We start from the raw sequence: 576,716 nt of genomic DNA, 5'->3' as shown, positions 1-576,716 counted from the left end.
CTCAAGAAAGGACTAGAAGCGAGATAGATTGTGCTGAGTGAGAAACGAGATCAAGCAGAAGGAGAATACCAGCAGGGGTTTTGTTGAAAGAGGCAGCACCCTGCTGAGGCGCAATACCGGTGGCCGGAACGCCGAGGGAGTGGATTAGAATACAGCTTCAAGCCATACTCCAAACAGCGGCAGGACAGTCGGTCTCAGGCGGGCTGTCTACCACATATCACCTATGAAGTCTTGGGGGGCAATTGCGGGAGAGGGGCGACTCTAGGGTCCCGGAAGAACTCCAGGCCTACCTGACAAACGGGTGCCATTCCAACCTGAATACAGGGAAGGGGTGGATTACAGAGGAACATCAAATCGAGTTGTGAGGGAACTTAAGAAACAGACACAACCGTTGTGGGGTTACTTTCCGTGAGCACAGCAGGGAAGGACTACAACACATAGCGCTAGAAGGAAGGCACAGATTTCCACCTGAGAGGAGAACTCTGGAGGTGCCATTGGACCGGCCGGACTTGCGTAGCCTGGTGAACCGTGTTCTGGACTGAGGACTCAGAGATCTCCAGTAAAGAGGTAAAGAGACTGCAACCTGGTGTCCTCGTTATTTACCGCGACTTACACCCCACAACCGCACCGCTCCATCGCTACCATTACTACCACCTATTACACCGGACGTCCCCCACTGACGGACAGGGCCACGGACTGGGTCTAGCCACCGTGACAACCCCGAGACTGAGAACTAGAGGCCCGGCTCCGGGTACCCCTCGGCCCTGCGGCGGTGTGGGGGCGCCGCACTATGTTCGCACAATGTATTGACAATGTGGTTTTTTTACGCTATTTTTCAAAAACACCGTAAAGATGTAGTGATTTAACCGCAGAGAAATCTCAGGCAAGGGAGGTGGGGATGCAGAACTGGTTGGTGGAACAGTGCGTGAAGCCTCTTGGTCTCTCTCTTTTTTTTTTACGGGCTATATCCTCTACAGGGCTATGTGTGTAGTTTATACTATCAGTAATATATGTTAATCACCTTTTGCTGTTTTAATCAAATCAATAAAAAAAGGAAGTGAGCTGCTGATTATAGATCTTATTACAGATTTTATAAACATTATACAATTATTTTTTTTATTAAAAAATTCAATTAAGCCATTAAACATAATTAGCAGATTCATTCAAACATTAGATTGTATGTATAGCGTATGTTTATTAACGCAAGTATTCAGTTAGTCTAGTTAACATTAGCATAATCTCCATTTACACGGATCAACCGGTGGCACTAAATGGCCTCCCATCAGTAAATATTAACCAATCGACGGTCGTTTAATAGCTTATACACCACCATAAATGATGCACCCTGATCAGTGGCATAACATGAAGCTTTTGATTCCCAATGCAAAAGCTCCAATGGGGCCAACAACTATTGCAAGTCTTCAATAATAATGGTCTTTTTATATTGGCCAAAGGGACCTTTTGGGTCTCCTAAACTCCAGGGTCCGGGTGCGGTTGCAACCTCTGCATCTATTATAGCAAACACTGAGCGATTTGTAACAGAGCATCATAAGTCCTGTTTACACAGGATGATGTGCTGTCGAGACTGATGATCTTTTGTACACTAGAAGATCATATAACCCAATGAACGAGTGTTTTTCTTGTTCATTAAGGTGATCGTCCGCGTGTTTAGACTGATTATTGTGAAACGAACATTCTTAGAAAAGCTCATTCAAATGGCCTTTACCTTAGGTGTTTGTCTCATAAATACATCTTTTTGTATCTAGATAAAATTTTGCTACAAAAAGCCAAATTACATTTGTCCTTCAGTGGCTATCCATGGATGTCCCAGGTCTACCACATAAGGTGTTAGGGCTGGCGTAACGCACCGAGTAAATAGAGAGATGTTATTTTGTGTGTTCGCAGCCCGGGGTCCACCGTGCAAGAGAGAACCTGCTGCTGGCAAATGGCGGCCCTATATGGCGGTAGAAGCGAACTCTGCTACTTCACAGAGTCGCCTAAAGAAAGCACTGTGTCCTGTTCTCCTCACAGGAGAACACAGCAACTGCCGAGCAGATAGCAGTTTGTGGTTACGCAATCAAAGAGGCAATCATGCAATCTCCTCACCGGAGTAGCCGGTATTCTAGGGGCTTACTTCAGCCGGGTCCCTGAACACATAAACACGTAACCACACTGGCGCAAAGCACATAACTTAGATTTGATACTAGCGCATGGCCGCGCGGCCATGCGAACCTTTTATAGCTGCAGCAAGTACAAGACCTTCCTAGAAGGACCAATAAGAGGCTGCCACAGAGCCTGAGCAACTTCAGGACCTTCCTGGAGAACCAATGGGTTTTGCTGCAGTATCTAAACATGTGACCCTCGATCTCCACTGAGAGATCTTACCCTGGGCATGTTCCAAAGGGGAAAAACAGGACTTTATCTCAAAAGCATCTGCTCACCACTGCCCAGTACTGGCTTCAATGGCAGAAGCAGGAAAAGCAGCAGTAACTGATGTCTCCGCTGAGCAGGCTCCACTGCAGCAGGAGAAGAATGGGTGACCGCAGCGGAGATGGCCCGAGATTCCCCCTGTGCAGAGGTGGGAACTTGACCCCCAACATAAGGTCTCCTATTCTGGCTCATAGAGGGGGAAAGCCCAAGTTTTGACCTCCGTATGTGGACGTTTTCATTACATTTGTCAGACTTCTCCTTTAATGTGCAACTCAGTATGCTAAATTAAGACATAAAACAAGTATAACAGAGTCGTTAATGGCAGCTTGTTAATTGTTTCCATGTAACAACAGTACTTTGTTTTGTACATTGTTCAAAGTACTAAATCAACAAATTAAAAAAAGATGCAAGATATTTTATTTTTGTGGACTAATTTAGCAAAACATTGAACATAAATAGGTTCTCTGCTTTGGTCAGATTCTATTTTCTAGGTTGGACTCACACATCTTCTTTTTGTAATCCTAGTATGGGCTACGATGTACAGGTGGGCCGAAGGTCTCCTGACCTGGACTTGAGAACCTCTTAGACATTTTAAGACTGTCCAGTCCGGGTCTGGAGACCAGCGCATAGTCCATATAACAGACTCCTGAGTACGGACTCTGAAGCATGGATGTCATATACCTATAGCAACACAACAGAAGGAGCAGCATGATGAAATATAGTAAAATATACAAATTTTATTAAATAGTCAAAAATGGTAATAAGTATTGGTAGGCCATAATAAGTACATAAAGAAACTGATAAAGATGTTCACAAATAAAATATTGTCCTCACAGTGATAGTAGTATGTGAAAGGTATAGAATGACTAGAGATGAGCGAATTTGATTGGGTCAGGGCTTATTCGGCGAGCTATAGCACTTACCAAATAAGATGCAGAGGGAAACCGGCTTCCTGGATCGCTGCGGCTGATCAGCTTTTCGGCTCCTGGATAATATTTCATTACCTGGTGTTGCCTAGCTGCTTGTTAGCATTGCTTCATTAGTGTATGATCAGTGACTACAGTGTACAGGACAAATACATAATACACATGCACCATTGATGGATATGTGCTACTCAGAAAGGTCTCCCACCAGGTCCAAAAACAGTAGCAGTAGCAAATCCAAAGATATCCGAGACATCATAGAGATCCTTATAAAAATCCAATTTTTATTCCAAAATATTTAAAACAAAAAAACAACATTTCTGCCAAGTGGCCTTTCTCAAGCCTAAAATATTATCACAAAGTATTGGAAAGCTTACAGGACCGACAGGTACTCCAGAGCAGTCTATAATTAAGTTCTTGCCTCTTCGGAGTCTCTGGATGTTGCTTTATCGTTCTCTTACGCTTTACACTGTAGCTTGTCTTGCTTTGATCGGCTGCTCAGGTGAGCACAAGAACAACCTTGGCCTTACAGGAAGTTACGTACAGTTATGTACTGATGTAAGCGAGAGAGTAGCTTGAAGAATACATTTTAGACAATATACTAACATGCTCCTGACCCTATGTGTTATCATTTAGAAGGTTTCCAGCTATTTTAGACTTAAAAACTGCGGAGAGAAGTAGAAGTCGTCCATACTTTATGCTCCGTTTATCTCCACCTTATTTGTATTTGTCCTTTCCTTTTTTCGGCATCATACATTCTTTGTGTTTGTCTTGCAGGTCGTATCTCGGAGCCGCTCTTCGTCATTATGAGATGTCGTCCTTAACTGCTTCATTTGTACAAATTAAATTTAATGACTTACAGTTTTATGAGAGCTGTGGAGGTGGAAGCTTCGGGAGTGTTTACAGAGCAAAATGGCTGTCACAGGACAAAGAGGTGGCGGTGAAGAAGCTTCTGAAGATAGAGAAAGAGGTAAGAAGAGTCTGTTCTTTAATATAATTATTCCATTTACCTTATCCAGTAGTTACTATGTTTTTGTACAGGTGAAAATAATTTGAGGTAACATGAAATGGCCTTCAAAAAATGTTGAATTTATCCAAAAATTTTGGGTAGCAGGCTTTGTAGACCAATATTTATGAAGCTAATCTTCTTGGTTTCCCGGTACAATGACTGTGTGTACATGTATGTGTGTTATCTAAAAGATCCATATAACGAGAGTCCTAGTTGGAGTCCTGTGTTTACAAACTTCAAGAACGAGTGGCAATTTCTATTGGTGGCAGAGTTGGTCTATCATTTAGGATAACTTCTATATGCGATAGACACATCAGAAGTTGCTATTAATGGGGGTCTGAGTACAGAAACCACCACCAGTTGTTAGAACAAAGAGACCATGCTTTGCTTGGAGGTTCACCCCTTTTTGTGCAGACATTTGGTCCACCAGCCGCACTGTCAGGGTGTACTGCTTGGAAACGCTGCAGTCTAACTTTGATTAAGGGTAAGGAATAGGTTTTAATCTGGGACGCAGAAGAAATCTTATGTATTTGGTAGCACCGGAATGTTTAGTTTTATTTGAACTGGAATAAAGTTTTGGAATTTTTTTCTGAAAAATTTCTGGAACACCTCTTCGCTACCCAAACTTTGGTTTATCAACTTTATTTCCATCTGAAAACAGTGCAGTCTTACCCATACATAATGGGAAACAGTTGCCATGCTGTAGTATAGCTGAAGGGACCAGGGAATACGGTAGCCACCAGGATGCCACAGAATTCCATCAGCATTGCATGGTGAATATGTCGCAGCACCAAAGGCGCCAGGAAGCGTGTGCGTCACAGATGCTATTGTCAATAGCTCTTTGATTTCCAACCAGGGTTTCACCACCTTTCTACTTATACTTGGAGTCTAGTTTTACATTAGGAGTATCACTATGACCAAGCTTGTGTTAGGGGCATGCAGCGCCCCAGAGTCCTGGTCGTTGCAGTACTATGGCTCCGCCACTAACGGGGGCTATGGTACGTCTGATGGCACTGAAGGAGTTCATCTGACCAGGTATCACAGACACCAATACATTTCACAGCCGGGCCTCCAGGAGGAGCTAAGGGTTCTATTCATTAGGCCACTCCTCACATACTGGTAAAACTGGGGGTCAGGCAGGAAGATAGATCAGAAAGCTGACTGGGTTGGAACCAGGCAACACCTTGTGGCAGAGGGTGTTGTGGGGGAAGATTCGGTAGGGTCCCTGTCAGGGGTGGGATCCTGACAGAGGCCTGGCAATTGGAGAGAACGTAACGGGACCGTGCCTGCTCAGTATAGCGGCGGTGCCCAAGGAAGGATTGGAAGCGAGATAGATTGTGCTGAGTGAGAAACGAGATCAAAGCAAGAGGAGAAATACCAGTAGGAGTCGTGCTGTAAGACCGAGGCAACATCCTACTGAGGCGCACAACTGGCGGCCGGAACGCCGAGGAAGTATTTATATATCTAGCTCCAAGCAATACTTCAAACCAACGGCAGGACAGTCAGTCTCAGGCGGGCTGTCTCACATACATCACCTATGTAGACATGGGGGGCGCACTAGGAGAGGGGCGACTCTAGGGTCCCGGAAGAGCTCCGAGCCTACTCGTCATACGGGTGCCGTCCCAACCATAACACCGGGAGGGACGGAGGAGAAGAACATCATCCGAACGAGTTGTGAGGGAACATAAGAAACAGACACAACAGTTGTGGGGACTTTCCGTAAGCACAGCAGGGGAGGACCACAACACATAGCGCTAGCAGGAAGGCACAGATTTCCACCTGCAAAGAGAACTCTGGAGGTGCCATTGGACCGGCCGGACTTGCGCAGCCTGGTTATCCGGAGTCCGGACTGAGGACCCAGAGATCTTCAGTAAAGAGGTAAAGAGGCTGCAACCTGGTGTCCTCGTTATTTACTGCACCGCACTACCCCCACCGTCCTCACCTATCATTCACTGTACGTCGCCTCCCCACCAGCAGGGTCACGGACCGGGCCTAGCCACCGTGACAACCCCAGAGCAGAGACTCAGAGGCCCGGTACCGGGTACCCCTCGGCCCTGCGGCGGTGGGCGCGCTACAGGCAGACTTGGCCAAAATATAAAACTGGTTGAGAGCTGTGGATGGTTTTGCGTCTTCGATTCTCCATAAGAAAAAGTTAGGAATCACTGGCCTTGGAGAATGCCACTGGTACTACATCATCAAGATCCGGTGTCTGCCACTCAGCTTGGTCTGTACCGAGACTTTCATGGCAATATGCAACTTAAGGAGTAACTGTGATTTTTATTTCACAAATCAATAGTACACATGAATATAATACACTTTGTAATATTTCTTAGCAGAGAAATCTGCTTCTTTCTGCTCCTGAATTAATCATGCACTCTCTATTCACTGGTAAAATCAGTGAAGACAGATTTTGCCATCACTAAGATAGGAGATGACAAGTGCTTTTAAAAATCTATGAAGATGGCAGGAGCGAGGAACTAGTCATTTAATGGGAAAATCTGCATTAATTAAAGTCAGGTATTACCCATGAAGTGAAGATTTTGAGAATGAAAGATCAGTGCAAGAGGAGAAAGAAGCATGTTTCTCTGATGAGATATATTACAACGTTTCTTATTTTCATATGTTCTATTGATTTATGAAATACAAATTAAAATGAGGTTTACTGTCTAGAGGAGTTATCCAGGCTTGGGACTCAAGTTTGCAGTCACTCTGCGCACTGTCAGGATTCTCCGGTATCGGAGGGTGTATAACACTGCAAGTGTGCAATTTGTATACATGCAGTCACATGCCGACTAGATATGCACGGCCTCCCTCAATACAAGTGAATTGAGTGAGGCCTGGCACTTCTAGTTAGCATGTGGCCGGGAGTATGCAAATCACATACTTGTGGTCACATGACTGCCCACTTCTGGCACTGGAGAATCCTGACAGTGCAGCGTGCACACTGTGAGGACTCAGAAGTCTAGAGTCACATAGAGTGACTACAGATTTGTACCCCAAGCCTGAATAACCCCTTTGTGGCCTCCATGCACATTAGATTAAAGTCATCTGAATCTGGGGATTTTGGCAGGATTAGTTGTTAATTGTGCATGGGGGCATCCAGCTTCTTCCTCCAGTGGGCTTCAGGATACCCCCATGCTCATTAGATGGTTAGCATTTTTTGCTAATATTCATCTATTGTAATGTTTTTTGGCAACCTTAAACCCTTAGGTGCCACATGTGGCTTCTGTGATGTTCTTATTTTGGAAGAGTAATAGAAAATACAATGTATTACAGTGCATTATATCATATGTAGACTTTTCCTATCCATATTCTGTATCCTCTGTTCTAATGTAGCCCCAGAGAACGAACAGATGTTTCATCAGATTCTATATATAAGAAATATTTTACTGATGTTCTGAAGCCGAAACTACATTTTTTACTTCTTGCTGGAGTACGGACATATTGTGCGTACCTTTGAGCAAGGCAGAGTTTAGCCTTTTTCAGCCAGTTGCAGTCATGCAGCAATGTAAGGTGAATTATCTTACACGTAAGGCGATGGGCTTATACAGTTAAACACATGCCGGCATGAAAGTGCTCCATGAAAATCCAATGATAGGCAGAGTTAGGCTGAGCAGTCAGATACACCTGTGCTAATGATAGCTGAACCTGAGACTAAGCCAGCAAGTCAGCTGTCGGGCGGCTCGTGAGGAGAGTCTTCCTCCACTGCAGCTCTCTGGCCTCCGTATGAGCTCAAACTGCTATATCCCGACTTGGAGCTTAAGAACACAGGTTTTAACTCTGTGCCACGTCCCTGAGACATTTATTATACATTGAAAATCCAGAACAACCTAAGGGATTCCCAAAGGTTAAGTATTAGTTACTAGAAGACAAGTCCTGACAAATGGAGAGAAGTCTATCTGTCTAAAAGGTTCTTCCTTACATTGAAAGAGCTTGGAATAGAAATCTCTAGAATAAGCTTTCAGTATCTCAAGGGAGCAGCTGCCCAGCCTACAACAATCATCTACGCTTAGACCGAGACTTCTGAAAAAAATGGAAAACAAACTGATCTTTTACTCACCATCCCCAGGTCTAGCGCCGAGTCTCCGCCGTTCTGTTCTGTGTTTGCTATTGTCTACAGCGCCGATATCACGTTGACAGTGCTAAAACCAATAACTGAGCTCAGCGGCTCTTATCATCAACACGGTCAGAACCGCTGAGCTCAGTTATTACTTGCAGCAACTCTGAAGACCATAACAGACACAGGGAGCAGCGCACGGAGACTCAGCGCTGGACTAGGGGAGGGTGAGTAAAGGACAGTTTGCTTGTTTTTGTAAATAAACTGCAGCTGAGGGACAGTGGAACCAGGAAACCCCTTACTTTCCTTTTTTTTTTTTTTTTCATAGGTTGAAATTTTGCTTTAATTTTTGTTGCTCAGGAGATGTGACTGCAGTTATTTGCAGCTCTGTGGCCAAGATGACTCCCTGTAACAGCTCGTGTACATGGCTGTGTTTTTTGTCCGAGTACGATCTGACCAAACATCGAATTGCACTAGGACCAATGTTATTCTATGGGACCGTACAAATGTCCGATTTTTTTCCTCCGCCCGAGCCAGTCCAAGGAAAAAATTGCAGCATGCCCGAGTTGGATCCAATTCAGATCACATTCCGCCATGCAAGTCAATTAGTATGTGGAAAACATTAGAATGCACTAGGATGACATCTGAGTGGAGTCCGATTTCCATTAACTGGCAGAATGGAGACATTTTTATTCCATTGTTTCCTCATCTGAGAGAATCGGATCACACTCTCGAATGTGATTTGCATGATCAGCCCAATTCTCTTGGATGAGAGGAAATATGCTGGTGTAACTGCAGCGCCCCAGAGTCCTGGTCGTTGCAGTACTGATGCTCCGCCGCTAAGGGGGGCTATGGTACGTCTGATGGCACTGAAGGAGTTCTTCTGACCAGGTATCACAGTCACCAATACACTTCACAGTCTGGCCTCCAGGGGGAGCTAAGGGTTCTATGTATTAGGCCACTCCTCACAATCTGGTAAAACTGGGGGTCAGGCAGGAAGTTAGACAGAAGCTGACTGGGAATCGAACAGGCAACATCCTGTGGCAGAGGGTGTTGCGGGGAGAGACTCAGGGGGGTCCCTGTCAGGGGTGGGATCCTGACAGAGGCCTAGCGAACAGAGAGAATGTTACGGGACCGCGCCTGCACGAGATAGCGGCGGTACCCCAAGAAAGGACAAGAAGCGAGGTTCATTGTGCTGAGTGAGAAACGAGATCAACGCAACAAGGAGAAATACCAGTAGGAGTCGTGCTGTAAGACGAGGCAACATCCTACTGAGGCGCGTAGCCGGTGGCCGGAACGCCGAGGAAGTATTAGGCTCCAAGCAATACTTCAAACCTACGGCAGGACAGTCAGCTATAGGCGGGCTGTCTCACACAAATCACCTACGAAGACACAGGGGGCAACAATAGGAGAGGAGCGACGCTAGGGTCCCGGAAGAACTCCGAGCCTACCCGTCATACGGGTGCGTCCTAGCCATATCATCTGGGGGACGAAGAAGAACATCATAATCGAGTTGTGAGGGAACTTCAGAAACAGACACAACAGTTGTGGGGACTATCCCATAAGCACAGCAGGGGAGGACCACAACACACAAGCGCTAGAAGGTAGGCACAGATTTCCACCTGCAAAGGGAACTCTGGAGGTGCCATCGGACCGGCCGGACTTGCGCAGCCCGGTTAACCGTATTCCGGACTGAGGATCCTGAAGCCTTCAGTAAAGAGGTAAAGAGACTGCAACCTGGTGTCCTCGTTATTTACTGCGACTTGCACTGCACTGCACCACCACAACATCATCATCATTCCATCCACACCCTTCATTGTGCGCCCCTCAGCAGGGTCACGGACCGGGCCTAGCCTCCGTGACAACCCCAGAGCAGAGACTCAGAGGCCCGGTACCGGGTACCCCTCGGCCCTGCGGCAGTGGGGGCGCTACATAACCGTAGCCTACCAAGAAAATTCACCTATATTGTAGTTGCCTACTTGTTTCATCCTAGAATCTTGACTTTGGCATTAATCATAGCTGGAATATCCATCTATACACAGTGCAAAAATGACAAGACATTTATTAGGGCATGTTGACGCTGCCTATTTTTGTTCCACCCGGGGCCCAATCGGAAACTTGAGCAGATCCCATCAGAGGAAACCAAGGAAAGGTGTAATCAGGGCAGGTTCTCTGTACACTGCTTACTGCTGAGAGATCTCGCACTTCATTGTTCTCCTGGTCCATTATTCTCACATGTACTCTATGACAGGTCGTCACCATGATTTGCAGGCATTGCGTAGATAAGTGCAGTTCTGTAACCACTGGGAAAAGTGCATTGTGCCTCGTGCCTTCTATTTCTAGACATGAACATCAGAGGTTACAAAGTCATGTGTCACATTTAGGATCATGTTGGTGTTTTCTCTTTCTGGAGAAGCTCACATGTTTGTACATGATGTCACATTAGCAAACCTCGAAGAGTATTACATCCCGCTAGGACAAAACTCAGCTCTGTCTTTCATCCTGTCAAACCTCATTAGATCTTCCACAACCCATCTATGTTTTTGGAGCACCATTCCACTTTTTGGAAGTTTCTGAAAATGATCAAATTACATCTGGATGGTCATTGTACTTTTAGTAGAATGTTGTGCTATATCGAGCTGGAGATAGACATGCAGGTAAATTCGCTAACAACCGTTCCTGCCGATTAAAAAATGCCTCGTACAAAAAAGTACAAAAACCTGAAGGGGTTGACCATTGTCACGAATCCCTTTTCCTTGGTGTAACTAATTCATCACGTACCCGCTCTCAGCACGTGACTTGGGTTGTGCCTGCAAGAGTTAATCTATCTCCCCACTCTCAGTCCAGCATCCAACCTCTGTCCTATGCTGTAATGGGAGCCTAAATCACACACCGACCCAGTCCACACACCCCACTCATACACGCTGCCACCACTCACCGAATACATGGGTAATGAGTCCCGGAAATATTAATACTAATAATGTCTACCACTCATAAGGCTCACACACCTTAGGCTATGGATTCTTTTAGAACATTCAAGGTTCAACTTGTTAAAGTTTTATACTTTAATACAAAAAGGTTCAGTGCTTACGGTAAGAAAAAGTTATAAAAATATGATAATAAAAAGACATACATCTTATGCAAAACAGTATAAAATAACAGGAGAAAACTTACAGAAATCATCTAACTGGTAGTTTGCTTTCTGCTCCCTGAGGGGGGGTGAATGGAGTTGGTGGAACACATCAGTGTCGGCTGCCCTCACATGTGAACACGTGTCTCTGTATACAGGTCTGATTTATAACTTTGTTCTGGAGGTCAGGTTTCTAGAAGAGCCCCTCAGGTTAATATCATAATTGCTTGGTTTTTAATTGGACCACGGCCGCACACCCCAATGAATATATTATTTTCTCTTGAGATCTTTTGTGTAACAGCTGTCACAGAGATACTATCAGGCTGTAATTAACATCACCCTTCCAGGAGCTTTGAAGTGTCAAATGTTCCCTTCTTCTTGGATCTCAGCACGACCCCCTGGTGAGATTTGGGGACAGAAGTCTGCTTGTCTCAGGAAGATACACATTAACATCTGGGTGAGACCTGCCTTCAGGACAGATGTTACATTATCACTAGTCACACATATAACCCTAGACATATGTCACTATACACATATGGATATATATACATATTTCACCACAGTCCAGGCTTGGGATGAAAGTCTGCAATCACGCTATGTGACTGCAGACTTCTGAATCCTGGCAGCCTGTGGAGCGCATGCCTGCAGGATTCTCTGATATTGCTGGTGAAAGTGGGGGGTCACCTGACCGCAGACATGAGCCAACTAGTCCCCGCTTAATTGTAAAGTGCTGCGGAATATGTTGGCACTATATAAATAAAAATTATTATTATTATTATTATTAACTAGATATGCTGCTCCCCTCTGCACTGAGAAAGGATGAGAACGTCTAGTCAGAATGTGAGCGGAAGTATGCAAATCACATAAATGCGGTCACGTGACCTCCCACTCTCAAGGAGTAACTGCAGACTTTCATTCCTATTAAGAAACAAAAAAGCGGACTTCCATACACGTGAATTAGCTTGATAAAGCCTACGCGAAACGCGCGTCAGGGGGTGGATCCGGTCCCTTGGCATTGTGCTACATTCACCATGGGTAAGCTATTTGGCTACTAGATGCACTGCGTCTTTCTCCTCTGTGGGGGTACTGGTCACTGTGACAGCCTAAGGGGTACGCACTATGTTAAGGACATCCAATACTTAGGTTAATACTGATTCTATATGAACAGTACTTGTATTGGGTGTCAGAAAGATTTATAGTCATTATGATTTGCAGTGGTTTATACTAGTACCATTGTGATGGTTTATACAATTTACTTTTATGCCTGGGACTTACTTGTCTCTTACTAGGGTCTCTTGTTTGTTCTATTGTTGTGTTATATTGTGATAAATTGTGCAATAGTATTTGTTATAAAATGTACACTTTTTTTAAACTTATTCATGTGTATGGAACTCCAATTTTTTGTTTCTTAATGTGTATTGGGAGTATACACTTATTATCTGGTTACTCTATGGGTAAATACACGAAACCACTTGGATATTATTTGTCACTATATGGGACCCATGTTTTTTCTGTGAGTTTGAGTATAAGACTTTCATTCCTAGCCTGGACAACCCCTTCAAGTAAAATGACTTCAATTGTGTCCATATCCTTTAAGGCCCACTTATACTGTATGAGAAGGAAAATTGCAAGCATGGATTCTTGGTTTAGTGGGGGCAATGGAGGCAAATCTTCAGGAGCGGATTGAGCGCCTTCTTTACAGGTAAAAGATGGATTTCCATCTTTTTTCGTACTGTCACTTGCGCACAACACAGTATCCATGGCTTTAGAGTCCAATCCACATTTCTTGTTCTACATATGATTAGTTGTGCAAATATTGATTCTTCAATAGCTTTAGCGTCACAGGAAATTAACAGCGGAGGTGCAGATGGTGGAATGACAAGTGTGTATTAAAGTGGATCTGTCACCGGATGTCACAATGCCATGCACTGATACCAGCTGCATTTGCACCTAATGACACTGTCTAATTACTTAAAAACAGATGCACCTATGACACCGTCTAATAAAACACCCTCAGACACTCTCACATTATCCTCACTGCCCCGACGGCCGTGGTGTAGCACAGCTCAGGTATCCTATGCTCGGCTCCACATAGAAATCACTTATTATTTTTGTCTATCCATCCGTCTCCTCCTGCAAAGTTATATCTGTGACCAATATCTTTCTCCCTTACTCCTTTTTTATTTATTTACACTTCTAAACTTCCTCCCTCTTTATCACCAATCCTGTGATTCTTTTCCCGCTCTCCTATAGTCGCACACATTTTCTGGTAACACAGGAGCATTTTAAGGATAGACTGAACCTACCATTTCTCCTGATACATCAGTTAGGCTACTTTCACACTAGTCCGTCGGTCCGGGCCGTCGCAAACCGTCGGCCCGACGTACCGAAGGACAGTGTGTTAATTAAGCACAACGGGGGCAGCGGATGCAGTTTTTCCACGCATCCGCTGCCCCATTGTAATGTCCGGGGAGGAGGGGGCGGACACGACGCTCAAAAAAAGTTACATGTAACTTTTTTTGTGCCGACGGTCCGCCAAAACACGACACATCCGTCGCTAATGCAAGCCTATGGAGAAAAAACGCATCCTGTGGGCAACTTTGCAGGATACGTTTTTTCTCCAAAACGACGCATTCCGACATACAGCAAACAACGCTAGTGTGAAAGTAGCCTTAGCCAAATTATTTTATCCAAGAGACCACATTCCCAACAGAATATCTTTAGAAAACCAGATAATTTTTTTAAGCTGATTGTATATCATGATCAGTCAGTTGGCAAGTAGACCAAAATAAAAAGGATTTTTTTCTTCTTTATTCAATACCGCATGGGTGTAAATAATTGTGATATTTTCCCTATGGGCAACATACGGTAACTATCTGTTTCAGGACACAAAAAGGTAAATTTGTGTCGGTGTAAGTTTTTAGCATAGTAAGGGTATATTCACACATAGCAGATTTGTTGCAGAAATTTTTGCAACCGAAAATCCATTTCAAATAATAAAAATATTACATTAACAGTTCAGTCTTCCACAAATGTTGTGCTGGTTTACTCTGTACAATGGTCTTTTGGGCTCAAATAAGTCATTCAGTGCAACAATTAAATGTATTTAAGGTCTCACTCACACATCAGTATTCCATCAATTTCCGTCAGTGTGCTAGATCAGATTTTCATCAGTGTTTGGTCCGAGTGTCTGTGTTTTACCATCATTTTTTCTCGAATCAGAATAAAAAAGTGATGGAAGGTTTCTCAAGCTTTGCTTTTCCTTGCAGACTGTCAGTCTTAGATACTTCACATTTTTTTTGTAGTCAATTCTCAAAAAACAAAACAAAACATTTGACAACCCCATGGACTATAAGGCTATGTGCACATGTTGCGGATTTACTTTGGATCCGCAGCGTTTTTTCCGCGCAGAACCGCAAGTGATTTAAAGTACAATGTAAATCAATGGGAAAATAAAAATGCTGTGCTAATGGTGCGGAAAATTCTGCACAGAATCCGCAGCCGATTAAAAAAAAAAAAAATAAATACCATGTCAATTCTTTGTGCGTTTCTGCACCCATTCCATTATAGGAAAAAGCAGGGGTAAAAACATATGAAATCCGCATAAAAAACGCAGTAAATCTGCAGTAAAAATGCACAAAAATGGCATAGAAAACGCACAGATTTTGACCTGCGTTTTCTGCCAAGAGATGCAGAATCCACACAGAAAATTCCACAGGCAAATCCGCAACGTGTGCACATACTTTTAGAATGTCTTCCCACAATGACTTATTGATGTTGAGTATTTTTGCTACTTCAACAATGCAGCGTCTTACACTTCCAACAATGTGGATGGGATTTATAGAAATTTCATGACCATTGTCCTTTTTGGGGGGGCAGTGTATACTCACCTGTGTGTTTCAAATCCGCATGTCAATTTCTTTTACACGTTTTCCGAGGATTTTTCCCATAGAATTGCAATAGATGCGGAAAATTCGTAGGTAAAAAAACGCACGTGTTTTTAATATGTTTCCGCTATGGAAACGCATTAAAAACGCATGTAAAATCTGAACATGACTGTGTCAATAAAGTTTATCATAGGTAAATACCAGGATGTATCAAAAAAACAAAGCAGCTTTATTTAAAACATGACATACTAACAGGAGACAAAAAATGAAGTGTCAAAAATATGATAAAAATGTAATGAAAAAAGCAAGTACCGTAATCTAATTTACTTAATAGATGCAGAAATGGTGAAGAAAATCTGCAACATCAAAACCTTATCAAAAGTTTATCATGGGAACGTAGCCTAATGGGTTCATGTTCTATGTGTGAAAAATATATACATGAAAAACTATTTCAGAATAAAGCCTAAAGATACTACATACAAATATAGTTACTATCTCTTCCCTAAGGCTAGGTTTACATTAGAGTACAAAAAAAATCTGATTTTCATCTGGACGGCAGACTTTAATCTTAATGAAGTCCTCTTCCTCCCATCAAAGTTTTCATCTTCTTAATTTATTGCAGTCATCGTATTATACAGCACTGTGTACTTACAATTGATCATTTTGCCTTTCTACCCAGTTAATTCTGTTCTTTTCTCTGCTCTACGTAGAAACAGGAAGTCTCTTGTCCCTGCATTTATCATCCTCCCCCTCTTCAACTCCTGACCCAGCTGCTCCCTCCCCTGGGAAAATAGACCATTAGGTCTATGATGTCACGTGATTAAAAACGGATTAGCTTAATCACGTGACATCATAGACCTAATGGAAAAGAGAAGAATTAGCTGGGTGGAAAGGCGAAAAGAGCATTTGTAAGTGCACAGTGCTGTATAGTATGATGATTGCAATATATTAAGAGGATACAAATGTTCATGGTAGTGCTTCTTTAATTGTAATTTAATTCCTATGGAATTCATTTTTGCACATCAGCAATGAATAAAATTTACAAACCCAAAAGCAATTTCCTATATTAAGAATTGCAAAGCGTCCATACAGTAAAAGTAGGATGCTACATGGTTGATCCCTATGGTGTCTGATTTTTTTTAGCATCCTTAAACTTGAATGAATGAGTCTAATCCAAAATACGAAATAGACATACGGAATTGCATCCTGCAATTTGTTTTCCCTATTACATTTGGTCCATAACAATAAAAAATCGCTCATCTGAACAGCCCAACATTGGGCCTGATGCTGTCCGTGTAATGTCAGCACTCGGACCGAAAATATGGATGAGTGAAAATATCCTGAAGAGCAACGTACTTACAACTTCTTTGTATCGAGGATTCACCAGCTCACTAATCTGCTAGTGAAACCTTCCACGTGAGTGGGATTGGGACAGCCACCCCCCCTGCAAACTACGCCTCTGCTATAGAAGGGATGTTTTCGTCCTTATTATGCATCAATATGCCCAAGTATTTAGCTAAATCGTAAAAAAAGCAAGCTTCCAAGCCCTGTATTCTAAAACCGTCATAGGCCTCTGCAACCCAGCGTGCAGTACAAACGTAAGGGTCAAACGATCATTTACTAAATGAATAGCATGACTATCAGGAAAAAAGCTCCAGAATAAAACATAAACTGATATACGGTATATCCTGTGGTTTGCTGCCGCTAAATATAGCAATGCAGTACTAGGTTTAATAGCAACTGCTTGACGTGGGCAGTGTTAAGAGACCTCTCGATTCGCAAGGTGTTGTCTGATATCACATATGTGCTGTCACAATGTCGCTGTGTCTTTCTGTTGGACACATGTGATAAGAGTTTTATTTTGGAGGGCTTTAATTATGGTGCCACCAGCAAGGGGTGAAAGATATTCTACGATTAAAAAGCATTGAGATTTCATGCACGTGTCTAGCTGGATGCATCGTATTGCATGGAGGCAGTTTAGGCTCCCCTAGATGTGCTTGGCCTTTTACTAAACCTATGATATTTTTCTCTTAGATTTCATACACACTGTATGTCTGACAAGAAATGAACAATCGAGCGTGAACTTTTTACACCTACGTTTTGTAATTCTATTTGTTTTTTTAGGAATGTACAAACATAAACTGAAGCAAATAGAACCAGCGGCAGATTAATAAGAGGCAAACGAGGGAGCAAGGAAGAGTTAGATTAGTGAAGTGAGGTGATAAGCCAGTCTAAAGAGCGTGTTTTTAAAGCAGGCTTAAAAATGTGGGGCTAGGAATTCATCGGATTGTTTGAAGTAGTGCATTCCAGAAAACTGTTGTAGCACGAGAGAAGTCTTGGTGACGAAAGTGGGAGGTTCGGATTACAGAGGATGTTAGTCATAGAACAGAGAGCATGGGTAGGGTGACAGACAGCAATGAGAGAGGAGCTGTAGGGTAGTGCAGAACTGCGGAGAGCTTTGAGGGTGAAAGAGATAAGTTTGTATTGTATTCTGTAGTGGATGGGTAACCAGTGCAATGACTGTTACATTGTGGAGGCTGTTATGACCCCAGTGGACAGGGTCTCAGAGGAACGTGTAAGTCTGCGAGATTCAAAAATCCAGCTCATAGGGCTGTGGTAACTGGGTTGACCAAATAGCTACTCCTAACGCCAACACTAGAAGTAGCCGGGGATCATGCCTACGGTGATCGCTAGATGACTCGCGCCAGCCGGAGAATCTAACTACCCCTAGGAGAAGAAAACAAAGACCTCTCTTGCCTCCAGAGAAAGGGACCCCAAAGCAAGATACAAGCCCCCCACAAATAATAACGGTGAGGTAAGAGGAAATGACAAACACAGAAATGAACCAGGTTCAGCAAAGAGAGGCCAGCTTACTAATAGCAGAATATAGCAAGATAACTTATCTGGTCAACAAAAACCCTATAAAAATCCATGCTGGAGATTCAAGAACCCCCGAACCGTCTAACGGTCCGGGGGGAGAACACCAGCCCCCTAGAGCTTCCAGCAAAGGTCAGGATACAGATTGGAACAAGCTGGACAAAAATACCAAACAAAACAAAAGCAAAAAGCAAGGGAGCAGACTTAGCTTGAAATACAGGAACCAGGATCATAGGACAAGAGCCCAACAGATTAGCTCTGATTTCAAAGATGCCAGGCATTGAACTGAAGGTCCAGGGAGCTTATATAGCAACGCCCCTGAACTAACGGCCCAGGTGAGGATATAGGAAAAGACAGAAGCTCCAGAGTAAAATCACTAATGACCACTAGAGGGAGCAAAAAGCAAAATCACAACAGTACCCCCCCCTTAGTGAGGGGTCACCGAACCCTCACCACGACCACCAGGGCGATCAGGACGAGCGGCGTGAAAGGCACGAACTAAATCGGCCGCATGAACATCAGAGGCGACCACCCAGGAATTATCTTCCTGACCATAGCCCTTCCACTTGACCAGGTACTGAAGCCTCCGCCTGGAGAGACGAGAATCCAAGATCTTCTCCACCACGTACTCCAACTCGCCCTCAACCAACACCGGAGCAGGAGGCTCAGCAGAAGGAACCACAGGCACAACGTACCGCCGCAACAAGGACCTATGAAACACGTTGTGGATAGCAAACGACACAGGAAGATCCAGGCGAAAGGATACAGGATTAAGGATTTCCAATATCTTGTAAGGACCAATAAAATGAGGTTTAAATTTGGGAGAGGAAACCTTCATAGGAACAAAGCGGGAAGAAAGCCACACCAAATCCCCAACACGTAGTCGGGGACCCACACCGCGGCGACGGTTGGCAAAGCGCTGAGCCCTCTCCTGTGACAACTTCAAGTTGTCCACCACAAGATTCCAGATCCGCTGCAACCTATCCACCACAGAATCCACCCCAGGGCAGTCAGAAGGTTCCACATGACCCGAAGAAAAACGAGGGTGGAAACCAGAGTTGCAGAAAAACGGCGAAACCAAGGTGGCAGAACTAGCCCGATTATTAAGGGCAAACTCAGCCAACGGCAAGAAGGTCACCCAATCGTCCTGATCAGCAGAGACAAAACATCTCAAATAAGCCTCCAAAGTCTGATTAGTTCGCTCCGTCTGTCCATTAGTCTGAGGATGGAAAGCAGACGAAAACGACAAGTCAATGCCCATCCTACTACAAAAGGATCGCCAGAATCTGGAAACGAACTGGGATCCTCTGTCTGACACAATATTCTCAGGGATGCCGTGCAAACGAACCACGTTCTGGAAAAACACAGGAACCAGATCGGAAGAGGAAGGCAGCTTAGGCAAAGGAACCAAATGGACCATCTTGGAGAAGCGATCACATATCACCCAGATAACAGACATGCCTTGAGACACCGGAAGATCAGAAATGAAATCCATGGAGATATGTGTCCAAGGTCTCTTAGGGACAGGCAAGGGCAAGAGCAACCCGCTGGCACGAGAACAGCAAGGCTTAGCTCGAGCACAAGTCCCACAGGACTGTACAAATGACCGCACATCCCTAAACAAGGAAGGCCACCAAAAGGATCTGGCCACCAGATCTCTGGTGCCAAAAATTCCTGGGTGACCTGCCAACACCGAGGAATGAACCTCGGAAATGACTCTGCTGGTCCACTTATCAGGCACAAACAGTCTGTCAGGTGGACAAGAATCCGGCCTATCAGCCTGAAATCTCTGCAACACACGTCGCAGATCAGGAGAAATAGCTGACAAGATAATACCATCCTTAAGAATACCAACAGGTTCAGCGACTCCAGGAGCATCAGGCACAAAGCTCCTGGAAAGAGCATCGGCCTTCACATTTTTTGAACCTGGTAAATACGAGACAACAAAGTCAAAACGGGAGAAAAACAATGACCAGCGGGCCTGTCTAGGATTCAGGCGTTTAGCAGACTCGAGATACATCAGATTTTTATGATCAGTCAAGACCACCACACGATGCTTAGCACCCTCGAGCCAATGACGCCACTCCTCAAATGCCCATTTCATGGCCAACAACTCCCGATTGCCCACATCATAATTTCGCTCCGCAGGCGAAAACTTCCTAGAGAAAAAGGCGCAAGGTCTCATAACAGAGCAACCAGGGCCTCTCTGCGACAAAACGGCCCCTGCTCCAATCTCTGAAGCATCCACCTCAACCTGAAAGGGAAGCGAGACATCAGGCTGGCACAAAACAGGCGCCGAAGTAAACCGACGTTTCAACTCCTGGAAAGCCTCCACGGCAGCAGGAGCCCAATTAACCACATCGGAGCCCTTCTTGGTCATATCCGTCAAAGGTTTCACAATGCTAGAAAAGTTAGCGATAAAACGACGGTAGAAGTTAGCGAAACCCAAGAACTTCTGAAGACTCTTAACTGACGAGGGCTGAGTCCAATCAAGAATAGCTCGGACCTTGACTGGGTCCATCTCCACAGCAGAAGGGGAAAAAATGAACCCCAAAAAGGGAACCTTCTGTACACCAAAAAGACACTTTGAGCCCTTGACAAACAAAGAATTTTCACGCAAAATTTTAAAGACCATCCTGACCTGCTCCACATGCGAGTCCCAATTATCAGAAAAAACCAGAATATCATCCAGATAAACGATCAAAAATTTATCCAGATAGTTCCGGAAAATGTCATGCATAAAGGACTGAAAAACTGAAGGGGCATTAGAGAGCCCAAAAGGCATCACCAAGTACTCAAAATGACCTTCGGGCGTATTGAATGCGGTTTTCCATTCATCCCCTTGCTTAATGCGCACAAGGTTGTACGCACCACGAAGGTCTATCTTGGTAAACCACTTGGCACCTTTAATCCGGGCAAACAAGTCAGACAACAGCGGCAAAGGATACTGAAATTTGACAGTGATCTTATTTAAAAGCCGATAGTCAATACAAGGCCTCAAAGATCCGTCCTTTTTAGCCACAAAAAAGAATCCCGCACCAAGAGGGGAAGAAGACGGACGGATGTGTCCTTTCTCCAGAGACTCCTTGATATATGAACGCATAGCGGTATGTTCAGGTATCGACAGATTAAACAGTCTTCCCTTAGGAAATTTACTGCCTGGAATCAAATCTATTGCACAGTCACATTCCCTATGAGGAGGCAATGCACTGGACCTGGACTCGCTAAAGACATCCTGATAATCAGACAAATACTCCGGAACTTCCGAAGGCGTAGAAGAAGCAATAGACACAGGCAGGGAATCCTCATGAATACCACGACAGCCCCAACTAGACACTGACATAGCCTTCCAGTCAAGGACTGGATTATGGGTCTGTAACCATGGCAGCCCCAAAACAACCAAATCATGCATTTTATGTAGAACGAGAAAACGTATCACCTCGCGGTGTTCAGGAGTCATGCACATGGTAACCTGTGTCCAATACTGCGGTTTATTTTCTGCTAATGGCGTAGCATCAATACCCCTAAGAGGGATAGGATTTTCTAATGGTTCAAGAATAAAACCACAGCGCTTAGCAAATGAGAGATCCATAAGACTCAGGGCAGCACCTGAATCTACAAACGCCATGACAGGATAAGATGACAGTGAGCAAATCAAAGTTACAGACAGAATAAACTTAGGATGCAAATTACCAACGGTGACAGGACTAACAACCTTAGATATACGTTTAGAGCATGCTGAGATAACATGTGTAGAATCACCACAGTAGTAGCACAAGCCATTCCGGCGTCTATGAATTTTCCTCTCATTTCTAGTCAAGATTCTATCACATTGCATCAAATCAGGTGTCCGTTCAGACAACACCATGAGGGAATTTGCGGTTTTTCTATCACATTGCATCACATCAGGTGTCTGTTCAGACAACAACATGAGGGAATTTGCGGTTTTGCGCTCCCGCAACCGCCGGTCAATTTGAATAGCCAGGGACATGGTATCATTCAGACCTGTGGGAATGGGAAAACCCACCATAACATTCTTAATGGCCTCAGAAAGGCCATTTCTAAAATTAGCGGCCAGTGCAAACTCGTTCCAATGTGTCAGCACGGACCATTTCCAAAATTTTTGGCAATACACCTCAGCCTCGTCCTGGCCCTGAGACATAGCCAGCAAGGCTTTCTCTGCCTGAATCTCAAGATTGGGTTCCTCATAAAGTAAACCGAGCGCCAGAAAAAACGCATCAATATCAGCCAATGCCGGATCTCCTGGCGCCAACGAAAAAGCCCAATCTTGAGGGTCACCCCGTAAGAATGAAATAACAATTTTTACTTGTTGAGCAGAGTCTCCAGACGAACAAGGTTTCAGGGACAAAAACAATTTACAATTATTCCTGAAATTCCTAAACTTAAATCGGTCTCCTGAAAACAATTCAGGAATCGGAATCTTGGGTTCAGACCTAGGATTTCTGATAACATAATCTTGTATACTCTGCACACGAGCAGCAAGCTGGTCCACACTTGTAATCAAGGTCTGGACATTCATGTCTGCAGCAAGCTTAAGCCACTCTGAGGTAAAGGGGAAAAAAAAAAAAAAAAAAAAATGAGAGAGGGAAAAAAAACCTCAAAATTTTCTTTCTTATAATCCCACTTCTGCAATGCATTAAACATTTAATACTGGCCTGGCATACTGTTATGACCCCAGTGGACAGGGTCTCAGAGGAACGTGTAAGTCTGCGAGATTCAAAAATCCAGCTCATAGGGCTGTGGTAACTGGGTTGACCAAATAGCTACTCCTAACGCCAACACTAGAAGTAGCCGGGGATCATGCCTACGGTGATCGCTAGATGACTCGCGCCAGCCGGAGAATCTAACTACCCCTAGGAGAAGAAAACTAAGACCTCTCTTGCCTCCAGAGAAAGGGACCCCAAAGCAAGATACAAGCCCCCCACAAATAATAACGGTGAGGTAAGAGGAAATGACAAACACAGAAATGAACCAGGTTCAGCAAAGAGAGGCCAGCTTACTAATAGCAGAATATAGCAAGATAACTTATCTGGTCAACAAAAACCCTATAAAAATCCACGCTGGAGATTCAAGAACCCCCGAACCGTCTAACGGTCCGGGGGGAGAACACCAGCCCCCTAGAGCTTCCAGCAAAGGTCAGGATACAGATTGGAACAAGCTGGACAAAAATACCAAACAAAACAAAAGCAAAAAGCAAGGGAGCAGACTTAGCTTGAAATACAGGAACCAGGATCATAGGACAAGAGCACAACAGATTAGCTCTGATTTCAACGATGCCAGGCATTGAACTGAAGGTCCAGGGAGCTTATATAGCAACGCCCCTGAACTAACGGCCCAGGTGAGGATATAGGAAAAGACAGAAGCTCCAGAGTAAAATCACTAATGACCACTAGAGGGAGCAAAAAGCAAAATCACAACAGGAGGCATCGGTGTAGTGGCTGGATAGAAATACGACCCTGGCTGCTGCATTCAGGACAGATTGGAGAGGAGAAAGTTTGATAAGAGGATAACCGATCAGTATAGAGTTGCAATAGTCCAAATGAGAATGAATGAGAGCGACAGTAAAAGTTTTTGCAGTTTCAAAGATTATTAACCCCTTCACGACATATGACATATATATATATATATGTCATATGTTGTGACTCCCCCTTTGATGGCTCTGGCGCACATCTTTTATAGGACATGACAGCTGATTTGATCAGCTGTCATGTGCCCCTATAACAGCTGCGGGTGGAATCGTGATAACAGGCGACCAAAACATCGTATATACAGTGGGGCAAAAAAGTATTTAGTCAGTCAGCAATATTGCAAGTTCCACCACTTAAAAAGATGAGAGGCGTCTATAATTTACATCATAGGTAGACCTCAACTATGGGAGACAAACTGAGAAAAAAAAATCCAGAAAATCACATTGTCTGTTTTTTTATCATTTTATTTGCATATTATGGTGGAAAATAAGTATTTGGTCAGAAACAAACAATCAAGATTTCTGGCTCTCACAGACCTGTAACTTCTTCTTTAAGAGTCTCCTCTTTCCTCCACTCATTTCCTGTAGTAATGGCACCTGTTTAAACTTGTTATCAGTATAAAAAGACACCTGTGCACACCCTCAAACAGTCTGACTCCAAACTCCACTATGGTGAAGACCAAAGAGCTGTCAAAGGACACCAGAAACAAAATTGTAGCCCTGCACCAGGCTGGGAAGACTGAATCTGCAATAGCCAACCAGCTTGGAGTGAAGAAATCAACAGTGGGAGCAATAATTAGAAAATGGAAGACATTCAAGACCACTGATAATCTCCCTCGATCTGGGGCTCCACGCAAAATCTCACCCCGTGGGGTCAGAATGATCACAAGAACGGTGAGCAAAAATCCCAGAACCACGCGGGGGGACCTAGTGAATGAACTGCAGAGAGCTGGGACCAATGTAACAAGGCCTACCATAAGTAACACACTACGCCACCATGGACTCAGATCCTGCAGTGCCAGACGTGTCCCACTGCTTAAGCCAGTACATGTCCGGGCCCGTCTGAAGTTTGCTAGAGAGCATTTGGATGATCCAGAGGAGTTTTGGGAGAATGTCCTATGGTCTGATGAAACCAAACTGGAACTGTTTGGTAGAAACACAACTTGTCGTGTTTGGAGGAAAAAGAATACTGAGTTGCATCCATCAAACACCATACCTACTGTAAAGCATGGTGGTGGAAACATCATGCTTTGGGGCTGTTTCTCTGCAAAGGGGCCAGGACGACTGATCCGGGTACATGAAAGAATGAATGGGGCCATGTATCGTGAGATTTTGAGTGCAAACCTCCTTCCATCAGCAAGGGCATTGAAGATGAAACGTGGCTGGGTCTTTCAACATGACAATGATCCAAAGCACACCGCCAGGGCAACGAAGGAGTGGCTTCGTAAGAAGCATTTCAAGGTCCTGGAGTGGCCTAGCCAGTCTCCAGATCTCAACCCTATAGAAAACCTTTGGAGGGAGTTGAAAGTCCGTGTTGCCAAGCGAAAAGCCAAAAACATCACTGCTCTAGAGGAGATCTGCATGGAGGAATGGGCCAACATACCAACAACAGTGTGTGGCAACCTTGTGAAGACTTACAGAAAACGTTTGACCTCTGTCATTGCCAACAAAGGATATATTACAAAGTATTGAGATGAAATTTTGTTTCTGACCAAATACTTATTTTCCACCATAATATGCAAATAAAATGTTAAAAAAACAGACAATGTGATTTTCTGAATTTTTTTTTCTCAGTTTGTCTCCCATAGTTGAGGTCTACCTATGATGTAAATTACAGACGCCTCTCATCTTTTTAAGTGGTGGAACTTGCACTATTGCTGACTGACTAAATACTTTTTTGCCCCACTGTACATGTCTGGTATCTGCGAACTTGTAATGACCTGGAAAATCATAATCGCATGTCAATTTTAACAATTAATGAACATGATAAAAAATAACTCAAAAAAAACATTTGTGGAATTTCACTTTTTAGGCAGTTTCACTGCACTTTTGATTTTTTTTCCTGTTTTCCAGTACATTATATGGTAAAATCAATGGTGTTGTTCAAACGTACAACTTGTCCCGCAAAAAATAAGCCCTCACATGGCCATATTGACCAAGAAAATAAAAAAGTTATCTCTCTGGGAAGAAAATGGAAAATGGCCCCGAGGTGACGGGGTTAAGATAATTATGATTAAGATTATTATAGGGTACGTCTGGATTCTATTATGTGTCCATTTTCCCTTATCAAAATTTCACAGACTTGGCATACAGTAGCACCAAGAGGGAAAAAATTTAAGATTTGGTGTATAGGGGACGCTGCTGTTTTACAGTATCAGATTTCAGATGAGGAAGGATCGGACATGTTGGATTTTATGTCCAGTCTTTGTTTCTGCGGAATTGGGCCAAGGAATCCTGAGTTAATACTCGTTTAGATGAGACAATAAGCCTGCAACAGCTTATTCTCCTTCCCTCTCTGAAATAAACAACCATGCTTGGACGAGCGTGCATGTTTCTGGTAGCGTTAGAAAAAATAGCATTTAGTTGGACGCTTTCGCAAGTGTATGACCTGGGGGCAGAGTGAGGGCAAGGACAAAACTTTTAGAAAAGTTGATGTTAGTGTAAAGTAGGTGGGAGCGTGAGTAACACAGTGGGGAAAAGACACATTTTTGTCAGGAAGAATAATAGAGGAATGGCAGGATGCAGAATAATACGAAAATGCGCTGCAGAATTTCATGACAAGAATCAGTGTGTTTTTTTTTAAAAAAAACAAGAACACATGTCAGGGAAGCTGGCGGGTCCTGTATGACAAGTATTCGGGGCTGGTTTTAGATAAAACAATTTTGGCACTTTCCCCAAAGTGTTTAGAGGGCCCCAGAAAAAGTCTGTATTTTACGTAATATGTAGGTTACTTTTTAAATAAATGCTTTGAATTGTGACAAATAGATGGTGTCGAGCGTTTTAGTCCCTTAGTTTGGAGAAACTTCAGTGTTTTTCCTTATATAATATATCATTTTCAAGGCCTTTGCTTTTATTTCATAAGTACACCACTGAAAGTGGTATTTTCCTTTGCTGGCTTTGGCAAAGCTCCAGAGACTATGTTAACATTGTTTCACAGAAGTACTTACTATGGAAAAGAAGGCGATGGTTACAAATTAGGTGACATTTATAGTTCCAATAAAAATATTGAGTTTTCCATCTTATTACTATTTTAACCTGTTCTACGCATATAATGGTAAGTGCTACAAAATCAAGTCCCAACACATCGGATAAAATATAGATAATGTAGCCGACCCCGATAACTCATTCTATAGACTATTCAATAGATAGTGTACTGTAGGAGGCAAAAGGTGCTACATTTTTAATAAAACCCAACAGCGATAACTATTTTTAGATCCAAATGCATGCAAAAAAAAAGTCCACAAAAGCTGATTTAAACAGTAGGCCATTTTTTGATGGCGAAATATAAAATAAACGTAACAGTTTGTTATTTATCCTGCATATTGAAAACCGGTTAAAAAAAATTACCAAAATTGCCAAAAACTATATAAAGTTGGTATTCCTCAACTGATTTGATCTACAGAACAAAGTTAAATTGTAGAATTGCTGTCTTTTTTTCCCTAGTTTCCATAAATTTATCCTAAAATTATTCCATTAAAAAAATAAGGGATTAACGAAAGTAAAATGAAATCCATAAGACATTTATTCTAAAGTCTATAATTTAGCTGGCCTTCTATATATTTTTGTGTACCTAAGAATTAAATATTTTCCAAACTTTCATGCTGGTGCTCACACTTCTGTCCCCCCAAGTTACGCACTTCTGCACATTTCTTGAGCGGTTTGTGGGGGTCTCAGGAACCAGATACTTACCGATCTACAGCACATTTAACACATTTAAGAGGCCATAGAACATGTAAAATAAAAAATAAAAAAAATAATAAAATTTTGTTCGGGCATGCAATTTTTTCCTATCAGAAGTGCATAGCCCTATAGAATAACATTGAACCGATGGCGATCCAAAGTTTTGTTGGCTTTAACGTACGGTCATCTTCACAAGCTCTGAGGTGCACATATATTTAGTCCTTATATAAAGAAAATTGATATCAGCTTCTAGAGTATTTTTGTATTGAGTTCATCACTACTTGCAGTATCATTGTTTTCTGCCAATTAGTTTTTCACATGCAGAAGCTAAAAAACAGGTACAAATGACATCGAAGGGAAGGAGCGCTCTACCGGATGCTTTACGGTAGCTTTATCATTGATTTTTTTTTTATAGTGCAGCATAATCAATGTAAAAAAAGAAAAAAATCAATGAACGACTCTTAAAAGCAGTTGCTACAACCCTCCTGCTCCCCGGTGTCATCTCTACCTATTTATTTTACAGTCAAGCTCGTATTGCACCAAGCAGGGAGCACATAATTATGCTCAGAGCCTTCATAGGATATTTACCGGTATTTTCATCTTATTTGCAGTATTTTGTGGCACTTTATCCTGATCGTGGTAAGTATTATTTAATGATCAAATGCCTCCGGTGCTTCAGCTTCTGCCCTGATAGACATCCATGCTCATTTCAGAAAAGTACGCAGAACTGAAGTTTAATAAACCTACGTTTCCACAAATATCGTTTCATGTTTGCTCCTTTAAACCCCCATGACTGTTTTGCGCCTTTTGTATTCCATTTTTTGGGGGGGCAATAAGGAAAATAATTATCAGCCGCTTTCTTTTGTAAGTTTCAAGTAAAGTAAAAAAAAAATCATATAATCATAAAAAAGAGACAATATCTAGCTTTGAAGAACATAAGTGACATCCTGAAAACAAATGTTAAAGTAGTTGTGTGAAGCGAAGGCTTTCCAGAGCTCATTTTTTTCCCTCTTCACTGACATCAAAGACAAAGTAAAAAGATCTGACATAAATCAGAAAAAGTTACTTTGCTGTTTTGAACGATTGCAATCAAAGGAAATGGTTTTTCTAACTACATAAACTATAGTAAGAGAGGTCACCGAGCAGCACTACCACCCCAGGATCCGCTGCACTTTAGAAGTAGGTCTAAAAGCTCGCGTGAAGCATCTGAAACCTGGGGTTTGATTCATATCCGTATGGAAAATGCACACACAAAGTTGCTAATGTACATGTAACATAGCACTCGCTTGTTAGATTATTCCCTGGGCTCCAATTTTTTTGGTCGCTTCTCTGTAAAAGCTTCAGAACCCGTAAAACAACAGGAGGATTCTCTGGGTAATTCACAAGTTTATTTGGGAAAGTTTTCCAGACTTGCACCATGGTCTGTATAGCACCTCCAAAGAATAAGCCAGTTTTTTTTTTCTTTTACGTTTTACTGTTTTTTGGAGTTTCTTGTACTTCTTGACGATTTTGTTTTTGGCTGTCCATTAAGTCAAAGCTATGGAAGTAGACTGTGTGGGACAAAGTGTGTAGGAACTACCATGTGAAGGTTTCCCTGGCAAGCACTGCTTCATCAAGTGCTCAAGATCTTTTGCAGCATGGTGAGGTTGTTACACCACTTAAATTCTCTTGATTGATGTCCAGAGTCAAGCTTCATTGACTGCTTTTTCATTTGGATTAATATTGGTATACTCGCCCTGAATTTTAGGAATCCTCTTGTTATACTATTATGAGGGTCATATGACAGGTGTTATATTGGTCCTTTTTGCAGTCCTTATTTTGGAGATCCTGTTACTTAAATGATATTCCTCTTAACTTACCGTACATATATTTACTGTGACCCTATAGGCCATTATCTAGGACAGCGTTCGATCCCCACCTTGTCTCTAAGTATGTGTGAGCGAATTTTTCAATATTCGATTTTCACAATCTAGTCTTGAACAAAAATCCAAAATAGAGTTAGACACAGCAAATTTATTGAAAGCCTCTCACTCCTTAATGAAGTTTGGGCTGTCCGTGCCCAAGAAAATGAAGATAAAGTCAGCTATGAGTTGCCTTAGATTTAAGAAATCACTTGGATGGTAAATTTGCCGCACGGTAGTTATTCATGCCCCTTTTTTCTAAGCCTTACCCATCTTTTAAAAAGATCTGAGGGATTTAGAAGGCTAAAAATTGCATCAATTTTTGCTTAGATACGTTTTGAACCAAGGTTTGAAAGAGGGAATGATAAATGATCACAATCGGGTCCAAGGCTGGGGATTTAATGCAGGTTTTGGATGAGTTTTAACTTATTTTCACGCAAATGCTACATTTTTTTGCCTGGATATTGTGCAGAAATTGGCATTTGTTGTGTTTTTAAATCCATAGAACATCAGTTTCTTTTGCGGAAACGCACAATTTTTTTGTAAATACTACCCATTCAGGAGGACCCTAAATCCTAAGTTTAAACTGTTGTATGGGTATTGTTTTGTTGTGTTTTTGGTGCATTTCTGCAAAAAACAAATGCAAAATTACCGTAAGTGCGGAAAATATGTGTGCATTTTGGATTCAGTGAAATTCGCTCCAAATTCACAAGTTGTGAACCCAGCGTTTTGGTAGCTACTGATTTTAGCATGGCCAGATAACGTTCTAATGTATATGCTGGTGTCCCGACTATTTCCTGATTTTTGGTTTTCAACATGAACGATTTTTGTTCTTAAAGGAGATAAGCCACTATCGAATCCATCTGGCAACAGCGTACTACCCTCTCCCCATTCAAAACGCATGTATGATTGGTTAAATGTGCATTAGTATGTTGGGGTCAGGGGGATTAGCTTTCAATTGAACATCAATCAACATTTTTCACTCAGTACGATGTGAACACACCATGATATTTCTATAGGAAAATAACACGGATCTATAAATTGGCAAAATGCTCAACGTATAAACATGGCTCTAGTTTGATATACAGTATATGGTGTGATTATTTTTTGTGTGTTTTTTTTAATATCTTGGACTTCTTTTTGTACCAGCGAAATGTGATCTTTTTCATATGTATAAGAAAAAGGAAGTGCATTGATGATAGAAATATTATCTTTGTTCAAAATATTTTATAATACACAGTTTGATTTGTGGTTTAATAATCCCAACCCCACCGAGATCGGCTGTACAGTTTATGTACATACAGAGGTGTTTTTTTTATGAGACTTTCGAAAACCTTGAGATTTCAAAGTGGAAAGGACTTGTAAATAAATCACTTAAATTTTTTTGGGCAGACTTTTGATTGGACAATGCCTAGTTTGGAGTGGATTTCACCAGGATTGGCTTCAAAGCTTCTCAAAACCTGATGTGGAAAAGATGTTCAAAATACTGAACAGCAACAGAAATGAATAGGAAGAATATTCTAAGTGTTTCTTAAGCAATTGTTCATAGGTTATTTGGTTTGGACATTTTTGAACCCACTCCTAACACTGTGTGCACACAACTTTACTGCATAGTTGAATGATGAAGAGCAGCGACATTATTTCCACACTGCGTTTTCTTCTTGTTCTAACCAAGCGCTGCTTTGTCCATGGTGGACTTGAAACCATAAAGCATATATGTGACTGTTTATGAGACAATTACTAAACATGTGAGTGAGCGGTTTATGTAAGAAAATACTTAACAGAGACATTGTTTAGTCTATGGCGTAAACTTTAAAATTCTGTCCACTTAAATGTGTGAGCTGTCACATCTACAATGGAAGAAAAATCACTTGAAGTGTAAATAATTATATTTTTCAAGTCTAGTACAAATTTCTTCATAAATGAGGTTGTGTACCTATTGCTGACATGTGCGATTTATATTCTGCATAAAAGTTTTGAAACTTTGTATCTGCATTGTTCAATTTAAAGAACTGCAGTGTTTTTTTTTTATTATTCCACTATTGGAGTGGTGCTACTAATCTAAGTTCCCTGCTCCTAATCTTATACTTACCAGCCATTGTCTTCATCTTTTATTGACACCGGTCTGATCGGTCTCCAGCAGCATGTGACCTGCCGGATCACTTCTGGCGATCCGGGGGTCAGTACTCCATTTAAGTCTATGAGAACCAGAACGTGGCAGAAACGCGACTCTCATAGACTTAGGGCTGTCCCACACGTCCAGATAATTCCGGTACCGGAATAAATCGGTACCGGAGTTATCCGTGTCCGTGTGCCTGGGAACTCACGGAGGCCATACCTGCGGCACACGTGTGCCGCCCGTATGGCGAGTGGGTACCACACGGAGCGTGTGGTACCCACTCTGCATGGTGCTGAAGCTGCTGAAGCTGCAATTCATATCCTCTCTGCAGTAGCGTTTGCTGCAGAGAAAATATGAAGAATAGTGTTAAAAATAAAGATTTAGGTGTCCGCCGCCCCCCCACCCCCTGTGCGCCCCCCCGCTGGTCAGAAAATACTTACCCGGGTCCCCCGTCGGCTGTCGCTCCTTCCTGGTCTGGCCGCGGCTTCTCCTGCATGCGGTCACGTGGGGCCGATCATTTACAGTCATGAATATGTGGCTCCACCTCCCATAGGGGCGGAGCCGACTATTCATGATTGTAAATGATCGGCCCCACGTGACCGCATACAGTAAGCCGCGGCCAGACCAGGAAGGAGCGAGTAAGTATTTTCTGACCAGCGGGGGGGCGCACAGGGGGTGGGGGGGCGGCGGACACATGGATCTTTATTTTTAACACTATTCTTCATATTTTCTCTATAGCAAACGCTGCTACAGGGAAGATATGAATACCGGCTTCAGCACCATGTGGGGGGGACAGCGCTTACTGTAGCGCTGTCTCCTGCACGCACACGGACCCCAGACGGAGAATGTCCGTGTGAGGTCCGTGTTTTACGCGGACCCATTGACTCTATTGGGTCCGTGTAATACGTGCGCTCCCACGAACACTGACATGTCTCCGTGTTTGGCACACGGAGACACGGTCCGCAAAAAATCAATGACATCTGAACAGATGCATTGATTTTTATGGGTCTACGTGTGTCAGTGTCTCCGGTACGTGAGGAAACTGTCACCTCACGTACCGGAGCCACTGACGTGTGAAACCGGCCTTACACTGTGAGCTTGTGACGTTACCTCTGACTTAAGGTCAGTCAGAAGTTGCAGTCACAAGACGGCGGCATGGTACTGGATCGGCATCGGGAAGAGCTGTAGATGAAGGCTGGTGAGTATAATACTAGGGTCAGGGAACTTAGATTAGTAGCACCGCTCCAGTGCTGAATTAAAAAAACAATGCTGGAGTGATGCTTTATCATATATTTAGTCTTCGTTGCAATCTTGAGCCTAAAACTATATTTACTCATCCATGTGAAATTGTACCGCTGTGAAAAACAGACTGTGTGGTATCCATTTTGTCTCTGATTAGCATATTTGTTGCATCTTTTTTTTTTTTTTCAGGGCTGTGGAGTCGGTAAGCCAACTTTCCGACTCTTCAATTTCCCTGACTTCCGACTTCACAGCACTGGTCACTACTGAGCATGTACATAAAGTGCAGCACAGATTCATCTCAGCTAAAAGCCGAGATCCTCAGATCAGGAACAGAACAGACATTTATAGGACATTTCACAACTTTCCTAAATTATTTATGAAAAAATTTACAGCACATCCTGCATTGTACTACTGGCACAAAACAGAAGAAAATCCAGCTCAACGAACTTGTGAACAAACTTCTTTCTAAGTTCACCAAAAGTGCTCAGCAGAGGGTAAAAGACCATCAGCATTGTAAATTTCATGATATGCGACATTGACGCACCCTTAATCATGCCTTTTTGGTGAATAAAGAAAGATGTTTGTTCACAAGTACGTTGAGCTGGATTTTCTTCTGTTTTGTGATTGCTCCATGCCTTGATACGGCGTTTCCAGTGTTCCGAACACCTAAGGATGTCTATCGCAGTGAGCTGGACCAATTTCTATTTCACTGAACTACTGTGCCAAATTTATTATATATTTTCGGAGTGAGTGTCGATCCATTTTAATCTGACTCCAACAAAATGGACACCGACTCCACGACTGACTCCAAAGCCCAGGTATTTTTATCCATTGACTTTTAGCAATGGTTCAGTGAAAAACGGATGAAACGATGAAGAAACATTGAAGTACAAAGAATGTCTTCCTTTTCATTCGTTTTTCACGGATCCCTAGACTTTTAATGTCTGTGGCTGATCCACAAAGCCTATGAGAATAGTAGTCTCACGGATTGGAGACACGGATCTGTTTGTGTCACATGGACGTGTGAATGTAGCTTAAGGCTGGGGTCACACGAGGGTATAAAAAAATCGGGTCCATTCTTACCCAGGAGAGTGGGACGATTTTTCCTCACTTGTCATCCATGTGCTCTCCGTATACAATCCGTTTTTTAGCCAGCAGCTATCAGTCTTTCACTGGACCATTTACAGTTTCCCATCTTACAGAATTGCAATGTCTACGTAAAAATCGGATGCCATACTGATGGTCTGTATGGCATCCGAATTTGTTTTCTCGCACCCATCAAATTTCGTAGTCAAATCGCAACACTTGCTGACACCAAATAAAGCTGAGAAAAAATACGCAGATGTACACTGCCTCATTGAATTACATCAGTCAGCGTGCAATACCTTCCATTATCAGATTGCACTCTTCCTAGCTATACAGTGGTGCGAGCGAGCCCTAAGACCGAGTATAGACCCCAATGCATGGACCGGACTGGCTTTAAAGAAAACCCTTACTTTTCTCCTTATATTCATATAACATCTTCAATATGTTGAAAACTAATTTACAAGTTCTCAGTTAAATAATAGCTATTGAGCAAATGGTAGGAAACGTGGGAGTGATCCATTTATGTGGCTTTTATGGTTTTATATGCTTTATCTATTCAGAGGTACAACTGAAAACCTCTTTGCAAAGCTGCGTGTGGTTTTGATGCGATGTGTAGCTGCTGCCTTATATGTGATAAGTCAGGACTGTTTCGTCACAAACTGTAACTCTGTCGTGTTACGTATATTGTCGTCATTTCTGGTTTTCTTTCTGTTTACAGGCAGAGATACTTAGCATGCTCAGCCACAGAAATATCATCCAATTTTACGGAGCTGTACTTGAACCTCCAAATTATTGTATTGTTACAGGTAAGAATAAAATGTGTGTTTCTGAAAATATATCAATTAATTGTGTCACTCACAGCCAAATATTTCTGAAACATTTGTGATCCTGAAATAAAAAGTAAAATGTCTTTCTTTAAAAAACGGCTGGGAATTTCCAGTTCTAGAAGCATTGCAGCAATTGTTTTTCCATTGCAGATCAGCATCTGATTGTCTATCATACTCTGCACATGTTTTATCTATTCCCTGGTGCTTGAGCACAACATTACATGGGCTGCTAGAGCCAGCACCACCTCTGCCTACTGTGGTAACACTATGATTACCCTTCCTTTTATATTCTCCTATGTAAGCGAATATATTGTAATATAATATAAGAACTGTGCAATCATCATCAGTAACTGTGATAGGAGTGAACATAAAGTCATGTAATTCCCAGGGGTTACCATGAGATGGGTTAAAATGGATAGGGGGTAACTTTTTATACTGGGAATAAATAAAGGTCTGTTAATACATTCTCATTAGTATATAATATTTATACAGCATCTTGTTGATGGTTTCCAATTTTGGAAATAGAGTTTTTTATTTTAACCCCTTTTAAATTCCGTTTTCTCCTCCCCTTTTTCAAAGAATCAGAGTTTTTATTCTTCTGGCCACATAGATGTATAAGGGCTTATTTTTTGCAGGAAGAGCTATACTTTTTAGTGACTCCATTTATTTTACCACATAGTGTACTGAAAAATGGGGAAAAAATGCCAATTCCAGTGAAATTACCCCCAAAATAACACAGCGATTCTGACATTTTTTTTTTAGTAGTAGTTATTTCTACGGTTTACATTGCGTGGTAAAAAATGATCTCACAATATGATTTTTCTCTTCAGTGAGATTACGGCGATACCAAACTTGACCAGTTATTATTATAGTGGTGAAATATTTTTTTTTACATTTTTGGGATTGTGTTGCCATTTTCTGAGACTGAGAGCTTATTTATTACAGGGTGAGAAATATTTCTTATTGATACCATTTGGGGATCGAGATGCAATTTTTATTGTTTCTTACAGCAATTTTGTGATGTTGCAGCGACCAAAACACTGCAGCAAATTTGGTGTTTTGAATTTGAATTTTTTTTTGTTTGTTTATGGTGTCTATTTTAATAGATTGCAATTTTATGAACATGGCGATACCAAATATATGCATTTTTCTTATTTGTTCATTATCTTTGTTTTTAATGGGGGAAAAGAAAGATGATTCAAACGTTGATGTTTTTTATATTTTTAAATTTTTTTAATATTTATTAAAACTTTATTTGTTACTGTATTTATTAGTCACTTTAGGGGACTTGAACCTGTAATCATCTCATCTCTTCCCAGAGGAAACAGTACCTATTGAGCATTTATTGAATATTCTGAGAATATTTCATAAATGTATAGATGACAGTTGGTGGTTATGTAGTTCTGTGGAGAACTGTAACTTTTGTTTCAGGAGAACTTGTAGTAGAATGTCTGTGTGTTCCGCTAGCTCCTCCCCCTCTATAGAATTTTAAAAACACCACTGTCATCTCCTATCTTAGTCATGTGAACATCTGTCTTCACTGAATACTGATTTTAACCCCTTACTGACGTCGGACGGAATAGTACTTCCGACGTCTGTACCTCCGCTTTGAGTTGGGCTCCGGCGGTGAGCCCACCTTAAAGCCGCGACATGTCAGCTGTTTTCAACAGCTGACATGTGCCCGCAATAGGCGCGGGTGGAATCGCCTAATAACTAGTTAAATGCCGCTGTCAAACTCTGACAACGGCCTTTAACAAGTGCTTCCAGCCATCAGGCCGGAAATACGAGCACTGCTGACCCCCGTGATGTGATCGGGGGTCAGCAGTGCATCAGCATGACAATCAGAGGTCTCCTGAAGATCTCTATAGTTGTCGATGCCAGATTGCTGTGAGGGCCACCCTGTGGTCGCTGCTCATAGCAATGCAGTAATTCTCCTACATAGGAGCGATCTGAGCTTCGCTCCTTTGTATCAGAGCCGATCAGGCTATGCCAACTTCTATTGAAGCATGCCAAAAGTAAAAAAAAAAAAATGTTTAAAAATATGAAAAAATAAAAAAACATAAAAGTTCAAATCACCCCCCTTACGCCCCATTCAAAGTAAAACTAAAATCAAACCTACACATATTTGGTATCGCCGCATTCAGAATCGCCCGATCTATCAATGAAAAAAAGGATTAACCTGATCCCTAAACGGCTTAGCGAGAAAAAAATCGAAGCACCATAATTCCTTTTTTTTGGTCACCGAGACATTGCATTAAAATGCAATAATGGGTGATCAAAAGAACGTATATGCACAAAAGTGGTATAATTAAAAACATTAGCTTGGCGCGCAAAAGTAAGCCCTCACCTGACCTGAGATCCCGAAAAATGGAGACGCTACGGGTCTCAGAAAATTGCGCAATTTATTAAAAAAATTTTGAAAGTTTGGATTTTTTTTTTACCACTTAGATAAAAAATAACCTAGAAATGTTTGGTGTCTATGAACTCGTAATGACCTGGAGAATCATAATTGGAGGTCAATTATTTTAGCATTTAGTGAACCTAGGAAAAAAGCCAAACAAAAAATAAGTGTGGGATTGCACTTTTTAAAAAAAATGTCACCACACTTAGAGTTTTTTTCCCGTTTTCGAATACACGACATGGTAAAACCAATGGTGTCGTTCCAAATTACAACTCGTCCAGCAAAAAATAAGCCCTCAAGTGGCCATATTGATGGAAAAATAAAAAAGTTATCGCTCTGGGAAGGAGGGGAGCGAAAAAACGAGAACGCAAAACCGAAAAAAGCTCTGGTCATTAAGAGGTTAAGCATGAATTGAGAGAAGATGATCAGTCCAGGAGTAGAAAAAGGCAAAGATAAAATATATTACAATTTACAAAGTTGCTTATTTTCATATATTCTATTGATTTATTAAGTAAAAAACTAAACCGATCAATACTCTTTAAGTGTCAAATATATAACAATATCTTTTCATTTAACAGTAAGATTCATAATTTCTCCATTAATAATCCTTGCATGCATGATGAAGCATAAAAGAGTAACACATCAGATAACTGCAACTTGCTTGATTTGTCTCGTAGACATTGCAAAAAAAGTGGAGGTCGTTTACACAATGTAACTCCCCTAATCCCTTTGCTTATTAATGTACCATGAATTCCCCTAACCCTGCAGATAAATATCATTTTCTGGCATTTTCTGAATAATAACAGAGGTATTACTACTTCTCAGTTTGCTTTTTCTTCCCAGCGAGTGGATAGAAACGTTTCAGCTGGTTATTACATGGTATTACAGTGAATTACCCATAAGACAATTAAGTACTTAAAGGAAGACGGTATTCTGTGTACCTGCTCATGTTGTTTTATAAGGCTGGATAGGATAATTTATGTATTGGTGTTACCTGTAGAAATCAGTATGGTCAGTCTGATTATTTTCTAATAGTAGAAAAAAATTGCTGCAAAATATTGTTGTAGAACCTAAGATAAAAACAAAATGAGCAAATACCAAGTAGTAAGTAAACAAATAGTAATAGTACATGTAAAAACAAAGGGAACTTGGTGAAGATTGTTTTGATCAAAAAAACGTAAAAGCCATCCTACCACGGTAAGGTGTTCCCGTATTAGGACAGTACCTAACGCTTGTGGCTTCGAAAAAAGGGAAAGAGTGGTCCACTCACCGTTTTCCATGCACTTCAGGAGAGGTAGAGTCCACGTACGGAGCCACCCTGGTCCCGGGCATTTCTTGAGACAGAAATACAAAGGGAAACATTTCTGAAGTACAGAAGGGGTAATACAATTTCACGTTTATTCTATATGCTTGTAAAAAAAGACATGTTGGATACGCCAATGAAAATCTTGGGCATTCCAGACCGCCGCGTTTCGACTAGATAGTGTTAGTCATTGGTGTATCCAACATGTTTTTTTTACAAGCATATAGAATAAATGTGAAGTTTTATTACCCCTTCTGCGTGGAGAAATGTTTCCCTTAACTCTTGTGGCTCACCTCACTATGTATTAGCAGACGTAAAAATGGATAGGAGAAGAGCAGAATCGGTCTCTCTCTATATATATATATATACATATATATATATATATATATATATAGAGAGAGAGAGAAATGTATGTATTGGTGCTACCTGTGGAAATCAGAATATATATATATATATATATATATATATATATATATATATATATATATATATATATATATATAAAAAGAAGTATTCAAATTACCTCTTCGGAGAGGAAGAAGACTAGAACTCTGGCGTTACCTATTGGAAGTAGTAATCCTAAAGTTCAATATCGACCCTTTCATGAGCCATGCATTAGGATAAAATCCAATCCCAGAATCTCAATTTGCGGACTAAGTGTTTTACGGGTATTGCAACTCATCAGGGGAAAGTATGAGACCTGATTTGGCTAGCAGACAGGCTTAAAACTGGGATCTAAGGGGTAAGATTGAAGAGTGACAAGCCAGGCCTGGCATGTCAGAGTGAGGAGACTTATACACCATGCATGCTCCTCTGGGAAATTAAATAAAGGTGGCACTAGAGTTCTAGTCCTCTTCCTCTCTGAAGAGGAAATGTGCACATTTAATTTTCCCATTACAGGTCATATAAGTCTCCTCACTCTGACATGCCAGGCCTGGCTTGTCACTCTCCACAAGGTAAACCGTTATCCCTTAGATCCCAATAAAAAGGAAAAAAACATTGCTGTAAAATCTTATTTTAGGGATATCCTACATTTGGGTCAGGACAACTTTGAAGGGGCCGAAATGACAAGTCTGCAGAACCGTTGTGTGACTATAGACGGCTAAAATCGTGGCTGCATGTAATGCGCAGAGCTGATATTTTACATTATTATATGTCTATTTATTTAACTTCTCCTCTTCTGTCTCTTGTTGTCCAGATTGGGTGGCATAAACTTATAGGCAGTTTTTGTTTCTCCTTTTCCTCTCTAAATATCCACTGACGTCGCTGTAGGCTTACAGGATTTACGTCCCTTCATACTTGAACACATTTTACTATACATATTATTTTTAGACTGGCTGACATGGTGTTGGCAGAATCGTCGGTAACACTCAACAGTCAGGGCTGTGTTTCCTTGTTCTTGTCTTTGTACAGCTTAGCAATCTCTGTTCTAGTTAATGGGGGTTGAGGCCAGGCCTCTGTGCGGCCAGACAGTTTTTTCCACCCCAAGCTTCATCCATGTCTTTATGGACCTCGCTTTGTGCATTGGGCAGTCATGCTGGAACAGAAAAGAGCCTTCCCCAAGCAGTTCCCTCAAAGTTGGAAACATGCAATTGTCCAAAATGTCTTGTAGGCAGAAGCATTAAGATTTATTTTCACAAAAATGAAGGGGCCCCAACCCCTAAAAAACAAGCCCATAATATTATCTCTCATCTATCAAACTTTACAGTTTGCAGTGAGGCAAGAAACGTTCCCCTGGCATTCACCAAATCAAGGTGCATCCATTAGCCTGATGAATTATGAGTAATTTGTCACTGGACAGAGAACATTTCTACTTTGTCAGGGTCCAGCGGTGGCGGCTTTACACTACTTCATCCAATACTCGGCATTGTGCTTGGTGATGTATGGCTGCATGCAGCTGTTCGGCCATGAAGCTCCCGATGTGGGCACAGTTTTCTGCTGATGTTAACACCGGAGGAAGTTTGGAATCTGCAGTTAGCAGAGCGATGGTGACTTTTCTTCCCTTTGCTCTTCAGCACTCGTTGACTCACCTCCGTAACGTTACGTGGTCTCCACTTCGGTGGCTGAGTTGCTGCGGTTCCTTCCACTTCTCAATATTTTTTTTTACTTTAATAAATAAATCTTTAACTAAAAATCCATTATGCAGTAAGGTTTTATTTCAAAATGTTCTGCTATTTAGTTTCTACAGCCTCTATGTTTCACTGTACATAGTAGATTGCAGAATGAGTGAATCCAGGGTGCGGCAGTGTTTGTAACACTTTTCTTTCTTCTATCGTGTCAGCTGTTTTGACCCCCCCAGTGATCTGATAATGATTACCTATCCTGAGGATTGTAATGACCAATATTAAACTTCTGGAAAAGATCTTCAACTATATTTTAGTCCCTGTGTGAATGTCCTACATCTCAGATGGGTGTATATATTCTGTACCATCCAAAATGTAAATTTAATTCTAAGAAAAATGGTGATTTATCTATTTTTTCTTTATATAATTCATCATTACTACTCGGAGATCTTTTTTTTTTTTTAATCTCTTATCGCTTCCTCAGGCGAACTTCCAGGTTAATATTAGTTTACAGATAGAGCAGATAACCAGCAATATGTTCTAGCAGAGCTGATTAGCAGTAAGTAAACAATGGTGATATAAGCATAGGCAGCCGTTCTGTCAGTGTCCCTGGATTATTCCTTCTCTTGTCTCAGAAGGGATCTTATATTATCGTTATGATTTTTTTTTAGCCACTAAATCAAAGCTATGTAATGGCGCAAAGTTAAAGAGGTTGTCTGGTCTTAAGCCGCAAGTAAGTAGTCATTCTATGTGACTGCAGACTTGTGATCCTCACATTGCACGTACTGTTGCAGCGCCCCAGAGTCCTGGTCGTTGCAGTACTAACGCTCCGCCGCTAAGGGGAGTGATGGTACGTCTGATTGTACTAAAAGAGTTCACCTGACCAGGTATCACAGTCACACATTACACTTCACACTCCGGCCACCAGGGGGAGCAAAGGGTTCTATGTTTAGGCCACTCCTCACACTCTGGTAAAACTGGGGGTTGGATAGGAAGTTAGGGAGAAGCTGACTGGGTTTTGCCCAGGCAACATCCTGTGGCAGAGGGTGTTGCGGGGAAGATTCAGGGGGGTCCCTGTCAGGGGTGGGATCCTGACAGTGGCCTAGCACAGGACAGATTGTTACGGAGACGTGCCTGCACCCGTTGCGGTGGCATCCTAAGAAAGGACACGAAGCGAGGTTTATTGTGGAGAAGTGAGAAACGAGATCACCGCACAAAGGAGAATAGAACCAGTAGGAGTCGTGCCTTAAGATCGTGGCAACATCCTACTGAGGCGCGTAGCCGGTGGCCGGAACGCCGAGGAAGTATTGGGCTCCAAGCATTACTTCAAACAGCGGCAGGACAGTTAATTATAGGTTGGCTGTCTCACCTAAATCACCTAAGCAGACAACGGAGGCAATTGTGGGAGAGGGGTGTCTCTAGGGTCCCAGAATAACTCCAGGCCTACCCCGTCATACGGGTGCGTCCTAGCCATATCATCTGGGGGACGGAGAAAGAACATCAGAACAGATACGAGTTGTGAGAAAGAACATCAGAAACAGACACAACAGTTGTGAGGACTATCCCGTGGTGCTCAGCAGGGAAGGACTACAACACACAGGCGCTAGAAGGTAGGCACTGATTTCCACCTGCAAAGGGAACTCTGGATGTGCCTTCGGACCGGCCGGTCTCAGCCAGCCCTGTTAGCAGTGCTCTGGATTGTGGATCCTGAAGCCTTCAGTAAAGAGGTAAAGAGACTGCAACCGTGTCCTCGTTATTCATCGCACCTTGCACCACGCATCACCATCAGATCTTTCATTGGTCGCCCCTTAGCAGGGTCACGGACTGGGTCTAGCCAACGTGACAACCCCAGGACTGGGACAGAGAGGCCCGGTACCGAGTACCCCACGGCCCTGCGTCTGGGGGCGCTCCACTGTGTTATGAGGATTTTGCGGTGCCATCACCAGGAGCGGCAGGCGTGTGAGTTCAAGTATGTGATTTGCATACATGCAGTCATGTGCCGACTAGATGTGCGTGGACTCACTCAGTGCATGTGTATTGAGCGAGGCCAGAAACAGTCTAGTCGGAATGTGACTGGAAGGAAGCAAATTGTATACTTGCAGCGACATGCCTGTCCGCTCCTGGCGCCGGAGAATCCTCACAGCGCATAGTGCGCATGATGTGAGAATTCACAAGTCTGCAGTTACATAGAGCGACTGCAGACTTGTAGCCTAAGCCCGGACATCCTATTTAATCATGGTGATATTAGTAGTAGCGCTTAGGATCTGGCATAAGGAAAAAGCATTTTGAAAATATAGAGGTTAATATTTGCTGATCCTCTAGGTCTTGTGATCGCTCAGAACATTGCTCGCGGAGCCTATACACCTCTCCATGCTCATGTAAGAGCAGATCCCTTATGACTATTGAACTGCGCACTCTAGAGCAATGTTTTTGAGCATCGAACCTTTATAACATAAGAATCCATGCCAAGTTATAGGTATCAGGTAATGGAGAAACAAATGGGTTAAATCTGTTCTACCATGTGGAAAGGATAAAGGATGACAATCGGGGTAGGAGTGGTTTATTAGTCAACGCGTTTCGAAGAATATATGCTTCTTCAGGAGAACTACAATAAATGATAGGTATCGTTTCACCCTAGTAAAAATCATACCTGTAATATCTTAAATCTTTTAGTTTGTTTTCCATAAATGTGTTATTTATTCATCTGTGCTAGTGAGGTCCCCGGTGCACCCTGGCTGTGGCCGAGTAGTTTGCTACACCTTTCCACCTACAGGTATTCTTGCTATCTCTGACCTCCTCTTAATTAGCAGTGCTGGCTTTACTGAAGCAAGTGCCGCCTCCATCAAAATCTCGTGCATGCATGTGGGAAGCAGATAGACTTCAGAGCAAAGGTTTTTCCTTGTGAAATTTGAGTGCATATATTTATTATTTATTTTACTCTCTTATGTAGCACCATTAATTCCACAGCACTTTACAGACATCATCACTGTGCCCAATGGGGCTCACAATCTAACCCCTATCAGTATGTCTTTGGGTAGCGTTGACTTGTGTAATGAGAGCACTGTTAAAATAGAGGGGGGCTGAGATATCGGAAATACATGTGGATGGAAAAGTGCCCCTAAATGTTCTACGTCCAGAGTGCACAGAGAACCTCATTAACATATTTGAATAAGAACTATTTCTGGGAAATTAACCAACAGATTAGGACTATACAGGAATGATTTTTGCTAGGTCAAAGTCCCCTATGAGACACTGTGCTGGATTTCACCACTCATCATGTGCTGACAAACTCCTATTAATCATTACTTACGGTACTTAAATAGCTGTTGATTCCTCCAAACTTCCACATTTACACATGTACACTCAGCCCAGCCAAGAGTGCATGCTTTCTCAATGGGAAAAAGGTAATAACCAAAAGCAAAAGATTGGACATGTTGAAATCTTGCATGCCCAATCCATAATCTAAAAGCTATCATCGGGAGAGAGATAGGACATCCATATGCATATCAAATGACCAACTGGTTCCATTGAAACCTGCTTGTTCAGCCGGCGTTCATCTAATGTGCATGGGCACCAATATTGTAACATTCAACCCAATGGGTGATGCATCAAGAATGCTCAGTAGGGAAGATGTGGATAGGACAAATGTGCATATATAGGGCAGTACCATAAGGAACAACATTGGGGTGAGGATGATGGTAGCACTCGCCTATAAGGGTTGGGTAAGGAAGCCTGATGTGCCGCGCCTGCAGCCTGGTGGCTGGAGGAACGTATGGTCCAGATAGCAGTTTGGCAAAGCAAAAATTATTACGATTTGCGGGTGACGTTCACGGAAAGGATGAGGCCCGGACAGTATAAGCAAGGTTTTCTGTTCACACTAACACGTCTCGGCACACGAATGCTCAATAGTTAAATAAGTTTTGGGCATTCCCCGCAAGTGCCCATGAAATTCTAGGATAGTCAGCACCCATGTAATGATTTTTTTTGCAACTATATACAAAAATATACTATTTTTAGAAAACCTTTGGTCACCTTCTTCAGCTTAGGCCGGCTTGACACATCTCCAAAACTTGACCGTTCTCACATTGGAGGACCCAGCATTAGTGCCGAGTCTCGCAAGCAGAGCAAACTGCTTCATAGGCATTTATGAGGATGTTAGCTGAGGTCATGTAACCTGGCGGTCAGGCTGAGTACTCGAATACGAGTACTGTCCATGTTTCACGGATGTGTGAAATCGCCCTTAGCTGCATTTAAAAAATAATAGTTTATATATGTACCGCTGCTTCTGCTCTTTCAAATCCTCAAGCTTTACACTGCAGCACTGCTTGAGCGGATTCTCTCTGCAGCAATGATACATAAGCTGACAAGTTATAAATAAGTCAAGCAGTGTCATGTGTCTCAACTAATGATGAGCGAACGTGTGCTAACTAGAGATGAGAGAATTTGATCGGGTCCCTGCTTATTTAGCAAGCTATAGCACTTACCGAATAAGCTGCAGAGGGAACCTGGATAAATGGAGTGCGCCGGCTGATCTGCTATTTCGAGCCGCAGCTGCATGTGTTGCGGTTCTGTCACAGTCACAGCACATGCATGGAGATCCCAACAGACAGGCTCTCCACGCATGTGCTGCGCCTATCACACAGCTGCGACACATGGAGCTGCGGTGCCGAACAGCCGGCGCGCTCCATATATCCAGGTTCCCTCTGCAACTTATTCGGTAAGTGCTATAGCTTGCTAAATAAGCAGGGAGCCAATCCAATTTGCTCATCTCTAGTGCTAACCAAGTATCTTCGGCGTGCTTTAATAATGCGTTTGAGTCCCCACGGCTGCATGTCTCACGGCTGTTATACAGCTGCAACACATGTGGAGGTTGCCTCACAAACAGGCAATCCCTGCAAGTGTTGTTTCCGTGGAACAGCTGCGAGACGTGCAGCCGTGGGGACTAGAACGCATTATTCAAGCACACCGAAGACGCTAGGTTAGCACCCGAGCATACTCAGATAACACCTTATTATGAGCATGTTCGCTCATCATTAGTTTCAACCACATAAAGTGATGCATGAGAAAACACCTTGCTCAATAAAGCAGAGGTGTAAAATGCAAAAAATGTATAATACGTGGATTGATCTGGTCAAGGAAAAATCTTCCAAAGAGGTTTGGGGATTGCTGCCACTGTTTTCATATTCATATGTATTGAAATTGAAATTTAGTGAAAGTTAAAAACTGTATAAAGTCCCCTTATTATTTCACATAACTCCGATGACAGTAACATGACTGCAGCGATGTGACTAAAAGTGGAAGGTCAGCCTCAGTGCAGATGACATGATCATATAAAAATGACAATCCCTTTAAGTACTCTCTCCTGCTGTGACCAAGTGATCCCTGTCAGGCAGAGCATTGATGAACGCTGTGACAGCTGGAGAGTCAATACAAGATAAAGACGCCAAGAATATACAAAGGAATTTCTAGGAGTTCATTTTTAGGTTCTAACAAGTTCCACCTTGAGGAAATTGGGTAATTTTTACAGGTCTTTTTGGTGACATTTTTTTAAAAAAATTACTGACAATTATACTTGGGTTTTTTCCCCCAGTTGAGAAAAACTACAAGAAAATGCCATACCTACAACATGTTGCTTTTTGAAAATGAAAAAATGCCAGTGACCCCAAAATGCTATAAAAAGTGCCACAGACGAAACCTCTGTCTACATAGCCTGCTTAGCACTTTACTGTACACTTCATAGCTGCAGCATTAGGCAGTAGTTCACACGATGCATTCAAAATGCATTTTTTACTCAGTTTTCTAAAAAATAATATAAATGTAGAAATGTTACTGACTTTTTGGAAAATTGCAGCAAAAAACCCCAAACAAAACGAATCGGGAACGCATAATATGGACATGGTCTTATCTAAGAAGAAAATAAACGCTGTAAAAAACACCACCAACTGGTCTTAGGGCTTGTTAACATGTTAGTTGTAGAGATTAATTTCCCATACATGTATATAAAATAGATTTTTAGAAACATCTGCAGCAAATCTGCTGATTGAATAAACCCTAATAAGGCCATGTTAAGGTACACTTCGTGGACTCTCTATGCCATCAGTCTGGATGTGTAGCACAGACCGGAGGTATTGGTGTGGTGAGGTACAACTGAGCTAGATATGATGGACGGCTCATGGAGCAGCGTGGAACAGTAGAGCTGGAAATGCTGTGCAGCTCCTGTAGCAGCATGGAACAGTAGGGCTGGAAATGCTGGGCAGCACCTGGAGCAGCATGGAACAGTAGGACTGAAAATGCTGGGCAGCACCTGTAGCAGCATGGAACAGTAGGGCTGGAAATGCTGGGCAGCACCTGTAGCAGCATGGAACAGTAGGGCTGGAAATGCTGGGCAGCACCTGGAGCAGCATGGAACAGTAGGACTGGAAATGCTGGGCAGCACCTGTAGCAGCATGGAACAGTAGGGCTGGAAATGCTGGGCATCACCTGTAGCAGCATGGAACAGTAGGGCTGGAAATGCTGGCCAGCACCTGCAGCAGCATGGAACAGTAGGGCTGAAAATGCTGTGCAGCTCCTGTAGCAGCATAGAACAGTAGGACTGGAAATGCTGTGCAGCACCTGTAGCAGCATGGAACAGTAGGGCTGGAAATGCTGTGCAGCACCTGTAGCGGGAAGGAACAGTAGGGCTGGAAATGCTGGGCAGCACCTGCAGCAGCATGGAACAGTAGAGCTGGAAATGCTGTGCAGCACCTGTAGCAGCATGGAACTGTAGGGCTGGAAATGCTGGACAGCACCTGTAGCAGCATGGAACAGTAGGGCTGGAAATACAGGGCAGCACCTGTAGCAGCATGGAACAGTAGGGCTGGAAATGCTGGGCAGCACCTGTAGCAGCATGGAACTGTAGGGCTGGAAATGCTGGACAGCACCTGTAGCAGCATGGAACAGTAGGGCTGGAAATGCTGGGCAGCACCTGTAGCACCATGGAACAGTAGGGCTGGAAATGCTGGGCAGCACCTGTAGCAGCATGGAACAGTAGGGCTGGAAATGCTGGGCAGCATCTGTAGCAGCATGGAACAGTAGGGCTGGAAATGCTGGACAGCACCTGCAGCAGCATGGAACAGTAGAGCTGGAAATGCTGTGCAGCACCTGTAGCAGCATGGAACTGTAGGGCTGGAAATGCTGGACAGCACCTGTAGCAGCATGGAACAGTAGGGCTGGAAATGCTGGGCAGCATCTATAGCAGCATGGAACAGTAGGGCTGGAAATGCTGGGCAGCTCCTGGAGCAGCATGGAACAGTAGAGCTGGAAATGCTGTGCAGCACCTGTAGCAGCATGGAAGTAGGGCTGGAAATGCTGGACAGCACCTGTAGCAGCATGGAACAGTAGGGCTGGAAATGCTGGGCAGCACCTGTAGCAGCATGGAACAGTAGGGCTGGGAATGCTGGGCAGCACCTGTAGCAGCATGGAAGTAGGGCTGGAAATGCTGGACAGCACCTGTAGCAGCATGGAACAGTAGGGCTGGAAATGCTGGGCAGCACCTGTAGCAGCATGGAACAGTAGGGCTGGGAATGCTGGGCAGCACCTGTAGCAGCATGGAACAGTAGGGCTGGAAATGCTGGGCAGCACCTGTAGCAGCATGGAACAGTAGGGCTGGAAATGCTGGACAGCACCTGTAGCAGCATGGAACAGTAGGGCTGGAAATGCTGGGCAGCACCTGTAGCAGCATGGAACAGTAGGGCTGGAAATGCTGGGCAGCTCCTGGAGCAGCATGGAACAGTAGAGCTAGAAATGCTGTGCAGCACCTGTAGCAGCATGGAACTGTAGGGCTGGAAATGCTGGACAGCACCTGTAGCAGCATGGAACAGTAGGGCTTGAAATGCTGGGCAGCACCTGGAGCAGCATGGAACAGTAGGGCTGGAAATGCTGTGCAGCACCTGTAGCAGCATGGAACAGTAGGGCTGGAAATGCTGTGCAGCACCCGTAGCAACATGGAACAGTAGGGCTGGAAATGCTGTTCAGCACCTGTAGCAGCATGGAACAGTAGGGCTGGAAATGCTGTGCAGCACCAAAAACAGAATGAAACAGTAGAGCTGGAAATTCTGGTCAGCACCTGCAGCAGCATGGAGAAGTAGAGCTGGAAATACTGGGCAGCACCTGCAGCATAATGGAACAGTAGAGCTGGAAATGCTGGGCAGCGCATGGAGCAGCGTGGAATATTAGAGCTGGAAATTCTGGGCAGCACCTGCAGCAGCACGGAGAAGTAGAGCTGGAAATACTGGGCAGCTCCTGGAGCAGCATGGAACAGTAGAGCTGCATGTGGTGGATAGCACACTTGACGTTTAATACAGCAGAGCCCAGTTTGATAGCTTAGCAACAGGCCACCTAACTTTGCTTATTTATTTATTTCTCTGAGATCATAGTTGAAGTAGCCATCTTGGTCCTTTGTCTTTATTATTGTTTTTCCCATTTTTTGGCTAAACAGCTTAACATCTTCTGCGTAGACAAAGGGAGCAACTAACTTAGAATGGTGATCAGGGTTGTAAACTTGACCTTTTTTTTCTTTTTTCTAGACAGCCTATGAAAAAATCATGAACAGAGCATTTACAGACACATTGGAAAACCATGATAAATCATTAAGATTATATGTGAAACATGTCTACAGCCCATAATTCTGGTATGAAGAGATCAGCTACATTAAGGCTATGTGCACACGTTGTGGATTTCCTGCGGATCCACAGCGTTTCTTTCCGCGCGGAAACGCTGCAGATCCGCAAGTGATTTACAGTACAATGTAAATCAATGGGGAAAAAAATGCTGTGCTAATGGTGAACTGAAAACGCAGCAGATTCAAAAAAAGGACCATGTCAATTCTTTTTGCGGATCTGCAGCGTTTCTGCACCCATTGACTTGCATTGATTCTGTCAAATCTGCAGCAAAACCGCAGGATCTGCGGTTTTTCTGCAGAGTTGGGTGCGAGAAATGCTGCAGATCGGGAGGGGGAAGAGTGTGTGGGCGGAGACTGTGTGTGTGTGTGGGGAAGATGTGCGTGTCTGTGTGCGGGTGTTTGTGTGTGTCTGCGGGGCTGTGTGTGTGTGCAGGGTTCGCGGGGCTGTGCGGGGATCGCGGGGATGTGCGGTGATCGCGGGGGTCTGCGGGGATCGCGGGGCTCTGCGGGGATCACGGGGCTGTGCGGCGATCGCAGTGGTCTGCAGGGATCGCGGGGCTGTGCGGAGATTGCGGGGCTGTGCGGCGATCGAGGGGGTCTGTGGGGATCGCGGGGCTGTGTGTGTCTGTGCGTGGGTTTGTGCGGGGCTGTGTGTGTGTGGGTCTGTATGTAGGCAGGCATCGTCCGATGGGACTACTAGTCCCATCTGGCTATGCCTGCTACAGTCACAGGTAGCCGGATGATGGGACAGTATAGTCCCTTCAAAAACAAATACACACATATACAGAACATACAACATACAAAATACAGTGCATACAACATACAGAACATACAACATACAGTACATACATACAGAACATAACATACAGTACATACATACAGTACATACAACATACAGTACATACATGCAGAACATACAACATACAGTACATGCATACAGTACATACAACATACAGTACATACATACAGAACATACAACATACAGTACATACATACAGTACATACAACATACAGAACATGCAACATACAGTACATACATACAGAACATACAACATACAGTACATACAACATATAGAACATACAACATACAGTACATACATACAGAACATACAACATGCATACAGTACATACAACATACAGAACATACAACATGCATACAGTACATACAACATACAGTACATACATACAGTACATACAACATACATATAGACATACAGTACATACATACAGTTCATGCAGTACATGCAACATAGAGTACATACTCACCATCACCTTGATCCCCAAAGCCATTGCTCACCTGTAAAAAATATTAAAATAAACAATATATTCTCTGATCCGCAGAAATCCAATTAATACGAGTGTCCCGTGGAGAGCTGCCACATCAGCTGATGCGACCGCTCTCCAGGGGCTCTAAGATACAATGACGGAAGGTATCATTCCGCACTGTATCCCTCCGCCGCTGTGAGAAATAGTTCTTACTCTCACTTGCGGCACTGCTGTGTGGGAAAATTCCCACGCAGCTTTGCCATAAAGTGAGATCCTGAGCTACAGTAACCTCTTCAGTGATGCACTGCAGGAGCCATTGTCTCCTGTCAGTGTGTCACTGGAGGCCCTATAGAGCAGTGACATCACCCGATGTCACTGTTCTATAGGGGAGATCGTCGTGGGACACTCGTTATTAATTGGGCTGCGTCGGACAGGGAGTATACGGTTGGTTTATTATTTTTAATTTTTTTGCAGGCGATCGAGTATGGTAAGTGTGGTGAAATTAAGAATATTAAAATACTTTTTTCTGGCTGTGTCTTTTTTTTAATTGTTTAACTACTATAGGATTAATAATGGATAGGTGTCTTATTGACGCCTCTCCATTATTAACTGGGCTTAATGTCACCTTACAATACAAAGGTGACATTAACCCCTTATTACCCCATATCCCACTGCTACAAGGGAGTGGGAAGAGAGGGGCTAAGTGCTGGCATCTTACAGATGCGCCATTTCTGGGGTGGCTGGGAGCTGGTATTTGTCGCCGGGGGTGGGGGGACAATAACCATGGCCCCTCTCTAGGCTATGAATATCAGCCCGCATCTGTCTGCGTAGCCTTTCTGGCTACAAAATATAGGGGGACCTCATGTCATTTTTTGGGGAGGTCCCCCTATTTTAATAGCCAGTAAAGGCTATGCAGATATTCATAGCCTGGGAAGATCCATGAGTATTACCCCATTCCCAGGCTACAAATATAATGCCCCCAGCCGTCGGCTTTCCCCCTCTGGCGCAGAAAATTGCGCGGGAACCCACGCCTTTTTTCCCCCCATTTTTTTAAAATAAAACATACAATATTATTCATTAATAAACATCGGCCTTGCTATCATGTATCTATGAATATATCTATAGAGATAGATATGGATATATTTATAGATAGACAGATATCTATGGTATATCTATATCGATATAAAATATCTAAATTTTTTTTTTTTACAGACAGGGCAAAAAAGTAACCAGTTTTTACAGACTGTCCCGGGATTTCCGGGTGGTTGGCAATCCTGCTGGAGTTTCATATGCCAATCTGAAACAACAAATCCATTATGCTAAGGTCCATCAATGTTATTGAGATACATTTGGTGCATCTTGGGCTATCAGTGCACCACAAAGCTACGTCAGCTACGAGCAACCGTAGGTTTCTGCTAAAATGTATGCCAATTTGTACTGTACTTTATAGAAAAGGCAGTGGTTGGCTATTCCCCTTCCCAATAAGTCCTGCCTAGATTTTTGGGAAAAGTTGGAAAGAGTCTCATAACATTTAAAAAAAATGACAAAGCAGCAATGTAAGCCAAATTTAGCATTTTTTTTCTGCCAGAAATTTTGTACTTAATAAATCTTCCACACACCCCCATGGAAAGGCAATAAATAGCTTTTCTTCAGTCACCACTTGGAAGAGTTCAGCAACTATATTAGTACAAACTTGTTAATACTTGCAAAAAGGAGTAAAAAAACAATCCTTTCTATATATTTTTCAGTGCTGGTTAAGAACAAAAATCTGATTGCTTTTCGATGGAAACTATTAAAATATTACTGTTCTTTGCAGTCCGATCTGTGTACAGAATACACTGTTTAACTACTCATTAAATTGATTTTTCAATATTCATTCTGCTTTCCAAAAGTAAAGTGAAATTACCTTTGATGGCTCGTCTGCAACCATGTGTAGTACACATATACTGGACAATTCTGGGACTGGTCCAGAATATACAACGTATCAAATTTACTGCTTGCTGGGATTATTAAATTGTTTTTATTGAAGACTTGGCAACTGGTCATGAAAGACGACTTCTCAAACATGAGTTGTCAGAAATAGTAACAAAATGAAGATTCCTTCATATCCAAAAGTCATCTCTAATTTTTTTGTGAAGATTGTGTTTCTCCTTATTCTATGCTTCTTTGTCAGCTTTCCAGGCAACTTACCATAAGTCTTTGTTCATATCTGCACTGGAAACTCCATTTGGAGCCTTTTTATAGCAAATTCTACCAAAATACTGGACAAAATAGTGTAACAAGACCCAGAAACCCAACTGGCTTCATTACAGTCGGTAAGACCATTTAGGTAGCTCTCGTTTCTGTCTCATGATGGAGCCGCAACTACGGAAATCGCAGAGTACCACCTAATAGAACCTGTCCTAGCGTGCAGGCTTGTCCACCCCGTATCCTGGTTCTCCTGTCTTGTTCCAGACTTGTCAGCCACTACTGGTAGGTGAAGTAGTCCAGCAAAGGTAGCAGGACGGGTGCTCACGAAACAATGAGGTTGTTTTAGACCAGTCTTTCCCAAACTTCAGTGCTCACATCCCCCAACAAGTCATGTTTTCAGGATTTCCTTAGTATTCCACAGGTGAGAAAATTCATGATGCCTTGATGATACTTCTATCACATGTGTAATACTAAGGAAATCCTGAAAGCCTGACATGTTAGGAGCTGTAAGGACTGGAGGTTTGGAAACACTGTTTTAGACTAAACATCAAATTGGACAGAAAAACAATAATTTAACTCGACAGGCAAGAATTTGCAAGCTCTCTTACATAGTGGATCTTCTCAGGATCCATACAAAATAAGTGTCCATTCTAATGTTTAGGGGCGGCTAAAGATTTTATTATGTGCTCTTCATACTTTGTGAGTGAAATCATTATTATGGGTATTTTGTGCCCTTGCTAAGTTCTAACAATTTTTTCTCTAAATGATCTTCTGTCAAATCATAAAAAAAAAAAAAGATATGGAAAGGTGATGAATATGATTACTAGGAGTTTGGCTAGTGAGACCCCCAGGAGCATTTGGGACCCTAAGTCCTTTACATAAATAGAGCAGTAGTGAGCATGTGCGACCACAGCTTAATTCACTGCCTATGGTAGTGGTGGTCCCACATGCATATTATAGTTCTAGTCACACTTACAGCTTGGGGTCCCTGATTTTTTACATTAGTGGGGGGTCTGAGCATTCGGAACTCCAATGATCGTACATTTATCCTGCATCTTATGAATACCGTGTTTATGGTACAACCCCTTTCAAGAAACTTTGACATGTTCTTTGTAAAGATGTAAGGCTGACAAGGAGGCATTAGACGATAAGGTAATTTGTCAAAAGTAGATACATAAGATTATCTGTAATCTTTTTGTTTTCTCTGAAATTGCTCTCCTCTCATTTCAGAATATGCTGGTGGTGGATCTTTATACGACTACATCAATAGCAACAGAAGTGAAGACATGGACATGGAACACATTATGGCTTGGGCAACTGACGTTGCTAAAGGTAACAGATGAAACAATTCATTTTCGTTCATGTGCTAAGTTTTAACTGCTTTTACAATAATCACCACAGATCACTGGCCTGTGAGCAAAAAGATTTGCAGGACAATGGTCCATAGTCCAGATTTATGTTCCATGGCATCTCAGGTAGGGTCGTGCAAACCTCCTCATCCAGCACTTGAATATTGGTGTCCTTAACGCCTCTTCTCGTTACTAAGCCCCCAAGATGTCATGATGTGGACACTGGACTAGGGTTCTACAAATCTTTTTGCTCAACTCTAGGGGTAACTGTCAGATTTGTGTAGCTCCAACGGTTGGGAACCATGCTGATGAACAGGAGTTGGATGGCGTGCAGGTCGCACTTGCTTCCTTCCTCTCGATTTAAGTCTACAGATCTGAAGACATTAACTGGGCAGAGTCCAGTATTTTGGCCTTTAAGGAAATGGAAAGGTATAATTACACAGCTTCCAGTCAGATAAATGGCTGACTATGCACGTCATGGTTGTATCATCCTTCTGAGTGGGAACAACCATATTTTGAGGCTCCTTCTCCTGACTAGCAGTGATGGCTTCCCCCTTTATTTCTTTAGATCCCTGTTTGATGTGGTGTTCAACGCATTACAATTTCCATGATTTCTAGTCCTTCCATGTTATGATAGCAAGGTGTTACTGTGACTATCCAATTTCTAGAATGAATAATCTGAGAAACTTCTACCATGGTACTAGTTGGTTTCCAAAGTAGCAAATTGAGAATATTTTCTCTGTGTATATTTTAGTTTTATTACTCAAGGTTGAGTTTATATATTGTATTACACCGTGTATTGTTTTAGCTTAGTACTATTTTTGGGAGACTTTTGACTGTAGAGAAACGGCTTCTCTGTGTTGTCTGTTCGTGCCAATAGTTGAGCTTATTTCATAGTGTTGCCCTTTGTCTGACTTTTCTAAAACAAACAAATGAAAGGCTTGTTCTTCCTCAATTTCCTGAAAAGAAAATGTCTGTATATAGAAAGTGTGTGTGTTTGAAGTTTTAATGTTCCCTTTCCATGGAAATACTACACACTGTACCTGAATACCAGACTATTCATTTATCTGGACTGGAACCATTATGTTCTAGAACACGGATGTCAAACTCAAATACACAGAGAGCCAAAAACTTGGACAAAGTCGCGGGCCAACCTTGATATTTATTTAAAAAAAAATGTCTACAATTGATGAAGTTTTTCCTTATCATGAAATATAATTATGAAACATGGAAACAAATTTAAGGTTGCATTTTTTTCGTGGGACAATGGGCCCTGCATAGTCCTCCATACAGATTAATGGGCCCCACATAGTCCTCCATACAGTATAATGGCCCAATATAGTCCTCCATACAATATAATGGCCCCACATAATCCTCCATATATAGTATAATGGCCCCACATAGCCCTTCATACAGTATAATGTCCCCACATAATGATGGGCCCCATATAGTCCTCCATACAGTATAATGGCCTCACATAGTACTTCATACAATTATATCATATAATTATAATGTCACCACATAGTTATGGGCTGATGGGAGTTGCTTCTTCCTGGTTGAAATGGGCGACAAGAAAGGGGTTTTCATATCTTGAACTTTTATGGCATACCCACAAGTGTGATAGATGTAAGTCCTATCCCTGGGACCTGCATCTATTGTGATAATATGGACCTGTCTCTTGATGATAGGAATGGATAGGTGGCCGCATATGCGCAAATCTCCAATCCACTTGACTGTAAAATGTTAGCAGATGAAGGGAACAAACCAAACAAATAATTCCATTTTCTGAATCAATAGGAGTGAATGGGGTAGTTTAATGCTTTAGTTTGCATTTGTGTTGGGGGAACCAAAATTAGATTTTAACCTCTTGGACAATTAATCTCTGCATGTCACTATGATATATCACAAGTTACTAATATATGCAAGATATTATTAGTGCACTGATGTAATAATATCTCCTATAATGAAAGGCAATACATGTACACAGAATTCTATAGGTAAAAATAACTGAAGGTAAATTTTCCATGCTAACAGTAGATTGCTTTGGCTTTCTATTACACCCACTGTGCGCTCCTATTTCATAAGCTGAGCACTTTTCAGCTATCTTCTGAGTGATCTGTGGGGTCTCAAAACTAGTGATGAGCGAGTATACTCTTTGCTCGGGTTTTCCAGAGCATGCTCGGGTGACCTCCGAGTATTTGTTAGTGTTCGGAGATGAAGTTTTCATCACCTCAGCTGAATGATTTACAGCTATTAGCCAGGCTGAGTACATGTGGGGGTTGCTAGAGAGTCATCACATGTAATCAAGCTGGCTAATAGCTGTAAATCATTCAGCTGCGATGCTGAAAACTTAATCTCCGAACACTAACAAATACTCGGAGATCACCCGAGCGTGCTCTGGAAAACCCGAGCAACGAGTATACTCGCTCATCACTACTCAGAACCAATCCATAGGCAGGTAAATTTTCAGAAAAATATAAAAAATATGTGAAATGTTTACTTTCTCTTTGAAGAGGACCTATCACCAGTTTTATTATGTGAAATTGGCTACATTATGGAATAAAGATGATAGAGATGAAAAAAAGTTGGTTTTATTTTTTAATTTATTATCGCCGTTGCCAAAAGATTTGCTTCTAAAGTTTAGGCTATAAATTATGATAAGCCAACATGTGCAGAGTACAGCAGAGCTGAGTGTCATTACGAACACCTCCAGTTTTCATCTCAAAGCAGTGAGTGTGGGGGAAGGAGGACACAGATAAGCTGAATATCATTACAAACACCTCCATCTTTTACCTCAGGACAATCAGTGTTGAGGATGGGAGTACAGCAGAACTGACAGCACTAAGAAGAGAGCTGCAGCTGCAATAGGTGTTTGTAATGACAGTCAACTCAGCTGTACACCCTTCCCACAATGACTGCAGTAAAATTAAATCTGGATGTGTTTGTAATGACTCTCAGCTCTGCTGTACGCTACACAGTAGCTGCATAGATCAGGGCTAAAAACAGAATTGTCCATCATCACATTTCACAGGAGAAGGGATGTTCTTCTAACCATGTGGGGAAGTTTAATTTTATTCTTTTTACGATACCTTCAGCTTATGATTGGTCAATGTTACTTACGCAGGGGCAAAAGTAACTGACCAATTCAGCTTCTCATAAATTATAACCTAAACTCGAAAAGACAATATCTCTGCAACATAGAGAAGTAAAAATAAATAAAATGTAACACAATACATCAGGTCCTTGAGTCATGTACCACCTCCACAGTTCCTGCAGTAGGTGTAACACGATACATCGGGTCCTTGAGTCATAAACCATGTCCACAGTTAATGCAGTAGGCGTAACACAATACATCAGGTCCTTGAGTCATGTACCACTTCCACATTACCTGCATTAGGCGTAACACAATACATCTTGTCCTTGAGTCATGTGCCACGTTCACAGTTCCTGCAGCAGGCGTTACACAGTATATCAGGTCCTTGAGTCATGTACCACCTCCACAGTTCCTGCAGTAGGTGTAACACAATGCATCAGGTCCTTGAGTCATGTACCACCTCCACAGTTCCTGCAGTAGGCATAACACAATACATCAAGTCCTTGAGTCATGTTCCACCTCCACAGTTCCTGCATTAGGCAGAGCACAATACATCAGGTCCTTGAGTCATGTACCACCTCCACAGTTCCTATAGTAGGCATAACACAATTCATCAGGTCCTTGAGTCACGTACCACCTCCACGGGTCCTGCAGTAGGCATAACACAATACGTCAAGTCCTTGAGTCATGTACCACCTCCACAGTTCCTGCAGTAGGCATAACACAATACATCAGGTTCTTGAGTCATGTCCTACTTCCACATTACCTGCAGTAGGCGTAACACAATACATCAGGTCCTTGGGTCATGTACCACCTCCACAGCTCCTGCAGTAGGCTTAACACAGTGCATCAGGTCCTTAAGTCATGTACCACTTCCACAGGTCCTGCAGTAGGCATAACACAATACATCAGGTCATTGAGTCATGTACCACCTCCACATTACCTGCAGTAGGCGTAACACAATATATCAGGTCCTTGAGTCATGTACAACCTCCACATTTCCTGCAGTAGGCGTAACACAATACATAAAGTCCTTGAGTCATGTACCACCTCCACAGGTCCTGCAGTAGACGTAACACAATACATCAGGTCCTTGAGTCATGTACCACCTCCACAGTTCCTGCAGTAGGCATAACACAATACATCAGGTTCTTGAGTCATGTACCAAGTCCACAGTTCCTGCAGTAGGTGTAACACAATACATCAGGTCCTTGAGTCATGTACCACCTCCACAGGTCCTGCAGTAGACGTAACACAATACATCAGGTCCTTGAGTCATGTACCACCTCCACAGTTCCTGCAGTAGGCATAACACAATACATCAGGTTCTTGAGTCATGTACCAAGTCCACAGTTCCTGCAGTAGGCGTAACACAATACATCAGGTCCTTGAGTCATGTACCACTTCCACATTACCTGCAGTAGGCGTAACATAATACATCAGGTCCTTGAGTCCTTTACCACCTCCACAGTTCCCGCAGCAGGCGTAACACAATATATCTGGTCCCTGAGTCATGTACCACCTCCACAGTTCCTGCAGTAGGTGCAACACAATACATCAGGTCCTTGAGTCATGTACCACCTCCACAGTTCCTGCAGTAGGTGCAACACAACACATCAGGTCCTTGAGTCATGTACCACCTCCACAGGTCCTGCAGTAGGCGTAACACAATACATCAGGTCCTTGAGTCATGTACCACCTCCTCAGCTCCTGCAGTAGGCGTAGCACAATACATCAGGTCCTTGAGTCATGTACCACCTCCACAGGTCCTGCAGTAGGCATAACAATACATCAGGTCCTTGAGTTAGGTATCATCTCAACATTACCTGCAGTAGGCGTAACACAATATATCAAATCCTTAAGTCATGTACCACCTCCACAGTTCCTGCAGTAGGTGTAACACAATACATAAAGTCCTTGAGTCATGTACCACCTCCACAGATCCTGCAGTAGACGTAACACAATACACAGGTCCTTGAGCCATGTACCACCTCCACAGTTCCTGCAGTAGGCGTAACACAATACATCAGGTTCTTGAGTCATGTACCACGTCCACAGTTCCTGCAGTAGGCGTAACAATACATCAGGTCCTTGAGTCATGTACCACCTCCACAGTTCCTGCAGTAGGTGTAACACGATACATCGGGTCCTTGAGTCATATACCATGTCCACAGTTAATGCAGTAGGCGTAACACAATACATCAGGTCCTTGAGTCATGTACCACTTCCACATTACCTGCATTAGGCGTAACACAATACATCAGGTCCTTGAGTCATGTGCCACGTTCACAGTTCCTGCAGCAGGCGTTACACAGTATATCAGGTCCTTGAGTCATGTACCACCTCCACAGTTCCTGCAGTAGGTGTAACACAATGCATCAGGTCCTTGAGTCATGTACCACCTCCACAGTTCCTGCAGTAGGCATAACACAATACATCAAGTCCTTGAGTCATGTTCCACCTCCACAGTTCCTGCATTAGGCAGAGCACAATACATCAGGTCCTTGAGTCATGTACCACCTCCACAGTTCCTATAGTAGGCATAACACAATTCATCAGGTCCTTGAGTCACGTACCACCTCCACGGGTCCTGCAGTAGGCATAACACAATACGTCAAGTCCTTGAGTCATGTACCACCTCCACAGTTCCTGCAGTAGGCATAACACACTACATCAGGTTCTTGAGTCATGTCCTACTTCCACATTACCTGCAGTAGGCGTAACACAATACATCAGGTCCTTGAGTCATGTACCACCTCCACAGCTCCTGCAGTAGGCTTAACACAGTGCATCAGGTCCTTAAGTCATGTACCACTTCCACAGGTCCTGCAGTAGGCATAACACAATACATCAGGTCATTGAGTCATGTACCACCTCCACATTACCTGCAGTAGGCGTAACACAATATATCAGGTCCTTGAGTCATGTACAACCTCCACATTTCCTGCAGTAGGCGTAACACAATACATAAAGTCCTTGAGTCATGTACCACCTCCACAGGTCCTGCAGTAGACGTAACACAATACATCAGGTCCTTGAGTCATGTACCACCTCCACAGTTCCTGCAGTAGGCATAACACAATACATCAGGTTCTTGAGTCATGTACCAAGTCCACAGTTCCTGCAGTAGGCGTAACACAATACATCAGGTCCTTGAGTCATGTACCACTTCCACATTACCTGCAGTAGGCGTAACATAATACATCAGGTCCTTGAGTCCTTTACCACCTCCACAGTTCCCGCAGCAGGCGTAACACAATATATCTGGTCCTTGAGTCATGTACCACCTCCACAGTTCCTGCAGTAGGTGCAACACAATACATCAGGTCCTTGAGTCATGTACCACCTCCACAGTTCCTGCAGTAGGTGCAACACAACACATCAGGTCCTTGAGTCATGTACCACCTCCACAGGTCCTGCAGTAGGCGTAACACAATACATCAGGTCCTTGAGTCATGTACCACCTCCTCAGCTCCTGCAGTAGGCGTAGCACAATACATCAGGTCCTTGAGTCATGTACCACCTCCACAGGTCCTGCAGTAGGCATAACAATACATCAGGTCCTTGAGTTAGGTATCATCTCAACATTACCTGCAGTAGGCGTAACACAATATATCAAATCCTTAAGTCATGTACCACCTCCACAGTTCCTGCAGTAGGTGTAACACAATACATAAAGTCCTTGAGTCATGTACCACCTCCACAGATCCTGCAGTAGACGTAACACAATACACAGGTCCTTGAGCCATGTACCACCTCCACAGTTCCTGCAGTAGGCGTAACACAATACATCAGGTTCTTGAGTCATGTACCATGTCCACAGTTCCTGCAGTAGGCGTAACAATACATCAGGTCCTTGAGTCATGTACCACTTTCACATTACCTGCAGTAGGCGTAACGCAATACATCAGGTCCTTGAGTCCTGTACCACCTCCACAGTTCCTGCAGCAGGCGTAACACAATATATCAGGTCCTTGAGTCATGTACCACCTCCACAGTTCCTGCTGTAGGTGTAACACAATACATCAGGTCCTTGAGTCATGTACCACCTCCACAGGTCCTGCAGTAGGCGTAACACAATACATCAAGTCCTTGAGTCATGTACCACCTCCACAGTTCCTGCATTAGGCATAGCACAATACATCAGGTCCTTGAGTCATGTACTACCACATTACCTGCAGTAGGCGTAACACAATACATCAGGTCCTTGAGTCATGTACCACCTCCACAGCTCCTGCAGTAGGCGGAGCACAATATATCAGGTCCTTGAGTCATGAACCACCTCCACAGGTCCTGCAGTAAGCATAACACAATACATCAGGTCCTTGAGTCATGTACCATCTTCACATTACCTGCAGTAGGAATAACACAATATATCAGGTCCTTGACTCATGTACCACCTCCACAGGTCCTGCAGTAGTTGTAACACAATACATCAAGTCCTTGAGTCATGTACCACCTCCACAGTTCCTGCATTAGGCATAGCATGATATATCAGGTCCTTGAGTCATGTACTACCTCCACATTACCTGCAGTAGACGTAACACAATACACACGTCCTTGAGTCATGTACCACCTCCACAGTTCCTGCAGTAGGCGTAACACAATACATCAGGTTCTTGAGTCATGTACCACCTCCACAGTTCCTGCAGCAGGCGTAACACAATATATCAGGTCCTTGAGTCATGTACCACCTCCACAGTTCCTGCTGTAGGTGTAACACAATACATCAGGTCCTTGAGTCATGTACCACCTCCACAGTTCCTGCAGTAGTTGTAACACAATATATCAGGTCCTTGAGTCATGTACCACCTCCACAGGTCCTGCAGTAGGCGTAACACAATACATCAAGTCTGTTATGGTTCTCAATGGCAAGAGAACATAGCCCCAGCAAACATAAGAACTAGCTCTTGGAAGGATGGAAACTAAACTGACCATGAACTAAACCTGCCGCACAACTAACAGTAGCCGGGTAGCGTAGCCTGCGTTTTATCCCTAGACGCCCAGCGCCGGCCGGAGGACTAACTAATCCTGGCAGAGGAAAATATAGTCCTGGCTCACCTCTAGAGAAAATTCCCCGAAAGGCAGACAGAGGCCCCCACAAATATTGGCGGTGATTTTAGATGAAATGACAAACGTAGTATGAAAATAGGTTTAGCAAAATTGAGGTCCGCTTACTAAATAGCAGGAAGACAGAAAGGACACTTTCATGGTCAGCTAAAAACACTATCAAAACACCATCCTGAAATTACTTTAAGACTCTAGTATTAACTCATAACATCAGAGTGGCAATTTCAGATCACAAGAGCTTTCCAGACACAGAAACGAAACTACAGCTGTGAACTGGAACAAAATGCAAAAACAAACAAGGACTAAAGTCCAACTTAGCTGGAAGTTGTCTAGCAGCAGGAACATGCACAGAAAGGCTTCTGATTACAATGTTGACCGGCATGGAAGTGACAGAGGAGCAAGGTTAAATAGCGACTCCCACATCCTGATGGGAACAGGTGAACAGAGGGGATGATGCACACCAGATCAATTCCACCAGTGGCCACCGGGGGAGCCCAAAATCCAATTTCACAACAGTACCCCCCCCTCAAGGAGGGGGCACCGAACCCTCACCAGAACCACCAGGGCGATCAGGATGAGCCCTATGAAAGGCACGGACCAAATCGGAGGCATGAACATCAGAGGCAGTCACCCAAGAATTATCCTCCTGACCGTATCCCTTCCATTTGACCAGATACTGGAGTTTCCATCTGGAAACACGGGAGTCCAAGATTTTTTCCACAACGTACTCCAACTCGCCCTCAACCAACACCGGAGCAGGAGGCTCAACGGAAGGCACAACCGGTACCTCATACCTGCGCAATAATGACCGATGAAAAACATTATGAATAGAAAAAGATGCAGGGAGGTCCAAACGGAAGGACACAGGGTTAAGAATCTCCAATATCTTGTACGGGCCGATGAACCGAGGCTTAAACTTGGGAGAAGAAACCCTCATAGGGACAAAACGAGAAGACAACCACACCAAGTCCCCAACACAAAGCCGAGGACCAACCCGACGCCGGCGGTTGGCAAAAAGCTGAGTCTTCTCCTGGGACAACTTCAAATTGTCCACTACCTGCCCCCAAATCTGATGCAACCTCTCCACCACAGCATCCACTCCAGGACAATCCGAAGATTCCACCTGACCAGAAGAAAATCGAGGATGAAACCCCGAATTACAGAAAAAGGGAGACACCAAGGTGGCAGAGCTGGCCCGATTATTGAGGGCAAACTCCGCTAAAGGCAAAAAAGCAACCCAATCATCCTGATCTGCAGACACAAAACACCTCAAATATGTCTCCAAGGTCTGATTCGTCCGCTCGGTCTGGCCATTAGTCTGAGGATGGAAAGCAGACGAGAAAGACAAATCTATGCCCATCCTAGCACAGAATGCTCGCCAAAATCTAGACACGAATTGGGTACCTCTGTCAGAAACGATATTCTCCGGAATACCATGCAAACGGACCACATTTTGAAAAAACAGAGGAACCAACTCGGAAGAAGAAGGCAACTTAGGCAGGGGAACCAAATGGACCATCTTAGAGAAACGATCACACACCACCCAGATGACAGACATCTTCTGAGAAACAGGAAGATCCGAAATAAAATCCATCGAGATGTGCGTCCAGGGCCTCTTCGGGATAGGCAAGGGCAACAACAATCCACTAGCCCGAGAACAACAAGGCTTGGCCCGAGCACAAACGTCACAAGACTGCACGAAGCCTCGCACATCTCGAGACAGGGAAGGCCACCAGAAGGACCTTGCCACCAAATCCCTGGTACCAAAGATTCCAGGATGACCTGCCAACGCAGAAGAATGAACCTCAGAAATGACTTTACTGGTCCAATCATCAGGAACAAACAGTCTACCAGGTGGGCAACGATCAGGTCTATCCGCCTGAAACTCCTGCAAGGCCCGCCGCAGGTCTGGAGAAACGGCAGACAATATCATTCCATCCTTAAGGATACCTGTAGGTTCAGAATTACCAGGGGAGTCAGGCTCAAAACTCCTAGAAAGGGCATCCGCCTTAACATTCTTAGAACCCGGCAGGTAGGACACCACAAAATTAAACCGAGAGAAAAACAACGACCAGCGCGCCTGTCTAGGATTCAGGCGTCTGGCGGACTCAAGATAAATTAGATTTTTGTGGTCAGTCAATACCACCACCTGATGTCTAGCCCCCTCAAGCCAATGACGCCACTCCTCAAAAGCCCACTTCATGGCCAAAAGCTCCCGATTCCCAACATCATAATTCCGCTCGGCGGGCGAAAATTTACGTGAGAAAAAAGCACAAGGTCTCATCACGGAGCAATCGGAACTTCTCTGCGACAAAACCGCCCCAGCTCCGATTTCAGAAGCGTCGACCTCAACCTGAAAAGGAAGAGCAACATCAGGCTGACGCAGCACAGGGGCGGAAGAAAAGCGGCGCTTAAGCTCCCGAAAGGCCTCCACAGCAGCAGGGGACCAATCAGCAACATCAGCACCCTTCTTAGTAAAATCAGTCAATGGTCTAACAACATCAGAAAAACCAGCAATAAATCGACGATAAAAGTTAGCAAAGCCCAAAAATTTCTGAAGACTCTTAAGAGAAGAGGGTTGCGTCCAATCACAAATAGCCTGAACCTTGACAGGATCCATCTCGATGGAAGAGGGGGAAAAAATATATCCCAAAAAGGAAATCTTTTGAACCCCAAAAACGCACTTAGAACCCTTCACACACAAGGAATTAGACCGCAAAACCTGAAAAACCCTCCTGACCTGCTGGACATGAGAGTCCCAGTCATCCGAAAAAATCAAAATATCATCCAGATACACAATCATAAATTTATCCAAATAATCACGGAAAATGTCATGCATAAAGGACTGAAAGACTGAAGGGGCATTTGAAAGACCAAAAGGCATCACCAAATACTCAAAGTGGCCCTCGGGCGTATTAAATGCGGTTTTCCACTCATCCCCCTGCTTAATTCGCACCAAATTATACGCCCCACGGAGATCTATCTTAGAGAACCACTTGGCCCCCTTTATGCGAGCAAACAAATCAGTCAGCAGTGGCAACGGATATTGATATTTAACCGTGATCTTATTCAAAAGCCGATAATCAATGCACGGCCTCAAAGAGCCATCTTTCTTAGCCACAAAGAAAAAACCGGCTCCTAAGGGAGATGACGAAGGACGAATATGTCCCTTTTCCAAGGACTCCTTTATATATTCTCGCATAGCAGCATGTTCAGGCACAGACAGATTAAATAAACGACCCTTAGGGTATTTACTACCCGGAATCAAATCTATGGCACAATCGCACTCCCGGTGCGGAGGTAATGAACCAAGCTTAGGTTCTTCAAAAACGTCACGATATTCAGTCAAGAATTCAGGAATCTCAGAGGGAATAGATGATGAAATGGAAACCACAGGTACGTCCCCATGCGTCCCCTTACATCCCCAGCTTAACACAGACATAGCTTTCCAGTCAAGGACTGGGTTATGAGATTGCAGCCATGGCAATCCAAGCACCAACACATCATGTAGGTTATACAGCACAAGAAAGCGAATAATCTCCTGGTGATCCGGATTAATCCGCATAGTTACTTGTGTCCAGTATTGTGGTTTATTGCTAGCCAATGGGGTGGAGTCAATCCCCTTCAGGGGTATAGGAGTTTCAAGAGGCTCCAAATCATACCCACAGCGTTTGGCAAAGGACCAATCCATAAGACTCAAAGCGGCGCCAGAGTCGACATAGGCATCCGCGGTAATAGATGATAAAGAACAAATCAGGGTCACAGACAGAATAAACCTAGACTGTAAAGTGCCAAATGAAACAGACTTATCAAGCTTCTTAGTACGCTTAGAGCATGCTGATATAACATGAGTTGAATCACCGCAATAGAAGCACAACCCATTTTTTCGTCTAAAATTCTGCCGTTCACTTCTGGACAGAATTCTATCACATTGCATACTCTCCGGCGTCTTCTCAGTAGACACCGCCAAATGGTGCACAGGTTTGCGCTCCCGCAGACGCCTATCGATCTGGATAGCCATTGTCATGGACTCATTCAGACCCGCAGGCACAGGGAACCCCACCATAACATCTTTAATGGCATCAGAGAGACCCTCTCTGAAATTCGCCGCCAGGGCGCACTCATTCCACTGAGTAAGCACAGCCCATTTACGGAATTTCTGGCAGTATATTTCAGCTTCGTCTTGCCCCTGAGATAGGGACATCAAGGCCTTTTCCGCTTGAAGTTCTAACTGAGGTTCCTCATAAAGCAACCCCAAGGCCAGAAAAAACGCATCCACATTGAGCAACGCAGGATCCCCTGGAGCCAATGCAAAAGCCCAATCCTGAGGGTCGCCCCGGAGCAAGGAAATCACAATCCTGACCTGCTGAGCAGGATCTCCAGCAGAGCGAGATTTCAGGGACAAAAACAACCTGCAATTATTTTTGAAATTTTGAAAGCAAGATCTATTCCCCGAGAAAAATTCAGGCAAAGGAATTCTAGGTTCAGATATAGGAACATGAACAACAAAATCTTGTAAATTTTGAACTTTCGTGGTAAGATTATTCAAACCTGCAGCTAAACTCTGAATATCCATTTAAACAGGTGAACACAGAGCCATTCCAGGATTAGAAGGAGAGAGAGAAAGGCTGCAACATAGGCAGACTTGCAAGAGATTCAATTACAAGCACACTCAGAACTGAGGAAAAAAAGAAAAAAAAAAAAAATCTTCAGCAGACTTCTCTTTTCTCTCCTTTCTCTGTTAATTAATTTAACCCTTTTAGGGCCGGTCAAACTGTTATGGTTCTCAATGGCAAGAGAACATAGCCCCAGCAAACATAAGAACTAGCTCTTGGAAGGATGGAAACTAAACTGACCATGAACTAAACCTGCCGCACAACTAACAGTAGCTGGGTAGCGTAGCCTGCGTTTTATCCCTAGACGCCCAGCGCCGGCCGGAGGACTAACTAATCCTGGCAGAGGAAAATATAGTCCTGGCTCACCTCTAGAGAAAATTCCCCGAAAGGCAGACAGAGGCCCCCACAAATATTGGCGGTGATTTTAGATGAAATGACAAACGTAGTATGAAAATAGGTTTAGCAAAATTGAGGTCCGCTTACTAAATAGCAGGAAGACAGAAAGGACACTTTCATGGTCAGCTAAAAACACTATCAAAACACCATCCTGAAATTACTTTAAGACTCTAGTATTAACTCATAACATCAGAGTGGCAATTTCAGATCACAAGAGCTTTCCAGACACAGAAACGAAACTACAGCTGTGAACTGGAACAAAATGCAAAAACAAACAAGGACTAAAGTCCAACTTAGCTGGAAGTTGTCTAGCAGCAGGAACATGCACAGAAAGGCTTCTGATTACAATGTTGACCGGCATGGAAGTGACAGAGGAGCAAGGTTAAATAGCGACTCCCACATCCTGATGGGAACAGGTGAACAGAGGGGATGATGCACACCAGATCAATTCCACCAGTGGCCACCGGGGGAGCCCAAAATCCAATTTCACAACACAAGTCCTTGAGTCATGTACCACCTCCACAGCTCCTGCAGTAGGCGGAGCACAATATATCAGGTCCTTGAGTCATGAACCACCTCCACAGGTCCTGCAGTAAGCATAACACAATACATCAGGTCCTTGAGTCATGTACCATCTTCACATTACCTGCAGTAGGAATAACACAATATATCAGGTCCTTGACTCATGTACCACCTCCACAGGTCCTGCAGTAGTTGTAACACAATACATCAAGTCCTTGAGTCATGTACCACCTCCACAGTTCCTGCATTAGGCATAGCATGATATATCAGGTCCTTGAGTCATGTACTACCTCCACATTACCTGCAGTAGACGTAACACAATACACACGTCCTTGAGTCATGTACCACCTCCACAGTTCCTGCAGTAGGCGTAACACAATACATCAGGTTCTTGAGTCATGTACCACCTCCACAGTTCCTGCAGCAGGCGTAACACAATATATCAGGTCCTTGAGTCATGTACCACCTCCACAGTTCCTGCTGTAGGTGTAACACAATACATCAGGTCCTTGAGTCATGTACCACCTCCACAGTTCCTGCAGTAGTTGTAACACAATATATCAGGTCCTTGAGTCATGTACCACCTCCACAGGTCCTGCAGTAGGCGTAACACAATACATCAAGTCCTTGAGTCATGTACCACCTCCACAGTTCCTGCATTAGGCATAGCACAATACATCAGGTCCTTGAGTCATGTACTACCACATTACCTGCAGTAGGCGTAACACAATACATCAGGTCCTTGAGTCATGTACCACCTCCACAGTTCCTGCAGTAGGCGTAGCACAATACATCAGGTCCTTGAGTCATGAACCACCTCCACAGGTCCTGCAGTAAGCATAACACAATACATCAGGTCCTTGAGTCATGTACCATCTTCACATTACCTGCAGTAGGCATAACACAATACATCAGGTCCTTGAGTCATGTACCATCTTCACATTACCTGCAGTAGGAATAACACAATATATCAGGTCCTTGACTCATGTACCACCTCCACAGGTCCTGCAGTAGTCATAACACAATACATCAAGTCCTTGAGTCATGTACCACCTCCACAGTTCCTGCATTAGGCATAGCATGATATATCAGGTCCTTGAGTCATGTACTACCTCCACATTACCTGCAGTAGGCGTAACACAATACATCAGGTCCTTGAGTCATGTACCACCTCCACAGGTCCTGCAGTAGGCGTAACACATTACATCAAGTCCTTGAGCCATGTACCACCTCCACAGGTCCTGCAGTAGACGTAACACAATACATCAAGTCCTTGAGTCATGTACCACCTCCACAGGTCCTGCAGTAGGCGTAACACATTACATCAAGTCCTTGAGCCATGTACCACCTCCACAGGTCCTGCAGTAGACGTAACACAATACATCAGGTCCTTGAGTCATGTACCACCTCCACAGGTCCTGCAGTAGGCGTAACACAATACATCAGGTCCTTGAGTCATGTACCACCTCCACAGTTCCTGCAGTAGATGTAACACAATACATCAGTTCCTCGAGTCATGCACTGCCCTTGTAATACAGTTTATCGCTATATCAGGTTTGCTCTAATGGTGGATCTTTGTGGCTCTTGGAGGCATGTGGCATCTTAAAACACATGTGAAAAATACAAAACCCTGTTTCCTTCTACAACCGATGAGCAATGTTTCACTAAAACTAGAGTAAAGCTATGTTCACACATTGTGTTTTTGCAGCGTTTTTCTCTGCTCTCTTGGCAGTAAAGAAGCTGCTTACAAAAAGCAGGTTTTGCTGCATTTTAACTGCTTTTTTGGTGCAAATTACAGGTGTCATTTGTCTACAGTACGTTTAATAAAATTAGTTTTATTCACCAATAATGCTGCAAAAACGCTTAGTTGCATTTTTGCGCTTTAATTTCTTTGCATGGGTGAACAAAATGCTGCAAGAACGTTGAAAGAAGTGAGATGCTTCAGATTTAAAAAAACGCAGCAATTTTCCAATTGTCAAGAAAAAAAAACAAGCATGTGCATGGGATAGCTGAACTTTCATAGCTTTTGCTGGTGCTGTAAAAAGCGGCTTTTAGTTTGTACAATAAAACTTTGAAGAACAAAAAGCGCTATAAAAAATGCAACGTGTGAAGAAAGCCTAATTCTGTCAAATGGCAGATAGCAGGTAAATACATTATTATTCTCGCAGAACATCTTTACCATACATGACTTTTGTATTTTAGATGGACTAAACCTAATCCTATCACAATAGTCCTTACAGGGAAAGTCAGCAAATGACCACTAGTTATTGTTGCATGGAAAACATATTCTGATTTAATTATGATTTTATTTTGGTTTACAAGGTGTTTTTTTCTGTACATGAACAGGAATGCATTACTTACACATGGAAGCTCCCATCCGGGTAATACACAGAGACCTCAAATCTAGAAACGGTAAGATATCATTTATGTAAGAGGTTTATGTTGTGACTGCGTAGGAGTTTCATCACTATATATACAGTAAATCCTTCACTATTTTTTATTTGTAGTATTTTAACTTGTAAAGCAAAAATTTTAAGCTTTTTTTCCATAAATTAAAAATTTCTCACATTCTTTACAGATTCTTATAATATTTTTTTAAATATATAAGATATTCTCTAAATATAAGATACATTTTAAAAGCATTTCTGTGACTTTTACTCGATAGTGAAACGTATCTAGTTGGCACGCGAAATAAACCTTGTGGTGCATGCGTCTAGGGATAGCATTAGGGATGAGCGAGCGTACACAGATAAGGAGTTATCGGAGCATGCTCGTGTTCTAATTGAGTATTTTCATTCATAGTCGAAAAATATGCTCGAGTCGCAGCAGCTGCATGTTTCGCGGCTGTTCAACAGCTTCAACACATTCAGGGATTGCCTAACAAACAAGCTTTTCCTCCATGTGTTGCGGCTGACGAACAGCCGCGAGACATGCAGTGGCGGGGACTCAAACATATTATTCGAGCATGGCGGAATGCTCTATTAGCACTCGAGCATGCTCAGATAACACCTTATCAGAGCATGCTCGCTTATCGCTAGATAGCATCCCTCTTCATAATAGACAATAACGACCGCCACTCCCTTCTTCAAAGATTATTCGTGATTTATTCAAAGAAAGGCATCATACATGTGACGCGTTTCGACTCACACTGAGCCTTTGAAAATTGCTTCTGTTTAAATAAATCACAAATAATTTTGAAGAAGTGAGTGCCGGTCTTTATTGTCTATATTATTTTTAGTCGAAAGTGTGCTGACCTGCTTCTAATTATGACATGAAGACTAGGGCTACGTTTGTTGCTCGGCACTGAAATTGCAGTGTGGCTTTGTATTGTGCCCTGCGACCTCCTGCAAATAATTCCAAAGGTGTTGGATTTTCTGTCTTTGTTCACAAGTTGCTGCCATAGATTTCATAAGTCACATGCCATTGTGACTTATGTGCCGCTTTTCTGCGATTTGACTATTTTTTTACAGCAAAATCAAAGCTCTAAAATAGTCGCAGACAATTTGCACAGATGTTTTTGGCGGCGCGACTCGTCTGAGAACAGCTGTTGTGTGACACATGTCTTACCGTAAGGAAACATCTGAGCCCTGTGTCCATCAGCTCTATTGACTTTGATTGGTGCCGAACCGAGTATCATTGACCACCACTGCTACATTCAGACACTTCCTCACTGTGGTCATGCGGAGAAGAGAATAGTGGTAACTTATGACTTCATAGCTTTCCCTCCAGTAAAGCCCCCACCACTTATCCATCCTGTGCATAACTGGCCCAATCGTCTAAGCCATGAATCCATGGCTTTGATGTTGATAGCTCCTTATGTTAGCATTCCATGTACAGAGTGTGTCTAAATAAACATTCCTCCCTTCTTGATGATGGCTCCTGAGATTGAAACTTGCGGATTAAACTTTAATACAGGGGATAACAGAAAGTTAAAGTACTCGAAGTGGTCTGTTAATCTTGCCTTCCCAAATTTAGAACCTCAGAACACAGTGGCTTCCAAAGTTTTTGTCTTGTCTACAGTACTAAAACAACTAATAATAGTTTGTTAGTCTATTCCTACGATGAGATATGCGATCCTTATAGAATACAAAGCCGCTATTGATCACAGCATTTTATATCAACTCATTTCAGGTTTTAACTTTTTCAATCCATAGGGTAAATTCCATGGCAAAATTTACTACCAATTGACTTGTAACTCTGATGCAGTTTGACGTAGATTATTTTTCGGATAAATTTGTCCCATGTGGAGGTACCCTTCAAGTAGTTGCTCTTTAGTATAATGAACAAACCTATTAGAAAACTAGCAGCATTATATATAGATCATATATTAATGTGATATTGTTATTTTATATTTCCAATGGAGTAATAGTATAGTTAACTACTATAATAAGAATAGTATTGTACCACATGGTATTTCTGTAACATTTATTTATTTTTGCTTTTTTTCTAGTTGTGATAACCATGGATGGAGTACTAAAGGTAAGATATCAAGCACAATTCATTAATTGAGTTTTTTTGGCAATGTTAGAATAAAGATTGTCCCCTAAATAGCTTTTTTTTTGTTACTTAGATTTGTGACTTTGGTGCCTCAAGGTTCCATTCCCACACAACTCATATGTCCCTTGTAGGGACGTTTCCTTGGATGGCACCAGAAGTAATCCAGAGTCTTCCAGTATCTGAGACATGTGATACTTACTCTTATGGTGTGGTGAGTGGCACTAATGGTTTTGTTCAACCCGAAAAGGAAACCTATTTGATTTCACCAATTGTCTGATTTTGGCAGCAGAATATTATGGGGTATTAACTATTAAGAGAATAGAAGTATCTATAGCATAACTTGTATTTTATTAATTGAAATTCTTCCACATCTTGGGCTTAGAAGTCAAAGATGTGGTCCTAATCACTGACTGACATCTTTGTAAATCAGTAGGTTGTTAATCATGGATTAGGACCCCCCAGTATATTCCTAATCTCAGAGTGAGCAAGGATTTCAATCAAAGTAAAGACTATTCTGAAAGTTTTCTCAAAAACCTACATATTACAGTTGAGCAAAAAGATTCCCCAAGATGGTCTAACCACTATTTTGGTAGTTCGTGACGACCACACCAGAGTCCAGCGAACCTCCGCCAACCTGCTGGCAAATTGGGCGTATCTTCTAAGTAGTTGGCTTGGCGCAATGTTATGCATGCATTGCCCACAAAGAAGACAATGTGCTGGGCCTCCTAATCAGAAGAAGAGCTGGGGATGTTGTTAGGTAGGAGGAATGTTTTGGTCTGGTGACCTTGGACTATAGACACAACCAATGGACATTCTGAAAATCTTTTGGCTCAACTCTACTATATATCACTCTGCTGAGATTCTCCTGCTCTATAACACAATGACCATAGACTGAACAGCATTTCCAAGCTGACAGGTCCCTCTTAAATTGTATAGAACTGGTCTGGGAAAGGAACAGATGGCCACACAGTTTGGGACCATCACACTTTTCAATCACTGTCACAGCAGAATAATCATCGAAATCACTGATAGCAGCTCCAACATAACGCTAACACACTGGAGAAAATCAAATCCTTACTAGATAGACACCCCGAGGATGTATCATACAAAATGCATGTTGTCATACAAAACATGGATCGGCAGATAAACTCTGAGAAATGGGTAAGGAATCGTATACTCAATCCTGAAGATGTTTTCTTAGTACTTGCACTTTAGGGGTCAGGCTTGGAGACTTTACATTTATAGGCTGTCCAGAAGTGATTACGAATGTACATGGCCCTGTCATGCAGATATGTAATTGTGTGGCACTAAATCTGCCTCCTCTGTGTTTTCTCGATTAGAATGTTAGTGAAAAACTCACAATTATCATGTTTTTGAAAGCTCTAAATAATATTTTTTATAATATCATGGCAGTACATATTTTTGAGTGCATTGCTTAGTTTTAAAGGGATTTAATTTATAGTAAAGCTCCTACAACACCTATCTTTTCATCTTCAGAAAAACCCAACATTTCCTCATACCCAAAACCTCACACTTGGCATACTAGTTATGTATTGAAATATCTTAAGATTGATGTTTTCTGATTCAAGCTTTTCCAAGTTCAGGTGGTTCCCTTAAAACTGTTTTTTCAAAACTGCATTGCAGTAATGTCATAAACTGAAGCTTATTGGCTCAAATACAAAATTTGTGACAAGGCCCCTGTCTACCATGTGCCGTTCATTACACTGGTGTCTTCTTATGTGGCCATGAGGACTTTGGGCCTCTTTGGCACTAGGAACGAAACCTAAGTGCAGCAACTATTCCCTTTTTCAACTGCTGTGTTACAACTACAGTTTTAATCCTAGCTGCAAAAAAAATAATGTATTATTAAGATATAAGATTGTAGAGTTTCTTAAATATTTATGGGACTATAAAATCTAAAAACCTTGATGATATAAACTTCATATTTTTTTGTAAATTTTAGCTTACAGTACGTAAGTGATGAAATAAATATATTTTTATATCTGATCTTATAAACCCTTTTAGAAACTGTTTAAGAATTGTACTGTAACGCATCACCTTTTCTTGAGTGCGCTCATTAAAGACCAAATTGAAAGTTTTGTTTTAAATACGGTAGTTGGTTTGTTAATGTATTTTAGATTGTTAATTTAACATTGATACAATTTTTTAAGTTGTTGTTTTTTTTCGGCTAAGCAGATACAGTTATTATTATTATTATTTATTTTTTTGTTTTCCTGTAATTAAACAATATTTTGTCAGTAGAAATTTTAGTGTTTATTCTATTATTAATTGACACTAAACCTGACGTTCAGTAATTTATAATCTTGAGTTTTATTGAATATATCTTGATTCTGCTAGCCTGTGGATGTTATACCGTTATTTATGTAAACTACACAGCTTAAGTTGTAAATGTGGTGAATTGTGTTTATGTTCTTTTTTTTTAAGGTTTTATGGGAAATGTTAACAAGAGAGGTTCCTTTTAAAGGCTTGGAAGGACTGCAAGTGGCTTGGCTCGTGGTAGAAAAAAATGAGGTAAGGCTACTTTTTTTTGCTCAGATCCAGTTGATAGATATGAAAACAGTATTGGGGGTTTGCAAAAGACTTTTTCATCTTCTTCAAATTGAAAGTAAGTTCAACGCTTATGGAAAGATTACCAGTAGGAGCTAACACAAAGGGTCAAAGTGATGTTATTCCTCATGAATGGACCCTTTACATCTAATTGTTGCGGCTTCACATCGTGATGTTGTAGATCAAATATTGTAGAACTACTGTACTAGTTTCTCAGTCTCAATAGGGTAACCTGGGGGTTTGCTCTTCGTGATGAAAGGAGCCATTGCGTCCAAGGTAGGGGACCAGTTTAACTCCGTCTCCCGCGATTTTGGGCATCTTTTTACTGGCCAGGAGTTGATATTTCAGTGAGAGACCTTCAGCTACTTCAACTTAACTCTCCCAGCAGGAGACGTTTTACTACAAGAAGCTGTCACTTTAGATGAGAGTTTCAAAAATAAAAGAAGAAAAAAAAAATAAAGAAAATTACAGTTTAGCCTCCCGCAGGATGTTCAACTCCACATTAAAGGTATGTTCATAACATGTATTGGCAAGGCTGCGGCTGAACGGCAAGGTTCCTCCTCAAAGCTTTTTTCCATTGAATGAAGTCTTTAGTGCTGTAAACACTTCCTATGCTAGAGAAATCAGACGGGAAATATCTCTGCTGTTTAAAACTTTCTTAAATGTCTTCACTCTGAGATTTATGCGCAGCACAATGATTGTTGCAACAACATTTTTATTACTATAAAATATAAACTCATTTAATATGGAGTTTGAGTTGCCATCTTGAGCCTAGTCCATTTCTGGATACAAAACTGGAGGCGAGAAAAAAGAAACTGCAAATGAAAACCAATCAGAATTTGAAAAGAATTCTGAGCCAAGATTACTGGTTGCCATCAGCTACTTTTTATTTTTCTCCTACCTTTGCACTAGTCGTCATCAATGACCTTCCCTGTGTGAAGGTCGCTCAGTCACAAAGCAAACACTTTGCTAATTCTAACGCTCCACATGCAATGGAATTTACTTTGTATGTCTATATAATACTTCAGTACAAGGTATAAAATATTAGACATTTGTAATTTTTTTCCTTTAAGATTTTAATATTTACAATTATTAGTGATGATTTTTTTTTATTATTTCATGACTTTGAAGCATGCTATTGCCGCTCGTTGCATTGTAACAACCAAGGCCTTTGAGTCATCTCTTTGATAATATATATATATATATATATATATATATATATATATATATATTCAGAAGAAGTCCATAAGAAATGATGAGGGCACTCACCGCATAGAATATACGAAAGTTCCTTTATTGAAGGTCTAGCGACCCGTTGAAGCGCAAGACAGCGCGAAACGGCCGTTGTCCACCCCTGCTCGCACGAGTTGCCTCTCCCCCGGCCATGACCGTTGTCTGGATGTTTTATCTTCAATAAAGGAACTTTCGTATATTCTATGCGGTGAGTGCCCTCATCATTTCTTATGGACTTCTTCTGAATTCAAAGACTGTTTTCCCTGAAGGAGCACCCCGCAGTTAATACGGTGTTTTGCAGCACAGAGACCATCGTTGTTCCCGCAGTGGTGAGTTTGCGATATTGACCCGACTAGGGTAGTGCCGCTATTTTTTCGTATCTTTTGCTTGGACTTTATATATATATATATATATATAAATCTTTTCTGTCTGTAACAGGAAGCAAGTAGTATTCTTCTTAGAAACTTTAAGTGGCTGATCAGAAAAGTAAAAATGTATGGTATTGGGTATAATATTTTTCTGCAATAGCATTATAGTCCTTATTGCACATACACATACATACACGGGTGTCCTAAAATTTGGTACTGGTACTAGCTCATAGAGACACAATCCACGGCCACTTCTAATGTCTATTTGACATAATTTTATACATTTTATATTTGACCTTTTTTATACATTTCCTTCATTTTATATTATAAAAACTATGCCAAATAAAGTAATACATTTGGTAAAGCATATAATAAAAGTGCTGTCGTCATAAAAAGTTTATGATTTGGGGTTAGAGGGAGGAGTAATTATAAAAGGAAAAAATTGTTTCAATTCCGGATAAAATCTAAAACTTTATTGGGACAGACGTAAAAAAGTAGATTCTATGTTGCGCTCTGAAAAAAAACATCTACGCGTTTCGAACACACTCCGACGTTCTTTGTCTCAGAACTTTGTCTGTGAGCAACATGGAATCTTTTTTTAAGCTTCTTTTCTCAATACGGTTTTATATTTTATCCAGATTTAAACCATTTTTTTCTTTTTGAATTGTCTACATTTGGTCACAACTGAGTCCTGTGCCCCTGCACTTCTCACCTTTGTTGGTGAGCTAGCTGCAAGATTTTTTTTATTATCCCCTCAATAGAGTAATTATATCTAGTATCAGAATAATAATGTTTTCATATCATAAATGTAAATTTTATGAAATGTATAAATAATATGAAAGTGAATACAAGCTACATAATATAACTGAGAGTATACCTATGCCCATCAAGTTCAACCAGAATAAAAGGAAACAAGCGAGAAGTGTAAAATTTACTCTTTGTTTCCCTATATTGGTACAAAGAATGGCAGAGATCCTATAAGAGAAGAGATAATCTACCATAAAAGGCCTAAAAGGAAACATTTTCAATGTGACTCCAAGTAGCAATTAGACTAGATCAACATTTTTTTTTATAATATTCTCCTGCAAAATAGGGTAAATAATTAGATGTCTCTACAACATAAAACCCTAATAGATGAAAGTATAATGTACTTGGTAAAACAAAACCTACATGAAGGATAATAAAACATACAACAGGCAAAAGCTTCTTTTTCACAATGTTCATGTCTTCGTTAACTTACCTTATAATTGCATCATATTAAACTTCCAATATTTAGGGAAAAAACTATAGCGATTAATAAAAGAAACGGTATCAGAGATATTTGCCAATTCACCCTTAAAACTCTGTGGGCAAAATAAAAAAAAAAATTTGAATCTACATTAGTTTTGTTAAAAAAAATACTTGTTAGTTTAGATTAGTTTATTTGTAAATGCAATTGGCAAAAAAGTCCAAAATATAATGAGGCCATAATGAACGCTGTTGTTCTTCTGAGCTCACCACACTTCCATGTTCATTACCAGAATAAACCTTTTGCATCACTTCAAGAGGAGGCCTTTGCGGAGTTTTCATCATGTTACTCCATGGATTACTAATTGGAAATGTCTCCGGGAAAACATGAAACTTTTAGAGGGTGCTAAACCTGGTCATTGCCTTAGCGCAGTCCTTTAAAATCTCGGATTGTTTTCCCAGTGAATTCCAGAATGTTTCATTTTCAGTAGATCATGATACAAAAATATTTCTGTTTCTCTTGTTTTCAGAGGTTGACCATTCCCAGCTCCTGTCCGAGAAGTTTTGCAGAATTGATGCGCCTGTGCTGGGACGCCGAGGCAAAGGTATTTGTTCTTTTTTTTACATCAATTTGTCTAATATAATTCTGTATTAAACTGAAATTTTAACTTATTTTTTATGTTTGTCTATAAAGATGTTGATCCTGCATTTATGTATTTTTCCAATACCATAACATTTCTGCCTTAGTTTATGATTGGTTGTATAGCAGCTGTGGTCTCTTCTCCATGGATGATGTAACAGCAACGTGTAGTTTTGACTTATGTGGAAAAACACTAGTAAAGTGGAGAATGTCACTAGAAACAAAATGCTTTACCAAATTATGAGATATGAGCTGTATTGTACTGTCACCCAGCACACTGCGGTGCCAAGGGCCCACCAGTAACACTGACTCTGGGGGTCCACTGTTTACCCACATGCAAGCTGGTTATATATATATTTATTTATATCGAGTGGTGACCCGACCCCGCACAAGGGCCCATCGGGGAATTCACCTGTTCCCAAACGGGCCAGTCTGAGCCTGCTGTTACCTGTATTTTTTAAAGTGGGAAGACCAATAATCTACTGTTTACGGTGCTGGCAGATGCCTACCTTATACATGATGACATTGAGGAAAAAAATAACTTCAAATCAGATTCTGAAGTTATTCAATTTGCTTTAATTAGTTAGCATGAAAATAAGCAAGTTTGCAATTGACTTGCTTTTTCTATCTGCTGTCATTCTCTTGCAGTGACAGCTTTTATCTTTCATGGTGTACAGCTGGTTTCCATGAAGCTCAACCAACAGAGCCTGGCCAAGGGTGTGCTGTCATTACATTAGTTATCCCCTACAGATCTGTCAGCTCTGTCTAGCCCACTGATTTCTATACCACAGTTTTCTGCTCACCATCCTCGTTCCTCCCCCTCTCGGCTCCTGAAGAGTTGGTGTTTTCAGTCCTGTAGAACCACAGTCCCTGGCACCCAGTATCATGGTTTTCACTGTCCTGAGCTGTGCGCTTGTTCAAATGCACTGTTACCTCTATATGCAAATACAGTGATAACAGTGTAGACTCAGAACAAACCACTGATTGCTTAATATGCTGTAGCAAAACTTGTTCTGGGCTTTATAGTTCGACAAAGGCCGGGGTCACACTTGCTAGTTCAATGCGAGAAACTCGCACGAGTCTCTTGCATCAAGTCCCAGCACTGCCGCCGACACTCGGGAACGGAATGTGTGGCTGCATGTATTTCTATGCAGCTGCATGCTGCGGTCCCAAGGGCCGGCGGCAGTGCCGGGACTTGATGCACGAGTTTCTCGCATTGAACTCGCAAGTGTGATCCCGGCCTAATATTACAGCTCTGCTACTCACCAGACCTGTCATTCAAAGAGGAGAACCCGCCCCTCCAAAAATCAGGAAGTAAGGAGACTACAGAGTTCTGAGCTGCTCAAGAGACATCTTGAGAAAAACCCTTTACTTTTTTATTATCCACAAAGATAAGCTGTGTCAAAATGTCGGGCAGGTACTGCTCCCCCCACTTCTACACAGATTTAACATGTGCTGTCATATGTGCATATTAAAGGATAAATCCAACAAGGTTTTCTTTGACGCTCTTTAGAAGTCATTATTGCATTTTCCACCCTTTATGTTAAAAATTGTTCTATATATTTTAACTATAGAATTGAGAAAATGTGTCTAAGAGCAGACACTGTAGCATTTTGTTACATCATAATCACAGGTAATTATAAAACAGGTTTTTAAAAAGATTTAACACATACTATATATTGCTTTAGCAGTACTACTACAGTTCAATGTGCGAAGTATAGTACTTTTGTGCTTTTTTTTGTTTTGTTTTGCATAGCTCATTGTGTTGTTACTATAAAAACCTTGAAATTACACGTTATGATCTGTCTTAATTGTAATATGGTTATTTTCACAGTATGTAGAATATCTTTGTATGAAATGTAGTATAGGCTCATAAACATGCTTTATAGTGATACTTTATTTTTATAAATTAATAGTAAATGTAAACTCATGAAACTTTGTAATATATCTTATTAGGGCAAAGTGGAATTTTCCTGTTTTTCAGGCTGTGTTTAAATGTTCACAAACCTCTTAAAGAGAATCTGTCATCAGAATCTTATACAATTTTATGTTTTTGACAAGACTAAGAGCTGTAGAAGCTTGAAACATGTAAACGTGGTGCCACCATGCTATTTTATTTATTTTTTTTATCTTAAAAAAAAGTGATGTTTTACTCATTTTGTAATTGCCGTCTTTGTTCACCTTTCATCAGAATTTTATACTCAAAAATGAATGGCTTTTATATAAAGGTGCTTTCATGCTGAATACATCCTTACCTTTCTTGTATAAATCTGTTTTGCTGCTTTAGCGAAATCCATAGTTAAATTTGTATGCTAATGAATTGGAAGTGCAGTGGGTGGGCACTGCACTTACAGCTCTTCTGCCTTTCTCCATGCTCCACGCCTGCTGCCTGCCTTCTGTTTCTTGACAGGTTACTTATGTTTCAGTAACCTGTCAATCAGAGATAAAAGATAGGCAGCGGGTGAAAAATATGGGGACAGGCACATGTTGGGGCCACCCTCTGCACTTGCAAGTCAGTAGCATCTCATTTCTACTATAGATTTATCTAAAACAGCAAAATGGATTTCTACAAGAAAGGTTAAGATTTATTCAACATTAAAGTACTTTTATATGCATGCCATTAGTTTGGAGTATAAAATCCTGATGACCGCTTCTCTTTAAATCTGAACTAGAATCTGTTTATTGTAAAACAGGAATTAGAAGATGGAGGTGGGGAGAGGAGGGGGATGCTGCTGCAGTTTCTTGCTCAGTATTATCAGTAAAGTTGAGAAGAACAGGAGAGACATCTGAATTGCTCAGATGTCTAACATTACACCAGGACAAGCTTTCCTGTTATGACCCCAATGGCGAGGGTCTCAGAGGAACGTGGAAGTCTGCAGAATACAAAAATCCAGCTCATAGGGCAGTGGTAACTGGGTTGACCATATATCTACTCCTAACGCCAACACTAGCAGTAGCCGGGGATCATTCCTACGTTGATTCTAGATGACACGCGCCAGCCGGAGAATCTAGCTACCCCTAGTAGAGGAAAACAAAGACCTTTCTTGCCTCCAGAGAAGGGGACCCCAAAGCTGGATAGAAGCCCCCCACAAATAATAACGGTGAGGTAAGAGGAAATGACAAACACAGAAATGAACCAGGTTTAGCACAGAGAGGCCCGCTTACTGATAGCAGAATAAAGAAAGGTAACTTATATGGTCAACAAAAACCCTATCAAAATCCACACTGGAAATTCAAGAACCCCCGAACCGTCTAACGGTCCGGGGGGAGAACACCAGCCCCCTAGAGCTTCCAGCAAAGGTCAGGATATAGATTAGGAACAAGCTGGACAAAAATACAAAACCAAAAACAAATAGCAAAAAGCAAAAGGCAGACTTAGCTGATATAACTGGAACCAGGATCAGTAGACAAGAGCACAGCAGACTAGCTCTGATAACTACGTTGCCAGGCATAGAACTGAAGGTCCAGGGAGCTTATATAGCAACACCCCTAACTAACGACCCAGGTGCGGATAAAAGGAATAACAGAAAAACCAGAGTCAAAAAACTAGTAACCACTAGAGGGAGCAAAAAGCAAATTCACAACAGTACCCCCCCCTTAGTGAGGGGTCACCGAACCCTCACCACGACCACCAGGGCGATCAGGATGAGCGGCATGAAAGGCACGAACTAAATCGGCCGCATGAACATCAGAGGCGACCACCCAGGAATTATCCTCCTGACCATAGCCCTTCCACTTGACCAGGTACTGAAGCCTCCGCCTGGAGAGGCGAGAATCCAAGATCTTCTCCACCACGTACTCCAACTCGCCCTCAACCAACACCGGAGCAGGAGGCTCAGCAGAAGGAACTACAGGCACAATGTACCGCCGCAACAAGGACCTATGAAATACATTGTGAATAGCAAACGACACAGGAAGATCCAGACGAAAAGATACAGGATTAAGGATTTCCAATATCTTGTAAGGCCCAATAAAACGAGGTTTAAACTTGGGAGAGGAGACCTTCATAGGAACAAAGCGGGAAGAAAGCCATACCAAATCCCCAACGCGTAGTCGGGGACCCACACCGCGGCGGCGGTTGGCAAAGCGCTGAGCCCTCTCCTGTGACAACTTCAAGTTGTCCACCACATGATTCCAGATCCGCTGCAACCTATCCACCACAGAATCCACCCCAGGACAGTCAGAAGGCTCCACATGACCCGAAGAAAAGCGAGGATGGAAACCAGAGTTGCAGAAAAAAGGCGAAACCAAGGTGGCGGAACTAGCCCGATTATTAAGGGCAAACTCAGCCAATGCCGGATCTCCTGGCGCCAGCGAAAAAGCCCAATCCTGAGGGTCGCCCCGTAAGAACGAAATAATAATTTTTACTTGCTGAGCAGAGTCTCCAGATGAACAGGGTCTCAGGGACAAAAACAATTTACAATTATTCATGAAATTCCTAAACTTAAACCTGTCTCCGGAAAACAGTTCAGGAATCGGTATTTTAGGTTCTGACCTAGGATTTCTGATAACATAGTCTTGTATGCCCTGCACACGAGTAGCCAGCTGGTCCACACTTGTAATCAAGGTCTGGACATTCATGTCTGCAGCAAGCATAGCCACTCTGAGGTAAAGGGGAAGAAGAAAAAAAAAAAAACTCAGAATCTTCTTTCTTATAATCCCTCTTCTGCAATGCATTAAACATTTAATACTGGCCTGGCAAACTGTTATGACCCCAATGGCGAGGGTCTCAGAGGAACGTGGAAGTCTGCAGAATACAAAAATCCAGCTCATAGGGCAGTGGTAACTGGGTTGACCATATATCTACTCCTAACGCCAACACTAGCAGTAGCCGGGGATCATTCCTACGTTGATTCTAGATGACACGCGCCAGCCGGAGAATCTAGCTACCCCTAGTAGAGGAAAACAAAGACCTTTCTTGCCTCCAGAGAAGGGGACCCCAAAGCTGGATAGAAGCCCCCCACAAATAATAACGGTGAGGTAAGAGGAAATGACAAACACAGAAATGAACCAGGTTTAGCACAGAGAGGCCCGCTTACTGATAGCAGAATAAAGAAAGGTAACTTATATGGTCAACAAAAACCCTATCAAAATCCACACTGGAAATTCAAGAACCCCCGAACCGTCTAACGGTCCGGGGGGAGAACACCAGCCCCCTAGAGCTTCCAGCAAAGGTCAGGATATAGATTAGGAACAAGCTGGACAAAAATACAAAACCAAAAACAAATAGCAAAAAGCAAAAGGCAGACTTAGCTGATATAACTGGAACCAGGATCAGTAGACAAGAGCACAGCAGACTAGCTCTGATAACTACGTTGCCAGGCATAGAACTGAAGGTCCAGGGAGCTTATATAGCAACACCCCTAACTAACGACCCAGGTGCGGATAAAAGGAATAACAGAAAAACCAGAGTCAAAAAACTAGTAACCACTAGAGGGAGCAAAAAGCAAATTCACAACACTTTCCCATTTATCAATCACATAAAAAATGCACATGCCAGCAAAGAAAGAAAAGACTGAAAAATGCAAGAGAGAAACAACATTATCACTCTACTATATCTAATAAACATCTGTGAACCTTTTTTTGTGGTTGTTGCTTTGACCAACATGTACTTTTGAACAACGATGTAATATTTCTGTGGTTGAACAAATTGTTACAGTGCTCAATTTACATTTTATATCTACATTTTTATTTATACCTGCTTCTTCCCAATGCTTATATTTCCTAGAAAAGGCCATCATTTAAACAGATTATCTCAAACTTGGAGTCTATGTCAAATGACAGCAAGCTGCCAGACCAATGCAATTCATTTTTGCATAATAAAGCTGAGTGGAGGTAAGAATAATTAATTTTTAACGTCAAGCACAATATCTTAAAAAGACAGCAGGATTTCACCCTTAAACCATTTATATCTGCATCTAGCTCTTTCGAAGATAAGTCCATAAATACCTTTACTTAGCCATTCTATTCTTCTGTTTCGTTTGAATTAATATGCAAATGAGGTTGAAGAGCTATTTGTAGATTTGAAGCCTCTGTCACTCCAGCTCTATTCTCCACCCAGCGCTGCCTCCTCCTGCTTGACTTGACAGCTTCTATGTTGTGTGACATCAGGCAAAGGAGTCATCAGTCAAGAAGAAGGGAGTGGTGCTGGGTCGGGAATTGAGCTGGAGAGACAGAGGTTTCAGATCTGCGAATAGTTGTTAAGACTCATATAAATCGTTTCGGGTGTGAAATGAATTGCTCTCCATGGTTCAAATTACCTCTTTAAAGCATATTTCTAAATGCTGTAAACAGAAACTTGGAAACTCCGACCCCTCCTGTCATTAGGGCATACATTAACATCTGGGGAGAGGGTCCGCAAGTGTGGAGGGGATTCGGGAGCTCAACTTCCCCCACACGTGCCTGGTAGGGGCTATATTATATAATATAGCCGGCATGAGTCTCTTAACACTCACGGCTGTCAATCTCTGACAGTGAAATTTATATTGACATTTGCAGGTGCTTGCTAATCTCCATAGAAGACTGAGATTTCCACTATATACTGCAATACGGTGAATTGCAGATTGAAGTCCCCTAAGGGGAGTAAATGTATATTACACAGATATGGAAAAAAAAAGATATAAAAAATCAAATTACCATCTTTTACCCTGTTAAAAATAAAGGAAAAAAAAAAATCATATTTGGTATTGTCACATTCATAAAAGTCTGATTTAGTAAAATATCAAATTACGTTAATTAATTCTATAGGTAAACACAGTAAAGGAAAAAAAATCAGAATATCGTATATACTCGAGTATAAGACGACCCGAGTATAAGCTGACCCCCCTAATTTTGCCATAAAAAACTGGGAAAACTTAATGACTCGAGGGTGGAAAATGCAGCAGCTACCGGTAAATTTCAAAAATAAAAATAGATACCAATAAAAGTAAAATTAATTGAGACATCAGTAGGTTAAGTGTTTTTGAATATCCATATTGAATCAGGAGCCCCATATAATGCTCCATACAGTTCATGATGGGCCCCATAAGATGCTCCATAGTAAAATATGCTCCATATAATGCTGCACAAAGGTTGGTTAATAATGGCCCTATAAGATGCTCCATAGACACATTTGCCCCATACAGTACTGCATAAAGGTTAATAAGGGCCCCATAAGATGCTCCAGAGATATTAGCCCCATATAATGCTGCACAAACGTTGATTATGGCCCCATAAGATGCTCCATAGAGATATTTGCCCCATATAGTGCTGCACAAATGCTGATTATGGCCCCATAAGATACTCCATAGAGATATTTGCCCCGTATAATGCTGCACAAACGTTGATTATGGCCCCATAAGATGCTCCATAGAGATATTTGCCCCATATAGTGCTGCACAAATGCTGATTATGGCCCCATAAGATACTCCATAGAGACATTTGCCCCATATAATGCTGCACAAACGTTGATTTTGGCCCCATAAGATGCTCCATAGAGAGATTTGCCCCATATAGTGCTGCACAAACGTTGATTGTGGCCCAATAGGATGCTCCATAGAGATATTTGCCCCATATAATGCTCCGCAAATGCTGATTATGGCCCCATAAGATGCCCCATAGAGATATTTGCCCCATATGCTGTTGGTGCGATTAAAAAAAAAAATACATACTCACCTCTCGTCGCTCAGGCCCCCGGCACTTGCAATATTCACCTGTCCTCTATCCGGTGCCGCTGTGTCTTCCGCGTCCTCTGCACTAACGTTCAGGCAGAGGGCGGCACGCAATAACCACGTCATCATGCCCTCTGACCTGAGTGTCACTGCAGAGGACGCGGAAGATGGAGCGGCGCCGGAACCAGGAGAGGTGAATATCCCGCGCTGCTGCTCCCCCTCCCCATGATACTCACCTGCTCCCGGCGCAGTCCCTGCACGTCCCTCCCTGGTTCTCCAGGCGCTGACAGTTTCTTCCAGCATTGAGCGGTCGCCGTTACCGCTCATTACAGTAATGAATATGCGGCTCCACCACTATGGGAGTGGAGACGGGTCCATATTCATTACTGTAATGAGCGGTACCATGTGACCGCTCAACTCTGGAAGAAGCTGTCAGCGCGCGGAGACCGGAGATGCAGGGTCCGTTCCAGGAGCAGGTGAGTATGTCACAGCCGCCGCTCCCCCTCCCCTGCCGACCCCCCCAAGGACCGTGACTTGAGTATAAGCCGAGAGGGGCACTTTCAGCCTAAAAAAATGGGCTGAAAATCTCGGCTTATACTTGAGTATATACAGTAGATCTATAGATCGCGGTCCCATGAATTGTGGCTCATGGCTGTCTGTCAGCTTGGTGCATTAGCTCCAGTTCTAGCAAACAGGCACGATGAGCACATCTGAAAATCGTGAATTTTGGAGCAGCCCTGCATTGAAGAGCAGATCTGGATGCACATATACTGGTCTTAGAGGTTTTGAGATGATTTAAGTATGGTACGCTGGAGACTGTCAGAGGAGGTATTGTAAACCAGATGTGACAGTGTCTTGGGAGTGCTTTATAGGAGAATACTGAATGCGGGTATTGTAGGAACCCCTGGATCTTAGTATACTTACTGCTTTGGGGTGATTGATTTTTGGTTACCATTATGCCTGTAATGGGGGCTTTGGTTGCCACTATTCTGAGAGAGGCTGGAGCTGAATGTGGCTCTCAAGGTCAGAAATGTTGGGGACCTCTGCTATAGATCATACATACAGGAAATTGATATCAATAAAAACATAAGTGCACTGCACAAAAATAAGCCCTCACTGGGACCCATCGACAGAAAAATAAAATGTTATACGGTCTCAAAAAAATGGTGACATAAAGAAAACATTTTTTTTCTTTTTTTTACAAAAGTGTGATTTTTTTTATCATCATTTAAATAGAAAAATATCAATGTATGTTTGTTATTGCCATAATCTAATTGACCTTGACAATCACGTTTCTAGGTCTTTTTTACCGCACAATGAACGCCATAAAAACAAAACCCAAAAAATTGGTGGAATTGCATTTTTTTCACCATTTCATTCCACTTGGAATTTTTTTTCCCTTTTTCAGGATGAGTTGCAATTCAGAACTATAACTGACCCTGCAAAAAAACAGCCTCCACACATCTATTTCATCAGAAAAATAAAAAAAAGTTATTGCTCTTGGAAGAAGGTGAGGAAATATCCAAAGTGCAAAAACTAAAAATTCCCTTGTCCCGAAAGGGTTAACTATTTGGTTGTAACATTAGAAATGCATTAATAAAAACATATGTGTATTCCCTTTAAGGACATGCACAGATTCATCAGACTGAGCAGCTTTATTTGAAATGAGCATAGCATGGACAGGACTTCTGCATTTTTGGGTGAGGGGAAGTGGTGTGGCAATCAATGCCGGCTTGATTTTATTTTGGTTTTATAGTTTAGGTTTTTAACTTTTTAGCCTTTGGATTTATGACCAAGAGTTGATGTATGGTGTCCTTACTCTCTATTTGTCCACATGGGCAAGAATTAACTTACGGTATATAGCTGCCATGTCGTAACGCATTTTGCGGCTGCTAAAGGGGACAATGATCGAGTCGCTGTAATTTCCTCCAAACAATATCGTCTATATCCTGGGGATTCTATGGCCAGACCTTTAGTGATCAGCTAATATCTGTAACAGCTCTTATATTAAAGGGGTGAGCCAACGCATCTGAGAAATATGGCTGCCATATTGTTAAAGGAGAATTGTAGTTAGAACAAGAAAATGTTATAACTTCTAGATCAGTGGCAGTACCACAGCGGAGATCCCACACCAGTTGTGAGGACTTGTACTACTAGACGGCTTCATTCAAACTCTAGGGAGCTGGACCATGCACCGTGGGACAAAATATATGTGATGCTTTCCTGAAAAAGCTAAATCTTAAGTACTGGTTGACCTTAAAAGGAATCTGTCACCAAGTTTGACTGAGATGAGATACGGCCTTACCTTTCAGGCCTGATATACAGCATTCTATAATGCTGTATATCTGCCCCCAACCCAACCTGCAAGACAAGAAAAATACCTTTTATTATACACCTGCTGGGCGGTCCAGTCTAAGGGGTGTCGCTGATCTTGGTCCAGCACCTCCCTTCTTCTTGCGATGCCATCTCCCAGCATCGCGCTCCTGCCTAGTCGTACTTCTCTGCCCTGACTAGGGCAGAGTAAAGTACTGCAGTGTGCAGACATTGGGAAAAGTCAAACAGACCCTGCGCAGGATCGCGATACCGGGGAGACTGTGTGGATGACGTAGGGACACGTCATTCACATGAAGCAAGAAGGACGGCATCGCAAGAATGGAGGAGCTGAACCAAGACCAGCAAAGCCCCTCTGACTGGACCACCCTGCAAGTGAGTATAATCAAAAGTCTTTTTTTTTTATTTGCAGGTCGGGTTTGGAGCAGATATACAGCATTCTGGAATGCTGTATATCAGGCCTGAAAGGTGATGGTCTTATATCGGTCAAACATGGTGACAGGGTCGCTTTAAATTGAGTTGACCTCAATTTTGATACGAGATCAGCGCTAGTAATTTATATTTCCAAAACACCTATTGTTAGAGCTTGCAAAAAAGGTATACGGTAGAAATTTCCATAAATAGAAGAGATAAAAAAAAAGATATATATACAGTACAAGCATATACTTTACAGTTTTTCTGTCCCGTAATAACTGCTTGAACAGTGTCGTCCCTCCGCCTCTTCTACCCATAATCTGGTGCATTTAAGTATTTGGGAAGAAACATTACAAACCGCACGGTATCATCAGGGGGATTGGTACCGCAAGTTTCCCACTGCAGGCTATATTAAGAAACCATGGAACACGTCCAGGGAAAACTGTTACAGAGATAGCAAAATATTCAAAGCTTGTGATGAAATGCGAGCAGAACAATCAGAAACTCGGAAAACACAGACAATGTGGATGATACTTGGGAGCAGGAGTATACAAACAAAATAACAACAGTCCATTACAATGAAGTTCGGAGGCTGGAGCTGCAGGAGTACAAATGGAAAAAGTGACTCCAGGTCTGTAGCCGGGTCACGTGGTGAGAGTATAAATAGCAAGATTCCCGTTTTGAAACTGCTGTACAGATTTAGCAGCCTCATGAACTCTGGACAGTAGTAGTCATTTCTTGCTCCATCTACTGTTGAGGAATACAAACTTCAATTTTTGTTCTTTCTCCTAGCATTTAGCACATTTTTCTTTCCTGTGCTGCATTAATTTTTTTTTTTTACATTTTTCCAGCCCCCAAGACATATTTTACAAACAGCTTCCAATGATCTAAACAAACATAAAGAATAGATTCACCTTACAAATTCTCCGATGGTCCCATGCCAAATCTTCTCTGGTCCTCTGATGACTCCAGTAATGTTTCGATACAACTTGTGATTGTTGGAGCCAATCAATTTTTTATTTCTATCTACTAATGGCTAACATTTTTTTTTCCAGAAACAGATTACATCTAAAACATAATTTTATGCTTAAAAAAAAAAAAAAAACAACTTATGCCTAAACTAAAACCTATACATTTAAGGAACTAAAATCATTTTATAAACCAATGTCACTGAATCAAAACAAATATGCAATTTATAAATCATAATTCTCAATTAAATCTAACAAATATATCTTAATTTTTTTCTCCCTAAATAATATATCATATATCGAAAAAATGAAAGCAGCACACCATAGTAGAGTCAATTCACATGCAATTTAATTGCCCATCTTTTGTGGACCTTTCTTTTTGGGACCGAAATGTCACCAGATGGGCAATTAAATTGCACGTGAATTGACTCTACTATGGTGTGCTACTGTCATTTTTTTGATATATCTACTAAGGGTTGGTACATACCTGGAAGGCTTTTGCACCCAATTATTGTTTTTTTGTGCTTCTTTTTCACTTTCTTTTTTTTTTAAATATATTTTTTTTAAATATATCAGTCACAGATAGAATAGTCTATATTTTATTTTAAAAGAAATTAATTTTTAGGCTTTGTTCACACTACCATCAAAGCATCTTCTCCTAACAAAGCCATAAAAAGTATAGGGCATCCCACTAATTTATAATTTTTTTTTTAAATCAAGGATAGCAGTCAAGACTACGCTTTGTTTTGCAACGTGAATTGAACAGCGCAAATGTGAACAGAGCCTTACGTTTAGAGATTGAAGGTGATGCAGAAGCAGTAAATATTTTTGTGGCCTATCAACCCATGTAAATTAAAGTCCTATACATATTCGAGACAAACCTATCTTTTTGTAAGAGTGGCAAGGGTCTCCTGAATTTTAAATCAATTGTCAGAGGCAATAAGGATTTGGAAAGTTGAATTTTAATGTTTTGTTTTTTGTTCTCCTTGGAGATTAGCTGTTGTCAGAGGAGTATGCCAGCAGGTTATTCACATTTTCCTATTACATAAGCATCCCGGACCAGCTATGGGGTCAGAACAAAAAGTTGCTGGCTGAAAAAGGATTGGGCTAAAAGCTCCTTATAGTAAATGCCTAACTTAAAGGGATGCTATCATGCAAAAATGACTTATTGTTTAAACCAGGTTTATTTTATTAAATGTATTTTATTTTTAAAAAATGAGGGTGTTTTTTTCATATCAAACTTTATTAAAAACCCAAAATAGAAATCTTGCCGTTTTCACTCTGGTCACAGGGGCCTTTTTAAACCTTAACTTCCTGTAGTGTCAGGAAACAACACATGTACATAGCCACAATAGTCAAACCTCTTACCCATCCTTTCTTTTGTAATGAATAATTGAATGAGGATGTGCCAAGGTCATTGTGAAGGGAGGGACTCCTGACTCTTCCTACCTTTTGTATTGAATGAGGAAGTGCCAAGGTCATTGTGAAGGGAGGGGTAGCTGTGGTCGCCTATTGTGATCAGTGAATCCTGTGTTATCAGCTGTGTATAATGGCGTTACCTGTCATTGTAATGCTGCCTCTGATGATAAGGAGCCTTGCTGAAAACTCTTCCTAAAAGAGCAGGAAGTTTGAGCCTAAAAAAAGCTCCAGTGGCCACTGTGAAAATTGCAAGATTACTAACTTTGTTTTTATAATAATGAATATGATATGATATGAAAATAAAGAAAAAAATTGGAAAAAAGTTTGAAAACATACCTGCAACACAAAAAAAACCAGATTTAAACAACAGGTCAGCTTTAGATTATAGCTTCCCTTTAAAAAGATCTCTAAAGAAAAAAAATAACACAATTTCTATTTTTGGATTCAATTTATGGTTAAACGCACCCAGTGCAAATGGTTGAACAATAATTATTATTATTATTATTATTATTAATAATAATAATAATAATAATAATACAATTTTTAGATTTATTTTATAATCTCACTGGATCCTTTGTTTTCATCACAGTTTATTTTTATTATATTATTCCAGTTTACACTTATCTTTGCTTTGGTCTTCAATTACGTTTCAGTCGGTTCTTCATAAGTAAACAACGTAACGGCCGTAATTAAATAACAAATATTTTCCGTGTACTATCGGAAGTGAATTGGTTATTTTTTTCACCGTAAAAAAAAAAGGTGGAGGGGGGGTATCTTTCTTTATATTTTTACCTTTCATTGTGTAAGTATTATTTAATGAGGATTCACCACCGTCTCAGTCTTTACTTTGGTAAGATCAAACCTTTCTGCTGTTCTCTGCTTCTGTAGCGAGTCTGTCTTAAGTGATAGGTGGCCATCTATCTGGTTTTGTCATGTTGACAGCGGAGAGGCATTTGCCAAAAAAAAAGTAGGCTTGCTCTGAGCGTATAAAAAGGTCAAAAGAACAGTATGTAGAATTGAAACCTGAGATATCAAAATCTTTGTATGAAAAAAAATTCATCTTCGCATTTGATCAGGTTGCTTAGATCCTTATTTCTGGAACAATTCCCATTGCTGGCCGCCTACCGATTGCCAGTGGGGTATATTTTAATTCTTAGCGGTAACCCAATCTATATTTCTACATTGCCTGATAAAAAATATTGGCCTTTGTGAAGGACATTTTTTTCTTTGTTGTAGCTATGAATAAGTTACCATGTGGTCTGTGAGCGCTCTTGTCCCACTTTTAATACAAAAATAAAAAGTATAATAAAAAGTCATTTTTTGTTAGGGTTTTGACCATATACAGTATTCAAGCTCCACGAGCCTCTGAGAAAAGTGGTGTTTATTTGAGTCCTATAGTTTCGTGTTTGATGCCCTACAATGTAAAATATCATCCCACTTGCGTTAGCTTGAATACGAGCACAGAGATTGAGAATAGACGTCTACTCTGAAATCCATTGTAACAATATGAAGATAAAATAACGAATCCACATTTCGGAATGTTAGTCATGCCCTCGTGCAAAGACTTGAGATGTCTCTACCTGAGATATCTACTAATACTACCAATTCGTTAGATCAGGAACATTTTCCAAAGATCTCAGATTTGTGAAATGCCAAGTAGAGATCACTGTCCTACGGCCAAATTGGTTCAGAGACGAAAACAGTTGAACCCAAGTAATTTTTTGGGTGCAGAAAAAGAATATGATGCTTAAATTTGCAGATTGGCTCTAATTTTCAAGATCCAAAGGAGGTTGTAATTCCTTACGACACCTTTTATGCAGGCTTTATAAAAAAATTACATCTTTATTATTTCATCCTAATTATCGCATTGTTAGTAGCTCTGTGTATGGTATACAGTTTTAGGATTTCTTAGCTTAGTTTCTTGGCATATTGACATGATTCTGTATGTTTTTTTCAGATATGCCTTGTTCTTGCATTAACAAAGCGGATAATTTTTGCTACATATGCAGAGAAGTCAATTTTGAGTCACTAAAATTAAGGAAAGCCTGCAACCTGCATTTTGACTGCAGAATAGGAGATCGGGACAAGAGTCGGGCTCCACTCATATATTAATAATAATAATAATAATAATAATATATATATAATATATTGCAAAAGATGTGCATCACATCTTACCCAGTGGTTGCATGGGAAGAGGCAATCTATGCCTTTCGTGATTCCCGTCATAATGACGCTCGGTGCACAAGTCCTCAGTAGCTAAAGTGAAAATAAGCCACTGTCAGAAAACTCTCGAGAACAAGGGATTGGGCATGTTGAAATTCAGCATGCCCAATCCTTTTTTACCCAAATATCATTTGACTATCTAAAGCTTGATTCCCATGTCCACTTTTGTACCATACGGACACATTTTAGTCAATTGCTGCCTTTTTTTTTAATAAAAATAACAAAGAAATGTCCTACTTTGGTCTGATTTGGCTTAAGAATGTTTTTGCCTTGTTTTTTTTGGATCTTGTTGGCAAGTGTTAGCAGCGTCTTCATACACAGATCCTAAAAACTTGTGGATCCGAACACAACGCTGTCCGGTGTGAAGGGAAGTAGGAAGTTCTTATATGTTATGCAGGTTGTATAAATGTAGGAAATAACATCCATGTCACCTTGGTTTATTGCGCAGATGTGAAATCGAAGAAACACTGGAGAGGCTTAAGAAACTGGAGCGAGACTTGAGCTTTAAGGAACAAGAGCTAAAAGAACGAGAACAGCGTCTAAAACTGTGGGAGAAAAAGCTGACGGAACAATCGCACACTCCGGTAGGTGATATATTATATATATGTATATTCACTGTACCACCTACAATGGTTTACATAAACCTCAGGAACCTGTGATACTAATTTCACCCCAGCATGCCGCACCACCCCAAAACCCTGGATTAAATGCATGAGCCAATGGTTAGCACTGATGTTTTTATTCTTTCGCGCTCTTTTCTGTCAGTACCGCTTAACTTTGCCATATATGTTTTATTGTGGCTTGATATTATCCAGTAACAGAACGTAGGACAAGGGTGGTGACCATTTTCTGTACGGAATCCCTTATCTAGCATCCCGTAACTAGCAAAGACTGCCAGTGTGTTCCTATAACTGTATCAGTCAGCGGATCCCTAACAATATCGTCAACTGTACCCCCCTCCAATAATAGGGAGAGGTGCAGAATAACCCTTATAACAGTCACAGACCCCCTAACGACAGCTATAGGACCCCCCTAATGACCGTGATATCCATGACACAACAGACCCTTAGTGACCTAAATAACAAGCGTCCCCAGGTGCACGCCCCATCAATGACCCTGGTTCCTCTTTGTCTTTGCTTCATCGCATAAATATTTTGCAATAAGTTAGAAAAATGATGGATGACGGTATTATTATATTCTGCCATTGTTATTGAATCGAGAGGTCTAGATCAGCTGGAAACAGGTAGCACATGGAAGCATAACAAAAAGCATAAAGGACATCTTCATGGTTTTGTGCACAGCGATATTTTTCCTAATATTAAAAAATATATATCTGATTATAGGTTTCTGTAAAATATTTTTTTCATAGTGCATAATGTCCTGGCTGATTTTTGGAAAGTGCTACTGACTGCTGCTTTGCGGTGCAGTGGGATATCCATAGTGAACCATCCCCTCTGCAGCTCGTATATACTAATGAGATGCTTCCGGATGGCTTCTTATGTACTTATATGATTTAACACCAGCTACTGAATGCATGGTTTTATCACAGTGTGAATGGATTGAACTCACCACAGATCCTGCATGGCTTTATTATTAAATATAAACACATTTTTAATGACCTGAGATATCCTGATGATGTCTGAATATCATAAAAGATCCATCAGAAGTCACACAATGCAGATATTGTTATGCTATACCTCCCCCCCTAAAAAACCCTGCATCTATTCTTATAAATGGACAATATCCACTGTGGAGGCATTTTCAAAAGTTATTTTGGGATTGGGCATTTACCTGTTACTTGCAGGTAAATAATTGCTTCCTAAGCAACAGGTGTAAGGATAAAATACTAGTAAGGCTAAAAATGTTTCAGTTATAATGGCTGCTACTTTTTAAAGGGTTTTGAGCTTGGTTTTTCTAATACAGAGCACTTGCTTTGGCATTGATTTAAAAGATAACATCCGGTAGCCACCACAAGAGGGAGCATGAGAGCTTACTGCATACTGTGTCTACAATATAACCAATAACACAGCATGCCGTAAGCGCCATCTAGTGGTGGCTGTCTTAAGTCAGAATGCTAGCTAAGTAAGAGGAGTTTGGGCTGCGTGGTGTAAATATATATATATACAGACGCTTCTCACAAAATTAGAATATCATCAAAAAGTTAATTTATTTCAGTTCTTCAATACAAAAAGTGAAAGTCATATATTATATAGTCATTACAAATAGAGTGATCTATTTCCAGTAATTATTTCTGTTAATGTTGATGATTATGGCTTACAGCCAATGAAAACCCAAAAGTCATTATCTCAGTAAACTAGAATACTTTATAACACCAGCTTGAAAAATTATTTTAAAATCCTAAATCTTGGCCTACTGAAATGTACGTTCAGTAAATGCACTGAATATTTGGTCAGGGCTCCTTTTGCATCAATTACTGTATCAATGTGGCATGGAGGCAATCAGCTTGTGGCACTGCTTAGGGGTTATGGAAGCCCAGGTTGCTTTGATAGCAGCCTTCAGCTCGTCTGCATTGTTGGGTCTGGTGTCTCTCATCTTCCTCTTGACAATACTCCATAGATTCTCTATGGGGTTAAGGTCAGGTGATCAAATTAAGGTCGGGTGATCAAGCACAGTGATATTGTTGTTTTTAAACCATGTATTGATACTTTTCGCAGTGTGGACAGGTGCCAAGTATGCTTGGATACAGCACTCTGTGAACAGCTAGCTTTCTTTAGCAATTACCTTTAGTGGCTTACCCTCCTTGTGGAGTGTGTCAGTGACTGCCTTCTGGACAGCTGTCAAGTCAGCAGTCTTTCCCATGATTGTGGAGCCTACTGAAACAGACTAAGGGACCTTTTTAAACGCTTAGGAAGCCTTTGCAGGTGTTTTTTGTTAATTATTCTTATTTACTGAGATAATGACTTTTGGGTTTTCATTGGCTGTAAGCCATAATCATCAACATTAACAGAAATAAACACTTGAAGTAGATCACTCTGTTTGTAATGACTGTATATATTATGAGTTTTAGTTTTTGTATTGAAGAACTGAAATAAATTAATTTTTTTATGATATTCTAATTTTGTCAGAAGCACCTGCATGTACATATCTATAACTATCTATATCTACATATATATTAACAGTCATAGCTGAAAGCGTTGGCACCCTTGAAATTGTTCCAGACACTGAATTTTGTCCCTGAAAATTATTGCAATTACACATGTTTATTTCCTTTGTATGTATTGGAACAACACAAAAAAAAACAGAGAAAAAAAGGCAAATTTGACATAATTTTACACAAAACCTTAAAAATGGGCTGGACAAAATTGATGGCACCCTCAACTTAATATTTGGTTGCATACCCTTTGGAATAAATAACTGCAATCAATCGCTTCCTATAACCATCACCAAGCTTCTTCCACCTCTCAACTGGAATTTTGCACCACTCTTCTTTTGCAAAGTGCTCCAGGTCTCATATTGTTGGCGCCTTCTCCCAACAGCAATTTTAAGATCTCTCCACAGGTGTTCGATGGGATTTAGTTCCAGACTATTTGCTGGCCACTTCAGAACTCTTCAGCGCTTTATTTCCATCCATTTCTGGTTTTTTTTTTAAGTATGTTTGCTGGAAGACCCATGACCTAACAATAATAATAATTTTATTTCTATAGCGCCAACATATTCTGTGGCACTCTAGAACCCAAACTCTGTTTTCTGACACTGGGCACTACATTGCTATCCAAAATCCTTTAGTAAGCTTCAGATTTCATGATGCCTTGGACACAGTCAAGACACCCAGTTCTAGAGGCAGGAAAACAACCCCAAAACATCTTTGAACCTCCACCATATTTGACTGTAGGTAATGTGTTCTTTTCTTTGTAGGCCTCATTCCATTTTTCGGGAAACAGAATGATGTGTTTTACCAAAAAAGCTCTATCTTGGTCTCATCTGTCCACAAGACTCTTTCCTATAAGGATTTTGGCTTATGTACATTTTGGCAAACTGCAGTCTAGCTTTTTTATGTTTCTGGATCAGCAGTAGGATCCCCTTGGGTCTCCTGCCATAATGTTTCATTGCATTCAAGTGCTTATCCACCATTTGTACTATCCTGCGTTGCAACATTTCATCAATTTTTCTTTACTGTCCACATCCAGGGAGATTAGGTACAGTGTCATAGGTTGTAAACTTCTTGGCTATGTTGCGCACGGTGGACAAAGGAGCATCAAGATCTTTGGAGATGGACGTGTAACCTTGAGATTGTTGATATTTTCAATAATTTTGGTTCTGTCCTCTGTCTGTTCTCCATGCTTAGTGTGGCACAGACAGATACACAATGCAAAGACTGAATAAACTTCTCCCCTTTTCATCTGGTTTCAGGTGCATATTGCCCACACCCATTACTTGCCACAAGCGAGTTTGAATGAGCATCACATGCTTGAAGCAAAGGTGTTTACCCATTAATTTTGAAAGGTGTCAAATATATATATATATATATATATATATATATATATATATATATATATATATGCACACATATATACAGTTTCATGTAAAAGTTTGTGCACCCCTGGTCAAAATTACTATTACTATATTACCTTTTTTCTCCACACATACCATTGATCATTGTGGCCAAAGAGTTCCATTTTAACCTCATCGGTCCATAGGATTTATTTCCAAAATGCATCAGGCTTGTTTAGACATTCTTTTGCATACTTCTGACGCTAAATTTTATGGTGAGGAGGACGCAGGAGAGGTTTTCTTCTGATGACTCTTCCATGAAGGCCATATTTGTGCAAGTGTCTCTGAACAGTAGAACAATGTACCACAACTCCAGAGTCTGCTAAATCTTTCTGAAGGTCTTTTGCAGTCAAGTGGGGGGTTCTAATTTGCCTCTCTAGCAATCTTATGCACAGCTCTCACTGAAATTTAGCTTGATCTTCCAGACCTTATCTTGACCTCCACTGTTCCTTGTAACTCCACTGTAACTGCCATTTCTTAATTACATTTCGATCTGAGGAAAGGGGAACTTGAAAACGCTTTGCTATGTTCTTATAGCCTACTCCTGCTTTGTGGGCCTTCACTGTTTTTATTTTCAGAGTGCTAGGTAGCTCCTTAGAAGAACCCATGGCTGCTGTTTTTTGGCACATGGCTAGAGGAGGCTGATTTTTTTTTAAAGCTGGAAAATCTGTATCACTTGGCCTTTCCTAATGATGATAGTGAACAAGACATAACTCTAACATGCTAATTAAGGCCTGAAACCTTGGTCAAAATTATCTGAGCACACAAATTTCCAAGGGTGTGCAAACTTTTACATTGACCCATTTTCCTTTTTTATAATTTTTAAAAAAATAAAAAAAAATTGTTTTCTCTTAAAATACAAACAAAAAGTTTCATCTTCAACATCTTTAACTTTTAGAGATCATTTCATCTGCAACTTGCTTAACTGTTCACAATAACAGTATTTTTCTTGCCACTGTGTGTATGTATATATTTGTATATATGTATACACTGAACACAACATGCTATGAAGTCGTGTAATAAATGTGACTCAGGTAAATAGACGTTAGCCCATAACTGCTACACAGTGGTGAACTATACTGCAGAGTGCAGACCATCTCCATATTAATATCAATGAATTTAGAGTTGGAGGTCATAAAAGCTTAGTAGGTGTTCTATGCCCCTACTTTCATCCATTTAGGGAATATAGAGTACTCATTTTTCAGAATTAATAACAAAAATGAAAATATCTCATAAATGCATCACAATATTATCTAGCATAATTTCCCATCTAGTGAAAAAGTATTAAAAAAAATCAGCTCCATCCTAATATTGGTTGAGGCAGACATTGACATCAATATTAACTATTCCTGATATCACTGCATTGCACCTGTTGTGTTTTGTGCAATTTTTTTTATTTTTTAATAAATGTTTTTCCATAAAAAGGAGAATTTCCCCCATCAGTTTCTGAATTGTCTTATTCATCACATGAATGAAAAGCCAATATACAGACAAGACTGGACCTTTCGCTGGTTTTGTTGAGGTGCAAGCTGAGCTGATCAAGGGTGACATTTATTGGGATATTATCACTCTGTAATGTTCTGCCAAGAGAAGGATCTCAGGAACTTTTTACAAGAGAACTATGAATTAATTGGCTGACCTGCCAGGCTGCCGGTACTGATGTGTGACCCCTGTTTCAGCTTCTAGATCATTGAAAGACGACGAGTCACATTGTGTTCCTTGCTTGAGGGAATAAATAGGGTTGTACTTACAAGAAGCATGAACGCATCACAGGATGAAACTGTTGAGTGTTCAAAAAAAAAAAAAATGGACTAGATTCCAATTAAGCCTTGCAAGCCCTTTTTGGGCATATAATGACCCTGTCGGGGATATGGACTACAACATACCGTAACTCCTTTATAACTTAAAATCCCCGAGCAGCTTATGATGTTACACAGCGGACGTAAGACTATGGCTCGATAAATGTAATGTCGGACCGCTCGAAACAAGATAGTACAACTGTCGGTATCCACTCACGACCAGCGTCAGGTGTTCAGGACTCTCTCGTAAGATAGATGTCAGATGTTTAGAATGGCTGCAACAACCTTTACTTTATTTCTTTCTTACAATTATAAGGAGTGAATTGGATTTGAATGACATTTATTTTTTTTGTTACAACGAGGCATGTTTTTTTTAAACACACTTGATTATGGTAGTATCCAGCAATAATAAGGTGATATCCAAGCATGCTCGGGTGCTGAGTGTCATCAGCGTGCTGAAATAATATATTCGAGTCGCCGTGGCTGCATGTCTCATGGCTGTTCAATAACCGCAACACATGCTGGGATTACGTAAAGACAGGCAATCCCTGCATGTGTTGTGGCTGTCGAACAGCCAACCGTGGGGACTAGAACATAGTATTCGAGCACGCCAAAGATATTCTATTAGCTCCCGAGCATGTTCCGAGAACACCTTACCCGAGCACGCTCCCTCATCACTATTAGTATCTAGTTAGTCACTGGATACTAAGTTACGCATATTTATTAGGGCAGACTCAGACTCCTGTATAAATTAGACTGGCCGGCGACTCTCCCTACTGGAGCAGGACAGTTGCACATGTTATTTATATGCACTATTGCTTTTTTAATTACTTATGGCAGGATATATGTTCATTTTGTTTCTATCTTAGGTTTTGTCTCTTTAATGGCCGGTGTGAACATGCGCCTACACGCTGCATGTATACCGACTTATACTCAAGTTCGTTTATTTTGTTTTTGCTCTATTTTTTACTTAAACTTGAGCTGTCACAAGATTTCACAATAAAAATGACATACCTTATCAATTAGATCTTGTAGATCTGATCAGGCTGGCATACTTACTTTAAAAATTCACACCTTATTGTATTGTATTTTGTATTTTGAAAGTTTTTTTTGCAAAATACAACTGGACTGATAAAATGGTAATTATATTATTGGGCAGTAAATGTTTGCAAGGTATACTCAGCCATTCTGACATGGATTTTCAAAGTAGGCACACCAGCATTATCAGGTCGAAGAAATCTGTTTCATAATGCTTGACCTTTGTAATGTGAAATCTGGTGACAAAAATCAGAATATTAGGCATTTTCACACAATGTTGGTACAGTAGTATACGTTTATGGGATGCCCAAGAAAAGCACTTGGCCCATGTGCTAAATGGATATATGGAACACGATTTCTGTGCAGTGTTATACATAGAACCCAATAATAACAGTATATATCGTGCACTAAATGCTTATTTTATCTACTGTGCTTCCAATAAGAGTGTTACATTAATTGTATTTGATATAGCATTTTGGCAGCTTTCACAATTTTGCTGCTTCAGTGCGGAAATCTCTCACCATACCTTGTTAGCCTTGTATACCCACGTAATGCTTGCTTTGGTGTGATGCCATGTGTCTTGTATTTATACCATCTGTGCCTATTAAGTGGATGTGTGCTTGCAATTGTTGTCAGACGCAAACTGTAGAATTGTGAATACAGCTCTGGAGAGTAATACAGTCTTTAACTCAATCAGTGATACAATGTGCATGAAAGTTGTTCAACTTTGTATGTAGGGTATCTAAATGGGTTTTGTTCAAAGTGCTTAGATGTGAACCTTTGCTTATGTACCTGCCTGTGAGATTCCGGTATAGCGGTAAACACATAAAAAAACACTTATTTGCATTGAAGATTAATTTTCAGAATCATTAGTTGTTTTTTCCCTTGAATTAAACAATCTACTAGATGTGTCCAGATACAAGTGGGTAATTATGGCAGTATGAAGCGGAAGAAAAGTGCACGTAAAGTTTCCAGCACTGCGATCGCTGTGTAACTTGGGTAGAGGCTCATTGATTAGAATGAATGGCTTGATTACTCGTCTCTCATGTAATTAATTAATTGGAGAAATTGATGCCTGGGAAAATTGTGCTTGAAGTGTGATAAAAGTGTAGGAAGCTTGTATTGCACACTGTAAAACGGTGTTACTTCTGAGAAACATGTTTAGAATTGTTTTGGTTTAACTTCTTTTTAGTTTTATTATGTTTTTAATTAATTTTTTTTGCAAAGATCAAAGAGAAAAGTACCGGCACCAGACAACATATAAAAAATTCCCTGGAAGGCTAAATACACATCCCATGTAGAGCTACAGCGGCTGATCGAACAGTGTTTGGTGCTCTGCATAAAGTGCTTAAATGTGCAATATTGAAGAAATAAAGATGCGGCACTCACCAGTTCCAATGAACGTGAAAAAGTCCTTTATTCCATACCTTGGGATTAGGACCAAAACATGATGTGCAGGTTACAGAGACATGCAGGGAGAGGCAGAGTGGACGACGGCCGTTTCGCCTAACAACACTTCAATGGGTGGAGGTGGACCTTCAACGATTCCCTTGGACCCGTTTAAGCGTTGTTAGGCAAAACGGCCATCGCCGCTCTGCCTCTCCCTGCATGTCTCTGTAACCTGCACATCATGTTTTGGTCCTAATCCCAAGGTATGGAATAAAGGACTTTTTCCCATACATTCGAACTGGTGAGTGCCGCATCTTTTTTCTTCAATAGTGCAAATTTAATTATTTTTTTGTTGTTGTCATAAAACTCCTAAAATTAATATTTTGATTTTTATAGAGTTCTGATTACAAAATATTCAAAAGGTCAATGACCAGGAAAAATCTATTCCCCCCCCCCCCCCGAAACAGCACCACTTATATCTAGAGTCTGGTATGAGTCTAGTAAATGTTCTTTAGCTGCAGTATCAGTCTCAGCAAATGGAACTCTACCTTCTGTTTCTAGAGCAAAGTTGGCTCTTTTTGGTATTTCTTATCCTGTACAACACCTTTTTCTAGATATGGGTGAATTAATGCTGGGTGTAGAAAAAAGAAAAATATTTTAAAAATACTTAAAGTGGTTGTCCGGCACTTTAACATTGATGGCTTTTCCTTAGTATAGGTCATTAATGTCTGATCAGTGGGGGTGCGACATCCGGTATCCCTGCCAATCAGCTGTTCCCAGAGTCGGCGGGAGCCAGAAGGAGCTGCACAGCTGTGGACTGTATAGTGGCCACGGCCGGGTACTGCCCATCCGCCCACTTTTCAAATGAATAGGGCGTGAATGCACTGTATCCGGCCACAACCACTATACCAACGACAGAGCAGTAACCGTAACCGATTCAGCCACCGCTGACCCCAGGAACAACTGATCGGTGGAGATTCCAGGTGTCACACTCCCACCGATCAGACATATGCTAAGGATAGGTCATCAGTATTGAAATCTTAGACAACCTCTTTAAAATCCGAGTCATCATTTTTGCACCTTTTTTTTTTTAAGTAAAAGTTTGTAATTTAATTTTTATTTTTGCGTCAACTTTATTAGATATTTTGTGTCATTTTCACACTAGACTTTTCAATCTTTGTTGTCTACGAGGGATTACTCAACAATATGGGGGAGATTTTTATTATCCCGATGCTTTCAGCTAATTCATTATATGCAACTTTCTGAAATGTCACAGAATTTTCGCTCTGTGGTACCTCAGTACAAAATCTGTCTTTTTTTTGCACAGTTAAATAGGAACGTCCATCATTGTACAACCTAATTAATGGATAACGTGACATTTTACTGTAAAAATATACAAAAAGCCAAAAAAGTTTGCGTCAATTGATCAAGGAGAGTGGTCCTTTTTGATGACTTTGGTGCACAGTCCACCAGCAAAAACAGAAAGACAAGGCAGAAAAATTACTTGGAAAAAAAACCAAGTTGATGCATCGGGGCCATAGAATCTTAGGTACAGCTGTTTACACCACCATGAGGGACACCACATTACATTGGTAGTACCCCTGGTATTAAGGTCTTAATCCTATAAGATGCTAGATGACCATAGCTTCCAATCATACCACTGGCGTCTCTTTTCATTAAACCACTCTGCATATTTTAGTTTTTTGTAGATATATCTATCATGCCATGATTTTTCTGAACATAGACATTGCGCTTGTATTTTGGCATCACAGAATCTATCAACCACAGCTTAACTGAACAGATTATGCAATATTTAACAGATATCTTTCATATGATTCTGGGACGAAACCTAATTAACTAACAGAACTAAAGGCCCCGTCACACTTAGCGACACTAAAGCGATCCCGACAACGATACGACCTGTCAGGGATCGTTGCTGTGTCGCTATGTGGTCGCTGGTGAGATGTCAAACAGTGAGATCTTCCCAATGGCGATGCGGCGACCTGTAGCGACCTGTAGAACGATTGACGTGATGACGATTCAGACCTCGATGAGGGACTGAGTCGTCAACGAGGTCGTTGGTAAGGTGTCAAACACAGCGATGTGTGCTACCCAGCGGGACCTCAACGATCAAAAAAAGGTCCAGGCCATTCCGACACGACCAGCGATCTCACAGCAGGGGCCTGGTCGCTGCTACGTGTCAAACGTAGCGAGATCGCTACTGAGGTCGCTGTTGCGTCACAAAACTTGTGACTCAGCAGCGATCTCGCTAGCGACCTCGCTTTGTGTGACGGGGGCTTAATACCTAAATTGAAGGGGAAAGTCAATCAAAATTTTTGACTCACTTTTTTAGAACAAAGGATTTTTTAGTTAGTCTCATCGTGGACCTTGGTGGCAGATCACTAGGATATGAAACACCACTAATATTTATATGGCAGGGATATCAGCCATTGGACCCCTGCTGATCTAATCATATAGTCAATGGCAGTACAGGCAGCCTCATGAATTAAGCCTATCAGAGCCGATTAGAGACTAGCCGGACCGAAACAAAGTGAACTTTGTTAGTGGTTTTCTTACTAGTGTTTATTACGAGACACTTACGAGACACATTTTTCAAACCTCTTTCGACACCACCACTAAACTCTAGATGCAGTGTCATTGATTTGAATGACTCTTTGCCTACAATCACCAATGTGATGTCACCAGATGTATCCATAAACAAAATTTTAGATTCACCGCACACTCTGAGGAAGTGTAAGATTTGTAATGAAAATTTATTGTATAAACAATCTGGAAGCGAAACAGAATATACAGTATTTTGCGATCTTTTAACAACGTTTCGGCTCAACCTGAGCCTTTATCACGTGATCGCTTCTAATGGTATCCCCAATAATCTGGAGCGGTAAGGTTTTAGTGAAAAAACCTACACTAAGTGATAAAGGCTCAGGTTGAGCCGAAACGTTGTTAAAAGATCGCAAAATACTGTATATTCTGTTTCGCTTCCAGATTGTTTATGCAATAAATTTTCATTACAAATCTTACACTTCCTCAGAGTGTGCGGTGAATCTAAAATTTTGTTGTAGCTGAGACCTCTAGTCTATTACACCAGCACCTCGTCAAAGGCTGAGTGCACACCATCATATTTCTTTGATACCAGATGTATCCATGACATATTCAAAGATAATTTATACTTTTACATGGACAAAATTGTTGTTACCTATCTGATAAAGTGAGAAAAACCCAAAATGGTCTCTGAAATAGCTTGAAACTGGCAAAAGTAAGTTTCCATTTAAATATATTGAATATCAACTAATGAGAAAACTACACATTGTTTTTTAAATTGTGGTTCAACAGAAAGAAAAAACTGATGAAAATGGCCTGGACAAAAATGATGGTACCCCATCATAATGTGACCTTAGGAAGATGTTAAACTATGGCGTGTCCTGTAATTAGCATCACAAGTGTCTTCAAACTTATAATCAGTCTGTCTGCCTATTTTAAGGGTGAAAAGTAGTCACTGTGCTGTTTGTTATCATAGTGTGTAATACACTGAATATTCACTAAAGAAAGCTAAGGAGAGAGTTGTCTCAGGAGATTAGAAAGGAAATTATAGAAAGACATGTTAAAGGTGAAGGGTAACAGCATCTCCAAACAGCTTGATGTTCCTGTTACTACATTTGCACATATTATTCGGGAGCTTAAGGTCTACGGGACTGTAGCCGACTTTCCTGGCCAGAAGGGGGAAATTGATGACAAATTGAAGAGACAGATAATATAAATGGTAACCAAAGAGCCTAGAACAACTTCCAAAGAGATTAGAGGTGAACTACAAGATCCAGGTACATCAGTGTCAGATCCCCCAATCTATCGCTGTCTTGTCCAAAGTGGAATTCTTGAAATATGACTGAGGAGGAAACTACTGTTGAAAGCAAATCTTAAAAACCGAGGCTAGAATTTGCCAAAATGCATATTGACAAGCTGCAAAACTTCTAGGAGAATATTCTTTGGAGAGATGAGACAAAACTGGAGCTTTTGCATATCACATCAGCTCTATGTTCACAGATACAAGAATAAAGCATACAAAGAAAAAAACATTGTACCTACTATGAAACATGGAGGAGGCTCGTTTATGTTTTGTGGCTGCTATGCTGCATCTGGCACAGGGTGTCTTGAATCTGTCGAGGTAAATATCAAGCCCATCAATGCATTCTGGAGTGAAATGTGAAATGTCAGAAAGCTTGGTTTGGTGTGAGTCGCAGGACATGGGTCATTCAACAGTATAATGGCCCAAAGCACAACTAAAAACAGCCAAGAAATGGTTAAGAGCAAAGCATTGACTATTCTCAGGTGGCTTCTACGAGTTCTGATGTAAATCCATTTGAATATCTGTGGAAGGAGCTGAAACCTGCAGAGTGGAGAAGGCGCCTTCACACCTGAAGCAGTCTGTTCACAAGGAGCGGTCAAAAATAGTTGTTGACAGGGGCAGATGTCTCATAGAGAGTTTCAGAAATCGTTTGCTTGCAGTGATTGTCTCAAAAGGCTGTGCAACAAAACTTTAAGTTAAGGGATCCGTGATTATTGTCCAGACCATTTTTGCTAGTTTGTTTTTCAAGAATGTTCTGTTGAACCACAATTGAAAAGCAAAAAAAGGAAAGTCTGATTTTTCTTGGATGATATTAAGTAAATTTACCTTGAAAATTACTTTTGTCAGTTTCAAGTTATTTCAGTGACCGTTGTGGGTTTTTCTTACTTTAACAGAAGGGCACCAACAGTGTTGTCCATGTGTATAATTTGGATTTACCTTTTAAGTGTCACGTCTTATTTTTGTAATAATTGCAAATTATTGGTTCTTCTGTAATAATAACTAGTATAGTATAGTGGGCTATTTATTCACTTGATCAAGAAAATAATTGAGCACTTAATCTATCAAATTAATAATTGCTTTGTCCCAGATTCTCAAAAAGATCTTCATAATAATCCCCTATTGTGCCTGTGCTGCATGAACTGCATGTTGTGCGTTTATTATATTCACACCAAAATGTAACGTATTAATATATTTGCTAACATTTCTCACCTTTGTATTTGATAAATTAATATTGTGTGTAATTTCTTTGTATTTTTCTTGTTATTCAACAAAAATTGTCCAAATAAATTTTGTTTCTGATTGTGATTTCTAAAGTTATTTTGAATGAAAACATTTACTATGTGTGAAATATAATGTTACTGAGATTGTAGAACTTCAGAAAGGTAGAAGCAAACAACAAAATACACATATCATTAAAAGGGTTGTGTGGATAGGTGGTAATTTGTTAATTTTGGAAAATGTATTCCATCTTAATTAATTAATAAAAAAAAATCAATTAAACCAGTAATCTCTAACAAAAGCAACATAATTTATCATCAATACATTCATTATTGACATTTAGAATATATCATATTTCAGGTTACACATTAAATGTAGTGCATAGATAAAAGAGAAACTCTTGGATATCATTTTTTTTTTACTGCTGTAAATTATTTCATTATTTGTAGATTAATTTTTTAATACCCTTTTTTTTCACGTATGGAGCGATGTAATGGCTTGTCTTTCTTTTATGGGGTGTGCTATGTTGTCACATATCGGTACCATTTTGTTCTACCGGTGCCTTTTTTTCTATCATTTTTTATTTATTTTTAAGGCAAGATGACTGAAATAAAATTCTTCATGGTATTTACCATATAGATTAAAAAGACGGCACTGTTATGGATGCAGCAATACCTAATATGCCTGTTTTTGTATATTTTTTTAATTTTTAGATTGAGAAAATTATTTGAACTTTTAGATTTTTAATTTTTTTTTCACAATCTTTTAGACCCTTGAACCTGCATTTGATCTTTTTACAATATACTGCAAAACTTGTTGATAATTTACCGATCTGCTCTGAAGTCTAGCTGCAGGCATGGCTTCATAGGAGTACAAAGAAGGGGGAGATTGGTGAATAAATGTACCACTCACTCCAGATCGAACCACTTAGAAGCTACTGTCATAAAATACCCCTTTAATGGCTGTTTGTTAGCTAAGCCAGCCTCCTTCTCCATCTGGTAAGTCATAGAAGGGAGCTCCATTTATTATGCCAATAGTCACGTTCCGACACGGGAATAGGGTAGGAAGTAAATGTAGAGTCGGGGACAAAATACCTATTCTCCTTTGTTCCTACACAACCCTTTTAAATGTCCCAAATCTAGAGCAGATCATAGACATACAGTAATTGCCAGCACAAACAATGCATATGCCTACATTCACATGGAGGTCAGACCACATAATTCAAAACCAATGAAGGAGGTGTGTAAAATCTGCCATTTTTTATTACTTCCAACATTATTTTTTATTTCACCGCTGGAGTGGTGCTTACAATCCAAGTCCCCTGCCCTCTCTCTGATACTCACCTTCCGGCGTTTTCGTCTGTTTTCGCCACCGTCCCCCTTTTGTCTCCTGCAGTTTGTGACTTCTCTGCAGCTCCAGTGTTTCAAGGAGCGTGGTCAAAGGTCACTGATTAATGTAAGTTTACAAGAGCCTCGTACTGGCTCTCATAGACTTGCATTGAAAGCTTGTGACGTAGCTTCTGACTTCCAGCTAATCAGTGGGACTAGAGTGTTGCTGAAAAACGGTGACACGAGAGGGTGAGTATAGTACCGGGGGCAGGGGATGTATATTTAAAGCACCACTCCAGAGGTGAAACCGCCCCCCCGCCGATGGAATGGTGCTTAAAACATGGAGCTGGAAATCTCTTTTGATGGCTGATCAGAACTCTTGATGACCGTAGCTTTTACTTTGAGATTATTACACTTTCTTTGCATTCTCATTATCAAAACTTTTCTCGTTTTCTCTTCTTGGATATCTTCCCTAATAGTAAAAATAATAATAATAATAATAATATAGAAACACAATCAAAAGACCAAATGAGATATCTGCTGGTATCTGACATGTTTTGATTCACTAATCGTTTAATTTTTCATCTACCGCCAACTAATCCAGTTTATTTATGGCTCCTTTTGATTTATATTGATTTTAACTTTTACTTTTTTCCTTCTGTCCTTTCCTTCTTCTTCTTTTTTTTTTAATAGCTTTTTTTTCCTCTTGCTCCGAGAATTTCTCAGAAGTGTTTCTTTGAATCTAAAACAGAGGAGTCAAACAGCGCAGAGATGTCATGTCAGATCACAGCCACCAGTAACGGGGAGGTAGATAACGTGAACAAAAGCCTACAGGCCATGATGAAGGGCTTCGGGAATATGTTCGACATGGGAGTTGTAGGACCTGTCCTGCATTCCGGAATGCAAATTAACATGCAAGCCAAGCAGAATTCCAGCAAAACCACCTCTGTCAGGAAAGGAAAGAAGATTAACACGGCCATCGGCTTCAGCGATTTCGATTGGTCAGACGACAGTAGCGATTGAAAACACCGTTTAGAAAAATGAAGTCATATGTTGTTTTTTGGAACTTTTCATAATGCGTGAATCACAAAGTCAACCAGTTTTGGCTTTCGTAATAAAAAAAAAATTGCCTCTGTATACACACTTTTTTTTTTTAGGTCAGTTTTATGTGAGATGAATTTGTTCATATGTTGTTGTATTTGCTTTTATGTGGTGTAACTTGAAACATTGTCTTTTCTTATGAAACAAGATATCATAAAAGTCGCGTAATTGTTTGTGATACCAAAATGTAACTTTTTTTTTTTTGCATATCTTTTCATAGCTGGCAAACACCTCAATGCTGGCTGCAGTTTAAATGAAGTTTATTTTACTTTAGTTTGTTTTTTTTTGCCAATACATTAACTTTTTGAGCCCGAAGATTCTGCTGAAAACATATTATTTATGATGTGAGATCATGGCTCTACTAAACACTTCCTTTGAAGAATTTCATATTTATTGCTCTGTATGATCACAAATGGGTTTAACTGTGACACGGTATGAATAGGGTTGTGTGGTGCCAAAATACAAAGACATTCACACGGCAGGCGATATTAGTAGCCTGAGAACTGTAAATATATTTCATTGTTTTTATAGTAAGCCATAATGGTAAAGCCTTTTTTTTTTTTTCAAAAGAGATAGGACACAGTATTTGCTTGGATTTCTATTATTTCTCATTTACCTAAATTAAATTGACGTAGGAATAGGTCTACAGTTATGTCACTTATCTAATTACCATTAACAATTAAAAAGAAGTTCTACCAGATTTGCGGTTGTGTTCTTTTTGAAATCAGAGGTCTCAGGTCAAACTTTGCTACCTAAAGGGGTTGCGAACTACTAATTTTATAACTAAAATTGAGCCCAGAAACTCACCTTTCCGGACCCTGCCTCTCCTACACACCATTGTCAATGTCAGAGGCGAGGAATGTTACGTGACCGCTAAAGCCGATCAGCAGTGACTGATCGGCTGCAGCCTTGACGTGACGTAAGAGAGTCTATTTCTTCTGGCTTGCACAGAATATCAAAGCTGCAGCCAATCAGTGTCCATTGATTGGTTACAGCAGCCATGTATGGAGAGCGGCGGGGCACACTGTCAGCAGTGCGTAGGAGTGATGGGCTGCGATCTTTAGATCACACTGGGCTAGGTTTTAGTATAAAATAGTACTGGGCGACCCTTTAATAATACAAATAATATGGTCAAGTTATTTAAACATTATAAAATTAAAAATTCCATGACTTTCCAAATTGATTTGTAATTTAATTCTATAAAATGTCTAAGATCTCACTTTGAAGTATTCAAGTTTACATTCGAAACCTAAAAACTGTATCAGAACTAATACCGTACTTCCCAGGTGCTAGAAGATTTCAGACTGAAAAATGGTAGCAAACTCCCAAAAAGTAGCAAAAAAAGTTCATTGGCTCTGGGAATGTGACTATGAAAAAAACGTGTGAACATTGAGGTCAACTTAGGTTTGATCTTTAAAGGGCATCTGTCACCAGGTTCTACTTGAGAGCAGCATGATGTAGGGGCAGAGACCCTGATTCCAGTGATGTGTCACTTATTGAGTTGCTTGCTATCACTTTGGTAAAATCCCTGCTATCTGCTGCAGATCATCCAGTTCTCTGAGTACTGAGCTCTGTATAACCCCGCCCACACCACTGATTGGCCACATTCTGCCTATGTACAGTGTACATAGAAAACTGCCAATCAGTGGTGAGGGAGGGTTATACTGAGTTCATTAATATAGAAGACTACAGGACAGCAGGTTACTAGTCCGCTAGTGATAAAAATCATTATTTTAACAGCAGGAGATTATCAAAACCGCACCAAACAGCCCAGTAAGTGATACATAGCTGGAATCAGGGTCTCTGTTTCTACATTATGCTGCTGTCAGATTAGGAGGCAAAAATCTTGTGACAGATTGCCTTTAAGGGGTTAATCACTAACTGCAAATAGATATTAAAACAGTGCGAAAAATTGAAAAACAAAATGTTTAGAAGTTGCAGAATGTTTCATTAATCAGTGATTTGTAATTAAGCTTCAGTGTGAATAAATGAGAAAATCCCTTTAACTAATAAGTGACAGCCATACATGAGTGTGAAGCCAATGACTACTGGATGAGTGTAGTTACACGGTTTAAGATGACAGGTTGATTCATTCTTTCTTTTAAGTTTTGTCATCAGTAAACACTTTCTACGCGATGTCCCATTATCCAAATGAGGACCACTAGCGATCCGCTCATCATCACCTAAGGGGTACAAGCACTTAGACAGCCATAACACTACTTTCTTAAAGGGGCTGTCCAGTGGAAAAAAGTTAACACCTGTCCACAAGATAGGTGATGATAACTTGTTGATCAGTTGAGGTCCGACTGCTCTCATCGGCAGATTGGGGAACCTATACCCCCATAAGAATGTGGTGGCAGTGTGACCAGTGCTTCATTCATGCCCTATGGGGCCGCCAATAACTGCACTCTGCTTATTCCAACAGCTCCATAGGGAATGAATGGAGCAACGATCAGGCATCCGACCTGCTGAAACATTTTGTAACAGGAATAAATGTTTCCTGTCGGGTATAAAAATTATCCAATCTGCCGATCGATACAGGTCCAGCAGTCGGACCCCCACTGATTAGCAGGTTATCACTGGACAACCCCTGTAAGTAAAAACATGTTGACAGGTTCACTTCAGGTCTATCTTCTAAATGGCCATCTACTATGCCATTTGAAAACGCTGAATCTGTACGTTCTCATCAAGCCTATTGGTTGTTTAACTACTTCCCAATAATTTAGATAGATTGGCTCTGGCAGCACGACGATGGTCCACCAGACAATTTTTCAGTCATCAGCGTACTTCATCCTTATGTGTGTGGTCACCTTTAGGGCAGGTACAGACAACAGTATTTTCTGTCTGAATGCGATAAAAAAAAAAAAAAAACAACAACAATGGATTGACCAATGTTATTCTATGGAGTCGTGCATGTCCGAAAAAAATCTTATCATGCATCAGATATTCGGATCGCACTTGGCCATACAAGTCAATCAGTCCGTGGACTGACAGGATGGAGAAGATGGAGACATTTGTTTTGCATCAACTCCTCATCTGGCAAAAAAAATTGGATTACACTCTGATCAGAATGTGATTAGCATAATCACCCCGATCCTCTTGGGCGAGAGGAAATACTGTCGTGTGACCCGGCCTAAGGCTCAGGCTACTTGCCAGCACACACGCACACACACGCACCTTGCCTAAGCAGGGAATGCTACTGATGAAGATTGCACTGGCTGTAATAATGGTGGCCAGTTTTGATCAACTGTTGTATCTTACCTAATCTCACATTTCACTACTTGATATAGTTTATTTCCAAATGCATTAACGTTTTCTTCCGATTTGATTCCCTGTTGCCCATAAAAAATAATCTCCGACTATGGCATTTCATAGTCACATGGCCTGTATGATTTTACTGCTTGAGTTGAGTTTCACAACATTTGTACATTGGTAGACCCCACCCTTGCAGAAGACCACCCTTTATCCAGTATTGATTTTCAGTATTACCACATATTCTACATAATAGCCATCTTCTCTGGGCCACCCTTCGGAAAACCACTTCTCTCTGCAGCTTTTGGTTGTGGTTTCAACACTACTGTGAAAAAGGAGCAATCAGCCCACCTGTCCAGGTGCATGGAAAAATAATCCAGTAACAGCAACAGTCCAAACGATAGCCGGCACTTACATCTTCTTAAAAGAATTGTTCAGTGGTAAAAAAGACACAAAAAATGGTTGGACACAACAGCACAAAAATTAGGTCTGAAGCATGTTTCCTGCGAGCGCAGTCGATATTTCTTTTCTGCCTTTTTAATTTTTGAGTTGTTGCGTTCAACCATTTTTTGTTCCTTTTATACAACTGGATCAATAAAGCTATTTTTTTTTAAATATGTTAGTGCTGGCTCTCATTTGGACTCTTGTCTCAACACTAATGTGTCACATCCACTGGGATTAGTGGCCATTGGTGACTTAATAATTACTTATATGTTATAAACAACATTAACAATTTAACATTTTGTCTTGTACTTTGTTCGTTCTTCAGGAAAAAAAAGAACATAACTTTCTGGTTAAGAAAGAAAAAAATCTCAGAAAACAAAGAATCTTTTATATCAAAGTTCTAAGCCCAGCAGCACCGGATCCTGTTTATTTTAAGCCCTTTCACATTTCTTCACTAATAACATTCAACACTTTAGTCTTGTCTGCTTCGCGGTAATTAAACGCCGCAGGTCCTGGCAATACAGATTACCCTTCTTTAATACATTCTTCAGGCAATTGTCTTGTATTGAGCCATCCGTGTTAGAATAGGATTCATCACCACTTTTCAATCCCCCGATCTGTCATGCCGTATTAAGAAGAATTACAGCATATTTAAGTATTGTATTTCTCTAATCAGGCAGTTTCAATGCTCTTAATGAATTTCTACTTTGCTTAAAATTGAAGAGAACATATTTATTCTGGTTGTATTAGGAATGGCAGATTATCCAGTGGTTTCAGTATTAAAGAACAAAGCAATTTACTGTTATTAGACGGATTACTTTCTGCAGCGAGCAGCTAATCGCTCCTCATTACAATATATGTCAAACATACCGAACTTTGTAGCGAGTGGCAGTATAGAAGTAATTGCCTATTGCTCAGTGATCTTTGCTTTTTTCTTGACAGTCTTCGTGCAGTAAAAAAATTCAACTAAAACTGCAGTGAAACTGTATAGACACATTGGACATGAAACAAAAATCTCCTTGACTTATAAAAGTTGCACTTTGTTTCCAGCTGTACTCATTCTCAGGCAGTTTGCTCTTAGTTTTAGACTTTCCTCATGTGGTTGTGTCCTTCTCAGTAATACATGCAGGATGTGTGTTCTGTGTTCCAAAATGCTGCTGCCTTCATTAGCTCTCATGTATCAACACAGCTTCATTCCTGAATCAACACAGCTTCATTCCTGCACTGATTTCCCCTTCTATAACCCATGAGGATCTCCTCTCCCTTGTACTGTTACACACCGATGCTGAGTGTGTGATTCTTAGAGAATCGCTTAATTTTATGAACTTTGTGCTAAGTACACTTGGTTGGTTATTCAAAAAGTCAAAGACAAATTGAAGGGAAATGCATGCAGAATCAGACTACACAGATTCTGTTGTATGTTACCAAAAAGATGCATAACCTGCATGGGAGCTGTAGAAGCAGAATGGTAGGACATTTTTAATGGATCCCAACTTCAAAATGGCTTGATTTTTCATGTTCTATGCAGTGAGAAAATTTGATATACTGTTTGCAAAATTAGCCATAAAACCACTCCTGGGGTCCTTTAAAGGGACTCAGGCAGCACAGAATGACTGTTCAAAGTAAGGCCTGCTGCTCGGTGCATCACGGTGTGGCCAGTCATTTAAATACACCTTCCCACCTGCTTGTTTTCCCTCCATCTCCATTCCCACCCACCTTCTTTGATTGACAGCTCTGGCTTCATAGTACCAGAGAAGAGTGGAGATAGATGGAAACCAAGCAGGTGGGAGGTGTATATAAAAGTTTGACCCCGCCATGATAAACTGTATTGCCTGTACTTGGTTTGAATAGTCATTCTGTGCTGACAGGGTCCCTTTAAGAACATAGATATAAATATCTGTAAAGAGCTACCAAAAAGGTTGCTAGAATACTTCTGCTCACATTGCCTGCCTGTCAATCTCTACATTACTACCAATCCAAGAGGGCTGAAATAAAGGTCATAGATTATGTGGACTCTTCTCCTTCCTTGGTAACTCTTCTTAGTCAAGGATGGCCATGATGGATTACATGACATAATCTAGGGCCCCAGAGGAGAAAATTGATTGTACTAGAGCATCGAAACATCTGTAAGGCTTTGTAAAAAAAAAGGGATGCCTACCAGACTTCAAAAGAACTAGGTAAATCTACCATGCACTTCCCAAAACTTCCAAAAGACTCCTGCAAAGCAGTGCTTTCTTGTGCATTACACTGGGATGCCTCATTATCAGATGGAGTCATAGCATCGAAATGCACAAATCAGGAGATGGAAAATGGTGGTGTGCAATAATCTCCCAGACATCACCAAAGTTGCCAATTATGTTATTAACCCAGGAATGGAGGTTATATATATGAGTTATACATATCCCCAACCAGTGGGAGCAGCCTCTAGTCGACCACGACCACTAGGCAGCCGCGTCACTAGACGGGACACGGCCTCGGCTCTATACGAGTCTACGGAAAGCGTAACCGCACCCACTGTGCGGGAGTTTGTATAATCCATACATACCCTCCGTTCCCGGGTCTGAGTCCGCCGAATCTCTGCAGCGCACCTTGCTTGCCCTCAGGGGATTCATAAGTCTGTGGTCACACAGTGACTTCAAACTTGTCAGTTTGGAACGGACAACCCCTTTAAGGCTGTTTCCGGATGCCTTGATGAAAAATGTTTGCGGTGTCAGTTCCCCTTAAAAACTAAGGGTATCACACTTATTAGGGGAAGATTAAATCCACTCTGTACTCTACTCAAAGCTCTGACCTCCACATATTGAACGTCTAACATGCCGGTGGTGCCAAGCAGAGACAACGGCAAAGAAGCCCTGGCTCCTTGGTTGGTTGGTTGGTAAGTCAAAGCAATGTGGTGCATTTCAACTAAAGTAGCTGCATGACATTACGCTGTTGTTTTCTTGCAGATTTACACACTATAAATTAATTTCACTGCATCTTTATTTTTTCTTTAATTTGACAGTTTTTCAACAACCCTGAATTCCCCGGAACTAAATAGAACATTTCCATAAAGCTTCGGTTTTCATTAAATCAAGCCTCACTGGCCATAGTCAAATAATATTAGCTTAATGATAACCATTAGAAGCCATAAAGGTGACCTCTGTGTTACATTTATGCTATTAGATGTCTACATGCAATTATAAGAGTGGGAATTCGGACGTGATACTGACTTTGAGCACGGGGCTTTTAGCATATCCTTCTACTTATGCCATGCATATATGTATTTTTAACCACCGTTTAATGGAAATATAGAACTGCTGATAGGACTGACAGCGATCACAATTCTGCTTGCATTTTATTTTTTTTGAATGAATAATTGGATAATCATAGTAAAAAGCAATTCAGGAAGAATAACCGAGGACCTCAGTGCACCACGCACATGGGTAAATGTTGACCCCCGGCTGAGGACGTCAGGACAGCAGAGGATAATATATTTCACAAGTGAACTCTGGCCTTGTCTGTCTCTTACCAATGAATTCACTTTTTTTTTTTCCAGTTCTTCACTGACGTTTGCTTTGGGATCACATATTAAAGAAAATAAGCTAGAAAAAAAAGTCCAAGGACATTTTGATTTATACATATGTCAGCAAATGTATTACTTCGGAGCAGATCATTTAAATACAGATCGCGTTAATGGAAAATGTTGCCGAAATAAATTGTTCTTTATCTGCATGCACCAACTAGAGGGAATGGTGGTCAGCGGGCATAGTGGGGGCTCTAAAAGGGTTCACATGCTGTTTCCCTGACCAAAGTGATTGAACCTCAATTTATTAGTGTCTGATGCCATTGTGAGGACATAATGTATTCGAGCCGTTTATGCAAATGGTCAATCTGGTTCCGCGCATGTGATATTACTAATCAGGCGTTATGGAAAATGGAATGTATGGAAGAGTATCAGCCTCTATAAATTAAGTCATCATCCACTCGATATGGAAATAATCTGGCTACTATGTGATCGCTTCCAAAGTGGTTGACCACATCTACCTTCTAGATTTAAAGAAAAACATCACTTTTGGTTAAGCAGCATGATTTAATACCAGTTTTGGGTCTCTCTATGAAATAAACAGAGCTCAGATCCCTATAAAGATGTATTATTACAGGGAACATTCAATTTAAAGGGTTTTTTCCCCAGGAAATACATCTATCACCTGTCCACAGGATAAGTATTAATAAACGATGGGGGACACCATGTTCACCAGTCTGCTCCATAGACTGAACTGCAACATACAAGCTGGACCGCCGTTCTATAAAAGTGTACCTATATTTTTTTCGTTTTCTAGTATGTAGATGGGCAGATCAGTGGAGGTTCAGGTCCATAGAAAGTCTATTAGCTCATACCTCATTCTGAAGCAGATGAGATGCTAGTCAGCAATTGACTGCCTGTATACCAATTGCATACACGCGGACACATGACAACTGCTGAAACCGGTTAGTAGAGAAATTCATAACAGTTATTAGTATCTTGCCGAAAGTTTGGCCAGTGGTGGAAAACTCCTGTTGACACTTCTACTGGTATGAAAAATGCATTTTAGACAGTTTTGTGGTAGATGAACCTCATCCCATTGTAATAGGCGATGACCACGCGCCTTGGAGAAACTACCGTAAAGAAAGGGTATGTAAAATAAAATTTTGTGCATAATTCTCATCTCCACTTCAGTAAAAAGCCCCCGCCCGATACACATTAGATTAATGTTCGCATAACCCGCCGATATTGACAGGTCTGGATAACACTAATATTTATGTGATTCTCAATAACTTGTTATTGAAAGAGATTTCTATTGGGCATGTCTGATTTCGGACTGCAAATTAATTTGTTCTCTTGGTGATAAGCCGCCATGAGAGATGTCTGGCAGCGGCTGTCTCATAGAGAACACAGGAGCACCCGCCTTTCTGTGTATGTGAGAGTTGCAAAGATGATTGGCGGCTGAACATTCAACCGAACCATCATTCAGCAGACATTCTTCTGTTGTGTATGGCTGACTTTAGAGAATGGGCACAACATCTGTGTAGGCTTCATGTAACCCTACGGGCACATATCTGTAGACCTCCATCAGCAATGTTCCTCCAACATGTATGAACAGAGAACAAGGGTGGTTGTTGTGAATTTGGATTCTGGGCTCCCCCGGTGGCTACTGGTGGAATTGAACTGGTGTCTTCATCTTCTCTGTTCACCTGTTCCCATCAAGATGTGGGAGTCGCTATATAACCTTGCTGCTCTGTTAGTTGCTTGCCGGTCAACAATGTTATCAGAAGCCTCTCTGTGCTTGTTCCTGCTCCTAGACAACTACTAGATAAGTTGGACTCTTGTCCATGTTTGTTTTTGCATTTTTGTTCCAGTTCACAGCTGTAGTTTCGTTACTGTGTCTGGAAAGCTCTTGTGAACAGGAATTGCCACTCTGGTGTTATGAGTTAATGCCAGAGTTTTAAAGTAATTTCTGGATGGTGTTTTTGATAGGGTTTTCAGCTGACCATGAAAGTGTCCTTTCTGTCTTCTGCTATGTAGTAAGTGGACCTCAAATTTGCTAAACCTATTTTCATACTACGTTTGTTATTTCATCTCAACTCACCGCCAATACATGTGGGGGGCCTCTGTCTCCTTTCGGGGTATTTCTCTAGAGGTGAGCTAGGACTAATATTTTCCTCTGCTAGCTTTATTTAGTCCTCCGGCTGGGCTGGGCATCTAGAACCAACGTAGGCATGCTACCCGGCCACTGCTAGTTGTGCGTTAGGTTTAGTTCATGGTCAGCTCAGTCCCCATCTTCCAAGAGCTAGTTCCTATATATGCTTATGCTATGTTCTCTTGCCATTGAGATCATGACAGTTTGACCGGCCAACAAAGTGTTAATTGTTTGGGCTGAAGCAGGAGAAAAAGAAGTGTTGAAGGGAAATTTTTTTTTTTTTTTTTTTCCCCTCAGAGTTTTGCTGCCTAGCCCTTAATTGCTGTCTAGCTGCTTCTTACCTCCTCTTAACCCTTGAATGGCTCTGTCTCCACCTGTTTGTAATGGATCTTCAGAGTGTAACTGCAGGTTTGAATAATCTCGCCACGAAGGTACAAAATTTGCAAGATTTTGTTTGTCATGCACCTGTATCTGAGCCGAGAATTCCTTTGCCGGAATTTTTCTCGGGGAATAGATCCGGGTTTCAGAATTTTCGAAATAATTGCAAATTATTTTTGTCCCTGAAATCTCGCTCTGCCGGAGACCCTGCACAGCAGGTCAGGATTGTGATTTCCTTGCTCCGGGGCGACCCTCAAGACTGGGCTTTTTCATTGACACCAGGGGATCCTGCGTTGCTCAATGTGGATGCGTTTTTTCTGGCCTTGGGGTTGCTTTATGACGAACCTCATTTGGAGCTTCAGGCAGAAAAAACTTTGATGTCCCTATCTCAGGGGCAAGATGAAGCGGAAATTTACTGCCAAAGATTCCGTAAATGGTCTGTGCTTACTCAGTGGAATGAGTGCGCCCTGGCGGCGACTTTCAGAGAGGGTCTCTCTGATGCCATTAAGGATGTTATGGTGGGGTTCCCTGTGCCTGCGGGTCTGAATGAGTCCATGACAATGGCTATTCAGATCGATAGGCGTTTGCGGGAGCGCAAACCAGTGCACCATCTGGCGGTGTCCACTGAGAAGTCGCCAGAGAGTATGCAGTGTGATAGAATTCTGTCCCGAAGCGAGCGGCAGAATTTTAGACGGAAAAATGGGTTGTGTTTCTATTGTGGTGATTCTACTCATGTTATATCAGCATGCTCTAAGCGCACTAAAAAGCTTAGTAAATCTGTTTCCATTTGCACCTTACCGTCTAAATTTATTCTATCTGTGACCCTGATTTGCTCTTTGTCATCTATTACCACGGACGCCTATGTCGACTCTGGCGCCGCTTTGAGTCTTATGGATTGGTCCTTTGCCAAACGCTGTGGGTATGATTTAGAGCCTTTGGAGACTCCTATTCCTCTGAAGGGGATTGACTCCACCCCATTGGCTAATAATAAACCACAATACTGGACACAAGTAACTATGCGTATTAATCCGGATCACCAGGAGATTATTCGCTTTCTGGTGCTGTATAATCTACATGATGATTTGGTGCTAGGATTGCCTTGGCTGCAATCTCACAACCCAGTCCTCGACTGGAGAGCTATGTCTGTGTTGAGCTGGGGATGTAAGGGGGCTCATGGGGATGTACCTGTGGTTTCCATTTCATCATCCATTCCCTCTGAAATTCCTGAGTTCCTGTCTGACTATCGTGACGTCTTTGAAGAATCCAAGCTTGGTTCGTTACCTCCGCACCGAGAGTGCGATTGTGCCATAGATTTAATCCCGGGTAGTAAATACCCAAAGGGTCGTTTATTTAATCTGTCTGTGCCTGAACATGCTGCTATGCGAGAATATATAAAGGAGTCCTTGGAAAAGGGACATATTCGTCCATCGTCATCTCCCTTAGGAGCCGGTTTTTTCTTTGTGTCAAAAAAAGACGGCTCTTTGAGACCATGTATTGATTATCGGCTTTTGAATAAAATCACTGTTAAATATCAATACCCATTACCGTTGCTGACTGATTTGTTTGCTCGCATAAAGGGGGCCAAGTGGTTCTCTAAGATTGACCTTCGTGGGGCGTATAATTTGGTGCGAATCAGGCAGGGGGATGAGTGGAAAACCGCATTTAATACGCCCGAGGGCCACTTTGAGTATTTAGTGATGCCTTTTGGTCTTTCTAATGCTCCGTCAGTTTTCCAGTCCTTTATGCATGACATTTTCCGCGATTATTTGGATAAATTTATGATTGTGTATCTGGATGATATTCTGATTTTTTCGGATGACTGGGACTCTCATGTCCAGCAAGTCAGGAGGGTTTTTCAGGTTTTGCGGTCTAATTCTTTGTGTGTGAAGGGTTCTAAGTGTGTTTTTGGGGTACAGAGGATTTCCTTTTTGGGATATATTTTTTCCCCCTCTTCCATTGAAATGGATCCTGTCAAGGTTCAAGCTATTTGTGATTGGACGCAGCCCTCTTCTCTTAAGAGTCTTCAGAAATTTTTGGGCTTTGCTAACTTTTATCGTCGATTTATTGCTGGTTTTTCGGATATTGCTAAACCATTGACCGATTTGACTAAGAAGGGTGCTGATGTTGCTGATTGGTCCCCTGATGCTGTGGAGGCCTTTCGGGAGCTTAAGCGCCGTTTTTCCTCTGCCCCTGTGTTGCGTCAGCCTGATGTTGCTCTACCTTTTCAGGTTGAGGTCGACGCTTCTGAGATCGGAGCTGGGGCAGTGTTGTCGCAGAAAAGTTCTGACTGCTCCGTGATGAGGCCTTGTGCCTTCTTTTCCCGTAAATTTTCGCCCGCTGAGCGGAATTATGATGTTGGGAATCGGGAGCTTTTGGCCATGAAGTGGGCTTTTGAGGAGTGGCGCCATTGGCTTGAGGGGGCCAGACATCAGGTGGTGGTATTGACTGACCACAAAAATTTGATTTATCTTGAGACCGCCAGGCACCTGAATCCTAGACAGGCGCGCTGGTCATTATTTTTCTCTCGGTTTAATTTTGTGGTGTCATACCTACCGGGTTCTAAGAATGTTAAGGCGGATGCCCTTTCTAGGAGTTTTGAGCCTGACTCGCCTGGTAACTCTGAGCCCACAGGTATCCTTAGGGATGGAGTGGTATTGTCAGCCGTTTCTCCAGACCTGCGGCGGGCCTTGCAGGAGTTTCAGGCGGATAGACCTGATCGTTGCCCACCTGATAAACTGTTTGTTCCTGATGATTGGACCAGTAGAGTCATCTCTGAGGTTCATTCTTCTGCGTTGGCAGGTCATCCTGGCATTTTTGGTACCAGGGATTTGGTGGCAAGGTCCTTCTGGTGGCCTTCCCTGTCACGAGATGTGCGAGGCTTTGTGCAGTCTTGTGACGTTTGTGCTCGGGCCAAGCCTTGTTGTTCTCGGGCTAGTGGATTATTGTTGCCCTTGCCTATTCCTAAGAGGCCTTGGACGCACATCTCGATGGATTTTATTTCAGATCTGCCTGTTTCTCAGAAGATGTCTGTCATCTGGGTGGTGTGTGACCGTTTTTCTAAGATGGTCCATTTGGTTCCTCTGCCCAAGTTGCCTTCTTCTTCCGAGTTGGTTCCTCTGTTTTTTCAAAATGTTGTTCGTTTGCATGGTATTCCTGAGAATATCGTTTCTGACAGAGGGACCCAATTCGTGTCTAGATTTTGGCGGGCATTCTGTGCTAGGATGGGCATAGATTTGTCTTTTTCGTCCGCTTTCCATCCTCAGACGAATGGCCAGACCGAGCGGATTAATCAGACCCTGGAGACATATCTGAGGTGTTTTGTGTCTGCTGACCAGGATGATTGGGTTGCTTTTTTGCCATTGGCGGAGTTCGCTCTCAATAATCGGGCCAGCTCTGCCACTTTGGTGTCCCCGTTTTTCTGTAATTCGGGGTTTCATCCTCGATTTTCCTCTGGTCAGGTGGAATCTTCGGATTGTCCTGGAGTGGATGCTGTGGTGGAGAGATTGTATCGGATCTGGGGGCAGGTGGTGGACAATTTGAGGTTGTCCCAGGAGAAGACTCAGCTTTTTGCCAACCGCCACCGTCGTGTTGGTCCTCGGCTTTCTGTTGGGGATTTGGTGTGGTTGTCTTCTCGTTTTGTCCCTATGAGGGTCTCTTCTCCTAAGTTTAAGCCTCGGTTTATCGGCCCGTATAAGATATTGGAGATTCTTAACCCTGTTTCCTTCCGTTTGGACCTCCCTGCGTCCTTTTCTATTCATAACGTTTTTCATCGGTCATTATTGCGCAGGTATGAGGTACCGGTTGTGCCTTCCGTTGAGCCTCCTGCTCCGGTGTTGGTTGAGGGTGAGTTGGAGTACGTTGTGGAGAAAATCTTAGACTCTCGTGTTTCCAGACGGAGACTCCAGTATCTGGTCAAGTGGAAGGGATACGGCCAGGAGGATAATTCTTGGGTGAATGCATCTGATGTTCATGCCTCCGATCTGGTTCGTGCCTTTCATAGGGCCCATCCTGATCGCCCTGGTGGTTCTGGTGAGGGTTCGGTGCCCCCTCCTTGAGGGGGGGGTACTGTTGTGAATTTGGATTCTGGGCTCCCCCGGTGGCTACTGGTGGAATTGAACTGGTGTCTTCATCTTCTCTGTTCACCTGTTCCCATCAAGATGTGGGAGTCGCTATATAACCTTGCTGCTCTGTTAGTTGCTTGCCGGTCAACAATGTTATCAGAAGCCTCTCTGTGCTTGTTCCTGCTCCTAGACAACTACTAGATAAGTTGGACTCTTGTCCATGTTTGTTTTTGCATTTTTGTTCCAGTTCACAGCTGTAGTTTCGTTACTGTGTCTGGAAAGCTCTTGTGAACAGGAATTGCCACTCTGGTGTTATGAGTTAATGCCAGAGTTTTAAAGTAATTTCTGGATGGTGTTTTTGATAGGGTTTTCAGCTGACCATGAAAGTGTCCTTTCTGTCTTCTGCTATGTAGTAAGTGGACCTCAAATTTGCTAAACCTATTTTCATACTACGTTTGTTATTTCATCTCAACTCACCGCCAATACATGTGGGGGGCCTCTGTCTCCTTTCGGGGTATTTCTCTAGAGGTGAGCTAGGACTAATATTTTCCTCTGCTAGTTTTATTTAGTCCTCCGGCTGGTGCTGGGCATCTAGAATCAACGTAGGCATGCTACCCGGCCACTGCTAGTTGTGCGTTAGGTTTAGTTCATGGTCAGCTCAGTCCCCATCTTCCAAGAGCTAGTTCCTATATATGCTTATGCTATGTTCTCTTGCCATTGAGATCATGACAGGTGGTGTTACTGATGTGTTTGATTTTTATTATTTTATTGGGGCTTACAACCTAAATATCCTATGAGTATGTTTTTGGAGTGTGTGAGGAAACCGGAGAACCCAGATGAAAGTCAACCAAATGCAGAGAGAACATACAAACTCCTTGTAGATGTTGTCCTTGGTGGGATTTGCACCCAGGACCCCAGTGCTGCAAAGCAACAGTGCTAACCATTGAGCCACCATGCTGCCTGTATGATTTGTGATATACTACATATAATGAGCATCCATACAATGTAGATCAGCTCCATACAAGCCATCCTCACCTACTATGTAAAATACAGCGATATTTTGTTAAAAAAAACACATGAAAAATGCAGCCATCGGATGTATGAAATAAATCAAGAGGTGGAAAAAGGAAAGTGGGAAAATGAATGGTGAAGCGGGTGTATCCAAAGATCGAGGGGCAAGGGGATAGGAAAAAAGTAGAAAAGAAAAGAAGGAATAGGTCAATATCTTATGTGATTGTTTCCGCTTCCTGCGTGGAAAAAGAAAACTGTATGTAGAGTGGTTTTGCTTAATAAAAATGATCTGATTCAAGAAAGAAATGAAGGTTATAAGAAATTCCAAGCCAAGAAAACGTCCTAAGGCTGGGTTCTCATTGCGTTATGGTAGTCCGTTAGACGGACTGCGATAGACCGCGGCATAATGCGGTGTAACGGAGTCCGTTAACGCTGCCATTAACCCCTATTATTGAGCGCATCGCCAACGCATGCCATAATCAGCATGCGCTAGCGATGTGCTGTCATTCAGTGACGGAGCCTCGGACACAGGCAGCAGCGTCTGAGGCTCCATCACCGCTAGCACAGATGAATCATCTGCGCTAGCGATATAACATAACGCGATGGCGTGTATGCTATAGCGCTATGCGTTGACGGGCTGCTTTAACGCAATGTGAACCTGGCCTAAGACTTTTTTGGTTCATCTAGTGGAGAAGAATGGAGCTCAACCATGGAATTTACTATTGTGAACCAAAGTTTAAGGACGTGTAATCCAATAATACCATTTTGTAATGAAGGCTGTGATATCAGTAGGTGATATTAATCCACGAATATTAAACTTCTTGTTCTTTTTTTCTCATTCTTTTTTTTCAGCTGCTGCCCTCCTTTGATATTTATTCATGGACTGAGGAAGATGTGGTAAGCTAAGTTAAAATATATGGAGAAGTTTAGTTAAAACTGATGCTTCGTATGACAATCTTATGACATATTTAGCAAAAATAATTACTCCATATTAGTAAAATGCACAATAAAGTCACACTTTCTAATACATTCGGTGGATCTGGGACTGTCTTTGAGTCCAAAACTGAAATCTAAGGCCTCATTCAGACGTCACGTATGCAAAACAAATAGTCAGAATTTCATCAGTTTTGGATCAAGAGTTTCATCAATGTTTGGCCAGTGTCCCAGTTTTCACCTTCAGTGTTTCATCAGTGATTTTCACTCGTGAAATAAATAAATGATAAAGCTTGTCCTCCCAATTCCAATCACCGCCAGAAACAGACTGTATACGGATGCCATCCATGTGCTGTCCACGGACCCATAGGCTTGTATGGGTAATTTTGAGCCATGACTCCGATCTGAAACGGATATGTTTTTGTGATTTTTGGGGAGATACACAGCCTGGAACCCCCCTTCCCTCCACGGATGTATGTATATAGCACCATAGACTATAATGGGTTTTCGTTCTATCTGCAAAAATTATGTATTGAACACCGGACGTCTAAAAGTGGCCTAAAATAACTGCCTCAATAATTGAAAAATAGTATGTGTTAAATATGAAATAATAGGCTAAAATATTTATATAAAGCCTTGTATGGTGATAAAACGGTTAACATATTTGACAAATCTGTTAAAATATTGCTCAACATTTCATTAGGTCATAGCAAAAAATATATAAATAAATCTTCCTATATTCAAATAATTTAGATCAATTCTGAGCAAAAAAAAAAAGAAGAAATAACGGATCTGAAATCAGTGGAAAGTCACTTGTTAGCAATTTTTAATCAGGGGGTTGTTGCAGTGGAATTTCTAGTAGCAAGCTATTTTCACTGGCTCAGAGGCACGCCATCTGAGGAAATTGGTTTTACAGTGTGACAGTAATTATAGGTTAGCTGCCTGTGCGACTCGCCTTTACTATGGCATTTTCCACAAGCTCAAGGCAGGATACTGTTAGAAAGCTGTACGGGTTCATGGAGGTATCCCTGGGCTTCAGGTGTGGAGGGTACAAGGGGCCTGTGCTTTAGCTGGAAAAAAAAAAGAAAGGACTATAAAATCGCGCTATCATATCTAATCACTGCCAATATTAGTGTCAGCAATGCATCCTAGGTAGCAGGATAATATAGGTCCTGGTTGTAGTATTTTCTAATTACAATCACAGTCTCCGGTCTCAGCTCTTCTGCCGTGCCCCTTCCAATATCATTCTGTATATCTGTACAAGAAACACGGGTATTACATACCTGGTAATGTTTTTTCATGAGACATGACGGCACCATGAGAGAGGGGATCCGCCCTTCAAGGACAGGAAACCTTCAAGATAAAAGGGGCGGCTCCTCTCTCCGCATCAGTTGTTTTACAGAGCACGAGAGGAACTCCGCCGGTTAGTGTACACATAAATAATACATACTTTATAATTCTAATCACCAACACCCAAGGTAGTGTATAACGCTAATAATGCACCCAACTAATGACGTGATCAAAAGGGTGGAAATATAAAGATGCCGTCATGTTTCATGAAAAAACACATTATCAGGTATGTAATACCCGTGTTTTTCCATCATGCATGATGGCACCACGAGAGAGTTACAGAGATTTGTATTCTCTTTAGGGAGGGATCACTGCTTGTAACACTCTTCTCCCAAATGTGAGATCAGAGGTAGCAGATAGGTCTAACCTATAATGTTTAAAAAATGTAGATGGAGAGGACCAAGTGGCCGCCTTACAGATTTGGTTGATGGTAGCATCTGCTCTCTCCGCCCAGGACGTCGCCATAGCCCTTGTGGAGTGGGCTTTTAGACCCTGTGGAACAGCCCTGCCTGCACTACTATACGCTAGAATAATGGCCTCTCTCACCCATCTAGCGATAGTTTGCTTTGAGGCTTTAAGGCACTTTCCTGACCCCTGGAATGAAACAAATAAAGCCCTCTGTCTCCTCTAGGATTTTGTTGCCTCTAAATACTGCAAGATACATCTCCTGACATCTAGGCAATGGAGCCTCTCCTCTTTTTTTGTTGCTAGGGTTAGGACAAATAGAGGGTAGAGTTATATCCTGAGCCCTATAGAATCTTGACACCACCTTGGGGAGATATGCTAGATCTAACTTTAATACAACCCTGTCGTCCTTAATTTGTGTGTAAGGAGGATCTGCCAATAACACATGTAAATCCCCAACCTACGGACCGATGTAAGTGCTACAAACAAAGCTGTTTTTAATGTTAGTACCTTATCTGATGTTGTATTTAATGGCTCAAAGGGGCTTTCTGTCAAAGCGGTCAACACTAAATTAAGATCCCATGGTGGAGGAGTAGGGGATGGTACAGAGTCAGCTCTACTACACGCTCGGATAAACCGGGTCACCCACCTATTGCTTGCCAGGTCACAGTTGAATAAGGCTGCTAGAGCTGAAATGTGCACTTTGAGGGTACTAACAGCCAATCCCAGATCTAAACCCTTTTGCAGGAACTCCAGTATTGCCACTATCAGGACCTCCCCTTCCCGTATTGGCCCTGAGCCGGACAAGAATTTCTTCCATATCCTCCCATAAATCCTGGTCGTTACTGGTTTTCTGCTACTAAGTAAGGTGGATATTAAATCAGTTGAGAACCCTTCTTTTTCTAACAATGACCTTTCAAATGCCAGACTTGCAAATGCAGCCCGGAATTCTGCGGGTGGCTGAAGGGACCCTGTGTTAGAAGGTCCCGGTCCTCTGGGAGTACCCATGGGTCTGTCAATGACATCACTCTCAGCCAGTAAAATCATGGTCTTTTCGGCCAAAAGGGAGCTATTACAATTACCCTGGCCTTGTCCTCTCTGATCTTCAGAACTGCTGGTAACAGACATATCGGTGGGAAGGCATACAAAAGTCCTGACGTCCATTCTATGCTGAAGGCGTCTACTACTAACGGCCTGTCTGTTGGGTTTAGGGAGCAGAATTTCTGAACCTTTTTGTTGGCTTTTGAAGCAAAGAGGTCTACACTGGGTCTTCCCCACATGTGCACTATCTGTTGAAAACTGGACTTTTTTAGGGACCATTCTCCTTGCCTCAAGCAGTTCCTGCTTAGAAAGTCCGATCTCAGGTTGTTTACACCTCGGATATGAAGGGCCGATAATGAGAGGAAATTCTGTTCTGCCAGAGCCATGAGTTTTTTGGTTAACTGCATCAGTGACCGAGAACTGGTGCCCCCTTGGTGGTTTACATATGCGACCGCTGTTCGGTTGTCCGATAGGACTCTCACATGATGCCCTGTTAAGTGTGGAAGTAACCTCCTTAGCGCTTTTTTGATTGCTAGGAGTTCCCACTCGTGTGAGGATAGATTTTTTTCCTCCTGAGCCCAGGGGTCTTGGACCCATAGTGTGTCTGAGTGAGCTCCCCACCCCCAAGGACTGGCATCCGTTGTGATTACTTTGGAGGCTGTGTATATCCAGGGAACTCCTCTCGGAGATGACTCTATCTGTAACCACCATCTGAGTGATTGGAGTACAGAGACCGGGAGAATGAGCTTCTGCTCTAGCTGCCCCTGAAGTTCCAGGTCGTTCTGCAGCACACACCATTGCAGTTCTCTTGCATGGAACTGGGCCCATTTTACTGCTGGTATGCAGGAGGTTAGGGACCCTAACACCGACATGGCTCTTCTTAAAGTCATTTCTGGCTTTTTTATTGTTGTTACAATTATTTTTTTGATTTTTTCCTCTTTTTCTTCTGGGAGGCAACTCTCCTGCGCCACCGAGTCTACCGTTATCCCCAGGAAATTCTGGACCATTGCTGGTTCCAGTTTGGATTTTTTAAGGTTCAGTTGCCATCCCAGCGTCTGTAGTGTGTCCATCACTATCCTGACTTGCTCTTGACAGTGAGAAAAAATTTTCCCCACTATCAGGAAGTCATCTAAATAAGGTATTATCAGAGTATCTTTCTCTCTGAGATGTGCTGCGGCATCTGCAATCAGTTTTGTAAATACCCGTGGGGCTGTTGCTATCCCAAAGGGCAGAGCCCTGTACTGAAAGTGACGTAACTGGGACCCGATCTGAACTGCCACCCTGAGAAACTTGCCATCTTGTTGTCTGATTGGGACGTGGTAATCAGCGTCCTTTAGGTCTAGGACTGATGTGTAACACTGAGGATATAGGAGTTTGACTGCTGAATTTATCGTCTCCATTTTGAATGACGGGATTATTAGAAACCTGTTGAGGCCTTTCAAATTTATGATTGTTCTCCAAGAATTGTCCGTTTTTTTTTTTTTATAAGAAAAAGGGGGGAATAAAAACCATCAATTCTTTCCTCTATCGGAACCTTTTCCAGGACATGTTTGTCTAGGAGCGATATTACTTCCCCTTCCAGACTCTTTTGTTTTTCTTGTGGGGACTGTACTGGAGTCTGCATGTTTTTTCTTGGAGCGCCAATGGTGGAATTTTAATTTGAGGCCTGAACCCACAATTTGTCTGATCCACGCGCTGGATAAGATCCAGGGCCGGCTCCAGGTTTTTGAGGGCCCCGGGCAAAAGAGTCTCAGTAGGCCTCCCCCTTTAATACATACCACAATTCATGATGCCCAGATACAGCAGAGAAATATAGCTATATAGTACAATGCCAGATTTCACTTCTTACATGATTGATAGCTATTGTAAATTCTGCAGTGTATATATACAGGACAGGAGGAGTGGTGTTGTGCAGAGTATATATACACAGGACAGGAGGAGTGGTACTGTGCAGTGTATATATACAGGACAGGAGGAGTGGTACTGTGCAGTGTATATATACAGGACAGGAGGAGTGGTACTGTGCAGTGTATATATACAGGACAGGAGGAGTGGTACTGTGCAGTGTATATATACAGGACAGGAGAAGTGGTACTGTGCAGTGTATATATACAGGACAGGGGGAGTGGTACTGTGCTGTGTATATATACAGGAGGAGTGGTACTGTGCAGTGTATATATACAGGGGGAGTGGTACTGTGCAGTGTACATATACAGGGGGAGTGTACTGTACAGTGTATATATACAGGGGGAGCGGTACTGTACAGTGTATATACTTCAACAGCCGCCCAGCCCAGGCCCCAGTACCTGTCCTGTATATATATTATATATACTGCATCTATACAGCCTGTATAGATACAGTATATACATATACAGGACAGGCGCTGGGGGCCTGGGCTGGGCGGCTGCTGAAGTATATAATATACTTCAGCAGCTCAACTGCAGCCACCGAGCCCATGGCCGCCCCAGCTCACCCAGACTGTCTGCCTGATAAGCTCAGCACTGCAGCCAGGGGCAGGAGAGCATAGCAGGAGAATGTGCTCTCTCCACCCACAAACAGTGTCACGCTGGCTGCGTTCTTAACCCCTATGTGCCTGCCTGGCCCTGCATGGACGGAGAAGATGCTTGTGCCAGCTCCCACTGCCCGCACCTGTAAGACCTCCGTGCCCGCAAATTGAAAGGGCAAGTGGCCAGATGGATCTATGACAGCGTAAGTGGGCCCCCCGTCTCGCCAGGGCCCCGGCACTTGCCCGGGTGTGCCAGGTGCTGATGCCGGCCCTGATGAGATCCTATCCCAGGCTGGAAGGAAGTGATAGAGCCTCCCTCCCACCTGAGAGAGACCGTCACTGGGAGGGTTTCTTGGTATCTTTGGAGGGCTTGCCAAAATAGAAGCCTTTTCCTCCCCTGGATCGCTTGTCAAAGTTGTTTCTGTCTCGGTCTTTATACTGCTGTCTTCTGAACTTTCAGCCTCTCTGAAAGGAGCGCCGAAAGGACTGGAATGGCTGTTTTGGGAAATTCTTTTTCTTGTCGCCGGCTTTTTCCAATACCTCATCCAATGCCGGTCCAAACAGGAAATTCCCTTCACATGGTAGAGAGCAAAGTTTCATCTTTGACTGTGTGTCTCCCGGCCAGCATTTAAGCCATATCACACGGCGTCCTGTATTGGATAATGCTACTGACTTTGCTGCCAGTCTAGCTGAGTCTGCTGAAGCCTCAGCTAGAAATGCTGGCGCTGCTCTTATCGCCAGTATTGCCTCTATGACAGTCTCTCTGGGAACCTTTTGTTCTACCTGCTCCTCCAGGTTGTCTATCCATATTTTTAGGGATCTGGCTACACAAGTGGCCGTGGTAGCTCGCCTTAGTGCTCCTGCCGAGGCCTCCCATGCTGTTTTCAGGCAACTGTCTGTTTTCCTGTCCAGTGGTTCTTCAGAGAACCTAAATCCTCAAAGGGCAGGGAGGATTTTCTGGCAACTTTTGAAATCGCCACATCAATCTTTGGAGCCCTATCCCAAGATGAGGATGCATCCTCCTCAAAAGGATATCTCCTCTTTAGGGAGTTGATTATCTGGGACTTCTCCGGTTTTTGCCATTCCCTCCTAACCAGTTCCTGTAGCTGTTCATTAATAGGGAATGATCTTCGTTTTTTCTTTTGCAGACCACTAAACATGAGTTCTTGGGCTGACTTTTTTGCTTTCTTGTCTACCAGCCCCATGGTAGAGCGAACAGCTTTTATAAGCTTATCCGTAGCCTCCGCTGGAAATGTATCTTCCTCCTCTGAGCTACTATCTGAGCAACGAGCTATATCTGAGTCCTCCTCTGACTCTGAAGACCTACAGACCTCTGACTGGATTAGAGATCTTAGGCTCTCCATAAAGGAGGGTGTTTCCTCTGCCACTGTCTTGTTAATACACACCTGACAGATTTTTACTCCAGGATATTTTTAAAGGCTTTTTGTACAAGGGACATTCCTTATTCTTAGTTTTTGCCTTATATTTTTTGAGGACCTCATATACTCCACCCCCCCCCCCCCCAATGTATGTAAGAAAAGAGGGGAAAGATGGAGACAAGAGAGGAGAAAAGAACAGACATTAGCGTGCTGGACTTTCTCGAAGTTCACTCACCACTCGGATGTTTAAAAGTATGGGTATCGGATCCGGAGGTTGACTGGTTTTCCCATCGTCTCCCAGTGAGACCAAGGACCCCTCCTTGGTTTGTGATCCGCCCGCACGCTGTCCGAGCAGCTTCTACTGCTGTCATGGTGTATCTGGCTCTTCTCACTTGAGCGAGACCACCTCTCCCGCACCTCTTGCTGTGGCAGTAAATGTTCCGGCGAAAAACTCTCCATCTTACAAACTACCACGTAACAAGAGCAGTCAATCAACAATCAACCTGGACAGGTTAGTGACACAGGGCACTACTTCTGATTCCTTTAAATAGCCTCACTTCCCTTTTTTTTTTCTTTTAATTAATAGGTCACCTGGTTGATCCTGTCTTTAATGGCTGCTTAGCGCTCCAGCACCTGCACGCTATAATCAGGTGTGTGCGTGCCCCCATCAAGCTGATTTGATTGATTACCTGGTTGATCCTGCCTGCATCCCACGATGCGCCGCTGGCAATCACTTCTGGTGCGCGCAGATGCCATTAACCGATCACTTGGTTGATCCTGCCTCTGTTGGTAGCCTGCATCTAAGCGCTCACCCGGCAATCACCTCCATTGCATGCAGATCTAATCGATCGTTCACCTGGTTGATCCTGCCTCCGCTGGTCGCCGCATCTAAGTGCGCACCCAGCCGCTACTTCCGATGCGCGCTAATGCTTTTGGTCCCTCCTTGTGCACACAAAAGTTCCGGGTGCCGCCAGGTGCTGTGCGCACGCCCACGCTTCCTTCTTCCGGCCGCGCGGTACACGGTGCCGGCGAAGGAAGCTTTCGGTCCCCCTCCATAGAGAACGGGGAATGTGACTGCGGCGCCGGACCGCAGGCGTGCCTCAGCACGAGTACTCACCAGCGCCTCCTCCATACGCCATTCCCCTGGAAGGAACCACCACGCTGCTTGCAGGTACTCCACACATCGTTCAGCCGTGGGGGGAAGGGGAGGGGGAAGGGGAGGGGGGTGACTGCGCTGTGTGCACAACAGGGAGGCCATCAGTACCTCTAAGGAGCTTTACCTTGCCCGGGCACCGATGTGCCTCACAGGCTGCATGGCCACTAAGGGTCAACAGGGAGGGCACAATGACTGTGACCTCCGAGGACTTTAACAAATAGCAGCTTCTGTGGTATCAGAGGGAACACGAAATGTGGCCTCTGACTCTATCTTCACCCAGGCGTCGCCTCACGGGCTGTGGCCATGCTTTGCTCAGGGGGGCATGGATATACATGGCCCCCCAGGCGACTACTGGCACCTGGTGATGGAAGCAGCAGACTAGTGCCTGCCCAAATCCATCTGACCCAGGCATCCTCTTCTGTCTTCAGAAGTCTTCCGTCTTGAGGGTTCCCCATCAAGGACAGGAAACCAACTGATGCGGAGAGAGGAGCCACCCCTTTTATCTTGAAGGTTTCCTGTCCTTGAAGGGCGGATCCCCTCTCTCTCGTGGTGCCATCATGTATGATGGAAAAAGCTTGTTTCTAAAGAGAATATGTTACAAGTGAGTCAACTGATTTGTGAAATTTTGCCAAACATTTAACCATTTCTAGCATTACGTCAATCGACTCACAATTAGGAGTAGGAATTAATGAATAATTATCTGTGACTCATATCTTGCATATCTTGAAATATGGGGAATTTTGTAATTATCTTTGCTTCCTACCTGTAGACCGAATTTTTCTTAAGGCTCCCATACAAAATAGATGAATGTTGTCCAAGTCCACCAATATCAGCAGGATTGTCCAACCATCTAATGTGCATGGAGGCCTCCCGCCTGACAACTTCTGTTTCATTTCAAGTGCCCTTTTGTCTCTACAGGAGATAAGCCACCACTGGTATCTGGTAGTGACTTTCTCCTCTCTCACATATGAAAACATATGTGGGTCATATGTATTCTGGGAGTCTGGCAAGAGAGCTGTCAACTAAGAAAGCATTCTGCTGAGAGCTTTCTAAGGTGTATGGTCAACTTTAGACTGTAGGGACGAACCCAACTATGGAAGATGTCCGGACTTTCCTCTCAACCTCATTCCCATTCATGTAAAGGTCAAGGTTCTTAGCCAAAGCATTATTTTAATATATAGCACATTAAATCTTTGAGTTCCTAAATATTCTGTAAATGTTGAACCAGAAAATGTTGAGTAACTAAAAAGCAGTATGTATGCAGTTTGACTATCGTAGAAAATCCAACAATATGGGACTCATACTGACAACACAGGCACCAAATACAGTACAAATGGTTCACATGAATACATCAGAAAGCCTGAGCTTGAGAAAGATGGAGAATGGACACATACTCTTCTGCAGGAAGCAGGTGGACCCTACATTCTTGACCTCCATATTTTAGCACTTCCAAGACACCAAATCCCTAATACCGTTTCCTGCAACTTTGTGTTCTGTCCTCTCTCACCCCAAGTGCAATTTCCAGCTGTGACTTGCATCTCCCTGCAGTCGCTGGGACCTTTTACAGTAATAAGCAAAAACGAACCTGTTTATGGAGCAGAAGTCCACCACGTCCTTCAAAATACAATTTCTGATTGGTTTTGAGAAAATTACCAGATGTTAGAGGACAAAAATAGCCAATCAAATGACCAGAGATGTTCACACAAATGATAATTCTATTATCAGATAATGTCTGACCTTTTTTTCCTGTTTTTTCAGTCTTTCTGGGTGCAGCAGTTGGTGAAAACCGGTGGGTCTCTGAAGTCATTTACCGATTTTATTGTTTCTCCTCTGTGTGTTGCACGGCTTGCTCTCATATTCTTCTTTCATTTGTAGATGACAACTCCGGTTCGCAAAACATTTATCCATTTCTATTTAAAGAGCATCACATTACTGGAAAGAGACTGCTCTTACTTGAGGAACACGATCTGAAAGATATGGGCATAGTGTCCAAAGGTCATATCATCCATATAAAGGTGTGTGAAAAATTCCGTTATAGAAACACATTAGTAGTGGTCATAATTAGTGATGAGCGAGTATACTCATTGCTTGGGTTTTCCCGAGCACGCTCGGGTGGTCTCCTAGTATTTGGATGTGCTCAGAGATTTAGTTTTTGTTGATGCAGCTGCATGATTTACGGCTGCTAGCCAGCCTGAGTACATGTGGGGGTTTCCTGGTTGCTAGGGAATCCCCACATGTATTCAAGCAGTCTAACAGCCATAAATCATGCAGCTGCCTTGACAAAAACTAAATCTCCGAGCACTCACAAATACTCGGTGACCACTCGAGCGTGCTCGGAAAAACCCGAGCAACGAGTATGCTCGCTCATCACTAGTCATAATGTAGATTTATCATAGTCTGTATCCTTGAGAAGTAATATTTTGTAAGAGCCATAGCAATACTGGAATAGAGAATAACTCCAGAAGAGCAAAAGATTGTCATTAAAGAAGCCCTCCTCCTCCCATCAAAGTTTTTATCCTCTTAATACATTGCAGTCATCATATTATATAGCACCGTATACTTACAATTGCTTATTTTGTCTTTCAACCCAGCTAATTCTTCTCTTTTTCATTAGGTCTATGACATCACATGATTAAAAGCTAGCTGAATCCTGCTAAGCTCTATGTAGAAACAGGAAGTCAATTTTCCCTGCATGAGTCATCACTGCAAAAGTCCCTGGCAGGAGGGAAGAGCAGGGTCAGGAGTTGAAAGGGAAATGATTCATGAAGGAAAAAGAGACTTCTTGTTTCTACATCGAAAAGAGAAGAATTTACTGGGTAGAAAGGCAAAATTAGTAAGTGCAAGTGCTATATAATATGATGACTGCAATATATTAAGATGATAAAAACTTTGATGGCAACTAGTGATGGACCCCTGGATGTTCGGGTTCAGCGGGTTTGGTCAAATAGTTTAAAAAAGTTAAAAAAATATTTTAAAAAAGGTTGATGGGAGTAGTACTCTGTCATAAGCCGGCGCCTCTGTGACAGGAGGTAAACTTTCTACCGCCGGTCAGAGCTGCTGGCGTTCGGACCGGCAGTAATAATCTTACGGCCGATTAGAGCCACCGGTGTTTCTTGCGCTGTAATGCAGATGGGGGGAAAACAGCCGATGTTCGGGGTGCAGAATCCAAACAGTAACACAGACGTCCATGCTCTGGGTCCGTGCCCAAAAGGTAGGTGTTCGGTACGGACCCCGAACTTTACTGTTCAGGTTGCCCATCACTAATGGCAATCATACTCAACTGCACATAAATGATATCCACCCCAATATTCCTTGCTAGCAAGTCTTTCTTGAAAACATAGAAATGGTATTTACCTAGACTGAAGTATTTTATTATTTTGTTTTGCAGGCTGCAATTGAAAAATTGACATATGATTACCTGACTCTCTTTCATTTCCCTCCATTAATGAAGGTAATACTTTAATACAAGTTTATTCCCATAAATGTGTGGGAAAACAAGAAGAGGATGTGTTTATAGACTTCTATGGGTGCTGTAGGATAGTTTATGTTGACATCCAGGACACTTTTTGCAACATTTCCGATTGGGGGATCTGCATGCACATTAGTTTTGTACTAGCTGTTCCTAAGTTTAAACTGGATCTGTTGATATTTAAGTGATCCCATTCTGGATCAACTATAGTTTATTAGCGGATAACTTTATATCCAAATGTTATTTTTTTTAGGAGTCTTCAACTAAAGCCATGTCAGGAAATGACAACAAATTTGTGTGCTATCACCCCCTGTCGTTACCAAAACAGAGGGGTTCGGGGACCAATATAAGCCATTGAATACTGTTAAAGATTATTGGACAGATTGTGGTCATCCAAAATTTAATTACAGACAAAAGTGGTATCTGCTGACCTCCATACACATGGGCCCTCTGCTCGTGATAGAGGAGAAAGACGCCGCCTAACTCCACTGGCAGTGTACTAACTCCCTTGAAAACAAAAAGATCGGCCTTTTAAATTCCACTTTCTCTCCCCCAGGAAAGAGTCAAAAGGCCCCTTACACAACAGATGGGCCCCTTAACACAAAGATGAGCCCCTTAGGCCCCTTTCACGCATCAGTTTTTTGCCGTCAGTCACAATCCGTTGGCTCGACGGATCCGTTGCAGATTGTGAAAAACTGATGCGACGAATTAGTTTTTTCAACGGATCCGACTAGCGGATCTGGCTAATTGGATCCTAAATAAATTGGAGCATGCTCAGTTAAAAAAAACGGAATCCGTTGCCGGATTCCGTCATTTGACGGATCCGGCACCCATAGGCTTCCATTCTAGCAAATGAAGGACAGCGACGGATCTGTCGCTGTCCGATTTTTCGAAGTACACAAAAAACGTTATTTTGTCCATTGTATGTAGCTGGTCGCCGGACAATTTTCGATGGATCCGGCAAACGACGGATGAAACGTGAGGCCATCCGTCACAATCCGTCGCTAATACAAGTCTATGAGAAAAAAACGGATCCGGCGGCATCAGTCGCCGGATCCGTTTTTTTTCAAAATTCAATGGATTGTGACTGATAGCAAAAAACTGATGTGTGAAAGGGGCCTTACACATCAGATGGTCGTTCCGTCTGACCTTGGGTTCACCCAACCTTTATCAAGTGTGTATGGGAAATATTAAGATTCCCATACATCGTAGGTAGCTGTTGGCTGAATACTTGTAAAGCTGACAGCTATGTCACCCAGTCCTCTTATGTATATACTTGCATGTATGGCGAGATTGCAAGTCATTTTAATAGAGAATGGGGAGTAAGTAGCTTGTAAATATCTCTCGTGGCGGCTTGGACGAATGTCCAATACTGCCGTTCACCAACATCATCTGTCGCGAGAGTTGGGAGTCTCCCAAATGCATTCATGGTTAGCAGACTCATCCGAAATGAGTGGGTTTGGACAACATTTCTCTAATGTGTATACTGATTCTCCTAATTTCTCATCTCCAGTGGTGGGATCATCTAAATTAGGTGGGATTTTCCTTTAACGAAACATGCACAATTTTACAAATGAATGAGTAAATATATTAGGATACAGTTTTACATGACAGGCACAACATGAAACACATAAACGTAGAATTCAGGTATCCATTACCTTCTATTAGAGGTCTGTTAAACTCAGAAATGAATACAAAAAAGATCAACAAAGCGAACAATCACTAAAACCCTTCTTCAAATATGTCTCAGTTTATATACATAACAGGACTTGCTGTGCATCCTGAAATGAAACTCTTAACCGGCGACTTAGAGGACCAGAAATCCTTTGTTGAAACTAAATGAACTCTATGATACAGGCAGAAAAAGCTGCATGCCATCCATTCTCTATTCACATCCGCTAGCAGTGACATTAAGATCAGCTGCTGCAGACTCTGCCAACTACAGACTATCTATGGATGCAAATCTTGGAAAACTGTGCCAAGAAACTATTTGACTGTTGTGCGCCTGTGTGGGGCCAATTGTCAATGAAATCTTATTCATAGTTTGCTGTCTTCGGAGCATTTATTCTCAGACAAATCTATAACAAATGATCTAGGAAACAGTGGCACGTAATATAGCGGAGCTGAATCTGTCATTTATTAAGTATTAATACATTGGGAAAAGATTTACAAGTTATAAGAGATAATATATCAATTGAATACAAACAGAGAAATGATCCAGCTGGAAGTGGAGGCAGTTCAGACTTTGTGGGACTTTATTAGACAACTAAAGCGATAAATAGTTCTTCAAAAAGAAAAATGTTTACATAGCAAACACCTGGCACACCAGTGAGGAGGATCAACGCGTTTCAACTAAGAAGTCTTACTCATGATCTACCTGGGGGCCCGATCCACGAGTATAAAGTATCAAATTGAACCTGCATGATTTCAGCCATTTATGTTTAACTCCGAAACGCTCACTGACCCGCAAGGGGGACTAGTCGGACATGCAGTTCCTCCGCAGCTTCTCCCTGCCCGCTGCCGTTTAGTGATAGGTGTCTCCCTATTCACGCACATAGAGACCTGTCACTCTAGGGCAGTGGGAGGGGAGAAGCTGCCGGGGACTGAGCCACATGGGAGACTAGTCATGCAAGTGCTTCCCTGGCGGCTTGTCTCCACCCGCTGCCCTTGAGTGATAGGTCTCTCCCTATTCATGCATACAGGGAGAGACCTGTCACTCTAATGCAGCGGGCGGGCAGAAGTTGCCAGGGACCAAGCCGCACTGGAAACTAGTCCGACATGCGGTTCCCTGCCCGCTGTCGTTGAGTGATAAGTCTCTCCCTATTCACACACGCAAGGAGAGACCTGTCACTCCAGAGCAGTGGGCATGGAGAAGCTGCTAGGGACCAAGACACATGGGAGACTAGTCAGACAGTCTGAGGTTAGAGTTACAGTTATGTGCAGTATGATTCTGCATCACTTCTCAGGTCCTGCATCACTTCTCAGGTCCTGCATCACCTCTCAGGTCCTGCATCAGGCCTATGACCATGTTCCCACATGGCGTAAACACTATTTTTTACTTGCAGAAAATCTGCTGCATTTAACAGATCAAGCAAAGTAAATGAGATTTCATAAAAACTAACATCCCCTGTGTATTTAAAGACACTGTTGAACTGTGTGCTTTTGATGCATTTTTCCTCTATAGTCTTCTTTGGGAAACAAAAGAATGTCCAGCTTCACCGAGTCCGTAAAAAAGAGTTTTCTTTATTCACAAACTTTAAACATGGAGGATACAGACTTCAGCACAACCATTTGGGTAAGAATCTCAACGCGTTTCTGGAGACTAAGCTCCCTTAATCATGACATGATTAAGGGAGCTTAGTCTCCAGAAACGCGTTGAGATTCTTACCCATATGGTTGTGCTGAAGTCTGTATCCTCCATGTTTTAAGTTTGTGAATAAAGAAAACTCTTTTTACGGACTCGGTGAAGCTGGACATTCTTTTCTTTTTTGGACTTTATACGCTTGGACACAGCGGGTCCGTGCTCCCGAGGTTTGGTTCTTGCATCACGGGTGAGCTGGTTTATATTCCTTCTTCTTTGGGGAGCCTGAAAAAAGGCATGTAAAAAAATGTAGCTGTGTTTTTAAATACAGAATCTCAACATTTAAAAACATGCAGCTTTAAATCTGGACCAAAAGCCATCAATCAAGGGGGGAAAGCAACAAAAAGACACAGCAAAAATGTAATTATCAGAGCAGATTGCCATTTTTATGAGGACACCTGCAGATACAATACAGCAGAAAAAAAGCTGCGTTATTGCTCTTGGGAACATGGACTAACTCAATCCATCAGTTTTGACCTGAGTGTACCATTAAAGGGGTTCCCATAGACTAAAGTTATCAGCTATATACAGGACTGATTGGCGTTTGTCCGATGTCTGGGATCACCAAAGATTTGGAGAACCAGGTTCCTTTTTCTACCCTGTTTAAATGGAATAGTATGCAGCATTCCTGCTTGATGGCCCGCTATATCCGGAAGTCACATAGACTTCTTATGGAACTGCCCAATTTTTGGAACACACATACAAATAAATGTAAAGAGCTAAGTATATGGGAGTGGTGGACAACATGGCTTTGTTTTCTAGATATATATAGGTCCCATCAGTCAGAGCCATATTTGTCATACCCGTAAATGTATGATATGGAGCAACCACTTGTATTAGATTTAAAAAAATGGTCCATTAATTGTACATTGCATTGTAATTTAGCCCTACTCAAGTAAATCACATAAAGCCTTTTTATTTCACATCTATCGTAGTTTTGTTTATGCTTTTATCCATTATTTTTCTTCAGTACACAGAAGCGTAAAGTTTTCCATTTCCATAAAAGACCTGAATCAATATGAGTTCACAGCTCAGGCTGGGGTCAGGTCTATGTGTCGGTAGACTTTCCATATGCCTACTGTGACATGTTCTCATTAATACAGGTAAATGACATTGATTCAGGGACCAGAGACATAAAAACTGCCTGTTGATCAAACAATTCACTTTTTAGAATGCTGCAAGTAAATCATTTATTTCACTAGTAAATTAGTCATGTCAGTCCATTTACATGGAGCAGGAACCAGCTGGGCTTTTGTGATGGATACTTTTGAGCAATTCCTTAAGTTCCTGAATGCAAAATGCAGCTTGAATGACTGGAACTTGCAGAGCATCATACAAACACCAGGAGTTTGAAGCCATTGTGCCAAGTATTCATGTGTGTGGGAGGCATCTATCCCCGGCGGTGATGTCAGCTAAGGAACAGAAATACTTCTGAGTCGGTCCCCCTGCAGCCGCTCTGAAACTCACGGAGGCTGGATGCAGGAGATCTTTAGAAAGAAGTTCTACTTGGACTGATGTACTTTATCTCATTTATGTTTCAGGATCTTGCATTTGAGAATGAAGATGAAGAGAGGATGGTGAACCTAGAACTTGTGTTTGGATATCATTTGAAGTCTGGAAATAGACCGGAGGTAAAATAAATGTAAAATAAAACCATAAATCTGCCTACCCTACAAGGAGAAGACAGTTATTACAAAGCGTATCAATGAAAAAGTGCCCATAATAAATATCACTTCCTAAATATGAAACCTATGAAAACTATATTTTTTTTCTTGGAGTATTTTATACATCTTGAATAAATTGCCCTTTATTTATCCTGAAAGGCAGTGTTGCCCAAAGGGTAACTACCTGATGTGCAACCCCGCATAATGATGAAACGTGGGTGCTCTGGTATTAGTTCATGGGCATCTTGTATTTGCCTGAATCTGTGGTCAAGTTCTACTCTATTTGTATTTTGCTAACAATAGATTAAGATTTGTACCCCCCAATATGGCAGGTTGGCCATTAGTGCTCTAATCCCTAGTCTGACGCCCTGCCATGCGCATTTTCCAGTTTATACTTCGCGTTTCCCCGCGTCTCTTGGGTATTGGTTCTAATTTTTGACCTTTCAGCTGTTGCAAAACGGAACTTCAGCCACAGGCAACAGAGGTACCGGTTGGAGACAGCGCTCTGGAGGGCTCTCACTTTCATCGTGCTGTGCTATTTTTCATACCAAATGTCCTGAAAGTTTTAGCCTATAACACTTTCCATATTTGTTTTGCTTTCACTCATAAAGGTGTCCTATATTTGATTCCTGATATCTCCACAATGGAGAGCCAAAATTAAAAAACAAACACTTTGTAATTCCGCTCTGCAGCCACTATTACATGGTATGTCCAGTTCAAAATGAAAAAATTGGTGAAAGTTCCTCAAGTGAAATAACCTTCTGTGAAAAGTTGCCAAGATGGTACATCAGGAGTGATGATATCCTTTTTTACATCTGTACCAACTCAAAGTATGCATCCGTTTCACATATGAATATTGCATTTTAAGCACAGGAAAGGTACAGCGTAAGTTTTGTCCCTTTCATTTAGTGTAGGGAGAGTTAAAGAGAACCTGCCATCAGCAAATTAGACCCCTACCTGGAGGCATATACTTGTGAATGCTCTTTAATGCCTATTTCATGCTTATCATTCTTGCAATATTTAGTTTGGAAATTGAAGAACAATCCAGCTCCAAAGTTTTAATCACAAGTGAGGTGGCCAACGCTGCACTTTCAGCATTTATGCCTTTCTCCATTTCACCGCTAACAATAATGTAAACCAGACTGACCCCATCATAATCAACGCAGCCCATGTGCTTCCATTTGCATCAGTTAGCAAACAGCTCTGTTTTGGGCTAAAACGAAACCAATAGATGAACCCCCAAAGAGCCACATATATATATACTTTCATTCCGCTTCATAGTTGGAGCTTTTAGATTAAGCAGAGCTTTGTTTTCCGGCTGTTACTTTACATTCCGCTGTTTCATCTCCCGTTATTATAAATCTGTCCCAATTTTTAGACTGCAGTCAAGTTACCTTTAGTCACCATCCTGCATGCAGATTGGCACCCCATGTGGAACAGCTCAGCCCTCATCAATCCTGCTCCATTTTTTCTTCTCCACCTTTCTAGTAAGGACAGCTGATTCTATTACAGAGGTATTTGGTGCTGTGTGACTGGAGAGCTACATCTGTCAAACCAGCACCCTGGCGTTCCCATTCAAATACTATAGAGAAAATGAGTTTCTTGCCCGTTTTCCCATGTGAATGATGAAAAAAATTAATTAATTTTGCCATCTGATGAAAAGGGAAGAATAATAACGCGCTAAAAACATCAAATCAATTTTCCGTTATCATGTCTCCTAACACGGGATGTGATAATAAAACATGTATAATACCTGAGCGAAGCTTGTATAAGCCCCTGCAAATAATGGGGCAGATTTATCATTAATATCACACTGGTGCTATGGAAAGACCGTCAGTAATTTGGGCTATGTCTACTAGGGTCGTTTCACATCATGGTGTGTCATGAAGACACTTGCCAAACACGTGCCCCATACATATGCAAATTGTACACCTATACACTTAGATATATCACCATTGGTTCTACTAGTAAAAATGGTTTGCTGAATATTATACATTTTGGGGTGTATTATTCATCCTTGTTAACTAATTGTGAAAAGGGTACCAACATATAATTTCCAAATTTCCAATAGGTTGGACTATATTTTACTAATTCTTACCAAAAGTGGTCCTGTACGCAAAACATGCATCACAATGTGAATAAATGATGGGCCTGAAAAGACCCCATGTGTCATCCTCCATGGTCTACACTGGTGTCAATGCTTTGCACACGGCCTATTATTCTGTGTCTATTCTGATGATTATGATCTTGTAATTACCAAGCCCCGCCTAACACATTTAAACCACTCCCTTTAAAAAAAACTATACTTAAAAGTGTGGCTGTATGCAGCTATAAAAATATCTTAAAAGGAATTGTCATCCTCCCCAACTTTTTTTTTCAACAACTGAATAAATGTAAAGTATTAATTAATATTTTAATTAACCCCTTCACCCCCAAGGGTGGTTTGCACGTTAATGACCGGGCCAATTTTTACAATTCTGACCACTGTCCCTTTATGAGGTTATAACTCTGGAACGCTTCAACGGATCTTGGCGTTTCTGACATTGTTTTCTCGTGACATATTGTACTTCATGATAGTGGTAAAATTTCTTCGATATAACTTGCGTTTATTTGTGAAAAAAACAAATATTTGGCGAAAATTTTGAAAATTTCGCAATTTTCCAACTTTGAATTTTTATGCCCTTAAATCACAGACATATGTCACGCAAAATACTTAATAAGTAACATTTCCCACATGTCTACTTTACATCAGCACAATTTTGGAACCAAAATTTTTTTTTGTGACGGAGTTATAAGGGTTAAAAGTTGACCAGCAATTTCTCATTTTTACAACACCATTTTTTTTTAGGGACCACATCTCATTTGAAGTCATTTTGAGGGGTCTATATGATAGAAAATACCCAAGTGTGACACCATTCTAAAACCTGCACCCCTCAAGGTGCTCAAAACCATATTCAAGAAGTTTATTAACCCTTCAGGTGTTTCACAGGAATTTTTGGAATGTTTAAATAAAAATAAACATTTAACTTTTTTTCACACAAAATTTGTTTCAGCTCCAATTTGTTTTATTTTACCAAGGGTAGCAGGAGAAAATAGACCCCAAAATTTGTTGTACAATTCATCCTGAGTACGCTGATACCCCATATGTGGGTGTAAACCATTGTTTGGGCGCAGGGCAGAGCTCGGAAGGAAAGGAGCGCCATTTGACTTTTCAATGCAAAATTGACTGGAATTGAGATGGGACGCCATGTTGCATTTGGAGAGCCCCTGATGTGCCTAAACATTGAAACCCCCCACAAGTGACACCATTTTGGAAAGTAGACCCCCTAAGGATCTTATCTAGATGTGTGGTGAGCACTTTGACCCAACAAGTGCTTCACAGAAGTTTATAATGCAGAGCCGTAAAAATAAAAAATCATATTTTTTCACAAAAATGATCTTTTCGCCCCCAATTTTTTATTTTCCCAAGGGTAAGAGAAGAAATTGGACCCCAAAAATTGTTGTGCAATTTGTCCTGAGTACGCTGATACCCCATATGTGGGTGTAAACCATTGTTTGGGCGCAGGGCAGAGCTCGGAAGGGAAGGAGCGCCATTTGACTTTTCAATGCAAAATTGACTGGAATTGAGATGGGACGCCATGTTGCGTTTGGAGAGCCCCTGATGTGCCTAAACATTGAAACCCCCCACAAGTGACACCATTTTGGAAAGTAGACCCCTTAAGGAACTTATCTAGATGTGTGTTGAGCACTTTGACCCAACAAGTGCTTCACAGAAGTTTATAATGCAGAGCCGTAAAAATAAAAATCATATTTTTTCACAAAAATGATCTTTTCGCCCCCATTTTTTTATTTCCCCAAGGGTAAGAGAAGAAATTAGACCACAAAAGTTGTTGTGCAATTTGTCCTGAGTACGACGATACCCCATATGTGGGGGTAAACCACTGTTTGGGCGCATAGCAGAGCTCGGAAGGGAAGGAGCGCTATTTTACTTTTCAATGCAAAATTGACTGGAATTAAGATGGGATGCCATGTTGCGTTTGGAGAGCCCCTGATGTACCTAAACATTAAAAACCCCCACAAGTGACACCATTTTGGAAAGTAGACCCCCTAAGGAACTTATCTAGATGTGTTTTGATAGCTTTGAACCCCCAAGTGTTTCACTACAGTTTATAACGCAGAGCCATGAAAATAAATTTTTTTTTTTTTTTTTCACAAAAATGATTTTTAGCCCCCAGTTTTGTATTTTCACAAGGGTATCAGGATAAATTGGACCCCAAAAGTTGTTGATCAATTTGTCCTGAGTACGCTGATACTCCATATGTGGGGGAGAACCACTGTGTGGGCGCATGACAGAGCTCGGAAGGGAAGGAGCGCCATTTGGAATGCAGACTTAAATGGATTGGTCTGCAGGCGTCACGTTGCATTTGCAGAGCCCCTGATGTACCCAAACAGTACAAACCCCCCACAAGTGACCCCATATCGGAAACTAGACCCCCCAAGGAACTTATCTAGATGTGTTGTGAGAACTTTGAACCTCCAAGTGTTTCACTACAGTTTATAACGAAGAGCCGTGAAAATAAAAATTCTTTTTTTTTTCACAAAAATTATTTTTTAGCCCCCAGTTTTGTATTTTCACAAGGGTATCAGGATAAATTGGGCTCCAAAAGTTGTTGTCCAATTTGTCCTGAGTACGTTGATACCCCATATGTGGGGGGGAACCACTGTTTGGGTGCATGACAGAGCTCGGAAGGGAAGGAGCGTCATTTGGAATGCAGACTTAAATGGATTGGTCTGCAGGCGTCACGTTGCATTTGCAGAGCCCCTGATGTACCCAAACAGTACAAACCCCCCACAAGTGACCCCATATTGGAAACTAGACCCCCAAAGGAACTTATCTAGATGTGTTGTGAGAACTTTGAACCCCCAAGTGTTTCACTACAGTTTACAACGCAGAGCCGTGAAAATAAAAAATCTTTTTTTTCCCACAAAACTTATTTTTTGGCCCCCAGTTTTGTATGTTCCCAAGGGTAGCAGGAGAAATTGGACCCCAAAAGATGATGTCCAATTTGTCCTGAGTACGCTGATACCCAATATGTTGGGGTAAACCCCTGTTTGGGCACACGGGAGAGCTCTGAAGGGAAGGAGCACTGTTTTCCTTTTTCAACGCAGAATTGGCTGGAATTCAGATCGGATGCCATGTCCCGTTTGGAGAGCCACTGATGTGCCTAAACAGTGGAAACCCCCCAATTATAACTGATACCCTAATCCAAACACACCCCTTACCCTAATCCCAACAGTAACCCTAACCACTCCTCTAACCCAGACACACCCAACCCTATTCCCAACCGTAAATGTAATCCAAACCTGTTATGACCCCAATGGCGAGGGTCTCAGAGGTACGTGGAAGTCTGCAGAATACAAAAATCCAGCTCATAGGGCAGTGGTAACTGGGTTGACCATATATCTACTCCTAACGCCAACACTAGAAGTAGCCGGGGATCATTCCTACGTTGATTCTAGATGACACGCTCCAGCCGGAGAATCTAGCTACCCCTAGTAGAGGAAAACAAAAGACCTTTCTTGCCTCCAGAGAAGGGGACCCCAAAGCTGGATAGAAGCCCCCCACAAATAATAACGGTGAGGTAAGAGGAAATGACAAACACAGAAATGAACCAGGTTTAGCACAGAGAGGCCCGCTTACTGATAGCAGAATAAAGAAAGGTAACTTATATGGTCAACAAAAACCCTATCAAAATCCACACTGGAAATTCAAGAACCCCCGAACCGTCTAACGGTCCGGGGGGAGAACACCAGCCCCCTAGAGCTTCCAGCAAAGGTCAGGATATAGATTTGGAACAAGCTGGACAAAAATACAAAACCAAAACAAATAGCAAAAAGCAAAAGGCAGACTTAGCTGATATAACTGGAACCAGGATCAGTAGACAAGAGCACAGCAGACTAGCTCTGATAACTACGTTGCCAGGCATTGAACTGAAGGTCTAGGGAGCTTATATAGCAACACCCCTAACTAACGACCCAGGTGCGGATAAAAGGAATGACAGAAAAACCAGAGTCAAAAAACTAGTAACCACTAGAGGGAGCAAAAAGCAAATTCACAACAGTACCCCCCCCTTAGTGAGGGGTCACCGAACCCTCACCACGACCACCAGGGCGATCAGGATGAGCGGCATGAAAGGCACGAACTAAATCGGCCGCATGAACATCAGAGGCGACCACCCAGGAATTATCCTCCTGACCATAGCCCTTCCACTTGACCAGGTACTGAAGCCTCCGCCTGGAGAGGCGAGAATCCAAGATCTTCTCCACCACGTACTCCAACTCGCCCTCAACCAACACCGGAGCAGGAGGCTCAGCAGAAGGAACTACAGGCACAATGTACCGCCGCAACAAGGACCTATGAAATACATTGTGAATAGCAAACGACACAGGAAGATCCAGACGAAAAGATACAGGATTAAGGATTTCCAATATCTTGTAAGGCCCAATAAAACGAGGTTTAAATTTGGGAGAGGAGACCTTCATAGGAACAAAGCGGGAAGAAAGCCATACCAAATCCCCAACGCGTAGTCGGGGACCCACACCGCGGCGGCGGTTGGCAAAGCGCTGAGCCCACTCCTGTGACAACTTCAAGTTGTCCACCACATGATTCCAGATCCGCTGCAACCTATCTACCACAGAATCCACCCCAGGACAGTCAGAAGGCTCCACATGACCCGAAGAAAAGCGAGGATGGAAACCACAGTTGCAGAAAAAAGGCGAAACCAAGGTGGCGGAACTAGCCCGATTATTAAGGGCAAACTCAGCCAACGGCAAGAATGTCACCCAATCGTCCTGATCAGCAGAGACAAAACACCTCAAATAAGCCTCCAAAGTCTGATTGGTTCGCTCCGTCTGTCCATTAGTCTGAGGATGGAAAGCAGACGAAAACGACAAATCAATGCCCATCCTACTACAAAAGGATCGCCAGAACCTAGAAACGAACTGGGATCCTCTGTCTGACACAATATTCTCAGGGATGCCGTGCAAACGAACCACGTTCTGGAAAAACACAGGAACCAGATCGGAAGAGGAAGGCAGCTTAGGCAAAGGAACCAAATGGACCATCTTGGAGAAGCGATCACATATCACCCAGATAACGGACATGCCCTGAGATAGCGGAAGATCAGAAATGAAATCCATGGAGATATGTGTCCAAGGTCTCTTCGGGACAGGCAAGGGCAAGAGCAAACCGCTGGCACGAGAACAGCAAGGCTTAGCTCGAGCACAAGTCCCACAGGACTGCACAAATGACCGCACATCCCTTGACAAGGAAGGCCACCAAAAGGACCTGGCCACCAGATCTCTGGTGCCAAAAATTCCCGGGTGACCTGCCAACACCGAGGAATGAACCTCGGAAATGACTCTGCTGGTCCATTTATCCGGGACAAACAGTCTGTCAGGTGGACAAGACTCAGGCCTATCAGCCTGAAATCTCTGCAACACACGTCGCAGATCCGGAGAAATAGCTGACAAGATAACTCCATCTTTAAGAATACCAACAGGATCAGCGACTCCAGGAGCATCAGGCACAAAGCTCCTAGAAAGAGCATCGGCCTTCACATTCTTTGAACCTGGTAAATACGAGACAACAAAATCAAAGCGGGAGAAAAACAATGACCAGCGGGCCTGTCTCGGATTAAGGCGTTTAGCAGACTCGAGATACATCAGATTTTTGTGATCAGTCAAGACCACCACACGATGCTTAGCACCCTCGAGCCAATGACGCCACTCCTCAAATGCCCATTTCATGGCCAACAACTCCCGATTGCCCACATCATAATTTTGCTCGGCAGGCGAAAACTTCCTGGAGAAAAAGGCACAAGGTTTCATAACAGAGCAACCAGGGCCTCTCTGCGACAAAACGGCCCCTGCTCCAATCTCTGAAGCATCCACCTCAACCTGAAAGGGAAGTGAGACATCGGGCTGGCACAAAACAGGCGCCGAAGTAAACCGGCGCTTCAACTCCTGGAAAGCCTCCACGGCAGCAGGAGCCCAGTTAGCTACATCGGAGCCCTTCTTGGTCATATCCGTCAACGGTTTCACAATGCTAGAAAAATTAGCGATAAAACGACGGTAGAAGTTAGCGAAACCCAAGAACTTCTGAAGACTCTTAACCGACGAGGGCTGAGTCCAATCAAGAATAGCTCGGACCTTGACTGGGTCCATCTCCACAGCAGAAGGGGAAAAAATGAACCCCAAAAAGGGAACCTTCTGTACACCAAAGAGACACTTTGAGCCCTTGACAAACAAAGAATTTTCACGCAAAATTTTAAAGACCAACCTGACCTGCTCCACATGCGAATCCCAATCATCAGAAAAAACCAAAATATCATCCAGATAAACAATCAAAAATTTATCCAGATACTTCCGGAAAATGTCATGCATAAAGGACTGAAAAACTGAAGGCGCATTGGAGAGCCCAAAAGGCATCACCAAGTACTCAAAATGACCTTCGGGCGTATTGAATGCGGTTTTCCATTCATCACCTTGCTTAATGCGCACAAGGTTGTACGCACCACGAAGGTCTATCTTGGTGAACCACTTGGCACCTTTAATCCGGGCAAACAAGTCAGACAACAGCGGTAAAGGATACTGAAATTTGACAGTGATCTTATTTAAAAGCCGATAATCAATACAAGGTCTCAAAGATCCGTCCTTTTTTGCCACAAAAAAGAATCCCGCACCAAGGGGGGAAGAAGACGGACGAATATGTCCTTTCTCCAGAGACTCCCTGATATATGAACGCATAGCGGTATGTTCAGGTACCGACAGATTAAACAGTCTTCCCTTAGGAAACTTACTGCCTGGGATCAAATCTATAGCACAGTCACAGTCCCTATGAGGAGGCAGTGCACTGGACTCAGACTCACTGAAGACATCCTGATAATCAGACAAATACTCCGGAACTTCCGAAGGCGTAGAAGAAGCAATAGACACAGGCAGGGAATCCCCATGAATACCACGACAGCCCCAACTTGAGACTGACATAGCCTTCCAGTCCAGGACTGGATTATGGGTCTGTAACCATGGCAGCCCTAAAACAACCAAATCATGCATTTTATGTAAAACCAGGAAACGTATCACCTCGCGGTGTTCAGGAGTCATGCACATGATAACCTGTGTCCAATACTGCGGTTTATTTGCTGCCAATGGCGTAGCATCAATACCCCTAAGAGGAATAGGATTTTCTAATGGTTCAAGAGTAAAACCACAGTGCTTAGCAAATGACAGATCCATAAGACTCAGGGCAGCACCTGAATCTACAAACGCCATGACAGGATAAGACGACAGTGAGCAAATCAAAGTTACAGACAGAATAAATTTAGGTTGCAAATTACCAACGGTGACAGGACTAACAACCTTAGCTATACGTTTAGAGCATGCTGAGATAACATGTGTAGAATCACCACAGTAGTAGCACAAGCCATTCCGGCGTCTATGAATTTTCCGCTCATTTCTAGTCAGGATTCTATCACATTGCATTAAATCAGGTGTCTGTTCAGACAACACCATGAGGGAATTTGCGGTTTTTCTATCACATTGCACCGAATTAGGTGTCTGTTCAGACAACACCATGAGGGAATTTGCGGTTTTGCGCTCCCGCAACCGCCGGTCAATTTGAATAGCCAGTGCCATAGTATCATTGAGACCTGTGGGAATGGGAAAACCCACCATAACATTCTTAATGGCTTCAGATAGGCCATTTCTAAAATTAGCGGCCAGTGCACACTCGTTCCAATGTGTCAGCACGGACCATTTCCGAAATTTTTGGCAATACACTTCAGCCTCGTCCTGCCCCTGAGACATAGCCAGCAAGGCCTTTTCTGCCTGAATCTCAAGATTGGGTTCCTCATAAAGTAAACCGAGCGCCAGAAAAAACGCATCAATATCAGCCAATGCCGGATCTCCTGGCGCCAGCGAAAAAGCCCAATCCTGAGGGTCGCCCCGTAAGAACGAAATAACTATTTTTACTTGCTGAGCAGAGTCTCCAGATGAACAGGGTCTCAGGGACAAAAACAATTTACAATTATTCACAAAATTCCTAAACTTAAACCTGTCTCCGGAAAACAGTTCAGGAATCGGTATTTTAGGTTCTGACCTAGGATTTCTGATAACATAGTCTTGTATGCCCTGCACACGAGTAGCCAGCTGGTCCACACTTGTAATCAAGGTCTGGACATTCATGTCTGCAGCAAGCATAGCCACTCTGAGGTAAAGGGGAAGAAGAAAGAAAAAAAAAAAAACTCAGAATCTTCTTTCTTATAATCCCTCTTCTGCAACGCATTAAACATTTAATACTGGCCTGGCAAACTGTTATGACCCCAATGGCGAGGGTCTCAGAGGTACGTGGAAGTCTGCAGAATACAAAAATCCAGCTCATAGGGCAGTGGTAACTGGGTTGACCATATATCTACTCCTAACGCCAACACTAGAAGTAGCCGGGGATCATTCCTACGTTGATTCTAGATGACACGCTCCAGCCGGAGAATCTAGCTACCCCTAGTAGAGGAAAACAAAAGACCTTTCTTGCCTCCAGAGAAGGGGACCCCAAAGCTGGATAGAAGCCCCCCACAAATAATAACGGTGAGGTAAGAGGAAATGACAAACACAGAAATGAACCAGGTTTAGCACAGAGAGGCCCGCTTACTGATAGCAGAATAAAGAAAGGTAACTTATATGGTCAACAAAAACCCTATCAAAATCCACACTGGAAATTCAAGAACCCCCGAACCGTCTAACGGTCCGGGGGGAGAACACCAGCCCCCTAGAGCTTCCAGCAAAGGTCAGGATATAGATTTGGAACAAGCTGGACAAAAATACAAAACCAAAACAAATAGCAAAAAGCAAAAGGCAGACTTAGCTGATATAACTGGAACCAGGATCAGTAGACAAGAGCACAGCAGACTAGCTCTGATAACTACGTTGCCAGGCATTGAACTGAAGGTCTAGGGAGCTTATATAGCAACACCCCTAACTAACGACCCAGGTGCGGATAAAAGGAATGACAGAAAAACCAGAGTCAAAAAACTAGTAACCACTAGAGGGAGCAAAAAGCAAATTCACAACACAAACCCTAACCCTATCTTTAGCCCCAACTCTAACTGTAGCTCCAACCCTAACCCTAGCCCTAACCCTAGCAATAACCCTAGCCCTATCACTAGCCCTAACACTAGCCGTAACACTAGCCCTAACCCTAGCCCTAACCCTAGCCCTAACCCTAGCCCCAACCCTAGCCCCAACCCTAGCCCTAACCCTTGCCCTAACCCTAACCCTAGCCCTAACTCTAGTCCTAACTCTAGCCCTAACCCTAGCCCCAACCCTAGCCCTAACCCTTGCCCTAACCCTAGTCCTAACTCTAGCCCTAACCCTAGCCCCAACCCTAGCCCTAACCCTAACCCTAGCCCTAACCCTTGCCCTAACCCTAGCCCTAACCCTAACTCTAGTCCTAACTCTAGCCCTAACCCTAACCCTAATGGGAAAATGGAAATAAATACATTTTTTAATTTTTTTATTTTTCCCTAACTAAGGGGGTGATGAAGGGGGGTTTGATTTACTTTTATAGCGGGTTTTTATGATTGGCAGCCGTCACACACTGAAAGACGCTTTTCATTGCAAAAAATATTTTTTGCGTTACCACATTTTGAGAGCTGTAATTTTTCCATATTTGAGTCCACAGAGTCATGTGAGATCTTGTTTTTTGCGGGACGCGTTGACGTTTTTATTGGTAACATTTTCGGACACGTGACATTTTTTGATCGCTTTTTATTCCGATTTTTGTGAGGCAGAGTGATCAAAAACCAGCTATTCATGAATTTCTTTTGGGGGAGGCGTTTATACCGTTCCGCGTTTGGTAAAATTGATAAAGCAGTTTTATTCGTCGGGTCAGTACGATTACAGCGATATCTCATTTATATCATTTTTTTATGTTTTGGCGCTTTTATACGATAAAAACTATTTTATAGAAAAAATAATTATTTTGGTATCGCTTTATTCTCAGGACTATAACTTTTTTATTTTTTTGCTGATGATGCTGTATGGCGGCTCGTTTTTTGCGGGACAAGATGACGTTTTCAGCGGTACCATGGTTATTTATATCAGTCTTTTTGATCGCGTGTTATTCCACTTTTTGTTCGGCGGTATGGTAATAAAGCGTTGTTTTTTGCCTCGTTTTTTTTTTTTTTTCTTACGGTGTTTACTGAAGGGGTTAACTAGTGGGGCAGTTTTATAGGTTGGGTCGTTACGGACGCGGCGATACTAAATATGTGTACTTTTATTGTTTTTTTTATTTTATTTAGCTAAAGAAATGTATTTATGGGAATAATTTTTTTTTTTTTTTCTTTATTTAGGATATTTTTTTTATTTTTTTTTTACACACATGTGGGGAATTTTTTTTTAACTTTTTTACTTTGTCCCAGGGGGGGACATCACAGATCATTGATCTGGCAGTGTGCACAGCACTCTGCCAGATCTGTGATCTGCTGTGCAGGGCTGCAGATTTACCAAGTGTCTGCTCTGAGCAGACACTCGGTAAGCCACCTCCCTCCCTGCAGGACCCGGATGCCGCGGCCATCTTGGATCCGGGACCTGCGGCGAGGAGGGAGGTAGGAGACCCTCAGAGCAACGCGATCACATCGCGTTGCTCCGGGGGTCTCAGGGAAGCCCGCAGGGAGCCCCCTCCCTGCGCGATGCTTCCCTATACCGCCGGTACACCGCGATCATGTTTGATCGCGGTGTGCCGGGGGTTAATGTGCCGGGGGCGGTCCGTGACCGCTCCTGGCACATAGTGCCGGATGTCAGCTGCGATAGTCAGCTGACACCCGGCCGCGATCGGCCGCGCTCCCCCCGTGAGCGCGGCCGATCGGCTATGACGTACTATCCCGTCGAGGGTCAGATAGGCCCAGGTCACCTCGACGGGATAGTACGTCTAAGGTCACAGAGGGGTTAAAAAAATAAAAATAAAAATTATATATATATATATATATATATATATATATATATATATATATATATATATATATTGGAGCAACTGCTGAAATTTGCCATAACAATCTAGTGTACTGCTAGCTCACAGTACGACTGCAGTAAATATGGGTGGGATCTGCTCGCGCGCGCGTGTGTGTGTGCGTGTGTGTGCGTGTGTGTGTGTGTGCATGTGTGTTGTCACTCCTCTCCTTCTGGATGTTTGCAAAAAGATAAGGATTATTACATTTAGGATCACAGTGAGGAGTGGTTTTGTTGGTGCCTGCTATGTGATACTGAGATGTGGACCATTTATTGGTTCATCTCATATCTATCTAATCCTAATATGTCTATATATTTATCTCTCTATCAATGTATCTCTCCATCTATCACAGCAAAAGTGAGTACACCCCTCACATTTTTGTCAATATCTTATTACATCTTTTCATGGGACAATACTGAAAATATGACACTTCGATGCAATATAAAGTAATCAGTGTACACGTTCTATAACAGTGTAAATTTGGTGCCCTCTAAATAACTCAACACACAGCCATTAATGTCTAAACTGCTATGAGTACACCCCTGAGTGAAAATGATGAAATTGTGCTGAAAGTGTCAATATTTTGTGTGGACACCATTATTTTCAAGCACTGCTTTAATTCTCTTGGACACGGAGTTCACTAGAGCTTCCCAGTGAGTACACCCCTGAGTGAAAATGGCCAAATTGTGCCCAATTAGTTATTTTCCCTCCTCAGTGTCATGTGACTTATTAGTGTTACAAGGTCTCAGGTGTGAATGGGGAGCAGGTGTGTTAAATTTGGCGTCATCACTCTCACATGCTCTCATACTGATCACGGGAGGTTCAACATGGCACCTCATGGTAAAGAACATTCGGAGGATCAAAAAAAAATAATTGGAGCAGTACACAAAGATCGCCGGGGCTATAAGAAGATTACCCTGAAACTGAGCTGCAGCACGGTGACCAAGACCATACAGCAGTATAACAAGATAGGATCCACTCAGAACTGGCCTCGCCATGGCCGCCCACAGAAGTTGAGCGCACGTGCTCAGCGTCATATCTAAAGATTGTCTTTTGAAAATTGACGTATGAGTGCTACCAGCATTGCTGCAGAGGTTACAGGAGTCGGGGTTCCGCCTGTCAGTGCTCACACCATACCACATAAACTGCATCAAGTTGGTCTGCATGGCTGTCGTCCCAGAAGGAGGCATCTTCTAAAGATGATGCACAAGAAAGCACACAACAGTTTGCTGAAGAAAAGCAGACTAAGGACATGGATTACTGGAACCATGTCCTGTGCCCTGATGAAACCAAGATAAACTTATTTGGTTCATATGGTGTCAAGCATGTGTGGCGTCAACAAAGTGAGGAGTGCAAAAACACGTGTGTCTTGTCTGCAGTCAAGCTTGGTGGTGGGAATGTCATGGTTTGGGGTTGTATGAATGCTGACGGCTGTGGGGAGATACACTTCATTGAAGGAACGAAGAATGCCAACATGTACTGTGACATACCGAAGCAGAGCATGATCCCCCTTCCCTTTGGAAACTGGGCCGTAGGTCGGTATTTGAACATGATAACGACCCTAAACAGAACTCCAAGACAACCACTTCCTTGCTAAAGAAACTGAGGGTAAGGGTGCTGTACTGGCCAAGCATGTCTCCAGACCTAAACCCTATTGACCATCTGTGAGGTATCCTCAAGCTCAAGGTAGAGGAGCGCAAAAGTCTCTAACATCCACCATTTCCGTGATGTCATCATGGAGGAGTGGAAGAGGGATCCAGTGGCCACCTAAGAAGCTTTAGAGAACTCCGTGCCCAAGAGAGTTAAGGCAGTGCTGGAAAATAATGGTGGCCACACAAAATATTGACACTTTCGGCACAATTTCGTCATTTTACTTAGGGGTGTACTCACTTTTGTTGCCAGCGGTTTAGACCTTAATGGCTGTGTGTTGTGTTATTTGGAGTGCAAACCAAATTTCCACTGTTATACAAGCTGCACATTGACTACTGTACATCAGTGTTGTCCCATGAAAATATATAAAATATTTACAAAAATGTGAGGGGTGTACTCACTTTTATGAAATACTGTATCTATGTGTCCATCTCATATCTATCTTTGTATCTATCTGTTCTCTATCTATCTATCGGCAGGGGGGATATTGCATTGGTGCAACCTCTGCGGCTGGAACCTAAGGGGTAAGGGGGCCATTACCACCGGCAAGTGGCTTCTGTCACCGACACATAAAGGGGAGCAATGGGCCCATATACTGCTCTTGCTTGGGGGCCCTTGTCTGTCCGCGTCTGCTCCTGTATACATTGGTGACATAACATATGTGACAGCTTTGGAGATTATAAAAGTGAAGTGGTGATAAAAGATATGATTGCACAAAAAAAAGATGTAATGCGTCTATGAGTTTTTAAGAGTTCCCCTTCTTCCGGGCCAATTGAAATGAAATTATAAATTCATGTAATCCTAGTAAAGTCTTATAATTGGACATCCCGCTCCCTTTTGGGCCTACAGTTTGCAAATGTAAAGAAAAAAATAACTTAATTACATTCTGTTGTAATACAAACATGGTTTGCTGGAATAAAAATGAAAACAAAATCTCCAACTTTAAAACAACTATTTAGTACAACTGATTTAGGTGGCGGCCAAAATTAATAATATTTATAATATAATATGATCGGATATGTATTATTAACGCGACAATACAATATAACCTGCAGTTTAGGAAGTCAATTACGCAGGGTTCTCATGTTAGCTACCTTTTCAATTATGTGAACCCCGACTGTTTTATCATTCGGAATTGTGTCAGACAAAACACTGGATAAGTTTACAAGTAAAAGAAAAAAAAAAAAGATCTGACACTGAAAAATAGAAAAAAATCAAGGAAGAATACAACCGCCGGTTAGACTTTCTACCACAACACACCCGCCCTAATTAAAAGTACCCTGTAGAAAAGTGCATTATTCTGCCTTTCTTCATTTCGTCTGCATGTCATACAGTCATGAAAACATGTCAGGACCTTTATAAACACGTCAGGAATGATGATGATGTTTTCAAAGCTATTCCATATTTAATTTATTATTATTCCATATCCTGAACTGGGTATTGCGCCATTAAAAGTATGCTTCATTTGGCTTCTTTCAATGTAATCTTTAAGAATACCCTAAAGGCCTTGTTTCAAACGCATGGAAGGAAAAAAAAAAAGCAATCTTATAGTAACCTTGTCTGCGCAGTGTCTAGTTAGTAGCAATCCCGGCTGACCTTAGACATGCGCCATTGTTAAGGGTATAATACATTTACATATTTTGCAATAAAACATCAGTCATTTGCATTACAGTGTCAAGATTTTATTTGATTCTTCCACCTAAAAATGACTCATTTTCTTTTCTTGTATTTTTTTTTTTTTTAAACCAACTACTCTAAGCTTGTTTGAGAATAATCAAAAATTGGCCATTTAGCTTGAAGTCATTTTCTTTTCAAAAGGCAAATGTTATTTAATCTTTCAGCTGTTCATTGTGCCATCATAAATACTTTCTTTTCAGCACAGTTGTGGGGACTGAAATGAGCCCACTAATTGCCTCCCATTTCGACTGACATGTGGTGGTTTAGTGGAAAGGAATCACAGCGGGGAGAAGGAAATGGGAGGCTGAGAAAATGGGAGCTAATTATTTTCTCTGCCTCATGTCAGGCTCTGTGTCAGCCTTGTTTTTACAAACTGGAAGGTTTAGCACTAAATAAAACAAACTGGCGTCATGTTTTCATATACTGGCAGTGTCACGAAACCAGCTGCACATCTCAAAGACAATATAATGCCTGCATTTGTACGGACACCATCTGACAGTAACTGTGAGCCACTACTAATGAGGATATCACAGTGATGCCAAGTGAAAGGTGCTGAATAATTTATGATTCTACATCAGTACGGCAATAGTCCTTTACATCATTACGAGACATTGTTTTCCTGAAGAGATTAAAACATCCTTTAGTCTCAGGCCCTGGAACCTACATTTGCTAAGAGAGGACTATTAATGGAATTTTGGGAGAGATCCCTGCCCGGTGCCTTCCTTTAAGACTATCTCCTGGGACAAAGCTTTGGAGGGTCACGACACACGGGATATAAAAGGAGAAGAGCAAATTATTCTCACTTGTATTATCTAGGTTTTTTTTTTCTCCCTCTAAATCCGAAAAGAATAAAGTGAGTCGGTTTTAACATAATGAAAAATAACCCAGGTGCCATAGATGAATGTTCAACTGTTATGACTCGGAAAACAGCAGGTCTCAGCAGCTGAGCTAGATAATAGCAAAGAATTTACAGGAGCTGACGGGAGCTCACGTCGTCAACATGTTACTACTTTTAATAACAGCGGGGACAATTGTTTTTCGGCTTTTGCTTTTTATTTTCCATCTTAGAGAACGTCTATCAGATCACAGAGTCCGTAGCGTTTGGGGGGTGGGGAGATGTAGATTGGGAGAAACGTAAAGTTTACTGCTACGTGCGAGCTGGGATGGTGTTCTGTATGGTGGAAGGGGGGCTGCGGAGTACCGCCTGCAAATGTCTAGGGGGCATGGACTTGCACTTAGATAAGGCATAGTGGATGCTGCTAGGGGGTGTCATCAGCTGCCCTCCTTGACTTTGCAAAAAGGTGATATCATGCTCAGACTACTCTGCTTGCGTAGATCAGTGCGACATTTTTCCAGCTGCAGTCAAATTTTAGATGGCTCCTTAATGGGGTTTATCCATTTATATGCATTTTACTTCATTGTGCTGCAGCTTAGTGTTTCTTTGTTTCGATCCCTTTGATACATAGTATCTTTCGCTTCATTACTAAAGTTGGGCTCCTGAGATTTCGTAATGTTTTCTGAACTTGTGTGAGTGTATGTCTGTGTGTGTATGTGTGTGTGTATGTATGTATGTTTGTGTGTGTGTATGTATGTCTGTGTGTGTATGTGTGTGTGTGTGAACATGTGTGTGTGTGCGTGTGTGTATGTATGTGTGTATGTATGTATGTGTGTATGTATGTGTGTATGTATGTGTGTGTGTATGTATATATATATATATCACTTCTAGTTTTAGCAAGTAGGTAAGCCATCTGGTTATTGATACATTACGGTAAATAAAATTTGCCCTTCGGAGATCTGCATGAATGACAATTGTCAATAATATGCAATTTTAAAGAGAGTGTTAGGATAAAATTATGTTATGACGTTTGACAATCTCCATATAGACCAGCTTCCCCTTAGAAGAGGCAAAATTCCAAGAAAACGATCATTGCAGTAATGTATAAATTAGGACCTGGAGCTGCGTCCCTCAGGCAATCTGTCCGCCCCACTCCTCCCTCTTGTTTCATGGCTAAGGATGACTTCAGTTGGGCCAGCATGGTCAATCAATAAAGCTGGAGGGGGCACTTCTACAGGCTGTCCATGGTGCACCAAGGTCCTCAGTTGTAAATTACTTCAAAGATCATTATCTTGAAAAGTAGGCTATGGATTTTGGAAGAACATGGCATGTATTCTTCTTCTGAAGGAAAGCTACCCTATGTGGAGATGAGCACATTTCACACTGTAATTTTGCCTTGACAATTTCCCTTTAAGGGATTATTTCCAAATTAGCAAGTGATCTCCTACCTAAATGATAGAGGATAACTTCCTGATCGCTGGGATCATCAAAGATCCCAATAATGGGACTCTGGAATCCATGAACCGGAATCCACATATATATTTTGAATGGACGGCAGCTGTCCTTTCTCATCTTCAGCTCCATTCATTATCTATGGGACTGCCAGTCAAAGCAGAATATAGTGTTTGGCTATTTCCATAGGCAATAAGTAGAGTGGACGTCAAGCATGCATACTCGGCTCCATCCATGATGGAGCTACAAAGTCCCATTCTGGGGATCACTGTGGGTCGCAGTGGTCAGACCTCAAGCTTTCAAAAACTTGTTATTTTGGGAATAACCCTGGAAGAATAGCTTCTTACCACCATGGTAGAAATCTGATACTACAAACCACAGTTCGTCAGCTAAAATGTTATCAATGGACTCTGAGAACAATGATTCCTCAGCTCTGTATATTTTTATCCATGTGATCCAATAGCAAAAAATGAATAATTCCAAGAATAACATTATATAATAGCAATGTTATATAAGCAATTACTTACTATCATTTTTTAAGAACATTAGTGATCCATTCAAAGTCCATGGGACTGACACTGAAATGGAGATGTAATACTCATGTTCAACCTCCGCTCCATCAAAAATCCTACTGAATGCAGCTGTCTAGTGTGCGGGAATGGGGGCCACCAGTGATCAGACAGTTATCACTTATCCTGTGGATAGGCAATAAATGTCCATTGTATGATGACGCCTTTAAAGAGGTTATCCAGGACTTTGTTTTTTAATTTACAATGTGCCTAAACACTAATATGCAGCTTGTTGCTAACTACCAGCCTGTTGTGGTGAGCTCCGATCCCTGCTGGAACAGAAACGTCACAGACGGCTCCTGCTGACGTGACATCAGCAGAGCAGTGACTTCTCTTCCGCTCAGCTTTATTGACGGGGTGTGACTGCCAACATCATGCTGATTGACTGTCAGCTCCTTGCTGCCTAACTGTGGGAAGCCGGCTGTCAATCAGCATGACGGCGGCAGTCACACCCGGTCTACAGAACAGCCCAGAGAAGAGCTGCTGTGTTGACATGGACTGTTCAAAGCCTCTTTCTATTCTTTTATATTTATTTTGCAGGAACTATGCAAAATTAAATGCTGTTTGGGCCTGAACACCAACAGATACTATTACAAATCAATAGGATCCATTGTGTTCCTTTGTAAGACAGATCCATAATGGGCAAAAGCCATAACGCAGATGTGTTGTCAACCAAAAAGGGCTCATTCAGACATTAGTGTCTCATGTACGCGTCCTGATACGGATGGCAAAAACTGATGAAAATCTGCCTAATTTCACACTAAGAGTTTTTTCAGCGTTTTCCTTGTTTTTTCTTCGGCATTTTTGACGCGTTTTTATGCAGCAGTTTTGGCATGCTAGATTTGTCTCTTGTGCATACTGATAAAGTTTAGTGTTAAAAAAAGTCCTATTCCATAGAATCAGGTTTTGGCACAAACGAATGCAGCAAAACATGATACCTGCGTTTTTGGTGTGTTTTTTCACAACCCATTCAAGTCAATGGGTGAAAAAAGCTAAAATAATACTGAAATAAGTGACATTGCTCTATGTCCAAAAGAACATGCCAAGCACAAAATACTGACTAAAAAACCAATGTGTGTGCATGAGATTTCGGAAGCCTCATAGGCTTTGTTACTGTAAAATGCATCTGAAAATACAAAAGCAGCAAAAATGCATAGTATGAACTTAGCCTAAACATCATGATGCAAATCGGTCAATTTTTTTTAAACCCGAGAAAAATCTGAATGAGGCTTTATTAAGTGCTTTCAGTCACTTTTTCAAAGCATATATCTTGAAGGTTTTGCTAATAAGAAGAAGCTAACTGGTTGTATATTATTATTATTATAATGGATATTTGTGCTTTATCATTTTCATCAAAAACTCCTTCATAAGTAAACACTATAAAAATACAAACAAAACCTTGTTATGACATTTTATTCTTTTCCATTTTTAAGTGTCATTTTTTTTTTTACTTTTGGATACATTCTTATTCCGTGAGGGAGTGAGTCTGCATTGCATGAAACATCATTATTCATAGCACATTGCACATTTTATGCTAAATTAATCCATCAAATGTTTAGGCTTCCGTAGTCCATGTGCTTGAAATTAATTGTTGATCAATGCATCGCAAGCCTCACAGGCAAATAAGGAAATTTTCTGACCCATGACATGTAGTGGATTTGGCTTGTGTTGGTTAAGTGTTCTGTTATTTTCCGTGTGTTTTATTTCCATGCCAGCTTTGTATGTGTAGATAAATTGATTTTTTTTTTGTATCTAATGAAATCATTAGAGCTAGTGATCCTGTGACATGTTCATGGTCATTACAAGCTTCACTAACTGTGTATCTCCTGTTAGGTGTGGGCTAATGGCTGCTCATCGCCTGTTAGAAATAGCTGGCTACATACAGAGAAACCCTTCTCATATATTGGAACTGGTGGAATGAGCGCAGAGCCGCCATTGTGGCAGCACGTCGTACTATATTCAGGAATCCAAGCTTAAAAGTAAAAAAAATTTGGCCTACACTTCCATCTCACCCTTCAGTGTCCTTGGTCAACGAACGGCACTCACGTTAAGGTCTCATTCAGACGTCCGTTTTTCACATACGTGTTCGATCGGTGATTTTCATGGATAGAACACTCACTCATTATAATCTATGGGGCAGTTCACATGGCCTTGTTTTTTGGCAGACAGTGTGTCCTTGCAAAAATCACAGAGACATGTCTATTTTTTTTACTGGCATCACAGATGAAAATTACCAATGCAAGTCAATGGGTCACTGATAGCATCAGCTGTGCTGTCCGTGATTAACACTGCAATGGATAGAAGAAGATTTGTAATTTATTTATCCATACATGAAAATCACACCGACCAAACACTGATGAAAATTGGATTCAAAACACAGGCCGTTTTTGTGCACACGTGAAAAATCACGTAGGTCTGACTGAGGCCTAACATGTGCATGCCCCACGAAATAATTTCACGGGCCCCAATAAGTTCGTTAAGGGTAATTCAACACTTTACTGCATGGGGCTTAGCCCAACATGGGTAAACCAAACTATCCTACAAGTGAGGTGGCACCATACCTTAACTGCTAGGAGCTAATGCTTTGGCATATAATAGATCAATTTTTGTAGACCACTGATAACCAAAAATGGCATTTAGAGAGGAGTTTTTTTAATAATCACAGTCAATAGGACCTGGGCAATGACCCTATAGCACGGGCCGATCAAGGCTGTTAAAAGGCTACATCTGGGCTCCATTGTTTGCTATTCAGTAGACCGACAAACATTTTAGGCGCTCAGAATGATGCGATTATTACAATTGTTCTGTGCCCATAGAATATCATGTTATTGGCAGCACAACTATTGATTATATTGGACGATTACCAGCCTGTTTAGATCATTACCCCATTATTAGCTTGTCTAAGGCTAGCTGCAGACGACTGTGTCTTCTCTCATCTGAGAGAATCGTGCCGATTATGCAAATGACACTCTGATCAAACTCTGATCTGAGTGTGATCTGATTCTCTCAGATATAGAAAAGATGAAGAAGAAAATTTCTCCATCTTCTCTGTCAATTCATGAAAATTTGACATCACTCAGATATAATCCGAGTGCAGTCACTCACTGACTTGCATAGCCGAGTTTGATTAAAAAGGTCTGACATGTGCATGGCCCCAAAGAATTACATTGGTTCGAGTGTGATCCGAATAGTCTAACATGTGCTCGGCCCTAAAGAATAACATTGGTTGGAATGTAAACCAATGTTTTTGGACTGAAAATTCGGTCACGTGCACAAGCCCTTAATGGGACAAAACTTCTTGACTACAGATAAAGAAGGTAACAGGGTTTACTATATGGCTGGAGGGGATGATATCATGTGCACTAGTAGGAGGCTGTCACTATATACACTACTATGTTAATAGTGTATATTTAATGTATCATTTTTCATAGGAATGTAGAAAAGTTTTGAAACATTAACGATTTAAATATACTTTCTGTTCTTCAATCTTTTATGTTAGATTCTCCTATTTATATCAAAGAAAAAAATGGGATAACCAGTGTGTTCTAGTGGTAATACAAAATGAGCTATCACTGGGGATGTAGAGTCAAAGTTTTCAGAGTCTGGAAAAGTAGAGTAGTCTGAACTGTGGCTTACTGACTCCACTGCCCTGGGTGCCCTAATGAATTCATTCCCAATCCAACCAAAATTCTAAAATGCTTTCGTTATCTGGATACCAATCGTTATTGACTTTTACACTACCACAACCACAGCAATATTAATATGACTCGCTGTATATATGTTTTATCTTTTGTAACTTCTTCTAATTGCTTCAGGCTTCCAAAGTCATAAGGAAGCTAAAAGAAGTGACCGGTCCATTCTTCTGGTGGCTTCAAGAAGAATGTTAACGAAAGACTCCAGCGGAAAAGCCGCCACAAAAGACATCTATAAAGACTTCAGAAAAGACGCTTAAGATAAAACATACCCTTGGAGAGTTCTGCTCTAAAAACTCAGTGTGAATATTCCTTCAAAGTTATGTGCACATGGAGTTTTTTGAAGAAATCTGTAACAGTGAGTTTTCTAGTAGAAACCACTTCAGGAAACACTCCTTCTTTGGGGAGTAGAGCAAAAACTATGCGGGTACACTACCTTCTAAAAGACAAAGTGTGCACATACAGTGGGTATGGAAAGTATTCAGACCTTTTGCTCAGTATTGAGTAGAAGCACCCTTTTGAGCTAGTACAGCCATGAGTCTTCTTGGGAATGATGTTCCCAAGTTTTTCACACCTGGATTTGAGGATCCTCTGCCATTCTTCCTTGCAGATCCTCTCCAGTTCCGTCAGGTTGGATGGTGAACGTTGGTGGACAGCCATTTTCAGGTCTCTCCAGAGATGCTCAATTGGGTTTAGGTCAGGGCTCTGGCTGGGCCAGTCAAGAATGGTCACAAAGTTGTTCTGAAGCCACTCCTTTGTTATTTTAGCTGTGTGCTTAGGGTTATTGTCTTGTGGGAAGGTGAACCTTAGGCCAAGTCTGAGGTCCAGAGCACTCAGGAAGAGGTTTTCATGCAGGATATCTCTGTACTTGACCGCAGTCATGTTTCCTTTAATGACAACGAGTCGTCCTGTCCCTGCAGCTGAAAAACACCCCCATAGCATGATGCTGCCACCACGTTTCACTGTTGGGATTGTGTACATTAAAGGGAACCTGTCACCCCAAAAATCGAAGATGAGCTGCGGCCACTGGAATCAGGGGCTTATCTACAGCATTCTGTAATGCTGTACAAGCCCCCGATGTATCCAGGAAGATGAGAAAAAGAGGTTAGATTATACTCACCCAGGGGCGGTCCCACTGCGGTCCGGGTCCGATGGGCGTCGCGGTCCGGTCCGGGGGCTCCGATGCAGGTGTACTTTGTCTGCCCTGTTGAGGGCAGAGCAAAGTACTGCAGTGCATAGGCGCCGGGAAAGGTCAGAAAGGCCCAGCGCCTGCGCACTGCAGTACTTTGCTCTGCCGTCAACAGGGCAGACAAAGTACGCCTGCGCCGGAGCAGCGGCGTGAAGACAACAAGAAGATGTCATCGTAAGAAGATAGGAGGCCCTGGACCGCGACGCCCATCGGATCGGACCACCTGCCCAGGTGAGTATAATCTAACCTATTTTTCTTATCTTTCAGGATACATCGGGGGCTTATCTACAGCATTACAAAATGCTGTAGATAAGCCCCTGTTGCCGGTGGGCTTAGCTCACCTTCGGACCCGGACCGCAGCGGGACTGCCCTTCTCCAAACTAGGTACTGTCCAATGAAAAGACGGCACAAGGGTATGTGCACACAATATTTTTTTAGGTGCCGGCCTACCCACATCGCTGTTGAAGCAGATGAGCTTTGGGAAAAACCACGTGATGATTTTCCTGAAGCGTCTTTTTTACGTAGTTTTTGAGGAAGCTGTCTGAAGAATTGAGGGGTCATTTCTTTGAGCCACGACACGGATTTAAAAATCTGAAGCTATAAAAAAAAGTGAAAAAGCCATAACATATGCATAGCAAGGAGTTTTCACATTGTTGTGCATATATTAATTATTTTTGCCAATGCCTTAGATCTTTTCTGTCTGGTTCCAGGGAGAATACACCTGAAAAAGAAGTTGTGTGCATATACCCTAAAACTTTTCAGGACAAAAAAAACAACTCTTCCAAACCTCCTGAAACCACCTGAAAAAGCGCTTACTAGATGTTTTGAAAAGAATGAACATATGCACAGCAATGTAAAAACTTCAGCTTATTTTAACTGCTTCAGGTTTTGAAAGCTATGAAGATGTGAAAAGTAGTGACTAATACATTCTTCTGGTGGCTTCCATTTGTTTATATATAATTTTTTTTAAAAGTTGTCAATGGCAAAGCTGCAGCTAAGACGACAAAAGAGGAGCCAAAGAAGACGCTTCTTTAAAAACATTGCAAGCGTCTCCCTGAAGCGTCTTCTTATTGCAAATATTCAATGGGTACGCTGGCACCTATAAGACACCATATTGTGCACAAACCCCAAAACTTAAACACTGCTTTAAGAAAAGAAAAACTTCTCCAAAACCTCCCCAAAAAAGAGAGTTTCCTGAAGAGGTTGCTGCTTGAAAAAACTCTTGGGTGTTGGTAGTCGATTCATCAAGACCGGTGATTCTCTCACCGGTCTTGATGAGGATGCGTTATGGAGCAGACGTTCCTGATTCAGTACGAGTCTCACGCGTAGTGGCGTGCGCAGTTATGTGCGCCCCACAACAAATCTTATTCCAGCCCCTGCTGGAATAAGATTTGTGCCATAGTGAACATGACTGCTCATCATGAATTTGACAGAAATGGGGCAAGAATTACATGAAAACACCAGAAGTCACATTTTTTTCTAACCAGAAATCTGTTGAAAAAGCTTTGATGATTCACCGCCATGGTTTTTTAACTTCTGACTTCCAATGATGAATAATCCATTAGGTGTGTAAAGCTCCAATTTGGACACTTTACACATTTTATGATGGAATTGCTTTACTGACTATCCCATTACAAATGAGGTTGAGAATTCAAGGAATACAACAAAAATAGAGACGTCTGTCTGTAGAATATTCCAGTCAATGTAGTGGTAGATTGGGTCATCTCTAGGAACCGACTGCACTTGGTGGAAAGTAGAAGTCACTTTCTTGTTCCCAAATTCAAATAGTTTATCTTTATTTTAGGATTGTAAATGGAAACTGTACATGGAACTTGATGGAGATGAAATTGCTATTACCTACATCAAGGATGTGACATTCACTAGAAGTGACCCAGAGGCCGAGGTTCTACGGATGACTAAAGTAAGTGATGTTAAAAGCTCATTATCGCAACGATTTGATGGTGTATTATACGTATCTACAGATACATCAGTGTCCATGAACAACTTTCACTAACAGGCAGATAAATTCTAGATAATTATTGAAGAAGACGCCAAGTTCTTTGTTGAAATCATGTTCATAATACTTGACAACTTTTTAAAATGCTTATGCGGGAATCTAGGAGGTCTTCCTGTTTTTGGAAGCCCCCCCAGACATTCTAGGAGAAATGTCAAGTATGCTATTGCATGGGTATTATAAAGAAAGACATTTATGGAATATCCATAGGATGTGACCATTGGGGATCCAGCAGTGGAAGCTTTTCAGGAGCACAAGTATCCTGCGCATTACAATTACGCCTTTGAATCCAGACAGAAGTGACAATAAGGACTCGTGTAGATGAACGTATAACTCGTACGATTGCTATCCATCGTTTTGAAGGATAGCACTCATCCACATGTTATTTTATGGGGCTGTGCACATGTCTGACTTGGTCCCAGGAAAAAATCTCAGCGTGTACGTTTTGCCTCCGAAAATCAGATGACACTCCATTAAAGCCCTTGGGTCCGTGGGAAAAATGTCTAGAAATTCCACCTGATAAATCCCAATGGAAAGTGCCAAGAGGAAAACACTAAAACTTGAAAATGAAATACAACTACACAAGAAAATATCCAGCCCTACCCTTATACCTTATTAAAGGGGCAGTTCGGTTATCTTCAGCCTCCTTGCTGCTCCTACTTGATTGGCCATTTGGACCAGCAACATTGTTACGCCACAGTTACACTGTGTGCTCCCCGTGCTTCTAGATTAGGCTTTACCACTGCATCATTGGCATTGAATCTGGCCGAATCAGGAGCTAACAGTGCCCACCAGCGATCCCAGTACTTACAAGCTCTATTGGAAAGAGTTTTTAAACACTATGCTTGTTCAGCCACCGCTGCTAGATGTAAGCGGTGGCCGGTAACCAAGCAGCAAACAAAAAATAAATAAAACTGTAATTATCAGGGATGACAGGATTAAGTTTTATAAACAGTAAATTAAAAAGTTGCTTATTTTAACAAGGACATTTTAATTATACTGATTAATGAAAATGGGAAAACCCCTATTAGGTTAAGATTAGTGATGAGCGAATATTCTCGTTACTCGAGATTTCCTGAGCACGCTCGGGGGTCCTCTGAGTATTTGTTAGTGCTCAGAGATTTAGTTTTCATCGCCTCAGCTGAATGAGTTACAGCTTTTAGCCAGCATAAATACATGTGGGGGTTGCCTGGTTGCTTGGGAGTCCCCACATGTAATCAAGCTGGCTAGTAGCTGTAAATCATCCAGCTGCGGCGAAAAAAACGAAATCTCCGAGCGCTAAAAAATACTCGGAGGACCCCCGAGCGTGCTCAGGAAATCTCGAGTAATGAGTATATTCGCTCATCACTAGTTAAGATCCCAACATGAGTTTTTGGAGACTTTTTGATTCCACCAAGAATGCTGCGTCTTACAGTTCTGTCAAAGTGAAACTGGGGATAGGATTTATAATAAATGGGATATATAGAAATGTCATGCCCACTCTGCTTCATTTTAACTCAGTGTAAACTGTTCTGTATTGCGAATCTCAAATCCACAACATGTCAATTTTCTCCTGCGGGTACTCTGCATGGAATTGCATTAGATGCAGAAAACCTGCATGTAAAAAAAGCATTTCTCCCCAGTGGAAACTAACTAAACACTTACGTAATCCACAAATGACTATATTACTTACATTTTATCAAAGCCAAATAAAAGTATCAAAAACAAAGCAGATTTATCTAAAGCATGAAATGCCAAAGAGATGAAAACTGCAGCATCAAAAACAATAAAAAATGCAAAAAAAATGCAAGCAACCTAATTTACATTATACGTGCAAAAATTCTGCAGAAAATCTTCAACATCGAAATATCACCATAGGTTCCTAGTGTGAACATAGCCCCAATGTATTTGTGCTTAGCCAGATTTCTGATCCAATATAAGGCTAGGTTCACATTGTGTTAGTGGGTGATCGCTAACGGACAGCGTTGCACGGCGAAAATGTCGCAATTAACGCTGTGCAACGGGTCCGTTAGCGCACCCATTGACAGCAATGTTGTTTCAGCCTGAAGCGCATCGCTAGCACGTGCCTTTTTCGGCTCGCGCTAGCGATGTGCCGTTCTTTTGTGGCGCGCCTCGGACGCTGCTTGCAGCGTCCGCGGCGCACCCGAGGTACGTTCCCCACTCTCACATGTCGGGGATCTGCGAGAGCGGGGACGTTAGCGCGACCCCTAAACGCGGCCCATACAAATACATTGCGTTAGCGCAATCCGCTAGCGCTAAACAGATTGCCCTAACGCAATGTGAACCTAGCCTAAGGTAAACAGGTACGGTAAAGGTTATAATGTAATTAATCAATATGTTGGGTATTTTTTCTACTATTCCTCAGCCACCTTTTGTAATGGAGAAATGGATTGTTGGAATCTCAGAGAATGAGTCTGTGGAGTGCCTTGTAACCTACGAGGTGAGTTAAACAGTCACACGTACATGTATAGGAACCAAAAACATACACACACTATAGTGGTAGAAAAGAGAATTCTGGAGGACTGGTGTGTTTGGAGTCCTCCTTTAAGCTTGTGTGCCTATTTATATAATATAGGACAATAGGATCGCTCTGCCAGGCTGCTAATAGACAATCTGGAAACCTGAAATGATGGCCAGAGTGGCTGGGAGTGAATGGCGGCCTTCAGCCAGTTGGCTCAGCTCTCCCTAATAAAATCCCATTTATTATATGTATGTATCTGTTTTGTTCTTCTGTTGTTTTGGGTAATTTCAATGCAGTATGTTTATAAAGCTGCTTTTTGTTCTTATTTTTTTTTCTTTTTGTCTTCCAAAAGAATGAAGTCAGGACTCCTAAATTAACCAAACACATTCATAAAATTCACTGGAACAAGATGAAAAACCAAGATGCAGTGAAGCCGATCCAACTCGCCATTAAGTCGTCGTTGCTAAATTCTGAGACCAAACCTAACAACAGTTCCAGTAAGAGCTCCAAATTACAACATGAAACTCTGTTATTAGATTAAAGGGAATGTATCACTAATGTTTATATTACTAATTTAAACCAGATATTGATATTCTTATTTTCTATTTTTCGTTTTTTTTCTGATAGTATTTTTTTTTTTATTTTCTGTATGACTAGTGTGGCTGTTTTACTGTTAAAGGGTTTATTCAGGTCTTTTATTTTTAATATGGGTTTAAAAACTAAAAGGCAGGTAGTTGCTAAATACCTGCCTGTTTGCTCTGCGCCAGCAACGTGTAGGTCACCGACCGGTCCTGCTGGCGATTCAGCTGCTTAATATTAACAGAGCTGCTCTTCCTCTTCTGGGCCTGCTCCATCGACGGGGCATGACTGCTGACATCATGCCAATTGACAGCTGGCTTCCCGCAGTTAGTCAGCAGGGAGCCGGCTGTTAGTCAGCATGATATCGGCATTCATGACCCGTCAACAAAGCAAAGCAGAGCTGCTCTGTTGACGTGATATCAGCAGGCCCCGGCAGCAGCAGCCTTTGACTGCTCTGTGCTGGCAGAGATAGGCGCCGAGTACAAAAAGCAGGTAGGTTTTAGGCCCATAGTAAAAAAACAGTTTTGGATAAACCCTATAACAGCATAATATATTTTTCATCAGCCTGATGCACCATAGGCCAAATCTAACTTATTGACTTCTGAGGGGAAGGGTTTCTAGTCATGCTCTGTGACCTGTGCAGAGAGTAGGAGGAGGTGAGCTGTGACCATCATTTCAAGATTATCTTTTATATATCTATAAATACATAACCGTGTGTATTTGTCTAGTTTACAATCCAATAGAATTTTATAATGGTGTATAGTAGTCTCATAGGAACAAAGCTTTGTAATATGGTGCCATGTAAGGGGTTAAAAAAAGGTTTCTGACAATAGAAGACTTTATCAGCATGCAAAAGTGCTGGCTGCTCAGATACCCAATGAAAATTATTGATTTATACCTGCACAATGATAAGTATAATATATTTCACAATTTTGGACCCATTGAGTAAAGACCAGGACCTGTCAACAGAAGAATCCTTCTATATTATTTCAAAACACTCTCTTTTTCGGTGATTCCTTTGTATCTCCATTCATACTGCACTCACACACATAAATGATACACCATTTGGAAGGTAGACTTGCCTCCTTCAGCAAGAAAATGGCCAAACAAATCACACATCCACGATGTGATCACAAAATACATTTTAAACATAAATTTTCATCAAACTGCAGTAAGGAAAAATGACCTGCAGGTGGCACCACACTACCCCAAAACACAATACCACAAAGCTGAAACAAATCCTAACATTTGTCTTGGGGCCTTTCCAGCTTGCCGAACTCCTTGCCCAGCCGATTTCAGGCAGGTACATATAAAATATTTTCTACATATGTGGAAGTAGAATAAAAGTAAAACTTCGGCGTGCTGAATTTGCAGAATCGGCAAAACAAAAATTGGAACAGGACACTCAGTTTACACAGAACATTATGTTCACTGGTGAGGCAAACTTTTTTGGATGGGCCATTTATATGGATACACCTAAATAAAATGCGAATGGTGACAGTTTTCTTACGTAGGGTGAAAAAATAAAGTTACGTGAAAGCCAAGCACACCATTGTTTTTCTTGTGAAATTCTTGTGAAGTTTGATGTCACATGACCCTCTTCCCATTGGAAAAAATAAAGTTGGATCCAAAATGGCTGACTTCAAAATGGCCGCCATGGTCACCACCCATCTTGAGAAGTTTCCCCCTCCCATATACTAATGTGCCACAAACAGGAAGTTGATATCACCAACCATTCCATTTTTATTTAGGTGTATCCATATACATGGCCCACCCTGTAGACTCCAAAATAATGATGGATCCTTAAAATAATTTCTGATGGGATAAATAGTGCTTATTCCTTTAAATGCATATATACAACATATTGGCCGTTTCTCCACTTTTCTGGAATTATTTATTCTTTATTGGTGGTTTTATTATTTGCACCTTATTCCCTATTAGTCATTTTTGTAAGTTGTCTTTTTTAAAGGTAACCTTTCAGGTCGGATAACCCTATTAACCTGGAGATAATGAGTTAACCTGCAGGTTTATAGCCTTAGGAAGGTGGCTGGTTTCCATACCGAAAGCGGACTTTATTCCTCCCAGGAGCCACCGCCATGGCTGTGCGGTACACTCGGCCACCACAGCTATAGCCGCAGGTGTAAGCACACTATGCCACTTTGACTGACAGTCGACTCCACTCTTCATTTTCTCCCGGATACTGCTCTTTCACTATGGCAACTGGGCGCCTTCCTAAAGCTATTAATCTGCAGATTAAGCCTATATAATAGCATTATCTGACCTGACAGAATCCCTTTAAGACTTTGATTTTTCCTCAACAACTTTGCTTGTCCAGATGTTTTAGACAGATTCATGAAATTAAACTTTTTAAAATGTCGCATTTTTTTTCTTGGTTCCTGGAGCAAGGTTTTTATTTTGGCGTACATGCAACATTTTAATGGAATTAGAAGAATTTTGTCCTAATAAAAAAGTAAACTGAGCATTTTTTTTTTTTATTTTGCGACAAATTCATTAACCGCAGAAGCTATCATGATGAATTTGGCACGAAAATATCTGTGCATACCAAAAAGAAGAATGACATAAAAAAAATCACATATATCTTCTTGATTGTTTATAGATAGGGATTAGTCATGAGTGAGCATGCTCGGGTGCTAACCGAGTGACTTTGGCGTGCTCGAAAAATATGTCTAAGTCCCCGCGGCTCCGTGTATCATGGCTGTTCGACAGCAACAACACATCCAGAGATTGTCTAACAAACCGGCAAGCCCTGCATGTGTTGCAGCTGTCAAACGACCATGAGACATGCAGCCGCGGGGACTCGAACATAGTATTCAAGCACGCCAAAGTCACTCGGTTAGCACCCGAGCATGCTCAGAAAACACCTTATCAATCACGTTCGCTCATCACTAGTAGGGATATACTTGTCTGAATCTACATTAAAATATTATGAGTTGTAGGTTCACAGAAGACAGAGATTGACAAGGATTGTACAATCCATTCTATTACTAGCATTGTATTTAAGATAGAGGGAATAAAAGAGATCTGTAGAGATCATTAATATATAGATAATTAGATCGATGTATAGAAAGATATTTATGTATGTATAGATAGATAGATAGATAGATAGATATGTATGCACTACAGTAGATGGTGGCCCGATTCTAACGCATCGGGTATTCTAGAATATGTATGTATGTATGTATGTACAGTATACAGCAGCCACATAGTATATAGCACAGCCCAAGTAACACGGTCACGTAGTATATAGCACAGACACGTAGTATATTGCCCAGCCACGTAATATATTGCACAGCCACATAATATATTGCACAGCCACGTAGTATATAGCACAGCCACGTAGTATATAGCACAGAGACGTAGTATATAACACTGCCCATGCAGTATATAACACAGGCCACGTAGTATAGAGCACAGCGATGTAGTATATTGCCCAGCCACGTAATATAAACCACAGGCACATAGTATATAGCAGACACGTAATATATTGCACAGCCACGTAGTATATTGCACAGCCACGTAGTATATAGCACAGAGACGTAATATATAGCAAAGAGACGTAGTATATAACACAGGCCACGTAGTATATAGCACAGCGATGTAGTATATTGCCCAGCAACGTAATATATACCACAGCCACATAGTATATAGCACAGCCCACATAGTATATAGCACAGAGATGTAGTATATAACACAGCCCACGCAGTATCTAACACAGCCCACGTAGTATATAGCAATGTGGGCACCATATCCCTGTTAAAAAAGAATTAAAATAAAAAATAGTTATATAGTTATATACTCACCCTCCGTCGGCCCCCCAGATCCAGCCGAGGCGTTTACCGATGCTCCTCGTGACGCTCCGGTCCCAAGAGTGAATTGCGGTCTCGCGAGATGATGAAGTAGCGGTCTCGCAAGACCGCTACGTCATCATCTCGCGAGACCGCAATGCATGGACCGATCACCGGAGCGCCGCGAGGAGCGGGAAAGGCCTCAGCTGGATCCGGGGGGGCCAACGGAAGGTGAGTATATAATGATTTTTTTTTATTATTATTATTTTTAACATTAGATCTTTTTACTATTGATGCTGCATAGGCAGCATCAATAGTAAAAAGTTGGTCACACAGGGTTAATAGCAGCGTTAACGGAGTGCTTTACACCGCGGCATAACACGGTCCGTTAATGCTGCCATTAACCCTTTGTGAGCGCTGACTGGAGGGGATTATGGAGTGGGGGCCGGGCACTGACTGCAGGGAGTATGGAGCGGCCACTGACTGCGGGGAGGAAGGAGCGGCCATTTTACAGCTGGACTGTGCCCGTCGCTGATTGGTCGCGGCAAAACGGCCACGACCAATCAGCGACTTGGGATTTCCGAGACAGACAGACAGACAGACAGAAGGACAGACAGAAAGACGGAAGTGACCCTTAGAAAATTATATAGTAGATACTTAGATAGAAAGAGACATTGATGTTCTGTAAAGTGGATCATCATTCATGAAAACTGCAGCAGTCATCGTGCTGAAGAGAATAGGAAGTAAAAGTTAAAGAAAAAATATATAGCATATAAAAATAGTTTTCCTAAAAAAAAAAAAAAAAAAAAGTTATTTCCGGAACCTTAAAGTTATTTTACAATTATTTTTTGCAGTCCAGAGGGAATGTAATGAAAAGATTGAAAGCTCTCTTTGAGTTACCACCAAGGGGCAGTGTTACTCCCTGGGAGTAAGAACAACTTGCAGGCTAAATATTGAGCGCTTCTCGTGATTTTTTTTTATCTGGTAATTACATTTTTAATAAAGTTAATTACAAGTGGCACTTTTTTGCTACATTTTGTTGCAATTTCAGATGGAAAAAAAAATCAAGATCTCTACATTTCAATATCATTAATTTGCAAGTCAAATACTTGTAAGATAACTGCATATGCAGAGATTTGAAAGAGTAGTTGAAAAAGTGTAAGTGTATGTGCACTAAAAGGGAATGCTTGAGATTGGATGCGGTGAAAAAGGGGTCACAGTAAAAAAAAGACAAAAAATAAAAAATATCACAGAAAAAAATATAATTACCAAAACAAAATCAGATTTAAAAAAATGCATTAGCCGGATGCAGTAGACCCCCATGATAAAGGCGGGGGCAGCACAGGTGCAAAATACTGATGCAAACAGCCACTCACAAACCTACCAATTCATGGAGGGGGTAGCTGCCTGGTATTACTAATGCACACATATAAGGCTTGCATATGGCACCAGTCAAACAGGTCACAGTGTCTGGCTTTCAGCCTATTGATGACGCCCATTCTATTAGATCAGGTGGTCCCCAGCATATACAAGTGCGCCCCACAAGGACTGAAGACCCAATTTGCCCAACCAACACTAAAGGGCCTGGCTTCATCCTGCATAAATATGGAAAAATGTGCAGAAAAATAATGCATAAAATACAATATATTACAAGGAGGAATTTGTCGATATTTTGGACAAAATACGCAAGCTTGCAACCCACGTCAAGGGTCCTCATACTTGCGAGTTCCTACCCTAAAATTAAAAATGGTTCACAGAAAAAGGACAAGGATTCAAAAACATCACAGAAAAAGAAAACTGCATTAATAACACTAAGTCAGGTTAGAAATGCACTTGAAGGATGCAGGAGACCCCCATGATAAAGGTGGGGGCAGCAGAGGTGCAAAATACTCATGCAAACAGTCACTCCCAAATCTACCAATTCATGGAGGGAGTGGCTGCCTAGTATTAAAAATTCACCCAGATGAGTCTTGCATAGGGGCCATTGTAAAAGCCCTTAGGCTATGTGCACACTCTGCGGATTTTGCTGCGGATCCGCAGCGGTTTTGATGCTGCAGATTCGCAGCAATTTTCCATGAGTTTACAGTACCATGTAAACCTATGGAAAACAAAATCCGCAGTGCACATGCTGCAGAAAAAAAACGTGCGAAAACGCTGCGTTGTTTATTCCGCAGCATGTCAATTCTTTGTGCGGATTCCGCAGTGGTTTACACCTGCTCCATAATAGGAATCCGCAGGTGTAAAACCGCAGGTGGAATCCGCACAGAAACCGCGGTAAATCAGCAGGTAATCCGCAGTGCGGTTTACCTGCGGATTTACAAAAACAGGTGCGGAAAAATCCGAAGACATCCCACCTGCATGTGCACATACCCTAAAGCTAGGACAGGTGATAACTAGTAGATTGGTGGCTAACCGACCGATGGGACCCCACCACTGGCCAGAATGGGACACTTTTATCCCTGTTAGAATGGAGCAGCAGTGCACATGCTCGACCACTGCTCCATTAATTTTCTATGGAACTGCATGAGAAAGCCGAGAGCAGCGCTCGGTAGTCCCATTGAGAATCAATGGAGCAGCGGTTGAGCATGTGCGCTGCATTCTAACGAGGATAAAAGTGACTCGTTCTTGTGATTGTTAAAGGTCCCAGCAGTTAGAATCACAACAATCTACAATTTATCAACTATCCTAAAGATGTCTTGAAGATGATTCATCCCGTTGCTAATTTTGCGTTCATTTTAGAAAATTGCTAGTATTTTGCACGATGCTGGTCTCTCTCTTTAGTACTTTCATAGTTTTAACACTTACTTATTGGCTTTCTTGCTCTGTTAATTCTGAATTAAAAGGGTTTTCTACTAAGAAAACTGGAGCCCAAACACTTTTATTTAAAGTGGGTACAGAAAGTATTCAGACCCCTTTAAATTTTTCACTCTGCTTCATTGCAGCCATTTGGTAAATTCAAAAACGTTCATTTTTTGTCTCATTAATGTACACCCTGCACCCATCTTGACTGAAAAAACACAGAAATATAGAATTTTTTGCAAATATATTGAAAAAGAAAAACTGAAATATCACATGGTCATAAGTATTCAGACCCTTTGCTCAGTATTGAGTAGAAGCACCTTTTGAGCTAGTACAGCCATGAGTCTTCTGATGCAACAACTTTTTCACACCTGGATTTGGGGATCCTCTGCCATTCTTCCTTGCAGATCCTCTCCTGTTCCGTCAGGTTGGATGGTGAACATTGGTGGACAGCCATTTTCAGGTCTCTCCAGAGATGCTCAGTTGGGTTTAGGTCAGGGCTCTGGCTGGGCCAGTCAAGAATGATCACAGAGTTGTTCTGAAGCCACTCCTTTGTTATTTTAGCTGTGTGCTTAGGGTCATTGTCTTGTTGGAATGTGAACCTTCGGCCAACTCTGAGGTCCAGAGCTCTCTGGAAGAGGTTTTCATCCATGATCTCTCTGTACTTGGCCGCATTCATGCTTCCTTCAATGGCAACCAGTCGTCCTGTCCCTGCAGCTGAAAAACACCACCTTAGCATGATGCTGCCACCACCATGTTTCACTGTTGGGATTGTATTGGGCAGGTGATGATCAGTGCCTGGTTTTCTCCACACATACCTCTTAGAATTATCACCAAAAAGGTCTATCTTTGTCTCATCAGACCATAGAATCTTATTTCTCATAGTCTGGGAGTCCTTCATGTGCTTTTTAGCAAACTCTATGCGGGCTTTCATATGTCTTGCACTGAGGAGAGGCTTCCGTCGGGCCACTCTGCCATAAAGGCCCGACTGGTGGAGGGCTGCAGTGATAGTTGACTTTGTGGAACTTTCTGCCATCTCCCTACTGCATCTCTGGAGCTCAGCTACAGTGATATGGGGTTCTTCTTTACCTCTCTCACCAAGGCTCTTCTCCCATGATTGCTCAGTTTGTCTGGACAGCCAGGTCTAGGAAGACTTCTGGTGGTCCCAATCTTCTTCCATTTAAGGATTATGGAGGCCACTGTGCTCTTAGGAACCTTGAGTACTGCAGAAATTCTGTTGCAACCTTGGACAGATCTGTGCCTTGCCACAATTCTTTTTCTGAGCTCCTTGGCGAGTTCCTTTGACCTCATGATTCTCATTTTGTCTGACCTGCACTGTGAGCTGTGAGATCTTATATAGACAGGTGTGTGCCTTTCCAAATCAAGTCCTGTCAGCTTAATTAAACACAGCTGGCCTCCAATGAAGGAGTAGAACCACGTCAAGGAGGATCACAAGGAAATGGACAGCATGTGACTTAAATATGAGTGTCTGAGCAAAGGGTCTGAATACTTATGAGCATGTGATATTTCAGTTTTTCTTTTTTATTACATTTGCAAAAATTTTTACATTTCTGTTTGTTTTTTCAGTCAAGATGGGGTGCAGAGTGTACATTAATGTGAAAAAATTATTTTTTTTTCAATTTATCAAATGGCTGCAATGAAACAAAGAGTGAAAAATTTAAAGGGGTCTGAATACTTTCCATACACACTGTATGTAATATAACAAACAGAGCAGGAAGTCACCCTCTCTGTTCTAGTGCTAGCTGTTTGCCACCGCTCCAGTCTCTGTGTTTTGGCCGTAGCGGTAATGTCAGGATGACAATGAGCATCACTGCTGCAGAAAATCACTGAGGTTCATGCCGCTTACATCGGCAGAGATGCTGAGCTCAATGACTGGTTGCAGGAGTGACATCACCACTGTAGCCAAGACACTGGGACCGGAGCAGTGTCAGAGAGACCCGGTGAGGGTGAGTACCTGCACTGTTTGTTATGATATATATATATATATATATATATATATATATATATATATATATATATATATATATATATAGCGGGACCCCTGCTCAGGAGCTTTAGACAGAACAGTATGCTGCTTCAAAGAGGGTTGGATAAGTCCAATACAACCCATCCCATTGATTTCAGAGGTGTCTGTAGTGCTGTGATGAAACCCTTTAACTAATACAAAATGATGTTATTAAAGCAATGGCAAACAATAAGAGAAGATGGCAGAGCTGGTGGAAAAACATAAATGAAGACAGATTTTCATAAATAAGCTCCATTGTGATCTGTATTTGGTTGTGGATATCTTCATCATCTTTGAGAATTTGTAGTAAGATTTTGCATTCAAAATTATTTACATTCAGTGATTGTAATGACCCCTAATTTACTACATAGGGTTTATTTTTCTATTTTTTGCTTTCTTTTATTCTGGATTGTATTCACTGATGGTAATTTGTATTCCCGCAGATGTTGACCTTCAATGGATCTACACTTTGAGGATGCGTCAGATGGCCATGCATGTGTCTTCTCCGCATTCCTCTGGCTTACCTGGTTCTCAGTCTTCCAGCCTTACAAATCTATCCCAAGTGTTTCCATATCTTCAGAACCAAGAATCCTATGCTGCTGCCGTCAGACGGGCCCGAGTCACATCTACATTACAAGTCACCCCTATCAATCTTTCTCGTAGCTCCTCACCAACGCAACTAGGAATAACTAAAAATCTGTCTTCCTTGTCTATCCAAAGCTCTAAAGGCAGCAGTGCATCAAGTACGGCTTCTGATAGCCCATCAGAGATAGGAAGGGCCCGAAAAAGGGCAAACAGCACATATTACCAGCAAAACTTTCATAATTCATCCACGCAAAGAAGAATGGATAAAAAGAGCCCTCACACAAGCAGTGGAAAATATAAGTCATACGCAACAGCACAAAGTAATTCAAGGTCTCATGATTACAAACCACATAGAACTGCCCAAAATCAAAGTAGATATATACCAGGAATGCCAGTGCCATCCTCCGATGCTGCTAATGGAGAAGAAAGCAAGGTTAACAATGATGGAGGGTGGATAAAGGTAGACTATTCCAAGAAAAGTCATAAACCACAAACAACAAGCAAGTCGAAAAAAGAGAGACCCAGACTGTCTAGCCGTAGTAGCCGTCAATAGTGTCAACTTAGACCTACTATTTATTTTTAAAGAATTTTATCTAATTTAATTGGGTGCTTACATATCAATTATATATATTGGATATATATTTTACCTATTTATATTTTTACATACACTTGGCACGGTTTCTCTATTTCTATGCAAATCTGCAAATAAATGTAAGGAGTTCTTAATCTTTCTAGATTTGTTTATTTTAAATAAATTTTTAAGACAAAATGGGCATTCTAATCTCCCCAACCAGGAGCATTCAGTTAGCAATTTCCCCTTTCCGAAATTAGGAATTCATATGCATAGTTTCTATGTAGATATTCCTGATCAATTACTTAGAAAAAATAGACAAAGTTTTTTATACAGTATTAAAAAACAGAAATCGACCATTGTCTGTGGAGATTCGGACTGATTGCCAGAGTCATAAAATATTGTATACTGTGGCTCCCATTTTTACGTAGCTATAGCATTGTTGGTATTTTACATATAGTGGAAAAAAAAAATTGCACTATTTGACAATTTTCAGCAGCAGAGAGATCCATTTTCTTTCCCATATTGCTTGAAACCTGTGGCCTGATAAATAATGTGGAAAGTCCTTTTTAAGTAGTTTTCCTTTAATTTGGCTCATCTGGCAAACTAATTATCGCAAGTGTTTGAGATTGATTTCAGTGATCCAAAGCGCCCAGACACACAATACCGTCTTTGAATTTATTTGAAAAACAAAAAATTACATCTTTATGACACTTGTATCCCATTTGGAACCTGGTGTAAAAACAAGCAAAATTGTATTGCAAAATCCTCTAATTTCTCAAGAACATAGGGATATTTAATTCCATTGTGTAATTTTAGTTCTATTGCGTAGGTTACTTGCCACCTCTGCAGTCTATACGCGTTGACCAAACACAAAGGGAAGGAGGGCAGTGCTTACAAGTGCTGCTCTGAAGCTGGCCAAATCGCTAGATCCCACCACCCTCCAATGCCGCAGAGACAAAATTGCCTCTGTTTGCTGCTTGGGAAAGTTCACAGTTCAAGACCAGGGGCTCAGCCATTTCGCTGGTCCGAACTGTTAGTCATCAGGAGCACACCGCCTCCTGGCTATCAGGAGGTCAGGGAACGGTGTGCTCATGAAGACAAGGTCATCAATACCTTATCTCGAGGGGTCCGATTTCTGATCAGCAACGTGAAGGGTAAACCAGCTCCAGCAAGAACTGCGTCCATCCCCTTCTTTGTCGTTTACATTGTTGGAAATAATCCCGTGAAAGCATTTGGTTCACAGGACCACGTTGCTGCCATCCCCACCTGACTTTCATCTCCTTAGTGTTTGTACGAGCATGATGCAGACATACAATAGGCAGTTGATATCTTGAACAATGCCAGTGCCATGCAATGCTCTTCAGACAAATACTGCCGGAGAACAATCATCATTTTAATCTATTAACCATTCTGTCTAGATTAATTCTCTGCTCCCTGAGTGTGAGGAATTGAAAATCTGTGTTTTTTTCTATAACACTAAATCACAGCCCTGCTGCAGCAATGCAGTCAGCAGCTGGAGATTGGGGGAGATAATAGGCAGGAACTTCTGCGATCCGGGCCCTTTACAATACACTTTAATGGAGCTGGAATACACTGGCATTTTACCAACTAGAACCAGACAGGTGGCAACCTTACTCATTATATTTCAAATATAGATATGCCGTTTCACAGTCACTTTTAAACAATGCAGCTCTTGCTGAGTATTCTTCCATGGGAACATCCATATCTGTGATTTTCGGCTTTTATGCTCATTCTAATTGTAATAATACAAGCAGAGATGGTTGTAAGTAATCAAATCAGTTGCTGGTCTACGCAGGAAGCACTATGATTTATTTTGATGTTGATTGGTAGCAATCAATGCGATAGCTTACAGTAACAAGAGGCAGGAGAGCGACGCGGCTCTTTTCAGAGCGGATAAGGAAAGGCCTTTTAAGAGTGACAAACTCAAAAGATTCACAAAAGGAATTGTTTGTACCTGCCTTGATTAGTACCTGAGCTCGCTGAATGGTATAATGACAGTACAGTAATTGCCACTATCAACTTGGGAATCAAAACATGAATAAGTGGACAATTATTCACTGCCTAAATGTTTTCTAAAATAATCTTAAGATTTTTCCCGCACATGATTACAGGTGAACTGGGAGCGAGCTGTCGTATTCCACTATGTTCTTCAACAATATTGCTACTAAGCAACTAAGGATATCGAGTTATACATTTATGGTGATACATGTAGCTATATACAATACTACCAATTTTGTATTGTATATACAACCAATGTTTCAAAATATTATCCAGAAATGTTTGGCTGCTAGATATCATTTCAGATGTGTTCAATGAGCAGTAATTTAAAGGGAAACTGCAGCAACAGGAAGGAATTTAAAGGCGTTGTCTAACGGATTAAAAAAAAAAAAAAATTTAAAGTGCTCACACTGGTATGAACTACGGTAATAAAATAAACTGTACTCCCCAACTGATTTCCAAAAACTCCTGTTCTGTCCCTGCTGGTCACTACTTCCATAGCACACAGCATGTTTTGTGTGCTTTTATACAAATTTAGGTAACTTTTCTAAGAATATTGGAATAAGACTACTCTATTACACTCTTTCCTGATTTTGGAGAAAGAAGTTTCCCTTTTCCATCATTTGTGTGATATAATTATTATTATTAGACATTTTTATAGCGCCATTTTTTCCTTGGCACTTTACATGTGAAAAGGGGCATACATAGACAAGTACAATAAACATGAGCAAAAACAAGGCACACATAAGTACAGAAGGGGAGAGGACCCTGCCCGCAAGGGCTCACAGTCTGCAGGGGATGGGGAGGATACACTAGGAGAGGGTAGGGATAGTTGTGCAGTGGTTCAGCAGACTGAGGATCACTGCAGGTTGTAGGCTTGTCGGAAGAGGTGAGTCTTCAGGTTCTTTTTGAAGGCTTCCGTGGTAGGTTAGAGTCTTATGTGTTGGGGTAGAGAGTTCCAGAGTATGGGGGAAGCACGGGAGAAGTCTTGGATGCGGCTGTGGGAAGGAGAGATGAGAGGGGAGTAGAGAAGGAGATCTTGGGAGGATCGAAGGTTGCGTGTAGTTAAGTACCGGGAGACCATGTCACAGATGTATGGAGGAGACAGGTTGTGGATGGCTTTGTATGTCATGGTAAGGGTTTTGAACTGGAGCCTCTGGACAACAGGAAGCCAGTGAAGGGCTTGGCATATGGGAGAGGCTGGGGAATAGCGGGGAGACAGGTGGATTAGTCGGGCAGCAGTGTAGGATGGATTTGAGTGGTGCCAGAGTGCTAGAGGGGAGGCCAGAGAGTAGGAGGTAGCAGTAGTTAAGGCGGGAGAGGATAAAGGCGTGCGCTAGTGTTTTTTGGTTCCTTGGTCAAGGAAAGAGCGGATCCAGGAAATATTTTTTAGTTTGAGACGGCAGGAGGAGGCAAGGGCTTGGATATGTTTATTTAAGGAGAGGGCAGAGTCGAGGATCACCCCGAGGCACTGAGCATGCGGGACTGGGGAAAGTGAGCAGCCATTGACATTGATGGATAGGTTTGGTGGAGGGGTAGAGTGAGAAGGGGGAAAGATGATGAATTCTGTTTTGTCCATGTTCAGTTTTAGAAAGCGAGCAGAAAAGGCTGAAATAGCAGACAGACATTGTGGGATTTTGGTCAGTAAATAGGTGAGGTCAGGTACAGATAGGTAGATCTGCGTGTCATCGGCGTAGAGATGATACTACAAACCGTGGGTTTTCTATGAGCTGTCCCAAGCCAAAGGTGTAGATGGAGAAGAGTAGGGGGGACCTAGAACTGAGCCTTAGGGAACACCGCAGACAGGGGGCGAGGTGAGGAGGTGGTGTGGGAGAGAGAGACACTGAATGTCCAGTCTGATAGATATGACGAGATCCAGGATACGGCCAAGTCTTTGATGCCAAGAGATGAGAGAATCTGTAGCAGAAGAGAATGGTCCACAGTGTTGAAAGCAGAAGACAGGTGCAGGAGAAGGAGGCCAAAGTAGTGTTGCTTGCTCTTGGCGGTTAGTAGGTCGTTGGTGACTTTAGTTTGGGCAGTTTCAATTGAGTGATGCAGTCAGAACCCAGATTGTAACCGGTCAAAGAGGTAGCAGGAGGAGAGGTGGGTGGACAGTTCAAGATGGACATGCTGTTCCAATAGTTTTGAGGCATAAGGGAGAAGAGATATTGGGTGATAACTAAACACAGAGGATGGGTCGAGGGAGGGATTTTTGAGGATGGGTGTGATCGAGGCGTGTTTGAAGGATGAGGCAAAGACACCATTTGTAAGTGAGCGGTTGAAGAGATGTGTTAGAGCTGGGATGAAGACTGTGGTGAGGTTAGGGATGACGTGGGACCTATTTATGATTGTAAAGTAATTTGCAAGCTCTTGATATAAAAGCCCATTTATACTTGCCGAGCGCTATATACAAGCTAATCAATGGTCATTTGATGTCCTGTTTTGACAGGGTGACCAGAATTGTATGTGGACAGAGTGACTAATAATACGGTCAGTCTTTGCATATAGAATGTCATTGTTATCAACTGTTTGTCCTGTTTACACAGGGTTGGGGTAATTTGCTTCCGATAACGATGACTAATGCCAGCATAAACCATTTAATCACCTGACAAATGGTGTTTTGAATTTTGTCGGCTGTTTGCTGGCATCTTTAGTTAAAGGGAATATGCCTTCCCCTGGTACGTATATGACCTATTAAAGGGAATCTGTCACCCCAAAAATGGCCTATAAACTAAAGGTACCGTCACACTAAGCGACGCTGCAGCGATAGCGACAGCGATGCCGATCGCTGCAGCGTCGCTGTTTGGTCGCTGGAGAGCTGTCACACAGACCGCTCTCCAGCGACCAACGATGCCGAGGTCCCCGGGTAACCAGGGTAAACATCGGGTTGCTAAGCGCAGGGCCGCGCTTAGTAACCCGATGTTTACCCTGGTTACCAGCGTAAAATGTAAAAAAAACAAACAGTACATACTTACATGCGTCCCCCGGCGTCCGCTTCCTGCAATGACTGAGCGCCGGCAGTAGCAGGGCACAGCGGTGACGTGTGCTTTCACTTTCACTTTACTGCGCTCAGTCAGTGTGGGAAGCAGACGCCGGGGGACGCATGTAAGTATGTACTGGTTTTTTTTTTTACATTTTACGCTGGTAACCAGGGTAAACATCGGGTTACTAAGCGCGGCCCTGCGCTTAGTAACCCGATGTTTACCCTGGTTACCAGTGTAAAATATCGCTGGTATCATTGCTTTTGCTGTCAAACACGGCGATACACGGCGACCTAGCGACCAAATAAAGTTCAGACCTTCTAGCAGCGACCAGCAATTTCACAGCGGGATCCAGATCGCTGCTGCCTGTCAAATACAGCGATATCGCTACCTAGGACGCTGCAACGTCACAGATCGCTGGCTATATCGCTGCGACGTTGCTTAGTGTGACGGTACCTTTAGGCCACCGGTATCAGGGGCTTATCTACAGCATTCTGAAATGCTGTAGATAAGCCCCGATGTATCCTGAAAGATGAGAAAAACAAGTTAGATTATACTCACCCAGGGGCGGTCCCGCTGTGGTCCAGTCCGATGGGCGTCGCGGTCCGGCGCCTCCCATCTTCATACAATAACTTCCTCTTCTTGTCTTCTTGCCGCGGCTCCTGCGCAGGCGTACTTTGCGTACTTTGTCTGCCCTGTTGAGGGCAGAACAAAGTACTGCAGTGCGCAGGCGCCGGGCCTCTCTGACCTTTCCCAGTGCCTGCGCACTGCAGTACTTTGCTCTGCCCTCAACAGGGCAGACAAAGTACGCCTGCGCAGGAGCCGCGGCAAGAAGACAAGAAGAGGATGACATCGTATGAAGATGGGAGGCGCCGGACCTGGACCACGACGCCCATCGGACCGGACCACACCGGACCGCCCTGGGGTGAGTATAATCTAACTTATTTTTCTTATCTTTCAGGATACATCGGGGGCTTATCTACAGCATTACAGAATGCTGTAGATAAGCCCCTGATGCCGGTGGCCTTAGTTTATAAGCCATTTTTGGGGTGACACATTCCCTTTAATATGGGCATACAGGTAATAGAAATGTTACACTAGTCCTACCTGTATGCCTCAGATTAGTGTTCTTGTTGTTGAGAAAAAGTTATATTCTTTCTGTATGCTAATGATTTCTTCCAGGCTCTGGGGCGTGCGGTGTCTGGAAGAAATCCCTGCCTCCTCTCTTCATTACAATACTACCCCCTCCCATGTACATCAGTTATGGCCCCAGAATCCCGCATCTGCGCCCTGCTTGCCCTCAAAAATCCATACCTCTTCCTCTCTTCTATAGGCACAGCATTCAGGGATCTTCCGCTCCAGTCACATCCGGCTTGCGTGCCGAGAAGGTGCTCTCCCCACTTACTCCCTGCATAGTCATCACAATGTACACATGGTTCCTAGCAATGACTATGCAAGGAGGAAGTGGAGAGAACACCTTATTGTCGCACACACTGGAGGTAACAGTGACTCGCCGATGTCTGTGCAGAAGATCCCTGAATGCCGCGCCCATAGAAGGGAGGAAGAGGCATGGATTTTTGAGGGAGCGCAGAGCACAGGTGCGGGATTCCAGCACCATAAATGGCCTGCATGGGAGGGGGGTAATATTACAATGAAGACAGGAGGCAGGGATTTGAAGATATAATCGGTCAGACAAGGGTACTGCACAGGAGCAGAGAGTGCACAGGGGCATAATTTGAATTCTACACTTAGATGATTTTGATGAGAACTCAGAAAGTTGGGGTTAGTTAGGAGCATAGAGATGATAACAATACAAGAAGGAAACGTTATGTTGGGCTTAGTCTTTATATTAAAGGGGTTGTCCAGTACTTTTATATTAATGACCTATCCTCAGAATAGGTCATCAATATCAGATTAGTGGGGTGTGACACCCGACACCTGTTCCTGATGTCAGTGGTGGCCAGATGTGATCAGTTGCGGAGAAGAACAGGACAGCTCCATCAACTGTATATTGGCTGGGTACATCCGCCTCTTATTGAATGCAAAGGAAATGATGTGCAGTACCGCGCTGCAGCCACTATACAGTTGATGGAGCTGTGTTGTTCCGCTCTGCAACCGATCACATCCGAGACAGCTGATTGGCGGTGGTGCCGGATGTGGCACCCCCACCCACCTGATATTGATGACCTATCCTAAGGGTAGGCTATCAATATAAAAGTACTGGGCAACCTCTTTAACTATAAGTATGCATTTACTGTGATTTCTGAAAATGCAATTGTAGGAATAACCCTCCAAATGATAATGTGATATAAAGGTCAGAGCAACACAGCATTAAACTGGGTTTACAAATGTTGACCATATATGTGAACATAAGACTTTGTAACATATAGGTAACCAAAAACCTGGCAACTGAATTGTATCAATGCATACACTTGGGAATAGCTGAAAACACTAACATGTGCAAGGGAATCGTTACTAGCTTTCAGAGTCATGGATGGCTTGGCCTTCAAAGTCGAGCAGTTTGAAGAAACACAGCTTTTCTTCCAAACAGAGGAGGATGCTTGTAATCTCTGAAAACTGTGACACTTTCCAAACAGATTAACTGAAACCATTCTAAGAAGCTGCCAAGAACATGTAGCCTTGACAACCGTCTTACTGATATACTTGCAGTGGTTTTCTTAAGTTGCACAATCTTATGAGCAGCCACTTCATCTTACCATGGGAAGAGTGCAGGTTATGTTACAAAATGCAGCATATGATCAAAATATTTTTGGTGCGGTAAATGAAGAACTTGGAAATTGTACTTTCCATGGAAAAAAAAGTCTTTCGGAAGATGTAATGAAAATTTTCCGGGCAGAAATTCTGCATGTATGAATTGTTATTTTTTGATTCTTATATAACACCAAGATATTCCACAGCAATTTACAGCCATTGTCATCACTTACTGCCCCTAACGGGAGGCACAACCAGCATGTCTTGCCCCTAATGGGAGGCACAACCAGCATGTCTTGCACAGAACATAAAAACTCCATTCAAATGTCGTCCGTGGACAGATGTGTTTTTCACATATGCAAAAAAATCAAACTTCTTCAACTCACTAAACATAAAAAGCAGACCGCACATGAATGAGACATGGTTGGCATCTGTATTCTATTCATTTTTTTCACTGACCCGTTGACTTGCATTTTTCGAGTTTGATCTGTGACTCGCATCATGACTTGGACATGTTTCTATCATCTACTTGTGAACAACAAAATTACAGACCTGTAAACAGCCCCACAGACTATAATGGGTAAGTATTCTATAGTATTTGTGAAAAATAAGGATAGAACACATACACGAAAAATGGAAGTCTGAATGAGAACTAACCTTCCAGAGTATCACTGTATCTTTGAGTAGGTCCATGGTCTGACAGAGTAATGTGTGCCAAGTAGAAATAAGAGAATAAATTTGCTGGACCCTAGTCCAATGGTCAGGTCAGTATTCCTTGGCCACTGAATGGAAACTCTACAAAATGCCTCTTACGTTCCAGCATCTTCTTTAATAATCTGGCCCGCATCGATGTGTAACACACACACATGATATCATGCCAAGACAACTAATCAAAAGAGGAGCTTTGGATGCTAGCAAGTAGGAGGAGGTTCGCAGAGCTCCCATCCAGTGGTCACAGAATATCAACCTGGCCACTGAACCAGGGTCATGCTTAATTTATTCACTCCTCTTTAGTGCTTAGGATGCCAACATCCTCTTAACATTTTTTTCTTAACCAAACATCAAATACAATACAAAATTTAGAAAGACACTCCCTCACCCTTTTAGAAAACTTTCCTAGACGTCACACTCTCAAAATAATGCACCTAAAATTAAATAGAAAGTCTAGTACTTACAAGAAAAAGTTGTCAGCAATAATAAAACCACAAATAATATATCACTCCTTGCATAAGAATGGTGCTGATTCAGGAAAAGAAAAAGGCAACTATATCCCTTTAAAGGAAACCTTAATTGAGCTTTTTTTTTACCAAATTCATGACAACAAAAAAAGTAAGAATATACAGTTATATGAAAAAGTTTGGGCACCCCTATTAATCTTAAGCTTAATGTTTTATAAGAATTGGGGTTTTTTTGCAACAACTATTTCAGTTTCATATGTCTAATAACTGTTGGACACAGTAATGTTTCTACCTTGAAATTAGGTTTATTGTACTAACAGAAAATGTGCAATCTGCATTCAAACAAAATTTGACAGGTGCATAAGTATGGGCACCCTTATCATTTTCTTGTTTTAAATACTCCTACCTACTTTTTAGGGTATGTTTCCACGGTCAGGATGGCTGGCGGTATCGCCGCAGTGGCGAAGCCGCTCGGCGCTAAGCCCTGCCCCCTTTCTGGGACGCGATCATGCCGGATGTGTTAACTCTTCACATCCGGGATGATCGCTCTCTCCCATAGGGCCCTGTGATATGCCTTGCGGGGACGCTGCGTCCCCGCAAGGTGTACGGACATGCTGCGATCTGAAAAGACGCGCAGCATGTCCGGAGTCGCAGGGTCGCCGCGTGCGGGTTTCCACGCATAGTGGAGACGGGATTTCATAAAATCCCCTCCACTATGCTGGAACATCTGGACGCTGCGTGTTTGACGCTGCAGCTCTGCGCAGCGTCAAACAAGCAGCGTTTCCTGACCGTGGAAACATACCCTTACTGACTTACTAAAGCACTTTTTTTGGTTTTGTAACTTCATTTAGCTTTGAACTTCATAGCCAGGTGCATGCAATCATGAGAAAAACTACTTAAAGTGGCCACTTGCAAGTTATTCTCCTGTTTGAATCTCCTCTGAAGAGTGGCATCATGGGCTCCTCAAAATAACTGTCAAATGATCTGAAAACAAAGATTATTCAACATAGTTGTTCAGGGGAAGGATACAAAAAGCTGTCTAAGAGATTTAACCTGTCAATTTCCACTGTGAGGAACATAGTAAGGAAATGGAAGAACACAGGTACAGTTCTTGCTAAGGCCAGAAGTGGCAGGCCAAGAAAAACATCAGAAAGGCAGAGAAGAAGAATGGTGAGATCAGTCAAGGACAATCCTCAGACCACCTCCAGAGAGCTGCAGCATCAACTTGCTGCAGATGGTGTCACTGTGCATCGGTGAACTATACAACGCACTTTGCACAAGGAGAAGCTGTATGGGAGACTGATGCGAAAGAAGCCGTTTCTGCAAGCACGCCACAAACAGAGTCGGCTGAGGTATGCAAAAGCACATTTGGAGAAGCCAATTTCTTTTTGGAAGAAGGTCCTGTGGACTGATGAAACCAAGATTGAGTTGTTTGGCCATACAAAAAGGCGTTATGCATGGCGGCCAAAAAACACAGCATTCCAAGAAAAACACTTGCTACCCACAGTAAAATTTGGTGGAGGTTCCATCATGCTTTGGGACTGTGTGGCCAATGCCGGCACCGGGAATCTTGTTAAAGTTGAGAGACGCATGGATTCCTCTCAGTATCAGCAGATTCTTGACAATAATGTTCATGAATCAGTGACAAAGTTGAAGTTACGCAGGGGATGGATCTTTCAGCAAGACAATGATCCAAAACACCGCTCCAAATCTACTCAGGCATTCATGCAGAGGAACAATTACACTGTTCTGGAATGGCCATCCCAGTCCCCAGACCTGAATATCATTGAACATCTGTGGGATCATTTGAAGAGGGCTGTCCATGCTCGGCGACCATCAAACTTAACTGAACTGGAATTGCTTTGTAAAGAGGAATGGTCAAAAATACCTTCATCCAGGATCCAGGAACTCATTAAAAGCTACAGGAAGCGACTAGAGGCTGTTATTTTTGCAAAAGGAGGATCTACTAAATATTAATGTCACTTTTCTGGTGAGGAGCCCATACTTATGCACCTGTCAAATTTTGTTTGAATGCAGATTGCACATTTTCTGTTAGTACAATAAACCTCATTTCAAGGCAGAAACATTACTGTGTCCAACAGTTATTAGATATATGAAACTGAAATAGCTGTTGCAAAAAAATTTTTTTTATAAAACATTAAGCTTAAGATTAATAGGGGTGCCCAAACTTTTTCATATAACTGTAAATTGAAACATTTTATTGTGTAAACCAGACCTTTGAGAAGCAGGGAGAAATTAAAGTGTCTCCAGTGTAGTCATGCCCACTTGGTTTGTAAATATGCTGAGCAAGATGTCAGAGGTTGACTTTGGAGGTGTGCATAGGGTGAAGGTTAGTTAATAACGAAAACATTTGCCAGTTGTCTTAGGCTGGTCATATATTATGGATTTATTGCTGCTATTTTCTGCACCCATTGATCTGTGGCTTGAGGAAGGCTTCGCCAATGCGAAGAAACATGGCCTTTTAACATGATTTTGTTGATCCACTAAAAGTGATGAACTGTATATCATGGACTGATTCTCTTACGTCAGCAACACTTTTTTTCTACATTTATTAGTTTTTTTAATTACCTTCTGCGTTTAGCATTGATGTCTACCATTTTGCGTATTGTTGCTTCTTTCCTCATAATTCTGTATTTATGGTGAATGAAGAAGTCTCTACATTTTATCGTAGATACACTACAACTGTGACAAAATCTAAAAAAAAAAAAAACAGAAAAATCACATTGTATGATTTTAAATAATTATATTGCATTTTAATGCATGAAATAAAGTACACTGCTCAAAAAAATAAAGGGAACACTAAACAACAGAATATAACTCCAAGTAAATCAAACTTCTGTGAAATCAAACTGTCCACTTAGGAAGCAACACTGTTTGACAATTAATTTCACATGCTGTTGTGCAAATGGAATAGACAACAGATGGAAATTATTGGCAATTATCAAGACACACTAAATAAAGGAGTGGTTCTGCAGGTGGGGACCACAGACCACATCTCAGTACCAATGCTTTCTGGCTGATGTTTTGGTCACTTTTGAATGTTGGTTGTGCTTTCACACTCGTGGTAGCATGAGACGGACTCTACAACCCAGAAAAGTGTCTCAGATAGTGCAGCTTATGCAGGATGGCACATCAATGTGAGCTGTGGCAAGAAGGTTTGCTGTGTCTGTCAACGTAGTGTCCAGAGGCTGGAGGTGCTACCAGGAGACAGACAAGTACACCAGGAGATGTGGAGGGGGCTGTATGAGAGCAACAATCCAGCAGCAGGACCGCTACCTCAGCCTTTGTGCTAGGAGGAACAGGAAGATCACTGCCAGAGCCCTGCAAAATGACCTCCAGGAGGCCACCATGTGTCTGTACAAATGGTTAGAAACTGACTCCATGAGGATGGTCTGAGTGCCCGACGTCCACAGATGGGGGTTGTGCTCACAGCCCAACACCGTGCAGGTTGCTTGGCATTAGCCACAGAACACCAGGATTGGCAAATTCGCCACTGGCGCCCTGTGCTCTTCACAGATGAAAGCAGGTTAACACTGAGCATATGTAACACATGTGACAAAGTCTAGAGACACCGTGGAAAGCGATCTGCCTGCAACATCCTTCAGCATCACCGGTTTGGCAGTGGGTCAGTAATGGTGTGGGGTGGCATTTCTTTCGAGGGCCACACAGCCCTCCATATGCTCGCCAGAGGTAGCCTGACTGCCATGAGGTACCGAGATGAGATACTCAGACCCCTTGTGAGACCATATGCTGGTGCAGTTGGCCCTGGGTTCCTCCTAATGCAGGACAATGCCAGACCTCATGTGGCTGGAGTGTGTCAGCAGTTTCTGCAAGATGAAGGCATTGAAACTATGGACTGGCCTGCCTGTTCCCCAGACCTGAATCCGATTGAACACATCTGGGATATCATGTCTCGCACCATGCATTGCACCACAGACTGTCCAGGAGTTGACGGATGCTTTAGTCCAGGTCTGGGAGATCCCTCAGGAGACCATCCACTGCCTCATCAGGAGCATGCCCAGGTGTTGTAGGGAGGTCATACAGGCACGTGGAGGCCACACACACTACTGAGCATCATTTCCTTGTCTTGAGGCATTTCCACTGACGTTGGATCAGCCTGTAACTTCATTCTCCACTTTGATTTTGAGCATCATTCCAACTCCAGAGCTCCGTGGGATATTATTTGTGATTTACGTTGATCATTTTTAGGTTTTATTGTTCTCAACACATTCCACTATGTAATGAATAAAGATTTACAACTAGAATATTTCATTCAGTGATAACTAGGATGTGGGATTTTAGTGTTCCGTTTATTTTTTTTGAGCAGTGTATTTGATCACCTACCACCCAGCAATAATTCTGGCTCTCAAAGACCTGTTCCTTTTTCTTTAAGAAGCCCTCCTACTCTGCATTCATTACCTGTATTAGTTGCACCTGTTTGAACTCGTTACCTGTATAAAAGACACCTACCCACATACTCAATCACACTCCAACCTCTCCACCACGGTCAAGACCAAAGGGCTGACTAAGGACACCAAGGCCAAAATTGAAAAGTCAGGAATCAGCCCAGAACTACACGGGAGGACCTGGTCAATGACCTGAAGAGAGCTGGGAACTCAATCTCAAACATTACCATTAGTAAAACACTATGCTGTCAGGGATTAAAATCCTGCAGTGCACGCAAGGTCCCCCTGCTCACATCAGCACATGTCCAGGCCTGTTTGAAGTTTGCCAATGACCATCTATATGATCCAGAGGAGGCATGGGAGAAGGTCATGTGGTCAGATGAGACTAAAATAGAACTTTTTGGTATCAACTCCACTCGCCGTATTTGGAGGAAGAAGAAAAAGGATTACAACTCCAAGAACACCATCCTAATCATGAAACATGGTGGAGGAAGCATCATATTTTGGGGGAGCTTTTCTGCGAAGGGGACAAGAAGACTACACCGTATTAAAGGGAGGATCGATGGGGTCATGTTATTTGGCCAACAACCTCCTTCACTCAGTAACAGCATTGAAAATAAGTTGTGGTTGGGTCTTTCAGCATAACAATGAACCAAAACACACAGCCAAGGCAACTAAGAAGTGGCTCCGTAAGAAGCATTTCAAGGTCTTGGAGTGGCCTAGCCAGTCTCCAGAGCTGAATCCAATACAAAATCTTTAGAGGGAGCTGAAACTCTATAATGTCCTGATACCTGAAAGATCTGGAGAAGATCTCTATGGACGAGTGGGCCAAAATCCTTGCTGCAATTTGTGCAAACTTGGTCAAATACTACAGGAAACGTCTGACTTCTGTAATTGCAAACAAAGGTTTCTGTACCAAATATTGAGTTCTGCTTTTCTGCGATATCAAATACTTATTTAATGCAAAAAAATGCTAATTCATTATGTAAAAATAATACAATGTGATTTTCTGGATTTTTTTTCAAGATTCTGTCTCTTACAGTTGAAGTGTACCTACTAGATTAAAAATTAACTTTTAATAAACTCGTTATAAAATGGTAGACCCAAAATAATCAAAACACATAAAGGACTCACAATACGTCACATTTCAAAGGAAGAAATGCCAATGACACAAATAAATTGAACTGCCTCAGACCTCAATAACCCAAAGTCCCCATGAATAAATCTATCATGGAAACATGAAGGTCCGATATTAACTGGCAGTGCGGAAAAATATATCAAATTTCACATCACCTGGTCATTTGGCAGATCAGACCACACATGCTCTCTATATATATGCATCTATTATTAGCAATGACCGCTCAGGTGGTGTGTGAAAAAAGTGAACAGTTGCACCCTATTGTTACATATAACAGGTTAATGACCATTTTTAACTGGTGTAAAGACTGGGGAGATGGCACATCATTATCCATACAAATACCCCATCATAAAATATCACCAGTTTTTATACGGTGACGGTCACAGCACCCCGTCTTGCTGAATAAACCTCCCATCTCAATGGAGAATTACAGGAATCTTCCCCTGATGAGTAGAGAAAAACGAAACGCGTAGGGAAGTATACCTTTTCGTTACTTTATATTGGGGGTCACTTCCGTATTTGCTGATAATGTGCTACATTCATCTTTCCTTCAACTTTGACCAAGTTTCCTCTGCCTTTGCAGCTCACACATCCCCAAAACATCAGCGATCCACCTCCGTGCTTTACAGTAGAAATATTGTTCCTTTCATCATAGGCCTTGTGACCTCTCTCCAAATGTATCGTTTACGGTTGTGGACAAAAAGCTAAATTTTGGTCTCATCACTCCAAATGACCTTGTTCCAGAAGTTTTGAGACGTGCCTGTGTTGTTTTGCGAATTGTAGGCGAGATACTTTGTGTCATGCGCAGTAATGGTTTTCTTCTGGCAACTCGACCATGCAGCCCATTTTTCTTCTAGTGCCTCCTTATTGTGCATCTTGAAGCAGCCACACCGCTAGTTTTCAGAGAGCCCTGTATTTCAGCTGATGTTATTTGTGGGTTTTTCTTTGCCTCCCGAACAATTTTCCTGGCAGTTGTGGATGACATTTTTGTTGGTCTACCTGACCGTGGTTTTGTTTTTACAGAGCCCCTATTTGTTAATCACAGTTTGAATGCTGCTGACTGGCATTATCAATTCCTTAGATATCTTTTTGTATCCCTTTCCAGTTTTATACAGTTCAACTACGTTTTCCCGTAGATCCGTTGACAATTCTTTTCCTCATGACCTACAATACAGAAACGTCAGTGGCTGGATGAAAGATGCAAGTGTCTGTCTGGATCCCAGAAACTCACTCAGCTTTTATGCACACACACTGATTACAAGCAAACAGGTCACAGGTGAGGATGTTACCTTTAGTAGCGATTCAAACCCACTTGTGTCAACGTCTGTGCACGTTATCAGGCCAAAATCACCAGGGTATGTGAAATTTTGATCAGGGTCATTTGGATGTTTTAGGTTGTCATTATGATTTAACCCCTTAATGACCGCCAATACGTCTTTTAACTGACCTGAGATATAAGAGAATAGCCTCCCCATAGAGCTGTTGGCTCTACGCTATAGCTGACAACTTGCTGCATTAGCCACGATCAGTGTTTGCACCGTCCATATCTGTTTAACCCCTTAGATGCTGCTGTCAATAATGACTATATCATATCAATGGTTAACAGAATGTGGGGGCTTCCTCTTTATCCCAATTGGTGCCCTCAGATTATGATTGTGTGGTCCTGATGTTTGCGATGGCAATTCATGGCCAAATAGTGGCCTTAGAGTCTGATGGCTGTTGTAACCTGTTCAGAAGTTAGCAGCATTTAGGTGGTAAAAATACACATTTTCATTTCTGTCATGCCACTTTGCATTAACCCCTTAATCCCATATGATGTACTATCCCGTCGAGGTGACCTGGGACTTAATTCCCAGTGACGGGATAGTACGTCATATGCAATCGGCCGCGCTCACGGGGGGAGCACGGCAGATTGCAGCTGGGTTTCAGCTGACTATCGCAGCTGACATCCGGCACTATGTGCCAGGAGTGGTCACGGTCCGCCCCCTGCACATTAACGCCAGGCACACTGCGATCAAACATGATCGCAGCGTTCCAGGGGCATAGGGAAGCATCGTGCAGGGAGGGGGCTCCCTGTGGGCTTCCCTGAGATCCTCGGTACAAGGCGATGTGCTCACCTTGTACCGAGCGTCTTCTCCCTGCAGGCCCCGGATCCAAAATGGCCACGGGGCTACTTCCGGGTTCTCCAGGGAGGTGGCTTACAAGCACCTGCTCAGAGCAGGCGCCTGTAAGCCTGGAGCAGTGAACGTCAGATCGCTGATCTGACACAGTCTCTGCAAAGCGTCAGATCAGCGATCTGTCACTATATAGTGATGTCCCCCCTGGGACAATGTGATAATGAAAAAAAAAATATTTAGATGTGTAAAAAAAAAATAATAATAATAATTCCTAAATAAAGAAAAAAAATATTGTTCCCATAACTACATTTCTTTATCTAAATAAAAAAAACAAAAAAAAACAATAACAGTACACATATTTAGTATCGCCGTGTCCGTAACGACCCAACCTATAAAACTGTCCCACTAGTTAACCCCTTCAGTGAACACCGTAAAAAAAAAAGGCGCAAAAAACAACGCTTTATTATCATACCGCCGAACAAAAACTGAAATGACACGCGATCAAAAAACGGATATAAATAACCATGGTACCACTAAAAACGTAATCTTGTCCCGCAAAAAACGAGCTGCCATACAGCATCTTCAGCGAAAAAATAAAAAAGTTATAGTCCTCAGAATAAAGCAATACAAGAATAATTCTTTTTTCTATAAAATAGTTTTTATAGTATAAAAGCGCCAAAACAGAAAAAATTGATATAAATGAGGTATCGCTGTAATCGTACTGACCCGAAGAATAAAACTGCTTTATCAATTTTACCAAACATGGAATGGTATAAACGCCCCCCACAAAAGAAATTCATGAATAGCTGGTTTTTGGTCATTCTGCCTCACAAAAATCGGAATAAAAAGTGATCAAAAAATGTCACATGCCAGAAAAACATCAACTCGTCCCGCAAAAAACAAGACCTCACATGACTCTGTGGACCAAAGTATGGAAAAATTATAGCTCTCAAAATGTGGAGACGCAAAAACTATTTTTTGCAATAAAAAGCGTCTTTTAGTGTGTGACAGCTGCCAATCATAAAAATCCGCTAAAAAAACCCTATAAAAGTAAATCAAACCCCCCTTCATCACCCCCTTAGTTAGGGAAAAATAATAAAATTAAAAAAATGTATTTATTTCCATTTTCCCATTAGGGTTAGGGCTAGGGTTAGGGTTGGGGCTAGGGTTAGGGCTAGGGTTAGGGCTAGGGTTGGGGCTAGGGTTGGGGCTAGAATTAGGGCTAGGGTTAGGGCTACAGTTAGGGTTGGGGCTAAAGTTAGGGGTGTGTTGGAGTTAGGGATGTGGTTAGGGTTGGGATGAGGGTTAGGGGTGTGTTGGGGTTAGGGGTGTGGTTGAGGGTGTGGTTGGGATTAGAATTAGGGGTGTGTTTGGGTTAAGGTTTCAGTTACAATTGGGGGTTTCCACTGTTTAGGCACATCAGGGCTCTCCAAATGCAACATGGCGTCCGATCTCAATTCCAGCCAATTCTGCATTGAAAAAGTAAAACAGTGCTCCTTCCCTTCCGAGCTCTCCCATGCGCCCAAACAGGGGTTTACCCCAACATATGGGGTATCAGCGTACTCAGGACAAATTGGACAACAACTTTTGGGGTCCAATTTCTTTTGTTACCCTTGGGAAAATAAAAATTTGGGGGGGCTAAAAAAACATTTTTGTGAAATGATTTTTTATTTTCACGGCTCTGCGTTATAAACTGTAGTGAAACACTTGGGGGTTCAAAGTTCTCACAACACATCTAGATTAGTGTTGAGCATTCCGATACTGCAAGTATCGGGTATCGGCCGATACTTGCTGTATCGGAATTCCGATACCGAGATCCGATATTTTTGTGATATCGGGTATCGTTATCGAAACAACATTAATGTAAAAATGTGTAAAAGAGAGAATTAAAATAAAAAATATCGCTATACTCACCCTCCGACGCAGCCTGGACCTCAGCGAGGGAACCGGCAGCGTTGTTTGTTTAAAATTCGCGCTTTTACTTGGTTACGTGAAGTCCCGGCTTGTGATTGGTCAGGGCGGCCATGTTGCCGGGACGCGGACCAATCACAGCAAGCCGTGACGAAATTACGTCACGGCTTGCTGTGATTGGTCCGCGTCCCGGCAACATGGCCGCCATTAACCAATCAAAAGCCGGGACGTCACGGGAGGCTGGACACGCGCCCATTTTAAAAAGCGCGCGTGTCCAGCCTCCCGTGACGTCACGGCTTGTGATTGGTTAATGGCGGCCATGTTGCCGGGACGCGGACCAATCACAGCAAGCCGTGACGTAATTTCGTCACGGCTTGCTGTGATTGGTCCGCGTCCCGGCAACATGGCCGCCCTGACCAATCACAAGCCGGGACTTCACGTAACCAAGTAAAAGCGCGAATTTTAAACAAACAACGCTGCCGGTTCCCTCGCTGAGGTCCAGGCTGCGTCGGAGGGTGAGTATAGCGATATTTTTTATTTTAATTCTTTCTTTTACACATTTATATGGATCCCAGGGCCTGAAGGAGAGTTTCCTCTCCTTCAGACCCTGGGAACCATCAGGAATACCGTCCGATACTTGAGTCCCATTGACTTGTATTGGTATCGGGTATCGGTATCGGATTGGATCCGATACTTTGCCGGTATCGGCCGATACTTTCCGATACCGATACTTTCAAGTATCGGACGGTATCGCTCAACACTAATCTAGATATGTTCCTTGGGGGGTCTAGTTTGCAATATGGGGTCACTTGTGGGGGGTTTCTACTGTTTAGGTACATCAGGGGCTCTGCAAATGCAACGTGACGCCTGCAGACCAATCCATCTAAGTCTGCATTCCAAATGGCGATCTTTCCCTACCGAGCTCTGCCATGCGCGCAAACGGTGGTTTTCCCCCCACACATATATGGTATCCGCGTACTCAGGACAAATTGGACAACAACTTTTGGGGTCCAATTTCACCTGTTACCCTTTGGAAAATACAAAAGTGGGGGCTAAAAAATAATTTTTTTTGAAAAAAAAAGAATTTTTATTTTCACTGCTCTGCGTTATACACTGTAGTGAAACACTTGGGGGTTCAAAGCTCTCAACACATCTAGATAAGTTCCTTAGGGGGTCTACTTTGCAAAATGGTGTCACTTGTGGGGGGTTTCAATGTTTAGGCACATCAGTGGTTCTCCAAACGCAACATGGCGTCCCATCTCAATTCCAGTCAATTTTGCATTGAAAAGTCAAATGGCGCTCCTTCCCTTCCGAGCTCTGCCATGCGCCCAAACAGTGGTTTACCCCCACATATGGGGTATCAGCACACTCAGAACAAATTGCACAACAACTTTTAGGGTCCAATTTCTTCTCTTACCCTTGGGAAAATAAAAAATTGGGGGCGAAAGGATCATTTTTGTGAAAAATATGATTTTTTATTTTTACGGCTCTGCATTATAAACTTCTGTGAAGCACTTGGGGGGTCAAAGTTCTCACCACACATCTAGATAAGTTCCTTAGGGGGTCTACTTTCCAAAATGGTATCACTTGTGGGGGGTTTCAATGTTTAGGCACATCAGTGGCTCTCCAAACGCAACATGGCATCCCATCTCAATTCCTGTCAATTTTGCATTGAAAAGTCAAATGGCGCTCCTTCCCTTCCAAGCTCTGCCATGCGCCCAAACAGTGGTTTACCCCCACATATGGGGTATCGGCGTACTCAGGACGAATTGTCCAAAAACTTTTGGGGTCCATTTTCTCCTGTTACCCTTGGTAAAATAAAACAAATTGGAGCTGAAGTAAATTTTTTGTAAAAAAAAAAAGTTAAATGTTCATTTTTTTTTTAAACATTCCAAAAATTCATGTGAAACACCTGAAGGGTTAATAAACTTCTTGAATGTGGTTTTGAGCACCTTCAGGGGTGCCGTTTTTAGAATGGTGTCATACTTGGTTATTTCCTATCAAATAGACCCCTCAAAATGACTTCAAATGTGATGTGGTCACTAAAAAAAAATGGTGTTGTAAAAATGAGAAATTGCTGGTCAACTTTTAACCTTTATAACTCCCTAACAAAAAAAAATGTTGGTTCCAAAATTGTGCTGATGTAAAGTAGACAAGTGGGAAGTGTCATATATCTCTGTGATTTAAGGCCATAAAAATTCAAAGTTGGAAAACTGCGAAATTTTCAAAATTTTCGCCAAATTTCCATTTTTTTTCACAAATAAATGCAGGTAATATCAAAGAAATTTTACCACTATCATGAAGCCCAATATGTCACGATAAAAAAATGTCAGAATCACAGGGATCCGTTGAAGCGTTCCAGAGTTATAACCTCATAAAGCAGACCTGGGCAAGATGCGGCCCGCGGGCCGCATCCGGCCCGCCTGATGATTTTAAACGGCCCGCCAGCTAGCGGTCACTTCTGACAGCCGCCCCCGGCACTGCTCGGCCAGCCGCCAGACGCTTCTGAGAACTGCTGGCAGCTGGAGTGAAGGCCCTGAGCTCATATGCAACGGTCCTGTACGTCACGTGCAATGTGAGCAGCAGAGCCGGGTTGAAAATCGGTGGCGGCGGCCATCTTCCCGAGGCCGCGCGTGCGCAGATGGAGTGCTCTGCTTCACGAGGCTTCAGGAAAATGGCCGCGGGTGGCCGCACGCGCGCAGATGGATATCGTGGCGGCCATTTTCCTGAAGCCGCGTTTGCAGATTTAGATCTCGGCTTCAGGAAAATGGCCGCAGCGATCTCCATCTGCGCACGTGCGGCCTCCCACGGCCATTTCCCTGAAGCCCCGTGAAGCAGAGCACTCCATCTGCACACGCGCGGCCTCGGGAAGATGGCCGCCGCCACCGATATTCAACCCGGCTCTGCTGCTCACATTGCATTCTGGGCCGCTGCGTCACCTCACCGGTGGAAGGGACCCTGCGCACGCCATGCCGCACCTCTGCTGTCGCCACACCACTGCTGCAACCCCCCATGGACACCAGGCCGTGGCGTCGCCCACATAAGCAGGAAGGGACCCTGCTGAGGTGCACGCCACACTGCATCACCCCACCTCTGCTGACACCATGCCTCCTGTGACCCTGCTCTGCCACCGCCAGGCTTCAGGTAAGATACTGTAAATTCGGACAATAAGACGGACCCCCATCTTGTAAAAAATCTTTTTTTCTGCAATTTTCACCCGGAATTTGGGGTGCGCCTTATGGTCCGGTGCGTCTTATAGTCCGAAAAATATGGTAATTATATTAGTCCGGTCCTCTAAAACCATCCCAATTTCTCATGCGGCCCCATGGCAAAATTAATTGCCCACCCCTGTCATAAAGGGACAGTGGTCAGAATTGTAAAAATTGGCCAGATCATTAACGTGCAAACCACCCTTGGGGCTTAAGGGGTTAATTCCTGAAAATCACCTGAAGGTTAATAAACTACCTGACTGCAGTTTTCAATATGTCAAGGTGTGCCGTTTTTAAAATGGAATAACTTTTGGGGGTTTTCCAATATATGGGACCACTAAAGGCAGTTCAAACATTGATAGATTCCTAAAAATATAAATTTTGTAAATTTCCTTGAGAATATGAAAAATGACTGCTACAATTTTAAACCTCCTAAAATGCTAACAAAATAAAAGAACATTTTACAAATGGTGCTGATGTAAAGCAAACATGAGAGAAATGTTATTTATTAATGCTTTGCTGTGGTATGACTATCTGGATTAAAGGGATAATCATTCAAAGTTTGAAACTTTCTAATTTTTTAACATTTTTTCTCAAATTTCTGATTTTTTTTTTATAAATAAACACAAAACATATTGACCTAAATTTACCATTATCATAAAGCATAATGTGTCACAAAAAACAATCACAAAATCACTGGAATTTGTTGAAGCCTTCCAGAGTTATTACCATATAAAGTGACACCGGTCAGATTTAAAAAATATGGCTCAGTCACTAAGGGGTTAAAAAGAGAAAACACAGTTTGACAATAAATGGCTTCACCCAGTCGCTAACCATGAGTGGAGAAAAAGTTTTGGTGTTATCATTCATATTCTCTGAAAAAAGGCCAAGAAAGCAAAAATTCTGCCGGTTATGTAAACTTTTGAGCACAACTGTTTATATATACCAGGATGGGGCCAGGATGAGAGACATACTGTATGTATCAGCATGGGTAACATATACTAGGATAGGGCACAGATACAGTATATTAGGAAGAAGCCCAGGATGGGCGACATTACTTCCCGATGGGGGAGGAGGTACAACTTGTATGTCCTTATAGAATTTAGAATATTACAAGGGTCCATCCATCTGACCAGCATGCGAGGGTGGGGAGTGACAGGTTCAAATATTGAACCGGGACCCATGGGACTCTAGTTATGCCACTGTGAATAGCCTTACTTTTATATACTTAATATATACACAGTTGTTTTGTCATCTGTGACTTTGTTAATTGATTTAAAGTCCTATTCACTCACCCCACCCCCACACCTCCGTGCATTTTTGCATGTCTTTAATGTGATAAAACATGGTTTTAAATTATGTCTATATTTTTGTCTTGCGTCTTTGTTTCTTTGGGTTTGTAATGTTGGATCTCTCCAAATTTTATTTAATCAATAATAAAATTTGCACTGATAAGTTGAGCTTAAACATATAAAAGACCAATGTTATCAGTCACTTAAAATATCTTTCTGGTTGACAATACACTTTCAACTGCGGCCACAGGTAACATTTTAGGGAATATTCACAAATGTATTATTTAATTTCCACATGGTTTTCAAAAGAAATCCACATCAAAAATCCATACAGTTTTTCAAAAAGATTTTCATTTCCAAAGTGTTTGAAAAATAATAATATTTTTAGGTATTTTTTTCACCTATGTTCCTCAAAATTCTTTGTGGGTCTTCTCCAAGAGTTTTTTCCCACAAAACTTTTTTTATATTTGTAAACTAAAGAAAGAGTGAAGTTTTTGTGTTCAAAATTTGCACAATATCCGAGCACAGCTATAATATATTCCAGAGAAAGATGTGAAACACATTAAATGTAACAAGTACATTCATTACAAGACTTCAAATGGAAATAGCCTTATGCATTCCTTGCATACAATAAATAATTCCTGCTGCATGATATTTTATGCTTTTCAGTTAAGAGACACAACATAAACAATAGTAAGTGATTTGATAATTATTTTTTTCCCCACAGATTGTATAATGTGGTAATTAAATTGAATATTTCAGCTAAAGGTATACTGTAGTTGAAAATGTGTTACGCAAAATAGGCATTCAAAATGGAGCTTAAAAAAAAAATACTGCATAGTTATCTGAAATGAGAGAATAACTTGCTTATCATTCTGAAGTTGCTCATGGTTGCTGTCATACTTCTATGGAGATCTTCGCCCACTTCTTAGTGATGAAGTTTATAACTCATTATGCAGTTTGTTCTACATAATTTTCAAGGGCGCATGTAACATAGCGACAAACCATAAGGTTGCTGTAGGGACCTACTATGGAGAAGACCAGACCAGGTTGACTTCATCTCCTCCATAGAGGTTCCATTTATTACTTTTTTGGTCTTAAAAGTGGCGCCTTAAACTGAAATTGGTTTGGCATTGATTAAACTGAGATGAGGAAACTAAAAGGTGTCAACTTTTTTGGTGAGATACCCAAGCTGCACTCATACTGATATTAGAGAGGATAAGGGGGTGCCATCGGGGTAGCAGTCAGGAGGCAATTAGCCAGAGGAGAAAGTCACAGTGAATATGGAAAATAGGCTAAAAGATCAGACATAAGAACCAATTGACTATTATAAAGAAAGAGACAAGAGCAGAATCCAAGTCAAGGACAGGTTTACTATAAGAGTTAAACATTAGCTCAATGAAGCACTTTAATTCACAGACAGGGATGTAAAGCTGGCCACACACTCTAGGTGGCCATTAGATGGCTGCCGATTCCCCCGAACACTGGAGCACTCGTTCGCCAGACTGACTTGATGGCCGACGGCTTATCTTAGGGAAAGCAATACAATTGACAGTCCGCAATCATACATACCTGATCAACACCTCATCCATGGCCGACGCCCTTATACACATTGGAACGTCTGCCGAACCAGTCGATACTTGAGGGAAGTCTAATGTGTATGGCCAGCTTAAGGCTGGATTCCTCTATAAAATGGGCGGTCGGACTCATGTCAAAAAAATAGCGCTGGGTGCCATGGCAACTTGATGATGGAGAAGACTAAGAGTTGGTTGAAAAATGGTTAAGTGTCACCAAGTCACAAATATTGGCAAAGATTTGAAAAATTGACCCATTGTAAAATGGAATAGGAGATTAACAGCACCTAGTCCTCCTGTACCAAGTGGTGGTTATGGGTGTAGATAATGTCTGTAAAGCTCTGTGGAATTAATGGCGCTATATTAATAAAATATAATTAAAATAGCATAACCAGAGTGGAACCCTATTTTAATCTTTGCAGATGGGCCTCTGTGCATGTCCTACGTATCACCTCTGTGTACAGTGGTACTTGCCAGTTTACTAACTCCTGCAGAACTTTCCATATTTCTGCATAACTTTGATTTAAAAATATATCAGATAGATAAAGAAAACCAAATCAAACAGATTAGTCAATAATATTAGACTTTCCCATTTTTTAAATGTGGAAAATTATCCAATATCAGATTTCTGTGAGTGGCAAAAATATGTGAACCTTGGTTTTCCGTATCTGATGTGACCTTGTTGTGCAAGAATAACTGCATCTAAACATTTACGATAATTGTTAATTAATCCTGTACATGGGCTTGGACTAATTTTACCCCATCCTTCCTTACAAAACTATTTTTATTCTGTTATTTTGTTCTGTTTTCTTCCATGAACTGCTCACTTCTGGTCCTTCCACACATTTCTATATGACTAAGTTCAAGACTTGGCTATTCCAAAACTTTAACTTTACTCTTCTTTAACCATTCTTTTGTAGAACAACTTGTGTGCCTTGGGTCGTTACCTTGCTGCATAACCCACGTTCTCTTGAGAATCATCTCATGGGCAGATGTCCTGACATTTTCATTTACAATTCAGAATTAATTGTTCCATTAATGATGTCAAGCCACCTCAACCCAGAAGCAGAAAGCAAGGCCCAAACCATGACACTACCACTACCGTTTTGCACATATGGTATGAAGTTTTTTGCTGTAGAGCAGTGCTTGCTTTTCTTTCTCCAAACATAACATTTCTCAATTAAACCGAAAAGCTTTATTTTGGTCTCATCTATCCACAGAACATTGTTCTGACTGCCTTCTGTCTTGCCCAGGTGATCTTTAGCAAACTACAACCTGGCAGCAATATTCTTTTTGGAGAGCAGTGTCTTTCTCCTTGGAATACTGCCATGCATATCATTGTTGTTCAGTGTTCTCCTGATGAGGGACTCATGAACATTGACATTAGCTAATGTAGAAGAGGCCTTTAGTTGCTTAGAGATTACCTTGGGTTCCTTAGTGACCTCACAGACTATTATATGCATTGCTCTTGGAGTGATAGTTGTTGGTCGACCACTCTTGGGAAAATTAATAATAGTTTTGCATTTCCTTCCTTTGTGCATAATTTGTGTTACTGTGGATTGGTGGAGTCAAAACATTTTAATTTGTGCCAAGATACACTTCCACAAATATGTAATGAAGGTCAGACTTTAATAGATCCCTGTTCTTTGACACAGGTGAATCACTCACACGCAGGTGATTGTTATTCCATTGATGACAAATACCAGACTCTACTTTGACCTTCAAATTATCTGCTAATCCTAAAGGTACACATACATTTGCCTCTCACAGTAATGTGCTATTGGATGATATAACTAATTTAACAAATTAAAAAGTCTAATATTTGTGGCTTATTTGGTTTTCTCTGTCTACTATTAAGATTTGAATGGCAATATGATGCATAAATATGGAAAATTCTGATTGATTCACACACTTTTAAGCACCAATGTATGTTTTTCTTTCTGGGACGGTGGGATCACCACATGTATGGCTCTCAAGAAATTACTCAGTGCTGTGCCAGTCAACCAGTAACTGAGACATGGATGGGAAAGAGCATATGATCTCAAATGTGATCTAAAAGCTCAGGGTTTTTCAAACTTTTTAGACTGGAGCCTTAGATAGACCAAAGTGATTCCTTGGTCTCACTAGAAAGACCCTGGTGAGGCATGAGCCTCAACAATTGTGGTGGAACTCCTTGCCAAAATTAAAATGCAGCACAATGTACCTTTAATTACTTATCCTAAATAAAAATGAAAAAAATATAGACCCCAACTCCTCATGACCGGCATGATGAGGGGGCGTGTTGGAGCCATCTTGGCGAAACCGGGAGAAATTGTCGTGAAAACACCAAAAGTCAAAACATTTTTGCACAATTCAGTCTTGTGCCAACATTTTGTAACTTTTCAAAGCAATTTACTCCAGAATCCTAGAGTAATCACTTGTGATGAATCAGGGCCATAATGTTAGTGGAGTTTTCAGTTGTCTTGAGAGAATCTTGAGGATGCATCTGCGATGCTACAAATAAGTTGTTTCGTTCTTCCTTTAAGAAATAGTTTACTAAATGTTTAAGCTGTCATGAATGCCTCATATTTTTCATAAACTTTTCTGTTGAGCATTTTGTAAAGAGGATAATGAAATACAAATTTAGTGCCAGTGTGTGCAACTTAATAACACTTTCTTGTGTGCTGTTGTATAGATCCACAATTACATCAAATTGTGCACAAATAAACAGCTGGCGGCTTGTATTTAGAAGAAACATCTTGCGTATTATCCCTGCTGCACGAGGTTGTCTAGTAAGGAGAGCCTAGCTATTTCTTCATTAAAGCAGAATACAATTTGATCACAATTTTATTGTCTCTAAATAGAAACCTAAAAAGGTTCTTTGGGATTACTTATACATGCAGTGGAAATTAAGTCTTCTTCAATTGTAAGACAGTAACCACTAAATGATAAAATGGTGCCCTCTCTGCAGATATTCATTTCTTATTATATCTGTGCTGCGTTCTTTAAAGCAAAAATAGCTGCACGGTTGTTCATGATACAATATGTCACCTGTTATGAACCATCAAAAACATGTCATCTAAAAGATGTGTTACCATTTTTTTCCCATTTTCTAATCTTTATAGCTTGTCTTCAGCTTATGCCCTAACAAGATGGTTGGGACCCCTGCAATTCCTGGAAAAAAAACAAGGCATAGGCATTTCCAATACAATTTATTTCTGGGCCACCCATTGTGCAGGGAGTTAACTCCTCTCAAGTGAATGGGACTATGTTGTGGTCCTTGACCAGCAGGTAGTAAGGGAGTCACTGTACAGATAAAACCTATGAAGGAGCCACAAATATAGTGCTTGGTGTCTTTTAGGCTGCCGTCACACTACCAGTATTTGGTCAGTATTTTACCTCAGTATTTGTAAGCCAAAACCAGGAGTGGGTGATAATTACAGAAGTGGTGCATATGATTCTATTATACTTTTCCTCTGATTGTTCCACTCCTGGTTTTGGCTTACAAATACTGATGTAAAATACTGACCAAATACTGCTAGTGTGATGGCAGCCTTATTCTAAGAATGGTGGATAACTTCACAACCAAACTCTCCTCTTTCCATGCCAGAAAATGCTATTTTTTGGTGTTATAAACTGTTTAAAGAAGAATGTTAAATGATACAAGACTAGAGATAAGCATATGAATTGAAGGCGATCCAAAAAGACTTCCAATTTTACGAAAGCTTTTGCTTTGTATGCATCCTGCAAAATGGCAAGTGACCCTATAGATGCCATTCTGCTGGATTCCACAGATTCTAAAAGGCCTGTAAGTACAAGTCTTGTAAGAGGTTAAAAAGAGATTATATATATATATATATATATATATATATATATATACACACACACACACTTTTCCTGCCATGCAGCCCTTTTCCAGTCTTCAGTCTTACCCTGTCTTTGACTATGTGCTGGAGGTACCAAATATGCTGGATGACATAGTCAGACCAGAGAGGGGATACCAAGATGGGTATTATTTTTTACCCTACATTCCATTTCCAATTATCAAAAAGGTATATTAGCCTTCTAAAAGCAGATGATAAGTTAAAAATTGATGGAATTCCATTTGAAAATTCTCCTTCATGTAATATATGCTCATAATCTCCCATGCAACTCTAAGATAACGAAATGCTCCAATGTGAGTTTCACATCGAACTTGGCCATGCAAATCAATGAGTCTGTGGAAAACATCGGACTCCACTCGGATGACATCTAACTGCAGTCTGATTTAAGCAGCCTCACTGAATGGAGAAGATGGAGACATTTTTTTCTCCATCTTCTCATCCGAGTGAATCGGAGCACACTGTGATCACACTCTCATCAGAGTTTGATCAGACTGTGATTCGCATAATGGACCCGATTCTCTGGGATGAGAGGATATACGGCCCTGCACCTAGTGTTACTGTAAAAAAAAAATGATATCTGTATGCTAACATTGACAAATGAGATACAAGAGTATGTTCTATTTTGTATAATTAATTCAAATTCAAACAAGTTCTTTTAGTTTAAATAAAAATATACATTTATTTTTTCATGTCTACTACAAATAGTCATATCAATAGATTGAACTTTATCACCACTACTTTCTGAAACAAACTCATTGGAAAATAATCGCACCAAGTATCCCATATATACAAATTGGGTATTGCTGCTGCCTGGTAATGCTACCTGTGGGGATCCAACTAATCTCTATGTGAGGAAGCAGCCTGCATACCAATTTCACTATTAAATTGTCAGGTCGGGCTAGAATAAGGATTAGGATTTTACCATACATTGCTATGAAATGAACACATCTAAATAAGAAAGAAAATACAAAAATATAACATTTACCAAACTACTGGACACAGCAGAAAAAAACAACATAGGGGATGGATGGTCTATTGGTATATGCAGAAAGTAGGAAAACATTAATTACCATATTTTATATTTTTAACAATTTAGTAAAAAACAAACAAAAAAACAGACAAGTGCAATTAATCCATAAATGCCATAATCTAGATTGATACTTAAAGTAGGTTTCCTTCTTTCATTTCTTTGCTTTTCAAAGCCTCAACTTTCACAATTTTTAGTTGATGTATGGTGTTGTTTTGGGCACTAAAAGTTATAGTAGTTTGACACATCATTTATATATATAATGTTTTGAGAAAATCGTTTTTAGTTTTCTTGGGGAAATGTAAAAAAAATTGTAAGGAACGAACACGTGTCTCCACTGCTGCTGCTACCTGTCGCTTCTGATTTCCTTTTACCTGTGCAATCCATGTTACTGTAGAAGGTCCATTTTAGGAGCGAAACATCTGCTTTGGATTGCCTGCACAAATAATTATCTACCATTTTCACATCTGAGTGCCAAGTTAACTTTACATTCTTAAATGAATAGGATCCCACTGGGGCAGTGCTTTATTCTTCTACAATTTTTATTTGAGTCATGGATCAAAATTGCACATTCAACTCTAGAGGTTGGGGAAAACAGATGGTATCCTAGTTGTGGAGCGCCCCCACCGCCGCAGGGCCGAGGGGTACCCGGTACCGGGCCTCTGAGTCTCTGCTCTGGGGTTGTCACGGCGGCTAGGCCCCGGTCCGTGACCCTGCCATGGGGCGCACAGTGAAAAATAGATATGGATGAGGGTAGTGACGCTGTAGTGGTGCAGTGCAGTAAATAATGAGGACACCAGGTTGCAGTCTCTTTACCTCTTTACTGAAGATCTCTGAGTCCTCAGTCCGGAATACGGTTCACCAGGCTGCGCAAGTCCGGCCGGTCCAATGGCACCTCCAGAGTTCTCTTCACAGGTGGAAATCGGTGCCTTCCTTCTAGCGCTATGTGTTGTGGTCCTTCCCTGCTGTGCTTACGGAAAGTCCCCCACAACTGTTGTGTCTGTTTCTTAAGTTCCCTCACAACTCGATTAGATGATGTTCTGCTAATCCTCCGTCCCTCCCTGGTGTTCTGGTTGGGACGGCACCCGTTTGACGGGTAGGCTCGGAGCTCTTCCGGGACCCTAGAGTCGCCCCTCTCCACAAGTTGCCCCCCAAGACTGCATAGGTGATTAAAGTTAGACAGCCCGCCTTAGACTGACTGTCCTGCCGCTGTTTGGAGTATTGCTTGAAGCTGAATGTTATGATACTCCCTCGGCGTTCCGGCCACCGGTAGTGCGCCTCAGTAGGATGTTGCTTCGGTCTTACAGCACGACTCCTACTGGTATTTCTCCTTTGCGTGATCTCGTTTCTCACTCAGCACAATCTATCTCGCTTCCAATCCTTCCTTGGGTACCGCCGCTACCCGGAGCAGGCACGGTCCCGTTACGTTCTTTCCTGTTGCCAAGCCTCTGTCAGGATCCCACCCCTGACAGAGACCCTACTGTATCTTCCCCCACAACACCCTCTGCCACAAGGTGTTGCCTGGTTCCAACCCAGTCAGCTTTCTGATCTAACTTCCTGCCTGACCCCCAGTTTACCCACTATGGTCAGGAGTGGCCTAGTGAATAGAACCCTTAGCTCCCCCCGGAGGCCCGGCTGTGAAATGTATTGGTGTCTGTGATACCTGATCAGATGAACTCCTTCAGTGCCATCAGACGCACCATAGCTCCCCATAGTGGCGGAGCCACAGTACTGCAACGACCAGGACTCTGGGGCGCTGCACTCCCCCCTGGTTAAACACAGTACTCCGGGACTGGGAAGAAAACAACAATACAAGTTAGCAAAAAGACATACAATTTTGTTGAGTGCAATAACAATAAGCATATTTGAACAGAGCTTCCCTTTATGGGAGGTAAGGACACTTGAACGTTACAAACATGGTTAGATATCATAGCAACATGCTATAATTAACTTTTCTTACCCAACCGGGTATTCTACTAAGTGGAAAATTGTGGAACAATAATTTAACATTGCCTTTAAGGACATACACTCTGCATCCACTAAAGACCTTCTTATAATCACATTATAAGGTAATTTAACTTTTTCATTCTCCTTCTTTAATCTGCAGGACCGCCTGTCCTATCGGCACCAGACCTACTGCCTCTCCTTTCTATGCAGGACCGCCCCATTCAGCCCGGGCCTACTGCCTTTTCCTCTACTATACACAGTATAGAGCATAACATTACTTTCAGTTTAAGAGCACTGAGCCATCTCTACATGACTCCTATCAGGACTCAGGGTTTACCTTCTATCCTAACTATCTATCAACATTATCAAAAACATTTTCTATTAAACATTAAGCCTTCTCACTATCTTGCATGCTGGACACCACGTCTATCCCTACGGGCCCACTGCATCCTTCTTCTATCTTTCACTTTCTTTCGGAGAACATCATCAACATTTCTTCACAATTAACTAGTTAAATACATATAACTTACTCACATATACATTATCATCACTTTCTTTTCGTCAAACATTATTGCTACCTGTCTTAAAGCAATATCATCGTTTAAGTGCGACAAATGAACATCCCCTTTAAGAGGGGAACCAGTCTCTATGAGGTAGCATATCTTCTCAAGCTACCAGTCCATACTCAGCAAAGGTTCCAGTGTGGTATCTTCACAAAGAGTCCTTCTTTAAGTAAAACCAGTAGGGAGCGCCTTTAATAAGGTGCAAACTATGTACAAGAAGTTCGGATCATGCACTGTTCATGATTTCAGCAGTTCTTTTCAACTATAAACTTGTGCAAAAACTTTGGAAAAGCAAACAAAAACAAACAATAGGGATCCCAGGTCAACAGAAGGATCCCTTTTAGAATTAACCCTGGACAGGTTTAGCAAAACAGGACACGAACAAACAGTCAAAGAACTATTTACATATTCATGGTATCGAGGTTTATCCTTCTAAGCCTGGGGGTGATCTTTGTCCCCCGGCCGACGCAGCACCCATACTGGTAGTTGGTCTCTCAGAGGCCATCAGATCAGCCGGTGCCTGGATTTGAAGGCTAATCCTGCTTGCGAGTTCGGTAGCCGCTACAAGGCGTACAGTGGTGATAGGAACAAGGTCCGGCAAATCGGGATCAGTCATGATCGGGGCAACAGGGGGCGCTCTCTCAGGCTCACACCGTCGAACGTTCCGGGCACACCATCCTTGTGCACTCCGATGGCGGGTGTAGGTCACCTGATCCCCCCTTTGTAACGGATCACCATTTCTACTGCAGCAGGGGGTCTTCACGTTGTAGCTAGTAACAAAGACATCAGTTGGTAGCCCCGGTTCCTGTATGGAGCCCCATCCCCTCTTCGGGTGGTAGGCCAGCACAGTTCCCCGCTTTACTACGTCTTTCTTGCCGGGCGCAGACTTCTTACGTTGTGTGTCAGGTTGTTCGGTCTCGTCCCGATCTTTCCAGTGTTGGATCAGACATTGCTTATACTGTTCCCAAGTAAGTACCGCAAGGGTGAGGCCATCCTCCCGGGTCCCATCCGGCCCGGTCCAGGGGGTGTCCCACCGAAGGATCACCCCGTCTAGGCCCACATCTATGGGTTCTCCCATCTTGGTTGGTAGCGGAGGCACTAGCTTCCCCATCGCGTTAGAGGTGAGGATCACCCGTTCCACCAAGAAGGAACGATCATTGCTGGGGTGAGGAGCGGTCACTGGAGCGGGATCGGTCAGGAGAGCAGAATCGGCCAGGGGAGTAGGGACGCCGTCCATACCTGCGCCTGATGTGATTCCACCGATGTCGCTCCGGTCCGTTGACAAGGGCACTGGAATCGGCTGCAGCCCGAACCGCGGCTCCTCTGGAGCCACCTCTCGATGTGACTCCGCCCTCCATGGTTCCGTGGCTGGGATAGGTAGGCTCGGCTCCTCCACTGGCGGCCCCAAGGAGTTCAGGTCCTTCACCGGCGGTGGACGCGAGTCCGCCTCCAATGGGTGAGGGCAAGCCGGGATTGCTCCTTCCTCGTTCAGGCACTTGCTGTTCATGTTCACTGTCCGACATTCGGTGGCAGTGCATGCATCTGACTCCGCCATTTCTCCGGGGTCGGGCTTCCTCTCCGTCTCCCGTTTCCCGCCGTTGCAGGTCAGGGGGTCGTCCTCTGCCTTGAGGCAAGTCATCGCTTTGCAACAAGAGGCGCAGGGGGCGGTCGCCGCTTCTGGCGCCACTTTGGTAGTCTCCTCCCATGGCACGCCCTCCTTCTTCTCTGGTGCAGCAATGGCGGCGGTTTTTGGCGGGGACTTTTGGCGGCAAGTGGTAGTACACAGTTTCCCAATAAAGCACAGTCCAATACGATAGATCACAGTTCCAAGGCACACATGACCTGATTCTTCAGGCTTAAGTAGATCCTGTTCGTGACGCCAAAATTGGAGCGCCCCCACCGCCGCAGGGCCGAGGGGTACCCGGTACCGGGCCTCTGAGTCTCTGCTCTGGGGTTGTCACGGCGGCTAGGCCCCGGTCCGTGACCCTGCCGTGGGGCGCACAGTGAAAAATAGATATGGATGAGGGTAGTGACGCTGTAGTGGTGCAGTGCAGTAAATAACGAGGACACCAGGTTGCAGTCTCTTTACCTCTTTACTGAAGATCTCTGAGTCCTCAGTCCGGAATACGGTTCACCAGGCTGCGCAAGTCCGGCCGGTCCAATGGCACCTCCAGAGTTCTCTTCACAGGTGGAAATCGGTGCCTTCCTTCTAGCGCTATGTGTTGTGGTCCTTCCCTGCTGTGCTTACGGAAAGTCCCCCACAACTGTTGTGTCTGTTTCTTAAGTTCCCTCACAACTCGATTAGATGATGTTCTGCTAATCCTCCGTCCCTCCCTGGTGTTCTGGTTGGAACGGCACCCGCTTGACGGGTAGGCTCGGAGCTCTTCCGGGACCCTAGAGTCGCCCCTCTCCACAAGTTGCCCCCCAAGACTGCATAGGTGATTAAAGTTAGACAGCCCGCCTTAGACTGACTGTCCTGCCGCTGTTTGGAGTATTGCTTGAAGCTGAATGTTATGATACTCCCTCGGCGTTCCGGCCACCGGTAGTGCGCCTCAGTAGGATGTTGCTTCGGTCTTACAGCACGACTCCTACTGGTATTTCTCCTTTGCGTGATCTCGTTTCTCACTCAGCACAATCTATCTCGCTTCCAATCCTTCCTTGGGTACCGCCGCTACCCGGAGCAGGCACGGTCCCGTTACGTTCTTTCCTGTTGCCAAGCCTCTGTCAGGATCCCACCCCTGACAGAGACCCTACTGTATCTTCCCCCACAACACCCTCTGCCACAAGGTGTTGCCTGGTTCCAACCCAGTCAGCTTTCTGATCTAACTTCCTGCCTGACCCCCAGTTTACCCACTATGGTGGGGAGTGGCCTAGTGAATAGAACCCTTAGCTCCCCCCGGAGGCCCGGCTGTGAAATGTATTGGTGTCTGTGATACCTGATCAGATGAACTCCTTCAGTGCCATCAGACGCACCATAGCTCCCCATAGTGGCGGAGCCACAGTACTGCAACGACCAGGACTCTGGGGCGCTGCACTTGCATCCCAGGGCAGTCTGTTTTTCATTGATTAGTTGCGATGAGAAGATTGGGTAAACCGCCATCACTTTTTTGCATACTAAAAAAAAATGGATAACACACCGATGGTAAAAGCTGATACATGGGCCAAACACTTACGAAGAGATGATCTAAAACACTGATGGAAATCGATTGTTTTTTTTTTTTAACATACAAGACATCTAAGTGACGTTTAAGATTCACATGTTCACACTCACGTGTTTTGTTTTAAAGGAAAATTGCAACTTTAAAGAAGCACTCCCAGCAAAATTATATCTAATTCTTTTGCTAAATGTACTGTATGTGATATGTACATTAGAATACCGTATATAATCGAGTATAAGCCGAGATTTTCAGCCCATTTTTGGCGGCTGAAAGTGCCCCTCTTGGCTTATACTCGAGTCGTTGTCCTTTGAGGTCGGCGGGGGAGGGGGAGCGGCAGCTGTCACATACTCACCTGCTCCTGGCGCGGTCCCTGCATTTCCAATGATCTCCGGGCGCCGGCAGCTCTTCCTGTGTTCAGCGGTCACGTGGTACCGCTCATTAAAGTAATGAATATGGACGCATATTCATTACTTTAATGAGCGGTACCACGTGACCACTGAACACCGGAACAAGCTGCCGGCGCCCGAGAACATCTGTCACTGGGACTGCGCCGGGAGCAGGTGAGTATAACGGGGGAGGGTGAGCATTGCACGATATTCACCTGTCCTCATTCCACCGCCGGGCGCTGCTCCGCCTTCCGCGTCCTCTGGCTGTGACTGTTCAGGTCAGAAGGCACGATGACGTGTTTAGTGTGCACCCTCTGCCTGAACGGTTAGAGAGTCGGGAGACGGAGCGGAGCACGGTGGTGGAACGGGGACAGGTGAATATTGCATGTGTCAGGGGCCTGAGTGACGAGAAGTGAGCATGTGATTTTTTTTTTTTTAATCACAGCAACAGCATATGAGGCATAATCTATGGAGCATCTTATGGGGCCATAAACCTTTATAAAGCATTGTATGGGGCATAATCTATGGAGCATCTTATGGGGCCATCAACCATTATGCAGCATTGTATGGGGCATAATCTATGGAGCATCTTAAGAGGCCATCAACCATTATGCAGCATTGTATGGGGCATAATCTATGGAGCATCTTATGGGGCCATCAAACATTATGCAGCATTGTATGGGGCATAATCTATGAAGCATCTTATGGGGCCATCAACCTTTATGCAACATTTTATAGGGCATAATCTGGAGCATTTTAAGGGGCCATCAAACATTGTGGAGCATTGTATGGGGCATAATCTATGGAGCATCTTATGTGGCCATCAACTATTATGCAACATTGTATGGGGCATAATCTATGGAGCATCTTATGGGGCCATCAACCTTTATACAGCATTTTATGGGGCATAATCTATGGAGCACCTTAAGGGGCCATCAACCATTATGCAGCATTGTATGGGGCATAATCTATGGAGCATCTTATGGGGCAATCAACCTTTATACAGCATTTTATGGGGCATAATCTATGGAGCATCTTAAGGGGCCATCAACCATTATGCAGCATTGTATGGGGCACAATCTATGGAGCATCTTATGGGGCTATCAACCATTATGCTGCATTGTATGGGGCATAATCTATGTAGCATCTTATGGGGGAATCAACCATTATGCAGCATTGTGTGGGGCATAATCTATGGAGCATCTTATGGGGCCATCAACCATTATGCAGAATTGTATGGGGCATAATCTATGGAGCATCTTAAGGAGCTATCAACCTTTATGCAGCATTGTATGAAGCAAATGTTTCTATTTAGCATCTTATGTTGCCATAATCAACCTTTATGCAGCATTGTATGGGGCAAATGTTTCTATGGAGCATCTTATGGGGTCATTATTAATCTTTGTGCAGCATTATATGGGGTATATTTTAATATGGAGCATTTTATGGGGCCCATCATAAACTGTATGGAGCATTATATGGGGCGTATTTTGTATGGAGCATCTTATGGGGCCCATCATGAACTGTATGTAGCATTATATGGGGCTCCTGATTCAATATGGATATTCAAAAACACGTAACCTACTGAGGTCTCAATTAATTTTACTTTTATTGGTATCTAATTTTATTTTTGAAATTTACAGGTAGCTGCTTCCTTTTCCACCCTAGGCTTATACTCGAGTCAATAAGTTTTCCCAGTTTTTTGTGGCAAAATTAGGGGTCTCGGCTTATACTCGGGTCGCCTTATACTCGAGTATATACGGTAGGTACATAGTATTCAGTATATTTCTCGGTTTTGAGTGTCGTTCCACTCCTCTTATGGATCACATGACTTTAAATAATACTAGCTGGTACTAGGGGTTTCTGTGAGAACTGGAAGTCGCTGTCACAATGTAAACCTATGGAGCTACATCCCATACAGTACTATGCAGCAACAGTTTAAGGCAGGTGTGAGAAAAACTGCTGCAAAGTAAGAATGCTTTCAAAACTAGAAGTGTTAATATAACCAATAACTAGGCCTAGATTGCAGGCACTTAAAAAAATTAGTAATCCTACAAACAACGGAAGCATAAGCCAATTTTCAAAAGACTAATCATATTTTATTAAACATAAACATTGCAATACAAATTTAAAAAATATGGAGATACATATACAAAAACAACTGCAAGCACAGAGTATTGTTATCTAATCAAAATTAATAAATATATGAGTTATAGGTAAAGCCCAAGAATAAAAGATAAGGTGCATATTACATGTAGATCATTTATGATCAGGTTATTCCAAGGAGAGTAAATGGGTAATGGTTATTTAATCAAAAAACTCAAATCCATTAGAAAAACCTGAGCATATCATAAGCCAACCTGTTTCAAAACTATGTTGTTCACATATTAACACTAAGCTACTATATACGTACAGTGGTATATGGTGCAAATAAAGTGCCCAAGTATCTAGAATGGACTAAATATTCAACTGAGGGAGAGTAAACTTGGAAAGTGCACATATAGAATATTAAACAGTTATTCTTTCATAGCCCATTAAAGTGCTTAGTGCTCAATATAGTGTAAGATTGTAATAGTATCGTACACAGTGAAGAGGCAGTGACCCACAAAGTTCCAACACATAAGTCTCTTTTAATGTGTTTCTTCACAGCATTAAAAGTCCAATTCACACAAATGCATATAACTTCAGTGTATATTATCAGTATTCAGTTTACACCAGTTCATAGCAATACAAATCATATGGCTTTAGATTGCGGTCCCTAAACAGGCCAGACTTCACTTGTCCAGTTTCCCTGGGAGACCGCATGCCATATTACAGTCTCCATACACACAGCCTCATATGTTGCAGACACTACACACGCCAGCCCTCCTCTGACTAGTTCTCGTGGGTGTCCTGCATCGCTGTATCACAGTCTCTTTACTCACAAAGTCGTACACAGCCCGGGATATCCTCCGGATAGCAGCCGGGCACCATATCCACCTGTTTGCAATCGTTACACATACTAGTCCTCTTTCGGGCACAGGACATCCACCTCCAGGCACAGGACTTGTTCACATCCGACTCCTTCGGGCACAGGACATCCACCTCAGGGCACAGGACTGTCCACATCCGAGACCAGTACCATGGACGACTTGCATCACTGTATACGCTGCGGGTGCCAGGCTATTCAGCTGCCCTGGGTGCTGGTTCTGCTGGCCTGTGCCTCCATGCACTCAGCAGGCCTTTGCTCTGCACACCAGCACACACCAGACTGACACTGACGTGCACCTCACACATCTGACACACCCATACCTCTTACTGCAGGGCTTTTAAACACACACAAACCTGTGGCCTTCAGCCACATGGAAAACCCAGATCGGAAATCCGTGACTCCCATGCACACCTATGGACTTCATCCATCTGCATGCACATTCTGGGGAGCACAAACAGCGCCCCCTAGCTGTAACAGAGGCCACAGCTTCACAATAGATACAATAATAAAATTAAAACAATTAAAAGTGCAACGTGCTAAGGATGATATTGCTCATATATAGGCACTAAGACTAGATTTGTCAGATGGAGAATCCAAAAAGTGCATTAATATTGCATTAAAGTAAACACACCAGATTAGAAATAAGCAATAGTTAATGCAGAGTGCAAATGACCAGTATTAACAAGATAGGTATACATTATTGAAGTGCCATGTGTTGAATGTAGAGATATAGTAAGAACAAACAATATTGCACCCATATTACAAATAAACAGCAAGTGTGAACAGGGAAAGAGGCTTATGAAGATAATACATAACCTGTGGATGCAGGCCGAAGCCCCGATGCGCGTTTCACGTAAGCTTCTTCCTGGGGGAGGGGGGTTACGTGCTGGAGTAAAATACTACTGGAAGAGGCTTTTTTTTGCAAGCCAATGGAGCCTGGAAACATGGATCACAGGGCTATGTGAGGTGTATTATGTATCTTTCATCCATATATGCGGTGGTACACAGAGAAGATCATCTCCCAAAAGAATTTAAGTCGGATATGCCCGACAAACATGAAGCATTGTGACTCGCTCAGTTTTGCACATCCAGCAACCCACCAACACCAAATGGAAAATAGCATGGAGTCTAGTGGGGAAATGGTACTGTCCTGACGGTAACTTGCATGCACTCTCAGCGCCTCCTTATTCACCATGGTCACCATGTGGCTTCTCAGCATGTTGCTTCCATTTGGCCTTAAGGCTTCTTTCACACTTCAGTTGTTTGGCGTCAGTCAGCTCCGACATAGTGACGGATCGACGGATCCGTCACAATTGTTGAGAAAACGGTTCTAACGGATCCGTTTTTTGACGGATCCGTTACTTGCGAAAAGTATCTACTTTTTGGAGCATGCGCAATTGAAAAAGCAGATTGGGGCGACGGATCCGCCGAAATGACGGTCGCGACGGATCCTTCGCCCATAGGCGACCATTCTATGGAATGGCGGACGCGACAGATCCGTCGCGAACCGCCATTTCGGTGCAGACAAAAAACGTTCCAATGGCCGTCAATGTCTAGATGACGTCCGCTAAATCTTGACGGATCCGTAGCAAGGCGGATGGAACGGACGACCATCCGCCACAATCCGTCGCTAATGCATGTCTATGGGAAAATAGCGGATCCGCCAAAAAAAATTGGCGGATCCGCTATTTGACGAAAATGGCGGTTTCTGACTGACGCCAAAAGACTGAAGTGTGAAAGAGGCCTAAGGAGGCGTGGTCAGTCTCTGCAGAAATTTAATCCTGCTGTGTCCAGCAGAGATTAGGTTCCCCCAGCCTATCTAGTGCGGTGAGGTACTATATTAGGCAGCTCTACCAACCCCTCTATCTGCCTGAACATTGGCTCCTAGCCAGTTCGCTCTGCTAGTGTAGTTTGTGTTTGCTTTTCCTGTGGTTGACCTGGCTTGTATGTCTGTCCTGTCTGATGGCTCCGCTCCTGTCCTCGGCTACGTTTCCTGATTCTGTGCTGCCCACTCCGACCTCAGATGTCTAACCTAGTCTCTGTCTTCCCCCTCTTGTACCTTGCACTTGTGCTTCTGACCACCTCGGTCAGCTGATGAAGTACCAGGGACTGCCATGGAGTGGTACCTGGTGTACACTGTGTGCAGAATTATTAGGCAAGTTGTATTTTAGAGGATTATTTTTATTATTGATCAACAACTATGTTCTCAATCAACCCAAAAGACTCATAAATATCAAAGTTTAATATTTTTGGAAGTTGGAGTGGTTTTTTTTTTAGATTTGGCTATCTTAGGAGGATATCTGTGCAGGTAACTATTATTGTTCAGAATTATTAAGCAACTTAATAAAAACCAAATATATTCCAAATTTAGAAATAAACATTTCTGACATGCAAAAACAAACCCCCAAAAAATTTGTAACCAATATAGCCACCTTTCTTTATGATGACAGTCAACAGCCTTCCATCCATAGATTCTGTCAGTTGCTTGATCTGTTACGATTTACATTGCATGCAGCAGCCACCACAGCCTCAGTTCTCTATGGGGTTCAGATCAGGTGAACAAGGGGATCATGTCATTATTTTTTCTTCTTTGAGACCTTTACTGGCCAGCCACGCTGTGGAGTAGTTAGAGGCATGTGATGGAGCATTGTCCTGCATGAAAATCATGTTTTTCTTGAACGATACAAACTTCTTCCTGTACCACTGCATGAAGTTGTCTTCCAGAATCTGGCAGTAGGTCTGGGAGTTGAGCTTCACTCCATCCTGAACCCGAAAAGGTCCCACAAGTTCATCTTTGATGATACCAGCCCATACCAGTACCCCACCTTCACCTTGCTGGCGTCTGAGTCGGAGCGGAGCTCTCTGCCCTTTACTCATCCATCATCTGGCCCATCAAGAGTCACTCTCATTTCATCGGTCCTTAAAACCTTCGAAAAGTCAGTCTTAAGATATTTCTTGGCCCAGTCTTGACGTTTTATCTTATGTTTCTTGTTCAAAGGTGGTCGTTTTTCAGCCTTCCTTACCTTGGCCCTGTCCCTGAGTATCGCACACCTTGTGCTTTTTGTTACTCCAGTAACGTTGCAGCTCTGAAATATGGCAAAACTGGTGGCAAATGGCATCTTGGCAGCTTCACGCTTGATTTTCCTCAATTCATGGGCAGTTATTTTGCGCCTTTTTTGCCTAACACGCTTCTTGCGACCCTGTTGGCTATTTGCCATGAAACGCTTGATTGTTCGGTGATCACGCTTCAAAAGTTTGGCAATTTCAAGACTGCTGCATCCCTCTGCAAGACATCTCACAATTTTGGACTTTTCAGAGCCCGTCAAATCTCTCTTCTGACCCATTTTGCCAAAAGAAAGGAAGTTGCCTAATAATTAAGCACACCTTATATAGGGTTTTGATGTCATAAGACAACACCCCTCCTCATTACAGAGATGCACATCACCTGATTTACTTAATTGGTAGTTGGCTCTCAAGCCTGAACAGCTTGGAGTAGGAAAAAATGTATAAAAAGGATCATGTGATCAAAATACAACTTGCTTAATAATTCTGCACACAGTGTATGAGTGCTATTTAAAAAAAAAAAAGATAGCACTCGTAAGTGAAAATAAGACTTCTGAATGATCACTAAGAGACAATCTTCAATTTGCTTATAGACTTGATCCAGCTGAGATACCTTGGAGGACAACGAAACATCTACCAATTCAAGCATAACCCATTGTTTTAACTTGACATGATCATGCCAATCACACAGGTGTATGAGAAAGAAAGCTCTGTGATATTAATGCAGGTATAAAAGGCAGGCTCCCCTCCCCCAATTATCTTAGGATATGAGATTGTGTGAATACCCATAGAGATGTAGCCTGACCCCAGCATGACAGACATCCTTTTCAGCCCTGCCAGACCAGGGGTACATTGCTAGGCTCTTAGCTATTAAAGCACCTCTGATGCTAGTCTTTTTTGACTAAGGGGTCATAAAATGGCCAAGATTGGAGTTATCTCTGACTCTAGCACAGTATCACCTGTAGTATACGGGTTGCAGAACTACTCCTGTACATGTGTTTGATGTCAGAAGGAGGCTAAAAAAAATCGTAAACATTTTCTTATTTTTATTTATTTATAATTATTGCGCTTCTTGTTACTAAAGTCAGGACTCCACCCATTGGATCGTCCCCCCGGTTTTGCAACAATAATGAGAACATTTCTCACTAAAAGATCATGTCAGTAATCTAATTATTTTGCTGCAACTTGTGTGCCATTCCATGTAGAAAACAGACCTACATAGCTTTAGGAAATTTCTACATGTTAAGCACCATAACTTTGGGGTTTTTTTTGGCTGCATTCACAGATCACAGCTGCCAAATGTTGTAGCCAGTAGAAGAAATCAGAAGTTCTTTATGTACAAACACCAAATCTGGCCTTGTTACCCACAGCAAGCAATGACAGTGCAGCTTTCATTTTCCATAGCAGTGTGCCAAATATTAACTGACCCCTGATTAGTTTTTAATTGTTCTATCAGACACTGTTGATAACCGCTTTTTAATTTCACTGCAACTTAGAACACTTTAACCCCTTCCCGACCCATGACGCCTATGTGGCGTCATGGAATGATCGCATCCCTGCAGATCGGGTGAAGGGGTTAACTCCTATTTTACCCGATCTGCAGGGAGAGGGGGAGTGGTACTTCAGCCCGGGGGTTCACCCCCCCGTGGCTACGATCGCTCTGATTGGCTGTTGAAAGTGAAACTGCCAATCAGAGCGATTTGTAATATTTCACCTAAACAACTGGTGAAATATTACAATCCAGCCATGGCCGATGCTGCAATACCATCGGCCATGGCTGGAAAACCTGAAGTGACCCCCCCCACCCCACCGATCGCCCCCCCAGTGCTCCGTTATGGGGTCCGGTCCCCTCCGTCCTGTGCTCCGCTCCCCCGTCCTCCTGCCCGCTCCCCCCCTGCTCCTATGTCACCCCCCGGTGCTCTGACGCCCCCCCCCCCGTGCCCCGATCTCCCCCTCCCCTTATACTTACCGAGGCTCCCGGTGTCGGTCCGTCTCCTCGCTGGGCGCCGCCATCTTCCAAAATGGCGGGCGCATGCTCAGTGCGCCCGCCGAATCTGCCGGCTGGCTGATTCATTACAGGTACATTTTGATCGCTGTGGTAGGTTCTAACACAGCGATCAAAATAAAAAAATAATAAATAAACCCCCCCCCCTTTATCACCCCCATAGGTAGGGACAATAATAAAATAAAGAAAATATTTTTTTTTCTTTTTCCACTAGGGTTAGGGTTAGAACTAGGGTTAGAACTAGGGGTAGGGTTAGGGGTAGGGTTAGGGTTACGGGTAGGGTTAGGGTTATGGCATGTGCACACAGAGCGGATCGGCCGCGGATCCGCAGCGGATCGGCCGCGCATCCGCAGCGGATTGGCAGCGGATCCGCAGCGGATTGGGCGCGGATCCGCAGCGGATTGGCAGCGGATTGGCCGCGGATTGGCAGCGGATTGGCCGCGGATCCGCAGCGGATTGGCCGCGGATCCGCAGCGGATTGGCCGCTGCGAATTCGAAGCAGTTTTCCATCAGGTTTACAGTACCATGTACACCTAAGGAAAACCAAATCCGCTGTGCCCATGGTGCGGAAAATTCCGTGCAGAAACGCTGCATTGTATTTTCCGCAGCATGTCAATTCTTTGTGCGGATTCCGCAGCGTTTTACACCTGTTCCTCAATAGGAATCCGCAGGTGAAATCCGCACAAAAAAACACTGGAAATCTGCAGGTAAAACGCAGTGCCTTTTACCTGCAGATTTTTCAAAAATCGTGCGGAAAGATCTCACACGAATCCGCAACGTGGGCACATAGCCTTAGGGTTAGGGTTGGAATTAGAGTTAGGGTTGGAATTAGGGCTAGGGTTTGAAATAGGGTTAAGATTAGGCTTGTGGTTAGGGTTACGGATAGGGTTAGGGGTGTGTTGGGGTTACAGTTGTGGTTAGGGTTGGGATTAGGGTTACGGTTGGGATTAGGGTTGGAATTAGGGTTACGGGTGTGTTGCGGTTAGGGGTGTGTTGGGGTTAGGGTTGTGATTAGGGTTATGGCTACAGTTGGGATTAGGATTAGGGGTGTGTTGGGGTTAGTGTTGAAGTTAGAATTGAGGGGTTTCCACTGTTTAGGCACATCAGGGGTCTCCAAACGCAACATGGCGCCACCATTGATTCCAGCCAATCTTGCGTTCAAAAAGTCAAATGGTGCTCCCGCCCTTCCAAGCCCCGACGTCCACCCAAACAGTGGTTTACCCCCACATTTGGGGTACCAGCGTACTCAGGACAAACTGGGCAACAACTGTTGGGGTCCAATTTCTCCTGTTACCCTTGCAAAAATAAAAAATTACTTGCTAAAACATAATTTTTGAGGAAAGAACAATTATTTTTTATTTTCACGGCTCTGCGTTATAAACTTCTGTGAAGCACTTGGGGGTTGAAAGTGCTCACCACACATCTAGATAAGTTCCTTCGGGGGTCTAGTTTCCAAAATGGGGTCACTTGTGGGGTGTTTCTACTGTTTAGGCACATCAGGGGCTCTGCAAATGCAATGTGACGCCCGCAGACCATTCCATCAAAGTCTGCATTTCAAATGTCACTGTCATGATTCTCAATGGCGAGAGAACATAGCCCAGCATATATGAGAACTAGCTCTTGGAAGATGGAAACTATACTGACCATGAACTAAACCTGCCGCACAACTAGAAGTGGCCGGGTAGCATGCCTACGTTTTTTAACCCTAGATGCCCAGCGCCAGCCGGAGAACTACCTAATCCTAGCAGAGGAAAAGACAGTCCTGGCTCACCTCTAGAGAAATTTTCCCAAAAGGCAGACAGAGGCCCCCACATATATTGGCGGTGATTTTAGATGAAATGACAAACGTAGTATGAAAATAGGTTTAGCAAAATCGAGGTCCGCTTTCTAGATAGCAGGAAGACAGAAAGGACACTTTCATGGTCAGCAGAAAACCCTATCAAAACACCATCCAGAAATTCCTTTAAGACTCTAGCATTAACTCATAACACCAGAGTGGCAATTTCCGATCACAAGAGCTTTCCAGACACAGTAACGAAACAGCAGCTGTGAACAGGAACAAAATGCAAAAACACACAAGGACAAAAGTCCAACTTAGCTGGGAGTTGTCTAGTAGCAGGAACAAGCACAGAAGGCTTCTGATTACATTGTTGACCGGCAAGAAACTGACAGAGGAGCAAGGTTATATAGCGACTCCCACATCCTGATAGGAGCAGGTGAACAGAGGGGATGATGCACACAAGTTCAATTCCACAAGTGGCCACCGGGGGAGCCCAGAATCCAATTTCACAACAGTACCCCCCCCTCAAGGAGGGGGCACCGAACCCTCACCAGAACCACCAGGGCGATCAGGATGAGCCCTATGAAAGGCACGGACAACATCGGAGGCATGAACATCAGAGGCAGTGACCCAAGAATTATCCTCCTGACCGTATCCCTTCCATTTGACCAGATACTGGAGTCTCCGTCTGGAAACACGAGAGTCTAAGATCTTTTCCACAACGTACTCCAACTCATCCTCAACCAACACCGGAGCAGGAGGCTCAACGGAAGGCACAACCGGTACCTCATACCTGCGCAACAATGACCGATGAAAAACATTATGAATCGAAAAGGATGCAGGGAGGTCCAAACGGAAGGACACAGGGTTAAGAATCTCCAATATCTTGTACGGGCCGATGAACCGAGGCTTAAACTTAGGAGAAGAAACCCTCATAGGGACAAAACGAGAAGACAACCACACCAAGTCCCCAACACAAAGCCGAGGACCAACACGACGACGGCGGTTGGCAAAAAGCTGAGTCTTCTCCTGGGACAACTTCAAATTGTCCACCACCTGCCCCCAAATCTGATGCAACCTCTCCACCACAGCATCCACTCCAGGACAATCCGAAGATTCCACTTGACCGGAGGAAAATCGAGGATGAAACCCCAAATTACAGAAAAACGGGGACACCAAGGTGGCAGAGCTGGCCCGATTATTGAGGGCGAACTCCGCCAAATGCAAAAAAGCAACCCAATCATCCTGATCCGCAGACACAAAACACCTCAAATATGTCTCCAAGGTCTGATTAGTCCGCTCGGTCTGGCCATTAGTCTGAGGATGTAAAGCAGACGAAAAAGACAAATCTATGCCCATCCTAGCACAGAATGCCCGCCAAAATCTAGACACGAATTGGGTCCCTCTGTCAGAAACGATATTCTCAGGAATACCATGCAAACGAACAACATTTTGAAAAAACAGAGGAACCAACTCGGAAGAAGAAGGCAACTTAGGCAAGGGAACCAGATGGACCATCTTAGAGAAACGGTCACACACCACCCAGATGACAGACATCTTCTGGGAAACAGGCAGATCCGAAATAAAATCCATCGAGATGTGCGTCCAAGGCCTCTTCGGGATAGGCAAGGGCAACAACAATCCACTAGCCCGAGAACAACAAGGCTTGGCCCGAGCACAAACGTCACAAGACTGCACAAAGCCTCACACATCTCGTGACAGGGAAGGCCACCAGAAGGACCTTGCCACCAAATCCCTGGTACCAAAGATTCCAGGATGACCTGCCAACGCAGAAGAATGAACCTCAGAGATGACTCTACTGGTCCAATCATCAGGAACAAACAGTCTACCAGGTGGGCAACGATCAGGTCTATCCGCCTGAAACTCCTGCAAGGCCCGCCGCAGGTCTGGAGAAACGGCAGACAATATCACTCCATCTTTAAGGATACCTGTGGGCTCAGAATTACCAGGGGAGTCAGGCTCAAAACTCCTAGAAAGGGCATCCGCCTTAACATTCTTAGAACCCGGTAGGTACGACACCACAAAATTAAACCGAGAGAAAAACAACGACCAGCGCGCCTGTCTAGGATTCAGGCGCCTGGCAGACTCAAGGTAAATTAAATTTTTGTGGTCAGTCAATACCACCACCTGATGTCTGGCCCCCTCAAGCCAGTGACGCCACTCCTCAAAAGCCCACTTCATGGCCAAAAGCTCCCGATTCCCAATATCATAATTCCGCTCGGCGGGCGAAAATTTACGGGAAAAAAAAGCACAAGGTCTCATCACGGAGCAGTCGGAACTTCTCTGCGACAACACCGCCCCAGCTCCGATTTCAGAAGCGTCGACCTCAACCTGAAAAGGAAGAGCAACATCAGGCTGACGCAACACTGGGGCGGAAGAAAAGCGGCGCTTGAGCTCCCGAAAGGCCTCCACAGCATCAGGGGACCAATCAGCAACATCAGCACCCTTCTTAGTCAAATCAGTCAATGGTTTTACAACATCAGAAAAAACAGCAATAAATCGACGATAAAAGTTAGCAAAGCCCAAAAATTTCTGAAGACTCTTAAGAGAAGAGGGTTGCGTCCAATCACCAATAGCCGGAACCTTGACAGGATCCATCTCGATGGAAGAGGGGGAAAAAATGTATCCCAAGAAAGAAATCTTTTGAACCCCAAAAACACACTTAGAACCCTTCACACACAAGGAATTAGACCGCAAAACCTGAAAAACCCTCCTGACCTGCTGGACATGAGAGTCCCAGTCATCCGAAAAAATCAGAATATCATCCAGATAAACAATCATAAATTTATCCAAATAATCGCGGAAAATGTCATGCATAAAGGACTGGAAGACTGAAGGGGCATTTGAAAGACCAAAAGGCATCACCAAATACTCAAAATGGCCCTCGGGCGTATTAAATGCGGTTTTCCACTCATCCCCCTGCTTGATTCGCACCAAATTATACGCCCCACGGAGATCAATCTTAGAGAACCACTTGGCCCCCTTTATACGAGCAAACAAATCAGTAAGCAGTGGTAACGGATATTGATATTTAACCGTGATTTTATTCAAAAGTCGATAATCAATACACGGCCTCAAAGAGCCGTCTTTCTTAGACACAAAGAAAAAACCGGCTCCTAAGGGAGATGACGAAGGACGAATATGTCCCTTTTCCAAGGACTCCTTTATATATTCTCGCATAGCAGCGTGTTCAGGCACAGACAGATTAAATAAACGACCCTTAGGGTATTTGCTACACAGGAATCAAGTCTATGGCACAATCGCACTCCCGGTGCGGAGGTAGTGAACCAACCTTGGGTTCTTCAAAAACATCACAAAAGTCAGACAAGAATTCAGGAATCTCAGAGGGAATAGATGATGAAATGGAAACCAAAGGTACGTCCCCATGAGTTCCTTTACATCCCCAGCTTAACACAGACATAGCTCTCCAGTCGAGGACTGGGTTATGAGATAGCAGCCATGGCAATCCCAGCACCAAAACATCATGTAGATTATACAGCACCAGAAAGCGAATAACCTCCTGGTGATCCGGATTAACACGCATAGTCACTTGTGTCCAGTATTGTGGTTTATTACTAGCCAATGGGGTGGAGTCAATCCCTTTCAGAGGTATCGGAGCCTCCAGTGGCTCCAAATCATACCCACAGCGTTTGGCAAAGGACCAATCCATAAGACTCAAAGCAGCGCCAGAGTCGACATAGGCGTCCGCGGTAATAGATGACAAAGAACAAATCAGGGTCACAGATAGAATAAACTTAGACTGTAAAGTGCTAATTGAAACAGACTTGTCAGGCTTCTTAGTACGCTTAAAGCATGCTGATATAACATGAGATGAATCACCACAATAGAAGCACAACCCATTTTTTCGTCTAAAATTCTGCCGCTCGCTTCTGGACAGAATTCTATCACATTGCATATTTTCTGGCGTTTTCTCAGTAGACACCGCCAAATGGTGCACAGGTTTGCGCTCCCGCAGACGCCTATCGATCTGAATAGCCATCGTCATGGACTCATTCAGACTCGCAGGCACAGGGAACCCCACCATAACATCCTTAATGGCATCAGAGAGACCTTCTCTGAAAATCGCCGCCAGGGCGCACTCATTCCACTGAGTAAGCACAGACCATTTGCGGAATTTTTGGCAGTATATTTCAGCTTCATCTTGCCCCTGAGACAAGGACATCAAGGCCTTTTCCGCCTGAAGCTCTAAATGAGGTTCCTCATAAAGCAACCCCAAGGCCAGAAAAAACGCATCCACATTGAGCAACGCAGGATCCCCTGGTGCCAATGCAAAAGCCCAGTCTTGAGGGTCGCCCCGGAGCAAGGAAATTACAATCCTGACCTGCTGTGCAGGGTCTCCGGCAGAGCGAGACTTCAGGGACAAAAACAATTTGCAATTATTTTTAAAATTTTGAAAGTGAGATCTATTCCCCGAGAAGAATTCAGGCAAAGGAATTCTAGGCTCAGACATAGGTGCATGAACAACAAAATCTTGCAAATTTTGTACCTTTGTGGCGAGATTATTCAAACCTGTAGCTACACTCTGAAGATCCATTTGAAACAGGTGAACACAGAGCCATTCAAGGATTAGAAGGAGAGAAAGAGAGGAAGGCTGCAGTATAGGCAGACTAGCAAGTGATTCAATTAAGAGCACACTCAGAACTAGAGGGAAAAAAAAAAAAAAAAAAATTGTAGCAGACTTCTTTTTTCTCTCCTTTCTCAGCCAGTAATTTAACCCTTTTTTTGGCCGGTCAAACTGTCATGATTCTCAATGGCGAGAGAACATAGCCCAGCATATATGAGAACTAGCTCTTGGAAGATGGAAACTATACTGACCATGAACTAAACCTGCCGCACAACTAGAAGTGGCCGGGTAGCATGCCTACGTTTTTTAACCCTAGATGCCCAGCGCCAGCCGGAGAACTACCTAATCCTAGCAGAGGAAAAGACAGTCCTGGCTCACCTCTAGAGAAATTTTCCCAAAAGGCAGACAGAGGCCCCCACATATATTGGCGGTGATTTTAGATGAAATGACAAACGTAGTATGAAAATAGGTTTAGCAAAATCGAGGTCCGCTTTCTAGATAGCAGGAAGACAGAAAGGACACTTTCATGGTCAGCAGAAAACCCTATCAAAACACCATCCAGAAATTCCTTTAAGACTCTAGCATTAACTCATAACACCAGAGTGGCAATTTCCGATCACAAGAGCTTTCCAGACACAGTAACGAAACAGCAGCTGTGAACAGGAACAAAATGCAAAAACACACAAGGACAAAAGTCCAACTTAGCTGGGAGTTGTCTAGTAGCAGGAACAAGCACAGAAGGCTTCTGATTACATTGTTGACCGGCAAGAAACTGACAGAGGAGCAAGGTTATATAGCGACTCCCACATCCTGATAGGAGCAGGTGAACAGAGGGGATGATGCACACAAGTTCAATTCCACAAGTGGCCACCGGGGGAGCCCAGAATCCAATTTCACAACATGTCACTACTTCCCTTCCGAGCCCTGACGTGTGCCCAAACAGTGGTTTACCCCCACATATGGGGTATCAGCGTATTCACAACAAACTGGGCAACAAATATTGGGGTCCAAATTCTCCTGTTACCCTTGTGAAAATAAAAAATTGCTTGCTAAAACATCTTTTTTGAGGAAAGAAAAATGATTTTTTATTTTCACGGCTCTGCGTTGTAAACTTCTGTGAAGCGCTTGGGGGTTGAACGTGCTCACCACACATCTAGATAAGTTCCTTGGGGGGTCTAGTTTCCAAAATGGGGTCACTTGTGGGGGGTTTCTACTGTTTAGGCATATCAGGGGCTCTGCAAACGTAACATGATGCCCGCAGACCATTCCATCAAAGTCTGCATTCCAAAACGTCACTACTTCCATTCCGAGCCCCGGCATGTGCCCAAACACTGGTTTACCCCCACATATGGGGTATCAGCGTACTCAGGAGAAACTGGACAACAACTTTTGGGGTCCAATTTCTCCTGTTACTCTTGCAAAAATAAAAAATTCTGGGCTAAAAAAATATTTTTGAGGAAAGGAAACACATTTATTATTTTCACGGCTCTGCGTTATAAACTTCTGTGAAGCACTTGGGGGTTCAAAGTGCTCACCACACATCTAGATAAGTTCCCTTGGGGGTCTAGTTTCCAAAATGGAGTCACTTGTGGGGAGTTCCTACTGTTTAGGCACATCAGGGGCTCTGCAAACGCAACGTGACGCCCGCAGAGCATTCCATCAAAGTCTGCATTTCAAAACGTCACTACTTTCCTTCCGAACCCCGACGTGTGCCAAAACAGTGGTTTACCCCCACATATGGGGTATCAGCGTACTCAGGAGAAACTGGACAACAACTTTTGGGGTCCAATTTCTCCTGTTACCCTTGGGAAAATAAAAAATTGTTGGCTAAAAAATCATTTTTGAGAAAAGAAAAATTATTTTTTATTTTCATGGCTCTGCGTTATAAACTTCTGTGAAGCACTTGGGGGTTCAAAGTGCTCACCACACATCTAGATTAGTTCCTTGGGAGGTCTAGTTTCCAAAATGGGGTCACTTGTGCGGGAGCTCCAATGTTTAGGCACACAGGGGCTCTCCAAACGCGACATGGTGTCCGCTAATGATTGGAGCTAATTTTCCATTCAAAAAGCCAAATGGCGTGCCTTCCCTTCCGAGCCCTGCCGTGCGCCCAAACAGTGGTTTACCCCCACATATGGGGTATCATCGTACTCAGGACAAACTGGACAACAACATTTGGGGTCCAATTTCTCCTATTACCCTTGGGAAAATAAAAAATTCTGGGCTAAAAATCATTTTTGAGGAAAGAAAAATTATTTTTTTATTTTCACGGCTCTGCGTTATAAACTTCTGTGAAGCACCTGGGGGTTATAAGTGCTCACTATGCATCTAGATAAGTTCCTTGGGGGGTCTAGTTTCCAAAATGGGGTCACTTGTAGGGGAGCTCCAATGTTTAGGCACACAGGGGCTCTCCAAACGCGACATGGTGTCCGCTAACGATTGGAGCTAATTTTCCATTCAAAAAGTCAAATGGCACGCCTCCCCTTCCGAGCCTTGCCGTGCACCCAAACAGTGGTTTACCCCCACATATGAGGTATCGGCATACTCAGGAGAAATTGCCCAACTAATTTTAGGATCCATTTTATCCTGTTGCCCATGTGAAAATGAAAGAATTGAGGCTAAAAGAAATTTTGTGTGAAAAAAAGTACTTTTTCATTTTTGCGGATCAATTTGTGAAGCACCTGGGGGTTTAAAGTGCTCACTATGCCTCTAGATGAGTTCCTTGGGGGGTCTAGTTTCCAAAATGGGGTCACTTGTGGAGGAGCTCCAATGTTTAGGCACACAGGGGCTTTCCAAACGCGACATGGTGTCCGCTAACGATGGAGATAATTTTTCATTCAAAAAGTCAAATGGCGCTCCTTCCCTTCCGAGCCTTACCATGTGCCCAAACAGTGGTTTACCCCCACATGTGAGGTATTGGTGTACTCAGGAGAAATTGCCCAACAAAATTTAGGATCCATTTTATCCTGTTGCCCATGTGAAAATGAAAAAATTGAGGCTAAAATAATTTTTTTGTGAAAAAAAAGTACTTTTTCATTTTTACGGATCAATTTGAAGCACCTGGGGGTTTAAAGTGCTCACTATGCTTCTAGATAAGTTCCTTGGGGGGTCTAGTTTCCAAAATGGGGTCACTTGTGGGGGAGCTCCAATGTTTAGGCACACGGGGGCTTTCCAAACGCGACATGGTGTCCGCTAAAGATTGGAGCCAATTTTTCATTGAAAAAGTCAAATGGCGCTCCTTCCCTTCCGAGCCCTGCCGTGCGCCCAAACAGTGGTTTACCCCCACATATGAGGTACCAGCGTACTAAGGACAAATTGGACAACAACGTCCGTGGTCCAGTTTCTCCTTTTACCCTTGGGAAAATAAAAAAATTGTTGCTAAAAGATCATTTTTGTGACTAAAAAGTTAAATGTTCATTTTTTACTTCCATGTTTCTTCTGCTGCTGTGAAACACCTGAAGGGTTAATAAACTTCTTGAATGTGGTTTTGAGCACCTTGAGGGGTGCAGTTTTTAGAATGGTGTCACTTTTGGGTATTTTCAGCCATATAGAACCCTCAAACTGACTTCAAATGTGAGGTGGTCCCTAAAAAAAATGGTTTTGTAAATTTTGTTGTAAAAATGAGAAATCACTGGTCAAATTTTAACCCTTATAACTTCCTAGCAAAAAAAAAATTTGTTTCCAAAATTGTGCTGATGTAAAGTAGACATGTGGGAAATGTTATTTATTAACTATTTTGTGTCACATAACTCTCTGGTTTAACAGAATAAAAATTCAAAATGTGAAAATTGCGAAATTTTCAAAATTTTTGCCAAATTTCCGTTTTTTTCACAAATAAACTCAGAAATTATCGACCTAAATTTACCACTAACATGAAGCCCAATATGTCACGAAAAAACAATCTCAGAATCGCTAGGATCCGTTGAAGCGTTCCTGAGTTATTACCTCATAAAGGGACACTGGTCAGAATTGCAAAAAACGGCAAGGTCATGAAGGGGTTAAAAACACTTTTGAGAAATTTCTCAAGTTTTTTGCATTAGTTGGAAATGTTGATGTATATCACTTCTGTTTGGCTGCAGCCAATCAGCGCCTGTTGGATTGGCTACATTGGTCATACGATACTCCCAGAGCCTCTGGTGCTGTCCGGGAGACGCGTCTCTCTAAATCCTATATTCAACTGTATTAGAGTCTTTCAGACTCAAATACATTTGTTGCATTAGAGAATGGCCGACAGAACAACAGATTCGGGGATGCACGTCCTAGTTCCACTGGACCCAATGGAGAGATACATACCACAAAAAAGAAGTGAAGGACAGCATCCAATCCAGGTGAAATATCAAAAATTCTTTATTGTGACGGATGCAACGTTTCAACCATAAGGGTCTTTATCAAGCATACAATACAACAGTAATGGCGGTTCACAACAACCAATCACCATCCTAAGACCGCCTACATAATTTACATAATAATAACAAAACACTTAAATAAATAAATATTTACAATATTACATACACCCATCAGTCCCAGCGCTGACATGCAGCAGCGCAATGAGGTCAGCACGCTACAGATGATCACACTGCTGCCGAGGCTGCACAGGCTGAGGAGATATTGGACTGGCAAGCGCTTCATGGATGGGCTGAGGAAATGTTCTTTTATTCTAGATGAGGGGTCCAGGGGAGGGCACATAAAGCGACAATGGACGACATTATGGGGAAACTGCCAGATTGTGAAAGGGTAAACGAGAAAAGAGCTGCACTCAAGTAGTTGAAGTTTATGCAAAAGCTCTTGTTTCTTTATTCACGTATATAGACATCACCAGGTGCTTTAAGATACAGTGATTGCGGACAATAAGGTTAACGTTTCGACCAGGAACGGTCTTTGTCAAAACCTCACTTGTGCCAGCTGAATAAATGGAGGATAGAGAAAATGTAAGGAGTGAGTCCCAAAAGGGCAGCTCTAGTAGGAGTTCAGGAAAATCCTGTCCGCCTTGTCGGTGATCGGCTTGAGTGCAGCTGTTTTCTCGTTTACATTTGGACTGTTTTTGTTCAGCCTGCACCAATTGACTTCGTTTTACGGTGTGCACATCATTTTTTTGGAAGACTGTGAAAGGGGTCATAGTATAGCGAGGGGCTTGAGAATAATAAGGAGCTAAGCATTGTGGGGGAGATAGGGAAAGGGACAGTTTGGTGTGATATTATGGAGAGGGGCATTGTGGAGGTTTATCACGCAGAGGGGCTGTGTGGGGGTGTATTATGGAGAGGGGCTGTGTGGGTATATATTATGGAGAGGAGCAGCATGGGGGGACATTATGGAGATGAACAGTATGGGGATATATTATAGAGAGGGGCAGTGTGGGGGATGTTATAGAGAGAGGCAGTGTGGGGGGATATTTTGTGCAGAAACACAATGAGGGGTATTTATCAAGGGAGGCAGCATAGGAGATATTTATATTTATGGGGAAGGAAGGGCTGCTGATGACAGAGAAGAAAGCATGTAGAGACGAGCTTTGGGCATGAAATCTCATCATGGAGCCTGGACAAAATGGAGACGAAAAATGAGAAGATGTCACCTATAAGGTACCTGGATGTAAATATGTGATACTGCCTGTGTCTCATCAGTACTGTGGTTCATTATGAGGAACATTTGGTGAGTTTCTGCTCCATAAATAAGTTAAAGGGAACCTGTCACCCCCAAAATCGAAGGTGAGCTAAGCCCACCGGCATCAGGGGCTTATCTGCAGCATTCCGTAATGCTGTAGATAAGCCCCCGATGTATCCTGAAACATGAGAAAAAGAGGTTAGATTATACTCACACAGGGGTACGATGGGCGTCACGGTCCGGTCCGGGGCCTCCCATCTTCTTACGATGACGTCCTCTTCTTGTCTTCACGCTGCGGCTCCAGCGTACTTTGTCTGCCCTGTTGAGGGCTGAGCAAAGTACTGCAGTGCGCAGGCGCTGGGAAAGGTCAGAGAGGCCCGATGCCTGCACACTGCAGTACTTTGCTCTGCCCTCAACAGAGCAGACAAAGTACGCCTGCGCTGGAGTGTGAAGACAAGAGGACGTCATCCTATGAAGATGGGAGGCCCCGCACCGGACCACGACGCCCATCGTACCAGGACCGCCCCTGGGTGAGTATAATCTAACCTCTTTTTCTCATCTTTCAGGACACATCGGGGGCTTATCTACAGCATCACAGAATACTGTAGATAAGCCCCTGATGGTGGGCTTAGCTCATCTTCATTTTTGGGGATGACAGGTTCCCTTTAACGTGTGTTCACACAGATTTTTCTTTAGCAGAAACTCTCTAAATCCTTCTCAAATACTCAAAACGTTGGTTCTGGGGATGTATTAATGTACCAACGGTTGTTCTGGTGATGTATTCATGTAATTACCCCTTTACATTTTTTGAGGCCCTTGGGATTGGTTCAGAATGGCAATGTGGCCAAAAAATGTTGAGCACCCGTTAGAGTTATCTGATTTTTTCGTATGAGAGAACAGTAGCATAGGTGAAGAGCAGATGAAGAACAAAATGTCTCTATCTTCTCCACTGTGTGAGTCCGCGGCATTTGTACTGCACTCTCATGTCATCCAAGTGCAGTCCAATGCTTTCCATACAACCATAGTCTTGACTGGTAGACTATTCTTGTGATGCAGAGGTATAGAGAGTGCTGTGGAAAGTCTGAACCATGTCCAAACATATGAGGGAAAATGGCGGTGGGGTTGCACCAGTTTTGTAGCATCAAAGTTGCAAATTTTGGCGCATACAATTTTTGCAGTTTTAGGCTCTGTGCACATATGCATATCTTTATGTGTTGGCAGGGAAAAAAATCAATGTAAAATAACCGTGTTTTCCCTTCTCATTAGTAATGGGTGAAATCTGCTGCGAATCTGTAAGGAAAAAATAACCGTGCGTGAGATTTCAGAAGTCTCATTCCCTTTGCTGGTTCTGTAAAACGCTGCGTATTTTCTGCAGCAAATCCTTCTGGAAAAAAAAAAAAGAAAATGCAGACATGTGCACGCAGCCTAACACCGATATTGGCCCTTTCCAAATTTAGAATGAAAATCAGACTTTTTTCCTCCTGCGGGTCTGTCATACCGTTAATAACGGCAATCGCAACACCGAGGTCGGTAAAAACCGACCCGAATCACGTTCTCTGGTGTCTCAGCTACTCCTCTTAGCCGAGACCCCGGAGAAACTCCAACTCAGGGGGGGTGCTATATCCTTATTCCTCAGCGCCGTTAAAAAGCGGCGCTGTGGTTTAATTACCCTTAACTGCCGCCGTTAAATAGCATATTGGCGGCCGTTAAGGGGTTAAAAACACCTTCCACTCCCCTCCTACACGGCTGCTGTTCCTGCGGTGTTGGCGTCGGGCCACGTGAGCGCTGCAGCCAATCATCAGCAGCTAATGGGCGCACACTTGCCTCAGACGAAACTATGTAAAGGTGTCAACGCTGCAGCCCATTAGCAGCGACTGATTGTCTGCAGCGCTCATGTGGTATAGCAACGTTACCAGTACCACTGACAGGACGCTGGTAGACTACAGCCTTTAGGATGCTGATTTACTAAACCTCGTGTAACACTGATAAATGTGATAACTGCTACTTCACAAATGTAATTATTGTTGTCCACGAAGCTCCTGCTAGCTGTTGTATGACAATGACATATAGGTCTGTGTGTGCCAGTGTCTGTGCACACAGCCGCCTGCAGTCATGGACTCCTTCCTCTATCTACACTGTACTGTACATTTGGCGCCAGCGCTGACTGACTCCTCAGTGACCCTGCAGCGGAGGGCAGGGCGCCCCGTGCCACAGGAGCGCACAGCCACGCCCCTTCCCATACACAGACTACAGCCACGCCCCTTCTCCCAGTACAGCGCCGCACTACCACGCCCCTTCTCGCATGGTCTTGTTTTGACCAAACCACGCCTCCCTCTCTAACACGCCCCCTCACCCGTAACTTTTTCGCGGGGAAAATTTCGCGGGAAATCAGAGTATAGCGAGAGTCCCAGCTGTGTGCGCATCAGCTCCGCTCATCACCGACAACATGGATCCCTTTAAGCTACAAGTGAGTAATTCTAGTATGTGCCGTCCGCCTCTGGTGCCGCACACGTGTGAATGATGCTGCGGAGCGCATGTCCTCGCTGCGGTTGTAGTTGCTTGCATTCTCCTTGTGTGTCTGCGTTAACGCTTTTGCCGCTCAATTATTACGTAAGCGAACGGAGTTCGGATTGGAGGTGACCGACGTGAGCTGCTCGGAACCGCACCGTGTGAGCGCATTGCTGCTGGTGCAGGGACACGTGCTGCTGCCGCCCGGCGGGGAAAGGGTGCGTCACGTGACAGCGGGGAAAGCGCGCGAAATCCGAGCGTCCGGCTCAGCTGAGGGGCAGTCACATGGTGTCCCCAGCTGTGGGGAGACCCCACTACTATGCTGGTGTGGAGACCCCAGAAATGTGCTGTGGCCGTGTGAAATGACGCAAGGATGAGTAGTGGTATGGTCACACGTGGCGTTTCACAGCACCAGCAAAGTCTATGAGACTTCATTATTATTATTCAGAAATCTCCTGCACACAGCTTGTGTTTTTTTTTTCGTCCTCAGTGTTTTGTGCCTCTACTTGGTTTTTGCAGGTTAGAGCAGGTCACTTCCAGCGGTTTTCACCCATTGGAAGTAAAAAGCAAACAAAAACCCCACAGGTACCAGGTTTTGCTGTGTGTTTATTTTTTGTGCCAAAATCTAATGAAGTAGAATTACTTATTTTTTTTTTTATCTTTCTGTCACTAAACTTTATCAGCTTGCACAAGAGGCGAATGTAGCATGACAAAAATGGAAGCAAAGCAAATAATGCTTCATATTCTGCTTCCTCTTTACATGCCTAGAGAGCAAGTTTTGCTGCAGAAGGGAAAAAAAAACGCCATGTGTGTGAACGTGGCCTAATAAAAAGTCTGCACTCCCCCCTGGTGTAATCCTGGGGTGTGCTGCCGACACTACTGTATATGGGGGTGTACCGGCCGTCGCTCTCTGCCCGGAATCGCTCTTGTAAACTAGCGCTTTACTATGGTTAATGGGCTCGGAAAAAAAAAAAAAAAGCCGCAGATGCTTAAAAACATTGAAAAAAGCGTTGCGGGAATGACCAAGAAAAAGCAAAATTCCTGAAGAATCTTTTCTTTGCTTCCTGAGAGACGTCGTGTGCAGACCCTTGGCCCTGTACACACTTTGCAGATTTTTTTTTTCCCTGCTCAGATCTGTCACAAAACCTGAGCGTTTCCTGAGGCCAGCAAGGTGAATGAGAATCCTGAAATGCAGTGCACATGGGGCATATTTTTTCCTTGCAGATTTAAATCTGCAGCATGTCAATTCTTTGGCTATGTGCACACGTTGCGGATTCGGGTGCGGATTTTTCTGCACCTTTTTTGAAAAATCCACAGGTAAAAGCACTGCGTTTTATCTGCGGATTTACCTCGGAATTCCTGCAGATTTTGTGCGGATTCCTATTGTGGAGCAGGTGTAAACCGCAGCGGAATCCACACAAAAAGTTAACATGCTGCGGAAAATACAACACGGCGTTTCTGCGCGGCATTTTGCGCACTGCGGATCTTGTTTTCCATACGTTAACATGGTACTGTAAAACGCATTGAAAACTGCTGCGAATCTGCAACGTGTGCACATATAGCCTTTCAGCATTTATGTTGCAGATTTTACCCATAATGACTGGGGTGAAAATAATCTGCAACGGCAAGGGTATGTTCACACATTGTGTTTTTGGTGTGGTTTTTTTTATATGCAATTTTTAGCTGCATTTTACAATACTGGCTAGATTTCAGCTATCTCCTGCACACAGCTTGTGTTTATTTTCCCCTCAGTATTTTGTGCAAAACCTAAGGTTTTGCAGCATGAAGCGTGTCACTTCTTTCAACATATTTCACCCATTGAATGCAAAGGGTGGGGAAAAATACACAGGAATCAGGTTTTGGTGGCAACCTGAAGTAAAAAAAAAAAATAAAAAAATTTTTTGCACTGAAGACAAATGTAGCACGACAAAAATACTGCAACAAAAACTAAACAAAACCTGCTTTTTTTTTTGCAATTAGTGTCTTCCTGCCAAGAGAGCAGGTTTTGCCTGCGGGAAAAGGAATGTGTGAACAAAGCCAAACGTGTAAAAACATGCCTATTTTTTGTAGCGTTTCTCCTGCCATGACATGTCGAAACTTATGCTGCAAATATGCACATTAGCTTTGGATATGGATTTTTATTTTGTGACTTTATTTTTACTTTTATAGACTTGAAAATGTCACATATGAGACATTCAGGCCCAGAGTATCGTAATTAACTTTGGGCCTTTTTTTTTTTCCTTGACATAAAATTGTTCATTCTAGACTTCTATGCTGTTTTTCCCCCCCCCTCCCTTACCCAGATATTTTAGCCTCACTCATTTGTGACTTTTTGAAATGTCGCACAAGTTTGGAGCTAATAAAATAAAACAAGCCCAAGAAGAAAATTAGCTGTTTACGGTCCACCCACATTACTCACAACCCCAGTGGGGGAGCATATAACAAGGGGGGGGAACCACCACAAATTACAAAGAGGACACTCCTACAATAATGAAAACCAAAAAAGAATTGGAGTATATGTCCAGACAATTAATATACCAAATTTTATTGAATAAATGCCACAAAAATCAAGACAGAAAATTAAAACAACATATAAATATCCATAAATAGATTCAGTTTAGATAGGTAGCACAGACCAGAAAGCCGGTGCTGTCCATTACCAACGCCGTATAAGTATAACAAATCATATACATAATGCAGAGTTTTGTAACTAGGCACAAGGGGCATATGTTGGGTCGTGTATAGACACCCGTGCAGCCCTGTACACAGGCTTACACTCAAATAGCCAGTAATCAAAAACCCGACCCCATGTACTTACCACAAGAATGGCGTCAGACCTGGACAGCACCGTTGCCCCAACGCGCGTTTCGCGTCGGCTTCGTCAGGGGGCCTAGTTACAAAACTCTGCATTATGTATATGATTTGTTATACTTATACGGCGTTGGTAATGGACAGCACCGGCTTTCTGGTCTGTGCTACCTATCTAAACTGAATCTATTTATGGATATTTACAAGTTTGGAGCTGTTGTACTTCAGTAACAAACTGGAATACAACACTTTTTTTTTTTTTTTCCTAGGTAGGTGAAGACTAGTGTTTTGACTTTTTACCGTATAGAGGTGTAGAAATGGCAAGGTAGGGCATCTTTGATTTTGCAAAAAAGTAATCAACTCCCCTGCGCCATCTTGAAGAATTAGGCAGAAAACACGTCAAATACCGCAAAGGAGGTCACTTAAAGGGAACCAGTCAGGTCCTCCGTGCCCCCAGAACCACCAGAAGGTGCATGTAAACCCCTGCCTAACAGTCCCTGTATTACATTTCACACAAACAGATCTTTAGAAAAAGTATTTCTAAAGTCCATTTATGATTTGTAGATTAGGGCTTTGACTCTTCGAGCAGGTATTAGTGTCCCCAGATTAGTCGGCCCACTTAGCATATTATCATACCCCTGTGGGCATGGTAACATAACTTACAAGCACTGGCATCATTGCAAGCACTATACTTCTTCATGCATGCATGCGGCTTCTTCCCCTCTCATTATTGATCCTTCTCTGCATTGGCAGTGACTTGTACCAGTCCATATTTCTAGACAAGGCAGTGCATGTTCACTGTCCCATGTTGGATGAGCTTTACACATAAGTTTTCCTGCTGTGATTAAGCCTCTTCTTGTTAGTACTTGTCTGATACTTTTACGTATCGTACAGGCATCGCGCCAGCAAATCCCATGTACTTGTGTGTGTTCGATCATGTCCGCTAGAGCCGAGAGGCACACTTTTTATGACCTGCGCTTCACTTTATCTTTATACGCATCAGGTTTTTTTTCTAGGGAGAGAATAGTCACCCTTCTCCATATAAAACAACATCCGTTTTATGCATAAAATATATATATCATGTTGACACCTGATTTAATTGCTGCTAAAAGTTTGTGCAAAAAAACAGTATTTGCTTTGAAATTTCTAAGCGGCTGCCGACAATGGGAGTCAACTAGATTACAAAACATAATAAAAATATCATACATGGTCTTTGGTTTGTATGAAAAGAAAGCTAGATTCTGGGAAGTGCAGATGTGTGGGTATTCTGCCCCTGAATACGGTTAATTGCTGCAGTAAGTTGTGTTAACACCTGCTTCCGGTATGTGAGATTACAGTTATCGAGAGCGCGCCACTTACTGTACTTCCCCTGTATTATATTGGTGTTTATTTTAAGAATGGGAAGCTTTAAAGAGATGTTCCAAGTGTAAAAATAAAACAAAACCGTGAACTAAAAACCCACTGCCGATTTTTAATTCTGGGGGGAAAAAAGTAATCAGTTTCCTGGATCCAATCTTCATCCATTTTTGGTTTAGTGCATCCTGGTTGTGTTTTCTTCTTTTTATTTATTTATTTATTTATTTTTTACATTCAGTGTGGCATCCATTTTTCTTGTATGAAAAATAAATACCGTTGATCAAAGTATCTCCCACCAAATAACAGGCAGCACTTGGATGATGCACAGAGGAAATCTTGCGTGCCTACTAAATTTTGTTTTTACAGACAAGACTGCATAAATGGACACGATTGATCCACAAATTGGATTAAAAAGGAGCATCTCCGTTTTTTTGGAAATCTATATACCGTATATTTGTGTAGAATAGGTCTGCAAAAAAAAAAAAAGAAAGAACCTATTGGTGAACAGCTTCTCTCCAGCGAGATCAAAGGATCGGGCAAATCCAACATGCTGAATGTTTCTTACCCCTCAAAAATGTAGGCCTCCATACACATTACACTGATGTCAGCTCAATCCACTGATGGTCGGGAGAGATGTGTATTGGGCATGTATGATTTCAGACTGCCAATTTACATTGTTCTCCCTGAGATAACCCACCCTCTGACTTGTCAGTCGGCAGATTTCTTACAGAGAACACAGCGCTTGGCCAAACGAGCACTTCTGTGTATGGGACAGTCTGCCGAGATGGCTGTCAGCCGAAGCACTGTTCGGCTGCCAGACATCTAATGTGTATCACAGGGTATGGTCACAGTTTTTTTTTTTTTTTTTTTTTTTGCGCTTTTACCTGTTTTGTTGCACCACCCTCCCGATGTGGGGTGCTAAAAGCCTGGTGGTTAGAGGAAAGCATCATTGGATAGGATAAATCCTTGTTCAGACCTGTGTTTAATATTATGAGCTAAGGCATTGAGATTGTAGCTTGGATTTCTGCTGCAGGTTCCAGAGCAAACTTTTGAGAGAATAGGAGCTAATCTGCTGTTCTCAGCTTTGGCCGCTAAACATACAGCCACTGCCAGAGCGACAAGCAGCTGATTTGTGGGAGTCCCACACCTGGGAATCCCACCAATTTGATATCCATGATGATCTAATCAATATTAGATGCCTGGACTACCCCTTTAATCATGTTGCAAGGATTGGACATTGATCTAAAGGGTTGCTGCCCCCCAATAAATGTCCCGGGGAGGCAGCTTTTATTTTTCTTGTGGAGGAGAGAACATTTGCATTACAGATGGAGGCATAAGGCCCCGTCTCACACAGCGACGCTGCAGCGATACAGACAACGATGCTGATCGCTGCAGCGTCGCTGTGTGGTCGCTGGGGAGCTGTCACACAGACAGCTCTCTCCAGCGACCAACGATCAGGGGAACGACTTCGGCATCGTTGAAACTGTCTTCAACGATGCCAAAGTCCCCCTGCAGCACCCGGGTAACCAGGGTAAACATCGGGTTACTAAGCGCAGGGCCGCGCTTAGTAACCTGATGTTTACCCTGGTTACCAGCGTAAATGCAAAAAAAAAAAAAACAGTACATACTCACCATCTGTTGCCCGTCAGGTCCCTTGGCGTCTGCTTCCTGCTCTGACTGCCGCCGTACAGTGAGAGCAGAGCGCAGCGGTGACGTCACTGCTGTGCTCTCACTTTACGGCGGCAGTCAGAGCAGGAAGCAGACGCCAAGGGACCTGACGGGCAACAGATGGTGAGTATGTACTGTTTGTTTTTTTTTTACATTTACGCTGGTAACCAGGGTAAACATCGGGTTACTAAGCGCGGCCCTGCGCTTAGTAACCCGATGTTTACCCTGGTTACCAGTGAAGACATCGCTGGATCGGTGTCACACACACCGATTCAGCGATGTCAGCGGGACCTCAACGACCAAAAAAAGGTCCAGGCCATTCCGACACGACCAGCGATCTCGCAGCAGGGGCCTGATCACTGGTACGTGTCACACATAGCGAGATCGCTACTGAGGTCGCTGTTGCGTCACAAAACTTGTGACTCAGCAGCGATCTCGCTAGCGATCTCGCTATGTGAGACGGGGCCTTTACTGTAAGAGTCTGGTTTGTGTTGACCATAGCATTGGACATGCTTCACATTTTTTATTTTATTTTCTAAACTGTGGTTTAAAGTATGTCCCTACTTTTTCCTTTACAGAAAACTGAACTTTCAAAATCGAAGAATTTCCACAAATTTCGTAATGTGAAATTAATTTCCATGGAGACCTCATCATCTTCCGATGACAGTTGTGACAGTTTTGGCTCCGATAATTTTGCAAACACAGTAAGTGTGGTAGAAGCATGCTCGGGAACTGTGCTCTCCATGCTGGAAATGCAAGTAATGTGTTGTGCTTGATTAGAACCTGCATGCTTCTGCTAACATTTCTATAGAGCGCTTATGAATGTACACCATCTCCTGTAATTTCATTTTACTTTTTGCTAGCGGGTCTAGGTAGTAATTGTTGGGAGTAGATTATCTACTTATTCTCCCCTTTGAAATGTCACCTGACCTAAGATGCTTGATGATTGCCATAACAGCTCTGAAATGGTTATTAAACCTCGGCCATTTTCTTAGTAACAAAAGCTATTCTTTCATAGTGCACTTGTAAATGTGATTTTTCACTCTGCGCTTTTTATGGAAAATTACTCAGCTTAAATTGTATATATACATTTTTTTTTTTTTTTTTCCTTTTTTAATTTTTTTTTTCCATTTACTCTGTCAGAAAAACATGTTTAGAAAAGGCACAAGCCAAGAACTGGCCAAAATATTCTCTCAGGATTCGGATTCAGAATCGTTTTGTGGATTTACAGAAAGTGACATGGTGAGTAGTGTATTAAAAAAATATATATTACAGTACTGCCACTGTTTTTCAGCTGTAGCTGAAGTGCATTTCTATCATTTACAAAATTTTGTGGTGGAAAGTATGATTAATTTGTCATCCGTGCTGTTCTTCGCCCCCATCCTGCTAAGCTCCATCGACTTTTCAAAAAGTTTGGCTGAAAAATTAACAGAAGTTGAAAACTGTTTGTTTTTTTTGTTTTTTTTTATAAATTGCCTACTCTACCTCTTTAACCTGTTAACCCTTCTGCCATTTTCCGTTTTTGTGTTCTCGTTTTTTTTTGCTCCCCTGCTTGCCAGAGCCATAACTTTTTTTTCAGTCAATATCGCCATGTGAGGGCTTGTTTTTTGCGGGACGAGTCGGACTTTTGAGCAACACCACTAGTTTTAACATAACATGTACTGGAAAATGGGAAACGAAATTCCAAGTGCGGATGCGATTCTACAGTTTTTTTTTTGTTTTGTTTTTTTTTTACATGTTTACTAAATGCTAAAACTGACCTGTCATTATGATTCTCCAGGACATTACAGATTCATACACCATACACCAAACATGTCTTAAGTTCTTTTTTTACTTACGTGGTGAAAAAAAATCCCAAACTTGTTGAAAAAGCGCCATTTTCCGAGACCTGCAACATCTCAATTTTTTGTTATCTGAGGCTGGGTGAGGGCTTATTTTTTGCTCTCTGAGCTGACATTTTTATTGATACAATGTATTGATCACCTTTTATTGCAATGTAGCGGAGACCAAACGTAATTCTGGCGTTACGATTTTTTTCTCTCGTTACACCATTTACTGATCAGGTTAATTATTTTTTTTATATATTGATGGATTGGGCTGTTCTGAATGTGGCTATACCAAATATGTGTATATTTGATTTTTTTTTTTTTCTGCATGCTTCAGTAGTCTCCATGGGAGCTGCAGTACTTTGATCGCCTCTGCCACACAGGTGAAAATCAGATCGCCTGTGTCTAGCAGAACTGCTCACTTGCTATGATTGCGGATCGATGTTCATGGCAATGACAACCACAGAGGTCTGCTGCAGACCTCTGGTTGTCATGCCGACCTATCGGCGACCCGCGATCATGTGACGGGGTCAATGATGGGCACAACAGCCAGTGAAACGCTTCCTGTAAGTGTGAGTTAAATGCCGCTGTCAGAGATTAGCAGCGGCATTTGACTAGTTAACCGCCACGGGTATATTGCGATTCCACCCGCAGCTGTTGCGGGCACGTCAGCTATATAGAAAATGTAAAGCCTACCACCACAGGCCGCCCCGGAGCACGAGCATATCATTAACTGAAAATAACGATTAAACAGCAAACACAAGATTTCATAAACCATGGTTTCCTTTCAACCTGACACTGTGTGTTGGTTTCTGAACACAATCCTGCTGACAAGTTCACTTTTAAGTGTTTTTTGTTTTTTTTGTTTTTTTTCGTAAAGAAAATTGAATCTGATTCTGAAGAAGAGAAGCCTAAAATGCTTAGAAGGTCCACAAGAGGTCAAGCCAAAAAGAATATAGAAGCAAAAAAGAATTTACCCCTGAAAGTAGCTCTGAAGTTTCCACCAAAGAGGAGTCAAAGAATAAGTCCACCAAAGAAGGAAGAACAGGCAGAAGCGAAGAAAAAACAAAAGGAGGAGTCCGATGAGTCTGATAATGAGGGAGGTGCTGATTTTTTAAAGAAACGTGCCATGAACATCAAACAAAACAAAGAAATGGTATGTGAAGTGCTAGGATATTATTCCATGTATGATAAATAACCTTCTGTCCTGACCTGCACTTTCATCTGGGTGGATAGGTTGGCATTCCAATAGGTCTGTCAAAGGTCAGATAATTGGTCCCAATTATCTGGTGGTGTCCTCCTTTTTTCCTTGTTAGGTCTGTGTCAAAGGTCTTTTATTTTTTAGGTATGTGAGGGCCTTCTCCACTTCAATGTAGCTGTCTTCTTATGTCAGTGTCATAAGTACACACTTCCACGGAAAATTGCCGAAAGCACCCACCTGGACCTTACTTTAGTTAACTGATTAGGTGCCAAATTTTTAACTTCTTATATCCCTACAATGCAGAGGCGAAGTAAAAAAAAAAAAAAACACAAACTTTTTATTCCACACTTCAGCCACTATTACATGGTGTCCAGTTCAATATTAAAAATTTGGTGATAGGTCCTCTACTAAGTGTATGTCTACATGTAGTTGCAATGAGTTAAATCTGTCTTAACTCCTAGATCTGATCTTAATTCCTGTGAATGTGAATCGCAACAATACTATGGTCAGTCTAGTTCACCGCAGCTTTGAATATATATATATATATATATATATATATATACACACATATATATATATATATATATATATATATATATATATATATATATATATATATATATATATATATATATATATATATATATATATATATATATATATACACATATATATATATATATATATATATATATATATATATATATATACACACACACACACACACACACACACACACACACACACACACACACACACACACACACACACACACACTTCAAAGCTGCGGTGAACTAGACTGACCATAGTATTGTTGTGAGATATGTATATTAATTTTTTTTTTTTTCTTTTTAATTTATTTTAACCCATTACATCATATTTTTCAGCTTGCAAAGTTGATGTCAGAACTTAAAAGCATGCCTGACTTCCTATCAAGCCCTTGTCCATTCTCTCCCTCCTTGGTAAGTGGCAGATATTTTTAATCTTCCTCATTTATTACAACCGTAATGAGTATTAAAAGCAATGTGTTGAGACTTTATGGTTGAAATTTATTTGATATGTTTAGTTATGTACTTCTTTTACTTCAGAAAATAAAACGTACTCCTAGAACACCGCGTACTCCTGGACAGATGAGAAGGAATCCAGAAAGAAGCTCTCGGCCTCATACCAGATCCAAATCTCTTGTTGACGGTCCTCCCAGCCCCACCCCATATGATGACGAGGAGGAGGAAGATGACCGCTACTATTTGATTAGAAAAAGAAAGATGTACGAGGAGTCTGATGTAAGTTCACACAACTCTTCCTCATTAAGATTGTTGATGACAAATGCTTATTGACACTATAAAATGCAGTTGTATTGCAACTATCTACTTCTGTAATGGTACCATCATATGTAGTCACTTAATTTATCATTCAAGTCTATTATGTACGTAACAGCTGCTTCTTGTCCAGCTTTCATCTCCTTTTCAGCTGCTGATTTTGCAATTTTTGTTTCTAAACTTCCTGAATTGTAACCCTCACCTATGGCAATATGTTATTTATTTGGTCCAGAAACAGAATTTTGATGATTTTCATTTGATAATAATCCATCTTGATGTTAAATTCCTTCACAGGAAGACCATTATGTTCCCAGATTCCGTCGACAGACTTCCTTGACCATTCCCCATGTAGTCCGACCAGTTGAAGACATAACACAAGAGGAACTGGATGGCATCTGCGTCAATGGACGAGAAAAAGTCTACAACAGAGTTACAGTGAGTATCATTTACAAAGGTGCAGTGAAGATAGTGATTGTTTTATGATTACATCATTTTGACACTTCTATCTTACTAAATTCATGATTTTCTTTTGTCCTTGCCATTTTTGTGAAAAAATGCACTATTCTTATATATCTCTGCATGTTTATGGAGAAGTGCAAAGGCACAATCTGAAGTCATAATGACAACTTACATGGTTGGGGTTTTACACGAATATGTAATTTTCTTTTCTTTAAAAAGCACATTTTACTTATCCTCTTACATGCGGTTTTAGATGACCTATTGGCATAATTGCTTAAAGGGGTATTCTCAATGTATTAAATTGCTTTAGTTAGACAGCATGAAAGTAAGCAAGTTTGGAATTGACCTGCTTTTTCTACCTGCTGTCATTCTCTAGCAACATCAACTTTTATCTTGCATAGTGTACAGCTGTTTTCCATGGAGCTCAGTCACTAGTGCCTGCCCAGATCCTGGCATAGTGTGCAGCTACATTCCAGTATAAAGGGTTAACTCTTCATACTCCAGTAAGCTCTTTCCAATCCATTGACTTTTTTTTTTTTTTTTTAAACACTGTTTACCTTCATTCCAGCTCTTGACAAGCTGCTGTTAAAATATTGCAAAATCACCAGCCAACAGCAATGACTTCTCCAAGAGTAGGTTTACTAATCGCAGCTCTTGCTGGCCAGAGCCTGTGCTTGTTCAATCACTGAATTTACATATAGAGAGAAGTGTAGACTCAGAACAAACCACTGATTGCTTAATGGGTTACAGCAGAACTTGTGCTGAGCTTTATGGTTCTCCAAGGAGGAGAGTCCAACTGCCAGAGTCCAGGAAGTGAGGTGCATAGATCTGAGCTGCTAAAGAGTCACCTTAAAAATATCCCTTTAATTTTGCATGTCACTTGTTTTTACTTAGGGTTCAACCTGTCATCAGTGTCGTCAGAAGACAATAGACACAAAAACCAACTGCAGAAATCCCGATTGTATGGGTGTGAGAGGCCAGTTCTGTGGCCCCTGCCTAAGAAACCGATATGGGGAGGAAGTGAAGACTGCACTATTAGATCCCGTAAGTCAGCTTTTTTTTTTTTTTTTTTTTACGTACAAGTTTTTTTTTTTTTTTTTTTTTTGTGAATTTACTTTAACTTTTTTATACTTGACATTTTCTTTTCAGGAATGGAGATGCCCACCATGTAGAGGGATCTGTAACTGCAGTTTCTGTAGACAGCGTAAAGGCCGGTGTGCCACAGGTGTTTTGGTTTACCTGGCCAAGTACCATGGATATGATAATGCACATGCCTATCTGAGCAGGTATTGTTTATTTCTAGAATTAAAATTTCCCAACATTTGCACCAGTGCTGTTTTTAGGCACATATTTTTTAACAAATATTCTGTTTGCTTTTTGCAGCTTGAAGCGTGAATTGGAGATGGAAGACTGAGATTATCTTATGCATCACTGCTGTAGACAACAACAAAAAAAGCTGATTGTTAGCCTGAAAGAAATATTGCATTTTGTCTACATACTGTTTGCAAGCAAATTGTTTTATAGTAGTTACGGTGTAAATCTGAATGTGAATTAGTAGGGCTGTGCACACAACATTCCATTTTTATTTTATTTTTTTTAAATGTTTCATTTTTTTTTTTTTTTTTTATAGGAGGCTGAAGTTATATGGTCATGTAGCGCAAAAGTGTTAGAAAACCTCTATTGTTCAAGCCAGTGTAATGTAAAAAAGAAAAATCCACTACCAAAACTGTATAATGAAAAACTGGTCTTATCGCGCATATTAATCTATCCAACCACAGCGTATATTTCTGCTCATAAATGAGGCCCATTGTGTTGTAAAAAGTGTTTTATAACTGTACATAGACTAAATGAAGGTTGGCTTTCTTACATAAGCAACCGATATATATTTTTGCCCTAAAAAAGCCTCCTACCTTAGATGAGAAGTCACTGTATTACTATTTCATGTATGTGAGTCTTGCATCTTATTCTAGGTCTCCGTTAACAGGAAATGTATCTCCACTGGACGGGTCACTTGGTGGATAACAGGTTAAATGAATTGATCCACAAACTAATGAAACACTGGTGTCGTAGTAATAAACTGCGATGTTCTGGTGCACTTTAATAATTAGGAATCTAAAATGTGTCATGTTAGAGTTAAAGGGGTTGTCCAGTCTTGTGAATCTTTACAGTGCACTCGCTGCACGCTGTCAGGATTCTCTGGTATTGCTGCCAAGACTGGACAGCCACGTGACCACAAGAATGTGATTAGCATTCTTCTGGCCATCTTCCTACTAGACCTGCTCAACCTCGGTCAATACAAGTGAACGTAGAGAGGCTACACATGTGTAATCGGCACTTGACGGGCATGTATGCAAGTGACTACCTGCTCCTAGCACTGGAGAATCCTGACTGCTTGTGGTGCGTGCTGTAAGGAGTCACATAGTGACGGCATACTTTTTTAGCAAAGGACCGGTGGATCCTTTTAATTCAAGGTTTGATTTTAACAAGCTTCTGTAGGAACATGACGATTGTCACCTACCTGCTGAGTGTAAATATTTTTTTTCTTCCTTACTTGTGCCCTGCTTTTTAGGAAATGCACTCTGTATTTTAATGTCTAATCTGAGGTCTCTTGGTAAATACTCTCATTTCCCTCTGAAATAAGGGTTGGGGCACCTCAATATGTATATGAACATCCTCTTAGGCCTCCTGGTAATGTATGAAGTAAGACATCATTTGGTTTTTAGTGTTCATGCTCCTCATGTAAACATATACTGTTAGCAGATTGTGTTTGGGACCGCAAAGAAAATGGTAATGCCAGTTCTCAATTAATGATGATCTGAGAACGGACCATTATGACCAGGCCAACTGCGACTTTCCTGACCTGAACAGCCTCCTAGGCTTATAGAATATATAAGGCTGCTAAATTCAGATCAAGAGACCCGTAGTCGTCAGAATTTGGACCGTGAATGTCGGATGTGTGAAACTGAGCATGTTCATATACATCCAAGAGGAACAAACTCCACACAGAAGTCTGAGAAATACTTTCTAAGGACAGGAGTGCAGACAGATAATTACACCCCCCCCCCCCCCCCCCCATAGAAAAATTAAAGTGCTGTATACTTGAAATAGGCCATGTAATGCAAATTAGTGTTTTAGCTAAATTCATACTTTTTTGGTTTATAGCACTGTATCATGGTTCTTGGTTTTCTACCAGTTCATGTTTAAATAAAATAGTTTTTCTATATAGATGTGTGTGGCCGTTCATGTGTAACACATTGTGCACATCAGTCCACACAAAAATGGGACACAATGGAATAACGAGTGTTGAGCGAGGAGTTCTCCCTCCGTGGGTAGCAGCTACATGCACACTGTTCTGTAAGGGTTTTGTTCGTAATCTATTTTCAGAATACATACCGTAATTAAAATGGAGACAGCTGGCTACGATTCTGATGCAGGATGATATATAAAAGGCATATTATATTCATGTTTAGATATAATCACGGTTCCTGCAGCGACTGAATCGTAGCTGTGGTTGTTTATGTCTATGATTTAAAAAAACTATAAAAATTTAAACAGCTGCATAGAGAGCGTATTATGTGGAGACTAGCAATTGTACAGCTCGCCGCTGAACTTTCTCCATTAAAAATTTACATTGTCCAAGCTGTGGTCAAAAGGTGCACACCACGATCATGTCAAACATATACAGTATTTTTTATATATTTTTTGGGGTTTGCAATTGAAGCAGAAAATGCCATGTTCTCACCCTGCCACTCTTTATTTTATGTCACACACTTAACAATAAAGCCACACCAGCAAGAATCCATTTTGAAGGTCTCTCCTTGGTCTTCAAGTGAAATGCCCAAATGTAGGTCGATCCTCTTAATTTTGTCTTGTAAACGGGACACTCGTACATGTTCCTTGTGTCTTGCTTGTCATTGGGAATGGCTTTCACAAATATAACAGGCATCATGGGATTGGGAGCCTTTAAACGCGCTTCAACAATATGTCCTCCTTGAACGTCCCACTGTGCCCCTGGATAAAACACAATAGATTTAACAAAATATTTCCTGCAATAAGTAATAGTATAATGCACAGCTTCCCATGAAAGCTATCGCCGCTCTGCAGTATCTTGGATATGTAGCAGAAATATGTCCATTTGATCAGTGAAAAAAATATGTAACCTGGTTTTACTATGTCAACTTGGTCCAATATCTGATTGACACCCATTTAATAAGGACTGACTTGACAGCCTTGGAGCGATATGAGGCTGTTGAGCATAGAATATCTTCTCTGGAGTGCGCTGGTCACACCATATCGAAGCACTGTCCCAAACTAGCAGAGCTCATCAATATGAGATCAGTGAGGGTTTGGGAACCTCACTGATAAACTATTGCAAGCTCTGGTGGGGGAAGGATGTGAGGTGCAATACATGGCTCCATTGTGTGTAGCTGGTGCCGCAGAACAGCTTGTATTCAAAACCCCCTTTAAAGCACTACAGTATCTTTTTTATTAGCACTGGAGTGGTCCTATTAACCTAAGTTCCCGTCTTATACTTCTCCAGATGCTGTTATGCTTTATGCTGTTTTCAGCTCATCCCGGTGCCGCTCTTGTGCCAATCCGCCATCTTGTGACCGCAGCTCCTGACTGACCATAAGTCAGAGGTAACGGCGACAGCTTTCAGTGTAAATCTATAAGAATCTTGTTCTGGCTCTCATAGACTTAAGGCCCCGTCACACACAGCGACGCTGCAGCGATACAGACAACGATGCTGATCGCTGCAGCGTCGCTGTTGTGTCGCTGTGTGGTCGCTGGGGAGCTGTCACACAGACAGCTCTCTCCAGCGACCAACGATCAGGGGAACGACTTCGGCATCGTTGAAACTGTCTTCAACAATGCCGAAGTCCCCCTGCAGCACCCGGGTAACCAGGGTAAACATCGGGTTACTAAGTGCAGGGCCGCGCTTAGTAACCCGATGTTTACCCTGGTTACCAAAAAAAACAAACACTACATACTCACCATCTGTTGCCCGTCAGGTCCCTTGCCGTCTGCTTCCTGCTCTGACTGCCGCCGTACAGTGAGAGCAGAGCGCAGCGGTGACGTCACTGCCGTGCTGTGCTCTCACTGTACGGCGGCACTCAGAGCAGGAAGCAGACTGCAAGGGACCTGACGGGCAACAGATGGTGAGTATGTAGTGTTTGTTTTTTTTTACATTTACGCTGGTAACCAGGGTAAACATCGGGTTACTAAGCGCGGCCCTGCGCTTAGTAACCCGATGTTTACCCTGGTTACCAGTGAAGACATCGCTGGATCGGTGTCACACACACCGATTCAGCGATGTCAGCGGGACCTCAACGACCAAAAAAAGGTCCAGGCCATTCCGACACGACCAGCGATCTCACAGCAGGGGCCTGATCGCTGGTACGTGTCACACATAGCGAGATCGCTACTGAGGTCGCTGTTGCGTCACAAAACTTGTGACTCAGCAGCGATCTCGCTAGCGATCTCGCTATGTGAGACGGGGCCTTTACATTGAGGTAAACTCCGGCTCACTCGGCAAACATTGGAGCTATCTGTCAGTTCACCAACCTTAGATGACTGGGGTCGTGCTGATAACAGATGAAGATGGAGGCTCGTAAGTAGAAGACTAGGAGCGACAAAATTAGATCGGTGATGCCATTCCAGCGGGGGTTTTTTTTTTTTTTTTTAAAGGGTATAATCTCGAGGGGGAAACCTGACCTAGGACTCTGATCTCAAAGTTATGCATTTAATTTAAATAGCCCAGATATGTAAAAAATGAGTGACAGTGAGGCCAGATGCCCCTTATATGATTATTTAGAATCCATATCCCGAGGTTCATTCTATGCTGTTATTGCTTTTTGTGTCCAATGTGGCATCATATTGCGCTCTCCATTATTGTCTGAAATGCACATGTACTGGAGGTAAACATTAAGGCTCCGATTCTGGCATGAAAGCTTTGAGAAATGGCAAAATTTAGGTGCAGCTCGGAACTTCACTTAAATTTTGTGACTTCTGGCATCTCCCAGCTCTGCCGCAATGGGCAAAGCTGGGGTGGAATGGGGTTCATGACGCCATAAATATTACTTCAGTGGTGGATGTAATCGGATTTGTGGCGAGGAGCACATAGAGGCTCATGCCCACACGTCAATTGCTTCTGACCCATAAAGGAGTGTCTGACACTAGCATTGAAAAATATTTAGAATTGAGTCTTCAGTGGTTGATACCTTAATGGCTAACTGAAAAGATGGTAACAAATTGCAAGCTTCCGAGACTACTCGGGTCTCTTCATCAGGCATAGACTAATACAACATCTGAAGAATCACATATTTATACACCGCACAGAACTGTCATTTAAGGACACAACTGTTAATCACTTATCACTCTCCCATAATGACAGTTCTGTGCTGTGTTGTGTATAAATATGTGATTCTTCAGATGTTGTATTAGTCTTTGCCTGATGAAGAGACCTGAGTAGTCTCGGAAGCTTGCAATCTGTTACCATCTTTTCAGTTAGCCATTAAAAGGTATCAACCACTGAGGACTCTCAATTCTAAATATTTTTCTATCTACTGGCTAACACGGTACCAAGATATATATCTTGCCTGTGACTCTAGCATGTCACCTTATCAAGACTTGAAATGAACAATGCTGGTCTTGAAGAATCTGGCCCTAAATATTTATGCAAATACTCTAACCCTCAATAATGTGTTCATGACTCTCTGTAATTCTTGCTTTTAGTTGCATATCCTTTGGATGAAGAGGCAAAACTTGGACTGTTATTTCCTATATGCCTGCAGACATATGACGTGTTACAGTACCTAATACTAGTGTATGCACGCCTACCTTCCAGGTGCAGCCCATATATGTATGCACCTTCCCTGGCTGGCTGAGAAAATTCTTCCTTGTATTTCTTCATTACATCGACTGTAAGATGCATCTTATCCAGGGGCCATTCATTTTTCCGTGCTAAACTTTGCATGACAGCTGCAAGAATAGTTTTAGTTGAATAATATAATTCTCAAATTGGTTCTTTTTTTTTTTTTTTTTTATAATCGTGCAGCATCTGTAACCACAGAGCTAAACACCAGTTTGCAAGATGTGATATTCTCATAAATGTATGTTTCATAGTTAGATAAATAGCATGAGTGAAATAAGAAACATAAGCGGCAAAAGAGCTTATTTTCCAGCAGGCATGCAAATTCCACATATCATTCTTTATAATCTGTGATTTATTCATGACTGAGAAACAGCAGTAACTGATGGTCATTTTTTTTTTTTATATTATACATGCCAATGGATAATCTTCATTGATGGGTTTGTAAATAATACCTGCATGGTTTGCCTTGGTCTGACTTGAAAAGTAATGGTTATACAAAGTGACCAACGTGAGCATTTCACCAACTGTGCAGTCATGAACTCCTGGGTGATCTCTATCGTTTTACTTTATCTAATTATCTTGAATATTGGCTCTGTTCCAGAGTTGACAAAAACATTTTTCAAGACCCTAGTTCAGTGGTCACATCAGTAGTCTGGCAGCGGGTCCATAGCACTGCAAACCTACTTCCAGCATCCCTGGCCCCATCTTTCATTTGTAAATGGAAACACGAGAAGCAATGGAATGACACTAAATAGGAGAAGATACAGATTAGATATTAGAAAAAAACTTTTTGACAGTGAGGGTGATCAATGAGTGGAACAGGCTACCACGAGAGGTGGCGAGTTCTCCTTCAATGGAAGTCTTCAAACAAAGGCTGGACAGACATCTGGGATGATTTAGTGAATCCTGCATTGAACAGGCTGTTGGACAGGATGACCCTGGAGGTTCCATGGCTCTATAATCTTCAGATTAGTAGGTTCTGCATAGTATCGCAGGGGTAACCAGAAGAGGCAACAAGAAACAGGTAGCAGGAGGATCGCAGTGCTCTGGTCCTTGAGCTACAGATTACTGATGCGGCCCCTGGACCAGGGTCCTGCAGATCTTTCTCTACTCTCCATAATTTAGCCACAGGCTCTCTTAAGTTACCATTACAAATAAGCATCCAATGGAACTTTTTTATTTTGCATTTCTACAAAATCCAACAAGAGAACCCTAGAGATTTATGTATAGCCTCACATACTGCTCAGGTTGTACAGAAGTGTAATATGGCAATGTGCATGAACAAGAATTAGAAAAACATGGCTGCTTTCTCCAAGAAAATACTTCACACTGTCTATGGGAAATAAAATCATAATTACCTACCGTACTATAGTGAGCAGAGCTGATGATGTAGCATCTGCTATACCTGCCAGGATGGTGCACAATTGGCGGGTGTCATGCACCTCTACTTTTCACTAGAATCAGATGTGCGCTGATCAAGGAATCACAACGTGGCAGAAATGTCATCAGCGCGGCTCATCTCCTGATGCAGGAGTGCCTTCAGACAGTTGTTCCAGATTGATACCTGGGTATTACCATTACCCTCTGTCATTGCTTGCATTAATTCACTTCAATTCTAAGAGTGGTGGACTGCAAAACTCTCCGCACTGTGATGCCAATGATTGCAAGATTCAGCAAAATGTACGGCCATTGGGAGGACTAACCCTTAGTTATTCAACAATTACACTGGTGGGACATAATCTGAGTGTGAAGAGGCATGCACCATTGACAGAGGCCTATGGTAAGACCCAGTTGTTGATTTGTTCAGACATTTCCAGGTGGGGATTTACAAATATTTAAAATGTCAGGAGAATAAATTGGACTCGTTTAATTGCGCAGAGGCAAGCATTGTTATTTATGTATTTACTCTGCTTTATTATAACTAGTGAGAGAGTAAAACTAGGAGCTGGGGGGGGTCCTGAGCTGAGAAAACCCATCCCGTTAATTTCACTCTCTAATAGGATATTTAAAGGAAACCTGCCATCTGATTCATGCTACTTGAACCACAGCAGCATTAGTCAGCCACAGGGTGCATTTTTGCAGCAAAGTATATTTTAAAATGTTGCAGCCTTTCACTGTGTCTTGGCAGGATAGTCAGAGGCTGGTCGCTGGTGTTATTTCCCCACCCTGCTCCATTAAACTGATAGATCTCCCTATATGTGCACGTAGATCAGTGTTCCCAAACTCCGGTCCTCAAGAGCCACCAACAGGTCATGTATTCAGGATTTCCTTAGTATTGCACAGGTGATGGAACTCTTGCCTTTCCAGGTAATGCAACTATCACCTTTGCAATACTAAGGAAATCCTGAAAATATGACCTGTTGGTGACTCTTGAGGACCGAAGTTGGGGAACACAGACATAGAGACTCCTTGGTGTTTATGAATTTTGTGCAGAAATCGTCTTTATTTTTGTCTTTTAACTTTTTCTGTGACTTTTTAATGCAAAAAGTTGCACATTTTTGCCAAATGTTGCAAAACTATTTTTTGCTGTGAGCACAGAACGGCACTATATCTAGTGAGCGGCTCTGCAGGTGGAGTTGTGCTCCTTAATCAGGACAAACCGCAATGATGAAGTATGAACACCTCAAAACGCGTTGACAATTAAAAACGTGTTCATACCATTTTGGTCTCATCGTATACTGGACCTCTGACAGTGCAGATTTATATCCACTTTTCTTTCCAATTTGTACGCCAGAAATTTATTTTGCTATGATACACAGTCACTCCACGGGGTATGATGATGATGGGGACTGGAGTACATATTCATCATTTTGAAAAGTTGTAAAATTTGTTGAATAAGATCAAAATATGGAAACCGTAAACTCTACTTACAATGGCGATCATAACCAAAAAAAAACATGCAAACACATAAAATAGACTTTAGAACAAGTTGCTAATTAAAAGAAGAAACCTGTGTGAATGAAAAAAAGGAGAAAATGCAATAATGAATTGGGACCCAAGTCACTCGCTCGCTTTTCAATGCGTGTTTTCTCTGAAACACCGGAGATTTTCACAGTAAAATTTACACAACTGCAATAATGCACCCAATGTTTGATCCATGGTTCGGGCAGCATGAATCAGATGACAGGTTTCCTGTAAAAATGTAACTTCCCTCCCTTTTAATTAAGTATTATAATAAGAAAGGTCACGAGGTTGTAGAAGTTTTTGCTGTAAAGACACAAGTTTGTAAAGATCACAATGGGTGTTAAAAATTTCTACTTTTACTCCCGTGCGTGACCTAATCAGTTCCATCATTTTAGTTGCCATATCTAATAGTCTCCATCACAATAAAATATGTATACATCATTTGAGAAATATATTCTAAGATGGCAAACATGCATTCAGCTAGTATAAAGCGTGGAGAGAAATAATTGTTTATGGCACACAGTTTAAGCTGTTCTGGTAATCATGTTGAAAAATACAATATTTATTCATTAGATCAAATTTAATGAGGCCTCCTGGCAGTAATTATAAAAATTACTGTAGCAGTAAATTACTAATGAGTTGTGATGTGCTCCCTACCTGTGAGGAAGGACTGGGGGTTGAAAAAGCCTGATATCCAGACGACACTTGGGAGACAAAGATCTTGAGTCCAGGCATCAAGCTCCCGGCAGCGAAGGAGCAGATCACTGTACCTAGAGAGCAAGCAAAAGAGACGCTCAACCCAGCGACAGTTCAGTAACAGCTGGAATCCTGCAGGTTATAGAGCGGATCTTTGTGTTGTAAATGTATCTCTTAGATCATTGAAAACCAAATAAAATATAACACGATGTACTCTACTTGCGTACACAACTGGTGTTACAGAAGACCCAGTAAAAAAAAATATTTTCCATTGATGGGATTTTCTAGGGAATAGAAATGATTATTTTTTAAACAATATTTTTTATTTCTACAGTGCTAACATATTCTATAGCACTTTACAATTTTAGTGAGGACTTGTACAGACGTTATAGAATGACACAGAACTCAGATATCGAAAGTAGAGAGGGTCCTGCTCGCAAGCTTACATTCTATAAATGCACCATGCTGCTTAAAAATAAAGAAAAGAATAATACTTTCCCTTAGGGAACCCCTGCTGCTCTCGTTTCGATATCTACCTGGCTCCTGCTGGTCTGTGTTTCCTGGTCTCAGCCTCAACACATGGAGCAGTAATACAGTCGCCGCTCTGGTCATTGAGGGGCAGAGTGGGCATTTTCGGCTATAACAACTTTACACGAACTGTCTGATCATAAAGTGGCTCTCCAATGTAGGATGCATCATAGATGCCTAATAGGTAGAGGACCGACCTCTGTAATAGAGATGCATCATACTTGCTCAGCTTGTGTTGGCCTTTTTTCAACACAACGATTGGTAGGGATCCCAGAGGAATGACTTCCTCCTGCTAGATATATTTGTATGTATACTACAGCTACGCTATACAGCTGGTGAAATAAGTATTGAACACATCATCAATTTTCTAAATAAATTTATTTCTAAAGGTGCTCTTCACATGAAATTCTCACCAGATGTCGGTAACAACCCATCCAATCCACACAGGCAAAGAAATCAAACCATAGACGTCCATAAATTAAGTGATATAACAAGGACAAAGTATTGAACACGTTCACTGAAATGTATTTAATACTTGGTACAAAAGTGTTTGTTGGTGAAGACAGCTTCAAGACACCTCCTGTGTGGAGAAACTAGTCGCAGGCATTGCTCAGGTGTGATTTTGGCCAATTCTTCCCCACAAACACTCTTCAAATCCTGAAATTTCCGTGGGCTCCTTCTATGAACTCTGAGCTTTAGTTCCTTACATAAATTTTCTATTGGATTCAGGTCGGGTGATTGGCTGGGTCATTCTAGCAGCTTTATTTCTCTGAAACCAATTGAGAGTTTGCTTGGCTGTGTGAAGTGTCCACCCTAATTTCATCTTCATCATCCTGGTAGATGGCATAAGATTTTTTTTTTATCAAGAATGCCTCAGTAAATTTCTCCATTCATCCTTCCTTCAATCATATGAAGTTTGCCATGCTGAAAAACAGCCCCATACCAAGATGTTCCCACCTCCAAACTTCACTGTTAGTATGGTGTTTTGGGGGTGGATGTGCAGTGTCTTTGGCCTCCAAACATGGTGTGTATTATGACATCCAAAGAGTTCAATTTTCGTCTCTTCTGACTAGACTAAATTCTCTCAGTATTTCACAGGCTTGTCTGAATCTTGTTTTTGCTTTTTGCTCAGCAATTAGAGTCTTGCGTGGTGCGCGTACATACAGGCCATAGAGGTTGAGGGCATTACTTATTGTTTTCTTTGAAAAGAAATTCCAGGTATTTCTGTAGCTCTTCTCAGGTGGTCATTGGCTCTTGAACAACTCTTCTGATAATTCGTTTCACTCTTCTGTTAGAAGTCTTGTGGGAGCACCTGGTCATGGCCGGTTTATGGTGAAATGATGTTCTTTCCACTTCTGGATAATGGCCCCGACATTGCTTTCTGGCACTTTCAGTAGTTTTGAAATTCTTATTTTCCAAAATAAAATTGTGAATGTCTTGAGACCGCTCACTGGTTTTACCCATCATGAGATGTTTCTTGTGTGGGACCTTGAAAATGAAACACCTTTCTATAGGCCATCAGTTACACCAGCTGATATAATTTTTCACTAAGTGTAAGGATTGCTTTCTAATTACTGATACATTTCAGCTGGTGTCATGACTTTCCATGGCTTTTTGCTCTACTCTTACTTCATGTGTTCAATTCTTTTTCCCTGCGTTATTTCTCATTATTACACATAAACTTAATTTATAGACATCTATGGTTGATTTTTTTACCTGTGTGGATTGGACGTGTTTTCTATGGGAAATTTCATGTCAATAGCACCTTTACAAATATATTTACTTAAAAAATTGGTGACGTGTTCAATACTTATTTCAGCTGCTTTAAATGTCTATAAGAAAATACATAAATAGCAATGCACAGAAACAATACTGGCATCAGGGCTTATGAGTTTCCATGTTTATTCTCATTATTAAAGGGGATGTCTGGCCTTTTGGTAGAAGTCTGAAGTCACTCGATGTGACAGTAGACTTGTGAATCCTCGCAGTGCATGCACTGTCAGGATTCTCTGATGCTTGGAGCATGCAGGTGAGTGACCGTAAGTATATGATTTGCATGGAAACAATCACATGCCGACTAGACGTGCACAGCCTCCCTCATTCCAAATGTATTGTGCGAAGCTGCACACGTCTAGTTGGAATGTGGCTGAATATATGCAAATCAAATACTTTTGGTCACATGACCACTCACTTCCAGTACCGGTGTCGGAGAATCCACACAGGCAGGATTCACAAGTCTGCTGTCACATGGAGTGACTACAGATTTGTAACCTAAGGCCGGACAACCCTTTAAAGGTGACTTCTATCATATTTTAAAGGGATCCTATCATTAAAAACAATTTTTTTGCAATGTGCTGCCAATCAGTGGAAGTCTGGGTCTTGAAACCCCCACCGATTAGTCACAACACCACTGAGAGCTGCATGCAATGCAAAGAGTGGTAGACTGGCTCAATAGTAAGTTTTTAGGTTCTGTGAAAGTGGTGCATGGGCCAAGAGACTTACTATAGAGCATGCACGCCACTCTGGGCACAGAGTTCATGCACTTGAGAGCATCATTTTGACCAGTCGGTGGAGGTCTGAGGACCCAGAACACCACCTATGAGCAGCACATAGCAGACATTATATCATATACAAAATTGTTTTAAATGATAGGTATCTTTTAATAACAAAGCAATAAATATACAGGTTTTGCCCAAATTTTATGTGTTAGGAAATTACACCTAAGATACTTTAATTACTCCATCAACAATGACAGATAAATAGTCAGAATACCGAAGATTTCTTATGTTAGGAGAAGATGACTTTTCTTGATAGAAAGAAAAATAGCAACTTATCTTTGAAAATCAATGACTCGTTATATATCGCCTGCTGATGACCTCTGTGGCGATGTCAGGAGGAGAGCACTTGTTAATGGAATATAAATGTCACAATGTTGTGTACGGTAAGAAAGACTTTAAAGGGTTCCAAGAAATAGAGATGATGCTGGAAGAAAGGGTGTCAGTCAGCAAGTTGACAAGAATATGGCGAGATATTGCAATGGGTTCTAAGATGTATAAAAAGATAGTGTTTTAAACCCCTAATTTAAAGCAACATGTAGTAGGGCATTTTGCTGTGTAGCAAATGTGACCTACTACACTTAGATGAGGCCATTTCAGGCTGGTGGAGGCTGAATTTAGTGTTCTTCACTGGGATTTCTAACGGAGTGACCAGAAAAATGAGGATATACATTTAATTAGGAAATCGGTTGGATCTGAAAACATTGTAAATATTTATGAGGATTGCCAAGGTGAAACATGGACAAGACAAGCATTGCTCCATCACCTTTTGATTAGGTTCACAGTTGTTTTTTTTAGGATTTTTATAGAGGATCATCTACAGCTACTCTTAGAATACTTTTCTTATTCAATTCAATAGAAAACCAATAGGGATGAGGAAACGTGCTTGGATAAGGTATAATCCGATCATGCTTGTGTGCTAACCGACTGTCTTCGAGCATGCTCGAAAAATATGTCCCCATGGGTTCATGTCTCGCTGATGTTCGACAGACGCAACATATTCATGGTTTGCCTGTTTGCTATGAAATCCATACATGTTTTGTGGCTGTCAACAGCAGTGAGATATGCAGCCGCGGGGACTTGAACATATTATTCGAGCACGCTGAAGATAATCGGTTAGCACCCGAGCACTTGCATAACACTTTATGTGAGCACGTTCGCCCATCACTAAAAACCAACCTTAGGGTATTTTCACACAATGTTTTAAGGAGTATTGTTCTTAGCAAATCCTCCGGAACAACTGCTTTATTAACTCCTAGGAAAACTTAATTCATCGTTATTAGTGATGAGCAAGTATACGCGTTTGCTCGGGTTTACTTAAACATGCTCGGGTGATCTCCGAGTATTTGTTAGTGTTCGGAGATTTAGTTTTACGCAGATGCATGATTTACGGCTGCTGGACAGCTTGAATACATGTGGGGATTCCCTAGCAAACAGGCAACCTCCACATGTACTCAAGCTGGCTAGCAGCTGTAAATCATGCAGCTGCAGTCGACAAAAACTAAATCTTCGAGCACTAACAAATACTCGGAGACCACCTGAGCGTGCTCGGGAAAACATGAGCAACGAGTATACTCGCTCATCACTAATCGTTATGTGAAATCCACTTTGCTGTTCAAATTACGAGTTTTTTTAAACTCTTTTTTTTCTAATGAGGATTTGAAAACTTTGCTGTAGAAAAAAAACTTACGCCACTTTTTTATATAACATAGATTTCCAAATTTTACACTGTGAATTCAAAAGGCTGCAAATCACTGTATGCAAGGAAATGTTTAAAATGCATGCTCAAAATGTCTTCAGAAAAAAATCTTCTTAAAGGCAAAAAAAGGGAGTGAATGCCTCTTGAGAAACTTGACAGATTTTTCCACATCCCAAAAAGTTAATGTGAACTTAGCCTAAAGAGGTATTCTCATCTTGTAGTATTATTTCATATCACTAGAATATGCCACAACCTTACGATCGGTGGGACCGATCTCACTGATCCTGAGAAACAAAAAAAATGAGATCTGTTTAGCATTTCACTTGAACATCTACACCACCTGCCACCCGATGTCCATGCCACTAAAGTGTAGCTCCAGCTGCAGCCTCTTCATTCTGAGGATCAGTAGGGGTCCCGGCAATCAGATTCCATCTTATAAGACCATGATGGCATATTGCTGTGGTGGGAAAACCGATATCGCAGCATTGATATCTTTCACTCCCTGCCTTTGTTGACTTTCACATAAAACTCATGTCTTTGTATATTTCATATCTAGAATACTAGTCAATCACAGGTAAATGTGCAAATAACCTCTCATAAAGCAGATCTGGCCGAGGCATTTACAAGCTGTGTTGATTCTGTAAGACAATATAGCTCTATTCCTCCATATAAACTTCAAAGCTTTAGAAATAAAAGTCTTATTGTTCAGGGTGATGTTACGAACAGGTCACAAGAGTACAAAGTCTTCCATGTTTGTGATAAGATCATGTGCGTAGGCTTTGATTTCTCAAATGTGCTGAATATGTAACTAGGTTCAGACATTGCTGCTGTTCTTCAGACCATTTTTCAGGTGACCTCACTAATTAATTTTACACCTACATGTACAACTAAAGGTCACTATGAATGACACCTGTAGTGTTACATTTCCAGCTTCCATGTATGAAAATTAGACACATGATGAATCTACATTAGAGTTGGAAAAATAAGAGATTTAAGTGACTTAAGCTAGGAGAGTATTTTAAAACTGCCAATTTAGTGGGACATTTTCCTGCAAAGGTGTTGAGGAAAAATACAGAAATCCCCACACTTAGAGCCCCGGATGTTAACAATGAGGTTATTAATGGTTGTCTGAGGAATGTTCTGCCGTGCTCAATGCACCTGGGAAAATCATCAAGATCTACTGATGGCAGCTCCCTTTGCACTTGCTGAATACTAACGTCCCAGATGTGCTCAATGGGAGACAAGTCTTGAGATGCTGAAAGACATAGCACATTTATGCAATGAAAGGCTGCTCACAGTAGCATGAGAAACATGCTGCCTGGTGTTGCTGTGTTGAAATATGGCTTCTGCAACACTTTGGAGAAATGGTAATACGGCTGGTTCCGCGACAAAATCAATGTAATGATGAACTGTTAGTGTACCTGGAATGAAGAGCAGAGGGTCTAGCTGCAATACATTGTGTTACCCAACCCCATAATCAATTGGAGTAGGACTGTTCTAACATTCCTTCATGAAGGCCTCTTCATAGGTCTCCAGAACTATCTGTGGCTATCGCGTTCAAGACAGAATAGGTACTCATCACTAAATAGGATAGACTTCCATTACAGCCTCCATTTCCATCTTGGTTTGCACCATGATACGTTATGAGAGCGGTGGTGTAAAGTCAATGAAGAAACCTTCACAAGGAAACATCACAGTGGTCCTACTCCGAGGATTATGGGGGATAATGTGAGTTGGCCAGACGCTCTTGTCTTCATAACATCACCGTGGTTTGTCCTGATGAAAAAGTTGTATTCTTTGAAACAACAATGCCCAAATAAACCGCATTTCTTTGGATTTCGATCTCCTCATCATTAGTGATGGCAGTACTGGTTAATTCATTCCTCTCCACCAGGTACGGACTGGGCTGAAATTCAGCCATGGCATTTGAAATTACACGGGCCCAAGCTTTCCTCATCCTCAAGCACCAGATGGGACATATTACTAATATTACCTTGCATGGAGGAAAGCAAGGTTTACTACAAGACCAATAGTTCTAATGATACCTCCTTCACAATTCTTAACTGTAGGTGTCTTGAGAACACCGATCTTGTTAACAACATAGTAGACAAGGTGGCCCATGACTAGAGAGGCCCTTCTGGCTTTTGCCAGAATTGAAAGATGGCCAGACCGGCCCTGCTCTCCACGTTCTTATCTTGATCTCTCCTCGTGGGTCTGCAGCTGCCTAAGCTTCATAAGTGGTTATGTACACACAACCCTACCAGGTGAGCACAAATTGTGCAGTGCTATCCTTGTTATATACAGATAAGACCCTATTTCGCTTTGGTTTTTTTTCTTCAGTTTTTCTCGTAACTTGATTTCATTCCAGGTACACTAACAGCTCCATGTTCCATTGATTTGGTGATGCAACCAGTGCTATGGTCATTTCTCCAAAATGTCCCAGGAGCCATTTTAACATGACAGCACCAGGCTGCATGTTGCTCATGCTACTGTGAGCAGCCTGGGTGGACTAAACCTTTTACCATGGCCCGCACCATCTCTAGACTTATCTCCCATCACACACAATTAATCGTCAATTGAAAAGAGAGCTTCCAGCAGCGAATCTTGATGACTTTTGTCCCCAATTGCATTCAGAGTGGCAGAATATTCCTCAAATAACCATTAATAACGTCACTGATAGCAAGCAAGGTGTGCAAGTGCATCTATTAATGGGTGCTGTGCTCATACTTGATACTGAATAAATTGAGATGTTTTGAAAATTTAGTTTCTTTTTTTTATTATTTGCATATCACTAACCTGTCTATGTATCCTGTCATTTCCATAATTACATTACTTTTTCTTCATGGTGTTGTAATTTTGATGTTATGACAAGTAACAGCTTATTTTTAATCCTATAGAGAACATGCGCAAAGTGTGGACTGCAGGCCACTGTCATGGTTGTGGACAGGGTTCCTTCCCTGTCCTCTCAGGGTTAATTTTGTATGGCCTCCTTTTGGTTTGGGGAGGGCTATATTTACCCACCTTCATCTGAGGATCCTTGTCAGTGATACATCTGTTCCAGCTGTGTGTCTGCCCGCCTGGTGTGCTTGCATACTGTGTAGTCTGTTTGCCTTCTCATGTATGATCCGGTCTGTGTTCTCATTCTGTGCATTGCTTTGTGATTCTGTGCTTACTGTCTGTTTCTGGCTCTGACCTTCAGCTTGGTACTCTTACTAATCTCATGTCTGCCCCGTTTGTACTGCACCGCTATCTCCGGCAACCTGACCTTTTGCTACGTCCTGACCACTCTCAGCGTCTCACTCTTTTAGTACTTCATCGACCCCCTGGCTTGACTTCGGCACCTTCAGACTACTCTCTGGTTTCGCCAGTCACCGCCGCTACTCGGCATCTGGCTCCACCTCCGGCCCCTCCCCCGGTGGTCACGTGTTTCAGGTCCTGCGCTCCTGCAGGTAAGCTCACTGCAGCGCTTCCCTCTCACCCCCCTGTCCTTCTGTATCTCGTGCACAGACTCCTGCTGTAAGTCTGCAGCAGGGTTCTTGATATTATCATTGACCTGAACATTTAAACGGGGTTATGTACTTTTTTTCCTTTGGTCATGGATCCGCTGCATGCTCTCTCTGAGCAAGTGAATAGCCTCACTCCAATGATGCAAAAACTATTTGTGGAGCAGCTAACCCTGGCTCAGTCACACCAACAACATCAGAGGGAGGTTGCTGATGCCGTGCGGGGTTCTTTTTCTTCTGGGGCTCGGGATGAGGGTGCCACAGATGTTTCCTTAGTTTCCCCTGAACCACCTGTTAAGTTACCTGACACCTTTTCTGGGGACAAAAAATTATTTGGGGTGTTCAAAGAGGGGTGTAAATTCTTTTTCTCTCTGCGTCTGCACGCCTCTGGGAATGAAAGTCAGAGGGTGGGAATTATTTCTTTATTAAGGGGGAATCCACAGGCTTGGGCCTTTTCTCTCTCTTCCCCTCTGCTCTGGAACATGTCTGTGGATCTGTTTTTTGAGGCTCTTGGGAATATTTATAATGAGCCTGATAGAGTGCGTCTGGCTGAGGACATGGTGATGAGTGTGACACAGAAGAAGCACTCAGCAGAATGGTTTTGTTCTGAGTGCAGATGCTGGGCAGCTGAGATATCCTGGAATGATGCTGCCTTGAGAGGGTTGTTCCACAGAGGCCTGTCCAACCATTTGTAGGACGCAGTGGCGTTGCATCCTCCCCAGGATACCCTGGAGGACGCCATGACACAGGCTGTCTATATGGACAGAATCAGTCCCTGGAGCAAATTCTGAGATGTTTGGATTCTTCCGTACAGGAGGACTAGTGTGATGTGTTACCAGTGGCAGAGTTTGCTTTCAATGGTCGTGTGAGTCAGTCTTCGGGAATGTCTCCCTTCCTGGTCAATTAAGGGTTTAACCCACATTTTGGGGAGTTTTCTCACATAGACTCAGGCTGTCCAGGGGCGGAGGGTACGGTACAACGCTTAAAGACCCTGTGGGTGGAGGTTCAGTGAAACATCACCAAGGCCCAGGCAAGGTTTACATTTTTTGCAGACAAAAGAAGGGGATTGGGTCCCGCGTTCCTTGTGAGTGAGAAGGTGTGGTTATTCACCCGCAATATTAAGCTCAAGGTCCCCTCGGCCAAACTGGGTCCTAAGTTCATTGGCCCATATAAAATTGTGGAGGTCATCCACCTGGTGGCCTACAGGTTACAACTTCCCGCCTCCTTTAAAATATCTAATGTTTTTCACAGGTCCCTTCTGAAACCATTGGGAGTGGTTGAGGAGGACTCCTCGTCTGTCAGTCCTCCTGTATTGGTGGAGGGCCATCTGAAATATGAGGTGGGATGCATCGTTGATTCTCGGTGGGTGCGCCGGAATCTGCAGTATTTGGTGCACTGGAAGGGGTATGGTCCGGAGGATCGGTCTTGGGTCTCGGCCGGTTCAGTGCATGCCGACCGGTTGGTTCAAGCTTTTCATGCCAGGCTAGGGTCATTATAAAAAATAATTAATTATTATTATAATAATAATAATAATAATATGGGGCTCATACTGTATATAAAAGGTTATGTAGGGGCTCATACTGTATATAGGAGGCTATGTGGGAGCTCTTACTGTATATAGGGGGCTCTGTGTGAGCTCATACTTTATATAGGAGGGCTGTGTGTGGGCTCACAGTATATAGGGGATGTCAGCACACTTAATTCTGCTCAATATTAAGTGATACAATTAATATTAATATAAAATAATTATATTCTATATGTCAATATTAATATTGAGCAGAATTAATTTCAGCCTTTTGGTTCGGCCCTCCACAACAGTCAAGGTCTCTCATATGGCCCCTTGGAAAAATTAATTGCCCACCCCTGCTATAGAGCGTCTCTGAGAAGAGAAGCTTTGCTGTCCGCATGGGCCAGTTTTCCTGTTGAACAAATGCTCCAATTCATTATGTTATGTTCTCTCTCTCTCCCATCCCCACTTTTAATTCATCATTTGCTCTCCCCCACACTCAATCCATCATCATTTGATGTTCTCCACCCTCAATTCATCCCCACACCCTCAACTCATCATTATTTGCTCTCCCCACCCCGCACCTTCAAGTCATCATTTGCTTTCCACACCCACACCTTCAATTCATCATTTTCTATCCCCCGTTCCCCACCCTCAATTCATCATTCACTGTCCCTCACACTCAATTCATCATTTCTGTTTCTCCACCCCCAATTCATCATTATTTTTGCTCCCCCACCTCAATACAACATCATTCACTGTCCCCAGTCGCACACCCTCAATTCATCACTATTTGCTCCCCCCAAGCCAATTTAATCAATTTTATTTTAAAGAAGTTTTTCATACTTAGTACCTTTCATACGATCCCCTGCAGCTCCACTTCTGGACTGGTATCATGGCGAGTGGTGCGCTTACATGCCAGCGCATATGCATTGTATACACGCCGTTAGCAGATTGTCACAGAAGAGGAGGGACTCCCTTGAAGCTGCACTGTCATGGATCTCCAAGCCGGCTTCATGTGCACCACCGATAACGGTGGTCGGGAGTACAATACTTTATTACTCTCTGGGGCCAGGTGAGATGAAGCATAAGAGGGGGGCGGGGACTTAGTTTTGGTCTCTTTCTGTACTTCTGTTGACCGGGCCCCATACACCAGTGAGGGCAGTAATGCCCTGATGGCGGCCCTACACATGTAGATATTATATTTTTATTGAAGCTGTTCACACAAGCCAAAGACAGACAAAGAAATACAATAAACTCTAACTAGTTTCACAACCTGGTTAGAATTAAATGCATAATATGTATCTTGTATCTGCATTTTTAGTCATTAATCCTATAAAGGAATCAGCGTATTCTGTGTAAAATGTAAGAAATATTTTTAGATAAAAACGTTAAAAAAACCCTCATTATATTAATGTATGTTGAATAAGAATTTTGTCTTCCCTTCTCCAGTGGCTTGATTTTTTTCCTCCTCTTTCCCCTTGAAGGATGATTCGACAGGTACTTGTTCATGTTAGTTAACCTACTATGTAAATGGATTTATGTTGATTTTATTATGGGGGAGAACCACACCGAACAACTATACAGTATATAAAAACATGTAATTTGTGAGCGCATACAGCCTTCCCAGTGAGTTAGAACAACAAATTGGCACTTTTACATTTTTTTGGTCTGTAGTTACATTTTCATTTCCACGAGAATTTGTTTTAAATCAGTATAATTTTCCACACAATTACAGTACAGATAATCTTTAGTGCATTTTAGATGGATCCATTTTAAGATATGGAATTCAATGAATCGCTTTTGAAAATATTGTCTAAAACCAGAGTGCAGACAATGGGAAAGCAAGATAAATTCTAACGTCATTATGTGCAATAGAAATAGTGCTCATTTAAAATCAATTTCAATAAAACATTAAGGACTGAACTCTAAGTGGATGAAAAGAGGGAAAAGCCAGCAAACAAATTGTCGATAATGCTTTTTTCCCCTCCGGTATTGCAACTTATAAAAAAATATACTCATTTTACCCGACTTCTGTATGTGTGATACTATCCTACCAGTCAAGTAGAGAGAAAAATTATCTAGATTTTCCATTACACGCAGCCTCTTTGGTTCTTTAGATGCCACTTCTTCTTTAATAACATCACTTTGTTATGACTACATAAAAATGTAAAATTTCCTGTAGTCATCCTGTTCAGTTCTAAAAGCAAATCCATACATATCAATATTTTTGCTATTAGAGGATAGAGCTTATTATGCTGAAGAGCACAAACTATTGGACAGCTTTGATGACGGGTTGTGAATTGCATGGTTCTCAGATTGTGAAAGGCAAAATTACATAATATGCATAACAGTATTAAAAAAACTAATGTATGTGTATGCAGGGCTTCTGTAGCTCAACCATTGAACAGTAGACTATTATTGAGATGTTTCAGCTATCCATACATTTTGGGTTCGGTATGTCAAGTTTAGTTTACACAAAATTCTTTGAGGAGGTTTTTTTTAGTGGATCCATACCAAAATCCTCCTTAAAAATGCTTGGAAAAAACTCGTCCTATTCATCTTAATGGGAAATCCATTTCTGTTCATATCAGGTGTTTTTTAAATTTTTTTTTTCCTGAATAAGGTTTGGAACAAACATGTTGCTTCTTTTTAAAGCTGATCGTACTGGAAGCCATTCCATTTTTTTTAACAGCCTTTGGCTTTATCTCGAGCCATGTTGACTTGATGGATGGACGATCTGTAGAAAGATTGATCTTGTGCAAGTCTAAATAGGTCCACCAGGATCTTCTGCGCCATTATTTTGATAGTATGAAGCCATCGGGTTTCTGGTCTTCCTCTTCACCTTGTTCCTTCTGTTCCTTCTCCAGTGATTGCTCTCTTCGTATGATGTGTTCAAAGTAGGCAAGTCATAGCTTAATGATCCTTGCTTCGAGTGACATGTCTGGCTTGATTTGTTCCAAAACTGATTTGGAACAAATTAGGCACTGTCAAATAGAAAGGTTGCAAACTACACTTAAGAAAAAAAAACTTAAAAAGCTCTTTAAAACCACTTTAGGCAAAAAATAATCTCCCCAAAAAATGAATGTCTCGTAAAGCAGTTTCCTCTTTAAAAACTATTATTTTTGAATGTCGCAAGAATTCTATGAGAACATAGTCTTATGCTACTTTCACACTAGCGTCGTGCACTGCACGTCGCAATGCGTCGTTGTGGAGAAAAAACGCATCCTGCAAAGTTGTCTGCAGGATGCGTTTTTTCTCCATAGACTTTTATTAGCGACGCATTGCGACGCAGTGCCACACGTCGCAACCGTCGTGCGACGGTTGCGCCATGTTCTGGCACACCGCCGCCATAAAAAAAACGTTACATGTAACTTTTTTTGTGCGTCGGGACCTCCATTTTCGACCGCGCATGCGCAGCCGAAACTCGGCCCCCTCCTCCCCGGACCTTGCAATGGGGCAGCGGAAGCGTCTTAAGACTGCTTCCGCTGCCCACGTCGGGCATTTTTGTCACAGTAAGCGTCGGTACGTCGGGCCGACGCTAGTGTGAAAGAGGCCTTACATGCCAATGATCTATGTGACTGGCTGATTATGTACTATATAGGTTGAGTGAGATGTTCTTTGTCCATGGCTCGCCACCTTGGTTATTGAACTCTTGAACGGGAGACCGCACTGTGTGATTTCCATATCTTTATAAGTAACATGGCCGAACTGGTCTGTACAAGAGCACAGTTTTCCAGCATGGTCACCACTGGGAGCCAAGAATATTTTTAGGGCCCTACTTATCAAGCTCACCACTTATAGCTTTCACCAAAGTTTCTCCACTGTGGAAAGTGTTTGTATACAGACCTCATACAGAAAGGTGTCAGCTTTACTCTCAGCAGAGGAATCAACATTGAGCTTTCTGTTAGTACATTCAAAAACTATGTTACGTTGTATTAATCAGGTAAAACTACAGTCAGTGAATGGATTTTCCCAGAAAATGAAGAAGCATCCTTACCACTGAGCCAGGTTGTATGTTGATGGATAAGCCAGCTTCATCCAAGTGTCAGGTACATTATCAAAAAATAGGGCTGACTGCAGTTGCTCCATTTCGGAAGAGATTGCTAACTCACCCTAACAAAAGAAAACATTAGTGAGCCATTTGCTTTTTAGATAGTGGCTGTGAAAAGATGACACGATAAATGCTAAAGAGCCCGCTTTTGCCTCCCACCGAAATACACAAGGTGCAGCAACTTGACGCCTGAACATTGCAGAAGCCTCAGCTTTCACCAGATGCATAACTCATTTACTAAAAGGAATATTAGATAGTAACAATAACTTAAGTACTTCAGGTTTTGTGTCTGCAATGTGCTGCAAAAGACAATAAATTAAACATGTTTTTCTGCATAATTTTGCTTTCAGAAGCTTAAAAATCTCACTTATATGGGGAAAAGAAATCAGATGAAAAGCAATATTTGGTTTTAGCTCATTCTTTTTTACTTGTAATATTTTCATTGGGTTTTAACAACAGCGATATGAAAACAGAACATTCCAGTTACGTTCAATAATAAAGCAGTTGACGGTTGTTACTATTAAGTTATCGTTAAACATTAGAATATAGTTATAACCATCTTGATGAGGTATTAATATAAGTTCTTATATGAACCAAATAATTATACGTGTACTAGAGGAGTGTAAAGAAGGAAAGAGGGAGGAAAGAGAAAGAATGGGAAGGAAAAGGAGGTAGTGGGGAACAAAAAAGAAAAAGAAAAAACAAGCCACGACTTATTGAACCCAGCACTTCAGAGGAAACTACATCTACAATAACACTCTATTTTATCCCTTCAACCACGGGTGATTTTTCGTTTTCGTTTTTTCCTCTCTTTCTTCCAAGAGTGAGAACTTTTTTTTATTTTTCCAGCCATATAACCAGATGAGGGCTTGTTTTTTTGTGGACAAATTTGTACTTCTGAATGACACCATTCATTCCGCCATATAGTGTACTAGTTAAGGGGGGGGAAAATTCCAAGGGCGATGAAATTGTAAAAAAAAAAGTGCAATTCCACAATGGATTTTAGGTCTTTTTTTAGTTACCGTGTTCAATATATTGTAAAACTGTCCTGGCAATATGATATCCCAGATCAGTACAAGTACGCAGGTACCAAACATGTATAGTTTTCTTTTTCACGTGATGGGCATGTGATGGGCGCGATCAATGTCACGCTTCCTGTCTGCACGTGTTAAATGCAGCTGTCGGGGATTGACAGCAGCATTTAGCTGGTCAACAGACGCGGGTGGGAATATTGTAATAAAGGGTCATCTTGGTTTTTCAGTAATCCATAGGGATTACATTAATATCAATCATAGCCAGCACCATGGGAGCAGGAGTGTAACAGGGAACTATGGGGCCCTGGGAAAAAACAAGGATTTGTGCCCCAGTCCATCGAAATACCCTTCAGCAGGATGTATGTCCATGACACATGGAGAAAAATAAAATAAGCTTTCCATTTTTGATTCCTGTTCTCCGTCTCTTAGTGATCTACATTCAATTCAATACTTCCATCATGCCTATGAGTAATCTTAGACTCTATAGCAATTGAGTCCATCAATATACTGGTTATTCTACCCATGTTTGATGGCCTATAGCCCAACCATGTCTGTGAGATAACAGAAGTCTCACTGAGTTCTCCGCCTTCCTTACCGTCCTTGGTTATTTTTGTCACTCCTTTCTACTTGAAAGGTGCTATCTCACAACAGACAGTTATGGCATATCTACAGGATATGTCACAGAAATATCTAACAGATGTGGGTCCGGCCGAGAAGCAGACACAGACAGAAAAGGGCCCCTTTCCAAGAACAATATATGGGCTCTTTTCAGTCCAATTGCTCATGATAATGCACAATTCCACCTGTGCAGCTACACCAGTCGTACTGTATGTCCACCCTTTGTCCTACCTTCAAGACCTGCACCTATCACCAAAACAGTTCAGTTCATCCCCCATTTCGACTGGTGCTCAGTGAGTGGAAAGGTGGGAGGCATGGCACCAGCTCTCTCCATTTAGTGCTATGGCAGTTCCGAATACAAGAGTAGGAGCGAGGGACCCCCATCCTGGAGACAATAGATGGGACCTGCTTCTATTAGACATTTATGTCAAATCCAGTGGATATACCATCCATATCTGTCATGAGACAACCCCTTGCTCATTATCAACTTCCTCTCCATTTAAACCCAACCTCAGTGTGTTTATGTACTTAAAGACGAACGGAGGCCTCGAGACCTCCATTCCAGTGAACACTGGAGGTCCCCGCAAGCAAACCTTTATCACCAGTTTGGTGCATATGTGATAGATTTACTTGGCTGTAAAAAAAAAAAAAAACGTTTTCAATGAAAATATGTTACTCCTACATTACTTAAAATTCCAGGTTTATTTTTGTTCTGCACATATATTTATAATGATGTATTTCTAATTTAATTACAATAGATTTCACACACACAATACTTAGGAAGAATGCCTAAACATATTTTTACTTCTCCTTTCTAAATTATTTGCACGGTATATTGTTGGAAAACACTAGTTCTCCATTTGCAAACAGCACAGTCACAGCTTGAAGTGTAAGTCTTAACACTTGTCTATCAATATGCCAAAAAAAAGACACTGATCTTGCAAGGACCACATCTAGAGCGGAGTAGCTAAGTCTAGTCTCTATGGGACTCATTTAGCTATCTCCGGCTGTACAAGCATCGTAAGTATTTTCCTTCTGTAGACTTCGGCAAAAATGGAATTCACAGATAGTGTTATTCGGCAGATGGATCATTGTCGCTTCCGAATTATCCAACATCTTAATATGCAGGAATGTAAGTCAAGTAAATGTTTAGCTGATGACCTAAAAAAAAGGTGATTGTTTTAAAGGAAAATTTAATCTTAAAAAAAAAAAGGAAACAAAGGAATTTTATATTCTTGATGAAAATAGAAATTTGGCAGTGTAAGATTCTGTAAAAACTTTACAAATCTTGGATGCTTTGAAAGATCTACAAAATCTGTGAACTAATGAGGTTTGTGGCATTAATCGGTCAGAAAGGACTAATAATTTTGTACTATAAGGTTCTCCTAGACATTGAGCAGGATTTATAAATCAGTTCAATGACTGCAAGCAGAAATCTTAAAAAATCCTATGAGTAATAGATTCACACTGTATAGGTAAACAGTGGAAAATCCTTTATCATGTAGTGAATAGTCTTAGTTTCCTTAAAGGGAAGGTGCCACCAGTTTTCCTGTAGTTTGTTTTTTTGTGAAATTAAGCTTAAAATAGTAAATAAAATGTATTAATGCAATGTTTGCACTGTTTGCAAACATTTCTATATGAAAAATATTATATATTTTCTTACAAATATATATATTGACCACTAGGGGGAGCATTTTCCGTTTTAGACCTCAAGCAGCTATAGTAAGACTTACCAGCTTTACTGTTAGCTGGAAAATCTGGGCAGTAACTGCTGACATCAGCATTTCCCTCCCCTTTTGGGTGGTCTAATATCCCTGGGGCAGAATGAAGAGCAGCATCACAGGGCAGAGCCATTTTGTGTGTGACTGCCCTGTGATCTGCTATCACCAGCAGTTAGTGCATCAGAAGCACAGTTAGTTTATGTGGTGTGTATGGAGCAGCATTGTCTGTGCAGAGCTGTCTGTGACTCATCCCTCAGTAATAAGAAGGAGCTCCAGGTCTGCAGTGAATGGCCAGGCATTGTGGAGGGAGGGGAGAGATACATTGTATGGCAGAGACAGGTATCAGGTGTCACCTCTCTGCAGGCTGTGAATGCAGCTTAATGGAGTGAATGGAGCTCCTGTGATAGAGAGTAAGTGGAGCTGGGCAGAGAGCACTGGGCTATAATAAAATGGCTGCTAGTCACACCTACAGCAGTGAGTTGTGCAGCCCACAGAGGCGTGCCCAGCTCACTGCTAACGCCTCTCCAATGTTATAGATAGGGTCCTCGCCGGTCTATTATCTCCTATGTCCATGGGGTGCTGTAAAATGACACTGTTAGTGCCCTGCTACTGCTGCAAAACCAAGATGTCAGCCCCCAGTTCCTTCTTTAAACACATATAACACACGAAATCTGTTTCACATGCATTTAAAACTTGGTTATAGCAGCATGTTATGCTACATTACAGTGATTTATTAATAATCTACAAACGCGGTACCTTACCTTTAAAGGGAACCTGTCACCTGAATTTGGCGGGACAGGTTTGTTGTCATATGGGCGGAGTTTTCGGGTGTTTCAGGTGTTTGATTCACCCTTTCCTTACCCGCTGGCTGCATGCTGGCTGCAATATTTGATTGATGTTCATGCTGTGTCCTCCGTAGTCACGCCTGTGCAAGGCAATCTTGCCTTCCGCACGTGCAGTATGCTTTGCCCAACTGTGGGCAAAGCCGAAAAGCATTAGTGAGCATGCGCCGGTGCACTATGTCCCGGAACACAGCTAAATACTTCCGGGACATAGTGCGCCGGCGCATGCGCACTAATGCTTTTCGGCTTTGCCCGCAGTTGGGCAAAGCATACTGTGCGTGCGCAAGGCAAGATTGCCTTGCACAGGCGTGACTACGGAGGACACAGCATGAACATCAATCAAATATTGCGGCCAGCATGCAGCCAGCGGGCAAGGAAAGGGTGAATCAAACACCCGAAAACCACGCCCATTTGACCGCAAACCTGTCCCGCCAAATTCAGGTGACATGTTACCTTTAAAGAATAATATGCGAGAGGATCCTTATAAAAGAAAACCAAGAAAGAAGTGCTATTACCCTCCATCGCTAAAATGGTCAAGTCCGAGACCAAAATTAATGACATTTCCACCAATCAGGCACCTTACCACTGAGGCCACTAACTAGCTCAGGTACATATGACTGATGGACTGGATATCACATCAGGTCCCAGTGGAAACCACCATAGTGACATTGAAGGGCGGAGGCTGGGATGAAGAAGATGTTGTGGCAATAGGTGTGTTGTGACGATGCTGCTGAGTTTTATATATTTATGTGTGATAAAGTTATGTTATATTTTATCCCTATGGCCGGTGTTGCATATTTGGTTCTCCTACAGGCTATGAGTATGGCCGTCCATGGGAATGTGGGAGGTCTGTCCACTAAAGGAACCATACACTATGCAATAGATAGGGATATAGCTATCTTTAATAGTGTTGGGATTAGCCCACAGTTTGGGAGGGGTTAAATGAGTTTTGTAGAAAATGTTTCCGGGCTACAATTATTTAGAGACCGTCAGTCAGACAGTCTAGTCAGAGTCTAAGACTCAGAAAGTGCAAGTTCTTGGTGAAGTGTGGAGCAAGGCTAAACATAGCAGAGTTAGCAGGTTCTAGTGCAGCTAAGCTGCCGCAGAAGGGAACAGGTCCAGTTAGTATTAGTTTCCTAGAAGAATGACGGCACAGCTTTGGTCACATCTGGACACCGGGACAGTCTTGAACCTAAGGTTCGGAAGAGGTATAGAGAGTCTTTCCTCTGTCTCCCTGATGAAGAAGATGTCAGCCGGGTTGCAGAGTGAGGTGAAGATGGTGAGTCTCAGGACAGGACGGGGACAAGGACTGATGGATCACACAACCAAGGGAACATCACTAACAAGAGACTTTGTCTTAATCTGTATGCTGCAGCCACGTGTAAATTATTTGCACAGTAAAGTCGAACCTGTTAACCAGGACCCAAGGTCTTCTGTCTTGTTTGTAGCCAAGCACCGGTCACGAAACAAAAGTGAATAAAGAACATACTCCATCACACCACTCACTCCACCAAACATCCATTAAGAAGTGGGGTTGCGGGGCAATCAGAACTCAGTTCTGGCCCACAGCAAACACATACATGTGTGCCCCGGCCCCGCTTCAACAGTACAGGAGCTGCCAGTGATAATATTGGTAAATAACTCATTTCTTTATTTTATAATACTTAACCCTTAGCTATGCTATGGCAACTTTTTAAAAGGCCTGAAAACCCATTTAATAAAGAAGTTTTACTATAATGTGATGATTTCACTACTAATATTTCATATCATTGGTATTACATGTATCTAATTTCAATCTATACACTTGAGAAGGGGGCTGGCTTAGCTCTTGAAATTTGAAAATTACCCCGCTATACAGTATTTGGTCAAATATTTAATTTACTCCCCCGTAATGGGATAGCTGAAACTTCTTCTCTTTGGTGCAGCTGTGATGTTAGGAGGTATGGATGATGTTGCTACTCATAAATGATTTTCCAGACTTGCGTCTATCTGGAGAGCAGGCAACTGTGATGATTAGTTTTGTAAAGAAATAACTTGCAGCAGTAAGTCATACTGAATAAAGATGTATATTACACCTCAGGTCTCTCACAGTGGGAAATTCATCACTGCTCACGTTACATTTATAGAACTCAAAACAGTGCGAGGTCTGCTGTGTACATCACATAGGAGACACCGAGACTGCTCCATACACATCACATAGGAGACACCAAGACTGCTGTATATATATTACATAGGAGACACCTAGACTGTTGTATACACATCACATAGGATACAACGAGACTTCTATATACACATCACATAGGAGACACAGAAACTGCTGTCTACACATCACATCAGAGACACTGAGACTCCTGTATATACATCACATAGGAGACACCAAGACTGCTGTATACACATCATAGGAGACAAAAGGCTGTGGTACAGATGTCACAGGAGATGCTGGGGCTGCGGTATGAACATCACAGGAGATGCTGGGATGCTATATACATTACAGGAGATGCTGGGACTTCAGTGTAGAGAACACAGGAGATGCTTGGGCTGTGGTCTTTCTCTGTAGGATGTGATTGCATTGCGCACTATCTCCGCCCACCGAACATATCCAGACACTGTCACTAGATACCTTTCATTGCACTCACACGCAGTGTTCAGTAGAGACGCTGAGTGCGCATGCTCGCAGAGCAAGAAGAAATTGTCGAAACGCAGCCTGAGCACGGTGATCCCTTGGAATCTGTCTAGGAGCCGGAGAAAAGGTTTTCGCAGGCTTTCAAGGGCCCATGAACCTGAGGTTCCCCACCCCTGCCATAGAGGTTTAGGACAAAGCCGTAAACTCACAAATTGATGATAAAATGCAGCTAATATATTATCCACAATTCTATATGTGGCGCCCAAACACTATGTACCTTAAGACCAAGATCCAGCTCCTTTAGAGAACGTCTGATTTCATGAAGGAGGAGATTCATTCTCTCACATTCTTGAAAGCACACAAGGATGTATGGAGACCGGTCCGCTGTCTTTGAGGTTATATCTGCCATGTTATATCCTTCAGGGAGTTTATCCAGGATGTCATCCAGGAAAGCTTTAACCTTGGGAAGAACAAAAAAATATCATAATTATGCCACTTGTAGTACTTATACCTTTTAACAGAAGTTCTATACAATAATAATCGACATTGATACATGTGATAAGATAGTTATGAATACAATTGGAGAGGGTTAATAATAAAACAGATAAGAAATGCACAGACATTTACAGTGTCGGACTGGGGTGCCAAGGACCCACCAGCAACAAATTTCACGGTCCCACTTTTGAGCTACATGTAAATGTGACCTTATCCTCAATCACAAATGTATCTAACAATGAACTAGGTAGATTGATAAATGAATAAGATGCCGCCTCTGTCTGTACACATAGTGATTCAAGTGTATTGTGCCAAGAAAATGGTGACCCACTCTTGTACAGTGGCCCACCGGAGGATTCTCCTGTTCTCCTGCCGGCCAGTCCAAGCCTTGACATGTACGTGTCGGATACACACAGTACACATGTGTACCTAAAGCTGGAAGGGTCCTATGGAAAAACTGTGCACGTCTTCTAGTAATGGATCACAAACCTGCACACGCTTGCACTTGTTTGCCTCCACGGCACACACACTTGCTTACGCATCTCTACTTTTAGGAATATCTATTATTTATAGTCACACTTCTAATGAGAGTGCTATCAGCTTGGAGGTCATCTGGTAGAACAGAAAAGGTTGTCGCTCCGGGGAATTCAGGGGAAGTAATGTCTATGAGTTTATTCCTACCAACACATAAATTCCCTGGAGTACACCATAAAATCTGCACTACTGGGCTGCGCACAGCTTATATGTGTATGAACCGTAGTCCAATAATATACTTATTAGGAGTATGTTACAGGATTCCTATGGATATGTTTAATGCTAATTCCATTATGGTCAATCAGTAACATTTAGCTGGAAAATTTACATAGAAAATAGGCAAAATAAATAGAGCATCTTCTAAACACGTTAATGAGTAACAGAGGCTCCTGCCTGGGATCATCCTTAGATCACAATGATGCTCTTCATTAAACTCTCCACTTTTAATGAGTTTCCTTCACTACGGAAGAAAGGTCTGAGATTTTTTTTTTATTTATCCTTTGGGATTTTAACTGAAAGGCGATACCTGCACTCGAATTCTACCTTTTCAAGTGACTATAATGAGCAAATACAACAATTACAAGATATAATATAATATGAACGCATGCACAGAAAAAAAAATACAATGTGGGAAGTTTTTTTATATCACAATCTTTACTCTGACAGATAATATTTGTTGATTTTTTTGTAGCCAGTAATGTATCCTGGGATATTTTAAAAAACTTATGTTTAGTATAAAATTAAAAAATAAATTTATATACAAATGTTTCTGAAAATATTTTCAATATATATTTTATGATGTCATCACTAGCAAGATCAGGCGAGTTTTAAGTGAGATAATATTAAAAATAATCTGTCACTAGGTTTTTCCTACCCCATCTGTGAGCAGCATGATGTAGGAACAGAGACCCTGATTCCAGTGATGTGTCACTTACTGGGCTGCTTGCTGTAGTTTTAATAAAATCACTGATTGATCTGCTGCAGATCTAGCAGTTCTCTGAATGATGAGACCTGTAAAACCCCGCCCACACCACTGATTGCCAACTTTCTGTGTACACTGTGCATAGGCAGTAAGCTGCCAATCAGTGATGGAGGCAGGATTATACAGAGCTCATGAATATGGAGGACTACGTGGCAGCAGGTTTATTAGTCCTCTAGTGATAATCTCCTGCTGATAAAACTGTGATTTGATCAAAAGAACAGCAAACAGCCCAATATACGTGACACATCACTGGAATCGGGGTTTCCGTCCCTACAGTATTCTGCTCTCAGATCAGGTGGCAGATTCTCTTTAAGGAGGTTTCTGACTGCACTGGCAGAGCCACTGAGCCTGGTGATTGGCTGCAGCGGTCACATGCTCTGTAGTTATAATGTCAGCACTGCAGCCTGTCCACAAAAAAACGTGCATTGCAGTAACTGAGATCCAGCACTGGACCTGGAAAGGGTGAGAAACATCCGAGTTTATTATTTTAACCTAACAAGGGTCACGGAAATAAAAAAAAAATGCATGTAAATTGTTTCTACATTTTAAAGTATTTTTTTTCTTTCCGCATAGAATCCAAAGGGGAGTTTATTTTCTGCATCAATAACAGATGTGCAAATGTTGCATTTTGATGGTGATGTTACAAGAACAGAACGAGTTGTCAAAAAAATGTACCAAAACACAGATTCACATCAGTAAAAATATATAAAAATCAATGATAAAGGATTTGGGAATAAATCATGAATTTTCATTCATTTTATAATTATATATGTATAAAAAAAAACATTAAAAATGCATTGTGTGCACTGAGCCTTAAAAATTGATTGGGAGCGGACAGACAGACTTCAAATCATTTTCGTTAATCAGTTTTATGAAATTGAGTCCTTATGAGAGGACTCGTGTATACACATAGCATGTGTTGCATTAAAAACATGCCAAAAAAGTGCATCAAATTCCTGCCCAATAAATAAACAGAAACCTGAGATGATATTCCATGCGAAGATCACACACAAAAGTGTCAGTCTTATCCAGTACATGCTCGGAATAACGACACTAACCTTCTCCTCCTCGGTCTGAGGTGCTCCTTCCCCGTTTATAGAATCTCGTGACTGTAATTCTAACAATGTACGGAAGAGATTGTCTGAAGTCACAGTTAAGAATTCAATTTCTGCGTTGGGGTGGAGGCCATAATGGACGGGGCTCTCGGGTGGCAACATCTCATCAATGTATCTATGGTAGCCTTGATAGTCAAGGTTAGAGGGTATCACAAATCCAGGAGCTAAGGCGAGTTTCCTATCAAACTGGAGAAAAAAAGAGAACATTGGATGTAATCATCATAACAGAAAAGACTTCACACTGAACCTCCCGGGGATATTGGTAGAAAGTCGGGGAAAATTACCATCAGTGACATTATTTCAAGAAAAGTGTCCAGACTGTGTCGGCAGATATCATGGGTTGCCATCCTTTCTATAGAGTTTTTATTTTCCATGTTTGTTTTTATTCTCCTCCTTCAGACCACTGGAGACCCTCAGATTTGTGATATAACAGAGTTTCATTGAATATGACAGAAAACAGAAATAATCCTTCCTAGCAGGGTGGCTACAGATCCAAGTTTCCTGTGCTTTGACCAGCGGGATCTCTGTCCTTAATTCTCTTGTCCCTGCAATTCTTTTCAGTCATTGTTACAAGAGATCAAGAGAACGTCTGGCTCGGCACACGCTGCTTCTATTGCTCTGTACAGCAAGTTTGACTAACTTACAGCATGAATAATATTAAGGGTCAAGTATTTTAAGGCTTAAAATATGAGGCTGGAAAGATACGATGGAACATAAAGCTACAGTGTATGCGGCGCTGTAAATCTCATCAAAGGAGAAAATAGTTCTGTAGGATGATCTTCAGTCTCCGGAATGATGGCTTGGAATTGGCAGGGGGAGGGGGTGTCTGATTGCTTATACTTTTTTTTTCTCAGATCCCTAAAATAAGACTATTTTGGAAAGATACAAGTGTAGATGAAACGAACCAAAAAGGAAAACACATGAGTCTGTAGAGTATAAAATATACAAGATTCAGCTTCTTGTCAAAGGCACTAGACGATACTCTGGTGGGTTCCAAGCCTCTTAATCTAACATGACTAATATTAGTAGGTGTTTTGTGTTCGAAACCATCGTGCCTTCAATAACAATGATGGTTTACATTTATCTCCTATGTCCCCATGACCTGAGAACTGGAAAACAGAAAGTGACATCTCCATGGGTGCCGCAAAATAGAACCTAGAACGTACAAGTTTATGGGTGCACAGAATATTGACCATGGCAATGTCCTCGTCTGGCTGGGTTGAATTCATGCGTTAAAATAACTCAGACACAGGCTTCTCCTACAGCCAAATCAGATTTCTTGCTTTGCACTGAGGAGGGGCAACACATCCCAAACACGTGTCTGCAGGTAGAATATCTGGTTTGGCCTTTATGCTAAGTCATTAAGGAATCAATATTGACTTTTAGGATGGCTACTTCCAGTAGTTGGCACTAGAATTCTATTCCTCTTCCTCTCTGTAGAAGCAATTTGTATAAATAACATTTTAGGTATTTTTTAGAATCGACCCTAATACTGTATATTTGAAACACTGGAAAATAATTGTCAATTAAACATTTTTTTCCTATGAATTTTGTCGGGGATCACAGAGAGGCTCTTGGGGCTCATTCAGATGAGCATGTTTTTGGTAACATTGACTGATGATCCCCCCGAAAATTTCAGGATGTACGAATTTGATCATATATTACATTTTATGGTATAGATTGGTGCTTGTAAATGTAGGCAGTTCATGCAACCCTCTGCTATAATTCCACTGACTGATACAGCATGCAAAGGTAGTCTAGGAAAGTCTGTGATCTCAGCTGTGCTGAACCCTTCAGGAAAGAGTTGGCGCACTCAGTGTAAGGCCTCATTCACACGTCCGTGGTTAAATACATACATGAAAAAATGTTACCGGTGTTATCAGTGTTTTAGATCAGTGTGTCATCAGTGTACGGTCCGTGTGTCCGCTTTTACCATCAGTCCTCAATGTTTTTCACAGATGGATAAATAAATAAATAAATGACACAACTTCTGTCATTTGCAATGTTAAATACGGACAGCGCACGGGTGGTAGTCGGATGTCACTTGTGTGCTGAATGTGTTTTTCACAGACCCATAGACTGGGATTGTCACTTTTCATCCATGTTACCGGAGGAAAATGAACATGGCTCCGAGAGTTTTGCATGGATATGAAAAAACATGGACATGTGAATAGCCCTGTAGACTACAATGGGTACATGTTCTAACTTCTAAAATGGATAGAACACGTATGTGCAATATGGATGTCTGAATGAGGCTTAAGCTGTAGGTGTATTCACGTGGTTGCTATTATGATAGGGCATCAATGTCTGATCGGCCAGGGTCTGGCACTCGGCACCTCTGCCGATCAGCTGTTATCAGTGTCAGCAGCAGCGGGCGTAAGTATGTACTTGCGAAGTTTGGCTCCCTACTTGTAGTTGCCGCCAAGGGGTACTGCATATCCGCCTCCTATTCAGTTCAGTAGGAGGCGGATGTACAGAAACAATCCCTGGCCACTACAAGAAGACGGACAAGCTCCGCAAGTAAATACTTACAGCCGGCATTGAAGACAGCTGATCGGCGGGGATGCAGAGTGCCGGACCCCGGCCTATCAGACATAGATGCCTTATCCTAAGAATAGGGCATCAATGTAAAAGTAGTGGACAACTCCTTTAAGCTATCATTGACTAACAACGGATGGGCACTGAACGATCAGTAATAGATTGCTTGGTGCGCCTAGGCTGCCATTGTTCTAGGCAGCATAAGTCCTTCTAAAAATGGACAATATACTGTTGAGAACAATGAAAAAAAGAAAAGATCATTTTATACACCGAACGAGTGGAGCATTTTGCCAGTTCATCAGGTGATTGGCTGCACAATTATTGGGAAATCTCGTTTATGATAATCGTGCAGTATAAATGCACCTATACTCCACATCAACATTTATCACCTATCCACCGCACAGTTGATACATGTGTGGCCGGTGGGGCTCTGACCATTTGGATCCCAAACCAAGCACAAGAAAGGAGATCCCGTATTCCCTGAGTAAACTGAGCAGTAGTGCACATGTGTGACCACCACTCCATTCACTTCTATGGCTCTATGGGAGCGGTGGTGTGCGTGTGTGACCAGTGTCAGACTGAGGTCCGAAAAGCCCACCAGAAACATCAACTCCGGGGCCCAACTTTCCAGCTACTTGCAAATATGACTTTATCCTCATTCACAAATTTCTACAGCTATAAACTGCGTTGATTCTTAAATGAACGAGATTCTGCCTTTGTCTGTATATAGTGAATCACATATATTGTGCCAAGTACTGCTCATATAAGAGGGTAGGGGCCACCGGAGGATTCTCCTGCTCTGCTGTGGGCCAGTCCGAGCCTGTGTGTGACCACCGATGCTAACGAAAGTGAATGGAGTGTCATTTATGAACACTATTGCACAATGGAACCCCATTCTCATGATCAGTGGGGGTCTCAGTGGTCGTACCCCTGGGATTATAAAGTTGTCAACATCTCCTATTGGAGAAGCGATGAATCTTGTTGATGGGAATAACTTCTTTAATTATTGTCTTTGTTGTATTATTGTTCTTTTATTCGTCATATTCCACCAGGATCTTGTTACATTTGGTAAATATCTCGCACAACCATTATCCCAATGCGTCCTCTTCTTCCACAATGACGGCTTGTGTACAGTGCGATTATCCCTCTGTTATGCAGGAAGTGGCGATAATGAGGAAGGTTAACACGACGCGGCGTTCTGTCGCATCATGGACATGTTTGCCTCACAATTAAACATGCCACATAGAGCTTTGATTGTCCCAGCAATATGATTGTCATTTACTTTAATTGCTTTACATGCAGGTCTGCAAGATCTCAACTGAAACAGTTATTTGCATCGTTCCGCTTTTTAGCAGTCACAATAAAACTGTTCTTTTTTGTTTTGTTGTTTGTCTGATTTGTTTTTTTCCTTTATCTTTTTTTATATGGAAATACTAGAACATTTGGTAAAAGTTAGGGAGAATATTCATAAAAAATAACTTAATTTGCAAATGGGCACATATGTATTTAATGAAAGACGAGTGCAGTTGTTAAGTAGGAACCAATATATAGTTCTGCTAGTATTACATCAAGATGTAGGTCATACTGATCTTTGTAAACAATCTTAACCCTTTGATGACTCGGCATGTTTTGGGTCTAGATGTTCTGAAGACACGTCCGACCTTTTAGTATTCCCTAGCCTTATCTACATCATCTGCACGTGGGTGATAGTGATCCAGGCGCAAAACATTTTTTTAAGTGTTTTACATATTTGTGGCCGAAATGAATTACTGTATATTTGGCCAATGTACATTTCTTTTGATGTGAATGTATTGATGCTCAAAAAATACATTTGCGTGTGATCGTGAGTTAGAGGTGTGAATTTTTTTTTGTTTTCTTCTTTTTTTCTTTACTTTTATAATTATTAGTTACTGTATTTATTGAGCAAATTATTATTTGTATTACCGGTAATTAATTATTTTTGCACTACTAGGGACCAGGTAAGCAGGAAATACATGATCTGTGCTTTCCCTGCATTTCAGGGAACTAATAAAAGCATCACAGGTAACTAATAACAGTGGTATAGAGGTAATGGCACATTACTGAGTTTCCAATTAAATTCTGCAGTCTTCACAGAAATCTGCTATAATCACAGAAATCTAATATAATCACAGAAATCTGCTATAATCACAGAAATCTAATATAATCACAGAAATCTGCTATAATCACAGAAATCTAATATAATCATAGAAATCTGCTACAATTGCAGAAATCTGCTGTAATCACAGAAATCTGCTATAATCACAGAAATCTGCTACAATTGCAGAAATCTGTTGTAGTCACAGAAATCTGCTATAATCACAGAAATATGCTATAATCACGGAAATCTGATATAATCATAGAAATCTGCTGTAATCACAGAAATCTACTATAATCACAGAAATCTGCTACAATTGCAGAAATCTGTTGTAGTCAGAAATCTGCTATAATCACAGAAATATGCTATAATCACGGAAATCTGATATAATCATAGAAATCTGCTGTAATCACAGAAATCTACTATAATCACAGAAATCTGCTACAATCACAGAAATCTGCTATAATTAAAGAAATCTGTTATAATCAAAGAAATCTGCTATAATCAAAGAAATCTGCTATAATCACAGAAATCTGCTATAATCAAAGAAATCTGCTATAATCACAGAAATCTGCTACAATTGCAGAAATCTGTTGTAGTCACAGAAATCTGCTATAATCATAGAAATCTGCTGTAATCACAGAAATCTGCTATAATCATAGAAATCTGCTGTAATCACAGAAATCTGCTATAATCAAAGAAATCTGCTATAATCAAAGAAATCTGCTATAATCACAGAAATCTGCTATAATCAAAGAAATCTGCTGTAATCACAGAAATCTGCTACAATTGCAGAAATCTGCTGTAATCACAGAAATCTGCTATAATCATAGAAATCTGCTGTAATCACAGAAATCTGCTATAATCATAGAAATCTGCTGTAATCAAAGAAATCTGCTATAATCACAGAAATCTGCTATAATCAAAGAAATCTGCTACAATTGCAGAAATCTGCTGTAGTCACAGAAATCTGCTATAATCATAAAAATCTGCTGTAATCACAGAAATCTGCTATAATCTTAGAAATCTGCTATAATCAAAGAAATCTTCTGTAATCACAGAAATCTGCTGTAATCATAGAAATCTGCTATAATCATAGAAATCTGCTATAATCAAACAAATCTGCAGTAATCACAGAAATCTGCTGTAATCATAGAAATCTGCTATAATCATAGAAATCCGCTATAATCAAAGAAATCTGCTATAATCACAGAAATCTGCTGTAATCACAGAAATCTGCTATAATCATAGAAATCTGCTATAATCACAGAAATCTGCTACAATTGAAGAAATCTGCTGTAATCACAGAAATCTGCTATAATCACAGAAATCTGCTGTAATCAGAGAAATCTGCTATAATCACAAAAATCTGCCTTAATCATAAAAATCTGCTATAATCAGAGAAATCTGCTGTAATCACAGAAATCTGCTGTAATCACAGAAATCTGCCTTAATCATAGAAATCTGCTATAATCACAGAAATCTGCTGTAATCGCAGAAATCTGCTACAATCAAAGAAATCTGCTGTAATCGCAGAAATCTGCTATAATCATAGAAATCTGCTAAAATCACAGCAATCTGCTATAATCGCAGAAATCTATAATTACAGAAATCTGCTAAAATCACAGAAATCTCATATAATCATAGAAATCTGCTGTAATCGCAGAAATCTGCTATAATCACAGAAATCTGCTATAATCACAGAAATCTGCTATAGTCATAGAAATCTGCTATAATCAAAGAAATCTGCTGTAATCACAGAAATCTGATATAATCACAGAAATCTGCTATAATCACAGAAATATGCTTCAATTGCAGAAATCTGCTATAATCGCAGAAATCTGCTACGTTCACTCAGTTTTGGCTGCATATTGTATTACTTATTTCTTCTTTGCCGTCAGTGCACTAGTAATAGAGCCACATCCTGGCCACATTGTCAGAGGGACCCAAGGGATTAAAAGTGGACCAGTCACCAGATTTCATATTGCAAACAGTATGCATTGCAATATAGATTTTTTAGACCTGATGACACTGATGTACTTGAAAAATGAATGTCAGCATCCCCATCTCAGGCATTGTCAGAAGAGATTTACAATATTAGATGTAAATTGAGAGAGAATCTCCTGTCGGTGTATGAACATAACTTTTAAAAGTTTAAATCAAAATTCTGCGCAACTGGGGACAGAGCCGGTGCTGTTTTAGCACGTAGGGTCAAGAAAAGAGAGGTAAGATCCAGGATTGATCATTTGGTGGACCCCCAGGGGAAACATATCAGAAACCCAATGGAGACTGTGAATGAGATTGATAGGTATTATTCTTAACTTTATAATTTAGGGGAAGATCCTGATACGCCCCAGCCCTCTCCAGTGGCGATTGATCAGTACTTGCAGAGCATTAACTTACCAAAGGTTTCTCAGGAACAACTGAATTTTCTTAACGCACCCTATATTAAAGAGGAAATTTGGACCACCATTAGGTCCACCAAAGGTCATAAGGCCCAGGGTCCGGATGGGTTACCAAATGAGTACTATGGTCAGTTCCAGAAGATTCTATCCCCCTTTCTCCTATGTTTGTATACATTATGGCGGGATAAGGAGTCTATATCTAAAACTAACTTAGAAGCTATGATGTCTACTCTGCCAAAACCAGGGAACTCTCCAACGTGTCCTAGCAACTTGAAGCCTATTGCACTTTTAAATTGCGCTGTAAACATTTTCTCTAAAATATTAGCTGTAAGATTACATCACATTATTCCCCCAAGGTCTAAGAGATCTGTTTGATAGTGTATGCAGTTTTTATTGTGAAATCTGGTCACAGATCCACTGTAAGAAAAGCGGCACCATTAGTAAGCAGGTCAGAGCTGCAGCCATATTATCCAGTAATTCACTGCAATGTCAATGGGTTGGTGGTTAGATGCTTTAAATATCCTCTTTGTGAAAATCAATTTCAACATCAGCTTTATTTTGGGTGTGAGCCGTAGTATGTAATATGCACCTTTTCTAGAATAATTCACCATATTTTTCCTTATGCATAGTTTTAACTTTAACAAGATTTAATAAACATTTCTGTCTTTACGGATTTTTTTCATGCAATATAAAATGAAATATAGAAACTCGCAATAACACTTGTAGATTCTTGTAATTAACATCATCACAGTTAATTTCATTGAATAAAAACATCTCTAATTACATGCATAGTGTGGAGAAAAATTGGTTTTATGTAATTACCGTATGTATTGTTGGTGTCCCTATGTTTTATAGCATGCAATATAATCAACATTATATGTGCAGGACATGAATCGGGAAACATAGTAAAGGTTAACAGACAAGATATTAGAATTCTGAACACCAATGTGTTAATATACTGTAACAATAAAGTATATGTACTACTATATACACATCTATACTGTATGTCTATTTATACATATATATACATACATATACACACACTATATACATATATACACACAAACACACATATATACACTATATACATATATATATATGTATATAGTTAACAAAAGTATATATATTTACACACACAAACACACATGTGCGGTACATGCACATGACATATACAGACACATACATATATGTATATGCCATGTTTATGTACATATGTATGTATATATATATATATACACATACATATATAAAATATGATATATATATATATATATATATATATATATATATATATATATATTCTACTTTTATGACCAGTCAGAGATTTACCAGAATTACATATCTAATATCACAAAAATTATTCATTACATGGGAATTTTTTTTCAATGAAATCAATGTAATTTCACAAACGTTAATGTCTACATAGGCATACATATTGACACGGTATGTCATTATGAACTTCTGTCCAACTGTGTACCAGTCTCTATTTTCTATAAATGTAGCTTATAAACAGTCTTCGGGTCTTCATTACCCAGTGTGAAGTCATTTAGTGTTACTCTGTGGATGACTCCTATAGGCAGCAGTAATATCTTCTTATTATCGTATATGATGTTTCTATACAATTCTCACATTTTCTGTGTGATCTCTGCTTGCTGTCAATCAATACGAACTTTCCTTGTTTACTCCCAGGGGGATAATAATCTGTCCCGGTCATGCAATGGTCACGCTGGCGCTCGGCTCGCTTCAATATTGGTTGTCCTACCTACCCCGTCATGGGTGCAGAAAACCTAAATCAATGGCATTGTTGGATCTGACACAAAACACCTAACTGACCCCGCTGACTATAACCAGGGCCGTCATTTTTACCGGAAAAATATAATGCATCATTCTACTAAGTACGACAGATTCTGCATTAGAGGCTCCAACGAAGATGTGAACATTGTCTCGATATGAGCCATAAGTTATAATAATGCAGCAGCCTCTTTCATGGATCATGAAAATTTTTGGAAAAAAAAAAATCTTTTTACCAGTCTATAAAACTCAGTGGCTCCTTTATGTTTGATTTTGCTTTGAATGCAATAAATGAAGATCAGACATACAACTCGCCGCTTTCCGTTTTTAATTTCCACCTATATCAGCAGTATGAATCTAACTGGAGAACGAAGAACGCGTCCGTAATCGAGCTTGTTTCATAAATGAGAAAAACATGAACCTGAGTGATCCAGATCCCAGAAGAGGGAGCTCTGACTCTGTATTTTAATGGGACTCGCAGTTACCTGATTGGGCTGCATGTACTCCTCCAAGTACGTCCGGCAGAGTCTTCTGTCCCAGTCATCGGTGATGTGACCGCCGTACATTATCTCTCCGAACAGGTATCGGAGATCTTCCCATGGAACCTGATATTAAAACCCAACAGCGTTTATTAAATATTTACACTTGTTTGTTTATTGCAGAAAGCAGGATTCTACGCGAACACATCGTCAGTGGAGATTCCTATATTAAAGATCAAGGTCCGGCTCATGATTTATCAGAACATCTGGCTGACGTGACGATCACAACACATAATAGAATCTTATTAAAGCTTCTCAGCGCAGTTATTTATCAGTTAGGGAAAGGGACAGTGAAAAGCGTCAGCCTGCGAATGGGTACGACTTCTGTCAGTTCTATATCTTCATTGAACACAGATTATTTTTATGATATACACAGATGCGGAAGAGCTGGATATGTCATTTAACTCTTTGGTGGCAGCATCTTCTGTAAATCGTCATAGCTCAAAGATCATATAGTATAGCTGTAGCCCCCCCCCCAATAAAGTGCATAATGTCACACTGAGCTGTGCCAAGTGACAAACACAGCTCTGCTGCTTCTTTCTAAGGCAATCTAAGAAAAGATTATCTGTATATAGGATAAATGAAATATCTTATTTATCTATCTATCTATTCCTTATCTATCTAATATCTATCTATCTCTTATCTATCTATCCTATATCTATCTATCCCATATCGATCTAGCTATCTCTATCTATCTATCTACAGTATCTAGCTATCCCTTATTTATCTATCTACCTACCTCTATAGTAAAGAAAAAAGTTATATATACATACATATATATATATATATATATATATATATATATATATATATATATATAGCAAATGCATAAAGGATTTTCCATCAGCTTTGTACTACAGTATAAAAGACCTACACAACAGACTTCATCTATATGAGGCACCATACCTGTGAGTTTGCTTCCAGATAGTTGTATAGAACATTCACTGATATTGTGAGGTCTCCAATGTTAAACGGATACTTTCTATTCCACCCCTGGGGGCCAAATTTACGCCGCTCAGCAACACAAGCATGAAAATAGCACAATGAAAAGAAAATGCTCTTAAACTCTTGTTCACGGGTGCACTGGTCAAGGATGTTCTGCAAGAGATCAGACAGTGTTGATTTCTTAACTAAGCTGTCAATGACATGTCAATTTCCCCCCGCATTATAATACTGTGGGCATTTTAGATAACATTGTATTGTATGGTTAATGGCTGTATAATTTTTCTAAGTGGTCATATTGTTCTGTCAAGTAGGCAAATCAATAATCTGTCTGTGCTTCTGCCCTCTTACCAAGAGAAAATCAATTGTCAGCTACAATCATAGATATTAATTTTGACGATTCTTCATTATGGGATAATACATGTAAATTCAATCTCGGTAGCATTTTACTTGCAGCTACCAAATATGTTATCATGTACATTATCTATGATCTATTAATATGTCTATTATCTATATCTATTATCTATCTATCTACCTACCTATCTATCTATTATCTATCTCTATGTCTATCTATCCATCTATTATCTATCTATCTACCTATCTATCTACCTACCTATCTAGAAAAAATCAAGGCAGCACCAATCCTCCAATATACAGTGGGGCAAAAAAGTATTTAGTCAGTCAGCAATAGTGCAAGTTCCACCACTTAAAAAGATGAGAGGCGTCTGTAATTTACATCATAGGTAGACCTCAACTATGGGAGACAAACTGAGAAAAAAAAATCCAGAAAATCACATTGTCTGTTTTTTTTATCATTTTATTTGCATATTATGGTGGAAAATAAGTATTTGGTCAGAAACAAAATTTCATCTCAATACTTTGTAATATATCCTTTGTTGGCAATGACAGAGGTCAAACGTTTTCTGTAAGTCTTCACAAGGTTGCCACACACTGTTGTTGGTATGTTGGCCCATTCCTCCATGCAGATCTCCTCTAGAGCAGTGATGTTTTTGGCTTTTCGCTTGGCAACACGGACTTTCAACTCCCTCCAAAGGTTTTCTATAGGGTTGAGATCTGGAGACTGGCTAGGCCACTCCAGGACCTTGAAATGCTTCTTACGAAGCCACTCCTTCGTTGCCCTGGCGGTGTGCTTTGGATCATTGTCATGTTGAAAGACCCAGCCACGTTTCATCTTCAATGCCCTTGCTGATGGAAGGAGGTTTGCACTCAAAATCTCACGATACATGGCCCCATTCATTCTTTCATGTACCCGGATCAGTCGTCCTGGCCCCTTTGCAGAGAAACAGCCCCAAAGCATGATGTTTCCACCACCATGCTTTACAGTAGGTATGGTGTTTGATGGATGCAACTCAGTATTCTTTTTCCTCCAAACACGACAAGTTGTGTTTCTACCAAACAGTTCCAGTTTGGTGTCATCAGACCATAGGACATTCTCCCAAAACTCCTCTGGAGCATCCAAATGCTCTCTAGCAAACTTCAGACGGGCCCGGACATGTACTGGCTTAAGCAGTGGGACACGTCTGGCACTGCAGGATCTGAGTCCATGGTGGCGTAGTGTGTTACTTATGGTAGGCCTTGTTACATTGGTCCCAGCTCTCTGCAGTTCATTCACTAGGTCCCCCCGCGTGGTTCTGGGATTTTTGCTCACCGTTCTTGTGATCATTCTGACCCCACGGGGTGGGATTTTGCGTGGAGCCCCAGATCGAGGGAGATTATCAGTGGTCTTGAATGTCTTCCATTTTCTAATTATTGCTCCCACTGTTGATTTCTTCACTCCAAGCTGGTTGGCTATTGCAGATTCAGTCTTCCCAGCCTGGTGCAGGGCTACAATTTTGTTTCTGGTGTCCTTTGACAGCTCTTTGGTCTTCACCATAGTGGAGTTTGGAGTCAGACTGTTTGAGGGTGTGCACAGGTGTCTTTTTATACTGATAACAAGTTTAAACAGGTGCCATTACTACAAGTAATGAGTGGAGGAAAGAGGAGACTCTTAAAGAAGAGGTTACAGGTCTGTGAGAGCCAGAAATCTTGATTGTTTGTTTCTGACCAAATACTTATTTTCCACCATAATATGCAAATAAAATGATCAAAAAACAGACAATGTGATTTTCTGGATTTTTATTTCTCAGTTTGTCTCCCATAGTTGAGGTCTACCTATGATGTAAATTACAGACGCCTCTCATCTTTTTAAGTGGTGGAACTTGCACTATTGCTGAATGACTAAATACTTTTTTGCCCCACTGTACATACAAGAACGAAGACAGCACTCCCAAAATAGAAAATTAGTAAAATGTAATAGGCCATAGTGACAGCAATGTTTGGTCCAATAGAGGACCTTACTTGAGGATATTTCTTCTACAATCCTCCCACACTGTGCTCCGATGGATGTCGCTGGTCTGTGTTTGGTGCGTCATCTGTCACTACAGTCGCTGACCATCTGTCTTGATTGACATGGCTGACATCTCCGACATCATCCACAGTCTGTTCACATCTCCCTCCTGTACAGTGGGGAACCAGAGCTGAGGAAGCACAACGTACTGTGGATGACGTCAGCCATGTCAATGGAGACAGAAGAGTTGGCGATTTCAGGGACAGAGGAGATGCAGAGCACAGACCAGGAACACCCATTGGACCCACTGATGGGTTTTCTTATAAAAACAGGTGAATTCTTCAGATTCAGGACTCACATATTTTTATAAGAAAATCCATTAGCTCTTTTTTTCCACTATTTTTAACTTTTTCACTTGTGTAAGCTGGCAAGCTGCCTGTGGATTGTTACCTTGTGTGGCAAGTGGATATATTGGATCGGAAGCAGCAAGAATACCAAATTTTCATACACAATTAACAACTCATTGTGGTGTCTCATCATACGGCCATATTCACATGTTCAGTATTTGGTCAGTATTTTACATCAGTATTTGTAAGCCAAAACCAGGAGTGGGTGATAAATACAAAAGTGGTGATGAGTTTCTATTATACCTTACTACCTATACTGACCAAAAATGTTTGTTCTTGAATTTTTTTTTTTTATGCTGATATACTGTAATTTTTTTTTTAATTATTATTTTTGATTTTCTTTTCAAATATAACCTATTGCCATTTTTCTTAATTTGGGTGAACAATATTCCCACTTATATAGGGAAGCTAATCTTTAAGACCTGTCTACATTATGTGAGGTTTTTCTGACCTGATCAAAGTTATCCAGAGCGGCGTGCAGATTTGCCAGCATCCCGGTTGGAGGTTCATTGGTAATTTTGATGGCATTTTCCAGGATCCCTTGAGGGATGATGTGTTCCTTAAGTGTTGGGGCCGGCTCAGCACTCATAAACACACGGTAATCAGGGTGACTTCCATCGCTGTACTTTTCTAATACTTTTTCTAAAGTACTTAGCCATTTGGCTACTAGGTGAATATTCTGTGAACAGAGAGGAGATCATTTGGATTTTTGCATTCATGGTTCAGTCCCTCCTGTTTTATACTTCCATGATAAACATATATATAAAAAACTAATATTTTAAGACTAAACTGCACACATTTTCTAGTGTTTATTGATTTGCAAGTTGTAATATGCATCTTTCTGATGCTAAAGTGACTTCCTAGCTGTAATAAAACTGTATAAAAAAAATATAAATATATACCATACATATTTAAACTCAGAAGGAAATTGAGGAATTTCTGCTGAGATGTTTGCAAAACGATAGGAAAAAAAGCATATTTTACGTAAAAATTACTTTCAAAAGTCAATAGAAAGATGAAAATGAAGAACATGTGGTCACAGCTGAACAATAAAGGGTTTTAGAGATCATAAAACCGCAATGAAAGTCACTGGGATAAAAAATAAGACATCCCTCCAGCACTGCCAATCCCAAAGCTACCCTCCAGGATGCAGCCATGACATGATTGTCTACATATGTGACCGCTGCAGTCAATCACTGGCTTCAGCGGTCTTGTGCCATATATGGTGAGGCCTGTGATTGGCTGCAGCCAAGTAAACACAGACCAGAGGGCAACACTGAAGGGGGCAGCACTGGGTATTTGTGCATATAATGGGTGAGTATAGGTTCTTTCATTTTATCACATCTCTGAAACTGCTGTTGGCAACTTAAGGTACCAACTTAGACATGATGATGACAATAATCCAGTAATGACGTAAAAAAAATAAAAATACAAATATAAGATTAAAAAAAAGTAGGTAGACATAAGTAATACATGATATATCTGTCGAGATGCATTTGTTGTTATATATCCACAATATTAATTGAAATTTGATATTATACCGGCTGCTAAAAGAAAGAAATTGTTCTTCACCTAAATTGATCTTTACTTTTACAATTTCTAAGTTTAATAGCTACACGAGAGCACAATTTAGGGCCATTCTTACTAGCAAAATAAAAAAATTCCTCTTTTCAATCAGAAGAAAATAACCAGAGAATGTCATTCAAGAAAACATATTTGGACATGCACCCAATTTCACTCCACAAAAGCATCTCATAGAGGCACAGATTATTTTTTGCAAAACTGCAGTTTCATAGCTTGGCAATGAACACACTGAATCGGCTTACTTGAAGTATAACCCAATGGCCTTCTTTTGAGGCCTTCTCCATTGCTATTTCTGCTATAACTTCCTGCCCTTGACCCAGTGAGATATTGTGAAGTTTTCCTGCGTCAATGGTAAATCCAAGTCTGCCACCTATACAGAGCAGGCAACGAGGTCCGCCACGTCAAATGACACATAAGGTTGGGGAAGAAATGGGACAACACATTTATCAGAATAATTGATTGCAGAATTCTAAGCACAAACAACTATAATATATATGAATAATGTATATCCACCATGTTTTTTAAAGTCCAAAACTTAATTTTCTCAATATTTTTTAATAGTGGTTGGAGCTTTGTTTCCATTATACAGAGCTCCAAATTCTCTGCATTCAGTAGATATATTTAAAAGACAGTGTGTTGGCTGACTTTACCCAAAACCAGAAGGGGCTTACTGTAAACGTTATACATTGAGCTCAATGGTAACACAGTATGCAGCAAGCTCCTTAGCTCCCTCTACAGGTGGCTGCCTGTGGCCACGATTTTATCTATAAATCAAGGAGAAGAAATAGACTTCCTGTTTTAACATAGAGCTTAGAAGGATTCTGCTAGTCAGTTATTAATCACATGATGTCACAGATCTAATGGAAAAGAGAAGAATTATCTGGGAAGAAATGCAAAATGAGCAATTGTAAGTACACAGTGCTATATAATATGATGACTGGAATATATTAAGAGGATCAAAATTTTGATGTGATGAGAGTTTCTTTAACACACAGACCTGTATAACCTGTGCGTCATAGCTATAAAAACAATATCCATGTCTACTATAATAAAACGTTGTTTCGTCCTACCTAGTGTCTCTACATCTTTCAGTGGATCGACTCCTGGAGACAAGATGAAGACGATCGCAGTAGATGGTCCACTCTCCTGGAAGGATTTAGCAAAGTCTGTTTTACGTCGTTCCACATACATGGATCCAAGCTTCTCTTCAACAAAGTTTCTGTATTGTGAAAAATGAATTATATATTATATTATGATAGTTGTCCCAATCACTAGGACAAGAAGCCTTAAAACATCAGTAAGCATTAGTCTTAAATAATAAGAGTGCGTATGAGCTGAAGATGGTCATAACTTCATTGATACTGCAGCAACTTTCCATTGCTGACTCACTACTGATCAGGATAGAACTGGTGGTTGCACAGTGTTAGACTGCGGTGACTTAGTCCTACGGGAGAAAAAGTATTTTTAAATCAACACCTGAAAATAGAGAATAGTGGAAAGGGCTTATTATTGTATCATTCGCTGGCTCAACCTCTTCTCCTCTTCCTCTCACTATTGGGGTCCCTCGAGGCTCAGTCCTTGGCCCCCCTCTCTTCTTTCTCTACACGGCCCCAATTGGACAAACCATCAGCAGATTTGGCTTTCAGTACCATCTTTATGCTGATGACACACATCTATACACGTTTTGCCCTGACCTTACCCCTGCTGTACTACAGAACACCAGTTACTGTCTGCAGCTTCTAACATCATGTCCGCACTCTATCTGAAACTCAACCTTTCCAAAACTGAACTTCTTCTGCTCCTGCGGTCTACTGACCTTTTTAAATCTGAAATCTTCCTCTCCTTGGGTGGCACCTTAATAACACCCCGGCAGCAGGCGCACTGTCTGGGTGTTATGTTTGACTCCAATCATTCCTTCACATCCCATATACAAAGAACATCTCTAGAATCCACCCTTTTCTAACCATGGAAACAACAAAAACCCTCACTGTCGCCCTGATCCACTCCCGCATGGACTACTGTAACGCTCTCTTAATTGGCCTCCCCCTTACTTGACTTTCCCATCTCCAGTCCATCCTTAATGCTGCAGCCAGGGTTATCTATCTGGCTAATCATTACTTGGATGCCTCAGTCCTTTGCCAGTCATTGCAGTGGCTGCCCATTCATTATAGGATCCAATTCAAACTGCTTGTTCTCACCCACAAAGCTCTCCACAGTGCGGCACCCCCTACATCTCCTTCCTCATTTCTGTTTATCGGCCTACACGCCTGTTACGCTCTGCAAGCGACTTTTGACTAACCTCTCCACTAATCCGTAGCTCCTACTCCCGGCTCCAAGACTTCTCCCGAGTTGTGCCAATCTTCTGGAATGCTCTACCCCAAGAAATTAGGACTAACCACAACTTATACAGCTTTAGGCGCTCCTAAAAAACACATCTGTTTAGAACGGCAACGGCCTATCTCGTTCCCTAATTGAAGTCCTTTTTATATATTCACTATTTATCTGAAAATATTTCTCCAGCAAACTCCACTACACCCAAAAAGCACTACAAATACTGGCTGGTGACTACCTCATGCAGCCTTTATCTATCCCCTATTCCCTCAAGATGGCAGGACCTTCACTGTAAATAAGCCCCTTTACTTTGTGTCTCCCCCACCTCATTGTAGATTGTAAGCTCTTACGAGCAGGGTCATCATTATTTTGCTTTAATTATTGTATTAACTTTAACGTTGTTACTTGTGACTTGTGTATGAACTGTTGAATTGTAAAGCACTGCAGAATATGTTGGCGCTATATAAAGATTATTATTATTACTGTGTCAGAAAATGTACCCACCAAATTTGCCCTGTTTGTTAGCTCTGAACTATTAGTATTTTTTTGTATGCTCATTATTATATAAAACAAATAAACAAGACATTCTCAGAGAAACCAACAACATATTCAAAATGTTTGTTAACATTTATAAAAAATGTATACGCACTTAAGTAGTATCTAAATAAAAAGGGGAGGATAAGGTGAACTCAAATTTAGCAAAGGTGAGGTTCTTGATGAGATGTTGCTATGACATTTTTGTCTCATGTGGTTATGAGCAAATTCTGAGAAGAGAATATAAAAAAGAGTAAAGAATCCAGGATATTTGAGTTTAAAAATGAGAATAATCTGTTCCAAATTTTGATATGTTTACCTAACCTATCCAGAACTGTTAGCTTTTCTAATTTGTCACCCAATAGTCAAGCTGTCAAATAGCACTTTACTTCTGTACTGATTCCCCCATTTTTCCAGCTCCGATGGACAATTACATTTTTTCATAAATGCCAAAAACATGCAGAGTACATAGCAAAGAACATAAAATAGACAAATGGGAATATCAAAGACAGGTGTATACAAAAAATACATGACTAATAGTGATGAGCGAATATACTCGTTGCTCGGGTTTTCCCGAGCACGCTCGGGTGATCTCCGAGTATTTGTTAGTGCTTGGGGATTTAGTTTTCTTTGCTGCAGCTAAATGATTTGCAACTACTAGACAGCTTGATTACATGTGGGGATTCCCTAGCAACCAGACAACCCCCACATGTACTCAGGCTGGCTAGTAGCTGTAAATCAAGCAGTTGAATGAACAAAAACTAAATCTCCGAACACTAACAAATACTCGGAGATCACCCGAGCAACGAGTATACTCGCTCATCACTTATGACTATGACTAGAAGAAACCCTGAGGGTCCAAAAAGGTCCACACTGATTTTTGGAGAAAGGTGGCTTTTCGAAGATTCCTTCTTACCCAGTTAGATCCACTAACTTTTATTTATGTTTTCCAAAAATACAGGACAAAGAAGTTTTAAATAAAAAAAAAATCTGAACAGGTGAAAATTTGCAATAATTTTAATTTTGTATGCCGAGAGTGCAAGGATGAATGTCATATTATACCTAACAGCATAAGTCATCCGGTCAGGTCTCAGTGCTCGCATCACTATCATTTTTTGGAGGGAGCTCTTGTTTTTCCATTCTTGTGGTAAACGTTCTCTTTCTGGGCATTCAGATTCAATCACTCTCTTCCACCGTTTTGGAGATCCTTCAATGTCTCGGTCAAGTCCACGAAATTCATCCATGAAGCTCATTGTCTATACAGCACAGTATAAACAAGGAAACAAGGGTTAGTTTTTTGTATCCTAGTCCTTACCTAAATTCCCGTTACAAACCAACGCAGTGACAAAGTTTTTCTTGTAGACCCTAAAGATGCCTATGCACTTTAGATAACTTTTATTTGTCTGACATCTCTCTCCTGACTCCAGTAAACATATGCAAGGTTAACTTATTTCTTGGGAGAACAAAATGATGGGACAATTAAATTCAATCTGGCTGATCCTACATTCTACTTCAGCAATCTTAGGTTATAATAATATGTACAAGGGGGTTATACATAGATGTAACTTAAGTTGAATATTTTTAGATGACTTCAATAGCTTTCCTTGAAGTAAACTGGTGCTAGATCCTTACATTTGTATTCTTTTTCCCTTTAAAGTCTGAGATTTCATATTTAAAATTAAATTGCATAATTTAACACCATGTTAAGTGCAACAGTCTGTACTCATTTATTTCTTAAGGGGTACTTTCATATGGGACATTAATGGCGCTCAATCTTTACACAATTTTTGGAGCTCCCATAGAAATTAATGTAGTCTCTCCATTGCTCTTCTTGAGATGGATGTGGATCCCAGTGGTGGTGCTGCATCTATCGGACATTTATAGTAAATCACAGATGGGAACACCTCTTTCAGATATCTTTATAAAGATTAGAGTTCCAAACCTTGGCATAGCAATAGGGGTAAATGATGCAATTCTGGTCAGCTGCAACCATCACTGAGAAGGGCTCAAGAGGTTATTGCATTCTGTTTTGTTATTGACTTGAGTTGTACAACTTTTATAATATGTACCTAAGTTCCCCCTCTAATTGCGGATTCATCTTTAAGATATATTATAAAATATAGATCTCTCTGAATATTAGAATGTCCTGATACATGGTTGCTGTGTAAGACGAGCTGACAATGCTCCTGAGAAATCACGACGATGTATATTAGTGGTGCGAGAAGGCTGCTACCTGCTGTTCAGAAGGGACCACGCGGAACTAATGGAGCAGAAAGAATTGCAGGGGGGATGGATTCAGATGCAACACCCGGTCAGGTGCCACTGTTGACAGGGTTCCTGGATATAAAGGGTCTATGTGCCAAACCAGAACGAGTTTTGGTACCGAGAGAGAGGTGCAGGTGAGCACAGGAGACGACGGTGCAGCCAGCATGAAGCATGTGCCAGCAGGTTGCTGCCCGCTTGCAGATGGGATCCAGATGACGCCAAGTCAGATTCAGGCCCCCGACTACGCCGGTCAAGACCCGAGGACACGATATACACAGGTCAAAACTCAGAGACCAGACAGTGCCTGCCAATGCCCGTATCCCAGACCTGCGCCTGTCAAGATACCGAACCTTGACGATGCCAGTCAAGATACGGAGCCCAACCCTTTCCTCCCCTGGAGACAACTGTCATCAGTCAAGCATCAAAGACCACTGAGGAGACTCAGCCAGGAGAAGGATGCCCGTGGTCGTAGAAGGAAGGCACAAGTGAGTTAGGCCATCGCTTCCAGAACTTATGTACGGTACAGAGGTCGGCCTAGGATACGACAGCAGTCTGGGTGAGGGTCAGCTGGAGTGCGAGAGGCTCAACATGCAGACTTTGTCAGTAGGACTTACGGCCTTGAGAGAACAACCGGTGACCCCCACTAGGGCCAATGATTCAAGAGGAGCCAACGTAATAGCTCCCACAGGGAGTGTTACTAGTATACTAGTGTTCAGAGGAACACTAATATAATTTCTGAAAAACTTTACTGCCGTTTTCACTGTACTTTAAAACTCATTATATGTTCTGCACTGTATAATCTACTTGTGATTACCCTGTTTACCTGTTTCTTAACTACTGCAAGTTACTGCAAAAGTGAGGGAAATAAATAGTTCATTGGCTGTTCCTGCCTTGTGTCTATCTGTGCGTTGCATTCGGTCACCTGCATTACAGATGAGAAGACCTTCTCAATCCTGCTTAAGGGTATGCGCACACGTTGCGTTTTTTTCTGCGCAATTTTGTCACAAAACCTAAAGTATTTCCTAGTGCCAGCAAAGTGAAGGAGATTTGTGATGTCTCATGAACACGTTGCTTATTTTTTCGTTGCAGATTTGCAACAAATTTAAATCTGCATCGTGTCAATTCAGCGTTTGTGCTGCAGATTCCACCCATACTAATGAATGTAGAAAAATCTGCAACAAAAATGTGAAAAAATGCAACAAAAAATGTGTACATATTACGCAGCATTTTTCCTCGATTTGCAGCAGAATTTTCTGTTGAAAATCCTGAATGTGTGCACGTACCCTAATGTAGGTTAAAAATTAGTTTTTAAAATGTTAGGAATATGCTAAAGATTTCTGTAATTTTTTGTATTAATTTGATTTTTGCCCCAGCTTCAGAACTGACAATGTTGTAGTTCTTCTGGAAAACAGCTTTAACTTATCATTAGAAATCATTAGATGTTTCGGATTACTAAATTCTTCGTGCATCGGGGTGGGACTGTTGGTAGAGTCTTCTACTCTGCAACGGCCTCTCTGCTGCCTCCGATGTCTTTATCTTAACGTGGATAATCCCGATGACAGGTTCTCTTTAACTCACTCATGCATCTACTGTGTAAATGTTATAGCTTGATATTTCTATTTTATAACTTGAGTTTAAAAAAAAAAAAAAAAAAAATTATTGTTCAAGATCTTTCGAGAGAAGAAATTCTGGCAATTGGAATATTCGACCACAAGTTTATGTCCATAGTGGTCTTTACCCTCCCATTGTGAACCACCAGTCTTTTTGCAGGCATGTACCCAGATCCATTCTCATAGTTGGCAATTTGCAGAATAAAATGTTCTTAGCTATTCAAGAAACCACTCTGTATTATAGCTGTGAGCTGGAAACAAAATGTTGAAGAGGACCTGTCACTAAGTAAAAAATGGCCATTGTTTGCACTTATTTTATTCCCGCTATTCTCTTAGGTATTCCACTTGTTTCATTTTTTCAAACCACCATATAATTCCAGAGATATATACGGTAGGCCTTTTTCTTTAGTGCTTTTATTTCTTCACCAAGGGGGCGATGCTTAAGGGCAATAATACAGAGCAGTCTAAAGACACGCCCCCAGATAATATTTGAGCCACGCCCCCTTAATAAAGACTATAAAGATTAGTACTGAATAAAAAGGTTAATATCTATGGAAATGTATGGAGGATTGAAAAAAGGAAAAAAAGTGGAATACATAAGTGAGCACCGTTAATGAAAGAAAGTAAAAAACTGGACACTTTTGATTTGCTGACAGTTCTCCTTTAAGCATTTCCCTTTGGAACAAGACTGGATGCAGCTTGTCCACAATCATTGGAAAAAACTAATTTGAATAGTTTGTTTTTTTCCAAAAATACTAATCATAACAAAATGCTTGATTAGCTCTCGATTTGTAATGTAATTTGTGCGTCTCAGTCCCCAGTCTCCCTGATATGTGGAACCATGGCCAAGAGGGTAGAGGGAGGCACTGTCTGTCTGTATATTCTGAAGATGGCTATAGGAGTGTGGCAATGTTATTGTCATGAGTAAGGACAGTGCAGGCGCTTGGGCAAAAAAAATAAAAAATAAGGGATACCACCATCCAACTTACGGGACCCTGTGACATTCTACTGGAACCAAAAAGGTGCAGGAGACGACATATACTGGTGGAACAAGTGCAGGGGTATAGGCTCTCAAGAGACAAGAGCACCCACTTCCACCACCAAAGAAAGTGGAATTGTGCATTATTATCAGCTACTGGACTGCAAAGGATCCATATATTGTTATTGTACAGGAGCCCTCCTCTGTTTGTTCTTTTCCAACGAACTCTATGGGATTTGCATAGACTGGTGAGACACCAAGTGCATTGGATACCATTGGAGAGAGCCACTTACATGCTTCACTCCTAGATGACCAGTGTATATTAAAAATATATAAAAAGCTTGCACCCTATGGACAACTGGTTCTCCAATTCCTGTACTATAGTGTTTTTAGTAAATGCATCAGAAGACCTGATCCACGGGAGAGGTTCCCTAGCTGCCCACAGTGACGGAAAACCCAAGGCACATGCCTTTTATGCCTTTCCTATTATCCCTCAGTTTATGATAGAGAAGTATTGGTGCGATTTCCCATTTTTAAAAGGTAGTTTTACAAAAGTATGCCAATATTTAAACTCTGCCATATTGCCATAACTTGTTCTTCTTTAGACAAGCTTGTAAAGGAAGCTTAGATTTTTTTGCACTATGAATATGCTCCCAATTTAAGAAAACTTACCTTAATAGCGCTCCATGCTGAATTTGAAAGAAAGTCCAATGGACTATTATAGATATGGTCAATGTTAAAGCGAAGTAAGAAGTCAAGTTCTTGAATAGAAATTTCTTTATTCATTATCAAAAGCTGAAAAAAAAGGTAAAAAAAAGCGAAGAAAAACCCAGTTCAATAACCAGAATGCAAAGTGTAGAGACAGTCACAAGTTCATGTCAGAAATGACGCGCTTATAGACATTAAAGCCAACCTCTTTTCTATTATATTGGATCTGCTAATGCATGAGCTGAAGGGCAAGCAAAGAGTTCACGATGTCTGAGCTGAGGAGCTGTCAGCAATGAGGAAATGTAAGGATGTAATGTCTACTCTTCGGAAAAAAACTCTGATTTTCCGTGTCACAACTCGACACTGGATAAAAAGAGTTTGGGAGCAAATTTAAATCACTGATATCTAACAAGGAGGAATACATTTTTTCATAGGTAGCACTGTAAAGCACGCACTGTAAGCCCCAAAATGTATCATATCGAACACAAGTGGACTATTTATCAAGCCGTGTACACTGTGTGCACAATCATTAGGCAATCTGTATTTTCAATGATTAATTTTATTGCTGAACAACTACAGTGAAGTCGGTCAATCCAAAAGGTTAATAAACCTGAATATTTTAGAAAGTAAAAGTGGGGTTTTGTCTTTCTTAGGAGAATATCTATGTGTGCACATCTATAGGGCGACTATTCGTGTGCAGAATTAATGGGAAACTAAATGAAAAACATAACTTTCCATCTCACTTGCTTATTTTCATCTGATAAAGTGAGAATAATAGCAAAATCAGTGACCTATTGTTACGGCTAGCGGAACGCACCGAATAGATAGAGATGTTTTTATTGATATTGGTGCGTTCGCAGCCCGGGGTCCACCGTGCAGGAGTACCTGCTGCTAGCAACGGCGGCACGATATGGCGGTATGGACTAACTCAGTTACTTCACCGAGTAGTCGTGAAAGAAAAGCACTGTGCCCTGTTAGGCTTCACAGAGGCACAGGCTAACTGCCCACACAGAGAGCAGTCAGTGGTCATGCATGCACACAAAACTCCTCGCCGGAGGTGCCAGCATTCTAGGGGCTTATTTCAGCCGGGTTCCTGAACACATTCAAACACAAACTCCTCGCCAGAGGTGCCAGCATTCTAGGGGCTTATTTCAGCCGGGTCCCTGAGCACATACTCTCGTGACCACACTGGCGCAAAACACTTAACAAAGAACAATACTAGCGCATGGCCGTGCGGTCATGCGAACCCTAAATAGCGGCAGCACGTACAGGACCTTCCTAGAAGGACCAATGAGAAGCTACACCAGAGCGTGAGCACCTACAGGACCTTCCTGAAGGAGCCAATGACCTTAGCTGCAGTATCAGATCATGTGACCCTCGATCTCCACTGAGAGATCTTACTCTGGGCATGCTCAGAACGAGCAAAGCAGGACTTAGACCCAGAAGCGTCTGCTCGCCGCTGCCCAGCACCGACTTCAATGGCAGAAGCAGTAAAGGCAGCAGTAACTCTTAGCACAGAGTCAGACTGAGCGAGACGCTGGGACCGACGTCGCCACTGAGCAGGCTCCACTGCGGCAGGAGAAGAATGGGAGACCGCAGCGGAGATGGACCGAGATTCCCCCTGTGCAGAGGAGGGAACTCGACCCCTAACACCTATATAGTTGCCTTTCTTTTCAATAACAGCCATAAGCTCCATCCATGAAGCCTGTCTGTTTCTTAATATGTTGACTGTCAACTTTTTGGGCCGCACAAACCACAGCCTCCCAGACACTGATCAGGGAGGTGACTGTTTTCCTTCACCATAAATCTCCCATTTAAGAAGAGCCCACAAGGTCTCAATAGGGTTTAGGTCGGGTAAGGAAGGGGCAGCGTCATTGTTCCTTCATCTTTAGGACCTTTACTGGCACCGAGCAGTGGAGACTTGGATGCTGCGATGGAGCATTTTCCTGCATACATAAAAATCATGGTTTTCTTGAATGATGTAGACTTTTTCCTGCACCACTGCTTGAAGAAAGTGATGTCTAAAATCTGGCAGTAACAATCTGTCTTCAAATATTTATTTGCCAAGCTTTGACATTTCTGTGTCTTGTTCAGTGGTGACTGGGTTCACCCTTCTTTTCCCTGGCCGTGTCTCTGAGCACTGAACACCTTGTACTTCTGTGTCTTGCTCAGTAGTGATTGGGTTCAGCCTTCTTTTCCCCAGCCGTGTCTCTGAGCACTGAACACCTTGTACTTCTGTGTCTTGCTTAGTAGTGGTCGGGTTCAGCCTTCTTTTCCCCAGCCGTGTCTCTGAGCACTGAACACCTTGTACTTCTGTGTCTTGCTTAGTAGTGGTCGGGTTCAGCCTTCTTTTCCTCGGCCGTGTCTCTGAGCACTGAACACCTTGTACTTCTGTGTCTTGCTCAGTAGTGATTGGGTTCAGCCTTCTTTTCCCCGGCCGTGTCTCTGAGCACTGAACACCTTGTACTTCTGTGTCTTGCTCAGTAGTGATTGGGTTCAGCCTTCTTTTCCCCAGCCGTGTCTCTGAACACTGAACACCTTGTACTTCTGTGTCTTGCTCAGTGGTGGTCGGATTCAGCCTTCTTTTTCCCGGCCGTGTCTCTGAGCACTGAACACCTTGTACTTCTGTGTCTTGCTCAGTGGTGGTCAGATTCAGCCTTCTTTTTCCCGGCCGTTTCTCTGAGCACTGAACACCTTGTACTTCTGTGTCTTGCTCAGTAGTGATTGGGTTCAGCCTTCTTTTCCCCAGCCGTGTCTCTGAGCACTGAACACCTTGTACTTCTGTGTCTTGCTCAGTAGTGATTGGGTTCAGCCTTCTTTTCCCCGGCCGTATCTCTGAGCACTGAACACCTTGTACTTCTGTGTCTTGCTCAGTAGTGATTAGGTTCAGCCTTCTTTTCCCCAGCCGTGTCTCTGAGCACTGAACACCTTGTACTTCTGTGTCTTGCTCAGTAGTGATTAGGTTCAGCCTTCTTTTCCCCAGCCGTGTCTCTGAGCACTGAACACCTTGTACTTCTGTGTCTTGCTTAGTAGTGATTGGGTTCAGACTTCTTTTCCTCGGCCGTGTCTCTGAGCACTGAACACCTTGTACTTCTGTGTCTTGCTTAGTGGTGGTCGGGTTCAGCCTCCCTTACCTCGGCCATGACTCTGAGCACTGAACACCTTGTACTTCTGTGTCTTGCTCAGTGGTGGTCGAGTTCAGCCTTCCTTACCCAGGCCATGTCTCAGAGCATAAAACACTGTGTACTTCTGGGCCACCGGACAGATTGCTGTTCTGGAATATGACATCACTGGAGGATAATGCTTCCCGGTCAGTTCAAGTTTAATTCTTCTCAGATATTTAGAAGTTATTGTGCATCTTTATTTCTCAACACATCTTTTGCGATCCCGTTGACTATTTGCACAAAACATTTGGTGGTTCTGTGATCTCACCCTTTTTTTGGCCCATTTTGCCTGGGGAAAACAAACTACCTAATAATTATTCATACTTTGATAAAGGGTGCTGTATCTTTAGGCCGTACCCTCCCTCATTACATGAATACATATCACCTGATCTGCCTTGGCCAATAAGCATTTAGGTTTATACCTCTTGGAGTTGGAAAATCTGCATAAAAATTATGATATGGGCAAAATACTCAATAATTGTGCACACAGTGTATGCCTAGAATAAATCTGATCTAAGATAACTCAGTCTACATGTAAGGAAAAAACTTGCAGCCTGCTTGTGATGTAGGAGCCGGTACCTATACTGTATAAGAGATAACATTTGTGTAATATTATTATTACATTAATTATTTTTTTATTGTGTTATTCAATTAAGGCCCTATAGACATTAAGTAATAGTCGACTGAACCTGCCAGTTTGGAGAGAGCAGCTTACCATTTGATGGGCATGGGGACCTCCATACTGTTCCCAGAAAGAGTAAGTTGGGGACATAAAAATTGGGAGGTTGGAATCTAATTGCCTGATCCTTGTGTTTGGCAGAGACAAGCCTCCGCCAGATGATGCTGGCAATGGCTTTCTCATAGTGAACATATGAGCTCTCAGCCAAGCAGAGCATTTCTGTGTATGGTGGAGTTGTGATAGACTCGACTGACTGGACACTTTCTGCAAAGGTCATATATTGTAGTGCCCCTTTATGCTATGAAAATGGAAATAAAAATGTGAGAAAACTGCTTTTTTAGTAGTTTACTTAGTATAATATAAAAATAATAATATACAAAAAAAGTCTATAAGTAATGCAAGATAAAAAGTAAAAAAAAATTGTATTTGCGTCTTTAATTTTATAGTTTTACCTATAGTCCTACTTCTAACCCAAAATAAGCCCTTTAGTCCCCAGTGCTAGAAGACACATGAAGTAGAGTTAATAGTACCACGCTCCATACCTGGAAAGCTAACTGGGCCGTGAAGGTTATTTTATCTCTTTCAAACAGTCCTCTGCTGATGTATATAAATGTGGAGTATGTCACACAGTCAATGAGGTTATTCACTCTCAATCGGACATCATCAGATGGTTCTGCTTGCTGCACAGCCTTGTGAAACACGATATTAAAAGCCTGCACATGAGAAATTAATTCAGATTATGTCAATTAACAGTGAAGACCAGAGCAAGGCAACTCTTAATGGCTCTACAATTAACTCTCCAGTGACAACACGAGGCTCTGCTGATGAACAATGAAGCCCACAAACTAAAACCACTGGGAAATTCTGTCAAAATAGGAGACTGGCAAAGCTACAAATAGTGCCAGAATATCAACTAATAATAATATTTGCATTTTAGGTAAGCAAATATATCTGGTAAAATATCTGAGGAACCATTAGTAGTCCTTGCAAAGCATGTATAATATTAGCCCATCGTGCATGACTACAGTATTCCTGTTGTGCCATACTCAACACTGTCAGTGCATGAATGCAATGATGGATAGGAGTGATTTCTGGTAAAATGTAGGAGGCTCTAAAAGACCTCAATATCCTCCACAGACAAAATTATCCTCACTAGATGCTGATATTTCACTGCATACACATTTGTTATGGTGTCTATTCTATACATGCCAACATTTGATGGCAAGCACCCGGGTGGAATATCCATTTGCTGGCACTACGTTTCGGCTGTTACCGTGCTCCTTTAATGATGCCACATCCTTCACATCCAACTTTTGTCCATCTTCCCATGTGTAGATGCCAGTCCCCATAAATGAAGAAATCTCCCGGAATAGTTAGTTTTCAGGATGTTTCTGGCAGGTGTAGCTAGGCCTGGGAGTTTGCAGATTTTTTCCAGGAGTTTGGGAGTTCTCTTTTTTGAGGAGCCTACTGGACATTTTGAGATGCTGTAGATTGTTCCCTGATCTTCTCCAACACCTTAGTATTTGCAGAAAGTCTCTAATATACTCTTATTACACAAGTCTCTCCCTTAGGCCGGGGTCACTAGCATATCGATTCAGTGCTATCCAATATTTTATCAGATGGCACTTGGCCCAGTGTTAAAGCAGATCAGCGATTTTTTTTCTCATGCCGATTTGGCATGAAAGAGCAGCATGAAGTGATTGGCGGTGAGACTCAGCTCACTCGCACCCATACAAATCAATGAGTGCGTGTGAAACATTGGACTACACTTGGATGTCACCCAAGTGCAGTCCAATATACACCGAGACAGGCAATGGAGGAGATGGAGAAATTACCAGTTCTGTGATTCACTCATGCAAGAGAATCTGAGCAAGTAGAATGACACTCGACTCACACTCACAGTAGAGCTGGAGCCGAGTGTCTTTAGCATATTGCATCCAATGCCGTACGCTGCTGTGATTCCAGCCTTAGGAACAAGATTAGGTAAAAGAGAAGGACTCATGTGTGTCTATTGTATTCTGCCAGTGGAAAAAGGCAAAAGTGTGCAGCACCGACCCTGAACACCTTATAACTCTCCTTTTTCCAAATGGCACATAGTACCATGATGGTGCTATAGAGAGAAACCATAGGCAATACATTTTCTGCCCTTACTCATCATCACTTAAGGTTCCAGTAAAAAGTAAAAGTATGTTAAGTAATTGCATATTCACAACTTTCGTAAACTTTTACTATTTGTGTACTAGACTTATAATTCCAACAATTAGCTGCCTTAATAAGTTGTCCAGTAAAACAAGTTATCAACTATCTCTAACTTGCTGATCTGTGGGTGCCCCATTTCCATGACCGATCAGCAGCCGATAGATAATAACTTGTTTTAACTGGACAACCCCCTTTAACATCCTTAAAGGCTAAAAAGTGTTTAAAAAAAGTCTCCGATTTGCATACAGAAATCTGGCGCAGAAATCATTTTCAATTTGGATTTTACCCCTTGAGTGGGTTCCCATCTGCATATCCACCTACTGTTAGAAAAAGAGAACTCATCATTTTTTTTAAATATTTCACCTTAAATTTACTGACTATTACCTTAAGAGAGAACTGGTACATTGGGTTGATTTTCTTGAGATCATTCATGATGAAGTACAGGAGGGAGGCTCTTGATGCCACCGGACGATAGTGCTCCCGAGCTTCGTTGATCTTTACCTCATTGACTTTGGCTTCTAATACCTGCGTGCACAAGGCAAACATATCCTAAAGTGAATTCCCGGAGAATGGGGTCCATAGATACAGTAACTCGTCATCTCATGCTGTGCTGGGTAATCCGGTAATGTTATACATGGATGTTTTCAACTCTTTGTCTATCCCCCGCTGTCATTGCAGTGCCTTCCATTTATCCATGTCCTCCTCTCTCTATTTTTTTTGTTGGTAATTTTATAGTGAAGAGTTTAGAATTTATGGATGGATTGCATTCTACATTTATACTGTAAAAGGTTAAATATTGTATGTTTTTTTTTTACAATGATATTGTATAGATACATTTAGCACAATTAGTGATGAGCGAGTGTGCTCATTACTCAAGTTTTCTGAGCACGATCGGCTGTTCTCAGAGTATCTTGGGCGTGCTCGTAGATTATGTTTGAGTCCCCGTAGCTGCATGATTTGCACACTCGCTCATCACTAATCACAATGTGTCCCACTGCTGAGATCCCAAGTGTTTACCTGTAATCTCTAGTGAAACCAAGAAGGAAATATTCAATTTTAATTCACTAGAACCAGAGGAAAAATTACAGCACTTTTTTTTTTACATAAGTAAGTAATTGTATAGGGATCTGATGTGCTTTTGTATGCATTTAAAGGCAACCCTTGAATTAATTTGAGAAAACCCTTTCAGAGTAGATCCGACAAGATGATCACTTGGCCACTAGACATCAGTTGGGCTTCTGGCACCTCCAGCAAACAGCTGATCTTTCCAGGAGAAGTCAGCTCTTTCAAATAGTTAGCCATCCATGTAATACATGAACAGCTGGAGCCTACCAGAGGACAAATGACTCGTATGGAGTAAATCATGTTCTGGATAATAGGGAAAGTGCCAAGCAGGGGATCTCTCTGTGATGTCCATATTCTCTCTGCAAGGGTTGTCTTCATTGTACAAGTCCTTTAAAAGTTCCTAAACAAAAGGAATTTGTTCTCAAGGTGGTAGAATATGCACTCTTGTAATAACTCAACTATTACACTATTAAAACTTACTTGCACAACTATTACACTATTAAAACTTACCTGCAATGGCAAAGGACGGGGAAGTATAAAATGAAAAAAAAAAAACCATGCCATGGCTAAGAATGCGGAAGCCACTAGCAGCAGCCAAATCACTACCACCACAACAGGCACCAGCCATCTGGGCAGTAGTACTACCAAACACAGATAATAATAATAATTGGCCTTCTGTGCTTCCATTATGACCATTATGAAATCTATGGCACATAATCACTTGTCTCAGTCACAGCAGAATAATGTTACCTCTGACAGCGACACCATCAAATTGAGTCCAATATTTCACACAGAACTCTGTGAGATCACAAATGACTAAAAGGGATCATTTCAATTCATGAAAAAGGAATTGGTGCAGGGATAGAGAAAATGGTGAGGTGACAAGAACATAACATTTCGACCCTCATAGGGTCTTATTCACCTGCGCCTTGGATTGCGCCAGACCTACCCAGGACCCCGGTGTCCTTTTGCAAGTAGGATATCCTTTACATCATTCAGTGAACTTTGCCAACAGCGACTATATGAATAAGACCCTATGAGGGTCGAAACGTTATGTTCCTTTCGCCTCACCATCTTCTCTATCCCTGCACCAATTCCTTATTCATGAATTGTGTTATCGCTGCATCTGTATAATAAAGTCTTCAAAAGCATCTATCAAGAGTGTGCGTTGATTTGAACATTACTCTATTACGGGGATTGTCATCTCACTTCACCAGCACCTCGGATCTCAGCAAGAGTGCTCGCCACTCTACCTGTCTAACTTTTGGCCAGAGCATCATGCATGCATTTGCCACCATGCCTTCCCATAGGACATCCTGGTGTCACTCTTTGTTTAGATAGCGCACACACCAAGCAATGCACATGACGTAAAAAATGTGATTAATCAGATCAGGCTATCTTGTTCCATTAATACAATGTGCTGTTAGATTTGCATTAAAGATCCAGTAGCTCTTGTTATTTATTAACTGACACCCCAAAACTCTATTATAGGCGCTTTTTGAAATGGACCAAAATCAGCAGAGCCCTCTTGAGTGGTCTGTGGCTACATAACAATTACTTGATTCCAGCTCACCCAGTTGCTCTATGCTCATCCACCTGGGGCTCAGATACCGGCCTCGCCCTGGCCTCACATCAAGGAAAATAGAAAAAATTGGAGTCCGGCTCAACAGGACTGGATTTTCCTTTTCTTTTTCAAAATAAATTATGGTGCATACATATGCCCCATACATCTATGTATGGGGCATATCCTGATGAAGAAGTCATTGTACTTCGAAATGCGTTGAATAAACCACACGTTAGTACGTGAATATTTCTGGATCTTCAGTTATTCGGAAGCGCAGATCAAATCCACACTTTCCCATTCATCTGGTATCTATCATAGACAGGGTTACATTTTTCAGCAAATTATCCTACCATAGTCCTTTCCTTGGGATCAGCCAAGATGGGCTAGCTTTCACACCCTACACCCAACAGTGACCCTAAGGCATCTATGGCCTGATTGCCAGTTTACTGGTTGTCCATATTCAAACCTTTTTTGGTAGACACTAACCACTGCACACTGGGAACAATCCAGACGAGCCGCTGTTTTGGAGATACTCTAACCCTATCATCAGCAGGTATCACACTTTGACCCTTGTTAAAGTCAGGCAGATTCTTACGTTTGCTAATTTTTCTTGGTTCAAATAAATCAACTTCAAGAACCGACTATTCACTTGCTGCCCAATATATCCCATGTCTTTACAGGTGAAAAGTGGTGCTATAATCAATGATATTCACTTAATCTATAAATGGTGTTAGTGTTATTGCTGATCTGAGTATAAGCGTATAAGAGCTCACTCGTAGTGAGTCAAGAAAATTAGTGTCAAATCAATGCTAAGTGTTTTTTAAATTTTAGCACAATTTCACAGCCATTAACAATATGACAAAAATTTAAAGTTATTTTCTTATAATCCATTTGACTTGGCAGTACACTGGGCACATGGTGGCCAATATTAATATTCCTACCCTAACAAGTATAAAAATATGCCTTAATTTTATTTTTGGAACAGCATACCAGCCTATTCAGAGTTAAAAATAAAATAAAAATAATAATCATGATTTTTAATCGCTCCTCATCCCATTTGGAAATGGGTGTGTTTGTGGGAAGCTATAATAATTTTCTTTGATGAGCACGGATTGGAATTTAGTCCCATTCTGTACAAGACGCTAACTTGTGTTCAGAAAGCCAGATAAAAATATTCATTGCAATGTTATGAATATTAGGAACCATATTTCACGCTCATAAGTCTATAGGAATGTGCATAATTGACTCCAAAAATATTCTGAAAGGGTATAAATGGTGTTAATTTACCTTCTTCATCGCTCGGCAACCTCTGCAAATAAATGTACTGCGACTATTAAGAGTCTATGGAAGTGAAGGTCAAGCAGAAAACAGTGACTCTCTGCATAATAAACAGCGGGTAACTTTCTGTTCTACTAAATGTTAAAATGAAAATCAAATAAAGGTCGGAGTCACTAACATTTCTATACTATTTCTAGAGAGTTACTTGACATCAGACATTAGTGCACAAATAGATCTTTTCTTGAATTTCCAAGAAAGAGTTGGGGTCTAAGGGGTGACGTTTGTCCTTGTGGAGAGTGACATGTCAGAGTGAGGAGACTTAAAAGCCATGCATGCTCCTCTGGGAAATTAAATATGCAAATTGTCTCTTCAGAGAGGAAGAGGACTTAAACTCTAGAGCCACCTATTGGAAGGAGCAATCCTAAAAGTCAATATTGACCCTTTAACGAGCCTTGCCATATGGCTTAGGATAAAAACCAAACCAGAATCTCAATTGAGTCCTCAAGTCCTCTTTCTCTCTGAAGGGACAATTTGCATAAAGGGCTGCTAACTAAGTGCAGCACCCCAGAGTCCTGGTCGTGCAGTATTGTCGCTCTGCCGCTAAGGGGAGTGATGGTACGTCTGATTGTACTAAAGGAGTTCACCTGACCAGGTATCACAGTCACACATTACACTTCACACTCCGGCCACCAGGGGGAGCAAAAGGTTATATGTATTAGGCCACTCCTCACACTCTGGTAAAACTGGGGGTTGGATAGGAAGTTAGGAAGAAAGCTGACTGGGTTTTGCCCAGGCAACATCCAGTGAGAGAGGGTGTTGCGGGGAAAGATTCAGGGGGGTCCCTGTCAGGGGTGGGATCCTGACAGAGGCCTAGCAAGAGACAGATCGTTACGGAGCAGCGCCTGCACTTCATTGCGGCGGTATCTTAAGAAAGGACAAGAAGAGAAGTATATTGTGGAGAAGTGAGAAACGAGATCACAGCAACAAAGGAGATAATACCGGGAGGAGTCGTGCCCTAAGATCGTGGCAACATCCTTCTGAGGCGTGTAGCCGGTGGCCGGAACACCGATGGAGTACTGGCTCTACGCTTTACTTCAATCACGGCAGGGCAGTTGACTTTAGGTTGGCTGTCTCACCTTTTCACCTAAGCAGACAACGGAGGCAAATTGTGGGAGAGGGGCGTCTCTAGGGTCCCTATAAAATAGCTCCAGGCCTACCCCCGTCATACGGGTGCGTCCTATCCAAACTGGGGGAAGGAGAGAGAGAACATCAGAAACAGATACAAGAGTTGTGAGGACTATCCCGTGGTGCTCAGCAGGGAGGTACTACAACACACAGGCGCAAGTAGGAAGGCTACTGATTTCCACCTGCAAGGGGAACTCTGGATGTGCCTTCGGACCGGCCGGTCTCAGCAAGCCCTGTTAGCAGTGCTCTGGATTGTGGATGCTGAAGTCTACAGTAAAAGGTAAAGAGACTGCAACCTTGTGTCCTCGTTATTTACCGCGACCTAAACCACCACCACCTACACCTTTAATTGGACGCCCCTTAGCAGGGCCACGGACCAGGTTGGGCCACCGTGACATCCCCAGAACCGAGACAGAGGGACCCGGTACCGAGTACCCCATTGCCCTGCATCTGGGGGCGCTCCATAAGCACTGGTTGATTTGTAGACCTTGCGCAAAAACTCAATAAGTGAGCCTCTTTCTGCCATTACACCAATAACATATATATTTTTTTATTATTACTATTAAAATATTTTAGCTATTGCCTCTCCAGACACAGTCTTAATTTCCTGCATAATTGGGAATATTCCTGTCGCCTAGAGCAGCTGAGGAATGAAAAATAACATCTCAGGTGGGCTAGAGCATTAGAGAAATAAGGATGATAAAAATATTGTATCCAAGCAGGGAAATGATAAATGATAACATTCCTGGTGGTCTAGAGCAGGGAAGGAATAAAACATAACAGCGCTTTTGGCTCAGGGAAGTGATGGAATACAACACTGAAGCGATTAATAATAAAATTCCTGGTGGACTAGAGCAGTGAAGGAATAGAAAAATAACATCTCTGATGGGTCACAGCTGTATAGGAATAAAGAATGACATCCCTGGTGGGTTATAACAGTGAAATGATTATTGATACTGTTCCTAGTGGCCTAGAGTAGCGGAGGAATGACAAAGTGAAGTACCGGTAGTTACAGGGGTTGTCCACTATTAACTAGGACAACCCCTTCTCAATCTAAATGTTTAGCCTTGATAAAACAAAAAGCCTATACTCACCTCCCGTTTCGGCACCGTTCCAGTGGTGTTGGCACTTGCGGTCTCTGAGCTCTCATATGGTTGCATGACACGTGGTGCCTGGTGCCCAATCAGCACTGGCATCACTGTTCCCACCTTCATACAAATTGAACATGAAGAGGAGCTCAGAGAGCAGCTGCAGCCCGGACTTACTCTTGATGTTCAATTCGACTGAAGGTGGAGACTGTGACGCCAGCACTGATTGGGCGTCAGGCACCACGTGTCATGCAACCATATGAGAGCCCGGGACTGCGAGTGCCGACAGAGCTGGAATGGCGCTGTCACGGAAGATGAGTATAAGCTTTTTTATTTTATCGGGGCCAAACATTTAGATTGAGAAGGGGCTGTCCTAGTAGTGGACAACCCCTTTGAAGATACCATCCGTGGTAGTCTATGGTTTTGGTGTTACCTACCAGTAGAATTGACTAACTACCTTTTCCATCTCCAGCTGTAGACACAGCTACAGCACCTCCAGCAATCACAGAGCAGCTTAGACAACAAATCCTCAGTGATTGCCTGGCTGAGATCATCCAGTGACTATGCAATCGTGAGAGACCTATGCAGAATTTGAGAACGAGGAGGCAAGCGAAGCATGATACTTATTTTAAAACCTCCTTTTATAACATATTTTTTTTACTAGAAAAGTCAACTTTTTATTTGTAGCACAAGCATAATTTTTACTTTGTCAAATGTTGATTACAAATGAAATAACATTGATCAGCATCCAAATCCTTCGTGCTCCATTAATCACAGGGCAGTCAGTTTAAGAGTAAGACCTATTCTGGTTTAGGATATTTCCACGTGATCTAAAATATAATAGGTACTTACAGTACATAAAGGATCAATGGCTTCCTGATTAATATTTTAATTGTTTATATCTTAAAAAATACATTTTGGGATACATTAAAAACTAAATCTCCACCATGAATACAGATTTTTCTCTACCACTGAGGTGCTTTGTGCTTCATTTATCCACATAAACATTTTAGATTTGTACATCGTATTGTATGTTAAGTAGAAAATATGTTCAATGAGCTGCGATATCTCTTTTTTAACCGTTTCTGCATGGAAAAAATAAACAATGCTTAAGTTTTAAAAAAATGTTTGAAAATCACCGGTGACTAAACAGGAGTGAATCGATAAACAGGACCCTGGTCCATCGGCCACGTCAGTCTTCCATGGCCGCCGGACGAAATGTATAGCAGACCGAACAAAGGTAAATAGAAGACATCTTATGTCACATCTGTTCCGAATTCACATGAACCCGTCCTGTACTGAAATGTTTTATTTATTTTATTTCTACTTTTTATGGTCCAAAACAAAAATAAATAATTGCTGGACATGTGAACATTTCCTAAAATCGGCAACTGTAAAAATGTGTGCTAAAAGATTGTTTTCCTAATATGAATATATCTCGGCATTTAAGACATTATCACAATACATCTAATATAAAAATATACTGGAGGGTTTTCATCTATGCTTACTATGTAATATTTGACTACTGAACTACCAGGTCTAAAAATTATATGCAATGCACAAATATCATGAACATCAGTAAACTTTCACAAATATACGTTCTATAGATCCACTTTCTATGGGAAGATGTTGACTTTTTTTAGAGCAGTTTCATATGGCAGTTAAATGGGATAGATACATTTCTGCGGTTGTACACATAGAAAACATATTGGTAGGTTAAATCAACATAATTATTGTAACTAAAAATTGTCAACAAGGTTTGTGGTGATTTAACATCATAACTAAGGGGACCCCGATGTGTGATTTTAATCAGTGATGATTGTGTATGTTTCTATGCCTCCTAATTTTTGATAATACATTTCTTTCAAGTTACATGTTACTTTTTCTTCATGGTGAAGATTATTCTAATTAACCCGAGAATATAATTAGGCTCATGCATTAAAATTAGTCCTATTCGAGGTCCAAAAATAACACTAATTTAACTGTAAGATTCCAGGTATGCATCATCATGAAAAAAAAAAAAAAAAAATCATATACCTTCAACTTGAAACATTTTAAAGTAAATGTGATGATTCCTACTGACACATGAAAAACACTGATTTGCAATTCTGTTTTGCAAAAGTTTACAAAATCAACACCTCACGAATAGAGATGAGCGGATCAGACGAAAATTCGAATTCGACTGTATTTTCTGGGAAATTAGATTTGCAGACAAGCTTTTCTCCACATATTTAATGTCCCTTATTATGTTCTTGGGTCTCTGCAGACACCAGAGTGGAATAACCATAACATGTAAAAAATAAATAAAAACATACTCACCTTATTGCTGACCTCTCCGCCCCCTCCGCTATCCACCACCACTCGTCCCGCCCTCGACGCATCTTCGTATCCAGTCCTTGCATTCCAATATAAACTAAAGGCTCAGTAGAAAAGTGAAAAAAGCCTAAAACCGTGCCTGAGGGTCCATTTAGATCTGTTAATGAATGCGGATCTACTGTATGCAGTCCAGCTGGCGCTCATTTCCTGGCATATTTACACACTCCGACAAGAACTGATGGGAACATGGATTAGTAGCACGATTATTCTGTCCCCATACAGAATCATGTTAATGGCAGCACATACCCTGCTTACAGGATGATGTGCTGCCGATATCGTGCTGCCGATTATTTTTATTGCGTATGAGAGTTCCTATGAATTCTTGTTTGCCAATTGTCAGCTTCTCCAAATGCATGTTATAATAGAGTCAATTATTTGGGGAGAAGGTGGGAGAACATAGGTTGGAGACTTGCATTAAAGAATCCCCCCTCCTCCCATCAAAATTTTTATCCTCTTAATATATTGCAGTCATTATATTACATAGCACTGTGTACTTACAATTGCTAATTTTGCCTTTCTACCCAGCTAATTCTTCTCTTTTCCTTTAGGTCTATGATATCACATGATTAAAAATTGACTAGCTGAATCCTTCTAAGCTCTATGTAGAATCAGGAGGTCAATTTTCCCAGTACGAGTCATCATTGCAAAAGTCTCTGGCAGGTGGGAGGAGGGGGCAGCTGGGTCAGGAGGTGAAGAGGGGAGTGATAAATGCAGGGACAAGAGACTTCCTGTTTCTACATAGAGCGTCGAAAAGAGAAGAATTAGCTGGTTGGAAAGGCAAAATGAGCAATTGTAATTGTTAATATATGATGACTACAATATATTAAGAAGATTAAAACTTTGATGGGAGTGATTCTTTAAAGAGTTCTATTAAAAGCTGTTTTTATAGCATTTGCACAGTATATTAAAGGGCTACTCTTTTTGCATGCAAGGCAGTTGACAGCAACTTTTCTGGCAAAATCAACCAATTTTGCCATTGGAGAAAAAATAAATAAATTGCAGTTACTTGTTGATTGATCCTGGCTTGCTGAAAAGTTATAACAGGAAATTTGATGAGGTACACTGCAGATATTGTATACATTTATACCACCCATATAAGCAAAATGCTTTGTTAAACAGCCAGGAGCAGCATGCAAAAAGAAGTATGGTCTAGTAAATCAAGGATGAGCAGCAATTAGCTTTTTACTGGGAAATATCCTCATTATCTCATTTTCTTACTTGACGACATCTCACTGTACAATTTTCCAGCAGCCCTAAGCTTGGGATAAAGCTTCCGTTACCTTCATTTCGATCTCGGCTGCCGTGTGTTTTGTTGTTTCCAGCTTTTCCACCAGGAGTGTGTCCCCCAGGAAATTACTTTCTGCTGCTGATAGGCGTGTCAGTAATTCATCCTCAAGCATTTTCAACTCAATTTTGAAATAATTTTGTTGCTTTGTGAGCTCAGACTGAAAAGAAAATGGTAAGTTTTAGACCTGTAATTGTGCCGATGCGAACAATGGGAATACACTTTGCTACCTTTTAATTTTCCTGATTATTCAACATTTTACAATAGTTCTAAAGCATTTAAGGTCAGGACTAATATCCAGAAAGGAAAAGGAGTATAATTTGGGGCTTTATCGGGTACATTCAAATGACCATTTTATTCCTTATTCATTCCATTTACTCACAAATTACTAACTTAAAATGACTCTTTTGTTATTGGGCTTTTTTTGTTTTTAAGGAGCATTTAGAGCTTTATATTCTTTACAATGAAGGCATTTAATGTATAAAATATTTAAATTGAAATATTCCATTAAATATTGAAATGTTGCAACATATGCAATCAGCATTCCATTCACATTCCTAAAGTCGAACACTATATTGATATACAACTGTTTGAAGCAGCGTGTTGCCCTTAATAAAGGCAACTTTCACTTGGAACTGATCATAATGCTTTCACTTTTCCATGTTTCTCTGCTACCTGTTATCAGTTCAGGAAGGTATTTTTTTCTCAGTCTCTTATCTTTAGAATGTGTCTAGTATTGCATCACACATCCATCCTAGAAAAGTAATAGCACAGTTAGTTGTGAACACGTGCAGTAGGAAACTCAGGTGTTGTAATATGGAAATTATTTATACCATGTACTGTGAAGGTATCTTCAGGGCACAATAGGCACTCAGAATTCAGAAAAAAAGGGTGAACAGCAGTGTGAGCAATATCTTCTTTCCTCAGCACCCCTGGTATCCCCAGTATTAGATCAGATAAACAGGGTGGACAACAGTGTGAGCAGCTTCTTTTTACCTCAGTACCCTTGGTATCCCCAGTATTAGATCAGATAGACAGGGTGGACAACAGTGTGAGCAGCCTCTTCTTACCTCAGCACCTTTGGTGTCTGAAGTATTAGAACAGATAGACAGGGCAGACAGCAGTGTCAGCAATCTCTTCTTACCGCAGCAGACATGTTATCTCGAGTATTAGATCAGATAGACAGGGTGGGCAGCAGTGTAAGCAATCTCTTCTTACCACAGCACTTCTGATATCTCCAGTATTAGATCAAATAGATGATGGACAGCAGTGTGTGCAGCCTCTTCTTACCTTAGCACCCCTGATATCACCAGTATTAGATCAGATAGACAGGGTAGACAGCAGTGTGAGAAGCCTCCTCTTACCTCAGCACCATGTTATCTCCAGTATTAGATCATAATATCCACTGGGAGCACATCCTATTACACATGATGTGTGGTGCCAGAGCTTCTTACTGCTCATGCTCATAGGCATCTGTCCTATTAGCATTATAGGACAGGTGTCTATCAGCATCTGTCTTAGAATGTTAATAGGATAGATGCCTATGAAAGTAGCAGAAGTTCCCACACGTCTATTTAAAGCACCACTCCAACTTTTTTTTCAGCAATGCAGTGGTGCTACTAAAGTAAGGTCCCTGCCCCCTGTCTTATACTCACTCTCTGACATCTTTCATCTTTTTTTCAGTGCCCCTCTAATCCCGAGGGGCCATCTTGTGACCGCAGTTCCTAACTGTCCGGAAGTCAGAAGTTATGTCACAAGCTCTCAATGCAAGTCTATGAAAGCAAGAATGAGCCAGAATGAGGCTCTCATAGACTCATATTAAGTTGTGACATCAAACTCACTCTAGCAAACACTGGAACGATCCGGAAGGTCACAAACTGCTGGATGAGAGCGGCCTCGAAAGAAGGTAGATTCTCAGTCAGAATTAAAATGAAAGGTAATACCTCTAAATAGAGTAAATGACACTGGATCCTAAATTCACAATTGATAATGTCACATCTCACCTCCTCACCGTCACTTCACAATTACCTTTTCCTTGATCTGAGCTGAGCATTCTTTTTAAATTCTTTAAGGTGAACTTGTCAGCGGGATTTTTCTAAATAAACTACAGGCATTGTCATATTGGCGCTGTTACATTGATTAAAATGATACTTGGGGTGAAGAAGTCCGTCTTGTGGTTCTTGTGTCATCAGTGCTGGAAGTTTTCAGTTAATGATATGCTCATGCTCTGGGGCGGGACTGGAGGCAAAGTCTTATCTTCCTGCTCTAAGCCAGAAAAACCAAGGAGACCAAGGTGAGACCTGTCCACAGGCCGCCCCGAAGCACAAACATGTTCCTCATCATAGAGACAGAAAAAAACTGTCTCTCTCATATACATCAACCACGCATACGTACACAGCAACCCCCAGAGACCCTGCCACAGCAGCAAAGAATATGTCAGCAACTCCACCACAGCAGCACAGAATATGTTAGCGATCCAAGCCACAGCAGAACAGAATATGTCAGCGACTCCACCTGCTGAGGGCAGAGCAAAGCACTGCAGTGTGAATGCACTCTTTTGCCTTTCCCTGCACTTGCGCAGATCGGTTCTTTGCTCTGACATCAGAAGGGCAAAGAGAATTGCGCCTGTGCAGAAGCGCCAAGGAGAACACTGTAGATGACATAGGATGTGTCATCCACATGAAGCACTGAAGGAGAATGGCGATCGTAAGAAGAGAGGAGGCACCGGACCAAGACCAGCGACGCCCAACGGATCGGACTGCCCTTTGGGCGAGTATAATAAAATGTCTTTTTTTTGTTTTGCAGGGCGGCTTGGAGACTTATATACATCATTCCAGAATGCTGTAACACAGGGCTGAAAGGCGGCGGCTGTAGGTTATTAAAATGTAAAAAATCCTAGTGACAGTTTCCTTTTAACTGCGGACTTCTAATTATTGGCAGATCACAACAAATTTAGTTTTGATTTGCCAATAAATCTTTCAAGTATATCTAAAAAAAAAAAATAAAGAAATACTTAGTTCTATGACTTCAGGACTGGATTCAATCTACTGAAGCAAGTTGATTACTAGAGGAAAAAATGTACACAAAAAACTGTATATACAAAGTAATATCTAAAGTAGTGTATAGCAGAAACTATTTAATGCAAATGTAATGTATCGCAAAAACAATTTATAGTGAGATATTACGGTATATTGTTAGGAAGAAATGAGTCACTGTCAATTTTTAAAAAACGGTTACCTTGAAATGTTCCAAGTCGGGTCTCTCTAGATTCACCACATCGGCCAGGAGCTGGTCTTCCAAGCCATCTCTTGTCACAGTGAAGTTGATTAGCGTTGTCTGGGCCTGTATTTCTGGTTTGTAATGGGGATTTGCAAGCTTTGTATGAAGAATAAGTCTAAATTTTGGATGGAATTTACATTCTTTATCCCCGATTCGAATGTATCTGAAAATTAGGAACATAAAATGTATAAAAATAACCCGTAGCCTCAATGGATCTTTTGTTTTCACTGTATATAAATATAATATAAATATTAATGTGATAATTTATAGACAAAAATATTTAAAATCACGATCTAAAGCGAATTTCCCAAACATGTTTGTCCACATAAATATAAACAAAACAATATTAACCAGATCAGGACTGAGACATTTTACCATGTTCCTGACCACCAATCACATTTTCAGATTTTATTGTACATACGATTTTAAAGGCTATAAAAAAATTCACTCGGATATTCAGATATTTTTTTCCTTTTTGAGAAACATAGGGCTTAATTTTTTAAAATATTCTTTTTTGCTGATATCGAGGAAAAGTAGGAAATTTGGGGTTACTTTTCACATGTTCTTTTTTTTCTTACAACCTCAAAACTATTTCATACATTGGACATGTTTTTCTTTTTACAAGGCCGGGGCTATAAAAAGTGTTTTTTTCTAGTTTGTTTTTTTTTTTTGCTTCATTTTTTATTTTATTTTTTTCATTTATTTTACATAGTGTATCCCCCTTGAGGTCTTAAAAAAAAATCTTTGGGGGGCACATGAACGTAATAATACATTATTGTTATTGCTGATTTCCCCTGTTGCTGGGGCTGGTAGATCAGCCCTAGTTATAGGTGGAATTCAGCTTCCAGGCTGCATAGCAGAGCTGACTGGATCTCCTGCTCCCTCCCCACACGCAGGAATCCCATGAATACTGGGTCTGGAGGAGGACACACTGTCAGTGCTTAATAATCCTTATGTGCGCAAGCATATGTTCAGTGTTGTTTTCACAGTGATCAGGAAGGCAAATATGATAATAAATCATATTTACCTTCTGTGTGGGGAGTCTGGCTGTGTCTGACAGCCGCTCCCCGCTTCCATTGCCACACAATCTCCTGAAAGCTGTTTACCATGCAGTTATATTTTAGACCATCAGTGCAGAGTGTGGTCTGTCCGGACATTTATAGTCTATGGACAATCTAGAGGTAGTTAAGTTAAAAATCTATCAATTTGGCATTCTTTTTTTACACCTGTCCTATGAGCATATGGAAACTATTATGGCCTCAAATCATCAAGACTGGTGTTGTCCATACTGGTCTTGATGGGTGGGGGCATTAATAGACATATGACCTCTAATGAATCAGGGGTGTCTGAAAATGGGCATGCACCTCCATGTGCCATGCCATAAATCTTACTCCAGTCAGGGACAGGACAGTCAAGAACACAAAAGCTCGATACAAATTATATGAGCTTTGGTGTCACACCCACGTCCAGCCCCAAATCCGCTCACTTTCATGAAGTTGGGTGAAACTGGCATGCAAATGCCAAAAGTCGCATTCTTGAGTTGTACAATAATGTTGCTACATATCAAAGTTACACTTAAACATTAGTGATGACTGAACGGGCTGTGCTAGCATAGTCCAGGCCAAAGAGGAAAAAATAGGTGGCACTTCGTGAAGCAGTAAAGCAATCCTTTCTTTATTCAATGCAAGTTGTACATGGATGCAGGGGAGCTGGTGCAGCGGAGGACGATGGCCGTTTCGCGTTGATCAGACGCTTCTATGGGTCCAACACTCATCACTAATAAACATCTAATATGTAGGGGAAGCATGGTGGCTCAGTGGATAGCATGGCAACCTTGCTTCGCTGGAGTCCTGGGTTCAAATCCCATCAAGGACAACATCTGCAAGGAGTTTGTATGTTCTCCCCGTGTTTGCGTGGGTTTCCTCCGGGTTCTCCAGTTTCCTCCCACATTCCAAAGACATACTGATAGGGAATTTAGATGGTGAGCCCCATTGGGGACAGCGACGATAATGTGTGCAAAACTGTAAAGCGCTGCGGAATATGTTAGCACTATATAAAAAAATAAAAATTATTATTAGGTATGCAATGATAGCAGCTAAAGTCATGATCTCAATAAAAGAATCATGCAAACTTAAATAAAAAATATTCTACAATTGTACATTAATTAAATGCAAAAATCACATCAATAATGAATGGACAAACATTCCAGAAAATGTACAGTAATTTACATACAGCCCTAAACTAAATTCTACACAGGAATATTTCATGGGCATAACATAATTTTAAATAAAGAATAATATTTTATTAATATGCAATGTTGCTTTAAGAGAACTGTTAGTATTTGTGTTTTTACTAATACTGTGTTAAAACCATGATACGATTACAACGTGTGACTATGCCCTTATAATGATTGGCTAAAAACATCACTATTGTTACATTCAACATAAGTTAAATAAAAATAATCATTTTAAAATCTAATTTAGTATTATTTTAAAATGTCATGCACATTTTCATATTTTTCCTATTATTTTATATTTTGAAATGGCATAAATAACAATTTCATCATATAATTTATGATCATAATTGATATCCTTAGGATTACGTAGGGTCAATAGTCTCCAGAATTCTTATTATTAGCACAGTCCTGAAAAGAACAATTCTTAAAATGCCATACTTAAAGGTCCATAATATATTATTTACATTTGATAAATGCTTGATCGTTACTTAATCTTAAGAAATACTTTCTTATTTTCCTACTGATTCCGTAGATCTTGTAAGTTTTTCATGTCGCCCGTCTGCCAAAGTGTTTGTTTTGAAGTCAACAGTCATTGAAATTCAGAATGTCAACCAAAATGTTATAAGTAGTAGTCATTTTCTGAGTCACAACGCTCCACGAAATCACTCCTTGAATCAAATACCCCCAAGAGAGTAAGAAATTAAACATACCTTTCAGAGTAGTGTTGAACTGTGCAAGTGCGTTCAGCTGGATCAATACTCAGCATGTAGAGGGCTCTGCTACAGTTATGATCTGGGGTGTCTGATAGGGCATTTGTGCAAGGAAGCCAAATATTTTGCAAAGTACAGAAAAAAAAAATATATATATATATACGACGCGCGCGCACATCCACTGTCACACACACACAAAGATACATGCACTTTCCTTAGGTAATTAAGGAGAAGACTGCCTGGGTTACCTGCAATTTGCTATTAAAATAAATGATTGTAATTGATAAGCATAATTAGACATTGGGAATAATGAAGTGACCCTAATCAGTGATGAAATACTGATTGTGTGAAATAAAAACACCACCTATTTATAGGCTGAAAACCCAAACCTGAAGGAATCTTGTATGTTATAATTAGAAGAAAATTCATTTACAGTGATTAGAGAGGTTGCGGATCCAGGATAAGGAGATCGACAACTTATAATAAGTAAAAATAAATGAAAAACTTCTAATAGTGCACGAATCTGGAAGAATTCTTATGATAATATTTATGGAGGATTTGAGGATTCTTAAGAGCATTTTTTTTTTATTACTGATAGGACTGGACTTAAAAGATTATATGTTGGGTAACTAATGGAACATGTTTACGATCACATATAAGAAAGTAGTTTTTCTTGGCTTAAAAAGCTAATAAATGTTATTCCTTTTTATTCCATGGGCGTTTTTTTATTATCAATTTTTTACATGCGTCTTTGACATCCTAAATAAAAGCCTATGGAAGAAGACATATATAATAAGCACTATACAAAGAGCATGCTGCATGAAAAAATAAATATTGGTCACAAAATGTCCTAAAAGTGAGTAACTATGCCAGACAACAATGAAGACTGTAATGTACTTCATACTTCCTGAGTTTCAGCAAAAAAAAAAATTGAGAAAAAAAGTCACAAAAAAGTTTCTTCTTTGCCAAATTTTGTCTCTCTCAAGAACCCCTTTTTTTGGTTTATTTTTTACTTAATTAAGAAAACCAGCTTGAGCTTGATAAAAATAGTAATTCAGCTTTTTCCACAGAGTAAAAGGCTAATATTACTAAAAAATAGAAATAAAATGCTAATTGACAGAAAAAAATTAATGTCCTATTTGTCAGATAAAAAGGCAAAATGCAAATGTGAATACAGCCTTACATTGGAAATAGTTGAATTAATTTGTTGGGTTTGGATTATCTACATAATTTATTAAGTAACTTGAAAAAAAAGAAGCTAAAACAAGAAGGCTATTGTTTATTTTTTAATCTGATGAATGGCGCCGTCAAGAGAGTTTTTGTTTGGCATCAATAATATTCCTCGCCTAGCGGGAAGAAACTTTCTCAATGGATTGTGCCATACAAGATTTTTAAGCCACTGCCCATTTATCGGGTTGGCGGAAATGTTTTCAATGGTCATCTAAACTATTGGAATATTATTGCCTTAACTCACTCCGTGATCCTTCTGAACTTCATCTGTGTTTCTGTATATTAATGAAATTAACTTGTAAAATTAATTAAAAAAATGATGATGATCTTGGATTGATCACAGGTTTTGTCTGATATGTCTCTGCTGAATTTCCTAAGCATCACAATAAAAGTGTTGTATCTGCTTTTTATAACTATATGGATGTATCCTTCTGCATGTATGCCCTTTTACCAGCAGAATACATTACATATTTGTCATACTGGTAGGTAGATTTGTAAGTTCATCTTAAAACACCACTCCAGTGTTTTTTTTTTCTTTTTCAGAAGTGGAGTGGTGCTATTTACCTAAGGTCCCTGACCCAAATCTGACACTTACCCACCATCGTCTTTACCTTTTATCGGTGCCACTCCAGTCCCATTCTGCCACCTTGTGACTGCAACATCTGACCATCCGAAATTCAGAGGTAATGGTTACAAGCTCTCAATACAAATCTATGTGAGCCATAACTAGACTCATAGACTTATATTGAAAAGTGACCTCCGACAAACACTTGAGCGTTCCAGCAGGTCACACACTGCTGAAGACCGACCAGAGCGGCGCTGATAGAAGGTGATGACGGTGGCTGGAAACTCTAAGAGTAGGGGCAGGGAGCTTAGATTTGTGATACGACTTCAAAAGTAAAATTAAAAAAAAATGCTGGAGTGTTACTTTAAGAAATACAGAGAATGTTACAACAGGAAAAATTATAGATCACCTCCATGAAAAGTCCCTTATGCTCAGTGCTTACCGTGCCATTTGCAATTTCATTTTAGACTTTTAAGAATACTGTGACCTACTGAAGGTCAGACAAAGCTGACATATTAATCAAAAGGAACTAGCCGAGTGCAGTATGTTAAACAACATATATCATTCTCCCTTGAAGATGTATTAGTTACATTATTCCAATTATTAATATAATTGCATTTGCTAACTACTCTGACAGCGGAGACACCGAGGATGTCCACATTAGTGAAGCAGTTGTAGTTTATAGTTCACACTGTGGGTAAACTGCTTCCCCTCGCATCTACAAGCTTCTCCGGTAGTAGACATTAGTGTGAGACCATTTTTCCCCAAGGGATACAGAATTTATGTAGATGCAACACTAGTGACATAATATCAAACTATATTCTGGGTTACAGGAAAATAATTATTACCTTCCCTTTTTAAGTGTATTTCGCCCAAGTAGTGGGTCAAGCACAGGGTCAATAGATTCTTCCAAATTTTCTATCAGAACTGGGTCACCAGCCACAACTGCTTGTTCTATGACATCTACGTACCTGTGGAGGAAATTAAGAAAACATTCTAAGCTACTAATTACATAGTCATGGGGAGTTGCCAAGCAATGAATTTAGTCATTAGGTAGTGTAGTGTTCCACCAGCGCAGTTGTGAGGTCCCCTGGTTCCAGTGTGGCAGTGTTCTGAACCCGAATCCCTAGTCCTAGTGCAGCCACTTCCTGAACGTTGTCCCCAGGTTCCGGTGTGGCCAGTGTCCTGAACCCGAATCCCTGGTTTCAGTGCAGCCACTGAATGAAGGTTGTTCCATAGTCCTGGTGCGGTCAGTCCTGAATTCGAAGTACCCTGGTCTCGGTGCAGCCAGTGCCTGAAAATTGTTCACTGGTCTGTATGTAGCCAGTCCTTGATTCAGTATTCTAGACATGTCTGAACGTAGCCCTTCTCCCTGTCAGTGAACCTGACCACTGGGGTCAGCAGCTGCTGTAACGGCGCCTACCTAGGAATGGTACCTGGCGGCCACCTGCAGTCCAGTCTGTCTCCACCATCAGCAGCTCTAGTGAACACCAGTTAGCCACTTCGCAGACCCGCCCCTGCGGCACAGTGGGTCCACAAATCCAAGTGCGCCACCTGTGGGCGTAACACAGCCTAATGCAATTTTAATATTTTTCTCTTGTGGGAGTGTTTCTCCCAGAAATATAGGCTGGATATTAGGTCTCCATGCTCCAGGTGGCTGCGGTCTTTATCAGCAAAGCTTCTGTTCTGCTCTTATTTTTGTATTTTGCTATCTCCCTTTCTGCAGCCTGTTTTCTCTGCCCTCCTTGAGACTGTAGGTCGTTTTTCCCTCTTTTTTCTTGAGATCTGTGTACAACCCCTTCTCCATCTTCTCTGCTGTTATGTCAAACAAATAAGAGAAGGGAGTAGGAGAGCAGAGAAAGCTGTCAGAACCAGGAACAGGAGTTCTGAAAGATTTGCATCATTTTTGTAGATCACACAGCTAGATAAAGGAATTACAGACACTCGGTTACAGCAAAATGGTAGAAAAAAATTGAATAATAGAAAGTTTATTAACTTTACATTTTAGGAAACAAATGAACAATGAAAAAAAAATCTGAGTGAAGATGTACATTTAAAAATATAAGGTTATTGTGTTTGCATTGCACAACCCCAAACACACAGGGGGCATTTATTATTGTTCTTGGGCCCCAAATATTGTGCAATTTGCAACATTTCCATGTTCTAAATACAATATAGAATGCAGAGCTCTCTTTTTAAGATTATTACCCTTTCTGGCCTAGATGAATGACTTTCAATCTGGATCCATATCTGCTTTTAATCCACTTGATGCCTTGAAGTTGGGGGTCAATCATTAGCGGCCATCGTTCACAGTTTGACAATATGGTGCCATTCTCAATAGACATTTTATCACTGGGCAGTCCCTCGTTGTTCCATTTTGCTGTAGTTGCATCATCAGTCAACATACAAATAGGATCAAGTCCTTCTGTCATTGGAATAAGAACCTAAAATAGATGGTAAACTAAGTGAGCAAAACTGGTCAAAAGCGGTGAAACATTGCCTGCTATCAAAAACCTTATGGAAAAGAAAGCGGAGAAAACATCACCGTAACTATAAAAATTCCAGCACTAATAAAGCAATTTTGATTTCATTTTTTAAAATCTTATCTGCTATAGAATAGCGGGCCCCCAGAGTACACAGGCCGGCTTTGATTTTTCAATACTATCTTATAATGAAAATATAAAAGCACAATATATACAGTATGTAATTATATCTCTTGCTCCTGATCTTAAAGCAAATTTGTCACCTGATTTCATAATTAAATCAAGACAAGACACAAGGTGACGTATTAGAAGTAAGGTCACAATGCATCACCGCAAACTCAATGTCTTACAACACTTGTTTCCGTGTAGTCTTAGGTACCGTCACATTAAGCGACGCTGCAGCGATAGCGACAGCGATGCCGATCGCTGCAGCGTCGCTGTTTGGTCGCTGGAGAGCTGTCACACAGACCGCTCTCCAGCAACCAACGATGCCGAGGTCCCCGGGTAACCAGGGTAAGCATCGGGTTGCTAAGCGCAGGGCCGCGCTTAGTAACCCGATGTTTACCCTGGTTACCAGCGTAAAAGTTAAAAAAACAAACAGCACATACTCACCTGCGCGTCCCCCAGCCTCTGCTTCCTGACACTGACTGAGCTCCGGCCCTAACAGCACAGCGGTGACGTCACCGCTGTGCTTTCACTTTCAGTTTAGGGCCGGCGCTCAGTCAGTGTCAGGAAGCAGAGGCTGGGGGACGCGCTGGTGAGTATGTGCTGTTTGTTTTTTTAACTTTTACGCTGGTAACCAGGGTAAACATCGGGTTACTAAGCGCGGCCCTGCGCTTAGTAACCCGATGTTTACCCTGGTTACCAGTGTAAAATATCGCTGGTATCCTTGCTTTTGCTGTCAAACACGGCGATACACGGCGACCTAGCGACCAAATAAAGTGCAGACCTTCTAGCAGCGACCAGCAATTTCACAGCGGGATCCAGATCGCTGCTGCGTGTCAAATACAGCGATATCGCTATCCAGGTCGCTGCAACGTCACGGATCGCTGGCGATATCGCCTAGTGTGACGGTACCTTTAGTCTAAATTTCACTCTTCTAAGTTTCCTTAAGCAAACGGTTCCTAACAATACACAAATCTCACTTTCTGAGTTCGTAAGTATGGCATCCACAAATGTTCTACAAGTTCATGACGATACTTCTTGGAAAATGAGCCGGCATACGAGATGAAGGCCGCTGTGAGCAGGATATCTCCGCACAGTGTTTGCTCCTGCTTACGGTATAAAGCAACAGACTGAGCCCATCGGACGTTTTCTGACTGCAAACAAAAATATTCCATTGTTAATGACCTGACTTAAAGGGGGTGTTCAGAATTGTAAAAAAAACATGCTGTGTATATATACAGCTCAGACCAATTCACTTTAATTGCACACATCCTTTGGGCAGGCATGGCTGTGCTGTAAAAAGCAGAAATATTTTTAATATATATATATATTTCTAAAAACTGTAAACTTTAGAGAAACAAGTATATCCAACCTTATATAAATATGTTTAGGAGGGATCTGGTAGCATACTGATTACCATGATAGCCCTGGGCCTCTGGACCCCTTGTCCAAAGTAACGGTATATGCACACTGAATATTTACTGACTCTTTGGTGCGGAAACTAAGCCAAAGTTTCAGGATGATTCGGAGAGTTTCTGCTCCAAAAACTTAAATAGCTTAATGGGCACATACCCTAGTGAGTATGCTTACATGACATATTTTTTCCGGCGGCAATGCTACTTCAAGAACATGCAGACAGTCCTTTTAATGAAGCACCTTCACAGGCAACTGTGGGGTCATTTTAGCAGAGGTAGCTCAGAGGTTAGCACTGCATCCTTGCAGTGTTGAGGTCCTGGGTTCAAATTCCACCAAGGACAACATCTGCGAGGAGTTTGTATGTTCTCCCCGTGTTTGCGTGGGTTTCCTCCAGGTTCTCTGGTTTCCTCCCACATTCCAAGACAAACTGATAGGGAATCTAGATTGTGAGCCCCAATGGGGACAGCAATGATAATGTGTGTAAAGTGCTGCAGAATATGATGGAGCTATATAAGAAATGCATGATGATAATAGTAGAGGCTCTATCGCTGATGTCTTTTGCCTACACTTTCCACAATGGTGGTGAGCACCTTCCTAGCAGTAGCCACTCGAGGAATGTACATGCTACTTCTTTTATTTTACTGTTTCTGAACCCTGAAGTGATTAAAAGAAGTAACAAAAGACTGAGCATGTGCACTGTGGTGGTTTTGGAGGACCTTTTTCAGGCGGGTTCCAGGTGGAAGCCACTTGAAAAAGACCTAATGCCCACATACCCTAAAGACAGCGAGAGGTTCTCTGTAAGAGTTTGTGGCCATGTTGAGGCTTTTGCTATTATTTGCACACAAGCTCAGCAAAAACTATGGCAAAAATATCAGCATAAGTCATAATTTTGCCAAAAATCCACCATTGACTGTAATGTGTGAATACTCCCCCACTGCAGCTTCAGACTTCTAAGGGTTTTGCAAGGCAAGGGCATAGAATTTGACCTTCGCTGTGGCTGTGTAGGGTATTATACATATTTTATCATTACTGAAGAAGGGTATTCCAATAAGAGAAAAACAATCAACCATGTAACAGTATATGGAATGTTGGAGTATTATTATTTTAGAGTATACTTTTTGACTTATGGTACTTTTTCGGTTCTGAAGATGGCGATAGTTGTTCTTATAGTAAGGTGTTTTGCTTTTCTTCAGATATATGGGGATATAATCATTGCTAATTACCCAGAGGCCGCGCTTCTATGTAGTTTATTATTTTCCGTAGAGAATGTATCAGTATAGCGCTACAGCTTCACATAACAAGGGAGCAATGAGCCAACAAATGACTAGTAGAATGTAACACTGTTTCCTACCTGACGCATCAATTACCAGATTACTATGATCTATGGCCTGACAGCGAGCACCTTGAAGGAGCAGCTTTGCTGCGAGCAATGCGGTGCCGTCTACCACTGGAGGTGGAGATGTAAGAGGCAGATAATCGGTTTCCAAACAATTTAATGTCAATGTAAATCCTTTGTTTAAATTTTACAAATAAAATTGGGCCGATATGTAGTGTTATTATAATCTCATATTTTATAGATGGTTGCAATAAGTGTAGATGTACTCTCCATAGGATATAAAGCAAGATGGAAGATTGTAGTCTTTACTTACATGTTCGTCTTGTCCATAATAATCTAAAATGGTACTTTAGCAGTAACTATTCACTGTGCTACTGTTACTGATAGTAAAAAGACCAAGGATGTGTTAAAAAAATAAAAGAAGCGATACTCAGCTCACCGATCCCCCATCACTCCTGGCTCACTCTTTCTCTTTACTTCCTGCTGCAAAGCAAATGTCCCTATTGAGGAACATGTGACTGTTCCAACCAATCACTGACTGTAAGGGTACCGTCACACAGTGCCATTTTCATCGCTACGACGGCACGATTCGTGACGTTCTAGCGATATCGTTACGATATCGTTGTGTCTGACACGCTACTGCGATCCGGATCCCCGCTGAGAATCGTACGTCGTAGCAGATCGTTTGAAACTTTCTTTCGTCGTCTAGTGTCCCGCTGTGGCGGCATGATTGCATCGTGTGACACAGGTTGTATACGATGTGCGCACAGTAACCAACGGCTTCTACATCGCAAATACGTCATGAAATTATCGCTCCAGCGCCGTGTATTGCAACGTGTGACCGCAGTCTACGACGCTGGAGCGATAATCAAACGACGCTGCAACGTCACGAATCGTGCCGTCGTAGCGATGAAAATGGCACTGTGTGACGGTACCCTAAAGGATCACCGCTATGGCAACATTAATCACATGTCCCTCAGTAGGGACATTTTCATTGCAGCAAGAAGTAAAGACTGGGGGAAAGACAGAACGGAAGTGCTGGGGATTAAGGTGAGTATTGCTTCTTTAATTTTTTTATTTTTACCCATTCTTTGCCATTTATAAAATATGTTTCCCCATCGGACAACTACTTTAGAAGTGAGGTTTCTAGGATCCATTGATGGCCTACCCTTGAGGTGCAATGGGTTCAAGGGTTGCAGTCAGACATGGTAACTATCGCAGGGGAATGCCCAAAAGGTCCTTTTGGCCCATATAAAAAGTCCAATATTATTAAAAACCTATAATATTTTGGGGCCCTGTTGGCAATTTTGCATTGGGGCCCAGAAGCTTTAGGCTATGCATGTATTTATGATGGATTTCAAAGTGTGATCAATAGGGGTTTGAGTTGCAAAAAGAAGAAAACTTCAGGAGCTAGTGAATCTGATTCCTACTGACCACACATTGATAGCCTATCCTGGAGATGCCTAAAAATGCCTATAATGGGCACTTTCTATGTATAGTGTTGCATAGATTAATTTTGTAAATAGTCTGTTATTTGTAAAGTGCTACAGAATATGTTGGCACTATTTAAATAAAATTATTATTATTATTACAAGGGTTACTCACTTTTTTAAACAGCTCTTTTGTGGCACTTACTAATATAGAAGTGTTACAGGTTCTCCTCCTCCGTCACTGACTGCACAGTTCTCCTGTTCTTAAAATAACGAGAGATGGGCGAACCTGTGACCAGATCTGTCCATTAAAAACCAAAAAAATGAAAAAACTGGAATTGGAAAAGCTGTTTTTCGATTGGAAGACAGGTCTGGCCACATGCGCCTCTATTAATGGCCATTTTTGATAACAGGAAAGGTGTGACGTCTATAATACAGGCTGCATCAACAAGGGGGAGATGCTTCACAAATTAGAACATGTAAGGCTTTTATATTGATAAATCCAACACCTAACACATTTGTTAAAATAAAGATAAAGTTGACAATCCCTTTAATCTAAGCCAATGCATTACATAACCAGCACTTGGCCAGGTCTATGTCTAATGCGTTCAATAAAAAACAATGTTTGATCAAGCAACAAGAAATGAAATAATGGAGGCATAAGATAATTACATGACAAAATAGCATTATTATTATTAATAACAATACGGTCATTGATACTATAATTTGAGATTCCTTTATTTACTAGCAGTTTATTATTAACAATAACCATTGATCCCAGTCATATATAAAAGCTAATGTTTTTATAAGTACATTTTATAATGGAGCTTTTCTTTTTTGTCAAAAGCTACAATAAATTTAACCTTCAAGAGATTCTAAAGAAGCCATACAAGCTGAATGTAATATTAAAATAATACTTTGTGTTCATACTAAGTATCAAAACCACTAGTATTAACAATAAGTGTCTAAGTATGTGCCTAAAACATTTCCAAAAGCTGGTAACATATAGGCATTATGTCACATATGATATTATATGAATGTCACATCTTTATCACAGTATGTACTGTGTTTTTACATAACATTTTGGATCACATTTATCCTGCGCTCTATGCTGAGCACTTACATGAGTGTTTCCATCTTTATCTCGGAGTGACATGATTCAGATGAAACCCTGACAAATCCATTCACTATAATGAGGCAGCAGATTTACTGTGGACTCCGTCTGACCTCTGTTCAGTGGAGTCCTTCTTTTCAGAGGTGCACAAAACTGTGGCTGACGGCACTTTTATGCAATCCTAAAAAGACAGACACCGCCGGATCACAGGTCCTATGGCTTCCACAGTGCCTCTATCTGCCTCATTATAGGGAATGTTCCACCCGATGAGGCGAATACAATTGGACATTGGGAGACAGCGCTCTGCCTTTTTTGAGCCGGCTGTCAGCTTGACTCCAAATCCAGGGGACGGTAAAATGCAGCCACCGGCGAGACATCTCACACCACTGTGTCAGGCGGCCTGATGTACCCAGGACAGATGCCCACCTGCCACCCCCTGGATACGCCACGTAAAGTGACATCAGAATTGTAAAATTTGGCCTGGTCATGTAGGTGAAAACAGGTTTGGGGTTAAATGAGTTGTCTGGTCATATGATGACATTGATTACCTATCCATTGCATAGGTCATCAATATTAGATTGGTGAGTGCTTGATACTAAGCTTGATACTCAGCTATTATCAGCCACTGCCAAGTGCTTCAGCTCCAATTCAAGAGTGTTTATAAGAGCTGATTGTTGGAGGGTGTCACATCCCAACCAATCTGATATTGATGACTTACCCTAAAGTCAGGTCATCAATATTATAGAACCGGACAACCATTTAAAGGGTTATTCCTAAAATAGTAAGTTATCAACTATTCTTTGGATAGGGGTAACTTACTAATGGCTGGGTGTCTGATCTATGGGCCCACCAATGATCCCAAGAACAGGGTGCTGTATCCTGAGAACTGGGGCTTAAGGAGCCTGATCTTGAATTGAGCAGTGGTGTGTATGCTCGACCTCCACTCCATTCTTTGTCTGTGGGATTGCTGGAGGAAGTCAAGCACAGCACTCAAGTGTATCAACAGTCCCATAAATGAAAAATTACCAAATATGAGACTTGACATCCATTGTGCCCCAGAGACCCATGAATAGTGCTCCTAAATACAGTTTCCTCAGCAAAGATTGCCAACGTATACAGTGCCACAGTCATAGTAGTCAATCAATAATATCCTGTAGTTATGTATTTCTATAGTTTCTGGTGGACTCAGGAGAAGCGTAAGGCACGGCAGACTGGCTTGAGTAGCAGCAAGACTGCAGAAGACACGTCCTTTCCCTAGCAGACAGTGGCATTTCTATTAAGCAGAACAGTATTGCCACGTGTGAGTGCCACGGTACATGGTGTCCATAGTGTTACATAAGCCTGCTGGTTATATTTATATTATCTTTGTTATCTGAGGTGTTCCATAGGACTGCAGGTAACATCTATCACATTATCTGTACGCAGAGAGTTATCACTGAATTATCTGTAGGACTGCAGATAACATCTACTACATTGTACTTAGAGAGTCATCACTGTTTTTTGTGGTGTTACATAGGACTGCACATGACATCTACTATATTATCTGTACTCAGAGAGTTATCACTGTGTTATTTCTGGTGTTATTTTCTTTTTTTAAGGCGTTGGGGAGGATACAAAATATGCCTTTGGGCTTGGCCTGATCTTTTCCGACCCTAGTAATGCTTCTGCCCTATATGAACCCTATATCTCACCACTTACTAAATAGACCAGCTTAGACCTGAGCTACATGGAGCATTGGGATAGGTGCCAAACGTGAGCCAGTTGTATAACTTTAAAAGCAATTTTTTTGCAACTTTTTATTTAATTTTTTAAAGTTTTTGATATATGAGGGCAATTCTGTGATACTGAGCTGCATCTATTTCACCCCAACGTAACAAGGGTGCATTGAACATGCACATTGTGAGACTCCACAATTATTTATATACTGTTTGTATTACGGGTTCAAACACAGTCCTATTAAAATAGATCACTGTAATTCAGCAAGTCAATGCCACAAGGTAAGTTTAAGATCCTGCATGCATGTCAAATAGCTATGATCGCTCTAACACTGAAATGTCTAGTGAACAATGTAGTTCTTGCTGCATATTAATTAGCATGCACAATAAACTACAAGGGGATCTATATAGTCTATTGAGGAACTAATGGCGTAAATATATTATATGTTCCTCTTTCCCTTGGATGAAGCTTTCCTTAGGGAAACGCGCGTCGGGTGTGACGGGTCCATGGTTCTCTGCACTGCTGATATTGTTTTTCCCACTTTGTTGTCTTTTCTGTCTGTCTACTAATGTCATTATCTTGTCATACTCTGTACTCTGGTGTTAATATTATATGGATGTCAGATAGAGTATCAGGACTCCTTTTATATGGATTAAGTGCGATATTTTACAGGCCTGCCATTTTTGCTCAACTCTAGTTGGTAAATATTGACCTTTCCAATTTTCCGGTACCATACCTTACAATTGCTCTTCTGGGAATTTTCACCTTCCAAACCTAAAGCAATAAATAAAAAGCAGATGGATTGTTGGGCTCTGGGTTTGCCTTACTTTTGGCATTCCCTTTTATTTGGTTACGCAATTGAAATTCAATCACATCCTGTTACTGCGGAATAACGCAATGAACAAAGCAGTCAAGCATAGAGGAAACATTCACCAAATTAATCTTTAAATAGATGTTTCTGGAAATTGAGTAATTTATTGACTAGATTAGGATTAATGTCTTGAATAAGCCTGTCTGATAATCCTTTCCATGTAGAGATCTGTACTTGCTAAAAAGTAGCAAAATTAACCCAAATCAGCTGGATAATTTCATAACCGCCATCAATGCAAAAGCAGTTGATGACGGATTTCACAGTGATGTGTATAAAGGGTTATAGAAGTGGCCAAGTGACAATATCTTCACAGTCAAACCGGTCCTTAAAAGCACCATTAACGTTGTTTTATTGATATTAGCGTTGCTTGCATCTTAATTAATCACATTTACGGCAGATACATAATACTTAATATTCCAAAATTTATGGCTTCTGGCTTAGGTTCGTTGTTTCATGTTCCCGCTGAAGCTCAACAAAGAAGTGCTGAAAATACAGAAAAGGTCAGAAATACGTTTCTCCCATGAAAATAAATGCATGATAATGATATAATTCCTTTCAGCTCATCAGTTTCCCAGCTAAGTGCCTCTGTTATTGCCAGATCAGTAGTGTATAACAAAGAAGTACTTTCTGTAGGTTGCTTCATTAGCCTGCCCTGTAGGACCTCACCTCCAGACCTTTCACTAATCTGTTGGCCAGCTCAATGGTCTTGTTAGTTCTATTCACTTCCTCTTGACAGCGGATTTTCTCGGCAGTGGCTTTTTCGAAGGCAGCTGTTAAGGCGGCCAAGTTGGTGTCTAGTTCCTTTAAATGATAAAAGGAAAATACGAAAAGTCTCAATTTCAAAAAAACTTTATAAAATAATGAATAGAAAAACGAGGTTATTAACTATTACAAATGTGCATTACGATGTTATTCAACAGACCTGAACAAAGGGCAAGAAAATACTTGCTATGCATAAAAGGAAGCCACGGGTCATATGTCTACAAAATTAAGTTAGTGATTTTTTTTAAAGATATTAATAAGTATGCGTGTAAAGGGAACCTTTTAAAGGGATTTTACTAATCAAACTACTGATATGACTGTACAGGTTGTAGAACACCAATATAAATGATGCATATCTTGTCGGAAGCAATTGGGCCTTGATGTCACATGTAAATTAAACTGAAAGTCCAATTTGGGCGTGTCCATAGACTGAGTGCATCAACCACACCCAAAATGGACTTCCAGGCTAATCTGAAAAAATGGCAATTTGCTTTTAAATATTATATTAGTTTATTTAGGTCCTCTCTCCTCCTGTACCTGTTGTGACTTGTATTGTTTAAGATTATTGTACTTATTTTTATTATGTATACCCCTCCTCACATGTAAAGCGCCATGGAATAAATGGCGCTATAATAATAAATAATAATAATAATAATAATTTAAAGTTGACCATATTAATATCTACAAGCCTCCAATTAACATGCACATTCAGCTTGATCCAACATATAAAACTGTCACTATGGGTGAGAACTGTCCCGGTACCTGTGACACTGTTATACTTTTGTCAACATAATTGTTTGTAGGGATGCAACATAAATGATTTTTTTATCCCACCATCCTCTCCTCAATAGCATAGTATGTATCGAGTCTGTAAAGTTCCCATACACCTCCACATTGGTGGATACTTCTAGAAATAACAGAATTAATTTAAAGGGCCTTAGCACCCATGGCAATCTGTTGCTCACCTTTACCAGCTTCATTTTATTGTGTTGTGATGACATAGTGCATTTAAACAGAATCTGTCACAAGGTTTTTTCCACCTAATCTGAGAGCAGCATAATGTAGAGAGAGAGAGCGATGTGTCACTTACTGGGCTGCTTAACATACTTTTGATAAAAATCACAGTTTTATCAGCAGGAGATTATCTGTTATGATCCTTAGTGGTTGAGGATCACAAATTACTCCAGCTAAGTAACAAACCTAGGACAAGCTCTAGGGAGGTGGCAAACTGGACTGACCGCAAATCTGAACCTATCCAAACACACTAGAAGTAGCCGGTGAACGTGCCTAAAAATCCTAGACGTCTCGAGCCAGCCTGAGGAACTAACTACCCCTAGAGAGAAAGAAAGACCTCTCTTGCCTCCAGAGAAATAATCCCCAAAGATATAGAAGCCCCCAACAGATAATAACGGTGAGGTAAGAGGAAGGCACATACACAGGGGTGAAAGCAGATTCAGCAATTGAGGCCCACTAATACTAGATAGCAGAAAATAGAAAAGAGAATCTATGCGGTCAGTAAAAAACCCTTACAAAATATCCACTCTGAGATTTCAAGAACCCCCACACCAACTAACGGTGTGGGGGGAGAAACTCAGTCCCCTAGAGCCACCAGCAAGCGAGGAAATCACATTTTAGCGAGCTGGACAAAAAAAACATAATGAACACTGATAATCAAAAAATGATCAAACAAAAACTTAGCTTGTCTTGGAGAGACTGGGAGCAAGGTAGACACAAGGAATCTGAAGAGCACTGAATACATTGATAGCAGGCAAGGAACTGAGTCTCCAGGTGAGCTAAATAGGAAACCAACCAAGGATAACGAACCAGCTGATGCAGCCAACCTGCAGAAAGACAACACTACACAATACCGCTTGTGACCACTAGAGGGAGCCCAAAAATAGAATTCACAACAGTACCCCCCCCTTGAGGAGGGGACACCGAACCCTCATCAAGACCCCCAGGGCGATCAGGATGAGCCGCGTGGAAGGCACAAACCAAATCGGCCGCATGAACATCAGAGGCGACAACCCAGGAATTATCCTCCTGACCATAACCATCCTCCTTCCACTTAACCAAATACTGAAGTCTCCGTCTAGAGATACGAGAATCCAAAATCTTCTCCACCACGTACTCCAATTCGCCCTCGACCAGCACTGGAGCAGGAGGCTCAACAGAAGGAACCACAGGCACCACATACCTCCGCAACAAAGACCTATGGAACACATTATGAATGGCAAACGATGCTGGGAGATCCAAACGAAAAGACACCGGGTTAAGGATTTCCAAGATCTTATAAGGACCGATGAAGCGAGGCTTGAATTTAGGAGAGGAGACCTTCATAGGAACATACCGAGAAGACAGCCACACCAAATCCCCAACACGAAGTCGGGGACCCACACAGCGGCGGCGGTTGGCAAAGCGCTGAGCCTTCTCCTGTGACAACCTCAAATTGTCCACCACATGGTTCCAAATCTGCTGCAACCTATCCACCACAGAATCCACCCCAGGACAGTCAAAAGGCTCAACCTGACCCGAGGAAAAACGAGGATGGAAACCAGAATTGCATAAAAAAAGGGGAAACCAAAGTAGCAGAACTAGCCCGATTATTAAGGGCAAACTCGGCCAATGGCAAAAAAGTCACCCAATCATCCTGATCAGCAGAAACAAAACATCTCAAATAAGTTTCCAACGTCTGATTAGTTCGCTCGGTTTGGCCATTAGTCTGAGGATGGAAGGCCGACGAAAAAGACAAATCAATGCCCATCTTAGCACAAAAAGTCCGCCAAAACCTGGACACAAACTGGGATCCTCTATCAGACACAATATTTTCAGGAATGCCGTGCAAGCGAACCACATTCTGAAAAAATAGAGGAACCAAATCGGAGGAAGAAGGCAACTTAGGCAAGGGCACCAAATGGACCATCTTGGAAAAACGATCACACACCACCCAGATGACTGACATTTTCTGAGATACTGGAAGATCCGAAATAAAATCCATGGAAATGTGCGTCCAAGGCCTTTTCGGAACAGGCAAAGGCAAAAGCAAACCGCTGGCACGAGAACAGCAAGGCTTAGCCCGAGCACAAATCCCACAAGACTGCACAAAGGAACGCACATCCCGCGACAAGGAAGGCCACCAGAAGGACCTAGCCACCAAATCTCTGGTACCAAAAATCCCAGGATGACCCGCCAACACCGAAGAATGAACCTCGGAAATAACTTTGCTGGTCCATCTATCCGGGACAAACAGTCTCTCTGGTGGACAACGGTCAGGTCTATCCGCCTGAAATTTCTGCAGCACTCGTCGCAAATCTGGGGAAATGGCAGACAAAATCACTCCCTCTCTGAGAATAACTGCCGGCTCAGAAACTCCCGGAGAGTCAGGCACAAAACTCCTAGAAAGTGCATCAGCTTTCACGTTCTTCGAACTAGGCAGGTATGAGACCACGAAGTTGAAACGGGAGAAAAACAACGACCAACGAGCCTGTCTAGGATTCAGGCGCTTGGCAGATTCAAGGTAAATCAGATTTTTGTGATCAGTCAAGACCACCACACGATGTTTAGCTCCTTCGAGCCAATGTCGCCACTCCTCAAATGCCCACTTCATAGCCAACAACTCCCGATTACCAACATCATAATTCCGCTCGGCAGGCGAAAACTTTCTTGAAAAGAAAGCACATGGCTTCATCACAGAGCCATCAGAGCTTCTCTGCGACAAAACAGCCCCTGCTCCAATCTCAGAAGCATCAACCTCGACCTGGAAGGGGAGAGAGACATCTGGCTGACATAAGACTGGAGCTGAAGAAAACCGGTGCTTCAGCTCCCGAAAGGCCTCCACGGCCGCAGGAGACCAATTAGTCACATCAGAACCCTTCTTGGTCAAATCCGTCAAAGGTTTAACCACGCTAGAAAAATTAGCGATGAAACGACGGTAAAAATTAGCGAAACCCAAGAACTTCTGAAGACTCTTAACAGACGTGGGCTGAGTCCAGTCATGAATAGCCTGGACCTTGACTGGGTCCATCTCCACAGTAGAAGGAGAAAAAATAAAACCCAAAAAGGAGACCTTCTGTACTCCGAAGAGGCATTTTGAGCCCTTCACAAATAAAGCATTAGCACGCAGGACCTGAAACACCATCCTGACCTGCTTCACATGGGACTCCCAATCATCAGAAAAGACCAAAATGTCATCCAGATAAACAATCACAAATTTATCCAGATATTCTCGGAAGATGTCATGCATGAAGGACTGAAACACAGAAGGAGCATTAGAGAGTCCAAAAGGCATCACCAAGTACTCAAAATGGCCTTCGGGCGTATTAAATGCTGTTTTCCATTCATCTCCCTGCTTAATGTGCACAAGGTTATACGCACCACGGAGATCTATCTTGGTGAACCAACTGGCACCCTTAATCCGAGCAAACAAATCAGACAATAGTGGCAAAGGATACTGAAATTTGACTGTGATTTTATTCAGAAGATGATAATCTATACAAGGTCTCAAAGAACCGTCCTTCTTGGCCACAAAAAAAAATCCTGCACCAAGAGGGGAAGAGGATGGGCGAATATGTCCCTTCTCCAAAGACTCCTTTATATAACTCCGCATCGCGGCATGCTCTGGTATAGACAAATTAAAAAGTCGTCCCTTAGGGAATTTACTACCAGGAATTAAATTTATAGCACAGTCACAATCCCTATGAGGAGGCAGGGCACAGGACCTGGGCTCATCAAATACATCCTGGTAGTTAGACAAAAACTCAGGGACCTCAGAAGGAGTGGAAGAAGCAATAGACACCAACGGAGTATCGCCATGAATTCCCTGACAACCCCAACTTGACACAGACATAGCTTTCCAATCTAAAACTGGATTATGAGCTTGCAGCCATGGCAGACCCAAAACGACAACATCATGCAAATTATGCAGAACAAGAAAGCGAATCACCTCCTGATGTACGGGAGTCATGCACATGGTCATTTGCGTCCAATACTGAGGCTTATTCTCAGCCAATGGCGTAGCATCAATTCCCCTCAGAGGAATAGGAAATTCCAAAGGCTCCAGGACAAAACCACAGCGCCTGGCAAACGACAAATCCATCAGATTCAGGGCCGCACCCGAATCCACAAAAGCCATAACAGGGTAGGACGACAAAGAACAAATCAAAGTAACAGACAAAATAAATTTAGGCTGTATAGTACCAATGGTGACAGGTTTAGCGATTTTTTTAAGCGTTTAGAGCATGCTGAGATAACATGAGTAGAATCACCACAGTAAAAGCACAACCCATTTTGACGTCTATGACTTTGACGCTCAATTCTGGTCAGAGTTCGGTCACATTGCATAGACTCAGGTCTCTGTTCGGAAAATACCGCCAAAGGATGAGCAGATTTGCGCTCCCACAAACGCCGATCAACCTGAATGGCTAAAGCCATAGAATCACTCAGACTTGCAGGGGTGGGAAACCCCACCATAACATTCTTAACGGCCTCAGAAAGACCTCTGAAATTTGCAGCCAGGGCACACTCATTCCATCGAGTAAGCACCGACCATTTCCGAAATTTTTGACAATACACCTCTGCTTCATCCTGACCCTGAGAGATAGCCAGCAACGCTTTTTCTGCCTGATTCTCAAGATTAGGCTCCTCATAAAGCAGTCCAAGAGCCAGAAAAAATGCATCTACATTAAGCAATGCAGGATCTCCTGGCGCCAGAGAGAAAGCCCAATCTTGAGGGTCGCCACGCAACAAGGAGATAACAACTTGCTGAGCGGAATCACCAGAGGAACGAGGTCTCAGAGATAGAAATAACTTACAATTATTCTTAAAATTTAGAAACCTAGATCTATCTCCAGAAAACAACTCAGGAATACCGGGTATCTTTGGTTCTGACATATGGCTATGAATAACAAAATCCTGAATACTTTGCACCCGTGCAGTAAGATGATCCACACTAGAAGTCAGAGTCTGAACATTCATGTCTGCAGCTGAGCTCAAAACCACCCAGAGTTCAAGGGGATGAAAGAAGCTAAACAGACTGCAGCAAAGGAAAAGCGGGAGGAAAAAAAAAATAAAATGTACTCAGGTCTTCTTTTTATCCCACTTCTGCGATGCATTAAACACTTTTTGGCCTGCTATACTGTTATGATCCTTAGTGGTTGAGGATCACAAATTAAGCCAGCTAAGTAACAAACCTAGGACAAGCTCTAGGGAGGTGGCAAACTGGACTGACCGCAAATCTGAACCTATCCAAACACACTAGAAGTAGCCGGTGAACGTGCCTAAAAATCCTAGACGTCTCGAGCCAGCCTGAGGAACTAACTACCCCTAGAGAGAAAGAAAGACCTCTCTTGCCTCCAGAGAAATAATCCCCAAAGATATAGAAGCCCCCAACAGATAATAACGGTGAGGTAAGAGGAAGGCACATACACAGGGGTGAAAGCAGATTCAGCAATTGAGGCCCACTAATACTAGATAGCAGAAAATAGAAAATAGAATCTATGCGGTCAGTAAAAAACCCTTACAAAATATCCACTCTGAGATTTCAAGAACCCCCACACCAACTAACGGTGTGGAGGGAGAAACTCAGTCCCCTAGAGCAACCAGCAAGCGAGGAAATCACATTTTAGCGAGCTGGACAAAAAAACATAATGAACACTGATAATCAAAAAATGATCAAACAAAAACTTAGCTTGTCTTGGAGAGACTGGGAGCAAGGTAGACACAAGGAATCTGAAGAGCACTGAATACATTGATAGCAGGCAAGGAACTGAGTCTCCAGGTGAGCTAAATAGGAAATCAACCAAGGATAACGAACCAGCTGATGCAGCCAACCTGCAGAAAGACAACACTACACAGTACCGCTTGTGACCACTAGAGGGAGCCCAAAAATAGAATTCACAACAATTATCACTGCTGATAGCTTTCTGCCTATGCACATTGAACACAGAAAGCTGCTAATCAGTGGTGTGGGCAGATTTTTACAGAGCTCAGCATTCAGAGAACTGCTAGATCTACAGCAGATAAAATTTTGATTAAATAAAAATGACAGCAAGCAGCCCAGTAAGTGACACATCACTGGAATCAGGATCTCTGCCCCTACATCATGTTCTGCACAGATGGGGTAAAAAAAAGAAGAAACGGGTGCACAAAATGGTGCACCTCCCCTGGGATAGTGCGCCTTAACTGCCACAGTTAGTGATTGGCTGTGGCATTTAGGCCCGGGTCACACTTGCGAGTTCAATGCGAGAATCTCACGCGAGTCTCAGGACCGGAGTGTGCGGCTGCATGTATTTAACACAAACAAGGGTTAACTGAAAACTCCAGGCATACTAAATATTCACTCACATATAACAGAGGAATGCGTCGGGGTGTGGAGGTAGGGGAATAAACCAAAATAGAGAAGGATAGAAAATTACCATACATACTAACCAAGCAACAGTCACAGGCAACTCCTCCCACTCTCCTCATATGAACACCTCTCCCTCCATTAGCCATGCAGCAAATGCTAGCTCTGACAAGGATTTGCATCAGAGCCCAGATTATAAAGAGGAAAGTAGTGGCTAACCGAGCTCAGCTGTGAGCACAGAGATTTCCAACATGGCCGATTAACCCCTGTTCTGAAGGAATAAACACCATTAAAATGAAGGAGAAGTGCTTCTTCTCAGCGCTGGAGCAGAAGCAATCAGACGCAGTGGTCTTCCTCAACCCTGTCGCGGTAACCGAATGACATTTACCGGTATTTTCAGATTATGTCTCACAGGTGAAGTGTACCTACGTTAAAAGTTACAGTCCTCTCCATTCTTTGTAGGTGGGAAAACCTGCAAAATCGTCCATGTAACAAATACTTATTTTCCCCACTGTACATAGTAGATAGATAGATAATAGATAGATAGAAAATAGACAGATAGATAGATAATGGATAAATAGATAAATAGATAGATAGATAATAGATATATAATAGACAGATAGATGATAGATAGATAGATAGATAGATAGATAGATAGATAGATAGATAGATAATAAACTGATAGATAGATAGATAGATAGATAGATAGATAGATAGATAGATAGATAATAGACAGATAGATGATAGATAGATAGATAGATAGATAATTAGATAGATAGATAATAGAAAGATAGATATTAGATAGATAGATAGATAGATAGATAATAGATATTAGATAGATAGATAGATAGATAGATAGATAGATAGATAATAAACTGATAGATAGATAGATAGATAGATAATAGATAGATAGATAGATAATAGACAGATAGATAGATAGATAGATAGATAGATAGATAGATAATTAGATAGATAGATAATAGAAAGATAGATATTAGATAGATAGATAGATAGATAGATAGATAGATAGATAATAGATATTAGATAGATAGATAGATAGATAATAGATATTAGATAGATAGATAGATAGATAGATAGATAGATAGATAGATAGATAGATAGATAGATAGATAGATAATATATTAGATAGATAGATAGATAGATAGATAGATAGATAGATAGATAGATAGATAGATAGATAGATAGATATTGTTTCAGGTGGAAAAAAGTGAAAAAACTTTATTCTGCCCCACTCATCCTGGGCAACGTTTCGGCTCCTCCTGATAGATAGATAATAGATGGATAGATGATAGATATTTCTTAGAAGAAATTTGTATTTTTTTTACTTATGTGTCACAAAGATGAGACCATACATTATTCAGATAAAATATTGTAGTCTTTATGACAAAATGTACTGAAAACCTTATTTTTAAATTGGATTAAAAAAAAAAATCACAAGTTGATTATTCCTTCTGGTCTATTCCAACCCTATAAAGCAGCTTTGGACTTGGAGAAAAGAGAGAAACTTTTCACTGTGTTCTACAATGTGTCCTCTCCACCTCCGGCATGTCATTGTGGCTAAATTCTAATAAACAGTAAAGGAACTAATGAAAAATGTCTCATTTTTTTGTAATTTTAAACCTTGCCCTTTTCTAAACAAGGAGTAAGACAACTCGTTTTTGTTTTTTTAGCCACTATGATCAAACAATGTCACATCACTATGGCAATTGCTGTCCATACCTAGAATACAGAACAGCGTTAATTGCGCGGCGTAGCATTGCTGGTGCATGTCAATCAGACGCTATGAATTGAGAAAAATTTGCTCTGTTCATTCTGTTAAATGATGTACCCAATTAAACCTGTTAGAATTCATGATCTTCAGTCAAGGTTAAATGAAAGTAGTTACTCCTGTCAGCTAGGTGATTAAATGCTGCCTACATCAGGCACATTTATGTGCAAAATTAAAATTTTGGTATAAAGCATGAATCTTTATGCATGCCCGTTAATTATCTCGCCGTTGTTCTAGTTATTAAATGCCCGCTGCATTTCTTCTTCATCATCAGCTTCCTTTCAAAACTTATTTTGTACTTCATGCAAAACAGAAATTGAATGTTTAAATAAGGGGTAATTGAGAAACGTGCCTGCTAACATGTTGCTAGATTGGAAAGCCATTATAAAGTAAATGTATGGCAGGGTCTTGTTGTAAATTTTACCTTTGTATATATTTTTTTACTTTATTTAGAGCCTGAAACCCAATGAGATTTCTTATATTTTACTGTAGTGATACATCAGTCTATTCTTTCTAAGAAATATCAGTAAATTAATAGGTAATAAGTCATCTAATAAGAGGTTTGTGTACTTTCGCCCCTTTCTGCCTCTGGTACATGACCACGAAATGATGTGGTCACGGAAAGGCATCCAATATAGAGAGTATTTCTTATGCAGATGCTCATGGTAGTGATACTTGGTATATCACATTGGTTTTGACAGTGGGGGCTAGCCATTGTATATACTGTAGTCCAAAAGCATAGACGTAAAAGGTTTGTCCAGAACTTAGATATTGAAGTCTTATTGTTAGGATATGTCATCATTATCAGATTGGTGGCGGTCCTACACCTTGTACCCCAAGTATGCAGGTCCCATGGCAGCCTGAAGTACACAATGTGCAGCACCTCAACAGCTTCAGACCCTGTGTAGTGGGTGATCTTAGGTTCTGCAGCTCAGACCACAATCACCTCAATGGGATCTGTGCTGCTGTACCTGGGAATGGCCACTACACAATGTACAGAGCTGTGCAGTTGCGGCTCTTTTAACCTAAGTCATGTGACAAGACTCGTTAAAGGGTCAACATTGACTTGTAGGATTGCTACCTTCCGATAGGTGGCTCTAGACTTCTAGCTCTCTTCCTCTCTGAAGAGACAATTTGCATAATTAGCATATTACCCAGAGGAGCATTGCGGCTTTAAGTCTCCTCACCTCGGCATGCTTAGCATGTCGATCTCTGCAAGGAGAAACGATACTTCTTGGTTGCGGCTCTAAACACAGTGTACATCTGGCCACCAAAGGACCTGTAAACAGCTGATTAGATAGACTGACAGGTATCGTCGTACCCCCACCATTCTGATATTGAGAAATTCTCTCAAGTATAGGTCAGCAGATCCAATACATTAATCCTGGAAAACTCATATATGATCAACAAAAAAAGAAGAGAATTGTAGGCAAACCGTCTGAGCAGAAGTCCCTACATTCATCACAAAGGTGTTGGCCAAACCCTAGAGATTTTTCCGTTAATTGTTGATGTGTTTAGGTGACTTTAATGAACTTGACAGGCAGAGATTGGTGACTACTCATCTTCATTTATGGCAATTTTATCTTAAACAACAACCTTCACAGACAAGCCACGAAGAACATGTCATTCGGAAATTCGCTGTAGGAAACCTCTATTGATGGCTTCTTCTTCTTCTTCAAAGGCCTTTGCCTCGATCTTGAGCCATGGCGACTTGATGGATGAATGATCTGTAGGAAGATCGATCTTGTGTGAAGCCTAGATAGGTCCACCATGGTCTTCTCCACTCTTATCTTGATAGTATCAAGCCATCAGGTTACTGGTCTTCCTCTTCACTTTGTTCCTTCTACTCTTTCGACCGCGATGTCCTTCTCCAGTGATTGCTCTCTTTGTGTGATGTGTATAAAGTGGGCAAATCATAGCTTGGTGATCCTTGCTTTGAGTGATATGTCTGATGTCTAGTGATAACTAGCTTTAGCCTTTTCATCTTTTAGTAGGTAACAGATGTTATTAAAGAAAAAGCTCTGTATAATATTACCTTAGTGGGAAAGAGAAAAGTGCATGCCAAACATATCTGGCACAACAAATAATCAGATTCAGTAAGTGGATACATCTCAATCTACCAGTTTCTAATGTTTATGGCCTCTAGTTTGGAAAAAATGTTATCACTTGAGCTTCAAATGATCAGATATTGGTCCAAATCAAAGTGATTGTTATATGAACCTAAATAATATACACGTATTATGGTCCATCATTTATGCCAAAGTAACCCAAAATAATGAGATAATCGGTTGCATACCTCAAGCTTCTTCTGGATGCTTTCCAGTTTTTCCGCTGCGTAGACCAAGTCTGTGTTGGCTTGTGATAGAGATTGGCGCTTGATATCCACTTCACAATAAATCTACAGGAATGTTATTAGAAATGTCAAAAAGAACAGTCCACAATAAAGACAACAAAACATACAAACGAAAAAAAAAAGCCACCAGAAACTGATCACCAGTGATGTTACCACATTTTATATAACAAAATCTATGACCCATCTGAAAAGAAGATGGAAAAATACTTTTTCTGGTTTTATTATAACCACCAATGTAAAGCTGAATATAAGTTACTAGAATGGTACGTGTAAGTCCGTCTCTTCCGTATACTATAGGAATAGATCATTAATGTAGGCCATTTGTTTTCCATGTCCTGCTTAGTAAATGCATCATGGTATAAAATGAAAATGTGAATAATGCTTAACATGAACTGGAAATTAAGAAATTAAAAACCAATTGGATATCACAAAAAAATGTCCCATTCGGTTACCTCTGAGAAATAATGTTACTGATATTTTGCAAAGAAAGCTTATGTAGAGTTTTATTGTTCTGCTACAGGATAGACGACAGGGTGAAGAATAAATATTCCTGTGCTATCCTGCACTTCAGACAGAAATTTTATTGATTAGGATAATTCTCTTCACCCCTTAGACCCCAGTGTGGAGCCTCTCACCTAGCCAAACCAGATCTCATGCTTTCCACTGATGAGGGGCATTCACCCCTCAAATTGAGATTCTGGTTCGTCTTTTACCCTAAGTAATGTGACAAGGCTCATTAAAGAATCGATATTGACTTTTAGGATTGCTCCTTCCAATAGGTGGCGCTACAGTTCAAATCCTCTTCCTCTTAGACAATTTACATATTTAATCACTACTATAGTAATTCAATGTCACACTAACTACAGACCAATTGTATGAATACTGCAAGAAGACACAAATGCTACAGATTCTTATTTACTGTAGATCATGCAGTATATTATGCCTATCAAAGATGTGCTGCAGCAGCCACTGTCCGCGATGGTTGTTGGCTGCTTCAGAAAAAAAAAAGTTTTACAAATTCTTAATTAAGGCTCTTGCCTTAAAGCTAATTAAAGGGGAAGGAAAGAGCCCTATAATGATGCATCCAGACAAGCCGAAATGCGTGTTGGGGCTGAAGCCATTGCAGGGATACAGGCACATTCTGGAATGGGTCCATTTTTGCACTTTATTTCCACATATTTAGTATTTAGAGTCATGTTTCTATGCACTCAGAACTTTATCTTCTTCTGATAGGCTATGGATCATTAGTGTAGTTATGCACTTTGCTCCTTATACCCCGATCCACACATTTCTTTACAAGTAATATATGATACATGACACTTATTTACTTACTATACCACTTCTATCACATTTTGAAATTACCATACATCATTGGATAATCATGTCCCAAATTATTTGCACCGCGTATCACATACTATACTATATTGCCTGTATTTATCATCTATGCCATGCTGTCGTTTAGCCCATTGCAGTTCTGTTTTTAAAATCTTCTATTTTTTATTTTAAATGATGTTGTTGATCTAATAAAAAATTGTATTTTCTCCTTTAGTGCTTTTGACCTCAATTCTTTTTAGGTTTGCATCTCCGAAAGACCATAAGTGTCTACAGAAATAAATGAACATCCTTTAACGCCAATACTTATGATGAACCTAAATGGTGGTCTCCCACTGATTATAGCTGGTTTTATTTCCTCCTCCCAGCTGTAAGATTAACCCAGAATGCTCTTCATAGGAAGGTACGAGCAAACTGAAAAAGTGGGTGATACCACTGACCCGACCACTACAGAACCAAACAATGCGAACCACAGCTGCTTCGAACAAGTCCACAGTGCCAAGTGGTCCCAAATTGGCCAACAAAGGCCAATAAGGGGAGAGAGGTAGCCAAATTTGTGCAATTGTATATGTCGAGTGATTGATTTTTTATTTGTGGCTCTTTAGAGGGAATTATACAGGTTCAATTGCAATGTCTAATGTCATAAGGGCATATTACTAATACTAATACCGTGATGAAAATGTGTTCAAACTGGGGAAACAAGAACAGAGGATAGGGTTTCTTCATTCTCATTGACCATCGATCCTAATGTTTTTGATGTAGAAGAACAATAAGGAAGAAGCAAACATTACATTTACATATTATGTATCCCTATAGGCCTGCAGCATGTCATATCTCACATCAACAATTCAGGATAAGTATCAGAATATGAGACGTCAACGTGGCAAGTCATAGCCGAACCTGAAAGCAACTAACTCAATGTGGCGCTCAACCAGCTAAACCAGTCATCAGTTTCTGGTAGAAGAAGCACATCCATCACATCACAATTCAATGTCTGAATATAATAATTCCGTATCGAAAAAAATAAATAAAATAAAATCTCACACTTTATGCAATAGTTTCCAGCACACAATCCGCTACTTACATACATCTTGTTGAAGCATCCGGGAGGTATGAGAGCAGATTGATAAATAACACAGGCAAAAGGAAATATTCATCATGACAAATAGTGAAAAATTAAAGATTCCAAGCTGCATTAATTACGCTTCGGGAAGATGGATAGCGCCTCTCACAATTAATGGGAACAGACTTTTGTCTAAGTTTTACATCTACCTGTGATGAATGCTTGAGCTCTGACAAAATGCATCATACCAACATCTGAACTAACAGAACATTAATAGATTGACATATGAGAGTGGAGGGAAGCCTTTAATCATACACACTGTATTACTCCCAATTTTGCTTTCCCACATACATCAAACAAAAAGGGAAAGTCAAAGGAAAACTGCACAATCAGTATAAAGCGCGACGGAAAAGAACGGCTGGTAACAGACAGAATTGTACCCATTATGCCCGGAACCAGTGCTCTAAGGGTCAGTATTATGTGTCTGCCTGATGCCACTGATCATCATAAGCATGATTAATTACCCCTGGACTTTACCTTCATATATTCGTCATCAAGAAATGTCATGTCCACAGGGCTTGGTTAGAGCTAAAAGATCACTTTACCTGCTTGTTGCATAATGGCAGCTGCACTGCACCTTCATGAAAGGCTAATACCTATTGATTAATTTGGTTTATGCTTAAAGAGGACCTTTCATCAAATTTTTGATATTGAACTGGACATAGTGGATGCAGAGCAGAATAATAGATTTTTTTTTTAATTTCGCCCCTCCGTTGCAGAGATATTAGCAATCAATGTATTTGGCACCTAATGAGTTTACTTTTGTCACATATATGTGGGTGTTTTCACATAGCAACTCATACAGGGAAAATATATTACATCCTAGGGTACTGAAAGAGTTAGCAGAGGAAATTGCAGAACCACTAGTCGGAATCTTTTAAAAAATCCTGGAGAACAGAAGTACCAGAAGATTGGAGAAGTGCAAATGTCCCTATCTTCAGAAATGGAAAGGAGACGGAGCCAGGAAATTACAGGCCAGTGAGCCTTACTTCTATACCAGGAAAGATCTGTGAACAAATTATCAAACAGCATGTAAGTACTTGGATAAGAATACAGTAATTAACCAGAGCCAGCATGGGTTTGTAGCAAACAAGTCATGTCAGACTAATCTAATTTCCTTCTATGATGGAATCACTGACTGGGTGGATCAGGGAAATGCGGTAGATATAGTATGTCTCGACTTCAACAAAGCATTTGATAAAGTATCTCATACTATCCTTGTTGAAATGCAGAAATGAGAACACCAACTTGGACTGAACAAGAATTAGCTCATTAGGTGCCAAATAATTTGATTGCTAATATTTCTGAAATGGAGAGGTGAGATTGAAAAAACCCAAAACAAATATAAAAGCTTTATTCCGCTCTGTAGCCACTATTACATCCTGTATCCTGCTCACCATAAAAAAATTGGTGAAAAGTCCTCTTTAAATGTTACAACACTGAAACCAAATGACAGCTGTAGCTTTGTGCTCTAGATACAATATGTCCTGTTGCTGTAAAGAGTGGCCATTGTTTTACTTTTTAAAGGGATCCTGTCACCTGAATTTGGCGGGACAGGTTTCAATCCAATATTGCGGCCAGCATGCAGCCAGCGGGTAAGGAAAGGGTGAATCAAACACTTAAAAACCCCGCCCATATGACCGCAAACCTGTCCCGCCAAATTCAGGTGACAGGTTCCTTTTAAATTAAATAAGTAACTTTGAAATACAGCTTATCAGAGAAATCTTCGTTCTCCTCCTGAACTGATCTTTCATTCATGGGTAAAATCCGCAGACATATGTTCACATTACTGAGATAGGACATGACCATTGGTGCTTTTAAAATTCTATGGAGAGGGGAGGAGCTAGATAATTACAATTCTCCATAGACGTTTATGGGAAAGTCTGCATTCAATGAAGACAGATTTTACACATGAATTGAGAATTCTGAGAATAAATTATGAGTCCGGGAAGAGAAAGAAGCAGATTTATCTGATAAGATATACTACAAAGTTTCTTATTTTCACTTGTACTATTGATTTCTGAAAAAAATAAATACATAACATAAATAAATAAAACAACGGATACTCTTTAATGGCATTGCATAATTTTATATTTATAAAACGTTTTTAGCATTTCACTGGTGATGGTGACATGATCTGAAAATTAGAAAATATAAAAGTAAAAATCTATTGTTTTTTTTTTTTTTAATAATAATGTATCTCAGTGACTGACTCTGTAACTATTACTTTCCTGTGTTAGTTATCCCCTTGGTCGGAGATGATTCTGTGAAATAGGTATGATAATGATTCCTGCTTAATGACATTTGAGTGCAATTCATTTCTAGGGCATAATAAATAAATAATTCAATAAATGATGATAAATGCATAACAAATAAATATTTGATGCCTGAGGTGGGCGAACTTGTGTCACTTAAACAGACAACTTGGGGGATTTTATATTATTGCCTACAGTGTTATCTGAGCATGCTCAGGTGCTAACCGAGTGTCTTCAGCGTGCTTTAATAATATGTTCTGAGTCCCAGCGGCTACAGATCTCACGGCTGTTCGACAGCTGCAACACATGTAGGGATTACCTAACAAACAGGCAATCCCTGCATGTGTTGTGACTGTCGAACAGCCGCGAGCACGCCGAAGTCACTCGGTTAGCACACGAGCATGCTCAGATAACACCTTATCCCAGTCTCTGATAAACACCCTAATATTTCTGACTTTTATTTTTTGGCTATAGTTTTTTTCTTAACTATGCCCCAATATTCATTTCACATTTTGAATCATGTAAACGACACATAGCGTCATGTTGCATAAAGACGTTGTGATGATAGTGTATCAATACCGACATTTGTATAACATTGTTTTACACATTTGTAAACTGTCTTTCTTAATAAAAGTCTTGCAACTAAAACTCAGAGGGAAGCCAGCAAGGTATGACTTGGCTGTCAGATGTGATTATCAGTGTTTGGTAGGAATAAGAAAAGTGATGAATTGGTGTGGTATATTGTCTATGACTGCAGCAGCAGCAGTTATGGCATTTTTTATTTTTTTTTAAAAAAGTCAATTTAAAAAAATGAACATGTCACATGTGAGTCATATTTTAATACATATTGATACATTGGACCCTCTTTGTTCCATAATTTGCACTAGATCTCTGCTTCTGGATAGCCTTTGCATAAATCTTTACTTGATCTCAGTTTGATGATTTTTTCAATATGGGGACCTGCTGACTTATTCTCCAGGTGAGAGATTGGGCATGTTGGAGTTCAACATGCCCAAGCATTTGTTCTTTCAGGGGACAAACTATGCTGAGCTTAAAGACAAGAGAAATAGCGGTCAGTTGAACCAGTGCTCATCCAGCAGTTAGTTCACGTGTTCGGCTAGCTTTACAGTTTCATATTGTTGCTGCCCTCAATCCCAAATTTGCCAAGACTGTCATGATATTTCAGATACAATCCCAGCAAATTTGAGGCTGAACAATGGCAGGGTTTATGTAAACCCTATCTCAAAATAAGTGGTTCCTCCTAGATTGGGGTATTCCCCAGTCGGTCTGGGTTGGAACTTAAACTTTCCTGTACAAGCTACACTACTGTTGGAATGGATACCATTCACGGCCAATGATAAACGGGTGCAGATAAAAAGAGAAGATAAAAAGATAATTCGGTGAAGTTCCCTGGAGTTGTCTCTAGGAGATGAGAACTTTTGGGTGCAAGTACCTTACCTCATGAAATTTAATGATATTAATAACCCAAGCGCAGAGGCCTGCAGCGGCTGAGGATTTTGTGCGCACAAATTCAGGGTTAAATTCAGGATCTCTCAAATAATCATCTTTTATAACCTTCACGACCGCATCTGGAATATGCTCCTTGTCGAAATTAATCAGGTTCTGTAAAAATTCGTCCACCTGTAAGGGAATGAAATGTTGGTGGTAACACAACTGGGAAAGCTAAATGTTCTTACTTGCTTTTTATTTTTTTTACAGATAATGGTTAATTGCAATTACCATACATTAAGAACAAACACCACTCCATACATTATATATATACGGTATATATATATATATAAAACATTCATATACAAATGCAATACAAATGATAATAAAATAGACACATACACAGATAAAAATGCAATGCGCACACACTGATATGCAGGGCGAGGAGTAGGCAGGGTAGGCACCTGCCTAGGGCGCTACTTCCTGCCTACCCGAGGGTGATACATTTCACAGAAAAAAAACCTGATATTGCTGAATGCCTGCAGCCCCCGTCGCCCTTCTTCCGGCCGCAGACATTCAGCACAGTGATGGCCGGAGTGCAGGCATACAGATGAGCAGTGTCAGTCCCAGACGCCACTCCTTTCTCTGCTTGCTCCCCGACTGTCACTCCTTCCCGGCACTCAATTGCATTTGCGTCTGTAAGACAACAATGCAGTTGATGTAGACATGGACATCGATGATCACAGGAGCAGAGGAGCTGTAATCATCCCCCTTCTCTACCGAAAATCCCGACACAGGCAGAGGACATTGGGTGTCGTGATGCAGTGACGCCATTGTGCCATCCAGCGCCCACTGCTGAAACAGATGTCCGTTCAGACACCACCCTTTCTGAGCTAGGCAATTCATCTATACAGCTTCCCATGGACTGGTGTCTGAACAGTCAGCCCCTGTCCTGCTATGCCCTTATCTACATTGAGGTCGACTGACACATGGTAAGGTTTTAATACTATACACAAGACAGGATCATCCCGATTGGGTACACCTTGTCGCGGTGGCATGATTTTTAGTTTTTTTTTAATCAAAATAGCGATAACTGGGTACCCTATGTTATGTACAATTACTATTTACTTACTGTAGGGTATATACTTTTTTTTTTCCTTGGGTTTTATTTGTGAAATAGCCACATTGTGAACGTGTTCTTACAAATTGCACATATACCAACTTATGCCAAACCTCCGACTCCGACACCTCAATTTCCATGACATCGACTCCACCAAAATTGGCTCCGACTCCGACTCCACGATTCTAACTCCACAGCCCTGGCTCTGGCTCATTGATTTGGATTTGCTGCAGTTTCTTGTATTTTCTACAAACAGAGGCATATTCTCCTTTCTGAGCTAGACATTTCATCCATATAGCTGCTTCCCAAGGACAGGTGTCTGAACAGTCGAGCCCCCGTCCTCCTCTGCCCTTATCTACATTGAGGTCAGCTAACACAAGGTGAGGTTTTATTACCAGAGACAAGATAGGACCGACCTGATTGGGTACACCTTTTCATGGTGGGATGGCTTTTATGTTTTTTTTTTTAACATCAAAATAGAATTAACTAAGTACCCTATGTTATTTACATGTACTATTACTATTTACTTGTGCATTACAATGTATGTCTAGATTTCTAAATGACCTATTATGTATCAATAACTTCCACCATCTGATATTAGTAGTATAAAAATACAAGGAGACTTCACCAGATGAGGAAAAAAAGTTGTTGGACAAGCCTAAAAGTAACCTCACTGGAGAGACAGCATAACAAGAGATACCTGACCACAGGATACTCACCCAACACGTGTTTCGTGGGTGCTTCTTCTCAGGGTTCAGAAGAGGTGTCGAAACTGACAATTTATCTTTTTCCTTTGGCAATAACAGGTAATTATTGGTGGTCCAGCAGGACCCCTTATAAGCATCCAGACCACAGTGGCCTCCTTCTACAAATTAGGGTGAATCGCATATTATATTTATACAGTCACATATTTTATTTTGTGAAACACTCAGGCCTTTCAGAGAAAACACACTTTGACATTCCGGACAGGGGCAATAGGAAGAGAGGAGGTTAGTCTGATATCCCCAAGAGATGGCTCTTCTCAGAGCTGCTAGAGATGATAGACAGGTCAGTCACTGTCTACTTATTAGGGAGAGACCTGTCAATCACCTGTAGTGTCACTGGGAAGACCTAACCGGCGGAGGTGCCAGATTAGTCTCGTCTCTGGCCATAGATGCTGGCCGGATCTTCAAAACTTATTTTTTCTGAAAAGCCTGTGGACTAATAGGACTGATGAAGTCCAGTAGGGAGTAGAGATTTTAGGTTTGGCGCGCGAGTATAACTTCTTCTTAGGTATTGTATAACTTCCCCAAAAGGCCACTTCTTTCAACAGACCATGATACATTTTACATCCATCCCATTATATCCTATGTGTATCGGTCTTTTTCTCTGGGTTGCTTGTTTCACTGCATGGACTTTATTTTCGCCCTTTGACCAGTTAGGCTTATAAAAGACAAGAAAGTCCACCATAAATATTAATACCTCCCACAACAAATCTACCAGTTATGAATTTCAAGCACTTTCAATTTATTTTGGGGTGTGACATTGATTTAGATGCGGTCTAAGACTGAGGTCATGGGAATTATTACGACTCACTTCGGAGGGTGGTGTGGGCAATTTTATTATTTGATTGCTATGTCTTTCACTCTCAAAAAGTGTATTTTTTATTCGTGAATGTGGGTTTATAAATAACTCCTCTGGGCTGATTTTTTTTTTTACCTTTCTTGGCTCATTTCTCATTTACATGCTTTAGTAAATCTGACCCTTAACGACATGCAGCATAACAAGTAGAGCAACCAGGAAAACTGTCAAGAACAGTTTTAGTAAATTGGCCTTAAAAATGATAGATAAATAACAACTGAAATGACCTGACCTTTACTGCAGGTGCACTCATCACCTAATACACTGCACATCTCATGGATGGAGATAATTGCGCCATTAGATGAGGGTTGAAGAAGCATTTCTATCTTATGTACTTTCACCATTATGGCTTCAGGGAACACTGTGCTGATTATCTGCTGCTTATCCACTCGCAATGTGATGAATGTCAGCACCGAAGCCTAAAAAAGGCTAAAGTAATGTACAGGATAATGGTCTACTGTACTACTGGTCTCTCGCCAAAAAAAACAGAAACAGCTCCAAAAGAGAGTTCTGTTCGGATTTCTTTTTACTTGCAACTTATTACTGTATTTAACCCAGAATTGAGAACATTTATTACACTTGCAAAATGGGCTTTTTTGATCAAACGAGTTAGTAAATACCTACACTATAAAGCCCAGCTGGTATTACATATTTTCCATCTAGTGAATATGATTTCAAGACTGAATGTGCAACAAAGCAGAAAAATAAAAGCTGGCATGGAAATCAAAGGACATTCATTGTACAAACATGGAAAAAAGACAGTTATCAAATTAGACACTTAGCCCCTTAAAGGCCTTTCAAGAAACTTTTTCCTATTTGCTCAGTTACTTGTAAAAAACAAACTGAGCTTTACTTACCTTTCTTGGATCCAGCACTTTGTCGCTGGCACTGTTGGTTGACTGCATCGGTGCCATCACATCAACAGCTCTATAGCCAATCACTGGAGAAAGTCTGTATAGACCAGTGTTTCCCAAACTCCAGTCCTCACGGACCCCACCGGTCATGTTTTCAGGATTTCCATAGTGTTGCACAGGTGAGACAATTCCTGATGCCTTGATGATACTTCCACTACTTGAGCAATACTAAGGAAATCCTAAAAACATGACCCGTGGGGTCCGTGAGAACTGAAGTTTGGGAAACACTGGTATAGACTCTGGGAGCTACTGAGCCCAGTGATTGGCTGCAGCGCTTTGGATGTGATGCCATCACTGCCGCTAAACAGATACCGATGCAGCTGGAGAGACACAGCCCTTGTCTTTGGAGGGTAAGTAAAGAACAATCTTCTTTTTCACAAGTACCGGAACCAATGAGAAAAATATTTTTCTTGAATTTTTTTTCCATCATGTGCCTATCCATATACCCTTATTAAGACCCTACTGGGCCTTCATAAGAATTGCTGCCATTTAACTCACTGCAATTTAGTCTGATTGATATCTCCAAAAATAATTGTCAAAAACTCTATCTAATCCAATTGGGGTAATTTAATAAAATTTAACGTTTATTGTTTACTTATTAAGTTATTTATTATTTTTATATTTCTAATTAATTGTTTAAACAATTAATTAGAAAGATAAAAATAATACATCATGTTATAAGTAAGCAATAAAGATCATTAAGGGGTTAATATTACACTACCCCTGCAAAAGAAATTACTTGCAATCCTGATGATCAGCTAATTTACCAAAGGAAGTTTTGCCTGGCCAAAAATTGCCAAGATCCGAATCAACGATGATCAACTGACTATTGGTGGGGTCTGGAGGGTGATGAGACCCCCACCTGTCACTGGCGACGGGCTCCATAGAAAGTCTATGTATTGTCTCAGTTATCAAATATGGTCAGGGAGTCAGAGTAAAACCTTCTCCTTAATGAATACCTTGTAAGGTGAGAGAGCAAACAAGATGATAGACAAGGACCGATACTTCTTACCTTGCTCATCAGCACTTTTGCGGCTTTCCAGCTTCTGTCTCTAGGTATTCTGCCATTTGTTGATAAGAGAACAAGTACGGCAGCCGCTACGTTGGTTACAGGGGCTGTTGGATTAGGAAATGTTCTGAGTTCTGTGAGATTTAACTGTTGAAATAAGGAGTTATATTTGTTTTGTGGTAAAGAAATAAAGAACTGTGAAACAAGAGATCTGGGGTTGGGTTATTACCCTGTTCAATGTGTTTAGAGCGGCATTCGCTGCTTGGAGAGCTGGTTCTGCCTTAGCCAAGTCATCGGCTGACTCTTGTTGTTGCTTTGTTATCTCTGCCTGGAGAGCGGCTACCTATTAACACAGAAACCCCAAATTACCAAAAATGGCTATTACTGATGAGCGAGGACTAACACATGTAGGAATTGCCTAAGAAACGGACAATCCCTGCATGTGTTGTGGCTGTCGGACAGCCATGAGACATGCAACCGTGGGGACTAGAACATAGTATTCGAGCATGCTGAAGACACTTGGTTAGCACATGAGCATGATCGGATAACACCTTATCCCAGCACGTTCGCTCATCACTAATGGCTATACAAAACAAAATCACATACTGATGGCAACACATAGTATAAAATATGAAACTGTACAAATGTACAGCTTTTCCTGGATGGTTGAAGTCAGGAAAAAAAGCATAAGGTATGTTAAATTTCAACGTGCTCAATTATTTATTCACAAGGAAAATAAGCCGAGAGACTGGCTTCAAAATGTCCTCCAAATCGAATCGGTTTTGTCTTACCTTTGAGAGCCAATTTATTAATTAGTGTACTTATTTTACTCCACAGCGCTTTACAAATTTTGTCATCGCTGTCCCCGTTGGGGCTCACAATCTACATTCCCTATCCGTATGTCTTTGGAGTGTGGGAGAAAACAGGAGAATCTGGAGGAAACCAGGGAAACATGGGGAGAACATACAAACTCCTTTCAGATGTTGTTCTTAGTCAAATTTGAACCAATGGGTTCAAGGAGAGAAGGCGTAGAAACTTTATTTTTTTAATTTCTGCACATATGAAAAAAACGTATGACTCTCAGACCACGCTCTAAAGATTATTGTCATTATTATTATTTATTTATATAGCACCATTAATTCAATGGAAAAGGGGTTACGTACAGGGTTATAGATATCGTTAACAGTAAAAAAATTTACAATGACAGACTGGTACAGAGGGGAGAGGATGCACAGCGTTCATAGACACCGGCAGCCCGCCGCCATACCGATGCATCCACACCACTGTTATGACCCCAATGGCAGAGGGTCTCAGGAATAAATACCAAGTCTGCAAACACAAAAAACCAGCTCATAGGGCAGTGGTAACTGGGCTGACCATATATCTAATCCTAGCACCACAAATAGAAGCAGCCGGGGAACGTGCCTACGTTGGTTCTAGACGTCTCGCGCCAGCCGGAGAACTAACTAACCCTAGAAGGGAAAAGAAAGACCTTTCTTGCCTCCAGAGAAAAGACCCCAAAAGTTGGATACAAGCCCCCAACAAATAATAACGGTGAGGTAAGAGGAAAAGACAAACATAAGAATGAGCTAGGTATTTAGCAAAGAGAGGCCCACTAGCTAATAGCAGAATATAGCAAGATGACTTATATGGTCAGCAAAAACCCTATTAAAATATCCACGCTGGATATTCAAGAACCCCCGAACCGTCTAACGGCCGGGGGGAGAACACCAGCCCCCTAGAGCTTCCAGCAAGGTCAGAAATCACATTTAGTACAAGCTGGACAAAAATAGTAGCAAAGCAAGTAACTCAAAAAACAAAGAAGCAAGACTTAGCTTAATTTTGCAAGAGCCAGTACCAGCAGACAGGAGCAACAGAAGGATCTGATTACAACGATGCCTGTTGTGAATTTGGATTCTGGGCTCCCCCGGTGGCTACTGGTGGAATTGAACTTGTGACATCATCTTCCCTGTTCACCTGTTCTGATTAGATCTGGGTGTCGCTATATAACCTGGCTTCTCTGTTAGATGCTTGCCGGTCATCAATGTTATCAGAAGCCTCTCTGTGCTTGTTCCTGCTCCCAGACATCTACTAGATAAGTTGGACATTCGTCCATGTTTTGTTTTTGTATTTTGGTTCCAGTTCACAGCTGCAGTTTCGTTACTGTGTCTGGAAAGCTCTTGTTGATCAGGAATTGCCACTCTGGTATTATGAGTTAATGCCAGAGTCCTAAAGTAATTTCTGGATGTGTTTTGTTAGGGTTTTCTACTGACCATGAAAGTATGCTTTCTGTCTTCTGCTATCTAGAAAGCGGACCTCAAATTTGCTAAAACTATTTTCCTGCTGCGTTTGTTGTTTCATCTCATATCACCGCCAATATATGTGGGGGGCGTCTGTCTCCTTTTGGGCATTTCTCTAGAGGTGAGTCAGGTCTTATATTTCCCTCTGCTAGCATTATTTAGTTCTCCGGCCGGCGCTGGGCATATAGGGATAAAAAGTAGGACATGCTACCTGGCTACTTCTAGATGATGCGGTAGGTTTAGTTCATGGTCAGTACAGTTACATCTTCCAAGAGCTTGTTCCTATAGAGGCTTATGCTAGTTCTCTGGCCATGGAGATCATGACAGTTTGACCGGCCCACTAAAGGGTTAAAATCCTTGGCTGAGAAAGGAGAGAAATAAGAAGTCTGCTGAGAGTTTTTTTTTTTTTTTTCCTTCTGTGCTCTTAATTGGATCACTTGCCAGTCTGTCTATGCTGCAGTCTTTCTTTTTTTTTCTCTCTCCTTATAATCTTTGAATGGCTTTGTGTTCACCTGTTAATAATGGATCTTCAGAGTGTAACTGCAGGTTTGAATAATCTCACCACGAAAGTACAAAATTTGCAAGATTTTATTATTCATGCTCCGGTATCTGAGCCGAGAATTCCTTTGCCGGAATTCTTCTCAGGGAATAGATCTAGCTTTCAGAATTTTAGAAATAATTGTAAGCTATTTTTGTCCCTGAAATCTCGTTCTGCTGGAGATTCTGCACAGCAGGTTGGGATTGTGATTTCCTTGCTCCGCGGCGACCCTCAAGACTGGGCTTTTGCATTGGCACCAGGGGATCCTGCGTTGCGCAATGTGGATGCGTTTTTTTTGGCCTTGGGCTTGCTGTATGAGGAACCTCATTTGGAACTTCAGGCAGAAAAAACTTTGATGTCCCTATCGCAGGGGCAAGATGAAGCTGAAATTTACTGCCAAAGATTCCGTAAATGGTCTGTGCTTACTCAGTGGAATGAGTGTGCCTTGGCGGCTACTTTCAGAGAGGGTCTCTCTGATGCCATTAAGGATGTTATGGTGGGGTTCCCTGTGCCTGCAAGTCTGAATGAGTCCATGACAATGGCCATTCAGATCGATAGGCGTCTGCGGGAGCGCAAACCTGTGCACCATCTGGCGGTGTCCACTGAGAAGACGCCAGAAAGCATGCAGTGTGATAGAATTCTGTCCAGAAGCGAGCGGCAGAATTTTAGACGGAAAAATGGGTTGTGTTTCTATTGTGGGGATTCTACTCATGTTATATCAGCGTGCTCTAAGCGTACTAAAAAGCTTGATAAATCCGTTTCCATTGGCACTTTACAGTCTAAATTTATTTTGTCTGTGACCCTGATTTGCTCTTTGTCATCTATTACTACTGACGCCTATATCGACTCTGGCGCCGCTTTGAGTCTTATGGATTGGTCCTTTGCCAATCGTTGTGGGTATGATTTAGAGCCTTTGGAAACTCTTATTCCTCTGAAGGGGATTGACTCCACCCCATTGGCTAATAATAAACCACAATACTGGACACAAGTGACTATGTGTATTAATCCGGATCACCAGGAGACTATTCGTTTTCTAGTGCTGTATAATCTACATGAGGATTTGGTGCTGGGATTGCCATGGCTGCAGTCTCACAACCCAGTCCTTGACTGGAGAGCTATGTCTGTGTTGAGCTGGGGATGTAAGGGGACTCATGGGGACGTACCTTTGGTGTCCATTTCATCATCTATTCCCTCTGAAATCCCTGAGTTCCTGTCTGATTATCGTGACGTCTTTGAAGAACCCAAGCTGGGTTCACTACCTCCGCACCGTGAGTGCGATTGTGCTATAGATTTAATTCCGGGTAGTAAATACCCAAAGGGTCGTTTATTTAATCTGTCTGTGCCTGAACATACTGCTATGCGAGAATATATAAAGGAGTCCTTGGAAAAGGGACATATTCGTCCATCGTCATCTCCCTTAGGAGCCGGTTTTTTCTTTGTGTCAAAAAAAGACGGCTCTTTGAGACCATGTATTGATTATCGGCTTTTGAATAAAATCACGGTTAAATATCAATACCCATTGCCGTTGCTGACTGATTTGTTTGCTCGCATAAAGGGGGCCAAGTGGTTCTCTAAGATTGATCTCCGTGGGGCGTATAATTTGGTGCGGATCAGGCAGGGGGATGAGTGGAAAACCGCATTTAATACGCCCGAGGGCCACTTTGAGTATTTGGTGATGCCTTTTGGTCTTTCTAATGCCCCTTCAGTCTTCCAGTCCTTTATGCATGATATTTTCCGCGATTTTTTGGATAAATTTATGATAGTGTATCTGGATGATATTCTGATTTTTTCGGATGACTGGGACTCTCATGTCCGGCAAGTTAAGAGGGTTTTTCAGGTTTTGCGGTCTAATTCTCTGTGTGTCAAGGGTTCTAAGTGCGTTTTTGGGGTTCAGAGAATTTCCTTTTTGGGATATATTTTTTCTCCCTCTTCCATTGAGATGGATCCTGTCAAGGTTCAAGCTATTTGTGATTGGACGCAGCCCTCTTCTCTTAAAAGTCTTCAGAAATTTTTGGGCTTTGCCAACTTTTATCGTCGATTTATTTCTGGTTTTTCGGATGTCGTTAAGCCATTGACCGATTTGACTAGACAGGGTGCTGATGTTGCTAATTGGTCCCCTGATGCTGTGGAGGCCTTTCGGGAGCTTAAGCGCCGTTTTTCTTCTGCCCCTGTGTTGCGTCAGCCTGATGTGACTCTTCCTTTTCAGGTTGAGGTCGACGCTTCTGAGATCGGAGCTGGGGCAGTGTTGTCGCAGAAAAGTTCTGACTGCGCCGTGATGAGGCCTTGTGCCTTCTTTTCCCGTAAATTTTCGCCCGCTGAGCGGAATTATGATGTTGGGAATCGGGAGCTTTTGGCCATGAAGTGGGCGTTTGAGGAGTGGCGCCATTGGCTCGAGGGGGCCAGACATCAGGTGGTGGTATTGACTGACCACAAAAATTTGATTTATCTTGAGACCGCCAGGCGCCTGAATCCTAGACAGGCGCGCTGGTCATTATTTTTTTCTCGGTTTAATTTTGTGGTATCGTACCTACCAGGTTCTAAGAATGTTAAGGCGGATGCCCTTTCTAGGAGTTTTGAGCCTGATTCACCTGGCAACTCTGACCCCACAGGTATTCTTAAGGAGGGAGTTATCTTGTCAGCTGTTTCTCCAGACCTGCGGCGGGCCTTGCAGGAGTTTCAGGCGGATAGACCGGATCGTTGTCCGCCTGATAGGCTGTTTGTTCCTGATGATTGGACCAGTAAAGTCATCTCTGAGGTGCATTCTTCTGCGTTGGCAGGTCATCCTGGAATTTTTGGTACCAGGGATTTGGTGGCAAGATCCTTCTGGTGGCCTTCCCTGTCACGAGATGTGCGAGGCTTTGTGCAGTCTTGTGACGTTTGTGCTCGGGCCAAGCCTTGTTGTTCTCGGGCTAGTGGATTATTGTTGCCCTTGCCTATTCCTAAGAGGCCTTGGACACACATCTCGATGGATTTTATTTCAGATCTGCCTGTTTCTCAGAAGATGTCTGTCATCTGGGTGGTGTGTGACCGTTTTTCTAAGATGGTTCATTTGGTTCCCCTGCCCAAATTGCCTTCTTCTTCCGAGTTGGTGCCCCTGTTTTTTCAAAATGTTGTTCGTTTGCATGGTATTCCTGAGAATATCGTTTCTGACAGAGGAACCCAATTTGTGTCTAGATTTTGGCGGGCATTTTGTGCTAGGATGGGCATAGATTTGTCTTTTTCGTCTGCTTTTCACCCTCAGACTAATGGCCAGACCGAGCGGACTAATCAGACCCTGGAGACATATCTGAGGTGTTTTGTGTCTGCTGACCAGGATGATTGGGTTGCTTTTTTGCCATTGGCGGAGTTCGCCCTCAATAATCGGGCCAGCTCTGCCACCTTGGTTTCCCCGTTTTTCTGTAATTCGGGGTTCCATCCTCGATTTTCCTCCGGTCAGATGGAATCCTCGGATTGTCCTGGAGTGGATGCGGTGGTGGAGAGATTGCATCATATCTGGGGGCAGGTGATGGACAATTTAAAGTTGTCCCAGGAGAAGACTCAGCTTTTTGCCAACCGTCACCGTCGTGTTGGTCCTCGGCTTTGTGTTGGAGATTTGGTGTGGTTGTCTTCTCGTTTTGTCCCTATGAGGGTCTCATCTCCTAAGTTTAAGCCTCGGTTCATCGGTCCGTATAAAATATTGGAGATTCTTAACCCTGTTTCCTTCCGTTTGGACCTCCCTGCATCCTTTTCTATTCATAACGTTTTTCATCGGTCGTTATTGCGCAGGTATGAGGCACCGGTTGTGCCTTCCGTTGAGCCTCCTGCTCCGGTGTTGGTTGAGGGTGAGTTGGAGTACGTTGTGGAAAAAATCCTAGACTCCCGTGTTTCCAGACGGAGACTCCAGTATCTGGTCAAGTGGAAGGGATACGGCCAGGAGGATAATTCTTGGGTCACTGCATCTGATGTTCATGCCTCTGATCTGGTTCGTGCCTTTCATAGGGCCCATCCTGATCGCCCTGGTGGTTCTGGTGAGGGTTCGGTGCCCCCTCCTTGAGGGGGGGGTACTGTTGTGAATTTGGATTCTGGGCTCCCCCGGTGGCTACTGGTGGAATTGAACTTGTGACATCATCTTCCCTGTTCACCTGTTCTGATTAGATCTGGGTGTCGCTATATAACCTGGCTTCTCTGTTAGATGCTTGCCGGTCATCAATGTTATCAGAAGCCTCTCTGTGCTTGTTCCTGCTCCCAGACATCTACTAGATAAGTTGGACATTCGTCCATGTTTTGTTTTTGTATTTTGGTTCCAGTTCACAGCTGCAGTTTCGTTACTGTGTCTGGAAAGCTCTTGTTGATCAGGAATTGCCACTCTGGTATTATGAGTTAATGCCAGAGTCCTAAAGTAATTTCTGGATGTGTTTTGTTAGGGTTTTCTACTGACCATGAAAGTATGCTTTCTGTCTTCTGCTATCTAGAAAGCGGACCTCAAATTTGCTAAAACTATTTTCCTGCTGCGTTTGTTGTTTCATCTCATATCACCGCCAATATATGTGGGGGGCGTCTGTCTCCTTTTGGGCATTTCTCTAGAGGTGAGTCAGGTCTTATATTTCCCTCTGCTAGCATTATTTAGTTCTCCGGCCGGCGCTGGGCATATAGGGATAAAAAGTAGGACATGCTACCTGGCTACTTCTAGATGATGCGGTAGGTTTAGTTCATGGTCAGTACAGTTACATCTTCCAAGAGCTTGTTCCTATAGAGGCTTATGCTAGTTCTCTGGCCATGGAGATCATGACAGATGCCAGGCACTGGACTAAGGATCCAGGAAGTTAATATAGCGACACCCCTGGACAAACGACCCAGGTGAGTGCCAAACAGAAAAAAGACAATCCCAGAGTCATACCACTAGTGACCACAAGAGGGAGCCAAAAAGTCTAATTCACAACAGTACCCCCCCCTTAAGGAGGGGTCACCGAACCCTCACCAAGACCACCAAGGCGACCAGGATGAGCAGCGTGAAAGGCACAAACCAAATCGGCCGCATGCACATCAGAGGCAACCACCCAGGAATTATCCTCCTGACCATAGCCCTTCCACTTGACCAGATACTGAAGCCTCCGCCTGGAGAGACGAGAATCCAAGATCTTCTCCACCACGTACTCCAACTCGCCCTCAACCAACACCGGAGCAGGAGGCTCAACAGAAGGAACCACAGGTACAACGTACCGCCGCAACAAAGACCTATGGAACACGTTGTGAATGGCAAACGACACAGGAAGATCCAAGCGAAAGGACACAGGATTAAGGATTTCCAATATCTTGTAAGGACCGATGAAGCGAGGCTTAAATTTAGGAGAGGAGACCTTCATAGGAACAAATCGAGAAGACAGCCATACCAAATCCCCAACACGAAGTCGGGGACCCACACCGCGGCGGCGGTTGGCAAAACGCTGAGCCTTCTCTTGTGACAACTTTAAGTTGTCCACCACATGATTCCAGATCTGCTGCAACCTATCCACCACAGAATCTACCCCAGGACAGTCAGAAGGCTCCACATGTCCCGAGGAAAAATGAGGATGGAAACCAGAGTTGCAGAAAAATGGCGAAACCAATGTAGCGGAACTAGCCCGATTATTAAGGGCAAACTCAGCCAACGGCAAGAAGGTCACCCAATCATCCTGATCCGCAGAAACAAAACACCTCAAATAAGCCTCCAGAGTCTGATTAGTTCGCTCCGTTTGTCCATTAGTCTGAGGATGAAAGGCAGACGAAAACGACAACTCAATGCCCATCCTAGCACAAAAGGATCGCCAGAACCTGGAAACAAACTGGGATCCTCTGTCAGACACAATATTCTCAGGAATGCCGTGTAAACGAACCACATTCTGAAAGAACACAGGAACCAGATCGGAAGAGGAAGGCAGCTTAGGCAAAGGTACCAAATGGACCATCTTAGAAAAGCGATCACATACCACCCAGATGACAGACATGCCCTGAGACACCGGGAGATCTGAAATGAAATCCATGGAAATGTGTGTCCAAGGCCTCTTCGGGACAGGCAAGGGCAAGAGCAACCCGCTGGCACGCGAACAGCAAGGCTTAGCTCGAGCACAAGTCCCACAGGACTGCACAAACGACCGCACATCCCGTGACAAGGAAGGCCACCAAAAGGACCTAGCCACCAGATCTCTGGTGCCAAAAATTCCCGGATGCCCTGCCAACACCGAGGAATGAACCTCGGAAATGACTCTGCTGGTCCACTTATCAGGAACAAACAGTCTGTCAGGTGGACAAGAGTCAGGTCTACCAGCCTGAAATCTCTGCAACACACGTCGCAAATCCGGAGAAATGGCTGACAAGATAATTCCCTCTTTAAGAATACCAACTGGTTCTGCGACTCCCGGAGAGTCAGGCACAAAGCTCCTTGAAAGAGCATCAGCCTTCACATTCTTTGAACCTGGTAAATATAAGACCACAAAGTCAAAACGGGAGAAAAACAATGACCAGCGGGCCTGTCTAGGATTCAGGCGTTTAGCAGACTCGAGATACATCAAATTTTTGTGATCAGTCAAGACCACCACACGATGCTTAGCACCCTCGAGCCAATGACGCCACTCCTCAAATGCCCACTTCATGGCCAACAACTCCCGATTGCCAACATCATAATTCCGCTCAGCAGGCGAAAACTTCCTCGAGAAAAAGGCACAAGGTCTCATCACAGAGCAACCAGGGCCTCTCTGCGACAAAACGGCCCCTGCCCCAATCTCAGAAGCATCCACTTCAACCTGAAAGGGAAGTGAGACATCAGGCTGGCACAAAACAGGCGCCGAAGTAAACCGGCGCTTCAACTCCTGGAAAGCCTCCATGGCTGCAGGAGCCCAGTTAGCAACATCAGAACCTTTCTTGGTCATATCCGTCAAAGGTTTAGCAATGCTAGAAAAATTAGCAATAAAACGACGGTAGAAGTTAGCAAAACCCAAGAACTTCTGAAGACTCTTAACTGACGTGGGTTGAGTCCAATCATGAATAGCACGGACCTTGAATGGGTCCATCTCCACCGCAGAAGGGGAAAAAATAAACCCCAAAAAGGGAACCTTCTGTACTCCAAAGAGACACTTTGAGCCCTTAACAAATAAAGCATTCTCACGCAAAACCTGAAACACCATCCTGACCTGCTCTACATGCGAGTCCCAGTCATCAGAAAAAAACAGAATATCATCCAGATAAACGATCATAAATTTATCCAGATACTTCCGGAAAATATCATGCATAAAGGACTGAAACACTGAAGGAGCATTAGAGAGTCCAAAAGGCATCACCAAGTACTCAAAATGACCTTCGGGCGTATTAAACGCGGTTTTCCATTCATCTCCTCGCTTAATGCGCACAAGGTTGTACGCACCACGAAGATCTATCTTGGTGAACCACTTGGCACCTTTAATTCGGGCAAACAAGTCTGACAACAGAGGCAAAGGATACTGAAATTTAACAGTGATTTTATTCAAAAGCCGATAGTCAATACAAGGTCTCAAAGATCCGTCCTTCTTGGCCACAAAAAAGAATCCCGCACCAAGAGGGGAAGAGGAAGGACGGATATGCCCCTTCTCCAGAGATTCCTTGATATACGAACGCATTGCAGTATGCTCAGGTACAGACAGATTAAATAGTCTTCCCTTAGGAAATTTGCTACCTGGAATCAAATCTATGGCACAGTCACAGTCCCTATGAGGAGGCAGAACACTGGACCTGGACTCGCTGAACACATCCTGATAATCAGACAAATACTCAGGAACTTCCGAAGGAGTAGAGGAAGCAATAGACACCGGCGGGGAATCACCATGAATACCCTGACAGCCCCAACTTGACACAGACATTGCCTTCCAATCCAAGACTGGATTATGAGTCTGTAACCATGGCAGACCCAAAACAACCAAATCATGCATTTTATGCAGAACAAGAAAACGAATCACCTCCCGATGTTCAGGAATCATGCACATGGTTACCTGTGTCCAAAACTGCGGTTTATTTTCCGCCAATGGCATAGCATCAATACCCCTCAGAGGGATAGGATTAACCAACGGCTCAAGAACAAAACCACAGCGCTTGGCAAACGACAGATCCATAAGACTCAGGGCAGCACCTGAATCCACAAACGCCATAACAGGGTAGGAGGACAATGAGCAAATTAAAGTCACAGACAAAATAAATTTAGGTTGCAAATTACCAATGGCGACAGGACTAACAACCCTTGTTAGGCATTTAGAGCATGCTGATATAACATGTGTAGAATCACCACAGTAAAAACACAACCCATTCTGACGTCTATGATTTTTCCGCTCATTTCTGGTCTGAATTCTATCACATTGCATCAAATCAGGTGTTTGTTTAGACAACACCACCAGAGGATTAGCGGTTTTGCGCTCCCGCAAACGCCGGTCAATTTGAATAGCCAGCGCCATGGAATCATTCAGACTTGTAGGAATGGAGAAACCCACCATCACATTCTTAATGGCTTCAGAAAGGCCATTTCTGAAGTTTGCGGCCAGAGCACACTCATTCCACTGAGTAAGCACGGACCATTTCCGAAATTTTTGCCAATACACTTCAGCTTCATCCTGGCCCTGAGAAATAGCCAGCAAGGCTTTTTCTGCCTGAACCTCAAGATTGGGTTCCTCGTAAAGCAATCCGAGCGCCAGAAAAAACGCATAAATATTTGCCAATGCCGGATCTCCTGGCACTAGCGAGAAGGCCCAATCCTGAGGGTCGCCCCGTAAAAAAGAGATAACAATTTTAACTTGCTGAACTGAGTCTCCAGATGAACGGGGTCTCAGGGATAGAAACAATTTACAATTATCCCTGAAATTCCTAAACTTAAATCGGTCTCCAGAAAACAGTTCAGGAATAGGTATTTTAGGTTCAGACATAGGACTACTGGTAACAAAATCTTGTATGCTTTGCACACGAGCAGCAAGCTGGTCCACACTTGTAATCAAGGTCTGGACATTTATGTCTGCAGCAAGCTCAAGCCACTCAGAGGTAAAGGGGAGGAAGAGAGGAAAAAAAAAAAAAAAATTCAGAATTTCCTTTCTTATATCCCACTTCTGCAATGCATTAAACATTCAATGTAGGCCTGGCATACTGTTATGACCCCAATGGCAGAGGGTCTCAGGAATAAATACCACGTCTGCAAACACAAAAAACCAGCTCATAGGGCAGTGGTAACTGGGCTGACCATATATCTAATCCTAGCACCACAAATAGAAGCAGCCGGGGAACGTGCCTACGTTGGTTCTAGACGTCTCGCGCCAGCCGGAGAACTAACTAACCCTAGAAGGGAAAAGAAAGACCTTTCTTGCCTCCAGAGAAAAGACCCCAAAAGTTGGATACAAGCCCCCAACAAATAATAACGGTGAGGTAAGAGGAAAAGACAAACATAAGAATGAGCTAGGTATTTAGCAAAGAGAGGCCCACTAGCTAATAGCAGAATATAGTAAGATGACTTATATGGTCAGCAAAAACCCTATTAAAATATCCACGCTGGATATTCAAGAACACCCGAACCGTCTAACGGCCGGGGGGAGAACACCAGCCCCCTAGAGCTTCCAGCAAGGTCAGAAATCACATTTAGTACAAGCTGGACAAAAATAGTAGCAAAGCAAGTAACTCAAAAAACAAAGAAGCAAGACTTAGCTTAATTTTGCAAGAGCCAGGACCAGCACAGGAGCAACAGAAGGATCTGATTACAACGATGCCAGGCACTGGACTAAGGATCCAGGAAGTTAATATAGCGACACCCCTGGACAAACGACCCAGGTGAGTGCCAAACAGAAAAAAGACAATCCCAGAGTCATACCACTAGTGACCACAAGAGGGAGCCAAAAAGTCTAATTCACAACACACCAAGCAGGCAGACCCGCCCAGTAGATTCCTACATCTAAGACCTTCCTATCACAGATTTGGCTTGACAAAGGCATTATATTGCCAAAACGTTGCAGCAGAAGCATATCTGCGTACACCTGTGTTCCGTTTTTGCTTTTGTATAATTGTTCTTATTGAGTGCCGAAGGTTCTTGTTTCACGCTCTAATCAAAGTCTGATTAGAATAATTGGTCTATTTTTCTCATATGTCTGAATGAGCCCTTAAAAGGATTTGCCAATTGGGGATGACGGTGATCAGACTGGGAGGCATGTGGTGGACGGTGTGAGTTGAGTGGAATTGAGACTTCATAAAACAATTGCTCTGTACTATGGAGACCCTACTAGAGCCCTCCTACCAAGCTCGGACTGGCCCACGGGGAAGAGGAGAAATCTCTGGTAGGCCCCTGTGATTGAATGCTAATGAGCAGTGCTGTTACACTTGATACCTTGTTCTGCATATTGTGAATAATCTAATCATTCACTAAACATGGTAGCCAAATTCATATTACATAGAAACAAAAGTAAATTTTTGTTCTAGGGTCCGGTTATTTTTACACATAGCTGAAGATGGGTGGGCCTTTGCCAACCCAAACCGACACTGCCTTCTACCCATGGGGTTTTGATTCTTTGGTGATTTCCTAATAGATGTCCACTTTGCACCCACATATTTTGATTCGAAAAATATGAACTCAAGGGTGTGATTGTTCATGAACACATGTATTCATTGATGAGACTGTCATCACAATAGCAACATCACCCACTGAGAGTGTTCACATCCCAAAACTCAATAGAGAAGATGTCAAATCAAGCAGAAAATGAAGACAAGCTTTGAATATTTCATCTCGACATTAAAATACACAAGCGGGATGTAACCGCAGTGTGTAAATGCTGTCTTATAGGTTTTTCATAGCAATGACCTGAATAAGTACAAAATAAAGAGCTATGTTATAAGGAGGACGGAAAGGATCTATGTGATGCTGTCAGCGGTGGCACTGAGCTCATACAAAGCAATGATCTGATGATAGATTACCCGGAAAATCACACTACAAACAAGGCTGCTCTTCAGGGACCCCTGCTTATAGGACCCTCAGGGCTTCAATTTGGCAGGATGCTTCACGTATGTCTAACTAAGCTTGTCCATCACGCCGTATCTCTGGGGAATAAGCTGTTAGACAGAACCATGAAAAAGATTGTAAATGCCTCAAGCTCATTTCATAGCTCAAGATTTCCATGTTTTGCTAAGCACTGTGAAGGCTTTGGTGCTAACATATACATATATAAAGGGTCAGTGGCCAGAGGGCTTTGCACTAATACCTGCGGTGCTGCCATCTTTATATTCATTTTATACAGTATATATAGCGGCACATCTATAACGATAAGGTGTAGACAAATATCAGTCTAGTTACTCATCACAAACTATCATTTTTTCAGCTATATATAAGTTACAATAAATTAAATGGATGTTCTGGTTTCCACACTATGCTTTAGTCACCTTCCATGGGTCCAGCGCTGAGTCTCCACCACTGCTCCTATGTGTGTTATTTTCCACAGCACTGCAGACAATGACTGAGCTCAGCAGCTCATGCCTTCAACTCAGGCAGGGATGCTGAGCTCAGTCACTGGCGTTAACGTGACGCTGGAGACAAAAGCCGACACCAGGAGTAGTAGCGGACACTCAGCACTGGACCCAGGAAGGGTGAGAAAAGCCCTTTTTTTTTTTATATCTGCGTGTTTTATACGGCACATAAAAGGATATATCCAGGACTTTATGAAGAACAAAAAAATATGCCTAAAACTAACAAGCAGGTATTTACTAACCTTTACTTTAAATTTTATCGGTAATTTTAATTGAAACATTTTGAAACAAACCATTTGGCATTGAAACAGTAAGAGCCCATTCACTGCGTACTTCGCCATGTTCAGCGGTCCCGTTGGGGCTTATGTCCAACCTTCCCCCGCAAAACGGGATTCAGGCGTATACGCTGACGGGGCCATAAACTATAATGATGCAGACAGAGTCAACGTGTGATCTGATGTGCATGATTTGCCTACAGGAGGTGGACAGTCGGACACAAAGACAAACAAACGTACAAAGCGCGGTGTGAAAGCACCCTCATAGCACGGCTGGACTAAGAATAATCTGGGTTAGGGCTCGTTCACACACTGCGTTTTCCTGCATTCTTTATGTGTGTTTTCAAGAGTATAAATGACTGCTCTTTAATGTTTCAGCAAAGTGAATGAGATTTCTGAAATCTTATGCACCAGCTGCTTACCTTTTCCTTGCAGATTTGAACCATCAAATCTGCACCATGTCAATTTTTTCAGTCTTTTTGCAGCGTTTTTCACCCATGCAAATGAATGGGGAAAATATAAATAAAAAACACATTAAAAATGCATGTAAAACTAAGTAAAAACCAAGCTTATTTTACCCAACGTTTTTCCTGCCAGCAGTTTTTGATGTAGAAAAATTTGCCTCAAATACCCAATATGTGCACTACACAAACAACCCTTTCTGAATCCCTATGTTTCCCCCGATTAAAATAATAACACTTAGGCCGGGGTCACACTTGCGAGTGCAATGCGAGTCTCTCGCCTCAATACCCGACACTGCACTCGGGACCGGAGCGTGCGGCTCCATGTATTTCTATGCAGCTGAACGCTCCGGTCCCGAGTGCCGGCGGCAGTGCCGGGTCTTGAGGCGAGAGACTAGCGTGAGTTTCTCCATTGCACTCACAAGTGTGACCCCGGCCTTAGGGTTTTTACCCTTCACCGTGAAAACAACGGTCCGATTTCGGTCTAGAAAAGTCGGACGAGTGTGATGCGATTTTCATGCTTGTACAATCCGATTTTTAGCACCTAGCATTCAATTTACATCCAATTTCTGTGCGAATGCTATCCAATTGCAATGCAATTTTAACATGAGCTTTTATATAGAGCTTTTTATATGTATATAAAAATACGTGAGTGAGATATATATAATCAGTGCTTTGTGTGTGTAGTTTACTGTACATGTCTTAATAATAATAATCTTTATTTATATAGCGCCAACATATTCCACAGCGCTTTACAGTTTAAAACACAACAGTCATAAGTAACAACATTAACAATACAATAATTAAAGCAAAATAAGACGACCCTGCTCGTGAGAGCTTACAGTCTAAAATGAGGTGGAGGAGATACAAAGTACAGGTGTGTGTCTTTGTATGACTTTTTAAGTAAATAAATTCCTTTCGGGGAAAAAAAGGCCTAGTATCCCCCGACATTTTATTAATCAGCAGAGGGAAAGTGGACAGCTGGAGGCAGATGTTTATAGCCTGAGAAGGAGGTAATACCCATGGAGCTTCCCAGGCTATTAATATTAGCTCACAGCTTTGTACTAAGCCTTTACTGGTTAATAAATGAGGGGGATCCTCCCAAAAAATGACATAGGGTCCCCCTATAATTAGTAACCAGCAAAGGCTAAACAGACAGCTGAGGGCTGATATTGGATGTTGGCACCATCCTAGACTAAAAACATCAGCTCTCAGAGGCCCGAGAAATTGCGCATCCATAAGATGTACTAAATCTGGCACTTAACCTCACTCTTCCCACTTGCCCTGGTGCGGTGGCAAATGGGATTACAGTATTGGTGTTGATGGCAGCTTTGTATTATCAGGTGACATCAAACCTAGTAGTTAGTAATGGAGAGGCGTCTATAAGACGCCCCCATCAAATTGTCGAAAAAATAGCATCCAGAATAAAGTCCTTTATTTGAAGAAATGACACAGACTCCTTTATGGACTCTACATTAATAAAAAAACACTTAGACTTTACATCCAACGCACTGAAGCCAATGTCCCCTGTAAAAGAAAGTTCTCAAGCGCGCAGTGATGTCAGAAAGGTCATTGGAGTTCAGCGCTAGCGCTGTTGTTATTGAGTTTAACTGAGTTAATTGGCTCTGAACTCCAATGAACCTTTTCGCGCTTGCGGTGACATCAGTGAGGTCAAAGAAGTTAATTGGATATGAACACTCAACTTTAGCACATCACCTCGAGGCACTGAGCTGAGCAACCACATGTAGCTCGGTGTCTCTGCTGGATGTCAGGCTGTATAATGGCATCATGCAACAATGCAACCTGCCATCTAGATGTAGCAGAACTAGATGCATCAATTAATGTAAATGTATTTAACTTGAAATAAATTGTTGTTAAAAAACAATTTATTATGTTCTAAGGTCTCTCCAGACCTCTGAGCATAATCAATAGAGGGGATAAACAATAAACATTGCATTTCACCTTCGGACCTGTCCTGGCACCACAGCACGGCTCTGTCCTCTACTGACTTGATTCCTTCCTTAGGCTCTGTTCTTCTCTTCCATTACTTACCCAGGTCCTGCACCTACATAGCGAGGTGAACTGCAGGAGTTAGGTACCGTCCTGATTGGGTACACCTTGTCGCGGTAGGATGGAGTTTACGCTTTATTGATCAAAATAGTGTTAACTAAGTGCTCTATGTTATTTACATGCAGTACTATTACTATTTATTTACTTACTACAGGGTATTTGCTCATTTTGTTTTTATCTTATGTTCTGTCAAATGGCCACAGTGTGAATGCGCACCTATGCATCTGACTTATACCAACATATGCCCCGGTCCTATTTTTTGTTTTCTTTCAATGAAACACATGCTAAGCTGTAGCATTGAATGCCTGATGGTACATGCCACTCATTCTGGTGGATAACAGAGCCCCAGAAAGAAATATCAATAGATCCTGTTAACACTGTACCTTTCGTTCCTCATCATCTGCAACTGATTTTTCTTGACTTAATTTTTCTGTCTGCTGTCCAATTTTGTCAATCAAGGCTTCGGTATCATTGTTCCTCTGGTGAAGTTCTACCTCTTGTATGGCAAGTTTAGACTTCAAATCCTCCACCTGCGTGAATACAACAGAGACCTGGTTAATTAAGTTTTAAGACGATATTTTCAATTATATTAAAATCAGTTAGCTTAAAGAATAAATGCTGCCGAGGGCGTCATTGTCAACGCGTATAATTACTTTGTTCCTCTAGAGGTTATGTAATTACGTCTCTCTGTTTATCAAAATACTGGCTTGAAGGCAGTAAAAATGAGCTGGTTGGTTAATTATGTGGATAAATGCAGTAATATCGCTATATTGTAATGATACCTGTAAAAAAAAAATCTATTAACTTTCCAGCAGGGCAAATATAACAATATATAATATCAGTATGCAAATTATAATTGTTTTCAAAAAGTGAAATTTTACGTTGAATGGAAAACCAAAGAATCCCAAGTAAGTGTATTAAAACTTGTTAGAAAAGGTCATAGAACCGTATTCGATTATTGTAATTAAAGGGGTTGTCTCACTTGGATGATGGTTGGGACATAACAGGGCATATTAATTATCAGCGGCTCTCACTCTGGAAGACCAGTTCTGGTCCTTAAATAGTCACTGTTCTTTCAACAAACTGCATTATTCCAAAGTACAAGTGAATGTAGGAAATTTTGTAATATAACGGATAAAGTAAATATGCCCCTTATTTACTTAAAGGCCATTTCTTCTTCCCATGCAGCTTATCATTCAATTAAAAATACAGTAGAAATCTGTCTTGCTCAAGACAAGACGGACTGCCAGATCACTGAAGGATTAGACTTCAGCTGCCTTTTGAAGTGTATGGAGAAATCTGTTCCACGGGAGGTTTCTGGTCTTCCTGAGATCGCCTTAGGACTCCTTTATTATGGTTTGAGAGGTGGGGATAAGTAGGAGTGAGGATAGAGAAAGAGACAGAAAAAGGGAGGGAGAGAGGGAGAGAAAGGCAAAGAGACACACGCAGACAGTGCCAGCAAGTGTTTTCTTTCACCTCTGGGCTGGATTCACAGCTACACTATATATACATATATATATATATATATATATATATATATCTTTGATTCTCTCAAGGTGATGTAGAAGCTAAATTATAAGATGAACAATGTAAAAAGGAGAGAATTAAACATTAAAAGGAGTCTGTCAGTAGGATCAACCCTACTAAGCCATCTGTATGGGCATGTAGGTAATAGAAAGCTGAATAAAATGACACTTTGATGTCTGCGATCCGATGTCTTATTCCAGGGAAATTCACATTTTTCTTAATATGTAAATGAGCTGTTAAGATCTATGGGCCGGACATAGATCTCCCCGAGAATCCGCCTCCAGAGCTTATTATAAATGAAAGGTGGCGTTGCACACAATTAATGAGTTCAGTGATTTATGCCCTAGTCTACATCTTGTGTCCGCTCACAGTTCTCGAGGTCACTGATTGACTGCAAATTTGGCAACGTGACTGAAACAGCAGAGACTCGGCGCTGGACTGGGGGAGTAAAGCACAGGAAAACATCAAACCTCCTTAAAGTCATCGTCCCTCACCTGAAATGCGGTTGTTTGCAGCTTCTGTAATCCATTTTCTAGTCGTTCCATTTTCTGAACAAGCTCATTTCTCTGCTTTCTCAGAAGATTCCAGTACAGTTTAATCAGTTCCAGGAAACTCTTTGGCGTTGTGTAGTTATAATGCTTTTCATTCTGCTGGTATTTTACACTGACTTCATTCACACTTGTATGTGCAAATGTTATAAACTGGCTGATGGAATTTTTCACTTGAGCCTGAAATAGCAATAGATGATGATCGTGAATAAATCACCATTTGTATCTGATGAAAAACGCTATACGGGTTGGCAATGCTCAAGAGACATGTGCATCTTATCGTTGGTATTACCTGTATGCAGCAGCAAAACATTCTACAATTTCATCTTGACACATTTATCTGAATGCAGAATTTCCCTAAAGCTAAACGCCTGCAGGTAGTAGTATTTTTTGCATTTAATGCAGGATATTGGACATTGTCTCGTTAACGAAAATTAGAATTTTAAAAGCTACGGTATATCCACATTCATGACCATTTTTTTTTGCAAGTTCTAAAGCATCTTAAATGAAAAGCTAAGTGACTTTGCAAATAATCCTAACATTTTTTTTTTTTTACCTTTTTGTGAAAAGCTTCTATACAGACCTATGCGTCTCAGTGGTAACAGACATCCATCAATGTGCGTAGTCTGAGCTTGTAGTGCTGTTGCCATCCATCAGGTCCCTACTTACTGCTATTCTACTAAATGCTTTCAGTCCGTTTTTTGACCAGAACAAAAAAACGCAGCATATATTTTTAGTTCCGGTAAAAAAAAAAGACACAAAATGGAAAAAAAAACTACAGTCAATGAGACATTTCTGCTTCAGTTTATATGCAATTTTGCACACTTATGCGTATTCTTTGTCCCTAAAATGGAAAAGAGAAATTAAACATGTTTTTAAGTAGTTTTCATTATTTATTTATTTATTTATTTATTTATTTATTCTACCATTTTGCTTCTGCAGAGTGTATGTGCCTTCATCTAGCTGTACGCTTTGCAAAAAAAAAACTATTATAGCCCTTCTCCTAGCTCTCTGATGGCTTTCCCTGTTCTCCATCTACCTTCTCTCAGTGTTATAGATAGCAGTAAGGAGGGGATTGTACTCAGATCTCCAAAATATGAAGAGAGGAGAAAGTATCTACACTCTCAGGAAAAGGAGGGAAAATAAACTGTAGAAAAGTACCTGAAAAACTGGAAAGGATGTGCAGATAAGTGTAGGATAGAAGCTGTGCTATTATATGAGCGAATGAAGACAGCAGCACCCTGGGTACACAGAGAGCTCACATCCAGCCTATATTACTGAGAGAGACACTCACACAAGAGAAAAATCTAAATCTTGGAAACTGCATATTCGGGAGAGGGGGGTCTGAAAATTAATGAAGGAATGAAGATTGCAGAGTTTAATTTAGTGCAATTTTATTAACTAAAGGTGACTACTAAAGTGTGTAAAAAAATGTTGTGGCTTCTTCTTACGACTTTGAGTTAAGGAAGCCGTTTAGATGAAATGTAATTGCCATAAATCTGAATATATAATATGTTTTTGATTACCACACTTTAACATTTAATGGCGTGAATAAACAGAAATTTGGCACTACCTTTTTTCGCCCTTCTATTTAGCATCCTTCTGTACTCCATTCGCAGGCATTAATCTCGGCTATTTCCTATTTGTGTTCTGAATGACGGATTTCTTGTATGTTGCGGCATTCTGTAGTAATCGTTCAAGGTGTCTCCCCTGCTTTGCATAGCAAATGGATTTTCACAGTTGTCACAATGATGGACAGCAAAAGAATGATTGCAACAACCGTCTCTGCTTGTCATTACATACAATAGCCCAGTAGGAACCACGATCTGTGGGAGAGACAAACGGTGTCCCACTCTGGAACATATTAAGTTTGTCTCCAAGACACACATGGCTTCACTAGGGTGTCTCACCTCATTCATAATAGATGCTAATCTTCTCAGGGCTGAATGATGACAACACTTCCTGCCCTTCACGGAATTACAGCTAGGTTTTATCAAAGGACTCACACAGCCTGCTAATTAGACTAATTCCTTTTGTCATGAATTATTTATTTCCGTTGGTAACTGATCACTGTGACATTAATGGATTATGCTCAACTTGGTTCTTCTAGTGTTAAAAAAGCTAATACCCTAAAGCAGAATGTATGGAAAAAAAAGTGATGTATTTTGCTCCAGGTAATTGATTAGCCTAAAAAGAAAAGCTTTAGAGAATGTATTATTAATAATACTATAATAATAATTATCATAATAATAATAAAAGATTGGTGCGAAAACTAAAAAACAAACAAAACTAAACTAAGGTTTAATGCCAGAATGCCAGTAACTTGAAGAACATGAGAGCAAAAATTAAAGAATACAAAGATCAAGAAGAGAATGTTACTACTGCTACTACTACTACTACTACTACCACTACCACTACTACTACTACTACCACTACTACTACTACTACCTTAAAGAACATTTGAGCAAAAATTAAAGAATGCAAAGATCAAGAATAGAATGTTACTACTGCTACTACTACTACTACTACTACTAATACTACTACTACCACTACTACCACTACTACTACTACTACCTTGAAAAACATGAGAGCAAAAATTAAAGCATACAAAGATCAAGAAGAGAATGTTACTACTGCTACTACTACTACTACTACTACTACTACCTTGAAAAACATGAGAGCAAAAATTAAAGAATACAAAGATCAAGAAGAGAATGTTACTACTGCTACTACTACTACCTTCACCACTAGCACCACCACCATCACTACTACTGCTACTACTACTACCATCACCACTACCACCACCACCATCACTACTACTACTACTACTACTACTACTACTACTACTACCTTAAAGAACATGAGAGCAAAAATTAAAGAATAAAAAAATAAAAAAATAGAATGATACTACTACTACTACTAATAATAATAATAATAACTTGAAACACACGAGAGCAAAAATTAAAGAATACGAAGATCAAGAGAATGATACTACTACTACTACTACTATTACTACTACTACTACTACTACTACTAATAAGAACTTGAAGAACATGACAGCAAAAATTAAAGAATACAAAGATCAAGAAGAGAATGATAGTACGATACGATACGATACGATACACTTTATTGATCCCGTGGGAAATTATGGTATCACAGCAGCACAACTTAAATCATAAAAATCATAAATGAATTACTTAATTGACATGACAGTGGAGTTGACAGAAGAACATTATACATTATACATTAGAATAGGACATACACAACGAGTGAACTGAAATGTAGAGGAATAAAGTAGACATTCACCTTGATGATTTAGTATTACTACTACGACTATTATTACTAATAATAATAATAAGCACTTACTGGCTGTACAGTAAGAAAATTGACAAAGAAGTGGAAACAACAGATAACAGAGACAGCCAGGAAAATTGAAAAATATGCCTCGAGAATCATATAGTATAAGTAAAATTAGCTATTTTAGTGAAGCCAAAGGTGGTTTTAAGAAAGCATAAATGGTAAGAGCTGTATAAAATGTGTAAAACCAAGTAATAGAGAAACAATACAGTTCTGGAAGGATCTCTTTAGGAAAACCAAAAAGACTACAACAAAAGTGGAAATTGGATCAAAGAATTTGACAAATGTTTCGGTAAAAACCATATGATGATAACAACTGAAATTATCAAGTCCCATGGAAAGAGAGTGAAACATTGGATAAAGATCTACTGCATGACTTGTGGTTCGAATACATGACCAGCCTACATCCAGCATTGGCCAAACAGTATAGTAACATTTTATAGAATGGTCAAATTGGTAGTTGCTTAATATTTGGAAAACCTTACCTGATAGAAAAAAAAAAAACAACGAACATGGGAAACACCTGGAAACTATGCAATTTAATTATTTAAAAATCATACAATGTGATTTTCTGGTTTTTAATTTTAGATTCTGTCTCTTACAGGTGAAGTGTACCTACGATAAAAATTATAGACCTCTCCGGTCTTTGTAGGTGTCTAAACATGCAAAATCGGCGGCCAGTGTATCAAATATTTATTTTCCCCACTGTATCTGCATGTTTGTTTCTGGGCACTTAGTAAAAAAAATTGATAGTCTGGGAAAACCCTTTAATCTTTCTTTAGACAAATAAAAGGGTCATTTTTAACTTTTGCGCCAAATTCTCGAACTGTATGCACAATGTTGAAGAATTTGGTCAAAAAACCGACAGTGAATACGACAAAACAAAAAAGAGAAGTGACTTCAATAAATCGCAAATGATGAATCCTGCCCCAAAATAGCTGATGGCCGAGCATTAATTCTGCCGTCAGCTATCTCTCTCGACTTCCCCACGTATAAGAACATTTGGCTTGGCCAACCATTCTTTTGTTTTCTGAGAGGAGATTGGAGAAAGCAGCTGCCATACGGCTCCAGCAGCGGCTGAAAAACAAAAGGTTCATGTGCTAAAATTCAAACTGCGTGGTCCTCATTGGCCTCTTCATTATACTGTATGTCGGGGGAAAAGACGGGAAGCGCCTGTCCAGATTAGACTGTTGACCATTCCTGCTACTATCGGCAGGTTCTGACGACTTTAGTCTAATGTGTATGGGGGACTTAAGATGCCCCAAACTAAAAGGTTCAACTCACCTAAAAATATGTGGCATCCCTGGGTTGTGGTAGATTTCCACTACAATGTACACTAATTTTCTTGCATACTTTACAGTTCATTTGCCATGCAGAGGTTGGTGTCTCTCAAATAGTCTGGGTCCTGCAATTTTTTGGCAAATACAACCTTGCATACAAAGGTGCAGTGGGGCCCTATAGAAGTTTGCGGAAGCCCTGTAATGACTGTGTCCAATTCAAAGGCTTCACACCGCTATAATACAGCATGCTCTTTTGGGGTCCTTGTTACAATAGCAACACTTATATAATATACCACCCCCAACATAGTCCTACTGAACTGAACCTAGATCACCAGGAAATCATAGTAATCTACAGTGTGTCCATTTTTTCAGCTGTAGCAGACCATATGTAGCCATATTTAAAGTTCAGTTTTTATAAAATATACACCAGCACTAGCTTGTACTAGTTCACCGCTTTAAAATATTTCCAACATAACAAAACATCTCTAAATGAAAGTAATAAAAAGTTTAATAAAACTGCCAGGCAAAGTCAGGCAATAGGAAGTACAAGAACTTCAGTCAAGAAATAAGTGCACTTTATGTTCAGGAAATGTTTGCAATTATTGTAAATATATTTGGCAGTAGGGGGGTTCACAAAAAAATAAGAATCAAAAGTATATATTATACCAGCATGGTGTATGTGAAACCCCAGGCAGCCAGCAACTTGGAAAGAATACCCAAGAAGCTTCTGTGCAGGTTTGACTCCTAAATAACCCCATAAAAGCTTGAATGAACTCAACACAAACAACACATTCAGCTGCGACAGAAGTTATTCCTAAAGTAGGACATAATTGATGCCATTATTCCAGAGTAATTGGTAAAAAAAAAAAGCTCTGAAATGTGCCAGTCAATAGCAAAGAGGCAATAAAATATTAATACAATACAAATAGATTTTTAATTCATTCTTTAACACAGTCCTGGGGCGTTTAGCGGTATGGACAATTGAGAATTCATTTAGGCAAATTTTCTTCGGAGGGAAATTGCAAGAACAGTTTACAGCACATTTAAAATAAACACCCCCTTATTCCTCAGCTGTTTATACACTGAATTGTGCATGATTAGTTTTCAAAAGAGGGTGAACACCAGAAAAGAAGACATAAGCGTCTCCATCTAAAACGCGGAGAAAGAGGATGTGGTTGATAAGCATTATTTGGTATATTTAAGGGTGCCGTTTTATGTATGGCACTGGTAAGGGACACTGATGTTTTGTCATTTTTATGTGTCACTAATGTGGTTTGTGTCGCTTGTGACTGACACTGCTATAAGGAACACTTATGCTGATGGCAGATTTATGAGAAACAGTGTAGCTGGCATTGCTATAAGTGGTACCGATGAAACTGTATTGTGAATATGTAATCCCTTAAAACATTCAAATTGATTTAAATATTGCTTAAAACACCTTACCCAATGTAACTAGTTGGTTCAATACCAAAAAATAGACCACAAAATAAAGACACAAACCTATAGACCATACAATAAACCTAATCTTAGGCGTGCCTAACAGTGGAGGTTGGCACCCTAAAAGTCCAATTTTTTGGCGCCCCTACTTAACGAGGACTGTCCCTTACTCCCCTAGATAGCCCTGCCGGAACAGGTGGGAAAACAATATAGATGAGAGAAAAGAAATGAATCAACATCTCCCAAAGGCAAACCAAGAAAGGCACTGATGTAGCTGGTACTGTTATGAGAGGCACTGATGTAGCTGGCACTGTTATGAGAGGCACTGATGTACAGTACAGACCGAACGTTTGGACACACCTTCTCATTTAAAGATTTTTCTGTATTTTCATGACTATGAAAATTGTACATTCACACTGAAGGCATCATAACTATGAATTAACACATGTGGAATTATATACTTAACAAAAAGTGTGAAACAACTGAAATTATGTCTTATATTCTAGGTTCTTCAAAGTAGCCAACTTTTGCTTTGATGACTGCTTTGCACACTCTTGGCATTCTCTTGATGAGCTTCAAGAGGTAGTATTCAATCTTGAAGGACTTCCCAGAGATGCTTAGCATTTGTTGGCCCTTTTGCCTTCACTCTGCGGTCCAGCTCACCCAAACCATCTCGATTGGGTTCAGGTCTGATGACTTTGGAGGCCAGGTCATCTGACGTAGCACCCCATCACTCTCCTTCTTGGTCAAATAGCCCTTACACAGCCTGGAGGTGTGTTTGGGGTCATTGTCCTGTTGAAAAATAAATGATGGTCCAACTAAACGCAAACCGGATGGAATAGCATGCCGCTGCAAGATGTTGTGGTCGCCATGCTGGTTCAGTATTCCTTTCAATTTTAAATAAATCTCCAACAGTAGTCACAAGCAAAGCACCCCCACACCAACACACCTCCTCCTCCATGCTTCACGGTGGCAACCAGGCATGTAGAGTCCATGCGTTCACCTTTTCTGCATCGCACAAAGACACGGTGGTTGGAACCAAATATCTCAAATTTGGACTCATCAGACCAAAGCACAGATTTCCACTAGTCTAAATCCATTCCTTGTGTTCTTTAGCTCAAACAAGTCTCTTCTGCTTGTTGCCTGTCCTTAGCAGTGGTTTCCTAGCAGCTATTTTACTATGAAGGCCTGCTGCACAAAGTCTCCTCTTAACAGTTGTTGTAGAGATGTGTCTGGTGCTAGAACTCTGTGTGGCATTGACCTGGTCTCTAATCTGAGCTGCTGTTAACCTGCGTTTTCTGAGGCTGGTGACTCGGAGGCTTGGTGGTTTTTGCCACTGCACTTGGGGACACTTTCAAAGTTTTCCCAATTTTTCGGACTGACTGACCTTCATTTCTTAAAGTAATGATGGCCACTCGTTTTTCTTAGTCATCGTTCACATTAGCGTTCGGCGCCGCAGCGTCGCCGCATGCGTCATGCGCCCCTATATTTAACATGGGGGCGCATGGACATGCGTTGTGCTGCGTTTTGCGACGCATGGCCGCAAGCGTTGGGCGCAGAGAACTCAACAAGTTGCATTTTTTTTGTGTCCAACTTTCGGCCAAAAAGGACGCATGCATCGCAAAACGCAGCGTTTTAGCGTGCGTTTTGTTGCGGTTTTGTTTGCATTGTGCATTGCGTCGCCGACGCTGCGGCGCACAACGCAAATGTGAACGTAGCCTTAGCTGCTTTTTTCTTGCCATAATACAAATTCTAACAGTCTGTTCAGTAGGACTACCAGCTGTGTATCCACCAGACTTCTGCACAACACAACTGTTGGTCCCAACCCCATTATTAAGGCAATAAATCCCACATATTAAACCTGACAGGGCACACCTGTGAAGTGAAAACCATTCTCTGTGACTACCTCTTGAAGCTCATCAAGAGAATGCTAAGAGTGTGCAAAGCAGTCATCAAAGCAAAAGGTGGCTACTTTGAAGAACCTAGAATATAAGACATATTTTCAGTTGTTTCACACTTTTTTGTTAAGTATATAATTCCACATGTGTTAATTCATAGTTTTGATGCCTTCAGTGTGAATGTACAATTTTCATAGTCATGAAAATACAGAAAAATCTTTAAATGGGAAGGTATGTCCAAACGTTTGGTCTGTACTGTAGCTGGCACTGTTATGAGAGGCACTGATGTATCTGGGACTGTTATGAGAGGCACTGATGTAGCTGGCACTGTTATGAGAGCCAATGATGTAGCTGGCACTGTTATGAGAGGCACTGATGTAGCTGGCACTGTTATGAGAGGCACTGATGTAGCTGGCACTGTTATGAGAGGCACTGATGTATCTGGGACTGTTATAAGAGGCATTGATGTAGCTGTCACTGTTATGAGAGGCACTGATGTAGCTGGCACTGTTATGAGAGGCACTGATGTATCTGGGACTGTTATAAGAGCCCCTGATGTAGCTGGCACTGTTATGAGAGCCACTGATGTAGCTGGCACTGTCATGAGAGGCACTGATGTATCTGGCACTGTCATGAGAGGCACTGATGTATCTGGGACTGTTATGAGAGGCACTGATGTAGCTGGCACTGTTATGAGAGGCACTGATGTAGCTGGCACTGTTATGAGAGCCAATGATGTAGCTGGCACTGTTATGAGAGGCACTGATGTAGCTGGCACTGTTATGAGAGGCACTGATGTAGCTGGCACTGTTATGAGAGGCACTGATGTATCTGGGACTGTTATAAGAGGCATTGATGTAGCTGTCACTGTTATGAGAGGCACTGATGTAGCTGGCACTGTTATGAGAGGCACTGATGTATCTGGGACTGTTATAAGAGCCCCTGATGTAGCTGGCACTGTTATGAGAGCCACTGATGTAGCTGGCACTGTCATGAGAGGCACTGATGTATCTGGAACTGTCATGAGAGGCACTGATGTATCTGGGACTGTTATGAGAGGCACTGATGTAGCTGGCACTGTTATGAGAGGCACTGATGTAGCTGACACTGTTATGAGAGGCACTGATGTAACTTGCACTGTTATGAGAGGCACTGATGTAGCTGGCACTGTTATGAGAGGCACTGATGTATCTGTGACTGTTATGAGAGGCACTGATGTAGCTGGCACTGTTATGAGAGGCACTAATGTAGCTGGCACGGTTATGAGAGGCACTAATGTAGCTGGCATGGTTATGAGAGGCACTGATGTAGCTGGCACTGTTATGAGAGGCACTGATGTAACTGGGACTGTTGTGAGAGGCACTGATGTAGCTGGGACTGTTATGAGAGGCACTGATGTAGCTGGCACTGTTATGAGAGGCACTAATGTAGCTGGCACGGTTATGAGAGGCACTAATGTAGCTGGCATGGTTATGAGAGGCACTGATGTAGCTGGTACTGTTATGAGAGGCATTGATGTAGCTGGCAATGTTATGAGAGGCACTGATGTAGCTGGCACTGTTATGAGAGGCACTGATTTAGCTGGCAATGTTATGAGAGGCATTGATGTGTCTAGCACTGTTATGCGAGGTACTGATGTAGCTGTGACTGATATGAGAGGCACTGATGTATCTGGCACGGTTATGAGAGGCACTAATGTAGCTGGCATGGTTATGAGAGGCACTGATGTAGCTGGCACTGTTATGAGAGGCACTGATGTATCTGGTACTGTTATGAGAGGCATTGATGTAGCTGGCAATGTAATGAGAGGCACTGATGTATCTTAGACTGTTATGAGAGGCAATGATGTAGCTGGCACTGTTCTGAGAGCCACTGATGTAGCTGGCACTGTTATGAGAGGCACTGATGTAGCTGGCACTGTTATGAGAGGCACTGATGTATCTGGGACTGTTATAAGAGGCATTGATGTAGCTGTCACTGTTATGAGAGGCACTGATGTAGCTGGCACTGTTCTGAGAGCCACTGATGTAGCTGGCACTGTTATGAGAGGCACTGATGTAGCTGGCACTGTTATGAGAGGCATCGATGTAGCTGGCACTGTTATGAGAGCCACTGATGTAGCTGGCACTGTTATGAGAGCCACTGATGTAGCTGGCACTGTCATGAGAGGCACTGATGTATCTGGCACTGTCATGAGAGGCACTGATGTATCTGGGACTGTTATGAGAGGCACTGATGTAGCTGGCACTGTTATGAGAGGCACTGATGTAGCTGGCACTGTTATGAGAGGCACTGATGTAACTGGCACTGTTATGAGAGGCACTGATGTATCTGCGACTGTTATGAGAGGCACTGATGTAGCTGGCACTGTTATGAGAGGCACTAATGTAGCTGGCACGGTTATGAGAGGCACTAATGTAGCTGGCATGGTTATGAGAGGCACTGATGTAGCTGGCACTGTTATGAGAGGCACTGATGTAGCTGGCACTGTTATGAGAGGCACTGATGTAACTGGGACTGTTATGAGAGGCACTGATGTAGCTGGGACTGTTATGAGAGGCACTGATGTAGCTGGCACTGTTATGAGAGGCACTAATGTAGCTGGCACAGTTATGAGAGGCACTAATGTAGCTGGTATGGTTATGAGAGGCACTGATGTAGCTGGTACTGTTATGAGAGGCACTGATGTAGCTGGCAATGTTATGAGAGGCACTGATGTAGCTGGCACTGTTATGAGAGGCACTGATGTAGCTGGCACTGTTATGAGAGGCACTGATGTAGCTGGCACTGTTATGAGAGGCACTGATGTATCTGGGACTGTTATAAGAGGCATTGATGTAGCTGTCACTGTTATGAGAGGCACTGATGTAGCTGGCACTGTTATGAGAGGCACTGATGTATCTGGGACTGTTATAAGAGCCCCTGATGTAGCTGGCACTGTTATGAGAGCCACTGATGTAGCTGGCACTGTCATGAGAGGCACTGATGTATCTGGCACTGTTATGAGAGGCACTGATGTATCTGGGACTGTTATAAGAGGCATTGATGTAGCTGTCACTGTTATGAGAGGCACTGATGTAGCTGGCACTGTTATGAGAGGCACTGATGTATCTGGGACTGTTATAAGAGCCCCTGATGTAGCTGGCACTGTTATGAGAGCCACTGATGTAGCTGGCACTGTCATGAGAGGCACTGATGTATCTGGCACTGTCATGAGAGGCACTGATGTATCTGGGACTGTTATGAGAGGCACTGATGTAGCTGGCACTGTTATGAGAGGCACTGATGTAGCTGACACTGTTATGAGAGGCACTGATGTAACTTGCACTGTTATGAGAGGCACTGATGTAGCTGGCACTGTTATGAGAGGCACTGATGTAGCTGGTACTGTTATGAGAGGCATTGATGTAGCTGGCAATGTTATGAGAGGCACTGATGTAGCTGGCACTGTTATGAGAGGCACTGATTTAGCTGGCAATGTTATGAGAGGCATTGATGTGTCTAGCACTGTTATGCGAGGTACTGATGTAGCTGTGACTGATATGAGAGGCACTGATGTATCTGGCACGGTTATGAGAGGCACTAATGTAGCTGGCATGGTTATGAGAGGCACTGATGTAGCTGGCACTGTTATGAGAGGCACTGATGTATCTGGTACTGTTATGAGAGGCATTGATGTAGCTGGCAATGTAATGAGAGGCACTGATGTATCTTAGACTGTTATGAGAGGCAATGATGTAGCTGGCAATGTTATGAGAGGCACTGATGTAGCTGGCACTGTTCTGAGAGCCACTGATGTAGCTGGCACTGTTATGAGAGGCACTGATGTAGCTGGCAATGTTATGAGAGGCACTGATGTAGCTGGCACTGTTCTGAGAGCCACTGATGTAGCTGGCACTGTTATGAGAGGCACTGATGTAGCTGGCACTGTTATGAGAGGCACTGATGTATCTGGGACTGTTATAAGAGGCATTGATGTAGCTGTCACTGTTATAAGAGGCACTGATGTAGCTGGCACTGTTCTGAGAGCCACTGATGTAGCTGGCACTGTTATGAGAGGCACTGATGTAGCTGGCACTGTCATGAGAGGCACTGATGTATCTGGCACTGTCATGAGAGGCACTGATGTATCTGGGACTGTTATGAGAGGCACTGATGTAGCTGGCACTGTTATGAGAGGCACTGATGTAGCTGGCACTGTTATGAGAGGCACTGATGTAACTGGCACTGTTATGAGAGGCACTGATGTATCTGCGACTGTTATGAGAGGCACTGATGTAGCTGGCACTGTTATGAGAGGCACTAATGTAGCTGGCACGGTTATGAGAGGCACTAATGTAGCTGGCATGGTTATGAGAGGCACTGATGTAGCTGGCACTGTTATGAGAGGCACTGATGTAGCTGGCACTGTTATAAGAGGCACTGATGTAGCTGGCACTGTTATAAGAGGCACTGATTTAGCTGGCAATGTTATGAGAGGCACTGATGTAGCTGGCACTGTTATGAGAGGCACTGATTTAGCTGGGACTGATATGAGAGGCACTGATGTATCTGGCACTGTTATGAAAGGCACTGATGTCGATGGCACTGTTATGAGAGGCACTGATGTGTCTGGCACTGTTATGCAAGGTACTGATGTAGCTGGGACTGATATGAGAGGCACTGATGTATCTGGCACTATGAGAGGCACTGATGTAGTTGGCACTGTTATGAGAGGCACTGATGTATCTGGTACTGTTATGAGAGGCACTGATGTAGCTGGCAATGTTATGAGAGGCACTGATGTATCTGGTACTGTTATTAGAGACACTGATGTAGCTGGCAATATTATGAGAGGCACTGAGGTAGATGGCACTGTTATGAGGGAAAACCAGCTAGAATATTGAAAGGATATATTAAATTGAATAACCAGAAAAAACGTACTATCCTTTAAAACGATATTTTATTACTATTAACTTATCTAAAATTCCAATAAATAAAATATCAAATTCCAAGTTGAGTTTTATTTATTGGAATTTTAGATAAGTTAATAGTAATAAAATATCGTTTTAAAGGATAGTACGTTTTTTCTGGTTATTCACTGTTATGAGGGGCACTGATGTATCTGGCAATGTTAAGAGAGTTAGAATATGAGATTTTGTTATTGCATGTATGCCAGTTTTCTAGCGTAAAAAAGTCAAGCATTTTTTCGCAATTCACATTTATGTGAAAAACATGAATTTTCTTGGATTTTGCACTGGCCACGACACTTTTATAAAAGTAGAAAGTACTTAATTGGACGGGTTTACTGGTTCAGGTATTAATTATACTTTAAGCCAGAAAATTGCTGTAAATTTTAGCAAAAACTGATGCCAGCTTTGATTTTTAATTTTCAGGTCATTTACTGTATGCATTTGGTGCATCGCACAACAGTGTAATATTTGATCAACACTGTTGTATAAAACTGTTGTACGATGCACCAAATGTATAAATGGGCTTAAAAATTAGCCCCATATTAAATACTTACATCAATTCCATCCAACTTCCAGATAAAGCTGCTGCTGACAGACTGCAAGGCAACCGGAGGCCAGGAGTGGAACCAGTCTATGGCAGTACAGTTCACCAAGGCAGGGAATTTTCTTGCTCTATTTCTCAATGTGAACCCCACAGGGGAAAAGCACAGCACTACCTGGAATATATAAAAACACAAACTTATTACTACTAGACGTTACTGACAAAATATTAGTCTCTACTTTAAAAGGTAACATAGCCCAAAATGTTCTTTTGTAGTAGATATCAGAAGTGTGGGTGCATTTGAGTGAATACAATAACATAAAACATTATTGCTAGTGATGAGCGAATATACTTGTTACTCGAGATTTCTCGAGCATACTCGGGGGGTCCTCCGAGTATTTTTTAGTGCTCGGAGATTTAAGTTTTCTTGCCGCAGCTAAATGATTTACATCTGTTAGCCAGCATAAGTACATGTGGGGGTTGCCTGGTTGCTAGGGAATCCCCACATGTACTTATGCTGGCTAACAGATGTAAATCGTTCAGCTGCGGCAAGAAAAACTAAATCTCCGAGCACTAAAAAATACTCGGAGGACCCCCGAGCATGCTCGAGAAATCTCGAGTAACGAGTATATTCGCTCATCACTAATTATTGCTCCTATGTAGCACCACAATCCTTTGATCTGTTAACAATTAATTTTAGATATGTGTTCTGGGTCTGCAGGTCACTGGCTGACCAAAAGTCTCCATAATCCAATCTATAATGAATCAATCCAACATTGACTATAATTTCATCTTTCTGTCCACAGTCACAATAAAAGAGAAGCTTTTAAGCACAAATTAAATTCTATCCTTCCAGAAAGAAAAATTCCGTGTTTGAGATCTTTAGTGGTGAGCAGTAAGCCATTTCTGTATGCTGTGTTGATATCTGCTAGGTTATATTGAGGGACATCTTCTAGGCAGGGTGTCAAACTCATTTTCACAGAGAGCCACATCCACATATGGTCACTTTCAAAGCATCTCTTCTCATTTTAAGGGCTCATGCGGACATTTGTGCAACAAGGTATGAGGATGGACTTTAAGGGCTATAAGAAAGCTGTCCCTTGGTAGCAGGGCTAAGTGAGCTGTCTCTGGGTAGTAGTGCTAAGTGGGTTGTCCCTTTTGTAGTAGAGCTAAGAAAGCTGTCCCTGGGTAGTAGAAATAACAGAGCTGTCCCTGGGTAGTAGGGCTAAGAGAGCTGTTTCTGGGTAGTAAGGCTAAGAGTGTTTTCCCTGGGAAGTAGGGCTAAGAGAACTGTTCCTTGGTAGTAGGGCCAAGAGAGCTGTCAGTCCAGCTAACTGTGCACTGATTCTCTGCAGTTGCACTGTTATTTCTAGCATCCAGGCAGAAATGCCCTCCCCTGTCCCATACCATAAGAAAACCTAATGCTGATGAGCTGGATCCTTTTCTCTTTTGTTCTAAGGGAGCAGTGCCAGACCTCAGAGTCCATGATGGACTGCTCCTTATACTAAGTACTGGCTGCGTCTGCTTTGATTCAAAGATGCAACCACACAAAAGTGCTGGCTGACTGCTTATACTGCATTAACTTTTTGTGCTGGCTAATTGCGTTCACCGTTTGTGCTGTCTCACTGCAATCAATTGTGCTGGCTGACTATATTCACCATTTGTGTTTTCTGACTGCATTCACTGTTTGTGCTGGCTCACTGTGTTCACCGTTTGTGCTGGCTCACTGTGTTCACCGTTTGTGCTGGCTGACTGCGATCACCATTTGTGCTGGCTCACTGTGTTCACCGTTTGTGCTGGCTGACTGCATTCACTGTTTGTGCTGGCTGATTGCATTCACCGTTTGTGCTGGCTGACTGCATTCACCGTTTGTGCTGGCTGACTGTGTTCACCGATTGTGCTGGCTGACTATATTCACCATTTGTGCTTTCTGACTGCATTCACTGTTTGTGCTGGCTCACTGTGTTCACCGATTGTGCTGGCTGACTATATTCACCATTTGTGCTTTCTGACTGCATTCACTGTTTGTGCTGGCTCACTGTGTTCACCATTTGTGCTGGCTGACTGCAATCACCGTTTGTGCTGGCTCACTGCGTTCACTGTTTCTGCTGGCTGACTGCATTCACCGTTTGTGCTGGCTGACTGCATTCACCGTTTGTGCTGGCTGACTGCGTTCGCCATTTGTGCTGGCTCACTGCGTTCACCGATTGTGCTGGCTGACTGCATTCACAGATGGTGCTGGTTGACGCGATTACTTGGTTTCAAAGATGGCATCCACTCCTGGCGCAACCCCCTCTACAAGGAATTCTACAAGAAAGTACCTTTACATACATAGTAAGGGGTATAAAATCCTGACGAAAGGTTCCCTTTAAAACTGTATAAAAAAAGTCAGGAAAATATTGGCTCAGAGTTAACTAGCATAAGATAATGATGGAAAGACCTTGACTGTAATTTGACTTTAGCTCTTTTGTCCCTTGTGATCTTCGATAAGTAGACCAGTTTACTCAGAGATGACATAAGATCATTAACTTGTGTTTTTTTCATTTTTTTGCTACCACAAATATATGATACAACATCATAAGCACCTCCAAAGCATAAATGTTATTAGGCTGATGACGGCCGCTCCGCTCCTTATTTTGTTCATGTCTGTTAAGTTATTTAAACTCATAAACACTTTCACAATGTGACAGCGATAATGTATTACACACAGACTGCCCAGCAGAGGATGTGCCTACTTCTAAAAAGCTATGAAAAGACCTCAATAATTCATTTTTCCGTATGTGATCAGTGGACTCTGTGAGCTGCACTTAAAAGCATCCATGAGATAAAAACCGCTGAAGGCAAGACTTGGGGAGGCTATTATGCTTCCGTCCCCTCCCCCAGATTTCACACACTTTCATGGCTCCATGTGAACTCTGCACAGTGGGAATGGTTCAAACTTCAATCCACAACTTGATCAATGGGAAACATAGTGCTAATAGGTGCCCAAGCCACAAAAATAGGGTGCCTTGATTCTATTTTTTAGGTCTTTTTTTTTTTTTACAAAAGTGCAGACTGTGAAAAGATGATAACTGGGCACTATAGATAATAAACTACTAAGGCCTTTGATAAAGAGAAATAGAGGTAAGCAATTTCGGTTTAATGGGGATGGAGAACTACAAGTTCCAGTAAGAGTCAGCAAAGGAGACTTGTAGATCAATACACACTAGGCAGCTACAATTTAGCCATTTCTATCTATTGTGTGTGGTAAGATAGTTTTATGGTTACGTGTTCGTAAAAGTAGTAATGGAGCAGTAATGAAGAGTTTGGGAAAAGTACAAACAGGATCACAAAAGGATCCACACTACAACCCTTCTACCCTAAAAAAATGAGAACAAAAGCGTGGAAATATACACTCAGCCAACCTTTTGAGATAACATGAGTAGGTGAGATAACATGAGTAGGTGCCTGGATGGATGTGGCTATAGACTGTGTATGGCCATTTTTGCAAAGGATAATATATATGTATATATATATATATATATATATATATATATATATATATATATATATATATATATATATATATATATAATCCTGCCATATAATAATTATTATTGCCAATCACTAGCCAAATAATGTTCACAATCAATAAATAATACTCTCATATAGTATCAATATAATGCAGCCACATTGTGCCAAATACTAAGTTATCCTTTAACTCCTGCATGGATTATATAGATCGGCAAAAAGCTGGGGATAGAGAGGGCAGCATAGCCAATATTTTTAAGTTTACTGAAAGATTTAAAGATTTTTTGGGGGTCTTGTTTTTAGGGTAACCTAAAGACTGGGGCTCTGTTTACTTGACCATTTTGCCACCCATTAATGCTGGCTCAGCTGTGCCTACCTGGACCACCTCTAGTTAATTACCCAGTACAGAGAGACACGGAGGCAGGAAGTTTCAGCCTACAATGTACTAATTATGTAATCAAATTCTCATTTCAATAAAATCAGAAGAAATAAGGCTCATGTGGCTGCAACTTCCACAGGGGACTCCCAAAGATTACATAGCCATTTAGTAAATTAAATCTACATAATCTTTGTAGATCTTATTCATACCTTAACCCCTTCCTGCCAGGGCCAATTTTAATTTTTCCCTCCCCTTTTTCCAAGAGCAATAACTTTTGTGTATTTTTACATCAACATAGCTGCATGAGTACTTCATTTTTTTGCAGGGCAAGTTGTAGTTTTGAATGACACAATTTCAATGTACTGGAAAATAAGAAAAAATTACAAGTTCGGTGAAAAACAAGCCCCCGATTGTTTTTTGGGTTTTGTGTTTACGTTGTTCATTGTGCAGTAAACATTAACTGGCAATATGATTCTGCAGATCAGTACAATCATATAATAACACCAAATTTTCATAGTTTTTATTATCCTTATTAGTGTTAGTATTGTTCTGCTCATTAGGGCAAAGGACGAGGTTAAATTACTGTTAATACTCAGTGACATTAGTGAGAGTGAGAGGGTGAGAAGAGAGAGGGTGAGGAGAGAGGAAGGGTGAGGACAGATAAGAGGGTGTGGAGAGAGAGGGTGAGGAGAGAGAGAGTGGGAGGGTGAGAAGAGAAAGGGTGAGGGGTGAGAGGAAGGGTGAGCAGAAAGAGAGAGAGTAAGGAGAGAGGGAGGGTGAGGGCAGAGAGAGGGTAGGGAGAGAGAGAGGGTGAGGAGAGAGAGGATGAGAAGAGAGAGGTTGAGGAGAGAAAGGGTGAGCACAGAGAGAGGGTGGGGAGAGATAGGGTGAGGAGAGAGGGAGGGTGAGGACAGATAGAGGGTGTGGAGAGGGAGAGGAGAGAGAGAGTGAGGAGAAAGAGGGAGGGTGAGGGCAGATAGAGGGCATGGAGAGAGCGTGAGGAGAGAGAGTGAGAGGGTGAGAAGAGAGGGTGAGGGGAGAGAGAGGGAGGGTGAGTAGAAAGAGAGAGTAAGGAGAAAGGGAGGGTCAGGGCAGTGTGAGGGTGGGGAGAGGATGAGGAGAGAGAGTGATAAGGTGAGAAGAGAGGGTGAGGAAAGAGAGGGAGGGTGAGGGGAGAGAGAGGGAATGTAAGCGGAAAGGGAGAGAGTGTGGAGAGAGAGGGCAAGGAGAGAGAGGGTAAGGAAAGAGAGAGGGTGAGGAGGGAGAGAGGTTGAGGAGAGAGGTTGAGGAGAGAGAGGGTGAGGAGAGAGAGAGGGAGAGGAAAGAGAGAAAAAGAAATAAATATATAAATAAACATGCACCTATAAAAATGCTCGCCACCCGGGCGTAGAATGGGTTCAGTAGCTAGTAGTTATGTGATATTCTAAGCCCAATACTTATACCTGCTATTTCTGTTCTTGTAGTTTTACCTCACACATAAATTTCGATTCTACAGGGTGGGCCATTTATATGGATACACTTAAATAAAATTTGAATGGTTGGTGATATCAACTTCCTGTTTGTGGCACATTAGTATCATGATGATGTGTTGCCCTCTTTATGCACTGAAGATGGCACGTTCCCTGAGTTTTTCCAGCAAGATGGTACATCACCACATTATGGGTGTCAGGTCCGAGCATTCCTACATGAACAGTTTCCTGGAAAGTGGATTGGTCATCGTGGGCCAGTTGAATGGCCACCAAGGTCTCCCGATCTGACCCCCTTAGACTTTTATATTTGGGGTCATCTGAAGGCAATTGTCTATGCTGTGAAGATACGAGATGTGCAGCATCTGAAATAATGGATACTGGAAGCCTGTGCTAGCATTTCTTCTGCGGTGTTGCTATCAGTGTGTCAAGAGTGGGAGAAGAGGGTTGCATTGACAATCCAACACAATGGGCAGCACTTTGAACACATTTTATAAGTGGTCATAAACTTGTAAGTAACTCATGAAAGAATAAAGTTACATTAAAACCAAGCACACCATTGATTTTCTTGTGAAATTCTCAATAAGTTTGATGTGTCACGTGACCCTCTTCCCATTGGAAAAAATAAAGTTGGATCCAAAATGGCCGACTTCAAAATGGCCGCCATGGTCACCACCCATCTTGAAAACTCCAGGCCTTTTATCTGCTTAATTGAGAATGACATAACGAAGGGATTGCCCACACCTGTCCATGAAATAGCCTTGGAGTCAATTGTCCAATTACTTTTGGTCCCTTTAAAAACAGGGTGGCACATGTTAAGGAGCTGAAACTCCTAAACCCTTCATCCAATTTTAATGTGGATACCCTCAAATGAAAGCTGAAAGTCTGAACTTCAACTGCATCTGAATTGTTTTGTTTAAAATTCATTGTGGTAATGTCTAAAACCAAAATTTGAAAAATGTTGTCTCTGTCCAAATATATATGGACTTAACTGTATATTCATCTGCTGACACATAAACAAGCTAGACTACACAGAACAGTCTGCTTATTTTGAAAGACAGAAGAGGTTTATGCTGTATGTCAGACTGCACACTGTGTGAACGTGTAAGAAGACAGAACAATTATTATTATTATTAGTGACAAAAATTTGTAATAAAAAAATCGGTTTGTGTTTTGCTTTTTCACATTTTCCAAGATCCAGAATTTAGTTTATTTCTGAGTCAAAGGTGCTATATGAGGGCTTGTTTTGTGTGGCAAGATTAACTTTTTATTGAGACAACTTTGTGGTTCATTCAATATTTTGATCCCATTTTAGGGAGGTGCAGACCAAAAAATGGTAATCCTAGCATTTCAATTTATTTTTCTTTACTGTGTTTACTTAATTTTATCTTTTCATACATTTGACTTTTTTAGATATGGCAATACCAAGTATGTTTATTTTTTTATTTCGAAACTTGGAAAAGAAGAGTTATTCAAACTTTTACATTTTCATATTTTTTTTTACATTTTTAAATTAATTTTTTGCATTACTTTTCAGTCTCCTTATGGGTCTGGAACCTGTAATCGCTTGAGTGCTTATTTTGTACAATACATTATTGCAATTTATAGAGAAAATGAAGCTTTATTATGAAGCCCAGCCAGAGGCTGCATGAAAACTGTGGCGCTGACCACAATCAAGCTTTTCTAAGAGGACTAAGATGGCAGCGATAGTGACTTTCAGCAGGCCCCAAATGCCAAGGCAACCCATCGGCACACCACAATCGCATTGCAGGGTGGGTGTAATGGGAGGGCTTTTGCACAAAAATAACTCATACTGTGATTTTATGACTCATAACTGTATCTTAAAAAGGTTCTACGATTTATTCAACCTCTACTTATTAGATGGATCCCTTGACTATAAGCAGATAACAAAGTATCTCCCTACTGCTCATTGATTATGGAAATGTGTTCACTTTCTATACAGTGCCACCACAGGAGAAATTAAGCATTACACAGTGCATATTCAAATCAATAGGTGTAAGGCAGGCCAGGTCAGATCAGGTCCTCCAGAGTGAGAATCACTCTTTATAACTGCTCCAATAATGAAGATACGGAACAGAGAAACCTCATTTATAAAACTCTGAATTCCCTAACAGAGTATATGAGAATGGGTTTTCAAAAATATATAACCCCTTCAATTATATTTATTAGGGGTTCTGTTTAATACCTAATGTAACAGCTTCTTCTGTAAGCCAACAGCTGATTGGCCTTTGACCTCTATCAAGATTGGTCAAAGCCCTCAATAAACCTCCAAATTTGAGACTTTAGAATAATAGACACCCCATAGACTTATTTGCTTTTCAATAAAATACCTGAAAATCAGCTCAGCTGGATATAAAATAATTAACACTTTTCACTTCATTGAATCTTCTCATTAAAAATGGCATTATACTTTACAGTAACCTTGGTATAAAACAGTAACATGTATTTTTTTAATCAAAGTTTCAGCATTATGCAATACATAAAAGAGCAACTATATGCCACTCGATAAAAGCCTTTATTTGTTATCATATTGTCTAGGGACTATCTACATGATCAAACTGTCCCCCCAGGATGCAATAGTCCCTGTTAGGGAGGGTGTGGGTGTATGGATTGGGCTTCGGAGCTGAACTTGCTCCCTAAAGTGCAGGTGCCGGTTGTGTTATATAGCCAGTATCTGCCTCTAGCAGCAGTGACTGGAGCTAGCTCTGATCACTGCTGCTTAAACACTTAATTGACACTGTCAGTCTCTGACAGCGGAATTTAGGTGGTGTATTTTCACTGAGGCGGCCATTCCAACGCTCATTGGCCCTTCCATGACTTGGTAGCAGGGTGTTGATGATTCATCATGTCAGCAGACCCCCCTCATCACCATTAGCTGCTTTAAAGCACAGTCATAAGCTGAACTAATTTTATTTTTGCAAAATTCTGATTTTTTTTTTAAAGCCATGAAAGTAATATAAAAACTATACAAATTTCTTATTGGCATAATCGGAATGATCTGAAGAATAATGTTGCCAGGTCATATTTACTGCACAAAGAAAAGTGTGAAAATGAAACCCCCAAAATATGTTGGAATTGTATTTTTTTTGTTCATGATTTCATTTCCCTATGAATTTGTTTCTCATTTTTTCAGCACTTTATATGGTAAAATGAATGGTGCCTTTCAAATCTTCAACTCATCCTGCGAAAAGCAAGCCCTCATACAACTATGTCAACAAAAAAAAAGTTATGGCTCTAAGAACGGGAGGAAGAAGAAGAGGAAAAAAATTAGAGCATATAAAAAGACAAAAAACTGGTTGTACAAAAACGCTAATGTACAAAAAAATATTAGTGTAAAAGGAGTACGGTACGTTTTTATGGGATATAACACCTATGACAAGCGCCACATAGCATGTACCAATAATTACATAATTTTAATTTTTACAATATTTTAAATACAAAATGTATTTTTTAAAATATGCAATTAAACGTATTTCCACTCAATTTTCATTTTTGGGCAATGTAAATTCAGATTAACAAAATAAAACAGATCGGGTCCCATAATTTAGGATGACGTATGAATAAATGATGACAGTTACTGATTCTATAGTTTAGATGTGTGTGGAGCAGACGGAAGGTGAGATATTCTTTTGCACAATACGCATCTCCTTATCATGCAATAACAGCACTCAACCTGAAACAATAAATCCTAAACCTCATTGTATTTTCTTTTTTTTTTCTATGGAAATCCCCAAAAATAAGCTGTGCAAAATAAAATTATTTGTTTTACTTGTGCTTATCATGTTTAGGGAATTGTAAAGAAAAATGTAACAATTTATCATTAAGATATCAGGGAGAAGTGGCTATGATTGAGACATCAGCAATTGTCTTTTCTTTCCCGGATGTTATTTTCTTGATTCTCCTTTCCATTTCTATTCTTTTACACTCACCTTCAGCTGTCGGCGGATTCTCTCAATAAAGAACTGCCAGCAATTCTCTCTGGAGTCCGGAAGGCCGAGGGCACGAAGCTCCATCCTGGCTGAAGAGACGATAGTGTCCATCTCCTCTTCACTAAAAAGATCTGGGACTTCACCTGCATAAAGCATGTACACACAGAATACATGTGCTCAAAAAAACATAAAACTACTGTTTCTGGTAGATCATTTTATACTCCTAATTATTTTATGATCTGCATTCCTATTCCTTTTTAATGTATCAAATACTTTAAATGTTTCTCCCAAATTCTAAAAAAAATCACCTGTAGATGAAAGTTATTTTAATGTTGAATTCCTCCTATTATTTTGGAGTTCCGTTTCTTTGTGGTGCATCATTCCTCCTAAAAATGTATGCATTAATTTGTATTTAGGTCTCACTAGAGTTGAGCAAACTGATTGGATTCCATGCTATTTGAATTGATGTAGAATTCTGAATACTTTGCTGAAAAAGAGAATTCTAACAATTTGCAAATCATTTTGAGTGAAACGCTTAAAATTGCCAACTTTTTACACATTGTTAAAGACTGTATCATCCAGAGAAGGCTCACATGACCTCAGGCATGGCTGAGCAGGCTTCCCCATAATGCCTTGCACTTATTACGTTACATGAAATAGCACAGCCAATCAGGAAGGTCTAATATAGACTGTATAAAGCAGCTTACACTTTACAGGTGAGAGAGGATCCCGCTAACCATTAGAGTTTACATTCTACTGGAGAAAGAGAGGACCCCGCTGACCAAAAGGGCTTTCACTCTACAGTAGAGAGACAGATGACCCCACTGACTGTAAGGGCTTACACTCTACAGGATAGAAAGAGAGGAGATCACTGATCATAATAGCTACAGGAGAGAGAGAGTGGACCTGCTGACCATAAGGGCTTACACTCTACAGGAGAGAGAGATAGAGACCACTGATGATAAGAGTTTACATTCTACAGGAGAGAGAAGCCACAACTGACCATACGAGTTTACACTCTACAGGAGAGAGAGAAAGAGAGAGATAGGTCCTCGCTGACCATAATATCTTACACTCTACAGGAGAGAGAGGATCCCACTGACGATAAGAGCTTGCACTCTCCAGGAGAAAGAGAGAGGACACCACTGACCATAAATGCTTACACTCTACACAAAAGAGAGAGATTGAGAGAGAGAGAGAGAGGACCCCAAAGGCCATAAGGACTAAAGGTACCTTCACACTAAACGATTTACCAACGATCACGACCAGCGATACGACCTGGCCGTGATCGTTGGTAAGTCGTTGTGTGGTCGCTGGGGAGCTGTCACACAGATAGCTCTCCAGCGACCAACGATGCAGAAGTCCCTGGGTAACCAGGGTAAACATCGGGTTACTAAGCGCAGGGCCGCACTTAGTAACCCGATGTTTACCCTGGTTACCATTGTAAATGTAAAAAAAAAAAAAACACTACATACTTACATTCCGGTGTCCATCAGGTCCCTCGCCGTCTGCTTCCTGCACTGACTGTGTCAGTGCCGGCCGTAAAGCACAGCACAGTGGTGACGTCACCGCTGTGCTCTGCTTTTACTTTACGGCCGGCACTCACAGTCAGTGCGGGAAGCGGACGGCGGGGGACGTGTGACAGACACCGGAATGTGAGTATGTACTGTTTGTTTTTTTTACTTTTACAATGGTAACCAGGGTAAATATCAGGTTACTAAGCGCGGCCCTGCGCTTAGTAACACAATATTTACCCTGGTTACCATTGTAAAACATCGCTGGCATCGTTGCTTTTGCTGTCAAACACAACGATACACGCCGATCTGACGACCAAATAAAGTTCTGAACTTTCAGCAACGACCAGCGATATCACAGCAGGATCCAGATCACTGCTGCCTGTCAAACACAACGATATCGCTAGCCAGGACGCTGCAACGTCACGGATCGCTATCGTTATCGTTGCAAAGTCGCTTAGTGTGAAGGTACCTTTACACTCTACAGGAGAAAGAGAGGACCCCACTGACCATAAAAGCTTACACTCTACAGGAGAGAGAGAAGGTGGCATTGACCATAAAAGCTTACACTCTACAGGAGAGAGAAGGACACCACTGACCAAAAATGCTTACACTCTACACGAAAGAGAGAGATTGAGAGAGTGAGAGAGGACCCCAATGGCCAGAAGGACTTACACGCTACAGGAGAGAGAGGACCCCACTTACCATGAAAGCTTACACTCTACAGGAGAGAGAAAGGACACCACTGACCATAAATGTTTACACTCTGCACGAAAGAGAGATTGAGAGAGAGAGAGGACCTCACTGGCCATAAGGGCTTACGCTCTACAGGAGAGAGCGAGGACCCTGTTGACCATAAGAGCTTACACTCTACAGGAGAGCAAGACCATGACCCTGAAGATGGAAAATGACTCTGCCGTACAAACTGTGCTGCACTGGGAACCTCTGATCTGTAATGGCCCATTATACTGACCACCACTGTACAAGGTATGATAACCTGCTAGATGTCACAGCTGCAGGGCATGATGAGCAGTCTAGCGCAGCAAAGCAAAGTGATGTTAGCCCACTCTATGATGCATCAGCAGTGTGGGAAATGGTGCTGGGCAAGGTTTTTTTTTCTTTTTGTGAACCGCTAATCGAATATTGAAGTGTTCAAGTTCACAAGAAAACAAAAATTTCAGGTAATTCAGCTCGTACTCGATCCTCCACAGATCGATCTGCTCATCTTTACCACTACCAAAATCCATTTCTTAGTAACAAAGTTAAATTCTTATCACAAATGTATATTATAAAGCATGTTTGTTTATATATGGAAGCAGTGGTATGGCTGAATAGGCGCTTATTCCCCAATACAAATGGTACATTTTTTGTAGATATCCGACGTTCCAGTCATGAGAAATCTAGTGTAGAAGCTATATGCAAATCAAGCTCAAATTGCACTAGGGGGGTGTGAAAGCATTGGGAAGAAGCAGCCCGAGGGCAATGACACACCCTCTATGCACTTCCAGCCTGATTTGCATATTGCTTCTACACTAGATTTCTAATGACTGGTACATTGGATGGCTACAAAAACAAAAAAATATATCATTTTTATTGGGTGACAAGCAACTATGCCACTACTTTCATGTAAAAAAATGTGCTCATCAGTTACAATAAATTCCTTGCCTGAGGAGGTGGTGATGGTGAACTCATTCGATGGGGTTCAAGAAAGGCCTGGATGTCTTCCTGGAGCGCAACAATATTGTATCTTACAGTTATTAGGTTCTTTAGAAGGACGTAGATCTGGGGATTTATTCTGACGGAATATAGGCTCAACTGGATGGGCAAATGTATTTTTTCGGCCTTGCTATGTTACTACAAACCTTACTCTACTGTACATGGCTATAAAGATGCAAAATAATATACACGAGGGTCTACTTCACCTGTATAGGTGATACTAAAAATTGCAATCTAAAAAATATCAGCTTTATTTTTACAAAACAAACTCCACATAATTGATTTATTTCTGCAATCGCAATATTTAAACTTGGGAACTCATTTCAAATGAAATTCTTCAAACAACTTGCTTCCTTTCTTCTGATGAATTTTTACTCGCTGTGTCTTTAATTGTATATATAATATATTTTTTTTAAATAATGTATCAGGAAAACTGATCACAGACGTCTTGTGAAACAAGTGGCGATAAAAACCTATTTAAAAAAAATAATAAAAATCCATAATAAACCGAATTATTGCTGATTGCAACTCATTATATTAAGCAGCTTGTTTGTCTTGTGTCACAGGGGTGACTTGACAGCGCCTATTACAAATCTGCGCAAATGACCTTTCACACGAGCTGATGAAGCCTATTCAAGCCCCAATGCCCTGTGCTCATTTAAAATGTGTTATTTCTGAACTGTTTTGATCATGAATGTATTTAGATTTTTTTTCCCCTTCCTGTTTTCCTCATTTTTGGTCTCCGTTATTTAAAGACATAGGACCCATTATCATAATTTGAATAAATTTAATTTCCTGCATAGAATAAAAAAAGAATGACCTGCACACCACTTGGACCCTAAAAATATGATTAAAGCGGCTGAAACTTCTATATGTTACATTAATGGAATAAAAAAAAGTATAAGTAGACATAGTTAACAATTCTCATTAAGATGTATTATTTATTTTCTTAATAGTGAATTTATTTATTATGCTTGATTATAAAGCGCCTTCACATTCTGCAGCGCCTTACAGACATTATCATGATGCATACCGTAATACATGGCAATTGAATAAATACAAAAATAAACTATAAATCTGTATATATATACATATATACACACACACATATATATATATATATATATATATATATATATATATACGGTATATTTTTTTTTTTAAATGTAAAAGCTGGAAATGTAATTAGTAAAATTACACAGGTCTGCAAAAAAAATTTTTTCAAGAGCTGTTTTGGTTATTCTACGTAATCTTTATGTTTTTAAGTGCGCTGAATCCGAAAATGACCTCCGTTTTGTCATAGGACATCACATTTTCTGACAATTTAAGTAACTATGTTAAATAAGACAATACCTCAAAACAAATGAAAATAGACTCATAAAATTAATTTTTTATTACAAATGTTTCATGGAAATCATTTTTTAACTGCAATGACCTCACTAACACACTAAAATCGATTCTTCTTCCCTGTGAGGCTTCTCTTGGTACATTTACACTTGTGAGGAGCATCTGGAATGTCTCTCTGAAGCGCCCAACAGTAGTCTGCCATCATTGTAATGCTCCATCTTCCCTGGTATCTTCTTTCCATCTCTTTAATGTCCTGGTGGAATCGTTCACCTTGCTCTTCACTCACAGCTGCCAAATTTTCAGGAAAATTGTCAAGGTGGGAATGGAGGAAATGCACTTTCAAACTCATCAGGCAACCGAAAGCTTGAAATGCTTTCAGCATTCGTCTGACGATTTTTTTGTAGTCAGGGTCTTTGTAATTGCCTAAAAATTTCTCTACGACCTCTTTAAATGCAAACCACCCTTCTTTTTGAGGATGCGTCATGGTATTGATAAACTCTTGATCAGCTATAAGCCTTCTAATGTCTGGTCCGACGAACACACCTTCCTACAATTTGGCCTCCGAGAGGCCTGGAAACTTGGTGACCAAGTATTTGAAGCATTCTCAATCTTTTGGAAGTGATTTTACGAATTGCTTTATCAATCCCAATTTTATGTGGAGAGGTGGTAGAAGAACTTTATGGGGAGGAACCAACGTTTCTCGGAGGACATTTTTTTCACCGTGAGCACCCTCGGCTGCCAATTCTTCTTGGTCCAGTGATTTTGTCGGTCTCGATTGTCCCATAGACACAGAAAACAAGGGTATTTGGTATACCCAGCTTGTTGCCCGAGCAGCCTGCACAAGACTTTCAAATCCCCACACACTTGCCAACCGTGGTCTTCATATTTAAGTTTATGAAGAACCAATTCCAAGTTCTCGTAGGTTTCCTTGAGGTCTACAGAATGACCCACAGGGATGGAAGCATAAAAACTGCTGCTGTGGAGTAAAACTGCTTTGAGACTTCTTTTTGAGAATCTATAAAAAGACGCCATTGCGCTGAATCATATTGGATTTTGAATTGACCCATCACACCTTCGACATCGATGCAATAAACCAACTTATCTTCCTGGGCAAAGTAAGGAACGAACTCGTTTTCACAATGTCTGAACCATGAAAAAGACACTCCTGGCAACAATAAATTCTTGCTTTTGAGCCTTGATCCGAGTAACTCAGCGGCATCTTTGGGAAGATTCAAGTCTCTTACCAAATCATTCATCTCCTCTTGGGAAAACAATTTTGGTCTTGTATCATCTTCAAAGTCAGAACTTGATTCATCATCTGGTTCAGGTATGACTCCACCTTCATCAGAGCTAGTTATCTCTTCCAAGGTAGCAGGGGTCCTGGGTACTGGTATATCTGTGCCATGGGGGATGGGACGAATTGCTGAGTGAATATTGGGGTATGAAATGGAATGCTTCCATTTTGAATTATACCCTTTGACATCGCATGAACAAAAGTAACAATCGTCACTATGGTTCTTTTGCTCTCGCCATACCATAGGAATCCCATAATGGAAAGCTTTTTTCTTACCCTTGAACCAATTTCAGAGGTCCTCAACACACCATTTGCACACTTTATAGGGCGCCCAAGCTTTATCTTGATCTCCAAGCTTTAGTCCCAAATAAGCGAAGTATACTTTTTTCACAAAGTTTGTAATATTCAGCTGTTGCTTCAACACTGTATATTCACCACAAATGTAACAGAAACTGTCAGGCGAATTAATACACTTCCGCTGAGCCATAATGCTAATTTTGGGAAACACGGTTGAATATGACGAGCTAACACGAACTGAGATGAAAAAGTGTGAACAGGCGAGAACCAAGATAAAACAATTGAATCAAGCCCGGGCATGTCAGAGCCTGTGTCGTTCAGCTTGCAACATGTTGATGCTGGTTTCATTAGCTCACTCTGAAAGTTATTTTCTTTGAAAGTTATATTTTTTTGGCATTGTATATCTTCAATGCATTGATGTGAATTATTTAATAGTAATTTTGACTTTCAAAACCCTATGATAAAAAAATAACAAAAATTGAGAAAAATATACTAAATTTGAAGAGAATTTTGCATTTTGTGGCAAATCCTGACATTCAGGATTTTTTTCAATATTTTTTTCTTTTTCAGCACACCAAAATACATGGAAATTAGATGAAAATAATCAAACAGCTTTTTAGTTGCAGACCTGTGTTATTGTAATAACATTTCTTAGGCTGGTTTCACATTTGCGGTTGTGTCCGCAGTGTTTGTAAGTATTGGTAAGTACTCACTGTCACATCTACACATATGACAATTTTTGTTTCCTTTTTTTAGAGCACTTCTTCCACTGTGGCAGAGGCTGAGCAGGAGCAGCGTGCAGATGGTCGGGTGGCAAGGCGGCAACGTGTACATATACGTGGCTGACTGTTTATTGTATCCTCACTTTACTATTCTTGAATGTTCATTTCTTTACTTTCCTCTTTCTTTACCTTTTTCTTCTTGACTCCATTTTTTTCTTGACTTTCAATATTCATGCCAGTTTTCTGTCTCTGTTTTCTTTCTTTTCCTTATGTTAATGTTTCCAACATTAATGTCTTTATTTATTTTTTAGGTTCCAGAACGGGATGAGGACCGCATTGAAAATTACCTCCTAATCTCCCTTGTCCATGAGCGAGTCCCGTTGTGGGACACCCGGGTTCCGCAGCACTCGGACAACGTGACGATTCGGCAACTATGGAATGAGGTGGCCAAAGCGATGTGGGATGGCTGGGACAACGCCCCGACTCGGGTCCGAAATGCATTTTGTAAGTATTGCAATGCGGGGAGTGCTGCAGCAGTGACCTTGGCCGGGATCACACAACTGTGTGTGATGAGAGAAACTCTCAGAAGTTCTCTCGTTCGATGAAGGATTGCTTCAACAAGGACCTTTGTCAAAAGAACCAGGTTCCTAGTGGTTCTGGAGCAAGGATCCGCAAATACAAATATCACCGAATCCTTGCATTTTTGAGACCGGTCCTTGCCCAGAGAACGTAAGTATTTTTTTGGTGTATTGGATTCTGTTGTATTGCCTAAATCTGTATGTTTCTATTCCACAGGAGTTGACGCTTAACTTTTGTAAATGTTTCGCATTAATTTTTTTTTCTCCTTTTTTCACAGCACATGGAGCAGCACTCTTGACCCTGGTTCTGGAGCGGTCCTTCATCAGACAGCCATGGACCCATCCCAGCCACCCAGCAGCGCTGCAGCAAGTGGGCCTGCCACACAGACTGGAGACCAGGAAGCTGGTCCATCAGGTGTTCCCCTTTCCCAGTCCTCTGCCTCTTTTTTGGGGGGCTCTTCCCGGCAGCGGCAGAGGGCCTCGGACAGGTCACTCATGCCCGAGTTTTTGCACTTGAGCTCGGTCTTTCATGGTTGACTCAAGGCGATGGGTGACCGACTGGATAGTGCCATAAACCGCATGAATACACATATCCAAGAGGTCACCAAAAGCCTTGACCAAGTGAAAGCCGACTTCCAGAGGCCAGCACATTTTTTTAATCAAACTGAACAGGGCATGTCGGAACACCTTACACCTGATCTCCAGTTTAGTGTCATGCAGGCCTGCAATGCTGCTTACGTGCAGGCTATGCAGCAGAGTCGGTATTTTCAGCAGACAGTGGCGGCATATCCACCTGTGCCTACACTGTCATGCTTGACCTCAATGCCGAGCTCTGCTGCATAACACTGCACGGCCACCTCCATTCCAAGCACTGCTGGACACCACTACAGCACCACCGCCATGCCGAGTGCTGTAGGACAGCCCACTGCCACCACCATGACAACTGCTGCTCCTGCTTGGACCTCCTCCACTGCCACCACCATGCAGCAGCAGCACCCGGATCAGGACAGGTCAGCCACCATCACCCAGATCCTGGCATGCTTTTCAGCACCAGCATGCAGCAGCAGCACTCAGACCCTGGAATGGCTTTCACCACCACCAGGATGCAGCAGCAGCACCCGGACCCTGGCATGGCCTTCCCCACCAGCACAACCATGCAGCGGCACACGGACCCTGGCATGGCTTTCCCAACCACCACAACCATGCAGCGGCACACAGACCCTGACAGGTCGGCCACCACGACCAGGCCACAACAAATGACCCCACCAAGGCTCCCCAGACCGCAGCGCCAATCCCAAAAAGGAAACAAAATAAAAAACAAAGGACGATCTCAATTCCTCCCCCCTCACCTCCCAATGTGTCTGTAATGTCAGGTTTGTCTCACCCTTCCAGTGAGTCTCTGCCCTCTCATGCATCAAGCCCCATCCCAGAACTCCCAGACCCCACTACCTTAATTGCCCCTTCTCCTGCCACCCCTGCGTCATCCACAGTTAGCCAGGCCTCACAGCTACACACCCCCCATTTCTGTCACTCTACCCCAAGCAGGCGCAGTTAAATTAATTTTTTTTTTTAAAAATAAAGAATAATGTTTTTTGCCCCCAATAATGTTTGGTTATTGTGTATTTCGCCGCCGGCAAAACACTGCGCCACACACCGTGCGCCGAATAAAACACTACGCCGCACACTTTATTTTTTGGCCAACTCATAACTCCAGTAGTTATTAAGTAGAACACTGCACCTTTTGTGTGTTTGGTATATAGCTATGAGGTGGCAAAAAAACCACAAAATTACTTGTATTTTCTCCATAATCTCTTCAGTCTGATTAATCTGTGTCACAGACTGAAGAGAAAATGGAGGTAATACAAAGCAGAACTATACTCAACAGGTCATGTTTCAAAAAAAAAATTATTTATTACACCTGACCTGGTGAGTAGAGAACTGCCGTGTATAACCTCCATTTTTTCTTCAGTATGCGTAATCTATTTACGTAATCTATTTCACACAAACAGAAGAGACGATGGAGGTCATACAAGGCATATCTATACTCACCTGGACATGTGTCAGAAATAGTGAATTTATGAGGCTGTTATTTGTGCATCATGAATTCATTATTTCTGACACCTGACTTGATGAGTATAGATCTGTTTTGTATTAAACCTCCATCGTCTCTTCAGTCTGCGTCAAATAGATACTGCAGAACAGAATCAGGAAGTGATGACATCAACTACCTTACCATTAGCAACCTAAGTGGTTTTTAGAGGAAATACATAGAAGACTCGGTCAAGATATCAAAACACGTAGTTTATTAACAAAAAATATTAGTAACATTTAAAACATAACTGGTACAGACTCAAACCCAACAGGACATTTTACACAATATTGTCTTGCCATGCCACACGTCCAATATCAGAATCAAAATAGGCAGCAAATTGGTCCCGCATGTGGCCAACTTCAACAGTTGACCGCAGCGGGTGATGCTGGTAATCTGGCAATGGGTTTGCAACTGGTTCATCCAGTTCAATGTTGGGTCGCTCCTTAGCCATTATGTAATTGTGGAGAACCACACAGGCTTCGACAATCTCATCGACTGTCTCCATTTTTAGATTAATGGCTGTCCCAAGAATGCGCCATTTTGAGACTAGAATCCCAAAGGTACACTCTACTGTTCTTCGGGCCCTGGTCAGTCTGTAGTTATAAATCCTTTTAGTGTGGTTCAAGTCCCGACTGGAATATGGCTTCAGTAGGATTTCAAACATCTGAAAGGCCTCATCCCCAACCATAACAAATGGCATCGGTGGGTCTTGAGTGTTGGGGAGAGGTCGTGGCAGTGGAAAATTAAAATTTTTGCCATACACACGTCGGCCCATATCAGAGTTCTTTAAAGTCTGGGAGTCATTGCCATGGCCAAAAGCTCCAATGTCCACGGTGATGAAGCGACAGTCCGCATCTGCTATTGCTATGAGCACAACAGAAAAATATTTTTTGTAGTTAAAGTACTCTGATCCCGTTCTTGCAGGTTTGATAATGGGTATGTGTTTTCCATCCACCGCACCCAAACAGTTGGGGAAATCACACACACTCCAGAATTTCTCTGCAATTTCCATCCACATGTCCTCGGTGGGTAGGGGTATAAATTCATCCCGGAGAACGTTCCACAAAGCCCGGCAGGTGTCCGAAACTATACCAGACGGTGGAAATTCCAAGCCGGTACTGGAAGTGGAGAAATGGTAAGCTGTCTCTGGTTGCCAGAAATCTGAAATAAAATAAAAAAATAAAACTACAATCAATTCTATTTATGGTGTTGTTCTGCTAAATACATAAAGGAAAATACAAATAATACTATGCAGACCAACAATAATTATGACTGGCATTTGTTTAGAATTATTACGTACCTTAATGTAACCAGGAGATATTCCTCTGCAGGAATCGCTCTACGGAGCTGGGTGTCCTGTCTCCTGATGGCTCCTTGGACACGACCAAGCAAATCCCGAAAAGAGTCTTGAGACATCCTGGTATATTCCGGGAATTTGTTTGGGTTGGCATTAAGCTCGCCATATAACGTGTGGTAGGCTCCACGACTCTCCTGGAGTTCAATAATGGGGTGTCTCCAAAAACGCCTACGCAGTGTCCATCTCTGTCGTTCTCTATTTCTTTGTTACTCCCAAGCAAACGCACAGGCAAGAAACAGCTTGCTGCTTAAATCCAGGTTGAAATAAAAGCTCTCCATGCAAAGATCCATCATGACACAGGATACAGTAGCAAACTGTTAAGATTTCAGCAGTCCAAGGGTCTATATATAGATATCTCATAATACACGCCCACTGTAGTTCCATTTGCGGTGTCTGTTTATCTAGATTTTTCTCCTGTTAAATTTTCCACCATGCGCACAGAAAACGCAAAAACGCATGCAAAACGCATGGAAAAGCGTGAAAACGCTGTGTTTTTTAAACGCATGCGTTAACGTATCCGTCTAAAAAAACGCTGCGTTTGTACGCGTTTGCATGCGGTTTTTCCTGCATTTGTGGTTGCGGATTAAACGCTGCAGATTCTAATGAAAATGTGAAACTAGCCTTACCCTATCTTGCTGCCTTGTTACAGAAAATACATGCTAAATGTACAGCGGGTGAAATAAGTATTAAACACGTCACCAATTTTCTAAGTAAATCTATTTCTAAAGGTGCTATTGACATGAAATTCTCAAAACATATCGGTAACAACCCATCCAATCCACAGGGGCTAATAAATCAACCATGGATGTCCATAAATTAACTTATGTGTAATAGTGAGAAATAATACAGGGAAAAAGTATTGAACACATTAATGAAATTTGTTTCATTCTTTGCACAAAAGCCTTTGTTGTTGATGACAGGTTCAAGACACCTCCTGTATTGAGAAACTAGTCACATGCATTGCTCAGGTGTGATTTTGGCACATTCTTCCACACAAACACTCTTCACATCCTGAAGGTCCTGTGGGCTCATTTCTATGAACTCTGAGCTTTGGTTCCTTCCATAAATTTTCTTTTGGAATCTGATTCGGTGACTGGCTGGGCCATTCAAGCAGCTTTATTTTCTTTCACTGAATCCAATTTAGTTTCCTCGGCTGTGTGGTTGGGATCATCATCTTGCTGAAATGTCTACCCTTGTTTCATCTTCGTTATCCTGGTAGATGGCAGAAGATTTTTATTGAGAACGTCTTGGTACATTTGTTCATTCATCCTTCTTTCAATTATATGAAGTTTGCCAGTGACATATGCTGAAAAATGACCCCACACCATGATGTTCCCACCTCCAACCTTCACTGTTGGTATGGTGTTTTGGGGTGATATTCAGTGCATTTTGGTCTTCAAACATGGTGAATATTATGCCTTCCAAAGAGTTCAATTTTGATCTCACCTGACCAGACTATATTCTCCCAGTATTTCACAGGCTTGTGTAAATGTTAATGAACAAAATTTAAACGTGCTTGAACATGCTTTTTGTTCAGCAATGGAGTCTTGCATGATGAGCATGCATACAGGCCATGGAGGTTGAGTGCACTATTATTGTTTTCTTTGAAACAATTATACCTCCTGATTCCAGGTCTTACTGTTGCTTTGCACAGGTGGTCCATGGCTCTTGGACAACTCTTCTGATAATTCTTTTCACTCCTCTGTCTGAAATCTTGCTGGGAGCACCTGGTCATGGCTGGTTTATGGTGAAATGGTAATCTTTTTACTTCTGGGTTATGGCATCAAGAGTGCTCACTGAAACCTTTAATAGTTTAGAAATGATTCTGTAACCAATGCCATCAGTATGTTTTACAACAATAAGGTTGCAAAGGTCTTGAAACAGCTCACTGGTTTTATCAATCATGAGATGTTTCTTCTGTGGCACCTTGGTAATGAGACACCTTTTTATAGGCCATTAGTTGGACCAGCTGATGTTATTTTTCATTAAGTGGCAGACAGGATTTCTTTCTAATTACTGATAGATTTCAGCCAGTGTTATGACTTTCCAGGGCTTTTTGCACCTATCTTTCTTCATGTGCCCAATACTTTTTCCATGTGTAATTTTTCATCATTACATAACAAAATTTATGGACATCTATGGTTTGATTTCTTTGCCAGTGTGGATTGGATGGGTTGTTCCGAACATCTGGTGAGCATTTAATGTCAATAGCACCTTTAGAAATATATTTAATTAGAACATTGGTGACGAGTTCAATACTTATTTCACTTGCTGTATATGGAAACTGGTACACCTAGCTAGGTCTATACAAGGTATTTTTGGCTATCAGAAAGGATGCTTGGAACACTTTTAGAAATATATTATTAAATTATTCAGCACCTAAATACCATTAAAATGGGCAGATTTACATTAATTATTTTTTTATTGAAGTTCCAAAAAATATTTCTATTGATAAAGAACCATAAAATTGTGTTGTTGCTCTGCTCCCATAAGCGTGCTCGGGATAAGACGTTATCTGAGCACGTTCGCTTATCTCTAGTTACAACTGATTTTTTCTTTGCAGGTAATGAACAATGGGACAGAATACGCTCCACGGCTGCCTATAGTGTGTGTTGATAGGATCAGAATTGCGGTCAGTAAAGTTCCCACATTCCCAGAGCTTGTCCTTATTTCTGGTTTACTTATCAGGTCAGTTCATGTGGTCCTTACCACCAGGATCATAACAGACAGGCTCGTTGGTCGCTGTTTTTCTCCCATTTGGACAACTCTTCTGATAATTCTTTTCACTCCTCTGTCTGAAATCTTGCTGGGAGCACCTGGTCATGGCTGGTTTATGGTGAAATGGTAATCTTTTTACTTCTGGGTTATGGCATCAAGAGTGCTCACTGAAACCTTTAATAGTTTAGAAATGATTCTGTAACCAATGCCATCAGTATGTTTTACAACAATAAGGTTGCAAAGGTCTTGAAACAGCTCACTGGTTTTATCAATCATGAGATGTTTCTTCTGTGGCACCTTGGTAATGAGACACCTTTTTATAGGCCATTAGTTGGACCAGCTGATGTTATTTTTCATTAAGTGGCAGACAGGATTTCTTTCTAATTACTGATAGATTTCAGCCAGTGTTATGACTTTCCAGGGCTTTTTGCACCTATCTTTCTTCATGTGCCCAATACTTTTTCCATGTGTAATTTTTCATCATTACATAACAAAATTTATGGACATCTATGGTTTGATTTCTTTGCCAGTGTGGATTGGATGGGTTGTTCCGAACATCTGGTGAGCATTTAATGTCAATAGCACCTTTAGAAATATATTTGATTAGAACATTGGTGACGAGTTCAATACTTATTTCACTTGCTGTATATGGAAACTGGTACACCTAGCTAGGTCTATACAAGGTATTTTTGGCTATCAGAAAGGATGCTTGGAACACTTTTAGAAATATATTATTAAATTATTGAGCACCTAAATACCATTAAAATGGGCAGATTTACATTAATTATTTTTTTATTGAAGTTCCAAAAAATATTTCTATTGATAAAGAACCATAAAATTGTGTTGTTGCTCTGCTCCCATAAGCGTGCTCGGGATAAGACGTTATCTGAGCATGTTCGCTTATCTCTAGTTACAACTGATTTTGCAGGTAATGAACAATGGGACAGATTTACTGTTGAAAGGGGTTGTCTGCTACTTTTTATAGACTCTTGCAGATGAGGGCATAAATCAGATTTGTGCTTTCTAGTGATGAGTGATTTGTTATCTGATAGCTCACAGATAACACATACTGACTCATGTTATTCAATAAGCACAAATTTCTTGGGTATATCAGATAAGACTCACCCATTCAAGCCTATGGGTACTTAAAAAAAAAAATCGGATCTTGCATAGAACATCCTAACTTGAGGAAACTATTTGATCATGTACAAGTCGATGTATGAAACGTATCACAAAAAGATGTTACAGAGATATAAAAACTGGACACGCCGATGGCACATGGATGAAAATCTGATCAAAATTAGTTAAAAATCATCTAAGTTCTCTGGATGAAACTCGGATGATTTTTCATACGCTCGTCTGAAACCCATGGTGGTCGGAAATAAAAAAAAACATATTCTCCAACTGGACCACCGCCGCTCCTGGGTGATGGTACTAATGGCATTAATGTTTAATAAAGGAAAAACTTAAAAGTCCAAGCAAAGATATAGATCATGGATTAATAACCAGGAGAAATCTTTCTAAGTAAATTAATGGTACCTGATGCCAGCATGTCATTGATGAGCACAAGGAATCTTTCATCAGGAATCTGCGCATCTGTGTGGAGGAAAACTGTCCCGATATTCTTTACTCCAACTTTAAAGTATAATGTGGCGATGTCACTCTGCAGAAAAAGAACATTAGTCAGGATTATTTGTAAAATTACGAGCAAACTGTGTCGTAGCACCATTAGTCTTGAGACCCAAGATGTCTTAAGAGAATTTCTTATAGTTTTAGTCTCGCAATGGTTTCTTTAATTTTCATTTCTTATTAGGAGAAGTCAGTGTAAATTTGACACAAGATTCAGCTTGACTTTTGATGGGCAACGTCATACTCCACAAAAATTGTATTAAAGAAAATAACAAAGCGCACAACTTAAAAGTAATCTGTTTCCAGGTTTATGCTTTCCAATCTAATTGGACTGAGACCCTGATTCCAGCGATGTATCACCTACTGGGCTCCTTGCGGTAGATTTGGTAAAACACTATCTACTGCAGCTCTGCTAGTTTTCTCAATGATGAGTTCTGTATAGCCCAACCCAAAGCATTGATTGACAGCTTTCTGCCTACACTGTGTATAGGAAGAAAAATACCAATCAGTGATGGGGACTGGAGCTCATGAATATCAAAGATCACATAGCCAATAGTCGTCATTGATTTTGCTACAAGACCTGCAGCAGATAAAACAGATAGCAAAACAACTGCAAGAATACAATCAAGTGACACAGCACTGGAATCGGGGTTTCTGTCCTTTCTTTATGGTACTTTCAAATAGGACAGCATAAACCTGGTTACAGATAATTTAAAAAGGACCCATCACAAGGTCAAAAGTGGCTAATATCTCTTATTTTATTCCCGCTGATCCCCTGACTGTTCCGCATTTAAAAATAATAATAATAATAATTAAATCTGCCATATGGTTCCATAGATATAGGCCTTTTTATTTAGTGCTCATTTTTATGGTCTCTTTGAAGGAAACGTTCTCACATGGTAATTATGCAGAGTAGCCTAAAGACATTAAAGACATGCCCCCCAGAGAATGCTGTAATCAACAACCCGCTTGGTAAAAGAAGATCATAAAAAGACCATAAAACTTAGAATATTAAGCGCACTAAATAAAAAGCACCATGTCTTTGGAACCATAGGGTGGATTTTAAAAACAAAAATGAGGAATACTCAGGGGATCTGATCAAAAACTGGCTACTGTTGACTTAAGAAAGTGGTTTTCAAAAGTGAAGTTTGATATTGATCAACTATTTTTAAGATAAGATGACATCACATCAATACCAGATCAATATGGTTCTGACCCCCTGCATTTCCAACCAATGGTTAATTGAAGGAGCCGTGGGATTTTTTTTTTAACAAGTGCTGTAGCCTCTTCTGCAACCAAATGAACTCTTTAGACTGGTAAGAGATGAAAGATAAGAGGAGCGCCTCTATTTCAAAACAGTACCTGATTTTTGCAGAACATTCTCGCAAGCTGAACGGAAAAATAGATATGAAGAAAGCATAATGTTGTTGTTGTTGGTGTTGTTTCTAGTACTGGGCTGGGACCTGTTACTTGCTAAAAAATGAGTTAAATAGGTTGTAAAAATCCCTGAGATGCCCTGAATCTGCCATTCTTTTCCATTTTGAATTACGTTATTGCAATGCAGAGATATTCATATTTGTTTCTTCTGCAGCGCAGTATATGAAATCTCTGCTTCTAGTGCAACTGGGTGGTTCTCCTGAGTCTTCTTTGTGCTTTCATCCCTCCCTGCCAATCACAGCTCTGCGGTGTCTAAGACTGACAGATTTTAGCTGCTGAGCTCTGATTGGCAGTGAATGGGAGGAAGGGTTGAAAACGCACGCCCCCAGAGAAGACTCTGAAGAAACGACCAGTTGCACTACAAGCAGAGATTTCACATAGTGCACTCCAGAAGAAACCAATGTGAATATCTCTGCAATGAAATGACTCAGTGCGAAACGGAAAAAAGCGGCAGAATCGGGAGCTCATGGATTTTTACAAAGTATTTAACTCAATTTGTTCAAGCAAATGACAGATTCCTCTTTAAGAAACTGTAAAGCAAGTCACAAAGCTTCATGCCCTTTTTCTCCAAGAAAAATATTGTATGAAATATTTGCACACCAAATATTTTCACAATTTTTTGGCCAGATTTGTGGTACAATCTCCCCTGTTGTCTATAGTTTTCATATAAGCAACGTTCAGCGTTGGAGAAAAGCAAGACGTTGTCAACCAGGACTAAATATCGTCTAGTAACGAAGTTACTGATACATTCGGTGAGTTGGGTACCATGGCAACTACAGTATCCCCTCCGTCAGCTAGCGCAGACCTTTGCGCAATTAAAGATGAGTTAAGAAATTGGTTTATTTGTTTTGTATAATTGTGGCAGCGCTTCTTCCACATTGACCTGCAAGTAGTTTTGAAAAAAAACAACAACAACAACAATATTTGCAAATGGATAATTAAGCAAAGAATTAGTTTGACGCATTGTTTACTCAGGAGAAATCTAATCACCACCATTTTAATTGCAGTGAAGTGCTGAAAATGGCATTGTTTATCTAGCAGATAATGAGGAGAAAGCTCGTTCACCTGCTTGGTACTAGCGAAGTCTTTCATGGTACTGTTTACTGGTCCAAAAGATGGTGGTAATTGCATGTCAAGTGAAGTCTTAATTATGAAGAAAGTATCTAACCCCGCAAAAAACAGGAACTGCAAAACACTTATCCTCGGTGTTATATGGCTGTTTAGCAATAGTCCTCTGTCAGGCCACATGGTAAATGCAGGCAAAGGGGCATACATAGAAAAACTTTAAAGGGCCACTCTTTATGGTGCTAAGCTTTTCCACTCAGGACTGAAAGGCTCAAAGTCTGTTTTGTCCCTCACAACCTTGCGGAGACCTTTGGGGCAATTTTTCACCATCTTGCTCACTCACTCTAAGGGCCGGTACACACAACCATTTTTGCCCATCTGAGAAAAAACGGTCCCATGATGCTGATCAGAGTTTGATCAGAGCGGCATAAGTTTGCCTCGGAGGTTGACAGAAAATAAAAAATTCTCCACCTTCACCATTCTGACAGTCCGTGAAAATCAGACTTCACTCGGATGTCGTCCGAGTGCTGTCTGATGCTTTTCACAGACCCACAAACCTGTTCAGTGAAATTGATCAAAATTGGACTGAGCGGTCTGAGAAAATAAAATCAGATACAGCCCCATAGAATATCATGGGTATGAGTGTTATCCGCCGTAAGCTAAGATAGCGCTCGTCCTAGAAAATCAGTCACGTGCATGAGCCCGAAAACAGGTTCTCTGGACAGAGGAGTCTTGCACAGGTTCTCCTACCAAGCTGTAAAGCAGAAAAGATCAACCGGGGTTGAGTCTGCTCTCTCGAAGGGCAACAAATGGAGCTGCATTGTCTGCATCCATGGCATGTGTACCCGTGGTACCTTTCTCCATCTTACTGTTACCAGTCTGTGAGTCCCTTCAGTGTGATGCCAACTAACTGCTGACATCATCCTGGCCTACTCAACAATTTTATGTGCATTCCCCATTTTTGGGTATGCACATGTATTAACATTTGGCTCATTCTGTATGGAGCTTTATATTGGGCCCATTCAGTATAGAGCATTATATGGGGCTTATTCTGTATGGAACATTATATGGGGCATTCGGGCCCATTCTGTATAGAGCATTATATGGAGTCCATTCTGTATGGAGCATTAGATGGGGCATTGGCGCCCATTTTGCATAGAGCATGATATTGAGCCCATTCTGTATAGAGCATTATATGGGGCCCATTATTCTGTATCAAGCATTATACGGGGTCCATTCTGTATGGAGCATTATAAGGAGTTCATTATTCTGCATGAAGCATTATATGAGGCTCGTTATTCTGTATGGAGCTTTATATTGGGCCCATTCTGTATAGAGCATTATATGGGGCATTGGGGCCCATTCTGCATAGAGCATTATATGGAGTCCATTCTGTATGGAGCATTATAATGAGTTCATTATTCTGTATGAAACAATATATGAGGTCCATTATTCTGTACTAAGCATTATATGAGGCTCATTATTCTGTATAGAGCATTATATGGGGCCCATTATTCTGTTTGGAGCAATATATGGGGCCCATTATTATGTATGGAGCCTTATAAGGGGTCCATTATACTGTATGGGGCATAACAAGGGGTCCATTATTTTATATGGAGCATTATATGAGGCCCTTTCTGTATGGAGCATTATATGGGGCCCATTATTCTGTATGGAACACTTTATGGGGCTCATTATACTGTATGGAGAATTACATGGGGCTCATTATTCTGTATGGAGAAATATGTGGTGCTTATAATACTGTATGGAGGACTATGCGGTGCCCATAATACTGTATGGAGGCCTATGAGGTGCCCATAATACTGTATGAAGGACTATGTAGTGCAAATAATATGTAGGGAGGACTATGTGGTGCTCAAATACTGTAAGGAGCACTATTTGGCACCCATAATACTGTATGTAGGACTATACCGGGACCTGCAAAAACCTGGAGTCGGGTCTGAGTACAAGTGCGTGTTATCAGATACTTTCCCCTGGGGGCATGTACGTCTTCCTGTATGATGCTGACCAAAAATTAGCAGACAGCAAAGCAGCAGATAAAGAACACACCCCCACAATAGCTTAACTTTCTCGGTATGTGAGATGTAAGGATACAGCTGCAATCTCCTGGTCTCATGGCCTAACCTAATGCATAATTAGAGTACTGTGAGATTAGAGCATAGATCACTCACAACTTTAAGATAAGGTCCTTGTGAGGGAGGGGCAGATCAGCGGAGGTTAGCTAAAGTCAGTTGTGCTGCCCCTCCCCCACAGTGTGAGTCATCGCCCAGCACATTCTAATCATGCAGGAGGTTATGGTACCTTCACACATAACGATTTAGTTAACGATATCGTTGCAACGTCACGCTTTTTGGTGACGTAGCAACGATCCCGCTAATGATCTCGTTATGTGTGACAGCGACCAACGATCAGGCCCCTGCTGGGTGATCGTTGGTTGTAGGGAATGATCAGGACCTTTATTTGGTCGCTGATCACCCGCTGTCATCGCTGGATCGGCGTGTGTGACGCCGCTCCAGCGATGTGTTCACTTGTAACCAGGGTAAACATCGGGTTACTAAGCGCAGGGCCGCGCTAAGTAACCCGATATTTACCCTGGTTACCATTGTAAAAGTTAAAAAAAAAAAACATACTCACATTCCGATGTCTGTCACGTCCCCCGCTGTCAGCTTCCCGCACTGACTGTCAGTGCCGGCCGTAAAGAAGAGCACAGCGGTGACGTCACCGTTGTGCTCGGCCGGCACTTTACGGCCGGCGCTGCCACAGTCAGTGCGGGAAGCTGACGGCGGGGGACGTGACAGACATCGGAATGTGAGTATGTAGTGTTTTTTTTTTTTTTTTACTTTTACAATGGTAACCAGGGTAAATATCGGGTTACTAAGCGCGGCCCTGCACTTAGTAACCCGATGTTTACCCTGGTTACCCGGGTGCTGCAGGGGGACTTCGGCATCGTTGAAGACAGTTTCAACAATGCCGAAGTCGTTCCCCTGATCGTTGGTCGCTGGAGAGAGCTGTCTGTGTGACAGCTCCCAGCGACCACACAACGACTTACCAACGATCACGGCCAGGTCGTATCGCTGGTCGTGATCGTTGGTAAGTCGTTTAGTGTAACGGTACCTTTAGACCAGGAGATCAAACTTGTATCATTACATCTCGCACACTTAGAAACCTAAGCCATGGTGGAAGCCTGTTCTTTTTCTGCTGTGTTGCTGACTGCTTATAATAGGGCAACTCATACAGGGAGAAGAAGTATACACCTCCATTGAAAATTATCTGATAACACCCACATGGACTATACAAAAGTAAACTGATTAGGAATCAAATACTTTGATTTCTAATATCTCTGCAACAGAGACAAAAAAAAGTTATATTTCCCTCTGCAACCACTATTACATTGTGTGTCCATTTCAATATGAAAAAGTTTGTGAAAGGTCCTCTTTAAACAATAGGTAATTTTCCGATTACACGTGCCATTTCACATTATTTGACCAAGATACAATAAATGTATAGAAAACCAATAATTTCTCTTGAGTTACAGAAAATACTTGTAATTCGACTACGATAATTGAATAGTCTGATAAAATCTTACCCGGAGATCATTAATGCTATAGCCTTTACGAAGAGTTAATTGAAAAACTTCAAGTGAACTGAGGAAGGCTGCCAAGCGACACAAGCTTTGCTTTCCACTACCTCCAACTCCAATCAGTAGTGCATTTCCGTATGGGAACTCCAAAATTCGACTTATACGGCATCTAGTATTCAAATCACAGAGCAATCGTCAAATATTGAGCTCTCGGAGAAATGTACATTGTTTAATATGATATTTATTGCATTTATATAGCATTTATTAAATGATTTATAACTTTGTATAAAATATTAAGGCATATAACTTTAGTAATATACTTTAAAGGGGTTTTCCAGGTGTGAGCTCAAGTTTGAAGTCACATAGAGTATGTGATTTGCATACTTCCAGCCACATTCTGACTAGACGTGTACTGAGAGAGGCTGTGCACGTCTAGTTGGCATGTGTATGCAAATCAAATACTTGCCGTCGCGTGACCTTTCACAGCAAGCGGATTTAAAGGTCTGCAGTTACATAGACTGACTGTAGACTTGTACCCCAAGCCTAGACAACCCCTTTAATTAATAAGGGTGTCCAAATATGACACTCCAGTGTGGAATCTCAGCAGCTCCACTGGTTTGACCTCAACACAAGAGAAAGTTTCCTGTTTCATCAAAAGACCAGTGCAATGTGTGAAGGGGACTAGACAGTTGACAGCAGAGGTGGCCGGTAACCTAGGCAAAAATCAGGGCACTATAAGACAAGGAATTATTCTGTTCTTGAGAATGGAGATGATTTTAATAAAAGATAAATTGCTAAATTACTTAGTTTTACAAGAGCTTTGCAATATTTCTAATTTAAGAAGGTGAGACAACCCCTTTTATTCCACTTAACCACCATAACAAGCCATAGAAGTAAATTTTTATATATTTTTTTGCAAATAATTATTGAGCTACATTTGTAAACTAAACGATCACAACTGAAGAAAAATCAATGATTGGGGTTATAGTTCAAAATAGCTGAATGTATTCAGGGCATTCACCATCGATCATCTGTGCCTGGGCTGTAAAAGTCTATGATGCATGGAGTGGGTTTTCTTGAGTGAGAAATGATAATATGGTGTCAATGATTAGTTGAAACATATTAGTGTAAGAATCTATATACGGTAGATTTTTTTTAGACTATTAATGACAATTTACTAATACCCCGGGGAGGTGGACAACTCCTTTAGTGACCACAAAATATATCATACCGTCTTAGCGCTATTATGTTACCGCTGTCTTGGATGCAAGACTTGATCTTCAGTGACATTATCTGCCATTATGTTTTTCCACCATGTAGAATCATTACCATTATAATTTCACAGTTTAGGGGTCTCTATGGGTATAGTAATTTTTTTTCTAATATATTGTAAACAGAAATTTAATGGGGTAATTATTTTTTCTTGTTTTGAAACATTTTTTTTTAATACTTTTTAAAAAGTGTTTGTCATGCTAGCAGACTGCATAAGTGATTGCTTAACTGCTTGCATAATACACCGTAATACTCCCTGCGTAAGGCCACGTTCACACATTCAGTATATGGTCAGTACTTTCCATCAGTATTTGTAAGTCAAAACCAGGAGTGGAACAATCACAGGAAAAGTATAATAGAAACACGTCACCGCTTCTGTATTTATCACCCACTCCTGGATTTGGATTACAAACACTGACGTAAAGTACTGACCAAATACTGACCGTGTGAACGTGGCCTAAGGCTGGTTTCACGCATTCACTTTTTGTTGTCCATTTACGGAGGCATATGTGAAGCTGTCGAGCCTGGGTCATGAGACCTGCGGCCAGTTTGTGCATCGCAGTCCATACTCAGACTGAAAAGCGCAAATGTGTGACACCAGCCTAACGCCTACAACAATCCTTAAAGTGGTTGTCCGGCCTTAGGCTACAAATCTGCAGTCGCTGGATGTGATCTGCATATTTCCGGCCACATTCCGACTAGACGTGTCTCGCTCAATTCTTTTGCATTAAGCGAGGCCGTGCACATCTAGTCAGCACATGACTGTATCTATGCAAATTGTATACTTACGGTCAAACCCCCAGCACTGACAACAGATAACGTGACTTGTAGCCTAAGGCAGAACAAGCCCTTTAAACACTGCCTCTGCCAGGGCTTAATTGCAGTAGTAATTTGAAAGCTCAAACAGCCATTGTTAGGCCCCTCTTTGTTATAGCAATTACTGGCATGATGGGCCCTACGTACAACCACTTAGACGCCGTGGTCAGGCATCTATGGGATTAAATGGCTGGCAAGTGAGACATCATCTTAGACAGGTGAGCTCTTGCTCTACGCGGCATCAGGGGGATTCTTCACCTTGAAAAGGCGCATCCATCAGAATACAGTACCTTAGTGACCATCATAAAAAGGTAGTGAATGCAATCTCACAATGCGGCCATAGTAACAAAAATGGTTGTGAATACCTGGTCTAAAGACAGCTTGGAAGAGGGATGTCAAACATAGAAAGCTTAGAATAATTTTCCATTTCACAAGACACTCACATGTGTTGAATAGCTTCTTCAAACAGAACCAGATTCATCGCAGCGTGAATTTCATTATAGTGCTCTAGAGCATCCGACAGAATTCTTGTCAGCTTTTCCCAGTTGGATATTGGGAAATATCGCGGTTCTCTGACACCGTGAGCAAAATGGGAATAAACTAAAGGCTTATTGATAAATGTGTGCTCATCCACACCCTGCAGATAAATAGCAAAAGGGGGTGAGTTTGAGTGATTAGATAATACTTGTATTTTCATTATCTATAGCATTCTATAGGTTCTCTATGTCAACATTATTTGCCAATTCCAAAGAAGCAAGGACGATGAGGACAACAAGGTCTAACAATCAGGGCCGGAATTATGGGTGGGCAAGCTAGGTATTTGCCTCGGGCCTCCACTTCCCCAGGGGTCCCTAGTCAGAGGTGTGCTGCTAATAGCAGCACACCACCTGCCCACTATGGGGCCTGTGAGTGAAGGGGGCCCGGTGCCAGCACCAGCTTCAGGAGATACCCGCATCAAGTTTTCGACTGTATAAACATCATAGATAATGATACAATTGAAATGAATTATGGAACATGGAGCATCAGGTGGCACTCCCTCACCCATCATTCCCCCTCTGCTTCTGGCGCAGCGGAAGTGATGACGTCACTTCATAGTGTACCACGCTGTGTCGGGTAGTGGAGCGAGTAGACATGCTCTAGAGACCAGAGCAGTGGGGAATGAGGAGAGGTGAGTATGTATCTATTTATTTTTTAAATCAGTGAGTACGTGGTGGCCATAATACTAGAGTACTATAGATTGTATCAAACCTTCAAGAGAAAAATGAGCGAAAACCCTGTTGTAACGAAGTAAATAAAAATCAAAAAGTGCATTTAAATAACACAGAGTTTTTAGTAATACTGTTTTTGATAAAAAAAATACCATAAAGGCCATCCCACCACGACAAGGTAACTCTGATCGGGACGGTCCTACACTGTCTAATATGAAAACCTTACCATGTGTCAATAGATTGTGCATTATACTATTTGAGGCTGCATTATAAAATATGGGGGGATGAATTATACTCTATGGAAGCGGCATTATACCCTATGGGGCTGCATTATACTCCATTGAGGATTAAGGGGAGTGAATTATACTCTATGGGGCTGCATTATACTATTTGAAGGCTGCATTATACTATATGGGGGCTGCATTATACTCTATTGGGGCTGCATTATACTCTATGGGGCTGCATTTTACTATATGGAGGCTGCATTATACCATATGGGGGCTAAATTATACTCTATGGAAGCTGCATTATACTCTACAGGGCTGCATTATACTATATGAAGGCTGCATTATACTATATGGGGGCTGCATTATACTATATAGAGCAGTGTTTCTCAACTCCAGTCCTCAAGACCCACCAACAGATCATGTTTTCAGGATTTCCTTAGTATTGCCCAGGTGATGGAATTAATGCTTGATCAGGTAATGAAATTATCACCTGTGCAATACTAAGGAAATCCTGAAAACATGACCTGTTGTTGGGTCTTGAGGACTGGAGTTGAGAAACACTGATATAGATTCTGCATTATACTATATGGGGGCGGCATTATACTCTATCAAGGACTATAGGCTGTATATACTATATGGGGGCTGCATTATACTCTATTGAGGACTATGGGGAATGTATTATACTGTATGGAGGACTATGGGGATTCTACTATACTGTATGGAGGACTATGGGGAATGCATTATACTATATAAAGGACTATGGAGTGCATTATACTATGAGGAGTGCATTATACTATATGGAAGACTATGGGGGTGCATTATACAATATGGGGTACTATTGGATGCATTTTACTATATGGAGGACTATGGGGAATGTATTATATTCTATGAATGACCATGGGGAGTGTATAAAACTATATGGAGGACTATCGGGTGCATTGTACTATGTGAAGGACTATGGGGTGCATTATATTAAACAAGCAATATCCTGCCTATTCATCGAGTGATTGGATTGTTTATGCTGGAACAAAAATAATTGCTCTCAGCAGAACATCACTTGGTGAAATTTGCATATATGCTGCTGATAACATGATAATGTATGGGGACAGATTGATCTACTAGTTATTGTTCTGTGCCCATCATTCTTCAATATTGTTGATCACGTTCCCCCAACGGCCTGAACTCAGCGCATGTAAATACAACCGATACATTTCTGTCGGATGGTGCAAAGTGTTAGCATTTGGGGCCCCACTTTAAACTTTTGCCCAGGGCACCACTATGTCTAAAATCAGTCGTGCTTACAATAACAACCAAATAATGACAAATAATGCGAATTAGAGACATGAATGCAAAAATTGAAGACATATACCTCAAAAAATCTTTTTGCTGTGTCAATGAGCACTTTTTTAAAATGCTCTACATCCTTCTCTTCCATGAGTTTATCGGAGTACACGCGGCATGATTCATGTAGCCACAATTGGACCAAATCACTGGAGAAACGGATGCACTCGGGTGATGCAAACAGCATTCCCTATATAATAGAGTATAATAATACACAATTACTGACATTTACTTATGCATGAACAGTTAAGTTGAGAGAATCAAATCACAGGACCCTGGTCCAGGGGCCACATGAGTAGTCCATGGCTTCCAGACAGAAGTCTTGTGAACCTCCTCCTATCTACTGGTATCTCCAGTGGCTCTTTTGATTTGTAGGCCCAATGTGATGTAATCGTTGAAGGTTAACACCCATGTGATATCACCCTGGGCCTACTCATCAGAAGAGGAGCTGTGGATTCTGGCGGGTAGGAGAAGGTTTGCAGAACTCCAGTCTGACATCCACAGATTACTGACATGGCTAGTGGTCCACTATTTGCTCATCTCTAATACCAGAGTAAGGCTAGAACGATTTTTATAACTTGAAGCTAGTGTGCCTGTGTGCAAAATCTCCAGTAGGGCCTCTATCATGGATCTGTAATAGATGAGTCATCCAATATGGACCAAAGGGACTGTTTGGGCCTGCAAGGCTCCAGGGACTGGGCGCTCCTACAATCTTTGCACTCATTATAGTTACACCCCCTAAGTATTACCGTAGTCTTCCCAAATTGGCCAAAATGATCTTTTGTGCCTCCCTTTTGGCTCCAGGACCTGTATATGACAGCAATTCTTGCATCCACTATAATTACGCCCTTGGACAGAGCTTCAAGTAGAATTGTGTGACATTTTTTATAGCATATCATTATGAGATCCATTAATATGTGAAGCCATTGACAGTAAAGAGATAAGTCGAGGATTTTACACCCCTAACAGACAGAAACCTAGAACGTTTTAAAGTAACCACTAACATATGTAAAAATTATTTTTACAACAAAGAAGTATAATATATTTAATATTATTTGTTCGTTTTTGTACAAATTAGACATAGCCACTTTATTTCAATAATATATTAACTGAGACCTACAATATAGACCTACATTCTGATATCTGCCTATGATGAACAATTGTATATTTACATTTGGCAGATTTATTTTTGCTTTTGTTATTTTTTGCGGTTTGTGGAGATGTAAGTGAACAAGAGTCAATTTTATTTATTGCCATAAATCACCTGAAAGATTTCTCAACTGTACCTGAAAGATTTGGGTTAAATCCCTCAGATTAAAGATATAATGGAATCTTATAGCAGTTGGAAGAAAATTTTGAGTCATTTTATGATGGAGACAAATAGAAGCTTGTATCAATGTAGACACGGACTTGACCACACTGTAACTGAAGCCTCCATGTTGGAAATGAGTGCCGATTATCCTGCTGTAGATGGTCATTAATGCTTCTGTACCCGGAAAGTGCACAGCAAATACGGAAAAGTGTCTCTAAACGAGAGAAAGAAAACACAAAGTATTGTGTCATTTTAGGTAGTTACGTTTGATGTATAGTCATGAATTGTCAGCACATTTTCTAATAAAGAGCCATATTTCCGCAGACATACTGTAGGCTCGGGTCACACCACCGTATATTCTCTCATGTCATGTGAAGGAATCAGGCCAATTATGCTACCCATTGCATGCAAAGGACAGATTTGGTCATTCACTGCACGGTGAGCGATTTATTCACTCCTTATTTATAAAATCATATAACACATAATGTAAACATTGTAAATAAAAAAGAGCTGAAACTCTAGAATTGCAGTTTCTTGGTATGCTACACTTTTCTAACAAAAATACAATAGAGAAGTGATCAAAATGACATAAGCACCCCAAAACATTACCATTGTTGTAAAGGACAGCTGGCATGCAAAACACGAGCCCTCCCACAACCCTTGACAGAATTTTTTTTTTTATTTTATTTATTTATTTTTTTAAGTTATGGGACTCAGAAAATGGTGACACACAGAAATTCTTTACATACAAAGTTCCAATTCTTTTTTACCACTAAAATATAAAACAAAAAATCTATATACAGAAAGTTTGGCATTGCCATAATTGAACTGACGTGAAGAATCACATTGTCTGATCATTTTTCCCGCATACTGAACTATGGAAAAATAAAACACAAAAAACAATGGTGGAGGTGCGTTTTTTCGCCTAATTTGGAATTTTTTCTACATCTTTCAGTACATTATATGGTAAAACTAATGTTGACATTTAAAACTACCACTCGTCCCAGAAAAAAAGTAAACCATAATATGGCTAAGTCAACAGTAAAATTAAAAAAGTTATGGCTCTTGAAAAAGAAGAAGAAAAACAATTGTAAAAGGAAAATAGGTTGCATCATTAAAAGTGTTGAAGAAGAATTATTACTGACGGTTTAATTTAGAAATCACTCAATCTTCACTTTTACAGGTGGGGTCTTGTATGTGTTTAGTAGAAAAGGCAAGTAGTAGCATGGCGCTGAGCTATTTGCAGTGCAGCGTGCATTTTTCAAGGCTCGGGCCATGTGTTTAATTCCCAAGGTTATAATCTAATCGTCCCTTTCCTTTTGTGCCGCATTTGGTGGAGGATGCGGGATACGACTGGTGGTATGAAATGCGATTTATTACTTAAACATACAATGACCTTTTTCCCCTGGTCGCTATGGTAACCATAGATCACATGTGTGACAGGTGAAGTCATGCATCAAATGCAGCCTCTCATGCACTAAAGGCAAGTGACATATTGAATGGTGTATTACCTGAAGCCGAGGATTAATGGAAAAACTTCCAGCCGTGGGATTCATGCATGTTATGTATTGGCAATTGTGAATTTCTTTTGCCACCAATTTCTGCCTGTCATACCTAAAGTAATCATAGAAACATAAATATTGCTCTTGCTAAGCCGGGTTCAATGACTGCGTCCAATCTACTGCTCTGTTATTATGTAAAACACACAGCTCGTGATGCTAATAAAGGACATGCATGATTTACATATACTAGGGTTTTTACATATGATTTACAGTTATGAAACTTTGAAGTGTATTTGTCTTTTCAAACAAAACCTGTACAAAAGTATGATCTTGATGCTCACATCCTTCACAAAAAAAGGTTAACACTGCTTTAGGTGTACAATCTAGTCTAATATGTCCAGGAACTGTCTAAATTTTCATGCTCTGTAACTTACTTCCTACTCATTTTCAGTAGTTGGCTCCTCTTCGCCAGCATTTTGCCAGTACTATATGTACAGGAACCTTCTTTCTGCTCTTTTTGCAGCATGCATTGCACCTGCCATTGACCTGCCTGCTCTTAAGGGGTTGTCCACTACTGACCATGCGTCTCTCAATGGTCTTTGTCTCTCTGCTCACTCCTTCCAGTGTCTTAAATTGCAGAGAGAAGGGTTTTTAGTTTCACCCCTTAAGCCCCGAGGGTGGTTTGCACGTTAATGACCAGGCCAATTTTTACAATTCTGACCACTGTCCCTTTATGAGGTTATAACTCTGGAATGCTTCAACAGATCTTGGCGATTCTGACATTGTTTTCTCGTGACATATTGTACTTCATGATAGTGGTAAAATTTATTTGATATAACTTGTGCTTATTTGTGAAAAAAATGGAAATTTGGCGAAAATTTTGAAAATGTTCCAACTTTGAATTTTTATGCCCTTAAATCACAGAGATATGTCACACAAAATACTTAATAAGTAACATTTCCCACATGTCTACTTTACATCATCACAATTTTGGAACCAAATTTTTTTTTTGTTAGGGAGTTATAAGGGTTAAAAGTAGACCAGCAATTTCTCATTTTTACAACACCATTTTTTTTTTAGGGACCACATCTCATTTGAAGTCATTTTGAGGGGTCTATATGATACAAAATACCCAAGTGTGACACCATTCTAAAAACTGCACCCCTCAAGGTGCTCGAAACCACATTCAAGAAGTTTATTAACCTGTCAGGTGTTTCACAGGAATTTTTGGAATGTTTAAATAAAAATGAACATTTAACTTTTTTTCACACAAAATTTATTTCAGCTCCAATTTGTCTTAATTTACCAAGGGTAACAGGAGAAAATGGACCCCAAAAGTTGGTGTACAATTTGTCCTGAGTACGCTGATACCCCATATGTGGGGGTAAACCACTGTTTGGGCGCATGGCAGAGCTCGGAAGGAAAGGAGCGCCATTTTACTTTTCAATGCAAAATTGACTGGAATTGAGATGGGACGCCATGTTGCGTTTGGAGAGCCCCTGATGTGCGTAAACATTGAAACCCCCCACAAGTGACACCATTTTGGAACGTAGACCCCCTAAGGAACTTATCTAGATGTGTGGTGAGCACTTTGACCCACCAATTGCTTCACAGAAGTTTATAATGCAGAACCGTAAAAATAAAAAATCATATTTTTTCACAGAAATGATTTTTCGCCCCCAATTTTTTATTTTCCCAAGGGTAAAAGAAGAAATTGGACCCCAAAAATTGTTGTGTACTTTGTCCTGAGTACGCTGATACCCCATATGTGGGTGTAAACCATTGTTTGGGCGCATGGCAGAGCTCGGAAGGGAAGGAGCGCCATTTGACTTTTCAATGCAAAATTGACTGGAATTGAGATGGGACGCCATGTTGTGTTTGGAGAGCCCCTGATGTGCCTAAACATTGAAACCCCCCACAAGTGACACCATTTTGGAAAGTAGACCCCTTAAGGAACTTATCTAGATGTGTGGTGAGCACTTTGACCCAACAAGTGCTTCACAGAAGTTTATAATGCAGAGCCGTAAAAATAAAAAGTCATATTTTTTCACATAAATGATCTTTCGCCCCCAATTTTTTATTTTCCCAAGGGTAAGAGAAGAAATTAGACCACAAAAGTTGTTGTGCAATTTGTCCTGAGTACGAAGATACCCTATATGTGGGGGTAAACCACTGTTTGGGCGCATAGCAGAGCTCGGAAGGGAAGGAGCGCCATTTTACTTTTCAATGCAAAATTGACTGGAATTAAGATGGGACGCCATGTTGCGTTTGGAGAGCCCCTGATGTGCCTAAACATTGAAACCCCCCAAAAGTGACACCATTTTGGAAAGTAGACCCCCCTAAGGAACTTATCTAGATGTGTTTTGAGAGCTTTGAACCCCCAAGTGTTTCATAGTTTATAACGCAGAGCCGTGAAAATAAAAACTCTTTTTTTTTTTCACAAAATGATTTATTAGCCCCCCAGTTTTGTGTTTTCCCAAGGGTAACAGGAGAAATTGGACCCCAAAAGTAGTTGTCCAATTTGTCCTGAGTACGCTGATACCCCGTATGTGGGGGGGAACCACTGTTTGGGCGCATGGCAGAGCTCGGAAGGGAAGGAGCGCCATTTGGAATGCAGACTTAGATGGATTGGTCTGCAGGCGTCACGTTGCATTTGCAGAGCCCCTGATGTACCCAAACAGTACAAACCCCCCACAAGTGACCCCATATTGGAAACTAGACCTCCCAAGGAACTTATCTAGATATGTTGTGAGAACTTTGAACCCCCAAGTGTTTCACTACAGTTTACAACGCAGAGCCGTGAAAATAAAAAATGTTTTTTTCCCACAAAAATGACTTTTAGCCCCCCAAATTTTTATTTTCCCAAGGATAACAAGAGAACTTGGACCCCAAAAGTTGTTGTCCAATTTGTCCCGAGTACGCTGATACCCCATATGTTGGGGTAAACCCCTGTTTGGGCGCACGGGAGAGCTCAGAAGGGAAGGAGCACTGTTTACTTTTTCAACGCAGAATTGGCTGGAATTGAGATCGGACGCCATGTCGCGTTTGGAGAGCCCCTGATGTGCCTGAATAGTGGAAACTCCCCAATTCTACCTGAAACCCTAATCCAAACACACCCTTAATCCCAACGGTAACCCTAACCACACCCCTAACCCTGACACACCCTTAACCCTAATCCCAACCGTAAATGTAATCCAAACCCTAACCCTAACTTTAGCCCCAACCTTAACCCTAACTTTAGCCCCAACCCTAACCCTAACTTTATCCCTAACCCTAGCCCTAACCCTAGCCCTAACTCTAGCCCTAACCATAACCCTAGCCCTAACCCTAGCCCTAACCCTAGCCCTAACCCTAACCTTAGCCCTATCCCTAGCCCTAAAATGGAAATAAATACATTTTTTTAATTTTATTATTTTTCCCTAACTAAGGGGGTGATGAAGGGGGGTTTGATTTACTTTTATAGTGTTTTTTTTATATCGGATTTTTATGATTGGCAGCTGTCACACACTAAAAGACGCTTTTTATAGCAAAAAAGTTTTTGCGTCTCCACATTTTGAGACCTATAATTTTTCCATATTTTGGTCCACAGAGTCATGTGAGGTCTTGTTTTTTACGGGACGAGTTGACATTTTTATTGGTAACATTTTCGGACACATGACATTTTTTGATCACTTTTTATTCCGATTTTTGTGAGGCAGAATGACCAAAAACCAGCTATTCATGAATTGCTTTTGGGGGAGGCGTTTATACCGTTCCACATTTGGTAAAATTGATAAAGCAGTTTTATTCATCGGGTCAGTACGATTACAGCGATATCTCATTTATATCATTTTTTTATGTTTTGGCGCTTTTATACAATAAAAGCTATTTTATAAAAAAAATAATTATTTTGGCATCGCTTTATTCTGAGGACTATAACTTTTTTATTTTTTTGCTTATGATGCTGTATGGCAGCTTGTTTTTTGCGGGACAAGATGACGTTTTCAGCGGTACCATGGATATTTATATCCATTTTTTTGATCGCGTCTTATTCCACTTTTTGTTCAGCGGTATGATAATAAAGCGTTGTTTTTTGGCTCGTTTTTTTTTTTTTCTTACGGTGTTCACTGAAGGGGTTAACTAGTGGGACAGTTTTATAGGTTGGGTCGTTACGGATGCGGCGATACTAAATATGTGTACTTTTATTGTTTTTTTTTTTATTTAGATAAAGAAATGTATTTATGGGAAAAATATTTTTTTTCTTTATTTAGGAAATTTATTTTTTTTTTACACATGTGGAATTTTTTTTTTTTTTACTTTTTTACTTTGTCCCAGGGGGGGACATCACAGATCGCTGATCTGACAGTTTGCACAGCACTCTGTCAGATCAGCGATCTGACTGACAGGGCTGCAGGCTTTCCAGCGCCTGCTGTGGACTCAGAAGTACTCCCTGCAGTACCCGGATGCAGCCCCGCGGCCATTTTGGATCCGGGGACTGCAGGGAGGAGACGCTCGGTACAAGGTGAGTACATCGCCTTGTACCGATCGTCTCAGGGAAGCCCGCAGGGAGCCCCCTCCCTGCACGATGCTTCCCTGTACCGCCGGTACACTGCGATCATGTTTGATCTCAGTGTGCCGGGGGTTAATGTGCCGGGGGCGGTCCGTGACCGCTCCTGGCACATAGTGCCGGATGTCAGCTGCGATAGTCAGCTGACACCCGGCCGCGATCGGCCGTGCTCCCCCCGTGAGCGCGGCCGATCGCATATGACGTACTATCCCGTCACTGGGAATTAAGTCCCAGGTCACCTTGACGGGATAGTACATCATATGGGATTAAGGGGTTAAAAGTGTAAACCACTACTGGAAACTCCCTTATTATTGACCTCATAAAATTGATTAAATCTATACTTATTTTCCTGCTCCACTGCCGCTTAAAGGAACTCTGTCAGCCAGGGCCGGTTTTAGATGTTCACATATTGCACCATCACATAAAAACATTTCTGTTGTATTTACAAGCGCTGAGTTCAGGCCAGTAAACGAGCGTGATCGACAATATTGAAGTCGTTCGACACTTGTGCGGTGCACACTGTTCGACGGTGCACAGTGTCAGTAATTAGCAGCGCTTTTGAAGCAGCACATGACCGCTGCATCCAAAGTGCTGCCGGCTATTGAACACAGGTGAATCCGCATGTGTTCATTGAACCGTGCAGAATCACTGCCTCCAATACATTGCACGGGTGAGATTTATCTTGTGGAGGCTTGCGTCTCCGCAAGATAAATAGACATGCTGCATTCTGTAGAGACGCGCCACATGTCCTTCTCCCCGGGTGAAGGACATGCGGCACGGAGAAGGACATGCTGATTTTATATTAGGTGGCAAAATCCTGGTGACAGATTCCCATTAAGAGGGCCCCTAGTCCAAGGCAAGGACAGGCATGAGACTAAGGGAAGAGTTACACAGTTGTAAAACTCGGACTGGGATCACAATTTTGTCTGGCCCATTTTGGGGGTTTTGTGTAAATTTAAGTCCAATTTATCTTTTTTTTTCCCTTTTTTTGTGTTGTTCAAATACACACAAAGGAAATAAACATATGTATAACAAAACATGTAATTGCAATAAGTTTACACGACTGTAAGTTAGAAGTGCTTGTTTGGTAAAATAGATTGTTCATAATTAAATCTCTAGAGGGTTATAAATAATGTTTAATGAGCTAAGCATCCAAGCTTTGTGGGTAAGTTTAGTTTATGGAAGGAAAGATGTGGAAATCAAATATCAATATGGTAAAGAAATACTATCATAAACCAGGTCCACTTAGCTTCTATGGGACCCACAGAGAGACAAAGCACAACCCTGATTCATTAAATTATCTTTGTTACTGCAGGTTGAAAATATTTTCCAATTGACCAAGGAAGAGAAAAGAGCATTCGAGTATAGGTGCAGCAGAAGAGAAGTTTTAAATGAAATAAACATGCAGAAGACCTAATAAGTTGCAAATAGATTGTAATATTGCATATATTATAGTAATTGCATATTTGAAAAAAAGGTATCATCGTTGAAATTTTGTTTTCTTTTTTTCTTGTTTTCCCTCAATCCTATGCAGTGCCACACAGTTTCAGGCACTCCCCTGTGAGGGTGGGTTATCTGAGTAATTAAACATGGCGATAATGGGCCGGGAGCATGTAGCTTTGTAAAATAAGTGAGTCGGCAAGGTTAAGAGGTAAAACCCCTACAATCATTATAATGGGTGCCAATAATGGTAGCACAGAGACACTTACATATAATATTACAATATCTCACAGAGGAGGACAACTACATAAATAGCAATTATAGGTCAGTACTCACCAGTGACTGTAATCTAGATGTTGTCTAATTAAGGTGTGAGGTTGTACCGTACTGTAGGCATCAACTTCTGGCATGTTCAGATCATCTATAAAATATATCAATTTCTTGGTGCCTGGTGGGGAATAGTTCCGTCCTGCCCTCTTTTCTAAAGGTTTTTCTAATATGCCTGGTAAAAAAAAATATGAAAAAACACGTTTTTGTTCAAAGATTTTATAGGAAACACAAAAAAAAATCATACGATGTATTGCTGCTGTCATAGACCCAAACTCTATTATGGAGAGCCACCAAGTAGTTGTGGTAAACCGGATTCCCAATAAGGGGGCTCTTAATTTCATGTAAGAGCAAAAGTTCCAATATTCTGCTTTCCTTTCCTATGAATTGGGGGTTCACTAGAGGGATTGGATAGGCAAGTTCAGTGGTCCTGACTATTTGTCTTTTGAACCCAAATATTTCTGATGGTGGACGTGATATTGGAGAGTTGCCCAACTTTTTATTAAGGAGAGATAATGTTATATTAACAAAAGAATGGACAACTTCATTAAATGGTTATTCCCACAATATATCTTACAAAGCACAGTATTTGTATGACTATTATTAATATACAGTAGCAGCCTAACATAGATTATTTCTTGTACCTTTGTGTGTTTTTACATCTCCTTCTACCCCTCTGTGTATCCAGCTTCATAGAGCTGAATGGGTGGTCCTATTATCTGCTAAAACTACATTTCCCTTCAGTACCCTGCTTCTCCTCAGTGCTGCGGGACCCTCCCTCTGTTTTCCTATGTGCTCCCTGATGCAGATAGATAGATTTCAACAAGGGCAATTTTTATTTACATGGATAAGGTGACCATTGGTAGTCTTGATTGTAGTGACTTTGATCCACTATTCATTATTATTTACAAACTTCATATTTCATTGGTGGTTCCCGGGGATCTTCAAAGCATAATCATGCTCTACCCTGCATGCATAGCAGAGCTGAGCATAGAATAGCTGAGCTGTGCTACAACACAGCTGTCAGTGCAATGAGGATACCACAAGATCGTCTTGGGGCATGTTATATCAGACAAGGTCATAGATGCATCTGTTTTTCATGAATTAGACAGAGTCATAAGGAGCAAATGAAGTTGAAATCAATCGGATTTTTGGCATAGCATAGCTGAGCTGGGCTACACCCCGGCAGTCAGGTGTTTTATTACACAGGGTCATTAGATGAATCTAAGCATGCTCGACCGACAGCATTAGAACTACTGTGCATGTGCAATGGAGAATAAGGAGCCCTAAGGGGCATCTTTAGGGAGTCGATAGCTGCATAAAAGAGCAGTAATTTAAAAAAGGTTGTATTGCACACATGAATAATTCTGTATATAGAGAACACTGACACCACATTACGATATATATATATACTTTTAGTATATTTTGACATACCGCTAAATACTGTCCAGATAGAATATAGCATGTTACAGTAGCAGCAAAGTGGATGCAATTTACCAAATCACCTCCACACACTGCAGAAAAAAAATCTGCATGTTTTTTTCAGTCACTTTATGCTGCTGATATGAACAGTCGTTTTGACCCTTTTTTGACCCATATGGTTGTACTCATAAGGGTCCAAAATTAGACCACATAATCTTGTCCACGGGTGGCATCGAGTACTGCAGATCAGATTTATTCATTTGAATTAATAAAGTTATGCGCATTGATCCTATATGAATGAGCATAACTATAGTGGGCACAGGGGTTTCAGGCGCATCCGGTCCCTGGAGCTAAGGGGTCCCAAAAGGTCCCTTTGGCCCATATGAGAAGACAAATGCTATTAAAAACCTGTGACAGTTGGGGCCATGTTGGAGATTTTGCATTGGGGACAATAAACTTCAAGTTTGGCACCTGAATAAGATGCCATGTGATGGAGGTTGACCAAAAACCTCCATGGATAGTATTAATCTGTGAAAAACATCCTCTGTGGCTTTATATTTGAATGAGAGGCACCAAGGAGTTACAGTCAGTACCCACCACAGTTTATAGATGACTTATGAACTCGTGAGCACTTCTTGAGTTCACCTTATGGCATAAGTTTATAGTTATAGAAAAACCAGGATGGAAAATCACACTTACGTTGGAGCATGGCAGATGTTGTGTAGTAGTTGAAAGGGACTTTGGCCATAATATACTCCTCTGGCAATTTGGATACTCTATCAGATACCAAGATAGTTTTGCCAACTCCAGCGTTGCCGACTAGCATTATCGGTTTCCCCTTCTCCAGCAGTAAATCCAGAAAGTACCTGAGGCGTACAGTCTCGGCAGTGTGTACTAGGACCGTCTGGGGTTGCATGAAGACAGAAACGGCAAAACCAGTCATGATCATTCATGTATCTAGCATAGCGTTCAACAATTTCTAAAAACATGAAGGAAGAATCTGTATTACGAAAAATTACGTAAAGAAGAGACCAGTTATAAGAAGCAAGTATTACACATCGCCTCCATTGTCTTGTCTGCCCCACTTCCATGGCACCATGTTGAAAAACAGATGCAGATGACACACAAAGTTATAGATGGAAGTCCGAGCCATTGCCGTCCACATCATTAAAAAATGTTGGAATCCGGTTAAAGAAGGTCAATATAAATGGCCAAGATGATAGAATTCGTTAATAAAAGCAAGTGCATAAAATATAATGAAGGAGGGCAAAAGTGCAAGAGAATAGGAGGTCAAATTAGAAACAGTAGCTGACTGTAAGATCTGTGAGGTAAGAGACTGTGCACGCGACCGATTTTCTAGGACAAGCTATCTGTGGGCCTGTGCACATGTACAATTTTTTCCTTGGATTGAGTGGTCCGAGGAAAAAAAAAATATGTCTAGTTTTGATCCGACCTGGTTACTCTCTGCCACTATTCGCACTAGGTAGATTTTAACATTAGAGAGTGTAGTTACAGTCCCAATTGGGTATAACTTGTCGCGGTGGGACAGCTTTATGATTTTTTTTTTTTTTATCAAAAACACGGTTTTCTAAATACCCTTTGTTAATTACTTAATGCACATGCTTTTTTACTTATTTATTTTCATTAGGATATATGCACACATTGCTTTTTCTTTGATTTTGCTTGTTTCTATGGCCAGTGTGAACATGCCTTTACATCATGCATGTTTTCAAGTCATACTCCGGCTCAGTTTCTTGTTTTTGTTTCTGGTTTTATTCAAATGTGGTCCGACTTTCACAGACTGAGAGAATAGAAAAGGTGGAGAAACTTTTCTTTTTCTCTCAACGTCTGAAAAAAACTGATGCCACTCTGATCAAAATCTAATCAGAGTAATCAGACTGTTTTTCTCGGATGTTGAGAAAACGGTTGTGTGACCCTACTCTTAGGAAGAGGGATCGTGTAGCTGCCAAATGCATAATAACAAACAAAATAAAGATGCGCTCTGTAGCACTATAGCATGCAAACATGAAATATATGAAATTGGAATTGCATGACTGCTCTAAAAAATAGTAAAAATTGAGAATAATTTGCGCATAAATTGGCCATTTCATCTGTCCCCAGCAGCCGCGAAAAGGCGATTCTTCTGCCTGGGACCTATCCTGTGCGGACCTATCCTGATAGCCTACATTTATATGGGTAGATAGGATATTGAGAGAATGTTTTTGTAATCTAAGGATTTGCATAGTGGCTTTAAATCCAAGGGCATGTCTAGATTGGTGTGTTGAACAACTATATTTTACACGGTACAGATAAAAAATGGTGCCAAGTAGGAAATGAAAGTCGTGAACCCAACCATGTCGAAGTCCTGGAACTTTAAGGGTTAATATGCCGTAAACATTCCTCCCAGACTATTCAATAGAGCTGCGAAGACCACAAATTGTAGTTCAAATGTGTCTTCACTTTAAGTGCGCTGGATCATTTACTTTAACAATGTGAACATGTTCTCATTATCACATTCAACTTGATTACGACAGAGCCTAATACCTAAAAGCACTCTTGAAATGGAAGAAGGCATGAACGCATGATCAATTCCTAATAAACTGAGCAACGGGCTAATATGTGTTGAGTGTTTTAGACAAGGAATATCAGATAAAAGATGTACAATAGATAGACACAATGCATTCCATAGAAAGAGTAAAGGACAGAAGGGTGTGCTCAGTCAAACACTTAATTGCACGTGCCACAAGAATGAGTTCATGAATTCGGCACTTTTGTAGAAGAGAGGACGATAAATTGTAAAACAATGGAAATAAAAGAGACACAAAGTTATACATCTTCTCTTTTCTGTTGGATCTGATCCCAGTTATGGCAAAAAAAAGTGGTAAGTCATAGTTTGGTTATAGGACAGGCGTTCATTTTATTGCTAAATTTCCAACTATTTGTATTGAATATGGTGATATTATGATTAATAATATACTATCCAAAATTCTTTAGTAAAAAATAAATAGCATAAAAAAGATCAAAACTAAAGAAAATCAATGGTCAATCTATAAAAAAAAATCTAGAGTTAAATGTTAAAGGAAGTCTGTCAGCACAAAATGACTATTCAAACCAAGCATAGGTGCCCCATGCACCCCTGGCATAGTCAAACAGTTCAGTGAATCTTCATTTCTACTTGTTTTCCATCTATCTCCATCCTTGTCTGTCTTCTGTAGAGCTCGAGCTGTCATTCAAGGAAGAGAAGGGTGGAGTTAATGGAAAACAAGTCGGTTGGAAGGTGCACTGCTTGGCCATGTCAAGGTTGCTCATAATGCCTGTGCTTGATTTGAACAGTAATTTTGTGCTGCTATAAGAAGTTTTATGAGATCAGAAAACATGGTTGCTTTCTTACAGAAACGGCCAACTCTTGTGCATAGCCAGAGTCAGGAATTGCAGCTCAGCTCCATTGACTTGACACACAAGTGAATTCAGCGAGGCTGGACATGTCTAGTTGGAATGTGGCCAGGTGTATGATTATTGTATACTTCCGGTCACATGATTGCCAGCTCCCAGCACCGCAGCTTTGGAAATTTGTATTTATAATTAAATTGTATTTTAAAGTATGAAATAAGTATTTGATCATCTAACAACCAGCAAGAATACTGACAGACCTGTTAATTTTTCTTTAAGAAGCCCTCCTACTTTGCACTCGTTATCTGTATTAATTGCACCTGTTTGGACTCATTGCCTGGATAAAAGACACCTGTCCACACAATTAATCACACTCCAACCTCTCCACTATGGCCAAAACCAAAGAGCTGTCTAAGGACACCAGGGACAAAAAATGTAGACCTACACAAGGCTGGGATAGGCTACAGGACAATAGACAATCCATTTATAAAACAGATGTGTGCATGGATCAATGAACTCTATGGGTTAAAAACGGACACCACATGGATATGTACAATGGATGTGTGAATGTTGTCTAAAGGTTTCACTACTCCCAGGCCATTACAAAAAATGCCCAAGACATACTAAGGGTATTCTCATAAACATGTACACATTGACTCATGGGTAATGGACAAACTGAAGTTCATCACCAGGAGATGCCGCACGTACACCAAAAAGGTCCCTGTACGGAATAAAGAGGCACTGGCTGCACAACTAAAAACACCACCTTAAACCTAACTCCCTAAAAGGCTGTCGATGGGGTTTTTCATAGCTCCTCAGGAACCAAAGGGGAGGCCGCAACACACTGCCAACAAGAAGAGAGGAAAGTGTGAAGAAAGATACAAAAATCCAGGTTGAGAAACTAAAACACATTCATATAAGATAGAGTGAATTATGTACAGGGCCATCAGGTGCTCTGAGGGTCCTGGGGCTCTAATAATCATCATAAGCTTCTAGAGCAGGTTTTAATATAATATAGGTTTTAAGGCCTAAAAAGCCGAGTGCTTAGATTTGGATTGAGTAATTAGGCATGGCATCTTTGATGGACCTAAACATTGGTAAATGGAAAAGGTGCTTGGAACGTAAGCAAACAGACTATCTGAAGGAATACAACTGGAGTTTACTAAACAAGGTAAAACATCTAGCTAAAGAGCTGGAACTCCTAAACACACATTGACCTATAGGTATGACCAGCAAGGAAGTGCAGTGAGGGGTGAACATATAAAACCCCACATAAAATGTGATAGGGCAAAATAAAAACAGGAAAATGTGAAACACCTGGAGAGAAGCACGCCAAGAAGGTAAAATGAAGATAATTGAAACCATTAGCATTTGGATAAGGAAGAAAGAGCAGGAAAACCGACCATGAAGCAACAGGTCACTGGATTGAATACACAAACTCAGTCATGACAAGTATGTGAACACAAAGTTTTTTCCAGGTGGATTCGAAGAGCCAGTAACCTGCCTCAGAAAATGAACAAATGTCAAAATGAAATATTGTCTTGAAGTACTTAATTTGGAAGCTGTCCACCCTATATACTTGAAAGTATAGAGTAAAGACTCCAATGTTGGAGATGCTGCAAAACCGACACCAAAACTTCCAGAGAAGACACTTTAGGAAAATGACCTCTCGTGTTTTCTTGAAGTGCTTTCGCTTTGCAAAACTCAGTGGTTCCGCTGGCATGTTAATGACATTGTATGCACATAACCTAAGGACTCATATCTACACAATATCTAAGCAAAAAAAGTTTCTGGAATTAACAGGCAGTCATGGAAAAGACAATTATCCAGGAAAATGCTGCTCCTAGTTGCTCATTTCAATTAATTTTAAGCTCCTACCTATTGCTTATCATGAGTTCTCCATGTTAGTTGGCTGGGTCCATCAAAGATGCCATGCCAAATTACTCAACCCAGATCCAAGCACTCGGCTTTTTAGGGCATATTAAAACCTGCTCTAGTAGTTTATGATAATTAGGGCACCAGGACCCTCAGAGCACCTGATGGCCCTGTACATAATATTTTAGGATAGGTTAATTTGTTGCATCTTTCATTCAGATTTGGATATATGGATTAGGATACTGGAAATCTACACTATAATACAATAAAAGCAGAGTAGATGAGATTTCAGAAAAACTCATCCACATGCTTGTGTAAACTTTTGCACGGAAATTGAACTGCGGGACAGATTTTAAAATTTGATGCATGTGAAATCTCTGTGCAGATTCAGCACCTATTGCATAGATGAGGTCTGCACTAAATCAGCAGAAAAATCAGCTTGTGATTTGCACAGATTTTTCTGCAGATTTATGCAAAAATATGTGCCAAATATTCATTATGTGCCTTAACCTAATGAGATGCAAAAGTCCAGCAGAAGACAACCCCATGTGGAGCTAACTATGAAGACAATCACTTCGGCCTGTAGGATCTTGTTCAAAACTAACTTATTAGACGTCATTCATGGGCAATAATAGTAACGTTTCAAAGGCAATACAAAGTGAAAAAGCACATGAAAGGTGAGCCATAAGAATAATTTCCTCTGGGGTCCACAAGTATCCAAAGTCCCACCTTTCCCAGGAACCGAGCAATCTTTATATTTGCAGGAAAAGATAAATACAAACTAAGACAATGATAAGTAAAGTATAAAATATATTATCTTTTGGTGTTTTTTTGCACACAGGAAAATACTACAAAGCATTTTCTAATATTACTAAACTATATATTAGTGGTTAGCCAAAGGGTTAATAAGCTGAAACAATGTCTTCCAGCCATATGTCGCATTAATCTGACTCCCGTCAGCACCCATTTAACTCTATGTATTTCCTCTTCAGTAAGCTTTGCATAAAACTAACCCCAACCCACATGGGTTTCTATAATACCCTCGCAGAATGACAATGAATGATGGCTCGTAGGTGGAAGCTGCCTGGAAGGAAGCTAAATTGTAACAAGAAAAAAAATTGACATTTTAGATTTTAAATGTTACACAGTTTTTATAAAGCTTCAGTCAATTTATTTTATTTATTCTAATGAAGAGCATTACAACTGCTTTACTGCACTGAAGCAAGAATCGATCACATCATTAATCACACCTCGTGAATAGTCACAAATCAGGTCCTAACAGCAAGCACTGAATCAGGAGCAACCAAGCATAAACTCCTTCACAATTTATGATCTCTTCAATTGCATCTTTTCAACCATTAAATTGCAAGATACCATAAATTTTTATCTTCTTCCCTTCAGTCACATTATTGATTCTGCCTTGTGAAATATAGAATCGCTGTAAATCTGGGCTATTGAATTAATTTTAAAGTCTCGACTTCGGATCGGGAAGCCAACATACTAGTGAGGTTGTTAATTCACACTGAGGAACAAATGATAGAAACATTAAAATTTAAATGGACAACAGGGACCTAAAATAGCCGGAGCTCTGTCAATTGCCGTTCTCATCAACCTTGAAGGTATTTCTCCCCATTCTCTTTAGGGTATAAAAGAAACAAGACCATAAACACAAATTATATGTAAACTACCTATGAAACGCCTCCTAACTACTTAAAAAAGTATATATATACAAAAACACAGCAATATAGGAAGGATTATGGTTTCTTTATCAAAAATATATATTTTGGGCCAGATTCATCACCTGTGAGCAGGGGCGGATTATCAGAGGGTCAATATGGGCGGTAGCCCAGGGCCCAGTGGCTTGGGGGGGCCCTGGGCCACCGCAGATTGACCCTCTGATAATCCGCCCCTGCTCACAGGTGATGAATCTGGCCCAAAATATATATTTTTGATAAAGAAACCATAATCCTTCCTATATTGCTGTGTTTTTGTATATATATACTTTTTTAAGTAGTTAGGAGGCGTTTCATAGGTAGTTTACATATAATTTGTGTTTATGGTCTTGTTTCTTTTATACCCTAAAGATGTCAGAAGGCTGCCGGAAAGAAGCAGGGCATGTCCGAGGGTGAGTATATACCTAATAGGAATATACTCACCCTCAGCTTCTTTCCGGCAGCCTTCCTTCCTAAGAATCAGCCCTTCCAGGACCCTCAGTGACGTCACGGTGACGTCGCGGCTTGTGATTGGTCACGCGAGCGGTCACATGGGCGGCCGCGCGACCAATCACAAGCCGCGACGTCACCGCGACGTCACCGCGACGTCACCGCAAGGTCCTGGAAGGCTGATTCTAAGGAAGGAAGGTTCCCGCTTAGTACCAGGGCGCATCAGATGGTAAGTATGGCGATATTTTTTATTTTAATTCTTTATTTTACACTTAAATATGGATCGCAGGGCCTGAAGGAGAGTTTCCGCTCCTTCAGACCCTGGGAACCATTGGAAACCCAATGCACTGCATTGGGTTTCGAGTTTCGGCCGACCCCGACCCCGACTTTTTTATAGGATCGGCCGATTTCACTCGACCCGACTTTTGAAAAAGTCGCGTTTCGTGAAACCCGACCCGATCCTATAAATGTAAAGGTCGCTCAACCCTAGTGGTAATATGTGGTCTTGACATGGTGCAGTGGTATTTGTTCCTTGTATGTGATATTATTTGATCACTGTGTTTGTAATTTGTGGTCTGGTCATGGCGCGGTGGTATTTGTTCCTTGTATGTGATATTATTGGTCAAAATATACCTAAATTATATTGCAGATTTTAACAAATATTTAATAGGTTACAGTAGAGTAGGGCCCGGCCATTTTTCTGGAATAATCTGGTTCGGGTATAATATAACCCCCCCCCGTCACATGACCCCCCCCTCGTCACATGACCCCCCCGTCACATGACCCCCCCCGTCACATGACCCCCCCGTCACATGACCCCCCCGTCACATGACACCACCACCCCCCCCCCCCGTCACATGACCGGGGGGGGCCCACAGTGTCTGAACAGCCCGGGGCCCTGGCTACCCTTAATCCACCCCTGCCTGTGAGTTTTTTAATTCACTTTTTTTTGTATTTGTTCATTTTTTCTGCCAAATTCTTTGAAATGGAACACGTAACTTATGAATTTTGTGCAAAATTAAACATTTTCTAGGCTACATCCAGACATAAACTGAGCAGATAAAAAACTCTGATTCACATCTGTAAAATGCAAAATTCTTCTGAGTTCTACACAGACTTATCTTGGATTTTGTTGCAGATTTTCCTTAAGCATTTACAAAGGGTGAAATCAGTGATGGAAATCTGCTGCATAAATCAACTTGCTGCGGATTTAAAGAGTTTGACCACTTAATCTTTATTTTAATAAATCTGTTGGGGAAGAACTGAAACAAATTAACTTTTTGATGATATTCTAACTTTGAGAGAAGCACCTGTATGTGTGAATTACAAGTTATCCTGATTCCTCACAGACTGCACAGCTCTCCTTTTCAAAAAAATGTCTGCTGAAGTAGAACCATGTGACGAGATCGTTCCAACTTCTTCCTCCAATTAAAAACCGCTGCACAAAGGACAGTTGTCTGTGAATTGGAGGAGGGTGATGGACACATCTGGTCATATGGTTCTCCATCAGGAGAGCTGTGCAGACTGTAAGCAAGGAGGAGAACCCGTATGATTTATGAATTAGTATATTTCACAAAATCATGTCCCCAACACATTTATTAAAATATAGATAAAGGGACTAACCCCTTAAAATCTCCACAGCTCTGTTCTCTACCTGTCTCCCGATATTCGGGACCTCTTCTCTGTATTCTGATGCCATCAACCTGCCTGCAGTTTCCTGCACTCCACCTGCTTGCCTACGGTTTCCTGGAAATCTGCAGCCTGCTTGCCTGCAGTTTCCTGATGTCTTCCATCTGCTTGCTGTTTCCTGCACTCCACCTGCTTGCTTGCAGTTTCCTGATGTCCTCCGCCTGCCTGCGGTTTCTTGAACTCGAAATGCTTGTATGTGGTTTCTGGCACTCTGCCTGAAGCAGTGTCCTGCCTGCAGTTTCCTGCACTTCACCTGCTTGCCTGCGGTTTCCTGACATCCTCTGTTTGCCTGTGGTTTCCTGCACTCCATCTACTTGCCTGCTGTTTCCAATATTCCACCTTTCTAGCTTCAGTTTCCAGTCCTACTCACCAACCTGTTGCACCAACAACCGTGGCCCATGTGCCCACCTGGACCTTGGGCTTAGAGGATCCACCTCACCCAGTGAGCCCCATGAACTTCTTGGAACCCTCAGGTTCATGTGCATTTCTGTTGTGAAATTGGATTTTGGGCTCCCCCGGTGGCCACTGGTGGAATTGAACTGGTGTGCATCATCCTCTCTGTTCACCTGTTTCCATCAGGATGTGGGAGTCGCTATTTAGCCTTGCTCCTCTGTCACTTCCATGCCGGTCAACATTGTAATCAGAAGCCTTTCTGTGCATGTTCCTGCTGCTAGACAACTCCCAGCTAAGTTGGACTTAGTCCTTGTTTGTTTTTGCATTTTGTTCCAGTTCACAGCTGTAGTTTCGTTTCTGTGTCTGGAAAGCTCTTGTGATCTGAAATTGCCACTCTGATGTTATGAGTTAATACTAGAGTCTTAAAGTAATTTCAGGATGGTATTTTGATAGGGTTTTCAGCTGACCATGAAAGTGCCCTTTCTGTCTTCCTGCTATCTAGTAAGCGGACCTCAATTTTGCTAAACCTATTTTCATACTACGTTTGTCATTTCATCTAAAATCACCGCCAATATTTGTGGGGGCCTCTGTCTGCCTTTCGGGGAAATTTCTCTAGAGGTGAGCCAGGACTATATTTTCCTCTGCCAGGATTAGTTAGTCCTCCGGCCGGCGCTGGGCGTCTAGGGATAAAACGCAGGCTACGCTACCCGGCTACTGTTAGTTGTGCGGCAGGTTTAGTTCATGGTCAGTTTAGTTTCCATCCTTCCAAGAGCTAGTTCGTATGTTTGCTGGGCTATGTTCTCTTGCCATTGAGAACCATAACAGTTTGACCGGCCTAAAAGGGTTAAATTAATTGACAGAGAAAGGAGAGAAAAGAGAAGTCTGCTGAAGATTTTTTTTTTTTTTTCTCAGTTCTGAGTGTGCTTGTAATTGAATCTCTTGCAAGTCTGCCTATATTGCAGCCTTTCTCTCTCTCTCTCCTTCTAATCCTGGAATGGCTCTGTGTTCACCTGTTTAAAATGGATATTCAGAGTTTAGCTGCAGGTTTGAATAATCTCACCACGAAAGTTCAAAACTTACAAGATTTTGTTGTTCATGTTCCTATATCTGAACCTAGAATTCCTTTGCCTGAATTTTTCTCGGGGAATAGATCTTGCTTTCAAAATTTCAAAAATAATTGCAAGTTGTTTTTGTCCCTGAAATCTCGCTCTGCTGGAGATCCTGCTCAGCAGGTCAGGATTGTGATTTCTTTGCTCCGGGGCGACCCTCAGGATTGGGCTTTTGCGTTGGCTCCAGGGGATCCTGCGTTGCTCAATGTGGATGCGTTTTTTCTGGCCTTGGGGTTGCTTTATGAGGAACCTCAGTTAGAACTTCAGGCGGAAAAGGCCTTGATGTCCCTATCTCAGGGGCAAGACGAAGCTGAAATATACTGCCAGAAATTCCGTAAATGGGCTGTGCTTACTCAGTGGAATGAGTGCGCCCTGGCGGCGAATTTCAGAGAGGGTCTCTCTGATGCCATTAAGGATGTTATGGTGGGGTTCCCTGTGCCTGCGGGTCTGAATGAGTCCATGACAATGGCTATCCAGATCGATAGGCGTCTGCGGGAGCGCAAACCTGTGCACCATTTGGCGGTGTCTACTGAGAAGACGCCAGAGAATATGCAATGTGATAGAGTTCTGTCCAGAAGTGAACGGCAGAATTTTAGACGAAAAAATGGGTTGTGCTTCTATTGCGGTGATTCAACTCATGTTATATCAGCATGCTCTAAGCGTACTAAGAAGCTTGATAAGTCTGTTTCAATTGGCACTTTACAGTCTAAGTTTATTCTATCTGTGACCCTGATTTGTTCTTTATCATCTATTACCGCGGATGCCTATGTCGACTCTGGTGCCGCTTTGAGTCTTATGGATTGGTCCTTTGCCAAACGCTGTGGGTATGATTTGGAGCCTCTTGAAACTCCTATACCCCTGAAGGGGATTGACTCCACCCCATTGGCTAGCAATAAACCACAATACTGGACACAAGTAACTATGCGGATTAATCCGGATCACCAGGAGATTATTCGCTTTCTTGTGCTGTATAACCTACATGATGTGTTGGTGCTTGGATTGCCATGGCTGCAATCTCATAACCCAGTCCTTGACTGGAAAGCTATGTCTGTGTTAAGCTGGGGATGTAAGGGGACGCATGGGGACGTACCTGTGGTTTCCATTTCATCATCTATTCCCTCTGAGATTCCTGAATTCTTGACTGAATATCGTGACGTTTTTGAAGAACCTAAGCTTGGTTCATTACCTCCGCACCGGGAGTGCGATTGTGCCATAGATTTGATTCCGGGTAGTAAATACCCTAAGGGTCGTTTATTTAATCTGTCTGTGCCTGAACATGCTGCTATGCGAGAATATATAAAGGAGTCCTTGGAAAAGGGACATATTCGTCCTTCGTCATCTCCCTTAGGAGCCGGTTTTTTCTTTGTGGCTAAGAAAGATGGCTCTTTGAGGCCGTGCATTGATTATCGGCTTTTGAATAAAATCACGGTTAAATATCAATATCCGTTGCCACTGCTGACTGATTTGTTTGCTCGCATAAAGGGGGCCAAATGGTTCTCTAAGATAGATCTTCGTGGGGCGTATAATTTGGTGCGAATTAAGCAGGGGGATGAGTGGAAAACCGCATTTAATACGCCCGAGGGCCACTTTGAGTATTTGGTGATGCCTTTTGGTCTTTCAAATGCCCCTTCAGTCTTTCAGTCCTTTATGCATGACATTTTCCGTGATTATTTGGATAAATTTATGATTGTGTATCTGGATGATATTTTGATTTTTTCGGATGACTGGGACTCTCATGTCCAGCAGGTCAGGAGGGTTTTTCAGGTTTTGCGGTCTAATTCCTTGTGTGTGAAGGGTTCTAAGTGCGTTTTTGGGGTTCAAAAGATTTCCTTTTTGGGATATATTTTTTCCCCCTCTTCCATCGAGATGGATCCTGTCAAGGTTCAGGCTATTTGTGATTGGACGCAACCCTCTTCTCTTAAGAGTCTTCAGAAATTTTTGGGCTTTGCTAACTTTTATCGTCGATTTATTGCTGGTTTTTCTGATGTTGTTAAACCATTGACTGATTTGACTAAGAAGGGTGCTGATGTTGCTGATTGGTCCCCTGCTGCTGTGGAGGCCTTTCGGGAGCTTAAGCGCCGCTTTTCTTCCGCCCCTGTGTTGCGTCAGCCTGATGTTGCTCTTCCTTTTCAGGTTGAGGTCGACGCTTCTGAAATCGGAGCTGGGGCGGTTTTGTCGCAGAGAAGTTCCGATTGCTCCGTGATGAGACCTTGTGCTTTTTTCTCGCGTAAATTTTCGCCCGCCGAGCGGAATTATGATGTTGGGAATCGGGAGCTTTTGGCCATGAAGTGGGCTTTTGAGGAGTGGCGTCATTGGCTTGAGGGGGCTAGACATCAGGTGGTGGTATTGACTGACCACAAAAATCTAATTTATCTTGAGTCCGCCAGACGCCTGAATCCTAGACAGGCGCGCTGGTCGTTGTTTTTCTCTCGGTTTAATTTTGTGGTGTCCTACCTGCCGGGTTCTAAGAATGTTAAGGCGGATGCCCTTTCTAGGAGTTTTGAGCCTGACTCCCCTGGTAATTCTGAACCTACAGGTATCCTTAAGGATGGAGTGATATTGTCTGCCGTTTCTCCAGACCTGCGGCGGGCCTTGCAGGAGTTTCAGGCGGATAGACCTGATCGTTGCCCACCTGGTAGACTGTTTGTTCCTGATGATTGGACCAGTAAAGTCATTTCTGAGGTTCATTCTTCTGCGTTGGCAGGTCATCCTGGAATCTTTGGTACCAGGGATTTGGTGGCAAGGTCCTTCTGGTGGCCTTCCCTGTCTCGAGATGTGCGAGGCTTCGTGCAGTCTTGTGACGTTTGTGCTCGGGCCAAGCCTTGTTGTTCTCGGGCTAGTGGATTGTTGTTGCCCTTGCCTATCCCGAAGAGGCCCTGGACGCACATCTCGATGGATTTTATTTCGGATCTTCCTGTTTCTCAGAAGATGTCTGTCATCTGGGTGGTATGTGATCGTTTCTCTAAGATGGTCCATTTGGTTCCCCTGCCTAAGTTGCCTTCTTCTTCCGAGTTGGTTCCTCTGTTTTTTCAAAATGTGGTCCGTTTGCATGGTATTCCGGAGAATATCGTTTCTGACAGAGGTACCCAATTCGTGTCTAGATTTTGGCGAGCATTCTGTGCTAGGATGGGCATAGATTTGTCTTTTTCATCTGCTTTCCATCCTCAGACTAATGGCCAGACCGAGCGGACGAATCAGACCTTGGAGACATATTTGAGGTGTTTTGTGTCTGCAGATCAGGATGATTGGGTTGCTTTTTTGCCTTTAGCGGAGTTTGCCCTCAATAATCGGGCCAGTTCTGCCACCTTGGTGTCTCCCTTTTTCTGTAATTCGGGGTTTCATCCTCGATTTTCTTCTGGTCAGGTGGAATCTTCGGATTGTCCTGGAGTGGATGCTGTGGTGGAGAGGTTGCATCAGATTTGGGGGCAGGTAGTGGACAATTTGAAGTTGTCCCAGGAGAAGACTCGGCTTTTTGCCAACCGCCGGCGTCGGGTTGGTCCTCGGCTTTGTGTTGGGGACTTGGTGTGGTTGTCTTCTCGTTTTGTCCCTATGAGGGTTTCTTCTCCCAAGTTTAAGCCTCGGTTCATCGGCCCGTACAAGATATTGGAGATTCTTAACCCTGTGTCCTTCCGTTTGGACCTCCCTGCATCTTTTTCTATTCATAATGTTTTTCATCGGTCATTATTGCGCAGGTATGAGGTACCGGTTGTGCCTTCCGTTGAGCCTCCTGCTCCGGTGTTGGTTGAGGGCGAGTTGGAGTACGTTGTGGAAAAAATCTTGGACTCCCGTGTTTCCAGACGGAAACTCCAGTATCTGGTCAAATGGAAGGGATACGGTCAGGAGGATAATTCTTGGGTGACTGCCTCTGATGTTCATGCCTCCGATTTGGTCCGTGCCTTTCATAGGGCTCATCCTGATCGCCCTGGTGGTTCTGGTGAGGGTTCGGTGCCCCCTCCTTGAGGGGGGGGGGTACTGTTGTGAAATTGGATTTTGGGCTCCCCCGGTGGCCACTGGTGGAATTGAACTGGTGTGCATCATCCTCTCTGTTCACCTGTTTCCATCAGGATGTGGGAGTCGCTATTTAGCCTTGCTCCTCTGTCACTTCCATGCCGGTCAACATTGTAATCAGAAGCCTTTCTGTGCATGTTCCTGCTGCTAGACAACTCCCAGCTAAGTTGGACTTAGTCCTTGTTTGTTTTTGCATTTTGTTCCAGTTCACAGCTGTAGTTTCGTTTCTGTGTCTGGAAAGCTCTTGTGATCTGAAATTGCCACTCTGATGTTATGAGTTAATACTAGAGTCTTAAAGTAATTTCAGGATGGTATTTTGATAGGGTTTTCAGCTGACCATGAAAGTGCCCTTTCTGTCTTCCTGCTATCTAGTAAGCGGACCTCAATTTTGCTAAACCTATTTTCATACTACGTTTGTCATTTCATCTAAAATCACCGCCAATATTTGTGGGGGCCTCTGTCTGCCTTTCGGGGAAATTTCTCTAGAGGTGAGCCAGGACTATATTTTCCTCTGCCAGGATTAGTTAGTCCTCCGGCCGGCGCTGGGCGTCTAGGGATAAAACGCAGGCTACGCTACCCGGCTACTGTTAGTTGTGCGGCAGGTTTAGTTCATGGTCAGTTTAGTTTCCATCCTTCCAAGAGCTAGTTCGTATGTTTGCTGGGCTATGTTCTCTTGCCATTGAGAACCATAACACATTTCACATAAATGAGCAACATCTTAGATTTATGTGTAACACATATCCAGCGGTAGCAGTAAAGGTCAATGTCATCAGGGAAAATAAACTCATGGTTTTTAATTAGGTAAATCTGCTTTGCCAGCTTTGAGTTATACACTATTTGCACTCTTTTCAGCTTCTTCACCCTTCACCAGGGCCATAGGTTTAAATCTAACCAAAATTTGGAACCTGAAATATGGATGTTCTCCAAGTTTACATGGATATTTGATAATGATACTCACTTGTAATGGAATATCTGGGCTCATATCAAACTCTGGAATCCGTTCACTCCAAGGAGTAAATTTCTTAGTTTCGGGGTCAATGAAATAATCAAACACTGTTCCATTTGAAGGAAACTTGATTGTTCTCATTTCTTTGTTCCACCATCGGCTAAATTCCAAACGGTAATCAATCAACTGAAATAATATATTTACACTAAATAAGTTCACATGACATTAAATCTGTTAGCTAATATTTATCTAATGGTAAGTTTGCATTTCTTACCTGATCTTGAAAGAGTGCACCCCCGAAAGACCAGACGCAAGCAAAAACAAAATATATCTCGTACAGCTCCCGAGGGGAATCCGGTGGGGTATTTTCCTCAGTAAGGAGACAATCTAATAAGGAGCATAATGTCTGCATGAAGACAAACAATATGTACATGTCAATGATAGGAATTACGCCTTATACTACTATAGCTTCCTCCATTGGCCAAAAGAGAATTTGCCAATATAAAATAATTCTTAAAGGGGTTTTCTGGCGTTGACATTTCTTTTTCATTGGCATGGTTTGTCACAAAATAACAAACGGAGGCACACTCACATCCTATTGCCCATGTGAATTGAGCTCAGGTCACTTCTATGGTCATTGCTGACTCTCAAAGTGATGACTGAGCTCTCCAGGAGTCACAAGCAACTGAAGACTGTGATTGATTGCAGCGGTCAACAAGAGGGTGCGCAGAAATCCTGGGGTCCCATGGCAAAGGTCCAAATTGTTCCCCCCAACTCAATGGTTACCCCTGTTGCAATGACAACAATCCATCAGGTTCCCACAATTGCATCAGGGGAGCCAAATAAGAGGGATAGAGGTGAGCCCCCTCTGTCTGACCGGCTAGATATCATGGTTGCTATTCACCACAGTATCTATGAGGTTTAATTCCTGCAATCAGAGCTACCAGCAATCGCAGCAGTTCTTAGAGAGTGTCTCCTCTGTAAAATGGATGAAACTCTATAGGCAGATGTTGAGAGAAGTGGGCAGATAATGGGCAGGAGGCAAGGCTGCTTGGCACCAGGCCTTTCCAACTCACAGGCCCCATAGAAACTGAATTATCAGTCACCCTATCTGGAACAGAATGTCAGAGAAATATCTGATGTCACACTGATCCAGTTATTGGACTGATCCCACCAACCGTAGGCTTCAGCAGTCTTCTTACATGCAGGTGGAGCACCCATTGCTTTTGGAGCTGTTCCTAACTTCCGGAGTAGCCTGTGCTGAATCCATTGGGGCAACAGAAGAAAAAATATGCCTCCATTTGTTATTTTATGATGACCCATGCCTAAGAAAAAAATAACATCCCCATCCTATTAAGGCATGTGGTTATCATAGCAGAAACTCTGCTACATGATGCAATCATTTTCTACATGGTGACCAACTGATTTCAATGGGTGCCGCCATGTAATATTGGATGTCACTACGAGAAATGTGTAAGGACCTGTAGTCTGAATACTGTCGTCCAGCTGTCCTAACTTCTAACACCCAGACCAATTGTGATTGACTCAGTTTTGCAAAGTTTTAAAACATAAGGTGTTGTCTTGAATGGACAAGTTCCTTTGGGTTGACTTCTTTTGTTAACAGATTTATTCAGTTATTTTGTACTGTACATATATCTGCTACCGGTAAAAGTAACAACCAATAGGTCAACTATTATAATTTTCACAAGGATTATCACCTCTCTTAGTCTCTTAGGTAGTTACTGTTAAGGAGTCTAAGAAAGATTGAAGACAACAGCTATTTTGGTTATTACACAAATTTGTCAGAAATAGATAAAAAAAAACAATGTCTAATATAGAAATAAAAAGAACAGTCAAAAACAGCTGTGGTCCCAACACTGTATCTTTAGAACCTCTGGCACTAAAAGTTAAAAAAAATTATCAACAAAGTCATAGAATTCAGACCCTCTTAGGGCTGTAGGATTTACAATATGCAAATACAATCTTCTAAACGGGCATAACTATTTTCCCTTTCTTCCATTATGTACACGGGAATTACTAAAACATTTTTAGTAAGTGTGACTTAAAATTAGTGAAGTGAAAATGCCCAACACCAACTAAAATTATTAAAATGCAACTGGTGGAATAAGCCTTCATTGTGTTGAATTTCCAATATTGCTGTCTAATTAACAGCCCTATTTCTCAAATCTACTATACTTCTGTTGGAGGTGTGTGCACACTATACACAACCATATGTTTGCCAATCACCACAATTGTTAAAATCTAACAAGCTCAAATGACATGTTTCACTGCTAAACTGGCTTCATCAGGGGACTGGAGATTTTAGCATTACATTTTAACAAGTTGGTTGGTGTTGTGTTCATCACATCATTTACTTTGCATAATACCTAAGAAAAGTAATGTTTTAATAATGCAAGTTTATATGGTGTAAGATAGATAAAAAAATTTTTTATCTATGTAGCAAGTGTATATGAATCCTGTTTACCCTACCACCATTCCACGGTTAAAACTCTATTGTTATGATACTGCAGATCAACTCAATTAAATTGTTAAGGGGGACGAGTGGCAAAACCAGACACAACCAATGGACAGGTATGGCCTTTTTTTCCCCTAAAGAAGACAGTCATGATTGAACAATGCCAATGGATATGGTGGAAGAAACATATTTTTTTCTCAAAATGTGGACAGTTATATACAATTTGCAAAAACACAAACAATTTGTTTGAAACTATAATGAATTAATTTTTTGCTTTCCTTGAAATTTGAATCATTACCGGTATTCAAACTCATGACCTGTAGCATAGCAGGCAGCAGCTTACTTTCTGCTTAAAAAATCTAAATAGTATTTTTCTTCTTTACAGGAATATGGCTTCAGTATATAGAGATACATTTCTATATATTAATGATATAAAAAATCCCAAAGTCATATTATTGGTCTGGGGCAACACATGTGTGTCGTATACACACAGACCCGTCAATTAGCTCCAAACAACATGAGAACAGAATATGAGGAACCGGAGCATGATTGTATTAAAGGAATGCTTTATTATAACAAAATAATTAATTAAAAACAGTAATAACATTTAGAGGTGTGTAGTAAGCACCATGATATACACATGGGAAGACACCCACCCCTCTGATATCCCCTGTAAATGGTATCAAGGAGAGGCCCCTACCATATCGTACAACCTGGTTAAGTGACCAATCTAATATAAGTCACAAAGTACAAAAAGTAAAATGTAATAAAGTGGGACAAGTCCGCTTACCAGGATGCAAGAGGGGAAGGTAGAGGAGCAGGGTCCCGCCAAAGTGCTGCTCCCGACACGTGTTTCGCGGCCAAGAAATGCCGCTTTCTCAAGGAAGTTCCTTGAGAAAGCGGCATTTCTTGGCCGCGAAACACGTGTCGGGAGCGGCACTTTGGCGGGACCCTGCTCCTCTACCTTCCCCTCTTGCATCCTGGTAAGCGGACTTGTCCCACTTTATTACATTTTACTTTTTGTACTTTGTGACTTATATTAGATTGGTCACTTAACCAGGTTGTATGATATGGTAGGGGCCTCTCCTTGATACCATTTACAGGGGATATCAGAGGGGTGGGTGTCTTCCCATGTGTATATCATGGTGCTTACTACACACCTCTAAATGTTATTACTGTTTTTAATTAATTATTTTGTTATAATAAAGCATTCCTTTTATACAATCATGCTCCGGTTCCTCATATTCTGTTCTCATTTCTATATATTAGTATATCGCTATATACCTGTATATTAGGGGTAAAATAAAAGTCAAAGATTTATTTCTATTAAAAAAAATTCTAAAAAAAATTGTAAACAATTACAATACGGTAATTACAATTTAATTCACTTTAAAAAAAAAATAAAAATAAACAAGTCACATTATGCATCTATACACATTTGGTATCCCTGTAATAGTAACAACCTATAAAATACAGTGATCAGCATACTTTTAAGTAATAGGTAAAAAGTGTAAAAAAAAGGGTGACATTGGAGTTTTTTCTCCATAAAAAAATAACACAAGTATAACGCTCTCGCTTGGAAAGATGGCACTTAAAAAAAAATGAAAAAGAAAATAATGACAGCTCGCCATAGAAGTCGAGTGTGCACGGAACCACGAACCGACCACTTGTGTTGAAAATATGGAAAAAGCTTTGACAAAGAACAACTGTGTTCGAAATGCAACGCTTGCTGGCCATCCTGCCTTGGATTTTTTAATCTTGATGAAATATAGTTAATTGAATTTTTACCAGAAGCTGGAACTTCCTATACCTTGCAGCCGCTTGCTTCCAGTAATTTGTGCGGTATAGAAAGTTGTTACAGTCACCGCTCACTACACAGTGAGCTGTAATCAGTCGCACGCTGAAGAGCAGACGGTCAATCAAAGTTCCGGGGAGTGGTTACAGTGCGCTCACAGTACAGCGGTTGATGACTGTAATTGCTTCCTGCCCCAATGACTGGAATAGAATAAAACCACATTTTCTCCCTGTAGCTGCTCCAGTAAGGAGGCTGCACAAGGTTTAAAAGCTATTTACCTGCAAATTAACCCTGTGTCTGCAGGGAAGTAACATTTTTTTTAAGTGACAGGTTCCTTTAAAGTAGAAGGGGTAAAAATGACCAGAGGATATATGATATCTGTAGGGGCCCTACTAACAGAATATCAGCCCCTACAGACATCACGTGGGCCTACTGAGGAGTTATTAGGCCCTACAGAAGTCACCTGCATGTACAGAATTAATATCAGCTAGTCAAGTCAGCCGATCATATAGGGGTTAATTTAAAGGGGTTTTCCAGGTTAAATGTAATTATGTCCGGGATCTTGGAATTGCAAAAAAAAAAAAAAAAAACCACAACAAAATCTATTATATACAGCTGATGTCACTGCCTGGATTCAGCCGGTATCAGATATGCTGCCATCACCATCCGCCAGCAATAGGACTATTACCACGTGTGATTGGGTGCAGCAGTCAGGTGACTTGAACAGATAAGATCTGATGATGCGTTGCTTATGTCACCTGAATGCTGCGCGGGTGGGGGGATTATTTTTGGAGGTTTCGGCAGTGGGTGGGGTAGTGAGATTTCAATTTTCATTTCAGGCAGAAGAAAAGCTGGAACCGTGAAGACAATCTTCCAGCTTGGAACCACAATTTCTTTCTAATTCATTGTAACAAAACCTTTTTTTTTATTCACATTTTACTACATTTGGAATAAAGAATGGAAAGGATTATACTGAACATAAAAAAAACCATGGAAATAAAATGCATTGCTTTTACCTGAACCATGCTGTTTTCCGGGATTGGAGTTATAGTTTTTAAATTACATCGCACTTGCTCCAAGCAGTAAGGAACGTACTTATCAAACAATATGGTCAGATTTGCCTTTTCTGACTGAGCCTGACGAGTCTCAATCCAGCTGGTAACGTAACTAATAAAAAAGAATGAAATCAGACACAGAGTAAAGGAATCCTGCCTGGCGGGATTTGCATTTCATTTTATGCCCTCTGTATTCTGAAAGTAAATAAGAAATACTGAAATCATGTTAAAAAAATAAGTTTAAATAATCTGTTTAATGCCTGCGGCTATGAGCTGCCAATATCGGAGAATAACTATTAGATTTATGGGATATCGACTTAATCGACAGCCACATTATTATTATCACATAACCCAAAGCCGAGGAGTTAGGCCATGTTCATACGTTCAGTATTCGGGCAGTATTTTACATCAGTATTTGTAAGCGAAAACCAGGAGTGGGTGAAGAATGCAGAAGTGGTAACTTGTTTCTCCAGTGGGTACGGAAGGTATTCAGATCCCTGTAAATTTTTCACTCTTTGTTTCATTGCAGCCATTTGGTAAATTCAAAAAAGTTCATTGTTTTCTCAATGTTCACTCTGCACCCCATCTTGACTGACAAAAAAAAAAGACTGAAATTTTTGTGAATTTATTAAAAAAAGAAAAACTTAAATATCACACGATCATAAGTATTGAGACCCTTTGATCAGTATTGAGTAGAAGCACCTTTTGAGCTAGTACAGCCATGAGTCTTCTTGGGAATGATGCAACAAGTTTTTCACCCCTGGATTTGGGGATCCTCTGCCATTCTTCCTTACAGATCCTCTCCAGTTCCGTCAGGTTGGATGGTGAACGCTGGTGGACAGCTATTTTCAGGTCTCTTCAGAGATGCTCAATTGAGTTTAGGTCAGGGCTCTGGCTGGGGCCAGTCAAGAATGGTCACAGAGTTGTTCTGAAGCCACTCCTTTGTTATTTTAGCTGTGTGCTTAGGGTCATTGTCTTGTTGGAAGGTGAACCTTCGGCCAAGTCGGAGGTCCAGAGCACTCTGGAAGAGGTTTTCATCCAGGATATCTCTGTACTTGGCCGCATTCATGTTTCCTTCAATGGCAACCAGTTGTCCTGTCCCTGCAGCTGAAAAACAACCCCATAGCATGATGCTGCCACCACGTTTCACTGTTGGGATTTTATTGGGCAGGTGATGAGCAGTGCCTGGTTTTCTCCACACATACCGCTTAGAATTATCACCAAAAAAGTCCATCTTCGTCTCATCAGACCAGAGAATCTTATTTCTCATAGTCTGGGAGTCCTTCATGTGTTTGTTAGCAAACTCTATGCGGGCTTTCATATGTATTGCACTAAGGAGAGGCTTCCATTGGGCCACTCTGCAATAAAAGCCCGACTGGTGGAGGGCTGCATTGATCGTTGACTTTGTGGAACTTTCTCCCATCTCCCTACTGCATCTCTGAAGCTCAGCCACAGTGATCTGGGGGTTCTTCTTTACCTCTCTCACCAAGGCTCTTCTCCCACGATTCCTCAGTTTGGCTGGACGGCCAGGTCTAGGAAGACTTCTGGTGGTCCCAAACTTCTTCCATTTAAGGATTATGGAGGCCACTGTGCTCTTAGGAACCTTGAGTACTGCAGAAATTCTTTTGTAACCTTGGCAAGATCTGTGCCTTGCCACAATTCTGTCTCTGAGCTCCTTGGCATGTTCCTTTGACCTCATGATTCTCATTTGGTCTGACATGCACTGTGAGGTCTTATATAGACAGGTGTGTGCCTTTACAAATCAAGTCCTATCAGCAGTGGCGTAACTTGAAACTCCTTGGCCCCGATGTGAAAGCTTCAACGGGGCCCCGATGTGAAAGCTTCAACGGGTCAGCAGTGGTGTAACTTGAAACTCATTGCCCCGATGTGAAAGCTTCAACGGGGCCCCAAAATATTTTAAATCTTTAATAGCAATAGTCTTTTTCTATAGGCCAAAGGGACTTTTAGGGACCCCTAGGCTCCAGGGCCCGGGTGCGATTGAAAGCCCTGCACCTGTTGTAGTTACACCCCTGCCTATCAGTTTAATTAAACACAGCTGGACTCCAATGAAGGAGTAGAACCATCTCAAGGAGGATCACAAGGAAATGGACAGCATGTGACTTAAATATGAGTGTCTGAGCAAAGGTTCTGAATACTTATGACCATGTGATATTTCAGTTTTTCTTTTTTAATAAATATGCAAAAATTTCGACATTTCTGGAGTTTTTTTCAGTCAAAATGGGGTGCAGAGTGTACATTAATGAGAAAAAATGAACCTTTTTGAATTTACCAAATGGCTGCAATGAAACAAAGAGTGAAAAATGTAAAAGGGTCTGAATACTTTCCGTACGCACTGTACCTATTCTATTTGTATTTACTCTGTGTATTTCATCTTTTCTATCACTTAAGTTGCCTTATATCACTGACAACTATATATCTATGTATTCTATGTGTATATATCTATTCTGTCGATTCTACTCTAACCTGTCACGCTGTGATATTACTGTACACGGCAAGTGAATTGCCGACTTTTCTCCTATCTATGTAATATACTGTATATATATATATATATATATATATATATATATATATATATATATATATATATATATATATATATGTGTGTGTCACTGACATCTATATATCGATGTATTCTATGTGCATATATCTATTCTATCTATTCTATTCTGTCACGCTGTGATTTTACTGTATGCGGCACATAAGTTGCCGGCTTTTAAAAGGACACCAATACGTAAAAATCGGACAGCACTCGAATGGTCCGAGTGTTGGGCAATTTTTTTTCTCACACCCATAGGTGAGTCTCAGCCGAGTCTCGGTGACAATCGCAGCATGCTGAATGCGCCTGAGAAAATAAACGAAGATGTGAGCTGCTCCAAAGATTAACACTGGTCCGAGTGTTATGCGATGTTTTCTCTCATAGCACTCGCCCGTATTCTACGGTAGTGTGACGCCGGCCTAAGTGTGTCTGTTGTGAATCCAATCCACTATATACCGTGCAAGACAGGCCAAACTGCAATTTCTAGCGCTAAGAAGATTTATACCCCCATCATTGCTAGAGCCGTAAGTTTAGGCAGACTAATTCACTTGCGTTTTTATATCTCGTTTTTGACACTGTTTTTTTGTCTTTTGTTGGTGTGTCATGTTTAAATTAAGCTGCTTTGTTTTTGATACTTCCTGGTATTTGGCTTTGACAAATCTTTATTGATATAGTTTCATGCAGATGAAATGCTTCTTTGATTTGTTGTTTCTGCAGCGGACACCCATTAAAACACACGTGCGTTTTTACCCACGAATTTTTCGCATCTAATGCAAGTGTATGGGAAAAATCTGCACACAAATCTCAATGCACCCACAGGAGCCATTGACATGTTGTGGATTTGAAACACGCACCACAGGTCAGTTTACGCTGAATAAAAAAGAAACACAGGGGGCAGGATAATTGTATAAATCTCATCCATTTTATGTGCAAATGTTTCCCTTAGTCTTGAATTAGATTGGAAAATTTGATAGGTAAAAAATGCATATGTTTCTGCAGCGGAAATGCATAAAAAATGCCTGCAATCCGCAGATGATGTATCAATAAAGTTTTGTTAAAACCAAATAGCAGGAAGTATCAAAAACAAAGCAGCTTTATTAAAAAAAATAACCTAGAAAAAAACACAGCATCAAAAACACGATAAAAATGCATATAAGAAACACACACAAAAACACAATGAAAAAACGTAAGTAGCCTAATTTACTTAATAGGTGCATAAATGGTGCAGAATATCTGGATCATCAAAAAGTCCCCAAAAGCTCATCATGGGAACGTAGTCAAAGTCTAACCAAAAATGAATTGTGGACACACAGCCTTATAGATTCTTTACTCACGGGCTCCAGCCTAAGTCTTGTGTATTAACATACAGGATCCCCGCTCTTGATACAGTCGCAGGTGTCGCAGCTCGAAGATGGCTGATCTCAAACAACAACCGCATGGAAGGTGTCAGCGAGATACGCTCGTTACTGGCTAAGGTCAAAACCTACGTGAGATAAGGAGGATGTCACCTTATAAACTCATTATGTTCTTGAAGGGGTTTTCCGAAGTAAAGAACAGGACAGGGACCACCATAGAGGTGGCCGCAGGTGCGCAGGGAGTCAACATATAAGGAATTGTCATTTTCTAATTTTACAGCTTTACTAACTCCTGACTAAGTTTTGAAAAACCTTTTAATTATAATTAATTTTTCATTTTCATTTTGTATTCCAAAGAGTGTTCACACACACAGTATTTTTAGGAAAACAGTATCATTTTAGAAAAAAAAAATCAATGACAAAAATTGGATTTTTAAAAGTATTATTAGCTTTTTCTGCATTTTTTTTTACATTTATGGTGTTATTGCAAATGAGGCATTTTAGTTCTTTTTTTTCCGCACAAAGAACCTTCTTATTTGATGTGCCTGGTGCCTAATCTGTGTACTGTAACTTTTCTTTTACCCATGCATTCTTCCTCAGATCTCGGCAGCAGAAGAGAGCGAGCAGAACATGCATCTATATTTGTGCAAGTAGTGTTGTGGCTGTGTCAGGGCAACCTGCATAGGCGAGTGGCTGTAAATCTATAATGTTACCTTAGATTAAGCCGACTCTGATCTTTATTTGTTCAATCTTTAAAGGGGTTGTCCAGCCTTAGGCTACAAGACTGCAGTTACTCTATGTGACTACAGACTTGTGAGTCCTCACATCGCGAACACTCTGGTGCTGGCACAGGAAGCCGGTGGTCATGTGACTGCAAGTATGTGATTTCCATACTTCTGGCCAAGTTCTGACTAGACGTGCCCGGCCTCGCTCGATACACTTGCATTGAGAGATGTAGCACATGTCTAGTCTACATGTATGTAGGGTTGAGCGAAACGGGTCGTCCATTTTCAAAAGTCGCCGACTTTTGGCAAAGTCGGCGTCTCATGAAACCGAGCCGATCCCAGCGTTGCATCGGCCATGCGGTACGCGACTTTCGCGCCAAAGTCGCGTTTCAATGACGCGAAAAGCGCCATTTCTCAGCCAATGAAGGTGAACGCAGAGTGTGGGAAGCGTGATGACATAGGTCCTGGTCCCCACCATCTTAGAGAAGGGCATTGCAGTGATTGGCTTGCTGTCTGCGGCGTCACAGGGGCTATAAAGGGGCGTTCCCGCCGACCGCCATCTCACTGCTGCTGATCTGAGCTTAGGGAGAGGTTGCTGCCGCTTCGTCAGAAGCAGGGAGAGCGTTAGGCAGGGTCCACTAACCACCAAACCGCTTGTGCTGTAGCGATTTCCACTGTCCAACACCACCTTCGGTGTGCAGGGACAGTGGAAGCTACATTTTTTTTTTTTCTCTCAGCGCTGTAGCTCATTGGGCTGCCCTAGAAGGCTCCCTGATAGCTGTATTGCTGTGTGTACGCCACTGTGCAAACCAACTGCTTTTTTCAAAGCACATATCCTCTTGTTCCTTCCTTTCTGCACAGCTATCTTTTTTGTTTGTCCACACTTTTTATTTAATTTGTGCATCAGTCCACTCCTTATTGCTGCCTGCCATACCTGGCTGAGATTACTGCAGGGAGATAGTAATTGTAGGACAGTTTTTTTTTTTTTTTTGTGGGAGATTAAGATTGGCATTTCTGCTAGAGTGCCATCCCTGTGTGTGCCATCTCTCACTCAGTGGGCCATAGAAAGCCTATTAATTTTTTTGCTTGATTTGGGTTCTAAAATCTACCTGAAAAAAAATCACTACATCAATCAGTGGGAGATTAATATTGCCCTTTCTGCTTGTGTGCCACTCCTGACTCCTGTGTGTGCCATCTCTCACTCAGTGGGCCATAGAAAGCCTATTTATTTTTTATTATTTTGTTTCTAAAGTCTCCCTGAAAAAGAAAAAAAAAATAAAACAGTGGGAGATTAATATTGCCCTTTCTGCTTGTGTGCCACTCCTGACTCCTGTGTGTGCCATCTCTCACTCAGTGGGCCATAGAAAGCCTATTTATTTTTTATTATTTTGTTTCTAAAGTCTCTCTGAAAAAGAAAAAAAAAAGAAAACAGTGGGAGATTAATATTGCCCTTTCTGCTTGTGTGCCACTCCTGACTCCTGTGTGTGCCATCTCTCACTCAGTGGGCCATAGAAAGCCTATTTATTTTTTATTATTTGGTTTCTAAAGTCTCCCTGAAAAAGAAAACAAAAATAAAACAGTGGGAGATTAATATTGCCCTTTCTGCTTGTGTGCCACTCCTGACTCCTGTGTGTGCCATCTCTCACTCAGTGGGCCATAGAAAGCCTATTAATTTTTTTGCTTGTTTTGGGTTCTAAAATCTACCTGAAAAAAAATCACTACATCAATCAGTGGGAGAAAAATATTGGCCTCAGTCAGGGCTTGTGTGCCACTCCTGACTCCTGTGTGTGCCATCTCTCACTCAGTGGGCCATAGAAAGCCTATTAATTTTTTTGCTTGATTTGGGTTCTAAAATCTACCTGAAAAAAAATCACTACATCAATCAGTGGGAGATTAATATTGCCCTTTCTGCTTGTGTGCCACTCCTGACTCCTGTGTGTGCCATCTCTCACTCAGTGGGCCATAGAAAGCCTATTTATTTTTTATTATTTTGTTTCTAAAGTCTCCCTGAAAAAGAAAAAAAAAAGAAAACAGTGGGAGATTAATATTGCCCTTTCTGCTTGTGTGCCACTCCTTATTCCTGTGTGTGCCATCTCTCACTCAGTGGGCCATAGAAAGCCTATTTATTTTTTATTATTTTGTTTCTAAAGTCTCCCTGAAAAATAAAAAAAAAATAAAACAGTGGGAGATTAATATTGCCCTTTCTGCTTGTGTGCCACTCCTGACTCCTGTGTGTGCCATCTCTCACTCAGTGGGCCATAGAAAGCCTATTTATTTTTTATTATTTTGTTTCTAAAGTCTCTCTGAAAAAGAAAAAAAAAATAAAACAGTGGGAGATTAATATTGCCCTTTCTGCTTGTGTGCCACTCCTGACTCCTGTGTGTGCCATCTCTCACTCAGTGGGCCATAGAAAGCCTATTAATTTTTTTGCTTGATTTGGGTTCTAAAATCTACCTGAAAAAAAATCACTACATCAATCAGTGGGAGAAAAATATTGGCCTCAGTCAGGGCTTGTGTGCCACTCCTGACTCCTGTGTGTGCCATCTCTCACTCAGTGGGCCATAGAAAGCCTATTAATTTTTTTGCTTGATTTGGGTTCTAAAATCTACCTGGAAAAAAAACACTACATCAATCAGTGGGAGAAAAATATTGGCCTCAGTCAGGGCTTGTGTGCCACTCCTGACTCCTGTGTGTGCCATCTCTCACTCAGTGGGCCATAGAAAGCCTATTAATTTTTTTGCTTGTTTTGGGTTCTAAAATCTACCTGAAAAAAAATCACTACATCAATCAGTGGGAGAAAAATATTGGCCTCAGTCAGGGCTTGTGTGCCACTCCTGACTCCTGTGTGTGCCATCTCTCACTCAGTGGGCCATAGAAAGCCTATTCATTTTTTTGCTTGATTTGGGTTCTAAAATCTACCTGAAAAAAAATCACTACATCAATCAGTGGGAGAAAAATATTGGCCTCAGTCAGGGCTTGTGTGCCACTCCTGACTCCTGTGTGTGCCATCTCTCACTCAGTGGGTGTTATGACCCCAATGGCAGAGGGTCTCAGGAATAATTGCTAAGTCTGCAAACACAGAAAACCAGCTCATAGGGCAGTGGTAACTGGGCTGACCATATATCTAATCCTAGCACCACAAATACCAGCAGCCGGGGAACGTGCCTACGATGATTCTAGACGTCTCGCGCCAGCCGGAGAACTAACTAACCCTAGAAGGGAAAAGAAAGACCTTTCTTGCCTCCAGAGAATAGACCCCAAAAGTTGGATACAAGCCCCCAACAAATAATAACGGTGAGGTAAGAGGAAAAGACAAACATAAGAATGAGCTAGGTATTTAGCAAAGAGAGGCCCACTAGCTAATAGCAGAATATAGAAAGATAACTTATATGGTCAGCAAAAACCCTATCAAAAATATCCACACTGGAAATTCAAGAACCCCCGAACCGTCTAACGGCCCGGGGGGAGAACACCAGCCCCCTAGAGCTTCCAGCAAGGTCAGGAATCACATTTAGTACAAGCTGGACAAAAATGAGAGCAAGCAAATAACCCAAAAAACAAAGAAGCAGGACTTAGCTTAATTTTGCACGAACCAGGACCAGCAGATAGGAGCAAACAGAATGTGTCTGATTACAACGATGCCAGGCACTGGACTAAGGATCCAGGAGGTATATATAGCAACACCCCTGAACTAACGACCCAGCTGGGTGCAAACTGAGGGAAGAAAATCCCAGAGTCATATCACTAGTAACCACAAGAGGGAGCCAAAAAGTCTAATTCACAACAGTGGGCCATAGAAAGCCTATTAATTTTTTTGCTTGATTTGGGTTCTAAAATCTACCTGAAAAAAAAACACTACATCAATCAGTGGGAGAAAAATATTGGCCTCAGTCAGGGCTTGTGTGCCACTCCTGACTCCTGTGTGTGCCATCTCTCACTCAGTGGGCCATAGAAAGCCTATTAATTTTTTTGCTTGATTTGGGTTCTAAAATCTACCTGAAAAAAAATCACTACATTAATCAGTGGGAGAAAAATATTGGCCTCAGTCAGGGCTTGTGTGCCACTCCTGACTCCTGTGTGTGCCATCTCTCACTCAGTGGGCCATAGAAAGCCTATTAATTTTTTTGCTTGATTTGGGTTCTAAAATCTACCTGAAAAAAAATCACTACATCAATCAGTGGGAGAAAAATATTGGCCTCAGTCAGGGCTTGTGTGCCACTCCTGACTCCTGTGTGTGCCATCTCTCACTCAGTGGGCCATAGAAAGCCTATTAATTTTTTTGCTTGATTTGGGTTCTAAAATCTACCTGAAAAAAAATCACTACATCAATCAGTGGGAGATTAATATTGCCCTTTCTGCTTGTGTGCCACTCCTGACTCCTGTGTGTGCCATCTCTCACTCAGTGGGCCATAGAAAGCCTATTAATTTTTTTGCTTGATTTGGGTTCTAAAATCTACCTGAAAAAAAAATCACTACATCAATCAGTGGGAGAAAAATATTGGCCTCAGTCAGGGCTTGTGTGCCACTCCTGACTCCTGTGTGTGCCATCTCTCACTCAGTGGGCCATAGAAAGCCTAATAATTTTTTTGCTTGATTTGGGTTCTAAAATCTACCTGAAAAAAAATCACTACATCAATCAGTGGGAGAAAAATATTGGCCTCAGTCAGGGCTTGTGTGCCACTCCTGACTCCTGTGTGTGCCATCTCTCACTCAGTGGGCCATAGAAAGCCTATTAATTTTTTTGCTTGATTTGGGTTCTAAAATCTACCTGAAAAAAAAACACTACATCAATCAGTGGGAGAAAAATATTGGCCTCAGTCAGGGCTTGTGTGCCACTCCTGACTCCTGTGTGTGCCATCTCTCACTCAGTGGGCCATAGAAAGCCTATTAATTTTTTTGCTTGATTTGGGTTCTAAAATCTACCTGAAAAAAAATCACTACATCAATCAGTGGGAGAAAAATATTGGCCTCAGTCAGGGCTTGTGTGCCACTCCTGACTCCTGTGTGTGCCATCTCTCACTCAGTGGGCCATAGAAAGCCTATTAATTTTTTTGCTTGATTTGGGTTCTAAAATCTACCTGAAAAAAAATCACTACATCAATCAGTGGGAGATTAATATTGCCCTTTCTGCTTGTGTGCCACTCCTGACTCCTGTGTGTGCCATCTCTCACTCAGTGGGCCATAGAAAGCCTATTTATTTTTTATTATTTTGTTTCTAAAGTCTCCCTGAAAAAGAAAAAAAAAATAAAACAGTGGGAGATTAATATTGCCCTTTCTGCTTGTGTGCCACTCCTGACTCCTGTGTGTGCCATCTCTCACTCAGTGGGCCATAGAAAGCCTATTTATTTTTTATTATTTTGTTTCTAAAGTCTCTCTGAAAAAGAAAAAAAAAATAAAACAGTGGGAGATTAATATTGCCCTTTCTGCTTGTGTGCCACTCCTGACTCCTGTGTGTGCCATCTCTCACTCAGTGGGCCATAGAAAGCCTATTTATTTTTTATTATTTGGTTTCTAAAGTCTCCCTGAAAAAGAAAACAAAAATAAAACAGTGGGAGATTAATATTGACATTTGTGCTTGAGTGACAGTCCTGCGTGTGTGGCATCTCTGTGATTTGGTGCCACAGAAAACAGAGTGTGTAACATTGTGCCTGATTTTCCTTGTGGTCTCACCAACCTGTTAAGGGATATTGAAATCATACTGAAGTTATAGCTCACCGTGTAAGTTGTTTGACAGCAACAAATAAAGTTACTTTGGTTAAGTTTTTAAAACAATGAGGAAGTCTGGTGCAAGAGGTCGTCGTGGCCGTGGGCGTTCATTGTCAGCTGGTAATGATGGTAGTGGTAGTGGAGCATCAGGTGGTCGTGGGGATAAAAATATTCCACCTAAGTCTGGAGCTGTGGAGCCAGTTTCGTCGTCTGGCTACACAAGGCCTCGAACGCTCTCTTTTCTGGGAGTACGAAAACCGCTTTTAAAGGCGGAGCAGCAACAGCAAGTTTTGGCTTACATTGCAGACTCAGCCTCTAGCTCTTTTGCCTCCTCTTCTGAAACTGGTAAATGTAAAAGCAGCGCGTCGCTTGTGGATGTTCACGGTTAGGGACAAGTCGCTTCCTTGTCCTCTTCAGCAAAAACTACAACAAGAGAGAAGGATGCAGCAGGCGACACAACGGGTTACTCCATGGAGCTCTTTACACATACCGTCCCTGGCTTAGAAAGTGAAACACTTAACAGGCCATGCCCATTACAAGTAGATTCTGACATGGAGTGCACTGATGCACAGCCACAGCCAGAGTACTATGCTGCTCCTTTGACTCAGACCACCACATTGCCCTCTCAGGGTACTGATCCACAATCAGACCCTGATGAGACTATGTTGCCCCGCCACGAACGCTATACCACCGACCGACACAGTGACACAGACGAAGTTGCACACGAGCTCGAAGAGGAGGTAATAGATGACCCAGTTGTTGACCCCGATTGGCAGCCATTGGGAGAACAGGGTGCAGGCGGCAGTAGTTCAGAAGCGGAGGTGGAGGAGGGGCCGCAGCAGGCATCAACATCGCAACAGGTTCCATCTGCCGGGCCCGTATCTGGCCCAAAACGCGTGTCAAAGCCAAAACCTGTTGGAGGACAGCGTGGCCATCCGATTAAAGCTCAGTCTGCAATCCCTGAAAAGGGATCCGATGCTAGGAAGAGTGCAGTCTGGCATTTTTTTAAACAACATCCAATTGATCAGCGCAAAGTCATCTATCAAAAATGTTCAACTAGCTTAAGCAGAGGTCAGAATCTGAAAAGTCTCAATACTAGTTGCATGCATAGACACTTAACCACCATGCATTTTCAAGCCTGGACTAACTACCAAATGTCTCTTAAGGTTGTAGCACCCTCGGCCAATGAAGCTAGTCAGCAACGCAACATCCCTTCCGTCACTGAAAGGCCACCATTTTCCGCACCACCGGCAGTATCTGTGCAGGTTTCTTTGCCAGCCAAAAGCAGTCAGGGTCAGGGAATCACCAGTTTTGTAGGAGGAAATATTGCATCTAGGGCACCGGCGGAAACAATACCGTCTCCAACCGTCTCTCAGTCTGCCATGTCCACCGGCACACCCGAAAGTTCCACGATCTCCAGCTCTCCAGTCCAGCTCACACTACATGAGACTCTGGTTAGAAAAAGGAAGTACTTATCCTCGCATCCGCGTACACAGGGTTTTAACGCCCACATAGCTAGACTAATCTCGTTAGAGATGATGCCCTACCGGTTAGTTGAAAGCGAAGCTTTCAAAGCCCTGATGTAGTACGCTGAACCACGATACGAGCTACCCAGTCGACACTTTTTTGCCAGAAAAGCCATCCCAGTCCTGCACCAGCATGTTAAACAGCGCATCGTCCATGCACTCAGGCAATCTGTGAGTACAAAGGTGCACCTGACTACAGATGCATGGACCAGTAGGCATGGCCAGGGACGTTATGTGTCCATCACGGCACACTGGGTGAATGTGGTGGATGCAGGGTCCACAGGGGACATCAATTTCGGGACAGTTGTGCCTAGTCCACGGTCTAGGAAACAGTTGGCTGTAGGCGTTCGCACCCCCTCCTCCTCCTCCTCGTCCTCCTGCAGAAGCTACAGCTCTTCCACAGACCGCAGTCGGCCAACCACTCCATCGGCAGATGACACTGTTGCACACCAGTGGTCCCATTATGGGCCAGCTACTGGCAAGCGTCAGCAGGCTGTATTGGCTATGAAGTGTTTGGGCGACAACAGACACACCGCGGAAGTTCTGTCCGAGTTCTTGCAACAAGAAACGCAGTCGTGGCTGGGCACAGTAGATCTTGAGGCAGGCAAGGTAGTGAGTGATAACGGAAGGAATTTCATGGCTGCCATCTCCCTTTCCCAACTGAAACACATTCCTTGCCTGGCTCACACCTTAAACCTGGTGGTGCAGTGCTTATTGAAAACTTATCCTGGGTTCTCCGACCTGCTCCTCAAAGTGCGTGGACTTTGCTCACATATCCGACGTTCGCCTGTACACTCCAGCTGTATGCAGACCTATCAGCGGTCTTTGAACCTTCCCCAGCATCGCCTAATCATAGACGTTGCAACAAGGTGGAACTCAACACTGCACATGCTTCAGAGACTATGCCAACAGAGGCGGGCTGTTATGTTTTTGTGGGAGGATACACATACACGGGCAGGCAGTAGGATGGCAGACATGGAGTTGTCTGGTGTGCAGTGGTCGAAGATACAAGACATGTGTCAAGTCCTTCAGTGTTTTGAGGAATGCACACGGCTGGTTAGTGCAGACAACGCCATAATAAGCATGAGCATCCCCCTAATGTGTCTGCTGATGCAAAGTTTGACGCACATAAAGGATCAGGCGTCTGCACCAGAGGAAGAGGAAAGCCTTGATGACAGTCAGCCATTGTCTGGTCAGGGCAGTGTACAGGAGGAGTTAGCGGGCGAAGAGGAGGTGGAGGACGAGGAGGATGATGGGGATGAGTATATTTTTAATGAGGAAGCTTTCCCGGGGGCACTGGAAATTGGTTGCGTGGCAAGGCCGGGTTCTGTTTTTTTGAGGGACACAAGGGACGTAGATTTGCCTGAAACTTCCCCTCAACCAATCACAACCGGAGATTTGACAACTGGAACTTTGGCCCACATGGCGGATTATGCCTTACGTATCCTAAAAAGGGACACATGCATTACGAAAATGATGAACGATGACGATTACTGGTTGGCCTGCCTCCTCGATCCACGCTATAAAGGCAAATTGCAAAATATTATGCCACATGAGAACTTGGAACTAATATTAGCAACCAAACAATCAACTCTTGTTGACCGTTTGCTTCAGGCATTCCCAGCACACAGCGCACGTGATCGTTCTCACACGAGCTCCAGGGGGCAGCAGACTAGGAGTGTTAGGGGTGCACACATCAGAAGTGGCGTTGGACAGAGGGGTTTTCTGACCAGGTTGTGGAGTGATTTTGCTATGACCGCAGACAGGACAGGTACTGCTGCATCAATTGAAAGTGACAGGCGACAACATTTGTCCAGTATGGTTACTAACTATTTTTCATCCATTATCGATGTTATCCCTCAACCGTCATTCCCATTTGATTACTGGGCATCAAAATTAGACACCTGGCCAGAATTGGCAGAATATGCATTGCAGGAGCTTGCTTGCCCGGCAGCAAGTGTCCTATCAGAAAGAGTATTCAGTGCTGCAGGTTCAATATTAACCGAAAAAAGGACTCGTCTGGCTACCCAAAATGTTGACGATCTAACATTCATTAAAATGAACCACAACTGGTTTTCGGATTCTTTTGCCCCACCTTGCCCGGCCGACACCTAGCTTTCCTATGAAAAGCTCTTGCCTGTGGACTACTGTGAATTACTTTTCTAATGTCTAATTTTCTGCAGCTGATTGTCCAGCATACGACATGTTTACACCTCCCTAAATGGCCAAACTCCCCACACGGGGCCGTGGTATCACGACTTGGCGCAAGCACCCGTGAGACTGCTGTTTGTCTGAAGAGGTGGGTGTGCTTGCTTTTGGTCTACGGCATTGCTACTGGGTCCCTCATAGTACAATAAAGTGTCTCTGGCGGTGGTGGTGCGCACCCAATGTCAGACACACTGTTCTAACATGAGGGGCCCTGGGCCTGTACCGCCGGCCACAAGAGAGTTCACCCACCCCCAGGTCAAACATTGCTCTACCACTTCCACAGTTATCTCTCACACTTCCACCAATGTTTAGTCTATGTGCTGACATCCTTCCATACCTGCCACTGACAATACCATTGTGTTGACATGTATGATGGTACTTAACATAGTCAGGGGCAGTGTCCTCTATTTACCACAGTAAATACTTTGCGCTAAATTAGTAGGTCTGAAACAACGCAGAGTATCCCACCCCTGAACCTAATGATTGTACCCTTTAGTGTTTTTGTTTTGTTTTAATGCGAGACATTCACATTTAATTGTTGTTTTTGACTACTAACTGGCAGACACTCATTACAATCGGCCTCCGTTGACCAGACCACTGCTGCCCGTGTACCCCTGGAAACAATTATAAAGTGCCTACAGCCAGCCCATTTTATTATGTTAGGCCTTCGAAGCCTGTCTGCGGTCCCTCCTTCCACTAGGCCTCCACTGACCAGACCACTGCTGCCCGTGTACCCCTGGAACCTATTTTACAGTGCCTACAGCCAGCCCATTGTATTATGTTAGGCCTTTGAAGCCTGTCTGCGGTCCCTCCTTCCACTAGGCCTCCACTGACCAGACCACTGCTGCCCGTGTACCCCTGGAACCTATTTTACAGTGCCTACAGCCAGCCCATTTTATTATGTTAGGCCTTCGAAGCCTGTCTGCGGTCCCTCCTTCCACTAGGCCTCCACTGACCAGACCACTGCTGCCCGTGTACCCTTGGAAACAATTATAAAGTGCCTACAGCTAGCCCATTTTATTGTGTTAGGCCTTCGAAGCCTGTCTGCGGTCCCTCCTTCCACTAGGCCTCCACTGACCAGACCACTGCTGCCCGTGTACCCCTGGAACCTATTTTACAGTGCCTACAGCCAGCCCATTTTATTATGTTAGGCCTTCGAAGCCTGTCTGCGGTCCCTCCTTCCACTAGGCCTCCACTGACCAGACCACTGCTGCCCATGTACCCCTGGAACCTATTTTACAGTGCCTACAGCCAGCCCATTTTATTATGTTAGGCCTTCGAAGCCTGTCTGCGGTCCCTCCTTCCACTAGGCCTCCACTGACCAGACCACTGCTGCCCGTGTACCCCTGGAACCTATTTTACAGTGCATAGAGCCTATTTTTTTTTTTTTTTTTAATATTAATAAAGCCATGATGGACTACGCTGTACCACGCTATGAGCTACCCAGTTGACAATTCTTTTGCGAGAAAAGCCATCCCACCCCTCCACCAGCATGTTAAAGACTGCATTGTCCTTGCATTCTGTCAATCTGTGAGTCCAAAGGTACACCTGACAACAGACACATGGACCTGTAGGCATGGCCACGGAAGGTTACGTGTCCTTTGTGGCGCAATGGGTTAATGTATTGGATGCATGGTCCACACAGGGGACAGCCTGCTAAGTCTGTCTGCAGTCCCTAATTCAAGTTGTCCTCAACTGAATACAGCTGAGCTTCTACCTTCTGGCTCTGATTAACTGCTGTTTTTTAAAAAATTGGTGGTTCCGGCCTACTAACGGTGTCTGCCCCTGCCTGGTGTTGTCCTCAACTGAATAAAGCTGAGCTTCTACCTTCTGGCTCTGATTAACTGCTGTTTTTTAAAAAATTGGTGGTTCCGGCCTACTAACGGTGTCTGCCCCTGCCTGGTGTTGTCCTCAACTGAATAAAGCTGAGCTTCTACCTTCTGGCTCTGATTAACTGCTGTTTTTTAAAAAATTGGTGGTTCCGGCCTACTAACGGTGTCTGCCCCTGCCTGGTGTTGTCGTCAACTGAATAAAGCTGAGCTTCTACCTTCTGGCTCCGATTAAGTTCTTTTTTTTTTTTTTTTTTTAATTGCTGGATGGGGCCTAATACCTCTGTTTGCTGCTCCCTGGTGTTTGTCCTCAACTGAATAAAGCTGAGCTTCTACCTTCTGGCTCTGATTAACTGCTGTTTTTTAAAAAATTGGTGGTTCCGGCCTACTAACGGTGTCTGCCCCTGCCTGGTGTTGTCCTCAACTGAATAAAGCTGAGCTTCTACCTTCTGGCTCTGATTAACTGCTGTTTTTTTAAAAAATTGGTGGTTCCGGCCTACTAACGGTGTCTGCCCCTGCCTGGTGTTGTCCTTAACTGAATAAAGCTGAGCTTCTACCTTCTGGCTCTGATTAACTGCTGTTTTTTAAAAAATTGGTGGTTCCGGCCTACTAACGGTGTCTGCCCCTCCCTGGTGTTGCCCTCAACTGAATAAAGCTGAGCTTCTACCTTCTGGCTCTGATTAACTGCTGTTTTTTAAAAAATTGGTGGTTCCGGCCTACTAACAGTGTCTGCCCCTGCCTGGTGTTGTCCTCAACTGAATAAAGCTGAGCTTCTACCTTCTGGCTTTCGGCCTATACTATCAGATATTAACCCCTTCCCGACCCATGACGCCTATGCGGCGTCATGGAATGATCGCATCCCTGCAGATCGGGTGAAAGGGTTAATTCCTATTTTACCCGATCTGCAGGGAGAGGGGGAGTTGTACTTCAGCCTAGGGGGGGTGGCTTTGCCCCCACGTGGCTACGATCGCTCTGATTGGCTGTTGAAAGTGCAACAGCCAATCAGAGCAATTTGCAATATTTCACCTATGAAAATGGTGAAATATTGCAATCCAGCCATGGCCGATGCTGCAATAGCATCTGCCATGGCTGGAAATCATGTACTGGCCCCCCCCACCACCCCCGATCTCCTCCCCAGTCGTCCGTTATGTGGCCCGGTCCTCTCCGTCCCCCTGTTCGCTCCCCCGTGCTCCTGTCCGCTCCCCCGTGCTCCTGTCCGCTCCCCCCGTCCTCCGATCCCCCCCCCTGTGCTCCGATCCACCCCCTCATACTTACCGATCCTCCCGGTGTCCGGCCGTCTCCTCGCTGGGCGCCGCCATCTTGGAAAATGGCGGGCGCATGCTCAGTACGCCCGCCGAATCTGCAGGCTGGCAGATTCGTTACAGGTACATTTTGATCGCTGTGGTAGGTTCTACCACAGCGATCAAAATAAAAAAATAATAAATAAACCCCCCCCTTTATCACCCCCATAGGTAGGGACAATAATAAAATAAAGAAAATATTTTTTTTTCTTTTACCACTAGGGTTAGGGTTAGAACTAGGGGTAGGGTTAGGGGTAGGGTTAGGGTTACGGGTAGGGTTAGGGTTAGGGGTAGGGTTATGGCATGTGCACACAGAGCGGATCGGCCGCGGATCCGCAGCGGATCGGCCGCGGATCGGCCGCGGATCCGCAGCGGATCGGCCGCGGATCGCAGCGGATCCGCAGCGGATCGGCCGCGGATCGCAGCGGATCCGCAGCGGATCGGCCGCGGATCCGCAGCGGATCGGCCGCGGATCCGCAGTGGATCCGCAGCGGATTGGCCGCGGATCTGCAGCGGATTGGCAGCGGATCGGCCGCGGATCGGCCGCGGATCCGCAGCGGATCGGCAGCGGATCCGCAGCGGATCGGCCGCGGATCTGCAGCGGATCGGCCGCGGATTCGCAGCGGATCGGCAGCGGATCCGCAGCGGATTGGCCGCGGATCTGCAGCGGATCGGCCGCGGATCCGCAGCGGATCGGCAGCGGATCCGCAGCGGATTGGCCGCGGATCCGCAGCGGATTGGCCGCGGATCTGCAGCGGATCCGCAGCGGATTGGCCGCGGATCTGCAGCGGATTGGCAGCGGATTGGCCGCGGATCCGCAGCGGATTGGCAGCGGATTGGCCGCGGATCCGCAGCGGATTGGCCGCTGCGAATTCGAAGCAGTGTTCCATCAGGTTTACAGTACCATGTACACCTAAGGAAAACCAAATCTGCTGTGCCCATGGTGCGGAAAATTCCGTGCAGAAACGCTGCATTGTATTTTCCGCAGCATGTCAATTCTTTGTGCGGATTCCGCAGCGGTTTACACCTGTTCCTCAATAGGAATCCGCAGGTGAAATCCGCACAAAAAAACACTGGAAATCTGCTGTAAATCCGCAGGCAAAACACAGTGCCTTTTACCTGCAGATTTTTCAAAAATCGTGCGGAAAAATCTCACACGAATCCGCAACGTGGGCACATACCCTTAGGGTTAGGGTTGGAATTAGGGCTAGGGTTGGAAATAGGGTTAAGAATAGGCTTGTGGTTAGGGTTACGGATAGGGTTAGGGGTGTGTTGGGGTTACAGTTGTGGTTAGGGTTGGGATTAGGGTTACGGTTGGGATTAGGGTTAGGATTAGGGTTGGAATTAGGGTTACGGTTGTGTTGCGGTTAGGGTTGTGGTTAGGGGTGTGTTGGGGTTAGGGTTGTGATTAGGGTTATGGCTACAGTTGGGATTAGGATTAGGGGTGTGTTGGGGTAAGTGTTGAAGTTAGAATTGAGGGGTTTCCACTGTTTTAGGCACATCAGGGGTCTCCAAACGCAACATGGCGCCACCATTGAATCCAGCCAATCTTGCGTTCAAAAAGTCAAATGGTGCTCCCGCCCTTCCAAGCCCCGACGTGCGCCCAAACAGTGGTTTACCCCCACATTTGGGGTACCAGCGTACTCAGGACAAACTGGGCAACAACTGTTGGGGTCCAATTTCTCCTGTTACCCTTGCAAAAATAAAAAATTACTTGCTAAAACATAATTTTTGAGGAAAGAACAATTATTTTTTATTTTCACGGCTCTGCGTTATAAACTTCTGTGAAGCACTTGGGGGTTGAAAGTGCTCACCACACATCTAGATAAGTTCCTTCGGGGGTCTAGTTTCCAAAATGGGGTCACTTGTGGGGTGTTTCTACTGTTTAGGCACATCAGGGGCTCTGCAAATGCAATGTGACGCCCGCAGACCATTCCATCAAAGTCTGCATTTCAAATGTCACTACTTCCCTTCCGAGCCCTGACGTGTGCCCAAACAGTGGTTTACCCCCACATATGGGGTATCAGCGTACTCACAACAAACTGGGCAACAAATATTGGGGTCCAAATTCTCCTGTTACCCTTGTGAACATAAAAAATTGCTTGCTAAAACATCTTTTTTGAGGAAAGAAAAATGATTTTTTATTTTCACGGCTCTGCGTTGTAAACTTCTGTGAAGCACTTGGGGGTTGAACGTGCTCACCACACATCTAGATAAGTTCCTTGGGGGGTCTAGTTTCCAAAATTGGGTCACTTGTGGGGGGTTTCTACTGTTTAGGCATATCAGGGGCTCTGCAAACGTAACATGATGCCCGCAGACCATTCCATCAAAGTCTGCATTCCAAAACGTCACTACTTCCCTTCCGAGCCCCGGCGTGTGCCCAAACAGTGGTTTACCCCCACATATGGGGTATCAGCGTACTCAGGAGAAACTGGACAACAACTTTTGGGGTCCAATTTCTCCTGTTACTCTTGCAAAAATAAAAAATTCTGGGCTAAAAAAATATTTTTGAGGAAAGGAAACACATTTATTATTTTCACGGCTCTGCGTTATAAACTTCTGTGAAGCACTTGGGGGTTCAAAGTGCTCACCACACATCTAGATAAGTTCCCTTGGGGGTCTAGTTTCCAAAATGGAGTCACTTGTGGGGAGTTCCTACTGTTTAGGCACATCATGGGCTCTGCAAATGCAACCTGATGCCCGCAGAGCATTCCATCAAAGTCTGCATTTCAAAACGTCACTACTTCCCTTCCGAACCCCGACGTGTGCCAAAACAGTGGTTTACCCCCACATATGGGGTATCAGCGTACTCAGGAGAAACTGGACAACAACTTTTGGGGTCCAATTTCTCCTGTTACTCTTGCAAAAATAAAAAAATTCTGGGCTAAAAAAATATTTTTGAGGAAAGGAAACACATTTTTTATTTTCACGGCTCTGCGTTATAAACTTCTGTGAAGCACTTGGGGGTTCAAAGTGCTCACTACACATCTAGATAAGTTCCCTTGGGGGTCTAGTTTCCAAAATGGAGTCAATTGTGGGGAGTTCCTACTGTTTAGGCACATCAGGGGCTCTGCAAACGCAACCTGACGCCCGCAGAGCATTCCATCAAAGTCTGCATTTCAAAACGTCACTACTTCCCTTCCGAACCCCGACGTGTGCCAAAACAGTGGTTTACCCCCACATATGGGGTATCATCGTACTCAGGAGAAACTGGAAAACAACTTTTGGGGTCCAATTTCTCCTATTACCCTTGGGAAAATAAAAAATTGTGGGCTAAAAAATCATTTTTGAGAAAAGAAAAATTATTTTTTATTTTCATGGCTCTGCGTTATAAACTTCTGTGAAGCACTTGGGGGTTCAAAGTGCTCACCACACATCTAGATTAGTTCCTTGGGAGGTCTAGTTTCCAAAATGGGGCCACTTGTGCGGGAGCTCCAATGTTTAGGCACACAGGGGCTCTCCAAACGCGACATGGTGTCCGCTAATGATTGGAGCTAATTTTCCATTCAAAAAGCCAAATGGCGTGCCTTCCCTTCCGAGCCCTGCCGTGCGCCCAAACAGTGGTTTACCCCCACATGTGGGGTATCATCGTACTCAGGACAAACTGGACAACAACATTTGGGGTCCAATTTCTCCTATTACCCTTGGGAAAATAAAAAATTCTGGGCTAAAAATCATTTTTGAGGAAAGAAAAATTATTTTTTTATTTTCACGGCTCTGCGTTATAAACTTCTGTGAAGCACCTGGGGGTTATAAGTGTTTACTATGCATCTAGATAAGTTCCTTGGGGGGTCTAGTTTCCAAAATGGGGTCACTTGTAGGGGAGCTCCAATGTTTAGGCACACAGGGGCTCTCCAAACGCGACATGGTGTCCGCTAACGATTGGAGCTAATTTTCCATTCAAAAAGTCAAATGGCACGCCTCCCCTTCCGAGCCTTGCCGTGCACCCAAACAGTGGTTTACCCCCACATATGAGGTATCGGCATACTCAGGAGAAATTGCCCAACAAGTTTTAGGATCCATTTTATCCTGTTGCCCATGTGAAAATGAAAGAATTGAGGCTAAAAGATTTAGGATCCATTTTATCCTGTTGCCCATGTGAAAATGAAAAAATTGAGGCTAAAATAATTTTTTCGTGAAAAAAAAGTACTTTTTCATTTTTACGGATCAATTTGTGAAGCACCTGGGGGTTTAAAGTGCTCACTATGCTTCTAGATAAGTTCCTTGGGGGGTCTAGTTTCCAAAATGGGGTCACTTGTGGGGGAGCTCCAATGTTTAGGCACACGGGGGCTCTCCAAACGCGACATGGTGTCCGCTAAAGATTGGAGCCAATTTTTCATTGAAAAAGTCAAATGGCGCTCCTTCCCTTCCGAGCCCTGCCGTGCGCCCAAACAGTGGTTTACCCCCACATATGAGGTATCAGCGTACTCAGGACAAATTGGACAACAACGTCCGTGGTCCAGTTTCTCCTTTTACCCTTGGGAAAATAAAAAATTTTTTGCTAAAATATCATTTTTGTGACTAAAAAGTTAAATGTTCATTTTTTACTTCCATGTTGCTTCTGCTGCTGTGAAACACCTGAAGGGTTAATAAACTTCTTGAATGTGGTTTTGAGCACCTTGAGGGGTGCAGTTTTTAGAATGGTGTCACTTTTGGGTATTTTCAGCCATATAGAACCCTCAAACTGACTTCAAATGTGAGGTGATCCCTAAAAAAAATGGTTTTGTAAATTTTGTTGTAAAAATGAGAAATCACTGGTCAAATTTTAACCCTTATAACTTCCTAGCAAAAAAAAAATTTGTTTCCAAAATTGTGCTGATGTAAAGTAGACATGTGGGAAATGTTATTTATTAACTATTTTGTGTCACATAACTCTCTGGTTTAACAGAATAAAAATTCAAAATGTGAAAATTGCGAAATTTTCAAAATTTTTGCCAAATTTCCGTTTTTTTCACAAATAAACTCAGAAATTATCGACCTAAATTTACCACTAACATGAAGCCCAATATGTCACGAAAAAACAATCTCAGAATCGCTAGGATCCGTTGAAGCGTTCCTGAGTTATTACCTCATAAAGGGACACTGGTCAGAATTGCAAAAAACGGCAAGGTCATGAAGGGGTTAAACTGCATTTGGCCTACTAGTGTGGTTGGGCCCTTGAAACAGTGTCTGCTGCTCTTGGGTTTGCTACTCCACTGAACAAAGCAATGCCGCCTGTTTAGTCCTGTTACCAATTTTGAACTGCATTTAGCCTACTTTATTCTTTGGCCCTATATCTGTTTCCTCTTCATCCTGCCCATTGCCCAGCCACTGCTAGATGAGTCTGCTGGTACATTGACCTAGACCACTACATTCCCCTTGCACTCTACACAGCCAGAATCTGACCCTGCTGAAAGTAAGGTTCCCCTTCCCGCATGTTATACCACCTTACACAGGGACAAAGAGGAAGGTGCAGATGAAAGTGCAGGTTCCTTCATCAGGTGGGGGGGGGGCATACTCGTTGGCGACGTCACTGGCACAGGGCCCCTCAGAGTACGCAAAAGTGTCGCTGCTGGTGGGAGGCGCCCCCGCCATGCAAACACACCGCTATACTTTGAGGGGCCCTGTGCCAGTGCCAATGCGAACGAGTGGGCCCCCCCTGCTTGCTCAGGATCACAGCACTTGCATCGTTGAAATACTTACCTCTCCCTGCTCCACCGCCGTGACGTAGTCCGCGTTTCCTGGGCCCACGAAAAACTTGAGCCAGCCCTACTCCCCCCACAACTTTTGCCACATGACCCCCAATTTCCAATGCCCAACTATTATTATAAAGTTAATTAAGATTGACAAGCTTCAGAAACAAGAATGGATGTTTTGGCATTAAAATGGGCACTGTAGGTGTTTTCCTGGCCTCCACTCACTGCCGACTATGCTTCCCCATTGACTTGCATTGGGTTTCGTGTTTCAGTCGATCCCCGACTTTCAGCGATAATCGGCCGACTGCACTCGACTCGACTCTGGACAAAGTCAGGTTTCACAAAACCCGACTCGATCTTAAAAAAATGAAAGTCGCTCAACCCTACATGTATGTAAATCACATTTTTGTGATCCTGCGCCAACCATCTACCAGCTCCAGCACCGGAGAATACTCACAGTGCGCACTGTCAGGATTCACAAGTCTGCAGTCACATAGATGATTGCAGACTTATACCCTAAGGCTGGACAACCCATTTAAAGAGGACCTGTCACTTGCTAAAAATGTGCTATTTTTTATACTTGGTGTAAACAATGATGTTCTCCTGAATTTGTCATGGTTTATTTTTCTCTCCCGTCTTTAGATATAGCCCCCTTTCCTTTATGTTTATCTAGTCCATAGAGAAGGGTAAGGACCACATCCATTTGGCTATAAAAACAAGATTTACAAACCAAGAAGCTCAGGTCATATCTCTGGAATGGAGAGGTGCAGAAATAAAAGGAAAAAAATGTCAGATTCGGCACAACAGCAAGATTTACACCAGGTATAAAAAATACTTATGACAAGTGACTGGTCCTTTTAACTTTTCAATATTAGTAAAGTACTTTCCTCGCAAAGGGCATGTGTACAGAAGTTTTCTTCCCATGTTTTGGCAGCTCTCGTAACACGTCTGTGTTAGTAAATACTTGCTTTATAAATAAAATAACAATTCTAGGTCTTCCAGTTACTTAGAGTCTCTGTTCCTATTATTCCTCCTGGAGGTGTGTATGAATTAAGTTACAATTGGGTGTTACCAATCCTCATGTCAATATGGTGTTTTCCCTCCAGTTTGACACTGTGATCATTGATTGGACAGTGAAAGTAAACACACTATTGGCAACACTAATGGGAACCGCCCTGTTGTCAATTTATTCATTTATTTTTATATGGAAATCCAAGAGAATGGCACAAAAGATGCTTCCGAACCGTGATTTTATGAGGAATGCAATCATTTACTAAATGTTATGGATCAGGAGAGATGACACAGTTTCTCTCCAATATTACACTCCCCTTTCTAACTTGACATCAGGCGTAACGAGATGCAACTGCAAACTAGGCAACTGTACGACATCCGGCGAGTAAAGTTCACAGGTTCTGTTAAAAAGTTATTCCTATCTTCATATATGGATATTATCGGATAGTGCTCGACTTTTGCAGCTTACAGCCTATTGAAATTTGCAGCCATTTTGTTTACAGCTCGTTGCCTAGGAGACCGACCACTTCTGCTGTTTCGCTTTTAAGCTACAAGAAAAGTGTTAATATCTCAAGAATGGCTGAAATATTTAATAAGCAGTAAATTGCAAAATTGCTTGTATTTACAAGCACGATCCAAAAATACTCAACTATGAAGATGGGAACAATTCTTTAAATACAGTAGGATAATTGCTAAGTGTAATATGGCTGCCTAGATCGCTCAGTATGGCGTGGCAGACAAGGCGGGACACTAGGCCTAGAGCCAATATTCTGCATGGTGTGAGAGCTCATTACTAATTAGCTAAATTAGGCTAGCTTTACGCTAGCGTTCTGCAGGGCTGCGGATGACCGCCTTCTTCCTCCGTGAAGCCCCGACCACTGCCACGCCTCTTCCTTCAGCTCCGCATACATCTGCATGCGTCCTGCGTACCCTATCTTTAACATTGGGTATGCAGGCCATGCGGATGTATGCGGATGCCTACGCATGCGTCATTTTGAAGCTGTGCCGAAAGCAACAAAATCCTAACATGTTGCGTTTGACGCAGGTCAGCGCAGCGTCAAGACGACGCAAGCGGAGGCATCCTCATACATCCGCATGGCCTGCGTACCCAATGTTAAGGATAGGGTACGCAGGACGCATGCAAATGTAGGCGGAGCTGAAGGAAGAGGCGCAGCATTGGGCGGGGCTTCACGAAGGAACTACTCAGTCCTCGGCAAAGCCCTCGTCCGCAACTGTGAAACCAGCCTTAATATTTTGTGTTCCTGTCTCATTAATTAGATAATTATTGAATTATTTTGGAGTGTAAAACTTGCAGAATTGCATCTACTGGTCCCTATGAACATCAGAGTGATCCTCCTTTCATGGAGGAGGCATCGTGTGACAGCTACGTGACATCACTAGGAGGATCACACACCTTATTATCATCCATGACGGTGTTCAAAGATTCAATCCACATCGGATCAATGTCTCCATCCAGGACAATCCACTTTGGGCCGTCGTGAGGGTTGATGAAGAGTTCTCTCATTGTAAAAGAAAACAGCCCTAAAAACACAACCTATGATAAGGCCCTGTGCAGCTACAGAGCCCCGCAGCAGCCAGCCCTAAGGGTAGAACAATTACCATCTTTCCACTCCCTGGTTGAAGGATGAAGGAATCCAAAGAGCTCATCAGTGGTCACGGCTTTAGGGTTAATATCATGCCAGATGGGCTTTAGCTTCATATTGTAATACGTCCTGTGTAAAGTCTTAAGGATCTGGGAAAGACATGGACTTCATAATAAACAACATGTCATAAAGATAAAAGAGGTCATATATCAGATGCAGTGATAAAAATATCAAATATGGAAACAAAAAAAAAAGTACATATAATATCACAGCAATGCTCATAAAATGCTCACTTTATTATCAGGGAGGAAAACTTTAAAGAAGAATTATACCACCATTCTAATATGGATTTTTTCAAATTAAGTAAGTACATCAGTCTCATCAGGTATAAGAAAGTTATTTAATAACGCTGTCTGCATTATGAAATCTGATGACTGATCTGCTTTGATATTAAACTTTGGATTCAGAAACCGAGCCACTCTGGTCCATGGGCAATGCTTGGTATTGCAGATCCTTTTATTCAGTTGCAATACTATGTATTGCACATGGACAAGAGTTGCACTGTTTGTGGAGGAATAAAAGACTATTGTAAGTGCACAAAAGGGAAATACTTAATATAATAATTAGATTATATTATAATTAATTGTTTCAAATGTTCTTTTAATTGCTTGATCATTCTGATAACCTGCACGCCCATGAGGAATTTCCAATATGATGCACTTGATTATATTACATTAGGGATATGCTATTTACGAGAAAGAAAGAAAGAAAGAAAGAAAGAAAGAAAGAAAGAAAGAAAGAAAGAAAGAAAGAAAGAAAGAAAGAAAGAAAGAAAGAAAGAAAGAAAGAAGTAAAATGAAATAAAAACGGGTGTCAAGTCTTCCAGGTAAAGACCAATCCTCAATATAACGAAAAAAATGAAAACAGCACTCCACTTTACAAAATTATAAATGGTGACAGACAGATAGATAGATAGTGAGACAGATAGAGAGATCGAGAGATAATAGATAGATAGATAATGAGACCGATAGATAGTGAGATAGATAGAGAGATCGAGAGATAATAGATAGATAGATAATGAGACCGATAGATAGTGAGATAGATAGATAAATAGATAGGTAAATAGATAGATAGATAAATAGGTAGATAGTGAGATAGATAGATAGATAGATAGATAGATAGATAGATAGATAGATAGATAGTGAGGTAGATAGATAGATAGATAATAGATAGATAGATAGATAGATAGATAGATAGATAGATAGATAGATAGATAGATATGAGAGAGATAGATAGATACATGATAGATAGATAGATAGATAGATAGATAGATAGATAGATAGATAGTGAGATAGATGATAGATAGATAGATAGATAGATAGATAGATAGATGATAGATAATAGATAGATGGATAGATAGATAGATAGATAGATAGATAGATAGATAGATAGATAGATAGATAGATACTGTAGATATATAGACAGACACATAAATGCATTGGAGGGATTTGGATCACATGAGAAATGGGAGACATAATATCTTGCTAAGTGTCATAGACATTTGATATTTTATTTTTACACTCCGGAACAATAGCAGGCATATTTCATGCTCTTGTACTTTCTTGCCAATATTTCCACACACCGTGCTCTTGCCTGTTCCTGCGTTCCCAACAACAAACACAGAATGACGGACCTCCAGCAGATCCTCCAACTGGGAGATCTGAGCGAAAACAGTAAAAATGACACAGCCATTACAAAGCAGGAGTTGAATATTCTACAGGTTGAAATCTTCCTCTTTTTTTACGCAATAAAATTGTATTTATTTTCTTTAGATAAAAAGTTAATATGAAAGACTTGGTAATCTACATAAAAAAAAATCTACTATTCTTGAGAGATTTCCTTTGCTATACAGCAGCCTGACATTGGAGAATTGCTTCCCAATACATTGTATTATAATAATCTTGAATTTAAAAAAAAAAAGTGTCGGATGGTTTTGTTTATTACTTGAGCTATTAGCAGCATTAGCCAGACGCTGAATACCGTGAGCATCAAACCCCGGTGACCATCATTGCCTCCAACCAGCCCATTTACAGCGTACAATACACTAAGCAGAAAGCCATTATTTCCACCTTCAGGATAAAGTTCTCCTCCGGCTGCAGGTGCAGCTCGGCAATGGACTGGCGGACCATCTGCTCCAACTTCACGTCCCTCTTCCTGGGCACTTCCAGCGATGGAAACAAGTCACTGATGAGGCCCAGAAAGATTGTAACATCGTTGGTTACTATCTTAGGAAGATTGAAGTCCCTGAGGGCTCTCATCAAAACCTACGAAGGAACAACACCATAATTATACGCAGGGATAACAGGGCATAACACAAGGCATAAAGCGAGCAAATGTTATGGCAAAGTCGTCCTCGGACAATTAGGATGCATATGGCCTGTTAGTCTCAAGCTGTTTCTTCTGTGCAGCGGATCGCCTTGTAACTATTTCATTGTGTGAAATAATTCCTAATGTATTTATATGTAATATATTTACCATGCATAAAAAATACACATCAAATAAAACAGACGCATTATTAGCCTATGTCATCAAGGTCATTGTGTTTACTATTATTGATAAATCATAGGAATCCTCAGCGATATGTGTCAGTAATGTATGTGTGGTTATATTATGTAGCTGAAAGCAGGAAAGTGGTAGCGCCATAACCGTCATAGGATCCAAGGATATATTCAAATCACACTCGGCCATGCAAGTCAATAAGTGCGTGGAAAACATTGGACTGCACTCAGATGACATATGAGCGCAGTCAGATTTCTATGGTCTGACAGAATGGAGAAGTTGGAGACATTTATTGTTCCATCTTCTCCTTATCTGAGAGAATTTGATCACACTATGATCCCACTGTGATTTGTATAATTGATCCGATTTTCTCGGATGACAAAAAATGCGCTCGTCTGCCCTTAGCCTAATAGTCAGCAAAAATGGCAGCATTTCAATGATCCAGGTCAAAATGGGTGCCTGTAGTTTATTCACCCATAACAAAGTGCAGCATTTCAGTTCCTCATGGAACTGTTACATTAGCTTTAATGTGCAGCTATAGTATAGGTGAACGTATAATATGCAGTGACTATCCCATTTCAATTGTTATTAAATCAGATCTGTCACCAGATTTCACAATGTAAATTGTATTATTTATTAAATTGATTTCTTGGACCTGATGAGGATGGTGTACTCCCTATGAAAATCCATAGTGACAGTATATTAAATATATTAAAAGGGTTGTCCACTACTCGGGCAAACTCTTCTCAATTACTAAGTTCCCCCCTTTAATAAATAATAATAAGTATACTCACCTCTGATGTCGGCACTGGCTCTCCCCGGGCTTGTATGACATTGTTATGTCACGTGAGCCCTGCAGTCAATCAGCGGCTGCTTCATTGTCCCCTCCTTCGGATAATTCAGACATCCTAAGGCCGGTTTCACATGTCAGTGCCTCCAGTACGTGTAGTGACAGTTTTCTCACGTACCGGAGACACTGACACCCGTCAGCGGGTTTTAACGGACCGTGTGTCCGTGTGCAAAACACGGAGACATGTCTGATTTTTACCGGCAGCCCGTACACGTGCACACGGAGAACCTTGCACACTGTCCTCCGTGCGTATGGACGGCCACGGGAGAAATAGCACTACTGTAAGCTGCTGTCACCCTGCGTGTGGTGCTGAAGCCGGCTGTCATCGCTTCTCCCCTGCTTGGCAGAAAGCAGCGTGAGCAGGGGAGGAGGGATGAAAGAAAAACCGATGTGGGGTCCCTACTATATTTTCCAACCAACCCGACAAAACTCACAGGTGCGGCTGTTATTCTCAGGCTGGTAAGGGGCCATGGATATGGCCCCCCCCCCCCCCGAGCCTTAAAACAGCAGTCCACAGCTGCCCAGAAAAGGTGCATCTATTAGATGCACCAATTCTGAAGCTTTGCCTGGTTCTTCCCACTGCCCTGTGGCATTGGCATATGGGGTAATAAGGAGTTAATGTCACCTTCCTATTGAAAGGTGACATTAAGTGTGAGGTGTGAGTTTTGCTGGGTTGGTTGGAAAATGTAGGGGGGACCCCACTTCGGTTTTTCTTTCATTTCTTCTCCCCTGCTCGCACTGCTTTTGGCCGAGCAGGGGAGAAGGGATGACAGCTGGCTTCAGCACCACAAGCAGGGGAACAGTGCTTACTGTAGCGCTGCTTCCCAGCGCCGTACATGTGGTCCTGATGCTTCCTGGCACACGTGTGGCACACAGATGTACTATGTGAGCACACGGACGCACAGACATGGATATCTCCGGTACCGATTTTTCCGGTACCGTAAATATCTGGAAGTGTGAAACCAGCCTAAGGAAGCGATAGAGCAGCCACAGCTCTGACATTGTTATGTCATGTGAGCCCCAGGAGAGACAGTGCCAACACTGCTGAAACGGTGCCCCCACTGGAGGTGGGCATAGCTGCTATTATTCTATAAGGGGGGAACATAGTGATTAAGAAGGGGTTGTCTGGACAACCCCTTTAAGATGAATATTTTATGAGTCCAGCTAAAGATTGAGAGAGCTCATGAGTCCAGGTGTATTCAGTTTCTGCCCACCCAGACTGACTGACAGCTGCAGCTTGTACTAAGCGAACTGAGATCTCAGTAGCAGCAGGGAGGAGGTACACTGAGGAGCTATTCATGGGGCTAGGTGGGCATAGGGATGAAATAAACTTTCATAAAGGATTATACGGCCATTTTGACATACATTATTAAAATAAACACAGCATCGTTATCACGTGTAAGGGATCTTTTTTATCAATGTATACATTTTGTGTTGTGAAATCTGGTGGCAGATCCACTTTAATAATAACATAATGAACCTGGAAAAACATCATCTCCTGCTTCTATATGTATTAACATAAGCCCATATGGTATGAATATTAGTGCATCAGAATGAATTATAATATTCAAGCTCAAAATTATATATACAAAAATGTGAAATTTAAAAAAAAATTGAAAAGAAAAATGAAGAAATAATTGAGGTTATAAGGTAAGTAAAATTTCAACACCGACCATGTACAGTAATGTCTTATTCTTGCCATATAAATACTTATTCATACTTATAGTATAGTATTTATAGGGCAGCACGGTGGCTCAGTGGTTAGCCTTGCAGCGCTGGAGTCCTGGGTTCTAATCCCACCAAGGACAACATCGGCAAGGAGTTTGTATGTTCTCCTCGTGTTTGCGTGGGTTTCCTCCCACATTCCAAAGACATACTGATAGGGAATTTAGATTGTGAACCCCATTGGGGACAGCGATGATAATGTGTGCAAAACTGTAAAGCGCTGCAGAATATGTTAGCGCTATATAAAAATAAAAAGAAGAAAAGAGAGATTATTCAGATGGGTTACATATGGATTTGACCAACCTATGGAGACTTTTGTTCACCTATTATATTGTCATAAAGTATATATAGTTGACCATGTTCAACGTATGGCATCAATGGTAACAGGCAAAAAACAAATGTGCATGAGAGCAATCTGGTTCTCTCCCAATTTCTATTACTGGGGAAAATAATGATTGGGCATGTTCTGCTTCAGTATGCTCAATCCTTTGCTCCCCTGAAGGTGGGTCTCAGGAAACACCTTTAACTTCTGATGATAACTTTAATCCTAAAATAACAAAAAAACCCACCTGGTCTTCTGGCCGACTCCTGTCCTCCCGTTTCAGCGATCCAGCCACCACTAACACAGACTTTATTGCTCTTAGACCCCAGTCGTAATGGTCCTGCAGGACAGTGTACAACAGGCGCAATTACACAATCAACACAACTTTATTTTATGACAAAGATATATAAATTCTAGCACCAGGAAGGATAAAAAAGTAGATTCTGTAGGTAGCTAAAAAATGTGATACCGATACATTTTAAGGAGCAATTCAAGGCTATGTTCACATGTTGCGGTTTTTTATGCAACTTAAAAGCTGCTTCTTGCAGCACCAGCAAAAGCTGTGAAATTCAGAAATCCCATGCGCACAATTATTTTTTTTTCCTGAATGAACTAGAAAACTGCTGCACTTTTTTAAAACTGCAGCATGTCAGTTCTTTCAGTGTTTTTGCAGTGTTTCTTAACCCATACAAAGCAATGAGTAAATGCAAAAAAGCAGCAAAGAAAGCAACAAAACATGGTTTGCCTGCAGCTTTTATTTTTACTGCCAAGAGATCAGATTTTGGCTGCAGAAAAAAAAAACAACAAAAAAAGCAACACGTGAACTTGGCCTAATGGTATGTGCACACAAACTACTTGGTGCAAAAATTTCGGAACCATTTCTGCATTCCTTGGTAGTAAAAATACTGCTTAAAATAGGAGAGTTTTTATCTCATCTTTGTGGGGTTTTTTTGCGTTTTTGGTGTAGATTTTTCCCCACTCCTTAGCATGAGTGAAATCTACATCAAAAGTGCTGAAAGACTTGGCATGCTGCGGATTTAAATCTGCACCAAATCTGCAAGTCACAAATAAGCAGCGTGTGCATGAGGCTTCAGGATTCTCATTCACTTTTCTAGCATCAGGAAACCGTTCAGGTTTTGTGACAAATCTGCTCATAATAAGGCTGCCGTCACACTAACAGTATTTGGTCAGTATTTTACCTCAGTATTTGTAGCCAAAACCAGCAGTGGGTGATAAATACAGAAGTGGTGCATGTGTTTCTATTTTCCTTTTCTCTGATTGTTCCTCTCCTGGTTTTGGCTTACAAATACTGAGGTAAAATACTGACCAAATACTGTTAGTGTGACGGCAGCCTAAAGGAACAGAAACGCGTCAAATCTGCAAGGTGTTACTGAGGAAACTGTCAGGCTACAGTTCCCAACAGGGAGGAATCTCAGTACAGAATAGACAGACGGAATAGTATACAGAGAGGACATCCGGGAGTTTGGTCAGACACAGGAAAAATGATGTTCCACCGTAATTCCAAATCTATTGTTCTTACCTGTTTGGAGAGGAGTTGGCGGCACAGAGTATACAGACTGATGAACTTTCTTGACAGCATCCGCGCATCAACAAATCCTTCCGCCACCAACATTATTTCACATATTAGCTCAAAATCCGGAATGACCATCGCACATGGACTGTAAGGAGGAAACAGAAAACTAGAGAAATGCTTCACAATAAGATAGATAAAAATGTATCTGCGTCTCTTATTGTCCAATAGTATAGTGCCAAAGGACTGCAAGGAAAAGGATTGGAAAAGCAGTAATAATAATGGAATATCATGAAATGTGCACAGTTGTTCTCATTGAAATGTAGACTTCCTCTTAGGCCGGAGACACACTGGTGCGAGATACGGCCGAGTCTCGCTGGTTAAAAGCAAGCTGTGGCACCGGCACTCCGGAGCGGAGCGTACAGCTCCATGTATTGCTATGCAGCTGCACGCTCCGCTCCGGAATGCAGGTGCCACAGCTTGCTTTTAACCAGCGAGACTCGGCCGTATCTCGCACCAGTGTGTCTCCGGCCTTATAGGGAAACTTTCCAGTTTTAACAAATAAATGTTGTTCATTGAGCAATAAAAAATTATACAAGTTTCTAATATGCTTTCTATATCAATTTCCGTTTTTTTTTTTTTACGATATTACAACTATTGAGGACATTTATTTTTACTTAAAGGCCACATACAAAATACAAAGATTCAGGAAGAAAGTAGAGTTACTCTTTGGCCATGTTCACATTATTAGGCCATGTTCACACGTTCAGTATTTGGTCAGTATTTTACCTCAGTATTTGTAGCCAAAACCAGGAGTGGAACAATTAGAGGAAAAGTATAATAGAAACACGTCACCACTTCTGTATTTATCACCCACTCCTGGTTTTGGCTACAAATACTGATGTAATACAAAGCCATCCACAACCTGTCTCCTCCATACATCTGTGACCTCGTCTCCCGGTACTTTCCTGCACGCCACCTCCGATCCTCACAAGATCTCCTTCTCTACTCCCCTCTTATCTCCTCTTCCCACAATCGTATACAAGATTTCTCTCGCGTATCCCCCCTACTCTGGAACCCTCTACCACAACACATCAGATCAGACTCTCGCCTACCATCGAAATCTTCAAAAAGAACCTGAAGACCCACCTCTTCCGACAAGCCTACAACCTGCAGTAACCACCGATCAACCAAACCGCTGCACAACCAGCTCTACCCTCACCTACTGTATCCTCACCCATCCCTTGTAGACTGTGAGCCCTCACGGGCAGGTTCCTCTCTCCTCCTGTACCAGTCGTGACTTGTATTGTTCAAGATTATTATACCTGTTTTTATTATGTATACCCCTCCTCCCATGTAAAGCGCCATGGAATAAATGGCGCTATAATAATAAATAATAATAATAATGTAAAATACTGACCAAATACTAAACGTGTCCACTTGGCCAAAGAGTAAACTCTGCTTTCTTCCTGAATTTTTGTATTTTGCAAGCACTTGAATTGCCTGCAGTTGGTGGGGTACCGAGTCCTGAGACCCCCACACATCACACAAGAGACCACCACAGCTCAGCAGACAGGAGTGTACAAAGACCACAGTATGGATTCAATGGAAACCATAGGCTATGGAGTCTATACTTTCTGTTGAATCCATACTCTGGTCTAGGTGTGTCCTCAGACAGGAGCTCTGTGCTCCTGTCTGCGGAGTTTTATACTTCTAGGGGGGTTATTGTGTGATCTCAGGACCCAGACCCCCACCGATCTACAAGCAATTCAAGTGCCTGCTAAATATGAAAAACCAGAAGATTAAGATCCTGGAGTTCATTGTAGAGGAAAATATCCTTCTGGTGGTGTCAGACCATGCGTCTTGTTGACACCACACAAGCACAGAGCCACACCGCAATCGCTTGGCAATGAGCCACATGGTCTGACACCACCAGAAGGATATTTTCCCCTGCAATGAACTTCAAGGTCTTAACCCCATAGCTATGCTTGAGAAATAATGAAGATTGGGTCGAAACGTTCAATGTCACTTTTTTAATTATCATCTAATGTAATACTTTATAGTGTGGTGAATACCGTGAACAAAATAAATTGACTATTATTTGCATTGACCTGTGAGTGCGGCTGTTTCAGTTCTGTTGAAAATTAGTGGTGGGGCAGAACTACATAGATTAGCTGGGCTGACTTGCACATGAGACCTAGTCTGGCAGTGATAATCTCCTGCTGATAAAACACTGATTGTAAAGAAAATACAGCACATAGCCTAATAAGTGATATGTTGCTGGAATCAGGGTCTCTTCCCTTATATTATATTACTCTCAGATTAAATAGTAAAAACCTGCTAACAAATTCCCATTATGTTTCCCCCCATTTTACACTTCTCTACCCAGAGCTTTTGCCTAACTATTACCATTGCACCCACTTGTTTGTAGCTGGAGACAAATATTAGTAAGGACAAGGAATTACGGAGTGAACATACAGTACCTGATGCTAAAAATTAAAGAAAGGCGTGTATGGGGGAGTAGCACTACATATATAAGCTATGTACACAATAATAAGCATGGTCAGCGCCTTTACCGAAAAAGAGCCTTGACATTTTCTGGAAGCTCCGCTCTGCCGGCATAACCTGGATTAAGAGTGATAAAAATCCCAACTGTACTTTTCAGCTCGATAGTTTCTCCTAGAAAGTGAAACCTGTAAATGATAAAATTGTTTTTATATAACTTTTTTTAAGGAATAGAAGACACAACAAAAGCATGTTACATTATGTAAGCTGATCTTAATAATTCATCTAATATGTAGGGGAGTTATTTTGACAGCGATGTTGGATGTATTGACAGATTACAATAACAATTTTATGGGTTGTTATTTTGTGCAGTAATGTGTTATTGAATGTCAGACACATGAATACACTATTACTTCACACTCCTTTATGTACCTTTTTTTGTTGTGTCGGATTGCATCTTGAATTGCCTTGACTTGTACAGCAATTACTGATAATACTTCGACTGATATACGGTTAAACTCATCAAAACATCCCCAAACACCCGTCTGGCATAGACCTTTGTAGATGTTACCTAAAGACTAAACCAAATAGTCATAACAAATAACGATAGCAAATAACATTAATCATAAAAAGAGCAATTAACGGGTAATAGGGAAGGAGACAGTAGGTTAGGGGGGATTGTGGCAGGTCCGGTGATGGTTAGGAGGTAGCGGGGTCTTTGCAGGTTGTAAGCTTGAACCTTGAAGAGATGGGTTTTCAGGTTCTATCTGAAAATTCCGAATGTGGTGGTTAATCAGACGTGTTGGGACACAGAATTCCAGAGGATGGGGGATACTCAGGAGATGTCTTAAAGGAAATAGGATGAGGAATGTATATGGATTGGCTGGGGGGGTTGCAGCAACTTCGGTGGTGGTGATGTGGCAGTGTGGTCATTGCAGGTTGTAAGCTTTCTTGAAGAGATGGGTTTTCAAGTTCTGTCTGAAGAATCCGAATGTGGGAGACAATCAGATGTGTTGGGGCACAGAATGTCAAAGGATGGTGAATACTCGGGAGAAGTCAAGGCGGTTGGATGAGTAACGTATGAATGTGGAGGAGAGAAGGAGGTCTTGTGAGGTCCGGAGAGTACGTGTGGGGAGATATCGGGAGATTAGTTCGGAGATATATGCATGATACAGATTATGGACGGCTTTGTAGGTCAACATTAGTAGTTGAAATTATATCCATTGGGAAATTGGGAGCCAATGAAGAGATCTGGAGAGCGGAGAGGCAGAGGAGTAGTGAGGAGAGAGGTGGATTAATAGGGTGAATATTATTATTATTGATAATTATAATATAAATAATTAATAAGAATATAGTCATATTATTTTTCTCACCTTATAGTCCATTTGCTCAGAGCAGTTAAACACATATACCATAATGCCTAGAGCACGACCCAGATCTTTGGTGGTTTCCGTCTTTCCTGTTCCTGCAGGCCCTGAGAGGGCACCGCTCATAGCCAGATGAAGTGACTGAGTCAAAGTGATGTAGCATCTGCGATTCGAAAAAGAAATAATTCACTGTGCAATTTATTTTCTTCTAGTGGCCCATTTCCCCTGGCTAATTTCAGGCCTGTAACAAGAGCCGATGGACTATATTCAAGTCGTTTGGCGAACAACTAAAGGGACAGAACAGCAGTATTAGTCAATCGGTGCTCTTTACTGGCCAAAAATCCGCCAGTGTAAATGGGCAACTGGAATAAAATAAATTAACAGGCACCAATAGACCCTATTCAAGAAGTCTGACAAACAGGGGCACATAACGCTATTGACAGCACATCTTCTGCTTACACTGGGCAAAGTGCTGCCGAGAATGATGATTTTTATTCCGGCATAAAAATCAAATCACCCAATGAATGAGTGTTTTGGTCATTCATAAGGTGATTGACAACATTGTTTACATGGGCAGCTTGTTTTATAATTACTGGCTTAGCTAAAAGGGTCTTTTAAGTGTAATGACACATTAGAATGTAAATGACATATTATTTTTAAAAATTTGCCTAAAACAGTATAACAAACTGCAATAAACTTACCCTAGTGATTTTGGGCACCTCTCCGGTCACTATCAGTTTATATTGTGCATAAGCTGTGCACAATGATTTCATGTCTATGTGACTCACATCCTGTGATCAGTTGCCACCACTTGACATGACATCAGCGTGGGCAGAAAATGATAGCAGTGGCCTTCATTGGCTGCCTTCAAAACATGATGTGATGTCATGTAGACATCATGACAATGTGAACATAAGTACAGAAGACCACCTGGAGCCAACAATAAGGAAACAGCACATGACAAGGTAAGTTTATTGCTATTTTCTTTGTTCTTTTAGGCAAACCTAAACCTGTCAGCAGGATTTTGCTAAGTAAACTACAGACATTGTCATGTTGGTGGTGTCACATCGCTCCGGGGCAGGACTGTATCTGCCTATCTTCCTCCTCTGAGCCAGAGAAACCAATTTAAGACATGCCCACAGGCCACCCGAAGCACAAACAGTCTGTCTCTCTCTCTCGGTCTCTATGATGAAGAACATGTTTGTGCTACGAGGCGGCCTGTGGGCAGGTCTTTCCGTGGTTTCTCTGGCTAAGAGCAGGAAGATAAGACTCTGCCTACAGTACCACCCTGGAACACGGGCAGACCATGAACTGAAAATTTCTAACACTGTTGCACAAGAACCACAAGACAGATTTCTTCACCTCGTTTATCATGTTAATCAGTGTAACAGTGCCAACATGACAATTCCTGTAGTTTATTTAGCAAAGTCCTGCTGACAGGTTTGCTTTAACATCTAGAAACTCACTTCATTTTGAGAATATGGTTGGAGACCTCAACTAAACGGCTGCTATAATGAGCAGTGTCGAACAATGGCAATAAGGATTACAGTTGGGATTATCAACCTGTCTGTCAGCGGCGTTATCACAAGTCGAGGAGTGTTGCCGAGAAACTCATAGGAGTAATGGAATTGAGCATCACATATATTAACATAACACTCCTTCTTTTCTTCATCCCACCTATGTCGCAGCTGTGACAGCCATGTAAAGGCTTGGCCATTAGAGACCTGCAAAATAAGTATAAATTAATCAGATTTTCAAGGAGCTTGAGAATGCAAAGTCTAATTCCGGTCATGGTGTTAATGACGTTTTGTTTTTTCACAGCCATATGTGAGCCTGCAGTTAGGTTACAGAACATTAGGAAGACAACACAGCTTCAGCTGCCTTATATCTGACCAATGGAAGTAGACTTAAAGGGGTTGTCAAATATATATATATATATATTTTTTTTTTTTTAAGGGTCCCAGAATTTCCTGCAGTGTCACCACAGGAGGAACTACACAGTTACCATTAAAGTCAATAAGATAACCATATACTGCGCAGATGTTGGACTCCTCTATTTAAGAAAGTAAAGATCCTTAAGTATATTTATTTATTTTACTCACTTTACGTAATTACAGTGTTTTACATACATTATCATCACTGTCCCCATAGGGGCTCACAATCTAAACTACCTATCAGTATGTCTTTAAAACAGGGGTGGGGAATCTTTTTTCTGCCAAGGGCCATTTGGATGTTTATACCATCCTTCGGGGGCCGTACAAACTGCGCCCACAAAGTACATGCTGACTCTGCCACTGGTGTCAGGACGTAATCTTTCATTGCATGCCCTTCAGTGTTCAGTAGTGAACACTGGGTGTGTGTGCTAACAGAGCAAGAAGAAATTAATGAGCTTGTTGTAATTAAAATACACCTCCCTGCCCAAGAATATGGTCCCTGAGAATCTGCTCGGGGGCCTGATAAAAGGTCATTGAGGGCCGTAAATGGCCCTGAGGATCCCCACACCTGCTTTAGAGGGTGGGAGGAAATCGGAGTATCTGGAGGAAATTCATGCAATCATGGGGAAAACATACAAATGTCTTATATTTACCCAGAATTCCCTAATTTTAAAACAGGCTCCTGTGCTTGGCATTAACAGTCATTTTGTACTGACAGACTCCCTTCAAATTTTCATTTGGAGCAGCTACTTACACTGACATCGAAACAATCCTCCAAAAAATACTCAAAAAATAATAATACACATGTATAGGTAATCGTGATCAAGACACCTTAAAAGAGGAGTAGTAGAAAATATGCATACATATACTTATATATATATCCCCATACAGGCACATGTGGCGAAGGCTGATGCCAAAACGCGTGTCGGGGTGGGCGCTTCATCGTGTGTTCCCTGACTCCAGACTGCTACCCAGATATATACAATTTTTGAATACTTTTTATCACTTATTTTTACCAGGTTCATTCAGTTCTAATATACATGCCAGATGGTCCTTTTTTTCTCTCCTGCCATCTTGAGGTATTTATGAACTTATGCACTATAGCACTTTATTTATGACACATCATGTTTGTTTATTCTTTATTCTATATAAGCATACTATGTGTTACCATGCATTGATTTCCTTTTTACCTGGCATATATTATTTGTGATATATATTCATACACGGGTGCACATCTTTGTTTAGCGCCCTCATTTTCGTTGTTCTTACCCCCTCTACAAGTAATTTTAATTTATCTAATAAAGTTTGTTATGTTTTTGATACCATTTGGCCTTTTTTTTTTTTTTTTTCTTTTGCCTCTTGTTGGTTTTTGTTTTGCACTGACATCTGTATACTCTTGGCACTAAGAGTGTGTTTACATTGAGTATCTGCAGCAGATTTTTCTGCAGCAAGACCAGTGTTGGTGGTAAAAACTTTTTTGATGCATTTTTGTGTGTGTTTTTGATGCACTTTTACTTGCGTTTTTTTCTTATTCATTTGGAAGAACTGACATGCTGCAAGTTTGAAAAAAAACAAACAAAGGAAAAATTAAGCAGCGTCTGCGTGAGATTTCATAAATCTCACTTTTCGGATACTGTAGGTGACATGCATATGTCTAAGTTTCCAAGGCATAATGGTCTCCTGTAAAAAAATCTACAGAAGACCAAAAATGGCGCAGTGGCCCGCAACAATCCAATTTATAATCTGTACTGGTAAAATGACATTTGAATGCAGAAACTATGAGAAAACCTTAAACTTTTGGGCTAGTTTCTTGGAATTGCGAGAATGATATTTAATCTACAGTATCCATTTAAAATGTCAGCGTAGCATCACTTAGCATGGTTCAGTGGTAAAGACATTAACACATAATGCTCATTGCAGAGCTGTCTTCAGCTTGGCCTTCATGTCATGTCAGCGAAGTTTAGAAAATATGACGACATTTGCACGATGCCAAGAAAAGATGGAGGCCTTTGTGGACTGCCAGCTCAGAGCTGTTAAAATAAATGCAGATAATCCTTGATATTTCAGAATAAAAGGACACGTATTATCTCTTATTTACATGCAGCATTTAAATGTTTAACACTGCAAGACATTAACGCTCGCCTTTGTTAACTGTGATGATCTGGTTTATTATATTTAGGCTTTTGTAACTGGGCCAGAAAGTCAAAGAGTATGGAGCAGAAAAGATAAGAAATGGTTTGAAAAGCAGCATACACTGAAGTATCAAACCAAGAGCACAGCCGGATCTGCGCACAAAGACTTAGTAGTGGGATTTCTGAATATAGCGTTCAGGACAGTGTTCCATATAGAACCTGATAGATCGAGGGGCAGAATGGTCTCAACTAGATTGGTGACTGTAGGACTTTAATGCAAAACTCTAATTTAAAAGAGTTGTCTATTATAGAAAGTACATTTCCAATAATCCTTAGGCTGCCGTCACACCTTCAGTATTTGGTCAGTATTTTACATCAGTATTTGTAAGCCAAAACCAGAAGTGGGTGATAAATGCAGAAGTGGTGCATATGTTTCTATTAGGCCGGGGTCACACATGCGAGTTTTACAGACGTAAGAGCGCAGAAACTACGTCCGTAAAACTCGCATAACATACGGCACAATTATTCTCAATGGGGCTGCTCCTATCAGCCGTATATTACGGTTCAGTATTATACAGCTTTCTACGGCCGTACAAAATCGCAGCATGCTGCGTTTGTCAGCGTATTGCGCAAAAAAATCGCCAATGAAAGTCTATGGGGGCGAGAAAAATACGGATTCCACACGGACCAGCAGTGTGACTTGCGAGAAATATGCAGCGGTGTTAATGAAAAGTCGGTAATTCAATTGCCGGCTTTTCATTTCTCCTGCCCAAACCCGACAGGATATGAGACATGATTACATACAGTAAACCATCTCATATCCCCTTTTTTTTTTGCATATTCCACACTACTAATGTTAGTAGTGTGTATGTGCAAAATTTCAGCGCTGTAGCTGCTGAAATAAAGGGTTAAATGGCGGAAAAAATTGGCGTGGGCTCCCGCGCAATTTTCTCCGCCAGAATGGTAAAGCCAGTGACTGAGGGCAGATATTAATAGCCAGGAGAGGGTCCATGGTTATTGGCCCCCCCGTGGCTACAAACATCTGCCCCCAGCCACCCCAGAAAAGGCACATCTGGAAGATGCGCCTATTCTGGCACTTGGCCACTCTCTTCCCACTCCCTGTAGCAGTGGGATATGGGGTAATGAAGGGTTAATGCCACCTTGCTATTGTAAGGTGACATTAAGCCAGATTAATAATGGAGAGGCGTCAATTATGACACCTATCCATTATTAATCCAATTGTTTGAAAGGGTTAAAAAACACACACACACATGATTTAAAAGTATTTTAATGAAATAAACACAGCGGTTGTTGTAATAATTTTTTTTCTCTCAATCCATTTCCAGGCCCTCGCTTGGCAAAATAATAAACACACAAGATACATACCTTCTGATGTCCGATCACTTCCCACGATGTAATCCATCTGAAGGGGTTAACTAATATTACAGGCAGGAGCCCTGCTAATGCAGCTGTGCTCGTGCTTGTAATTCCCCGGCGAATGAATGAAATGTAGGTCATTGACCTACATTTCCTTCAGTCGCGGTGATGCGCCCCCTGGTGGATGTCCTCATATGACCTGGAGCGTGGGAAAAAGTTCCCAGGCTGCAGTTCATGAGGACATCCAGCAGGGGCGCATCACCGCGACTCAATGTAAGTATAGATCACTGCTTTCCTTTCAGCACCCGGGGATTACAGGCACGAGCGAGTGGTTTATCGCAGCTCGTGCCTGTAATATTAGTTAACCCCTTCAGATGGATTACCTCGTGGGACGTGATCTGACATCAGAAGGTATGTATCTTGTGCGTTTATTATTTTGCCAAGCGAGGGCCTGGAAATGGATTGAGAGAGCAATAAATTATTAAAACAACCGCTGTGTTTATTTCATTAAAATACTTTTAAATCATATGTGTGTTTGTTTTATAACCCTTTCAAACAATTGGATTAATAATGGATAGGTGTCATAATTGACACCTCTCCATTATTAATCTGGCTTAATGTCACCTTACAATAGCAAGGTGGCATTAACCCTTCATTACCCCATATCCCACCGCTACAGGGAGTGGGAAGAGAGTGGCCAAGTGCCAGAATAGGTGCATCTTCCAGATGTGCCTTTTCTGGGGTGGCTGGGGGTAGATGTTTTTAGCCACGCGGGGGCCAATAACCATGGACCCTCTCCTGGCTATTAATATCTGCCCTCAGTCACTGGCTTTACCATTCTGGCGGAGAAAATTGCGCGGGAGCCCACGCCAATTTTTTCCCGCCATTTAACCCTTTATTTCAGCAGCTACAGCGCTGAAATTTTGCACATACACACTACTAACATTAGTAGTGTGGAATATGCAAAAAAAAAGGGGATATGAGATGGTTTACTGTATGTAAACCATGTCTCATATCCTGTCGGGTTTGTGCAGGAGAAATGAAAAGCCGGCAATTGAATTACCGGCTTTTCACAGATATCGCGCTGAATGAAATCTAAATACAGAATATATATATATGTATCTCAATGACATATATATATATATATAAATATATACTTTATATATGTTTTACCGAACATTTGAGCACATAAATCCATTAGATGTCGGTTTTGCAAGCCTGCGCGAAAATCTCGCAGTACGGATGCCATACGGATTACATACGGAGGATGCCATGCGCAAAATACGCTGACACACCCTGGCTACGGATCAATATTTTGGGAACATTTCTCCGTATTACGGCCGTAGTACGGACGTATAATACGTGGCGCATTGTCTTACGCCAAGTGTGACCCCAGCCTTATACTTTCCTCTAATTGTTCCACTCCTGGTTTTGGCTTACAAATACTGATGTAAAATACTGACCAAATACTGCTAGTGAGACAGCAGCCTTAAAGAGGTTGTTCACTACTTTATCACTGATGACCTATCCTTAGCCATCAATCTCTGATCGGTAGGGGTCCGACACCCAGCACCCCCGCTAATTAGCTGTTCTCGGTGTAGATGGAGTTTAAAGCACCACTCCAGCGTATTTGTTTTCATTGCAGCTCTGGAGTGGTGCAACTAATCTAAGTTCCCTGCTCCTAGTCATATACTTAGCAGCTGCCGTCTTCATATTTTATCAGCGCCGCTCCAGTCAATCTTGCAGGATATGATCTGCCAGTTCGCTCCAGTGTTTGCTGAATAATCCAGAAGTCACAACTCAATGTAAGTCTATGAGAGCCAGAAAGAGGCTTGTCAGTCACAAGATGGCAGTGCAGAACCGAAGAGGCAGTGGGAAGAGCTGAAGACGCTGGCTGGTAAGTATAAAACTAGGCGCAGGAAACTTAGATTAGTAGCACCACTCCAGTGCTAATATAGAAAAAAAACACTGGAGTGGTGCTTTAAAGAGAATCTGTCACCCCCCGGGACGTATATGACCTATTAATATGGGTATACAGGTAATAGAAATGTTACACTGGTCCTACCTGTATGCCTCGTATTAATGGTCTTGTTGCTAAGAAATGTTATATTCTGTCTTTATGTTAATAATTTCTTCCAGGCTCCGGAGCGTGCGGTGCCTAGAAGAAATCCCGGCCTCTTCTCCACATTACGATACTAGCCCCCTCCCATGCAGGTCAGTTATGGCCCCGGAATCCTGCGCCTGCGCCCTGCACTCCCTCAGAAATACATACCTCATCCTCCCTTCTATGGGCGCTGCATTCAGGGATCTTCTGCAACAGCGACTTCCGCTCCAGTGACCTCTGATGTGCGAGCCGATAAGGTGCTCTTCCCACTTCCTCTCTGCATAGTTATCACTATGTACATATGGTTCCTAGCGACTACTATGCAGGAAGTAAGTGGGAAGAGCATCTTATTAGTGCGCACGCCGTAGGTCACAGTGACTCACCGGCGCCTGCGCAGAAGATCCCTGAGTGCAGTGACAAATTCCCTTTAAAATAAGAAAAAGAATAATTTACTTATTAGTGAAGATGCTGCTTCCCTGATCCTCCCGCCAGACTCTGATCAACAGGTTCTAATACTGATCAGTAACCGGAGCGATGACCTCCATCTTTCGACACAGGTCACTACTAAGCCAATGATTATTTTCAAAAGTCAATGTCACAAAAGTCACTAATAGACCATAAACATAGTTTGGCAGGGAAACAGTGAAATATTGGCATGACCATTTAAACTGTAAAACAAATAATGAAGTTCGATAACCCCTTCAAGCACTCACTATAAATCAATAGTGGTCCTTAGGGCTCATTTCCACTTGCGAGAAAAACGGACGAGTGCAATCCAATAAAAAATCAGATTGCACTCGGACCAATGTTTTTCAATAGGTGAAATCTCATTTGCGATTTTTTTTCTCAGCCGAAATCGGACTGAGAAAAAAAATCGCAGCATGCTGCGATTTGCTGCGAGTTTCGGACGAGACTCGCCAATGCAAGTCAATGGATGCGAGCAAAAAAACGCGCGGAATACGGACCATCCGTATTCCGTCTGTTTTTTACGGATATCTTACCATTCTGTGGCATAGAACACTGTAAATGGTCCTGTAAATGACTGTATAAAAATACTGTAGTTGCAGAGAAAAAAAACGGATTGCATACGGATGTCATACGGATGTAAAACGGATGGTGCGATTAAAAAATCGCATTGAACTCGCATGACAAACGCATACTTTTCATCCCTTTTTTTCGGTCCAGATTACGGACCGTTTTATTTCTCGCAAGTGGAAATGAGCCCTAAGTCATAGACTTCTCCAATAAGGATAACACAAGAATGGATTTCCCCTTTGAGTTGAAATCACACATGCAATTCTTGGCGCAAAGTTTTTGCTCACCATCAAAAACTCAGGGCAAGTTCCCACGATGAATATATGGTGAGTTTTTGATGCTGCATATTTTCAATGTGTAAAAAATGTTGCATCTTACAGTTCCAACGAAGTGAATGTGATTCATGCCCCGAGTTTTTTTTCTTTTTACGCAGCGTAAACTGACCTGCAGTGCATTTTTAAAATCATATCAATTTCTCTTACAGCACATATGCGTTTTACTTATAAATTTTCCCAATAGACTTGCAAGAAATAAGGAAAACGTGCATAGAAAAAAAACCGCACATGTATTTTTAGTGTGTTTCTGCAGCAGAAATGCAGCAAAATCACCTGTAATCCACACATGACTTTATCAATAAAGTTCTATCAAAAGCTAAATAGCAAGAAGTGTTATATAAAACATGACAAACAAAAAGAGACAAAAACTGTAGCTGAAAAAAACTTTATGACAACGCGTGTGAAAAAGGAAAAAACACAATAAAAAAAAGCTACAAGTAATTTCTCTAAGGCTACGTTCCCACGATGAGACTTTGCCGAGTTTTTGATGTTGCCGATTTTCTGCAACATTTCTTCACCCATTAAGAAAAATAGGTTACTTGCATTTTTTCCCCATTTTTCTCATAGACTTGGATAAGATGCGGAAAATCTGCAGTAAAAAACACAAATGCACTTTTAGTGCGGAGACGTATAAAAAACGCATCTAATCTGTACCTAAGTAAATCAATAAAGTTTTATCAATGCCAAATATAAGGAACCATCAAAAACAAAGCAGTTTTTTAAAAAAAAAACCTGATAAAAAATAGCATAAAAAATGCGATAAAACGTATTACAAAAATGCGCAAAAAGGCAATGGAAAACCACAAGTGACCCAATTTACATAATAGGTGCAGATAATTTGCAGCATCAAAATCACACCAAATAACTAACATAGGAACGCAGCCTATATAAAGCAAAAGGGTTTAAGATTTTTTTTCTTTAACCTTTCATTCCTGTATATAAAAAAAAATCCCATCGATCAATAATTGGAATTTGTTCGTAAAGTGGAGATTTAAAAAAAAAAAAAAAAAAAAAAATGAAGTCCGGCTGTCATGTTAAAAGTTCCCGTAACCAATTATCAACATAATCCTTAAACATTTAGACACTTTCTTTTTTTTATTTCTTTTTAAAATTTTCCAGTTCTTTAAGTCATAAGTGTAATTGTCTAAATGTGAATGTAAGAATGTAACGAAAAAAAAAAAAAATTACTACATCAAAACATTCTGTCACTTTTACACATAGGCAGGGGCGAGCTTTTCAACAAATGAAATTATTCTTTATTTCATGCTTTTAAAAATGCATTAGGGTAATTGCTCTGCATTAAATTACCTTCTGTGCAATAAGCTTGGCTACCACATCTCTGGCATGAACATCAATTGTGCATATTGTCATGATCTTCTGACGCACCCCGGGGGTAAGTTCCCCTAACAGCATGTTTATAAGGGCATTCAGCTGAGCAATCTGCAAATAATTATATTCAGATGAGATATTAAACTCGGTAAAATAAAATCTGTCATGCGTAAAGTGCTAAATGCATCTGTGAAATGTATAGTGCCTCCGACAAGACATGCATTGTTGTTCCCATCAAAACAAACAACTTTTCAAAACTGTGCCATTATGTGTCGCTTTTTCCTTTATTAAAAAAAAAAAAAAAAAGTTATTTAATAGATGTGTAAATAATGACACATATTTGGGGGGCTGCAGACTTGAAAACTTTTCTTTAAAGGTCAAAATGACTAATTTGGATCCACTTTCCCCCATGTTATGGTATAAAGTGAATGCTTTTAAAAAGGGTCGTTACTTAAAAAGTGATGCAGGATGTGGGATAATTTGCATGCCCTTGCCCATAATCCCTTGCTGTGCTATGCAAATATATGTTATTTGACTCCATTAGTTGGAAACCTATCAATACGGTATAGTTTTTCCACGATATCAGGAAATGGGGCTCGTATTTGAGATTCAACCTGTGTTATAATTGCATTATACTGAGCCCGGGGTAAAAAAAAAAAAAAAAAAGAAAATAAAAGAAATTATTTTATTTTATTTTTTTCCATAGGTTCCATAAAAATAGGCAATAAGGTAAGACATATATTTAATTCTGAGACAAAAAAGTGTTGACCATAAAGCTAGGTGTGATATATTTATAATATATGGACATGTGTGTCGCCATATACAGCTCTGGCAAAAATGAAGAGACCACTGCAAAATGTTCAGTTTGTCTGATTTTTCTCTTTATAGGTATATTTTTCAGTAAAATGTAAATTGTTCTTTTATTCTATAAACTTCTGTCAACATGTCTCCGAAGTTCCAAGCAATACATTTTGTATTTTTTTCTGAAAAGGAGAAATGGTCAAAATAAAAAAAACAAAACAAAACAGTGCTTTCAGACCTCAACTCCTCAGCACTCTGTGACCCCACTCTGTAATGTTACATGGTCTCCACTTTGTGGCTGAGTTGTGTGATTCGTTCCACTCCTTAATAATATCTCTCAGACGTGATAGGGGAAAATTTAAGAGGGAAGAAATGCTATGAGCGGATTTGATACATCGGGGGGTGCTATTACAGGACAGCGTTGGGGTCACTGAGATCTTTACCACCAGCCATTCTGTCACATGTTGGTAAAGGAGGACCGCATAGCGGAGGGCGAGGTGCCAGATGCTATACACTGGGGACGAGGGAAGCAGATGTTATACACCGGGGTGAGGGGTGAATATTATCCCCAAGGGGCCACATGTTATCCCCTGGGGGCGAGAAGGCAGATGTTATTCCTCGAGGATGAGGGACTGGATGTTTAATATGTTATCTCTGATATTCTAATGGTTTATTAATACTGTCCCTGGGCGTCCAGAGGTTTCATAATAGTGCCTTCGGAGGGCTAGTGGTTTGTTAAAAAATATACAAGGTGAAATTAAAAATGAGAAAACTAACAAAATTTGGTGTGGTCAAACAAACATTTTGATCTAGGTAATAATACAACCTCCAATCTACTCTTGTCGACAATGGATATTAAGGATTTAACGGGTAATAAAATATCCCTGGTGGTCTACAGTGGAAAGTGAAAAAATAAATAAAATCTCTAGTGGTCTAGGATGGAGTTCACTAGAAGTTACTAATTTAGGGACAAAATACTTATTTTCCCTTTGGGTGTAGACTGGTAAGAGATTTACAGTTATTTGAGGTATCCAGGATAATTATTTTCTTAGGTGTCCAGTGGTTAATCACCTCCATCTTCTTGTGATAGAAGACACTGAATGAAGTCAACTTTCCATATTGTGGGCAACTTTCCATATGGTGGAGAACTTTCTATATGGTGGACACCTTTCCAAACAGTAGATAACTTTCCATATGGTGCACACCTTTCCATATGGTGGAGAACTTTCCATATGGTGGAGAACTTTCCATATGGTGGACAACTTTCCATATAGTGGACAACTTTCCATATGTTGGAGAACTTTCCATATGGTGGAGATCCTTCCATATGGTGGACACCTTTCCATATGGTGGAGAACTTTCCATATGGTGGACACCTTTCCATATGGTGGACAACTTTCCATATGGTGGACAACTTTCCAAATGGTGGAGAACTTTCCATATGGTGGAGAACTTTCCATATGGTGGAGAACTTTCCATATGGTGGACAACTTTCCTTATGATGGAGAACTTTCCATGTGGTGGACACCTTTCCATATGGTGGAGAACTTTCCATATGTTGGACACCTTTCCATATGGTGGAGAACTTTCCATATGGTGGACACCTTTCCATTTGGTGGAGAACTTTCCATATGGTGGACAACTTTCCAAATGGTGGAGAACTTTCCATATGGTGGAGAACTTTCCATATGGTGGACACCTTTCCATATGGTGGAGAACTTTCCATATGGTGGACACCTTTCCATATGGTGGAGAACTTTCCATATGGTGGACAACTTTCCAAATGGTGGAGAACTTTCCATATGTTGGACACCTTTCCATATGGTGGAGAACTTTCCATATGTTGGACACCTTTCCATATGGTGGAAAGGTGTCCACCTTTCCATATGGTGGAGAACTTTCCATATGGTGGAGACCTTTCCATATGGTGGAGAACTTTCCATATGTTGGACACCTTTCCATATGGTGGAGAACTTTCCATATGGTGGGCAACTTTCCATATGGTGGACACGTTTCCATATGGTGGACACCTTTCCATATTGTGGAGAACTTTCCATATGATGGACTACTTTCCATATGGTGGACACCTTTCCATATGGTGGAGAACCTTCCATGTGGTGGATTACCGTAGATTAGTTATTTATTTTAACACTGTGATCTGTGCTCCTATACTTAGATAGGTGTAAGAAGGTGTAAGTATCTAAAGCATAGCATACGGGAAAAACAGAAAGTGTCAGGCTATATAATAGGGACCACTGTCATGAATCCCAATGGCTAGGGATAGCACAGGACAAGCAAGGTACAAATATATAACGGACGAGCTCTAGGGTGATGGAACCTGGGCTGACCGCTGCCCTACGCCTGACAAACGCAACTAGAGATAGCCAGGGAGCGTGCCTACGTTGGTTCTAGACGCCACGCACCAGCCTAAGAGCTAACTAGTACTGCAGAGAAAATAAAGACCTCACTTGCCTCCAGAGGAATGAACCCCAAAAGATATAGTTGCCCCCTCACATGTATTGACGGTGAAATGAGAGGAAGGCACACACATAGAGATGATATATATAGGTTTAGCAAATTGAGGCCCGCTGTAAACTAGAAAGCAGAAAGATACAAAAGGGGACTGAGCGGTCAGCAAAAAACCCTAATCAAAAATACCATCCTGAGATTACAAGAACCCATGTGCCAACTCATGGCACATAGGGAGAACCTCAGTCCACTAGAGCTACCAGCTAGCATAGAGACATAATAAGCAAGCTGGACAAAAAACCAAACAACTGAAAATCAGCACTTAGCTTATCCTGAAAGATCTGGGAGCAGGTAGGCAGGAACAAAACAGAGCACATCTGAATACATTGATAGCCGGCAAGGAAATGACAGAAAGGCCAGGTAAAATAGGAAACACCCAGCCTCTGATGGACAGGTGGAAACCAAAGGCCGCAACCCACCAAAGTCACCCAGTACCAGCAGTAACCACCAGAGGGAGCCCACAAACAGAATCCACAACAGTACCCCCCCTTGAGGAGGGGTCACCGAACCCTCACGAGAACCCCCAGGGCGATCAGGGTGAGCTCTATGGAAGGCGCGGACCAAATCAGTCGCATGAACATCGGAGGCGACCACCCAGGAATTATCCTCCTGACCATAACCCTTCCACTTAACCAAATACTGGAGTTTGCGTCTGGAAACACGAGAATCCAAGATCTTCTCAACAACATACTCCAATTCTCCCTCCACCAGCACCGGAGCAGGAGGCTCAACCGAAGGAACAACGGGCACCTCATACCTCCGCAACAACGACCGATGGAACACATTATGAACAGCAAACGATGCTGGGAGATCCAAACGAAAAGATACAGGGTTAAGAATCTCCGAGATCCTATAAGGACCGATGAACCGAGGCTTGAACTTAGGAGAAGAGACCTTCATAGGGACAAAACGAGAAGACAACCACACCAAATCCCCAACAAGAAGTCGGGGACCCACGCGGCGACGGCGATTAGCAAACTGCTGAGTCTTCTCCTGAGATAACTTCAAATTGTCCACCACCTGATTCCAAATTTGATGTAGCCTGTCCACCACCACGTCCACTCCAGGACAATCCGAAGACTCCACCTGACCAGAGGAAAAACGAGGATGAAACCCCGAATTACAAAAAAAAGGAGAGACCAACGTGGCAGAACTAGCCCGATTATTAAGAGCAAATTCGGCCAGTGGCAAAAAAGCAACCCAGTCATCTTGGTCAGCAGAAACAAAACACCTCAAATAAGTTTCCAAGGTCTGATTAGTTCGCTCCGTCTGGCCATTCGTCTGAGGATGGAATGCAGACGAGAAAGACAAATCAATGCCCATCTTGGCACAAAATGTCCGCCAAAATCTAGACACAAACTGGGATCCCCTGTCAGAAACGATATTCTCCGGAATCCCATGCAAACGAACCACGTTCTGAAAAAATAAAGGGACCAACTCAGAGGAGGAAGGCAACTTAGGCAAGGGCACCAAATGAACCATCTTAGAAAAGCGGTCACACACAACCCAGATAACGGACATTTTCTGTGAAACCGGGAGATCAGAAATAAAATCCATGGAAATGTGCGTCCAAGGCCTTTTCGGGATGGGCAAGGATAACAACAACCCACTGGCCCGAGAACAGCAAGGCTTAGCTCGAGCACACACTTCACAAGACTGCACAAAGGTACGCACATCCCTAGACAAGGAAGGCCACCAAAAAGACCTGGCCACCAAGTCTCTAGTACCAAATATTCCAGGATGACCAGCCAACACAGAAGAATGGACCTCGGAGATGACTCTACTGGTCCAATCATCCGGAACAAACAGTCTTTCTGGTGGACAACGATCCGGTTTATCCACCTGAAACTCCTGCAATGCACGTCGCAAGTCTGGGGATACGGCGGACAATATTACCCCATCCCTAAGGATACCAGTAGGCCCAGAATCTCCAGGAGAGTCAGGCACAAAACTCCTGGAAAGAGCATCTGCCTTCACATTCTTTGAACCTGGCAGGTATGAAACCACGAAATCGAAACGAGAAAAAAACAACGACCAACGAGCCTGTCTAGGATTCAAACGCCTGGCAGACTCAAGGTAAATGAGATTCTTGTGATCAGTCAAGACCACCAACGATGTTTAGCACCCTCAAGCCAATGACGCCACTCCTCAAATGCCCACTTCATGGCCAAAAGCTCCCGATTACCCACATCATAATTGCGCTCGGCGGGCGAGAATTTTCTAGAGAAGAATGCACATGGCTTCATCACCGAGCCATCAGAACTTCTCTGTGACAAAACCGCCCCCGCTCCAATCTCGGAAGCATCAACCTCAACCTGAAAAGGAAGTGAAACATCTGGTTGACACAACACAGGAGCAGAAGAAAACCGGCGCTTAAGTTCCTGAAAGGCCCCCACAGCCGCAGGAGACCAATTAGCAACATCAGCACCCTTTTTAGTCAAATCAGTCAAAGGTTTAACAATACTGGAAAAATTTGCAATGAACCGACGATAAAAATTAGCAAACCCCAAGAACTTCTGTAGGCTCTTAACAGATGTAGGTTGTGTCCAGTCACAAATTGCCTGAACCTTGACGGGATCCATCTCAATAGTAGAAGGAGAAAAAATGTACCCCAAAAAAGAAATCTTCTGGACTCCGAAGAGACACTTTGAGCCCTTCACAAACAGAGAATTGGCCCGCAGAACCTGAAACACCTTCCTGACCTGTAGAACATGAGACTCCCAGTCATCAGAAAACACCAAAATATCATCCAAATACACAATCATAAACTTATCCAGATATTCACGGAAAATATTGTGCATAAAGGACTGAAAGACTGACGGAGCATTGGAGAGTCCAAAAGGCATTACCAAATACTCAAAATGGCCCTCAGGCGTATTGAATGCGGTTTTCCACTCATCACCTTGTTTTATCCGCACCAGATTATACGCACCGCGAAGATCTATCTTAGTGAACCACCTAGCCCCCTTAATGCGAGCAAACAAGTCAGTCAATAATGGCAATGGATACTGATATTTGACTGTAATCTTATTCAGAAGGCGATAATCTATACAAGGCCTCAGGGAACCATCTTTTTTTGCCACGAAAAAAAAACCTGCTCCCAGAGGGGACGAAGATGGACGAATATGTCCCTTTTCCAAGGACTCCTTAATATAATTCCGCATAGCAGTATGCTCTGGCAGTGACAGATTAAATAAACGACCCTTAGGGAACTTACTGCCAGGAATCAATTCTATAGCACAGTCACAATCTCTATGAGGAGGGAGCGAATTGAGCTTAGGCTCCTCAAAAACATCCCTATAGTCAGACAAAAACTCAGGGATCTCAGAAGGAGTAGATGAAGCGATTGAAATCGGAGGTGCATGATCATGAACCCCCTGACATCCCCAGCTTAACACAGACATTGTTTTCCAGTCCAGGACAGGATTATGAGTTTGTAACCATGGCAGCCCCAGCACTAGTACATCATGTAAATTATACAGTACAAGGAAGCGAATCACCTCCTGATGAACGGGAGTCATGCGCATGGTCACTTGTGTCCAATACTGCGGTTTATTCATAGCCAATGGTGTAGAGTCAATTCCCTTCAGAGGAATAGGAACTTCCAGAGGCTCCAGACTAAAACCGCAGAGTTTAGCAAATGACCAATCCATAAGACTCAGGGCAGCGCCCGAATCCACATAGGCATCAACGGAAATGGAAGACAGTGAAAAAATCAGAGTCACAGACAAAATGAACTTAGGCTGCAGAGTACCAATGGCAAAAGATTTATCAAGCTTTTTTGTGCGTTTAGAGCATGCTGATATAACATGAGCTGAATCACCACAATAAAAACACAATCCATTTTTCCGCCTATAATTTTGCCGTTCACTTCTGGACTGAATTCTATCACATTGCATAGTCTCAGGTGCCTGTTCAGAAGACACCGCCAACTGGTGCACGGGTTTGCGCTCCCGCAAACGCCGATCAATCTGTATGGCCATAGCCATAGACTCATTCAGACCTGTAGGCGTAGGGAACCCCACCATAATATCCTTAATGGCCTCAGAAAGACCATTTCTGAAGTTTGCAGCCAGGGCGCACTCATTCCACTGAGTAAGCACCGACCATTTCCGAAATTTTTGACAATATATTTCTGCTTCATCATGCCCCTGAGAGAGGGCTAACAAAGCCTTTTCAGCCTGAATCTCCAGGTTGGGTTCCTCATAGAGCAATCCCAATGCCAGAAAAAACGCATCCACACTGAGCAATGCAGGATCCCCTGGTGCCAATGCAAATGCCCAATTCTGAGGGTCGCCCCGCAGGAAAGATATTACAATCCTGACCTGTTGAGCAGGGTCTCCAGAGGAGCGAGATTTTAAAGAAAGAAACAATTTACAATTGTTCCTGAAATTCAGGAAGGTAGATCTATCTCCAGAGAAGAACTCTGGAATAGGAATTCTAGGTTCAGACATGGGAGTGTGAACAACAAAATCCTGTATGTTTTGAACTTTTGCCGCGAGATTACTCAGGCTGGAAGCCAAACTCTGGACATCCATGTTAAACAGCTAAGATCAGAGCCATTCAAGGGTTAAGAGGAGGTAAGAAGCAGCTAGACAGCAATTAAGGGCTAGGCAGCAAAACTCTGAAGAGAAAAAAAAAAAAAAAATTTCCCTTAAACACTTCTTATTCTCCTGCTTCAGCCCAAACAATTAACACTTTGTGGGCCGGCTATACTGTCATGAATCCCAATGGCTAGGGATAGCACAGGACAAGCAAGGTACAAATATATAACGGACGAGCTCTAGGGTGATGGAACCTGGGCTGACCGCTGCCCTACGCCTGACAAACGCAACTAGAGATAGCCAGGGAGCGTGCTTACGTTGGTTCTAGACGCCACGCACCAGCCTAAGAGCTAACTAGTACTGCAGAGAAAATAAAGACCTCACTTGCCTCCAGAGGAATGAACCCCAAAAGATATAGTTGCCCCCTCACATGTATTGACGGTGAAATGAGAGGAAGGCACACACATAGAGATGATATATATAGGTTTAGCAAATTGAGGCCCGCTGTAAACTAGAAAGCAGAAAGATACAAAAGGGGACTGAGCGGTCAGCAAAAAACCCTAATCAAAAATACCATCCTGAGATTACAAGAACCCATGTGCCAACTCATGGCACATGGGGAGAACCTCAGTCCACTAGAGCTACCAGCTAGCATAGAGACATAATAAGCAAGCTGGACAAAAAACCAAACAACTGAAAATCAGCACTTAGCTTATCCTGAAAGATCTGGGAGCAGGTAGGCAGGAACAAAACAGAGCACATCTGAATACATTGATAGCCGGCAAGGGAATGACAGAAAGGCCAGGTAAAATAGGAAACACCCAGCCTCTGATGGACAGGTGGAAACCAAAGGCCGCAACCCACCAAAGTCACCCAGTACCAGCAGTAACCACCAGAGGGAGCCCACAAACAGAATCCACAACAGACCACCACTGTAAATTGTACAACAATATATAATTTTTTATTTTGTCAACCAAAGAACACCACACACATACTTATCAACCAGAGGTCCAGGGGGCATGAGGCCCAAGGCGTATCACCACCGAAGTGGCTTCGTCAGGAGCAAGTCATGCTCTGGGTTGACCCCCGTTTTTGCTGCTATTATGCTTTGATGGTGCTCTCCACTCTCCCTTTGTTCATATCTAAAGCATAGCAGTGTAACGCCTTACCACTAACCTTGGGACGGTAACTACACTTTACACTCAGGGCGCTTGGTCTGTGAACAAAGCGTCATAACAAAGATACAGAGAACTATAGACAGAATATAGACAAATACTGCTGAGGTCAGTTACCTAACTTCTCGCCATATGGGTGCAGTCTGCATACAGAAACGATTACCTGCTTGCGATTGTAATCCTTTAGGGCATTTTCAAACCCTTCCTCTAGTCTTTGAAAGACAATTTCTACATCGGTTGCCCACCATATTTGACTGGCAGTGAGTGAAACCTGTGCAGAATAATCAAAGAGCCACTGATCCCGAAGCTTATCTTCATATGCCGCAACAGATTCCATGATTTCCTCCTGAACTGTTGACCTCATGGTGTCTTCTAAAAGCCCCAGCCAGCTCTCCGCCTCAAAATAAATCGGGAAAACCAATCTTTTTTAACTCCAACTTCCATTAAAAAAAAATGCTACATGCTTAAGTAAAGATGGTTTTACATCATTTTAAGAAATGATTATTACTGTATTATAAAATATTAATAGAACTACATCTACAGTCACAAGACCAAGCTAAACGGGAGCAGAGCTGATTCAATTCATAAAACGTCTCTATTGAGGCCAGAACTTATTTTGAGGATACAGAACTCTAAATCCCTTGCATAATAATAGAGGTAAAAGACACATGATTGGTTGGTAGGGGGTGCTAGGGGTCAGACCTCCGTCAATCTCATATTGACGTCCTATCCTAAGGATAGGTCATCAATATTAAATTCCATGAAACTCCTTTAAGAATAAAACCGTATACGGAAAGTTCCCAAATTCTCTGTTGTGGCATCTTAAGACACCAAAGATCATTTAAAGAGTAACTATCTGTTGAATTGTTTGTTATGCAATCTGAGAGCAGCATGATGTAGGGGCAAAGACCATGATTCCAGGGATGTGTCACATACTGGGCTGTCTGGTGCAGTTTTTATGGAATCCCTGTTTTCTCTGCTGTAGATGTAGCATTGCTCAGAATGCTGAGCTGTGTATAACCCCGCCCACATCACTGATTGGCAGCTTCCTGAGTACACTGCCAGCAACCTGCCAATCAGTGGTGGGGGCGGGATTACACAGATTATCTGGACATCCTGGCATGTGTGTTATGGACCTGGTGGTTAGGAGCACCCGGAATGACCTGATGGTTAAACTAGAAATCTGGGACAAGCTCTGGGGAAGTGGGAACTCTACTGACCGCAAACCCTAATCCTATCACACACACTAGAAATAGCCGTGGAGCGTTCCTAACTCCCTAGATGCCTCTTCACAGCCTAAGAGCTAACTACCCCTAAAGATAGAAATAGAAGCCTTACCTTGCCTCAGAGAAATTCCCCAAAGGAAAAGGCAGCCCCCCACAAATATTGACGGTGAGTTAAGAGGAAAGTTACAAACATAGAAATGAAACAGGTTTTAGCAAAGGAGGCCCAATCTTACTAAATAGTCAGAGGATAGGAAAGGGAACTATGCGGTCAGTACAAAAAAACTACAAAAACCACGCAGAGTGTGCAAAAAGACCTCCACACCGACTCACGGTGTGGAGGTGCAACTCTGCACCCCCAGAGCTTCCAGCTAGCAAGGAAATATCATGATAGCAAGCTGGACTAGAACATAGCATGTACAGAGAAATATTTTCAAAAAGCAATGATCAACAAATGAATAAGCAGGGACTTAGCTTCTGCAGGAGCAGACAGGTCATCAGAGAAATCCAAGAGAGATCTGAACCAGTACTGAGACATTGACAGCTGGCATGAAGTAACGATCTGAGTGGAGTTAAATAGGGAAGCCAGCAGAGCAATAAACGAGGTCAGCTGAGAAAGCCAACCTCAAGAACCAGCAGCTCCACCCAAAGCCACCAGAGGGCACCCAAGGACAGAACCCACCAAAGTACCATTCACGACCACAGGAGGGAGCCCCAGAACGGAACCCACAACAGTACCCCTCCCTTGAGGAGGGGTCACCGAACCCTCACCAGAGCCCCCAGGCCGATCAGGACGAGCCAAATGAAAGGCACGAACTAAATCGGCAGCATGGACATCGGAGGCAACAACCCAGGAATTATCCTCCTGACCATAGCCCTTCCATTTAACCAGGTACTGAAGCTTCCGTCTCGAAATACGAGAATCCAAAATCTTCTCCACCACATACTCCAACTCCCCCTCGAGCAACACCGGAGCAGGAGGATCAACGGAAGGAACCATAGGCGCCACATATCTCCGCAACAACGACCTATGGAACACATTATGGATGGCAAAAGAAGCTGGAAGGACCAATCGAAATGACACAGGATTGAGAATTTCAGAAATCTTATAAGGACCAATGAAACGAGGCTTAAACTTAGGAGAAGAAACCTTCATAGGAACATAACGAGAAGACAACCAAACCAAATCCCCAACACGAAGTCGGGGACCAAAACAGCGACGGCGATTAGCGAAACGTTGAGCCTTCTCCTGGGACAACATCAAATTGTCCACTACGTGAGTCCAAATTTGCTGCAACCTGTCCACCACAGAATCCACACCAGGACAGTCAGAAGGCTCAACCTGCCCTGAAGAAAAACGAGGATGAAAACCAGAATTACAAAAAAAAGGCGAAACCAAAGTTGCCGAACTAGCCAGATTATTAAGGGCGAACTCAGCCAATGGCAAGAAGGTCACCCAATCATCCTGATCAGCAGAAACAAAGCATCTCAGATAGGTCTCCAAGGTCTGATTGGTTCGCTCGGTTTGGCCATTTGTCTGAGGATGGAAAGCCGAAGAAAAAGACAAATCAATGCCCATCTTAGCACAAAAGGACCGCCAAAACCTAGAAACAAACTGGGAACCTCTGTCCGACACAATGTTCTCCGGAATGCCATGCAAACGAACCACATGCTGAAAAAATAATGGAACCAAATCAGAGGAGGAAGGTAATTTAGGCAAGGGTACCAAATGGACCATCTTAGAAAAGCGATCACAAACCACCCAGATGACAGACATCCTTTGAGAGACAGGAAGATCAGAAATAAAATCCATGGAAATGTGCATCCAGGGCCTCTTCGGGACCGGCAAAGGCAAAAGTAACCCACTGGCACGAGAACAGCAAGGTTTGGCCCGAGCACAAGTCCCACAGGACTGCACAAAAGAACGCACATCCCGTGACAAGGAAGGCCACCAAAAGGACCTAGCCACCAAATCTCTGGTACCAAAAATCCCAGGATGACCAGCCAACACCGAACAATGAACCTCAGAAATAACTCTACTAGTCCATCTATCAGGGACAAACAGTTTCTCCGCTGGACAACGGTCAGGTCTATCAGCCTGAAACTCCTGCAACACCCGCCGCAAATCAGGGGAGATGGCAGACAGAATCACCCCCTCTTTGAGAATACCAGCCGGCTCAGGGACTCCCGGAGAATCAGGCACAAAACTCCTAGAAAGGGCATTAGCCTTCACATTCTTAGAACCTGGAAGGTATGAGACCACAAAATCGAAACGGGAGAAAAACAGCAACCATCGAGCCTGTCTAGGATTCAACCGCTTGGCAGACTCGAGATAAGTCAGATTCTTGTGATCCGTCAAGACCACCACGCGATGTTTGGCTCCCTCAAGCCAATGTCGCCACTCCTCGAATGCCCACTTCATAGCCAACAACTCCCGATTGCCAACATCATAATTACGCTCAGCAGGCGAAAACTTTCTAGAAAAGAAAGCACATGGCTTCATCACAGAGCCATCAGAACTTCTTTGAGACAAAACAGCCTCTGCTCCAATCTCAGAAGCATCAACCTCGACCTGAAAAGGGAGCGAAACATCTGGCTGACGCAACACAGGGGCCGAAGAAAAATGACGTTTCAGCTCCTGAAAAGCCTCAACGGCCGCAGAGGACCAATTCACCACATCAGCACCTTTCTTTGTCAAATCAGTCAAAGGCTTAACCACACTAGAAAAATTAGCGATGAAGCGACGGTAAAAATTAGCAAAGCCCAGGAATTTCTGAAGACTCTTCACAGAAGTAGGTTGAGTCCAATCATAAATGGCCTGAACTTTAACAGGGTCCATCTCGATAGTAGAAGGGGAAAAAATGAAGCCCAAAAAGGAAACCTTCTGAACTCCGAAGAGACATTCAGACCCCTTCACAAACAAGGCATTAGCACGAAGGACCTGGAATACCATCCTTACCTGCTTCACATGAGACTCCCAATCATCCGAAAAGACTAAAATATCATCCAAATATACAATCATGAATCTATCCAGATACTTTCGGAAGATGTCTTGCATAAAGGACTGAAACACAGATGGAGCATTAGAAAGCCCGAATGGCATCACCAGGTACTCAAAATGGCTTTCGGGCGTATTAAATGCTGTTTTCCATTCATCGCCCTGTTTAATACGCACAAGATTATACGCCCCTCGAAGGTCAATCTTGGTAAACCAACTAGCCCCCTTAATCCGAGCAAACAAATCAGACAGTAGAGGCAAAGGGTACTGAAATTTGACCGTGATTTTATTGAGAAGGCGGTAATCTATACAGGGTCTCAGAGAACCATCCTTCTTGGCCACAAAAAAGAACCCTGCTCCCAACGGCGACAAAGACGGGCGAATATGCCCTTTCTCCAAGGACTCTTTTATATAACTCCGCATAGCGGCATGTTCTGGCACAGATAAATTGAAAAGTCGGCCCTTAGGGAACTTACTACCAGGAATCAAATTTATAGCACAATCACAATCCCTATGAGGAGGTAGGGCACTGGATTTGGGCTCATCAAATACATCCTGGTAATCCGACAAAAACTCAGGGACTTCAGAAGGAGTGGAAGAAGAAATTGACATCAAAGGAACATCACCATGTACCCCTTGACAACCCCAACTAGACACAGACATTGATTTCCAATCCAATACTGGATTATGAACCTGTAGCCATGGCAAACCCAACACGACAACATCATGCAAATTATGCAACACCAAAAAGCGAATATCTTCCTGATGTGCAGGAGCCATGCACATGGTCAACTGAGTCCAGTACTGAGGTTTATTCTTGGCCAATGCCGTAGCATCAATTCCCCTTAATGGAATAGGATACTGCAAAGGCTCCAAGGAAAAACCACAGCGCCTGGCAAACTCCAAGTCCATCAAGTTCAGGGCAGCGCCCGAATCCACAAATGCCATAACAGAGTAGGACGACAAAGAGCAAATCAGAGTAACAGACAAGAGAAATTTAGGCTGTACAGTACTAATGGTGACAGACCTAGCGAACCGCTTAGTGCGCTTAGGACAATCAGAGATAGCATGAGTGGAGTCACCACAGTAAAAACACAGCCCATTCTGACGTCTGTGTTCTTGCCGTTCAGTTCTGGTCAAAGTCCTATCACATTGCATAAGCTCAGGCCTCTGCTCAGAGGACACCGCCAAATGGTGCACAACTTTGCGCTCGCTCAAACGCCGATCAATATGAATGGCCAAGGACATTGATTCAGTCAGACCAGCAGGCGTGGGGAACCCCACCATAACATCCTTAAGGGCTTCAGAAAGATCCTTTCTGAAAATTGCTGCCAAGGCACACTCATTACATTGAGTAAGCACAGACCACTTTCTAAACTTCTGGCAATATACCTCCGCTTCATCCTGACCCTGACACAGAGCCAGCAAGATTTTCTCAGCCTGATCCACTGAATTCGGTTCGTCATAAAGCAATCCAAGCGCCAGAAAAAACGCATCTACATTAAGCAATGCAGGATCTCCTGGCGCAAGGGAGAATGCCCAGTCTTGAGGGTCACCACGTAACAAAGAAATAATAATCTTTACTTGCTGAATGGGGTCACCAGAGGAGCGGGGTTTCAGAGCAAGAAACAGTCTGCAATTATTTTTGAAATTCAGAAACTTAGATCTATCCCCAGAAAACAAATCAGGAATTGGAATTCTAGGCTCTAACATCGGATTCTGAACTACATAATTTTGAATACTTTGTACCCTTGCAGTGAGTTGATCCACACAAGAGGACAGACCTTGAATATCCATATCTACACCGGAGTCCTGAACCACCCAGAGGTTAAGGGGAAAAGAAAGACAAAACACACTGCAAAGAAAAAAAAATTGGCTCAGAACTTCTCTTATCCCTCTTTTGAGATGCATTAACACTTTGTGGGCCAGCTGTACTGTTATGGACCTGGTGGTTAGGAGCACCCGGAATGACCTGATGGTTAAACTAGAAATCTGGGACAAGCTCTGGGGAAGTGGGAACTCTACTGACCGCAAACCCTAATCCTATCACACACACTAGAAATAGCCGTGGAGCGTTCCTAACTCTCCCTAGATGCCTCTTCACAGCCTAAGAGCTAACTACCCCTAAAGATAGAAATAGAAGCCTTACCTTGCCTCAGAGAAATTCCCCAAAGGAAAAGGCAGCCCCCCACAAATATTGATGGTGAGTTAAGAGGAAAGTTACAAACATAGAAATGAAACAGGTTTTAGCAAAGGAGGCCCAATCTTACTAAATAGTCAGAGGATAGGAAAGGGAACTATGCAGTCAGTACAAAAAAACTACAAAAACCACGCAGAGTGTGCAAAAAGACCTCCACACCGACTCACGGTGTGGAGGTGCAACTCTGCACCCCCAGAGCTTCCAGCTAGCAAGGAAATATCATGATAGCAAGCTGGACTAGAACATAGCATGTACAGAGAAATATTTTCAAAAAGCAATGATCAACAAATGAACTAGCAGGGACTTAGCTTCTGCAGGAGCAGACAGGTCATCAGAGAAATCCAAGAGAGATCTGAACCAGTACTGAGACATTGACAGCTGGCATGAAGTAACGATCTGAGTGAAGTTAAATAGGGAAGCCAGCAGAGCAATAAACGAGGTCAGCTGAGAAAGCCAACCTCAAGAACCAGCAGCTCCACCCAAAGCCACCAGAGGGCGCCCAAGGACAGAACCCTCCAAAGTACCATTCACGACCACATGAGGGAGCCCCAGAACGGAACCCACAACACATGTGACACCTAGCCCTACCATGATAATATCCTGCTGATAAAACACTGATTGTATTGAAACTACAGCAAGTTGCTGAGCTAGTGACACATCTCTGGAATCAGGTTCTCTTTAATGAACCATTTTATATAATTCCTGGCCCTATATCTGTAGATATGTTATACTTTAAGGCTCTTTTACATGGGTCGATGACCGTCACTCATGCCCAGGAATCTGCTGATCAGTGTGTTTCTTGGCTGATCGCATCCAATATATGGCCAAATAAGTCATCCATTGTGGGCAGCATATCCCCTTGAATAAACAAGAATTTCTTGCTGAAAATAATGCAAACTGTTCGAGGTCACACAATTTCTTGTCCCCATACAGTTTAAATATTCATGATCACAGAAACAAATATACCGAGGGCTGAACAACTCACTACTAAGTTCATCAGACGGAAATGAACGAGGCGATGAATGTTCATTCTGCAATATTACCTGGCCCGTACACACACACGGCTGGTTAAAGTATACAAATTCCATCTCTCTGCTGTACATCCCTACAGCAATCTTGCACTCATATTCTTCGTCTTCGAATCTCAGGTCAGCCATATTGTCAAACAACTTCAGAAAGTGTCTCATCACCTTGATTCATGCGAAAAGAGGACACGAACCAAGTTACAAAGTTATAATTGGAACTGAAATATATGAGAAATTTAATACAAAACAAAATAAAAATAGCAAATGAAATAAAACAAAACAATAAACAAACAGAATGAAATGTAAAATGTAACCAGAGAAATATCAGCAGTAAATTCATGGCACAGTGTGTGTCGCACTGAGGTTAATGAATGAGTGCCTGAGAAGTATCTAGCATTGGATTGGGGAAATTATTTTGAAGGTCCACCATCAGACTATGCAGAATATGGCCATCCTTAATGGCCATCTACTATATAATTGTATAAGGGTCACTTCCGTCTGTCTGTCTGTCCTTCTGACTGTCACGGATATTCATTGGTTGCGGCCTCTGTCTGTCATGGAATCCAAGTCGCTGATTGGTCGTGGCAAAACGCCCACGACCATTGCCACGACCAATCAGCGTCGGGCACAGTCCGGCGGCAACATGGCCGCTCCTTCCTCCCCGCAGTCAGTGCCCGCTCCATACTCCCTTCCAGTCAGCGCTCACACAGGGTTAATGCCAGCGTTAATGGACCGTGGTGTAACGCACTCCATTAACGCATCTATTAACCCTGTGTGACCAACTTTTTACTATTGATGCTGCCTATTCAGCATCAATAGTAAAAAAATCTGTTACAAATAATAATAATAAAAAAAAAAGGTTATTCTCACCCTCCGACGTGGTGCGGTGTCCTCGGCAGTGCAAGCGGCAGGTTCCGGTGCCAAGGATGCTATGCGAGAAGGACCTGCTGCAGGTCGTCACGGTCATGTGACCGTGATGTCATTACAGGTCCTGCGCGCCTGCGAGAGAAGGACCTGCCATGACATCACGGTCATGTGACTGCGACGTCATCACAGGTCCTGCGCTCATACCAACCCTGGGACCGGAAACTGCCGCGTGCACCATACACAGGCACCAGGACTTCAACGGCACTTCGGAAGGTGAGTATATGTTTATTTTTTATGTTACGTCACTGGGCAATATACTATGTTACTGGGCAATATACTATGTGGCTGACCGATATACTACATACTACGTGGCTGGGCAATATACTACGTGACTGGGCAATATATTACGTGGCTGGGCAATATACTACGTCGCTGGGCAATATACTATGTTACTGGGCAATATACTATGTGGCTGGGCGATATACTACGTGGACATGCATATTCTAGAACACCCGATGCGTTGGAATCGGGCCACCATCTAGTAGTAGTATAATTGCACAGAAGGGTAATGGCATTAATAAATTTTAACAGATTCTATTTGAATCAACGCTCTGAATTATATTTTAGGATATCATGTATTGTACATCACAAAACAATCTATTAGACCCCAATTTGCACTTCTTGCCTGTTTTGTTAATTTTTGATAAGATTCATATGCACTAAACTGTTTGGTCATACCAAGGATGCACAGAACAAAAATTCTGGGTTTTAAAAGTCATTCTGTGTGACAGATTCCCTATAAGTTCAGTTGAGGTAACATGTGTCCAGTTCATACATTCTGGACCATACTCAGGCCATGAAACATGTTTTCACACTGCCATAACAAGCTCCTTTCAGCATGCAGGACTATCAAAGTGGCAGAAACTATGATGGGAGCCTAAGTCAATGGGCTCTATCAAGAACCAGTGGTATCTATCATACAACAGATTTAGAAGAGAGTTGTGCTTACTGCTAAATAATTAAGCCGCAACAGTAGTGTGAACAGAGCCTAGCTCATGTAGGCAGTGAGAATTTCAAGCAAAAATGTTATGCCAAACTAAAGGATCTAAGAATAATTATACAAAAGAGACAATACCAGTCACCAAAAAAAGAGAAAGCGCCACCAGCTACACAATAGAATGATTCCTTTTCGGAATCTTATCTCTTATATAAATGCTTGTAAAGCTGGCCGTAGTCATAAGAATTATGTTGGCCGAACCTGCTCATATCGACAGGTTGGCCAACGATCTAATATGGATGGGGGAGCTGGCCAGATGATGGTCTGGAGTGATGTCGATCAGGTATGTCTGATTTTGGACTGCCGATTGCATTGTTCTCTCTGATATAAGCCGCCGGCGGACATTGTAAGCCGACAGCTTTCTCATTGAGAACATAGGAGCACTCAGCCAAACGAGCAACTCGCGTGTTTGGGAGAGTTGGCTAAGATGGCTAGCGGCTGAACCATCATTTGGCCGCCAGCAGTCTAATGTGCATGACCCACTGAACATTCCCTTTCTATACAGGAGAACAGATTTCCAAATTACTGCCGGGACTATTCATTTTTACCAATAATCTAATAAGGCATCCAGACAACATTCATGGTTAACCTGTTTAGGATGAGTTCCTTTAGAGATGATCTCCAGTAAATCCGTAGAAGAAACAAAGTAAAATCTTGGAAATCTAAGACGTTTGGATTCCAGGTAATCAGCTAGTGACTTTTCGCATAATGTTAGCCTATACAAAAAAAAAAATTGAAGCACAGTCATAAAACAACAGCTAAACATTAGATATTTCAGATTATAAAGTCTTTCATAACAACAATTAAGTGAAATCCAAATGCAAAAAATTCCAAAAAGTTACTAAATTCCAAAGCTAATTTCAACTGAAGCCCAAAATGTATCACTGATCAGTCACAAGTTCATACATGTTCTGGGTTTGGTTTACAAATGCTGATGAAACATTGATCAATAAAACTGATGCATGAATAAGGCATTAGTGTGATGAACTTTGAAGGAGAAAGCAACAAAGTCTGTAATTTCTGACATTAAAGTGACTAAAAGGGAAAAATGAAATCCTAAACTGAGCATATCTCCATGTAGGACTACTTGCCCTAAAAATAATCACATCTTAATCATTGGGTTAAGTTTAGAAAAATGACGTTAATTTGGTATGCAACTACGAAGCGTGGTGCCCCGTGGGTGGTGCACCCGGGGTCCAATGCAACTCTCTTAGCCAGATCTGCCCACACCTGCTTGATTGATATTGTTGGCTTCACTTGGGTCAATTCTGTCTCGGCTGATACCTTGCACATCACCACAGCATCGGCTCCTACACAAAATACCCTTTCTTCTGATCTTTGTCTTCTTCTTCTGGTCCTGCGGATGCACTCCTGATGCATAAAGATGTGTGCTTGCTTGGAATTTTAGCCATGATGGAAGTTTCCCAAAGTGAAGCCATCGCTGCCAGTCAAGGATGCGGAGATCAGAGTAAGGCAGCTGAATTAAGAGAAGGTGCACCGGACCATGGAGCACCACCTACATGGCACCTAGCATCATATTGAGTTCCACAATAAAATTATTTTTCTAGACATGCTTACAACAGATTTTGAAAAATAAATACTATTATTCTTAGGGCAAGTTGCCCAAAATGGTAATTGGTTTAGTTTTAGCAGATTCCCTCAAAATCTGCTTCAGGCATCTTTCACGTAGAAGAATTTTAGTGAGTATTTTGCATCTGTATTTGTAAGCCTAAAGTACGAGTGGAAAGAACAAGGAACAAGAGAGAAAAAGTATGAAGAAATCAAAGAATTTTGGGTCTACTCCTGGTTTTAGATTAAAAGTACCGACCAAACTACTGCTACGTGAAAGAGACCTTACAGACAGTGTCGGACTGGGGTGCCAAGGGCCCACCAGTAACCAACTCCAGGGCCCCTCATTTCAACTACATGTAAATGTGACATTATCCTCAATCACATATTTATATAACAATGAACTGGGCAAATTGATAAATGAATAAGATGTCGCCATTGTCTGTACATAGTGATTCAAGTACTTCTCATATAAGAGGGTGTTGGCCCAGTCCTGCACAGGGGCCCATCGGAGGATTCTCCGGTAGGCCAGTCCAAGCCTTTTTACAGTTAACATGTTTTGCTATTCACTTTTACCAGGGAGTTTAAAAGGAGTTTAAAAGGTAATCCCTCAATATTTAGCAACTTTAGTCCTATATTTAGTTTAAAAAAATATTTATGGAGCTGAGAAAAACTCTTTAAGCACTGTCTATAGTCACTTAAGCCTTGATGATTTTGCTTTTCTTCTAGTTCCATAAATATTAACTAATTAACACAGCCACAATGTCACCGTAGACCTGGAACAAGAGAAGGTCTCTAATGTTATAGTGCAAATAAAAATTACGTAGATATTTTGTGGAGAAAAGAAAACTGTATTGTATTTCGATAACCAGAATCTGTATTCTCACATCAGATTAAAACCTTAGCTAATTTACCTTTAATACGAGACCAAAAAGTTAATGACCCATAAAATTTCAGCTCTATGTAAAAATTGGTTGCACAAGTCTCATTTGGTACAAGATAAATTACAATCATTTGTTATCCTTTAATTAAACCATTTTTTATTTCCGTATATCTTCCTCTGATCCTTTTGTGGGTGAATTCTTTTTTTTCATTCTAGTACTGCGGCATTGCGCAGTTATGCTACAATAAAAACCATATTTATTTATTTTTTCAGTTAGGAATCCTAGTAACGCAACTCAATAAAATCCTAAATAATGTGCATTATTTAATTTTTTTTATATATTATCTATATAAACCCAATATATATTTGCAAAACTCAACAAAAATTGTCATCATATGCATCTGTCCCTGCACCCAGTAGGGCTCACAATCTAATTCCCTATCAAAGTAAGTCCATTATCCTACTAGTATATTTCTTATGCCGGATACAAACATCCTTGTGTCAAAGGCCGCGATTCATGGACCGGCTGTGGATCTCCTGACTCGAATACGCCAGTTTCATAGGGATATATGAGCAAGCTGGAAGCGCTTCTTCTATCCCGCCCATCGGTGCCTCTATCATGTGATCGTGGGGCTCCAATGGGTTGTCATGATTGCTGATGACCCCCATGCCTGGCATTAGAAGCCTTCTGTGAACACCGGCTTGTGGACGGCGTTCATAAGAGATCGTGATTTTTGCTATACATAGTAGAGCTGAAGCCCTGGTATGTGTAGCACAGGCGAAAGGACAATGTCAGCTTTAAGTCTACTAAGGGGACTATTAAGTATCTGCAGCTGGGTTTCAAAGGAGACTGTGATTTTTGCTATATACATCATTACTGAACTATTGCTGTATACAGGGTGGGCTATTTATATGGATACACCTAAATAAAATGGGAATAGTTGGTGATATCAACTTCCTTTTTGTGGCACATTAGTATATGGGATGGGGGAAATTTTTCAAGATGGGTGGTGACCATGGCGGCCATTTTGAAGTTGGCCATTTTGGATCCAAGCACACCATTGTTTTTCTAAAAGTTTGATGTGTCACATGACTCTCTTCCCATTGGAAAAATAAAGTTGGATCCAAAATGGCCGACTTCAAAATGGCCGTCGTTTTCAAAAAGACTAAAAAATAAAGCAAAAAAAATGTTTTAAATCACTAATTTTCCCCAATTAAAAATAAATATATTTAAAAATGCTCTTATTTGGTGTCACCACCTAGCTAAAAAAAAATTAAAAATGCCAAGATTGCATTCTTTTGGTTGCTGCAACGCTGCAAAAATATGCAATAAGAAGCTATTAAAATGTATATATGCAAAATGGTATCAATAAATATGTCAGCTCGCCCTGCAGAAAGAGGGCTCCATTGATGTGAAAAAAAAGTTACAGATTCTGGAAAATGGCAACACAAAAAAAAACCAAAACATTTTTTTCAGCACTACAATAAAAAAAATTAGAAGTTTGGTATCACTAAAATCGCACTGATGTGGAGAATCATCGTGCCTGGTCATTTTTTATCGCACAATGAACGTTGTAAAAACAAAATCCCCCACAAATGTTGGCATTAGATTTTTTCTTTTTGCAATTTGTCTGCACTAAGAATTGTTTTGCCATTTTCCAGTACATTATATGTAGATGGAAATAAAAAAAAAAAAGTTATGGCTCTTCGAAGAAGGAGAGGAAAAAACAAAAACTCAAAAAATGAAAACTGGCAGCCTCAGGAAGGGGTTAAAGGATTATTGCCATCATAAACATTTATGGCAGATCCACAGGATTCATGCTCACCTTCCCCAAAGTCAATGGACTGGAATACTATGGAGTTACTGGATGTTGCACTTGCTTCATTATAATCTATGGGAGTTATAATATGACTTCTGTGGCGACAGCGCCCTGCCTGAGAATATACCACAAATGTTTATGCTTTAAATACGGTACCTCTTTAATATAAATGAGGACTATGTGAGTCATTGTACGAGGTTCATATACACAGTCAAGATCTAAAGAAAATTCACAAGAGTCACCAGACCTCCGATGTTTTAATTTTGACATATAGAAGAAAGGAAGAAGTGAAAGATGGAAATATTGACCATAATTAACTTTCGCAACCAGTGATCATTACTAGAGCTGAGCAAAAAGATTTGCAGGACACTAATCAAGTGGCCATGTCAATAGTTTTTAACCGCCAGACCAGAACCCTCCTACCTGCTGGCCTTTTCTAATTAGCAGGCTCGGCACGACGTCATGCATGCCTCACGCTCAATAACGACATCCCCAGGCCTAATGATCAGAAGAGGTATCAGGGATGATGACGGGTAGAAGGAATTTTGCAGTGCTCTGGTCCGGCAGCCACGGACTACCAATGTAACCAATGGACGAGTGTCCTGCGAATCTATATACTCAGCTCTAATCATTACAGGTTTAATTAATTACAGTTTTTCAGTAACGATTGCAAACCTTTTCTGAAGAGCCTCCAACTTTTCCAGCAATCCCGCCTCACTTGTGACATCAATGACTATGTTGGTGCTGACGATACTGTCCATTAATTCCTAAATCCAATACATAGACTTTATCAGAGATCTCTTCATATATGTTACCTATAGTATATATCACTTGTATATTCCATTTTAGACCCCAAACGCAACAACAATAATGTATAATATTTATGTCAGGGATACTTTTATTGTGGGGCAAATGGTACTTCTGCACCAGGTCAACCATCAATGTTGTCCAAGTTAAAGAAGTCAGAGGGCATCTGTGGTAGGCAATCTTTGTAGTAGCATCTGTGGCCAAAAGTCTAGGAGAAATTTTGAGGAGCAGATAGTTGGGACTTTTTTCAGTTTAGTTGTTGTATTGGTAAAGAAAGAGGGGTCCAGGGTGAGCTACACTCAAGAGTATAACTACAGGTCCTTCTCAAAAAATTAGCATATAGTGTTAAATTTCATTATTTACCATAATGTAATGATTACAATTAAACTTTCATATATTATAGATTCATTATCCACCAACTGAAATTTGTCAGGTCTTTTATTGTTTTAATACTGATGATTTTGGCCTACAACTCCTGATAACCCAAAAAACCTGTCTCAATAAATTAGCATATTTCAACCGTCCAATCAAATAAAAGTGTTTTTTAATAACAAACAAAAAAACCATCAAATAATAATGTTCAGTTATGCACTCAATACTTGGTCGGGAATCCTTTGGCAGAAATGACTGCTTCAATGCGGCGTGGCATGGAGGCAATCAGCCTGTGACACTGCTGAGATGTTATGGAGGCCCAGGATGCTTCAATAGCGGCCTTAAGCTCATCCAGAGTGTTGGGTCTTGCGTCTCTCAACTTTCTCTTCACAATATCCCACAGATTCTCTATGAGGTTCAGGTCAGGAGAGTTGGCAGGCCAATTGAGCACAGTAATACCATGGTCAGTAAACCATTTACCAGTGGTTTGGGCACTGTGAGCAGGTGCCAGGAAGCATGAAGTGCTCCAAAATCTCCTGATAGCTAGCTGCATTGACCCTGCCCTTGATGAAACACAGTGGACCAACACCAGCAGCTGACATGGCACCCCACACCATCACTGACTGGGTACTTGACACTGGACTTCAGGCATTTTGGCATTTCCTTCTCCCCAGTCTTCCTCCAGACTCTGGCACCTTGATTTCCGAATGACATGCAAAATTTGCTTTCATCAGAAAAAAGTACTTGGGACCACTTAGCAACAGTCCAGTGCTGCTTCTCTGTAGCCCAGGTCAGGCGCTTCTGCCGCTGTTTATGGTTCAAAAGTGGCTTTACCTGGGGAATGCGGCACCTGTAGCCCATTTCCTGCACACGCCTGTGCACGGTGGCTCTGGATGTTTCCACACCAGACTCAGTCCACTGCTTCCTCAGGTTCCCCAAGGTCTGGAATCGGTCCTTCTCCACAATCTTCCTCAGGGTCCGGTCACCTCTTCTCGTTGTACAGCGTTTTCTGCCACATTGTTTCCTTCCAACAGACTTACCATTGAGGTGCCTTGATACAGCACTCTGGGAACAGCCTATTTGTTGAGAAATTTCTTTCTGGGTCTTACCCTCTTGCTTGAGGGTGTCAATGATGGCCTTCTTGACATCTGTCAGGTCGCTAGTCTTACCCATGATGGGGGTTTTGAGTAATGAACCAGGCAGGGAGTTTTTAAAAGCCTCAGGTATCTTTTGCATGAGTTAATTAGTTGATTCAGAAGATTAGGGTAATAGGTCGTTTAGAGAACCTTTTCTTGATATGCTAATTTATTGAGACAGGTTTTTTGGGTTATCAGGAGTTGTAGGCCAAAATCATCAGTATTAAAACAATAAAAGACCTGACAAATTTCAGTTGGTGGATAATGAATCTATAATATATGAAAGTTTAATTGTAATCATTACATTATGGTAAATAATGAAATTTAACACTATATGCTAATTTTTTGAGAAGGACCTGTATTACACATCTAAACCATGCAGTGGTATGAATTTTACTGGAGAGAAGGTTCACAGCACTGATTGATCTTATTATCCTTATGGTTGGGTGGCGAAAACCTATGCAGGACACCCCTGTCTGAAGGAGCTGCAATAAGGAGATAGAGAGTTGGACCAAAGTTCACGGAAATAGTCATGGAGGGGGAAACAAACATCAAACCTTTTTGTCCTGGACAGCAAAAATAGGACATCATATTGATATATCGATTTTGAGCTTTCCTTGGCCCCCTCTATTCTTTGCAGACCACCATTTATAATACATATTAACTACACACAGTAAACTTATTGAGAGTGATATACCTTGAAATCTAAGTCAATCCCCTCAAATCTCCTGGCATCCTCTGGAAGTTGCTTTCTAATATCTTCTGAGTTGGCAAATATACTTTGCAAGTGCGCCCAAGTTTTCTGCACTTCTAGCCAAACCGATATAACCATATCAGCTACCATTAATTTCTTTTGCCATCTGCTAACTTCCACAGAGAAGAATTCCACATATTTGCTCATTAAAATGTTTTGTAACTGAACCTGCAAAAAGGAATCAACAATGTCAGTGTTTGTTGTGTCTTCTAGAAAGGGCTCTAACTTCCGTTGCCTTAGGCAAGGTTCAACTTTTCTAATTCACATACCTCTTCTCTCCGGGGAGGCAGAAAGGATTTACAGCCACATCTTTGCAATAACCCATGGCCACATATTTAATGAAGATCTTGGAATGTTTAACATTTTTAATAGTATTGTTCTTAAGTCAATATGCAGGGTAGATGAATGACTTTTACTGCCAATGATGGTAGATAACGTGGCCATTATGGAGCCCGTGAGCTGAGGTGGTGCTTGGTGCCACATTTGACAACAGGTCCCAACACCCTATGTGGTGTCCTAATTTCATCAATATGTACCTTCTACTGTGTTGGGAGGCACTGTGGGGGCATTTTTCTATGCTGAAAGCACTGTGGGGGCATTATACTATGCTGTAGGCACTGTGGGGCCAACATAATGTCTAGGGGGAGGACTTTGGGGAATTATACTGTGGATGTGGAGGGTACTGTGGGGGCAAATTGTGTGCAAAAATTTACTCTGGGAAAGTCATTCTGAATGGTGACAGTAAAGGGGGATCATAGTGGTGGGAACGCTAAGGGACATCAGTAGGGGTAATTTGTGTATGCGTGCTGCAATATAGTTGCTGCTTATCTGTCTTTAAAAGCATTATCTTTTGAGACTGCGTCTACGCACCATGAACCTACCTGACCCTCAGAATAATTATTTTTTTGAAGGGGGGATTCAGACTTTTTCTATGGAGCCCCATGATTTCTATATACCCCCCTTGCCTCTCCATACAGCACTAATCTTTCAATAATTTAATTCTGTGAGTACAGAAGACTCAGGTATGAAAATTTGCTTATAAATACAGCATTTGGTTCCTTGAAGAAAGCAGAGACATTACTGTAATGAAGTACAAATCCAGGAAACTTAAACAAAACCAAGACACTGTCGCTCATTCCTGCACAAAAGTTCTCTTTTAATACAGGCAAGTCTGGACTTTGCCAAAGTCAACAAGATACCCCCTACTGATGTAAACGAAACTGAAATTAGGGTTGTATTGAATTGCTGATGACAGAGGTCCATTTTCTGTGTTCTGGGACCTATGAATAGTGTAGCGTTCAAGAGAGAAATTGTGCACTAAAAAAGGAAAACTGCAAAACAAGTGAAAAATGCTAAATGCTTAAAAACCACACTCATTTGTTCAAAGCAGCTCCTCACAATGGAACTGATGGCTGTATTCAGCTCCAAACCATCAGCCCAGCAACTTTGCTCTGATTCTTGATTCTTTATTCAAACCAAACAGGAGCCGAAGCAGTTGGACATACTTAAGCAATAAGGCACCACAGGCAAGCACTTTCCTATAAGTGTCCCTGCACTTTATGCATGTTGTCAAGCGTCACAGCTGGGTCCGAGCGCCTTCATAAAATTACCATATTTTTACGAAAGCTCCAGACACAGTCACTTTTTTTTCCTTAAAAAAAGCAAACTTTTCTTTCATTTATTGTTCAGCAGTATGCTTCAAAATTACACAGACTAAAGTAGTTTTCTAAAAAATGGCCAGCAGCAATAGCTTCCAATATATAACCAGAGTAGTGGCTTATTAATCATATTTATTTACTTTGGGAGCGGAGGACAAACACATTTTTGTAAATGCTGATAAATTTTGATTTGATATTATGTGTAGCCTTATTGTTGCCAAGTTTTACTGAACAAACCCAATGCATTTTGTATAGATTGAAATCCACAGTCATTGGATATAAAATTCTAGTCATACAGTAGGTGTAGGTGCACTTTAAAGGGACACTATACTTAAAGTTTAAAAAAGTCTGCGCACTTTATCTGCAGTATCTCATGCTCAGATATATTTGATAGTCACATTAAAAAAAAAGTAGCATGATTTGATAGACAATTGCATACATTTCTAGAACCTCTGCAAATAATTACAGGAAGTAGGGGAGGGTCTTTGTCTCTCTACAGGAATTAGCGGAGTGTCTTTGTCTCTCTACAGGAAGTAGAGGAAGGTCTTTGTCTCTTATCCATAGGAAGAAGGGGAGGGTCTTTTTATTTCTACAGGAAGCAGGGGACGGTTTTTGTCTCTACAGGAAGCTGGCCAGTGTCTTTGTCTTTCTACAGGAAATAAGGGAGAAGCTGTCTCTCTACACAAAGTAGAGGGTCTTTGTCTCTCTATAGAAAGTAGAGTAGTCTCTTTGTCTCTCTACAGGAAGTAGAGGAGGGTCTTTGTCTTTTATCCACAGGAAGTAGTGGAGGATCTTTTTCTCTCTACAGGAAGTAGGGGAAGGTCTTTGTCTCTACAGAAAGGGAGAGGCTGTCTCTCTACAGGAAGTAGAAGAGGGTCTTTGTCACTCTATAAGAAGTAGCGGAGTTTCTTTGTCTCTCTACAGGAAGTAGAGGAGGGTCTTTGTCTCTTATCTGAAGGAAGTAGAGGAGGGTCTTTTTCTCTCTACAGGAAGTAAGGGAGGGTCTTTGTCTCTCTACAGGAAGTAGGGGAGTGTCTTTGTCTCTACAGGAAGTAGAGGAGGGTGTTTGTCTCTATAGGAAGTAGGGGAGAGTCTGTCACTCTACAATAAGTATAAGAGGGTCTTTTGTCTCTCTACTGGAAGTAGGGGAGGGTCTTTGACTCTCTACAGGAAGTAAGGGGGTCTTTATCTCTCTACATGAAGTGGGGGAGGGTATTTGATGCTACAGAAAGTAGGGGAGGGTCTTTGTCACTTTACAGGAAGTAGGGGAGGGTCTTTATCTCTCTACAAGCAATAGAGGAGGGTCTTTTACTCACTACAGAAAGTAGGGGAGGGTCTTTGCCTCTCTACCTGAAGTAAGAAAGGGTATTTTACTCCCTACAGGAAGTAGGAGGTTCTTTGACTTTCTACAGGAAGTAGGGGAGGGTATTTGACTCTTTACAGGAAGTAGGGGAGGGTCTTTGTCTCTCTACAGGAAGTAGGGTGGGGTGCAAATGTGCTGCTACTCTGCCAACATTTCTATTCATTGTGAATTTTGTATAGAATGGTGGAGACTGTGGTGCTGGGTTAAGCTACTCTAATTGAAGATGTACTTGGACTGTGAGTCCCTCTGAATTGCCGATCATAGAAGCTTCAAATGCATCATATAAGCTCCAAAGTTTAGAGTGAGCCATATTTTAAAATAATATTTTATTTTCAAGGTTTGCATAAAGAGAATATGGAATGGATATCAAATTCACCTGATTGTCTTCAAGTGTCTCTATCAGATTCTCATCGGATTTTAACAGTGGTGTTCCAGTTGCCAGATGCTTCTCATAAGAAAACTGCATTGTGCTCCACGTATGGTTAATCTCAACAAGAACCTGAGCAATAAATATACAGGAATGAAAACGTCATCATATCAGGCACTGCAAAATATCAACAGCATTTCTTTCAGAGCATTGTATTGGATTTCCAAGAATATGGAAGCCACCTCCAAATATATTCCCGGATATCAATACGGAAGGAAAGCATTGTAATAAAAAACATTGGAAATTTGATTATTGGTCCTACTCTATTATTTCAGCTTTAGTAATACTCTCTGAGAAACCTGCTCTGTCTGCTACTGCTGGCTAAAGTGTTATTCTAAGACTTTTTGGTGACGCCAAGAAACCCATGATTTGCTTTAAAATTGACCAATGTTTTCATATGGGAAAAAAGATTTAGGGGTTTGGAGTTGCAGTCTTCCAATAATTGGCCAAATTTATAAATTAGGTTACACTGTTTTTTAGAGAACTGATAACTAAAAAGTAAAAAATTGTGCATTAGAAAAATGTTCAAAAAGATTGCAAACTGTACAAAAGTTTAACTTCTGTGTATTGCTTGACAAAGGAATTTCATATGGGAAAAATTGTTGGAATTGGAATTACTCGTGTTTGATTACATTTAGGAATTAGGGCACACCAGTTTTGGAAGAAAACTGACCCTCAAATAAATTACAAGTTATGTAAAAATAAGTTTTAAAAGGTTGCAAAATGTTCGCTTTTTGTACCTGTTGAATGTAGGTGTGGTTTATCTGTAGGGGGCACAGCCAACAACTGCCAGACAGATTTCATAGAATCCTAGAACATTAGAGTTGAAAGGGACCTCTGGGGTTATCATGTCCAATCCCCTGCTCAATGCAAGATTCACTAAACCATGGCTCGTGGCAGCCTGTTGCACTCATTGATCACCCTCACCGTCAAAAAGTTTTTTCTAATATCTAATCTTTAAGCCTACAACAGATATGGATTTCATTTATTGACTTTCTGACAATCCAAAATGCAAACAAAAGACCTAAAAATGCACACACCTCTTAATACATTAGGCACAGTTTAATCCAACAACCTTTCTTTCAGAGGAGTATATGGAACGCCATCGTCCTTAATAAATCTGACCCATCACCTCAAAATTATGATGTTTATTGTGGAACCATTACATCACTCCCCTTAAAAGACTCACCTTTTCTATTGCCATCTCCTTCACTGCCTTGTCCACAATGTTCTTCACCTCGTCCTCCACCCTATGTAGTTGCAGGGCCAGGAGATCCCCAAGAACGGTCTTTTCATTCATTATAAACCTCACCTTGAAAAGAAAACGCATAACATTAAGTCAGTAGGTGTCAGGTTTATCATATCTGTAGAAGAACATGAAGAACTGATCGACACAAACCCCCGTCTTGCTCATTAACTGCAACCAGTGTCTCTTCCTGACTGCAGGGTTCTGCAGCTCGTTTACTGCTCTCAGACTTGTTATTAGATTTTTAACAGTAGACTCCAAGCCCAAATAAACATCCCATGTTCTTATCTCCTTATCAAGGGTCTTCATTTCCTAAAAATGACAAGAGCCACATAAATATGCAGTAATCATTCGAAGAAGGTGAAGTGGACTTTGCAACATGCATAAGAAATGTTCTGCAGCAGGACTGTGACTAAGAAAAGCCGATAGCTGAATTGCGAGGCCTGAGCATGGAATTTTTTAGAACTAATATTCTTTAGTTGTGTATATATTGACTAACTAATTCCATTTTCCATTGTAGCAACTGAAGTGTCCTAACCTTACTTCTTTCTCGATACGAAACATCTCAAGAAAAATTACGTAACATGTCATTTTTTATATACTTCTTTTTTCTACAGCGCCATCATATTCCACAGCGCTTTAAAGACATAATCATCACTACCCCTTTAGGGCTCACAATCTGCGTCTGAGTATCTACCTCCAGTAGGTGTATACGCCCAAAAATTATGCATGATAGAGCACAAGGTGACTAAGTCTGCACCATTATAGTAAATGGGCCAGTAGGGCATGTGCTAAAATCTCATTTTGGGGGATGTTCAAACGTTAGCCCCAACAGGACCACTGCATGTGGCGAAGAATGCAGTGCATCTGTATGTTCTCCCTGTGTTTGTATGGTGCATACGTCCAAATCATGTCTTGCAGGAACTTTAGACATAAGCCCTGACAGAACCACTGAGCGTAGTGAAGAATGCAACGTGAAAGCACCCTTACAGGAAATTCTCCATGGGAGCAAAATTAGCAAATTAGCTTTCTTGCAAAACAAATCAGACTATTTTGCGAAGTAGCACCTAGGTGAGACGGCTGTCCTATGAATCACTATCTGACCCTTTATCGAGCCTTCAAGCATAACCAGGAATAAAAGTCAAGCCAGAAACTCATCTACAAACAGCCTGTTTTGGTTGCACCTAATCGGCATAAAGGCCCCCACACACATTAGACCAAAGTTGTACAAAGTAGACGATTTAAACCAAATTGACCGTTTGACATTTGGATTTTTAAGCGACAAGTCATTGACTTTTATGCAGCGAACATTCATATTCATCTGAAAGAACGATCGGGCATATCTGATAATTTTGTATAATTATCATTCTTGGCATAATGTGTGTTTTTTTGTTTACTATTTATCGAAAATATATGTCTTCATCTAAAATATATTCCTACCTACGTAATTGAACATGTGTATGATGTAGTCGGGCAAACAAAGATATGTACAAAGACCATCTGGTGGTGAAGCAAAGATTTCTGGCTAACGATCTCATTGTTCTCCCGGAGATAAGCGACCACCAGAAATGTCTGTTAGCAGCTCCATCATAGAGAATATAGGAACACTTGACCAATAAATCACTCCCGTGTGAAGGAAAGATGGCTGAGATGGCTGTCGGCCAAACATTTGGCTGAAGCATCGTTCGGTTCACAGACATCTAATGTGCATGGGAGAATAATGAACTAACATCACCTCACTGGTGTGAAGAGCACCCTTAATGAGGGTGCGGTCCACAGAGGCATCAGGCTGGCTCCTGAGCTGGGAAACCATGGATAAGGAGAGAAAATCCAGCAACCGCAAACATACTGTATATAAAACATCACACTTATTAACATAATTAAAAAGGAAAAGTTGTGAAAAGATATTAAAATGCCATAGCAAGGCTGGGTCTAAGTGTTTCGAGCGTTCATAGCTCTTAGTCAAGACTGACAGCTCACTTCCTCATGATTACTTACACATCCAAAGACAGGGATAGTGAAGCCGACACTGACTGAGCACATGGCTCAGGAGACTTAACAACCTCACGTGAGTTGCGGAAATGCAAATGCCGACACCACTGGAAGAGCACCAGCACAGGAGATGAGTGTTTTTATTTTAACGGGGGAAAAAACTCAGATTGAGAAGGGGTTGTCCTAGTAGTGGACAACTACTTTAAACTAAATTTCCTATAATCTATTTCAAAGCCATAACTGTGTCTCAACAGTGTGGTTGGCCACTAAGGGAGATCCTACCCATAGATACCTATTCAGAAGACATTACCAGTGCATGACTCTCTTGAGAGACATTTGTGGGCAAGGAGATGTTTTCTTCCCACCATTGATGAGGGTCTCCTTGATGGCTAAGACCATTTCAAACCACAGATCATTCAGTCACTGGTTTGGATAACCAATGTGCCATCTGTTGGTGTTCACTTACTGAAAATTGAACAGTAAACAAACATTGCCTGTATAATCTACAACTTCTGTAACCCTCCCCTGATGTAATTTTCAGAATCAATGCTCTCAGGTTATACAGTATTAACACCAATGGCACATTCTTTTCATCACCTGAACCTAAAAATCTACAAATAATTACCATCTAATTAGTACAAGAAGGCTATAAGTGGATCTTTTCACTTAATTGTTAAGTGCCACTTCTTTGAAACACTCTTTATAAAGATTGAAGTGTCACAAGAAATTATATAGCTTCCCTTTAAAGAGAGAATTGTCAGCATCTTCTTACTTGAACTTTAGTTTTCTCATAGATACAAAGTCCTATAGTGACGGAATTGATGAATGTTTAATGATTAATTCTCAGAAAGAATGAGAGGTGTTCAAAGGAATGTGCAGCAAGAAACTTTTATATTTGTTCATATCATTGGAACAAATCTCAGTAACACAAATGCCTTTTGTACTTGAAATCTACATATTGTGATAGTATCTGTCATGTGTCACAGTCAAAATTCACAATTAGTATAATGAACTTATAACCAACTATTGCTGTCAGTCAATCTGAATGCCAGATTGTCTCATTGAATTGGATCCTATGAATTGCACGCCATACGCAGAGGGAACTGGTAGAACAGATGACTTAGTTCATATAGCTACCTGTCAGAGACATGGGGATGTGCTGAGCCTTATAATTAACCGGTGGCACAACCTGAAGCTCCTGCACTCGAATGCATATTCTGTAACAGAGCCTCCACCTGCTATGTGACATTTATTATACTGGTGTCTTCTTATGTGGCTGAAAGGATCTTAGGGCTCGTGCACAAGAAGATTGCCCATCTTACTCTATGGGGATACTCACACTGATTTTCTTTCTTTGAGTCCGAGGAAAAAAATGAATGACACATACAATTTTGATCCAAGTGTCAGATGTAGGTTTATGGGTCCGTGTCAAACGTTCTGCCGCACTAGGATATCATCCGAGTGCAGTTCGATTTTCACGCACTGACATAATGGAGAAGATGGAGAAACCTTTTTCTCTCCATATTCGAGAACAACTGATCCGACTTTGATCAAAATCTGATTAAAGTCTGGTCAGAGTCTGATCAGCATAATCGGACCATCTTCTAGGAAGGAGAGAAAATGGTTGTGAGCACATAGGCTCCATCTGGCACCAGGACCCAGGTATAAGAGCTACCACTGCACCCCCTCCATAAAGAACATAATCAAAGGCATACATACTGTGACATGTAAAAGTTTGGAAAACCCTGGTCAAAATTACTGTTATTGTGAACAGTTAAGAAAGTTGCAGATGAAATGATCTCTAAAAGGCCTAAAGTTAAAGATGACATATTTTCTTTGTTTTATATATATATATATATATATATATATATATATATATATATATATTTATATTTTATCTCTTACATTTATAAAAATTTGACAAAGAAAAATGGCAAGTACCTAGTAGCACCCCCTTTTGCAAGTATCATAGTTTGACAACGCTTTTTGCATCCAGCCAAGAGTCTTTCAATTCTTGTTTGAGGGAGTTTCATCCATTCTTCCTTGGAAAATTCTTCCAGTCCGGTGAGATGCCTGGGTTGTCTTGCATGCACTGCTATATTGAGGTCTAACCACAGATTTTCCATGACGTTCAGATCATTGGACTGTGAAGGCCATTGTAAAACCTTCAGCTTGCACTTTTTGAGGTCGTCTATTGTGGGTTATTATGTGTGTTTAGGATCATTATCCATTTGCAGAAGCCATCCTCTTTTAAACTTCAGTTTTTTTACAGATGGTGTTAAGTTTGCATCAAGAATTTGTTGAAATGTAATTGAATCCATTCTTCCCTCTATCTGTGAAATGTTCCCCGTGCCATTGGCTGGAACACATTCCCAAGGCATGCTTGATCCAACCCCCTTGCTTAGTGGCTGATGAGATGTTCTTATCCTGAAATTATGTGCCTTTTTTCTTCACACAAACATTGGACCATTGTGGCCAAAGAGTTCTATTTTAACCTCATCAGTACACAGTATTGTTTCCAAAACGCATCAGGCTTGTTTAGATGTTTTGAATACTTCTGACACTGAATTTTATGGTGAGGACGCAGGAGAGGTTTTCTTCTGATGACTCTTCCATGAAGGACATATTTGTGCAGGTGTCTCTGAACAGTAGAACAATGTACCACAACACTAGTGTCTTACAACTCTTTCTGAAGGTCTTTTGCAGTCAAGCGGGGGTTATGATTTGCCTACGAGTAGCCCTCACTGAAATTTTGCTTGCTGTTCCAGACCTTATCTTTACCTCCACTGTTCCTGTTAACTGCCACTTCTTAAGTACATTTCAAACTGTGGAAAGGGCAACTTGAAATCGCTTTGCATTCTTCTTATAGCCTTCTCCTGCTTTGTGGGTCTCCACTATTTTCATTCTCAGAATGCTAGGCAGCTGCTTAGAAGAACTCCTGGCTGCAATTTTTTTGGAACAAGGTTAGAGAGGCTGGATTTTTATAAAGCTTTGAAATTCCCATCGTCTGTCCTTTCCTAACGATGATAGTGAACAAGCCATAACCCTAACAGGCTAATTAGGGTCTGAAACATTGGTCAAAGTTATATGGGCACACAAATCTTCAAGAGTGTCCAAACTTTTTAATCAGCCCGTTTTCTTTTTTGTAATTTTTAAAATGTAATATTTTTTTTTGCCTAAAATACAAAGTAAATGTGTCCTCTTTAATTTTAGTCTTTTTTACAGATCATTTCATTTTCATCTTGCGTAACTGTTTACACTAACAGTAATTTTGACCAGGGGTGCCCAAACTCTTACATGTCATGTCATATAGGCTCTATTCACACCACTTAGGAGTATGCAGTATCAATTGTTCTTTTTCTAAAAAAATACTAAACTGTAGACAATAAATGTATGCAATCGCCTGCCAATAGAGTTGTATACGTCGATCATTGGTTTTCATTGGAAAGAAAATGTCTATGTGTAGTGAATGCCATGGTAGATTATACTTGTCAATACTAGAGATAAGGGGATGCGACAAAATTCAAATTCACCAAACCGCGAAGATTTTCCCAAGAAATTCAATTCACAGCAAAGTTCTTTTCCACTAATTGAATGTTCTTTATTATGATCTGTCTCCAGATCTGACTCCAGTCCTCATGAGCCACCAACAGTGCATGTTTTCAGGATTTCCTTAGCATTTCACAAGGTTTTTTAATCATCACTTGTGCAAGTGATGAAATTATCACCTGTTTAATACTAAGGAAATCCTGAAAACATGCACTGTTGGTGGCCCTTGAGGACTGGAGTTGTGCACCCCTGCTTTAATGGCATTTTTATTTACAGAGTGGAGAAACAGAAAAGAATAGGAAAGAAAAATTGCTATGTGATATCTAACATTGCCACACAAAATGAATTGGATGTATTGGTGCAATGAGATATAATATGGCTCATAGGAAGTGTTTTTTCCTATGTCAAAAAATGAAAGTAGGAGAAGTTTGAAACCCAAATAGCTGATTTTACAATATAAATGCTTAATTACTAGTGATGAGTGAACGTGCTCGGATAAGGTGTTATCTGAGCATGCTCGGGTGCTAACCGAGTGTCTTTGGCGTGCTGGAAAAATATGTTCGAGTCCCTGTGGCTGCATGTCTCGTGGCCGTTCAACAGCTGCAACACATGCAGGAATTGCCTAACAAACAGGAAATCTCTGCGCGGGTTGTACCTATCGAACAACCATGCAGATATGGGGACTCAAAACATATTATTTGAGCACGCCGGAGACACTGTTAGCACCCGAGCATGCTCAGATAACACCTTATCCGAGCATATTCGCTCATTGATAGTAATTACTGAACATAAAAACATTAAAAAAATAATAACAAAATGGGTAAATTCCCTGTAATAAATAAGCAAATAGTAATAGTACATGTAAATAACGCAGCATACACTGTTTTTAATAAAAAAAAATGACTCATATCCATCCCACTGCGACAAGGTGTACCCAATCTGGACCTAACTCTTGTAGTTCATCTCACTATGTGTCAGCAGACGTCCAAATAGATAAGGGCAGAGTAGACGGATGGCTGCACAGACGGAGCCCGATCTGCTCTTCCCTTATCTATATTTACCTCTGCTGACACATAATGAGGTGAACTACAAAAGATAGGTGTCACCCAATTGGATACACCTTGTTGCGGTGGGATGGATTTTAGGCCATGTGCACACGTTCAGGATTTTTCGCGTTTTTTTTGCGTTTTTTCACTATAAAAACGTGATAAAAACGCGAAAAAAATGCTTACATATGCCTCCTATTATTTACAGGGTATTCCACATTTTTTGTGCAAATGTTGCGATTTTTTCCGCAACATGTTCATTAAAAATGCGGAATTGCGGCGATTCCGCACACCTAGGAGTCCATTGATCTGCTTACTTCCCGCACGGGGCTGTGTACACCATGCGGGAAGTAAGCAGATTATGTGCGGTTGGTACCCAGGGTGGAGGAGAGGAGACTCTCCTCCACGGACTGGGCACCATCTAATTGGTCAAAAAAAAAGAATTAAAATAAAAAATAGTCCTATACTCACCCTCTGATGGCCCCCGAAGTGTTCCCGCCTCTCCGGTGCAAGCTCTCTCTTCGGTTCCTATAGATGGTGTGGTTCAGGACCTGTGATGACGTCACTGTCTTGTGATTGGTCGCGTGACCGCTCATGTGACTCACGCGACCAATCACAAGCCGCGACGTCATCACAGGTCCTGAACCACACCGGCATCTATACGAACGGACGCCGCTGAGGAGATCGTCTGGATGAGTATAACCATTTTTTTATTTTTTTTATTATTTTTAAACATTCTATCTTTTACTATAGATGCTGCATAAGCAGCATCTATAGTAACAAGTTGGTCACACTTGTCAAACACTATGTTTGATAAGTGTGACCAACTTGTCAGTCAGTTTTCCAAGCGATGCTACAGATTGCTTGGAAAACTTTAGCATTCTGCAAGCTAATTACGCTTGCAGAATGCTAAAAAAAAACCGCAAAAAAACGCAAAAAAAAAATGCGGATTTCTTGCAGAAAATTTCCGGTTTTCTTCAGGAAATTTCTGCAAGAAATCCGGACATGTGCACATACCCTAACACTGTTTTTAATCAAAAACAGTGTTTACTGAGTAAGTACCCTATTTTATTTACATGTACTGTTACTGTTCACTTACGTTTCTTATTTCAGGGTATTTGCTCACTTTGTTTTTATCTTAGGTTCCGTCTGTTAATGGCCACAGTGTGAATGCACTTATACCAACATACGCATATTCCACGTATATAATAATTTTTGCTATGGCTAATTTTTGGGGTTTCGATAAGATATATTTCAAAGTTTCTTATTTTCACATGGACTATTGATTTATTAAATAAACATTAAAGCAACTGTTAGTCTTTAAGTGCAATCAAATAAGAATGAAATACTCATAAAGCATGACTTTACATACATGATTGATAATAATGGAACGTCTTTCTTTACCTTTGCAAATCTTCTCAACTCCATATCCATTTGTTCAACATTTATCTGTTTCCATGGTGTTTTCATCCAGTCCTTAATGCTTGTCTAATGCAAAAAGCAAAAATTGCAACTTTGTTTGAAACTGGGAAAATGTCACAATGTGGCATGTAATATTCTGCACTCGATAGTTATATAAAATCACGCTGTGTTAATAGAACTACAGTGAATATTATTTTTCCATATTGATACTTTTACATTCTCTATAAAATCTTTTAAACCTCCAGATTTCAGAGGAGTTGGAAGTTCTGACTGTTATTGAAAGTGGATTGTTGACTATAATAATTTAGTGATTTCAGTACATTTGCAGACGGTAGAAATGTTACTTCCTTAAGGTCCCCGTGAACATCAGAGAAGTGGGGCAAATGTAGACCATAATGGACAACCATTGGCTGCCTCTGACAAATGAATGATTGTTCATTTTGACTGTTGGAGGACAGACAAATGTTTGTTATAGTTCACAAGGCTGATTGGGCATGTTGCCATTTTTTCTGTAAATTAAAATCACTGACTGTATAAGAGGGCGAAAAAAATCCAACATGGCCGATGTAGTATAGGATGGTTCATTATCTGCTGCCATGCAACCATTTATCGGCCCATATTTGTCTCCTGTCATGTGAATGGAGGTCTTACTCTTTAATTACATTATTGACAAACTTTTATGACATTGGGTTACTATATTACAGACATGTGTATATAAGATGATGCTGTGATCAGGGCTCTTAGTGGGCCACATCATCACTTCCAGGACCCTTTGTTCTCCTTTATGCTAAAGACAGTTTTTAATGACATCGGCTGTGTGTTTGGGATTCTTGTCCTGATTGTATTGCATGATGGATAGGTATCTGCCTGTATTTCTCAGCATTGAGGACACATTTAATCCTGACCTAACTCACAGCTCCATTTGCTGAAGTGCAGATACAAACTTGGATCTTCCACCATGCTTTACTGTTGTATGCAGACACCTATTATTGAATCGCTCTTAGCCGTTCAGTGAACAAACTGCCTTCTGTTACAAACAGACATTTCACATTTTAACTTATCAGTACATAATACCTGTGGCCATTATTCTGCATCCCAGTTCCTATGTTTTTGTGCATCCTTGTTTCCATTTCAGTATGGATTTCGGCCACAGTTCCTTCATGAAGACCACTTTTGGCTAGAGTACACTGAATAGTAGATGTGTATAGCTGAGTCCCAACAGTTTCTGGCAGTTCTAAGCAGATGGGCTTTACACAAAGAAATTATCCATGATTGATTCTACAAGATATGGATTGTTTTCCCATAATCTTAACTGCTTACATCGATTTTGTTTACTTGTTTGTCTGCTTCTCATGTTAACTTAGAGTCACATATAAAATCTTGCTGTCGGTGCAATTTCACACCAAGGTAATGACTATGCAATTATAGCAATGATGAAAAGCAAATAGCCAAACTTATCAACGTCAGTGTGTAATTGGCCAGAGCATGTTGATGTCAACTAATTTAGTAGAATCTCAGCAGCAACTATTTCTATGCAGTTTATTAATTGAGGATGATAAAATATGAGCAAATGAAGTGATCCCATTGTGGGTCACACAACCGTATAAAAAAAAAAAATCGCCTGATTTTCAGCCATAAAATCCAAACGATTTTTCATCAGTATTGTCATCTGTTTTAATACATCAGCAGTTAATACAATTTACAAGACCAAATACAGTTTTCAATGTTAATAATCATAATGTTATATGGATGATCCGCATGGGATTCATTTTTTTTTAGAACACCCAAAGATTTGAATAGTGGAGTCCCATCCAAAATACGGAAAAAATAGTGCATGCTGCAATCTTTTTCCCACGGACATTTGGTCCGTGTGAAAAAAACAGTAATCCAAACAACTCAATTGAATAACATTGGTCCAAACAAATGCTGTTCATGTAAGGTCTTTTCTCTTTGTGGACCGTACTTATACTGAAAATACAGTTGTCTGAATATTCTCTAAGTGCATCGTAAATTGATTTTGAAATGTCATTTTTTTAAATAGGGTATATAAATTTTGCAACCCCATGCACAGTCTGACAGTTCTACTGAGAATATATTTCACTGTTTTAGCTACACAACTAGAGGAAACATATCTCATAAAGGTTTTTTTTTAGTGTACAATACTTTATTACCTTTACTTTCCTCTCTTCCAAACACTATGCTGCAGTGCTTTTTCAATGCTCAGTTTATGCTCCTTTAGAAGCTGCTTTTGGTAGGTACTAACCACTGCATACCTGGAACGCTTCAAAATACATATTACCGTACTTCGGAGATGCTCAGAGTTAGTCATTCAGCCATCACATTATGATGTTTGATAAAGTCACTCAGATCCATACGCTTACCCAATCTTCATTCTTCCCCTGAGTAATCCAGTTTTGTCTTTTTTCAAATTCACCATACGGTTCCAGAGATATGAGACTTTTTATTTATTGCTAATTTTTACGGTATTTACCAAGGGGCATGGCACTCAGTGTAATTATGCAGAACAGCCTAAAGACTCGCCCCCGAGGAACCTTGCCAGCCACACCTCCTTATCAAGACCATAAAAATAATTAAATAAAAATACTCATATCTCTGGAACTGTAAGGGGGATTTGAATAAAAGAAAAAAAAAGATTACTCTGGGAAGTGGCAGGAATAAAATAAGAGCAAAAACTGGGAACTTTTGAACTTGTGACAATTTTAAGCATAATACTAAAATTTTTGAGATTCAGTTGAACACTTTTTTAATTTTTTCACAAAAAATGACAATCATTAGTTTCACCTTACCCGTACAAATATTACCATATCCCATACAGACTTCAGTAAGATACTGGCAGCCCGGCACTGACGTAGTTGTTTATATTCTGGGATGCCGACTTCAAAAAGGTCTGCTGTGTCCTGCAGTTTTCTCAACTCATCTTCCAACCTTGAGATATTTCTGTGGGTCTACAGAAGAGAAAATAGTCATTCCATCAAAAGAAGCCGCATCTCAGTTGTGACAGTTTGCTTCCAAGAAGTGTGAATTATCTGCTGTCACACTTGACTTCGTCGGAAAGTGCTTGTACTGTATTTACAGGGGATGATTCATTGCTGGGATTGCCGAAGTCCTACTTAACACTAACAGTTACAACACTGTCAAACGGTGGCTGGGAATTTCATAGACATGTTCCGGATGAGTGGAAGCAATTCATATCTCACTTCTTCCAAGACTATACAGAATATGGTTTTGTCTAGTAGCCAGAAAATAGTTTTATATCAAATGTTAGGTTCCGTACGTGCTTCACGTTTTTCTTTTCTTTTTTTTTTTTTTTTATAGGCAAAATGTGCTAACATTTGTCACATATGACACAGACTACATTTTATAGATTTTGATGTCTTGCCCTCTTCAAATTTTCAGGCTACTATCTCAGAAATACCATCACACTGAAAAGTAAAAAAAAACTTTGAACTTATCAAATAATACTTTTATTATAGCATTATTGTAGAGCATACCAGTACTAGACGCCAGGTAGATCGTAAACCAATAAAGGAATAAGTATACACTTTAAAATATATATATATTTTTTAAAGGGAACCTGTCACCCCCCTCAGGCGTTTGTAACTAAAAGAGCCACCTTGTGCAGCACTAATGCTGCATTCTGACAAGGTGGCTCTTTTAGTTATGCTCCCTGCACACGCTGAAATAAACGTTTATAAAATGTGCCCCCTCATACCCTGAAATCACCAGGGAGGCGGGTCTTTCCTTCCTAAGCCTGACGCCTCCCAGCCGTCACTCCAGGCCTGTGTGCTCCAGGCGCCGCCTCCTCTTGCTTCATTATCGTCCCCGGCGCCTGCGTTGTAAGTACGCCTGAAAAAATGCGCAGGCGCCGGGGACGATAATGAAGCAAGAGGAGGCGGCGCCCGGAGCGCACAGGCCTGGAGTGACGGCTGGGAGGCGTCAGGCTTAGGAAGGAAAGACCCGCCTCCCTGGCGATTTCAGGGTATGAGGGGGCACATTTTATAAACGTTTATTTCAGCGTGTGCAGGGAGCATAACTAAAAGAGCCACCTTGTCAGAATGCAACATTAGTGCTGCACAAGGTGGCTCTTTTAGTTACAAACGCCTGAGGGGGGTGACAGGTTCCCTTTAAATACTATGAGACTAAACACAAGTATATGCATTGTCCCACACATTATAGGGGTGGTCGATCTTTGGTGACAATTTTTGTTTTATATTTAAATGCATGCAATTGGGATTTAAAATCTTTTTTTGTAAATGGTTTTCATTAAAAAATTGGCACAATTTGCCTTCTATAGCCTCTACTGTATGTTGTACTGTCTATTACTGGCTGGATAATGAGTTTACTGAGAATCTGCCTGTCTGCCCACTATTATGGACTGACAGTAAGTTTGTACTACACAAAAAAAGAAAAAATAAGGCCTCAGCTCAGCACCCTGATCCACCCATTTTGCCCACATAAAATTTTATTTGCAAGCTATGACTGGTTTCCTGTTAAATCCCCATTCTCATGAGGCGGTTTTGGCACATGGAGAGGTAAGACATTTAGTGGTTAGGGACCATCCATATTAAAAGGTCACCTTGACGTGGTTGGATGGCTTTGGGGCTTTTTGATGCTAACTAAGTATCTTATGTTTGTACCGTTTGCCACCCAAATGCAGAAAGGGTTATTAGCCCCAAATACATAATAATAATAATAATCTTTATTTTATGTATAGCGCTAACATATTCCACAGCGTTTTACAGTTTTGCACACATTATCAATCTAAATACATGTATTTGAGTAAAAAAAACATTCGCAAAGGTGGACAATCCTGGTAAACTCTCATATGCATGAAACCCCCTATGGGGGTTTAGTAAATGGAGCTCCAGCAATCAGACCCTCAAAAGTTTTGATTGTGGTAAACCCACTCAAATAGAAGGGAGAATATAAAGAGAAAAAACACCAACTCCATGGTGAGATATCACTATTAAAGCGAACCTGTCAGCAGGATTGCGCCAAGATTGCACCGCCACGCAGTTTCAGTAGCAGCTATCGGCAATCGCCAAAAGCTGCTATTGCACAGGCGGCGCCATCTTGGAGGAGGATTTTTTTTTCTTCTCTAGCAAGATCGCGTCACTGGCGCCTGTGCAATAGCAGCTATCGGATCAGCTCTATATACACCGATAGCTGCTACTGCGCAGGCGTGGCGGGGGCCATTTTAAAATAGATTTTTTTAATATACTCCTCAGGATAACCGCAAGCATATTTATTATTAACACAGTAAACACTCTGGAATATAATTATAGTATAACGTGTCCCCCGCTCGGAGCGTAATCGTAGAATAACCCCCCAACCCCACTGGAGCATAATCATAGAATAACATCCTCCCTCTGGAGTATTATCATAGATTAATGCCCCCCTCCCTCAGAGTATTATCATTGATTAATGCCCCCTCCCTCAGAGTATTATCATAGATTAATGCCCCCTCCCTTAGGAGTATTATCATAGATTAATGCCCCCTCCCTCGGAGTATAATCATTGACCCCTTTCTGACATTTTTTTTTTTTTTTGCAGACCAAGTTATACTTTTGAATAGCACTAGCCATTTTGTGTGGTCATGTGATGTACTGGAAAGTAACAGAAAAATGTAAAAGTGAGTCAAAATTGCCAAAATAGTACAAATCCACATTAGTTTTTTGGGGGTTTTGTTTTTACAGCATTCATTTTTCAATAAAAATAATTTGGCAATATGTTTCTCCATGTCAGTATAGTTACAACAAGACCAAATATACATAGTTTTATTTAAGTAGTGAAAATTTTGGGGGAAAATTCGTAAAAGAAAAAAACAAAAGGTTTCTTGTGCCTTAAAATGACATTTTTATTGATACCATTTTGTGGTATATTTTGATAGATCAGACGTTTATGCCAAATATGCACGTTATGTGTCCTTAAGGGGGTTAAATAAGGCCAATCTCCCACCGCCACCAGAGTAAAATCATTAAATAACACCCCCTGGTGTAAAATCACGTAGTAACACCCGCCTGGAGTATAGTCATATGCACCCCTTACAATAAAATGATGCTCCCCTGGAGTGTAATGTGTTCCTTATGTGGGCATAGAAAAAAAACAAACATTGTTGCTAAGTTTTGCATGTTTGCGATTTTTCAATTCCATAAAAAAAAATATGAAAATACATGTAAATAAATTGTAAAATATATAAACGTTCTTTTCTATAACGATGTGTGGAGGTTATTTGTTCTATGAACCCTTTTAAAACTTCATAAAAGAAAAAAATATATATAATACCTTATCCAAATGTTTGTATGGATCTTCTGCATCAAATTTGAAGATAATTTCATTTTTAAATCGATTTCTAAATTCATGCTGCTTAACCTGGGTGGGAAAAAAAATAAATGAAGTGACGCAATCTATAATCATAAGTGTATCACCCAATCGTGTTCATTGCAAAAATTCCGCATCTTGTAAATCAAATATTTTTCTTCCTCGACTCAAAGGCTAAAAACCATTTGGAAACTAATTACGCTTTAATGACGCGGATCTGGCAGGTGATGCTCTCCTGCAGAATGAAAATATTTAAAATCTATGTTTTGATCTTACAAGAGTTATGCAGTGTTTGAATTGGAAAAAGATTAGACATAATTGAAGATAAAAGACACGCGGGGCTTCACTAGCATTTTACTGAAGTGGGCTTTAAATTATCAGATCCATCCGGAGTGCATTACCAAGAAACATTGAATTGTTATCTTTAGACACCCTTTTTTCTAAGAGTTTACAATTTCTCAGTTCAGTGAAGCTTAGCTGCAGCCTGTTATCGGAACACACACAAAAAAAAGAGAAAAATCATTTGCTTCAGAGAACAGAACTGATCTCACCTCGAAAAGGACACATTTCCTCCTGATAACAGATACTTCATTTGCCTGCAGAGGAGACACTTCATGCTTTACTATGAATGCAATCTTTTTCAGATTTTTCCACTTCTCTGGCAATTCCTAAGAATGGAAAGAAGCAGATAGTTTACCTGGGTCTATTCTGCAGTCAGAATCAATAATGTGGACTGAAGATTACAGCAGCATGGGCCATGTATCGACAAAAAAAAAAAGAAAAATTGTTAAGAAAAAGAACATATTTTTATTTTTCAGTGTCATCGTTATTATTCTGGATGTTTCTAGACTGGAATGTATCCCTAAGGGCTTGATTTTCTCGTCATTTTTTACGAGAGTACTCGTACCTACGATATTCTATGAGGTTGGACACATGTCCAATATTTTCCGCGGGACATATCAGAGTCATATCCGAATTTGATCAAAATTGGCAATACAAGTCAATTGGTTCGTGAAAAAATCTGACTGTACTCGGATGACATCCAATTTTCACAGACAGAATGGACAAACTTTTTTTTTTTTCTCCAGTTGCGAGAAAAACTGATTACACTCGGACCATACTCTGATCAAACTCTGAGCAGAATAATTGGCCCATTTTGTTCGTACCTGGGAACATCAGACGTGTGAATGAGACCTTGTAGTGAAATGTATCCTCGGAAAATGTCTTCGTATTTAAAGGGAATCCGTCACTTGTTTTTTGCTATACTGTCTGAGAGCAGCATAATTTAAGGGAAGAGACCCTGATTCCAGCGATGTGTCACTTATTGGGCTGCTTGCTGCAGTTTTGAAACAGTCACAGTTTTATCTGCAGTTCTCTGAATGCTGAGCTCTGTATAATCCCACCCACACCACTGATTGGCTGCTCTGTGTACACTGTACATAGTCAGAAAGCTGCAAAAGGTAGAAATCTACCAATCAGTGGTGGGGGCGGGGTTATACAGAGCTCATGAATATGAAGGACTACATGGCGGCAGGTTGACTAGTCCTCTAGTGATAAGTTAATATATTTTATACACATTTTCTACTTTTTGGCAGGCATCTTTCTTTTTTCACACCAGTCACTGAGCTACTCTTACAATACACTCACACTTCTTGTCCTCTGCAGTCATCTCAACATCACAGGCCAGATTACAATGAAAAGCAACACGCATATGTATAGATAATCTGGTCTGTGTTCTGTTATGAATAAAATATGGCTGAGATTTCTCAAATCTTTGCATTCCTGTTTTCTTTACATTTTGCACAGCTTCCCAGCATTCTAGGATCTTGGGTTGTATTAAATATGAATATTAATTCTTGAAAATAAATACTCAGTGAAATACTTTTATTAATACAGAAGTGCATTGTCCTGCACATTGTACCAGAAATAAGATCATACTGCATTTATGCAAACTATGGGGTTTGGGGATTTTTTTTGGCAAGGGGGATTGGTTTGGATTGAAAAGTTGAGAGCATATAGCTGCGCTCCACGTTAGAAGCACTGCAACATGGCAGCACAGTATTAAGGCGCCATATGGCAGCACTGTATTGAGGCGCCATACGGCAGCACACAGACTGCTTACAGCCCCGTAGTGCGGAACTGCAGGAGCCAAGCAATAATTTGTACGGCGTCTATGGACCCTCAAGTAAGTCATCATAATGCTCAATTCCACCGGCTTTGGAGGACAAAGTGTCCCCCTTAGCTCTTGGCTCCTTGCGTAAGTGCACAGGCTCCACCAATGTTCTGCCCCTGACAGTAATGATATATTTAGAGCCATGCATAGACGCCATTACAGTGAGAAACGTCCAAGCTAATTTCATCTAACCTTACTTGTTGTATTAAAAAGGTTGTTCACTTTTAAATTTAAATAGTCTTCAGGCTTGCCATGTTTAAAGGGAACCTGTCATGTGAAAAAACGCTATTAACCTGCAGACACGTGGTTAATCTGCAGGTTAATAATATCCAAAATCTATGCGGCTAGCGCACTAAAAACCCGGCTGTTGAGAGGAAATGAACTCCCCGTATATCAGTACAGAGTCAGCTGTCAGTCAGCGCTAGGGTGTGGTTACAGCCACTGCTCACTATACACTGAGCGGTGACTGAAGACTGGCTGGCCTCGCCTCTATGACTGAAAGCCAGAGGCTGGTAAGAAGAAGTTAGTTTCCTCCCAGTAGCTGGGCTTTCAGCAGCCGCACAATATCAGCATACTATTAAACTGCAGATTAACAGCATATCTGCAGGTTAATAGCATTGTTTTACATGACAGGTGCCCTTTAAATGTTAAAAAGATTAGCTATAATTACAGAACATTGCTCCATGGCATCTTTACTTCCAGACCAGTCTTTGCTGCCACAGTTGCAGTGGTGATGCCATGACTTCATCACGTGACCACTCCAGCCAATCACTGGGGTATCACAGGCGAGCCCAGTGATAGGCTACAATGGTCACATGCTTCAGATGTGATGTCACTGCTGCAGCTGAATACCGAGGAAGATGTAGAGAGTCAGAGCTGCAGTAGCGGTCAGTGTGCAAAGCTAGTTTTCTTCTTTTTAAACAAGGCACTCCTATGGACTATTGAAATATAAAAGTGGACAACCCATTAAAATTAATTGTTTAATTCATTTATTCATTCATTCATTCATTCAAGCATGTAGATAAAAACTAAACTATTGCAAATATTGACTATACATAAATACAAACACATACAAAAATATACAGTAAAATCTATATATATTTTGATATTATATACTTTATTTTTCTTCCTACAGCGGCATTTTTTTTTTGGCCTGTACCTTTTCGTGATTTGCATTTGGCATTGGATTGAAGGTGAATACAAATGAGACAGTGCAATTGTGTGAGGGAGAGGCAGGGAATCACCAATTGTGGAAATTCAGCTTTTTTGAAAGAATATTACCATAGTGGAACATGTTTTCACGGGAGGCATTTAATCGCTATGACAGAGATCTGAATTCAAAAGCAAGTAATCAGTTTCAAAGGTCAGTCACTAAGTTAGCCGCACAGCATAGGTCTGTATATTTGCAAAGAAATTAGACATCAAAAACCTTTCTCCCTTACTACAAAAAAAAAAAAAGCTTTACACAAGGCTTAACTCAGTAGTAAAATTGAGCCCATACAATTTAAAGCAATTTGAAATAATTAGTAAAATAACCCAGGCTCCTAACGAGGTATTCTTCTCCTCTCCGGGGCTAGCTTGTTTTTCTGCCCATGGTTTGAGATATTTAGGCGAGGGAATTTTAATGCGTGTATTACATGTGGATTTTCCGCTTAGCTGCTTTCCATATCATTTGAAATTTGTCCATCATGTTTCATGATATGAAAAAAAAAGAAAAAAGTGACATTTTAAAAGTGTTGAATGCATTGTCACCAACTTAAAATACGAGTGAAACATGGGAGACGAGCACGAGATGGAAGAAAAGGGTATTTTGAATAAATACACTTTGGATCACACTGAGAATATGAATGATTTCAATGTTTTGTGTGGTAACTGCATCTCGGAGGATTTAATCTTTATTTATGGGTAGGATTGACACCAGGAGAAAATGACTATTTTTGTGTATGGAGTATTTCTACCTACAATTAACAATTGTCTATCATTTCTATGAACAATTAAAGAGCCGTTCCAGGAGTCATCACATATGTCGCAGCATTGCCTACTGATCATAACACAATAACTCCGGGAAAAAAATAAATAAATGTAGCCATCTCACCATTTACATTCACCTTTTCTGTTCCCAAAAAAAAAAAATTTCTGGAATTCCACTATAAATGTTAGCATTCAGAATACCTTTCACTTAGATCTGTAGCCAGATGTCATATTACAAAGTGTATACATTATTAAATAAATATCCTAGACCTGATGAGAACATACATAGCAAATTGATATCTTTTCTTTCCTTTTCTTGCTCAATGTTAAAGGCATTCTCCACTACGCGGACGACCTCTCCCGAATCCCTATATATCTCTCCAGTAAAATAATAACAGAACACCTATACTCACCTCCGGTGCCGCCACCGTTCTAGCGGTGTCAGCATTGGCTCTCCCAGGGATTGCATGGCATTCTTATGCCAACTTGTTCATTCCAGGCTTAGAAGACTCGGTGCTGTCCTTAAAAATTATGTACGTCATACAAAATAATAGATGTAGTAGTTTTTGTTGTGGCGTGTATTCATTTTGAAGTAAAACTGAAGATTTTGTACTGAAAGTTATATTATTAACATTACCTTCAGGTTAGGGGTTACAGAAATGTTCTATTTCGGAAATTGTTCTCGTATTCACTTAGTTATTGATTAAAACTTTCAAAGGGGTTGTACTCATTTATACTGATAACTAATTACTGTATATATATATATATATATATATATATATATATATATATATATATATATATATAGAAACTGAAAAATGAGGCAGCACTCCATTATTAAAGTGAAACATGAGGTAGGTTTAATCGACCCACATAGCCGGGCGACGTTTCAGCTCAAACTGAGCCTTTATCAAGCCTTGATAAAGGCTCAGTTTGAGCTGAAACGTCGCCCGGCTATGTGGGTCGATTAAACCTACCTCATGTTTCACTTTAATAATGGAGTGCTGCCTCATTTTTTAGTTTCTGTGAATCTGGTGCAATCATTGGACTGGTTGCCGGGGGCCCTGCACCCGAAGCTAAGTACAAGTGTTGTGCTGTTCCTTTTTCTTTACAATATATATATATATATATATATATATATATATATATATATATATATATATATATATATATGTATGTATATGTATAGTAGGGGTCAAGAGTTGGCCATAGGAGCAAACAGCCATCAGTTATCTAACATCAGCACCTTGGTGGATCCCACTGCAGACAATATGTCGTTAATTGTTGGCCTGCACATGGAAGGAAACTTGCCAAATTATTCATACTGTTAGAATGGATGCATGAAAACCCAATTAAAGGGAATCTGTCTTCCTTTTGAGCTTTTGAGTTAATAATATGGGCATACAGGTTGCATACAGCTGAAATTAGTCACACCTGTATGCCGCCTTGATGTTGACTTGTTTAGTAAAAATCATCTTTCAAAGCATCGATCTTGCTGTTGGTCCTCTGCTCTGTTCCACCTTTCTGTGGGCATTGTCTTCAATTTTGATGTGCACAAGGGCCGGAGGGTCACTGTAACTTCCGGTCCCAGTGATCTCCGGCGCACAGTGATGGTGAATTCCCCACATTGCAGAGGTGCAATGGCAGAAAGAATGCGCAGGTGCAGGATTTCAAAGGGACGTCTGAAGAGATGGGGGGAGAAATCTTACATAGTGAAGACCGGAGGCAGTCTAATCTACCGGGCAGCCTACATCCCACAGCCTAGAAGATCTAAGCTTTTTACTAAACAAGGCCACATACAGGAGGCATACAGGTATGACTAATACAATACAACACAACCTGTATGCACGTATTAGTAACCTGAAAAACTCAAAAGTGACAGATTCCCTTTAAAGCATGAAAACATAAACTGTATAAACTGCTACATATTTTAAAATGTAAACTGAAAAAAATGTGTTAATAATAATAAATATAGTGCTGAAAGTGATTTGTATTATTTGTTAAATCTAAACGTAAAAGTCGCCTAATGTAAAACTGATGAAATGCAGGAAAGCAAACCTCACTTACTTCTAGCTGTGCGTAGATATGGTCGGGTAGTTGCTGTCCGTAGGTTCGCAGAAGCTCAGCCATAGATCTAAGATATCTGAAATGCTCCTCAGTGGAAGGTCTATCCCGAATTGCCATCAGATGACCCATAGTTTCCACAAGCACATCATAGTCCTCACCCTTTACTTTCTTAGAGAAGCCTTTCTCGGTATTTTGAATGAATTCATCAAGTTCATTAACACTGAGTATGAATAGTAAAATGAAGAAATTTATAGCATTTCTAGTTTGGAAAATAAATAAATAATTAGAATTTAAACAGGGGTAAACAGCCAATCACTGGCCTCAGTAAATTGTGAGGCTAATGATTGGCAGCAGTGGTCAAGTGGGTAGATGGCGATGTCATCACTGCAGTGTAGTAAAGACCGGTGGGAACCACGGGAAGCAGCAGTGGATTTATAAGAAAAATATTGGTTCTTTTCTTATTTTATTTAATTTCTTGCAGTTGCATCAATTTTCTATTGATCTCAGGAAAACCCTTTTCTCGTTCAAGCGATGTTAATTCACACAACTGCTTGTTTCTTTCGAACTTGACCACACACAATCACAGGCTGATGCTTTAACGTCATCAAATCTCACAATTGGATGCTAAGGTTGTGGAAATTATCGATAGTATGTCAGTACATCATCATTTTCCAGAGGTAATGTGGGGTAATTGGGATTGATAGTACAGACAAGTACAACGACGAAGTCATAGAGTACATTGAAAAGTGTTAACGATATTTTCAATAGCTTCACATCAACTATGTCAAGAGAAAAAGAAGGTTTAATGATCATCATTGAAGTGGTTACTTTATGGGTATGTGCTTACTGAGTCTTTTTGCCGAGTTTTTGGAGCGGAAAATGAACAGAAACTCTCAGAATCCTCAAAACTCCCCAAAAGCTCAGTAAAAAAAGACTCAATGGTCCCATATTCCAAAGCTATGTACGCATAGAGATTTGTTTTAAGAGTTTTGAAGAGCGGATATGCTCAAAAAAATGCCTAAAAAAAGCTAAGTAGACAAATGGAAAGATGGATTTGGATGTGGTTTTTAATTGTCAAAGTAGTTCAAACCATACAATACTTCTTCGTCAGGACAAATATCTATAGTGGTTTGTCCAGATGAAGAAGTGTTGCATGCTTTGAAACGCGTTGACAAATGAAATCTGCTTCCAAATATCCTTTCAAATCCATCTTTCCATTTGTCTACATTTTATCTGCCTTGATGGACCGGCAGCAGCCTTCTGCTCTCACAAGCTAAATCGGGATTTGTGACTGTCACAACCACACAAGATGAGCATAAACTGTTTTTCTGTTTTCTCTCTTTTCTACCAGATAAGACCCTATTTGCGCTTAATTGTCTCCCCAGTCTATTTTTATCCGTAAAAAAGAGCTTGGAACAGTTTTAAAAAGGTCTCTAAAATATAATTCTTTGAAGACTCTTCCTATTCATTTCTATTAAAATTATATTGATGTTCAGTCTTCTGTGCATTTTTAATTATGAATTTATTTTAATTTTGTTTAAAAAACGTCAATCAGATAAAAAAAAAAGACCTGTCAATCCTTCCGTTTGGAAACTGCTCCATACTTTGCAATAGAAGTCAATGAAAAGACAAGAAAAAAGCCACAAAAACAACCTGAATTTCCTTTTGAACATTTTGTAATCACCTTTTAGATGTTTTTGCCTAACAAACTACTAGCGTTTTATTAATTGCTTAACGGATTTCAAAAAGTGAGAAAATCGCCCACAAAAATGCTAAAAAATGTTAAGAAAATTTTAGCAAAAACACCTTCAAGAGAATGTTAACAAAACGCTAACAAAAAACAGCTTAAGGACAAAAAAGGTCTAAAAAACGCTAAATAGGAAACTCCCATGAGGCAGGTTCTGCTTGAAAAACTCATCATTTCTGACCACATCAACAAAGCTCAGAGTGCACATACCGTTCAAGTATGCGCCCAGTGGTCTTTGTGATGTTTTTTATGCTTAAAATTGCCTTCTATTGTAAAGTATGGAGCGGTTTCATAGTGGAAGACGCCTGAAAAGGTTACAGCACGCTTTTTTTTTTTTTTAAATGCTTGGCGCTTTTGATTACCTGAAGCAAATAGAAATGCTCAAAAGATGGAGCATATGAACAGCAAGATTTTGTCAACAGAAATGAATGGGAAGGGTTTTTCATACATTTTTTGAGCTATCTTTTAGCAGTATTTCGGGGTGGTCCCATTCCAAAAAACTCTTAAGAAAACTACGTGTTCCTTAAGGTACCTTCACACTAAACGATATCGCTAGCGATCCGTGACGTTGCAGCGTCCTGGATAGCGATATCGTTGTGTTTGACACGCAGCAGCGATCAGGATCCTGCTGTGATATCGCTGGTCGTTGAACAAAGTTCAGAACTTTATTTGGTCGTCAGATCGCAGTGTATCGTCGTGTTTGACAGCAAAAGCAACGATACCAGCGATGTTTTACACTGGTAACCAGGGTAAACATCGGGTTACTAAGCGCAGGGCCGCGCTTAGTAACCCGATGTTTACCCTGGTTATCAGTGTAAAATGTAAAAAAAACAAACTACATACTCACCTTCGCGTCCCCCGGCGTCCGCTTCCCACACTGACTGAGCGCCGTAAAGTGAAAGTGAAAGTACAGCACAGCGGTGACGTCACCGCTCTGCTGTTAGGGCCGGCGCTCAGTCAGTGCAGGAAGCGGACGCCGGGGGACGCGAATGTAAGTATGTACTGTTTGTTTTTTTTACATTTTACGCTGGTAACCAGGGTAAACATCGGGTTACTAAGCGCAGCCCTGCGCTTAGTAACCCGATGTTTACCCTGGTTACCCGGGGACCTCGGCATCGTTGGTTGCTGGAGAGCGGTCTGTGTGACAGCTCTCCAGCGATCAAACAGCGACGCTGCAGCGATCGGCATCGTTGTCGCTATCGCTGCAGCGTCGCTTAATGTGAAGGTACCTTTAGACATCTCTGCGCAATGATGTTTTCATTGTTAGTTCATTAATTAATTACAAGGGATCTACCTTTCCTAAAAGTAAAAGTATTATCCATTTTGGTCAGTAGACTTTTGGAGACGGCTCATTGTTCTATTGTAGAAGACGATATAACGTTGAACAGGCTGCGCTGCTGTAAAAGAGAGGCCTTTTGTGTTCCAAAATGGTACTTTATTGTTCCAACTTGTTTTGGCACCGTACCGGTGTCTTTCTCATGTTAAGTCAGTCAATGATTTAGGAAATTATTCTTATAATGTAATGCCCTGACCCCTTGCCAATAAAGCTATATCCATGGACTGCAATGGGACTGCAGTGCTTAATGAGCCTGCTTCTAGAATGAACTGTAACTACTGCCATCTAGGGTTGAGCGACCTTTAGTTATTTAGGGTCGAGTCGGGTTTTGTGAAACCCGACTGTCTTAAAAGTCGAGTCGAGTGAAATTGGCCGACCACCGTGAAAAGTCGGGTTTCGGCCGAAACACGAAACCCAATGAAGGAATTTTTTTATTTTTTTTGTTCTCTCTCTCTCTCTTCTCTCTCTCTCTCTCTCTCTCTCTCTCCCTCCTCCGTCCCAGCACAGAAAATTTCGTATTGCACATTCCAAATCCCTACTGCGCACAAGCGATAACATGACGATAGGCGTTCACTCCCCTAAGACCTATGTCATCACTCTGCCCACGCTCATTCATTGGCTGAAAAAATGGCGCTAAACGCGTCATACGAAACGCGACTTTGGCGCCAAGATCGCGTACTGCATGGCCGACCCCGCACAGGGATCGGGTCGGGTTTCATGAGACGCCGACTTTGCCAAAAGTCGGCGACTTATGAAAATGCACGACCCGTTTCGCTCAACCCTACTGCCATCTATCGGCAGAATTTCCCATGAACTATGTTTTATATTGGAGGAGGCTAATGAAAGTGTCTGGTCACGTGCCCCTCCATCAGTAGGAACATTATGAATGGCAGTACTGTTGCAGCACTTGCTTTATTAATGAGGGTCAAAAGGATTGGTCCTGAAATTGCATTAGATTTACTAGTCCAAAGTCCAAAATGGGTAGAAAAAATATATTGAAATGCAGAAGTTACCTGCATGTAACGTGATTTACTAAGTGATCTTTAAACATCCAACTCCATCTCTTGACGGCATTCATCAGAGAGATTTTAAAAGGTCTTATATCTACGAGGAGCCACCCATTAAATGTCCGTTCATCTTCAAATTCCTCAACTTCATCATAAAGTGACTCATAAATATTGATCTGAGGAAACATAACAAATCAATATTCAATAATACATAAAATGCAAGGAACCAGTGGAGAAACATTGGAAATGCAAACCGCCTAATAATAGATACTTCACTATGAGATGTACAGTATGTCGATCCCCTGAATGATAATTATTTTTTATAGAAATCACTCTATGTGCCATCACAGGGCCCCAACATCCTTCCTGCTATCAAGTATGCTTTTTTCAGGAACCCCCCAAAAGGGTGGTCCCCAGTATTAGTAGAAGAGGAATCCATAGAGGATTTGCTAAGCTAAATATGACAGAATTCTGTGGTAATGTGTAACGAATATAACTTTCTAACATGGCTTACACCACATATGTTAGGTGTTTCAGACATTTTTTCATGCTTACTCTACACGGACACGCAGTTTCTTTTGAAAGGGGATATGTCACAACTCTTTGTCGGGTATCACCAGGACCAGTGTCTCCTTCCCTGTTCCTGTTCAACTGATTACTTCTAATGGTGAAGATGCCGGGCCACGTACCTAGCTTTAGCTCCTGAATCTGCCCTCAGTCAGTACCCTTCACCCACCCAAAGAAGAAGAGAGTAGTAGTGTACCGTAATACACTGAACAGACTAACAAGGTAATATGAACAGGGATAAAAGAAAAGAGAAGGGAGTGGCTAACAGGGCACATCTGAGAGCCTTAATGCAGGAAAGCATCCAGGAGCTATCAACTGAGCAGATTAACCCTTGCACTGCAAAAAGAAATTTACACCGTTTAATATGAAGGTGAAGTGATTCTAATCAGTGCAGGAGTAGGAGAAATCAGACGCTGCGGTCTTCTGGCTCCTCTCTGCTGTGGTAAACCCTTGACAGGATATGACTTCACAGGAAAGAAACGTGGCCTGAGATGCCACACACAAAGTGAAAATTTTGCTCTTAACGTAAGCCAACTAATAGGTGTTGTACACATAGACTAGATAGTCCAAAGATACAATTTATCAAACCACAGGAGCCATTTTGATAAAATTGTCTTATTTCCAGACTGTCAAAAAAGTTTGCCTTGTATAAAAATTAGCAAGTCGTAGTAAATCTGTTGCTATATTTGTGGGTGGGAATTTTATGAATGATGGTTTGGGGCAAAGATTTTCCGATAAAGCAATCTATAAAAGCAAATGTAGTAACCCTTATCAGTATGCAGAAGACCTGCAGTGCCCCTATTTTTATATTATGGCCAAAGAAAAGTGATACTAGGTCCCATTCAATATGTAAACTATACAGCAATATTAAATAAAGCCTTATCCACAAACAGAACTGCCATCAGGGCATTGGTGAGCAGAAGCAAGGCGGGGGGTATCAGACTGGGCCACCCTTTTTTTGCTTCTGCTCACTGGGCCCCAGTGGCAGGATTCAGCAGGTTCAGTATCTAAATGTGAATCATCAGATGCACATTCAGTTGAAATCTACTGCTGCACAGGAAGCCACCAGCTTTCTGCATGGCAATAATTATCAGCCGCCAGGAAATCATAGGCCTGCAGCCGATGATGTCACTGCCAAGTGCCGGAGTGTCCATGCTTCAAATGGATGAGGTAGATGGCGCTGCTGAACTGTAGCCAGGGTGGGAGAACATGGGAGAACATATTGGGGCAGGATGAAGACACATGGGGACAGGATGGGAGAACATATGGTGCAGGATGGGAGAACATATGAGAGCAGGATTGAGACCCATGGGGCCAGAATGGGAAAACATATGAGGCAGGATTGAGACACATGAGGCCAGGATGGGAGAACATATGAGGGCAGGATGGAGACATTTGGGGCCAGGATGGGAGAACATGTGGGGGCAGAATGGAGACATTTGGGGCCAGGATGGGAGAACATGTGGGGGCAGGATGGAGACATTTGGGGTCAGGATGGTAGAACATGTGGGGGCAGGATGGAGACATATGGGGCAAAGATTGGAAAAAAATATGGGGGCAGGATGGAACTGTATGGGGCCAGGACAGGAGAAGATGTGGGGGCAAGATGAAGACACACAGGGCCAGGAATAAAACACATAGGGCCAGGAATGAGATACATGGGGGCCAGGAATGAGACACATCAGGGCCAGGAATTATACCAGTGGGGTCCAGAATAGAGTAAATATGGGACCAGTATGTGGGACATTATTACAGGAAGGGACCAGGATGTGGGACAATATTATTGTAGGGGCTAATGAAGGGATATTATTACTGCTGTGATGTATTTTATTTTTGAGGATACTGTTTTCAGTAGGGCGGAGGTCCTGTTACCGTGCATGGCAACACTACGTCGCTTTTTTTCCATAGGTCGCAGTGTTGAAGTTGGGGAAGAATTGGAGAATATGATCTGGAAACTGGAAGAAGTGATGGCAGTCTGCACTGCATGTAGATAAAAAGCAAAGATGAATGTCTTTAACTAGAGACATCAGTGTGTTACCTGTACACTTACACTATACACTACATAGCATACACAGACCTCCTGTTTATAATGTCACTGGTGATACCTGTATTATCCGTACATTGACACTATACACACATACTAATGAGTTACTGTATTACTTGTACACTGACACTATAAACTTTGTACTGTGTACAGAGCTCCTTTGTATAAAGGCACTTATGGTAATATTAGTATTGTGGTTTTTTTATTAATGATGAGTATTGTAGTATTTAGTCACTATGTGATGGTATTATGTGATTTGGTCATGGTGTGGCGGTATTTGTTCCTCGTATGTGGTATTATTTGGTTACTATGGGGTGGTAATCTATGATCTGGTCAAGGTGTATGTATGTATGCGACACATTCCTGTAAAGAAAAATAAATAAAAAATATACCTAAAAAGATTATTTATTATTTTAATATATTATAATATATATATAATTATTATTATATTTATATTATTCTATGCCAGATGAAGAGACCTGAGTAGTCGTGAAAGCTTGCAATTTGTTACCATCTTTTCAGTTAGGCATTAAAAGGTTATAGTAGAGTAGGGCCCAGCCAAATGAGTCTAACTTGTCGTGGTGGCTGCTTAAAATATCTTTAGGCCAAAACAAAAGCTAATGGATATGTATGTGATATGGTGTTCTATTGGAACTGTTAATGTGTGATTGGTGAGGACATTGTGCAGGAGTGGAGATTTTCCAAGAGTGGGCGGTGGGACTGTGGAAGGTTTGAGGGATGTATGCAGAGCTGAGGTGGAGCCTGGGTGGAGTCTCAATGGGGTCTAAAAATTTGCCAGTATGGGGCCCTGAAATTCCTGGTGGCAGCCATGTGAACACGGCAGAGCCACATGCTGCTTTACTGTATGTCACATGTACAGAGCTATTGTCCTACAAAAGCAATATGACATCCAAAGTGCCATGCCATAATTTCTTCTGATGTATGATTTCATGAATCCCAAAACTTCTGTGCCTACATGTGAAATTAGAGGTACAGAAAGAGCCCATTCATCACTTTTGGGGGCCTTTTATAAATGCTACCTAAAGTATATTTCTTACATGATCTCAAGCCAGCTTAGTAGTATTATGTAGTCAGAGTCCTAAACTGTTTCCACCAACGTATGATGATGACAACACGTCTTGCATAGAATGATTTTATGATGCTTTCTGAAGAAAGAGACACTACCTCTCAGATCCTAAACCATAGAAGCAGATGATGAGGCACGAAGAAGCTGATGGTCTCATAAATGGTAAAGAGGCAGAGAACCTGTAAAACACCTCGAAAGATTTTGACCCGTGGGAGATGAGTTTGTTTTCAGGGAAGAAATTGAAAGGCTTTTTAAGAAATTAAAGACAAAACAACACCGCAATCTGAGGACTTCCATGTTGGGGCTTGAATTTCCCTTTAAAGAAGCAACCACCATCCCGACCTAACCCTATAAATCTTTGCTTTACGGAGACAATGAACGGTAGCAAACAATTCTCCTGGAACAAAGGTTAAAAATGTCTTCTCCAACATCCATCTTACTATTCCTCACTCTGTTCTTCTTCATTTAATACAAATTACTCAGAAGAACAGGGGTTATCTACATTTTGGTATATGATGGTTTTCCAGTTAAAACAGAGAGATGATGTTCAGCTTCAGGGCGGCGGTTACCCGTGTATATCAGCGAGAAGCCATAATATTTTCCACTGGATGACAATTCAAATTGAGTCATTTTGTTTCTGCAGCGCTTTACCTGTTTCTTGAAGTGCTCTAACTGCGGAGAACATTCCTGCAGCTCATAATCTGCATACAATTCCATCTCCTCGGTGCTAAGAAAGCGGCCGTACTGGAGGAACTGCTTCATGAATTCAGTTTTATCATCCGTCCACAAATAGCTGTACTTTTTAAAGTGTCTCTGATACTCTTTTACATTAACAATGGTCGAGTGCACCCTTCTCATAATTTCTCCATGCATTTCTTTCAACTCCTCCATCTCATCAACGTCGAGCTACATGCAAGACATAAAAATGAGCTGTATGTGAAAGACTGTGATTATTTTTTTTCCCCAATAAAGAGAGAAATGTAGAAATGTCTCTACAAAGAACAGGAGAAAAAAAAAAGTACTATTCAATTTTCAGAGTGGCGGAGAATTCAATCATAACCGATACTGACCACATTTTTTAGGCTGAAATGGTCTACTTTGAATTAATTAGCATTTCATGCTTTACACCCCAGTAGCGGTGGTGCTGTATACCATAAAATGACAGACAAGATGCCATATTCCACTAAAATATATGCAGAGAGACTCCTTGTACTTGTAGAGCACATATTGCTGGACGCTTATAAATGTGTTTGCACCAAAATTTTGGTGCAAATTTCGATAATCTAATTGTTGTAAATGCCTAAGCCCAATATACCAGTGTTTTATGCATTTATTACACAATTTTTAGAACTTACACCAAAACTTAACCCCTTCACCCCCAGGGCAATTTTGCATTTTATCATTTTTCCTTTTTCCAAGAGCCATCTTTTTATTTTTCCATCCATATAACCGTATGAGGGCTTGTTTTTCTGGCGGCACGAGTTATAGTTTGTCATCAGGATTTTGTGCTTTGCAGTGTTTTTTGGACATAGAGCATGTCACTTCTTTCAGCGTTTTTTCAGCGTGTTTGCAGTGTTTTTCACCCATTGAATGGATGCTAAAAAAACGCTGCAAATAAGCAGGTTGACTTTTTTGCCGCATATTTGCTGCAGAAAAGTCAAGGACAGCAGGATGTGACCTCACAGTCAGCTCCGCTACATCTAGATGGCAGGCTGCATGGTTGCATGATGCATCCATACAGCCTGTCATCCAGAGACACTGAGCAGCAGACCCGAACCCCATTTGCTTGAATGGGGGGGCCAGACAATACAGTGTTTGACAGGCTGTCATATGCATGACAGTGTGGCAAACAATGCTTCTGATCGGCAGTGAAACCATCTCCACCGGTCAGAGAGCCGCGGTTCCCACGCTGTCTAAAGACAGCGGGAGCACTCAGCTGTGATCGGAGGTATAAAGCGCAGCGATACAAATATGTATTTTTTTTTAATTTGTGTTATTTGTAATGGGGCATAAGGGGGGGGGTGATATGAACTTTTGTGTTTTTAATTTTTTTCATGCTTTCAAAAACTTTAAAAAAAACTTTTTACTGTGTTTAATATTACTTAAAGCTGCGATCGTTTGATCGCTTGTGCTAGATATAGGGAAAATCACGATCTCCTGGCTTTCACAGGAGGATCATCATAACAAGCATTGGGATATTCAGCAGACCCTCAGCTGTCATGTCATCCTATCGGTGCCCAGGGATCAAGTGATGTGACAGGCATGCTAATGGGCGTGTGGAATGACATGCTCCCTCGAGGTGCGTGTTAAATGCCATTGTCAGAGATTGACATCACCATTTAACAGGTTCACAGCCACAGTCAGAGCTCCACTCGCGGCTGTTAAAAGCACATGATGGCTGATTAAATCAGCCATCATTTGCTGGGAAAGATCCAGTCTTAGCCTGCAAGCCCGCATCAGATAGAGGGGCACGACATATGACGTAAATGTACATCACATGTCGTGAAGGGACATGAAAAGGGGTCAAGGTTACATTTTTGAACGCAAAGTTGCAAGTCATGTATATCTTTAAAAAAGGCATGGAACAAGTACATTTATGCTGCAATCAATTTGTATTTACATACAGTACAGACCAAAAGTTTGGACACACCTTCTCATTTAAAGATTTTTCTGTATTTTCATGACTATGAAAATTGTGCATTCACACTGAAGGCATCAAAACTATGAATTAACACATGTGGAATTATATACTTAACAAAAAAGTGTGAAACAACTGAAAATATGTCTTATATATATATAATACCACCTGTTAATTCATAGTTTTGATGCTTTCAGTGTGAATGTACAATTTTCATAGTCATGAAAATATAGAAAAATCTTTAAATGAGAAGGTGTGTCCAAACTTTTGGTCTGTACTGTAAATAGTCGAAATTTGAGCTAAATTTGATGTTAACATGCAACATTTCATACATTAGACGCCTGCTCATTTCCAACATAGGGAAGTGAACCAAATAACATGAAAAACGATATAAGCATTGGCTAGTAACATTGAAAAGTTTACATCATGCTTAAAACGTTGCACTGGCATAATTTGCATTCAGTTTATCAATAAGGCCCACATTTGATAAATATGGATTGGCGAAGTACACTAAAAATTTGGAGAAAATTATGCTATCTTTGGTAAAGGTGGGCTATTATCTGAAGACTGGTAGCAGAATTTTATATGTATTAGACCTCAATGACTTTGGGAACTCTATGAATTAATCTAGAATATTCTGCCTGGCAGTACATTATAAATGGGCCATGCAAAAAATGTATGAAAAATTGCAGCATGCTACATTGAATCATTACCAGGGATAAATTGTTTCCTGGTATATAACCTCTCGTGACAGCTATGAGGTTTCAATATTATGTGATGCAATGTGTTCAGTTTTGTGTGTGAGACCTAATACTGGAATTCTTGGTTTCTAGATTATGTTTTGGCATTAGCTTTTGGGTTACGAAGGAATTTTGTAATATTTGTTTCCCACAACAAAATTTACAATTTTGATTTACATGTTTACCCCCTTGGAACGTGGAAAGAGTTCATCATATAAATAAACAAAATTATGATGAAAAAATATTTTTAGACATTATTAGAATGAAGTGGAAGTGTACAATAACAATCTTACAAGTCTGTGTTCTGTTATTAACATGAAGTAGACAGAATGAGTCTGTGCCTGGTGATGGGGAATGATGTTCATATAATGCACGGCAGACCGATTCCAAAAATAGAGAAGAGATATGTCAGTGAAGTTACTTATCCATGGTCAATCTTGCTGTTTCTTTACCCAATAGATTATATGAGAATGGACTGAATTCCGTCATGGCCAAACGATTCAAGCCTGATAGATACAACTTTGATTTTCACAGATTACAGTTTACTGCCTCAGTGTTTTTAGATCTTTTAGCTGAGATGTTTCTCTGGCACAATTAAGTACAATTTTAGCATTTTGTAAGTATTTAACCCCTTTCTGACCTCGGACGGGATAGTACGTCCGAGGTCAGAAGCCCCGCTTTGATGCGGGCTCCGCGATGAGCCCGCATCAAAGCCGGGACATGTCAGCTGTTTTGAACAGCTGACATGTGCCCGTAATAGGCGCGGTCAGAATCGCGATCTGCCCGCACCTATTAACTAGTTAAATGCCGCTGTCAAACGCAAACAGCGGTATTTAACTACCGCATCCGGCCAGGCAGCCGGAAATGATCGCATCGCCGCCCCCCGTCACATGATCGAAGGTCGGCGATGCTTCTGAATGGTAACCATAGAGGTCCTTGAGACCTCTATGGTTACTGATCCCCGGAAGCTGTGAGCGCCACCCTGTGGTCGGCGCTCACAGCACACCTGCATTTCTGCTACATAGCAGCGAACATCAGATCGCTGCTATGAAGCAGAGGCGATCGCGTTGTGCCTGCTTCTATCCTCCTATGGAGGCTATTGCAGCATGGAAAAAGTAAAAAAAAAAAAAAAGTAAAAAAAATGTGAAAAAAATAAAAAAAATATAAAAGTTTAAATCACCCCCCTTTCGCCCCAATCAAAATAAATCAATAAAAAAAAAATCAAACCTACACATATTTGGTATCGCCTCGTTCAGAATCGCCCAATCTATCAATAAAAAAAAAGCATTAACCTGATCGCTAAACGGCGTAGCGAGAAAAAAATTCGAAACGCCAGAATTACGTTTTTTTGGTCGCCGCGACATTGCATTAAAATGCAATAACGGGCGATCAAAAGAATGTATCTGCACCAAAATGCTATCTTTAAAAAACGCTAGCTCGGCACGCAAAAAATAAGCCCTCAACCGACCCCAGATCATGAAAAATTGAGACGCTACGAGTATCGGAAAATGGCGCAATTTTTTTTTTTTTTAAGCAAAGTTTGGATTTTTTTTTTCACCACTTAGATAAAAAATAACCTAGTCATGTTAGGTGTCTATGAACTCATACTGACCTGAAGAATCATAATGGCAGGTCAGTTTTAGCATTTAGTGAACCTAGCAAAAAAGCCAAGCAAAAAACAAGTGTGGAATTGCACTTTTTTTGCAATTTCACCGCACTTGGAATTTTTTTCCCGTTTTCTAGTACACGACATGGTAAAACCAATGATGTCGTTCAAAAGTACAACTCGTCCCGCAAAAAATAAGCCCTAACATGGCCAAATTGACAGAAAAATAAAAAAGTTACGGCTCTGGGAAGGAGGGGAGCAAAAAACGAACACGGAAAAACGGAAAATCCCAAGGTCATGAAGGTGTTAAACATTTCTTTAAGTTTATGCAAAGACTCAATATTTACAGTGTTGACCCTCATTGTTCACGAATTCAACGCCAGCAGCTGTATATCGGTTTCTGGGATAAATTTTGACAGATGTCTGCCCATCCTTACCTAATCAGTGCTTGGAGTTTATCACAATTTCTGTGCTTTTGTTTGTTCACTTGGCTTTCAAGCATTGACCACAGGTTGTCAATGGGATTTGAAAAATGTAAATTTAAATAATTTGTGCACTGAGCCACTTTATTATCACTTTTGCCATGTGACATGGTCTCTGTCATGCTGGAAAAGGCTTTGCTCATCACCAAATTGCTCCTGGATCTTTGGGAGAACTTGTTATTGGAGGATGTTTAGATCCCATTCTTTATTCGTGACAGTGTCCTTAGGCAAAATTGTGAGTGAGCCTCTCCATGGATGAAAAGCTCGAAAGCATAAATGGTCTCAGAATGCTTTACTATGGCAATGACACAGGATTCATGATAACGCTCACCTCTCTTTATCTGGATTGTCATTTTTCCAGATGTTCCAGATTTTTCCAGATGCTTCATTAGAGCAAGTAAATCTCTGTACTTTCTGCAGAATTTCAGTCTGTCCATGATGTTTTCATTGGGGAGAGGTGACTTTTTGGCTGCTCTTCTTGACACCAGGCTGCCTGGAAAATCCTTCATCCCACTATGCCTGAAAATGCACTGACATCTGCCTGCTGCCATTTCTGAGCAAGCTCTGCACTGGTGTTCAATTGATCCTGCAGCTGAATCTTCTTCAGCAGATGTCCCTGGCAATTGCTGGACTTTCTTGGATGCTCTGAAGCTTCTTCACAGAACCTAAACCTCTCTCTCCCTTGATAATCTAATAAATAGTTGATTTAGGGGCTATTTTAAAAGCAACAATGTCTTTGCCTTAAAAGCCCTTTTGATGTAAAAGCAATGATGTCTGCATGTGTTTTCTTGGATGTAACCATGGTTCACAGAGGAATACAATGATTTCAAGCACAAGTCTTCTTTTAAAGCAACCAATCTGCTGTTATAATTTAATCAGCATGACAGAGTGATATAAGCTGCCTTGTCCTTGGTGACACTTTTTTCTGAGCTATCAAGAAGGTCACTGAAATTATGTAAGCAGGGCGTTTTGTGGCAAAGCTTAAAATCACTGGAAATGGGGGTTTTGTGAGTAAGTTAATTTTCATAGCAAGGAATGACCTTGCAATCAATCTGATCACTGAGTTAGAGGCTTCTTTGTTAAAGAGGAACATGCTGGACTATGTAACGAGCGGTGACTGAAGTCGTGCCCTATAGCTGAAAGCCAGAGCTGCCGGGTGGGGGGATAAAGTTCATAGCGTTTTGGGACAAGAAAGGTTCCCTTTAACTTGGAAAGTCCAATAGATGTTATTAGATTCTTATCAGTGGGATGTGTATGTCTTCATCCTGAAAGAATTGTTATCTGATAACACCAACTAGGACTTAACAAAACTTATTAGGTGTCAAATACTTTGATTGCTAATATCTCCGCAACAAAGAGGGAAAATAAAAATAAAAATGTTTTACTCCGCTCTACAGTGGCATAAATACCTGATAAGTGGTTTTCCCCAGATGTAAAGCAACACGAGGTATAAAAGATGCAATTTGAAAAGTGTCCATGAGTAAACCTTCTATGACGGTATAAAAATTGCCACTGATGTCAAGATCCAAGGACGGCGCGAAGCTCATCTCACTTCCATTGAGGAATAGATCCACTTTAAATAGAGGCATATTTTTACATGATGGTTTGGTGTTATCAATCAGGTACTGGAGCGAGCACTTCACAGCTTGGCGCAATCCTTCTAAAATCATGTGGTCTATGTACTCAGTGTATGTCTTCCATTTATCAGAGTGTAGATCGGTCCGAAACAACTGCTGATTGCTCTGCAAAAGTAAGGTAAGTACATGAGCAAACAAACAAAATGCATCCTATGCTACTATAAGGTATATAGTGCATTTATCAGCACATTGCACTATGCCCTTCTATAGAGTACACACATAAACACATCAGTAACGCCACTGGTATATACCGTATTTTTCGCTTTGTAAGACGCTCCGGATTATAAGACGCACCCCAAATTTTGAGGAGAAAAATAGGAAAAAACTTTTTTTAATAAATTGGTGGGGCGTCTTATAATCCATGCGTCTTATTACTTACCAGGGGTTGTTGCTGC

General features: G+C 41.6%; 4 protein-coding genes across 7 annotated transcripts in view; 2 read left to right on the top strand and 2 right to left on the bottom strand.

The window, feature by feature from the left end:
• Positions 1-180,784, top strand: part of MAP3K20 (mitogen-activated protein kinase kinase kinase 20) — a 204,536-nt gene extending 23,752 nt beyond the window's left edge. The window contains exons 2-20 of one of the 3 annotated variants that reach the window (XM_077272676.1): positions 4,131-4,323; positions 34,768-34,855; positions 53,989-54,090; positions 70,152-70,217; positions 72,256-72,284; positions 72,376-72,513; positions 74,748-74,834; positions 78,229-78,303; positions 84,067-84,173; positions 93,791-93,926; positions 125,248-125,292; positions 134,924-134,954; positions 135,041-135,180; positions 136,554-136,616; positions 141,537-141,626; positions 167,591-167,707; positions 170,166-170,240; positions 170,614-170,758; positions 179,915-180,784. In XM_077272676.1, coding sequence (XP_077128791.1) covers positions 4,131-4,323; positions 34,768-34,855; positions 53,989-54,090; positions 70,152-70,217; positions 72,256-72,284; positions 72,376-72,513; positions 74,748-74,834; positions 78,229-78,303; positions 84,067-84,173; positions 93,791-93,926; positions 125,248-125,292; positions 134,924-134,954; positions 135,041-135,180; positions 136,554-136,616; positions 141,537-141,626; positions 167,591-167,707; positions 170,166-170,240; positions 170,614-170,758; positions 179,915-180,609 — 2,422 coding nt within the window. In that variant the 3' untranslated portion in view covers positions 180,610-180,784. Of the gene's footprint in view, positions 1-4,130; positions 4,324-34,767; positions 34,856-53,988; positions 54,091-70,151; positions 70,218-72,255; positions 72,285-72,375; positions 72,514-74,747; positions 74,835-78,228; positions 78,304-84,066; positions 84,174-93,790; positions 93,927-109,184; positions 110,293-125,247; positions 125,293-134,923; positions 134,955-135,040; positions 135,181-136,553; positions 136,617-141,536; positions 141,627-167,590; positions 167,708-170,165; positions 170,241-170,613; positions 170,759-179,914 lie in introns of those variants that run through there. The other 2 variants (XM_077272677.1, XM_077272679.1) reach the window with 2 other exon arrangements.
• A 57,697-nt stretch (positions 180,785-238,481) lies between these two features.
• On the top strand, positions 238,482-252,524 carry CDCA7 (cell division cycle associated 7). 2 transcript variants are annotated; one of them, XM_077272674.1, is made up of 10 exons: positions 238,482-238,619; positions 245,071-245,196; positions 245,636-245,734; positions 247,199-247,474; positions 248,407-248,481; positions 248,608-248,802; positions 249,133-249,273; positions 250,192-250,341; positions 250,447-250,583; positions 250,681-252,524. In XM_077272674.1, the coding sequence occupies exons 1-10, from the start codon at positions 238,599-238,601 to the stop codon at positions 250,709-250,711; spliced, it is 1,251 nt and encodes a 416-aa protein (XP_077128789.1). In that variant the 5' UTR covers positions 238,482-238,598; the 3' UTR covers positions 250,712-252,524. The 2 variants fall into 2 exon arrangements, with proteins under 2 accessions (XP_077128789.1, XP_077128790.1); XM_077272675.1 differs by lacking the exon at positions 238,482-238,619 and adding an exon at positions 238,925-239,043.
• LOC143784436 (dynein axonemal heavy chain 11-like) lies at positions 250,901-498,980 on the bottom strand. Its single transcript, XM_077272673.1, has 48 exons — positions 498,873-498,980; positions 496,306-496,444; positions 495,013-495,105; positions 491,439-491,633; positions 490,952-491,029; positions 489,326-489,458; positions 489,120-489,247; positions 467,704-467,852; positions 463,774-463,924; positions 458,761-458,892; positions 458,499-458,672; positions 443,614-443,818; positions 441,502-441,667; positions 435,189-435,291; positions 433,652-433,891; positions 432,394-432,555; positions 430,033-430,226; positions 427,508-427,670; positions 421,309-421,432; positions 406,135-406,277; positions 396,843-397,004; positions 383,311-383,544; positions 381,673-381,819; positions 364,409-364,522; positions 364,183-364,326; positions 359,526-359,708; positions 353,301-353,402; positions 341,778-341,912; positions 334,209-334,382; positions 332,789-333,024; positions 331,429-331,551; positions 325,798-326,002; positions 322,556-322,720; positions 313,104-313,244; positions 311,063-311,233; positions 306,642-306,764; positions 302,178-302,371; positions 299,321-299,469; positions 298,493-298,620; positions 297,118-297,345; positions 293,877-294,068; positions 292,917-293,036; positions 283,525-283,767; positions 280,733-280,915; positions 273,564-273,679; positions 259,733-259,845; positions 256,138-256,278; positions 250,901-253,308 (listed from the first exon to the last, which is right to left on the bottom strand). Exons 2-48 carry the CDS (start codon positions 496,432-496,434, stop codon positions 253,061-253,063), a joined length of 7,476 nt encoding a protein of 2,491 aa, XP_077128788.1. The 5' UTR covers positions 496,435-496,444; positions 498,873-498,980; the 3' UTR covers positions 250,901-253,060.
• Positions 498,981-513,355: 14,375 nt separating this feature from the next.
• LOC143786296 (dynein beta chain, ciliary-like) lies at positions 513,356-575,193 on the bottom strand. The gene is made up of 17 exons (XM_077275566.1): positions 574,981-575,193; positions 569,870-570,124; positions 565,527-565,696; positions 561,431-561,650; positions 555,771-555,887; positions 555,184-555,270; positions 551,685-551,843; positions 548,860-548,943; positions 541,022-541,180; positions 540,812-540,934; positions 539,572-539,694; positions 536,118-536,342; positions 533,781-533,872; positions 529,423-529,549; positions 526,928-527,074; positions 519,627-519,860; positions 513,356-513,415 (listed from the first exon to the last, which is right to left on the bottom strand). The coding sequence occupies exons 1-17, from the start codon at positions 575,191-575,193 to the stop codon at positions 513,356-513,358; spliced, it is 2,595 nt and encodes an 864-aa protein (XP_077131681.1).
• Between the last annotated feature and the right edge of the window lie 1,523 nt (positions 575,194-576,716).

This window comes from Ranitomeya variabilis, chromosome 7, assembly GCF_051348905.1.
Source record: "Ranitomeya variabilis isolate aRanVar5 chromosome 7, aRanVar5.hap1, whole genome shotgun sequence".
NCBI classification, from domain to species: Eukaryota; Metazoa; Chordata; class Amphibia; order Anura; family Dendrobatidae; genus Ranitomeya; species Ranitomeya variabilis.
This window is presented reverse-complemented; position numbering and strand designations above follow the sequence as displayed.

What these genes read in the sequence shown, in the direction of transcription:
- CDCA7 (XM_077272674.1), top strand. Translation starts at nt 238,599, where the DNA reads ATGGATCCCTTTAAGCTACAA. An exon ending in GTCCATTCTCTCCCTCCTTG is followed by an intron (nt 248,482 to 248,607) that starts GTAAGTGGCAGA and finishes CTTTTACTTCAG; the next exon opens with AAAATAAAACGTACTCCTAG. An exon ending in AAGTCTACAACAGAGTTACA is followed by an intron (nt 249,274 to 250,191) that starts GTGAGTATCATT and finishes GTTTTTACTTAG; the next exon opens with GGTTCAACCTGTCATCAGTG.
- LOC143784436 (XM_077272673.1), bottom strand. Translation starts at nt 496,434, where the DNA reads ATGGTCATTCCGGATTTTGAGCTAATATGTGAAATAATGTTGGTGGCG. An exon ending in CCATTAATCCTCGGCTTCAG is followed by an intron (nt 433,892 to 435,188) that starts GTAATACACCAT and finishes TCTCTCGTTTAG; the next exon opens with AGACACTTTTCCGTATTTGC. An exon ending in CATACTTACGAACTCAGAAA is followed by an intron (nt 333,025 to 334,208) that starts GTGAGATTTGTG and finishes CATCTATTTTAG; the next exon opens with GTTCTTATTCCAATGACAGA.
- LOC143786296 (XM_077275566.1), bottom strand. Translation starts at nt 575,193, where the DNA reads ATGAAGGATTTTCCAGGCAGCCTGGTGTCAAGAAGAGCAGCCAAAAAG. An exon ending in GGAAATGTGTCCTTTTCGAG is followed by an intron (nt 555,271 to 555,770) that starts GTGAGATCAGTT and finishes TTTCCCACCCAG; the next exon opens with GTTAAGCAGCATGAATTTAG. An exon ending in GGATTGACTTAGATTTCAAG is followed by an intron (nt 533,873 to 536,117) that starts GTATATCACTCT and finishes TATTGGATTTAG; the next exon opens with GAATTAATGGACAGTATCGT.